This window comes from Kogia breviceps, chromosome 12 (genome assembly GCF_026419965.1).
Source record: "Kogia breviceps isolate mKogBre1 chromosome 12, mKogBre1 haplotype 1, whole genome shotgun sequence".
Taxonomy (NCBI): Eukaryota; Metazoa; Chordata; class Mammalia; order Artiodactyla; family Physeteridae; genus Kogia; species Kogia breviceps.
The window spans coordinates 4,238,476-4,815,191 of NC_081321.1; the positions used below are offsets into that span (position 1 = coordinate 4,238,476).

Sequence of the window (576,716 nt, forward strand, 5' to 3'; positions counted from 1 at the left end):
GTTCCTAAAGACCTGTCTCGAGGCCCGTCTTGCCCAGCTCGCCTCACTCTGTACCTTCAGTGCTCTCCCTGGCCCAGAGCCTCCGAGGGGCTACATCTTCCCCGCTCAGCCCCACCTGCACCTTCAAACACCTGCTACAGCCTCTGTCCCCCAGAGCACCCTTCCTCCCCTGACCGCTGGCTCGCACCCGAAATCTGGCTGACGTCCCTCACGGCTCAGCTCTCCCTGGGATGGATCGCCTTATCCACCCGGATGAGGTCAGGACCCTGTTCTGTGCCCCTGTGCTAACCCTGGACTTTCTCTTTCATGCCACTTAACCACGATTTGCTGAATTATTTCTTTAGTGTCTGTCTTCCTTGCTAGTACATGAGCCCACAGATAACTTGTCATAGCGATACTGCAGGGCCCAGCGTGGTCTCTGGCACGTAGTAGGATCTCGGAGATGTTAATTGCATGAATAAACGTGGGAGTGAGGTGCAGAGGCCATGGGACCAGGCAGCTCTTCCAAGAGCGTATAGGTTTATTCAGAACCTGGCGTCACTCGGCGGAAGGCACACTGCAATCTCCCCAAGGCTGCGTGACGGGGTAGAAGAGGGGGTGGGGGGTGCAGGAGCTCACTGTGGGGACACTCCCAGGCTGATGACTTGGGGGCGCGGGAGGGGGGGAGGTCTCATCTGGCTGGGCGATCCTGGGTAAGAAACTTAAACTCCCGGGCCTTCTTCTTTTAACCTATGAAAAGAGTTTTGTTTTTTTTTTTCCTACGAGTCCAGTCATCCTACTAGACCAGGGCTTTGCAACGTCAGGGTGGCCCGGGGTGTGTGTCACAAGGGTAGATTCCTGATCCCACCCAGGCCTGGACTCTGAGAGTGTGGCTTGGGAATCTACACTTTAACACACTCATGGGTGATGTTTATTTTTTAATGCAAGCTCGTGAGGGGGCAGAGGACTGTCTCTGCCTTGTTCACTCACGTACCCCCAAACCTAGCGCAATGCAGCACAGAGACAGGTGCTCTAGAACTATTCCCTGACGGGTGAATAAGTGAATAACACGATAGTCACAGAGATGTGCCTATCTATAACCAGCTCTGACAAGGTGGGACGGGGCTCCTGCCCCACCAGGGTCGCTGGTATCCCCCCCCCCTTCTCCTCTGGGCCAAACTCCCCTTTTGGAAAATACGGCAGCCGGCTGAAGTGACCCACGTGACTTCTGGCCTTAAAAATCCACAGCACCATATGCAGTCATGCTTTCTGTTTCCAACCTGCCTGCCTCGTCGAGGGGTGAAAAAGAATCCAGATGCGAAGCAACCACAACCCAGAGATTCGTCGTTGGTTTTAATAGGAGGGGTGGAGTCAAATAGTTTAGAGGAACGTATAAAAAGATCTTTTCCTTTTTTGCTGGAACAGGATATGGTTTGTGCATAGCACATACATATTAAAAAAAAAATAGAAGCATCACATCTTACAAACATATGACTGAACAAAGTCTGAGTTTTCCTACCCACTAGACCCAAGCTTGAGGACAGCTCTGCCCTGGGACCCAGCCTGAGGTACCGATGGATTTTCAGAAAGGGAAACCCGCGCGAAGATGCAGCTGTCCGCATAGTGGAATTTCGGTGGTTCATGAGGTATCCAGACATGGGTCTGTGTTAGCCGTCCTCAGGATGGCGTAGATTCGGGAAGTTCTGGGCATAATTACTCCTCCCTCCTGTCCCAGGAAGAGCAAACACCAGCTGAGGGGCAAGCGCAGGTTGCAGTGTTTCTATCTATTCTTCCGGCCCCGACCCAAACATTCCTGCCGTTGGAGTTTTCCTGGGAGGTAGCGGACGAGTGGCTGGGTTCTTGCTGGGAGGAGAGGTGGGGGGCAAGTATTAGAGACCCACTTCACAGGCGCACGAGTGGCGGGTGGCAGAGAATACCTTCTTGGTGGCGACAGACCGAGAGCCCTTGGGGGACAGCAGCGGGATAGAAACACGTAGGAGTTTTCTAGCTTGTGTCCACCGAAAAGGGGCAAAAAAGGAAAGGGAGGGCAGAGAGGACATCCCGGTATCTCGGAGGCCAGATGCATTTGGTTTGCACCAGTGGCTGTGGTCCAAAGTGGGCCGAGGCAATGGACGTCCAACCCCGGGGAGAAGGAGACCGACAGCTCACGGCCTTTTGTGTTTCCTTCCTCCCCCAGGACTCTTGTAGGATCAGAGTGTGAAGGATCCGAGGTGCTGGACCAGAGAGGACCAGAGCCGGCCTGGGCAGGAGAATCCCAGCTGTCCCGGGTCGGACGGGGCTGGGACAGAATTCCAGGCCTGGGGGGAAAGCAATGCGTCTAAAGGAGGGAGGTTTACGGCCTGGATGGAGGACGGGAGAAAATCCCCTTTTTCTTAAGCCGTAGAACGGCTCCGGCCAGGGGCCTGGGGCATGTGTGCAGGAGGCGCCGTGGGACATGGGGGCGGAGAGGAGGCTGCGAAGGAGAACCGCACGGTATCCGTCACAAGGCTATAAGCTGCTTCCCCAGGGAGGTGCAAACCCATCTGGGAAGCGGGGAGGGAAGGGCTTAGAAGGCAGCAAATGTCAACAGCAGGAACTAGCAGGGCATTTTGTGGTTTCTTCGGAGCTCTATCCATGGCCCCGCAAGGAGGGTGCAGATTCTTTGTGGTCCTGGGCTCCCAGTTTGTTCTGAGCCAACCTCGTCCCAGCTGGGAAGCCATCGCCAAGGGGTGCACGTGTGTTGCTCTCTTCTTCAGTGTTTGCTCTTGAAGAGGGACTAAGGCAGCCTCTGGGCTCCTGGAGCCCCACCTTTGCATGGAGCTGCTAGAGAGGTTCAGGAGGGAAGAGAGGCCAGTTATCTACAAAACTCTATGAACCAGGGTCAAAGCTCAGGATCTGGGGGTGGCGGGGAGGACCCAAGTCATTCTTAGTACATCCTCAGCGGGAAGGTGGGGTTCACCCCTGTTCTCCTGCTTCCGGCACCTCTTCTGCAGCCTTTTGGATCCGATGGGGCTGACAGGTGAGCTCAGAACTCAGCCGGGGATCAGCCAGGAGAGGGCTCTGCACACCTGTGCTGATCTCACCCTGTTCCCGCCCCGTAACCCACTTCTGCGGATGCGGATGGACTCTTCCTACGTCTAAGTCACTCGCAGGTCAAAGAGAAAGCCCTTGGGAGAATTCCTTTGGATGGGAAGGATTTGAAAGAGTCAGGGACGCATGCCTACCTCCAGAGGCGCTCTTCAAAGTAGGGAACCACTAGTACAGCACGGGCCCTGGTACCAGTGAGAACAGACGCCCAGCTGCCCAGAGCGATGCCAGCATTAGACAACCCGTGTGCTAGAGTGACGGGTGTCAAGCCTGCCTGGTCCTGGGATTTCAGAGCTTCTCGTTCTCACCCCCAGCATGAGAGATGGGAGTGCACATTTGGGGAAACTCCTGGTCAGGATTTGGGCACTTTTATAAGTCGTTAGGGAGCCGCAGGAAAGATCTAACCATCCGAAGGCTCTCGACTCTCTTTAGAAGAGCCCTCTCCTGCAAGGGAGCTCAAGACCTGGGAAGAAGGGAACGAAAGGTTTGGGACCTGTGACTTTCTTCTCCTCTCCAGATCGCGGTCCATACGTCCACCCAGGCCTCCTACACGCCCCCCACGTCTCATCTGGAACTGACATGCAGCTCAGGTCCTGAGTGCATCCGTTTCCGGGGTACCCTGTTAACAAGACCAGTTACTCAGGACAAGACCTCCGGAAAAACAATCAGCTTTGTCCCCTGCCTCCAAGCAGAACTACACTTGAAATCTTCTGAACAGTCAAGATGGACCAATTTTCTCCCCCTTCTGCTGGACCAAGACCTCAACTCGGTCCAGTTTCCACCCAAGCTTCGACCACTCTCGTCCTGAGCTCTTACTGTCTGTTCTGTCTTCGCCCCACTTGGTGCAGCCTTTTCTTCCTCCCCCAGCATGTACCTGCCCTGATATTTGCCAGGCAGGGGAGGCAGCCAGCAGGCTGTCTCTTCCTTGGATCGCCAACCTCTTTCCTCAGCTCATCTCAGGTCAGTCTATAGATGGACACCCCTGCAAATAGAGAGGTATGTCACAGGCGAAGGTATTTGCAGCAGATGAGGGCTTGTCTCGCAGGCTGGGGCCCCCGAGCGTCGCAGAGGGTGTCAGTTCATTCCGCAAAGCCACGGTCCACGGACGCTGAAAATATCTGTGCTCTGATATGGGTCTCTCTGGTTTCAGATTTAGGAGCGTTCCAGTGGTTCAGGAATCTGAAGGCTCCAGGAGAACGACATTTAGAGTCGCTTGGGGGCAACTCTTCTTTAAATACTCTCAAAGGACAGGAGGCAAGGAGGCATCGTGCGGCAAGGAGCTGCTTCAGCTTGGCTGCCCCGTTTCACAGGATATCACTCCTCTCCTACTGCAGGGGGGTCAGAGGGGGCAAACCCCGGAGGTCACGATGCCCGACTCTGCTGCATCCAGGCACCAGTGCATGTGGCAGAGGACGCCCGAGAAGGAAGTGAGAGTATCGGATGAGAACTTGGGTGAGTTTCCTGGACGTTGCTGGAGATGAATTAGCATCTGTAGTCCAAAGCCTCTCTACTTCCTTCGTGGCCTATTTTGTACCCCCTCACCCCTCGCCAAAGAGGTTGCCATTATTAGGATCCCTGTCATCTGAGGTTAAAATAAGACCCGGTTCAACGTGAGGGAAAGTTACGGGCAGGCAGCCTGGCCCCAGCTTGTTCTCGAGCTACGCGCAGCACTGACTTCCGGGCAGAAAGGCTCTCCCTAGACCACTCGGTCTCTCCCGCTGCTTCGAGCAGGATGCCCCCCCGCTGCCAGAGACCCCGCTCTACCCTTTCCTCCAAGAGGGGGATCCCTTCTCCCCCAGCCTCCCCGACAATGTGTCCCAGTGTCCCCAGCGCCCTCACACGCAGGATGCCCGGAGTACCTGCCCACTCTTTCTGCTCAGCAGCTAAATCTTACTCTGTGTCACCTGCCCGCCCTGCTCCCCCCACCTCCATGCAACCCGCGCAGTCAGTGGCCTCTGAATGGAAAGGTGACTGGAGAGAGCCGAATGGGCGCACGTGTCAATCCTGCTGCGTTGACAGGTGACATTCCTGCAGGCACATTCCTGAAGCGGTGACCCCGGGAGGAAGAAGCCTGCTGTTCCGAGATGCCTTGCTTCTGACGATATACACCGAGATGTGTAGATATACCTCAGCACACACACGTGCTTCCTCCCTGCCTTTTCCTGTGTCCAAGGTCCCATCCCCCAAGTGTCTCTGGACCGCCTTTCCTCAGATGAGGTCAGAGCACGGGATCCGTTGCCATTCTAGGATGCCGGCTGCAACCCCTCACTTGGGTGGGTCACATGTCATGGGGTCCGGTGGCCAAGGGAACCGACTCAGGTCCCCCCAAGCACGAAAGGAGCCCGAATGGGGGGCGGGGCACGGGAGGAGGGGGCCATAGTTCACTTGTGTAAAATTGCAACAGAAAAGACATCGCTTTCCGCCTGTGAGCCTTCCTTCAGGGTCCTTATATCCTGGGCAGGAAGTGAGTGACGGTCATGATCGGGGACACTTTGCTGCCCCGCTTCACCCGTCCGTATTTGCTCAGCGCGATGTAGGTGCCTCGGTGCAGCTCTGACTCATAGGCGTTGTAATTGTTGGGCAGGAGGGTCTCTCTGAATTTGCACTCCTCTTGGAAGCTGGGCTGTGAGAGAGATGCGGACAAACGGCAGAGCATCAGTGACGACCGAGGCCCAGCGGGGGCGCCTCTGCCGTGGGCCCCTCGCTTCCCCATGTCGGACAGCCTCCAGGAGCTCTGGCCGTCCTGCGTGAGCAGCAACCTGAAAGCTGAGGACAGGGGAGCCTTCCGAGCTCTCACGGTCCCCCCTCCCCTCCCCTTCCCGCCCTCATGATGAGGAAGCTCCGGCCTGAGGGGGTGGCTGGACAGCCCGTGTCACACGGGGGCCGGGGCTTCTCCTGACCCGCCAGTCCCGGACGCTTCCTACCAAGAACATGGGTGATAGTTTATTCAGAGAAAGGACCAGGGAAGGAGAAAAGAAGCTGTTTTCTCAAGTCCACTGCGAGAGGACCTAGTAGAGCAGGATAGAGAGCTGGGGTCAGCTTAGTGGCTCTAGTTGTGTGACCTTGGGGCAGGCGCCCCCCCCCCCCCGCCCCGCTCCCAGCCTGATTCCCTTTTCTGCAAACCACATGGTTGGGGAGCATTGTGGGGGGGCAGTGAGTGGAGGGCGAGATGCATGGCTTCCGAAGTCCTTCCCAGCGCATCTGTTTCATATGGTAACTGTCTCTCCGCTTGTGTTCCCTCGCCCTGTCTTTCCCAGTTTAAGGTCCAAGTTCGCTGCCCCTTAAAGGGGCCCATTCTCGGGTTTGACTTTGAGCCCAGAATAGGGGGGCACTGGCGTCAGTTCTCAAAAGCGCACAAACCGCAGCAAACTATCCACACGATTTGAATCTTGCTTCTTCACTGAACAATATGCCCACTGCTTCCTAGGCATCCACGGGTCGCCAGGGAAGGGCAGGGACAGAGATGGCGAGAGGCAGCAACTTTTATGGGGAAAAGAACCTGGTTCCCTCTGCGACCAGCAGTGCCAAGGAGTCGGGGGCCGCTGATGAATCTCCCCCTCCGGAGCGCGTCGCGCGAGGACGGCCTGTTCAGCAACTGAGCGCGTCGCGCGAGGACCGCCTGTTCAGCAACTGAGCGCGTCGCGCGAGGACCGCCTGTTCAGCAAATGAACGGCTCCCTGCCCGCACGGATGCTCGCGCTGCCTCAGGACCAGCCCCGCGAGTCCTCTCTCCATTCCTGCCCCTGCGCTGAGTCTCATGACCCCGGAATGCTGCCTCCTGAGCTCTGCTGAGAGAAGCCAAGCGAACGGCATGTTGATAAAAGCAGCTACCGTATATTAGTACCTGAACAAATGAAAATAATTCCCCCAGATCACATTGCCTGGGCCTGCCGGGTCCCAAGCCCCAGCATGACGACGTCTTAAACGCCACATGGGTCTAATCAGACTTATGAGGACCCAAACTCTAAAGCGTTTGGCTCTCGCAGTGGAGAAGGGCGTTTTGCAGGGGGGTACATACAGGGGTGTCTCTCGGCGTGAGTTACCTCTGGCGGAAATGCCCCTTAAGGTCTGCGGTGGACCAGACATCCATCCCATCTTGTCTTTGGTCAGTAGGTCACCCGGACTAATGAAAGTGTCTTTTTATCTTTAAAGCTCTTCCTTCTAGGCCTACCCTGGGCTACTTGCCCCCATTACTCCTGGCTGTGTGTGTGTGTGCATGGGAGCCCGGCTGTGTGTGTGCATGGGAGCTGGGGAGGGGGGGTTTGGATGGATAAGGAGGCGGGTGATGAGAAAAAACCAGAAAACTCCTTGTCCTAAGACCCTTTCCTCCTGCAGTCCCTGACTGCTACTTTTTTGCTCCTTAGCTGAAATGGAGAAATAACATCTCCCAGCTCTGAAGACATCTGTCTGTTCTAATCCCCGTTCCTAACGCAATTGCACTGGCGATTTAGAAGTGTTTGAAGGTGTCTCCACCAGGCCTATCATGCTTCTCATTCCCGTATCGCTCTGGGTAGCAGGCAGGCTGCAGACAAAGCTGTTTGTGAGACCGTCCGCAGGGTCCCCCGGGCCCCTCTCGCTGTAGCACCAGCCCCTCCCTGCTCAGGGGTGCCATCTCCTGGCCCTTCCACACAGTCTAACACCAGGGACACTTTGCCTCACCCCCTCAGGAATCCGTTCTCCTCTAGGGGAGGGGGGCAGCTAACTGAGCGAGGGAAAGACTTGGTCCTCCCCTGCCCAGCTGTACCCTCCCAGGTAGCAGTCAACGGCCTCCGGGCATGAAACAAACGCTGTGCTTTCCCAGTTGTCATGGTACTATTGATGAAAAGGAAGGAGACGCAGTTATACGTAGTAAAACCAAAATCACTCAGAAGCATAACTGATTCTGAAGCACAGGGCTTCTCACAGAACCACTGTCAGGTGGAGATCTTTGATTTTTTTCTTTTAAATTTTAAAACGATCAAGCAGACTGGAACTCACTGATTCCTGCCTCAGTCCACATCAGAGAGAGAGCAGAGGGAGGTCTGGTCTCAGAGACTTTGCCCGAAGCAAGACAGGAGCTGGAGGGTGGGCGGGCAGGAGCCGGGACCGGGTCCTAGTCTGCACACCAGGTGCGCTTCTGCGGCCGGCCTGCGGGCATCACCTGCTAAACCTGGAAGCAGGCTTGCACGCGGCCCTGACTCACCGGAGACCCCGGTCGCATCTGCAAAGTGAGGATAAAGGTCAGATGCACCTCCCAGGGGTGCTGGGGGATGGTGTGCTCAGAAAGCAGCCCCAGGGCGTCCGACAGACAGTAGGTGCTCCATACAGGGGAGCTACTTATAGTGTCAAAACACTGCCACAGGCTCTGCACCCCTCTTTCCGAGGGATGAGACCTGCGCGAGGCCACCTAGGTGGGTTTTCTCGGCTCTTATTTTCCTACCTTGTCCCTGCTCCCCTTCCTTCCCCCCCCAGCATGGCTCCCCTCCCCCAAGGAGAAACCCCCGAGGGGCCATAGCAGCTGAGCCACGGGGGGAGGGGGGGGAGGCAGCTCTTGGGGCTTAAAGGGAAATAGCATGAATGAAATCATCACCCAGTGGGAGTTTTCCCGGCTCTTTGGATCAGCTGGCAATGTTTTTTAGACGGGGATAATGGCCCCTGGGGGGCGTAGCAGGGAGTGGATAGGTGGTTCAGGAGCATCTGGTGCCCGGACTTGGGGCTCCAGGGAGGGCAATCTCCCCGCTCCAAGAAGGTGCCGTTGGGCCAGGTGCTCCTGGGGGGCGTGTACGTGAGGGGAGATTGGGGTGTAGACCGTGGGCGGGGCTTCTCCTAGGGAAGCCCCCGTTTTCCGGGACTCCTCTCCTTTAGCGAGCCCTGCGGACCCCCTTTGAAGTCATCTGCCCAGGGGTGAGGGGTCAGGGGCGTCACCGACATCAGGGGTCATCCCACACTTCAGAGCTGCCCCCTTCTTCGTGCTCCTTGAATGTTCTATCCACCTGCAGCACTCTCGCTGTGAGGTCCCCTGTTCCCAGCCTCCCCGGCTTCTCCTACGGGGACCCCAGGCTTCAAGTGGGAAGTGGATGCGTTGGCCTTCTATTTGCACGCTTTCCCCAGCACACAGTTCAATTTCTTTCGGGATAAGGAGAAAAAAATACTAAATAGCTTGTTCATGAAGGTGGCAGAGATAAGGGTTGATGTAACTTCTGCTTCCTTCCAAAAGATTCACCTTGCGTAGAACCCCAGAGCCAACAGCCTCCGATGCCGGCTCTGCAACGAGTGGGATTCCAGGCACTACACGGGCTGCAGGGAAGGGGCTCTTTGGGGCGACCCACACCGCACAGAGAGGGCACTTACTCCACCGGAGCCTCCTTGGTTCCAGCTGCTTCGTCCTCTCCATCACATATGCAGAGGGCGGTGAAAAGGGGGTCTGAGAATCCCAGCCTCATGGCTGTCTCATCTCCCGGCAGTCCTCAGCGCTAGTGTAACCCTGGGGCAGGGAGGGTTCCTTGCCCTCCGAAGGCCAGGTACCCTGGCGGTCCCTAGCCTGCCTGCACCTCAGAAATAGCTGGGAAACTTAAAAAATAAAAACAAACTGACTTGCAGGCCCCCATTCCAGCCCTGCCGACTAAGCATCTCTGAGGAAGGCCCCCAGAAATCTGGACATTTCACAAGTTACCAAGGTGATGTGGGTGCAAATGGTCCTCCCACAAGACCCACCTGCGGGAAAGAGGGGTGCAGAGCCTATGGCAGGCAGTGTCTAGACAATATAAATGACTCCCCTGTGTGGAGCACCTACTGTCTGTCAGGTGCCCTGGGGCTGCTTTCTGAGCGCTAACTTCCAGCACCCCCAGAGGTGCATCTCGTCTCTATCCTCACTTTGCACATGGGACTCTGGCTCTCCCAGGTCTCAGGTGAATCGGGGCTGTGTGCAGACCTGCCTCCGGGCTCGGCAGGTGATGCTTGTAGGCCAGCAGGAGGAGAGCGTTTGGCGGTACAGGCTAGGACCCTAGTTCCAGCTCCAGCCTGCCTGCCCTCCAGCGCTTGTCTGCAGAGGCCCACTGATTCGAATGCACGTCTTGTCTCCACGTAAACAAACCCGAATGGAGAGGTGTTAGCACTGCAGATCACAGGCCGAGGCCCCCTGAGCACCCCGTTGGTGTATTTCACAGCCTTGGTCTGTTGGCACAGCCTACCCGGACCCCAGCACTGATCCCAGACCCCCCTGTTCACATTCGGATCCTGTCTGTCCCCACGCAAAGGTAGAACGGCCCTCCGCACCCTCCCCATAAATAGCCACTCTGCTATTCCTTGACCATGGCTCGGAGGTCTTCCTTTCTAACCTTCTTATTTCTGTCCAAAGAACACCCAGTTTCTTTGCCTTCATAGGGATGCTTTCCCAGCCCATAGTTTGGAATATGCCGAATTATGGGCTGAGAGATCCAGGGAGGAGGGGGTCAGAGAGATCAGAGATTTTGGTAAGTATGGAAGTCGGTGAGGTTAACCAAAGTGCTAGCATTGACACGCCCCCGCCCCCCCAACGCCCCCCTGCCCAGGGATGATCTGTGATGGGAAGGCACAGAGTGGGATCTGGGGCCAGCCAAGAGAGTCTTACACCCCCTCGGGAAGGATGCTTCTCCAGCTCTTGGGATCAGAGACCAGAGGACTTAAAACCTTAAAGTAAAATGTCCACGCGCTGATGAAGGCGAGGAAAAGAGCTTCGTTTCTGCTCCTCCTGCTGTGCTCCAGGCTGAAAGACAGGCCTGCTTCTCTGGACCTCTCCTGCTCAGGACCTGACCGTAAGCCTGGACAACAGCTTTATGCCAGAACGTGGGTTTCCCTCGGACCCAGAAGCCCTCTGAGCTATGGTTGCTGTCTCATTACAAGGCTCTGGTGGGTGGGATCAGGGAAAACATGGTCCAGCACACAGGCTGACTCACCGTGCAGCTAAGAAGGTATAAGCCCTTCACTGGCACCAGCTCCTTCCACAGCAACCCCCCGACCCATTCTAGATAAATATTCACGTCCCTCTTCAAGATTTTGCATTATTTTCTTCAATTGCATAATCTTCAGGCCTCGTGCAGGCTGAAGCTTCCCCTGGCCTGATGAACTCACCGTGGTGTATAATCTTCCTTTACTATTCATGGCAACGAAGAGGGCACTTTTCACCCCAAAGAGACTCACCACGCCTCGCTCCACTGTGGAAATCTCCAGCAGGCCTGACAAAGAAACGGGAGCTGCATTACCCCAGGCTTGTGCAAATCAGAGCAGGACGACAACCTAAAGGTGACCCTCCACGGGCATCTAGGCCCCCGTCCCCCTGCTTCTAGAGAGTCAGACCCTCCACCACCTCCACCCTTGATCTCACTTTAGGAGATCGGCTGCTACGCTCGGCCAGTCCTGCTAAATTGCTAAAAATCCAGTTCTGCAGGGGAAAGTTCTGATGTCTGAGTTAGAGTTCACAGTGGCACTTAGGCATCTACCTAAAGTTAGCTTTGAATCTGGGCTTAATCACACCACTTCCTTGACGTGGGTAAAGGAAGTGAATTCTGATCAGCTTTGTTAAAAATGTATACTCCTCATGTTTCAACAAATAGCCCATTTAATCTTGCAAACAAAAACAGTCTTGCAAACACTGGATCTTGCAGCCCTATCCCCTCCTGGGGAGAGCCCATCTAGGCAGCAACCCATCAACTTGTAGGACAGAAGGGGCAAGTTGAAATAAAAAGAAAGATGTGCTTCAGCTGGAAATTTTGCAAACGACTTGCCTTTCCTCTCGAAGAGAAAAGCTAAATAAAAAGCATCATGTGTCTAATTTGGTCCAAGCATCCTCACGGGTTCTCCCCACCCTTGTTTCATGGCTCCCCCAGGCTGGGGGTTCCCTGTGGTCCTACAAGGCCATGGCTGGGCCCGTAATGCTGAAGGATTCTGTGCCTCAGGGGCCCTGTGGGGTGATGGCAGAAGACGCCCGGATGCTCGGACCTCAGCACATTTAAGCCTGCACTGAGGCAGGGTCAAAGTGAGTCGGGGGCGGTGGCTAAGTTTACGGTCATCCATAAGAATAACCCTTCCCCCTTCATAACGGGACTCCAGGCACCAGAGCGAGGCCCCGCCATCCTTCATCCCTGCTTGAGTCCCAGCCCCCAGCTCCCCAACGGGCTGCAGCTGGCACTCACTGTAGGGGTTCTCCTCGTGGGTGCCGCTGATCCGGCCGTCGGGGGGCACCTGGAGGTGGAAGCCGATGCCCACGTTGCAGTAGAGCCTCCGCTGCCGCTTGATCCCCACCAAATAGCCGCTTTCCCAGTTCACGCCAGCAATCTCTCCAGCCAGCCCAGCCCGAGACCTGGACAGCAGGGTGCCCCAGCCCCTCGAAGCCAGCAGCGTGCTGTTGGCGCGGGAGCCCGCGGGAGACGGCACCACCGTGCCCACGAGGACGCCGAGGAAGACGAGAGCCCGCAGCGCGCCCTGCAGACGCCCTGCTCCCCGGGACATAGTGATGAGCGGCCTCTGCCCCAGGGCCTCTCAGGCACGTGGTCAGAATTAATGGCCCTAAAAATACCGCCCTTCTTGTTTTTCTCCCCTCGGCATGGCGGCAGGGGCTTATTTTTGGAAGGCCTTTAAAGGCTGCTGGCACGAAACAAAAGCCTGCCTTGGGCACTCGGGTCTGGAGCAGAGGGGCCCAGGCTGAGCCGCGGCCGGTACGGACCATGGCTTGGGGACGCGGTCTAGCTGGCCCGCTCACTCCGACCCGAGTTGATTCTGCTTGGCTTTGACCTATCTTTATAGTTCAGCAGCCTGGCCCGCCCTGTCACCCTTCATCACCCTGACGTCAGCCGGCCTGGCTCGCTTATCCAGGGCTGTAACACTAACCTGCTCCTGGGCCTGGCGGCCTCCCCAGACCCCCGGCACCCAGGGATGCTGGGAGCCACTGTCATTCCAACTATGAAGCAGGCACGAAGTGAGCAGGGAGCATCTCTGAGGGGAGGGAGGAGTTGGCCAGGGGCCCCGGGAAAGAGGGAGGCCAGAGGCCACCCAAGACCCAAATTGGGCAGAAGTTCTTGGCCTGGCAGCGCTGGCTTCCTTATTTAGAGGGCAAAGGGTAAAGACAGGGATGGGACAGTCTTGGTGGCAGACAATGACCGGGGCACACGAGTTGCCCTATTCATGGAAAGAGCTCGTGGCTGAGGGCCATGGAGCCTGGGGGGGGATGCCGAAAGGCTGAACCCCTTTAGCAAGAGAGGACAGAGATGGGGGTGCGGTATCCAAGGGTCCTGAGGATCGTGGAGGGGGGCAAGGCTAGGGTCGGTGCCCTGCTCTCCGTCCCGGTCATGGAATTCACCCAGCCAACAGGGTGGGAGTTGCGTCTGGCCCTTGCCACGGCCACTGGCCATTCATTTCCCTATCGGGGCTCACCCTTGGCATCTGACTGATGTCATTCATTCCCATTTTACAGATGAGGAAGCTGAGGTGGGGAGAGCTTAAGTGACTGGGCTTAGGTGCTGAGTGACCATAGCTAGTAAGAGGCAAGGCCAGAACGTATAAAGTCGGCCAGAGTCCAAAGCCTGTGCTTTTAACCTCCGCAGGCTGCTCTGCTGTAGAGGTTAGATTCGCACCGAGTCTGCTGAGCTCATTACGTGCCAAAGGGTGCTCACGGGACTATTTCAATAGCACCGGATGCTTCGCCCACGCACCCACGCTGGAGGCTGTGCGCAGCCTGGGGAAGCCCCTAGGATGAGGGCCCCCCCCACCGCCCTGCTCAGGGCCTGCCCTGAGACCCCACTCCCTCCCCTCTGATTCCAAGCTCCTGCCCTGGCCTGGGTCCCGGCCTCCAGTCTGTGGAGTCTACCTACCTTCTGCCCCTCTGCCTGGTCCATTGGATTGATGTCTTGGTTAGGATTTCCACCAAGCCTTGCATGTCAGATTTGCCCAGATCCCTTGAAGCCCAGGGGACTTCTGTCATTACCTTCAGCTGCTAAAACGTGGGGCGCTGGGGAGGGAATATACGAACCTCTGCTTAGCATAGCCCTCACCATTGGGCCCCTAGCTTCCTTACCGCCTTTCCCCTCCCTGCCACCTGCATTACCTCACACCCAGCTTCATCATCACCAGCACCATCTTTCCCACAACAAGGAAAGGCTGGCACCCTGTGGGCATAGGTAGGCCTTCGTTAGAAAACTAGTAAAAAAACCCACAACCCCATAATTTAAAAAAAAAGTATCTCTCTGCAAAGTAGGAGGGTCTTGAATAATCCAAAGGCAAAACTGTCAAAAAAAAAAAAAAAAAAAGAACCATCATGTTGGATTTCCAGCTAGATTTCATACATTTACATCTTCTTGCGTGCAAGAGCAGGGGAGACACTCCCTTACCCATGTTCACTTTGGGATCTTTGTTCATGATGCTGGTGTTCTGACTTAAGGAAGAGGCAGCCCGGCAGCCCGTTGGATGGTAAGAAGTTAGTCTGAAAGGAACACTTGCCTTGGATGATTGGAGAGGTGACCGTCATCAGGGGGGCGGAGTCTCTGCAGATTTCTTCTCGGAACCCATCCACTGTGAGACCACTTTGGAGGAGAGATTAAACCATGACAAGGTCCGTGCCAAATATCAACAGAGATAGTGACTCTCTTTAGATTCATTTAGATTCACCTCATCCCAGATTCTTTGTGCAGAGATCGTGGTTGGCATCTTATAAAACAAAGGGCTTCAGAATGGGGGACGCCTGGATTCGAATCCCAACTCCACCACTTGTTAGCTGTGTGACCTTGGAAAAATTTTGAACCTCTCTGAGCCTCGTTTGTTCATCTGCAAAATGAGACCTTTACTACATAGGGTTATTATATATTGGCAACAACACATGCAAAGGGCCAGTGCAGAGCACAATACCGTCTTTTCTCAGAAACACATCGAAAACCACTCGCCCAGTTAAAGGAGGACAAACCCAAAGTGAGAAGAACCATCTCTCATCTCAAGGATGGGAGAGACACGTGGCCTTCTAGTTCCTAAATGCTGGCCACCCAAGCATATATTGTGATGGTTGCTAACATATGCAGAAGCAGGCAGCTCGGATTCCTAAAATATTCTGAAAACCAGTAATAGCCTTGGTATTGTCCCCTGTTAAATATAAAACTTAAGTAATTCATTCTATTAAAAAGCCTGGGTCTTATTTTTATCAGGTGATGTGATGAGGCCCTGTTCTAAATGCGCCTTCTGGGTCTGTCTCCATAGCAACTCCACTGTGCTCATATATCCATAGATTTTTCCTGAAGACTAATTAAGTTGACAACTGCTAGGGCTTCTTGGTTTACCAGATTTGCACCTGACCCTTCTCCCGGGGCTTAGGGACCCCTATGGATGTGAAGTGATAGAGAAAAGGGTAACAGGTGGAGGAGGCCTCTCTGTGGACCCCTCTTTCAAATAGCTGTCCAGCAGCCTTTGGGGCTGTCAATCACTCTCTCTGGATGAGCTGAGAGTTGGTGGAGGTGAGCGGGGAAAAATGCTAATGTCCGCCTCCTTCCACAACAGGTCCTTGTCCCCAAGTGGGGTACCACGCGGTAGACATTGGTCAAGTTTGACCTGCCCAGCCGAACGGCTTCTGTCACAACCAGGCAGGATGCCTTCTACGCCTCCTGGTTATTACATAAAGAACTTCAAACACCTCAGGAGTGACCATAGGGAAAGCGCAGAAACTTGTGTAAATTGTGAAAAGTGCTGCTTATTTGTACTTTTTACACTTAGTTTAGAAAAAGTAACATTTACCTTTTTCTTTCTTTGTTTTTTACTCTATTATTATTATTATTATTATTATTTTGTGGCCGCACCACGCGGCACGCGGGATCTTAGTTCCCGACCAGGGATGGAACCCACGCCCCCTGCCGTGGAAGCATGGAGTCCTAACCACTGGACCGCCAGGGAGGTCCCAGCATTTGCCTTTTTGCAATTACAGAGAGTAATTCGGAAATTACGGAAAATTATCAGGTAGAAAACAAAATCGCTGTGTTTAGCGCCTTCCTGTCTTTTACCTTGGTCTTTCAGAGCTACCTGGGCAATGGGGCTGCCGCCTCACTGCTCTCTCCCTCTCTCTTGCTCAGTCACCCATGCACCCACAGCTGGTGTTCAGAGGTAGCGTTTGATCAGGGGTCTTGATGGGTCTGAGATGGCCACGGGCAGAAGGGAGGGACTAGGAGGGAGCCTGTGCAAAGCTGACATTTAGGGCCCGTGACACTTGCTACAAGTGGGAAGACTCAAGAGAAAACGTTTCCAGAACAAAGGTCCCCAGGTTGGACTCCTGTGGGAGGGGTCAGGTCCTACCTTGCTAGCAGGTCCCCACTTTGCACTTTGCTAATGGAACTCAGCTCTCCCCAGGTCTCACCCACGTAAGTGGGACCCCACTGGAAGTCTAAGCCAAGCTTCCCTAGTTCTGACCTCTACCAGCTTAGGTGGAGCTGCACCCCACTATAAGTGGCCTCAAATTATTTCTAGAAGAGTCCAGAGCACGCTGCACGCATGTGGGTGAGCACGTGACTGCTCCTGTCTGGGACCACCATGGGGCATCTGCCAGGACCCCGATCCACCAGCCTTCCACCTCCTGCTGGGCCGCTGATGGGTATTTCTTTTCCTTCCAAAGCTGAGGACCCCAAGCCCTCAAGGAGCCAGTGCTGCTTTATGTTCTGTTTCAAAACCAGGATGGGTATCTTTGGCCCTTCCTATGGTGACGCTTGTTAGAGGAATGTCTGACCAGAACTATTTGTGCCCTGGGCATTTCCTCTTTGGGATTTTATTTTCCGACTCCTCGTCTGCAGAGGACCAATCTTCGTTACGGGTCAAGCCCATAGGTTGGGTTCCCTTTTCCTCCAGGATGGGTTCTTTCTCAGGGGGCCCCCCAAAGCTCAGGCAAGTAGACTTCTGCTGGGGCCAGCCCACCGGTGGTCTAGATGCATACGTTCAGACAAGAGACCTTGCTCGTCTCCCAGCCATCCTCCGCTGGGGAGGGGTGAGGCTGGACGCTCAGCTTTGTGGCCTGGTCGTCCAAGGATTTGCAGAGTCTGCTGGGCGGGGCCGTGTCATCCTCTCCACCCCAGAAATCACCACCGTGGGTTCAAGTGCTTCCTGATGGACCCGCTTCAGTCTGATACCCATCCTGCTGTGCCTCCCAGTCTCCCTCTCTCTGTCTCTCCATCTTCTCTCTGGGTCTCACCCGCTCTCTATCACCCCCCACCCTCTCCCCTCTCCCCCTGACTATTCTCCAGCCTCAGACACAAGCCTAGAGCGTGAGCCAACTGCCAAGGAAGCAGCACCTCAGGGTTGGTTGACCACCGGCGCGAAACACCTCAGCTGAATTGGCAACGGGGCAGAGGAGTCAGATAACTCTCTGGAGCCTGGAAGCATAAGGGATTGGGGCTTGGCTTTTCAACTAACAAAAGCTGAAAGAAGTGATAACTAGCAGATCCACGCTGCAAGAAATGTTAAAGGAAGTCCTTCCGAAGGGGAGAAGAAAAATGGTACTAGGTGCAAGTATGGGTCTACATAAAGGAGTGAAGAGTACCAGAATGGTAAATATATTGGCAAATACACAAGATTTTTAAATTTGTTATTTAAATCTCTTTAAAAGACAGTTGATGGATTATTGTTATTATTTGTGTTTAATCCATCAAGTGTGTTTATCTTTGAGTTTACAACATATGTAGAATGTACATTACAATAAAATGTATGGCAACTATAGTAGAAAGTCCAGGAGGAGAGAAATGCAGTAAGGTTCTTATGCTGTACGTGAAGTAGGATAATATGACTTGAAGGTAGGGTGGAAGTAAAAAATGTACCCTATACACCCTAAAAAAAATAACAAAGAGTTACAGCTAATAAGCTAACAAGTGAGTTAAAATGGAATCCTAAAAAATACTCAGTTAACTCAAAAGAAGGCAGAAGAAAAAATGAAAGAGCAAAGAAAACAAATAGCAATATGTTAGATTTAAAGCTAACTGTATCAATAATCACATTAAATGCAAAAAGTTTAAGTATGTCAATTAGTAGGTAGAGATTGGCACATTGGATGAAAAAAGCATGACTCAATGGATGCTGCCTAGGAAAAACCCACTATAAATATACAAATACATTAAAAATAAATCAAAATAAAGCTGGAGTGTCTATGTTAATGTCAGTCATGGTAGACTTCATATCCAAAAATAGCATAAAAAATAAAGAAGATCATTTCATAATGGAAAAAAGGCAATTAATTAAGAGAACATAACAGTCATAAATTATTATGCACCTGACATTAGAATTTCAGGAAACATGAAGCAAAAACTGATTTAACTACAGAGAGAAATAGACAAATCCACAATTACATTCAAATATTTCAATACTGTCTTGCAACAATTCACAGAACAAGGAGACTGAAAATAAGTAAGGACGGAGAAGACCTGAATAGCCCTATCAACCAACCTGACCTAGTTGACATTTATAAAACTCTCCATCCCCAAACAGCAGAATACTATTATTTTCAAGGGCACATAGTACATTTATCAAGATAGATTAGGGTATGGGCCGGAAAATAAGTGATGATAAGATCCAAGTCATATAAAGAAAAACAAGTGATGGTAGGATCCAAGTCATATAAAGTATGTCCTCTGACAACAATGAAATTAGAAATCAGAAAATATCTGGAAAATCCCCAAATGTTTTAAAAACTAAATAACACAATTCTAAACAATCCATGGGTAAAAGAAGAAATCTAAAGGGAAATTGATAAGTGTTTTGAACTGAATGAAAATGGTAATACAACTTGCCAAAATGTGTGGAATTCCATTAAAATAGTATTTAGAGGAAAATTTATAGCACTAAGTGCCTATATTAGAAAAGAAGACAGATCTCAAATCAATGACCTCAGCTTTTGATTTCTCAGAACTAGCAAGGATAAATTGGAACTTCCTCAGCTTGATAAAGGGTATCTATGAAAAACCTGTGTTAACCTTATACTTAATGGTGAAAGACTGAATGCTTTCACCCTAGTATCAGGAACAAGGTAAATATGTTTTCTCTCTCACTTCCATTCAATATTGCCACTGGAGGTTCTAACCAGTGCAACCTGGCAAGAAAAAGTACAAGGTGCTGAGATTGAAAAGGAATTAGTAAAACTATTTGCTGATGACATTATATCATTATGTTGTAGGTAGAAAATCTAAAGAAGTTAAAAAAAAACACACAAAACACTATTAAAACTAATAAGCGAGTTCCATAAGTTTATGTATTAACATCAATTGTATTTCTATGTACTAACAAGGAACAGCCTGCAAATGAAACTAAGAAAATAATTCCATTCACAACAACACCAAAAAGAATACAGTACTGAGGAATAAATTTAACAAATGACGTTCAAGACATGTACACTGAAAAAACAAAACACTGCTGCAAGAAATTAAAGATCTAACTAAATGGATAGACATTCCACGATCATGGATCATAACACCCAGTGTTATTAAAATGGCAATTCTTCCCTAAGTGATAGATTCAGTGTAATCACTATAAAATTTCAACTGTTTTTTTTTTTCAGAAATGGGCAATGTAATTTTAAAATTTATATTAAAATGCAAAAACCCTAATAGACAAAGGAAAACCATTTTGAGACAGAACAAAATGGGAGAACTTCTTGATTTTAAAACTTACCATCTTGATTGCAAGATTAGCTTTCTAGTAAGTTTTTTTTTAATAAATCTTTTTCATAAGGATAGAAACATAGATCAATAGAACAGAACTGAGAGTCCAGAAATAAATTTGTACGTTTGTGGTCACTTGATTTTAGACACAGTGGCCAAGGAAATTCAGTGGCTGGAGTGGGTCGAGGTGGGCGGGTAATCTTTTCAACAATGGTTCTGAGACAGTTGGACGTCCATATGTAAGAACATGAATTCTTCTAGAACAACATTACATCATACGCAAAAGTTAACTTTAAAAATCTGATAAATTTGATTTCTTCAAAATTAAAAGTGTTTGTGCTTCATTTTACTTTCATTAAGAAAGTAAAAGAAACAGATGTAAACTATTATATATAGGATGGATAAACAACAAGTTCCTACTGTATAAAAAAAAAAAAAAGTAAAAGGAGCCCCAGACTTGGAAAAACACTTGCAAATCATATATCTGATAAAGAACTTAAATCCAGAACATATAAAGCCCTCTTACAACCAATTATAAGAAGACAAATAACCCAATTAAAAACAGGCAAGAGATTTTAGTAGACGCTACCAAAGAATATATATGAATAGCCAAAAAGCAAATGAAAAGATGCTCAAGATCATTAGTTGTCAGAGAAATGCAATTTAAAACTACAAGATAGGGCTTCCCTGGTGGCGCAGTTGTTGAGAATCCGCCTGCCGATGCAGGGGACACAGGTTCGTGCCCCGGTCCGGGAGGATCCCACGTGCCGCGGAGCGGCTGGGCCCGTGAGCGATGGCCGCTGAGCCTGCGCGTTCAGAGCCTGTGCTCCGCAACGGGAGAGGCCACAACAGTGAGAGGCCCGCGTACCACAAAATAAAATAAAATAAAATAAAACTACAAGATAATCCTTCACACCCTCCAGGATGACTTTACAAAACAAAACGAAACAAACCAGATAATAACAAGAGTTTATGAGAGTCTGGAAAAACATGGAACCCTCAACACTGTTGGTGGGAATGTAAAATGATGCAGCCTTGAATAATAGTTTGGCAGATCCTCATAAAGTGAAATCAAAATATATGTCCACAGAAAGACTTGTATATGAGTGCTCATAGCAGTATCATTCACAGTGGAAACCTTCAAATGTCCATCAACTGGTGAAGGCAGAAACAAAATGCGGTCTATTCCTACAACAGAATACCATTTGGCAAGAAACTGTTACAAAGTACTGAAACATGCTACAAAATAAAAGAACCTTGAAAACATTATCCTAAATGAAAGAAGCCAGAAAAAAAGATCACATATTATATGACTCTATTTACCTGAGATGTCCCTAAAAGGCAAATCTATAAACACAGAAGAAGACTGGTGGTTGCCTGGGGTTGGGGGTTGGAAAGGAGAGTTATAGCAAATGTACATGAGGGATCTTTTAGGGAAGACGGAAACATTCTAAAATTGAATTGTGGTGTTGGTTGTACAACTCTATAAATTACTTAAACTCTGGATTTTACCCTCACAATGAATACATTTTATGGTCTGCAAATTATACCTCAATAAACCTGTTAAAAAGAAAAGAGGGCTTCTCATAGAAGCTGATGATTTGCCTCTAAAATTTATAAGAAATGTAAAAGTCCTAGAATAGCCAAATTGTTTTTTTGAAAGAGAACAACAGAGTTGGAAAACTTACACCAGCTGATTTCAAGACTTCTTTAAAGCTACAGAAATCCAGAGGGTGTGGTGTTGGCTTGAGACAGATACATGATCAGTAGAACTGAATACAGCCCAGAAACAGATTCACACATGTAAAAACAACTGATTTCCTCAGAGATGCCAAGGTAATTCAACAAATGGTGCCAGAACAATCCACAAACGTGGTAGGCAGAATAATATTCCCCCACCCCCAAAGATGTCCATGTTCTAATCCCCGGAACCTGAGAATATGTTACTTTACATGGCAAAAGAGATAGTGCATATGTGATTAAATTAAGGACCTTAATATTATTGTTTATTTCAGTATTATGATAAATAACCTGACTGAATGAAAGATTTGGGGAGGTGGCGAGATTATCCAAGATTATCCAGGTGGGCCCGATGTAATTACAAGGGTCTGTAAATATGGAAGAGAGAGGCAGAAAAAGAGTCAGAGGATGATGTGATTACAGAAAAAAAGATACAGAGCAACGCAACATCACTGGATTTGAAGATGAAGAGAATAGGCCATGAACCAAGCAAAGTGGGTGGTTCCTAGAAGCTAGAAAGGCAAGGAAATAGATTGTCCTTCATTTCCACCAGAAAAGAGCGCAGGTCTGCTGACATCTTGACCTTAGCCCAGTGAAACCTGTGTTGGACTTCTAAACTAGAGAACTGTGATAGAGTAAGTCTGTGTTGTTTTGAGCTACTAAATATATAGTAATTTGTTATTGCAGCTACTTTGATCCATACCTCATATCGTATATCAAAACTACCTCAATGTAAAACTAATACTGTGAAACTTCCAAAAGAAAACATATGAGAAAACACTTATGACCTCGCTTAGGAAATTACTTCTAGGTGTAACACCAGAAGTAGGATCCATACAAGAAAAGACTTTTAAATTGGACTTCATCTAAATTAAAAACTTCTGCTCTTCAAAAACAATGTTGAGAAAGTGAAAAGCCAAGCCCCAGCATAAGAGAAATAAAGGACTCTGACAACTCAATAATAAGGTAAATAACCTGACCGAATGAAAGATTTGAACAGAACCTTCATAAAAAATACTCAAGTGGTCCATTAGCAGATGAAAAGACGCTTTACATCAATATTTGTCAAGGAAGGGCGAATTAAAACCACTAGGAGATACAACTTCATACCTACTAGAATGGCTAAAATTTTAAAATGTGATAATGCCAAGTGGTGGAGAGGATGTGGAGCAACTTAGAAACCTCAAACCCTACTGGTGGGAATGTAAAAGGATAAAACCACTGTGTAGTTCTTCTAAAGTTAAAGCACACGCTTACTATTCGACTCAGCAGTTTCACCTGGAGGTCTTTACCTGTGAGAAATGAAAACATATTTCACACAGAAAGTGTAAGCTTGTACATGAAAATGGTAAACTTTATGTGGAAATTCATAGCAGATTTATACACAATTGCCCCAACTGGAAACAACTCAAATGGACATCAGCAAGAGAATGATTAACAAACTGCGATCCATCCACACAATGGAAAACTGCTGAATAATAAAAAGGAAGGAACTACTGTAAGATGCAGTAAACCTGGATGAATCTGAAAAACAATTTGCTGAGCCCAAGCTAATTTATGCAAAAGGGTTCATACTTTATGACGGCCTATGGAAAATGAAATGCTAGAACAGGCCAAAAAAAAGTCTAAAATGACAGAAGGCAGAGCAGCGGTGTCCTCAGCCAGTGACGGGGCATGAGGGAACATTTTGGGGTGTGTGGAAATTTTCTATATCTTAACTGTGGTGGTACACATTTTCCAAAACTTATTGAATAGTTTACTTCAAAGGACTGTATCTTATTCTATGTAAATTGTATTTAAGAAAGTTGATGAAATATGACTTTGAAAATTTCAAATAATAAAAGGAAGGCCATACATTACTGATTCTATCTGAATAGATAGAATAGACTGAGCACTGACTCAAGATACTTGAGAAATAAAGGCATACACAGTCCCAAGGTGACGTCAGCTCCAATATTCTACAACTTCATGAAAGAGGTCGAAAGCTCAACAAAAGACGTTTAGGCTTGACCTCAGGCAGAAATTCCTAGCAGTAAATATAGAAGGATAGTTGATTTGGGAGTTAGAAGGGAAATTGGAGGTCATCTTATACAACTTTGCATTCTATTTAGGAATCCCTATGATAGAATCTTCTATAGTTCATCACAGAGCCTCTGCTTGCAGATACCACCCTACAAAGTTAATCCATTGTTGGTCTATTCTAATTGTTTAAAAATTCTTGAACTGGGAATCTGTCTCCTGGTGACTTTTACCCCTGGGTCTTAGTTATCCAATTTTGGCGTTTTACTGTTATGAGCAAAAGGCATTTAGGGGGATGTGCCTCTCCTGAAACTCACTTTCAGGGCAAGAGAGATACCCATCTCCATGGTGGTCAGAGTGCTGCCCCTAATAAAAGACTCCACTAGTGCTTACCACGTTCCTGCTAAGAGCCAGGGGCTCAAGGATTGTCCCTCAACTAGCTTGGCCTCAACTCTTTACCTTTCTTGCAATTCTGCACTTTGACCAAAAGGCTCTGTCATATACTTACGGTGCCCAAGCTAATTTATTAATGGGAGAGGAAATCTTGGTGTAATCCCTCGATTCAAAAGAAGGGATGTAAACATCCGATGGGAGCTAGACATAGTGATTTCTGAGATCCTGTGGTTCTAGGAAAGTTACAATACACTCTTCATATTAGTCAATTCAGAGTGTCACTCATGGCCATACATATCAGGCTTCTGTGACAAGCAATGTTAGCTGGCTACCCAACAGATTTCCTTTCTTTCTGCTTTCACATGCAGCTGTGTATGCATGTAGTATGGGCAGTGGCAACCCTTTTGTGACCATGAAGTTTCCACAAAGCCAAGAAAAAGGCAGGAGGCTGAACAAGAGCCTGACATCGCTGAGCTGCTGAATTAAGCAACTCTGAAATCTCCCACATCTAGGCACTTTGAACAATGAAATAAATCCCATTGTTGAAGTACCTTTAAGTTGGGTGTTCTATTTTGTTCTCTTTCCCTAGACAGATGCATTCAAATTAAACACAAATTCCTAAGCCATCCTAATATGCAGATCCTAGACTGAGACCAGAGATACATCTTTTAGCTCTCTTTGTATTTAGGTGGTAGGTAGCCAGCTTCTAAGATGGGCCCCATTGATCTTTGCCTCTCGGTGTTTACACCCTTGGCTAGCCTCCTCTGACAATGAATCAGGACAGGTCACTCTGACCCAACAGACTATGGTAGATGTGAAGGTATATGATGTCTGATGCTCGGTCATGAAAAGATTGTAGCTCCCACCTGGGTCTCTTGGTTTGCTTTGCCCCTGCCACGTTGTGAGGACTCTCAAGCAGCCCTGGGGAGAGGACCACGTGGAGGAGAGCTGAGGCCTCCAGTCAACAGCCATGTCAACTGGTCAGGCATGTGAGTAGAGCAGGTCCTCCAGCTGAGGCCAACCCTTCAGATGGCTACAGCTCTGGTTGATCTCTGACTTCACCTTGTGGGAAACCATGAGCCAGAGCAGCTGGTCAGGCCACTCTTGACTTCCTGACCCACAGAAACTATGGGAGACGATCAATATTTAAGTCATTGAGTTTTGGGCTAATTTGTTGCACAGAAGTAGATAATGGATACAAGGAGAAAATCTTTTAATGTTAGGACCCAAATACTCCTCAGTACTTGGTCACAAATTCTTTCCTTGCAAGGACACAAAACCCCCCTTGATTTCCTACATTTCACCCAGAAATGATTCACACTGTGGTCTTTCTTCCTTTTGCACCCAGCCCATAAGTCCAGATGCTCCACATTGTCCCTGTTCTAGAAACAACTATCACCTAGTCTTCACCTCTTCCTTTCCTTCTCCTTCCCAGATTTTTCAAAACCAGGGCCTCATAGTATTAAATCACTCAGGGCAGGAGTCAGCAAACTACGTCTTGATGGCCAAGTCCGACCCTCTGCCTGTTTTTGAAATGAAGTTTAGTTGGAACACAGCCGTGTTCATTTGTCTACTTTCTAGTATTTTATATGTGTTGCAAAACTCCAGGAGAGAACCAGTCACAACTACCTTTGTGTGGCAGTGTTCACCTTCCCAATCTAGGGACTCTGTTCCTCTCTGGTTCTCACCTCCTGTTCTGTAGACATCAGCACATCACAGCCCAATGAATTCAGCTCTTCTGCTCTGTTGATACTGGAGTTCTCAATCCACATGTGAGGTTTTGAGGTAGGGGAATGGTTCTTTTTATTTTTTCCATTTCCCCCTCCCTCCCACCCTCTCACCCTCCCTTTTCCTTCCTTCCTTCCTTCCTTCCTTCCTTCCTTCCTTCCTTCCTTCTCTCCACTAAGGATGAGTGAAGTGGCAAAAATAATTTAATTCATTACTTATGAATTGAGAAACAATGCAAGGAGATGGGAAAATTTTACTCTGTAAACACACATACACACACACTCACACTCACACACAGAAAACCAGGCCAAGTAAGTTTGGCATGGAGATGTCATACCCTGACCCATAATCACAGAGCACTTCTCAGCTCTAGCCCTTCAAAGAGGAAGAGGAACAAGGGTAATTCCAGCTATTACAGGCTCCTGGGCACCAAATGAAATGCTCTACTGTAAATTGTATATAATCAGAGAGGAAGACTTTTATTTGTCCATGGTCATGAATGGGACTTTTCCTTCCTCTTGTCTAGAAGGAAAGGAACAGGTTTAGATCAATCTGGGGGAGTTTCACTGGGCTGAGGTGACCAGAACTCTCTCTGGATACTACCAGGGCCTCTGTCCTATATTCAGTACCTATGTAAATAGAGAATCTCCTGTCTCTTTTCTTATACCAAGATTTCCCTTCTCTTTACCACACAAGTTCTGTCCTTAGGACGAAGCACATTAACTGCACGGTGGTGGAAATTTTCAGATGCTTAAAAGTGATGGATACAGAATACAAGCACCTGCTCATCCTATAACATTTTTTAAAATTTTATTCCCTTATTTAATTAATTTATTTTTATTATTATTTTATTTATTTATTTTTGGCTGCATTGGGTCTTTGTTTCTGTGCGTGGGCTTTCTCTAGTTGCGGCGAGCGGGGGCTACTCTTTGTTGCAGTGCGCGGGCTTCTCACTGTGGTGGCTTCTTTTGTTGTGGAGCATGGGCTCTAGAGCACCCGGGCACAGGCTTCAGTAGTTGTGGCATGCAGGCTCAGTAGTTGTGGCGCACGGGCTTAGTTGCTCCGCGGCATGTGGGATCTTCCCGGACCAGGGCTTGAACCCATGTCCCCTGCATTGGCAGGCGGATTCTTAACCACTGAGCTACCAGGAAAGTCCCTCATCCTATAACATTTTTGCAACTTTATCCACATAGTCTCTGCCCTCTGGGAGCTCACAATTTTGTAAGGGAGACCAATTATTTATAGGAAAATGCTGAATTACAGAGGACTGGACCCTTGAGAGGCACAGCTGAGAAGGACCATCAGATACTGTACACATGTTTTCTGTGCAGGGCTGGCTGAACAATCTCCTCCAGGTTAAGCTTTTAGAGATGAACCTTCCAGGGGTGATTGATGATGTCCTGCAGGGTGGTAACAGTGGCAGTTGGAGATTGGATTGTCCCTACGGTTCCCACTTCTACACCAGGACTTTCCTTCAACCCATTTTCTCTCAGCCCCACACCGGGCGGGATACCAAGAAAGTGGAGTGAGGGGTGGATTTACTCCCATTGGGGACATAGTCTTCTGGAATGGAGACAAGAATTGCATCCACAAAGCAATTAGAAAACCAGACAGAAGAAAATCCATTTCTGAACTGTGCGGAACAGAGAACAGGGAGTTCCCAAGCGGAGGAGCATGGTTTGGAAACCAGAGAAGCCGGGGCTGAGCATCGTGGGAGTGGGGTGGGTGGAGAGGAGCGGGGCAGGGCTAAGCAGGGGGAGAGCAGCCTCTCCACCCACAGACGAAGTCATGCAGTCCCTCTCGACCTGGTCCTCACTGCCACCCTCCGTTTCGTTTTCCCTTTATGCTTTTTTTCCTCTTAGTATCTGATGCTATTGTCTATATTTCATTCTGAGTTTATCATCTATAATCGTTGATCTCTCTCATTTATATAATTTAATCAGTTACTTTTTGCCACCACTTTGCCACCTCTATAACGTTTTCATTGTGATCTATTTATTTTTCAATATTTTTAATCTGTCTATATCAATCTATCTACTACCCATCTATCTACTCTCATCTATCTATCTATCTATCTGTTGTCTATCAAACCATCTATTTGTCGATCTTCATTTATCTTCATCTATCTGTTTTTATTTCCTCTCCTTTCTCCTTCATGTCTAAATGGTTATCTACCTTAATTAAGTCTTTCATCCTTAATATTCACCCTTTCATCCTTAATATTCTTTATTCCCTCTACTCTTTTTCCCACCCTTATTTCCATGCAATAGTTATCTTCCTTTATAGGGAAACTCCTCCCTCCCCCCAACTATTTGTTTTCCTCTCATTAGTTAGTAATAACAAGCAAACAGTCTTTCTATGTGCCAGGCAGGGTTATAACTGTTTTACATATGTTCACTCATTTAATCCTTATGGCACCACCATGAGGTAATTGACTCTCATTATCCCCATTTTGAGGAAAAACCCAGGAACAGAGAGGTTTAGTAACACGCCCAGGCTCTACAGCTAATAAATAGCAGTGCCAAGACTCAGCCCTCCAGCATCCGTGCTGTTAACCACTATGCTGTGCTAGCTCCCAAGAAGGTCCATGGTACCTCAACTTGTCTAACTGTGACACTGAGTCCCATCCTGCCATGCTGGTTAATGGAGGCTCCTTCATCATTTGGGGTCCTCACTCCTCAAGGCAGGACAAAATCCCAGGAGTTGTATGTAGAACAGAATGATTAGGAGAGAGACCCTTCCGGTCTTTGGTCTACTTAGTGGAGCTCATACGTTCACCCGGGTACAGGAGTCCCTTTGGAGGCTTGGAGCCCTGGAGCCCTAGGGCTTGGGGTCAAGCTTCCAAGATGCAGCACCATCAGCCGCTCTGAGTTCCTTACTAGTCTCAGAACCAGACATCACTGGTTCTTCAAAGTTTGGGGGAATCTCCCACTCTGTTCTCTCTGCCCTCTCAGTTTCAGCTCTCATTACTCTCAAAGGGTCTCCTTGCTCTCCCTCATCCCAACAGCATCCCAACATTGAGTTCAGAATTTCTAAACAGAAGGAGGGTTGTCCATAGGCAAGCTGCTTTTGGCCTCCTTCCCCCAAACTGCATCCATCAGGGAACACAATGTCTGCACCATCCAGGAATGAGGGAGGGAGATACAAAGAAAGAAGACATAGATATTTTTTCTTTTTTTTTGTGGTACGCGGGCCTCTCACTGCCGTGGCCTCTCCGGTTGCTGAGCACAGGCTCCGGACGCGCAGGCTCAGTGGCCACGGCTCACGGGCCCAGCCGCTCCGCGGCACGTGGGATCCTCCCGGACCGGGGCACGAACCCGTGTCCCCTGCATCGGCAGGCGGACTCCCAACCACTGCGCCGCCAGGGAAGCCCGAAGACATAGATTTGTATCTCAGTAAATTATCCTGCCACACATCCTGCTGTCCTGGGCGGAGTGAGAAGACTGTAGGCAGGAGGTGGCACTATGTCATGTCCTGTCCATGTCCCCATGCCTCTGAGCCTCTTAGCTTGTTTCTGTGCCCTGTTTCTCCTCACGTAACCATTCCTGCTTTTGTAGCTGGGGTGATCTGCTTGAAACACAACTTTATCCCATGCACTTTCTGTTCAGAAGGATACTATCTGTTCTGGAATCAGATCATGGTGAGGGTTACATGACTTTGTGACAACAGTAAAAACTTACACTTTAAAAAGGTGAGTTTTATGGCATGTGAATTATAGCCCAGTTTTTAAAAAGAAGGCTATTATCATCTTCACCCTCAGAGTTAAATGGCCAGTCTTCAAGGTCTTCCATAATATGATCCTTCGTTATTTCTCCAGACTTATTTCCCTCTACTCACCTCTCTTCTCCACTCTTCAGCTCAGTTCTCCCGACCTCTGGTCCTGTCACTTCCTCGACCTAAAATCCTCTTCCCCTTCCGTTCATAAATCTCTATCTCGTAGTTTCTTCAAGACCAGTTCAAGTTCTTCCTCCTTGATGGAACTTTCTCTGACCTTAGCCTTCATGGATCTCTTCTATTCTAACCCCCTTTCCATGATGTATTCCTACTTTGGCATAAACTTGAGTAGACTGACTGTTCCTTGAGTGAAGGGACTCTTCCTTTTCATCCTTGTGACTCAGCATCCCACAGTGCCTGGCATTGAGTAGCCACCTTAAAAAGTGAGTGAGTGAATGAATAAATGCATTTCCCCAATCTCTAAATGGTTCACATGTGCCTGTCTTGTTTTTTCAACTAGATTGTAAGGTCCTGCAGGAAGGGTCCAGGTCTTCACTTGAGATTTAGCACTGGATCAGAACAGGATACCTGGTTGACCCTTCAGCTACAGTAAGTCCCCTACATATGAAACCTCAAGTTGTGAACTTTCAAAGGTGTGAATGTGCATTTGCGTGTCCGATCACGTAAGTTAGTTCACGTGTCTGGTGTACATTGTCACGTGCGTGCAGCCTCTACAAGTGGTTGTGCTTTTGTGTACTTTACTGTACAGTACTATATAGAGTACAGTACAGTATCTTTATAGATAGAATTGAATCCAGCAAGGAACCAGAACCTGTGCCATCAATGTCAGGCATGAGTGACACTGCAGCTTGCCCTCCGTCTCCTGTTGCTGACGATCCTTCAGCTCTACCATCTCCCACCTTCTCTCCCTCCCCAGTCAGTAACACTTCCTGCCTGTTCACTCGACGCCAGCCCCTGGATGCCAGCTCTTGTGCTGGACTGCTGTACTTTTCAAGGTACTGTACTGCAAGATTAAAAATGTTTTCTATATTTGTTGTGTTTGTTTTTTAAGATTATTTGTGTGAAAAGCATTATAAACCTATTATAGTACAGCACTATATAGCTGATTGTGTTAGCTGGGTACCTAGGCTAACACACGGAACTTATGAACACGCTCTTGGAACGGAACTCGTTCATATGTAGGGGACTTACTGTACTTAGTTACCTGACGGCTTAGCAGAGAAAGCTGCCCTTTCCCATTTCATTGGTGATGGGCTGGAAAGGGAGGATGCTGAACAGGCAGGGAGAGTCCCCAGGATGCCTGGCTGAATGGTGGTTGCTCCACCCTTAACCACAAATGGTTCATTGACCACCGCTTTGGCATCTACAACAGTCTTTGGAAAGAGATGTAGTAATTTCCCCCACGGGGCTTATTTTTAAAATCAGTGGCTGAGAATGCTTGCCAGAAGTGGGGTCAGACAGCTCTGAGCTGCCGGTGGATGGGATGGGTGCTGTCTGAGAGGAGATAGAGGGGTTGGCCCTTAATTTTGGACCTCTGCTTCCCTGGAAGAGGAAGCCAGGCCAAAGGGAAGGGATGGCTTACACAAAACAGACCACAGCTTCCATGACGATGCAACCATCTAGCCAGGCAGTGTTTTACCAGTTCTAAAGTTTGAAGACTGGGGCTGGGCCAGCCAGAGAGCTACTGGCCTTCCATTCACTCAGTGGGAAAAATTAAAGTTTTATTAGTTCATACACATGCCAAGTACTATTCCAGGCACTAGGGATTAAAGTGTGGGCTTGATATAGTTTCTGCCCTCCAAAGGCTTATAGACACGTGGGAGAAGACAGACAAGTATCTATAAATATGCTAGCAGGTAAATACATTAGTGCAGTAAGTGCAGCAATGGAGGTAGAGGGGGAGAGAGTCCAAGGAGTCTTCGAAGAAGTGGCATCCAGCTTGAGACCTGGTGATGAATAAGGGTAGCCAGACAAAGGAGACAGGCATTCCAGACAGTAGACTGTGCAGTGCTCAAAAGAGGAAAGAAAATGCCACGTCCACAGGTAGTTTAGTTGTCTAAAGCAGAGGTCAACACATAGTGGCTCAAGAGCCAAATTCAGCCAGCCACTTGTTTCTGTAATTAAAGCTTTATTTTCACATAGCTCCACCCATGTATTTACATATCGCCTATGGCTGCTTTTGTGCTACAGCTAGAGTTGAGTCATTGCAACAGAGGACATATGGCCCTGAAAGCCTAAAACATTTACTAGGCTGGTCGAGAGACTGCGGTTCAGGGGAGAGATTGGAGAGTGGTAGGAAATGAGGCTGGAGAGGTGACTGGGAGGCAGACAATGAAAGGCCTTGTAACCAGGGTAAAGGGTTCACTATTTTAAAAGTTAGGAGGGAGGGACGGATGTGTTTTCAGCAGGAACACAACACGATGATATCTGGATTTTAGATAACTGGGATGGGATGAAGAGAGGAGAAGCAAAACTGGAGTTAGGGAGGAAGGTATACAGGTAAGAAATAATGCCCTGGACTATAAAGGCACCAATGGGATGGAGAGAAATGGAAACATTTGAGAGAAAAATGCAAGATTTGGTGATTGATTAGACATGAGGGTGTGTGAGAGGATGGGCTATGAGGCAAAGCTTCTTTTTGGAATTTTTCTAAGATGAGGAACAAGCAATAATGACCAAATAGCCCTTCGGTAAAATTTGACTTCTTTGCATTCATTACTCAAATGCATCAAATTCCTTGTCTCAGGATTTCTCTGTTTTTACAGACTGCTTAGACTCAATATTACCACTTTCATGGGATGTAGAAACCTTATCCCCATATAGGTCCCTTCACATTGTAGTTGTTTTGTGCATACCATCTACATACATTGAAAAACTCATTACACAATGTTACATTTTTTGCTGTCAACTGTCAAGTACGTTTTAAAGAACTCAAAAGGAGAATAGTCTATCATATGTATGCGACATTTACCATTTCTGTGGCTCTTCCTTCATTCCTGATGCTCCAAGTTTCCTCCTGAACCTCTAATGTCTGAAGAACTTCCTTTAGCAATACTTTAAAAGCAGGTCTTCTGGCAACAAATTCTCTTAGTCTTTCTTCATCAGAGAATGTCTTTATTTCAATTTCATGCCTGAAGATATTTTCACTGGGTAGAATTCTGTGTTGACAGTCTTTGTCCACTTCCTCCTGCTTCCATGGTTTCTAATGAGAAAACTACTGCCACCACTATTGGTGTTGCCCTGTATGTAATGCATTGTTATTTTCTGGCTGCTTTCAAGATTTTTTTGTTTGTTTTTAGTTTTCACCAGTTTGATTATGATGTGTCTGGGTGTAGATTTCATTGAATTTATCCTGTTTGGGATTTACTGAACTTCTTGAATCTGTAAGTTTATATCATTCATTAATCGGGAAGTTTTCAGCCAATATTTCTTTGAATATTGTTTCAGTGCCACATTCCTTTGCCTCTTGGGACTCTAATGACATGAGTGTCGGACATTTTGCTATTTTCTCACAGTCCCCTGAGGCTCAGCTCATTTTTTTTCACCAATCTTTTTTTCTCTCTGTTGTTTAGCATGAAGAATTTCTATCAATCTGTCTTCAAGTTCACTAATTCCTCTCTCTGTCGTCTCCATTCTGCTTCTGATCCTATTCAGGATTCCTTTATTTTGAAGATTAAATTTTTTAGCTCTAAAGTTTCCATGTAGTTCTTCTTTATATCTATTTCTTGGCTAAGAATTTTTTTTATTCATCAAGAGAGTTTGTACTTATTTCATAAAGCATGTTTTAATAATAGCTTTGTGGTATAATCCCAATATCTGTGCCATCTTAGGATGTCTTTTGGGAGTTGAGATTTTTCTTGTTCTTTGTATGGCAAGTGTTTTTAGATTGTATTCAGGACACTTAAAATATTATGTTATCAGATTCTAGGTTTTGTTTAAATCCTATGGAGAATGTTGATATCTTTCTCCTAGCAGGAAATCAACCCAGTTTGTTTCAGGCCACAAGTTCAGAAAAACATGTTGTGGGTTATGGTTTGAATGATAGTTCCATTTTCAAAGTCTTTGCAGTGCTATTAGAATTTTTCTTGCATGGGTGCTTCTCAGTGGACAGCCTGGAATCTGGGTGGTGGTCTATCACATCGTTCAATTCTCAGTTTTTAGTATGAGGCTTAGGATCAGATCCATGCTGGCACATCTCTGGAGTAAGCCCAGGAGCTCATAAACTATTTTATGGTGTAGGTTTCAACTTCTCCCTCTCTATATGATTTCCCTGGTACATTCCCTGTACCAGAAATCTGGGAATTTAGTTTCCCTACTCAGTGTACTTACTGCAACTGCTGTTTTTTAAATTTTTGTTTATTTGTTTTTATTTCCTCAACCTGGGAAAGCATCTTCCTGTACTCTGTCTGGCTAACTAATATTAATTTTCAGGTCTTAGCTTCAATGTCATTTTATCCTAAAAGCCTTCCCTTATTGTCATATCATTTATGTTCCCCTTATCTTCCCATAGGGTTACATATGTATTTGTTTATTGATCTAATATATCTCTCCTACTGGACAGGAGATGAGAAGATGGGTCTTGTTCACCTTTATGTAATATTTCTATATTTAAAACAGTTTATGAAACAAAAGACATATTCAACACATACTTATTCACTTATTTAATTTCCTTCCATCTTCCCACCCACCCATCCACGTCCTGCCTCACGCCCCAAAAGATATTAAGCTCCCCATATTCAAAAATGGCTTTGGCTCTCAAGAATCAAATTAAATCTTATCTTTTCATAACTTTATAATTTGTAAAGCATTCTCACATTTCCTTTTTTTTTTTCTTGCCTGGTTTTATGAAGTTGAGAGGCGGGAAAAGGTACTTTAGAGACAAGTAAACAAAGAGTCAAAGACATGAAATATTTGTCCAAGGTCACATCTGGTTAGTAATGGAAATGATGAGTAGGGTTGGTAGTAGGGTGAGGCAAGTGAGATGGCTACGGACCAAATTTAAGGAGCATTTACTCTCAGGGTTGTGAACGCTTGCACACCCCTGAGAGTGAATGCTTTCTTATATATTTCACTCTTGGCATTTTGTTTACCTCTTCTTAGGCTTGGCCCTGCTGTTGGATCAGTTCAGGTCTTTTTGACTCCAAAGTCTCCTTCAATATTTTGACAGAGAGCTCTAACCAAATGTAACCAGCCATGCATTCAGGTCTGACTTTCAACAGCACTTTGAAGAATTTTGGTGTCACAGACATCTGGCTTTGAGTCTAAACTCCTCTCTAGTAACTGTATTACCTTGGGCAAATGACTTTTCCTTAGATATAAAACAGATATGATATCTATCTCATAGGCTTGCTTAAAGATTAAAATGATATAATGTAGGTATGGCAATCTGCTGGTTGTCCTTAATATTTGTTTTCTTCTTCTATAGACATAGGAACACCAGTTTTTAGTTGGGACATGGCACCCAAAAAAGGGACTCAATTTCCCAACTCTTTTGCATGTAGGTGTGAACATGTAACTATGTTCTAGCCAACGGGATGTGAGTGGCAGTGATGTGCACGACTTCTGGATTGTATCCCATTACCACTTTCCCCTTCTTATTGAGTGGAAGGCAGACATAGTGGCAGGATCTCTTGGGCCATGAAATAAGAGCAGCACCTTAGTGATAGTTGAGCAAAAGATGGAGTCCTGGAACCCCTGATACCTTTCCAGAGCAGAGCTGGCATTCTAACTTGGACTTCAATATAAAAGTAAAGTAAAATTGTCTTTCCTTCACCAGCATAACCTTGATACTTGGTCACAGAAGTTTAATTTACATCTTAAATTTATGCAGTAGGTAAAGGAGTGTAGGGCTTAGAAGAGAGTAAGTGTTTAATACTGGTAAGATATTGGTAAGTATAATCTGCATGTTTCTGTTAAGCCTCATTCATTAACATGGACATAGCTTGATTTCAATGTGGGGAAGAAGTCCATATAATGAGTAGGTTTGGAGTTCAAGTTTACACTATCCATGTGTTTTGGGAACAACCAGTTTTTAATAAACTAACATAAAATTTGGTCCTAGGCTAATAATACCCTTGGGTAGCCTAAAAGAAAAATACGTTAAACCTTTCTGGAGGGACAAATTCTCAAACCAGTTTATACAGACTTATTACAAAGATCCAATGAAGGTAACTTCATAATAAAAAATTACAGGGCTTCCCTGGTGGCACAGTGGTTGAGAGTCCACCTGCCGATGCAGGGGACACGGGTTCGTGCCCCGGTCTGGGAAGATCCCACATGCCGCGGAGCGGCTGGGCCCTTGAGCCATGGCCGCTGAGCCTGCGCGTCTGGAGCCTGTGCTCCGCAACGGGAGAGGCCACAACAGTGAGAGGCCCACGTACCACAAAAAAAAAAAAAAAAAAAAAAAAAAATCGGCAGAGGAACTGAATAGGCATTTTTCCAAAGAGACATACAAATAGCCAATAGGTACATGAAAAGATGCTCAATATCACTAATCATCAGGGAAATGCAAATCAAAAGTGCAATGAGATATCACTTCACACCTGTTAGAATGGCTATTATCAAAAAGACAAGAGACAACAAGTGTTGGCAAAGATGTGTAGAAAAGGGAACCCTTGTGCACGGTTGGTGAGAATGTAAACAGGTGCAGTCACTGTGTAAAACAGTCTGGAGGTTCCTCAAAAATTATTCAAACAGTTCATGACCAGGGAAACCAAAATGGCCAACAAACATGCTATGCCACACAACATCACCAGTGACGACAGAAATGCAAAACCAAATGGCACTATTTCTTACTGCAATGGCAAGAATTAAAATTTCCGAAAGGTCTTGCCTGGTTTCTACGAGGATATGGAGAAAAAAAGGAGTGTTCATATGCAGTCAGTGGAAGGGGAATTTGGGACAAACACGTTGGAGTTAAATTTGGAACTAACAAATTTGAAGTTGTTAATACTCTAGAATCCAGCAATTCCACTCACAGAGCTACACCCTGGAGAAGTTAACGTGCATTTGCAATGCAAAGCGCCTCACTGTCCATCAAGAGGAGAATAAACAAACAAACAAACTGGGCCGTAAGCATATAATTCAGAGTACTCAAAAATAGTATATAGCAGCTAAAATGAACGAAGTGGCTCTATCTGTATCAGTATGGTTAAATCTCAAAAGCATGATATGGGGTTTAACAAAAGCAAGTTGTTGAGTGACATGCAGAAGATAATGCTTTCAGTATGACACCTTCGGCACATCTCAATACGACACATTTTATGGCTACACTATATAGACATGGATGTACACTATACAGATATGCACTGAAACTATAAATAAACCCAGGAGAATGAAGAACATCAAAGTTACGACAGCAATCACTACTGAGGAAAGACTGATACATTGGTAGCAGAAATATTCCCAAATTTTCTCCCCATCCTGTGTCCATGCTTTTTGCCATGGGACTTTGGTAGCACTTCTCAGCAAAACAGGGAGCCTGTTACCTCACTCCTAGAACATGCGATGGCTTTGGGACTTGCTTTAACCAACGGAATGTGGTAGACAAGTGACGTGTGTCAGTTCTGAGTCTAGGCCTCAGAGGCCTCGCACCATCCCACGGCCTTTTCCGACCTGCTGACGCACGTGAGCAAGTTGGGGCCAGCCTCCTGGAGGATGAGACCCAGTGAAGGACAGTCCAGGTGTCCCAGCTGAGGTCAGCCTAGTCCAGCCTACAGCCAGCTGACCTCCAAACACCTGAGAAAGACAAGCCAAGATCATCAGAGCCGCCCACCTGACCTACTGAAGCGGATCTGAAGACAGCCCAGGTAAGACCAGAGCAGCCGAGGTGCCCGAGGAGTCATGAGGCGTAATAAGAGCTTATTGTTTCAGCCACTAAGTTTCCAGGTGGTTTGTTACTGAGAAATAGCTGACATAAGGAGGAGCACAGAATGCAGGAGGGGCAAAAGGGACAAGGGTTCAACTGTATCTTTGATGTTTTACGTCTTAAGAGAGACCCGAAGCAAACACAGCAAAATGTTAAGATTGCACAAATACAGGTAGTAGAGAAATGAAGATTTGTTATCTAATTCTCCTAGCTTCTCTGTATGTGTGAAGTATTTCACAATAAAAGAAAATTTACCCAGAAGAGTCAATGTCCAATGTGCTACACCAGACAAGGTGGCCTAGAGGGTTTTAAAAAAGAACAAAGAGATGAACTTGCCCTCTTGCCCCCTCCCTACTTCACCATCACCACACATGCAGAGCCGAGGAAGTGGACCAGGGATTTCTGAGTTCACATTCTCTTCTCTCACCCCCGGGACGTCTTCCCTAACCGTCCTGGAACTGAATCCTTTGCCAGTATTTAATCCTCTGGCCTCAGTGAGTCATCTGCACAACAGCACACAGCTGATCGGCTCAGGGACAGGAGATCCTCAGAGATGAACCAGGGGAGAAAGCATCACAGGGGCAAATTCTAGGCTCCTGCTCCGGGGGCAGCAGACTTTAAATCTCAGAACTACTTCATACTATCGTTATGTCCGAGATCCAGATTCACCCGATAAAAATGTGAGAGTCCTTCCTGCTCCTCTCAAAAACAGGGTTAGTCACCTACCCTGTGACTTCCTCCTGACAGTCTCACCTGCTTCCCCGACCTTTGAATTTGTTGCTGCTCCTGGCACAGGGGGCGCTGTGCGTCTGCCAGGAGACTTGTGCTTGCCCACCGAGAGGGATGATAGCTCCAGGGGATACGCACTCCACGCCAGGAAGAGAGACAGGGCCAGGCCGTCTGCTCCCGAGGGGCCCAGCATCCCTCTCGGCCCAACGCATTGCAAGTGTTTCTCTTTTGACATCCACAGCCATCTACGTGCATCGTATTCTGCACTGACTGTGTACCTTCCTGTGTGCAGACTGGTCCTGCGAGTTACCCTGCGTTCTCGTCCCAACTCAGTTGGGCTGCACGCTGCCTGAGGACACGGTGAGGTAAGTGACTTCGTGTCCCTACAGTCCAGTGAAAGGAAAGAAGGAAAAGAGGAGAAAGGTCAGACAGGAAGGAAGAAAGGAAGGAAGGATAACAGCAGCATGTATTTATAGAATGACTATATGCCAGGTCGAGTGCGCTTTCTTCTTTAATCCTCCCAACTACTAAGTGAGGTAGATGCTATTATTAATGTTTCCTAGCTTACAGATGAGGAAACACGCTTCCGAGGGTAGCTAGTACGCCTGGGGGCAAAAGCCATGGCAAGTAAATCGGGGAGGCCGTCTTTGGGGCAGATTTGTTTAACAGGGTTCCCATCTCTGATGTCAGACTGTCATGCTGAGAGTTTTGAGCACAGAGGAGCAGACAACAAGGAACCAGGACTTCACCGTAAAGAAAGAAAAGGAAAGAAGGCTAGAAAGCAGAAGAGAACACAGAGGGAGGGAGAGACCCACTAATACAGGTGTCACCCCCAAACTGCACGGTTTCTGCTCCATCCCTCGACATCTCCAGAAAGGATCTGCGGCCTTCTTGGGTACTGTGTTCTGGGTTTTAGTCTCCAAGAGCCAAAGGCATCCACAGAGAGCTCGTCATGCTCTCCTGCCTGAGAGAGAAGACAGGCAGACAGTCGAGCCTGGTGCTGTGGACCCTGAGTGAGCAAATCCTGCAAGCCTCTCATCACGTTTTCATCAGTCAGTCAATACATAACCGTTCTTATGTGTGTTTCTTTCTAAAGCCTCCTTATTTAATACAGACTGTTGACTCATTAACATTGAACTCATGACCGGCAGCACCGCAACTGATGCCTAAGAGGACACCTCATCTAACACCTGCGTTTCTCCACAAGACACATCACACCTTCCTTGCACTTACGAATCCCAGGTAGCCTTTCAGCACTACACTTGGGGGGCATTTTAAACAGCAAAATCACCAAGAAAAAGCACAACAATGTAAAACATGTGGCAGGAAATAGACCTTGCAAAGGACACTTGTTTATGTTAGTGGAGCTGAGACCAGAAGGTGGAGGTCACCCTTCTCCTCTCAGCTGGGAGTGTGTGTGTGTCCGGCGACTCAGTTTTCCGCTGCTCTGTGCATGTGCACAAATGATGCCCAAGACGGTGCCAAAGGGCCCCCCTTTCATCCTGAGGGTCGGCTACAATATCCACACAACTTGGAGTTGATGAGACTATTGCCTTTGTAAATGCTTTATTATTTTGGAGTTACAAATACATTTCAGCAAGCAGGAGAATCTGCAAATGTAGAGGCCACGATGAATGAGGATTCACTGCATGTAGCACGAAACTGAGCCAATTCTCAGACTCGGACGTAGGAGGAACTCTGCTTCTTCTGGGAAGACAGGATAGGCAGTAGTAGTCGTAACTGTAGCTGTGTATACGGAACAGGAGCTCACGTGTTAGTCCTGCAGGGAACCTCAGGAGGCTACCCATCCATTCCCCGAGCTTTAGCTGGGATTTTGTTCTGGTCATGAGAGATTGCCAGCATCACAATCACAGGTCACAGAAAAGTCTAACTCTTCTTACTTTAATCAAACACTTCCTCAAGTCCATCGCCTTTCTACAGCCTTCTGGAGGCTGGATCTTGCTCAGCTCTGTGCCTTCGCGTACAGAAGAAATTTGGCAAACAATTGCTGTGTATTGAACGGGACTCAGGTCAATCTGCCACTACGTGGTCCTTACCCCACCCTCCCTTTGTAACATATTCTCATGTAAATATTTCCTTCTAATGCTGTGTTTCCCACCTTGAGGCTTCTGGAATTAGTGGTCCTTAGAGTTGTCTTAAATATGTCACTGAGCTATTGAAAAAAAAATCTTTCCAAAAATACATTTCACTAGGACAAGACTTCACACGTTAACATAAAATGGCAAGGTTTTGTTTTTGATTTTGTGAACCCGCCTGGAAATATAGAGTGATATATATAGTAATTCATCGGTATTTTATTTATTTATTTTATTTTTGGCTGTGTTGGGTCTTCGTTGCTGCATGCAGGCTTTCTCTACTTGCGGCGAGCGGGGGCTACTCTTCGTTGCAGTGCGCGGGCTTCTCATTACGGTGGCTCCTCTTTTTGCAGCACGGGTCCTAGGAGCACAGGCTTCAGTAGTTGCAGCACGCAGGCTCAGTAGTTGTGGCTCACGGGCTCTAGAGCACAGGCTCAGTAGTTGTGGCGCACGGGCTTAGTTGCTCCACAGCATGTGGGATCTTCCCGGACCAAGGCTCACATCTGTGTCCCCTGCATTGGCAGGTGGATTCTTACTTAACCACTGAGCCACCGGGGAAGTCCCTGTACAGTGATAATCCTATGCCATGATACTATCTATTGCTTGCTAATACCATCTATCTCTCAGCTCCAAAGACATGTCTTGGATGAATGAAAAACAGATAACTGCTCAAATTGTTTGCTAAGGGAAAGTTTTCAGAACATTTCAGGGAAATATGGGGGGAGATAATGGAAAGGTTCTTTGATGGTTCAAGGATAGAAAACTATCCACCTAAATGGTTCTGAACACATGGAACTTTTTGTAAATAGGTGTTATAAAATATTTTTTATTATTTCTAAATAATGATAAGGATTTTTACACTGCCCTGAATTCTTTTAGGCAAAGCAGTCCAATTTCACCTAACTGGGAAAACTAAGTAACAGAAGCCAACTTCTTCACCTGAAAGCTGGAGAATAGGCGTGAGGAGGCACTCTTTCCATTTTGTTCGTTCTTTCAGGACGGCTCTGCTGATTCTCCCTCGGGCCTCTTGAACAGGAATCTTTCCGTGAATTCACCTTTCCTTTGTGGAACATTTTTTCTTCTTGTGAGAATCAGCCAGGATCCAACTGCAGTGACACAGACCGCATGTACTGTGCCTGTAAGAGATCTGCCAGCACCCAGGCAACCCAAGTTGTGTTTCTCTTGAAATTCCTTTTCATGCATTTCTTCCATTCCCGTTGCAATGTCATTCCGAGGAACAGCTGGTGCCACCCTTCCCCATCGAGGCAAGGTTACAGCCTCGCTGGGTTTTGTGCTTTGAGAAATGGGGGCAAGGGAGGAAAGGGCAGTAGGGACTGGAGACCTCAGGCTCAGTGCCGGCCTCACTTCCATAGTGTGTTTTTAAAGCCCTGAGGACCTTGTCATCTGTCGCAGGAATGCTTAACTGTTTGTACAAATAGAGAACCTGACACTCAGTGAGACAGTCTTCACCAATGTCTGCATGAAGGCCCGGGCCCTGCCCGGCATCCGCAGGAGGCTCTTGTGATCAGCTTCTTCACATTGTTCATGGAGTGCCTGAGACCACTCCCATCCAAGAAGGCTTCTAGAACACTCGGGGAAATAGTCTTAATGTCATCCTTCTCAGTCCAAATACAAAACTACAGACTTCATCTAAAATCTTTACCATTTAGTATTTTAAATTATGTATTTGTTATCGGCTTAGTGTTTGGTGTGTCTTCATAAAAATGGTAGGTAACACCGTAGCTTGATTTTTTTCCAATCTTACCACTTCTGTATATTTCATAATATAGCACCACGTGAAAAACAGATACCTAATACAGTTATTTGATTTCATAGGCCACATGGTACCTTTAAATTGCCCTGCTGTGAAAGCCACCACTTAATACCTAATAAAACAGCCTTGAGGTGACAAAGGAAGGGCTGAGTAGCAGCTCTCACCCACCTTCTATGAATGAACCCTTATCCCTGCACCTGACCCCTGCCTGCACCCTTCAAGCTGTTGGCTTTATACTTAGTTACAGGAATTCTGTGAAAAGATTCTCCTCGTTTTGAATGCCTTTTATTTATTTACTAAAAATTTTTTAAAAAATTTAATTTTACTGAAGTATCATTGATTTACAATGTTGTGTTAGTTTCTGGTGTACAGCAAAGTGATTCAGATACATATATACTTTTTCAGATTCTTTTCCATTATAGCTTATTACAAGATATTAACTATAGTTCCCTGTACTATAGGTAGGACCTTGTTATCTATTTTATATTATATATAGTAGTTTGTATCTGCTAATCCCAAACTCCTAATTTATTGAATACGCATAAACGGAACCTCTTTTGATCATACTACACCCACTTCAACTGGACCTGTCATAGTACAAACTCCGACAGTCTCTGACCCTGGTCTTGCACAGCCCAGTTTTCTGTCTGTCTATCTGGCTTTGCATTAGAAGCAGCTGCAATGGTAGCATTCATGCTCAGAAGACAATTTTTTGCTCCAAGGACAGATCACCTACCTTGTTCTTGGTGGGATCACCAGGCTCTTTGGAAAAGGATGTGGAAAGTGTTAGTGAGTAATGGACCCAGTCTGGAGTGGTGTTCTCCTTAGGGTTGTTACTGGAGAGTTGTTTCCTTGAGTAGAAAATCAAGACACATTCTATGAGAAAGTTTTATCTGTGCCAAAAGAGTTTCCATAAGTTATTACATTTAGGCATATGAATAGAGTCCTTTTTGTTTCTTGGAATCAAGACAGACCATCTTACGATGATGTCAGAGGTCCTCCAGTCCAGTCTGCTGGCCAGTTACAATCTGCATACAGTTTGGATTGGATGAAACTATTGCTTTTGTAGATGCCTTTATTCGTTGTAGTCACTACTTGTGGCTATTACGTTCTAGATGGGATAGGTAAGGGATAGGGAGCATCTGAGAATGTAGTTCTATAAGGAAAGACAGTGGAAAAGGTGGCAAAACAGCAGAGACAGAAATGGGGACACAGCTATCGGCAAAGCAATGCAGGAAGCCGAAGGATTAAGGACGCTGAGAGCGCAGTAAGCAGAAATAAAGATGCTCCTCGCTGTCTGACCGTCACCGTGCTGACTCAGCGTTGCTAAAACACTGCCAGTTGCTGCTTTAGACCAACTCCCACCAGGCCCGCATGTAGGCACACTACTTTCCCAGTCCATGAAATGTTATTAACAGACAAGGGCAAGGTCACAAAGGGAAGATGAGACAGGGGTAAAGAATCCAAAGTCCTTTTTTGACTCTTATAAAACCTTAGAAAGAGTACGTTAAAAGCAAGTTTTTGAAAGGGAGGGATTTAAAATAGTCACATTTATCTCATATGCTTCTATAAAAAGATTAAAACAAGAAATCTGCTCTGTAAGTTTAAAAATTTAATTGGAAAATAAGGTAGAGGGAAGGTTTTATTTGTATGTTAATTAAGCCTTGTACCTGGTATGATTCAAACCTTTTGGAAAAATCAGATATCTCCATGAAATTGTAGTGAACAGTCTCCTACACTTAGTGTCTGTGTGTGACTCATCGGAAGATTTAACTCATGAATATTCACAGATAGGACATAATGGTAGGAAAAAAGGACACTTTTTTTTCATAAAGAGACTTTAAGAATAACTGTATAGAGGATAGGAACCAAGATGGTGGAGTAGGACGTGTGCTCACTCCCTCTGGCGAGAACACCAGAATCACAACTAGCTGCTGGACAATCATTGATAGGAAGACACTGGAACTCACCAAAAAAGATACCCCACAGCCAAAGACAAAGGAGAAGCCACAACGAGATGGTAGGAGGGGCACAATCACAGTAAAATCAAATCCCATAACTGCTGGGTGGGTGACTCACAGACTGGAGAACACTTATGCCACAGAAGTCCACCCACTGGAGTGAAGGTTCTGGGCCCCACGTCAGGCTTCCCAACCTGGGGGTCCGGCAACGAGAAGAGGAATTCCTAGAGAATCAGACTTTGAAGCCTAGTGGGAATTGATTGCAGGACTTTGATAGGACTGGGGGAAACAGACTCCACTCTTGAAGGGCACACACAAAGTGGTGTGTGCATAAGGACCCAGGGGAAGGAGCAGTGACCCCAAGGGAGACTGAACCAGACCTACCTGCGAGTGTTGGAGGGTCTCCTGCAGAGGTGGGGTTGGCTGTGGCTCACCATGGGGACAGGGATGCTGGCAGCAGAAGTTCTGGGAAGTACTCCTTGGCGTAAGCCCTCCCAGAGTCTGCCACTAGCCCCAACAAAGAACCCAGGTAGGCTCCACTGTTGGGTTGCCTCAGGCCAAACAACCAACAGGAAGGGAACCCAGCCTCACCCAGCAACATTCAAGTGGATTAAAGTTTTACTGAGCTCTGCCCACCAGAGCAACAGTCAGCTCTACCCACCACCAGTCCCTCCCATCAAGCCTCGCAGATAGCCTCATCCACCAGAGGGCAGAGAGAAGAAGCAAGAAGAACTACAATCCTGCAGACTGTGGAACAAAAACCACATTCACAGAAAGACAGACAAGATGAAAAGGCAGAGGGCTATGTACCAGATGAAGGAATGAGATAAAACCCTAGAAAAACAATTAAATAAGTGGAGATAGGCAACCTTCCAGAAAAAGAATTCAGAATAATGATAGTGATGATCCAGGATCTCAGAAAAATAACGGAGGCAAAGATCAAGAAGATGCAAGAAACGTTTAACAAAGACCTAGAAGAATTAAAGAACAAACAAACAGAGATGAACAATACAGTAACTGAAATGAAAACTAAACTAGAAGGAATCAATAGCAGAATAACTGAGACAGAAGAACGAATAAGTGACCCGGAAGACAGAATGGTGGAATTCACGGCTGCGGAAAAGAATAAAGAATGAAAACAAATGAAGACAGCCTAAGAGACCTCTGGGACAACACTAAATGCAACAACATTTGCATTACAGGGGTCCCAGAAGGAGAAGAGAGAGAGAAAGGACCTGAAATATTTGAAGAGATAATAGTCGAAAACTTCCCTAACATGGGAAAGGAAATAGCCACCCAAGTCCAGGAAGCACAGAGAGTCCCATACAGGATAAACCCAAGGAGAAACATGCCAAGACACACAGTAATCAAATTGGCAAAAATTAGAGATAAAAAAAATTATTGAAAGCAGCAAGGGAAAAATGACAAATAACATACAAGGGAACTCCCATAAGGTTAACAGCTGATTTCTCAGCAGAAACTCTACTACCCAGAAGGGAGTGGCATGATATACTTAAAGTGATGAAAGGGAAGAACCTACAACCAAGATTACTGTACCCGGCAAGGATCTCATTCAGATTTGATGGAGAAATCAAAAGCTTTCCAGACAAGCAAAAGCTAAGAGAATTCAGCACCACCAAACCAGCTCTGCAACAAATGCTAAAGGAAATTCTCTAAGGGGGAAACACAAGAGAAGAATAGGATCTACAAAAACAAACCCAAAACAATTAAGAAAATGGTCATAGGAACATACATATCGATAATTACCTTAAACATGAATGGATTAAATGCTCCAACCAAAAGACACAGGCTTGCTGAATGAATATAAAAACAAGACCCATCTATATGCTGTCTACAAGAGACCCACTTCAGACCTAGGGACACATACAGACTGAAAGTCAGGGGATGGAAAAAGATATTCCATGCAAATGGAAATCAAAAGAAAGCTGGAGCAGCTGTACTCATATCAGATAAAATAGATTTTAAAATAAAGAATGTTACAAGAGAGGAAGGACACTACATAATGATCAAGGGATCAATCCAAGAAGAAGATATAACAATTATAAATATATATGCACCCAATATACATGCACCTCAATACATAAGGCAACTGCTCACAGCTATAAAAGAGGAAATCGACAGTAACACAATAATAGTGGGGGACTTTAACACCTCATTTACACCAATGGACAGATCATCCAAAATGAAAATAAATAAGGAAACAGAAACTTTAAATGACACAACAGACCAGATAGATTTAATTGATATTTATAGGACATTCCATCCAAAAACAGCAGACTACACTTTCTTCTCAAGTGCACACGGAACATTCTCCAGGGTAAATCACATCTTGGGTCACACATCAAGCCTCAGTAAATTTAAGAAAATTGAAATTGTATCGAGCATCTTTTCTGACCACAATGCTATGAGATTAGAAATGAATTACAGTGATAAAAAACGTAAAAAACACAAACACATGGAGGCTAAACAATACGTTACTAAATAACCAAGAGATCACTGAAGAAATCAAGGAGGAAAGCAAAAAAGACCTAGAGACAAATGACAATGAAAACATGACGCTCCAAAACCTATGGGATGCAGCAAAAGCAGTTCTAAGAGGGAAGTTTATAGCTATACAAGCCTACCTCAAGAAACAAGAAAAATCTGAAGTAAACAATCTAAACTTACACCTAAAGAAACTAGAGAAAGAAGAACAAACAAAACCCAAAGTTAGCAGAAGGAAAGAAATCATTAAGATCAGAGCAGAAATAAATGAAATAGAAACAAAGAAAACAATAGCAAAGATCAATAAAATTAAAAGCTGGTTCTTTGAGAAGATAAACAAAATTGATAAACCATTAGCCAGACTCATCAAGAAAAAGAGGGAGAGGACTCAAATCAATAAAATTAGAAATGAAACAGGAGAAGTTACAACAGACAGCGCAGACATACAAAGCATCCTAAGAGACTACTACAAGCAACTCTGTCAATAAAATGGACAACCTGGAAGAAATGGACAAATTCTTAGAAAGCTATAACCTTCCAAGACTGAACCAGAAAGAAACAGAAAATATGAACAGACCAATCACAAGTAATGAAACTGAAACTGTGATTAAAAATCTTCCAACAAACAAAAGTCCAGGACCAGATGGCTTCACAGGTGAATTCTATCAAACATTTAGAGAAGAGTTAACAGCCACCCTTCTCAAACTCTTCCAAAAAATTGCAGAGGAAGGAACACTCCCAAACTCATTCTATGAGGCCACCATCACCCTGATACCAAAATCAGACAAAGATACTACAAAAATAGAAAATGATAGATCAATATCACTGATGAATATAGACGTAAAAATCCTCAACAAAATACTAGCAAACAGAATCCAACAACACATTAAAAGGATCATACACAATGATCAAGTGGGATTTATTCCAGGGATGCAAGGATTCTTCAATATACGCAAATCAATCAATGTGATACACCATATTAACAAACTGAAAAATAAAAACCATACGATCATCGCAATAGATGCAGAAAAATCTTTGGACAAAATTCAACACCCATTTATGATAAAAACTCTCCAGAAAGTGGGCACAGAGGGAACCCACCTCAACATAATAAAGGCCATATACAACAAACCCACAGCAAACATCATTCTCAATGGTGAAAAACTGAAAGCATTTCCTCTAAGATCAGGAACAAGACAAGGATGTCCACTCTCACCACTATTATTCAACATAGCTTTGGGAGTCCTAGCCATGGCAATCAGAGGAGAAAAAGAAATAAAAGGAATACAAATTGGAAAAGAAGAAGTAAAACTGTCACTCTTGGCAGATGACATGCTACTATACATACAGAATCCTCAAGATGCCACCAGAAAACCACTAGAGCTAATCAATGAATTTGGTAAAGTTGCAGGATACAAAATTAATGCACAGAACTCTCTTGCATTCCTATACACTAATGATGAAAAATCTGAAAGAGAAATTATGGAAACACTCCCATTTACCATCGCAACAAAAAGAATAAAATACCTAGGAAAAAACCTACCTAGGGAAATAAAAGACCTGTATGCAGAAAACTATAAGACACTGATGAAAGAAATTAAAGATGATACCAGCAGATGGAGAGATATACCATGTTCTTGGATTGGAAGAACCAATATTGTGAAAATGACTATACTACAGAAAGCAATCTACAGATTCAATGCAATCCCCATCAAATCACCAATGGCAGTTTTTACAGAACTAGAACAAATCATCTTAAAATTTGCATGGAGACACAAAAGACCCCGAATGGCCAAAGCAGTCTTGAGGGAAAAAAACGGAGCTGGAGGAATCAGACTCCCAGACATCAGACTCTACTACAAAGCTACAGTAATCAAGACAACATGGTATGGCACAAAAACAGAAACATAGATCAATGGAACAAGATAGAAAGCCCAGAGATAAACCCATGCACCTATGGTCAACTAATCTATGACAAAGGAGTCACAAAGATATACAATGGAGAAAAGACAGTCTCTTCAATAAGTGGTGCTGGGAAAACTGGACAGCTACATGTAAAAGAATGAAATTAGAACACTCCCTAACACCATACACAAAAATGAGCTCAAAATGGATTCAAGACCTAAATGTAAGACTGGACAGTATAAAACTCTTAGAGGAAAATACAGGAAGAACACTCTGACATAAATCACAGCAAGATCTTTTTTTTTTTTTTTTTTTTTTTTGCGTTACGCAGGCCTCTCACTGTTGTGGCCTCTCCCTTTGTGGAGCACAGGCTCCACGGCATGTGGGATCTTCCCGGACCGGGGCACGAACCCGTGTCCCCTGCATCGGCAGGCACGCCCTCAACCACTGCGCCACCAGGGAAGCCCACAGCAAGATCTTTTTTGATCCACCTCCTTGAGTAATGGAAATAAAAACAAAAATGAACAAATGGGACCTAATGAAACTTCAAAGCTTTTGCACAGCAAAGGAAACCATAAACAAGACGAAAAGACAACCCTCAGAATGGGAGAAAATATTCACAAACAAATCAATGGACAAAGGATTAAGCTCCAAAACATATAAACAGCTCATGCAGCTCAATATTAAAAAAACAAACAACCCAATCCAGAAATGGGCAGAAGACCTAAATAGACATTTCTCCAAAGAAGACATACAGATGGCCAAGAAGCACATGAAGAGCTGCTCAACGTCACTAATTATTAGAGAAATGCAAATCAAAACTACAATGAGGTATCATCTCACACCAGTTAGAATGGGCATCACCAGAAAGTCTACAAACAACAAATGCTGGAGAGGTTGTGGAGAAAAGGGAACCCTCTTGCACTGTTGGTGGGAATGTAAATTGATATAGCCACTATGGAGAACAGTATGGAGGTTCCTTAAAAAACTAAAAATAGAATTACCATATGATCCAGCAATCCCATTACTGGGCGTATACCTAGAGAAAACCATAATTCAAAAAGACACATGCACCCCAATGTTCACTGCAGCACTATTTACCAGAGCCAGGTCATGGAAGCAACCTAAATGCCCATCGACAGACGAATGGATAAAGAAGTTGTGGTACATATATAAGTGGAATATTACACAGCCACAAAAAAGAACGAAAATGAGTCATTTGTTGAGACGTGGATGGATCTAGAGATTGTCATACAGAGTGAAGTAAGTCAGAAAGAGAAAAACAAATATCGTATATTAACGCATGTATGTGGAACCTAGAAAAATGGTGCAGATGAACCGGTTTGCAGGGCAGAAGTTGAGACACAGATGTAGAGAACAAACGTATGGACACCAAGGGGGAAAGCAGCAGGGGGGTGGGGATGGTGATGTGCTGAATCGGGCGACTGGGATTGACACGTATACACTGATGTGTATAAAACAGATGAGTAACAAGAACCTGCTGTGTAAACAAACAACAAACAAAAAACAACTAATACTAAACTTTCTTTGGGTTATTTGTATGGAAATGTTAATATAAATGTTTCAGACATTACATGAAATTTCTAAAAATCTTATATGTTCTGATAATAATGTCATAATTCTAGTTATTACTTTAAAATGTATATCTCAGAAATAACTAAATTTCCTTGTCAATTGCATCATAATGAACTTTCATCAAATCTTTAACCGTGGTCATTTTAAAGTCTTTTGTCATTTACAGACAGTTCTGGGTGTACTCTGATGCTTTCGCAAAAATGTTCCTATAAAAAGGTTTCATCTTCAAGGAATTCATGCAAAAGACTCTGACAAGTACAGGTTTCTGGTAACTGACTCTACTGCTGAACTGAATGAATAAGCATTTTCAGAACTCTAATGGAAAACTGATGAACTCATAAAAGTGCTAACAAAAGATCAAGATAAAAAAATTAATTACATTGGACTGAGTGAACTGATGAGGATGATTATAATTTCTGTGACTTTCTGTTTGAATAAAAGAAAAAAATCCCACAAGGACTCAGAGGCAAAAAATATACAAATCAATTTTCACTGCAAAGTAAAGGAGCTGTTACATTGGAGGATGACTGGACTCAATGTCAATATTATGACATAGTATGAGTGTGTTTCGTGTTAGGTAATTGCAATCATTGCTGCTTTTGCTGTGGTCACCCATTTACAATGCTTGGTGCCAGTTTATTTATCTCTTGTAAAAATAAAATACAGTGCGTGTGTGTGAACAAAAAAAGAATAACTGTGTAAGTAAGGGGCTGAGCACTCGTCTGTACGGCATGTGGATTTTGGAACATTTAACAGATGTTTATCATGATTTGATTCGTGGCGTGGGTGGCAAGTCCTCTTTCTGGGCATCTTTTGCTTGACAGAATCCCAGCACATCTCAAGTTCCTGGATAGTTTACGCATCCTCTTCTGCCAGATATCAATCTAGGGGGCTTAGTGCTTGGATGTCAGGGTGAGTGTTGATGATACTCGGAAGATCTGGGGAAGCATGTTACTAAGTTGGTAAAACATTTCTTCAGAAATGCTCTGTTAAGAGGTAAGAAAAAAAAAGTTTGCACTTGTTAAATCATCACTGATTTAAAAAAATGTTTACGTATTTTAAAACATGGAAGTAATGGCAGTAGTTCTAGACATGGAGTGTAATATGTGCACACTATCTTTCAGAGCTGATTTAACTGCACAGCTGTGGGCAGGGGTGTTTCTGTGGATCCAGCCTCTGAGAACCTATGCTATTTCTGTCCAATAATAAGTCTGATTACCAGAAAAACCCCTAGATAATAATAGTAGTGCATTCAGTGATAAGTTTTGCTAAATTCTACACAGAACACGGAATCATACTCTGCTCATGTCCTTCTTTATGAATCTATATAACATAAATGTGGGGCGGGGGAGGAAAGATGAGTTAAGTTCAGCTTTGGGGTTTAATCAGAGATCCCTTGAGTGGCAGATACTAACATCTTTGACAGTAAACTAAGTGCCTTGATGGCATCCAAACGCTTCTCGCCTTAAAACACAGAAAGCTGCTAGCATTTTCTTATGCTACTTTGAGTTTACGGCAGTGTGCCTAGCTATGTCTGCGAGGAATGTCACAACAGAGACTGAACTGCGGTGACAGCTATATCCAGATAACACACCTGTGGTACCAGAAATTGCACTGTCCTAGAAATTCCTCCGTCCCATGAAGCCATTTCCATCATGAAACCTAAAATAGAACAACAGACTTTGCTGAATTATGAGTTCTGGTCTTCAAACCTACCAGTCCTTAACTGAAAATAAACTGAATTTTCATCGTGGGGCTGCATGTCTTGACTTTTTAGGTAGCTACTTGCCTGTAGGAAAGGTTAAGCCTGAAGGCCAGATGAACTTCTGCAAACCTTATTTCTCCAGGCCAGAGAGGTTTCACATAGTTCCGTCAAAACACTTGTAATGACCATGTCTTAAGTCCTATTTTGCCTCCACACAATGAAGCCAAAACAGGTTATTAAAGATTAATTAAACATGTGGTCCTATTTTCTTTTCTTTTTAAGAAAATAAAAGGTAACAGAGAGTAAGCTCCATCAATGTCCAAATATCCTCACATTTCAAGAGGTCTGGAGGGAGTTCCCTAGTGGCCTAGTGGTTAGGATTACAGGCTTTCACTCCTGTGACCCAGGTTCAATCCCTGGTCAGGGAACTGAGATCCTGCAGGCCGTGTGACACGGCCCCCCAAAATAGGAAGGCTGGCGATTTTATTTTGTGATTGGAAAAAGGTAGCTAAAAAAGCCGCTATGAAATATTTCCTTGTTAAGCCATTTAACTGAGGCACCAGATGACAGGGGTAACTGCTACAATTCTTTCTCCTGGCTTTGCTCTACTTTCAATATTTTCAAGGAAGAAATATAGGTCGTTGTTGTTAAATATAAGGTTGTGTTTACCTTTGACACACTTGAACACAAGTTCTGCCCTCCTTAAGCACCACGGTATAGTCATTTCCTAAAAACAGAAACAAAACAAATCATGTTTTTAACTGAACTTTGTAAAAAAGAAAAAAAATCTATATGGTCAGATCTTAATTTATCTATAATGCTGACCATCCACTTACAGGCAACCTTTAGCTAATTTCAGCTAGATTTCCTCTGGTTTTTAGGCATGTAACCTGTTCCAGCTGTTAGACTATACTTGTGGAATGCAAACTAACTGAATTAGCCTAGTCAATATAATTTTAAAAATGAACATTCCCTTAAAACTTTCTACATAATTAACTCTAAAGACAAATATATGTGACATAGGAACTCCACTTACTTCTCTCAATATGTTAGCATGAATAATTCTATTAAATTGCACAATATTTGAATAAGCAATGCATTAAAATGTTTTCCTTGGGGCTTCCCTGGTGGCGCACTGGTTAAGAATCTGCCTGCCAATGCAGGGGACACGGATTCGATCCCTGGTCTGGGAAGATCCAACATGCCACAGAGCAACTAAGTCCGTGAGCCGCAACTACTGAGCCTGTGCTCTTGAGCTCATGAGCCACAACTACTGAGCCCGTGAGTCACAACTACTGAAGCCCCTGCGCCTAGAGCCCCTGCTCCACTACAAGAGAAGCCACTGCAGTGAGAAGCCCTCGCACCTCAACAAAGAGCAGCCCCCACTCGCCGCAACTAGAGAAAGTTTAGGATTAGCAGATGTAAACTATTATATACAGGATGGATAAACAACAAGGTCTTACTGTTTAGCACAGGGAACCATATTCAATATCCTGTGATAAGCCATAATGGGAAGAATATGAAAAAAATGTAAATATATGTATAACAGTCACTTTGCTATATAACAGAAATTAAACACAACACTGGAAATCACCTATATTTCAATAAAATTTTTAAAAAAGGAATAAAGAAACCATACTACATCAAACAATGGCAGGAAAATCCTTTAGCAATTCTAATCTACTTTGGGTTTTCAGCGATAGGTACATCTAAAGCAATAGCAGACTACAACAACTGAATTTTTGTCTACATTGTAAAATCACAATTGTGAAGTTATAGGAATTCGGGTGAGGACACTGAGGTGAAATAACCAACACACACACACAGAAACAGAAAGTCCTATTTTTAACAACTGACAGAAGAAAATTATTAAGAGAGAACCTAAAAGTTCATTTTGGAAATGTTTCCCCACCAAATAAGGGCTTTATGCCGTATCATTTAAGAAGCCAGATGAATCAGAGGCCATTAGAAAGAAGCAGCTAGAATCTGATCTTCCAAGTACCCCATGTACCTTTATTGAACTTAATCATAACTGTCAAATTGCCATGATGTCACTAAAGGATTTCTATTTGCAGTCAGTTAAAAATAAAACCCCAAATACATTTTTATTCTTTCTACTGGGTGCACTATTCTCTTTGTAAATGCAGTACTATAAACAGATTACTAAAAACCAGAAAAAAACCTGAACTATTGATACCTTATTATTAACTCAAATCCATAGTGCATGCAGATTTCCCCACCTTTTACCTAATGACGTTTTCTGTTCAAGGACCACATCCAGGACACTTCACTCTTTTGAGTCATTATGTTTCCCCAGGCTTCTCCTGCCCTGAGTTTCTCAGACTTCCCTTGTTTTTGATGAGCCTGAGTTTTGAGGAGGGCTGGTTAGGTATTTTGTACGATGCCCCCTATTAGCATTTGATGTTTGCATCATGATGAGACAGGAGCTATGGATTTGGGCAGAAGACTACAGAGGTGAAGTATCATTTTCATCACACCATATCAAGGGTAGATAATCAATATGGTTAATGACTAGTGATGTGAGCCTGGAACAGCTGGCCAGGGTGGTGTTTTTAAGGTCCCCAGCCCTGACCTTCCACTCTGACCTCTAGGGGAAGAAATCACTAACTGTGAGCAGTCCACGCTTAAGACGTGGAGATTTTGTGCTCCCCTCCTTGAGGATGGAGTATCTACATAAGTTACTCGGAGTTCTTCTGCATGGGAGGTTTGTTTCTTCTCCCCTATTCATTTATTTATTCAAGCATTTATTTATATCAGTAGGGACTCATGGATATTTACTTTATATTTTGGGTTATAATTACCTAACCTTCTCTCAGTCTTGTTCTAATTGGCCTCTCCGACATTATTCACACTTTTCATGAAACGTGCCGGCCCCTCTCCTGGGCTGAGTGTCACTGAGCTATCCCAGGCCTTCGCCCAACTCTGAAGGTCTCTGCGATCTCAGGTCTAGTTATTGCTACCGCTTCCCATGTAGTTTCCTGGACCCCAGAATTTCCCCTTCGAACTGATATGGCTGATTTATCTGAAATGTCTTTCTGATCACATTACACTCCTGTTTAGTAAGTTGCAATTGCTTCCTACTGCCGCATGCGTAACATCTAAGACTTTCTTCAGTATTTAAGGCTAATTACCTTAGGACCCAAACTATCTCAGCTTCTATGACTTTTAAATTTAAAAAGTGAGGTTCCACTCCAGCCTGCCCATCCACCTTTGCCTGAACGTGATCGGCAACGCCTGTCACCCACTCCTCCCATTTTCCTCCAGCCATTTCTTCTGCCTACAATGCCCTCCCCATTCTTCCCATGCGTTGAAACCTGCTCTTCCCTCCCTAACCGTCCTCTCCTTCATGAAGTACTTCCTAGTTCCCCAGCTACAAATGGCGTCTCTGAACTCCCAAAGTACTTTGTTTTATCTCCATGATCACATTTTACTGTCTTTTTTGGGGGCGTGGGGTGGGGGGCGGTGGTAGAGGAATAGGTAAGAAGATGGGATCTATGTCTTTTTTTTTTTTTTTTTTGCGGTACGCGGGCCTCTCACTGCTGTGGCCCCTCCCGTTGCGGAGCACAGGCTCCGGACGCGCAGGCCCAGCGGCCACGGCTCACGGGCCCAGCCGCTCCGCGGCACGTGGGATCCTCCCGGACCGAGGCACGAACCCGCGTCCCCTGCGTCGGCAGGCGGACTCGCAACCACTGCGCCACCAGGGAAGCCCTATGTCTTCTTTATTAAGGTGTGTTCTAAGGGCAGGAACCCACTTTTTATTTACCTTTATTACCTTTATGATGATGCCTCCTGCAATACTGAGCATACAGATGCTCAAGCATACAGGTTGAGTGAGTGAATCATTTATTATCCATTGAAATTTAAAAAGAAAGTGACTTTCTCTGTAGCTAGAATTAGGCTTTGAGAGGAAACTACTTTTTTTTCTTTTTCTTTTTGGCTGTGCCTCGCGGCATGCGGGATCTTACTTCCCAGACCAGGGATCGAACCCGGGCCCTCAGCAGTGAAAGTGCAGAGTCCTAACCACTCAACTGCAGGGAATTCCCAGGAAACTACTTTTTTGTGTCCAAGATACTTTTAAGATTGATAAGTGAATGGGGTCTAGTTGCCAAAAGGGCTAAAAAGTAAAGAATCTTCTTTTCCAAGACTCTGGAAGCTTATAAAAATGACTAGTAGAATTGCCTGATGTTTAAATTAAGTTTATAATACGTCTTAGCTTCAAAGTTCAGGAAGACTATTTCCCTGTAACTGCCAAGGCTGTTACAAGAGAGCCACGGTGCCTTACGGGAGTACACACATGCATGCAGTGACAAGTTTTTATCTTTTGGCTTATTTCTGCCTAGTTCTAAAAAATGTACAGAGGGAGCAAGGTGACTAAGAAATACCTACCTGTGGCTAAGAGGAAAGCTGATAGCTCTGAAGACGACAATAATAATGTCTGACATTTACATGGAACTTCACAATATACATAATTTGTATCTCACAAAAAACAACTTTTATAAACTAAAAAGGACACTGAGAAAGGTAGAGTGAACCACTCAAGGTCATGTGACGGTCTGAGACCTGCATTTTTTCATTTTCTTAACAGTATCTTTTGATGAGAAAAGGTTTTAAATTTTAATGAAGTACAATTTATTAAGCTTTTCTTTTATGGTTTATGTTTTTTTGGTGTCTTAACAAATCTCTGCTTAATCTGATACCAGGATTTTCTTTTGTGTTTTCCTCTAGAGGTTTTATACTATTAGCTTTTTTGGCTTAGGTCTATGATCCATTTTAAGTTAATTAATTAATTAATTATTTTTTTTTTTGTGGTACGCGGGCCTCTCCCGTGGCGGAGCACAGGCTCCGGACGCGCAGGCTAAGCGGCCATGGCTCACGGGCCCAGCCGCTCTGCGGCATGTGGGATCTTCCCGGAACGGGGCACGAACCCGTATCCCCTGCATCGGCAGGTGGACTCTCAACCACTGCGCCACCAGGGAAGCCCTTAAGTTAATTTTTATGTATGATTGTGAGGTAAAGCTCAAGTTGTTGTTGTTTTTTTCCTGTATAAATACCCAATTTTTCCAACACCACTGGTTGGAAACACTACACTTTATCCCACTGAACTTCCTTGGCATCTCTGCTGTAAATCAAATGACCATATATGCACGGATTTATTTCTGGATTCTTTATTCTGTTCCTTTGATCCACAGTCTATTCTTTTGCCGATGCCACACTGTACTGGTTATTGTAGCTTTGCTAAGCTTGTAAGTCTTGAAATCAATTGCTGTAAGTTCCCCAACTTTGTTCTTTTTCAAAATTGTTTTGACTGTTTCAGGTCCTGTGTATTTCATATAAATTTTAGCATTAGCTTTATCTCCCAAATCACCTTATAAGGATTTTGATTGGGATTTAAATCTATAGATCAGATTGAAGAGAACAGATAACAGTACTGAGTCTTCCAACCAATGAACATAGTATATCTATTTATTTAGGTCTTTTAAATTTCTTTCAGTAACTAAAAATTCAGTTTTGTAGTTGCTAGGTCGTTTTTCACAGCATCTTTTTACTTGAAGACATTTTAAGCTTGTCTTCAAGTTCTTTAAACACAGTAATCTACTATTTTATGGTCCATGTCTCACAATTCCAGTGCCTCAAAAGTCTTTGTGTATCTGTTTTTAGGTTTCGTTGTTTCTGCTGGTTTTTATTAGTGGTGTTTTATTTACTTACCCTTCCCTTGCATTAAACATTTTATTGAAGGATCATATGTGGGAATAAATGCTAAAGTATAACTGAATATTTGCATCACCTTAAAATGCTACGCTAAAGCATAACATTTTTTCAAAATACCACGGAAATAATCAGAATCAAGGAATTAATACTATTCATACTATTATAATAAAGCACTTGTTTTTACGTATAAAAGGCATTATCTGACAGTAGCTTGTCTTATCTGTAATTTATTGTCATCTACGACTAGCCTTTGAAACATCAGGCTAAGGGCAAGGCTAAGCACTTCTTACATGAGGACAACCATCGTGTAGTGTGAGCACAGAGCTTCCGAAGGGCCAGCCTTCAGCACCAACATACAGAATACATATGATCCCACTGTATTAAAGTCAGGATCATGACGGAAATGATGAAAGACTGAAGCACAAGTTAGAACAGGGATAGTTCTAGTGGTTTGACCAAAAGTAGATGGAAAAAATCAAGTCCCTTCACTGCCCCACTTCTCCAAAGATCATCCCCTTGTATCCCTCAATAGCTTGCTTTCTTGCTTTTCGTATGTGTGGTTAATAGCGTGGTCTAGAGCAAATATCTATGAGCCAAATTAATACGAACTCTTCAGAATGATGTGAATTAACACAAAGTTTCATCAGTGCTATACAGAGAACACACCAAAATACCAGCTCCGGGCAGGATCCCAGGATACCTTCAAAGTGACAGACAATTTAATTTTCAGATGATATGAACACTCACATTCTGTTTACTTTCGCTTAGCGCTACTTAGCAGCAGGTGGATCAGAAAGGAAACTGGAAAGCTGCAGGCACCTGCACAGATACACACCCAGGTGGTTCTTAAAACCCCCATTTGCCCAAACAGAGGCTCCATGCCAAGCACCCCTGTCGTTTGTTCTCTGATCGAAACCAGCACCTAAAAAGAATGGCTTTGAGGACTCTAAACCGCAAGCTTTAGAAGTCAACAAGGTCACAAGAAGACATGATTTACTGGGTGTCATCGTGGGATGTGGCCTGTAGTCCCGTAAGGAGCTCTCCTCTGGAAGTGACTCTTAGTATATATTATACAGTAGGCGGCATCTACAACACAGTGGGTCAGGTAAGTACAGAACGCTTTTGATCATGAGTTCTAACTAACAGCCAAGTGACTAAATCTTAGCGTCACATCTGTGAGAGCACATGTGAAAGAAATCCATTGAAGAAGCTGAACGGATCATGTGAAACACTTCAGACTTTGGAAATGAGGCAGGAAACTTGGCCCGGCAGCTATACTTTAGATGATAAGTGGGCACAGCCCACACAGAGTAAATTCTAAACCTGTGAAATTGAAATGAGGATGCCAGTTCTAATTATGACTGCAGACAATATCTTGTATCTAAAGTTAGTGGTCGCACTTTGACTACCCAACCTGAATCTTCCAATTAGAGTAAGGCTGAACTGCAGAGGTGATTAACTGGTATATACTTTTAGGTCTTCACTGTGTGTCTTAGATGGTAGATATAAGAATTATTTCCTGGGTTTATGCACCCCTGAGGGAAATCGCAAGACTATCCTTTATCTCAAGCTTGTGCCTCGGAGGTTCCCGAAACACTCATATTAATCGGTTTCATAAGCATCATCGGAAGGTGAGAAACAGCAGCCTGGCTTTCTCATTTTTTACATTCAACAGTCGCTTTGGGAAACTATTTGACTGGATCTACCAAAGCTAAACAGGTGCCTGGCCTACCGTCTACCAATTCCATCCCTAAGTATGTATCCAACAGAAATGTCAAAACATAAGTTCTAGAATGTTCACAGCAACATTTGTCGCAATAATCAAAACCTGGAAACCACCCGAATGTCCACAAATAGTAGAATGACTAAACAAATGTGGTCCAGCCATGCAATGGAACGCTACGTAACAATGAGAAATGAGCAATCTACAACCACAGACTGTACTATGGATACATTTCACACACACGATGCTGAGTGAAAGAAGCCAGATACAGGAGCATGTACAATAGGATTCCACCCACAAAAATTACAAAAACACAACTAACTAACCTATGCTTTTCAAAGTGAAAACAGTGGTTACCCTTGTGGAGGGAGGGAATGTGGGTTAAGCGATGGGAAGGGAGCACGGGGCGACGCTGGGGTGCTGGCTGGTGACGTTCTGTTTCATTATCTGGGCGTTGGTGTTCAGTTGGCGAAAACGTGAGCTGTGTATTTATGTGTGCTTTTCTTTATGTGTATTATATGCTCATAAAAGGTTAAGAACAACATCTCATCAACCACAACAATTGTAACAACTAAAACCCTTCAGTCCCAAATGATTCAACAAGTTAACAGCACAAACAAAAGGAAAGGTCAGGAACTCAGGATTCGTGACCTGCAGGTTCATTCCCCGTCTATCAGGTTAGACTGAACTCCAGGATGACAGTGTCTTCAGATCACAAAGATCTACAGAGATAAAACTGGCAAGAGCAGGATGTCTTCCTTCTTGCCGATAGATTATTTTTTCCTTTCCTGTTTTTTTTTTAAACTGCAACTCATTTCTACAGCTGTTTTTGTCGACGCTGGGTCACGGACTGCTTCCGCCACTGTCATCATTACCTTGCACACACTGCAAAATGGCAACTGAGAGCCTGGCAAGTCTGTCTGTTACAGGAAGAAAACAAGAGCCGAAATGCTTTGGGATCCTTGCACGAAAGCTAAGACAAATACTGCCCCTGTATCCTGTGCAGTGTTGTCTGAGTTTGTAGGATATACTTCTTGACCTGAATGGATGTTTAAATACGACCAACGGGAGGACCGTGGCTCAATATACTTTCGTGAATTAAAATGGACACTCTGGAAACAGACTTAATGTTCTGCAGCTGGCTGTCCCAATTTAAAACATGTAACCTTTGTGACACTGTGGGAGAGGGCACGCTATAGTATCAGCTGTCTGGAAGTAAATCCGATCTTGGTGACTTTTGGAAACACTGTTTTTGAGGTTGTTTCCCACCTACATATAACCATTTTTATAAACTGGTTAACCAGGAGTCCAGCTGCAGGAATGTCTGGATGTTTCCGTGTGGCTGGAATTCATCACAAACTTTCTTTGTCACTCCCCAAAGACTCTTTTATAGATGGACTAGTTAGTGACGCTAACAACGGCTAAAAATTCCTGATGGGACTAAAACTTTATAAAGCTACGGTGGGAAAAACAGAACAAAACATGTTGGTCAAGCTCTCCTAACGCCGTATTAGGTATGACTGAGGCTGAGAAATTAAAAAGTTTTCTGCAGCTTGCACCTGATGGAGCCAGAATTCTTTTACTCAAAACGATGGTAAAAACACAAATGAATTGTAAGTGGGAAATCATTTAAAATCATCCTGTCTTACATGGAATTGATTTTTGTGTGTGTTTATGTAGAGTATTGCATTTAAAATGAGGTGTCCTATAATGTGATGAGTCTACGTGGGGACTGAGTCACTCTACAAAATACAACATCAAATCTTTTACCCTGCGCTCTACGGTACAGGATTTATACACATCTATTATTTTGGCAAATAACTTTTAACAGTCGATGATCAAACTTCCTTCCTTTCACAAGCGGTACTTGCCAGTTAGCCATTTTGCTTTTTAAAAAAGTGCCACTCAAAACAAGCAGGCCCCATGTTGCTGACATGGGTCCTTCACTGCGTTGGCCGCTGGCTCTCCCAGAACGACTTGCCCGCGGCCATTTGTGTTGAGGCCGCTTTGCTCCTCCAGACCTATCTGAAGTTGAATTTTCAGTCTCTGTATTATTTCTACAACTTATCCCTTCTAACCGGTTTTTATTGTAGGTAAGGGACGAAAGCAGGAGAGAAAGCAAACAGTCATGGAAACAGATTTTTAAATTAAAAACGCAAAATAAAGTTCAGTACATCGTAAAATGAATGAATGATTACGCCACATTTTAGTCATAGAAGCCAGAACTTGTATTATCCTAAGAGCGTCCTTGAGAAAATGTTAAAATGAGGCTGGCTTCCTCCTGTCATCTAGCTTCTCTTTCTATTGCCCTATTAGTGCCGACTCAGAGAATGAAAACTAATTTTAATGTTAGCCGAAGTCAAATACAAATGTGGAGGTAAATCTAGAGCTACTTAAGACAAAAACAGACGAGAAGGGGGAGGATTAGGGGCACATGCCTTATCCAAAGCTAAAAAGAAGTCTGACTTTCTCGTTTACCTACTATAGGATAATGCTAGGATTCTTCTGAACACATATGGTTAAGGATTTTTCACTGTTTTATGTTATATGTCACTCGGTTCTATTGATGACATACAGGAGATGCAGATAGGAGATGCAAAGCCTCATTAGTTAAACAGAAAAAGTGCTTTTAAAATGTAAAGTGGATTATTATTATTATTATACAATATTTTAACATTTTCAGAAAACGTTGATATTTTTCTATCTGCTTACCTCTGACATATCATGCACCAGCAGGAGAGGAATACTTATTGTTGTGATGTCATGGGTGCAGCACACCTTGAGTATGTTTCGGAGACCCATAATGGCAGGGTCCCGAGCAGTGATGTTTCCCGATTTCACGTTGTCGTCCACACAAAGATGGAAAGCGACGTGTATTTCTGAGAGATTAGAATGCCGAGTAATGTAAAATTCTCCTGTGAACAGCAGATACAATCATGACTGTCAAGTGCGTAAATCACACCCATCAGTGGGCTTCACAAACAACTGTGGCGGGCAGCCAATGTGTTGGACCAGCAGAGGTGTCACAGGAACCTGTGTCGGACTCAGGGAGCAAACATAATCAGTGCTCCTTCATTCTTGGAAAGAAGGGTGATGAAAAAAGAGGCCAAATTGACCTTAGGTTCCTAAATTGGTATGAAGAGACCACCAAGCTTATTTACTCATAGTAGGTCAAATGAGTACTCATCATTGCTATTTTGATGTAAATGCTCAAAACGTTATACTTAACTCAAACTTAACATGTAAAAACAGGCTACTTGATGACCTGTCTTCCCTGCACCCTGAACCTGCTTCTCTCCATCTCGGTTTATGGGTCCAGTCCCCCTCCCGTTAGCTGCACAGGACAGAAACCAGGAGTTGCCCTTAATTGCTTTCTTTCTCTCACTGTCTCTTCCCCAATCCAATTCACCACCAACTATTTTCAGTGTATCTGCAACATATACCTCAAATATCTCAAATCTGAGCATTCCATTTTTATTGCTATCATCCTAGTTCATGCTACCATCATTTCACTTAGGTTTTTGTAACAGCCTCTTAACCTCTGCTCCTATTCTTGCCCACCTACAAACCACATCCACATTTGCAGTTAAAACAATTTAAGTATAAATCAGATTATATCACTCTCCCATTTAACGTGGCTCACACGAGACTCAGGAAAAAATCCAAACTCCGTCCTCTTGTCTCACCCTCTGCTCCTGCCTCAGCCACACAGACTCTCCTTAAGATCTTCAGACACACAGGGCTTGTTCCCGATCCAGGGCTGCTCCCCGAGAGTGGCTTTCCCCCAAGATTCCTGTCGACTGACTGCTTTTCGCCAATCACACCTCAGAGTGAAGGTCACCTCCTCCCAGAGGTCTTCCTTGACTGACCCATCTGACTGATACAGGACTCCCTCATCCCTCACTTATTCTCTTTCACATTGTTCTATGTTCTTCTCAGCACTGACATTCTTCTGTTATTTGTTTGTGAGGTTATTTAAAAGGGACCACTGTTTACACGCCGTGACTGTAGGGAATTTTTTCTCTCTTGCTTAATGTTCTAACCTCCGGCACGCGGAACAACAGGGCCTGGTACATCGAAGGTACTCGGTAAACATCTGTTCACGGAATGGGAAACAAACGTTTTGGACTGAATGCCGGCGCGGTGCTTACCAAACCTTAACATCCAGGCTTTCTACAATCACTCTATTTTCTATGTAGCTACGCTAGCCATTGCCTTTTATATTCTGCAGTTTCTGTCAATATAAATAAAATAAAATATATAAAAAATATGGTTTTATAAACACACCTGCCTCACTGGAAAATCTGTTACGTTCTTCTAGGAAAACGCTGATCTTCTAAGAACTATTCTTCTATCACTAACCCACGTCCTCACAAATTCTGCTCATCCTGGCTTCAAAGTCCTTATCTTAGGATTTTACTTATATTTACTTACAAACATATAGTATTTTTGAAGTATTGCATATACTTTGGCACAACGTTTAACCATTTCCAATTCCTAGTGAACATAAGCTGTGCCCATGGATGCCACTGAAAGCCCCCAGGCAAAGGTCTTTTTTTTTTTCTTCTTTTCTTTAACTCATACAATAAAAGAACTAGATAAGCAGTAAAAGAAAAAGGCCGGGGACTTTCCTGGTGGCGCAGTGGTTAAGGATCCACCTGCCAATGCAGGGGACACGGGTTCGAGTCCTGGTCTGGGAAGATCCCACATGCCGCAGAGCAACGAAGCCCATGTGCCACAACTACTGAGCCTGTGCTCTAGAGCCCGCGAGCCACAACTACTGAGCCCTCGTGCCACAACTACTGAAGTCCATGCACCTAGAGCCCGAGCTCTGCAACGAGAGAAGCCACGGCAATGAGAAGCCCACGCACTGCAACGAAGGATAGCCCCTGCTCGCCGCAACTAGAGAAAGCCCGTGCTCAGCAACGAAGACCCAACGCGCAGCCAGAAATAAATAAATAAATAAACAAAGAGAAAGGCCAGTGACAGATCTAAACAAACCAGACGAAGGAAAAGTTAAAAAAAAAAAAAGGTCCGGCGAGGAGTTGTATAGCAATTTCCCTGGCAGGCAATAAAAGATGCAGACTGCTTATCAGAGACCCAGTATATCCAATGAAGCGTCTCACCTCTTGAACTCCTACTGATGGTTCACATGATGGTACTCATAGCATTAAACATGGGCTACGGTCCAGGACTGAGGCTGAGGACTTAGTGGACAAGTCAGGTGCTCCTAACCCCCAAATTGGCACTGCTTCGTTTGACCTCAGATGACCTGTCCTGGGCCTCATTTTACCCGTTAGTAAGATGGGGGTCTCGGAGCTGGCAGTAGTAATCCAAATAACATAATATGGTAGAAGAAGGACCAGACTGGGTGTTAAAAAGATCTGGTCTCTAGCATTTATTGGCGGAATGATCTTGGGCAAATCAATTCAACTTACAGATCCTCTGTACTTCATGAATTAAATGGGGAAAATAATGCCTGACTGCTCTCCTTAGAAAATCGTTTTGAGAATTAGATGATATAAACTACAAATACTTAGATAATGATAAGGCAAACCCACTGGTTAAAAGATACATAAATCAAACTTCTTCTTTGCAACTTCAAAATCTAAAAGCATTTTGTGATTTGGATCTTTCTCACCTCCTGTACACTTCCTGGCCATGCAGCATCCTTTACCCAAATGGAAATTCAGATGCTATCAGCATAGCTAACTGAATTGTCACTACTTCTTTTCTAATGAGGACTTCTGACATAGTCTTCTGATTTGCTGGTAATAATGAGATACTGACCTAAAGGCTTTCTCCAAAAGGAGCAAGAAGGGAAATGAATACAGCAGTGAAGAGTTAAGGTTAAAAAAATCAGACGTTGGTACCTCCGGAACAGATAAGAATGGCACATTTTAAGAAAGCCACAAAATGTAGATGACTTAAATTATGGATCTGCGAAGAGAAATACAATAAATCCTGTCTCAATGACGGTATTTTTAGACGGAGCGGAGGACAGTTTCCTGTTCCACCAAGTGGAGGAAACAGCATGTGGTGATGCAATCCGCCACTAACATTATCTGCTAAGGTGGGCTATCTGAGGTGGGAGCATGTTCGGGAGCTGATGACCACACGCGAGCCAGGAGACGAGACGAGGACCAGGACGAAACGGCACGTGACCTACGTGTCGAAAAGCCGGGGAAGGAAGTGTGAGGAAACAAACTTGGTCGTTTATGAACCTGCAACATTTACCATTTGGCTTAAAAGACTTTACACTTAGAACGTCTACAAACAGGCCTTCCCCGCTGTGCCCTGTCATACAAACATTACTAAGGATCATCAGAGTGCATCCAACCTGGAAGAGGATCAAGAGAGTGAACTTCCAGTTGAAAAACAATACATCCAAGAATAATAAAGCAGGTAAGAAATGGAAAGCAGGAAAATTTCTGGGGAAATGGCAATGAGAAAGACTCTAAATCAGATGACCCACGTTCTTTCCACATGTTCAACGGCTCACATCTCTACGTACTATTGTTTATTTCATAGTAAAAATTATTTTTTGGTCCATTTAAGAAACTAAGAAACAATGAATAAAAGAGGACATTTGAAATAGCAAATCATGATTAGACTTATGCAAATGCCTGAGGGATTTTTCTTGTACGGATCCAGGAAAAGTCAGCGCTACTCTAAGGATAAGGACTTAGCTGCGGAACCTTGTGGCAGTGTGTTTACAGATCATAGATACAACGTTCTAAAGTGATACACTGACCAACAAAAAGTGTATAATGTACACCGTGAGAACTTACGTTGCAAATCTATGATTTCAATGTATGTGATTATAAGAAAATTGCAGTTTAAAGTAAACTAATACTTACCAGGTAAAACATTTAAATAGTTTCTATCTGCATTCTTAGTCTTATCATCACTTCCTCCATTTCGGTTTCCAGAATCTATTCGTAAGGTAACGCAACGGGAAAGAACACAATAACATATGAACACACATTACTACTACTATTCCCCAAACAACCACGACAACAGCAAAAATTTACTAAGGATCTCTAGGTGGCCAGGTAGTCAGATACATGCTTTACATGGATGGTCTCATTTCATTCTTACACAACCCCTCTGACCACAGCCCTCTGAGGGACTAGTGCTCTCTTCACGTTACACACGAGAACAGAGGATTAGATAGGCTAATTCACTTAACGAAGAAGGCACAGGTAAGTGGTGGAACCAGGTCTTGAGCCCACATACTCGGATTCCAAAGCCTGTGGTCTTGACCACTTTGGACTTGCCAATCCCCTACTTTTCATCTGGGAGGTTCAGGGCACTAAGTTAACTACACATAAAATAACTTCATTAGACAGTTGTGGGGTGGCCATCTTTATTTTTAGAATCTGAGTCACTGCTGTTGATATAACTTGTTCAGGACGATAAGCTAATGGTTAGCAGCACCAGGAACCATTCGATATTCAGCCCATTCCGGAAATTTGTTACTTCTTATCTAACACTATATACAACTTCTTTCAAACAGACAGGTGAGATTCTGTTTCAAATGGAATATTTTTTTTCAGATGTTCAATAGTTTCTCTTTTTTTTTTTTTTTGTGGTACGCGGGCCTCTCACTGTTGTGGCCTCTCCCGTTGCGGAGCACAGGCTCCGGACGCGCAGGCTCAGCGGCCACGGCTCACGGGCCCAGCCAGCCGCTCCGCTGCACGTGGGATCTTCCCGGACCGGGGCACGAACCCGCGTCCCCCGCATCGGCAGGCGGATTCTCAACCACTGCGCCACCAGGGGAGCCCTCTCTTTCTTTTTAGAAGGCATGATATTACTTTGAAGGATAAGTGTTGGTAAAATAAGAGGTATCACATTTGATCATCCATTATTATGGCTGAACACAAATTATTTTATATATGTACATATATTTTTAATAGAAGATACATCTGAATTTTATAAGAATTCTATGAGAACTGAAAACTGCAGGATGAATATTAGCATTCAAAGTAGCTATCTTTAAGAGGCTGTATATTTATTCAAATTAAATATAAAACTATATTGAAATGGCCTTCAACATCAGAAGATCACTTGAAAACAGTCATGACTTCAAATGAGTAAACTGAAAATACCAAGGGAGCCTTATGGTTTCAAAAAAGTTCCTAATAAAATTAACCTCATATTTTTACCCACCGACTACCTGGAGTGCCTGGCTTACAACCTCGCACCTTGTAAGTACATACATTGTATAAACAGACAGAGGGACAGAGAGGCAGAGAGAGAAGGCTCTGTGTTGCCAGAATCCACATGTAATGCAACAGTCTGATTCGCACACAGACCCATGTAATTGATAGGTTTTGAATAAATGTCTGCTCACAGCACAGAAAACAAAAAACGGTAAGTGAAGACTCTAATTTTGTTCATGTGGGTTATGAACAGACAGAATCCCTACTAAGGAAACAAGAAAGAACAGTTTATAGTCCATCTCCCCTTCCGTGCTTCAATGGCAATGCCTTGTAATACTAAGAAGATGGCTAAATTTTTTTAATGTATATAAAACATGTACAAAAAATGAAATTGCTTTTGGCTTATCATGAACCACAGAAATATAAAGATGCTGATATAAGAGGCACAGTGAGAAAAACAATGGAATGTCTTAGAATAGGCAGTACTTGCGTACCAGGATGTAAACGTGTAGAACAAACACGTGGGCACGCTCAGAAAAGGAAAAGATGGAGAAAGTATTTTCGCAAAACTCTTCTATAACAACACACGGGTTCCTCTAAGAAAGTAGGCGTTTATAAACCTACTTGTTTCACTGACTCACTTAAACCACAAAATAGTTGCTTGAACAAGAACAAAATACTACCATGATGTACACACATTGCCTTAACCGTATGTGGTTTAAAAACTTCCTCTCATAAATAAACTTTGCGCCCTCCGCCTTCTCCCACACCTGTCATGATCTCAATCTCCATGCTTTTAGTTACTACTAAGAATAATAGTTGAATGTGTCTGATCACATCCTTGCGAGTTTGAGTGAGAGGGAGGAAGGAGATGGCAGAAGAATGAGAGGACAGACTGTAATTTTCTGAAAGGTCCTTCATTGGGATACACTTCCACACTGATTTCCTAAGACTCAGTCCGGCTCTGTTGTACGTGACAGACATTTGCCACTACAAAGCCATGGTTACCCGGAGTGGAAATACGAACTGGTGAGGCCGCTATGGAGAGCAATTGCTGTGACACTATCAAAATTACAAATATACGGGCCCTTCAGCACAGGGATTTCTCTTTACGAATCTATTCCACAGATATACTCAGTCACGCATGATGACATATGTGTAAGGTTATGCACGCATTATTACTTATAAGAGCAAAGCTTTGGAACAGATAAAATGTCTAAAAATAGGGAAGTGACCACTGATGGGATATCCTGCAGTGGAACACTATCCAGCAGTGAAAAGCTCGAAGGATGCTCTTTCTGTACAGATGTGGAATGATGTCCAAGATACAATATTCCGTGAAAAAAAGCAGAGGACAGAGAAGTGTGCAGAGAAAGTTGCCATTTGTGTGAAAAGGCAAAATATATAAATACACATATACACCCGCTCACACACACACACACACACACACACACACACACACACACACACACACACACAAACATGCAGAAGGTACATGTGACACAGCACTGGCTGCCTCTGGAGCAGGAAACTGGATGGCTGGTGGACAGAGTTACAAAGACTTTCACTGTATGCTCTCTTGTACAGTTTGAATTGTGAATCTTCAGATTGTTGTACCTATTTTAGAAATGATTAAAATATAAATAAAACTTTTTTTTTAATCTACTGAATAAACACGAAAACTACCATGACTGCTAATCAAGTTCAGCCTAGAGAGCTGCATTCTAGAATTCTAGCATCAAGAGAATGGGGGGAATTCTTCACGGAATAGAGAACAAAGACACCAAGAAAAGATACAGCAGTCTCTCTCTCTGTTTACTAAAAAATATAAAACAGGGCTTCCCTGGTGGCGCGGTGGTTGAGAGTCCGCCTGCCGATGCAGGGGACGCGGGTTCGTGCCCCGGTCCAGGAAGATCCCACATGCCATGGAGCGGCTGGGCCCGTGAGCCGTGGCCGCTGAGCCTGCGCATCTGGAGCCTGTGCTCCGCAACGAGAGAGGCCACGACAGTGTGAGGCCCGCGTACCGCAAAAAACAAAAAAAACCACATGTGAACCCAAAGTATATAAGGGTTTCTTTGAAACACTGCAGTTGTAAAACAAACAAACAAGACAGACATCCAAAGTACCAGAAGCAGATTTAGAGGTCTGACCAGCAACTGTTTAAAACTCTGCCGTATTTTATTTCCTGGGCAAGACATCAAGTTTCCATAAGAAATAATAAAACATTGAGTATTCACTCAAGCCAGACAGGAGCATGTATTATAATTTTATGCCTGTGACATAATATGAAATGTCAGAAAAATAAGAAAAACACACCTTAAGTATATTTGAAAATGAATACTACCCTTATATTTAGCTCCTAACTAAACAGACTTATGGCACCAATTTAATTTCTAAAAAGACTACTTTTTAAACTTTCATTTTTCAATTAAAGATAGCAGAACTACTCCATAATTTGAGTCAGTGTTTTCTTTTATGTCATCCCTAAGGTCTCCTTATGCATAAATAGAAATCTTCTTCAGAAAAATGCCAAAAACTTCTTCTATAGCTTTAAAATCATCTTCCAGCAAATTTCCTAGAAGGATGTTCAGACTGTGGATAAATATAGAAAAAGCAGGACATAATTCTAAATGTAGTAATTTTTTAAAAGAACAACCAAAACCAATTCTTGTAACTAACTTTGTGCTACCTAAGTGGATCAAAGATGGAGCGTATACAAAGTGTATAATTTGGGCTATTTGCCCTATGATTTCAATGTTCTTTATGGTTCTAATTCAATCCATTTTAGAGATACAGAACTTGGATCAAAAGATCACCAACTTGGGCTTCCCTGGTGGCGCAGTGGTTGAGAGTCCGCCTGCCGATGCAGGGGATGCGGGTTCGTGCCCCGGTCCGGGAGGATCCCACATGCCGTGGAGCGGCTGGGCCCGTGAGCCGTGGCCGCTGCGCCTGCGCGTCCGGAGCCTGTGCTCCGCAACGGGAGAGGCCACGACAGTGAGAGGCCCGCGTACCGCAAAACAAAACAAAACAAAACAAAAATCACCAACTTTCCACTGAGTGCCTACTTCAAGTATAACTATGGAATTGAATTTTAAAACAGTTTTTCTAAGGATCTTGAACAAAATCACACAAACAAGGAAATTAAGAACAGAATTCAAGCTTCTAAAGACCCTGAATTTTGTTAACTTCTTTCTTGCATCTTCCCACCAACACAACTTTCTCCACTTCAGACGTGGCCCATATGCTAGGAGAGCGCTTAGGGACAGGACATCCTGAGAGTGAAATCTTTTAAAATTTGAGTTTCACTGACCGTGTGATTCTTTCAGCTTGCTCCTGCGCTGGGCTCTGGCATAAAGTACCACCTGCTGGACAACCTCCAGCTGCTCTTCAATTCGGGGGAAATGAAAGTCAGTGCATTCTTGGCAAACTGTGGCGAAATCTAAGGGACCCAACACAGTTACGAACTTCTAAAGGTGAAGAATCAAGTATTTAGTATTTACTTACAGACAATGAGATCTATAGCAGAAAGAGAATACAGCATATTCACAAGGACGACTTCTCATCCTTGTCCTTTTTCAATAAGTAAGTCTTACTAAGTTAGGGGACAACAATTTGGTTTTGATCAGAAACTTAATCTCTCAATCGCCCAGAAGAGTAAACAATTAATAGGCAAGGAAATTTTTAAGTCCAAACCTTCTTTAAATAATATATACTTTGATCATACTCCAGTCCCCAAAAGTGCTAAGAAATATAAGGTTCTTTTATTTATAATAGAAAATAAACTCTATTCAAACTTCTTTTAAAAAGTTATACATTTGAATATACTTTATATATTAAAAATTTTTTAATAATCATAAAAAATTAATTGTACTAAGAGGGAAAGTAGAGGGGCTTCCCTGGTGGCGCAGTGGTTGAGAATCCGCCTGCCGATGCAGGGGACACGGGTTCGTGCCCTGGTCCGGGAAGATCCCACATGCTGCGGAGCAACTAAGCCCGTGAGCCATGGCCGCTAGGCCTGCGCGTCCGGAGCCTGTGCTCCGCAACGGGAGAGGCCACAACAGTGAGAGGCCCGCATACCGAAAAAAAAAAAAAAAAGAGGGAAAGTAGAATTTTACCTAGCATATTTAAGAAATAGGTTATTTTAAAAAAGAAAGAAAAAAAGGATGAACTAAAATTCACTGAGTCAGGATCTGCTCCTTTTTGAAAAATACATTTATATCTTGATTATTCTTTTTGTTATACCTTGAAACAAGGATCCTGTAAGAGTATTATCCACAATGTGACAGAATTTTAAGAAAAATGAAATACCCTGAAGCACCCTAGGCCTGCTAAAGTATGAAACAAATCTCAAATGGCAGGGTCTGGGTATGTGTGCCGTTTGGTCTACTTGAATACTGGGGTGACTCAAGCCTTTTTAAAAGTTTTTCACTAAATTCCTTTCTTGTTAGAATGGCATTAAATGGAGAACCTTAATGGCATAAATATGCACAAGTTAACTCACCTCTTTTAATACCACTATATGAGTTGATTCGGTTATCCACTAGCAACACCAGGCCGCAGAGGGACGTGGAGTAAAGGGACAATGCTGTCTGGAGCCGGTGGAGCTTCACACCGCTTCGGTGGCTCCTCTTGTGCTTACAGAAATCCAGCATATCTGCTCTCAGCAACCTCAGGTTATGCATGGTCTTCAACTGGGCTCCTGGGGGTGGGCAACAGGCCCAGAAAGATACTTAGACAGCTGCAGAAAGCCAGCAGGGCAGGAGGCAAACCTCTGTGGCAAGAATCCAGATAAATCTGTGCTACGAATAATTTAAGTGGGCCTTGCAATTTTCTATTTGAATAACTATTAACATTTCACCTTTTTATTTGCAAAGAAATAATATATGAGCTAAAATAGAAAACTTATAGCCAATAAACTATAGGCTTTCTTGGAGCAGAACACGATTTTTAATAAAAAGAACCTGGGTATATTCTACTCATATGCTAGGGATTTTTCTCTTACAGCATTAATATAAGTTTCACAGGTTACAATAAATTGTGACTGCAAAAAGTTAATATACTTACCTAAGTGAATGGTAAAACTTTCTTCTAACTTTCTCTGTTCCTCATAAATCCTTCCATTTGTTTCAGCAGATTCTCTGAGCTGACTTGGTTGAACTTTAATTTCCTCACTGAAATTGAAAAAATTACTGATATGCTTTTTTGTTGTTGTATGTTTGTCAAAAACCTTTCCTAAAGGAAAGAAAGCTTTACAGTGAAATGAGATGAAACAGCAGAAAGCAGCACTTAATTTATGCCTAAATGTATCCTTTATCCATGGGGACAAGTAAGATCATTAACACAGGTTGTAAAATTCCTACTTATTCTTTCATTTCTTTGGTTATTCCTTTCAGTAAGTGATGCATATTTTTTTAGTCATTACACTATCGATTATATGTCATCATTTAATATTTCTTAGTAGCCGAAGAGAATGATTAAATGAAGAGACTAACATTAACATGTTTAAAATGACGTTTTAAGATGTCCTATATCAGCCTTAGGGCTGCCGAAACGAGAAAATAAGTGAAGTGATAGAAATGAAAATTAAAAATTAAAATGTCAAATAAACATCAAATAATAAAAAAAGATGAAGTTCGTTTTGATGTATTCATAGCCTCTCTTTTTCTTGTTGTTTTACCATTTCCTGTTTTTTCACCGCCAACAGTCTCCCACTAAAGGACTTCTCTCTTTGCTCTACTCCACCCTTGCACTTCCGGAAAAGGTTTCCATGGAGGCACCAGAACTGTGCAGCTGTTCAATTCAGATTTCATGGTCAGCTGAAGACGGTATAAGTCTTACGGTCCTCTACTCCTCTGACTACATTTTGGGGTAAACCCAAGCAGTCTCATTAGAGTCACTGACTGACTGCATTAGTAAATATGGCACATTTAAACCCCAAAGTAAATCCACATAAATTTCTATTAATAGAATATCCTCATCTTAAGACACAGAAAGCCACAAGAGAATGATGTTCCCATGCTAATAGCAAGAAAAGCCCAGATAACCTATAAGATCATGACTTTTCTGGAGCTCATCAGAGACTTGAGGTAACAAGGCAACCAAGAAACTGAATTCTAAAGTGTGACACGCTTCAGAAGGAGAGACAGGACACACAGATAGTTTTCAGTTTGGGCAGAGCACAGTAGAAATGGGTTGCTGTAATGTATGTAAGAGGGTAAGAAAAAATCAGCTAAAATTTTAACAAATTCTTGAAGGTCAAGTATGGGCTGGCATGTCCATTTAGAACAGCTACGAGCTCCAGGCACCGGGGGACTTTGCATATGCTCTTGCAAACTCTTCCCTGTTGGCCTCCAGCAGGCGTTTCCAAGAAAACCTTGGGGGCAGGGCAAGAGAAGAGACAGCCCACTCGGTGGCACAGGCAGATGTGCTAAGAGTGCCCCAAGCCCAAGGCCCAGATCTGCTGGGCTTACCTAAGACTGAAGCTGGACAAAGACCACAGAGACCCGCCTCCCACCCCCGACCAGGAGCCTGGCATCAAGTAACAACAACGTTAGTCTACTGCTGGCGGGTGGGCAGAGCAAGAGCACAGGCCTGCAAAGGCTACTGAAAGCTGAGGGTGGAGCAGGATGACAGAGGAGAACAGTCTAGAAGCCAAAGCCCCACTCTCAACACAAAGTGGCAGCAGTGCACTGCTGTAGAAAATGAAGCCTATGGTGGACTGAAGAGCAGAAACCAAACTCAGCCCGACTGCTGACTAGATTTCCATAACCTTCACATTAACGGACTGCTCATTTCTGGGCACAAGTACTATTGACCTCAGTCTCTTCTTTTTTAATACACACAACAGCCAGCATTCAGTTTAAAAAAGAGAGAGAGAAACAGAGAGGGGGAAAGACCCAAAAATGCAAGCAAAAATAAATAAATAAATAACCCACTGTCAAGAGAGAAAGTAATCAACAGAAACAGACTTCGAGATGACCCAGATATTGGGGCTAAAAGAAAGGGACTTTCAAATAACTATGACTAATATGCTAAAAGATTTATTGTAAGACAACACACAAGGACAGATAAGGAATTTCAGCAAAGAGAGAAGCACCAGAAATAAAACATGTTCTCAGATCGATGATCACAGATGTCAATTCGTTTGACAGGCTCATCAGCAGACCACCCATGATTTTATGATGCCACCATTACCCTGATATCAAAACCAAGTGAAGATATTATAAGAAAAACAAGGTTACAGACCAACCTATATATAGTGGATATATTTATTTACTATTTTATCGTGGATATATTTAAATTTACATATAATATATATGCAATAATACATCATGAGTTACATGTATAAGTTTGAACTATAAAATTTCTAGAAGAAAACATAGGAGAAAATCTTTGTGATCTTGAATTAGGCAACGATAACTGAGATAAGAAACAAACCATTTAAAAATTATAAATTGCACTTAATTAAAATGAAAAACCTTGCTCTTCAAAAGAAACCATTAAGAAAATGAAACAACAAGCTACAGGGTGAGAGAAAATATTTGTAAAACACATATCAGATGATAGACCTGTATCCAGAATATATAGAGAACTTTCACAACTCAATAATAATAATGGAAAAAAAAAAAAAAGGAGAGGTATGGATAGAAGATCAGCACGTGAAAAAATGTTCAGCATGTGAAAAAATGTTCAACGTTAGTAGCCGTCCGGGAAATGCAAAGTAAAACCACAATGAGACACCACTACAAAACCTACTAGAATTGCTAAATGTCAGCACCAAGCACTGACGAGGGTGAGGAGCACCTGGGACCCTCCCACATTGGTGGTGGGAGTGCAAGATGGCACAGCCACCTTGGAGAACCAGCTTCTTTTTTTTTTTTTTTTTTTTTGTGGTATGTGGGCCTCTCACTGTTGTGGCCTCTCCCGTTGCGGAGCACAGGCTCCGGACGTGCAGGCCTAGAGGCCATGGCTCACGGGCTTAGTTGCTCCGCGGCATGTGGGATCTTCCCGGACCAGGGCACGAACCCGTGTCTCCTGCATCGGCAGGCGGATTCTCAACCACTGCGCCACCAGGGAAGCCCGGAGAACCAGCTTCTTATAAAATTAAACACACCACGGATTTTACTTGCCACGTTTTCCAGCAATCCCACTCCTAGGTATTTACATAAGAAAATTGTAAACATATGTCTACAGAAAGACCAGTATGTGAATGCTTATAGCCGCTTTATTTATAATTGCCGAAATACTTTGAAAGTCCACCGCTGAGTGAATGGATAAACAAAGAATAACAGAGCAATAAAAAGGGAAGAACCACTTACAAATGCAACAACATGAATGAGTCTCAAAAGCGTTATGTCAAGTGAAGGAAGCAAGACACAAACTGCTACATACAGTTTGATTCCATTTATATGACATTCTGTAAAAATCAAAATTACAGGGACAGAAATCAGATCAGGTTGCCACAAGCTGGACAAGAGGAAGGGGGGTTAATATAAAGGTATAAAAGGAAATGCTATGTCTTGATTGCAGTGATGGTTTCATGACTAATTAAGTTTGTCAAAACTCATCAAAACGTAAACCTAAAACAAGTGACTTTTACTTTATGTAATTTATCCATCAACAGACCTGACTTTAAACAAAAGGGCAAAAACGGACATATATACACTACCAAATGTAAAACAGATAGCCAGTGGGAAGCAGCTGCATAGCACAGGGAGATCAGCTCAGCTCTGTGACCACCTAGAGGCGTGGGATAGGGAGGGTGGGAGGGAGACGCAAGAGGGAGGGGATATGGGGATATATGTATATGTATAGCTGAACAAACCACTGTAAAGCAATTATACTCCAATAAAGATGTTAAAAAACCAAATAAACAAATAAATAAAATTTTTAATTGATCAATCTCATACAGGAGTTCTATACGTAGTTATGTTGAAAACAGGTTTCTGCTCCCCAAGGAAATCCCTATCAAAAAGGAAAGCAAACGAACCTAGTCACAGTAAAAATACTCTTTCCTAGGAATATTTGGTTTTTAAAGCAGCAGCAGCTAGAGGCCAATATTTACACAAAGGAACTGATCCTATAGAATGAATTTCTGAGACCAGAGTAGCGAAGCAAGAGATAATTTTTGTAGCAAAGGGGCTTTCTTAGCTTCCACAGCTTGATGACTTCCTACTTTTTTGACCACAATATAGAGTACATATTTCACATTTTGGCTCAATGCACACGTGCTGATATTTTTTTCCCTACTCTACTCAGTTCTGTTCCATTCAATTCCATTCCATTTTATTGTCATTTTAAAAAGTCCAACTGGAAAGTAAAGGATCTAGCATGGTCCCTGGCAGACTGCAACCAGCAATTTGAGAAACGCCATTGGACCTCATAGTACACAGGTGTTCCCAGCCCGTCTGTCGCCTCACCTGCCCCTTTGTACTGTGTTCAGCACTATTTTCATTTGAAATGAGGGGTATATATATGTTAGTGTCCAGGAGGTTATCCCATTTCTAATTATAAAAAATTGTTGAAATATTTCTAAGGTGCTGTCTTGGGGAAAACACCACCACAAACGACAGATTATAATAAGAGATGACACAGACTGTGTCAGGTAAACAGTTTAATGCTAATCCATCCATCTGCCCGGTTTACACCCATCCCATAAATATTTATTTATATGCCTGTGTCAAGAGCTAGACACTTGACAAAGACCTGGGTACACAACAGCAGAAAAACAGAAATGGTTTTTGTCTTCAAGGCAAGACGGGTGGGGGAGAATGACATTAGACACATAAAGGGCAGTATCTAAATGTTCATAGCATACACCAGAAGATGCTGGAAATAGGATTATTATACTGTACTAAATATATTCCCAATCGGATATGCTTTAGGATTTGAAAGAAGAAATTCTCAAAGGTGAGTACACAGCCAGGAAAGAACAGGCACTGTCGAGCTCTGGGCAACACGTGAAACACAATGTATTTAGGCTATAAGGCACCTCACAAATAGTGACTTATGGAAAGTCCTCTAGACTATTTTGGTACCTCGTACGTGCTTCTGTTACTGCACACAGCATTCTGTACAGTACTGTTTTAGTCACAGGTCAGTGTCTCTAGAATATAAGCTCCACATGGGCAGTTATCTTTTTTTTTGCTCTTCTGCTTGAAGAGTGCTTGGCATTTAAGGTGCAGTCAACCAGTGTGCATTGCACTGAAAGGAAACCAACTTAAGGAAACAAGAGACAGTAATGGCGGTATTTAGGTATACACACCCACAAGATTTATAAGGCTAAGTTCTAGGGGGGGAAATCACTACTGTTAAACAGCCAGTTACCCGCCCCACCCCGCAAATCATCCACATAAAGTCTATAAAATGAAAGGTGTTCAAAGAAGTATAAACTATCTCGAATTTTCACCGGCAACTTAAAAATATCTACAACTAAAAAGGTCCAGTTTTACAATAAATACAAACTATTACTGACAATGACCTTCATCAAATAAAAACAACACCCGGTTAATACCTGAGAGAGCTGTTTTTGGGGTTTTTTAGGTCTTGATGAAGTTTCATCACCCATTCCTGATACTCTTGCTTTTGAATGGCAGTCGACTGTTTTAATTCATTGGACCACTTATTTTCCAAGTCCTAAAAAGAGACAGTACACTGAATAACTACTTTTTTTACAAAAATAAATAAGTGGAAAATGCAATCCAAAAGTCATTATACTTCGCTCACCTGCTGGGATTCGAAATGCTGAGCAGCCAGTGAATTTACATCTTGATCTGTCAGTGATTTTCCCAGTTCCTGCATCACTTTTTCCATTTCAATGCCTTGCCTGAACCATAAATTAAGCAGATCAGATATATTCATCACATTTTTAATACAACCACTCCGGATTTATCGAACAACCTCTACAAAGCCAAATGAAAATTTTTGTTTTCTAGGACTATGTCCAGTTAGGGCAACTATACTACCTGGAAGGCACTTTGAAGCCTTGCCAATGGAGATGTGGAAATAATAATGATAATGTCATATAACATCAACAACATCATTTGTGCAGCTAAATTGGAATCTAAATTTAGTGCATAAATGAAAGCATTCAAAATCTAGGTGATCTTTCAACTTCCATGGCTAATATTTAAGAGACTGCAGATTTTCACAAAGAAGATACTCTGCAATTCCAGTTTAAATACATTTTCTTTTTATTTGAACGTGAGTTAAAGTGACTTCAACCTTCAAAAGGTACTTTATACTATAACCGGAAGCTGCCATCTAGGTTCTAAGAATCAAGCTGGTATTAAGTCACAAGGTTCCCTTTTTAGAGGAATATGAAATACATTCTGAAGATGCACTTTAGTCTTCTTCATTTATCCAAATAAATGTGCAGAAATTAAAAATGGTTTTCTCTACGGGAAAAACTAATCAGTGGTGTTAGAAGTTCAGATAATGGTTATTTATGGGGGAAATGGGTGGTGACTGCCGGCTGGGCAGGCGGGAGCCTTCTGCAGGGCTGGAAATCATTTCTTGATCTGGGAGACAAGCACATGGGTGTACTTACTTTGTGAAAATTTACAGAGCTGTATACCTATCGTTTATTGCCTTTGCTGTATGTGTATTATATTTTAGTAAGTTCACTAAAATTATCTTCTAATAAAAATGTATTTTAAAAGTCTGTTCTGAAACATATTTCAAACAAACTTGTAAACAACGGAACACAGACATGAACTAAAAGGATTTTACTATCATTCTAGTCAATTTAAGTAAATTGCTCTTAAAAGAGAACTTATAATTATTTATAACAACTGATTAAGATACTTATATGTATATGATAAATGAAACTCATTCACATGTTATACTTCTATACCTTTCTATGTATACCTTCTAGTATTAAATATTCAATATCACTTAATTCCCACTGAACTATAATTGGGCAGGTGACCCCATTAATTTTTTAATAACTACTAGAGGTCAGGTGAAGGATGTGCTTGCAAGTAAGATTGTTATTTTAGACAGAAATAACTACTAAGCGTTAATAAATATAAACTTGGATACAAATATATTAATATTTTACGTTACACATATTCCCTCTAGTGGATAAAGAGTATCATTGCCACTTTTAAGTTTCAAAGAAATATCATGAATCTGATTTGCTAAAAGAAGCAAACTTCCAGCGAGGAAAAAGAAGACCAATAAATAATAATTCAACAAATAAAATTTCACGAACATTTATTTCACCCTAAATGTTTTGGAAGTGCAAGTAGTTAATGATACAGTTAATGATATGATATATACTTTTCTATGATTAAGATCAAAGAAAGTTTTATTATTTTTCAGATGAAATACTATCTATTGGCTCAGTATGTCTGGTGGGGTGATTCTGACAACCTGTATATTATCTCGAACAAACTTAGGAAGGAAGATCCTTATAACTGTATTGATGCCATACTGAGAAAAGTTCTTTTAAAGATGTAAAATGGAATGAAAATGAAAGGAGAAATGAGAAGAGGTATCACTTCTGCTCGTGAATTAGATAAATGAATTAAGCACCAAAATTGTGGGTGAACTTCCATCAGTGAATTCCGAGTCACCATTAGTTATACTGTTCACCTTTGCAAAAAATATTACCTACCTTAGAGGGAAGGGAACATAGCTTATTTTTATTTTTTTAGCTAACAGTTTGGACATGTGAAAAATAAACTATAAAACTGTTCTTAAAATAAATGTATTCAAATACTGTTTATACGTTTAGGTGGGAAAAAGCAAAGCCCCATCAAGAAGTCTGGCCAAAGGACATTTCAAAAAATAACGTAAACCAAAACAAACCCCTGCTGAAAAACCATTCCACGATAGAAAACGTATATGAAGTACCAGTAAATGCAGATAACTAGTAAGTTAATTCAGATTCCCCAAAACTGAAGAGTACTGTGGAATGAGAATCTTCTTCCAATTTAGAAAAAAAAACAATTGTAGAATATTGATGGCCAGAGAGGAAATGTTCTGGGAGGTGGGGTGAGCAGGCAGCAAAGTCGACCAGAGTTTAGAGCAGCTCCCTGAGTGACAGCAGGAGTGGTGGCTACTGACATGGGCTCCAGAGAGTCAGGCTGGGCATTTCTAATACCCCTAGGTGGGCAGAATGAGTGCAGCCCCAGAAACCCTGAGATCCAAGGGCAGGTTCAGAATGAGATGAAGATCATACTACTTGAAGCCCTGGTAGGAAAAACCAAACAAATGTAGTTCAACAGAAGGTAATTCGTTATTGTTAGGTAATTATACTCTTACATATTTTTTAAAATCTAATCTGTACTTCACTCTTAAAGTATGTTCACAATATTATTGGCTACATAATAAAGAACTAGAAGAACATCAAATTTTTGCCTCAGTAAAACGGGGATAACAGGAGGATTGCGCTAAGAGACAGGGCATCCGTGATGGGCTGCATGTTTGTGTCCCCCCAGAAGTCATATGTTGAAACCCTAACCCTCAATGTGATGGTATGCGGAGGTGGGGCCTTTGGGAGGTAAGTAGGTTTAGGTGAGCTCAAGAGGTTGGAGCCATACTGATGGAATTAGTGCCTAGAAGAAGAGGTGCTATAGCTGTCTGTCTACGAGCAACACGGCAGGAGCACGCCCTGAGGAAACGCCATGTGAGCAACATTAAGAAGGCACTGTCTGCAAGCCAGGCAGCGGGTCCTCACCAGACACGGAGTCTGCTGGCACCTTGATCTTGGACTACCCAGCCTCCAGACAGTGAGAAATCAATTTCTGTTGTTTAAGCCACCCAGTCTGTGGTATTTTTTTTTCAACAGCAGCCTGGACTAAGACAGCATCCAAAGCACTTTGCACAGTGCCTGGAACGAAGCAGACCTTCAAAAGAGGTAAGCTATTCCTCTTATTAGAACTAAGAATAGATAAGACCACCGCACTTGTTTAGGTAACTCACTGGAGAAGTTCTATAAACCTATGAGGACCTCATCTTCCCAGATGAAATGACAGATTTAAATGCATAAGAAAATTAATTTCTAAAGTTAAGGATTCTTTTCTATTCTATTCTTCAATTTTATAACAAAACGAGAACAAGCTGTTCTGCAGCCCATCAATACGTGATGACGTAACATTTAATTATGATAACGCAAGAACTTTGAAATACCTCTCTCGTAATTTTTTCAGCTCCACATCTCTTTCGCCAATCAGTTCTGAGATACTAACGAAGTAATTGTGTTCCAAATTTAGGAGAGTTTCAGAGGCAGGAGAATGGATTAGGTCATGGTACACATCTGCAAAATCTTCATCCCAGCTGGGTTCCTCGGGCCTTGCATGCTCTAATGTGGTCTACGAGATGAGACACGAACAGTCTTAAATCCTGATGTAGTATTTTTATTTAACACACTACTAGAGAAGTGCATATATTATGATTCAATTTCTGTACATCAAAGGACAGAAAGACCCTCCATCTATATATGTGTATATAGATTACATAGGATTATCTGAATATACAAAAAAAATACAGAAAGATGTCAACTAAGTTGTTAATGTGGGTTACCTGGAGGCAGGGGTAAGGGGAAGGCGTTAATGTGGAGGAAGAAATAGGAAGTGCCCACAATTAAAAAAAAAAAAAAAAAAAAAAAAAAAGGTAAGTAAGCTAAGATTCCATTTCCGTGAAACCCAAACACACTCAAACACTCAAAGGGGCTGTTTTGGCATAGTGGGACTTCTGAAGACCTTTACTTTGTATTCTGAGGTGCTGCATAACAGAATAACTTGCATATATTAATTATATAATCAGAAGAGGCTTTCCATTATTAAAAATATATTGCTATGAAAGGTTTTGTAGGCTATATATTTAGAGAATGAGCTTACCTATGCAATAACACTGACCTTGAAAACCCAATTCATGCATAGGATTTTATATCAAGATGTACATTTGCAATTTTCTTACTCTGAACTTTTCAAGTATTGTTTTCTTTATAAAATGTAAGCATGTTTTAAAGTATATGAAAACAGTAGCTATCAAAATGATAAAGGGACTGAGTAAACACCAATAAATAAGAGAAACAGAAACATGCAGAGAGGCAGAATGGAGATCCCCCAAGCACACACACAAATCCATCCGGGGGATAGATGCCTGTCCCCAGACGTGTGCCATGCCAGCACATCTGACACACACAGTGCTCTCCAGGGGAGGAAACTGGCATGCTGGGAAGTCCCCTGTCAAAGGTCATACAATTTAAAGGCAAAAGTGGAAATATTTTTTCTATTATTGATCTTTGCAGACAGACATCTATAAAAAAGAATAATCTAAATTCTTCCCTTTTCAAAGTGAAAATGTCGAAAACTGGAATCTATGACAGGACTAAGAGTAATAATTTACCTTAAATAAAACAAATGGATAAATGACAGAAACAGGTATTTTGAACTGGGTCAATCGGGTAAACTTTTCCCCTTGTTTCCTTTCACTTATACTTTGATTGACTGCCAGATCAGGAGAGAAGTTTCAGAAGACCAGCTGAATCTAGAAGATGGATTTCATCTACCCCATGCCTCTGAAAAACCGAACCCACATTCTCACAACTGCTCTACATCTCTAGACCCCGGCACTGCTCTCAAAATTATAACCAGCCCATGTGACTTAAGCCTTGTTCCAAATTCACATCAGGCTTGGGCTGAAGTTTTGCAGGAAGAAGCCAGGGCCAAATCACAGGGATCTGCTTGGTCCTAGGTAACAACAGACATTTGGAAACCACCATGAACCAGATCTGCTCACTACATAATTTTCAGCATCAATTTAAAACCCAGCCTAGAGTGAGCCTTGTGAATAGGCAGAAGCTACCTACACGAGAAGCTCTGAACGGAGTTCTTATTTGGCCTAACTCACGGCATATTCCCTCAGGAGAGGTGACCCTGAAAAGGGGACTGTGACAGCCGAGAGGAATGGGCACTGAGTAAGGGCCTGTGGAGAAAACTACTCCACGTCCAGGCCCATCTGGACTTCTCTGTCTCCTCCATCACTATACTTTAAAAACAAACAAACTCACAGAAAAAGAGATCAGATTTGCAGTTAACTGAGGCTGGGGATGGGGGAAGGGGAAATTGGATGACTGCAGTCAAAAGATGCAAACTTCCAGTTATAATAAGTACTAGGCATGTAATGTACAATGTAATAAATATAATTAACGCTGCCTTATGGTATATATGAAAGTTGTTGAGAGTAAATCCTAAGCATTCTCAGCACAAAAAAAGTATTTCATTTTCTATTTCTTTAATTTTGTATCTCTATGAGAGGATGGATGTTCACTAAACTTGTTGTGATAATCACTTCGTGATGTGTGTAGATCAAAGCACTATGCTGTATGCCTTAAGCTTACACAATGTCGCACGTCAACTACATCTCAATAAAGCTGTAAGGAAAGAAATCCTCATCAAAGTTCAGAATATCCTCAAAATTCACAATGTGGTCTATCTTTTTACCTCTGCATAAGCTTTGGCCCATGTACTTGCCAGCTGATGTAAATCTACTTCACCTGACTTCACAGCTTCCAGGGCTGCTTCAGCATCTCTGTCATAATCTTTGAGGGATTCTTCTTCGATAAACTGGCTCAGAGCTTCTTTTAAATCTGTAACAGGGCCAACAAATACCATTGTCAGTACACATTAATAGGGAACATTTTACCTGGCTAAGCATTCCAATGTCAAACTTTATTTTATCAAGCTTAACAGAATGTCTAACTCAAATAGTGTCTTAACAGAATGAGACAATGAAAATAGCCTTAACCCTTAACAGAATGTCTAACTAAAATAAATTCAGCTTAGGGGATCATTTAACTAATCTCACAATTATTCTTCTTTACAATCACAGGTTACTGAATGGTCAAAATTCTTAACTCTGATATACAACCCTGATACTAATTTAAAATGTTGGGACTTCCCTGGCCGTCCAGTGGTTAAGACTTCGCCTTCCAATGCAGGGGGTGTGGGTTCAATCCCTGGTCGGGGAGCTAAGATCCCACATGCCTCACGGCCAAAAAATCAAAACATAAAACAGATGCAATATTGTAACAAATTCAATAAGACTTAAAAAATGGTCCACATCAAACAAAAATCTTAAAAAAAAATTAAAAATGTTAATTTCTTAAGCCTGATTCTTTACCTGAAACTGAGTAGGGAAAAGCACATAAAGACCTCCTACAGATTTAGAGTGGCTAAAGGTTTCCGTATTTAAAGGAGTTTCCTATGTAACTTTCAAGGGTATATATTGTTACAGTCTTTGAATCTGAGAGAGAAATTGAGTGATTAGCATATTAAAACTGATTTATTTAAGATGATCTACAATTCCAACTTTAGAGACACTATGCAGAGACTGCTTTGAGGATATAAGAAGACCATGGCTTTCATCTTGGGCACTGGCTCCCTCACTCTCTTAGGTTGCTGGCCCTGGCGGAGGGCAGCCGCAGGTACTGAGGTGACCCTATGAAGAGGCCCACATGACAAGGCTTGACAACAACCTCACAAGGGACCTTGGAAACAATCCTCTGTCCGTAGAGCCTTCAGATGAGACTGTAGCCCTGACTGATGGTTTGGCTGCAACCCCATGAGAAACCGAGTCAGAGGCACCCGGCTAGGTTGCACCTGCATCCCTGAACGACAATAACAGTAAGGACAAGATAATACATATTTGTTGTTTTATGCTCTTAAAAAAAAAAAAAAAGACTGATGGAAGAGCACTGGCATAGAAACCAGGATACCTGGGTTCTGGTCTTGGCTCTGTCATTATATAACTTTGGACCAGAGGTTCTCAGTCGTTAAGATGCACCAGAGTTCCCTGAAGAGCTTACTGGAATAGACTGCTGCATGCACTCCCGGAGTTCCTGATTCAAAGGGAACTGGTGGGAGCCTGCCCAATAATCCACATTTCTGACAAGTTCCCAAATGATGCTGTAGCTACTGATCAGGGAACGATTTCTGAGAATCATTGCGTTGGGCAAATAATTTAACCTTTCTAGGTACCAGTTTCCTCATTTGTACAATGAGATTGTACTGGAAGGTTTCTACATTCCCTTGTAACTTCGACCTTCTATGATCCAACATATTCTCAATTAAAACATTTTCCCTCATCTGTAGACAGAACACAGCCCTTTTAACATGGTTTAATACAGACTTTATTAATGACTTTACGGAATTAATTTAGGTGAGCAAAGATTACGGAAAGATAATAAAGAGAAGGTACCCCTTCTCTCCCGTGACATCTCAGGAATTGAGAACCCGATCATTAAAAGGGCAATGCATTTAGCACATAGCTAGTGATAGCTGACATGCCTTATGAATCCATCCAACTACATTAAGAGGTTAAGAGTTCTAATCCAGACTCTGTAACTTTTCATATTTAATTTTAATTTAATTTTTATACTAAATGCCTAATAAACAATTACAAGGGATACAGAAAAAAACACTCCATAAAACAAAGGTCTGGGGAACCTTTTTATTCTTGAAAGCTTCATATTTTGTGGTTGTTTCCAATGCTTCTTAGGTTTATGTTTTCTAATATAAAACTTCTAATGACAGAGACTATAGGAAAATAATGAAGCGATATTCTAAAAGAAATCAATCCTCACCTTTTTCTATAAAGCACGGTAAATTGTGCAGCAGCATCAGACGGCCATGTAAATGACTGGCATTCTCTTGAACAGGAAATTTGAGAGGCACCCTCAGTTCTAAGCACTGACTTCCCACCTTGAATTCATACACAAATTCCCTCTCTCTGTTGCAGAATCTTTCTCTGTTTTTCTTCATCTTCTTTGGCAGGATTTCTATAGAACTAACAACAACAACAAAACTCAGCGGGTTATAAGTCCATTTAAAAAAACCATGATGTTTCATTATTGCTGTTCCACTTCTAAGATGTTCCCCCACTCAGAGGTTTTATTTGTGTGACTCCGAGCTGATTATTCTATTTCCCTACGTTTATCCCTGCATTTTCATCTTCATGATGAAAACAAAGTGCTTCTTTTTTTTTAAGGAAAAGGTTCTTCTAAACTTCATTTAAGAAAAAAATTATGCCCACAAAATACTTAGCATTCCTAGGCAGAGTTCTCAGGAATAGGTAAGGATCATGGAGAGAAGAACAGAGAGGATTCTTAGGAACAGACGCATGGTGGGTGGATACAGTTCATGAAACAGCTGGTGAATACAAAGTCAAAGAAACAGATCAGGGACCAACAATTTATCTTGAGAGCTTAGAGGTGGTGGGTATGAGGTCTGATTGAGGGTGGACAGAAGGGAGATGGTGCTGCAAAGATTTCCATGAAGGAAAAAGATACACAGAAAGTGGAAAGTACAGGACAGCCCACAAGGCAAAGTGGACACTATTCATAAAGAAGAAAATCTAGTCAAAAAGAATACATCAACTGAAGATTTACCTATTAGCCTCCTAACTGGACTCCTGTCCCCAAGCATTTCCTCGTCAAATCAATTCTCACACTATTCTCTACACTGAAGTCACAGCAATCATTTTAAAGTGCGTATCTGACCATGTTGCTTATCTGCTTAAAATCCTTCTATGACATTCCTTGTACGACTCAGGATACAATACAAACTCGTTAACGGAGTTTACCACGCCCCCGCTTATACCTCCAAACTCTTATTTCAGCACCTGCACTCCATCCTCTCCAACACACAAATCCACAAACTTTATTTTCCAGCCATACCAAACTTCTTTCAATACCAAACCTCTCTTTCCAGTCCCAACCTTTCTGAATGTTTTTCCTTTGCCTAGCACACGCTTACTGTTCTTTCCTTGGCCACATCTCAGCTGAGACAGGCCCCAGGAAACCTTTTAACTTGTAGGACTGTCATTAGGCTTAATCAAATAATAAATACGAAGCATCCGACAGACATAAGATGACCAGTAAATGGAAGCTGGTAAAAATAATACACAATAACAGGAAGCTCTATAAAACATTATCAGTTTAAAAAAAAGCAAAGGCTGCTAAATGAGCACACATGGTGCCGGCAAAGGCAGTAAAAAAAAAAAAAAACATTTTGCAGGGAACTGAAAATTACGGAAGTAGGGGCTCATGGTCTCATCTTGTTTCCAGTCATAATTTTCGGCAAACGAAAACCATTAGCTCTGGTTTCAGTTGGTTCAACCTTTAGCCTTATTGTGTTTCAACAAATTGATACTTTAGCTCTCCCTCCCCGATCTGTTATTAACAGCAGGGCTGAAATCAAGCAAGGGTTCCGTACAATTATGGGATGCGAGGAGGAGAGCTGAACCGAACTCATGCAGCCAGTCGAGTGGAGGTTCTGAGGCTTAAATAAGTCAGGGAAGGGAGGGCAGACAAAGGGCCGAGAAGCCACGGCCGAGTGAGGGGAACAGGCCCCCTGTTAGAGGGTTTCGGTCTGAGGGGACTTCCTCGCTCCGGTCGCAGGCTCACCTCCCCTCGTTCCGAGTCTCCTGCTGTCCGCACACCCGGCGGTGTCTACCACTGGCGATGCAAGGACCGTCAGCTGACTGCCGCCTTGTTTTTACAGCCGGAAGATCAGCTTCGGCAGATTCGTCCGCATCTTTTCCTCTTTCCTGGCACCCCGTGAAAAATCGGTCTAAGTGTCCCCTTGTTCCATAATACCTGAATTGGTGTGTTTCTACTGTTATTGTCCATTTCAGAGACGGCGCAGAGGTCATCGTCGTGACGAAAGTGCAGCGGCGAAGCACCAGCTAGGCTCTGGCAGACCGGATGCGGAAGGGCGGTGCTTGGAGGGGAAGTGAACTAACGCGCGCTTCTCAGAGCGCATGCGCGCCCGCGGGGATGGCCGGCGAGGATTGGAGGACTGGCGGCGGGGCGGAGAGCTTCGAGTCTGGTTTTGCGCGGGAATTGGAACGGCCGCCGCCGCTGCCGACAGGAGCCTGCGAGCTGCAGCTTTCCAGCCTTGGCCGGGACCATGGTGCGGCCTGCAAGGTGAGTAGTTAATGGCGTCCGGCGCGGATGGGGAGGAAGGGCAGGAGAACGCTGTAGGCCGCGTCACCTGCATGGGATGGAGGGAAGGGCCCGAGGACCAGGGTAGCGCTGGTGGGACCTACAGCTAAACGCTCTAGACTCCAGTGAGAGCTGCCGCTCCTCGGAAAGGTCCTAGTATCCAATCTGTTTCCTTCTCTTGGCTCCTTTGACAGTAACTGCCGTTTCTTTTACCCACCGCGTTCAATTAAGGCCTGGTTACAGCGCCACTGCGTTCAATTAAGGCCTGGTTACAGCGCTTTGCATTTCACCAAGCTCCTGCTTACGTGTTATTTCATTTGTTCGTCCCTATACTTCTTTGAGATAGAAAGTTTGGGTCTCCCTATTTTATCAATTTAAACTTCTGGGCACGAAAGCCAATTTACCTGAGTCATGCAGCTAGTAAGTTACAGGATAACACGCAAACCTAATTCAGCTGGCGCCAGCTCCTCTGTGTTTTCCATTAAGTGTACTGTTTGAAACTATTCCTCCAGTTAACCTCAGTCGAGCACCATGGAGGCCTTGGGTCAGCCGTTCATTTAGTAGAGTTTTGAATATATTTACTTTTGTGCTGGAGGCATATATTTACTAGATATATATATTTACTAGGTTCTGGAGGTTTCAGTCTAGTCAAGGGGTTAAGTTGGAGACGGAAAATAAACATGGCAGTGTGAGAGAATGAGAAGGAGGAAAGCTCTACTTTAATTTTAGTTTTTTTAGGGTTTTTTTTTTCTTTTTTTTTGGCGTTACGCGGGCCTCTCACTGTTGCGGCCTTTCCCGTCGCGGAGCCCAGGCTCCTAACGCGCAGGCTCAGCGGCCATGGCTCACGGGCCAAGCCGCTCTGCGGCATGTGGGATCTTCCGGGACCGGGGCACGAACCCGTGTCCCCTGCATCGGCAGGCAGACTCTCAACCACTGCGCCACCAGGGAAGCCCAATTTTAATTTTTTTAAAAAAATTCTATTTAAGTGTAATTATTTATAATGTTGTGTTTCTGGTGTTTAGCAAAGTGATTCAGCTTTATATATATATATATAACTTTTTCATATTCTTTTCCATTCTGGTTTATTACAGGATGTTGAATATAGTTCCCTGTGCTCTTCAGTAGGTCCTTGTTTATCTATTTTATTTATAGTAGTTTGTACCTGCTAATCCCAGACTCCTAATTTATCCCTCCCCATCCCCTTTCCCCTTTGGTAACCATGTTTGTTTTCTATGTCTCTGAGTCTGTTTCTGTTTTGTAAATAAGTTCATTTGTATCATATTTTAGATTCCACATATAAGTGATAGCATATGGTTTTTGTCTTTCTTTTTCTGACTTACTTCACTTAGTATCATAATCTCTAGGTCCAGCCATGTTGCTGCACATGTCATTATTTCATTCTTGTTGATGGCTGAGTAATATTCCATTGTATATGTATACCACACTTCTTCATACATTCATCTGTCAGTGGACATTTAGGTTGCTTCCATGCCTTGGCTATTGTAAATAGTGCTGCAATGAACTTTGGGGTGCATGTGTCTTTTCGAATTAGAGTTTTCTCCAGGTATATGCCCAGGAGTGGGATTGCTGGATCATATGGCAACTCTGTGTTTAACAAGAATATGCTTGGCTTTAATATCCTGTGGGAGGCGACGATGAGAAAGACGCATAAAGCACGCACATCTATGATGGTTGTCTTCAGAAAAACAACTTGCGAGGTTGTTTGACTTGTGAGCCTCTTTTTCATAGAAAACCATTTTCACTTGAAAAAACAACTGACTGGCAAACTGGGTTATTCACACTTGGGTAGTTGGCAGAAGATAAAAATGAAAACTAGAGTTTCATTTAGTGCAGGGGAAGGAGGAAGGAAATTATTTTATTCACTTTGACTATCACTATCTTCTATTGCCCTCTAAAGTAGTGTAAACATTAGTTTTCAGGTGTCAAGTACAAAGACACTCACCATGTTTTAAATGTCCATTGCATAATGAACATTATTTAACATTGTGGGATATAAAAGAAAATGACTTTCAGTGTCAAGAAGTTTATAATCTAATAGGGAAGAAAGAATCCATGTATAAAACAAAAGTATACATACAATAGGAACTTCCAACAGCAATTAAACACTGTATAAACTTTGAGTGTTAATTATATTGATTATTCTTACTTTATGTGTTATCTAAATTAACTTTCTTCCTTATCAGGTATATCCAGTATGGTTATACCTTTTTCAGCTAATGCTAAATCCTGGCTGTAAAATGTAAATCATGTTTTTAATTTATATATTCTTTTTTTTTTTTTTAACTGCTCATTTCCCTACATCTTTGTTCTTTGAATATTTGAATTTTATTTTATTTGTTTTTTTATACAGCAGGTTCTTATTAGTCATGCATTTTATAAACATCAGTGTATACATGTCAATCCCAATCTCCCCATTCTTCCCACCCCCACCCCACCCCCCGCCACTTTCACCCCCTTGGTGTCCATACATTTGTCCTCTACGTCTGCGTCTCAGTTTCTGCCCTGCAAACTGGTTCATCTGTACCATTTTTCTAGGTTCCACATATATGCATTAATATACGATATTTGGTTTTCTCTTTCTGACTTACTTCACTCTGCATGACAGTCTCTAGATCCATCCACATCTCAACAAATGACCCAATTTCATTCCTTGTTATGGCTGAGTAATATTCCATCGTATATATGTACCACATCTTCTTTATCCATTTGTCTGTCAGTGGGCATTTGGGTTGCTTCCATGACCTGGCTCTGGTAAATAGTGCTGCAGTGAACACTGGGGTGCATGTGTCTTTTTGAATTATGGTTTTCTCTGGGTATATGCCCAGTATTGGGATTGCTGGATCATTTGGTAATTCTATTTTTAGTTTTTTAAGGAACCTCCATACTGTTCTCCATAGTGGTTGTATCAATTTATATTCCCACCAACAGTGCAAGAGGGTTCCCTTTCCTCCACAACCTCTCCAGCATTTGTTGTTTGTAGACTTTCTGATGATGCCCATTCTAACTGGTGTGAGGTGATACCTCGTTGTAGTTTTGATTTGCATTTCTCTAATAATTAGTGATGTTGAGCATGTGCTCAACATCCAAACAGATTTTTATTTACTCAAGACTCTTAATGGCCTTAAAGAATGGAGGTGAGAAATTGACATTTGTGTAAATGAAAATTTCTGTCTTGTTCACAGGCACAAGAAGCCAGTCAATTACTCCCAGTTTGAGGACTCTGACGGTGACGGTAAGTAGAGCTTCTTATGTCTTCTTTAAAGATTTGGAAATTTATTTCCTCACAGTTTATAGGATATGTGTGTGTGTGTGTATCGCTAAAATATGGTTAGTACCAATTGCATATGAGGTAGGCCTGGAAAAATAATATTCTAAGCACTTAGGATACTTATGTTGATAATTACACTGACAAGAATTATTGGCATAAATCATAACCAAATAAGGCCAGGTAAAATGGCTTTTTACATCTAAACTCTGTGAGGCCCATGTTTCTCACTGTGGGATTTGTACCCTTTTATCCCTTCCCCTGAGAAGAACACACTGTCTTTCTGAGACACAAATGTGTTACAGAATATAATGTGAAATCCCCATTAATTGTACAATAAAACAAGGCCTTGAAGAAAGCTCAGGCATAAGCTTTACCCTATTGTCCTATGTATGTATATATATTTGCTTGTCTCTGCTATTAAGAGAACTTTGTTCAAAAAGTTTGAGAAACATTGTTAGATTACATTATACTTAAAGGTAAGTTGTGTGTGTTTCTTTCTTAGACCATTGGAGTTTTCTGCAGGTCAGATATTGAGTAATTCCTCTGTTTGAAGGACTCTGTTTCTCACCTTGAGCCCAGTCCTACGTGTGTCTAAGACTTGGGAGAAAAGAGCATAGGGTATAACTTCTAGCTTTTTAATTATTGTCATCAATCTGTCAGTAAATTGTTATAAATTGCTGGTTGTATTCTGGATACTGTGGCATGGGGGTAGGGGGCGAGTCACAAATTATTATATTCCTACCTGGGGAAGCATAAAAGAGATGACAGGTATTAATAAATGCAAAAGTGCGTGATTCAGACTACACACACGTGAAGGTATGCATGCATGTGTCATGTATGAGTTAGAACGCTAGAGCAGCAGTCTCAGCCTGAGTGTCAACAGAAGAACTACCTCACTTCTGAAGATTGGTAGAGGGCAGAAGACTCTGGGAGAACAGAATGGACTGGAAAAGAGCATCCCTTTGCCAAAAATCATTTTCTTCCACTTGTCAACGTGATAAAATTATAAAGGGAATTTTAATAATTTTTCTAATGGTTTTACAGATTTTTAATTAATTGTTCTTTTCTTTGCCACTTACACATACTAGCTTAGTTGCCTTTGCATCTTTTGGGGGGATTAGTTTTTGATAGATGGATATTTTTTAAAATAAAGGCCACTAAAACAAAGTTGAAAAGCTTGAGGGAGAATAAAGACAAACAGTATACCAACAGTATTTTTTAAACTGTGGAAAGCAAACAATTTGCTTGTCTTTTCTTTTTTTCTTTTTTAAATTAATTTATTTATTTTTGGCTGTGCTGGGTCTTTGTTGCTGCACACAGGCTTTCTCTAGTTGTGGCGAGCTAGGGCTACTCTTCGTTGCCGTGCGCAGGCTTCTCATTGCGGTGGCTTCTCTTGTTGCGGAGCACGGGCTCTAGGCGTGCGGGCTCGGTAGTTGTGGCTCGCGGGCTCTAGAGCGCAGGCTCAGTGGTCATGGTGCACAGCCTTCGTTGCTCCGCGGCATGTGGGATCTTCCCAGACCAGGGCTCGAACCCGAGTCCACTGCGTTGACAGGTGGATTCTCCACGATTGTGCCACCCGGGGAGCCTCAACTTGCTTATCTTTAAAACTTAAACACACATGGTAATAAATCTCAGCTATCAGGAAAGTAATTTTATTTATTTCTTCCTAAGGAAAAGCAATTTCATATGTTCTTTTATTTTTAATTCACACATGAATAGATGATTTTGTTCCTGCAACCACACCGTTAAATAAAAAATCCAGAACTACACAAAAGGAGTTAAAACTAGAAAAACCAGAACCTAAACTGAAGAATCTCCGGGAAAAAGACATCCCACTACAAGAGAAAACCCCTAAAAAAAGGTGAGAGGTAAGACATACAGTAAATGTGACATTAGGTGTGTTAATTTAAAAGAGAGATAAATTCAAATTCTTGGTCTAAATTAAAATTTGAGCAGCATCGTGGGTCGTATTTTATTTAGTGCATGTAGGAGAACAGGGATGTACCATTAATCCCCTTCTGACTTTCTGAACTTCTTTAAGTTCACAAATGTATGAGGAAATATCCATTTAAGTATTAAGACAATCATAATTACCATGTTTAGAAGGTATGACTTTCATTTACAAGACCTAATAGTACCTGTCTCTGAGGTCCTCAGGTTTTACAAGACTACTTTGTTAAAAATTACATTTGTAAGGACAGTTTTATAAAATTTAAAACCACGTATCTATAATATATGAGATGATGGATGTTCCCTAAACTTCCTGTGGGCATCATTTCATGATGCATGAAAGTCAGATCACTGTGAATTGCTGTATTGTACACCTTAAATTTACGCAGTGCTGGGTGTCAATTATATGTCAGTAAAACTGGAAGAAAAAAATTAAACCATGTATTTTTCTAGAGATAAAAAATATTTTCTCTTTATCTTACTGAGTTTTGTCCAGCAGTGAGCAGGACCTATGGTTTCTAGACTCACCCTGGAGTTCCATTCGTCAGTACCGAGAGAGGGTAAAATGAGGGAAGGAAGCCCCGAGAGGCCCCAGACTTGCACTGTGGTGGGGAGAAGAGCAGAGGAGGGATACTGACCAATGGCACGTAGGACGTGTGTTGCTTTACTGCTGCAGTAAATGTGAGGAAAGTTAATTAACATAGACTTAGCCCATGTCCTTCTCCTTACTGTTTTCTTTTTTGTGTTTGAGCTTCTTGTACTACCTTTAAAATATGGTTAACAAAATAACCAATGGATGGGAGAAAATATTTGCAAATCATAGACCCCATTAGGGACTTGTATCTGGAATATATAGGGAACTCTAACAGTCCAACAATAAAAAGAATAATGACCCAAGTTAGAAATGGGCAAAGCACTTGATTAGACATTTCTTTAAAGAATATATACAAATGGCCGATAGCACATGAAAAGATGCTCAACATCCTTAGCCAACAGGGAAATACAAATCAAAACCACCATAAGATAACGTGTCACGCTTACAGGGGTGGCTGTAAGGAGGACAGACAACAGCAAGTGTTGAGGAGGATGTGGGGACATGGAGACCCTCACACATGGCTGCTGCTGCGAGTACAAAATGGTGCAGCCACATTGGACAACAGAGGAGCAGTTCCTTGAAGTAAACAGTTACTATATGACCCAGCCTAGGTAAATACCCAAGAAGTAACAATCTATGCCCACACAAAAACCTGTGCGTGAAGATTTATAGGAGCATTATTCATAATAGCCAAAAAATGGAAGTAATCCAAATGTTTATCAACTAATGACTGGATAAGTGAAATGTGATATATCCATACAGTGGAATATTATTCAGCAATAAACAGAAATGAAGTACAGGGAGGAGGAAGGGTAAGCTGGGACAAAGTGAGAGAGTGGCGTGGACATATATACACTACCAAACGTGAAATAGCTAGCTAGTGGGAAGCAGCCTCATAGCACCGGAGATCAGCTCGGTGCTTTGTGACCACCTAGAGGGGTGGGATAGGGAGGGTGGGAGGGAGACGCAAGAGGGAGGAGATATGGGAACGTATGTATATGTATAACTGATTCACTTTGTTATAAAGCAGAAACTAACATACCACTGTAAAGCAATTATACTCCAATAAAGATGCTAAAAAAAAAAAAGAAATGAAGTACTGATATATGCTACAACATGGATGGACCTTGAAAACATTGTAGGGAGCCAAAGAAGCCTGGCACAAAAGGCCACATATTATATGGTTCCAGTAATACAAAATGTCCGGAATAGACAGGTCTTAGAAACAGAAAGTAGATTAGTGGTTTCCAGATGCTGGGGAGGGGGAAATGGGGACTGACTGCTAGTGGATATGAGATTTCTTTTTGGGTTGATGAAAGTGTTCTGAAATGACATAGTGGTGATGGTTTCACAGCTCTCTGAATATACTAAAAACTGCTGAATTGTATGCTTCAAAAGGGTGGATTTTACACTGTGCGACTTATATCAATAAAATTGTTATTTAAAAAAAATCCTTCAAGGTGCATCTGGTATTACCTCCTTTACGTAGTCTTTTCTTACCTTCAGACCTTTTCAAACCTTTCTTTGTTTTCTCTTCCTCTTAAGCACTATAGCACTCTTGACCACCTTGAACAGGCGACGTGATAATCTGTTTATATAGGGTAATTATTATGGGACTTGTTTTCCTACCTCCTCATTAACTGCAGACTTTTTGAGGGCACTTTTAACATCCTGTCTAGTGCAGTGCCTCACAGAGTAAGTACTTGCTGAAATATTTGTCAAAGTCCAGATTGGGCGGAACAGATGTAAAAAAAAAAAAAGTAATTTCAATTTAATGAAAGAGCTATAACAGCTGTCTAAAGAGGTGTGGGTGAGGTCAAGGAAGATTTCTAAGTGGAAGTGATGCTTGAGCCACGTCCGTTCTCAGTTGGGCAGGTGCTTCCCACCTGGACGGAGCTGGTGGTGAGGAAGAGACATCACAGTGAAATGGACATGGTCACGTGATGCTCCTATTTCAAATCTGTTGCTGGGTCCGACATGACACTTAACGTTTCAGGAGGCTTAACGTTAAGGAGCAATTATGATCACGATCATTGTTGAAGAACATCTTTCTGAGGTTGGAGAGAAACTCTTAGTCACTGAGGAAAATCTCAGATTTTAGTTGAGATTGATAGTTTACAAACTCATTATTATTTGTGTGTCTATTTTAGAATGCCTTTAGATGATAAGCTCTACCAGAGAGACCTAGAAGTCGCACTGGCTTTATCAGTGAAGGAACTTCCAACCGTCACCATTGATGTGGAGGAGTCTCAAGATAAAAGTAACTTTATTTTCGATAATTACCTTTAAAACCTTCTTATTGCTTTTGTAATCATTTTGTCGGATGAGCCTTTACAGAGGGAAAAATATAGTTTTAAAACTTTGGACTACAAAAGGAGCAATTTGCAGGTGGTGCCGTTGGTTTCAGTTGTTTATTCAGTTGCATAAATCTCATCCACATAAATACCTGTCTGCCTAACGCTCAGATTCAGCTGCAGGACGTGGACTATGACCCTGCATGTCCAAAGTTCATCTTGATATGCAGTGAAAATTTAATTTCATGATCAAATAACTTGACCTGTACCTCCGAACAATCCACCTTCTTTCTCTCCAAATTCAGATTAGTTAAACATAATCTAATGGTGGTAATTTTTATTATTTACAGAGGCTAAAGGTACTAATTTGGTTAGCAAGCTCAGTAGACTTGATAGATTTATGACTGCTGGCTTTATCTGTGGATTTTTCTGCATGGATTTTTCTGGCAGTTGGTCAGCAGATGGCAATATTGATATTCTTGGAGAAGCAGAAATCATTATTCCCGGAAAAGACATTCAAATTGCTCAGTTGCTTTTTGGATTAAACTGCTTTGGCCTAACTTCTTTTATCTTGGAGGATAATTTTAGCCCATTTGCTATTTAGGGGTACAGATGTTCCTGTCTGAAAATAAGTGAGATAGTGTTGATTAGGGGGCCCTTCTAGTAATCAGGAGTCAAAGAAACTGAAGAAGAGAATTGTCATGTATCTAAAACTGAGAAAATGAAAATCTCTTTCCTGTAAAGGATCGTGGCATTGGATAGCAAGGTTTCCTTGGAAGTACCACTTCTCCAAGAGTAATAGTACCAATCATCATGACTTAAAGTTCTCTTAAAATACTCTAGATAATTTTAAAGTTGTGATAATGATGGAAGAGTCTTTACATTAGTAGAAGCACAGATCGGCGTATACAGAAATGATAGTTAATGTTTGTCCACTGTTTCCTTTGTGCTGGGCACCACAATAAGCAATTTCCACATGCAGTCAACATTTAATTCCCCACAGTAGCCTCACTTGATCCCCACACTATTTTTTTGGTTTTTGGTTTTTTTTGGCTGCGTTGGGTCTTCGTTGCTGCGCGCGGGCTTTCTCTAGCTGCGGCAAGCGGGGGCTGCTCTTCCTTGCCGTGTGCAGGCTTCTCACTGCGGTGGCTTCTCTCATTGTGGAGCATGGGCTCTAGGCACACGGGCTTCAGTAGTTGTGGTGCACGGGCTCAGTAGTTGTGGCTCGTGGGCTTTCAGTAGTTGTGGCATGTGGGCTTCAGTAGTTGTGGCTCATGGGCCCAGCCGCTCCGCGGCACGTGGGATCTTCCCGGACCGGGGCACGAACCCGCGTCCCCCGCATCGGCAGGCGGATCCTCAACCACTGCGCCACCAGGGAAGCCCCCCAGACTGTTTTTATCTCCACATCACAGATGAGGAAATTAAGTCTTGTAGAGGATAAGCAACTTTCCCCTGGTATATTGCCTATTTAAGAGCCTGAATTTGAACTTAAGTCTGATTAAAGTTTGTGTGATTTCAGAGCCAAAACTTCTAACCATATGTTAGCCTCGCCAAGTAAAGTCAGTGTGCTAGTTTGAGCCTGGATCAGCGGTCCGCAACCTTTTCGGTGCCACGGACCGGTTTTGTGGAAAGCAGTTTTTCCACGGGGTGGAACGGGGGAGAATGGTTCAGGCAGTAATGTGAGCCATGGGCAGGGATAGGGAGCAGCTGTAAATACAGATGAAGCTTTGCTCACTCGCCACTCCCCTCCTGCTGTGCGGCCCAGTTCCTACCAGGCTGCGGACCGGTACCAGTCCACTGCCCGGGGGTTGGGGACCCCTGGTCTGGATCGTTTATCTGTATCTAAATGGTATTAGATTTTAGCACTTACCTTCCTATTTCTAGACATAGGTTGATTAGGGTGCTTTCTTCTTCCTCATATTTAGACATTGACAAACATGGCAATAGTGAAACAGAAGCAATGAGTAAGTCTCCTCATATCTCCAATTGCAGTGTAGCCAGCGATTATTTAGGTAAGTTTTTGATATTAATAATATTTTTTCCATCGACATTTTCTAACTCTTATTTAAATTCCTGAAACTGTAACTAGAACCAAGGTCTTCACATTTGTGAAGGTTCTCTTCACCCCCTCTCCTTTGTTTCTTTCTGTTTCGGTTTTCCTCTCTTTTAGCTGCAGACCCAGTTTCTCCCCTGGTGGAGGCTCACTACCACCCATGGCTTCTAGTTGACAGCAGCTGAACGCTGAAGAAAGGGGCTCTATCTTCCCAGCTCCAGTTGGAACATTCTTGGGGAAAGACTCTCAGTGTGGGCCTTGGGCTTTTGCTTAACTCAGACTCTTGCCAGGAGACTGATGTATTATGATTGACCCAGATTGGGCTGTGTGGTCTGTTACCAGAAGCAGAGGAAGGAGAGAGCTGGGCAAATAAAAAGAGCAGGTGTAATAGAAGTCTACTCCACAGCTCTTTAAATGTTACCTGGCACAAAAAGTTTCGTTGATATTTTTTATCCTGAAGATCTGGATAAGATCACTGAGGAGGAGGATTCCCTGGGTTCTCAGCGGAGAAGGAAAGCGGCATCCCAAGCCGGGGTCCAGCAGAGGAGGATTCCTTTGGAAAAGAGCGACGGCGACGGTGCCGATGACTCCGAAGCAGACTTTGCAACTGGTAGGTTATGTCCTAACTCAAAATTAACCCTATGGAGAGTCAGTAGAAAGTTCTTGGAGACCATGAACGTGTGCAAAGCACTGCTAAACGGTGTGTGCAAACTTGAGGAATACATAGGACAGTTCAATTCAGCTTATGGCATTTGGGGGAAGAGCTTTATCTGGAGGCGACCTTTAAGCCGTGCCTTGAAAAGTGAGTAGCATTTAGGGGTGAAATAGCACTTCTGACTGATAGAAGGGCATAAACAAGAGAACAGGCAAGTGCACCTACAAGAGCTCAGTGGCGCTGGAGGTTCCTCAAAAAACTAAAACTAGGACCACCTCAGGGTCCAGCAGTTCCACTCCTGAGCATTTATCCAAAGAAAACAAAAGTACTAATTAGAAAAGATATCTGCACCCCCATGTGCACTGCAGCATTATTCACAATAGCCAAGATGTGAAAGCAGCCTAAGTGCCTGTCAGTAGATGAAGGGATAAAGAGGATGTGGTATATGCCTGTGTCCACAGACACACACAGTGACTGTTACTCAGCCATAGAAAACATGCCATTTGCAGCAACGTGGGTGGACCTAGAGGGCATTGTGCTAAGTGAAATAAGTCAGACAGAAAGACAAAAACTACTGTATGTTTTCACTTATATGTGGAATCTAAAAAACAAAACAAATGATCAAACATAGAAACAGTTACAGAGAGCAAGCAGGTGTTTGCCTGAGGGGAGGAGGGTGAGGAGAGGAGGGAAATAGTTGAGGGAGATTAAGAGGGACAGACTTCCAGTTGCAAATTAAGTGAGTCACGGGAGGTACAGTGTGGGGAATATACTCGATAATCATGTAATATCTTTGTGTGGTGACAGATGGTACCTAGCTTAGCGTGCTGATCATTTTGAAACGTACAGAAATATCGAATCACTGTGCTGTGCACCAGGAGCTAACACGGTGTTTAGGTCAATTATATCCCACCAATAAACAAACTCATGGAAAAGTAGGTCAGGTGTGTGGTTACCAGAGGCGGGTGTTGGGGGCGGGGGAATGGGATGGAGGCAGTAAGTACACACGTGCAGCTGTAAGAGAAATAGGCACTAGGGATGTAGTGCACAACAGGACGAAGATGGTGAGCACAGCCGCGTGTTACATACGAAAGTGAAGAGAGTAAATCCGAAGAGTTCTCATCCCAAGAAAAACAGTTTTTTCGATTTCTTTCATCTTGTGTCTGCGAGATGATGGAGGTTCACCAGACTTGTTGTGATAGTCACTTCATGATGTACGTAAGTCAGATCTTCATGTTATACACCTTCAACTTACACAGTGCTGCATGTCAGTTATATCTCAGTGAGCCTGGAAGAAACAAAAGAAAAAGACGTAGACACACACAGACACACACACAGAGCTCAGTGAGGTTTGCAGGGAAGGGAGAAGGCGGTGGAGGTCGAAGAGGCCGCCTGGCCCCAGATCGTGACGGGTGTCAAGCCTGCTTCGCCTGAAATGGAAGGACGAACACGCCGCCCGGCGCACTGAGTGCACTGCAGGGAGCAACAGTGCCGGGTTCTCTTCCCCCGCCCCACGCCAAGAATGACTCACTGTCCCATCCCCTCGGAGCTGGTGGTTTATTATACTCGAATGTGCTGCTGGATTCATTTCAGACAACCTGAGCTGTCTGGGACAGGGTCCCTTCTTTAAGTGACATTTCAGAGTTTTCCTCCTGCACTGGCTCACCCTAGATTAGAAGAGAAAGGGAATTCTGTGACCTACAGTGGGAAAAGAAAAGTGAAAATGGAGAGAATCAAGGCTTTTCTTAAGGACATCTAAAGATACCCCAAATCTATAACCTGAGTGTCTGGGCCTTCCAGATTTCCCAGTATGAAATGCTAATGACTTGGGATTCTGGGAGTTCCATTTCCCCACCTCCAATTTATTTAAATAACATTATAGCCCGCTCCTACAGTTTATCCTCTCAAGCCAAGAAAAGAACACATGAGATACCGTAACTGTTGGGGTTATAGGAAGCTGTATCCTCCTAGATTCTATAGTCTGAAATTTTGGAGAAACTTCTCCACTGTTTGCCCTCCCTGAACCTAGATCCTCTTGGGAATCCAGAAATAATTATTTGATTTTGCAAGGTACTATTTATAGCGGCCTTCATGTGATCTGCTGGCCTTATATGGTGAATTCTGTATAACACGGTAACTATTATGTGAACACATGGGTTGATTATCTGTTTTTAAAATTTTATTTGTGTGGGAAGGATGATAGAATGAGGACATCACAGTTTGAAGATTGTAATGACGTTGTTGAGCTAGGCAAAGCTCATCAGTCGAAGGCTGACGAGGATTTTTGCGATGGATGGAGGATTCAGGCCGGCGTCAGCTGGACCAACCGGGAGTGGGGCAGCCATACATTCTGTGCTTTCTGATATGACTGACATAATATGGAGGACAGAGTATCACCTATGATGTGTATTCTTGCCCCAAAAAGTAATAATAACCATAATGTGAGCCTGATTCTAATTGAGCCTTGAGAAAACTCCAGCTCACAGGAAATGCAAGAGTAAGTTAAATGACACCATGAGGAAGAAAACAGACCACTCCAGAATGTAGGACATTCCATAGGACAACTGACCTAGTTGCTTCAACATGTCAAAGGCATGGGGGAAAAAGGGATGGGATATTGCTCTATATTAAAAGTGATTAATATGGGCTGGATAGAAGATGATTCCAAGAAACTATTGTTAATATTGTTAGATACGATAATGACGTGTTTTTTATAAGTCCGTGTTTTTTAGAGATGCATTCTGAAGTATGTAGAAATGTAATAATGCAGTGTCTTGGGTTTATTTTTATATACTCTGAGAAGGAAATGGAAGAAAAGATAGATAGATGAAACAAATGTTGCAAAATATTGATGATTGTTGAATCTGGGTGGTAGTTTATTATTATCTACTGTTGTGTATGTTTGAAAATTTTCATATATATATATTTTTAATATAAAATATTATTCCACATAGATAGTTAGGTAGATATTATATATGGTGGGTATGACAGTGGTTATCTCTGAGTGAGGAGATTAGGGAGTGGGCTTTCTTCTTAATACTTTTTTGGTATGGTTGGCATTTTCTACAGTAAGCATGTACTGCATTTGTAATAATGTACAAAAAAGTGTAAAAAGGTTTTTTATGAATATAGGGCTAATCCTTATGTACACTTAATTTTCAGAGTTTAATATTTACAGGACATGATTTTCTGATCCTCTCTTCCCCTGAAAAATAGAAGAATCATTGCTTAACTCTCGAGTATTCTCTATTATGCTTTTTTCCAGAAGCTGTAGCTACTTAACACATCCCATCACTGGCTTGTATCATCCCATGCAGAATAGAAAGGAGTTTGTGGGAAATCAGAGGTGTGTCCCAGGTGAAATCATACACAGGATTGTCAGTTAAGATGGTTATGGTACGGTCCATCTCTTCTCAATTCCCAGTGGGTTTCTGTTCTGGCATGTTGGAGTTGGTGTGATTAAGGAAAGGCGTACGGTTATTATTACCATCCAGGTTATCGTTTTGGAAGAGCAGCTAAATGTTATACCCAACCATTCTTCTCAAAAGTTGCTGAGTTAAACTGGTACAATCAGAAGTAAGGATTACTGATGGGAAATTAATGATAATAGCAATAGCAAGCAGTGCTCTTCTGTTCGCTATATGCCAGATGTTATTCTTTCCCTATATTAACTCACTTAATCTGCACAGCAGCCCTGTGATGCAGGTTGTAGGGTTCTCCCTATTTTATACATAGGAAACTGAGGCACGGTGAAGTCAGGGACCTGTCTCAGGTGGCACGACGTGTCAGTGGAGGGGCCGGGATCCAGACCCAGGCACCATGCATTGTTTTGCCCCTGGAAACAGCATAGCACAAAAGGGCACAAGGATCTGGTGTAGAAGATGAAGTTGAGGCACTAGAAGCCTCACCTTTTTTTTTTTTTTTTGCCACGCCGAGCGCCATATGGGATCTTAGATCTTAGTTCCCCAACCAGGGATTGAACTCCCTGCAGTGGAAGCGTGGAGTCCTAACCACTGGACCGCCAGGGAAGTCCTACAAGCCTCACTTTTTAGAACTTTTTAGAGATGAGGTATATAATCTTCTGTTTCAGGTGAGGATTCTGAGGACGATTCTGATTTTAGTGAGAGTGAAGATGATGAAAGTTTCACTGTGAGAAAAAGTAAAGTTAAAGAAATTAACAAGAAAGAAGTGAAAGGGAAACGTCCCGTTGAAAAGAAAGAGAAGAAAGCCAAATCCAAACGGGATGATGTGGGTAAGAGCAGTCCCCCATACGTCACTTCATACTGGACATGCTTGCTTACTTACCGTGCTTCTCTCACCTTTGCCTTGAGCCTCCTTAACCTTTTGCCAGCGTTCGTTTCCTGGTAAGATCCATGGAAGAGAGCAGGCTGGGGTGGGGAAGGCAGAAGGGCAGATAGGGGCACTGACCCCCCCCCCCTTCCAGCACGGACAGTTTCCCCCTTCATGCTGCGCCTCCCTCTGAGTGGCTCCTGTCACCTGTATTTCACAGCGACAAAACTGGGGCTCCGAGAGGTTAAACCGTCTGTTGGAATTCTTATAGCTGATAAGCGAGGGGCTAGAATTTGCACCCAGGCTTGTCCATTCAGAGCATAAATCTGTCCATTAGACCACATGTTCTCCACACGATTAAACAGGGAAGTTGGCGTGATTCTCATTTTCTGCTTGTTGCATGTGCCTCAGTCTTTGAGTTGAGAACGCTTTTGTCATGTGTTTAGGGCCCTGTGGTTTCTTCAGAATGAATTCAGTTAGGAGAAACCAGTTTTACAATAAAACTTTTGGAATTTGTGACGACTTGAATGTGGAATATTTGTTTCTTGTATAAAAGAAGTTAGGATATTTTTGAGTTCATAATATACAATAGATTATTGTAAAATATAACTTCCTTTAACCTGCTTTGTTTTACTTATTGATGGATATTTTTATGTCTTGGTTGTTTAATATACGTACTGTTTGAAACTAAACTTTCCATTATTCAGACCCCGTTCATTAAGGGTGGGCATTGCTCTCACCTTAAATAGCATGGCGCTGAGTACTGGTGCTGAGTACTTACTAAGAAATGAGAACTAAGTACTGATTGAGTCGTATTCCTCCCACCACTGTATTCTCAATTAGCCAGGTTTTCATTGCTGTTTTTTTGCAACTGGCAAATTCATCTGGTTTCCAGAAATTAGATTTTAAATGTAGGGGGTTTTAGAGGTAAAACTGTGTATTAGTTTCCAATTGCTGTAAAAATTTATCACAAATTTAGTGGCTTAAATCAACACAAATTTATTACTTCACCATTCTGCAGGTCATAGGTTCAAAATTTTCCTCACTCGGCTAAAATCAAGCTGCTGGCAGAGCTCTGTTCCTCTGTGCAAGTTGAAGGGGAGAAGAACCCCCTTTGCTGCCTTTTCTAGCTTCTCGAGGCCGGGTGGTCCACTTCTCCCTTCAGAGCCATCACGTAACTCTCTCGTTCTCCCAGTTCTCACTTTCGCTAATAAGCACCCTTTTGAGTACACTGGGGCCGTCGGATAACTCAGGATAATCTCCCCACATCTCCAGAACCTTAATTTAGTCACACCTGCTAAGTCCCTTTGCTGTGTAAGGTAACATGTGCGCACATGCTGGGAATTAGGAGACGGGTCTCTTTAAGGGACCGCCTACCAACAACCGATATGAAAAAGTCTTTGACAAGAGGAAAAAACCTAACATGAATATATTTCATATTTTCTTCAGATGTTTGTTTATGCTTTCTCACCAAAACATTCTAAAAACTAAAGATAAAATTTCAGTTTCCAGGTTGGAGTTTGCTGCTTAAAGTCTTCCGTATACCCTGGAGCAAGTTGCTTCCCGAGAAAATTTCCTATGTAATATTAGAAGTAAAGTTTAACAGCTAAATAATGAGATTAAGAATTTGGAAAGATTGATTATATTTCTAGTCCCACTAATAATGTACTGATAACCTCTAATCGTCTCTGACCTGGCAGGTGTTATAATTTTTCCCTGAATAGAGAAAATTTCAAGAGCTATGGTGTCCAGTATGGTAGCCACTAGCCAAAGTAGCTCTATCTTATTTAAATTAATTAAAATTAGATAAAATTTAAAAGTGAGTTCCTTGGTTTTGCTAACAACATTTCAAGTGCTCACTAACTGTATGTGGCTTGTGGCTACCATATTGGACAGCACGAAATACAGAACGTTCCCATCACGGCAGAAAAGTCTGTGGGACAGGGCTGACCTAGAGAATGGAGATGTTAACGTTAAGAAGAGTGTTTAGTGAAAATGTTCATATGCACAGGCACTTAGAGCCACCTAGGTATCTCAAAGCAAGCATTATCTGAGAGTGAACTTATATTCTGCTTCTCCCTCCATCAAAAATAAACAAACAACCCAAATCCACTCCCATTCTGTGTTCATTCTCTGGGTAAATGGTGCCATCGGCTGGTGTGTTCCTGACAGGAACTTGCCAATCATGATGATTCCCTCATCTCCAGCACGCCTTCCCCTTCTAATTACTAAAAACGATCCACTCTGTTTTCCCCCTTTTCTCCCCCTTAGTTCAGGCCCTGATCCCCTCTCACCTGGGTTACCATAGAGCCGTCTAGGTGGTCTGCTTTTACACTGCCCTCGGCAAGATGCTTCTAGATGTAAGTTCCCCGCCCCGTGACCACCTCTAGAGTCTGTCATCTCTCTTACCACCTTGCACTGTACACATCTCGGTACTTTTCTGCCCTTTCTACTAGAGTCTAGTGACTGGACCGTAAATTCCTAGAGCCTAATAAAATGTCTCACTGACATATTCCGATGAGACACTATTGTGTGATGATTACAAGTGTGGACTCTGGACTCAGACACTTACTAGCTCTCAAACTACAGGCAGATTGTTTAACCTCTCTGTTTCCTTAACTGACAGTAGGGATAGTCACTTCTGTATTGGAGTTGCTCTAAGGGTTAGAGGTAATGTATATGATATGCTTACCATACTTCCTAGCATGTAATGCTCATAAAAGATGGCTATTCTTTGACTCTCAATAAATGTTGATTAATGAGTTTTTCAAATTTATGATTCTGCTTCTTTAATTCTTATAAGCTTATATGTAACTTGATAATTTTCACATATACATGCTAGACTTTATCTTCCTCTGTGACCCCTTTTTTATGTATATTTTTCAAATAAGTGACTTCAGTAGATTCTGCTCCTGCTGCTGTCAAGTCAGAATCTTGGCCCTCACTGAAAAAGGTTTCTCCTTCTTCAGAGGCCACTAGGAAGCAGCTACAAATACGAAGTCCTCCAGCTGAAAGCAAGAGACCTAAGTGGGTCCCACCAGGTATAGTAGTATATTTATTTACTGCTCAAGGGCAGGGGCTTGGAAAATTACCACTAGTAGATTTTTTTTTCTTAGTTGTAAATGTTACATATGAGCACTTCCTCATATTATTTTTTTAAATTTATTTTTATTTTATTAAAAAAATTTTTTTGGCTGTGTTGGGTCTTCGTTGCTGTGCACAGGCTTTCTCTAGTTGCGGCGAGCGGGGGCTACTCTTCGTAGTGAGCGGTGTGCGGGCTTCTCATCGTGGTGGCTTCTCTTGTTGCAGAGCGTGGGCTCTAGGCGTGCGGGCTTCAGTAGTTGCGGCGTGCGAGCTCAGTGGTTGTGGCTCGCGGGCTCTAGAGCGCAGGATCAGTTGTGGCGCACGGGCTTAGTTCCTCCGTGGCATGTGGGATCTTCCCGGACCAGGGCTCGAACCCGTGTCTCCCGCATTGGCAGGTGGATTCTTAACCACTAAGCCACCAGGAAAGTCCCGGAAGATTAGTTATTGAAATAATAAGCTCTGTCAGTTCAAGGATAATCCTTAGTGTATTTCTTCTGAGAATAATTAGTGATTCCGCAACAAAAGAATTTTAAAAGTATTGATAGACTGTAGAAATTTGAAGGTAGCATAAGCAAAAAGATAAAAAAGAAATAATGGATTGATGGGTAAAGAGTCACATCAGAAAACACAAAGTACTTGTAAATTCATTGTGTGGAAGGGCCGGGCAGGTGACAGAGGTGAGGGAGTTGGGCCTGGGGAGGAAGCGTGAGTGAGCGGGCATCGCTGGCCCTCGAGAGCGCGTGCCCTCTGGAAGGAAGCCGCCGTTCCTCTGCTCCACCCGCTTGTTCACATGCAGGATTATGGGCCTCATATTTCCACGGCTGAGTTTTTCAAGGAAGCCAGAAATACAGATTTTAGTGTGAAATCTCCTAGTTCTTAAACGTGGACTTTTTAAAACAGCGTGTGGACCAAACAGTATATCTGAGAGCAGGCTTTGACCCTCAGGTTACCAGCTAACCTCCTGTCTTACACGCATGTGAGAAGACCAGCAGGATTCCGCTGGGAAAGTGAGCCAAGGACATATCATACCACTGCCCCCAAGAAGCACAACTAGAAACCAGTATGAAAAGAAGTGCAGCCCCACTGGTAATCAAGGAACTGTAAATTAAAATAATAAAATGCTGTTTTATACCTCTCGAGCCAGAAAATAATAAAGCTATGTTATTATATATAATAATATGGTATTATAATAATAAAGTATCAGCCAGTACACTCTGGGTTGTGGGGTAGCAGGTATAATTATTTGTTATAAATTTGTAATCCCTTTACAGGACAGCTTGACAGGAGCCATAAAAATAAATCGATCTTTTGACTTAGGAACTAATCTTGGGAATTTATCCTTAAAAAGAATTCAAAAGAAGGAAAAGTAGTAAGTGGTCAGTAGTAAGTGATTTTTTATAGCCGTTTATAGAAAAGTGGTGAAAAACTAGAAACAAACCGGAAGTTTGTTGTAGGAATTTGCTCAATATGTGGCACGTATGTGCAACTAAGCACGATAAATCAGGTGGCTGGAAACATGGAAATGTTCATAAAACCTTTGTATGAAAAAATACACACACTTGTACTTATTACGGCTACAATCATGACCAACTACAAACATACATGTGGATGAACTCTGAAATTTAATACTCATTGGAAATGATTGCTGTATTAGAGTGGTAGCATAAATGAAACTAGTATAAATAAAGAAAAATGGTATTTGTCATATTTAAAGTTATGTGGTATTTGAAAAAATAGATTCTGTAAGGAGTACTTGTAAAAGTTGCAGAATTTTGTAAAAATGTGTTAGATTTTGCTACTACTTTAGAAATTATAATTCCATTCGTTTTTTTATGTCTTTACAGTCAGTGTTCTTTGCTCCCAACTTTCCTATTTAGCTTTCACATTTAAAGTTTTGGTGTCATTACCTTGGCCTCTGAGGATGTTTGAAAATATGCAATGCTATAATATTTTCTGCTCTTTAGTACTTCCCACTCTTTTGACCTAATATGTAAATTGATAGAACCTGCATAGCAGAATAACGCTTAACTCCTTTTTTTGACCTCTTCTGTTTTATAAACTGACCTTTGTTACGAGATTTCTGACGTTCTCAGCATCAGGTGATCTGTCTTCTTGCAGCGGTGTCTGGAAGCAGCAGCCGTAGCCCACTGGCAAGAGTGTCTGTGAAGTCTCCAACTCAGAGTCTCCGCCTTGGCTTGTCCCGATTAGCACGAGTTAAACCTTTGCATCCAAATGCTTCTAGTAGCTGAGTGTAGTGGCAAGAAAGTGTTTGATTAAGAAGATCTCACTTTTATAAGCATGTTATATTTGTGTTTATATTTGAGGAGGGTATTGTAACATAAATGAATCCTTTAAATTTGTATAAATGATCTCTACCTGTTTTGTGATTGTTCTCTGAAAAGCTGAGACTTCAGTAAGAGGTTTGTTTATAAGAATTATCTTGGAATGTCATTCCCTTCCAGAGAGCATATTCTCTTTCCCTTATATGTATATAGTAAGTCATTGTCATTACGTGGCTGTCAATCTGACACGGAGGACGTCCCCGTTATGTGTTGTTCTTTCCTAGGAACATGCCCGATGCTTTTTTCTGGCTTTGTCTAGTTTGTGGCACCTGAAATTTAACTGTGCAGAGTTTATCTGGCAAAAGGAAAATTCCCATTTCTCCCAGGAGACATTTCTGAAATCTTATACGTTACTTAACATGCATTGTCAGTTTTGTTGCAACAGTGTTTCATATTTTAGCCAAATGTTTTTATATTGAGAATTCAGAATAATTTCCCATGTTAAAACAGTTGCTATACTATAGCGTATGTCTCCTACTTTGAAGTAGATGGTTAGATAGCAAATAGAATTTTGTGACATTTTATGAAGGCCTCATTGTCAAAACCTTTAATAAAAGTGAAAAAGTTGTGATATGCACTTTTCCTTGATACTAATGCATCCATCTGTCTCTAACTGTCTACATTTCATGATAAAATGAGTGCTTTGCAGAAAAACGTTAGCCTTTTTGTTGTAAATATAAAGGGGAAGAGCTGTTTCTTAAAGTCGTCACTTTTACATTAAGCCCGTGCTTTAGAGGGTGGCTGTCAAGTACTTGTCACCCCTATTGTATTAGTACAGCGCTTTAGGAAGCTTATATCCTAATTCACTGTGAGTAAAAATAGTGATAGATATTTTATATTTATGATGAGAACTTCAACCAAACCAAATTTCAATTCTTAATAAAAATACTTTGAATCATGTTAACCATTAAAAAATATATAATACTTAGCTCAGTTCTTCTTGGTTAATGAAATATCTATGTTAATGTGAAGATAAATATTTAGAATTTGATTAAAGCGATGATTTTCTGTAGGAATTATGATCCTACTGCTATTATATATATTTTTTCTTATCGAGTGTATATTTTCTACTGTCTTACACCCCCTCACGTACCCCACCCCACCTCCTCTTGGAAACATGTTTCCCACGGACATGGTGTTGAGGTACTCTGTATGCTGCAGTTGAACAGTACACATTTATTAAGAGCCTACCCTGTGTTAGTACTAATATCATTAATTAATCATCTGGACCAGCTTGATGAACCTGTTTTCTCTATGCTATTGATATCAGTAGTTTCCACTGAAAGTTACCGTAAAGTGTGTCAAAACTGGCCTTGCAGAAAGCAGTCACGAGCTTCCTGTTGCCAAACCCAGGGTACACTTTCTCACCTTATCTTACAGCCCCTATTCATTATACCCTGCTTAGTACATCTTATTTCTGGGCCCGAACGACACCATTCTTTGGTACTTTTCTCCCCGCCTCCCTGCCTACTCTTCGTTGTTTGTGGCTTGCTATGTGTCACCTACACCCACAGCTCTCACTGCCATACCATATTCTGTGAGATTCCATTCTTCCCCCACCCCACCGCCCGGTCCTTTTTTCTTTCAAAGCTTGGGCAACTTCAGGTTCCAGTGGTCAGCAGTGTGACAGTGACTGCCAAGTCAGGATCTTTACCCCGGACCTTGCCCTTGACGCAGACCACTTGATCGTTTGACGTAAGTCATCCCCGAATCAATAACGCCTCCCCCTCCCCGGGCGTTTTCCCGCCTGTGTTTTCTGTTAGTAGATACAGCATCACCGTCAGTCAGCTGAGGTGCCTCAGGCACTTGCACCCTTCGCATCCGGTCAGCAAGCTCTAGTCCATTTCCTGCGCTTCTCAAAACTGCTCTCTCCTGCCACTTGCTGCCTTTACTCTGACGACTAACGGGCGTCCTTGCCTTGACTGGTAACCTACTCGGGCCTACCCATCAAGCCACTCTAGCCAGAGGGAGTGTCCTAAAATAAAATCTGAGCCCGAACACCCCTCTGCTTAAAAGCCACACACACACCCCTCAGCCTGTTTAGTTCACAAGCTATTTTGAATCAGCCTAGTCCCTGGCTGCTTCTTCAACCTTGTCCCATGCTGCCCACGTTCACCTTTGACCCCCGCCACACCACACCGGGTGCTGGTACCAGTGGCTCCAGGTCTTCAGATGGTTCTTACTTGCCTTCCATTGATAATTCCGACTTGTCCATGACTCAAAATCAACTTGGCTCCTTAAAAAAATTTTATTTGAATGTCTGTTTCCTCCACGGACCAGACTGTATATTCCTCCAGGTGATGCTGCCGTCATTCAACTATTTAGTTTTCTTGCTTTTATCATGTTAACAAATTGAAGCATAAAAACCATATGATAATCTCAATAGACGCAGAAAAAGCTTTCAACAAAATTCAACACCCATTTATGATAAACTCTCCAGAAAGGCATAGAGGGAACTTACCTCAATATAATAAAGGCCATATATGACAAACCCACAAGTAACATCGTTCTTTTTTTTTTTTTTTTTTTTTTTTTTTTTTTTTTTTTTTTTTGCGGTACGCGGGCCTCTCACTGTCGCGGCCTCTCCCGTTGCGGAGCACAGGCTCCGGACGCGCAGGCTCAGCGGCCACGGCTCACGGGCCCAGCCGCTCCGCGGCACGTGGGATCCTCCCGGACCGGGGCACGAACCCGTGTCCCCTGCATCGGCAGGCGGACTCTCAACCACAGCGCCACCAGGGAAGCCCTGAGCTATGTTATTTGTAAGCCCATGAATCTAATTCTTCTTCGGCCATTTATGAAAAGACAATATAGGATAAGATGGGAGCCCTGGTGCCACAGTCAAAAAGGAGTTCACAGGACCTATGCCCTATGCAGTACCCCCAGCCCATTGTTTTCTATATAAACACACAGATACCCATGTGTGTATATACACACATTCATGGGCTCTTCTAGGAATTCAGTAAGAGCAGGTGTTCTGTTGGAGGCCCTGCAAATTGTATTGATGGCAAAAGTAATTTGAAGCATTTCATTATGTACCTTCCAGGATGTCCATTGTATGAACCCCGAGTTTTTGTGAGAATTTCATGGAACGTGTCCATTTTGCATGTGTGTACATACATGTCCGCCCTGTTGCATGTATATTTACAAGGTGTGGGCATACATGGTCACCTTTCTGAACATGCTCCCCAGGACCTAGGTGTCCAAACGAGTGGTCTTGCCTTCAAGGCGTCGCACTGTGTTCTCAGGCCACCTTTGGACCTGTCTTCCGGGGTTTCTTGTCAGCAATGACAGGAGACACATTTAGTGGGGGCTTTAATCAGTGGAAATGGCTGAAGAAGATCATTCCAAGCAGGGTCTTAAGCCACCAGCCAAGTTTGATCCTTCCAGCTGTGGACAAAATTTTGACGCGACTGTAAAAATAAGAAATGAGGTTAACTTGCTTGGGTGGCTTGTGCGTGAGCTCTGCAAGTCAGTCCTTCTCCTAAAATGACTTTCTTGTTATTCCCCATGGGGGTCCCAAATTCTCACGTTTTGGGGTGAGGAAAGATCAAGAGCATAGATAAGCCAAGAATGGACAACATGCTTTTTGTTCAGAGCGGGCTGTTTCTGTCACTTCAGGTTTACTTTACTATTATTATTATCATCGTCACCATCATCATTATCATTATTATTTTACGTTGGTTAATGTTAAACCATTAAAATCATTCGATTGATTCCAGGAGGAGGTGGTGGCTGAGAACATGCCGAGTAGTAGGAAGTTATTTGTAAAAGTAAATTGTACTCATTGGATAATTTACACGTGGTTGTTTTAAACTAAGACTGCGGGTGTGTTTGTCTGTGTGAGGGGGCACGGGGGAGCTGCAGAGAGCACTCCCAGAAGCAGCATGGTTGAGGGAACAGCTGTGATGTGACCGGTGCATATTCACACCTGGAACTAAACACCTAATGTTGTATCTCTAAAGATTCCAAAGGTTTTCCTAAAAATATAACCAACAACAAGGGGAAAAAAAGATACCCGGATCCCAAGGATCTCACCATGGTGCTGAACACCTTCGACACCAGTTTCCTGGACTTTCTGAGAAAGTGTTTGGTGTGAGTGTGTCAGAGTGTCTTTGCTTCTGGGTTTCCTCTTAAATACGGTACTTACCCACATGTTTGCTGGTGAAAGTCTGGGGCTGGGAGGCAGTCATGGGACCTAATAAACATGGACCATAGATCTTTAATAGAGTCCACGAGATGCTTTGAGACTGCTCTCTCAACTGTCTATCCTGTGTGGTCAGTGGGACAGACGATTTGATGTTTTGAGACATGGAGGCTGAGGCTCAAGAGATTAAGTGACTTGCCTGGATTACACAGCGTGTGGGTCGAGCTTGCTTCCTTCTTGCCCTGACTGCCTGGAAGCGAGGTTGTAGGCAAGTCCTCAATGTCTTCTGCTTCATGAACGGAAGCCAAGGTCTTCAGAGAGTCTGTTGTATCAGTAACTATTTGCATACATGCCCAGTACAAGCTGGTTTCAGGCCCCTTCCCACCCATTCCCCTGGGATGTAGAGTCTAAATCCTCTCATATTAGGGAACTAGGGAAAGGGTGATCTATAAACCATTTATTATGTACAGCTCTTTAGAATCTATAGGCATATTTCGAATCTTAGAAAGTAGGCTCTGTACTTCACCCAAGTCATAGTATTGATAAAAATTAAAAAAAAAAAATAGTACATAAAGCACCGTAGAACAGTACCTAGTTTAGAAGGTATTTAGAAAATACTAGCCGTTGTCACCAACTTTAAAGAGGTTACGCAAGTCTGTCTCCACTGAGTGGCAAATAAATTAGCCATGTGATATTGGACAAGTCATTGTCTCTCTGGGCTTCAGTTTCCTTTTCTGTAGATTGGGGTATTACTAAGGTCTCTTCCAGCTGCATTAGTCCTATAATTGTTTAGTATTTTTAGAAGACCATATCTTTATGTTCTCTCATTCCTTCAGTGGGATGAAGTAGTTTTAGCAAAATACTCCTCTTCTGGCATTTGTGCATCTGGAGTTTAGGTACTAGCTCAGAAAATAAAGAACCAGGGACTCTGCTGAAAGTTTTCCCATCTGGGGGGTCGTGCTACCCATCTGAAATATGGAGATAGAGAAGGATCCTGTACCCCATCATGACCCCCACCCCACCCCAGCCTCTTGCTGAGGCGATAGAATGAACGGCCGTTAACTCGTAACAGAAACTCAGTACTGAGACAGAGGGGTAATCGAGAAACTCAGAGCCAAGAAGGAAATTATTCTCCTTTTTAGTGCAAAGGGCTGGTTGCTCACACCTTGTAAGAGGCAGTCATGCTGTCAGGGCCTGTTGTTTTATTACTTCACATTTGGCTAATTAGCAAGTCTTTGAGAGACTAAAAGTTTTGGGTCAGATTTAATGGGGATAAATGTAAAGTTCTGTGTCTAGATTTTATAGGCTAACTAACTCTAGGAGTTCAGGAGAGGCGAGGTGTAGCTTAACAGCAGTTCATTGGACAAAGAACTGGGAACTTGAGTTGTTTAGACCTCGATGAGTCTGAAATATTAATGCCATCTCCTTGCAGTTAGGAGCTATTCCCAGCGTGATGGACACCAGTTCGATAACAGCTGAGATTTCCTATCTAGGAAGGAACTGATCATGTCATATGATCAATAATTAGTTGTCATGTAAATGTTTTCAGATAGTTGAAGGGTTGTGACATAAAAGATGGATTAGTTGTCTCATTCTGTATGATGCTAATGGTAGAATTTAAGACCGGGTCAAAGTTACTAGGCTAAAAGTTCCTGAGAAGTGAATCTTGGCTCAATCAAAATGAAGAACTTTTAAAGAATTGGAGTTTTTAAAAACTGGAATAGCTAGTTTTGTGAGTTACTGCCATGTTACTAAAATTACTCAGGAAACGCAAGATGATTCCATGGTGGGTCAAGTGTATTTTGTCAAGTGTATTTTGTCACCGCGTTAGCAGTTTGGATTATCTCCAAGTCCCCTCATGATCTTAATATTCTAGTGTTCTATAATGTTCTTTGTGATATATTTGGAGGTCCAAATTCCATAGTTTGGGAATCACAATTAAGCATCTCTTCATTTTGATGTTCTTAGTTTATTAAACCCTAAATCCCACTGGTTTCGATTTTCTTTAATATTTCTTGTAACGGAATTTGGGCTCTGAGATATTCCTTGGCTTGTCATACACATTTTCTAAAAAGATCGTTTCCAATAGTTGCCTCCAGGTACTTTATATGTCATAAGCTCTGTTCTATGGTATCTTTGAGTTATAACATAGCTTAAATGGGTTCTTTAAAAATGAACCATTTTTATATCTTACTTAGGTTCTTTATTGGGGTCTTTGAAAATATTTCATTATTAAAAAGGGAAATAAAACCCTAACCGATGCTGGGCTTTGCTGGTGTGTAGCTGGGAGCCTTCTCTTCGTATGACCAGGCCCTCAAGCATGCTTGTATTCATGAGCCGCGGAACCTCAAAGGACAGCCCAGGCTTCAGACCTTGAGGAAAACCAGTCTCTGTTTCCCTTCTGAGGCCAGGAAGGACAAGGTTCAAGGGTAACATCACTTGGGCAAAAAAGGTACAGTACCTCAAATAGCCAGTCCTATTTCCATAATCCAGGGGGTCAGACATCTCTGGAGGATTGCATGCCAATTTCTCTGAGCTCAACCCTGGTTAATTATCCTGGCTTCATCACTACTGGCCTGCCACTTCTTAATTTGGGGATTTTCCTCTTTCAGGAAACTTGGTTGGGGCTGGGTTCTCCTTTTTTTTGGCCCTCTCATCATTAGGAATTTCCGTGTTTCTCCTATCTCCAATTCCTATTCCCCTCTCCTTTTCTTTCAATGTGTCCTCCTCTGCAAGCGCTATAGTTACCTTTTGAATTTTTATCAGACAGATTATGGAATTATGCAAGTATCTTTTATATGCAATATAGCCTCATGGTTATGTACCTGGTCACTGGAGTCAGGTTGCCTGGGATAAATTCTGGCCCTACCACTTACCAGCTGTGGGCCCTTGGGCAATTTACTTAACCTCTCTGTGCCGCAGTTTCTCCATTTATGACAATGAGAAATAATGCCTGTTCTCTCTGGTTGCAGGAAGGATCAAAGGAACCAGTAAGTGTAAAGGGCTTAGAATAATGCCTGGCACATAGAATGTGCTTTACAAATGACTTGCTTTTGTATCATTACCACCAGATTTCCCCCAAATGATTTAAAGCCTAATGGACAGTTAGAATATAATTCACATCTGAACACTTACTCGTTCCTGCTCTCTCCTCTTTGGCAGAGGTGATCCTTCAAATAGAGACTAAAGACAAAATCAAAGAAGGCGCCACTAAACAGGATCAGAATTCAGGTAATCAGTAGGGCTCTGACCAGCACATAGCTGAAGTCCAGCTGCCTCATCTAGCAGAAGCTTCCGGAAAGCCTGAGGCAGTCGTTGGGCCAGCGGAGTCCAAGACCTCCACAGGACAACAAAACAAAAACTGCTCCCCCAGGAACACAAACACTTTACCACCTATTGTGTGACCTGAGCGGAGGGTGTGTCCTGTTCCTTTCCACCAGTGATTTGTGTTAGAGACAGCACTTATATTGTACAATACTTGATGGTTGTTTTTTAATGCATAAAGGTTTAAAAAAAAACCAAACCTCTATTCACATGGCCTATTGGCATGATTCCTTTGGAGAGGAGGTCCCTGCACCCATGCCTCTTCCTTATGCCCTCAATCAAATACAACAGCGGGTGCATGTGTGGGGAGATGGGGTGGGGGGAGAGTTAAGCCCTCAGTGTTACAGCGTCACTGAGAGGACTCTAAATAATAAAAAAACACTTTTTTCCTCTTGCCCAAGACAGTCAGTCAGGATTCTGGTTGGAAAATGACAGAAGCTGAGTTCAAAGTCGTTTAAACAACCAAGGACATTTATTGGTTTATGTGACTGGGGAATCAGGAGGGGGTGAGTGTAGACACAGCAAGATCTAGGAATTCAGACAAGATCGTGGAGCTCAGACTGCCTCTCCCCCGTTAGTCTTGCTTCCTTTTACGGTTAACTTCACCCTGAAGACAAGCTCTGCCCAGAAGTTAAGACGACCACTCTCAGCCAGTCAAAAGATGCAGGTCTTCCTGCTGGTAGGAGAGTCTCACAGGTGATTGACTGGACTTGAACTCATCACTGTGTCTGAGATACTGGGATCCTCTGATTGGCCAGCCCGGGTCACAAGGCCACAGTGTGGTTGGTGTGGTGGCAGCGCCATGACTGATGCTTCTCCAGGACCACGTGGAGAGGGGGACGACAGGTTCCCCAAAGGACGGAAGTTGTGATTTAAAAATTTTTTTTTAATTTTGTGTCCTCGCTCACATGGGCAGGAAAATCTTCAAGATCCAGGGACTAGCACAAGATCACATGTCTTGGATGTGAGTGGTATGAAGGTGGCGTTGGGGCTGTGAGGACGCGGAGGCGGGGGCTGCAGAGGGGAGAAAGCAGGGGCGGGCGAGGGACGGGCCCAGCGCGGGACGAGGGGAGGGCGGCGGCGGCCCCATCACAGGTGCAGCATCAGCCAGTCCAGCAGCTGCAGCCGCACGGCATTGCCCACCGCCTTGTGCAGCTGCCGTTCCTTCTCGTAGCGCAGCACTGACTGCAGGACCTCACCGACGCTGCGCCCTTTTTCCTTGGCGGCTGCCGAGAGCTGAAGTAGCTGCGGGAGGAAAGGAGAGCGGTGGTGGCGGGCAGGGCATCCCGCCGAGGGCGGGGCAGGGCTGCCAAGGCGAGGGCAAAAGAGCCTCCGCGGCGGGAGGGCCTCGAGGGAGACACCGCGATGTCGTCCATAACCAGGATGCTCGCTGGCCCGTCTGACCGAAGAAAAAGGGGGTTACATCGCCCTTCATTTAAATAACATCCCCCTGTCCATGATACGGAAAACGTGATTTCCCACGAAGACTAAAACCTTCCTGCTTCCAGTGGGTGTTTGGGCGGTGGTGTTCCTGCCTTCTCAGGATTCTAAAGTTCCTAAGTTCTGTGCACTGTAGGATGTTTATAGCATCCCTGGCCTCTCCCCACTAGACTCCCCCTTCCCAGTTGTGACAAAAAAAATACGTCTCCAGGCATTGCCAAATGTCCCTTGGGGGCAAAAACTGCCTCCAGTTGAGAACCACTGAGTTAAGCAAAGATTTATCAGATACGACATCAAAAGCACAAGCAATGAAAGCAAAAAGTGATAAATTAGACGTCCTCATTAAAAACTTTTGCTCTTTGAAGTACTCCATTAAGTAAAAAGACAAGATACAGACTGAGAGAAAATATTTGCAAATCATATATATCTGATAAAGGACTTGTATCCAGAATACATAAAGAATTCTTGTAAATTTATATTCTTGTAACCCAGTCAAAACATAGGCAAAAGATTTACATAGACAACTCACCAAAGAATATATATGAATGGCTAATGAAGACATAAAAAAGATGTTCAACGTCTTTAGTCATTTTAATGTATGTATGTCAAATTAAATCCACAGTCAGAAACCACGATAACAGCTATAATTTTGAAAAAAAAAAGAATAATGAGAAACTGAAATCAACAAAAATTGCTGGTAGGAACGTAAAACGGTACAGCCACTTTGGAAAACAGTTTGACAGTTTCTTAAGAAAGTATATTTACCATAAGATGCAGCATTTACACTCCTTGTCACCCAAGAGAAATGGAAACGTTATGTCCACACAAAGATGTGCATGTGAATGTTCACAGAAGCGTTATTCATAATAGCCAACTAGTGGGACCAACCCAAATGTCCATTAACTGGTGAGTGGATAGAGAAAACATAGAAAATGAAATATTCAGCAATAAAAGAAATGAACTACCGACATATACTGCAGTATGGATAAACCTCAAGAACGTTATGCTAGGTGTACAGAGCCAGATGTAAAAGGCTACATAGTTTATGACTCCATTATATAAAATGTCGGAAAGGCAAATCTGTAATGCTAGAAAGCAGGTTGATGGTTGCCTATGGCTGGTGGTGAAACTGAGAAATATAGCCTAGAAAATTTCTGAGACAGAGAAATAAGGAGTCTCTAGTCCTTATCAGATATTAAAACATATTACAGAATTACAGTAATTAAATCAATATGCTATGAAAATAGTATTAAACTAGTAAGAATAGACAAAGGATTCAATGGAATAGAATAGAAAGCTTTGAGAGAAAACAAAGACAGATAGCTATCTGAGCTAGTGGGAAGCAGCCGCATTGCACGGGGAGATCAGTTTGGTGCTTTGTGACCACCTAGAGGGATGGGATAGGGAGGGTGGGAGGGAGACGCAAGAGGGAGGGGATATGGGGATATACGTATACGTAGAGCTGATTCACTTTGTGATACAGCAGAAACTAACACACCATCGTAAAGCAATTATACGCCGATAAAGATGTTAAAAAAAAAAAAAAGACAGCTATCTGGAAAAAAATAGGAGATTGCATCCCTACATCACACCTTATATGAAAACAAATTCAACATGGATCAAAGTCTTAAACTTTTTTAAAAAAAATCATAAAAGTACTAGAAGAAAAACACGGGGAAGTCTTGTTAGTATTTTGTGGTAGAGAATGTTTTCCAAAACATGACACAAAATCCAGGAAAAATAAAAGATAAACTGTCATATTTGACTACATAAACATTTAAAACATTCTGTATGGCAAGAACAACGAAAAACACCAGTCAAAAGTCAAATGATAAAAATATCACATTTAACATCACGAAGGCTAATTTCCTTGTATATAAAAAAACTCTCAGAGATAAAGAAAAAAAGACCAACAACCCAACAGAAAAATGGGCAGGGGGCACGAACAAGTACTTCTTCCAGGAAAAAAGAAATTCAAAAATGGCTCTTAAACATATGAAAAGGTATTCACCCTTGTTCCTAATAAGATATGTGAAAAGTAAGGTGACACTTGGCAAAGGTCAAAAGTCTGGAATGGACTGTTGGTTAAACTGTGGGGAATAGGCACTCTGCAAGCTCTATAAAAGGCATTGGGGAATACATATAAAATCTACAAGCACGTGTTCAGATACATGTGAATCTGTGCATGCAGCATTGCTTATAGCAGCAGCATATGGGTAACTGAAATGTCCATCCACAGAAGGGTGGCTGCATACAGCACCTGCATACAGTAAATATGCAGCCACTAGAAAAGAATGTGGCAACTCTGTACGTTGCAGGAGAGAATATATACACACAGATAAAAGACTACCACTTGCGACTTTAAAAAAGATAAGTATATGTAAGTATTAACCTGTACATGCATAAGCGCTTCTGGAAGGATAAACAAGAAATTGATCAGAAAGGTTTTCTCCAGTGGGGGCAAATGGGATGGGAGATGAAGATGCGAAAAAGCCCTTAATTTTAAGTGTGCACCGTTTTCTGTGCCTTTGGATTTTGAACTATGTACACATTACTTATTCAAAAACGGATGCAAATGTGTTTAAAGGAATTGGGCTCGTGGGCATCCCAGTGTTACCAGGTTCAATCACCTGCATCAGCATGAAAATGTTTGCATATGTTAATTAAATCTCTCTCCCCCCCAAAATTGCGACTCATTTTCAGGTAGCTTCTTTGATGTATATACTTCATGCAACTTTCATCCAGTGCAAACCCTCTCATTAGCTGAAGTTTGGATGTGCTGCTGCTCATCCTTCCCTCCTTTCCTTTAAGAAAATAGATGATGGTCTTTACTTTGGGCAAAGGTGTGTGTGTGTGTAGAACAAGGACGCCTGCAAGTCTACTGTCCTCCTTTTAGAGAATTATATCATAGACATTCTAATTCAAAATGATCTAAAATCAGAATGTATTATGTATGTTATGTATGATGAGGATGACTTAAAAGATGGAGTCAGAACAAAGCCTGTGTCACACATTGTACACACGGAAGCTAGGCTTTTTCGATGTTTTTCATCAGTCTAAAGTTTTTGTGACTACGGGCCCATCCGCTAATTGCTACGGGCCGAAACAGCTGTCTGGTTGTACAGACTGGAAAAACTGTAAAGAGACAGAACTTGCCGAGGACTCTAAGGGACAAATCTAAGGTTGGATCTCCACGTCCTGTCCTTCAGGCCAAATGGGACACGCGCACAAATCTGCCGGGGATTTTGCTAAAGCGGGGATTCGGATTCAGTAGGTCAGGGGTGGAGCCAGAGACTCCGCACTCGCACTGAGCTCCCAGGCGGAGCCAGCGCTGTCGGTGCGCAGATCACACGAGTAGCAAGTCCACAGATGACACAGTTTCTCGTTTAGGCTGAGTGTGGCCTATCCTGTATGCTACACAGTTCTGGGTCTTCCCGGTCATCAGGTAAACCAAGTAACCCAGTTACAAGGCTTACTAATACCACATATTAAACAGAGAAAGCCTCTTCCTCCACATCCTCTGGTTTCTAAGAAGATGAATGCTTTTTATAAATAATCCCAGCCTCTTGTGCCACCTCCTACTACTTAAAATGCCATCGTTCTACTTTTTGCAAATGAGGGAAAATAATAAAAAATCCTGAGTGTGTGTGTGTGTGTGTGTGTGTGTGTGTGTGTGCTGTGGAAGTGGCCTCTCTTAATTCTCCCACACTAGCATGAAACAGCAACTACATAAACAAAAGCTTTCTGGACCCCAAATTTCCCTTCAGTGAGCAGTTCCAAGGCCTAAAACTGGGAGAAGAAAGGCGTTAGAAGACACACTTACCTTTATCAGTAATAACAGTAATAAGCTGATTTTCCATCTGCCTTATTCTTTGGTCTTACTTCTCAATTGATTCAGAACTTAGGGTGAGGGGAAGAGGGGTGTTATTTATGGAATCCCTTCAAGGCCCCAACACTTCCTAGACCACCAGCTACGAGAGGAATGACAGGCTGGAAAAGGCCATCCGTCTAGCCCTTCACCCACCCCCTCCCCGGCCCGGCAACACATCCTCAGGTTGGGATGCTTCCCAGCAGCTCCTTCTCATTCTTTGGGCAAAGCTGTCATGCAGAATTCAGCCTGAGCCCAGACCTTAATCTGATTCTTTCACCAGGTCTCTTGGAGGTTCCTTATTTGTGCATTTCCATCAATATACACAGAAAAAAAAAAAAAGAGAAAAAAATGATTTCTCTCTCTTTTACCCTTTGATACGCCTCCTATGGGGCAAAACTGAATTTTAATTTACCCATTATCTCTACCGTGAGGCATGAGCTTCAAATTTTTGCGCTTTTTCTTTTTTTTCATTATGCGGGCCTCTCACCGTTGTGGCCTCTCCCGTTGCGGAGCACAGGCTCCGGACGCGCAGGCTCAGCGGCCACGGCTCACGAGCCCAGCCGCTCCGCGGCATGTGGGATCTTCCCGGACCGGGGCACGAACCCGCGTCTTCCGCATCGGCAGGCGGACTCTCAACCCCTGCGCCACCAGGGAAGCCCGAGCTTCAAATTTTTAATGTCCCCGTTCTACCCTTCTCGTGGCTCCCTTTCCATTCAGAAAGAGAAAAAAAGAACTTGAAACCCTAATTAACCCCTAATAAATCTTCCCCAATTCCCTATTCGACTTTCTTACCTTCTCCTGGATTCCGTCACCATGATCACCAAAGTAAAAAACGGGGACGTGGAGCACAGAGGCGGCCATCCATTGAAGAACGGCTCGGAGTTGCTTGTTCTGAACCGTATCGCTTAGGCTGTGACTGCTGACCATCACCTTGGGAGCTGCACACCCTTTGGGGAGCTGTCCCGAGAAACCCTCGTTATAGACGGCTTCATACGCATTCTTCAGGAGGATCTCTGCTGTCCCTGTGCCCTTGGTTGGCAAACACTCACGTAAGCTGTCTGGGGAGGCTGAGGTTGCCCCGTTGGTATCGCCAGACTTATCACCTCCTAGTTCTGCCAACGGAGAGTCACAGGACTTGACAATAATGAGACACAACTTCATCACTGAGTCCATCAGATGTTCGACCATTTGCCCGTTCACGTGGTCATCTAGCGGGTTAGCAACCTTCTCGGTCAGCCCAGCCTCATCGCCTTCACTCAATTTGACGGGAGAAGGCGTTACAGGTCTCTCACACTGGGGACTGTCTTCTTCCTTAGTTGGCTTGGGTTCAGAGCTACGGCCGCTCTTGAAAATGGTCTCACCGAGTAAGTTCTGGATGAAGTTGAAGAAAACGCTCATGAGATCCTTCTTTTCTGCTTCTTCTTGGTCAACCCCCATGTGAGGAGACCTAAGGCCGGACTCATCAGAAACTGCAGGGGACTTGCTGGCCTGCGAGTAGGTGCTGCCAGCGGCTTTAAGGCCACTCTGGGAATCCATGCTTCCCCCCTGGGCCAGGTGTTGCTGAATCAGAAGTAAGGCAGATACGATCAGGTCCTTGACCCAGGAGTCTGACTCATACTTAAAATTCTCCGGTTTCTCCTGGTGATGCGTAGACGGACCGAGGTTGCAAGGATCGGAAGGAGCTCCCAAGGGGAAGTCTGGTGCAGGTTTGTACTGTTTGCTGGAAGCTACAAACGGTGCACCCTGGAAACCTGGAGATTTGCCTTCTTCCTGCTGATTTTTATGCCACAGGGACAGTCCCTCTTGGATGATGTGCTCACCCAGAGTTTCAACACAAGTCTTCTCCTTCTCGGGTTTGGGTGCAGGAGAGCAGATTTTTTCCCTCAATTTACCTTTCGATTTCACGGATGCAGAGTGGATGTTTCGGTTTTCAGGGTGACCCATTCCTTTCACGGACATGAGGGAGTAACTCTCAGACTTCTCCTTGGTTTTCGTGACAGTCTCAGGAGGTTTCTTGGCAAATATCACTGAGTAGAGTTTACCCAGCATGGCATCCATGATATCTGTGGCCTTCTGGCTTCCGTGAGAGAAGAGACTTCTTTTCACGGCCGAGACAAAGCCCGTGTCAGTCATGAGGGCCCCCGTGACGTCGTGGAGGTTCTTCATGAAGGAGTCGATGAGATCCGAGACCACCTCTTTCGCGTGCTTGACCAGGACCTTCTTCAGCAGGATGGTGGTAATGGTCGTGTCCTTCACTTGGATCCTGAGTGTCTTCATGATGGAGACCATCATGTCAGACACCACACTGTTAGCATAGGTGATGATCTCTTGACTGACAGAAGCTGCGACGTCTTCGGGCCTTTCCTGCTCTCCGAACATCTCTCCCTCTGCGGGTAAGGACCTTCCGCCCTCTGTGGCATCGCTTGAGTTACAAGATTCGAACACTTCCTTATAGAAGAAAGACTTCTTAGAAGAAGGCTTGTCATCTGGACTCCTGCTTTCCTTGGTGCTGTCCTTGATCTTCAAAGTGCTTTTGTATTTTAAATCCAGGGGACTCTGTAATGTTCCTGAGTCGCTGTCCCAGGAGCCAGAAGCCTTATCCGAGGTGGAGTTTTTGGAACGGGCAGAGACAGTCTCGTTCACCAGCTCTGATGCCACCTTGCTCAGGCTTTTGTCGGGTGCAGGCTTATCCCCCATGTACACTAACTGATGGACGCATTTGTTCTCAGAGCCGTCAATCCTCTCGTTGATGTCCTTGCGGGCCATGGCTATGACGAGATTTGTGAGGTGATTGGCGTAGAAGGAAACTTCGTCTACTGAGCTCCTGTTACCAGCGTGGGCACGGGGGCCCTGATAAGGGTTCTCTCTGTGACTCATCTCAAAACGCAATCTCCCTGGACTGCCCTTGGTGGTGGTGTCATAATAGTCCACACAGAAACTTTTGCGTGGGTCTCCTGAGTTGACCATTTCCCCGCCAAATGATGCTTCTCCAGGCTTGAATCTAACATCCTGGAACCCTGCTGTGTTTTTCTCCAGGTCTCTGCGGAGCCAGCTGAGCGCTCTGATGGGGTCATGTGAGGCTTCCTTCAAAACAGACAAGGATTCATCCAACTATAACAAAGCAAAGATACGGAATATTCAGGACAACCTCAAAGATCAGTTACAAAAATGGTGGCCTCTCTCAAGTCTTAACTGCCCCATCAGCCCCACAGATGTAACTGGCATTTATTGAGTGCTTACTATGTATCAGGCACTGCTGCAAGTATTTTAGGCCTGTTATCTCATTTAATACGGTTCTGGCAGTAAACTTAAATGCTAGCTCTCTTATTACCCACATTTTACAGAAGAGGAAATTGAAGAACTGAGAGATTTAAGTTAGTTTCTTACCTGAGGTTATACAGCTATAGTCATTGACGGAGGAGGAATTCCAACCCAGGCAGGGACTCCAAGGCCCATGCTCTTGGCCACTGCACTATACTGAGTCCAACAACATCTGTCCTTAAGATCTGACTGTCAGGGCTCCCCCAGTGGCTCAGTGGTTAAGGATCTGCCTGCCAACACAGCGGACATGGGTTTGATCCCTGGTCCGGGAAGATCCCACGTGCCATGGAGCAAGTAAGCCCATACGCCACAACTACTGAGCCTGTGCTCTCGAGCCCGCGAGCCACAATGACTGAGCCCGTGTGCCACAACAACCGAGGCCCGCGCAACTAGAGCCCATGCTCCTCAACAAGATAAGCCACTGCGGGCTCCCCTGTGGTGCAGTGGTTAAGAATCCGCCTGCCAATGCAGGGGATATGGGTTCAAGCCCTGGTCTGGGAGGATCCCACATGCCGTGGAGCAACTAAGCCCGTGTGCCACAACTACTGAGCCTGAGCTCTAGAGCCCACGAGCCACAACTACTTAGCCCGTGTGCCACAACTACTGAAGCCCGTGCTCCGCAACAAGAGAAGCCACTGCAATGAGAAGCCCGGGCACCACAACGAAAAGTGGCCCCACTTGCTGCAACTAGAGAAATCCCGCGCACAGCAACAAAGATGCAACGCATCCATAAATAAATAAATAAATAAATAAATAAATAATTTTTAAAAATACTTTTAAAAAAAGAGAGAAGCCACCGCAATGAGAAGCCCGTGCACTGCAACCAAGAGTGGCCCCACTTGCTGCAACTAGAGAAAGCCCGTGTGCAGCAACGAAGACCCAACGCAGCCAAAAACATAAATTAAATACATAAATTTATTTTTTTAAAAAAAGATCTGACTGTCAACAGCTATAGAGGTAGCATTTGAGCTGAATCAGAGTTTTCAGGTATTGCTATTTTTGGTGGTTGATCTGTTTTATTTAGGTCTCTTATTCCAGCCTAGTTTTCAAAAAATTAGAAAATTCAAGGACAGTTGTGGCTAAGTCAACACTTTACTGGGCTACACAAGCACAATCTGATATGTTCAATGGCTTCCAGTGGACTCTTTGACATGACCTAAGTGAAAAATCTGATTTGTAATTGAGGAGTTGGTATCTGTGGACAATTTATGGGTTTTGAGTGAATGCAGTTTCTTTGGTGGACATCAGCTGTGATAAGCACATGGGCGTACTTATGTATTCACCTACTATAATCTATAATCTTCACTTGAACACAGGCTAAAATAAGAATGTATGTAAAAGTATCCTATTTATCATCAAACGTAAGGGATCGTTGTAATGACGAGTTATATCTCTCTGGGGAAGAGCGCAAGTACTGCCCATCTTTAAAGGATCATTTGGTATTTTAACTACCAAGTATCATAGAATTGCTGGCTACTGTTTGTCAAATACTTAGGCCTACCGGGCACTGTGCCTAGTGCTCTATGCATGTTATTTTATTTAATTCTCATACTTACCCTGTGAGGTGGGTATCCCTCTTCCAGTTTCACAGGTGGAAAACTGAGGCTTAGAGAAGTTAAATACTGACTAACATCTCACAGCTACAACACGATGGGGGCTAGTATTCAAATCGAGCTTGGACTCTAAAATTGGCCCTCTCCACCCCTACAGTATCCTGTTATGTTTGGATGACTTGGGAAGAAGAGTAAAGCAGCTGGGCCTCTACAGGCTGGTTTAAGTTGCTTGTGGGCTACGGAGCTTGGTTCAAAGTCCTCCTAAATGGTTCTGCTAATTTGAATAATAGCTACTATAAGGAAATTTGTGCTCTAGTAGAAAACTATGCATCATCTATAGCATACCTTTCCACATTTTCTGATTCTGATCCTCTCAGAGCTATTTTTTTAACTCTGTAAACTGTAGATAACTGATAGCAATGCAATATAATTCTTGTCTACACACATATTAATTCTGACCAGGGAAGAATTACTTACTGTCTCTCCCACTGTGGAAAAGGTCAGTTTTGCTTCCATTTGCGCATTCACTTCAATATTCCTGATCTATACATGTCTTTTTCCTTTGATTCTCCTTTGAACTGCACCAGCTCCTCATTAATGAGTTAAATAAAATCTTTCGAGTTTTTTTTTATATTCATATGAGAGTCATTATTTCACCTTCCTCTGAAAATGATCTTTCAACAGTTTTGGAAGTCTTTGCCAAGATGTCCAACAGATTTGCCTAACAGAGGTAAATATCATCATGAGGATAGTGTACCAGGTGCGTCTTTTCTTAGGCCCCCAAAGGTGAATCCAAAGGGCAACAGAACTTTGCAGATGTTCTGCTTTTCTAGTTTTAATTTTCCTCTCTACGAATTTTGGTTTTGGTTTTCATTTTGGTTTTTCCATGGTCAGTAATCACCAGTGGCAGCAATGCTTGAGGAATGTGGTTTTATTGTATCACCATTTGGCGATTTCTTTAATGGATTAATGGTTTATCGAGATCTATTCTCTGTTGGTGACAGATAACAGAAAATCTATTTTTCTAGTATTTTTTGCCTATCTTAAGCTCAAATCAGTTTGGAATTTTGTGCCTCGTTGGAAGGAGAAGGGTTCTTTAACCTCTGGACAGTTGAGTTTTGGGCTTCTGTGTTTACCTTTGACACATGACTAAAAGGTTTTTTTTTTCCATTGAAATACAGTTGACATATAACATTATATTAGTTTCAGGTGTACAAAACCTGTAATTATTCGATATCTGTATACGTATTGTGAGATGATCATCACAGTAAGTCAAACGTCCACCATCACCACACATAGTTCAAAAATTTTTTTCTTGTGCTGAGAGCTCTTTTAAGATCTACTCCTCTAGCAACTTTCAAATATACAAAATATACACTACAGTATTATTAACTATAGCCACCATGCTGTACATTATATCCCCGGGGTTTACTTATTTTATAACTGGAAGTTTGTACCTTCTGACCTCCTTCACCCATTTTGCTCACCCGCCTCTGGCAATCACCAATCTGTTCTCTGCACCTATGAGTTTATGTGTTCTTTTTTGTTTTTTAGAGCCCACATATAAGTGAGATCGTATGGTATTTGTCTTTCTCTGTCTTACTTATTTCACTTAGCAGCTATTGTCACAAAAGGCAAGATTTCCTTCTTCTCATAATATTCCACTGTATATATGAACCACATTTTCTTTATTCATTGTCCATCAACGGACACTTGGGTTGTTTTCCACGTCTTGGCTGTTGTTAATAATGCTGCAATGAACACAGAGGTGCAGCTATCTCTTCGAGATGGTGATTTTGTTTCCTTTAGATATATACCAGGAAGTGGAATTGCTGGATCATATGGTAGTTATTATTATTTTTAAATAATTTCCTCATATGATGGTGATTAAGAATAAATGAGATAATATGCACAAAATAATCTGTACACTTGAAACGGAATGTATCAGACAGGTAGTACTCCTTAAACATGTCAAGTGAAGATTAGACTTCAGAAGAGGTAAGAGAAGAGGAAGAGAAGTCAAGAAGCTTGATCGTTAGGGTAATGTGGTTAACCAGCTGTGGGAGTACTAGGGAATAAAACTTGACTTCCTACACGTATGGGAAGTAGTGCTCTGGGTGAAAACGGAAGTGCTGGAAGAGAGCATGGCTAGGGGTGTGTCCTGTAATTCATTCCCATCAGCCTGGGTGGGAGGTGTGAAGAGACTACTGAGTTTCTGTGTGAATCTTTTAAAAAATTATTTTTCTGAACCAAAGGTCGGTAACAAGGGTGAACTTCTAAAAGGACAAAATTTAGTTTTAAGAAGAAGCTGAAGGAAAGAGAGCTGCGTGTATGCATGTCTGAGAAAGGGACAGAGAAAAGGTGGTGGAGTCAGAGCAAAGACTTCCAAGAAATGGAAAATTCAGTGGGTTCCAGTGTACAAACTATTCACCAGGGAGACCAACCTGACAGCCCACTTTGCAGAGGTGATAAATGATGTGTATCATAAACTATAATAAAACAATTCAATATGTATATAGTGTCTGTGTATAACATCATTTAGACAGGGCATTTGATGAGCAGCCTTCTTTGCAGTGACTCAGGGACTCAGGCTCTGCTTTTGCATGGTTTCACCCTCCCTTAGGGACTCAGAATCTTTCTTTTGAGCGAGTGTATGGGAAACACCAGAGACTGTGGAGGATTGAGTGAGAAACTTTTGTTGTCCAGGCCTGGAAGTGACAAACATCACTTCTCCCCGTATTCCGTTTGTCTTTGCCTTTTGAAAGTGTGATTATGATGTATCCCAGTGTGGGTCTTTTGATTTCATCCTATTTGGAGTTCACTGAACTTCTGGATGCTTATATTCACATCTTTCATCAGATTTGGGAAGTTTCCAGCCATTATTTCTCCAAATATTCTCTCTGTCCCTTTTTTTCTGTCTTCTCCTACTGGGACTCCCATGCTGCATGTTTGTTCTCTTGATGGTGTCACACAGAGCCCTTTGGCTCTGTTTCTTTTCTTCAATATTTTTTTTTCTTTCTGTTCCTTAGACTTGATAATTTCCATTGTCCTATCTTCAATTTTGCTAATTCTTTCTCCTGCCTGCTCAAATCTGCCTTTGAATCCCCCTAGTGATTTTTTAAATTTCAGTTATTGTACTTTTCAGCTCCAGAATTTCTTTTAGTTTATCTTTAGGTTTTCTATCTCTTTATGGATATTTCCACTTTGTTCATACATCATTTTCTTGATTTTCTCCACATCTTTCCCTTGGTTCTTTGAGCATCTTTAAGACAGTAGTTTGAAAGTCTTTGTCTAGCAGATCTGCCACTGGGTCTTTTTCAGAGACATTTTCTGTTGGTTTATTTTTTTTCCTTTGAATGGGCCATACTTTCCTGTTTCTCTGTATGACTTGTGAATTTTTTTGGTTGAAAACTGGACATTTGAATCTACTGGATGAAAGTTTAGAATTGAGGCTCTAAAGCTGTTTATCAGTGTTTGAATCATTATGTGTCTGCCATTCAGAAAAGCATTAAGTGTAAAGTAATAATGTCTTCCTACCTCCACGTGGCATTAACAAGTTAATACTATAAAGTTTCTTGAGCAAAAGAATGTCTATTCTGACTGGAAAAAGTATTCTTATAGAGCCTAACTCAGAAATATTTTAGGAATCTAAGTTCACATAGTTGGGTAAATTTTTGGTAAATAAGATTAGTTTAATAATTTTGGTTTAATAAAAACAGCTACATCTTTTCTGATTTACCAGAGTTAGGTATAACGTTAAGCGTACGTTTTTATTCTATGTTGATGTGCTCTTCATAAACTTATACAGGTTATGCATATCCAATCAGCTAGTATTACTTGTACTTAATGTTTAAGATCATGAAAAATATAAATGTGTTTAATCAAATTGAATATTTATCCTGACAAACTTTGTTTCAACAGTTATTATGTTTTATAGTATGTCAGCTTGATGATAAATTTCCAACATCTTTATGTAACTTAAAACACTGGACTGGTATTAAATTGAGCTAATTAATGGATATTCACTGGATACTTAGATCATTTCTAAGTAAGACAGAATTGTGAAACACCAATAGCTAAGCGTAATTTATATGTTTTTGCTTTCTATTTTTATTACTATAGAGAGGTTAAATCTTTGGGTCTATTAATGAATGTGTTTGTTTTTGCCACTTAGATTGTATAAGGGATGTGTAGGTCTGTAGAGTCGTCCTGACTTGTCCATAAGCTCTGTTAGTCTGCACTTCAGCTGCTATGTGACAGTTCACCATTGTAAACCTCCTCTCTCCCAGGTTTCTTTGTGAAATAGATTGGAAAGTACTTAGGTTAAAAATTATGATTAATATAAGTGGCTGAGACTATATTTAGGAACAACAGTTTCACAGGAATCCAACAGAACACATGCCTATTTTTCTAGGGATTGCAGGTGAAACCTGGTGGAGAGAGATTCTTAGTTTTGACTCCCTGCTCTCAGGACAGCAAACAATGGAGGCCTTTAAAAGCCAATTTGGAACTTCCCTCGTGGCCCAGTGGTTAAGAATTCGCCTTCCAATGCAGGGGATGTGGGTTCGATTCCTGGTTGGGGAACTAAGATCCCACATGCCACGGGGCTACTAAGCCCCCACACCACAACTACTGAGCCCACGTGCCATAAACTACAGAGCCCATGGCTCTGGAGCCGCATGCTGCAACTAGAGAGAAGCCTGTGCACCGCAATGAAGATCCTGCGTGCTGCAACTAAGACCCAAGGCAGCCAAAAATAAAATAAAATAAAAAGATCCTGTTAAAGGCTAATCTGTGACTCCTTATAAAAAGTTCCAGTAAAGCAAACTTAAGGCTTATCTGGTTGCCGCAAGTATATAAATAATCAGACCAAATCTGATGAGACTAGCCTTATTTTGTGATCAAAATTTATCTTATTTTGAGATTTTTTTTCAATAAAAATGGAGGTAAGTGTAGGAAAAACATTTGTGCTTCAATAGAAAACTATGCACTATCTATAGTCCATAGTCTGTAGACTGAGCATTGCATATAGCCGTCCACATAACCTGATTGTGATTCTGAGTGAGCTACTTTACAACTCTGTAAGCTGCAGATAATTGATAGCAATGCAAAATAATTCAACGTGTCTACAAACATGTAACTTCTGTCCAGTGGAGGTTTAGCTGTGGAAGAGGCCAGTTTTGCCTTGCTTTGCACATTCATTTCAACTTTCCTGATCTGTTAGTATACCTTTTTAAAAAATTCTCCTTTGAACTGGTTGTAATACGTCTCACCAATTTCCTCATTAATTAGTTGAAAAAAATCTTTAACATGCATTCATTTTTGTATGTAATTGGGAGTCTCGATTTTGCCCTTTTTTGAAAATTATTCCTTAATGTTACCTACTTTTACAGATGGGCACACTATTTGCAAATAGGCATGTTTACAAAATCAGGCTGTAACATGTACAGTCTTATTATAATGCAGATGTAGATTTTACTTTTTATCCTTTTCAATTCTTTTCCCAGAGCATTAAGGAAAAACAACCCACAGCATCGAGCTTCATGATGGAGTCAAGAGTTGTGTTAGCTTGGTGCGTTTTAGTTTTTCAGTGTCTATTTATGTTTTTTAAACTAAAATGTGTGCACCCTACATGCATTATTGCACTCAATCCAGAAGAATTTTGCAGAAGTAGCTGATGAAGTCAGAGTGACTGGCGGAAATACTAATACTAACCCATCTCCTCCAAACCTTTTGCCCTCTTGCATCCTTTAACTTTCTTATGGACTAGTATCTTGAACAGTTGGGGAAGGTGGATGCCCAATTATTTCTGAGTCTTTCTTAATTAAGGACAGGGAAATTTTTCATGGCCCTGAAGGAGAATATGAAAAGGGTTAAGGGGTTTAATTTTCTCTCCTCAGCCATCTTCTGCTTCAGTAGCTTAGTGTTAAGTCAACGCATAGACCTCCCGTCCTATTCTTCACCTCTAACTCAATTAAACATACTTAATAAAATTTTCCCTATCTCCCACTTCGAAATGGTTTGTTCTTTAAACACCCAGAGCAATTATTGTCCAGAAAGTCCATTTGGCAAATTACCATGAACTTCTTATAATTGGCGTCTACTAGGTATTTAGAGCACATGTGTATTTTTTATTTTCCCAAATGAATGATACGGTCTACGAGGACAGAAATTGTTTCATTCTTTACTACATCCGCTAGAGTGCTTCTCACTTACTGAAAAACTGAGAAATTTTTGTTAATTTAATATTGAAACTCATTTTTTTGTTGTTTTTCTAAAGAAAAGGGCAGAAGTAAATAAAAGATCTAGTGGAAGCAGTTTTGATTCGCACTTATTCTACATTACTTGGATATCTAGTATCTGTATGTCCGTATGTCTTAATGTAGGTTTGTTAATGTTTTCTTTCTTAGGCTATATAAGGCAGACCAAATAGATTTTGGACAAACAGAATATGGATCATGTAACATGACATGCAAGTAGATGTCTGAGAAATGTTAGTGCTAAGGATGAGGATTCCATTAGATTGTGAGATCCTTAAAGGGAGAGAGTTCTAATGTATTTTTCCATCTCTGACCCTAAAACTCACCACAGTGTCTGTGCCAGTTATTCATTGTTGCCTCTCAACTCCAGTGCACCCTTTTTTGTCTTGCTATGTGCCTCTGGAACTGGACTCTTTATAAACACTTCTCCTCTGGCAGCTGGCTTTGCTGACAGGGTCACTGGAGGGGCACTAGGTGGGCATCACGGGTGGGAGGCGTTTCCCTTCGGGCCCCCATATCCTCTTGCAAGTGTCTTCAGCACGACTGGGGTGCGGGTGGCTGCCCTGTTGCAGCTCACTCCCTCCAAGGAGATCAGAAGCAGCCCTGGTTGAGGACGAGGGAGCTTTCGTGAGCCTTAGTTTCTTCCTTGTTTACTCTTTCAGCCTAGGGGTGGTAGCCGCTTTCTGCATTTGCTGCTTCTGGAACTCTTTGAGCCGTCTTTCACAGCTTTTAGTAGTTAACTTAGTTAAATACTTTTTACTGAACAGTTTTTGAACATTCCGTTACTGGCGCGGTTTCCATCTTCTGACGGGACTCTGACTTAAGTGCCGGCTACTAAGTTGAGTGATGTAATGACAATATCACTTGTTCTAAAGGAGTTCGTTTTCCCCCCCAATAATTTCATCTTCAAGAATAAGAGGTGGTGGTGGAGAGAATAAAGCTACTCTTAATGGCACATATTCCTAACTCAGGATTTATAAGGCGGCCGAGACACTTACCGTTTTCCAGTCCTGGGGCTGGTCATCTCCGGGGGAATAGACATCAACTTTGCAAACTCCAGTTTGGCTTTGTAACCAGTCAACCCTCTCCGACATCTGGAAGAAAAAAAAATGAGAATGGGTCATCAAAAGGGCTAGCTATATGGAAGGAGAAATAAGGTAAAAGGCTGAGATGTGGAAAACAGGAGAGATGCTTTCCACAGAGACCTGTCCCAAGAGCTACTCCACACCCACTTAACTCTGGACCTCTTCATCCTCAGCTCCCAACTGCAGGAAGATTTCTTAAGCACATGTATCTCTAGTGCAGAGGCCAGAGGCTGGTGTATTCCAGAGGTGCTCAATATAGATTTGCTCATGAATGAACCTAAGCAGACATGTCCTGCTCTCTGTATCCTGGCTTGACAGACCTTCCAGATCTTGGATTTTCAGTACATGCTCAAAGCTCAATGTGGGGCTTCCCTGGTGGCGCAGTGGTTGAGAATCCGCCTGCCGATGCAGGAGACACGGGTTCGTGCCCTGGTCCGGGAAGATCCCACATGCCGCGGAGCAACTAAGCCCGTGAGCCATGGCCGCTAGGCCTGCGCGTCTGGAGCCTGTGCTCCGCAACGGGAGAGGCCACAGCAGTGAGAGGCCCGCATACCGCAAAAAAAAAAAAAAAAAAAAAAAAAAAAAGCTCAATGTGATCAGAATAGAATTAATTGACTTGTCCCTCTCTGTTCTTGTCTCCACCAACTTTTTACAGTAATGTAGGCTTCATTGTAATTAATTCCTAGAGCACTAACTTACTTATATTAGCGGTAAGTCTAGTATCTCTTCCTTAAGATTAAGGGCTTCCTTAATCCTTCTTCCAGTTAGCCAGGGGTCCTGGAGGAATTCTCATTCTCCAAGGTTCCACCAAATATCTGAATGCCAGGAGAAGGGAGATGTCATATGCACCATCCAAAGGGCCTTGGAGGCACTGATGTCCTTGCTGATGTTGATTTTTTCATAACCTTCCCAACTCTTTGCTCTGTTCCCTAACCTCTGTAATGGCACCACCATCTACCTGGTCTTCCAGAAAGCTGAAATTTATTTTACATGTACGCTTCCCTCCCAAGCCTCCTCTAGCTACTATTTCTCTCTTCTCTCAGTTGTAGTCATTTTTCTTGAAAGAACTGCTTATACTTCCTGCTCTCACTGCCTCATCTCACAAGTGAGCATCACAGTCACGAATCCACATACTCCTTGGCCTTTGGCCTTAGTCTCATCCACTTTCTGCAGCACCGCATCTTTGCTAGTTCTTGGAAAAATGACTAATTATCATATTTGCCCACTGATAATCTACAAGTATGGGAAGCTTCTCTCTGTCCTCTTTTTCCATGACAGAATGCCATTACCAGGCTTCCACACTGAAGTTTCCCTTCTTTTGTCATAAATGTTGCTTGGATCTATACTTCTTAATAAGCAACGTGGAATAAGATGGCCAATTTTTCCTCCCTAATACCCCACAAACATCTTTGTGAAACAGGCACATATGTTTATATTTTAATTCCAACAAATATACTGGTTTAAAATTCTGTTATAATAAAGTCCAAACGCTTATCCTAATTTTTTTAAACAATGAAACTGTGCTGTAAAAATAATCGCTTGAAATAAATGGAGCATTATTAGGGGTTGAATATCTGGTTAATTGGAAATATTTGCTTTAAAGGCCTTTAGGTCGTGGTGGGGTATACATCTCCCCCACAAATAAAACCAACACAACTCAAACACAGATTACACACGATTTAAACTTAACTGTAAGTGGATTTATTATTTGTGTTGTATGTAACATTATGGGTAATTACTAAAAAGAAAATATAAGATCTTTCAAGAGCTACCTGTTCTTTGCTCCCAGAAGAATGCGTTCCCGTTTTCACACCCCACTAACTTAGATTACTGAGCTGGGGAAACAGCTTTCTTTTCCTAACACTGTAATACAATAGATTCCTCGAATAAGCAACGGGTTTTCCACCCTGATTAGACCTTAGAAACGCCCTGTTTAAAAATACTGAAACTTAGGGTCAACTGTTTAAAAATACTGTATCTGAGAGACCAATCCCCACAGAATCTTATTTCAGTGGTTTTTAGGGTGTGGAAATGCAGGCATTGAATTTCTTAAAAGCTCTCTGGGTGATTCTACTGTACATCTAGAACTGAGAACCCCTGAGCCTGGGCTTATATGGAGAGCTCCTCTCTGCAATAGACTTGCAAGCTCTGGAAAGATAATTATTCTTTTCTTTAAAAATTTTCTGAGATTTCCTAACCTTCTTGGTACCTTATTTTAATTTTTTAAAAAACTCTAACAAGGAAGCTTTTCATGTCAATGGAGTTAAACCCTGTATTGTTCCTCAGCAGCTATTTTGTGTATATATTCGAACCCTTGAACCATTACCATGCATAAAGGAAGGGATGGCACTGTTCTTTGGCCAAAGAGTCAGAAGACTTGGACACAGGCTGTCCTGGACTGTTGACAGGGCAGGTCTTTTAATCTCCAGTTTACATTTCATCTTAATGAGTTACTTCTAATCGAAAATGACAAAATCAATAGGATCGACTGACTTGAGATTATATCGCACAATTAAAAAGCAAGGATGAAAATGAAGTACAGAAAGGAAGGAAGCTGTGTGATCACTACTCTTACTGAGGACAGGTTCTGAGCTATGAGGAAAGCTCTGGATTAATTTCTTGTTGCCTTCACTATTCCTAAATTTATCCACCCCTCCTGCCATGAGATATAAGGAACCTGCAATGGAAAGACACAAATAAAAATGGCCGATTTTACATACGAACTTTATTGCGCTTATTACCAAATAATGATTTTGACCTATTATTTTTCACGTGGGATACAACAGTGGTGAGCACAAAATGACATTCACCTTCAAATTCCAGATCTCATTCTTGCTGCAGAGTCTGACGGTTCCTACATGACAGCAACGGTTTCATCATCTGGCCAATAATTTCTGAAATGACTATTGTTATTCTCCACCTTCAAATCACTGGTAGCCAGACTTATTTTACAACGAGGACACTGAAAGTTTTCAGCCTAATCTCAAACCTGGCTTACATAGGAAGTCAGAAGATAAGTAGCTAGAATGGAGAATAAGTGCCCTGAGTTCATGAATCTCAAAACACTTTTGGACTTCCCTGGCAGTCCAGTGGTTAAGACTCCACACCTCCAGCATTTCCACTGCAGGGGGCGCAGGTTAGAGCCCTGGTTGGGAAACTAAGGATCCCGCATGCTGCATGGCAGCGGCCAAAAAGATAAAACAAAAAGTCAAAAACACTTTGTAGGCACTCCTTTGAGGACTCGGGAGAAATATACATCCTCATGTTACAAAGGGAATTCATAATTAACTTCAAAACCAGCTTCCAGATCAATTATTTTCCTTCTAATTGCCTGCTGAAAGAATGAATATATGAATACAGCCCATTTCTAATTCTAGATGGCTCAATTTTTCTTTCTTTCTTAAGTTGGAGAATATGAGAAAAAAAGAAAAGACTTGCTCAAGTTTGCCAGGCTGGTTAAGACTTGCATGAAGCTTGGCTCTTTTGGGGGATATGTTCACCCCAGAGACTTATCGACGGTGTAAATATTTATCCAATGACTTACTAATAGGCCTCTTATCCCCATAAAACACATAAATCAATACCTCAAAAGCCCTCTTGTACTTCTTTCACACCTACTAGTTATATAGATTCAGCAAACACTTCCACTTACATATGTCCTGAGGTTTTTATTCTATTTTCTATATCTTCTGTATGTTTGTCTGCATCCATGAAGTTTGTTTTAGACTTTAAATTCCCTAAATTGTCCTGGATAATAGTGTATATAAAGAGGTACTTAAATATCTTTGGATGATAGTGATATTCAGACTCCTAAATGTGTATACATGTCTCATAATGAAATGGAAAAGAGAGGAGAGTCTAGAGATTAATGGAGCCATTGAGTGGATTCATCCATTTCTTAACCTCAAAGTTGGTGAATAATATCCTGGTGTTAGGGTGGAAAATAAAAGACACAAAGGATGCTTTGTGTTATCTATTAAATTTGATGAGGAAAGAAGGCTAACTGTATACAATGTGAAGATAAATGGACCTTAGGAACCATTTATTGTAACATACTCATTTTAAAGATTAGGAAATTGAGGTCCATAAAGGGAATATTAAAACCAATGGATAAGGCTTCCCTGGTGGCGCAGTGGTTAAGAATCCACCTGCCAATGCAGGGTACACGGGTTCAATCCCTGGTCTGGGAAGATCCCACATGCCACGGAGCAACTAAGCCCGTGCGCCACAACTACTGAGCCTGCGCTCCAGGGCCCGCGAGCCACAACTACTGAGCCTGCGCTCTAAAGCCTGCAAGCTGCAACTACTGAGCCCGCGTGCTGCAATTACTGAGCCCACGTGCCACAACTGCTGAAGCCCATGTGCCTAGAGCCCGTGCTCCGCAACAAGAGAAGCCAGCCCAATGAGAAGCCCGTGCACTGCAACAAAGAGTAGTTCCCGCTCGCCGCAACTAGAGAAAGCCCGTGTGCAGCAACGAGGACCCAACACAGCCCGAAATACATAAATAAAATAAATAATTTTTTTTTAAAACCCAATGGATATATTCATTGAAATATTTACAGCTCTGCAGGTTAACATTCCGGAAGCTAAGAATTTTTTCTATGGCCAATAGAGGGACCCTGTGGACAACAGAAGGACTGACCTAAAATGTTCCTTAAAAATGTCAATGTGATTATTACCTCAGAGATAACTGAGGAGTGCAAATCATGAATCAGGAGTGCACAACAATACAGGGGCTTGGTTATGGTGCTGTATCCCAGACCACAGCTCCATCTCGAGACATGATTCCTGTATTCATCATAAGGATGAGCTCTTGTTTACTCGAGGTTCCTAAACTCACAGAAAAACTCAAATTACAGGCAGCATAAATGAAGCTTTTGCAGGGTTGATACACATCTGATCGTTTTGAAATTTATTTGGCTAGTGTTTATTACTAGTTTTAAAAAGGAAGAATATATTCTATTACATCCATTCTCTTTTTCTCTCTCACTCCCTTTCTCTAAGTGCCTGGCGTATAGTAGACACTCAATAAATATGGTTGTTGATGAAATCAGTTTCATGCGATTTTGTTTAAATAGGGATTAGAAAAGTGTGTGTGTGTATCTTTTTCTCAGTGGTACCACTCACTGTTCAGCTTTCCTGGGGATCTCCTATAGTTTCACTTTCCCTTAGTAATAACCTCTTCCTCTATTGCCCTGTTAGTACAGACATTTTCTCCACAGAGCTACATATATCCTGCCTTCCCCCAGTTCTCTGTTGTCTAGCCACGGAGTCAGAACTCACAGTGAGAGGATGGAAGTGGATGAGAATCAGGGCTCAGAGCTATACCAGTCTGATTTTGCTATTAGAGCATGGGGAACAACAACAAAAACAACTCGGAACAGCCACACATGAATAGGAAAAGTCAGCACACAGTCAAGCTTCCAGTCACATCTTGAAATTGGAAAGCAGACAGTAAGACCCCCTCACGTCCCCAAAAGTATGGCCAAGGAGATCTGATCAATCTGCAACAAAACTAAAACTTCAACAGCAAAGATGGTATGTTCAGATATCATGGTACTGACGGAGAGGCTCATTTATTTCCAGAAGATTCTGATGTGAAACTAAAATTGACCGGGCAAAGAGGGAGGCGAAGTTGAACATTAAAAGTTAGCCCAGCACTTATCACTGAATTCTCCCTTTTAACCAAAGAGGATCAGAAAATGGGCTGTTTTCTCAGTCCAGTGGGATTTCCTACCTCTGTAACACTGGACTAGTGAACCACAGAAGACTCCAGAATATACTTTTAAAGTCAATGAAGATGCTGGGATGTTCCTGCTCAGCTCAAGATCTTGTTTCCTCCCTCAGCCTTCTAGGTACCTCCCCCTTGTTGGGACTGGACAGTGACATCAGAATCACAACTGGTGATATCACTGTCTCCATGGCAACAGTGGTGAGGCTACCAGAAACTGAGTGATCAAAGGCCAAGGGGAGGCGTGAAGATACATTCCAAGGCTTGGATGCTTAGTTTGGAAGGACTGGCCTTGCTTTCTCCAGATTAATTTTCTCATTTAAGTGTCTAACTTTGGTAGGGGATATGGGAGGGGGAATTTATGTCAATGGATTCCATTTAAAAGAACAAAGTAAGTATTACATATGAACAAATCCAGATGGGTGCAGAGAATAAGAAATTCAAGAATTGAGGGTCTACTAAATTTTTTATGCAAAGCCCATGGAATCACTTCAGTTTGTGGGGTCCAGCCTGGACTCTTCTTGATTATAAGCATCTTAATCTTTTTTATTTTTAATTTTTTTTGCGGTATGCGGGCCTCTCACCGTTGTGGCCTCTCCCGTTGCGGAGCACAGGCTCCGGACGTGCAGGCTCAGTGGCCATGGTTCACGGGCCCAGCCGCTCCGCAGCATGTGAGATCTTCCCGGACTGGGGCACCCGTGTCCCCTGCATCGGCAGGCGGACTCCCAACTACTGTGCCACCAGGGAAGCCCATAAGCATCTTAACTTTCATATTAAAAAAAAAATTCTGAGATATTTTGCCTAAACTGACCATCTCTGGGTTATAATAAATCTTAGATGGTCAGAGATGCAGTAGCACTAAGCCATCCTCTGCAATTCTCGACCTGAGGAACCATACTGAGATTGATCAGACCAAGAGCATCTGGTCGGCCATTTCTAGGCTTGAGGAGACTTTACTAGCAGTACACTCTCTTTGGAATGTTACCTTAGGTACTCTTTTTAATGACTCTCTGAACAACGCTACAGGATAAAGATTAAAATTGTTAACGAATTAAAAAACGACTTACTGGTTTACAAGCTTCCTTCAACAAGGTTATTTATCTACTGATAATCTTTTAGATTGTTACAGTGTCTTCATCTTTAAAATAAAGAAATTGAGTTTGCTGACCTCTTAAGATCCCCTCCAGCTCTAACACTGTGATTTTGATACTGGAGTGCGATGTGAACAGAACACACATACACTCACATAGCACTTTGCAGCTGACAAAGCACCTTCACGTCCATGTCATTTGATCCTTATGGTAGCGTGCTGAAGAAACAGGACAAGTGTTCTCTTCCCTGTTAGACAGATGTAGAAGCTTGGCCAGCTCACAACACATACCTGGTAGACTAGAACTGGGCTCTAACATTCTGAGTTTTAAGTCGATGCTGTTTCAACAATATCATGCCACCTTGAAACTAGTATTGAGAACGTGAAGCACTGTTTGACTTGGAGATGAAACATAATTGGCAATATTACACAGGTGTTAGGATGCGGCCAATGATAATGGGATCTATCAATTTATCAGAATCAGGAAGGTATGTTTTTATTCATATTGACTCCAGAATCAAATATTAGCAAAATGTAAGTGCTAAGTGAACATAGGATGAGGCCAAGAAATACGACAGTGTAGCATTAGTAAACTTCTCTGATAAAATTTCTTTAAGAGTTTCTTTCCTCTTCCAATTCACTGTGGAAGATGACATTTCAGTAAGCGGAGGGGGTGGGGTAGAATGGGACCAACCAACCTTACAAGCCTAGTAACAAGCCACTTCTGCTCACTACATGTCTTTTGTCCATCCCAGCAACACACACTCCGTTCTTCCTGAAAAAACAAGGCACTGAAGAAATGACCGAGTCTAGAAAGATTCCCCCAAAGGAGTCTGTTTTCTGATAAGCCCTAGGTAGATGTCTCACGACAGGTTGCTGATCGCTGTTGCTACTCAGGGAGCTTGAGAGGTTGCCACGAAGAAAGTATTCAAGAATGCAAGTCTTCATCTTTCTGGAATTTCCATAAGCTATTATACTTTCTGGAATAAGCTATTATACTTTCTGGAACAATGTAGACTCCCAATGGGCCCACAGTTTAAAAAAAAAAATTACAAACCGTTGCTCTAGAGAGAGCCACCTTGAGTTTCTTCCTAGAAAAATGTGCAGATGGCATGCATACACGCCCACTAACTTTTACATGACATTTCAGGAAGTTCGGAGACTTCCTGAAGCCCACTCTTTTTTCTTTGGCCACTCTGTGCGGCCTGCAGGACCTCTGTTCCCAGAACAGTGTTCGAACAGATACCCCCTGCAGTGGAAGCACGGAATCTTAACCACTGGACCACCAGGGAAGCTCCCTGAAGCCCAATCCTGGGTGGCAGTCCAAGTTAAGAATCCCTGGATTCATGTCAGGTGGTGAGATAAAGGCTTTGATAAATCAGAGTAATTAAAGGACGGGGGGAATGATAGAAGACGTCAGACAAGTCGTCTCCGAGGTAACCTGCCCGCAAAGACTTGAGCTGGTGACACGCCAGGAAAAGGGAACAGCAAGAGCCAAGGCTCCGGACGGAAGCTGCTCCGGTTCCACGACAGCATCCTTTCTCACTTCTATTTCTCGTCCTCACTTTTTCTCTCTTGGTCCCCGCCCCCTCCAGTCCCCTGGGCCCGAGTTTTCTCCTTAAAGAGCTTCCCGAGCGCAGGTGCCACGCCTCCTCTTTCCCCGCCTCACCGGGGCCGCCCCATCGGACACTTTCAGGGCACGATGAACTGAGAGTCGGGAGAGCTGCGGTGCTGCCATTTTGCCCTTGAGTCAGTCCCCGGTCCACTGTGAACTTCAGGTTCCTCGACAATACGAGGTTATCTTTACGGTGCACTCCAGACCGGGGATTCCGACCCTAAGACTCCTTTCTTTCTACTTCCCCTCCTCCCCGTCTCTCTCCGTGCCCCCCAGCCGCTCCAGCTCTCTCCCCAACACTCTTCCGGACCACTCTTCACCCTACCCTCGGCCCCGCCCCTTCCGTTCCCGCTTGGAGCCTGCGCAGACAGCAGGGAAAGATGCCTTTTGACCCAGCTTAGTTGCCGTAGTCGGCCGAGCGCCGGTAGCAGGGGATTGTGGGAGAAGATGGCGGCTGCCGTTCACCCCCGAGTTGTCAGGGCCCTGCCAATGTCACGTAAGTGTCACCGGGAACGGCGGCCCCGAATCGGGAGTCCAAGATGCGGATCTAAAGTTTGGGGAGTGGCACCGGTGGTGCAGCGGTCGCGCTGAGTCCCTGGGCACCCTGGTTTTTCTAGGTCCGGAGCTGCCTCTGTCCAGTTCCTCCTTTTTCTCCCCTTCCCCGGCTCACGTATTAAATTGTGCACCTGGGAAGTGGTCTTCGCTGGGAGAACGTGAGCAACGCGAAGGGGAGAGGAAAAGGGGACATGTGAAAGATCGAGAAACTCAGTACTGATAGGGTTGTAAGGGTTTGGGGTTATAAGAAATATTGGGGGGAAGGCGGCGGAGGAATCAAAAGGATGGGGGAAAGAAAGGATAGTGGAGAAAAGGTTCTTCATGGATTGACTTTATGACTTTGCGCAAACTCTTAATCGGTCTCAACTTCAGATTCTGCGCATCACAGTGGAAATGATCATACCACAATGTCAGGGAGTTTCTGAGCACTTTCTAAATCAAAAGCATTCCTACAAATGTGGAGGCGTTGAGGCCTCGGGGAGCGAGGGATGCTCAGGAGAGAGAAGAATCAGGACATTGGTGGGACAAAAAGGAAGAAGAATAAAAGAATATCTTAGGATTTGTCTAAGTGTAGTTTATTGTCCCTTCTGTTCTGATCGGTCTGCTGTGGTCCTCAAGTTGGAAACACGCATTTGCTTTTCCACTCACTAAGAGAGGCTAGAAAAGCAAGGAAACTGGGAATACAGTTACACTCCATCATCATTATTTCACCCTCCTGTCCTTCACAAACATGCCCTGCATCAACCTCCAGAAATTGCATTTTTCCATAGTGTATTTTAGTTATTACAGAATATCATTTGCTCTCAAAATTAGGTGCATGTCAGAATCATTCTTAGAGCTTTATACAAAATAGAAATGGAGACTCATTGAAGAGCTATTGAATCAGAATTTTTGAGACTGGCTCCTTGCACCTTAAACTTTCAAAAGCTCCACAGGTAGTTCTAATGTTCAGCAGGAGGTGAGAGTCAGGAGTATTTGCAGGATTCTTTTTAATTTTCCATCTTGGGTAGAGCTCCTCCACGCCTCTGGGCAGGTGGTTGGTGCACATCACTTATAATGGATGGTTTCGTAGCACTCACTTCTTTGCAAAGACATTTGCTGGTTCTTGTTGAACTGTTACATTGGTGCCACATAGTGTAGGTTGTGAATGGTAATAACGACAATTTATTGAGTTCCTGCTGTCGGCTAAACACCGTTCTAGACATTTTCATAAAATTTTTTCCTTTGACTCATTTTTTTTTAAACTTGACACCGTAGCTTGTGCTCTTTACCACTCTGCTTTACTGTCTCTGGTAAAGTAAGCTTTTGAGTAAACTCGGGAGAGGCAAGTCTAGTGTGTAACATAATCAAAACACTACAGAACTGTATAAAACATATATAGTGAGATGTGGCGAGACTATTAAGTACCACAGGATATCAGGAAAGGGAAAAAGTAGATCATCTGAAGTAGGGAGGGAAGATTGAAAGGCCAGTGGAGAATTGCAGCGCTTCCATTGATTTAAAAAAAAATTTTTTTTAGGGTTGTTATGATCTGGAAAATTAGAGGGGTTGGACATTTTCCTGGCACTAGCAAGGACAAGGGGGTGAGAATGGAGGCAGTGAGATGACCACCTGAAGATCTGGAATAGTAGGAAAGGAGGGTGAATATATTAGATGGGATCAAATAATGGAGGCCTTTGAAAGCCAAGCAGAGTTTAGACCAGTGGTTTTCCAAGTGGGTTTTGCAAGAGGAACCAATGGTATATAAAAATACAGTATTAGAACTTAGAGAAAAAAAGTTTTCTGTAGTAGTAACAATAGCTAACACATGGTTCAAACTATATACCAGACACTGTTCTAAGTGCTTTCATGTGTGTTGCAAAATGTGTATAACATATTGGTACTACATAGAACGTGCATGTAATTTACAAATAAATACTTTTAAAAAACGCTTATGCGGTGTGGAAGCAAATATGTTTGGAGGCTACTGGTTTAGGTATTAACAGTAGGAAACCAAAGTAGGTTTAATGAAAAAGGATATTATTTTCCTAACGGTGTTCCTAATAAATGGAAGAAAATGGAGAGGCTGGAACCAAAGAGGTTAATAACATATTTATTGAGAACCTGCAGTGTGAAAGGCACCGTGACGTACTTACCCATTTATTATTATTATTTTAAAACACTTATTTATTTATTTTTGGCTGTGTTGGGTCTTCGCTGCTGCGCGCAGGCTTTCTCTAGTTGCGGTGAGCGGAGGCTACTCTTCGTTCTGGTGCGCGAGCTTCTCATTGCGGTGGCTTCTCGTTGCGGAGCATGGGCTCTAGGCGCGCAGGCTTCAGTAGTTGTGTCACGTGGTCTCAGTAGTTGTGGCTCACGGGCTGTAGAGCTCAAGCTCAGTAGTTGTGGTGTGCGGGCTTAGTTCCTCCGTGGCATGTGGGATCTTCCCGGACCAGGGCTCGAACCCGTGCCCCCTGCATTGGCAGGCGGATTCTTAAGCCACCAGGGAAGGCCTTACCCATTTATTATTAATTTTCATATCAACCTTCTAAAATGTAACCTTCATGAGGCCAGGAACTTTGTCTTTTTTACTATGTTAGTCACAGTTTCTAGAATAATGCTTGGCTGGTGATTGTTGAAAAAACAAATAACCATGTGAGGTTAGTGTAACATTACTTTCTGAGGAATTTCAAAGTAATAGTAAAATACTCCTGGAATTCTTAATGTGTGCTGGGTAATGTGCTAAATGCTTTAAACACATTTACTCCAATCCTCATAACAATCCTTGGAGATGTTCATACCTAGACTCCAGTAATTCTTCTGATTATATTTGCTCTGTCCTTTATGCTGTGCCCTAACTTCCTTACTCATCCTTCTAATCATTCCCTTTCATACATTCTCAACTCCCCAGCCCTTATCCCTTTGACGTAAAAAAATCAATGCTGATTAAACCAAGCTTTTCACGTATGTTTTCCACGTATTTCCTGCCTGCCCCTGAGCGGCTGAGAGCTAAGCTAAGGAAAACTCCACAAACGAATTGAGTGTCCTTATTTTAAATCCATGAATGCAAATCGCAAGTGGATTTTCAGCACATTTTTTCTGGGGAGTTTGTTTTCCCTTTCTCCGTATGACTAGTTAACAGCTGCCAATCTCCTAAAACTTTTAATACGTGCTTCTGTCTTATCCTTAGCTTTACAGAGAACGGAAAGGAATCAGATGGGAACAATCTTTTGCCCACCATGATAATCTAATAGCTGAGCTGGATAATGCTCTGCTTCCCCTCCTCTTACAGTGTATGAGCTTCTCCTGGTCTGATGTTCCCTCATGTGGCCTTTGAGCCCACCCTCCCTAACCTCCTTCCTCCCCTCTCCTGAGTCATTAACATTTCCCCTCTGCTGGGTCGTTCCCATCAACATCTAAATATGGTATAATATTTCACATGAAAAGAACCCTTCCTTGTCTTCCTGTTCCTCTAGCCCCATTTTTCTTTGTCCCTTTACATGGTATCCCCTGAGAAGAATTTTCGATACTCCTCTTAGGACCTCCCTGCCACACTCTCCTAATCCAATCAAATTGCTCTTGTTCAGGCCATTTACAGCCAACATTTTCTATATCCTAGGGTCCTCTGCCCTCCTCTTACTTCACTTTTCAGCAGCATTTGATAGAGTTGACTTCTCTCCATCAGTCACTTTCTTCTTTTGGCTTCTGGACACCATTTTCTTTTGTTTTTTTCTCTCACCTCACTGGGCCACTTTTCAATTTCCCTTGCAGGCTCTTTGGGTTAGTCATGTAACCCCTCTGAGCCTTGGTTTCCTCATCTGTAAAGTGGCAATAAAGATAGTGTGAAATAAAATAATATCTATTAAGTGCTAAGAACGATGCCAGGTGCCTTTGTAAGTTTAGCTGTTATTTATACATTATTATTTTGTTACTATTATGTGTCTGATCTGCATTGTTTGTTTCTAGTCTCTGGTTGCAGTAACTATTTGGTAAGCTAGGCTTTTTCTCCAATTCCATGCTTTTGGACGGGAAAATCAGTGGTTTCTGGGCAGAGTGCCACTGGAAAGTCAGCTCTAGAAAGCAGAGCAGACTTATTGATACTTTCTTAGTTACTTACTTATCTACTTTTGATGATTTTCATTAGTTTTTATAAAGTCTGAAGTGTATTTTTATTTTTTAAAACTAATTTATTTTAACTATTTTTTTATTTTTAAAAAATTAATTGATTTATTATTTATTTTTGGCTGTGTTGGGTCTTTGTTGCTGCGCGTGGGCTTTTCTCTGGTTGCAATGAGCAGGGGCTACTCTTCGTTGCGGTGCGCCATTTTCTCATTGCGGTGGCTTATCTTGTTGCGGAGCACGGGCTCTGGGCCTGCGGGCTACAGTAGTTGTGGTGCACAGGCTCAGTAGTTGTGGCTCGCGGGCTTAGTTGCTCCACGGCATGTGGGGTCTTCCCAGACCAGGGCTCGAACCTGTGTCCCCTGCATTGGCAGGCAGATTCTTAACCTCTGTACCACCAGGGAAGCCCCTGAACTGTACTCTTTTAAAAAAATAATCTCTTACCTCTACCTCCAACCCATATCATCAACTCTGTTTTTCATTCATCATCAGTTTTACAGTCTGTTCCAGGTACGTCTTTTGCTCTTCCCTGCGCTGGGCTCATTCATTCCCACCCCTACATTGTTAGATGTGTTACGTGTTTCACGTGGAAATCTATCTCTCCTGTTATTACTCTTTCAAATCTTTCTCAAAACACTTTATTCAGGAGTCCTTCCTCATGATTCTCTAACTTATGGCATCTTTACTTTGCATTCTCTCTGCTCCTTTCATGTAGAGATTTATACTCTCTTAATTTGTAACTGTTTATTATTATCTTTCTTAACGTGATGTATCTTTTTAGGTGAATTGTATCCTATAGGGCAGGGAGTTTGCTTTCTAACTTTTATACATTTCCTTATGTCCTATGGATTTTTTTGTTGCAATAATTTGTGTTTATTGTTGCTGTTGTTACTTAAATTATAAACATTAAATTTAAACTGTAACCTAAGTAAATGAAAATACTGATAGCAAAATAATGTTGCGTTTCTAGGAAAAGAAGCTGTTTGAATTCATAGTCAATTTTATGTATATTCTGGGGTTCTCTTTAAGGTTCTTCTGTTACTACAATAGCCACATCTGTGTTTCATGGCCCACCGCAGCGCCAGCTTCATCACGCACTCATACCTCATGGGAAAGGTGGGCGTTCCTCAGTCAGTGGGATTGTGGCCACCGTGTTTGGAGCAACAGGATTCCTGGGCCGCTATGTTGTCAACCACCTTGGTAAAGTTCCTTGCGTTCAACGTACTCCAAAGCCATTTATTACAGTTGCCTAATGAGAACTGTTTCTTTTTATTGTAACGGCGTTTTGAACTGCTCCTATCTTGGATTTAGGTAATTTTGGTCTGCTGTACTTTATGAGCAGGCCCAGACTTCCTATATAGGACGTTAATACGGGAAAGGGGACTCTGAAAAGTTATGCCATCTCTAGCACGGCAAAATATGTTTCTTACTAAAAATAGCATCAATTCACCTATCATACTAGAATTTAAATGTTACAAAATCACTGTTGTATAATGAAACCATATTATGTGAACGTGGATCCTTGTTCCAACCCATTCTATTTTAGGTCGCATGGGGTCACAAGTGATCGTCCCCTACCGGTGTGAGCCGTATGACACCATGCACCTTCGCCAGATGGGCGACCTGGGCCAGATTATCTTTCTGGTAAGAGCCCGTGTTACTGATTATTGGAGGTGATAAATGTAAATTACGAAGGTCATTCTTAGCGTGGAGAGGTGGTATATAAAGCAGCAGCTTCATCCCAGAGTGGACCAAGGGCATCCTCCATTCACAGGCCTTTCTTGTAAACCCTGGTCCAGCAGTTAGCAAACTTTTTCTCTAAAGGGCCGGATAGGAAGTACTTTAGGCTTTGCAGGTCATAGGCTCTTTGTCCTGTTTACTCAGCTCTGCCCTTGTAGCCTAAAAGCAGCTACAGGCCATACATAAACAAATGGGAGCGGCTGTGCTCCAATAAAACTTTGTTTACAAAGCTAGATTTGCCTGTGGGCCATCGTTTGCCAGCCTCTGCTCTAAACCTGTGCTCTAAACCTGTGCTGGCCGGTCGCCATCAGCCACGAGTGGCTCTTGAGCCCTTGAAATGCGGCTGGTGTGCATTGAGGTGCGCTGTACGTGTGAATTACACATCACATTTCAAAGACTTGGTTCGAAGAAGATAATATTCAATATATTGTTAATAATATTTACATTTATTACATATTGAAATAGTATTTTGGATAAATTGGGTCAAATAAAATATTATTAAAATGAATTTCACCTGTTTCTTTTTATTCTTTTACAAGTGGCTAAGAGAAAATTTAGAATTACATATGTGCCTCGTGTTATATTTCTCTGGCACGGTGCTTCAATCGACAGAGAGAATCACCAATAGGGTGTTTTATAACTTGGTTGGCTTGGATCGACTTGACTTCCAGCAGTTCTTCCTGCGCATTCACTGCAGTGACTCTTCCTTTAGGCCAATAGTTAGTTGCCAGCGGGGTAGGGGGGATTGTGTGGGGAGACCCTTCAAGGGAGTGATGGGAAATGTGTGGGCCCTTTTGGCTGTCACAGTGAGCGGAGACCATACCGGTTTATTAGGCAGGGGCCAGGGATGCCGAGTATCCTACAGCACACAGGTCCTTTTCTCAGAGAATGATGCTCTCCCAGTGCCTGCAGTTTCCTATGGAGAAACACTCTGGGCCTGGGTGCTTGGGTCAGCTGTGCTTGTAGCTAACTTTTCTCACTTTCATCATCCTGCCTGGGCCTGAGCGCTTCCACTGACACACTTTCCTCTTTTAAAAAATGTTGGTGAAACATCCTTAGTATCCATTTTATTCACACAGATTATTTGTGACCTCATTAAATTTTGACTTATTTTTAATGGCATTCTCATTTATTCTTTACTGAAGATTCACAAGCTAAATATAATATTTATATTGGAAATTTCTTATTTCTAAAGTGTTTTTCTTTTCCAGAATCTTATTCTCAAATACCTGCTGGGTATTACAGTTAGAGGAGCTTAGCCTTTTCCTAGTTCTTTGTGACTGAAGATTATCAGTCACCTTGTCAAGCCTCAAAATTGAGGTATTTCACAAGTGATGGACAAAAACTTTTACCGGCTTGCAAATGTGGAGTCATTGGAATTAAGCTGAATGACACGTAGTCCGTGTTTTCCACCGGCGTTTGTTGTGTCTGCTCTGTTCCTGGCGTTGAGCTAAGCTCTGAGTGTGTCTTGTTGAACCAGACCACAGGGACAGACACAAAGTGCATAACTTTGAGTACGGTCATGTTTATGAAAGGGGAAGCCCAGGAAAGTTGTAACAGGGGGGACGCCTCACTGTATTGTTGTTGTTTATTTTTGAGAAGGATGGACCACCTTGGGTGTGGGGTGCCGATTTCCCCACTTTAGTCTCTGTTGGAAACTGCTGTCTGAACAGCCGTTTGGTTCACCAGCCTGGTGGTGCCCCTGGGCCTTATTCCTGGGAATTTGGTTTCCTGTTTTTTTTTTTTTTTTTTTGTGGTACATGGGCCTCTCACTGTTGTGCCCTCTCCCGTTGCGGAGCACAGGCTCCGGACGCGCAGGCTCAGCGGCCATGGCTCACGGGCCCAGCCGCTCCGCGGCATGTGGGATCTTCCTGGACCGGGGCACGAACCCGCGTCCCCAGCATCGGCAGGCGGACTCTCAACCACTGCGCCACCAGGGAAGCCCTTTGGTTTCCTTTTGACTGCTCCTCTCCGGCATCACTCTTGGGCCATTCATGCAGTTATGCCGCAAGCTCTTCCCCTCTGAGTCTTCTTGGGTTCATCCTTTCCCGCCCGCGTCATCTTCTCTGAAAAGGCCGTGTTAAGTTCATTACGTGTAGAGCGCTTTTTTGGTTGAGTGTGTTGCTTACCGTACTGCGGATTTTCTATAGATTTCACTTACTCGTCATGGCAGCCCCGTGGGGTAGGTTGCACTTTCGAGTTTCGCGTGGAGTTTGGAGAGAGCATTTGTACACTGTTCGTAAATGGCAAAGTGGAATTTGCATATTCTGTCTCTTGTACTGCAATCTCCACAGTCAGCTGTAACCAGCGCTGCCTGCCGAGGGCTTCATCTTTTTGCTCTTGAATCTGATTCCCGTAGCCCTCTCTCTCGTTTCCAAATTGCGCAGGCATCCTGTTGCTTGCTGTCTCTCCTTCTCCCCCAGGCCCCCACTTCTCTTCCGCTCTCCCCTCTTTTCTCACTCTCCCCGCCACCCTCCCTCACTCACAGATACAACTAAGAAATCCATACTACTTATTATCTTCCTGCAAAATGCTTTAAAATTTTATTTTCATTTTAACATAGAAAATGCTCTACCTTTGTCCGGGGGTCTTTAGTTCCTTGTCACTATTTTGGACAAGACACATCTATCTGACTTAAGTCCTAAACGACTGCTCACAAGTGCAGGTCTCCACCGAAGTCTGCCATCGGCTCGCCCTGAACTGATAGGCGGGTCACTTCTCTCTGAGTGCCGTTTTCATGTCTTTAAAGCAGAAGTGACCAGATCTGGGATTATAAAGAGTAAAGAGTTAAAAAGAAATAAGAAAATAGTCATGAGTATTCCCAATTTAACATTAACCTTTGAGAGACACCCCTCCTATCTTCCGTCCAACTGGTTGGTGCTAACAAGGGAGAGTCAGTTCACCTCCCAAATGATCCTCGGATGTTTGGCTGTATTTCATTCAGGAAGGGAGACTTGATTACTAGATTCCTTTACAGGCTTCTGCGGGGCAGTTGGGAGGACAAAAGTTGCCCTGCCCCGTGAAAATGAAGAGTGTCTTTTCCAGTTCTGTCACCTGCTGTTGCCTGAATAAAATGTGCTTTGACCTCTTTGTTTCCAGAAGAGCCAGAGAACCAGCAGAGTTTCTGTTGTAGCCAGTGGAGCCGGTGTGACACGGCACCGTCTCGTGGTGGCGACACACGGCCCGTCGTGCATCTTGCTGACGGGGGTATAGCTACAGGCGTGTTTTGTGCCAGGGCGCACCCCTGACGTTCTCATGTGACTGGCCCCCGCTGTTGCAGGAATGGAACGGGAGGGACAAGGACTCCATCCGAAGAGCTGTGGAGCACAGCAACGTGGCCATCAATCTCGTTGGGCGGGAGTGGGAAACCAGGTAAGCCTCTGACCCTCGTTCCTCCTTTGCAGAGCTGGCCTAAGGTGCAGTAGACATGGGCTGGGCACGTAACACGCCAGGGATTGTAGCCGTGGCATTTTTCATTAGCTCTTCAATGAGTGTTGGCTGAACCGCCTTTCCACAGCCAGTGACCACCCTCCCCACGTAGCCCCTGTGCTCCCCGAGCCGGGCATCCAGCTGGTGCTAAGCCTAGTATAAGAAGCGATAAAAAACCACTGTGGATTGTGCCCGTGTGGTGGGCGTCATCACCAGCTGGGGTGGGGCCGGGAAGGAGGGTTTTCCTGTCCCACCGACCGGCAAGCGGAACCCTGGGTTTTCTCGCGTGAACAGTGTCCCCGATGCAGCCTCCACCTTGTTCATCAAAGGTGGCGCGCGCGCCAGTTTGAACAGTTCTTTGTAGCCCTCGTGTGGGTTGTTTATCAACAAGAATGTTTTAATCCTGTGGTTCCGCGGCACTCTGTTCATGCCTCTTTCTTCACATTTATGAAAGTTTGACTTAGACTTACTTAGATATGTCTGCCTCATCACATAGTTTTAAGTTCTTTGATGGCTTGGAGGGTCTTATTGAGCTTTATAGCTCCCGTGATGACTAACAGTGCTTTCGTACAGAGCAGCCACTTAGTTCATGTTGTTGGGTCTAACTGGGGAGTGACGTATTTTTTTTTTTTTTTTTTAATATGGAACGCTTCGTGAATTTGCGCGTCCCCGTTGCGCAGGGGCCACGCTAATCTTCTCTGTATCGTTCCAGTTTTCGTATATGTGCTGCTGAAGCGAGCACTGATGTATTTTTTTAGTTTCCTTTTTTTCCCCTGAGGAAAACAAAGGTCTGGGGGTGAGCAGTGGTTTCCCCTTCAGCACCCAGCACTTCTCCCCTCCCCGCCCAGTCAGTGCAGCCAGATGTTTTTAAAGGGCCTCAGCCTTGGGATTCCTTGAGGACAGAGAATAGTATGTATGCTGATTTATGACTTATAGTAAAGCCTTACATTACGCATGGTAATGGCAGTGAGGAGGCCTGTAAAATTTTTTTTAAATATTAGTTTTGACTTTGGGTTAAATTGTTGCTACTTAAAAGTGTAACTATTGGGCTTCCCTGGTGGCGCAGTGGTTGAGAGTCCGCCTGCCGATGCAGGGGACGCGGGTTCGTGCCCCGGTCTGGGAAGATCCCACGTGCCGCGGAGCGGCTGGGCCCGTGAGCCACGGCCGCTGAGCCTGCGCGTCCGGAGCCTGTGCTCCGCAACGGGAGAGGCCACAACAGTGAGAGGCCCGCGTACCACAAAAAAAAAAAAAAAAAGTGTAACTATTGATATTATGAATTCCAGCAATATTATGAAAACCAGCTATCACAGTATGCTTTGAAATCCTGAGTCAGGTGTTCTTAACCGATCCCTATTGTTTCCTTCTAGAAACTTTGATTTTGAGGATGTTTTTGTAAAGATTCCCCAAGCAATCGCTCAAGTGTCCAAGGAAGCTGGAGTTGAAAAATTTATTCACGTTTCTCATCTGAATGCCGATATTAAAAGCTCTTCTAAATATCTGAGAAATAAGGTAAGAAACAAGTTGATTTGGGAAGTGGTTCACAGAGCTTGAGTTTCTTAGCCCCTTGGTTTCCAAGTGAGAAAGGTTTCTCACTGACGTATCCAGAATCAAGGGGGATTTCTCTAATTCTCCATACCCAGAATGTGATTGTTGTGTGGCTGAGTTGTAGCTGAGCGCCTTCTGTTTGCAGGGAACCGTGCTAAGCGGCCTCAGAGGTGGGGGTAGATCATATACTATTACCCGCCCTCCTGGGTGTAAAGTTTCTTGGCACGTCATAGACTTACAGAGCAAACACAAAAATGGTAGAGTATATGCTTCCTGTATAAGAGTCATACCTGTGTCAGCCACCAAAGCTAAAGGGCCATCCTTCTTTCTCTGACCCTTTGCATAGTCATGGTCTTATGCCATGCTTGGAGGGGTGATGTGAAGGCTGGGGGTGACAGGATAAGTATTTGCCAGGGAAAATGGCTGTTCACATTGTAGTTAGGCTTCTTGGAGTCCCAGAAACCCCACTGTGGTCCAGATTGTACCTAGGGATTGAGCAGCCTGGTTTGGAGTCGGTCTGTAACCTGAAATGTTTTATCATTAAGGACTCAGTAGGGACTGCGGTGCCCGGGAATGCCTTCAGCATTTGGTTCCTGCCGTAAGGAGCCTGCTTTGGGTCAGATTGATAAGGACCACAGAGTTCCTTGACACTGGCTCCAGCTTTTGGTTCCACTGCATTCTTTAATTGAGCAAATTATTTATTAAGCACCTACTATGTGCTCCATGTTGTAGTAGGTGCTGGGGATACAGGGTAAATAAAACACACATATGGTCTTAGCCACATCTAGTTTCTAGTCCACTGAGGAAAATAATTCCAGATGCACTAGGTGTTGCAAAGTAACTTGGGGGATCTTTACAAAAACAACCTCAAAATCAAAGTTTCCGGAAGGAAAAATTAGGAATTGGTTAAGAACACCTGACTCGGGATTTCAAAGCGTTCTGTGATAGGCTGGTTTTCATACTATTGCTGGAATTCATAATAGCAATAGTTACACTTTTAAGTAGCAATGATTTAACCTGAAATCAAAATTAATACTTTTTAAAAATTGTACAGGCCTCCTCACCGTCATTACCGTACTTAACGGAAGGCTTACGATAAGTCATAAGTCAGCATACACGCTATTCTCGGGACGAGAGCGAGAGAGGGAGTGAGAGAGTGAAGGCCGTGCCGGCCTCTGCCCTAGCGCTCAGAGAACCATCCGCATTCGCGATTGTTTGGAGGGGGCGGAGGGTGGGTAGTCAGTGGGGAGGGTGAGGGAGGAGGCGGAGGTGCCCAGCCCTCAGGCTTAAACCCCTGGATGGATGGTGGTGCTCCTGTTGAACAAAATGAGGAACCCCTGAGAAGGACCGGGTGCTGGGGGCGGGGTTCTCAGCCTTAGTGGCCCATTAGAATCGTGGAGGGGACTGAAAAATCCTGATGCCCAGGCCACCCAGACCAATGGAAATAGCAGCTCTGGCGGTAGGACCCGGGCATCAGGATTTACACCTCTCCCTGTGTATTCCCAATGTGTAGCACAAGTTGAGAGGTACTATTTGTGGAGAATGGAAGAGGGTGATCCAGTTTGGGCCTCGGGTTGCATCTCAAGTGCATGTCAGTCACCCAGGTCCCAGTGGAGAATGGGGTTTAAGATCCCGGAGCTCTGAAGAAAGAGTGTGGTTGGGGACATGAACGTGGGAGTCCCCGCTGTTTGTTGTTAATTGAAGCGACCCGGGGGGACAGGGTGGCCTCATGGGGATGAGTCGAGAGCAGAGAGCTCTGGACAGCGCCCAGAGGAGCACTGACGGGGTGTCTGGGGGACGAGGACAAGGATGCACCCGCAAAAAGCAAACAAGAGGACTGAGCAGGGTGGACCCGGAGAGGCAGGAGGGACACCAGGAGCGTCTGAGGTTACAGAAGCGGGGGGCAGATGAAGAGGTGAGTCAGAGCCGCAGGGTCAGCCGGGGTCTACACCGCAGGTCCTCGGTGGGCTTATCGGGAGCAGTCTGAGCAGGGGTCGGGGCAGCAGGTGCGTGACGGGCAGGCAGGGGTGGAGGCGGCAGGGACAGGAAGACGGCATCGTTCTCAGCTGGTTTACTAAGAGGAAGGAGGGGGCAGGAGGCTGCAGGGCCGTGTGGAGTTGGAATTTCTCTTCTCTTTTTTTTTTTTTTTTTTTTGCGGTATGCGGGCCTCTCACTGCTGTGGCCTCTCCCGTTGCGGAGCACAGGCTCCGGACACGCAGGCCTAGCGGCCATGGCTCACGGGCTTAGTTGCTCCGTGGCATGTGGGATCTTCCCGGACCAGGGCACGAACCCGTGACCCCTGCATCGGCAGGCGGATTCTCAACCACTGTGCCACCAGGGAAGCCCTCTCTTCTCTTTTAAGGTAGACGATCTTGACGTTGAAATGCCAGTGGGAAGGTGCAGGTGTGGGGAGCCCGACTGCAGATGTGGGCAGGAGTACAGGGCGGGTTCCTGAGAAAGTGACAGGAGGTGACTTCCTCCACTCTGGTCACGAAGGAGGAGAGAGTGTTGCTTCGTGCACCTGGCTTTGTCGATTCAGCACTGGGAACACCAGGGGGTTTTTCTCTGCTGCTGTGCTTTCTCCTTGAATTAGAAGATGAAGTCATTCACTGGAAGGAAGAGGGGAAAGTAAGGGAGAAATTTGGATAGAACAGAAAAGGTTTGAAATTTGTCAACTGGAAATGTAAACTAATTAGAAGGAAACCCTATTTCTGGGAAATGTTATGAGCCCGGTTAAAACTGGGGACAGGAATTTATGTGTTACCAATTGATGATCTGTACTTGTTTATCTTCCTGTAGCTCTGAAGGCAGCAGGAGTGCATGGCTTAAAGAAGGAGGCTAGTGGGGTTCTTCCAGGATTGGGATTTTGCCTGTTGGGGGGAGTAAAGGACAAGGGGACAGGTAGTCTACAGTATCGCTAAGAGAGCGATGGAAAAGTTGGGCCATGGAATCTAATCTGGGGCAAGGGACGTTCGGAGGCATTGGTGGGGAGGAGGGCAGACCCAGTGGACTCGGGTCCCCAAGAAGTTGAAGGAGCACATCTCAGGAGCAGAGAACAAGCAGGCTGGCAGCACAGGAGCTGGTCATCTGAAAGCAGCATGTCTTCATGTAGGGCTCAGAGGAGGGGCACTTGGGTTGTTCTGGTCTGAGGCCTCCAAGTTGAGAGTGGCTGAAGTGGGGTAAAGATGAGGTCCCTGGAGTCGAGAAGCTCAAGAAACGGAGGCCCAGGTCCACCGGGGCTCTGATGTCACCCCCGGCGGGTGCGGGTAGGCAGGATGGCTGAGCCAGGTGCTGGTGTCTGCACCTTGTCTAGGAAGTGAGTCTACTCTGATTTTTCTTCATAAACTTCCTTAGAATAAATATGGGAAGAAACCCAGCAAGAGCTATAAGAGGTGGAGCATTTTTATGTGTTAGTATTTTTTAAAAAAATTTCGCGTAGACTTGTCTCCTCCTTACCATGAGGAATGTATTCCAAACCCCCCAGTGGATGCCTGAAACTGAGGATGGTTCCGGACCCCGTATATACTTTGCTTTTTCCTATATGCACATACCTATGATAACGTTTCACGTATGAATTAAGCACAGTAAGAGACTAACAACAATGACTACTAATAAAGTAAACAGTTATAACAATAGACTATAATAAAAATTTCATGAATATGGTCCCCCATTCTCTCACTCAACATCCGCTGACTGTACTCACCCTTCTTCTTGTGACGATATGAGATACACGTGCCAGCAGGCCCGAGCAGGATGACATGAGATTTCATCACGCCGCTCAGAACAGCACACGATTTAAAACTTATGAATTATTTCTGGAATTTTCTGTTTAATATTTTTGGACCACAGTTGACCGCGGGTATCTGAAATTGTGGAAAGCGAAACTGAATATAAGGGCGGGGGCGGGGGTGACTGTAGCTGAGTGTTATGAATAATATGATTCCCTTAACCTGGAGGAAATATGACCTTGAAATATACGTAGCGTCCCCATAGGGGAAGGAGTGGGAGCTTCGTTAACTCACCGCAGAACTCTGTTGTGTTTGGTTGTTTAGGCTGCTGGAGAGAAAGAAGTGAGAGACACATTTCCAGAAGCTACCATCATAAAGCCATCGGACATCTTTGGAAGAGAGGATAGATTCCTCAATTATTTTGCAAGTAGGTCTTCTTCCTTAATCGTAGGAGGGGGAATGCTGGTTAACCAGGTTCAAGTTAATCACAGGCAAACTATCTTCTCTGACTGGAAGATGGAGGTTGTATTTTTTTCCCCTCGAGTTGCCTTTTTCTCCCCAAAGGTTCTCTTTTCCCTGTCAGCATGGTCCCTCTCGTGATCTTCGTCACTCTGTATCAAAAGAAGCAGCTTAAAATGCTGCACTGAAAAGTTGCGAGATCTTTAGGAGTATGATCTGTTTCAATTAAATCTGTATCTTCAGGAAAAAAAAAAAAAAAGCAGCAGCTGAGATGCCTGCAAGGAGCATGGACTTGGGAGTTTGAGACCTGACTATGAATTGGGTCCTGGGACTAACTAGCTCTGGGACTCTGGCAGGTCTCTGAATGTAGCAGCTTCTTCATCTGTTAAGATGAACATGATGATGTCTGCCTGAGAACCAGTGTGCCGGTTAATGGAGTAGCTATAGCCTATGTTACAGCACCTGGCATGGGGTCAGTGCCTCATTTATACTTGGCCTACGAAGCCCCGGTTTTCTTAGCGCCGCCTCACTTTCAGTCTGTTTTCCAAGTCACTTAGGTGATGGTTTTGAAAGACAAAGAGGTAGCATCCTACTTTGTCAGACACACGTGCTAGGTCATAAGAGTGGGGTCCTAACCCGCAGGATTAGTGGCCTTAGAAGAAGAGGAAGAGAGAGATCATTCTCTCCCTCCCTGTGTGCCCTGAGGAAAAGCCATGTGAGAACGTAGCCGGCTGCCTTTAAGCCAGGAAGAGAGCTCTCACCAGGAACCAGATCAGCCGATACCTTGATCTTGGACTTTCCTGTGTCCAGAGCTATGAGAAAATAAATTTCTCTTGTGTAAATAAGCCACTCAGTCTGTGGTATTTTATTGTGGCAGCCCGAGCAGACCACACAGTCTTAACCATTTCTAAGTGTACAGTTCAGTACCATTATGTGTATTCACATTGTACTGCAAACGATCTCCAGAACTCTTTTGATCATGCAAAACTGAAGCTCTGTATCCATCAAACAACTTCCCATTCCCCCCTCCCCCCAGCCCCTGGCAACACCATTCTACTTTCTGTCTATGAATTTGACTACTCTAGGTACTTCATATAAGTGGAATCAGACAGTGTTTGTCTTTTTTGTGACTAGCTTATTTCACTTAGTATAATGTCTTCAAGGTCCATCCATGTTGTAGCATGTGACAGGATTTCCTTCCTTTTAAGCTGAATAATAATCCATTGTATGTATAGACCACATTTTGTTTATCCATTCTTCTGTCAGTGGACACTTGGGTTGCTTCCACCTTTGCATTATTTTATCTGAATAATGCTGCTATGAGCATGGGTGTACAGATATCTCTTTGAGACCCTACTTTCAGTTCTCTGGGTTATATATCCAGAAGTGAAAATGCTGGAGCATATCGTTCGATTTTTAATTTTTGGGACTACCATCTGTTTTTCCTTAATGTCTGTACCATTTTACATTTCCACCAACAGTGCACAAGGTTCCAATTTTTCCATATCCCCATCATCACTTGTTATTTTCTGTTTTTTTGTTTTTGTTTTTGTTTTTGTTTTTTTTGTGGTACGCGGGCCTCTCACTGTTGTGGCCTCTCCCATTGCGGAGCACAGGCTCCAGACGCACAGGCCATGGCTCGCGGGCCCAGCCGCTCCGCAGCATGTGGGATCTTCCCGGACCGGGGCATGAACCCACGTCCCCTGCATCGGCAGGCGGACTCTCAACCACTGCCCCACCAGGGAAGCCCTATTTTTTGTTTTTTGATAGTAGCCATCCTAATGGGTATGAGGTAATATCTGATGGTTTTGCCCTAATGATTAGTGATGTTGAGCATCTTTTCACGTGCTTGTTGTCCATTTGTATATCTTATTTGGAGAAATGTCTATTCATGTCCTTTGCTCATATTTTAATTGGGTGGTTTTTTGTTATTGTTGAATTATAGGAGTTCTTTATACATTTTGGATAGTAACCCCCTTCCTATCAGACATATGATTTGCAAACATTTTTACACTGTTAATTGTGTCCTTTGTTTCACAGAAGTTTTAAATTCTGATGTAGTCCAGTTTATCTATTTTTACTTTTGTTGCCTACACTTTTGGTGTCATAGCCAATAAGTCATTGCTAAATCCGTTGTCACGAAGCTTTTCCCCTCTGTTTTCTTCTAAGGGTTTTGTACTTTTAGCTCTTATGTTTTGGTCTTTGATCCATTTTGAGTTAATTTTTATGTATGGTGTGAGGTAAGGTTCACTTTCATTCTTTAGCCTATGGATATTCAGTTTTCCCAGCATCATTTGTTGAAAAGACTATCATTTCTCCTTTGAATGGTGCTGGCACCTTGTCAAAAATTTTTTGGCCAGATGTGCAATGATTATATCTCTCTATTCCATTCCATTGGTCTATGTCTGTCTTTATGCCACTGTTTTGATCACTATACACTGTTCTGATTACTGTAGCTTTGTAGTAAGTTTTGAAATCAGGAAGTGTGAAACCTCCAACTCTTTTCTTTTTCAAGATTGTTTTGGCTATTTGGGGTGTCTTAATATTCCATATGAATTTTAGAATGGAGTTTCCTGTCTTTCTGCAAGAAACACCACTGGGATTTGGATAGGGATAGCATTAAATCTGTAGACTGCTTTGGGTAGTATTGACATCTTAACAATATTAAGTTTTCCAATCCATGAACATGGGATGTCTTTCCATTTGTGTCTTTTAAAATTTCTTTCATCAGTGTTTTGTAGTTTTCAGAGTGCAAGTCTTTAACCAACTTGATTTAGTCTTTCCCTAAGTATTTTGTTCTTTTGGATGCTCTTATAATTTCTACTTTTAAAAGTTTTTTTTAAAGGGACTTCCCTGGTGGTCCAGTGGTGAGGACTCCACGCTTCCACTGCAGGGGGCACAGGTTCAATCCCTGGTCCAGTAACTAAGATCACAGAAGCCATGTGGTGTGGCCAAAAAAAAAAAATTTTTTTTAAGAAAATCTTTTTTTACCTTTACATTTAAGCCACTTGGGATTTTGTTTTGGCTTATGGCAAGATGTGAGCCATTTCTTTCTTTTTTGTTTTTTTCCTTCAAAGAGTAGAATGATTATCTCAGCATCATCTATTAAATACTTCCATTCTCCACGTATTTGTGGTACTGCATTCATCATACACTAAATTCCTATTTTCACCTGCATCTTTCTCTGGGTTAGTTGTATTGCTGATCTGTTGATTAAAATAGGGTGCAGGTAGAGAGCAGTCTTGGGAGTGGCCATGTGCTTAGCACTGCAGAGTGGAAGACAGGTAGACAAGCCACCTGACTGCTTTCCCTGTTCTTTGTGTCCCTAAGTATTTGGCCCTTTTACTTTCTATGTTTGTGGTGTGAAAAAAAAAATGGCTGCCCCTTGTAGGATCATTAACTGCCTCAGAGTCACAGCTACATTTATTTCATTATTTTTACTACGCAAAATGGTTATGCCAGCTTGGGGCACCTGTAGATGCGTGGGTCTTCAGGCAACCTAGGCCTTCTAAGAATGTTGTCTTTCTTCTGCCAGGCATTCGATGGTTTGGTGGTGTCCCTCTTACTTCCTTGGGCAAGAAGACAGTGAAACAACCAGTATATGTAAGTACCCTGGATAAAGGAGCTTTCTCTGAATTCAAGAGTCAGGTGATCAGTTTTCCAGTTGTATCCTAATCCTGTAATCCCATCGTTTTCAGCTCTGTCAGCTTGCTTTGACTGGTTGCCTCTCAGTTTACCTAAGAGGTACATGTATTCTCTGTCTTCACTTGTTCATTCATTTAAGAAAACTGTATTGAGCCCTTAATGTGCTATAGGCACACCGCACGTCACTGGGAGTATTGAGATGCTAATGACACAGATACACGTTGCTGTCCTCAAGATGGTCAGAGGCAGGTCAGCAAAACAATTGTCATGCAGCGTGATAAGTGCTATGACAGGAGAGGGTTTTACGTCAATATGTCAGAGGACACCTACTCCAGCTTGAGGGTCAGGGAAGGCCTCCAAGGAAATGACATCTTAGGTGAGACCCTAAAGATGATTCACAGGCAGAGGGAGTGGTGTGTACAGGGGCCCAGAGGTGAGAGAGCATGTTGGAGTCTACGTTGTGTTGAACCAGGGTCTCTCAGCTGGGGCACTGTGGACTTCCTGGGCCGGTAACGCTTTGCTGTGGCGGCTGCTGTGGAATGTGTGGCTGCATTCCTGGCCTCCAGCCACCAGGTGGCAGTAGCACCCTCCAAGCTGTGACAACTAAAACTGCCTCCAGGCATTTGCCAATGTCCCTTAGGGGCCAGAATCACCCCTAGTGAAAACCACGGGGTCTGAAATCATGTAAGATTATTATTATTTTTAAAAGTCAAAATGGTAGGATATTGGCACTTCCGTGTGGTTTGGACTAATGGTTTGTGATGGCACAGTGACAGCAGGAGGAGGAGGAGGGGGTGTGAGGTTGGGAGAGGCCTGGATGCCCCCGTATTCAGGTGACCCTCCCACGTGGAGGTTATTTGAGCTCTTGAGGTGTGGGTTCTTTTGGGAGCGGTCTGAAAACAGACAATGAGTCATCTTAATCTGTTAATCTGTTAATTCTGTTGTTGTTGTGATCCATGTGGCCTGCTTTCCTTCCTTCCTCCCTCCCCTCCTCCCTTTCTTCCTTTCCCTCCCCCATCTCTCTCTGTTTCTCTCTCTTTCAACAGTTACTTCAACATGTTATAATTTCTTGTAGATTGTGGATGTCACCAAAGGAATTATTAATGCAATTAAGGATCCAGATGCCAGAGGGAAGACCTTTGCCTTTGTTGGGTAGGTGGCTGGAGTTTGACTTTAAAATAGTGCAGCGCGTTAAAATGAAAGAACCGTGATTTACGACAACAATCATTTCTAAACGTGTCACTCACAGGTCTGTTGGTTGCATTTTTCAGTGTCTTTCTTGGATGATATTTATTCTAGAAACCTTACTGTCTTGGCCCTGAGGCCAGTATATCTCAAAGAACCATCCAAAGGCCATCATTATTAGAAGCTCCTGAATGCTTATATTAAGTCACAAGTGAGGGAACCTAGGAGTCTGCTTGAGTAAACGATTCTTCTGTCACCAAAGTCTGAGAACTCCTGCCCTAGACTATTACGTCGCCATGGTCCAGTGACCCCCAGCCATGGTTCTGTGCTACTCCAGTGATGTTTTTAATGTATCAAAGGATAATCAAACAAAACACTTTTAGGGAGTAAGTACAGTTGCAAAATCAAATAAATTTTGCTAGGTTATCACGATGCCCCAAAAGGTTGGAAATGGCTGGCTTAGGGTACAGTTTCTAGGGCTTTGCAAGACTGATCATTTGTTATATGCTCTCTTTGCTGAAATTCGATCTCGGGAAAAATGGGGCACAGTTAAGCTATGTGACTTAACCTGAAATTATTCAATCGTGTCACAGCTAGGTTTAGGACCTTTTTACTGATTTAATTAAAACAAAAACACTAAGACCCAGGCTTCCCTGGTGGCGCAGTGGTTGAGAATCCGCCTGCCGATGCAGGGGACACGGGTTCGAGCCCCGGTCCGGGAAGATCCCACGTGCCGTGGAGCAATAAAGCCCGTGCGCCACAACTACTGAGCCTGCGCTCTAGAACCCCTGAGCCACAGCTGCTGAAGCCCATGCACCTAGAGCCCGTGCTCCGCAACAAGAGAAGCTACCACAATGAGAAGCCCGCACACGGCAATGAAGAGTAGCCCCCACTCACTGCAACTAGAGAAAAGCCTGCACACAGCAACGAAGACCAAACACAGCCAGAAATAAATAAATAAAAATAAAATAAATTAAAAAAACAAAACAAAACACTAAGACTCAATCTGCCCAGTGGAAAAGCACCAAATTCATCTAATAATTGGCCCAGAATCCTACTTGCTTCTTGAGAAAAGACATTCTTATCTTCAAGCCAGGAGACATGGTATATTTTCCCAGCATTATGGATTCATATATTACCACGTTTCACTATCACTATAGATTTAATTTAGTAAAGTTTTTTTTCAGTGCAAACAACTCTGTATTGTGTTTCCATGTCAACCACCTGCTGGAAGATGTATGTCTCCCTGAGTTCCCAAATCAGTACATGAGTGTGTAATCAGTTATATACCCTACGAAAATTATTTACAAGAAAAGTGTGTTCAGTATGGTTTCCATAAAACGCTAGGCTCAAAAGACACCAGGTTCTAGTCAAGAGATATTTAGACCAGGATTCCAAGGAATAGATGAGCAGAAATGGTTTTATAGACTTTGCTTACTGCCCAGTGGAGATGGCTCTGGGATGAGTTAGCCATTTTCCTCTTTACCTTTGCCCAGCCAGTCCAGCCTCTTTGCCAGCTGGCAGTAGGTCATACTTATCTGACACAGTGATGGGAAAAGTAAGATACACAGGGAAGTGTAGGCATTTTTTCTTGCGAAATTGTCAATGTGTATGCACACTTCTCTCCAGCCCCAGCGGAAAACTTTGTTTATTTCCCAGAGGCTAAGGCAGACGCATGACTTTAATTTTGCTCGTAGTTTTTTCATAGTTATTAATTACATGATGTTGGTCCATTTTACCAGTCGTCCATTGAATATCTATTGATACACACATACATACACAAAAGCGAGAACCAGTAAACAAGTTCAGCAAGGTTACAAGGCACGAAATCAATATATAAAGATCGATTTCCATATATTAGCAAATGAACAATCTGAAAATAAAGAAAATTTTATTCATAGTAGCATCAAAAAAATAAAATACTTAGGTATAAATTTAACAAAAGAAATATAAGACTTGTATACTGAAAATCACCTAGCACTGAGGAGGAAAATGAAGGAAGACCTAAGTAAATGGAAAGACATTTCATGTTCATGGGTTGGAAGAGTCAATATTGTGAAAATGGCAATTTTCCCCAAATTGATGTGTATATTCAACTCGATCTTACCAAAATTTGAGCATGCTTTTTTGCAGAAATTGACAAATTGATTCTAAATTTATACGGAAATGCAAAAGACCCACAATAGCCAAAACCATTTTGGCAAAGAAAAAATAAAGTTGGAGCACTTAAGCTTTCCAATTCCAAAACTTACTTGAAAGCTATAATTATAAAGACAATGTGGTACTGGCATAAGAATAGACAAAGAAGTCAATTAAACAGAATTGATAGTCTAGAAATCAGCCTTTATGATTACGGACGATAGATTTTTGCCAGAGGTGCCATGATATTGCAATGGGGAAATGATAATCTTTTCAACAGTGGTACTATCCACATGCAAAAAGGTGAACATAGATTCTGATTTCACACCATACATCAAAAAATTAAAATAGACCTAACTGTAAGGGTTAAACTATAAAACTTTTGGAAGAAACGTTTAAAAATCTTCTAGGCCTGCCTGGGGTTAGGCAAAGATTTTGTAGATACAACATCAAAAGCATACTCCATCAAAGAAAAAAATGGATAAATTACACTTCACTGAAATTAAAAACTTTCGTATTTCATAAGACATCATTAAGAAAAAGAAGAAAAGACAAGATCATCAGCTAAAAGGCAGGATGGGGTGGGTGAGAGAGGTATATGGAAAATTTGAGGACGGAGAAGAAGATAGGAAGCACTCCCTGAGAGAAGAGGAAAAGAGCACTCCTGGGAGCGCACAGTAGGACTGCAAAGCAGAGCTGAGTCTTCCCCTTGAAATTATTCATGATCAGAAATGTAAGGGGAAGCCAGTTAGCCCAGGGCTGTTTTCTCTGCAACTGTGTCTTGCTGGGGGTTCAGGCCCAAAGAAGGCAGATACTTGGATTAACCAGAGAAGGGGTTTTGCTGCACTAGGATAGTGGAGAGGTGCTGGGGACAAGGTTTTGCTGAGGATTTTTGCAGAGGAATGACTACAGTATCGAACCATGAAATCTAAGCTGGGAAGGACACAGATTTCAGTGTACCTTTCTCTGAGCCAGGGGTACGTAGACCAGTCTTTGAGTCACAGTTAATGGAACACAAAGGGCTTTAGAACAGCTGAAGAGCAAGTGTCTGACATAGGTAGTTTGCCCAAGATACCAGTATTGCTTTTGTCATCATGACGATTGCAGTTGTTCTTTGGCATATAGCATGTATTATATGCAGTGATTTCTGGAACTTGAAGGAAGCTATTTGAGGGCTTTGTCTGGTAGTTCCCCTAACTGACATTTTCTTCTTCTTTTTTGTTTTGGGGTGGGTTTTTTTTTTTTTTTTTTTTTTTGTAAAAATGTCAGAATGATGAGGTTTCTCACTGAATCGCCTTAATTCAGCTCTCAGCTGTCACAGGCTTTCTATGGCAAAGAGATTAGGAAATGGGTGAAGAGATATTAAAGTGTATTATAAGCAATAATAGTTATTAAAGCTAGGTTATACTGGTACGGAACTATTCAGATCAGTGGAATAGAATGGGAAGTCCAGAAACAGTCTCAAATATATGTAAGAATAGAGTGTGATAAGGGTGATATTTCAAAATATGGGGAAAGGGTAGATTTTTCAGTAAATGTTGATACACCTTTATCCTATATCAATATAAAAATACATGGTGGGATGACTTATTTTATGGGTAAAAAAGCAAAACATTAGAATAAATATGTGGGCATTTATTTGTCACTAGTGACTATAGAGGGATTTTCTAAATATAAAACCAGTGAAGTAAAAGAAGTCAGTAGTTTTGATTAAATGAACTGTTTAAACTTCTGTATGCCACAAGACAATTAAACATTAAAAGACAGTAATATAAACAAAGATACTTCCAACTATATCATTAAAATATAAAAATTTTTACAAACCATTCTTATAGAAAGAGACTCCAGGAGGAAAGAGAGAAAAGCAATAAATGTAAATGGCCAGAAATATATGAAGAAAAAAATTAATCTCTAATATTAAAGTAATGCTAATTAAAATGTTGAGGTAACTTTTTCTACCTGGCAGATGGACAAAATTTTGTTTGCTCATTTTTTTTATGACTAAACTCATTTTTGGTGAGGGGACTACTAGCATTTTCTATTAAGTTGATATAACCTCTTTGGAAGAGGTTTGATAAAAGCCTTAAAATTTCAAAATATACTTTGAGCTAGTTCTACTTCTGGAATATATTATAGATACATAATTATGGATATATAGAAATATTTACAACAGGAGTGTTCATTAAAACATTATTTTATAAAAGAAAAATATTTTTAGTAGCTTAAATATCCAAAACCTGAGAATTGGTGATAAAATAATTATGATTACCTGCAATACAATATGGGTAACCATTAAGCATGCACTAGAATATCAGTGACACAGAAAGATGATTGGGATTGAATGTTAACTGAAAAAGACATTACAGAATACGATGACCTGCGTGATCTTATATTTATAAAAGCAAAAACTGTATAAGGGGATGAGGGACTTCCCTGGTGGTGCAGTGGTTAGGAATGCGCCTGCCAATGCAGGGGACATGGGTTCGAGCCCTGGTCCGGGAAGATCCCACATGACGCAGAACAACTAAGCCCGTGTGCCACAGCTACTGAATCCTGCCCCTAGAGCCCGTGCTCCGCAACAAGGGAAGCCACTGCAATGAGAAGCCCGTGCACTGCAATGAAGAGTAGCCCCCACTCGCTGCGACTAGAGAAAGACCACATGCAGCAACGAAGGCCTAATGCAGCCAAAAAATAAATAAATAAAAATAAATAAATAAATGAAATTTTAAAATAAATAAATTAATTAAATTAAATTAAAAAATAAATATGAGAGGATGAGAAGTTAAGTTTATCATTATATATTAAGTTTATTAACTTCATCTTTGGTGGGTGGTTTTTCTTTGTGCTAATCTGTATTTCCTATAGTGCATATGTGTTTCCTTTTTCATAAGAAAGATGTTATTTTGTAAAACTAAGAACGAAAGTTTGTGAGGAGCAAATAATCTGAAGAACTGTGAATTTTCTGTTTGTAGGCCCAGTCGGTACGTCCTCTTTGACCTGGTGCAGTACATCTTTGCCGTGGCTCACAGACCCTTCCTGGCATACCCTTTGCCACATTTTGTATATCAGTAAGTAAAGCGCTGCTTTTTGTGCCTTCTAGAGAAGAGCTAACTAGAGACTTCATTTGTAATGCTCGCACCCAGGGGTTAGAGGGAGCACGTCCGTTGTGGTGAAATCTGGGAATCTCTAACCAGGAGGTGCTTCTGATATCTTGACATTCATCTAGGAAAGAGTCAGAGGAGTCTAAGAAAGGGCATGTTGATTTGTGGGTGACTAAAACACTGTGTGGGAAGGTTGAATCTGCAGGTCTTCAGATTCTCCTGTTAGAAGCCACCGGGTTTAATTGGCAGCGTCTTGCTTGGCAGGTCATGTGAAGGAGCAGTCAAGTTTCCCTCTGTTTCATCCACTCACCCAGGAGTGGGAAAGGGGCCCTCCTTCATTAAGGCAGTCTGATCCCGGGGTTGGGGAAAGGAGCCAGGTCGATTCAGCCGCTTCCTGCGGTTGCCTTATTTGCTTTTCCTGCTTCTTGCTTCACTCCTCCCCTCTGTAGGTTTAGCATCTTGGAATGACCACACACTGAGGTCCCGGTCAGGGAGACTTTCACATCCAGTTTGCCAGAGATTGACTGATGAAGCAACACAGCAGCTCACTTCTTCATTCGTTTGGTCATTCAGTCATTCAACAAACATTTCTTGTTGCCAACTGTGTCTTAGGCAATGTACCAGGCACTCAGGATGTTACAGTAAACCCTCAAAAAAGCTTCTGACCTAACAGAAGTATCAGAGAGATAGACAGTTAGAGGGCAGTGTGATGGTAATATTTATTGGGAGTGTTCCATCTTTCAGGCTGCCTTCTTCATCTCATTTAACACTCCCAGTGATTCCGAGGTGCGTGGGGCAGAGTGGAGGCTGAGTGGAAGGGCAGGGCTGAGGAGGGTCTCCATTTAAAGGACCAGCGGAGCAAGGGAGTTTATCAAGGAAGCCAGAAGAGCGTGCCTCGCTCGCGTGCTTGGCTTGAACTGAGACGCTCACCACGTGTGCCTTGTTCCTTCCTCTTTCCAGATGGCTAGGTCGACTCTTTGAAATGAGTCCGTTTGAGCCCTGGACCACGAGGGACAAAGTGGAGCGGGTGAGTACGCGTGCGTGACGAGCACTTGGCCGGGCGGCTGCCGGGCAGAGGGGGCCGCGGGGACGGGTGAGCGCATGTCGGCCTCACTCCCGGGCTCGCCTGGCTTATCTCCGCGTGCTTGTCTGCCGTCCTCGTCCTCGTCCTCGTCCTCGTGTCTGAGGTCAGCCCCTCCCTCGTGCACAAAATGCACCCACGCCCAGCCTCTCCGGGGTCGTTATCTTTGACATTTTCAATTTTCCTTTCTCCGCCGGATCACCTCCATCCACCTACGGACAGACGTGCCTTAATGCTAGCTCTGTGTTCTTAAAGGCCGAAGTCCCTCCCTGGCCCGTCGTGTCTGGCCGCTGCCCTGTTTGTCTGTGTCCACGTGCATCCGACTCCTCAGAAGAGCTGTCTCTACCCGTGGTTGACAGCTTCTCACCTCCTGCTTGCTTTAACCCACTCCTGGCTTTTGTTTCCGTGTCTCCCCGAACCCGGCTCTGCTCCCGGTCACCTGTGGCCTCTGTGCCGCCAACTCCAACGGTCGGCGCTCTGACCTGCCCTCACCCCATCTGTGAGCCGCGTTGGTCCGAGGCGCCGCTCCTGTCCCCCTCAAACCCCGGCTTCCACCTGCGCTCTCCACATTCTCTTGCTTCCTGTGCTCGCTCGGCCTCCCTGGTTCACCCTCTGTCCCTGGTCTCTGATGGTGGGGACCACGGGCTCTGTCCTCAGCCCCTTCCTGTCCCTGGTCTCTGATGGTGGGGACCAAGGGCTCTGTCCTCAGCCCTTTCCTGTCCTTGCTGTTTCTCTGAGCGACCCTCGTCTCGCCCCAGGCTCCAGCTGCTGTCTGTGAGCACCTGGCAGCGGCTTCAGCTCCAGCCCTGGATGGCCTCCCTGTCCACCCTGCTGCAGGCGTCACATCGGTTTAGCGATGTGATAGTTTATCCAGAACACGGCTCGTCCGAGAGTGCAGTGGCAGACCCGCTTCTCTCCTAGCCCCTCTCAGCTCAGTTAATGATGTCACTGTTCTCTCTGTTGCTCAAGCCAAAAATCTGGAAATTCTCCATGATTTCTTCCTTTCCTTACCCGTCTAAACAGTACTGTCCCATCCTTCCTGCTGTGATGGAAATGTTCTGTCATCTCTAGTGTTCAGAAGGTAGCCACTAGCAACAGTGACTGTGGAACGCCCGAAAGATGGGTAGTGTGACTGCAGAAATAAGATCTGAGTTTTATTAAATGTGTATTGGACAGCACAGGTCTGGCCCATCAGCAGGTATTGATGGGAAACCAACTGTCTGCTAGATCTCACCTCCTTCTTCCTACCTTTTTATTCAGCTTTTTATTATGAAATTGTTTATAATAGCAGTGGACATTTTCCACTTCCAGAAGCGTAGTGGAAATGGTCGTCTCCACTCTACCCACTCTGGTCCAGGGGCAGCTCATTCCTTCCGCGCTGATCCCTTCCCACCTCGCTGCCTCCAAGCTGGCCTCCCTCACTGATCGTTTGCCCGCTGCGTGTAGAAGTGTTTCCAGGGAGGATACAAAATAACATGCACGCGCTCTGCTGTCTCTACCTTTGAAAACCTATTGGCCTTTTACCAACAAGCAGCAGCCAGAGTGTCCTCTGAATGTTACTTAAAGGCTAAAATGTTAACAAGATGGAAACATAGTCCCTTGGGGAACAGATGTGAACAGGCAGCTGTTATCCCAGGGTGTCCTTTCTATGTCCAGGAAAGATCGGGTGGGAGAACTGATGGCCGGGACGCTTCAGCGTGTCTGACGGATGCACCTCTTACATTTGTCGCTGAGGAAGTGTTGGGGCAGCAGGGTGCTGGGTTTGGGATTTGATCTGGGGAGACAGCTTGACAGCTCTTCAGTGGAAGGATGGCAGACGTGCCCAGGCGGGAGGATGGGGGTGCATGCTGCTCTGGGTGTAGACCGAGCCTCTTCGTTTGCTCGCGGATGAGCCGGCGTCTTTGGAATCTCAGGGCTCACCTTCCCTCCCTCCGGACAAGGTGGGTTTGGATTTTTAGATCTATAGTCAGCATTAGTCAGCCCTGTTAAGTAGAGCTGGAGACAAAGGTTCACGGATTGTCGCTGAATAGTCTTGAATCAGCAAAACCGAGGCAGAAGGCTGTGCTTGGAGGACAGGCCCAGGGCATCCTCGGGATGGGCTGGTTTTGCCTCAGCCCGTTTCTTTGCTGAGCCTCACAGACGTGGCGACCTGTCTGCTCCAGCCCAGACCGACCGCTGTTTAACCCTCACCGGAGCCTGTGTTTTGTACTCGCGGATAGACCTTGAGCTGACACGTGCCTTTCCCTCCACAAGCCCTTTTCTGCGGTCTGCTTTCGGTGGTTCGGGGCACCAACCCCTGCCCGTATCCTTTGAAACCAGCAAAGTCTCGGCAGCGGGGCTCAGGCCGGCTTGCGGGTTGCGGTGTTTGCAGGGCCAGCACTCCGCGTCCTGGGCCGCTTTTCAGTGCTCTCTGCGCGTCTTGTTTACTCACAGGTTCACATCACAGACATGACCCTGCCTCACCTGCCCGGCCTGGAAGACCTGGGTATTCAGGCCACGCCCCTGGAGCTCAAGGCCATCGAGGTGCTGCGACGTCACCGCACGTACCGCTGGCTGTCTTCTGAGATTGAAGATGTGAAGCCGGCCAAGACAGTCACTGTTTAGTGGCCCCTGAGCTGCCCTTGGTTTTGGGGGTCATTCGGGTCATTAGCGACCAGGCCACCTTTGGCAGAGAATCCTGTACATAGTGCGTAAGAGCCCCTATTAAAACATCTGAGCTCAAATTCTGTGCCAACATTTTCTTTCTTGATTTACAAAGGGAGAGATTCAGCCATCTAGAATTAGAGCATTATTTTCTTTAAATTTATATATTTAATAGTGACATATATATCTTATTCTCTGAAATGCTGGAAGATTTGAATGTCCTTCTTGTCAGGCCACTTCTTGTGAATGTTCTGGAAGATGAGAACTGCTTTTTAAGGTCAGAATATTGTGAAGCCCCCGCGTGATATATGATGCCTTTTAATAAACACTAATTGAGAAAAGACACAATGTCCCATAACTAATCTGAATTTATCCACACTTTGGGTATTTTTAAACACTCATCTTAATGATCTCTACACACATTTAAAATATAGTACATACATGGAAAACCGTTGTCCGTAGCCATGGCTCCTCAGACTACCTGCAATAATTCCGTAGTCCTCTGCCCAGACCTGAACTTGCCGAGGCCTCTACCTGCCTGCGGTTAGGACAGCCTCTCGATGGTTTCAGACACGTGGGTGTACAGGGATCCTCTGCCGTGTAAAGGAGTGCCAGCGCTTCGGAATTAGGACTGTTTGCGTAAGTTGGTAACCTCACAGCCGAGATCCAGATGCACAGTTGGTTCAGCGTCGGCAAGTCCCTCGGGACAGTTGATGAAAAACTCCCAGGGTTTGTGGTGAAGCTAATGCACCACCTTCCTAGGCGGCCCAGGGTTGGTCCCGCAGCCCACGGCAGCGCAGCGACCCAGCCTGCGGGGCGGGAAGGCCGGCGAAAGCCCTGGCCATTTATAGTGATGCCCGCCTCCGCCTTGCGGGGTGAGGAACGTGAGTGCTGAAGTGCCTTCTCTCCCCGCCCCCTCTGCGCGCTCCAGCATCTCTTGTCCCCAGGTGGACAGAAGCGTGCCACGCAAAGTGTGACTTCTGGACCAGAAGCGTCAGCATCCCCTGGGAGCTTGGTGGGAATGCAGGGTCCCAGGCCCTCCCTGACCTGTTGAATCAGGATCTGCATTTTTAAAACGTCCCTGGGAGATTTTTGTGCACAGTGGTGTGAAAAGCACTGACGTGCAGAAGCTTTGCGTCTCAGGAGTGTGACTCCTGGTACTAATTCAAGTGGCGGAGCCCCACCCCAGACCTGCTGAGGCAGAATCTCTAGAGGCAGGTCAATGAAATCTCAGTGAAACTGGAGGAAAAAAATAAAACAATATTACGTGATAAATCTGAAAAAAAAAAAAAAAAAAAAAAAAAGGATCTGATGAAAGGGCCCGGGAGTTGTCTTTTCATTAAACATTAAACATGCCGGTTTATCCTCATGCACACTATTGTGTGAGAATCAGCGCTCTAGGGAAAGAAGTCCAGCCCTGCTTCCCTTTTTGTCTCCAGTTAAGAGATCGCTCGTGGCTTTGGACGGTACTTCTGCCACCCACAAGCCATCCAGCAGGCACACAGATGGGTAGGTTTGATTTGGAAACAAATGATAATTGGGTGAGGTACAGCATTTGTGTGTTCTAGCAATGCTATTTCTCATCGGCTTGTATCCTAACTCATGCTGTTGCATACTTGCTTTCTCTAAAACCATACTTTACCCAAGATGGTTCTTTCCTGTCCCACCCGATGCCCCCCTTTTATGTTTTGTAATACATCCTTTATTAATTATTCTTTTATGAAAGTTGTATTATTATAACCTATCTAACATGTAATCAAAACATAACGCCTTCTCTCATATAAACAAGGCATTAAAGGAGAATAATACACCCATAGTAAAATACCACGTACTCCAGTGGTATGTGACCACAGTTGCACTGAAGGCCATAGTGATTGGTCAGCTGCTTGCGTTCATGTGGGCAGTCACCGTAGGCACCCAGGTACGCTGGCCCGATGCGGCCAGAAGAGTAGGTCACCCATGCATGATACACTAGCAGCTAATACCTATTGGTCACTGAGTGCCAGCACTGTGATGTGTGCTTTACCCACACCATCTCACGAAATCCTTACCACAACCTGTGATGACCCCAAAGGGTTAAATCAAGGTCAAGTTCACACAGCCGGGGAGTGTTGGGGTGAAGGCTGAATCCAGGCTCCCTGACTTCAGGGCTGCAGAGAGGGTCGATCTGTCTTGGCCACTTAACTGCCGAGAGCTTCTTTGCTCTTCCTGATGCCAGCTTCTGAGTTAGTGAGCAGCTTCTTGTAAAGTTCAGAACAAAACAAAATCTAATTTGCCCTAGATTTATATAGTAGATCGCATTCTTAGAAAACTCAACATATATTAAACCCCGTACCAGAAATCCCTTATGTCTGTCAAACAGTTAAATTTTCAGTTCAGGTGAGTAAATGGGTTTTTAAGTCACGTGAGATGTTTCAAGTCTTGATTTGTGGGTTCTGACTTACTGTGCTATGTCCACCCCCACTAAATGCCCGGAGTCCCCCCTCCATCATTGTGATAAACAAAGGTTGCACCCACAGATTTCCAGGGTGCCCTCCAAGGGCTGTGTCACGCGTGCTGAGAACGACCGCTGTGACCCCTGCCGGGGACATCTTTGAAGGTGTGTTGCCATCGTGTCTTGGGAGCTGGGTTTAGGCAAGGTGACCATGGTTTGGTTTTGTTTAAAATTTTTTAAAATTATTTGTTTATTTTAAATTTTATGGGACTCTAGGTGATTTACAATGTTGTGTTCGTTTCAGGCGTACAGCGAAGTGAATCAGTTATAAATACACATAGATCCACTCTTTTTTTAGATTTCTTTTCCCACGTAGGCTCTTACGGAGTATTGAGTAGAGCTCCCCGTGCTGTACGGCAGGAAGGTGAGCATGCTTTAGTGGTAAACCATGGCAGAGGTCGGAAACACCATTTGAGCAGAGTGTGGTATTCCCGACTTGCCGCCAGCTGTGCAACACGGCACACGGCTCTGTTGGCTTTTCTGTCGGGCCCAGGGCACCCCGTGGTCCAGCCAGCCTTCCCTCTTTACATCTGATTCTCTCCCCAAAAGCACACTCTTCAATCGAGGACACGCTTGAGGTTCAAAATGCAAAAGGCCACCGTCGTATCTGTCCAGCTCTGAGCGCTAACTTCGCTGGTAAATTAAAGCGTGGACTTCCTGTTCATCATTTGCCACAAATCAGCACAATAACCAAGCTTTCAGTGGGTGGCTGCTTTGGGTTTCACTTCAGGTCAACCAGCGCTAAATGAGGCGGCTTTCTTCTCCATCCCTTATCTCCTTCCTTCCGGAAGCTCCACTTTTTCTGTCTTTTAAAGAAAACTCAGCTTTTTCGGTTTCCTCAGCTTGGTCCCAGGAAGCTCCACTAAGATCCGCTATCTCTGTCCTGGTCACTTGTCCACACAGGACAATCACACCCCTGTCTCCAGCACACGCATGTTGTTTCCTCAGCTCAGACGATTGTCAAAAGTCCCACCGTTAAAAAATTTCATCCATTCAACTAGTAACAGAGAAATTAAGGAAAGATGCAGCCCTGAAGTCAAGGAGCCTGGATTCAGCCCTGGCTCGAACACTCCCTGGCTTTGTGAACTTCACCTTGATTTAACTTTTTTAGGTCTCCCGTGAAATCCTGTGAGTAAAGCACACATCACAGTCCTGGTGTTACCTGTGTCTAATCTCGCTCTGTTCGCCGCACAACAGGCCAATAAATTGGAGACAGGGAATACGACCTTATTCGGAAAGCCAGCAGACCCAGAAGATGGCAGACTAGTGTCGCCAAAAAACCATCCTATTGGGGTTTGGATGGCAGTTTCTTTTATAGCACCGAGAGGGGGAGGAGATGAGGAAGTAAAGTTAAAAGGCCATAAGTTTTGCAAATATCCCTGGAATGGCCAGCCTCAGGGAGGGGGTGTGTTAATTTCTTCTTCCTTGCGGGCATCCTCAGGCGGACAGGGTCGGGGTGGTTTCCTGAACAAAGGCACTTTGGTTTAACATTCAGGCAGCGGGGCAGGGTTCCCCGAGGCAGGCCATTATGTAGAGACAGTATCCTTTGAGGGAACAAAAGCAGCGGGGAGCAAAGGTTAAAGTGAAAGAAACAGATCCAACCGTGTTGTCTGATTTGGCTCTGGCCTGTTACACTGGCATTTAATGAACAATAAATATTCACTGCTGGTGTACTTATCCTGGGTGCACGTGGTGACACGCCCTCGGCCAGAGGCCCGACTTGAATTGTGCTGTGAGCTCCTATCAGGAAGGAAAGGGGCCTGTTAGAGGACAAAGGAGCAACTCCAGATACGACCAGGTGGCCTGTGCCTTGCAGAGGGTGCTTCTCTCTCTCAGCCTCGGTGCAGGTGCATCATCTGTCAGTGGAGACGAGGAGAAGACGCCTGCCTGACCTCACACCCTCCTGAAGTCTGTGCTTTCGAAAGTGCTCCCTGGCTGACGAGCACCACATTTCAACCTCCTGTGTTTAAAAAAAAAAATGTTTCTTTTTTTTTTTTTTTTTTTTTTGCGGTACGCGGGCCTCCGGCCTCTCGCGTTGCGGAGCACAGGCTCCGGACGCGCAGGCTCAGCGGCCATGGCTCACGGGCCCAGCCGCTCCGCGGCACGTGGGATCCTCCCGGACCGGGGCACGAACCCGCGTCCCCTGCATCGGCAGGCGGACTCTCAACCACTGCGCCACCCAGGGAAGCTCCTAAAAAATTTTTTTTTATTGAGTTATAATTGACGTATAAGATTACATTAATTTCAGGTGTAGCACATAGTGATTCAATATTCGTGTATATCGCGAAATGGTCACCACAGTAAACCTGGTTATAACATCATTGTCACACCTAGTTATACATTTTTTTCCCTTGGGATAAGCCCTTTTGAGATTTAGTCTCTTGGCAACTTTCAAATATACAATACGGTGCTATAACTATAGTCGCCACGCTGTACGTTACATCCCCAGGACTTCCTTACATTATAACTGGAAGTCTGTAGCTTTTGAGCCCCTTCACTCACTTTGCTCACCTCCCACCCCACCTCTGGCAACCACCAATCTGTTCTCTGTGTCTATGAGCTCATTTATTTCCTCTTTTAAAAAATTCCACATGTCAGTGAAAAGAGATGCTATTTGTCTTTGGCTTATTTCACTTAGGATAATGCCCTCAGGGTCCACCAACTTTTAACCTCTTCCCACGAATGCTGGGGTTTGTTTTTGAGGCTCACCCTGAAACTCTCACCCCTGTGAATTTCATGTGTCTTGGCGTCTGCCTCACTGAGGGGAGCAGTGATGTCCCCGGGCTCCCCCCGTGACAGGGACCTAATGCTTGTGCCCTGAGTGGGCTGGGGGGTCTTGAACATGTGAGCTGGGAAGTGACTGCACCAGTGAGTGGGTGTGTGCACGTGGGGACTGGGTGGTGGGCAGTGCCTCTTAAAAAACAAGAACTGAGCCTTGTCGGGGTTCAGGGCGAGGCAGAGGGGTAGATGGAAGGACAGACAGGAAGAGAAAAAGGAAGGGAAGAAGTCAGGGAAAGGGAGAGAGAGAGAGAAACGGGACAAGAGAGGAGGAAAGAGATGAGGACAGAGAAGGAGCCACACGTGAGAGTCTAGGTAGGGCAGAGAATGGAAGAGGTGATGGGGGAAGAGGAAAAAAGGGAAAATAAGATGGGGGGAGAGAGAGGGAGGCATAAAGCGCCGTAGCGTGGTCGACGTCCCCCATCACAAGACTCATTTGTTATTGTGGTATGATTTTCTGGAAGGCAGCTTGAGTCAGGGCTGGTTTAATTGATGAACGTCTTGTGATGAGCCTCTTTACCACTCTATTCCCTGGACCTGGCACAGAGAAATTTTTTTTTCTTTTTTTAGAGGAAGGATACCTAATATCTTTTAAAAATATTTATGTATTTAGGTTGCGCTGGGTGTTCGTTTCAGCACGCGGGCTCTTCATTGCAGCATGCGGGCTTCTTAGTTGTGGCGGCGAACTCTTAGTTGCGGCACGCGTGAGGGATCTAGTTCCCTAACCAGGGATTGAACCCGGGCCCCCTGCATTGGGAGCGTGGGGTCTTACCCACTGGACCGCTAGGGAAGTCCCTGGCACAGAGAAATCAAATGGATGAATGAGTGACTCAGTGCAGGAAGGAGAGAACAGAGGACCGCCAGACGGGGGTGAAGGGAAGGGCGATACAGGGCGAAAGAGTAGAGGAAACAGAGAAGATTGTCAGTTGCAGGAGCCCTGGGTTCGAGAACACCTGGCCGGGCTGGACACTGACTATGCACGTTTTCTCAGTGCAGTGTCGGCGGAGGATGTCTGTGTACTGGGCAGTCACTGTCACTCATGGGCAGAGCCCAGACCGCACCGGCTCTCTGGCTCAGCTTCCTCAGGCCTTAAAATAGCAGAACTCCTGCCAAGAGCCTGGCTGTTCTTTCCTCTGGCTGGGACACAGTGTGCCTTGAGAAGCCGTCCCAAACCATCAGGTTTATGTCCCTTTCTTTTCTTTGCAATGACCTGTTCCTCCTCTGCTTGTTTTTCTCTGTGCTCTCCACATCTTATTCACTCTAAAATGATGTGGCGTCAGGGACTTCCCTGCCCTCTGGGATGAATTGTCTCCTGCGCCCTGTTTCCAGATCACAGGTGCTTTTCTTTCCTGAAGGGCTCGCTGAAATGGCAAGTCTGTTCAATTACCCATCCTTCTGGCTGCTCATTGCCTCCAAGAAGATGGAAGATAATCACGTCAATAAGGGTACCCAGGGAAACCATGGAAAGTATGAAGAGCCAAAGCAAACACATAATGATAATCCTATACCTATTGAGGGAGGGGTTGATGACTCTAAACCGATTTTCTGGAACCTCCCTGGGGGTTCTTAAACGACCCCATCAGAGTGGCACCCTTGGGTGTGTCCCTTTGGGGTCTTGGAAAGTTTCAGTGTAAGTCATGGGGATGGTCTAGTGTCATGGTATTCATCCTGCTGGGTTCTACACTTACATCCTATCCACAATTTCCCATGGGCAGCAGTGAATGAAAGCGAAAGATCAGATATACCCCGAAGAGGAGTGTAAGGGAGTTTAAAGGCCTAGAGAACCCGAGGCCATCCTGTGAACCCTATGCTCAGCATAGAAGAGTTTGCATCGGAATTCTATTCGATTTGGAGTACTGGCAATGTTTTGCTCCCACTTTTATTTTCCACCTGAGCAAATACGAGTGCCATTCACAGGAGCCTTCTTTGAAAGATCCTCCATTTATCTTTCTTTCCGGGTTTGCTTTGACCGTCCCCTGTCTTAGGCACTTCCGTGGTGGCTTCTCCTTCTCTTTGGGCCAGTTTTAGGCTGCCTTCCAAAAATGTCTTGCCCCCAGTTGTAGGACTTCCCTGCTTCTCTCTTAGGGGCTGTGTATGTGGCTGAAATTCTGCTCACCAAGCCACGTGCTGTGGTGTAGGGCTGCATCCACCCAGAGGGGGTTCACACAATGGGACCGTCTTCTCCTCAAGCTGGTGCCTCTGGGCTGCAACCCTCCGGAAAAGGGGGGCTTTCTTCTAACTTGCAGGAAGGTATTACGTGGGCTAGAGGTGATCCTGTCAGCCTGGTTGGAATTCAGGGTGAGTGTAAGGGAGGATTGGTGGGAACCGAGGCTCTATGGTGGAGTGCCTTGGTTACCATTTTGGGGTTTAATGCTGAGAAGTGTCAATGCCGGACTTGGGAATTACTAATCAGGTCTAGGTTTGGTTCGATTGAAAGCTTCCAAATGTGGCTCCTGCCAGCGTCCTTGTCCCCAGGGTGAGCTGCAGCCACCCCTCTCCTCTCTGGGAGACTCTCTAAGACCAGCAGGTAGGTCTGGCCCAGGCTCTTATTAAATTACTGCTTTTGCCCTGGGTCCTGGTGCACATGAGGTTTTGTGTGTGCCCCTTAAAAGTGAAGTCTCTATTTCCCCCGATCCTTTGGGACTTCCAAAATTATTAAGCCTTGCTGGCCTTCAAAGCCAAAAGCTCTGGGGGCTCATTCTCCTGGTGCAGGATAACAGGGCTGGGGAGCCCGACGTGGGGTTCAGAACTCACTCCTGTGGGAGAACCTCTGCAATACAATTATTCTCCAGTTTGTGGGTCACCCACCCTGGGGGTGTGGGACTTGATTAAATCTCGAGTCTGCCCCTTGTCCCCGTCTCGTTGTGCTTCCTGCTTGATGTCTTTAGTTGTAGAAGATCTTTTCTGGTCAGTTCTGGTCTTTTTCGTCCACGATTGCGCTGCAGATAGTAGCGATGTTGGTGTGCTCGTGGGAGGCGGTGACATCAGGGTCTTTTCTACTCCACCATCGTAGCTGATCCCAAATGTCTTTTTGGTTCCATTGAAGAAAGAAGTCAGAAGACTCTTGGAACAGCCCTTTATCGTGAAAGCCTGGCCGCCCTCCTTATTCAGCTGACACTTCCCCTATTGATCTCCTCGACTGGTTGCCTCCCTCATTACAGACCCTGGAATGGCCACTGATTCCCAGTCTTCATCTCCGCCCCGAGTCCTGCTATCACCTTGGGCCCTGTAGTACCCTGTGGATGACCCATCCAATCCTTAGGCCCTCCCATCTGGAAAGTCCTCTACCTCCCTCCCACCTCCCACTTCCATGGTGCACTCTGGACTTTGTCATCACCCCAAACTACTCTTCTCTGAGATGACAAACTCATGCCATCCATCCCTGGTCACAACCTCAGGACCCTGGCGCAAGTTCATTTAATTTCTCCATAACGATACCATCCCTCCAGCTCTTCTCTTGCCCATATCCACAGCTCCGTGCATACCTGTTCTGTTGCACTCTCCTAAGAGCCACCCCGCAACCCCAGCATCGTGTGAAATCAAACGCCCATCTTCTCTGAGTCTTCACCCAAGTGCCGAGCACTGTTGTGAAAATTCCCGTAACCAAGCAGCCTGGAGCCACTACAAATTCGTGGTCCTCAGCTGGTCCTCTCCCAGCCCTGTGGCAATTCTATGTTTCACAAATCAGTTCTCAATCCCATTTCTTTTTTTTTTTTGGCCATGCAGTGTGACATGCAGGCTCTTAGTTCCCCAACCGGGGATCGAACCCACGCCCCCTGCAGTGTGGAAGCGTGGAGTCTTAACCACGGGACCATCAGGGACGTCCCTGAAGATACTCCTATTTCTGATCACAACAATTTTTTCTCTTGTTGGATTTTTTTAAAGAGCAATTATGTTACGTTTTTAAAAATTGTGTGAATATAAATATGGTACATTCATTTCAAGACACAGCTCAGGGATCATCATAGTGGGTAGAACACATTTCCTTTCATCTCCAGCTTGAGTTCAGTACTTCTCCTCCAGACACGCATGATATCCTGCTTAAATCTCTTACGATAGGTATCGCACGGCACGTGTAACTTGTCTTCCTTGCTGGCCTGGGAGGCCGTTTCCACCTCATTTTCCCAGACTTCTTCCCACTGGTATTTTCCCCACATTCTCTGCTTGGCTCCCTCTTTGTTGTTCATTTTAACCGAAAGAATCTTCCCTCTCTCCTTCTGTTTCCCCCTTCCTATTGTTTTTTCCTTTTTCTGCCTCTCCTACCCTCCTTAATACGTTTTAAAAATAACATCTTCTGAAGATGTTCTATGGTTATTCACATACCATATAATTGATTGATTTAAAGTGTACAATTTAATGGATTTTAGTTTATTCGTCACTATAATCAATTCTGAAACATTTTCACCTCCTCAACAAGAAACCCCTCCCCACTGACATCCACTCCCCACCTGCCCATGATCAGCTCATCGCTAGGCAAGCACTGATCTGCTTTTTGTCCCTATGGATTTGCCGATTCTGGACATTTCATACAAGTGGACTCATATAATATGGAGTCTTCTGTGACTGGCTCTTTGCGCACGTAGCATAATGTTTTCAAGCGTCATTCATGTTATAGCGTTTACCACTCCTTCATTCCTTTTATTGTTGTAAAATAATATTTTGTTGTACGGTTATACCACATTTTCTTCTTCTCTTCACTAGTTGATGGACATATGGATTGTATCCACTTTTTGACTGTTATGAATAATGCTGCTATGAACATTTACGTACAAGTTTTTGTGTGGACATATGTCTTCATTTATCTTGGTTATACCCTAGGAGTAGAATTGCTGGGCCATATGATAACTCGATATTTAAACTTTCAAGGAACTGCCAGACTGTTTTCCAAAGTGACTGCATCATTTTACATTCCCTCCAAGCAACATATGAGAGCCCTGGTTTTTCCACATCCTTACAACATTTGTTATTACTTGTTTTCTGACCATAGCCATCCTAGTGGGAGTGAAGTGGTATATCATTGTGGGTCTGATTTAAATTTCCTTGTTGTCTAAGGATGCTGAACATCTTTTCATGTGTTTATGGGCCATTTGTATATCTTCCGTGGAGAAATGTCCGTCCGGAGACTTTCTACTTTTAAAAATGGATTTATTTGTCTTTATTTATTGAGTTGCAAGGGTTTTTTTAAAAAAATAAATTCTGTATATATATATACATAAGATTATGTCATCTGCAAATACTTCTTCTGTTCCAACATGATGCCTTTTATTTCATATTCTTGCCTAATTGCCTGGCTAGAACCTCCGGTACAATGTTGAACAGAAGTGGTGAAACAATAGGCCATTATTGTTTTGTCCTCATTATAGAGCGAAAGTATTTTATATTTCACCATTAAGTATGATGTTAGCTGTAGGTTTTGTAGATGTCCTTTATCGGAAATTCCATTCTATTCCGAGTTTGTTTAGTCTTTTCTTTTTGTTTTTGTCATGAAGGGGCGTTAAATTTTGTCAAATGCTGTTTCTGTGTCTGTTGAAATAATCACGTGGGTTTTGTCCATTGTCTATTAACATTGGTGTTTTACATAAGTTGATGTTAGGATGTCAAACAAACCTCAGATTCTTGGCCTAAATTCCACTTAAGCACGGCATATAATTGTTTCTACAGTTGCTGGATTTGGTTTGCTAGTTTTTTTTTTTTTTTTTTTTTTTGAGAAAATAACTTCTTTTTTTTTTTTTTTTTTTTTAACATCTTTATTGGAGTATAATTGTTTTACAATAGTGTGTTAGTTTTCCCTCTACAACAAACTAAATCAGTTATACATACACACATGCTCCCATATCTCCTCCCTCTTGCATCACCCTCTCTCCCACCCTCCCTATCCCACCCCCCCAGGCGGTCACAAAGCACAGAGGTGATCTCCCTGTGCTATGCAGCAGCTTCCCACCAGCTATCTAATTTACATTTGATAGTGTATATATGTCCCTGCCACTCCCCCACTTCGTCACAGCCCACCCCTCCCCCTCCCCATATCCTCAAGTCCATGCTCGAGTAAGTCTGTGTTTTATTCCCGTCCTACCACTAACCTCTTCATGACATTTTTTTCCCTTAGAGTCCATATATATGTGTTAGCATACGGTATTTGTTTTTCTCCTTCTGACTTACTTCACTCTGTATGACAGACTCCAGGTCCATCCACCTCATTATAAATAACTCAGTTTCATTTCTTTTTATGGCTGAGTAATATTCCATTGTATATATGTGCCACATCTTCTTTATCCATTCATCTGTTGATGGACACTTAGGTTGCTTCCATGTCCTGGCTATTGTAAATAGAGCTGCAATGAACATTTTGGTACATGAGTCTTTCTGAATTATAGTTTTCTCAGGGTATATTCCCAGTAGTGGGATTGCTGGGTCGTATGGTAGTTCTATTTGTAGTTTTTTAAGGAACCTCCATACTGTTCTCCATAGCGGCTGTATCAATTTACATTCCCACCAGCAGTGCAAGAGGGTTCCCTTTTCTCCACACCCTCTCCAGCATTTATTGTTTCTAGAGTTTTTGATGATGGCCAATCTGACCGGTGTGAGATGATATCTCATTGTAGTTTTGATTTGCATTTCTCTAATGATTAATGAGGTTGAGCATTCTTTCATGTGTTTGTTAGCAATCTGTATATCTTCTTTGGAGAAATGTCTATTTAGTTCTTCTGCCCATTTTTGGATTGGGTTGTTTGTTTTTTTGTTATTGATCTGCATGAGTTGCTTATAAATTTTGGAAATTAATCCTTTGTCAGTTGCTTCATTTGCAAATATTTTCTCCCATTCTGAGGGTTGTCTTTTGGTCTTGTTTATGGTTTCCTTTGCTGTGCAAAAGCTTTTAAGTTTCATTAGGTCCCATTTGTTTATTTGTGTTTTTATTTCCATTTCTCTAGGAGATGGGTCAAAAAGGATCTTGCTGTGATTTATGTCGTATAGTGTTCTGCCTATGTTTTCCTCTAAGAGTTTGATAGTGTCTGGCCTTACATTTAGGTCTTTAACCCATTTTGAGTTTATTTTTGTGTGTGGTGTTAGGGATTGTTCTAATTTCATACTTTTACATGTAGCTGTCCAGTTTTCCCAGCACCACTTATTGAAGAGGCTGTCTTTTCTCCACTGTATATCCTTCCCTCCTTTATCAAAGATAAGGTGACCATATGTGTGTGGGTTTATCTCTGGGCTCTCTATCCTGTTCCATTGATCTATATTTCTGTTTTTGTGCCAGTACCATATTGTCTTGATTACTGTAGCCTTGTAGTAGAGTCTGAAGTCAGGGAGCCTAATTCCTCCAGCTCCATTTCTCGTTCTCAAGATTGCTTTGGCTATTCGGGGTCTTTTGTGTTTCCATACAAATTGTGAAATTTTTTGTTCTAGTTCTGTAAAAAATGCCAGTGGTAATTTGATAGGGATTGCATTGAATCGGTAGATTGCTTTGGGTAGTATAGTCATTTTCACAATGTTGATTCTTCCAATCCAAGAACATGGTATATTTCTCCACCTATTTGTATCATCTTTAATTTCTTTCATCAATGTCTTATAGTTTTCTGCATACAAGTCTTTTGTCTCCTTAGGTAGGTTTATTCCTAGATATTTTATTCTTTTTGTTGCAATGGTAAATGGGAGCGTTTTCTTAATTTCACTCTCAGATTTTTCATCATTAGTGTATAAGAATGCCAGAGATTTCTGTGCATTAATTTTGTATCCTGCAACTTTACCAAATTCATTGATTAGCTCTAGTAGTTTTCTGGTAGCATCCTTAGGATTCTCTATGTATAGTATCATGTCATCTGCAAACAGTGACAGCTTTACTTCTTCTTTTCCTATTTGGATTCCTTTTATTTCGGTTTGCTAGTATTTTGTTGAGGATTTTTGTGTCTCTAGTCATAAGGGACATTGGTTTGTAGCTTTCCTTCCTTTTGATATTTTTGTCTGGTTTTGTATCTGGGTAAGACTTGTCTCATAGAATGAGTAGGGAAGTGTTTCCTCCTCTTTTATATTTTAGAAAAGTTTGTGAAGGATTTCTATTAATTCTTCTTTAAATACTCAGTAGAATTCACCACTGAAGCCATCTGGGCCTGACCTTTTTTGATGGGTAATTTTTGATTACTAATTTAATCTTTTTGCTTGAAGTCAATTATGCAGATTTCTGTTTATTTTGTGTCAGTTTTGATAATATATGTCTTTCTAGGAACTTGTCAGTTTCATCTCAGTTTTCTAATTTGTCGGCTGCTAATTGTTTATGGTACTCCCATGTAATCTATTTTTTAAAAATAAATTTATTTATTTTTGGCTACATTGGATCTTCATTGCTGCACACGGGCTTTCTCTAGTTGTGGAGAGCGGGGGCTTCTTTTGTTGCAGACCATGGGATCTAGGCGTGAGGGCTTCAGTAGTTGTGGCACATGTGCTCAGTAGTTGTGGCTCGCGGGCTGCAGAGCACAGGCTCAGCAGTTGTGGCGCACTGGCTTAGTTGCTCTGCAGCATGTGGGATCTTCCTGGACCAGGGCTCGAACCCATGTCACCTGCACTGGCAGGTGGATTCTTAACCACTGTGCCACCAGGGAAGTCCCCCTTGTAATCTTTAAAAAAAATTATTTCTGTAAGGTCACTTTTATCCCTGATTTTAGTAATTTAAGAATTATTTATTATTTTCTTGATCAGTCTAGTTAAATTTATAAATTTTTTTGATGTTTTCAAAGAACCAACTTTTTATTAACTTTCTGTATCATTATATCTGTTCTCTATTTTCTACTTTCATCTCTATCATTTCCTTCCTTCTGCTTGCTTTGGATTAGTTTGTTCTTTCTTTTCTGTTTTCTTAAGGTGGAAGGCTAGATTATTGCTTTGATTTTTCTTCTTTTTAATATAGGTATTTACAGCTAAAAACTTCCTTCTAAGCTCTTCTTTAGCTGTATTCCGTAAATTTTGGTATATTGTGTTTTGACTTTCAGTCATCTTAAGATGTTTTCTAATTTCCCTTGTGATTTTTTTCTTTGACCCAATGGCTATTTAGGAATGTGTTGTTAATTTCCACATATTTGTGAATTTCTAATTTTTTTCTTTTTTCAGCTCTAATGCCACTCCACTGTGATCAGAGAATCACACTTGGTATGAATTTAATCTTTTTAAATTTACTGAGGCTTATTTTATCCCCTAGCATACAGCTGCTCCTGGAGAATGTTGCACGTACAGTTGAAAGAATTCTGCTGTTGTTGTGTAGTGTTAGGGTCGATGTCATTAGGTCTAGTTGGTTTGCAGTGTTGTTTAAGGCTTACATTTCCTTGTTTATCTTCCGCTTAGTTGTTGTATCTATTATTGCAAGTGGGGTATTGAAAACTCCAATGATTCCTGTTGAATTGTCTGTTACTCCCTTCAGCCTGTCAGTTTTTGTTCCATGTATTTTGGGACTCTGTTGCTAGGAATATATGTTTATAATTTTTATGTCTTCCTGATGGATTGATTCTTTTATCATTACAAAATCTCTCCCTTTATAACTAGTAACATTTTTATTTTACCATCTATTTTGTCTGATATTAGTATAACCACTCTAGCTTTCTTACGGTTGCTGTTTGCATGATATATCCTTTGTTTGCAACCTATTTGTATCTTTTGATCTAAAAGTGTGTTTCCTAAAGACAGCATATAGTTAGACCTTGTTTTTTCCAAATATAATCTGACAGTATCTCCCTTTTGATTGTGTTGTTTAATTCATTCACAATCAATGTTTTTATTAATATAGTTGGATTTACGTCTATTTTTGTTTTCTAATGTCTTGTGTGTTTTTCTTCTATCCCTCCTTTACTGCTTGCTTTTCACATTAAGTGAATATTTTCTAATGTAACAGTATAATTCTTTTAACAATTTTTCAATATATTCTTATAGTTGTGTTCTTAATGGTTGGTGTAACTTAGTGATAAGTTAACATACATCTTAACTTACCAGAGTCTATTTAGACTTATTCCAATGAGATATAGGAAGGTCATTCCTATATAGCTCTATTCCTCTTCCTCCCTTTTTCTATTATTTTTACACATATTCCATATATGTATGGTACAAACCCCAAAATATACTGTTATAATTACATTATATAATTGTATGTCTGTTAAAGAAGATGAGAAAAAAGGAGAGGAAACATAAATTTATCATGTGTTATATTTATCTTCTTATTTACCATGTCTGATTCTCTGCACTTATTCCTGTGGATTCAATTTACCATCTGGTGTTATTTCCTTACTTCAATACAGGTTTGCTCCCATCCACCTCTTTTGTGTTGCTTTTGTCAAGTGTATTAAATCGTTACATGTTATAGCCCCAGTAATACAATTATATACACTTTAAAAAATACAGTTGCTTTTTAAATTAGGTAAGAGAAGAAAGGAGAAGAAATAGGCATTTATATTGTCTTTTATAATTACACAACTACCTTTAGTGGTGCTCTTTGTTTTTGCATGTGCGTGTGTGTGTGTGTGTGTGTGTGTGTGTGTATTTGAATTACCGTCTGAGATCACTTGCTTTTAACCAAAAAACTCACAGACTTAGAGAACGAACTTATGGTTACCAGGGGGGAAGGGTGGGGGGAAGGGATAGTTAGGGAGTTTGGGATTGACGTGTACACACTGCTACATTTAAAATGGATAATCAACAAGGACCAACTGTATAGCATAGGGGACTCTGCTCAATATTCTGTAACAATGTAGATGGGAAAAAATTTGAAAAAGAATAGATACGTGTATATGTATAACTGAATCAGTTTGCTGTACACCTGAAACTACACATTGTTAATCAACTATACTCCCATATAAAATAAAAAGTTTAAAAAATGTTAAAATAATAAAAAAAAACAAAGCAAGTGTTAAAAAAAAGAACATCGTATTTCTTTTAAGGTGGTCTGCTACCAACAAATTCTCTCAATGTTTGTTGATCTGCCATTGTCTTTATTTCACCTTCATATTTGAAAGCTATAAGATGCTCTGTTGATAGTCTTTTTTTCTTTTGACAATTTCAGTATGCTGTCCCACTGCCTTCTGTTTTTCTTGTTTTTGATGAGATGTCAACTGTTAATATTTTTTGGAGTCCCCTTGTATGTGCGGAGTCGTTTCTCTCTGGCTGCTTTCAAGATTTTATCTTTGGCTTTTAGTATTTGGACAATGATGTGTCTGGGTGTGTATCTTTGCATTTCTCCTACTTATCTTGGAACCTAGCTCGATTTCATAATTTAGGTCTTTAGGTGTGCAGATGATATGCTGAGATCAGTGGGTAACTGAAGCTGCTTTGCACTTAATTCTGGAACATTAAGCTTTAATTCCATAGAGATTAACTCATGAAACTGATTGTTAGAAAGTCTTAGTGTGGCTACAAACTATATATGACTCAAGTATCCACCTATACTTGAGTAACATGAGTCACATCTCATGCTTATAAACCAAATAAATACTCTTCCTTCATGCTGACCATAAAAAAATTCGTGTGGCTCAGACATATGGATTCCAGAGCTAAAGCATCCTGGGAACCACCATGCTTTGAAAACTATAGGAAGACCACTCCTTGGACTTCCTTTGAGAAAGAAATAATTTAGTGGTTCAGAGCTATCTCGTAGAATTATAAGGTAGTATAAGGATAGACCTTCTATGCCTGCTAAGCATGACACCAAAGTGGTGGTCATCATTAGGTTTCCCCAGCTTTCTGGATGGTTCTCTGATACCAGAAAGATGCCAGCCCTGGCAGTCCTCATGTTGTCATGTCCTCTCGTTACCTTTCAGGGACCAGAGAAAAGTGACTCAGGGGAATCAGTAAATCTTATTGAGCTTAGGTAGTTATTAAATACCAACCAAACAATCAAACATACGGAAAGGCAGAGCTTCCATAGTTAACCTCTAATAAGGAGTTCACCAAAACGCCATGTGCCAGGACCAGTTACAAAATTTGCAGGGCCCAATGAAAAATGAAAACGTGGGGCCCTTTGTTCAAAAATTATTAAGAATTTCAAGACGGTGACAGCAGAGTATTAGCCAAGTTAATTCACCAATTCTTTTTTTTTTATTTTGAACTACAGGAGCCACATTTTTTGCCTCTCTCTCTCTCTCTCTCTCTCTCTCTCTCTTTTGGGGGGTGCTGCCCTGCGAGGCATGCGGCAGCTTAGTCCCCCAACCAGGGATCAAACCCGTGCCCTTTGCAGTGGAAGCGCGGAGTCTTAACACTGGACAGCCAGGGAAGTCCCCTGCCTCTCTTGATATAAAGTGAGGAAGAGAATGTGGGGTGTACATAAGTGTTGTGAAAGCATTTAGAAAGTAGCCAAGATAATATTCAAAAGGATGCGTGGGAGACTGGGTGGAGGAAGAAACATCTGAAGGTAGCTGATCGGATTATGTGGATTAGAGGTAAGAGAAGCTGAGCAGGGTTTTAATCAGTTTCCAGTTTAGCATAATTACCAATTCTTACTCTCAGTTAGATGCATATTTATTATATAACAAATCTGTAGTAGACGTTAAGAATGGCCACTGAGCTTGACAGAATTTAAAGTTCATCTCTCAGGCTCCTCTGCTTTAAATATTGATGATGCCCAGGCTTTAGCTGAAGGCTTCTATCTGCACGTAACTTGAGTGATTTTATCCAGCTCTTATGAAGTCAACCACCGTGTACACGGTGATGACCCCCAAATTCACATGTCTCCAAAAATCCATATTGTTCAGACTCATTGTGGCCAAACAATGTACCAATTTCTTTTTCTCCTGTCATGTGAATGATGTTATCGTTCAAGTAATAATTACAACAACAAGAACAGCTATAACCACTACGGTGGTAGCAATAGCAGCTAACATTTATTGAGCACTTCTTCCATTCTGAGCATTTTATGTACATTATTTCATTTGACCCTCATAATAATACTATTGTAAGAGAATAGAAATATATATTGGTCTCTGTTCCCAGTTCCTGGCACAGAGCTCTTGAAACCATTGTCAATTCCTAAGTGATAAGAACACTAGGTGCATCTTTTGTTCTATCCAGGTGACTCTGGGTGAGCTCTTGTATGGGGGCTGGTCACCAGAAAGACCAAGTCATGCTTAGAAGCTTGGAATCTTTTTTTTTTTTTTTTTTTGTGGTACGCGGGCCTCTCACCGCTGTGGCCTCTCCCGTTGCGGAGCACAGGCTCCGGACGCGCAGGCTCAGCGGCCACGGCTCACGGGCCCAGCTACTCCGCGGCACGTGGGATCTTCCCGGACCGGGGCACGAACCCGTGTCCCCTGTATCGGCAGGCGGACTCCCAACCACTGCACAACCAGGGAAGCCCCAGAAGTTTGGAATCTTCAGCCTCACCTTCCATCTTCCAGAAAGGGGAGAGGGTTGAACAATCGAATTAATATTTGATCATGCTGGTACGAGGAAGCTTCCAGAAAATAAATCTCAGTAGTATATGGGGATTCAGGGAGCTTCCAGGCTGGTGAGCACATCCACACCGGGAGGGTGATGCACCCCAGCTCTGGGGGGACAGAAGCTCCTGTGGTCAGGACCCTCCCAGATCTTCTCTATTTGTGCCTGCATCTGACTGTTGAACTGTGTCCTTTATTCTGTCCTTTGCGGTTGGCATCTGAAGTGGGGAGCAGTCTTGCTGGACTGGGCCCTTGCCGTGTGCAATCTGATTATCACCAGGTAGCTACTGTCAGAATTGAATGAAATTGTAGGACACCCAGCTCGTATCACAGAGAATTGCTTGGTGTGGGAAAAACTCCCACACCTTTGGTGACCAGAAGAGTCAAAAATGAAGTGTTCTGTGTGATAACAATGTAATACAGGAGACACACAGGAGGGAGCCACAGAAACCCGCACATACACTTCTGGTCACTGAAGTTTTCATTGTGAATAGAGCTGTAAGTAGAGAGAAAGAGACACACAAGAAGTTTTCTTCTTTACAAGCGCCAAGACAATTTAATGGCGGAAAGAATGGTGTTGGGACAATTGGGCATCTACATGCAAAAAGATGAAGTGGGTGCTTAAATCACATCAGACATAAATATTAACTCAAAATGGTCATAGATGTAAGAGATAAAATTATAAGACTCTGAGAAGAAAACATGAGTAAATCTTGAAGATCAGGTGTTGTTAGGCAATGATTTTTAGATATGACACCAAAAGTCTAAGTGATAAAAGAGATGATTGAAAAGTTGGACTTCATCAAAACTGAAAAAATTTTTTTGTTGCAGATAATATCAAGAAAGTGAAAAGACAGCTCTCTGAGTGGGATAAAACATTTGCAAACCATATATCCGATAAGGTACTTGAATCTAGAATATATAAGTAACTCTTACAACTTAATTATAAAAAGACAAATAACCAAATTAAAAATGAATAACGTCCTTAGATATTGCTCCAGAGAAGATATACAAATAGCCAACAAGCACAGGGAAAGATGGTCACATCATTAGTTATTAGGGAAATGGAAATTCAAACCATGGTGAGATAATACTTCATCACCCATCATCACAAGGCTATCATCACAATAGGGTAATGACAAACATTGTCCAGGATGTGGAGAAATTGAAACCAACATTTATTACTGGCGGTAATGTAAAATGGTGCAGCCACTTTGGAAAACAGTACAGCAGTTCATCAAATTGTTAAATATAGGGTTACCACATGACTTAGCAATTTCGCTCTTAGGTGTGTATGTTAGTAAAATGAAAACATATGCCAACACGAAAGCTTGTTCAAGAATTTTCATACTGGCATTAATAACAGCCAAAAAGTAGAAACATCCTAAATGTCCAACAACGGATGAATGGATAAACATGCGGCATACCCGTGCGACGGAATATCGTTTGACAATAGAAAGAAATGAAGTACTGATATATGCTACATTGATGAACTTTGAAAACATTAAGCTAGGTGAACACAAAAGACCACATAGCGTATGTTTCCATTTAAATGAAAAGTCCATAATAGGCAATTCTATAGCGATAGAAAGTAAATTAATAATGGCCTATGGCTGAGGGGGGACGGGGTTGGGGAGAAATAAAAAGGGACTGCTAATAAGAATGGACTTTCTTTTTAGTGTGATGAAATGTTCTAAAATTAGATAGTGATGAAGGTTGCTCAACTCTGTGAATATTGAAAACAATGAGTTGTACATTTTTTTAATTTTATTTTTTCCCTCTGGAGAGTTTTTAAAAAATTTTTTACTGGGGTATAGTTGATTTACAATGCTGTGTTTCAGGTGTCCAGCATAGTGAATCAGTTATACATATACATAGATCCACTCTTTTTAAGGTTATTTTCCCATATAGGTCTTTATAGAGTATTGAGTAGAGTTCCCTGTGCTATCCAGTAGGTCCTTATTAGTTATCTATTTTATATATAGTAGTGTGTATGTGTCAATCCCGATCTTCCAACTTATCCCTCCCCCATACTCTTTTAAATGGGTGAATTTTATTCTATGTGAAATATATCTTGATGAGGATATTTTAAAAAAGAAGAGTAGGTCAGTACCCAGCATACGGTAAAGCATTTAATAAATATAAACTCTGACACTTAAAAAATGTGCTAAGCACACATCTCCGGACAGTTGGCCACCTCTCTTTAGTGGTGAAGGAGAGGATTGTGTCAAAAATGATGGAAGGTCTGAGAACATGGAGAAAGGGTGGTGGCAATGGTGGAAGGAGGCCCTCTGGCAAGGACGGTAATTTGGGGACCGGGAAGAATAGGAATTCTTTGTGGGACACGTTGAATGTTCAAGTGGAAACGTATCCTGAAGGTTAATCAAAAAGAAATGAATTTTATCCCCATAACAAGAGAATTTTGGACAAACAAATACAAAATCTTCTTGCTACTGTGATAAGCAACCGAGAGTTCCCCTTCCTAATGAGTTTGGGGGTTGGTGAGTTGATTGATAGATTATAACATCATACGTAGAGAAGAGGGACTTTGGAGAGTAATGTTTAAGTAATTAAAAAGAGTAATATGGTTATAAAAAATCTCTTAGAGGTGTCTTTAGAGGAGATATACTTCACAACTCCCATCTCTCAGCGTCATTCTCATATTCACGGATGAAGCTCTGTCTGTTATACAAAGAGCCATCACCAGCATCGTCAACTGGACACTCTCTCAATTGTTGAAGGAGATCATCTTAGTGGACGATTTTAGCTCAAATGGTGAGCAGCTTGATCAAGGAATAGTAGTAAAAATGACCGTTTATGGACTGTGCTAGGCTGAAAGGGGTTTTAGAGTTTAGGACAAGAAGTTGGACTTCTCATGGAAGGAAAAGAAAGGGATCATTTGTTGAGGGATCATTTTGTGCTGGGTACGTTAATCTTCCCAAGTCAAGACAGAGGATCATCCTTTGGTTCACACAGAAGAGGAAACTAAGAGAGGTGACACAGGGTGACCCAACTGCATGGAGAATCTGCATTGAGTCAGGCCCAGGGCTGTGTGACTCCAAAGCCACCTGTGCCCATCCTGTGCACCATGAGGGAGACCCGAAGGAGCGAAGTGGGTCCAAAGGAAGACCCCAGACACCAAGAAAGGATTTGGAATTGTTCCCTCGGAGGAAACCCCAATCTTCCTGGGTAATTAAGCCTGGAGAAAAGGGAGCTCTGGGTGCTGAGACTCTTCGGAGGTGGCAGGGTCTCTTGCTCACATCCTGCCCCTCTCCCCAGGCTGGTCCAGCCCACCAAGGACAACACATGGTGAAGTGGGTGGTAGTACACTTGAGTCTTCACTTTATGGATTTCAGAGTCTTGGTTCCTCCCTTAAAAGCTCTATTCCTTGAGTAACTCAACTTCTGCGTGCACGTTTCCTTATCTCCAAAGCATGAGTGTAGAGAATAATCATGAGCTTATGGACTAGAGTGAGAATTAGAGAGAGAATAATGGCAGCTAACATCATTTGTTCTAAATACCCTACGTATGTTAACTATTTGAATTGTGACAACAACCTATGAGGAAGGAACCACTTTTTTTTTTTTTTTTTTTTTTTTTGCCTGTTTCACAGATGCAAAAAACTAAGGCATAGTCTGGTCAAGAAACTTGCTCAATTGTCACATGGCTGGTAAGTGTCAGAACTGAAATTTGACTGTAAACTTTAGAGTCCAGAGCCCTAGCTTTAGCCCCAATGTTCACTGACATAATACATGGATTACGAATAGCACTGGGTGCATAGTAACCTCTCAGCAAGTGTCAGCTCTTCATTTTATTAAATTTGGGCATCAAATGAAAGAAACTAGAACTGAGTCACAAGCCAGAGATTTGGGCTAGCAATAAGGAAGACACTCACTTGGGGTGGGAACCCATTCACAGAGATAAATTGTTTGGATAGGCACAGCAGAGGGAATTGTTGGTCATTCTTTGACAGGTGTCACTGGGACAAGAATCACCTTCTCTCTCAGTAACCATGGAAACATCAGCCAGTTTGGGCCTACACTGAATTATGTATTGTGTTAAAATCTTTTTTTTTTGTTAAACTGAGGAAAATGTTTAGATGTCTCTACCATGCAGGCCACAAAAGAAACTTACTGTTCACGTGACTTTGGGGGGGTGTCTCTCAGCTACTTCTTGCCTCCACTTCCTCATCTGTGACATGGGACAGATAATAGTGCTTCCCGATAGGACTGTTTTGGGGATTAAATCATACATGTAGAGTGCTCAGCCTAGGGCTTGCCCATAGTAAATGTTAGCTAGAGTTATCCTTGTTTGCCTCAGTATCATTGGTGGTAAGATTGAAATGCCACAAATCGACATTAGAGATGTGCCCCCTTCCTTTTTTTCCCCTAGATGGGAAGCCTCATTTGCATCAGGTCAAATATTTCAAGTGTTAACAGATTTAATCCAAGTGTTTCAAAAGTGATATGAATGCATAGACAGGCCTTATAAAAGAGAGGAGAGAGAGAGAAGAAGAAACTGTAAACAACCTGGAAATAGCTAATCTTATTCGCATAATGTTGGGGATAAACTTATTAGCTAGAAGCTGGCAAGGAGATCCGTCTGGGTATTCTGTCCCAATTGGCCCTTGAGTAGGTCAAGTAGGAATACCTAAAACAAGACAAACCAATTTCAGTTGTTTATGTACTCTCCAGAAAATCTTGAGAGTTTAGCTGTGGAGAAGAAGTTCCAGGTTGTCTCGGCAAATGTCTGTCCATCAGCACCTCTACCTTAGTTAGGTCAGGTGTGTACCATTCATTCTTTTTTTAAAAAATGTATTTATTTTATTTATTTATTTTTTGGCTGCGTTGGGCCTTTGTTGCTGCGCATGGGCTTTCTCTAGTTGCAGCGAGCGGGGGCTACTCTCTGTTGCGGTGCGCGGGCTTCTCATTGCGGTGGCTTCCCTTGTTGCAGAAAGAGGGCTCTAGGCGCACGGGCTTCAGTAGTTGCAGCACGCAGGCCCTTGAGTGCGCGGGCTTCAGTAGTTGCGGCACGTGGGCTCAATGGTTGTGGCTCGCGGGCTCTAGAGCGCAGGCTCAGTAGTTGTGGCGCACGGGCTTAGTTGCTCCGCGGCATGTGGGATCTTCCCGGACCAGGGCTCGAACCCACGTCCCCTGCATTGGCAGGCGGATTCTTAACCACTGCACCACCAAGGAAGTCCCGCATTCATTCTTGTAAGAATTTCTTAATACACTTAGAGCACATGTAACAGTGCCTGGCAAATAGCAGTATTATTATGCTAAGAGAGTTGTATTTCAGAGGAGAAATTAGGATTGGGACAATTAATCCTGAGGATGGAAAGGAGAGGAGAAGCAGGGGTAGGAAACACTATTTTCTTAGTCAAGGCTGTACAACTACCCATCCTGTGCTGGAGGCAGTCCAACCACTACTCTACAATAGTGTAAAATTTTTGCACCACGTTGATTATTGCATTCAGAATTTCTATAGGTGTGCATTTGGTTGGCAGGAGAATTAAAGGCATACTTGGATGAGAAGATTAAACTTTACAACCAGAAGTCTCCGGCACTACTGAAAACCATACGGCATACCGAGAGAAGAGGTCTTGCTGCTGCTCGCAACACCGGCAGGGAGGTGGCCATGGCTGACGTGGTTGCCATCTTGGATGCTCATGTTGAAGTGAACGCGTTGGGTGGTAAGGCTCCAGGGGGCTACTTCTGGGAAAGGGAAGAGAGGAGATAATGTACACACGATGCGTGTAAGACAGGATACTGTGGAAGTAGGGAAAGTCAACACCGGACCTCAAGCAAAAGGAAGCTCCAAAGACAGGAAGCTTTCGGTTGGCTAGGAGAACTGGTCTAGTGCTAGCGAAAAAGCAATGGACGTGGCATATGGACAACTGGATACCAACCCTGATTTTGCCAAATACTTTGTGACTTTCAGTGAGTCACTTCACCAAACTAGACATTTATGTAAAAAATGAAGAGATTATCTTCTGGTAATTCCTAAGGTTTTTCCCATGAAGTTACCTGATACAAAGAGATCTGTGTTCTTTGGAGAATGTGGGGAATCAGATAGTAAAGAGACATTATTTTGGAAGCAGGAAGACCCAAGAGGTAATGTAAATTCAGGCAGATACTGATGGTCCTGTTCACAATGGCTTGGAGGTGATATTTGGGTACTAATTTCAAATCTGCTCTGGACCTGGGTCAGCAGCTAGCCACCCCAGCTGTCCCCCAAACTGCAGACTCTCTGGACTCTGGAGAGTTCTGCTCGCCACCCAGGGCACAGCCTGAATGAAGAAGGTGCTCGGAGCGGCTTTGTCTGTCTGCTTCTGCTGTTTATCCTCACATCCATCCCGAGTTACACACTGTTCTTTTAGGGCAGAGCCCGTCCCGGCGCAGGTTCGGGAAGACCGCCCCGTGGTTGTGTCTCCTGTGTCTGACAACATTCTTTTCGGCACCTTTAAACTGGATAAGTGTGCATTAGCAGTTGACGGGTTTACTTGGGAGCGATGGTGCCACTATGATTCACTGCCAAAGGCCTGGATTGATCTGCGTGACGTCGGCGCTCCTGTGAAGTAAGTCTTTGTGGGCTCAGGGAGCTTGATGAGCACAGGGGAAGTCAGGAATGGGCAGTCTGGGCTTTGTTTGTGTTTGGTGGTAGTCATGGGAGTGGGGTGGGAGGAGTGGAGGAGACGGGGTGAGGGACAGGGGATAGAGAAAAAAGAAGCTGATCTCAGATAAGAAATCACAGATACTTTGGCTATTTAAGGAATCTCAAGCAAAATAAAGCAAAGAGTATGTTTTAGAAAACATCTTGGCCACTTTTAAGCATTTATCAGGCTATGAAGCAGGGATACCAAGATGAAAAAGATGTCATTTCAATATAATTTGAGAAGGGAAGGCTCCGTGTGCTTAGTTCAGCCTAAGGGTTTGGGGAGAGCCTTCAGGATAAGAAGGAGCTTGGGGAGAGAGACTTTTGAAGGCTAAACCATCATTGGGCTTCCCAGCCCTCACCGTCATCCTGACCCACTCCTCGTCCAGGGGTTGGTGACTCTCCTGCTGTGTGCTCTGCAGGAGTCCTTCCATCATGGGCATCCTGGCTGCCAACAGGCTCTTCTTGGGAGAGATTGGATCTCTGGACGGTGGGATGCTGACCTATGGAGGGGAGGACGGGGAACTTAGACTGAGGGTGGGTGCATTTTCATTCTCGTTATGGGACAAAGCAGAAGGGGAAATAATAGGAAGGTGGTAGGATCTGCGGAACCCTGGAACAAGGATGAACGCCATTGGCTCAAGAGGCAGGCACATTCTCATGTTTCCAAGCCACTAGGGAGGGGCTGTGGAACTTCTGGAGTGGAGCTTTCTGGTATAGGTCTGTATAATCTGGGTGATATGGGTGGAAGGATGGTGTCCCTATTTTCCTGAGGACTCCAGGCATTTTCCAAGCATCTCCTGAGATAAACCAACTTTGGGACAGATGGCTCTCTACAAGACCAGTCAAAGAGAAACTAGAATGCGTAGAGGGAGGCTACAGATGTGTGGGCAGCCAACCTGCCCCTGTATGGACAGCCAAAGCAGCTGACAGGATGACATAAGTTCATGCTGAGATGTAGTCTAGTCTAGAACAGATAGCCAGTGATGGGTTGTACATAAATGGAATCCTCAAGCCAGTTCAAGTTCTGAGCGACTTCCCGTGTGTCTGGAGCAATACTGGCTTCACACTTCAGCAATGATCCCTGTTCCTGCCCTTGACAGCTTCTCATGGTTTCAAATGAACAGGTCAAATGAACCTGAATTTAGCTGTGCTTTATAAGGGAATTCACGGTGTAAGTAAAACAGTTGGAGAAATTCCAAGTGCGGTTTCATATTACCTCTGTGTATCAGTTAACTATTGCCACAAAAATACTGTGTAACAAACCATTCTAAATGCAGTGACTTAATGCAACAATAATTACAGATCTTACAGATATGCAGGTCCAGCTGGGCTTGGATGGGTGGCTCTTAAGGCCTAGGTTTGGAACTAGCATGTTATTTCTTCTGTCTTATCCCATTTGTCAAAAGTCTCATGGCCAAGCACAGAGTCAAGGGGTAGGGGAGTATCTTCTGTCTACAATAAAGGCATGGAGAGAGGTATAAAGAACTGGGGCCAATAAATTCAACTCATCGCAATCAGTTTGGAACAGTTTTCATGAATAAAATATCCCTTCTGTAGTATGCCTTTTGCCCCTTCTGTATAATCTACAGGCCTTCTCTAAACGAACTTGACCCTTGGGTTTGTGACTGTCCTTTTTAGTTATCCTATAATCTTCCAACCTAAGGCTGAACTCTTTTTATTTTTTAATTAATTTTTATTGGACTATAGTTGCTTTACAATGTTGTGTTAGTTTCTTCTGTACAGCAAAGTGAGTCAGTTACACTGTACATATACACATATACACTGTTTTTTAGCTTTCCTTATCGCGTGAGTAGGGTTCCCTGTGCTAAGAGCAGGTTCTCATCAGTTATCTATTTTATACATAATGGTGTATATATGTCAATCCCAATCTCCCAGTTCGTCCCACCACCCCTTTCCCCCTTTGGTAACCATAAGTTTGTTCTCTACATCTGTGACTCTATTTCTTAACTCTTAAAAGATGCAACACAGCCTAAGGTAGTGAAACTTACACAGATATTGGAGACACACAGACTTAAGTCCAAATCCTACTCTGCCCTCTGAAAGTCTGTGTTATCCTGGGCAACACACAAGCTCTTGAAGCCTCACCTACTACCTCAGGCACCTAGCATGGCTGGTGACACGTGGCTTACACTCAGTAAATGGTTACTGACAATAATAATAAAATAAATCGCACTGTGAAAAATGCTGAACGTGGGTTCTCATTCTGGCTCTGCTAACACCCTGTGGACTGAGCTTCTATAACATGGCTTTTTTCCCTTCCCCCAGATGAAAAATTCTGTGCTTGAGGCCAAGTGACCTCTGGTCCATTGTGGACTCTGGAGGAACAAGATAATTTCCTGTCTAAAGCTTAGTCAGGTCTTTCAGATAGAGTCTGATGACCCTACAGCCATATATCATACCCAGTTAGCACCCAGTGAGGACTCCACATTTGTATTTTAACCAATAAACTTTGAGTCCCGCTCTGGGTTCTACCTTAAGCCACAATCATTCCTTGGCAGAGAAAACTAATTTTTTTACATAGTGGTCTTGACCAGTTTTCCCATTTGTGAAATGAAGGTGCAGTTCAAACGTGATAAGTAATTTGAAATGATTTATAAACATATTAATTAGAATCCTCATTGGTTTCTGTGACAGAGGCCAAAATAACAAGGGTTTGAACAAGACAGAAATTGATTTCCTGTAACAGTTTGAACACGAGCAGTTCAGGACTGAGAGGGCAGCTCCACGGGGATGGGAACCAAGCCTCTTCCATCACATGGCTCTGCTACCCTCAGCACCACATCTGTATTCTCATCAGTGCGAAGGGAAAAGAGGGGAAAGAGAGAGCATGCTGTCTGTTTTTAAGGTCACTCCCCGAAAGTTGTATTTCTCCTACATCCCATTGGCCACGAGAGGTCACACGGACACGCCTGTGGCAAAAGAGTCTGGGAAGTGTAGATTTCAGTTAGTTGGCTATGTGCCCAGTTATTCCTTCTATAACTATAAATGTAGGGGGCGGGGAGTAGACATTGGGAGTACAATTAGTCTCTAGCACAAAAAACGTAAACGCAGAAATCTTTATTTTGTGCACGGTACTTAGCAAAGTCCTGAGGATGACCCAAGTTCCTTGTGGCTGGGTTTTCCTACCCACCAGAGCATCCCATGCATTTGCCTGGAACCTCAGTTCTCCAACTTAGGACCCAAAGTTTCTGAGTTCATCACGCTTTTCTCTGCTCTCCCTTCCGCATCTCATTTTATCTCCCGCAAGAACTCCTATTTCTTTTAATACTTTGTGATTCAGAAAAATAGATTTTGCTGGAAATAGAGGGGGTGTCAGGGAAGGGTCATTCTTTTCCTTTTCTTGATAAAACGGTTTACCCATATCCAGCTTCCTTTGTTTGTGTGTGTGGCCATTTGCCTTTTCAAACCTCTAAGCACTCGTTAGGATATGTATTTCTCCTAACAGTAGCAGACCTTGGAGAACATCAGAGCTGCACAGGGCGTTTTACTCTGACATCTAGAGGCCACGCAGTGATGGTGCCCATGAATGCGTATAAATGGAGATGGAGCGTCAGTCTCATGCCCTCAGCACTGGTCCAGCACCCTGTGAATTCCTGGCACTTTAGCAGAGCTTGACACTGTCTGAGATCAGAGTCAGGCTCGGTCATTTCTTAGCTGGTAAACGTGGGCACATTACTTTAATGGGCGTAATCATAATGCGTACATGGTGAGGGTTAAATTCCTGAAACGTCAGGATAGTTTGTGATACAGAGTAAGCCATCCTTAACTATAAGCAGAAGCTTCATGTCTCTGTGTGTTTGAGAGCGAGAGAGAGACAGACAGACAGACAGAGAGAGAGAATGAGGAGGGGGCAATTGGCAAGTGGGAATAAACTGAGAGAGAAAAATCTGAAACCTATTGTTTCAGGATAAGAGTTACAATTGCTTCATCAATGACAAGTCTGACTTTTATCTTTTCACTTGAATTTCAGGTTTCTTGTGCCCACTGTTCATTTTTCTCCCTTAAATGCCTGTGGATTGGAAAACTTTTAGGAAAATGGAAGGAAAGTTGTACTGGGATTTTTAACTGTTTAGCTACAGAAAATAAAGTCTGAAAACAAGCTAGATGGAACCTCTACATGATGCTGGGAACCAATGAGGTGAAATGGAGGAGGAGGATGAAGAAGAGGATGTGCTTCAAGTTTATCATCTTAGAAGGTGGCGCCATTTAGCCCTCCTGGCAGCCCTTTGGTGGCTGAGCCCCTTGAGGCTCGGGGAAGGGGCAGGTTTCTCCCCCTCGCTGCCAGGTGCGCAGTGATGGATTTGATACCGGTCATTTTGATTTCAAAGCCTGGCGATTTTTCACTTTGCTATTCTGGATTGTAGAGATGGTGAGGGAGGGGAAGCTGTGGGTTCAGAAGTAGAGGAAGGGGTGAAAAAAATTTGAAAGTCAGTTAAGGGGACTGACCATCCCCCCCCCGCCCCAGCGGGTGTTTAACTGAACCAGCATGACCTGAGTTGCTCTGGGGGTCCCACAGACATGAGTGTGGTAGGTTGCTAACCACTGCTGGATGGGCTAATAGCTCCCAGAAAATGCAACTCACTTGGGCAACCATCAAGAGAACACAGAGGAGCCATTGTATCGATCTAATATCACTAGACAGTTCAATCATCTACTGGCACGAAGAATACATTTTAAGCCACATATTAGAATGTGTGGACTGACAGGCATGTTTGTATCCATCAGGATGACAAACATATTTATAATTAGATCATAAGTCATGGTATCTCTTGGTCAAGAATTACCTGGATTAGTTACCAATTGCTGTGTAATAAAATCATCACAAACTTAGTGGCTCAAAGCAATATCCATCTATCATCTCACAGTTCATGTGGGTCGGGAGCCCATGCCTGGCTCAGCTGGGTCTTCTGTAAGGCTGCAGTCAGGGCGTTGGCCAGGGCTGGGTTCTCATCTAGGGTTGGCCGGGGATGGGTCTGCTTCCAAGCTCGTGTGGTTGCTAACAGCACTCAGTTCCGTCAAGTCTTCCAGACCGAGGAAGCACTCAGCTTTTTCTGGCTCTCAGTTGGGAGCCGCCCTCAGTGTCTTGCCATGTGACCTCTCCCTTTGGTGGCCTGATTCTTCAAAGCCAGCAAGACAGTGCATCTCCCAGCAAGATGGACACTACCTGCTTCTGTAATGTAAGGACACAAATGTAGTCGTGCACATGCTGTCCTCTTTGTCATAGCCTATTGGTTAGAAGGAGGTTTCTAGCCCACCCTCAGGGGAGGGGATGAGGGAGACACGTGCATGCCAGGAGTCAGGCCTCATGGGGGCCCCTGAGTCTGTCCACCACGTAGCCTTACATCCAGCACCAGGGCAGAGAGCAGTCATGGGAAGCTAGGTCCAGTGAGACTGGCCCAGGCCATGGCGTACCTCAGGACTTCTGCACCTTCCCTGGGGACAAAGGAGCAGGGGCCCTCCTCTGGTCCCTTCAGGAGGACTTCCTGAAGGAGGTAGGATTTCTGGCGCTGTCTGAGCGACAGGAGAGAAGCGGTTTGGTAGACGTCTAAGGAAGACTGTTTTATATGAGTAGTTTGGGGGTGCGTCGAGATGGGAGTAGGAGGACTGAATGTACACTCTTTAAAAAGTGGTTCCAGAGTGTGGTCTCTGAGTCAACAGGCTGTGCGCTTTCCGGCCATGGGTCCAGCCTGCCCAGGCGATTTTGCTTTTTGCTTCTCTTGCAGGTGTGGCAATGCAGTGGGAGAGTCAAGGTCTTGCCCTGCTCCCGGGTTGCCCACCTGGAGAGACACCACAAGCCCTACTCCTTGGACCTGAGTATTCCTTGAAGCACAATGCCCTGAGAGTGGCTGAAATCTGGATGGGTGGGTACGAAGGCATGGTCTACCTGGCCTGGAACATGCCTCTCCAGGTTCGTCCCGGACTTGAACAGAGGCAGAGATGGATGACAGAGGAAGAGGCGCGGTCATGGCGAAAAATGGGAAGCGATAAAGCAGAAGTGCCATCCCAGCCCGAAAGAATTGAAGTCAAGTCCCGATAGGGTGAGGACAATGACATCAGCATTTATGTCCCCGGACTAAGTTCCAGGCACTCATGACTCATCATAACGTACCTCTGATGTAAGGCTTATTTTTATTATTTTAAGTTTTCAGATGAAGAAACTGAAGCACAGAGGGGAAAGGAAGTTGCTTAAGGTAATAAGGTCGTAAGAGCAGAGATAGGATTCAAACCAAGGAAACTTCTAGATTCCATGTCCTTCATCCGTCATCTATGCTGGGGGATTCCTTGTGGGGCCGGGATGGGCATGGATGCACTGTCTAAAGAGGACATAAACATGGCAGTTGGGGTGTGGGATGGTGGCAGCAGACCCTGCAATCCTGTTGGATGCGTATGAACGAAGATGACCTTCTTGGCTAAGGCCACATCGTTTGCCCTAGTCCCCGAGGCCGGCATGACATGCCGTCTCTGTGCCTGAGCTGTGGCTCTGGGCTGAAGCATTCTTCCACTTTGATTGGCCACAGATACCACTTCTAGAAAATCTCCTTTAACTTCCAAATCTTGGGGCTTCCCGGGTGGCGCAGTGGTTGAGAGTCCGCCTGCCGATGCAGGGGACACAGGTTCGTGCCCCGGTCCGGGAGGATCCCACGTGCCGCGGAGCGGCTGGGCCCGTGAGCCGTGGCCGCTGAGCCTGCGTGTCCGGAGCCTGTGCTCCGCAATGGGAGAGGGGAAAAAAAAAAAAAAAGTAGGGGATAACATCCAAATCTTGCTGCCAGAATATTCCTCTAGGAAGCCTTTTCTGGACATCATGAGGAATATTTTGTGTCTGGTTGATGTGACTATTATCTCAAAGAGGAGCAGTCTGCATCAGCTTTGCTCATGGTGAGACATAAACCCCAATACACAGGCCTTGCAAGTGCCTTGGAAACTAGCAGATATTCCTAGGGGTCAAGCTTCTTCCACTTTCCCTGGCAAACTATCATCGATAAAGGATATCTTACAGGGAATCAGGGAAACACTCAGTTCCCTCATGCATTATCCATACCCTTTGGTGGAGTCAAGGGGGTTGCAAGGTGCAGACATGTTCCGTGTTTTATTTGCAGAAGTCTGGAATCGATTTTGGAGACATTTCTTCCAGAATGGCACTCCAGAAGAAACTGAAATGCAAAACTTTTGACTGGTATCTGAAAGATGTTTATCCAGTCCTGAAGCCAACCCACAGCACTGAGGACTACGGAAGAGTAGGTTTCATGAAATTGCATTTCAGATTTTAAATGTTTGGATATAAAAGACCATGAGACCCGAATCACCGCATGACTGCCTGGACAAGGGTTTCCAAAATCCATCCTCTCTGATTCCCTACCTACCCCCAACTCCTTCCTCAACTTTTTGCCCTGAACCTTCTCAGTTTCCCTTTTGCTTTTGCTCTCCAGTCCCCATCTATTCCTTCTCTCCGCCTCGGGTTCCCTACTTTGCAAACCACAGCCCTTGCTCTGACCCTCACAGTTTCTCAGCCAGTCAGGGCGTGTGGCCTCACCCACCTGACTGCAGGTGTAGGAGCGCCTTCTTTCTATATGCTCTGATGCTCTGAGGGGGTGTGTGTTCCCAGGAGGTGGGCATCACAGCAGAGCCTCACTTCAGCTTAGAAAGTCGCTGCCAGGATCCCAAATTCCCACTCCCTTTGGCATCCTTAGAGTACTGGACAAAGTGCAGGGCCTGGGGAGCCCTGGGGACCCTCCTTCTCTGCCTGTTTCCAACAGTGCTGCCTTGTGGTTTGCTCGTTCAGATGAAAAACCCACTAGACGGAAGTGTCTGCCTGGACCAGGGAGCTATTCCAGGCAACAGCCGATCATGTAGTACTGCCGTCAGTACGGTTCCCAGGTATCCTCCCTGCCCCGGCAGGGTGAGTCTGTTGGGGTTCACCGCCTGGTCGCCTTTGCCAGGTTCGGACTTGGTGTGAGATGATGGAGAAGCAGGTGCTGAGCATCCCCGGTAATGGGTTAGGATGAAGCCTCGAACCCGTGCTTGTGACTGAGCGCTTCCAAGTTCACGGGAGCAGTCATTGCGTTTCGGGTACCGGGGGGATAGGAAGAAAGGCTGTGCTCTGGCACGTTCATTCTCCGTGGTCGTATCTTCATCGAAGAAAACCTCCAATCTCTTCCTTTTCCCCTCCTGCCACCGCCCCTTCTATCCGCCCACTGCCCCTTGTATGCCCTGGAAGGTGGACAGGTGATGCTCCCTGTGGTTCCTTCCCTAGAGAAGGAAACAGAGGGCTAGAGAAGAGAGTGACTGAATGGAAGTCCCTCCATGGGGTAGGAGGGGTCTGGCACCACGTGGAGAGCGCACCCAGGGGACCCTTTCTGCCTATCACGTCACTTTGCATGTTGCCATCACGGGAACTTTTTGAGGTCTGCAGGACGGATTGAATTTCCATTTGGGAAAAGAAAAAAATGGAGATGCAGAAACAACCTATTTGTCCAAGCTCACTGAGCAAGGCGGTGAGAGACTGAGAATTTGAAAGGTTTCCTGACAACAAGCGCTTAGCTGGGACTTATAATGAATGACAGCTTCTGAAGTTCCGTTGTGTTGTTTTTGCTTTTGTTTTTCAAAGATAGGCTCCCTCATCTATGCAGGAATTGATTCTATTGGAGCCTTTGTACGGAAGGAAGCAGGCTAGTGTGCCTCCCTCATGCCTGGTCTTCTTTCTAGAATCAGCTGGGGATGAGGGGTGGTCAGAGAAGGGTGCAGAGGTGACTCTTTGTTACCCGCGAAAGTTCAGTGGTCCCCCCGTGGTGACTGGGTGTGTAGGGGAACCAAGAGCAGTCTTTATGCCCTCTGTAATGTCAAGGGCATCCCCTCTGAGTCTCCATGGCAAATCCCCTTGTCCTCTTGCAGAGTGTCTACTACCACCTAACTGGGGAAGTCTATGTGGGACCACTGATTGCTGAGACAGACATTGATGACTGCTGTCTGACAGACCCTGGCAAAGGGGAGAAACCTACTTTAGAGCCATGTTCCAAGGCAGTCATAAATAGACTGCACATACCCTGGGATTTTAAACCGTTGAGTCAAGTGTTGTTTTTTTTTAAAGATAGATATATTAAAATATAGTCAGAGAGGTTCAGATTTGATCTAGTAGTGTTTTAGAAAGATTAATTTTGTAGCAGTGTATAGGGAAAAGACTAGAAATTTTTCTAGTCTGGGCATGAAATACTGAGCCTGTTGACTAGGGCGGAGTGGCCAAGGGGAAAATATATTGGACTGTGTTGTAACTTCCCAGTTAAGAGTTTGCCTTCAAATCCCAGTTCAGTCACTTTTCGCTATTTTCTTATCCTTTCTGAGACTCAGTTTCTTCAACTCTAAAGTGGATAGGATAATTTCTACTTCACGAGCCTGTGGAGATGATTAAATGGGATAATATATGTAAAGTATTTCGCATGGTGCCCTGCACATAGAAAGCGTTCAATACTGTTAGCTGTTGTGATTAAGCTTATTATTAACGGTAATTAGAGAGTCTGGAGCACTAGGGCGAGATTCGACAGGCACTGACGTCAAAGCCCGGATTTAACATCATGGTCAATTGACTAAGAACAGGGTGGAGGGAATCCAGCAGAAGTCACACGACAGTGGCGTGAGGGACATGGCTGACCACGTCTACCTGTGAATTAACTGTGTGTCAGAGCTGCATTCCTAAAGCCACGTTGGCAGGAATGGGATGTCCTGAGGGAGAGAGGGAGGTAATGCTGTTTGTGAATGCATCTCCGAGCATCTTGGTGCTGTGTTAACTTAGGTTCACATTGTAAGAGACATGGACAGTCTAACAGTAATTGCTCACTTAAAGCTCATAACCCCTTGAGGAATGCTATGGACGGTCTCCAGGAAAACATATATAGGCACCTACGTGAACGATTGTGCTAATGTTTTGTTGAAGTTTTTTTTTTTTTTTTTTTGGTCTAAGTTCATTAGAGATAACGGTCTGCAGGTTTGTTTTTGTTTTTGTTTTGAGACTGTCTTCGTTTTTAGTATCAGGTTGATACTGGTCTCATAAAGTGCGTTGGGAAGTGTTCCTTCTTTCTGTTGATAAAATTAGTCATGTTGACAAATATTACAGAAGAGACCAATTTCTGGAAGAGGCATTGTCTGGAAGAGATTGTCTTTAATTGGTGTTAGTCCATCTTTAAATTTTTGCCAGAATTCTTTAGGGAAACCATATGGACCTGGGTTTTTTTTTTTTTCAGAACCTTTTAAATGATGAGTTGAATTTTAAAAAAATGATATAGGTCTATTCAGATTATTTCGTCTTGATTGAGTTTGGTGGTTTATAGTTTCTGAGGAACTATTCCACTTCTTCAAATTTATGAGTATAAAGTTGTTAGTAGTATTTGATTTATTTACTTATTTTTATTTAGATATAATGGACATATAACATTATATTAATTTCAGGTGCACAGCGTAATAACATGATTTATATGTATATATTACAAAATAAGCACCACAGTAAGTCTAGTTAATGTTCATCACCACACACAGTTACAATTTTTTTTCTTGTGATGAGAACTTTAAAGGGGTTTTTCAATTTAATAAATTCCCTTAAACATTACGGACTGTGTTTATAAATTTAATACATTAAATTTTCTTTTTTAAGAACTCCAGTTATCTTGACTTTAAATTGAATGATTTCTTAAGTTCTGTTCAATGTTTCAAAAGTGTTTGCAATCCAGTAAAATTTCAACATAAGATCACAGATTTATTTAATTACACATTTTGAAATTGTTATCACAAGGTTAATCTGTAAGACAGTTTTTCTTAAACACAGTAAGTATTTAAAAATAGTAAATCTACACAGAATCTTTAGCAATTATTATGTGTTTGATTCCTTTCACATCTCAACTTTATCCTAAATCTCCAGATAGTACTTCTGCTAAAGAAACAATGATGACATCCCAAACATTTTGAAGGTTGTCTTTCCAAGAGAATTTTGGAAGATCACTTACTTTCTTAGCGGGCTGAAGTTGCTGATAGAATGGAGATCTTGGCTGGTGTGAGATCGGGAGCTGCGGGACATGCAGGGGAACTCAGCCCACCACTCTGATGTCCAGGCTGGGTCCCTTTGTATGATCGTTAGGTCAAGAATTCCAAAAGTTAAAGAGGGAGACACTCATGGCGCACGACCTGATTTCAAGTCAGGTTTAAGTCCCTTCATTCCATCTAATCTCTTCACACCCATCTTATCTCTTAGGACCACAGCTCTTTCAGATGTGAAAATGATGTTTGATGGAATCTTGGGTCCCTTTTGTGCTCTACTTTCTTTGTGGACACAAATCGCACATTCATTCTACTAAAAAGTTACCAAAGATGTTTCCCAGAACTGAGAGGGAGGAAAGACTCGATAATTCCTTTGTTGTCTTCCAATTCCATGATTAATGTTTTGAGTCAACCAGAAGAGGTTCTGACCTCTGAAAACCACAGGAGAGATGGTGCCAGTGACTGAGAAGGGACTTGTTTGGAGAGAGAAGGCCAGTTTGAGGTATCTGGACTTTCACATGAGGAGCACGGAGGGGAGAGGAGAGACAAAGCTGATATAATGGAGAATTTGAGTGACAGTCATTGTTCAGAAGCCTTATGGATAGAGTGACAGCAGAGGATCTCTGGGAGAGGTCATGAGAAGGAGGAAGCCACTCGTAGTTGGGTTTGAGAAGTGACCAGGAAGAGATCCCTGAGGGAAGGCCCTCACGCATGCTGTAGGGCACAGCTCCAGAAAGGTCTGACACTAACCAGAACCCCCAAATTGATTAGGCCCCCTTTTAAGGCGCTAATTCTCTTTTAAGACAATATTTTAATTTGAAGAATAATATAGAATGTAGATCAAGATTAATATAGAAAATATGTTAATAGTTATAGCAAAATATTAGGAAAGATTAAATGTCCAACAGTAGGGGAGATTTTTGTTCATCCGTGGAACTGAATATTATATAGTCATTCAAATTATATTATCAAAAAGTGTGTTTTCTAAAAAGTGAATGGCACTGGAAAATGCACATGATATAATGTTAAATTTCAAAAACAGGGTATAAAAGCCATATAGACAATGTTATCTTAAGCTAAAAAAATGAGCACATATTCTTTTTGTACAAGCGAAAAAGAGTCAAAAAAATCTTTTAAAAAGTGGCAGGCCATACCTCTTAAATAAAAACCAAACCAAAAATGTATAAGATCCAGATGAACACATGTAAGAGAAACCAGAGGGGAAGAGTCTGAAAACATGTAAGGAATATTGCCAAAGTACACGTCACATGGAAGTGGAGAGAAAATAGAAAAAAAGACCATTGGTTTTATCTGCAAGGTCACAATAAATTGTAATCGCCAATATTTATTGAGTACATATTATGCACCAGAAATTGGGTTAAACATTACCTAATTTAGTCCTTACTCAAATCTTATGAGAAGTATTACCATTAGCTCTGCTTTACCTATGAAGTAACTAAAACACAGAGAAGTCGAATAATGTTCCAAGGTCACATAACATAGTAAATATCCAGGGTTCAAACACAGAATCTTATCCACTGTTTTTGCCTCACTGCTTGGGAAGTTTGATTCTGAAAGGGAGAAAAACACTGAATGCTGGTTGAAGAAGATGATAGAGTTAAGGAACGTTTTTTCCCCCTCGAATATTGGGACATTTGGATATATTTAAAGTCATAGAAAAGGAATCTGCCAAGAGGGAGAAATAAGAGAAGAATGTTAGACAGGAAGGGTGTTTGTTTCTCAGGCATTGAGGATGGCTGGGCTCCAAGCACAGGGGGCTGAGAGTAGAGACAGAGACAGGGCAGCTCCTCAGAGACCACCCCTGAGCGGTACCCCGAGATTGCTCATGGCCTTTTGGGAGGGGCTAGATTGGCTGGAAGCAAGGTCTTCTTGACAAAGGGAAAAATAAAGGCGTTTAGTGAAGGTGAGGGTCAAGGGCTGGAGCAGAAGGAAAAAGCGTGCTAAGGAGGCTTGGAAGAGTAGCTCTAAGGAGTAAGCCAAGTTCTGAGGCCAGGCTGCTCTGAGCACTTTTTAGGGGCCAGGCCTGCTCGGTTGGTGGACCCTCTCCAGGAGCGCTCTGTGGTCTGGGAATGGGGCCCAGAGAAAGGAGTGGTGGGAGTGATGCGGGCAGTTCAAGAATAGGAAGGTATAATTCCAAAAGAGTCCTGTACCACCATGTTCACTGCAGCTCTATTTACAATACCCAGGACATGGAAGCAACCTAAGTGTGCATCGACAGATGAATGGATAAAGAAGATGTGGCACATATATACAATGGAATATTACTCGGCCATAAAAAGAAATGAAATTGAGTTATTTGTAGTGAGGTGGATGGACCTAGAGTCTGTCATACAGAGTGAAGTAAGTCAGAAAGAGAAAAACAAATACCATATGCTAACACATATGTATGGAACTAAAAAAAAAAAAAAAGGTTCTGAAGAACCTAGGGGCAGGACAGGAATAAAGACGCAGACGTAGAGAATGGATTTGAGGACACGGGGAGGGGGAAGGGTAAGCTGGGACGAAGTGAGAGAGTGGCATGGACATACATACACTACCAAATGTAAGATAAATAGCTAGTGGGAAGCAGCCGCATAGCACAGGGAGATCAGCTCGGTGCTTTGTGACCACCTAGAGGGGTGGGAGGGAGACGCAAGAGGGAGGGGATATGGGGATATATGTATATTTATAGCTGATTCACTTTGTTATACAGTAGAAACTACCACACCATCGTAAAGCAATTATACTCCAATAAAGATGTTTAAAAAAAAAATAGAAAAGAATAGGAGGGCAGCCCTGAAAGACTGATGCTGGATGGATGTACCCAGGGAGGTGGGAGGTGGTGGCTAGAGGGAGTCCAGGGTGGCGAGGGATGGGGGCAGGTGAGATTGGGGGAGCGGGGTTGGTGGGGGCCGTTGGCGATTGGAAGAGATGAGAGCAAGGGAGGCGGGGTCAGAGAGGGAGCAGAGATTTGGATGTAGAGCTGCAGCCCTGCTTGGTGTTAAGCAAACACGATGTGGGGACAGGTCATCAAGGTGGAGCAGTGAGATCCGGGCTTCTCGCCAGGCGTCCACATGGATGCTGTGGGCTCTGAGGATAAAGGGGACCACTTCACCCAGACACTAAGGTAGATTCCTGCAAAGGGGTGGACAGGGGCGTGGGGAGGGAAGAGTTAGGAGAACAGAACAGGACAGGTGGCATGACCATCAGTGTCAAGGTGAGCAGATAAGGAGCAAAGAGGTCGGGGGCGTTGGAGGTGGCACAAGGGAGCCCAGAGGAGGATGCCCTCCCTCCCCTGTTCCCCGTTAGGACGGGGAGAGATGGAGATGAACTAATATCTACTGCACATCTTCCGTGCCAGGCACAGAGCTCAATACATATTAACCCCAACGTTAACCCTGATGTCAACTCTAGACCCATTTTAGAGATGAGGAAATTGAGACTTAGGTTAGGCAATTTGCTCCACTCTTCACAGTGGAGCAGAGATCCAACCCAGGCTCTTTGGCTCTCAAGCCCTTAGTGTTTCCAGCAGTAAACCTTGGTGAAGCTCCCACAACAGGGGAGGCAGGAACTGCCTCCCTCCCCAGAGAAAACAGGTGGAGAAAATAGGCTGAGAGTCCTGAACAGAGCTTCCACTCCAGCCCCACCACTGGAGTCCCTACCTGAGGAGGCGGGTGGTGGTGGGGGGGTTCTGATGGATTTCACGGGCTCAGGGACGAAGACGTAGAAAGGAGGTCAAGTGGAGAAGGGCCATGGCTCTTCAAGCTACACCCTGTCTTGCCAGCCATGCTGACCTGATGCTTCCAGCTCAGGAGATACGGATGAGAACATAGGAACCCAGAACAGCATTTTCACTCCTGGGTCTGGGGTTAGTTTGCGGTGGGACTAGGAGAGAAAGCGCCGGGTGATCTAACTCAGCACTCGGCGGCTTCGTTTCTCCACTGGATGACCCGCAGAGGATTGAGGGAGCCCTTGGGCTTTTCTCTGAGCACAGCAGGGCGATGATGCTCTACCGGGGCGCTTCAATACCTTCACTCTTTCTCCTTCCATCCAGGGAAGAGCCATCCTAAACAGAACCACCAGACGATGTCTGGAGCAAAAGAGGGACACTTCAGGTGGCTACACGTTTGCTCTCCAGACCTGCACCACACAAGTGTGGACACTCCAGTACACTGTCGGAAGGTGGGGGTCAAACCAATGCCCAGTGACCCTCAGAGAGCCTGGCTTCTTGCCACAAGAATGGGTTCTGTTCCCAATGCTGGCCAAAGTGGAGGAGAGGGAGAGAAAGAAGGGGTGTGTGTGTGTGTGTGTGTGTGTGTGTGTACCGTGCCTTCAGCCAGGACTGTCCTGAAAGGTGCGGCAAATCGACCCGTAATCTTACAAAAAATCCCTCCATCCATCCCCTCACAGCAGTTGTCTTTGGATTACCCCATCTCTCCCATAATAGAGACTCCAGGGGCTGAGGATAGGAGAGAACACACCTAACGAATCAATCCCACTCTGCCTAGTACATGAGAATGGCGGACAAATCCAAGTCCTTCCAAGTCTTTCTCTAAGGAGCTTATAACATTTAATAGGCTTGATTACCTGTTTCCTTCTACCATCCCTGAAAATTATGGAGAAAATGAGGCTTGAAACAGAGAGGCATCACTTCTTGGGAAAACAAAGAAGGGATTGTAGGTAAATACTGAAGACCAGGGGTCCTTACTGCAGCCCACTGGATAAATCCTGTCTTGTAAGTGGTGAGTCTAGGGGTGTCTGTCTAGGGATGCCACAGCATTGGCAAGGTCTTAGGGGCTGATGGGAGTGAGCATCAGGGTGGGAGAGGAAGTAGGATGGCCTGTGTGCGCTGTGTTGTTGGGTTCACCTTGCAAGTATGTCCCTTCTCCAGAGGGTCACCTTTTCCTCTTAGTTTCACGTCAGGGTTACTTGTGTATGATTCTGGGAATTATCAGGCTTCCTTTAAGCATTAGGCAGACAAGACACTGATAATTCAGTGCAGAATTAAATCAGCTAAGAGGTTTTCAAATAAGAAATGTACAAGTCATAAATATACAGCTTGATAAAATTTTCGCAGTGACCACGCCCATATCAAGGACTAAAACGTTACCACAATTTAAGATTTTATGGTGCAAAAATTAAGGAAGAGGGTAAATGCTAAGCAAATGTAGAACTTCTAGCTTCTGCCCAGCGTGTTGAAGGGAAACTGCAATTCATAGCCAAGATTTAATAAAAGCGTGTGCCCAACAGAAAAATGGGCAAAAGACACAATATTCTTAAGCAAAAGAAAAAATGTTTAACCTCACTCATAGAGTAATGCAAATTTAAACTGTACGGAGATCATTTTTCACTTAACTTGGTGAAAATTTTTAAATATGATGGCACATTCTGGTTGGCAGGGCTGTGGGAAACGGTCCACCTCATACTTTGATGGTAGGGATGCAAACTGGGACGGTCCTTTTGGGAGGGATATTTAGCAATATCTAAAAATGCTATATGTGCATTTTCCATTTGTGCCAGTAATTCCACCTCTAGGTATTTACAGCTCCACAAACAAGGAAATACTTACGTACAAAATAATTCTTTGCAGTATTGATTGTAATTGTAAAATGTTGGAAACAAACAGTATGCTCCAACATCAGAGAGTGGTCCACCCAATGGGGTGCAGCTATAAAAAAGAATGAGGACCATTTTTGGAATGGAGATGGAGTGACTTCCAGTTTGAAAGAAGAAAAACAGCCTAGAGTACGGTTTTTTTTAGGTAAGAAATGAGGGGGAAAGATACATGTATCTGTTCATTTCTGGTTAATCTGCATGATAAACCAGAAACGAATGAGATTGGTTGCAAATGGGTGGTGGTGGTTTAGAAATAGGGTGGAAAGGATTGGGTATAGGAACAGGATAGAAGGGGTGTGGCAGGGGAGTGACACTTTTCAAACTACAATGATAATCGTAGCCTTTTAGAACCACGTAGGCTTTTCGAACCACGTTATATTTCATATGCTCAAAACACACCTACGGTAAGACCAATAAGGTTAGAGGAAACCCAAAATGGAGCACAAATAAAAACAAGTGAACTTCACTATATTTTGATATTTTAACTGAATGCATATACCCTCTGAGAACACTTAGCATCTAGCATCCAGATCTTGGTTTCTTAATATTTTCCAGTAAAAGGAATTAGGGCTCCCTGGAGAAATAGCTGATTTTAGGGCTTGGGGACTGGGACATTTTCCCATGTTGGGAAATAAGGAACTTCTCAAAGGATGACGCGAACAAGTCACAGACTACAGCGGCCAGGTTCCAGAGGCTCCCACTGGCCAAATCTAAGACAACTTGAGCATTAGACTAAACGATGATTTTATTATATAGACTATAAGCCATAGAATAAAATAAGAACCCATGAGTCCATACCGATGAGTGATTGGATAGATGGATGAACAAATACATAATGAATGCGGAAAGAGGTAAAGCTCTTTCTGATACTAGAAAGCTAACTAACAAATGTCGGAGAAATTATGGAATTAGAAATTTATTTGGCAACCCCCATAATTAACGTTGTTTCAGGCAAGAATTATCAATGGATGTGGAAACTAGTGGGCGATGAGAAACAGGATACATACAGAGTATCAAAGTAACTCCCCCAAAGGTATTCATTAACTACAAAGGGAAAATAATAATTTCGTGGTGGAGAAACAGGGCAGACACCATCTTAACGAGGCGCTCAGTGTTAACATCGCCAGTTACAGCAAACGTGGATATCATGTGCCTCCTGATACGATGCTCCCAGAAGAATACATCATTTCCGTGGTATTCCCGCCCACAATACGGAACCCGAATCTATAATCTTGAGGAAATATCAGTTAAACCCAAACTGAGGGACATTCTTCAAAATAAATGGTCTTTATGCTTCATAAACATCAGTCATAAAAAAAGATGGACTGAGGAACTGCCCCAGAGTAAGGGAGATCAAAGAGACAGGACAGGTGTCCTGATTTACCTCTCTTGTTTGCAGCTGCTGCTTCTCTTGAATTCTGGCACTTTTTTTTCAAGAGAGATGAGCCTGAGGCTGTGGCCTCATGTGTCCTTGGCCTGGTGGTCCCTTTTCTCCAGGCCCCAAGCATCATCCATACCAGCCTCCAACAGCCCAATGCACTTTAGGACAAGCACCTTCCTCTTTTGTGCAAAACCTAAGAGATAAAGGGCTGAGGGCTGGGTCATAACACATTGAGAGTCTAGAAGTGCTAAATTTAATCTCTTACAGAGTCCTTTTATTTTCCTTGTAATCCATTTTTACAATAGGAAATGTGCTTTTAGCTAATTTCCTAATTTTAAGGAAACTTGCAAAGTCCTTTTACAGCGATTAAGTGAAATAGAGTTAGGCCAGTAATGTCCTGGTGAAAATTATCACTAGGATTGGTGAATAAATCAACTTCTCATGACCTTAAGTTGTTATAATTTTAACAAACACAGTTTTTTATTTTCCTGCAAACATTTTGATAAGTGTAGTTTCAAGGAGCAAACCTGTCTCAAGATTTCAAGTCTACTGTCCATGGAACTATAAAAATCAAATCTTTCAATAGTACCAGAAAGGTGTTTGGCCTTCTTAACAAAAAGCCCTAGGCAGAAACTCAACTTTATGACAACAAGATAAGAAATAGGTGTAGTTTTCACTTTAACTGATGTAAGAGGTTATGTCAATATTCCCAATATTTTCCTTCTTTCTCTGACAAGTCATTACCGGAAGGTCAGGACTTGTCTTTTTCAAGTACCTTGTCAATGTTCTTCATTCTTTAAAGGTTCTTCATTAACTACTAAGTGAGGCTGGTGGTTTCTGTTTCCAATATAGTTTCTAGACAAGGCTAAATTGCAAAAGACCGGCTTATGTTTTCCTATTTACGTCCTTTGTCCTGAGGCTGGCTGTAACCCCCAAGTCCCAGCTTCTCCCGGCAACCCCCATCAAGCTCTCTACTTCCTCTCCAGGGGCCCTGCTGGTGGGTCTTCCTCACCAGGCTTGCAGCTCATCTTGACTAGTGTTTCCACGTGAGAATTCTTTCCCAGCATTGCTTGGGAAATTTCTGTGTTTTTCCAAATTTCAAATTTCAAGAAAAAAAACAGTTGAAAAGTTAGGAAAACAGTAAAAAAAACCTCTATAATTCTCCTGCAAGAATTAAAGCTTTATAAGTGACATAGAGATGTTACTGATTTGAAGGAATCCATTGAAGTGCAATGGAACATGAGTGCAGGAGCCACTGACACACAGAGTCCAAGGTGAAGGGTGACCGTTTCTGAGACCAGGACAGGAACACTCTGAAGAAAAGCAGTGACGATCTGACCAGTCTGTCATCCATAAGCCACTGCCATGTTGTAAGTGTCTGTGACCTGCCTGTCTCTCATGGTGAGAAATTGTTGCAACTAAAATAATAATTAATGAATTTTACTAATTTCTGATACATTTCTATGCACTGTGTCCTTTATACAAATCTTGGAATGGTGTTCCAAGAAATAGTCAATTGGGGGAGCAAAATATGTCTAGAGCAATTTCAACGTATGATTCTGACTAGTGTTGTTAACTAGTTAACCTCTCACTAGGAGATCTGAATGTTACATTATTTAAATAATACACGGTAATATTTGCTAGCGTTTGAATATTCGCTAAGACTATAGTTTTCATAAATACGACTAAGCTTAATATTTCTTCTTTATTATGCAACTTTTTAGATATCCATGAGTAAAGAGTACAGTTAATTTTAGAAACACTTAAAGAATAACTTATGATTTGGGGCATTCCTGAAAATTCTCAAGAGTTCTAATTTCTGTTGCTGGAACCCCAAGCTAGTATCTGTTGGCAAACTGCTGGGAACACTGCCTTAACATTGCTGGAACCTACAGGGTGGCCTCCCCCAATGTTTTGCCCCTGGGTTTTCCATCAAGCAAGCAAACAAGTTTCTTTCAGGATTTCCATAGAAAAACTTTGTCCTTTTTCGGTTTTTCTTTTTTGCCCAAATTTTTAAAGCCAGTTCATTGAGGTATGAATGACATGTATACAATTAATGCACACAATTTAATGAGTTTGGGGTAAGTATAACCCAGGAAACCATCACTACCTGCAAGGCTACAGACATCCATTACCTCCTAAGGTTTTCTTTTGCCATTATTATTATTAATATTATTATCATTACTAGCACACTCACCCTAAGCTTTTTCCTCTTAGGAAAATTTTAAGTATAAGATACAGAATTGGAAGCTATAGGCACTAGACTGTACAGTAGATCGCCAGAACATATTCATCTTGCATAATTAAAACTTTATACCCTTTGACCATTATTTCCCTATTTCCTCCTTCTCTGACCCCTGGCAACTGCCGTTCTATTCTCTGCCTCTATGCATTTGACTATTTTTAGAATCCATATGTAAATGAGATCATATGGTGTTTGTCCTTGTGTCTGGCTCATCTCACTTAGCATAATGTCCTCCGGGTCTATCCATGTTGTCACACATTTGCCAAGCTTTTAAAATAGCCTTTGACAAACGAGTTTCCCAGTGGTCTTTTCTTCTCGGGTCCGCTGGGCTGTGGCTGGCCGGGAGAGCTATGGCCGCGTGGACGGCAGCCTGGACACAGTGTTTGGAGGCTCCCGCTGGGGCACAGCGGCTCTCACGATTATAAGTGTCTTCAACAATTTGTTCCCAGTGACTCTTTAATCAGGAGCTTCTCTCAAGGGCAGGAGAGTTCTGCTGAAGGTGGAGTAAAGTGTACTTCCCCACTTTCCTGTGATCCGTGGGGGAAAGGTCAAAATCTAGGACCATGGGTTACAACGACAGTGGCAAGAAGAGGAATCTGTAAGTAGCACAAAGCTCCAGCATCATCATCTGGGGAACCCCTTTCTCCCAAAAGTCCCACCCCAAAAAGCCCCATCATAGAACCCCTTCACCACCAGCTGGAGCCTTTCTGCACAGATTTGTAGAGGGTGCAGCAGAGGTGCCACAGATTCTGCGAAGAGGCTCTAGGACAGATGCTCTGCTTCCTAAGCCATGGGTCCTGCCACTCTCAGGAGGGCTTCCCTTCCCCAACCGGAGCCAGACGCTGGGTCTTGGGAGGGCTACTGCTCTGGGGACTGGCTAGCTGCTGAGCCTCGCTTTGCTCCACTGGGGGCTAGAACACCGCACTCCCAGAGGTGCCCATCACGGCTTAGGAAACAGGGAAGATAGACTGAAGGGGCAGAAAGGAATTGACTCGAGGGCAGAAGGGGTGGCCACTGCACAGCCACTTTGGGTGATGGCAGACCCTGCGGGACGGGGGTGGCTGTGTGGGTACCAGCAGTCCCAGCAGTGGTGCTTGCATATGCCCTAGGACAGGGTTAAGAGGGCAGCAGATCTTGCAGAGTGATGGAGGTGGCGGGGTGGGCAGGGGGCTAGAGGCCCCGTGGTGCTGGGTATAGCCCTCAGGGAGCTCTGGAAACGGCAGGTAGTGAAATGTTGGTAGCTGAGCCCGGGGATTGGCCAGGCAGGCATGTGTGAAAGAGCCAGGAGAAGGGGCTCTAAGCGTGGCTGCCTTGCTCTTAGCCCCTTCCCGGCGGGAGGACTCTGGCTCTCTCAACGGGCCTCAGGTTTTCCAATCTCCAGCCTCAGACGTTAGGGCCTTCGCAGCTGGGATGAACTCAGCTCCAGGGGAGCGGGCACTGGCTCTATTAATCAGTGGCACCCCTGCTCTTGTGCACCTTTCTGTTCAGTCTAGAGGGAACAATAGGGGGTCTTTACTCATGAACACTTTGCCCAACAGACCTTTAATCACGGACAGGCTGTTTTCCGTAGAGGACTCTTCTTGGGATCCTACCCCAGCCCTTAGGAGGCAGAGAAGAACTCTCCAAAGGGAATAATGTCCCCACCTGTGAGACTCACCTTTCTCCCTTGAACACTCTGGGATCAGGGAAGGTTTCTTAAGACTGTAATAAGAGACACCCCTAAAAAGTGAAGGCATCTCTTTTACCTCACCCCTACCAGTGTGAGCTCCCTGTAACCAAGTTTTCTTAGAGAGAGAGAGAGAGAGAGAGAGACAGAGACAGAGACAGAGACAGAGACAGAGAGAAGAGAGAGAGAGAGGGAGGGAGGGAGGTTTCAGCTGTCCTGGGCTATATCCAGAGCCATGGCAGAAACAGGTCCACTGATACTGATCAAAACTACTCTCCAAGTGAGAATCAATGGCCAACACAGCAGCTCCGTGGCCAGCTTGAGTGTTTCTAAACATCCTGCTTATGTACAGAGAGGTTTGAAAAAATAAAAGCAGTCCAGGACCGGTTCCACCCAGAAGGCAAGGAAGGGAGGACCTTCATGGAACAGCCAAGGCCCCTGGGGGAGCGGTGGTGCTGGCTGTGGCTGGGTTGGGCCTCTTTGGGCAAATAGACCAGCTGGCCGGTCACTAACAGGGTGCAGTGTGGTAGAATAAACAGGCAACTGTTCTGAAATCCAGCTTGCCCTGGCCCTAGGCTGGAGTGGTCTGGCAAATCCAGCAGTGGAGAGACTTCATCTCAGACATGCTTTGAATAAGTGTACCCAGTTGAGTTCTTTGCCAGGACTCTTGTCTGTCTCCACTCCATCCTTAGATCCTTTTGGCTCCAGAGGATATCAAAGGTTCCTGCTTTTCTTGGCCAGAGGCCTCAGAGAGAGAGATTTGTAAGAGTCTTTTCATTATGGGCTCTTGGTTACTGGAATTTGAAAATCTGGCTGTGAACACTTATACTAGGCCAACTCTTGGCACCAGTGTTATAGCAAGGATCAACTTCTACTGTCAATCCCTTTGAGTCAAATATGGAAAAACTCGATTTGGCAGTGCTTTCCCCTGAAATAGCAGCAAGAAGAGAGACAAAGATCCCAAGTTAAAAAAGAGAAAACTTTAGACTGAATCAGGGATTCTCTTGTACTGGTATTCCAATAAGTAATACCTTCAACTTTGTCATCACTCCTGATAGTTGGGATTATAAATGGCCTCTAGACTGGGGATGCAAGTCAGCTCTGAAGCCACAGCTGGAATAAAAGAAACCAGTGTATTAAAAGTCCTTGCATGACTGGTTCAAGATGGCAATGCGGGAAGATGCTGAACTCCTCTCCTCCCATGAATACGCTGAGTCTACAGGTACACATGGAACCATTTCCTCTTAAAAATCCTAAAGGCTGGCTGAGTGATAACGTCACATTGGGAAAACAGGAAAACCACATCGAGGCGGGTCGGAGAGGCTGGGACACAATCTCACACAAACCCCACCCCCGGTGTGCATCTCACAGCCGGGAGGGAACTCGGAACCCAGAGTTCCTCCCTGAGGAATGAGGGGTTTTGACCCCACATCAGGCACCCTGACATGTGGGACACATGAACGCCCAGAACCCTCTGGCTTTGAAAACCCACAGGTCTTGGGTCCCGAGACCCACAAGACGAGTGATCTGTGAGATGGCTCTTAAAAGGCTCCCCCACTTACACGTGCCCATCCCACGGCCCAGCTCAGAGGCGCCCATTGCCTCCAGAAGTAAAGGAAGAACACTCACCTACTTATATGAAAGCATTGGCCGGAGGGGCCAGCATCTAATTTAGCATCGCATCTAGGAGCCTGCTGGAACGCTCTCCAAGATGCAGATGGGTGGGTGCTGTCTCCCACTCTCCCTTTGCTGTGCTCCCAGAACATCAGTGTCTCCAGGATGGATGCTTTTGCACACGTCCATGCCCCAATGTTTGTGGCTGCTGCCTGGGGCACACCTCTTGATCACCTGGCCCTGGAGGCCAAGGGACTGTAATAATCGGACTCACCAGAAAGGAGCTCACAACCCAGGCCGGCACCTGATTATTGCGGCTGCTGCCAGGGGACTCCCCTGTATCCCCTGGCTCTGGCGGCCAGTGGGGCTTACGCTCTTGGGTCCCCCAGGACGGTAACCGACAGAGAAAGAGTTCTTAAACAGCTGCCAGCCCCAGAGTGCAGCAAGAGGAAACAGGCCCCTTGGAGCTTGGAGGCCTATTAGCTGATTATTATCACTGCAGCCAGAGGGGCAGCCTTCTGATTAGACACACAGCTAAGGGCTGACTGTAAACCTTTCCTGAGACCTTCGGGGGTGACGTTATCTTTGCACTCATCCTCTGCTGTGCTCCAGAGGCCAGTGTCTCCTGGAGGGGAGCTTTGCATGCGTCCAGTGCCCTGGTTTCTGTGCCTGGAATCTCGGATTTTGCAGTTGCCACCCGGGGTATGCCCCTAGACCGCCTGGCTCTCGTGGCCAGGGGACTTGTGTTCCGGAGTCCCATGGGACTGTGGTGATTGAAGAGACGATTCTTGGCAGGTTATCAGCTCCAGGGTGCTCAGGCTGTGGACAGAGGCACACACCCCAGTCTTTCTATGAAGAAGGGATATTTGCTTGTCCTTTGGCCTGAAAGGCAGTTTTCAGGTTTGACACACATTTAGAGGCCTATGGAACTGCCCTCAAGGAATGTAGGCTGTGGGTGCCGTCTTGGCTTTCTTGCTCTGCTTTGCTGCAGCTCATAGGTATCACCCAGAAGAGAGTTTATACACTCATCTTGAGCCCTGATATCTGTGACTGTCGCACAGGGGACACCCCCAGATCACCTGGACCTGTTGGACACTGAGGCTTATGCTTGTGGTCCAAGAAGACTGTATGTATTTGCATATGTTTAAAAGCTGATGCCTGAGAGTCTGGCTTCCAGTTAGCCTGGATCTAGGTGGTGACTGAGATCCTCCCCTTTGGGACACTCACGGGTCTTGGCACACCCTCAACTACTGGGAGCTATTAAAAATATAATAGGCTGCTTGGACAAGCACAGAGGCTTAAAAGACAACCAGGAGTTGAGGCAGGGCTGAAGGAAAATGTTCATCTCTTACCTGAGACCACTCCTTCAAGAACGGAAGGGGTGGTTGTTTCATCTACTGTACAGAAACCAACACAGAGGAAGCAAAATGAAGAAACAGAGGACTATGTTCCAAATGAAAGGACAAGCTAAAACCTCAGGGGGAAAAGAAACCTTAATGAAGTGGAGATAAGTAATTTATCTGATAAAGAGTTCAAAGTAATGGTCATGAATATTCTTCCTGAACTGGGGGGAAGAATGGGTGAGCACAGTGAACACTTCAACAAAGAGGTGGAAGACATACAAAAGTACCAAACAGAAGTCACAGAGTTGGAGAACTCAGTAACTAAACTGAATAAATACTCTATAGGGGTGCAAAAGCAGACTAGATGCAGCAGAAGAAAGGATCGGTGGACTCGAAGACAAGACAGTGGACCTCACCCAATCAGAGAAGCAAAAAGAAAAAAAGAATGAAAAAAAGAGAAAATAGCTTAAGGGACTTATGGGACAACATCAGATGGAAACCAAAAGAAAGCTGGAGTAGCTATACTTACATCAGACAAAATAGACTTTAAAACAAAGACTGTAATAAGAGACAAAGAAAGGGCATTATATAATAACGAGAGGGTCAATCCAACAAGAAGATATAATATCTGTAAATATTTATGCACCCAACATGGAGGCACCTAAATATAAAAAACAAATATCAGATCTAAAGGGAGAAATAGACAGCAATACAATAATAGTAGGGGATTTTAATACCCCACTTACATCAATTGATAGATCACCAAAACAGAAAATTGATATGGAAACATCAGCCTTAAAGGACACATCAGACCAGATGGACTTAACAGATATTTACAGAATATTCCATCCAAAAGCAACAGAATACATATTTTTCTCACGTGACAGAACATTTTCTGAGATAGATCATATATTAGGTCATGAAGCAAGTCTTAATCAACTTAAGAGGATTAAAATTATATCAAACATCTTTTCTGACAACAGTATGAAACTAGAAATTAATCACACAAAGTCAACTGGAAAATTCACAAACCTGTGGAGATTAAACAACATGCTACTGAACAAGCAGTGGTTCAAAGGAGAGATCAAAAGAGAAATAAAAAAATACCTCGAGTCAAATGAAAATGGAAATATAACATACCGAAATTTATGGGATGCAGCAAAAACAGTTCTAAGAGGGAAGCTCACAGTGATAAATATCTACCTCAAGAAACAAGAAATGTCTCAAACAACCTAACTTTACACCTCAAGGAACTAGAAAAAGAAGAACAAACAAAGCCCCAAATTAGTAGAAGGCAGGAAATAACAAAGATTAGGGCAGAAATAAATGAGTTAGAGACTAAAAAGATAATAGAAAAGATCAAAGAAACTAAAGAGACTAAAAAGATAATAGAAAAGATCAAAGAAACTAAGAGCTGCTTCTTTGAAAAGATAAACAAAATTGACAAACCTTAACTAGACTCACCAAGAAAAAAAAGAGAGAAGACTCAAATAAATAAAAGCAGAGATGAAAAAGATTTTATAACTGATACCACAGAAATGCAAAGGTTCATAAGAGGCTACTATGAAAAATTATATGCTGACAAGTTGGACAACCTAGAAGAAATGGATAAATTCCATATATCTATAAAATAAGGGGTGTGTGTGCATGTGTGCGTGTGCGCATGTGGTGGAATATTATTCAGTCATAAAAAAGAATAAAATCCTGCATTTGTGACAACATGGATGGACTTTGAGGGCATTATGCTATGAGAAATAAGTCATACAGAGAAAGGCAAATACTGTATGATCTCTCTTGTATGTAGTATCCATATATATATATGATATTATATGTATTTATATAATATACATATACAACTAGGCTCATAGGTACAAATTGGTGGTTGTCAGAGGCAGGGGGTTGGGGGGGTGGGAGAAATGGATGAACTGTTTTTGCTTTATTTTAGTTAAATACATTGAATAATAACAAAAAGACACGTAGCCAGAGAGAGAGAGAGAGAGAGAGAGAGAGAGTGCTTAATTAAGTAAGTCTGTGAGGTAGAGAACAGAAAAGCCAAGGTAAATAAGGTCTGTGCAGGGATGGCTCTGGGACAGGGCTCTGCTTACCCTGAGACTGGGTGCTTCTTTTCTCTGGTCTGGAAGGGACCTTGTGCAATGCTTTTCTTTGGAGAGCACGTGTCCTCATGGAAGGGACACCTGTTTCCTCTGTTTTGGATGCACGTTCTCCTGTCTCCTGCTAGGGGTCAGAGGAGAAAGGACCATTTGAATCCCTTTTGGTTGTGTCTTTTTGAGACTCTGTAGCTGCCGGTTGTGTGGCCTAGATTCACCAGGGTTATGCAAACTTAATCATGCTTTTTTAGGATTTTATGGTTTTCATCCATTTCCCCCACCCTCCCCACCTTCTGTCCTAACTTTTACTTCTACTCCTCTGACACTTCGTTGAATCAATTTGATTGGAGCAGAAAGGGAAGCAGGCCCACGTGGACTGGGGAGGGGGCTAACAGGGTGGGCGGGGTGGGGGGTGGAGGAGGCTCTCAGGTCTGCCTCAGGCTCAGGAGGCCTCCCGAGGAAGGTGGGATTGGAGGAGGTGAGTGAGGAGAGGGGAACTCTTCCTGCTTCAGAGCCTGACATGGTCCCAGGGATGTGATGGCAAATGAACAGAGACATGGAACTGGGAGGAAAAGTGCCAAAAATGAATTTGCCTGGATGGCATGAAAGGGCGAAGGAGAGGTGGGGGCCCACCCTTGGGGGAGAGACAGTGTAGGCCTGCGAGGAACACAGCAGCCAACAGAAACGCCCTTTATCCTGCCTTCTCCCTCAGGAATGCATAGAGAAACAAATGAATAAATAATACTCAAGTTTTATTTTTCATTGTAAAAATTTCCAAAACACATAAAGGCAAAGCCAAACCAATAAACAAACAATACAAAAGCCTGCATCAGCTTACCACTTTGAAGTAATAATTATAGATTTCTCCTTATTTCCTTCTTATCTTTTTTCTTTGAATCTATGTGTCTGAATATATTTATAAATTTTATAAAATTAGGACCTTATTTTATATACAGTTGTAGCTTGATTTTTTAAAATTCAATATTTTACCAGAAAAAATCCAGCATTTTTCATTATTTCTGGATATAGAGGAGTTATCTTCTGAAAGACAGAAGTTTCTAGTACAGGCTTTAGAAGATGACTCTGGAACGATGGTGTGGGTGAGTCTCTTTTGGGCACAAGTTTTAGGTGGAACAGAGCACTTCCTCAGCTGACCAGCCCACCATAAGGGCTGCTGCTCCGAGAAGGAAGAAGGAAGAAGACAGAGGGAGGTGTGTTAGAAAAAAGAGTTCTGTTCTCCCAGGTGTGGTGGGAGGGAGCCCGCAGGGCTGGGTCTGGTCTGTAATGATGGGGTCAGTGCCTCCCAGCTGAGTACAAAGGGATTCCCCACCTTGGAGGATGCTCCTTATAGCTGACATGTATTGAGGGTCTACTAGGCGTTGGGCTTTGGGGGCTGTGCAAATGCCATTCGTCATCCTCCAAACAACTTGAACAAATAAGCATCATTATCCAAACTTTACAAAGGCAGAAACTAAGGCTCTCAGAGATTAATTTACCAGTTCATGGTCACACAACCGGTGAGTGACTGAATGAGGACTACATCTTGCATTTCCAAGAGGGTAGCAGGATAGAAAAATATAGGCTTTGAAACAAACAGAAAACATGAATTTGAATCACTTTTCTTAAAATACAACTTTCCTTTAGACTCAAAAGTGATACACATTTATTGAAGAACGTTGCTACCAGTGTCTTTCTATCTCTGGTCACCTGATTTGGGAAGTCTCGGCTTATCTGATTTTCCCTGTTGGGGATCGTACATTAAGTCACTCAACAAACATTTATTTTTCGATTACTATGTTTAGTCACTGATAAGGGGAGTAAAATAATGCATATGACTTAGACCCTGCCTTCAAGAAATAGACAGGACGATGGGATGTGGCAACCATACTTACACACTAGAACCCCCGTAATGATCTTACTGCCATAGAGATCTGAACCCAGGGCTGAGGAAACATTCACGAGAGGAGGATTACACCTGTTTGGCCAGAGTCAAGGAAGGCTTCAGAATGAAGGTGGTGTTTCCCCCTTTGAGCCTTGGTTATTTCACCCGTTAAATGCAGGCACTGGACAAGAGTGACTTGTGGCTTTTATTCCGGAATTTTCACTCCCTTATCTTCCACACGGTTGTCACCAGGGACAGCTCTTTCCCATAAGTAGGAAACTACATGTGAGTTACATATGTGTTCCCAGAGAGCGTGCTGCAGAGCTCCCGTTACGTGGCTGCCTTCAAAGCCCCTTCTCTTGCAGTGACCCCATCTGCACATTTGCCTGTGTTGAGCAAGGAGAGATCTGGTCTCAGATCCAGGTCTGGGATATTTCCTTCCCACTTTCAGCTCCCTTCCTCCTTCCACGCTTTCAGGTATCTTTCAGTGGCAGGTCAAGACCCCCTCCACTCCTCCCCGCACCCACATTCCCCGAACGGGTAGGATTTGTTCCAATTCAGCTCTGCACCCCTCTAGATCTTAGCACGGTGCCTTGTGCATAGCAGATGATCAGATAACGTGGATGGATGAATAGCTGTTTTCTCCTTTGGAACTTTGCATGCAGTTTAAAAGTGTCTGTGTTTGTTTTCTCTAGTTTGTGCAACAAATTAGCACAAACGTGGCTGAAAACAACATAAATATATTATCTCACAGTTCTGGAGGTCAGAAGTCTGAAATGGGTCTCACTGGGCTAAAATCAAGGTGTTAGCAGGGCTGTGTTTCTCTCTGGAAGTCCTAGGGGGACATCCCTTGTTTGCTGTTTGTTTGTTTTGTTTTCTGGTTTTGTTTTTTTTTTCTTTTCCATCTTCTAGAGGCTGCCTGCACTCCTGGGCTTGTGGCTTCTTCCACCTTCAAAGTCAGTGGTGGCTGATCAAATCTTTCTCACATTGTGTCCCTGCACCACTGACTGTTCTGCCATCTTTAAAGGACCTTTTGATGACATTGGGCCCCTCTGGACACTCCAGAATCATCTTTCTTGAAGTCAGTTGATCAGCACACTTAATTCCATTTTGCCGTGTAACATATCATAGTGACAGGTTACAGGGATTAGGAATGTGGACACCTTTGCAGGGGCCATTATTCTATCTACTATGAGGCCAAGTAAATTTATTTAAGGATCCTGTTTATTCAGCCATCGGCCCCTGCACTCACCTCGCATTTGTGGAGCTCTTACTATGTTCCATGTGCTCTGCAGGGAGCTGGGAGATCGGGGTGCACGATGCATAGTCTGGCAGGAGACAAGAGTGAGCAACTGCACAGCAATCTGACAAGCCCTGTAACGCGGGTGTGCAGAGGGGGGGCTGTGGGGTACAGAGCAGGGACATCACCCCAGGCTGGAGAAAGAGAGGACACCCGGCCTGAGCTTTAAGGGGGCTGCGGCTGGGGCTGGGAGACCATGCCGAAGGAACAGCGTTTGCAAAGACCTGGAAGGCATGGGAGTTAAGAATAGTCGAAGTTGCTGGAGCATAAGGTGCTTTTGCCCACACTCTGCCTGTGCTGTCCTTAAGGAAGGGGGTTGAGGCCGGATAGGTAAGATTGGGCAGATCCTGGTGGACCCTGGGTGCAGTTAAGGTGCTGGACTCTATGTTGTAGCCACAAGTAAAGCCACTGAAGGATTTCAAACAGAGGAGTGATGGTGCCGGCCATGCATGGTGACATTCCAGGGATTCTTCCTTGCGTGCTTGGGGCTTCCCTCCTCCCAAGGAATACACATGGTCTACCTTTTTCTCAAATGAGCACACTGCAGCCATTTAATACCCCTGTTGCCAACCTGCCTGGGCTAACCCTGGTGCCTGCTGTTGCTAAGGCTGCTTTGAGGTCCTCAAAGGTGACTTTGCAGAATCTCTCCACATATTATGCCCAGGATGTGGCTCTGATTACTTCCCTGCTTTCCGTCTCTTTTTCCCCCAGAGTCATCTTCATTTCGGTCCTAATTAGGACAGCATCAATGAGCTGTAAGTGCATCTGCACGAGCTGATCGCCTCTCTCAGCAGATTTGTTGCTTCTCTGAAAGCAGTGGCAGAAGCGATGATGAAGCAGCTGTGGGGCAGCAGCAATAGCACTGGTTTTAGTCAGAAAAGCTGCCTGTGAATCCCAGCTCTGCCACTGAATAGCGTTAGAACTTGAGGAAGTCACAGACATTCAGTCGTAATTCAATTCCTCCATCTACAGAATGGGGGATGCATTAGCCAGGGTAGGCTAACTGCTGTATCCAACATTTTAGTTAGATTAACACTATAAAAGTTTATGTCTTCTTCATACAACAGCAATGCAGGTGTTCTGCTTAGCTCTGCTCTACTTTGTGACTCAGGGACTCAGAATCCCTCCAACTTATGGCTCCCTCAACCCCCTCCACCCTGCACTCCTCGGCATCCTCCTTATCTGGTCAAAAGATGGGGAAAGGAGAGAGTGTTCAGGTTTGCATAGTTTCCTGAGCCAGCCCGGGAAGGGACCCACCACATCCCTTCTGCCCACATTCCACTGGGTGGGATGTGATCTCATGGTGCTGCAGCCACTTAGTTGCAAGGGAAGCTGGGAAATGTAGTCCAGCTGCCTGCCCAGGATGAAAAGGAAATGATGGTTCACTGCACACCTGGTCAGTCTCTCCCCAGCTATCTGACTGTAAGGATAAAACAGTTTCGAAAGTGAAATTAGATCAGCGCCTCTCTAGCACTGAGAGCGGTGCCTCGTACATGTGAGGGCTGAATGTGGGCTCTTGAGCCTTGGAAAGAGTGCCTCAGAAGACGACAAACACCCCAGGAAGGAAACGTGAATTGTGGGTTGTGAGAGCACCCCTCCTTCATGGTTTCTTTAAATGTATCAGGAAACAAGATTCACTAAGAAACAGTCCATTAGCAGCAGCAAAACACACTTCAAAAGAAAATAGTGCATTAGCCCCGGCACACTTAGGACAGAGCCAGCTTTCTGCCAGGAGGTGCTGCTTCCTGTCTGATCTGATAGGAGCAGAGTCCCTGGCCTTCCTCATCTTCCTTTGCTGCTTCTTTTCCGATTACTTGCCCCCCTCCCCCATCCTTAAACTCACACACACTAATTCCCCTCATGGAGGGCTAATAGCTGGCTCAGGGGTGATAAGTAGGAGAGGGGTGGGTTAAGTGGGACAAGCTAATTTAGAAGAATAAATAAGGCAGCCTAGGTCATCGAAAGCAGAATTACATGCCATTTGGCCTAGGAGAAAGGCCCAGATTAATTCAGACGCTTGCGTAAGGGAGTATGCAAATCGCTTGAACAGAGAAGAGAGAGACGGCTCACGGGAACGTCTCGTAATGAAGTCAGACAGTGTTTCTCTTCCAAGTGTTACGGCCCTGATGCCTTTTCAATACCCTGTCCTGCTCTGCCCGCTCCTCATTATGGGAACTTAATTAGGAATGGAAGATTTTCCATCTCCCTGCCTGCATCTTTCAGGGCTGGTGATTTTATTAGAGCAAGTATTTATTTTTTTAAGACATAATAAGAAGATTATTTCTTCTCCCTTTCTGTCAGTTCAAGCCCTACCTTGGAAAAAAAACAGCAAGAAGAAACTCTTCAGTGAGTGTGCTGCCTTCAGAGCCAGCCCGGGGGACAGATCCATCTCCATTAAGTGTCCAGTTTTTGAGAGCTGCAGCGGGCTCGGTGATAAGCTCTGTGATCTGAAGGCTGGGGGCTGGCTGGGAGGGGTCCCTAAGAGTGGCTTGGGAAGCAAGTCCCTCTCTGATGGTCCCCCAAGAACAAGTCCTCCAAAGAGAGCTGGCGAGCCGTGTGCACGAGGGCCGAGGCGAAGGCGGCACAGGGTGATGAATGGGGGTCATTTGAAAGAAAGGACGGGACAAGTTGAAGCGAAATCATGCTTGCGGTTCAGGACTCAGAGCTTTCATCCAGCCACGAGCTATTCTTGGTCTGCTCGCGGGAGGGAGGGCTGTAGGCTGCTTCTGCTTCGGAGTGAGGATGTGAACGTGAAGAGGGGGCTGGTCTGGGGCTGCGTGGGCAGAGAGGAGGTTAAAGCTTGGTCCAGGAGCAAGAGGAGCGCTGGAGGAGGAGGAGTCCGAGAAGGGGCCTGGCGGTGAGTACGGAGAATCCAGGACTCAGGATCCGGGTCTTAGAGCCCTTAGGGTCCCTGTCCCAGGAAGAAGAGGGGTGAGGAGCATTCAGAGCTGATCAATGAAGACATTGTATGGAGAAGAGCTCTGACTGCCCTTCTGTTTTGCTTCTTTTGCTTTTCCTTGTGGTGGATCTCCTTCAGGAAGAGGGTTGCAATGTGCGTTGTTAAAAACCTGGGTTTGAATTCCAACCCCACCATTTGTCTATTTGGTGAACCTGGAGAAGTTTGTTAACCTCTCCGAGCTTCAGAGAATGGTGAGGATTAAAAGGATAATGTATGTAAAACCCCTACGGTGTCCGGCTCATAGCAATCGTTTGTCCAAGTTAACTGATGCTGTGAAAAATGCTTCGTTTGATCAAGGAGATGACTGGAAATTTGGGAAAGGCATCCCAGACTGCATGATGAAGCTGTCCTCGTGGAAATGCAAATCGGAAGGCCTTTTTCATGAGGTGTGCCCCCGTTTGGAGGCCAAAGACCTGGGTCCTAGTCGTGGTGCCACCATCAAAGAGCTGCGGGACCTGCAGCCAGCTCAAGTAAGAATGTCAGGAGCAGGTCCTCGTGTTAGAAATATGGATGATGCTGATTGCTTGGCCTGCTACACGGGGTTCCATTAGGGGTCATCAGGCAAACTGGAAACACCTCGTGAGAGGCAAGAGCCTAGGGAAACATGAGGGGGTCATCGGTGGGTGATCCCCAGAAGCAGAGGCCAGATGACTAGGGAGCGAGAGGAAGTGGGGAGAGGGCAGAGAGTGGGAGAGAAAGTGCTAGAAGCTCTGGTAACCCTAAGATGGTTTTCTATGTGTGTGGATCTGTTTCTGTTTTGTAAATAAGTTCATTTGTGCTGTTTTTGAGATTCCACATATAAGTGATATCATGTAATATTTGTCTTTCTCTCTCTGACTTACTTCACTTAGTATGATCATCTCTAGGTCCCTCCATGTTCCTGCAAATGGCGTTCTTTCACTCTTTTTCATGGCTGAGTAGTACTCCACTGTGTATACACGTACCACATCTTCTTTCTCCATATTTTCCTCTGTTGACGGACACTTGGGTTTTGCCAGCAGTTGGCTCTGGTGAGTCAGCGTATGAGCTCCAGCACATCACTGGCGGGAGACCAACAGAGAGACTTCTAGAACTCTCAAGTAGTGAGAAAAAGTAATCAGATTTGGGATAGATTTTTAAAGCCCCCTCCTATTATGAACAAGGGTGAGTGACATTCTTGCTATATCTCATTTAATCTTTACGCCAGCTCAGGGCCAGCTTTAGCCCATAGAGAACCTTTGCACAAATCACAAAAAGACGCCCCTCCCTCATCATTTGATGAGCAGCCACGCCAGGGTGCACGGTGCTGGGTACAGAGCGCAGGCTGCCGGGGTACAACCTGCCCATTCATGAAGACATCCTTTGAACTACAATGACAGAGGTATTGTCAGGACTCCCTTTCCATAGATGAGGAGTTGGCAGTCCGTATTAGTTAAGTAACTTGCCTGCAGTGGGGGAGATGAGATATAAATCCAACGTACAGCCTCACCCCCAAAGTGAATCTTCACGCCTGGGCTGTCAGGTACCCGGATTGCAAGGGCAAGGTGGAAGGTGGAAGGAAGAGTAAGAAACCTAGGGCTATAGATTTTTACGGCAAAATTTTATCCCCGGAGTTGTACCAACTCAAGGTAAAGTGGAAGGAGCTATAGTTATTAAGTTTCTACTTGATGAAAAGCATCCCAAACTTCTTCACGTTAATTTGGGACCAAGAGACGTTTTAGCTTCATTTTTTAAAACGAGAACACGGAGGCTCAGAGACGTTGGGAAATGCACCCAAGGTCACACAGCTGGGGAGTGGCACCTGGCCTGTGCTCCTTCCGCATCACCTCCCTCGAGGTTGTGCTCTACCAGTGGGCAAGGGAGCCCCGCCCTCGTGGTGCGTCCCCCCTTCCTCAGAAGATCAGAGGCATCTGGATGGGGAGCAGGCTGCCCGCTTCCTAATATTTTAGGTACTTGACATCAGGGTAGTTGTATGGTGTATGGAGATCACTTATTTTTTTTCACTTATTCAACAAACATTGAGTGTCTGTTATGTACCAGCCGCCCAGCTGGGCTTGGGGGCTGCAATCAGAATGTCAGAGGTCTTCTCTCTGACCTTGTAAACTACTCCACAATCCTCTTGGTTCCTCTTTGCAGTTCGGCGTGCAAGTCCCAAATGCTCAGCCCCAACCTACCCTGGGCTCTAAGGGAACCCAGGGCGCCCACGTGGTTTGCTATTTCCCCAAGGGAGACTAGAAGCAGGACACATGGAAGGTATCAGAAATTGCAACTTCCTGGGACCTCCCTGGTGGTCCAGTGATTAAGACTCTGCGCTTCCACTGCAGGAGCCGCGGGTTCGATCCCCGGTCAGGGAACTAAGATCCCACATGCCACGCAGTGCCCCCCCACCCCAGAAAAAAAGGAGTTGCGACTTCCCTTTCCTTTTTCCAAAACGTCACTTCGCCCCTTCCCCTGCCAATTCCTGAGCCGACGACGTGGAGGAAACTGAGCGCAGAACTTGAGGACAGCGTGGCGCCGGCCCCCTGCCTGCCCCCCATTCCCCCCTGTTCTCCATCTCCTTGTTTTCGACCTGTTTTGTAAGGATGAGGGGCTCTTCCCTAGGGCAGGGCCCCTTCCTGGCTTTGGGAGGATTCGGCTGGACGTGTTTTTCATGGAAATGGAATTCAAATTGGAACCTTATGTCTGGTTTCTCTGTGCTGCAGAGCGTGGCTAGAGTGCGGCCTACATCAGCCAGACCCGGATTCCGAAAGTCTGCTGACTCGGATTAGCTGAGCTGATGCTTTCTCCCTAAATGAGGGACTTCATGCCTGTCCTTTTCCTGTAAGGATTCCCTTCTGGTGATGACACAGTGAAATACGATGCCCAGGGTGTGTGTGTGTGTGTGTGTGTGTGTGTGTGTGTGTGTGTGTGTGTGTGTGTGTGTATGGGTGTGTGTATGGGTGTGTGTGTATGGGTGTGGGTGTGAAGAGAAAGTGCAGAGGGTTAACTGCATTCAGGAAAGTTCTGGGCTCCCCTGAGCTCTAGCATCTCACTCACTTCCCAGGAGGTGGTCTGTCCTCACAGCTCAGCTGGGTTGGAACCTCCACTGCAAAACTTCTTAGCTGAGATACTCTCTGCAGGTTATTTGGCTTCTCCGAGGGGTTCGGTTATCTCTTGCTGCAAAGACAAATTACCCGACACCTACTGTCTTCGAATATCAGTTGGGTATCATTACAGCTCACAATTCTGGGGTTCGGGAATTCAGACAAGTTGCAGCGGGGATGTCCTGTTATCTGCTCCGTGATGTCTGGGGTCTCAGCTGGAAGGATTTGAATGGCTGAATCCCAAAACACGCAGGGCTGCTTGAGGAGAGTCTGTCTCTCTAAATAGGGGTGTGTGTGTGTGTGTGTGTGTGTGTGCACATGTGTCTATACACTTATGTCTGTATGTATATACTTTGCCCCCGCCCCCCCGCCATTAGATAGACTGTCCTGGGGGTCAGGGTCACAGTCAGGCCTATTTCATTCAACACTCTATACCCAGTACCTAATACAGTACCTGGTACACGGAAGATGCTCAATGATTATTTGTTAAGTAGATGAATGACTACGTCTCAGGTCACCAGTATGCATGGCCAGGACAGCAGGTGATGAAACAAGATGAGTCAGCACAGAGATGGCCTCTCAAGGAGCTGTCTTCTTGTCCTCTCCCCACTCATAAATACTGCTCAGGTCACCCTGGACCGAGGGGAGAATGCTATCTATTTAGCAGCTAATACAGCTTGAGGAGCCCACGACGTGCAGATTCTTATCTATACGGTTGCCTTGGCTAACAGGAAATGTGCGCATTAACTAATTTGCGCTTTTCAGGTGGATGGGTTCTGGGATAAATGAGAGACACAGAGGACATTGAGACTTTTTGATGACAAATCCATTGGAAATGTCCTCTGCTGTAATTTTCACCTCTCCACATTTGGGCTGTTAGCGTAAGCTCCTTCCTCTTACCCTCAGATGAGCACGTCTCCGTAGGGACTGGGGCAAGGACGGGGGCGAAGGTGAGGGAAGTGGCATCTGGGTGGTGAGGGTGTGTGCATCCTCTTGCTGCCTCTGTGGCCGTGTTTCTGCAGCTGGTGACCCACGTCCTCCTGGGCATCACCTCCAAGAATCAGGTCTCGGGCCAGCAGGAAGGGGTGCCTAGAGCCCACTCCTCCCTCTGCCTTGGGAAGGGCTTGGGGGGTGACACCTGGGGTAGCCGTGTGAGACCAGCGTTGGAAAACCGCTCTACTCGGGAGTTGCTGATGCTGTTGCTTTTGGAGAAAATGGGATTCTTTCGACCTACAGTGGCAGATGCCTGGAGACGCTCTGAAATGGTACCAACCTAGGAAAACAAGGAGCATACATCCAGAGTCTGAGGGCTGCAGAACCAGGCTTATAATTTACCTTAGACCCCAGAGTCCTCTTGTATAACCCCCTCACTCTGCAAAGTGAGGAAACCGAGGCCCAGGGAAGTGCAGCGATGTGGGCCGATCACCGGACACCCCAGGCCTGGAAGTCGGGCTCCCCAACTCCCACTTCAGTGCTCAAGGCTCTGGATGTGACAGTCCTCCGCACGCTGTAAAGCACCGTGGTCCACCGAGGGCGTTATTCATGTTATTATGAACCCGTGTCCCTTGGTCACTTGGATGCGAAACGTACACGGAGAGAAAGCAGCTGTCACCTCTCCGTCTTCCCCCCTGCACCCCGACCACACGCTCTGAACACTGCCGCCTCCCCTCCTCTGGGCTCTGGCCCCCTTGCTGGTGTCCTGGACCCGCGCCTGGCGGGGAACAACACATGCATTTCAGAAAAGAGGGTGCGGAGGAGAAGGAACTGTGTGAAGGATGCTTGGTGAGCCTTCAACGTCTTCAGAAGGCAGGAACAAAGCGTGGGGACACCCGGAGCAGCACGATTTCCCTTTCACCCTCCTCCCCTCCAGCCCCCGAGGCCCCCAACGCCCAGGTGTCCGGAAAGTCCAGCTCTGTGGAGCAGGATGCTGGAGTCCTTGCTCCCAACCTGGCGGCCAGCATTGTGGGCCCTGTGGCCAGAGCCCGCCTGCCTCTGGGAATTGTGTCTTGGGGGAAATGAGGTCCTCCTTAGCCCAGGCCATTTCCAGGCTCCCTGAACCACCGAGAACATTGGGATGAGGGATGAATATTTTATAAAAGGCCATAAAACATAATTTGTTCCTCAGAGCGAAGTAGAGGCTGTAGTTAAAAAAAGAGAGAAGCTACCGTCGGTGGACTGGGAATGTTGCATTATTTAGCCCCGGCTATTTCATTCCATCGGGAGAGCAGATGAACCAGAACATGAAAATCACACTCTTGGCTCCTCAGGAAGGGAGGCGGCACCTTGGAGGCCCCGCTACAGCCAGCTTAGACTCACTGGGCGAGGGACAGTGGCTCTCTGTTTGCAGCGTGCTTGCGGGGAGGGAAGCATAAACGCTTTGGAAAGGACCAAGCACAAAGCTGCCCCAGCCACCCTACTGCTCCCATCTGTCTATCAGCAACCAAAGGGGAGAGGAGGATGCTAGTGGGCTCTCCTCTTTCTGTAGAACCCGCCCTAACCTCCCCCATCTTTTCTTCCAAAGCGGCTCCTTCATTCTCCAAGACTGGAACGGGAAGCCAAGCCCAGAAGAGAAAACAGCCTAAAAGTGCCCATTAGACATGCCAGTTCCAATTTCTGCATCCGACAGGCTACCTCACAAGGTCTTTGAGACCTTGCCTTCCCACTTGTTTTGGGGGCCTGTCCTACTCGACAGACAGCCTTCTCTAATTTCTTCCTTTATATTTTTTTCTTTTCTTTTTCTTCCCTCCTTCCCTCCCTCCTTCTCTCTCTCTTTCTTTCTTTTCTTTTCTTTCTTTCTTTCTTTCTCTCTTTCTTTCTCTCTTTTTCTCTCTTTCCTTCTTTCTTTTCTTTCTTTCTTTTTCTCTTTCTTTCCTTCTTTCTTTCTCTCCTTTCTTTCCTTTCTTCCTTTCTTCCTTTTTAAAAAACATCTTTATTGGAGTATAATTGCTTTACAATGGTGTGTTCCTTTCTTTCTTTCTTTAAAAATTTTTGGCCATGCCACACGACTTGTGGAATCTTAGATCCCCAAGTAGCTTGTGGAATCTTAGGTCCCCCACCAGGGATCAAATCTGTGCCCTCGGCAGTGAAAGGGCCAAGTCCTAACCACTGTACCGCCAGGGAATTCACAATTTCTTCCTTTTTAGGTTCCTGCAATTCCTGACCTTGGGGGGAAGATGGAAAATCATTTTACTTCTGTTTTGATGCAAAGCAATTGAACTTCCTTTGCCTTAAGCTTCCATCACAAACCGTATCCTGGACTTTATTTTTCTTATAACCATAAAGTCCTTTCATTTGTTGTCAGAACTAAGAGAACTTTTTTACTTCACGGAGTCCACAGTTAGCAGAACCAACAAGAGATACAATTTCTTCAACTGTGTCAAAGGTTCCAGATCAATCTCTTCGTGAACTTGGACTTCACTCCAGTGGTGGAAGAGGCCAGAAAATATTTTCTCCATCTTTTCTGAGCATACCCTCTACAGCATGATATGGTGGGGGGAGAAGTAACCAACAATAAAAACAAAAGAGTTGACCAACATTAAGCTTTTGAAATGAATTTCATGATTTATGTTCAATTTTTTTCCTGTGGCCATAGAAAATAGAACATTAATGACCTCTATTGTATGTATCTCCAAGCAGGAAAACAAGTAGGTGTATCAGTCAGGAGAGGCTGGGTTAAGCTCTAGTAACAAACATCCCATACCTCTCAGTGGTTTCTGTTGAAGGATTATTTATTTCTCAGACTACACATTCTTCACTGGCATTCTTGGCAGCCCTAGGTTGATGGAGCAGCCACTTTCTCAAGTGCTCTGGGTCATTATGGCAGAGGAAAAGAGTTTGGGAAACTCAGTGCTGCAGGCCAGATATGACACATGTCACAACACGTCAGCTGGAGCTAGCCACGTGACCCTGGCCCGCCGTACGTGGACCAGGAAGGACACAAACCTACCACGTGCTCAGAAGGTAGAGAGATGGAAATATTTGGTAAATAGCAGCAACGCCTACCATCGTCTGCCCTCCTGATCATGAAATGTTTGACCCTCACAGGCAAAATACACTCACGCACTCTCTAAGGGAGACAACACGAAAGTCCTATCCATTCCAGGTACCAAAGCTCAAAGTCTAGGACCTCCAGTGGCGGGAAGTGGTCTTTGTGTTCAGAGAGACATGTTCTGTTCTCTACATCAGTTACGGACATGGCACCTCCTCGCTCAGAAACTCAGAGAACCAAAGACATGTTATCTTTTCCTCTCTCACAATGCAGTGGACAAGGGTTGATTTGGAATAAGATAACCTTCATAAATATTCCCATTCAGAAGGGGGAGAGATGGAAGCAGTGCAGCCATCACTGGACTGCTGTGGTTCTGAACTCCACTTAGCAGAATTAGGACCTCATGTGGCTGCTTGGGAGGGATTCCCAGCTCACTGTTCTCTATCCCCTGGCTTCTCCCTCTGGAACACTCTTCTTCTCTGTCATCTTCCTTGGTCCTGTCTGAGATGGGCGTTGCAGGTGATATGTTTCTTGGGGACTGAGCAGCTTTCTCTGTCTGCTTCCTGACCATAAAAATTTAGGGGCCTAAAAGTTGTTTCAAGTCTTGAACAGTCCTGAATGGTTTAGTCCAGGTCGTGGTTCCTTTGGCGGTATGACTGATGTAAATCATCTTAGACTTTCTTCTATCTGTTCAGGCAGCTCTCTGTGCCCATAGTCAATAACCACACCCGTGGTTCTTCTTGAGATCAACCTAACAGTGGATAATTCGAGCCTATTAGTTTTCTGTGGGAGGTTACACCCCTCTAGTTTCTTCCCCTCCCCACAAGACACTTTGTTTAATTCAAATAATAATTTTTTTGGAAGCCACAACTTTAATTAGGTTTTTGTAAAACACCTTATTTCATTCAGAGGTATTAACAAGGAGCATGACTGCTCTACGATAGATTTGTTCCATGAAGCAAGCCTGAGTCCTAATCAGCCCTCTGCCACAGAGGTCTTTCCATTTTTGTTTACATCCGATTGGGAATAAGCAGCAGTTGCCTCTGCCAACCCTGAAAATCCCCACATTTCTGACCTCTCTCTCATCCATTTCAGCTCTGCTCGCCAATGGTAGCCACCATGTGATACTAACAATCTGTTTTCTAACCTCTTCATAGATGTGCCAGTTTTTAGGTACATTATCTGCCTTCTAAGTTATCACAGGCAACAATTTTTCAAATATTTTGCCACTCAGAACATAGATACTCCACAACAGCCTCCAATAAAGTGTCTTTACTGTCCATTATCTGGCCCCTGAACCAATGACACAAATTTTAGCTTTTGGTTACAGCATCTTCTCGATTCTGGGTATCATTGTGGATCAGTTTGGATAGACTAGATTATGCCATGGTAACACATCCATCCCCAGATATCAGAGAATTAGAACAACAAAAGAATTTTTTCTTACTCATGCTATGTTCCTGTTGCTTTGTCTGGGGGCCCTGTCCCACCTCACCTCTCTCTGGAACCCACCTCACTCTGCCAGAGCAGCCACCATCATGGGTGATTCTGGCCATTGTGGCTGGGGTAAAGAAAGCTCTAGAGGCTTTAACTAAATATTTGGATCCAGAAATGACACGCATCACTTCTGCTTACAACTCATGGGTTAGAACTACTGGACTGGTCCAACCACGATTGAGCTAGAGTGTACAGTTCCCCACCTTCCCGAAAGGGAGAGAGCTGGAGACTGTGGGATCTTAGTTCCCCAACCAGGGATCAGACCTGGGTCCCCTGCATTGGAAGGTGAATTCTTTACCACTGGACCACCAGGGAAGTCCCAAATGTTTTTTTTGGCATGGTTAGTCATTTCCTAGGGCTGTTGATTTGCAAGACCCAGAGGTCTAATGCACTCTTTTCCCAATACACAGCTTCACTCAACTAAAATCTGTTAGATTTTTCTCTAGTGGATTCCGGAGCATCATCAGCTCCATCGCACTTTGGAGTTGAGACCATCACCATCACGATCATCATCATCATCAAAAACTTTGGCTAAGCAGCTAATTATAAATGATGCTTACGTGCAAGATACGTGTTTACACTTGTCCTTCCCCTTGTCACTTTAGTCCCAGGGAAAGCGCAGAGGGAGGGAAGTGGTCATGGGACACACCGTCTGACACATCATTGCTGTCCCAAGCCATCTGCAGGGGAAACCTAGAGAGGGGGTGATTCTTCTTAGGGAGGGTGTGTGTATACATACTGTGCACAGGTAGGAACTGAGGAAGCTGACCACCTACCATTCTTGCCTTCCACAGGTGTCTGTGAGAGACAGGGCAGTGAGAAGGACAATTCGCAGAGATGACTCAGAGAAACAAGGCTGAATCTCCCCATAGGAAAACCACAAGGATCTTATTCCTGGGGTAACGATAAGCACACACACGTACACACAGAGCAAAGTAGAAAATGTGATAAAAGAAACCTGTACAGGGCTTCCCTGGTGGCGCAGTGGTTGAGAATCCGCCTGCCGATGCAGGAGACACGGGTTCGTGCCCTGGTCCGGGAAGATCCCACATGCCGCGGAGCAACTAAGCCCGTGAGCCATGGCCGCTGAGCCTGTGCGTCCGGAGCCTGTGCTCCGCAACGGGAGAGGCCACAACAGTGAGAGGCCCGCATACCGCAAAAAAAAAAAAAAAAAAAAAAAAAAAAAAAAAAAAAAAAAAAAAAAAAGAAACCTGTACAATAGAGTAGAATGATCATTTATATACCCGGGATAAGTGCATTTTAAGGCAAAGATAAAAATGTAAATGGTTATCAAATTATCTGCTCATCTTGGTACATACGTCCATTTTTAGGTGGTTCCTCCCTATTGACACCATTTTATTCCCACCATGTGCTCCTCATTTGATGTAGATATGTTTTCAGCTGGAAGGTCTGCGTGGGTCGGGGAGGATGGGACCCCTGGGGTCTGGTCCCAGTTGTTGGTTTCCAGGACAATCCTTTCTCTTGGTCTCCTTTCCTTTCCACTGAAAACCCCTTGGTCTTCTTTGCTGGCTCCTCTTCCTCCTGAACTTGAATGGTAAATTGTAGGCTCTGCTGTGAAGGGCTTGGTCCTGATTATGTTTCTCTTCACTGTCCATGTTCTGTTTCTCTAGGAGGCTTTAATGCCAGGGGTTTAAATACTTCTAAATATTTTATATTCATAAATCATACATTTCTCTACCATATTCTAGACCTGGATAAACAATCGCCTCCTTGATGTCTTTGTTCACATGTGCAATTTGCCTCTCCAAATGAACATGTCTAAAAACGATATGGGTCTTGATTGATCCCAAGATGTTTAGTCTCTCATCTTCCCTTTCTCAATAAATGGCACCACCAACCCACCTGGTTGCTCAAATCCCAAACCTGGCATCCATTGTTTACTTCTCATGTCCTATCCATCACCAGTTCCTGCTAATTCTTTCTCCTAAACGTCTCCCCAACCCCACCCCCTCCCTCTGTATCTCTATACGCCCTACCTTTTCTCTAGTCCAAGTCATCATCATCTTCCCCCCAAATCGCTGCAATTTCCTGGTCTCCCGATATTTTCTTTTGTGGCTTTGTAACTCATTCCCCCACAGCCTCTGTGTAGATCGTGTCATGTCTCTTCTCCTCTTGAGAACCATCATTGGCTTCACAAACAACATCCCAAGAGAACACCTGCACACCGCCCCCTGTAAGACCGACCCCTCGCTCCTTCTTCAGCCTCATCTTGTACATCTCTCCCTGCTGCCTGTTCTCCTCCCAGCACATGGCTTTTGTTATCATCTTGAACACCCATGACCTGTCTAGCTCGGAGCTTTTGAACCTGTCTGCCCGGAATGCTCTTCCCTGCTTTGAGCAAGTCTGGCTCATTCTCATCTTGGACTTCTCAGTTGAAATATTACCTCTTCAGAGGGAAATTCCCCAACCACCCTCTTCAAAGCAGAATCCTCAGGTTCATTTCTGACTCAGCATCCCATTTATTTTCGTCAGAGCATTTACTACAATATGTAAACAACTTCTTTATTGTTTACTGTTAACATTTTCTGTCTAGAATGTCATGTATTTATTGCGCGAAAATCTAAGCTCATGAGAGCAGGTGGGTTGTGTCCAGATCACTCCTAAATCCCCAGCACCCGGCACATGGTGGGCACCCAGTAGCTTCTCAATGAGATCTTGTTAAATAAATGAATGGTTCCTACCAGTGGCGAAAATGTCTGGATTTAGATACAATTAGAAAAGCCTATGGTTTCATGAAATTGGGGCTCAGTGAACTCTGGGGAAATGTTCACCGGTCACTGGAGTTGGCGTTGCAGTCTATGGATGGGGTTATCCCTCCTGTCTTCCTTCACATAGGAACTGGCCCTTCCAAAGGTGTGATTTTACTCACCCTTAATAATTGCTTGAGAAGAAAGATCTAGAAAAAAGGGCTTTTCTAAAGCTAAGAAACGAGTTCACAAAAGAACTAAAAATAGAACTGTGATTCATGAACTTGCTAATGGGTTTTCCCTCCAGGGGAAACTCCTGGTGCACAGTGAAACCTCTCCTGGGCCAGAGCCTTGTGGGGTGCATGTCAAAGTAACCATGGAGCATCAGCTCTGCCGGTAGCTTGGCAGCCTGAACCCAAGGGGTATTCAAAGGGCTATGCCCGCCACAACGTTAGACTGTGCACCCTCCTGGCAGAATGCAGGTTCCTTCCCACGTTTCTCCAAGGTTTGTTCGAAGAGTTACTGACCTAGTTGACAACCTCATGGATAAAAATGGCAATGAGGAAAGCAAACATGCAAATGAATATTTCACTGTACAAACTGACCACCAAAGACGACGAGAGGGACCAGGAGTGAGTCAACTTACCACCCAGAAAAGAATTACACATAACTGGACATGGGTAAAAAGAAGTATCTTCTATGTTATATAATACTTATGTTATATGATATATCATATAATATATGATATACTTATATAACACAGGTTATATGTAGGTTCCCTTTCCTTCTTTAAAATACTTCTTTTTTTTTTAATGGAGCAACTTAATAGTGCGAAGTTTAATTACAGAGCCTGTGAATAGGAAAAATATTGACTGAGTACACTTGCTCTCTCGCCATTCACTGAAACATGCAAGCTGAGAGGAGCCAGTGGAAATGAACAGGATAAGCAAAGAAAAGAAGCCAAAGGACGATTGCCCTGCAGGCCTGGTGAGGGACCAGACTGGAGAATGAAGCAGGGATGTGGCAGCCTGTCTCCTACCCACTCACCACTTGACCTCTGCCCTAAACCTCCAGGACACCTCGTTCCCTACTCCCCACCCCCCACCCCCCGCCCCCGCGCTGGGAGTGAATCACTGTGGTTTTAAAACACTCCATGCAATACAAAGAACTCTCACACGAACCCTGTGGTTTGAGAGTACCTTCATGTATCATTTCCATCAGTATCATCCATGGACTCTTACCAATGACCTAAGAGCACAGGAAGCTACACACGAACACCTTCTGGCTGTCAGCAACCTATTGTGTCCACAGCCACCCCCAAAGGGGGAAAACGAAGCGCAGAGAAGCGAACGTCAACCCTACCTGGCAGTGGCAGCAGACCCCAACCTGTGTGATCAGTGATGGAAGACGACAGGGCCTCTGGTAGAAATGGATGGAAAGCCATTCTTACCTCCTCCCTCCTGGAGAGTTAGGGGAAGAGTCTCTACGGCAAACTTGGGTCCCTACCCAAACAATGCCAGGTGGGTCTTCGCTGTAACATTACTGAAGAGCAGAGGCCATCTTTCTCATAGGATTGTGAAGAGGAGGTGAGGGGTGGTGCAGGTGAAGCCCCTGGAAGGTGGCCGGTACCCCATCAAGTGCTCAGGAAGCGCAGCTGTTAGTTTAATCAACATGCCCTTTCCACTCCCCCCTTCCCCCTTTTCTCATTCACTCCGGACTCCTCCCCAGGGAGGCTGGGAGCTTATGAATTCCAGGATGTACTTCCCTGGGCTATGCTACCTCTTGAGATGCCACCATCTTCTGGTTCTTTCTTCACTGGGGCTGCTGCCCCAACTCCCAGGACTCCCCTGGAAAACTTCCGTTGGAAAAGGCCACCAGCGACTTCCTACCCTTTCCCCTGCTATCACTTTGCAGTCCTGGGAGAATGGCGGCCTCGCCCTCCCGGGTTTGCAAAGGGAGGTATGGGATTCTCCGGGGACTGACATTGGAGTAAATTTAAATTGGAAGCTCTCAAGACATCAAAGCATGCTTCCTCAAATTTTTTTTTTTTTTTTAAAGTAGAGATTGGAGAAGCTGGCAAATAGGTCTTCGTAAATACAGTAGGACAAAATATAATTTGATTTCTTTCATTAAATTTCTGGGTGAGTGGAGGCACAGAACTCTATGCCATGGGGCGGGCGGGGGGGGCGGTGAGGGGTGTTTTCTTATTGATGAGATGCACTGCGCAGGTCAGCTCCCTAAACCGAACAGAGAAGGGCGGCTTGCAGGGGCGGGGGGTGTGTGGCATCAGGGAACCTGCGCGTGTTTCGAGGGCCGTGGAGGTAGACGTGCGGGAGGGCGAGGCGCGCCAGGAGAGCGCGGGAAAGATTACTGGGGAGGTGAGGGCGCGCCCGCTCGCCGCGCCCTGGCCGGGCAAGGGGTGTGCTGCGCGAGTGGGGTGGGAGGGGGCAGCGGGCGGGGCCTGCCACGTCACTTGGAGAGAGTGTGTTGGGAAGGAAGGGCAGAGCGGGGAGCCGAGCCGCTGCAGCTGCGGCGGCTGCAGCGAAGGCACAAGGGCTGGGGAGGGGGGTCCGCGCGCCCCGGCGCCGGGGCGGCCCCAGGGCCCTCTCGCAGGCCAGCGGCGCGGCTCGGAGGGAGGCGGCGGCGGCCGCGGCGGCGGGAACGGCGACCTTGGCCAGCGGAGCCCGCGGTGGCCGTAGGGCGGAGGCCGAGCCCCGCCAGGCGCCTCGGCCGAGCCGGAGGGAGGCGCATCTGGCGCTCGGGTCCCAGCGGGGGTCTGGAGCTGCCGGAGGAACGCCGCGGGAGCTGGGACGTGCTGAGCGGTGTGGAGGGCGGACCCCCGCGTCCCGGAGCCCAGTCTGGGGAGGGGCGGGGGCGCGAAGCCACGCTTCTTGCCTGGCGTCCAGCGGCACACGCGCCGGGCTGCGGTTCCAGGTACCCCAAGCTCTGTCTAGCATCGGGCGCGGAGCCGAACCCTCCGCGCCCAGGCCACCTCCCCAGACCTAGCCCGGCGGAGACCGGGGCTTCGGGGCGTAGGGACCCGACGTCGGTCGTACCGCGAGCCCCACCCCGAAAAGAAGGCGCCGCCGAGAGCTGGGAGGCGGCGCCGCGCCCGGGAGGTCGTGTCGTGGGCGCCGTCCTGGTGGCGGGGAGCGCACCGCGGAGGGGACATGCGGTCGGAGAAATCCCTCACGTTGGCGGCGCCGGGGGAGGTCCGCGGGCCGGAGGGGGAGCAACAGGATGCCGGAGACTTCCCGGAGGCCGGCGGCGGCGGCGGCGGCGGCTGCTGTAGCAGCGAGCGGCTGGTGATCAACATCTCCGGGCTGCGCTTCGAGACGCAGCTGCGCACCCTGGCGCTGTTCCCCGACACGCTCCTGGGGGACCCCGGCCGCCGCGTCCGCTTCTTCGACCCGCTGAGGAACGAGTACTTCTTCGACCGCAACCGGCCCAGCTTCGACGCCATCCTCTACTACTACCAGTCGGGGGGCCGGCTGCGGAGGCCGGTCAACGTGCCGCTGGACATCTTCCTGGAAGAGATCCGCTTCTACCAGCTCGGGGACGAGGCCCTGGCCGCCTTCCGCGAGGACGAGGGCTGCCTGCCCGAGGGTGGCGTGGACGAGAAGCCACTGCCCTCCCAGCCCTTCCAGCGCCAGGTGTGGCTGCTCTTCGAGTACCCCGAGAGCTCGGGGCCCGCCCGGGGCATCGCCATCGTCTCGGTCCTGGTCATCCTCATCTCCATCGTCATCTTTTGCCTGGAGACGCTGCCGCAGTTCCGTGCAGACGGTCGAGGTGGAAGCAGTGGTGGTGGTGGTGGTGGTGTCTCCGCGGTGTCCAGGGGCAGTCAGGAGGAAGAGGAGGATGAAGACGATTCCTACACGTTTCATCCTGGCATCACCCCCGGGGGCATGGTGGCAGGGGGCGCGTCCCCTCTAAGTACTCTTGGGGGCTCCTTCTTCACCGACCCCTTCTTTCTGGTAGAGACGCTGTGCATCGTCTGGTTCACCTTCGAGCTGCTGGTGCGCTTCTCCGCCTGCCCCAGCAAGCCGGCCTTCTTCCGCAACATCATGAACATCATCGACGTGGTGGCCATCTTCCCCTACTTCATCACGCTGGGCACCGAGCTGGTGGAGAGGCAGCCGCGCGGCGGCGGCGGCGGCGGCGGCGGCGGCGGCCAGAACGGGCAGCAGGCCATGTCGCTGGCCATCCTCAGAGTGATCCGCCTGGTCCGGGTGTTCCGCATCTTCAAGCTGTCCCGCCACTCCAAGGGGCTGCAGATCCTGGGCAGGACCCTGCAGGCCTCCATGCGGGAGCTGGGCCTGCTCATCTTCTTCCTCTTCATCGGCGTCATCCTCTTCTCCAGCGCCGTCTACTTCGCAGAGGCCGACGACGATGATTCGCTCTTTCCCAGCATCCCGGACGCCTTCTGGTGGGCCGTGGTCACCATGACCACGGTGGGCTATGGGGACATGTACCCCATGACGGTGGGGGGCAAGATCGTGGGCTCGCTGTGCGCCATCGCCGGCGTCCTCACCATCGCCCTGCCCGTGCCTGTCATCGTCTCCAACTTCAACTACTTCTACCACCGGGAGACGGAGCAGGAGGAGCAGGGCCAGTATACCCATGTCACCTGTGGGCAGCCCGCCCCGGACCTCAAGGCGGCCGACAGCGGGCTTGGCAAGCCTGAATTCTCGGAGGCCACCCGCGAGCGGAGACCCAGCTACCTTCCCACTCCACATCGGGCCTATGCGGAGAAGAGGATGCTCACTGAGGTTTGACGGACGCAGGCCGGGCCCGCACGGAAGGGAGGCGCTGAGCAAACGGTCCCTTAGGGCTCCTTCCCATTCTCCCCTACTCGCGCCCCAGCTCCACGTGGCTTCCTGACTCCCTCCCCTACACCCAGCGGCTGGCGCCAGGACCACACACCTGGACGCCCAGTCTAGTCTCTGGACCCCTGCAGCATCCAAGGTTTCTCCATCTAAGTGACGTTTGCAAAATTCTAACGGTGCCGCCCATTCGCGGCCATCTTCTGTCCCATGGATGAGATTTCCCTCCGACCTGCCCTCAAGACTCTGATTTTTCACGCCTGGGACTTGTCATATCTCTCGGAAGAGCCATGTGGACAAGATGGAAACCAGGCCTACCTGGGTCCTTTTTCTCCTTGGCACCTGTGGCTTTGGGGCCCGCACCTGTCTTAGCTTCTGGCCGCGCGGTAACTGGCAGGAACGGGTGGACAGAAACAGTACTCCTGCTGTTGTTGTCCTCCAGCGCCCTGTAACAGCGGCTGGGCATCCTGAAGAGGACCCCTGGGAGAGCCTTCAGCTGCCCAGCCTGAAAATATGCTATTCGTCTCTAATCTTGGATGGAATTAGAGAAACTACAATTACGCTTGGCCCTTTGGAGGATACGAGAGTCAGTCCTGGACCAAAAGGGCCGATGGATTCTTCCAGGTGTGAATCTGGCACAGCAGACACCAGTCTTTGGTCTCCACTCTGACGCCCTGACTCTCTCTCTAGCTTCCAGGAAGGCTCCTTCTCAGACCCAAATACTCTTCCTGTGCAGAGGAGCTGGCGAAGGGGAACCACAGAGCTGGGAGAAATGGCTGAAAATAATCAAACACCTGGCTTGACCGCTTATCAGAAGAGAGGTGCCACGGAGACAGTGCCATCTCGGGGGGCAGAGGAGTCTTCTGCTGAGAGCAAATTTCTCTCCCTCACTTCCCCCGACCCTCCCTAAACCTCCGCCCTTCTTCCTGGGAGGTCTGACTTAGGATTGCTGTTGAAGGCTTTCTAAAGCAGACTCCAGCCTAAACCCACAGACAGGTAAAAGCACCCATTGGATGCTAGCGTGGGCTTTTTTTTTTTTTTCCCCATTTTGTGAGTAATGAGACAGGTGGTTTAGAATAAGGAAGAAGCATTATTCCTTTGCTGACAGCCTCACTGTTAGAGGTTTTTGCTGAGTCAAGCAAACATTCTCCTGCTCTGGCCCTGGAGCTGCAGCCAACAGCTCTCACTGGTAAGGTGCCACCTGGACCAAGTCATCTTCTGCTGTTGTGAACCCCCGTTTCTGTCCCCCTCATCACGTCGTTTCATTCATTTGTTGCCTTGATCAACTGTGGTGCACTGTTCTGAGCTCCCCTGGGTACAGTTCAGAAACTGTAAGGAAAGGACTGTTAACGAGTTTTTAATTTTATAAACTGGGCTTTTAAGGCTCCTTGATAAGAATTTTTTAAAAAATCTTTTCTCAAAGAGCAAACTTATGAGGGATGGCCTCTTGAGGGTTTGCTTGAGAGACACCGTCCGGACGTTGCCACACTTTACAGGGTAGCTTGGGTGCCACAGTCCCTCTTCGTGCCTCAGTTTCCCCACCCATTCAATGGGAACATTCATGTCTCCCCCCGCCCCCCCACCTCATGGGGAATGGCCCGTGAACTCATCTGGAAGGCTGGGGATGATGCTATGCAAACGTGTGAACTTCCGTAATGGCTTCTAGTTCATTACCACATTTCCCCATCTCCCATAGGCAGGGCCTCCCCTGAGAGATCCTGCCTTGGATCCAGAGCCCATGCACAGGCCATTCCGGGCCATTAGCTCTTTAAATCCCTCCCCAGCCTTGTGAACTGGGCCTTGGTCTTTCTTCTTACCCTTTGGCAAGGAGGATGCTCTTTGGAGCGATCCAGTGGGATCCTTTTAGGGCCAGACACCATCATCTTGATTGGGAGCTTGGCTTCTCCAAACCTGAAATGCAGTAGGAGATGCTCATGATTCAGACACTTGCTGTGAGGCCGTAAAGTGCCAGGTTTCCAAATCTCTTCTGGAATATCACTCCTGGCAATTCGGGTGGAAGAGAAGGCCCACCCAGAGGCAGAAGGGATGCTCCCAGCGAGGGTCACGTTGGAACCCGTATGCACGTGTCTCTGTACGTATGTATGCACCCGTCCTCATCACCATTTCCTTTTCAAGTCAGAGCCCGAAAGTAAAGGGTTTCTGGCGAGCTGGGCTCTCCAGGGACTCTGGTTGCCGTAGCAACCTTCCAGACTGTTTTCTCTATCTTCTGATTTGGGCAGCCAGGGAGAACAGGAGACGACGTATTCCCAGCTTCTGAAAAGGGGGACGCCTCTCACATGTGGGTTTAGGGGCCGGTGGGGCTAGGACAAGGATGCGTGACCTGCGGAGAATGAAGGGGAAGCAGGTCCCCGAAGCTTCCTATCTGGACCTTTCTTCCTGGTTTCCCCACCCAGTCATTGAAGGTGCCTCATCCTACCCCTGAGCCTTCAGAAACTTGAATGCTAAGCGACTGCCAGTTAAACCAATGTCCATATTATTTTTGTTTTTTTCAAATGGCCTTGGAGGGGACTAGCTTCTCCAGAGGCAGTCAAGCTGGGCCTCGCCAAGGGTCATACTAGTTTTAGTCCATAATAGCACTGTGGAGCCCTCACGTCCTCAGAGAGAGGCTCCTCCCAGCCCTAAGAGAGACAGAGAGAGGATGCTCCTTTTTGCCAAGGAACAGTCTAGCTCTTGGGAGGAATCTCCTAGGTGGTTCGTCTTAAGATACCGAAGAAAAACTGAGAGGCTGTGACCTGACCTCGCTCCTGTGAAGGACTCTCCGCCAAATGACCCCCTCTGACGCTGAGCCTCTCGATGTGGATTTCGCTCCCCGAGCGCCGCGACAATCTGTACCCGGTGTTGCTGTGACAGCTGGGGTGGCGATTTGGCAGCTGCCAGCAAAGGGGTTCAGGTCATCGTTACACCTGACTCGGGCCCACAGGGGCTCCCAGAGGTCTTCCTGGATCTGTGAAGCTCGGCTGAGACGTGGGAGATTCCTCCTGCCAGATCCGCCCCGGGAGAGGAGGGGACAGCTGGCCGCTCTTTGCACCCGAGGTAGGCTCTCCTGTTGGGGAGTTTCGTTCTGGCTCAGTCCTTCGGGCCAAATGAGAGCAGGGCTGGGGAGGGGCAGAGACAGGGCGGGAGAGAGTGTTTTGCGGGGAGGATGAAGCCTTTGGTTTCCTTTCCTTAGCGGCCGCCTCGCTCTCTGTGTGTTTTTGTCTGCATCTACTTTACTCTCCTTCTCTCTTTCTGTTCCCACACTGCTACCTCCCTCCTTCATATACATATATATTCGTATATATATATATAATTTATGTATTTATTTAGGCTGCGCCGGGTCTCTGTTGCAGCACGCGTGTGGGATCTAGTTCCCCGACCAGGGGTTGAACCCCAGCCTCCTGCACTGGAAGCATAGAGTCTTACCCACTGGACCACCAGGAAAGTACCCCTCCTCCCCTTCTAATCACCCCCTTTTCTCTGTGTTTCCCCTTCCTTCTTCTATTCAGTGTCACTTTCTCTGCCTTTTGTTTTGTTCTCACATCTCTGATTTCCCCCCATCTGCTGTTTGAACCTCTTCTTCCTCCTCTGTGTATCTCTCTCTCTGTCTCTCTCTTACATTCTCAGGGGCTGAGCGCTCCTTGGGGCATCTCAGTTGAGACTGCTTTTTGGACTCTAGGACGGCTGTGACCTAGGGTGTTTGCTCAGAAGCTTGTTCTCCGGCTGGAGGACCCCCTTTTTCCTGTCATCTTGGTACAGCTTCCTTTCCTAGGGTACCCACCTCTGTGGGCAGGGTCCTGGGCTTCTGGAGCAAGGTGAGGTTGCTGTGGGTTTAGAAGATGTCTCGGACAAAATTTCTGGAATCTGCGAGGATAAAATAGAGAAGGAGAAAGAGAGAGAAGGAACCTGATAGCAATACATTTCAGAGAAATACTCTGATTGTGTAGCACTGGGCTATGCTCACCTCAGCGTCTCCCAACCTTAAGAAGCATACAGAAAAGTTCAAGACAATGGCACAGTGGGAAAAGTGAAATAGACACAGAAAAGAGGGCTTAGGAGGAAGGCATAGAGTGGAATTAGACTAGAAGAAGTCTTAATTCAAGGGCAACCTTCCGACTGCCCTTAATTCACTCGGAGGGTCTCAGAGCTGTCTCTCTTGTCCACGGAAGGCAGAAGAAAAGCAAAGGACATAAATATCAGTGGTGCCAGGTGCCGGGGACACACCTTGGCATATGATAGGTTAAGATTCACCAACCGGTCCACAGGGAGGCTAGTGCATCTCCTGGCTGGAGGTCGTGTAGGCCGAGTCCCACCTGCATCAGGATATCAGGCGGCTTTGGGGGAGGGTAAGGGACATTTTCTACAAGAGGATTGTGATGACAGTTGTACAGCTCTATAAGGCAACCCCCAAAAGTCACTGAATTGTTAAAAAAGAAAAGTGACATGAGACTAATAACCTCAGAGTTTCACCTCTTGTCTGGGAGACGATTCGGTTTTATAAATCTAGGGGTTAAGCCTCTCTAAAGAGGGACCACACTGCATATTCAGGATGGAGTGACAGGTTTTTTCTCTGCCACACGGGGACACTTTAGAGCTTTCATGCAGCTGCTGCCCCTCCCTTCCAGTGCCAAGAACTGTTTGTTTTCTTTTGTTTTGAATTCTGACAATGAAACCTTTGTGGGATTGACATGCCCCTTTCTTTTTGCTCTGAAGACAGGCCAAGCCATTCCTGGTCGGTGCAGAGCCTGGTTAGCATGTGCTGAACTAGGATAAGCGCGTTGGACGTGACTCATTCATGACAGAGGATGAAAGGCAATGAACTCGCCTCCCCCCCCCACCCCCACCCCCACCAAGGGGTTTATACTTTGCCGGCAAAACAGAAACAATCAAAACCTCACAGACAAAAGCAGAAAACTCCACCTTATCTCTGTACCTGGAAACTCAGAATTCCTTAAGAAATTACACAGCAGTCAAGGTGTTTTTCTCCTGGCCTGGTCCCCATCCTCCAGCCGCTGATGGGGCCCGGCAGGCTGTGGTGCTTCCAGGAAACAGAAGAAGTAGGGGTGACAGTCTTCCCTTGGCTCGTTCCCCAAGAGTGCTCCTCGGGTGTCATTCTTCTCTCTCGCTCTCTCTCTCTCTTTTTTAAAAAAATATTTGTTTCTTTATGTGGCCGAGGCGGGTCTTAGTTGCGGCACGTGGGATCTAGTTCGCGGACCAGGGATGGAACCCGGGCCCCCTGCGTTGGGAGCGCGGAGTCTTAGCCACTGGGCCACCAGGGAAGCCCCTGTCGTTCCTCTCTTGCTCTTACTTGCCTTCCGCTCGCTCATCCTTTCCTTCACCACGACCCGCCCCCCGACCCCGGCCCTGGATGCTTTTCCTCACATGACACCTTCCAGTCCTGCTGTTTAAGATGCCTCCTCCGTCCGCTGGCGGAGCCCTCGCTTTGGGCAGTGTTTTGTCCCCCGGCATCTCTCCGTAAACGCCGAGATAGATTTCCAGAGGACACTGTCGTCCTGGGGCGACCTGGCTGGGACCTCCGGGCCGGCTCTGATTGGCTTTGACTGTGCGGTATTGCCCCGGGAAGCAAAGTTTGGTCGAATTCTAGCTTGTCAAGGTCACTTAGGGAAGGAAAAGAAATCCATTCTTTAAACCAAAAGATTTCCTCTGTCCGTCCCACTTGACTCCGGGCTTCCCGGGGTGCGCGGCTCCCTTGGGCCAGAATAAGACTGGAGCCTAGGGCTTTTCGGGAAAGGGAACCTCTGGACGCAGGCCACTGGGAATGAGGACAGATGGGCTCTAGTTCTCGTGCTACCGTGTCTCCCGATGAACCGCTTTCCTGTTCTGGGCTCGAGGTCCTTGTGGCGTTGGAGAGGGTCATTTCTTTCCCTTCCTTTTGCTCTGAACTCCTAGAGGAAAGGCATTCATACCACCCCTTGGTCCCATATATCTTTAAAAATTTTTACTGGAGTCTAGTTGATTTACAATGTTGTGTCAGTTTCAGGTGTACAGCAAAGCGACTCAGTTATACCTATACATAGATCCACTCTTTTTTAGATTCTTTTCCCATATCATATTTTAGATGATCACAGAGCACTGAGTAGAGTTCCCTGTGCTGGACAGTAGGTCCTCATTAATTATCTTTGTCCTCATCCCCTTGGGTCCCTAAAGAAGGCGTGGAAACCTCTCAGTGAGCACTTGGGAAAGGTTACCCCAAACAAGTGGCTGCTTGTTCCCAGAACAAGAGAGAAAAAAGAGGCGGACACCACAGTGAGTGCCATCAAGACTGGTCTCACCTTGGCTGTCACCTCACCTATTGGGGACCTAGCCCTGATGATGAGGGTTATGACAATTGTTTAAAAATGTATTTTATGGAAGTCGAGTTGCTTTATCATGTTGCGTTAATTTCTGCTGCACGGCAAAGCGAGTCAGTTATACATCTATATTCTTTTTCATATTCTTTTCCATTATGGTTTATCTGTGACGCTTTTTTCTTCTTTTTGAGCACGGCTCCGACCTCATCCTTGTTACTGTGGGAGGGGCTTTTCCTTTAGTCTGTCTCGTGCCTGGAGGACACTCTTTGCCCCGCCCTAGAAAAATCCTGGAGCCTTAAGCGGCCTCTGTCACAGGTGCAGGGAACGCAGACAGACCCCGGCTCCTTGGCGAGAGTGAAACCAACATCTCAGAGGAGCCTGCAGCCGCGCTGGCTGCGGCACTGCTATTTTTGACACGCTTGTTCTTGCTCCCAGGACTTGACAACCACGGTTTCCAGGAGACAGACAAACCCGCTCTTGGCAGCAGAGACATTGTCCTTTGGAAAAAAAAACACAGGAAGACGGTCCTGCGGCCAGGAGGGGCCGGGACCCATGCCTTCTTTCTCCTCCCGGAGGCCGGCACACCGACCCGCGACGTTGTGGATCTGAGGCTGCGCGGCCACCTCCACCGGGGAACCCATCCTCTCCCATGGGAGTGGGCCTCACAGGAATGAGAATGGCGCCATTCGTTTAAAAAAGCATCTCGAGCACATTCAGTCCTTTTAGACGTCGTGTCGTGTAACAGAGGTTGGGAGCCTGGACCCTGGAGGCAGGACGCCTGGGTTCAGACCCCACTGTCTGTCACCGACTGGGTGATGTAGACCAAGTTCTGAAACCTTCTGTGCCTCAGTTTCCTTGTCTGTAAAATGGGGGCATCGTGGGGCCAGTCTCACAGGGCTGTTCTGAGGGTTAGATGAGCTAGTGTGGGTACAATGTTGATGTAATACGTGACACCACGTAACATGATGTACACAGTACGACAGGCAGCCATCTGTGAGCGCGATCCAGAGGTTGGTATGATTATCAGTGCCGTTATCCTTCAACAACTGAATGCAGTGGGAAGGCTAGGTATTGCTTTCCTCGTTGAGGCTCAGAGGGCAGGTTCAAGGGCACCCGGCTTCCTCGTGGTCCATCGCCCTCAGGGGAAATGTAATGAACAGAACGCAGTGAGGGTCTGATCGGTACCAAACAAGAAGAGAGAATGAATTCGTGGTTCCTAAATGTGTACATAGACTGTTTCTTGTTTGTTTGTTTGTTGGTTTTTTCTTCGGCCGTGCCGTGCTACCTGTGGGATCTTAGTTCCCTGACCAGGGATTGAACCTGGGCCCCCTGCGTTGGAAACGTGGAGTCTTAACCACTGGACCACCAGGGAAGTCCCCCATAGGCCTTTTTTTTTTTTTTTTTTTTTTTTTTTTGCGGTATGCGGGCCTCTCACCGCTGTGGCCTCTCCCGTTGTGGAGCACAGGCTCCGGACGCGCAGGCTCAGCGGCCATGGCTCACGGGCCCAGCCACTCCGCGGCACGTGGGATCTTCCCCGACCGGGGCCCGAACCCGCGTCCCCTGCATCGGCAGGCGGACTCCCAACCACTGCGCCACCAGGGAAGCCCCTCCCATAGGCTTTTATTTACATGCCAGTTTGTCTTTTTGATGGAAAAGCAGCAAGCATCCTATGCTCTTTTCTCTGTGGGGCTCTGAAGGCACGGAGCTGCAGCTACATCTTTCTAGAGGGCCTTTCCTCACTCCATCACTGTTCTCCTCCCCTCACGTTTTAGCAGCCTCGGCGGGTCACTCTCCTACAGCATCCTCACATGCTTCCTCGCATCTTCCTTCTCGGGACAAACGCAGGGTCTCACAGTTAATCCTCGGGACAGAACCCAGAAGCTGGACCCGGCTCGGAGTTTTCATCCATTGTTCTAGCCGCTTTCAAAATCCCACCTTCCCCCGGTCCTCGCCCGCAGCATCCCCGTTTCACATCCCCCTGCACCCTTTCCCCTTTGCTGGCGGGGTACCTGTTGACGTTCCTTGGCTGTTTTCGAGCTGCCCTTTCTTCCTTTCAGGCGGAGGGTACAGGAGACCCCGGAGTCGGAAGACGCTGCCCCCCTGACTCCTGTGGGTCTCCATTTGCTTCCACTGTGACTGAGGGGCCGCTGCTGCACTGGGGGCCCTGACTCGGGCCAGAACGCCGTAGGCGCCCTCAGCTCAGTCCCACGGCCACTGCAGTATCTCACGCGACACTGCCTTCCCCATCCTGGATCCAGAGCTGCCTTTTGCTTTTGGAGTCAGAGAACTTGGGTCTGAGTCACTGTCTGTTAGCTGCACCTCGTTTAAACCTCTCCAAGCTTCCGCTTTGCCATCTGCAAAATAAGGAAGCAGATTCCACTTGCCCTACTTGGTTGCCGTGAGGCTGCAAGGGAACGGGTCTAGCAGGCCAGACAGTCTCAGCAGAGCCCCGTTCTCCCCTCCGCCAGGCAGCCCAGGGGGCCTCAGCGACACTGACCAGCAGCCGGGGCTGACCAGCCGCCTGCACCTGGAAGAAAGGGGGTGCCAGTTGACTGCAGTTTTGTTCTCTGAAACCAACATTGAAATGAAATATGACCTAAAAATAGACTCAGGATAGCAAGCCTTTTAACTAGAAGGCTCTTTTCCTCAAGGATTCACAGCAGAATCTCTTTAAATAAATTACATTTAAGACATCACTTAACATAGAGAAAGTAATCTGAATATGTCCTGTAAGAATATGGTGGATATACCGGTAATCTTTTTGGTTGGTTTCCAACCAAATAACGATTCGGAGTCTCACTCACCCCCGTCCCATGAGCCTCGGCCTATTGGGTAGGGCAGGATCCAGGGTCACAGATGGACAGAGAGAGCTGGGAGCGGTCATAAATGCCCCCATTCATGAAGGAGGGGTCTGACGTGGACAAGGGGAGTGACTGACCTGTGGTCACACATGCAGTCAGGGCAGAGCTGAGCCTAGAACCCAGTGTTTTCCGACTCCAATGCAAGTATATTTTTCTATCGAAAATGGAAACCTAAGGATTATTTAAACATTAAAAAAACCCAACTTTATTCATTTCTTATCTAACCAAACTCCTCAGCAGAGCTGTCCAGGAGGACATGGAATTAGTGCGTTTTAATTTCATCTCTCCCCTGACTTTCCAGGGGGCAGAGGCGGCAGGCCAGGCTAAGAGATCCTTAATCAGACCACCAAGCTCCTGGAGTTTGAAGGAAGGACCTGTAAGTGTCACCCTAGTGCAAACCAGAGGTACTTTTGTGCAGGGAAAAAGAGGTTTGTGTACAGCCTCTGACATCTAATCTCACTGAGTCAGAGGTTCTTTAACCTTTTAGGGCTTCACTTTTTCTGTTAAATTTAGTGACTAGGCTGCAGGAAAGCGTCTTAGATTAGAAAGCAGGAAAGCTGGAGGTCATCTGAGACTTCTGTATTTTATAGAGGAAGGAAGGGAGACAGAAGGTTGGCCTCTTACCCAGCAGTGCCGACTTCTGATGCCCTGGGAAACAGAAATCCGCTTCTAGGCTCTTCTCTGCCTTTTGTTGCCCTGGGAGGAAAAGAGAAGTTACCGTTGGGTTACAGATCACTTATAAATCACAGCACTAGGGGCAGGAAGAACCAAGTTTCCAGAGGCCACGGTAACTGGTAACTGAGCCATAAATCAGACAGATGCTCTAAGGCAATTTGGCATTGCCGGGAAGAGACAGAAGTCTGGTGCGCGCTGGGGAAGAACGCTTGTGGCCCGTGCAGGACTGCTGTCTGGTTTAGAGGACGGGTCATGCTAAATGTCTGTGCAGCGTTGCAGACAGCTACCACAAAGCGCCTAACCTGAGGCTCTGCAGGTCAGTCCGGAGCAGGTGCCTTAAATCGGTAATGTGTGGGCCAGATATGATGAGACATAAGAAATATTGGACACAAAGGCGGGAAGAATAAAAACACAATACAAGAAAAGTTGGAAGATTTCACCTGCAGACCTGGATATTTGTTTTCTTCTGAAAAACAGTAGGTCTGGTCTCCTTGGTCCTGTGTTTCAGTGTTTCAACCCCAGTCCCTTTGGAAGGGCCGGGCGCTCTTGCCAGGTGCCCACGGAGGCTGGGGCCCCTGTCGCTTGCACTGCGCCCCCAGCCTTGGGTTCCTGGTAGGAGGAAGACGTCTCCCTGTGTGTGCATTTCCACCGCAGGTGGGAACGTCAGAGACGGAACGGGTGCCCTGTGCGGGGACAGGCGGCAGCCGGCCTCCTTCATCTGGTGACCGGTGGACTGTGGCGTGTGTGGCCGCTCTCGGAAGCCCTCCCGTGGGACCGCGTTGGACTGAGTCACGGCGGACTGTTAGGTGGGGCTGGGAGGAGGGTGGCTGTCGGACATAGACGGTGGGGATGGAGGCGAGGGCTTGGCAGCAGGCGAGGAGACAGTCACGGCTCCGGGTGAGAGACAGTCATGTGGCTGCAGGAGAGCAGCGGGCCTCACAGCGATCAAGAACACACTAAGGCAACGTAAAAATACGACGCCACCTCTGTCCCCTGGGGCTCACTGCCATCGCCCTTGCGTAGGCGCTCAGCACCCGATGTTAGAATTATTGCAATAAAACCATTCAATCCGCAAGAAAAAAGAAGCTATGTGCTCTGTCCAATCACGTAAGCAGGGAGATGTGTGAAACAATGAAGGATTTCCGTCTAAAATGAGAAAAAGGCAAACTGCGGTGTTGAGAGACTTCCGATTTGAAGATGACTTCCTGATGTCAGATAACTAGGCGTCCCCCGTGCCTGCTGGCTGGGACGGGAGAGAGTTGAGAGTAGCCATTCCCAAAGTGGGCCCACGTGGCTTTCCGGGGTCAGCATAGGCCCCGCAGCACAGGCTCTGCATCTGGCAGCTGTCTGCGACATCTCGACCCCACGGCCAGCCCCAGATCCCTTCCTGCCCCTCTTCTGAGATTCTTCCCAGCGAGTTTCAGCTCCCAGGGGATCGCTCGTGTCGGTGAGATTTACCAGCCGAAAGTTAAATAATTGTGGAGTTGGAATCATGTCCATTATCGCTTTGGGAGACAGATAAGAAAGTCTCTCCTCTTTTCATGGCTTTATGTGTATAATTCCATTACAGTATTTCAGGGCTGGAATCCAGGTGGAGAGTCTCAAAAGCATTTTGAGTTACAGTCAGCCCCAAATCCTCAGGTTCCCAAGAGAGGGCTAGATTTCACGCTGGTCGCTCTTCACCGGGGACAGCTTTCACTGCGGGAAACCCAAGTTTCAAAGGATGCTGTAACCCTTTTCCTTCCCCTTCCCCCCAAATATTTACCGTTTCCAGGAGTGTGGAAAAAATGAAATCAGGTTAGACTTATAAAGGCCTTCCATCTTAATACTTGTCTGCCTCACTTTTTCCAATAGACGCACTTCTAAAAAGTTGCTGTTTTTGCCATGAGTGTGTGTGCGCCCGCATGTACACACGTATAAAAATAATAGACTCGGGGCTTCCCTGGTGGCGCAGTGGTTAAGAATCCGCCTGCCAAAGAAGGGGACACGGGTTCGAGCCCCGGTCCGGGAAGATCCCACCTGCCGTGGAGCAGCTGAGCCCGTGCGCCAAACTACTGAGCCTGCGCTCTAGAGCCCTCGAGCCACAACTACTGAGCCCACATGCTACAACTACTGACGCCCTGGAGCCTAGAGCCTGTGCTCCGCAACAAGAGAAGCCACCAAAATAAGAAGCCCACGCATCGCAAAGAAGAGTAGCCCCCGCTCGCCACAACTAGAGAAATGCCGCGCGAAGCAACGAAGACCCAACGCAACCAAAAGTAAAATTTTTAAAAATAATATAGACTCACTTCCTATCAGAGGTGTTTTCAATAGAAAGGGGCCTTTTCACATTAACAAAAATCACAATATAGCTAAATTTACATGAGGATAGCTAGTCTATAGGAAAATGAACCTCAGCTAGTTGGTGGCATAACTTCCTATGCCATCCTAATTCCTGCCTGCAATGGTGGGAAAAGGAATGCTCTGGTATTAGAAAGGGTGGGGGTCGCTGACCAGATGTGAGAAGGAAAGAGCCCTTCTGTCCGTTAGCAGAAGTAGGGTATATTTTTCAAAATGTATGTTCAAAAGTGAGAACTCTAATAAGAGACTCTTGACCATTTTCCTCTCTTTCTTACCGCATTTTGGCTCTCGAGGTACTGAATCTTCCAGGTGCAGCCCTGCGTTTTCCATGTCTATCGCCGTGTCGGGAGAGGGGGGGATGGGAGACATGACACAGTTCGGAGCCCCTCGTTTCTCTTGTTTTCTCTAACCAAGTAGGAAGCGGGGATGTCGGCCAACATGGGAGTCTGGCTGTGCAGCTCTGTGGCCTTGGGGGCTTTGGGAACCTCTCTGAGCTTTGCTTTCCTTCTCTGTAAAATCGGAGCGTGAATGTGATAGCATCCCTCCTGGTGGCTAGTGGAATTTCACGAGATAATGCTATAGCCAAGGTGCGTCACACGGCTTGGCGTGTAGCAAGCATCCCGTCAGAGAGGGTTATTATTTCCATGGTCCCTTTCTTCTTTCCCTTGTTCAGTGGGGTGCTGAGGCAGCAACAAGCCTCTGAAAATTGCCCAGCCTTTAGAAACAGTGGAAACCACTCAAAGCTTTCATAATTCAGTCCTTTGGGAGATACATAATAGTTTCTCTCACTTTGCAGATTTAGACTTCCTGACCTAACCCTGACCACGGTTCGGCTATTCAATCATCAGATACTCGACCGTCACAGAGGTGACTCGCGCAAAGGGGCTTGATGCCATGTTAGACTTGAAAACTGCTTCCACGCTAAAAAAGCCAGCGAAAGAATATCCAAGGATTCTGATAAATTCCTTTAAAAAGAACATAAGCAATGAGGCGACTTACCCATTCAGAATCCCTGGAAGCAGTGGGAACTTCCAGCTCACTTAAGAATTAAGTGAACGTGTGAGTGAGGGTGGAAAGATCCTGTATCTCAGCTCGTTACTTGCCTGGCTTCTGGGCCCAGGTGCATATGCTTCCTTGTGTGACCAGCAGCTCATAAATATGCCTTTAGTGAAGTGTTCGGGCTCGAGCGACGTTCTTTGGAGTTACAACACAAGCAGGTGGAAAATATGACTCAGTTTACAGAGAATGCATTTTTTTACACACAGCATTTCAGGAATGTGTTGAATTTACAGGGAAGTCAGCTGAACTCGTTGATTGATGAATAAGTAGAGAATAAGACAAAATGACATGGAATAATTGAGCGGGAAGAGACCTCCAGAAGTTAGGGCATCCCCTACTCTGCCCTGCAGTAGAGTGAGTTCTTAATTAGCCCAGGCCTCTTCTGAAACATCCCCAAAGAGGATCCTTAACCTAGACCCCCTCAAGGACATGTGTTTGAGCTTCACAACCTTTGTTGTCGGGATGTTTTTCTCCTATCTCAGTTACACATCTCCTGTGATACTTTAAACTTCCTTCCTCCCATTTTGTCTTCTACTGAAACGAATACTGCCCGTCTTACCTAGAATAGCATCTTTTGCCACTTCCTGGCACTGTGATCTGTAGAGCACTAGTCCTTAATGACATTCCCGTGGGAAAAGAATCCCTGGGCACTACGTCTGTTTCAGAAATGCTGCCTCTTGGAGATACACAAGGCATATGTGCAGATGAAAGGCTCTGAGAAGTCCTGCAGCACATAAACCTATTTCACTTCTTAAACCAGTACTGTTCAAATTGTTTTTTTGTTTTTTGTTTTTTTTACTACGGAAGCTCCACCTCTTTTGCGGGGGTGGGGTGGGGAACTTCTATTCATGTCCCACAAACACTGGAATCCAAGGAATATATTTTGAGAAACTCAGAGATCTACAACTCATGGTGATGCATTGGGGTCCATGAAACCTCAGCCCTTAAAGGTTTTCTCAGATGGACTGTTGTGTAGCTTCTTATCAAGCCTCTTAAAGTTTTCCACACTCCTCTTTTTTTTGCGGGCCTCTCACCGCCGTGGCCTCTCCCGTTGCGGAGCACAGGCTCCGGACGTGCAGGCTCAGCGGCCACGGCTCACGGGCCCAGCCGCTCCGCGACACGTGGGATCTTCCCGGACCGGGGCACGAACCCGCGTCCCCCGCATCGGCAGACGGACCCCCAACCACTGCGCCACCAGGGAAGCCCCCCACTCCTCTTGAGTTTGTGAAGAGGCTTATAGAATCAGTGATTCGATAAGGCTCTGAATAATGTGGAAAAAGACATTCTCTCCCCTGCTGACCTTCTTCTTAAGTAGAAGTCTTTGAGAAAAATAACTGTCAGAGTTGTTCTTATTTATTAGATTTGGAGTTTCTCTTCTACTTTCCCTGCAAGCGTCCATACTTCAGATACACTTCGCCAGATGACTGGCGTGCCAGTGCTATCTTAGGGTGCTAGCAGCCCGATTCCCATGCATGTCGTTAACCAAACCAAAGATTAGGACATACATTTCTTTCTTCTTCCAAATGACGTCACTGTGCACAGCTGCCTCTATGAGGTGGCCATCGTTATCTCTATTTTACAGACGAGTAAGCAGAGGCTCCGAGAGGTGAAGTAACTTGCCTACAACCCCGCAGCTAGAAGTGAAGGAGACACGATTTATACTCGGGGTTTAGTGCCTGACATAACGAAGACTCAGAAAATGTTTCCTTCTCTGCATGATGCTTCCAACATGCAGGAGGCACTCTGGAAAGATCCTGAGTTTTTTCAGGAAGAGGAAAATGCCTTTGCCTGTGGTAGGAAGTCAGGAGTTCAGGTCCCAGCTCTTCTAGGACATGCATTTCTATTCACAAGCACTTTTCCAACTAAATCAGGCCTTTTCATGGAAACTTCCAAGTATAGCCTTTACTGCTTATCCTACTTATGAAATCTTATTCTCCATCTGAGCAAGACACAAAGAAACACTAGCAGTGAGCTCTAAGCAACCAGGGTTGGAGTCTTCTGTTCCATTTTCCTAAATACCGTTTTCAAGTTCGACAGCTCTTGCTGTCTCCTGAGGTACTGCAGGCGTTGGTCCCTCCCCGTGGGACTGGGTTCCTCCGGTGCTGGCATGTAAGTCCTCTGGGAAGCTCGTTCTGCTAGGTGTTCTTTGTTCCCGAGGGCTCCTTACCTCTGACGCCTCTCTGCTCATCCCAGGAGAGGTCTGATGCTCTTGTCTGCTCTTCTACCAGCCGGTCCAGGATGAGATTCTTCCATGCTTTGCCTTCCGTGCTCGGAGGCAAAAGGAAAGAGGATATAGCTGCTCTTGACCTGCTGTCGCCTTTGTATCTGCACCTTCTCTGGACATCTTGGGCTGTGAGGAGGAGTTTCTGATAACTGATTGTTTCTTTCATCTTTAAATCCACCAAGAGTCAGAACAAGTGGGCTCTGGGGAAGGTGGGAATCATATAATTCTGGGTCTGTCACTAACTTGCTGTGACCCTGAGCAAAAGCTGCGTGCCTGGCACTGGGCTGGTATTAGCTGTCGCTATTATCCTGTGTCCCGGTGTCTTCATCGGTATAGTAAGGTGGTTGCATTCGACAATTTTTGAGCTTTTGCTTTGCAAATTCTATGGTTGCTCAAGCCTGTGCCTTAAATGCACAGCTGGTTCCCTCCATAACTTGGCAAACTTTATTGCTTGGCTTTTACCACCAGAGTGATCTTTTAAAGAGAGAGCTGGAGTCAACTTAAAATTTCAACTTTACATAGAATTATTTAATTTCAGAGGTTCTCTACTCCAGTCTCTTATTTTACAAGATCAGAACTTAACACTTAAAAATATACTGAGCAGGTTATAGCAACGTTTTGAAAGCAACGTCTTGATTTTTTAATGTGATACCAAGTATGAGAAGTCTCTTCCGCCTGCTTTTCTCTTACTTTTTCTCTGTCTCTCTTCCCTCCTTCCCTCCTTCCCTCCCTTCTTTCTTAGATGAAGTCTATCTTCGTTATTCAGTGATTTCCAGATCTTTTAAATCTCAGAGTATCAAATAAACATCCCTCGGTGCTGTGGCTGCGTCAGCACCTTGGCTTTACGACTGGAAGAGCATCGAGCACAGAGACATGCTTCTATATTATGGAAAAGCAGGGGATGCAGGCCAGCAGGGATGCCCACCTATGTCCTCTGGGTCTCTGGCTCCCCAGCTGCAGAGGGAGCCTGTAGAAACGACAAAGCGAAGAAAAGTTGGTACAATTCTCTGGTATCTTCAGAGTAGAAGCCGGCTCTTTCCATTTCTGGGAAACCCCAAGGGCAGGCGTTGGACTGTACGCTGGGGTGGCCCCACTGAGCTGTGCAGCGGTTCTGAATAGTAAGGCCTGTCCAGCTCCGCCCCGGAAGCTGGGGCTGCACATCGGGGCCAGGGTCCCCCCTGAGCCGGGTCCCGGTCCTGCACGGGCGCCACGGGTCCTGGTGCCTTTCGGTGTTTGTTCAGCAACCCCATCCATGTAGTCTCCTTTCCTAGTGCTGGTGCAGAGCCTGACGAAGCAGCAGAACCCTCCCCGGCCGCGGATCGAGAAAGCCCATGTGGGCTCCGAGTTTACTCTCTGGCCTTGAGCAAATGGCTTGAAACAAACATTTTATTTACTGACTTTAAAAGTAGAATCTGGGGCTTCCCTGGTGGCGCAGTGGTTGAGAGTCCGCCTGCCGATGCAGGGGACGCGGGTTCGTGCCCCGGTCCGGGAGGATCCCACGTGCTGCGGAGCGGCTGGGCCTGTGAGCCGTGGCCGCTGCGCCTGCGCGTCCGGAGCCTGCGCTCCGCAACTGGAGAGGCCACGGCGCGGAGAGGCCCGCGTACCACAAAAAAAAAAAAAAAAACAAAAAAAAACGTAGTATCTGCTCATTATGGAAAATTAGTACAATTCAGAAAAATATAAGGAAGAAAACGAAAGTACCCCTAATCCCACAACCAGAGACTTTCAGTGTCGGTATTTTACTGGGTTTTTCTTTCAGACTAGCTCTGTCTCTGCATCTGTATCTCTGTTGAGACCATTCTGTGTTTCATTAAAAAAAAAAAAAAAAACTCCATGTTATGCCTCTAATTTTCTCATGCAATTATTTTTTTAATAAATTTATTTTTGGCTGCGTTGGGTCTTCGTTGCTGCACGCGGGCTTTCTCTAGTTGTGACGAGCGGGGGCTACTGTTGGTTGCGGTGTGTGGGCTGCTCATTGTGGTGGCCTCTCTTGTTGTGGAGCACGGGCTCTAGAGCGCAGGCTCAGTAGTTGTGACGCATGGGCTTAGTTGCTCCCTGGCATGTGGGATCTTCCCGGACCAGGGCTCGAACCCGTGTCCCCTGCATTGACAGGCAGGTTCTTAACCACTGCGCCACCAGAGAAGTCCCTCTCATGCAATTATTATGTAACCATCACATAGGTGCACCATCATTTTGGTACCCTATCCCTTACTGTGGGACATTCAGGTGGTTTTCTAGCTTTTTGTTCTAAATGATGCTACAGTGAACATTTTCCCTATAGATCAGTGTTCGCATTTATGACTGTCTCCTTAGGCTGTGTTCCTACCAGGGTCAGGCGGCATGAATAAATGCAGCAAATTATTTTCGTGGCCTCAGCTTCCTTGCCCATCATAAAACAACAACAGAAACGACAATGATTAAGAGCAGGAGACCCTTCCCCAGCATCGCGTGGGCAGCCGGAAGTCTATGAGCTTCGCGGTGCACTGACTCAGTTACTCTCCCAGCAGCGCTGTGAGCACCCCCAGCCCAGGGGAGCCAGTGGTCCAGGATCGCACGGCTAGAAAGTGGGGTGGTGGGATTGCACGCCAGGCAGTCTGGCTCCAGCATCCTTGCCATCAACCGTGATGCTAATACTGCCCCCCCCCCACCCCGTGAGATGCGGGAAAAGCCCCAGGGCGCCATCCCTCCTAAGGTCATCTGCATCACGTGATTCTACACCAGCCGCGCTCCCAAGTAGCACGGTTGCCTGGTGTGAGTCCCCCGCTCCTTGAATCCTCTTCACCCCTGCATTTGTGTGCGTTTGCGTGTGTGCGTGTGTGCGCGTGTGCGCGCGCGCGCTTGTATGACCGTCGGAATGGAACAGAGCCAGCGGAGAGTGTGGAGCAGAAAAGCCTGGACATCTATTGACAAAACAATAAAACCCTGCTAATGGGTGTTATTATTATGGACAACTCATCACGGTATCCTCCTTTCCTTAAGGTTCTCAGCCTCTGTGGCTGGGAAATTTGTCACGTTATAATTGGGCTGTCATCCCCGTGGAGCAGGGATGGGATGGGATGTGCTGTCTAGCACGACCCTGTCCCAGAGACACACGTCGGTACATATGCCTCGAGGAGGGCCCGTCCCCTCCCAGAGCGGCTCCGCCCGCGCTGTCTAGAGCAGTGTGATACCCGCGGGGGAGATTCCTCATCCTGCAGGGAAGGAGGGAGTCGTCGGACTTAGCATAGAAGGAGGGTCCAGGCTGCCTTATTGCGTGGCCAATGCAGAGATTACCTGTCCTCCCAGAAATTCTGATGCGGGAGATCTGGGAGAAGCCGAAGATCAGCCTCTCTAATACGTGTGCGCTAGGTGATCGCGTTCAGGAAGCCTGAGGAGGTCTTAGGTGGTGGGTCTCCACCTCGCCAGGGCTTCAGAATCACCTGAGAAGCTTTTTAAAAAGTATCACTTCCTGCCCCCTCTGCTGTCTGAACTCCTTCCTGCTCCAGCCCAATTTGAATCATTAATCTAGGATGGGGTCCAGGAGCAACATTTTTTAAAAAGCTTCTCAAGAGATTGTAGGGTGCGGCCACAGTTGGGGGCCGCTAGTCTAAGAGGTTCTGGCGATAATGATTTACACCTTCACATTTAAGTGCCCCTGACATTTTACAAAGCTCTTTCACAACTGAACATCACAAGAGTCCGCTAAGGTCAGTAGAGCGGGCATTTTTATAACTTTCCGTGGCCCACAGAGGTTTACTGAGTTGGCCAAGGTTGCACAGCTTTTCCCTCAGTCACAGTGGATGTTCCCTGCCCAGCCCAGGCCAGTCCTGCCAGGCCCTTTGGGAAAGGGCACCCTCCCCTCCCAGAGGATCCTCCAGGAGAGAATCAGCCTCCACCAGCTGCCTCTAGCGTGGAGGCTCTTTCTTTTCATTCTCATCTGAATCCCTTCCACCGCAGCCCCTCTTCCTCCTCAGAAAGCCTCCTCATGAAATGTGCCAACACATCTTTTCTGCAAGCTCCACCCAACGTAACAGATAATGGCCCCGAGGGACACAGGGGTCCCTAGGACCTAGCCCTTCACGGCTGATCCTTTGCATTAGCGCTTGGCTGGAGTGAGCAGGCTACCTCCAGCACAGCAGCTGCCCAGGGCCCCCCTTTGCTTCTCCCTAGCTCTTACCTCCCATCCTAGTTCCCCCTTCACCACCAGAGCTTCTCTCCTGCACCCACTCCCTTCCCATCCCGCCCCCAGAACAACCTTCAGGCCCACCTGAGTCCTTCCTGCGGGCCCCTGCAGTGGTGGGTCTCCTCTCTGGACGTCCGGGATGGACCGGCGCTTAACAAGGTGGACCAGGGAGAGGAAGACAGAAGTAGGTACCTGCACACGCTGCCATCGTCTGCCCAGCACACCAACTATTGGCTCAAACTCTCCCCCGACTCAAAGCAACGGCTTCTGTCTCTCTCGTTCCTCTTCCTCTCCTCGTTCAAACCTTTTCCCTCGCGCAGGCCGTACCCTGGACCGGCTCCCAGGGACTGCAGGCTCTCTGTGTCAGGATCCTGCCTCCTCGGTCCCTGGGATGCAGGGAGGGGGGAGGGACGGGCAGGAGGCGGGGTTTGGCTTCTGGGCGCTGCAGGCTGCAGCGCTGCCCGGGAGGAGGAGGTGCAGGGGCAGGTCCCCTCCTTCCTTCCTTTCACCTGCTCAGCAGCCTTGTGACATGTGACACCACCACCTGGCAGAGGCCCTCGGAGTGTCCTTCCTTCTCTCTCCCCGGCCTGCCCGCCGCAGGTCAATTGCTTTGGAGGGTTGGTGTGGAGGGTCAGTTAATGTCCTCATGACTTTTGCTCCCCAAGGACCAACTTTCAGGAAAGGCATGGCCTCTGCTCTCAAGGCCGGGCCCCCGCTCTGGCCCGCTGCTCTTATACAACAACTCTGTGCAGCTTTTTCTGCCAGGAGAGAGGATTTGGAAGCAGGGAAGAGGCGTTTGACGGGCTCGCCTTTTCCAAAACAAAGGAAGCAAAGGTGTGGTTTCCCAGGGCCTGGAATGGCTGGCTTGGTGAATCTTCACCGTTCTGGTTGGGTGTCATCAGAGAGAATGGTTATTAGTGGGGCCAAGGGCCCGTCACTTGTTACCCCCCTGAGCCTCTTTCCAAGAAGCCGTGAGTTGGGACAGAAGGCCCTAGTTTGCTCTGGGCTATAGTCTCTCGGTGGAAGAGATGAAAAACCTCCCAACCATGAGAGCGGGGAGGGGTCTGATCCATCATCCAGCTTCCCTTCCTCATGTTTTTTAAAAGCATCTTTACTGGAGTATCATTGCTTCACAATGGTGTGTCAGTTTCTGATGTATAACAAAGTGAATCAGCTCTACGTATGCGTATATCCCCATATCCCCTCCCTCCCTCTTGCGTCTCCCTCCCACCCTCCCTATCCCACCCCCCTAGGTGGTCACAAAGCACCAGCTGATCTCCCTGTGCTATGCAGCTGCTTCCCGCTAGCTAGCTATTTGACATTTGGTAGGGTATATATGTCCCTGCCACTCTCTCACTTCGTCCCAGCTTACCCTTCCTCCTCCCCGTGTCCTCAAGTCCATTCTCTACGTCTGCGTCTGTATTCCTGTCCTGCCCCTAGGTTCTTCAGAACCTTTTTTTTTTTTTTTTTTTAGATTCCATATATATGTGTTAGCATATGGTATTTGTTTTTCTCCTTCTGACTTACTTCACTCTGCATGACAGACTCTAGGTCCATCCACCTCACTACAAATAACTCAGTTTCGTTCCTTTTTATGGCTGAGTAATATTCCATTGTATATATGTGCCACATCTTCTTTATCCATTCATCTGTCGGTGGACACTTAGGTTGCTTCCATGTCCCGGCTATTGTAAATAGAGCTGCAATGAACATTGTGGTACATGCCTCTTTTTGAATGATGGTTTTCTCAGAGTGTATGCCCAGTAGTGGGATTGCTGGGTCGGATGGTAGTTCTATTTTTAGTTTTTTAAGGAACCTCCGTACTGTTCTCCATAGTGGCTGTATCAATTTACATTCCCACCTACAGTGCAAGAGTGTTCCCTTTTCTCCACACCCTCTCCAGCGTGTACTGTTTGTAGACTTTTTGATGATGACCATTCTGACCGGTGTGTGGTGATAATGATACCTCATTGCAGTTTTGATTTGCATTTCTCTAATGATTAGTGATGTTGAGCATCCTCTCATGTGTTTGTGGGCTCTCTGTATATCTTCTTTGGAGAAGTGTCTATTGAGGTCCAGAGATATTACTTGATCAGCCCAAGGCCACGTGGCTTTGGCGGCTACTTGGTAACAGAGCTGGGTCTGAAGTCTACAGTGCTAACTCCCTTTCTCTCTTACCTAAGACACATGCCTCTACAACGAGTCTCCTATGAAAGCGTGCGGTAGCTCCGAGTCTCAGGAGTCATGGTCGCCTGGTGCCGTGCGAGGGCTTCGTGGGGAGAGCACGGATGCAGCCTCGGACCTGGTAGGTTCAAATCCTGCATCTCTTACTCGCTCGCCTTGAGGTCTCGGGCACCTTTCTTTCTCTCTTGGGGCCTGGTGCTCCTCAGCTATAGCATGGAGATCATTGCACTTATTTTATAGAACTATCCTGAGGGTTTTCTAATGGAGATAAGATATATTTAGCACATAATCATTGCTCAATAAAAGAAAGAAGTGTCCTTGGGCAAAATAAATAATACTTGCCCTCTTCCCCTGGGTTCTAATTCTGAAGCTGGTTTGGTGTGGGGATTATTTCATGCCTTCATGCTTCTACCTCCCTTCCTATCCCTATCTCTCTAACCCCAAACCTCCTTCAAGGACCACCTAGCACTCACCCTACTTCCTTCATGAAGCCTTCATAGGGACGGGTCCACTCACTGTGTCCTTAGTGGAGGTGACCTTGTATTGCTATGCACATCTTCATGTTCAAACCCCTTCTACAAAAACACAGGCCATCAGCCCCTCACCTCAAACAGCCTCGTTGAAAAGTATGTCTTAAGTTCAACTGGCCTATAATTTCATTGAGGGCAGGGGCCTTGTCTCATCTTTTCCTCACGGCACTATATCAGGGAGCCATTGGCTGCAAATAACAGCGGCATTTAAAAGCAAAAAAAAAAAAACCACAAACAACATTTATCATCTCATAGAACTTGAAGTTTTGAGGAGGGAGGGCTGTTGCTCTGGAACTAACTTCAAAACTGAGGGGCTGAAACATTAGCTACTAGTTTTAGCTCCTAATTCAGCAGTTCAGCAGGTTAGGCTGGGCTCAGCCAGGCAGCTCTTCTGGTCCTGCGTGACCTGTGTTCCTGCTGCTGCTCTGGTTCATCAGGTGCCTCTGCTCTGGGGGGTCGGCTGGCTGTTGGCCAGGGAGCCTGAGCTCTCTGCGCCTGTCTTTCCCGTCCCTCTAGCAGGTGGTCTGGGCTTTTTCTCATGGTGGACGCAGGGGCCCAAGAGCAAAAGAGTGGGGACATCGTGGCTTCTTGAGATCAAGGTTCCAAATTGGGGCATTACTTCCGCTGCATACTATTTATTGGTTATTGGTTTGGCCAAAAAGTTCGTTTGGATTTTTTCCATAAGATGTTAATAAATCGCTAGGCCAGCCCAGACTCAAGAAATGGGGAAATAGACTCCGCCTTGTGGTGGGAGGAGCTTCAGTATCACATTGTAAAGGGCAGGGCAGGAAGGTTGAACCACTTTTGCCATCAGCCCCCCGCGGCCATGGTGCAGGTCTCAGGGGGTCCGGCTCTCTGAGGCTCACTTGGCTCCCCCTCACCTCGTGTTCCCAGAAGCCTTCAGCAGTTCCAGGCATCACATCTTCACACTACCGTGTCCCAAGGCAGGAAGGGAAGAAGCTTCCTGAGAATGAGGAAACCTTCCCACCAGCCCCTCTTAGCTGTGGTTCGGACACATGCCCAAGCCAATCTTGGCAGAGGTGGGTAAGATTGCCATGGTTGATTTAGGCTCAGCCAGAGTCACCTGGAGGGCTGGACAGGGACCCAAGCTCTTTGGAGCATTCGGCTTTCAGAAACTCGAACAAAATCGAGATTCTGATATCATCGGAACCCGATGAATCAGAGATGCAGGGCCGGGGCTGGCAGCGGGGCTGGGAATCGGCAGGGTGTGGAGGAAGCACCTTGTTCGGTGTCTTGGACCCACTTATTCTTTTCTACCTGACATTTATAATAAGCCTACATGAGCCAGGCCCCGGAGAGTCAGAGGTGAGCAGAACTCTAGTCTCGTGAGGACGGAGGTCACAGTACACGGCAGACACAAGTAGACGGTGTGCCAAGTGGCGCGGGTAGTGGGGCAGGCTTCACATGAGGGCCCAGATCCTGCCTGATGTCCCCTCTCATCACCCCTGAGCTTTGACTGCGGGAGTGACAGGCAAAGACCAATGCAGGAGTCAAGGGACAACTTCATCAGCATCAAAGCAGCCCCCAGATCCTGCAACTCAGGGCTCTGGGGTAAAACGCTGAGTTGAAACACACAGCTGGGACTGCAGGCTAAGGGGGGTTTCCTATTCTTTCTAACCTTGGAAGCAAAATCTGTGAACAGCTTTCCTAAGAGTGACTTGCGGCGGGTGGTGGGGGGGGGAAGACTCCAAAGTTGCTCTCAGTCCGCTTTCCCAGCTGGTTTCATGGAGATTGGAATCAGGGATGTAGCCTTCCTTGGAGGCAGCTGGTCCTGGTAAGGAAGACCAGGGAATTCTCCTGGGGGCTGGAGGGAGTCAGGAGAGGTTTCCCAAAGAAGTCAGTGCAACAGCCGGGCCTTGCAAGATGAGTAGGAGTTTTCAGGATTGAAAAGAAAATTCTTAATAGAAGGAACGGCTTGAGCAGAGGCAAGGGGACGCAAGAAGAGGAGGATGTGTTCAAGGAACTGGGAGCTTGGGACATGTGGGCTGGGGCAAAGGGTGCAGGGGAGGCTGGAGAAAGAGGTTGGACTCAGATGGTGAAGAGCCGTGAAGCCGTTAGGAGTTGGATTCATTTGAACTTCTGACGCCTGTGGGAGCGGCAAGAGTTGTCAATCAGAGACAGGAGCTGCTCAGATGCTGTTCTGGAATGATCCCAGATGCCGGCTGATGTGCGGAAGGGAGTGGGAAAGAGGCTAGAGCGTGGGGACCCTGGCACAGCACATCGTGGGGAGAGGTGTAGGAGTGGTCCACCCTAGTTGGGAGGGATGTTTCATCGCTGACACTGTTTATCACGGCTGGCACCTGTTTGGGGTCAGTTTTCCTACGGTGGACGATGCAGTCCTTCCTTGCCTGTGTGGGGACAGACCTCTCTCACTGCACTGCCCCTGATGTGCTCCTGAGGGAAGGCTCCTGTAGGAGACCAAGTAGAAGAGATTGGGGTCACGTGCTGAGCATGTGCTGGGAGATTGGGATGGATGGGCTGAGTGTGGGCTCTGCGGTTTGGAGGCGGATTTGAAAAGAGCCATCGTATTTGGGACGCTGCTGCACCAGGCTGCAGAAACTGTCTGCCTTTAAGAGTTTCTTGAAAGTGGAAGAGGCCCATGTGCTCTTGGAGGATGCGGAGAGAAGGTGGGGTGGGAGTAGGTGTCACCATCCTGCTGACCTCAGGGGCATGGGTCTCACAAACCCCATCTCTTCTGGCCACATTGTCTCCCCTTGACCCTCAGGGAGCCAGAGATGCCTTCCCCCAGGCTGCTGGGAGCAGGTGGGAAGGAACAGCGTCTCTTTTGTTCCTGGAACTTCCTCCATAAACTAATCAGGGCTGCCAGGAAATCATCAAGGGGAGCCCTTTGACAAGTAGGGTTATTCAGAAGGAAAAGCTTTGCCTGCCAGCCTCCATCCCTCCAGGCTTCTATAGGTGTCCATCTCCCACCTTTGCTGTCCCGGGGAGCTGTAGCATTGCAACATCCACACACCAGAGGCTGCAGGTATTATCGTGGGTGCTCTCGGTGGAGAGCAGACCCTGGGGACAGCAAGGGCGCTTCCCTTGACCTCTGATCGCTTTGCAGCCTAAATGAAATGTGAGTCAATGGTCCAGGTGACTCAGTTGCCTCCGAAAAGTGGGAAGGAACAGTCTCCCCTGTGTGTTGTACCTCGGTTTCTTGGGAGGGATATTGGGTTACTGCGAGAAATAACAAACAAGATGAATTGCATATTGAATGTTTCCTCATGGGTAAATGCACATGAACCATTTTATTATATTTTCATAGAAGGATAAGAAACAGAAATGATCTATTGGAAATCTGGTGACGGCTCATGTCCAGCTTAGACAGGGTAAGTCAGTGTGCTTATAAAGTGGAAAATTTGCAGTTATCCAGCCAATTTCACCAATGGAGTCAGCTTTGATTAATGCTTTGGAGGTTGCATGACGCTGATGGACATTTGACATGACTCAAGTCAGCCCCAAACTTGCTCTCAGACCTTGATTAGCTTCTGGGAAGTTAGAGGAAAATGGTAGCACCGAGGAGACTTCCTCCACCCACTTTAAATGAGGCTCTGTTTGTGAGCTTTTCCTATGCTTGGCTTCAACCAGAGCTCTCTGTGGGAAGTTAGACTTTCTGGGGGTTATTTTAGCTCAACTGGTAGTGAATCCAAGCCCAAGAAAAGAGTTCTGCCTGTGATGGGAGACCAAAATTCAGAACTCTAAGTCTAGACCAGAAGGCAGTGTGGTACAGTGGCGGAATGTAGGGTTGGTGTCTTGGTCTCCTGGTTCTATCCCTCTTGCTGTGTGATTTGGGGTAATTATTTGACCTCGTGGAGCCTCAGATTCCTTATTTGTGAAATAGAGAAAATAATGTCTACCTCAAAGGATGGGTAGGCTTATTCGTGAGATAATGTATTTAAAATATCTTGAACACAGGTAGTGATGAGTGAAGTACAGTTATTATTTTAATTAGGCTGTAGAACTTAGGTGTTGGTGGTTCTATAATTAAATGGGGCCAGTTAGCTTTCTTTTGGTTACAAGAGACTAAAACACTGGCTCAAACCAATTTAATCACAAAGGGAAACCTATTAACTCATAAAACTGCATTTAAAATTGGGCTTCCTTTAGCAGGATACCATAGAACAGGCCGAAGCATGGAAGGTTGTAGGGGTCGAATGACCCTTTAGTAGTCATTTAGCAAATAAATTTTACCAAATTTAGCAAATGAAATTTACCAAATTTAGCAAATGAAAGTATAGGATGCCCAGATAATTTAATGAATAGCTCTAACTGCTGAATTTTTGTAATGTATTGAAAAAAGCTGAATATGAGACATTTAGGCTGTCCTGAGAAAGCCAATACAGGAAGCAAGACAAAATCATTAAATATAGGACAGGTCCTACATATACAGGATGCATAGCAACCCTCCTCTTGTTTAAGATATTTCCACCCGTGAAATTCTACCCATAGCTATAAGTAGTGTTTTTAGCTAGTGCTATTAGACTCAAGTAAGTTAATTCCTATATCAATTAAATTAACCAGAGCCTGTGCTGGAAAATACAAGATAAGTCTAAGATCCATAGTATGTGACTTGAAAATAATAGAATTCTTTTAAAAAGTTGGGCTCCAAGTCCAGTATGGTCCAGGAGGGAACATATTTTCATCTCTCTTAATGTAATTCTGCTGTCCATGTTGACTGCGGGTGATGGTACGATGGCTAGTAGCTCCAGACACATATCCTCCCAGGTTCTAGCCCAGCAAACAGAGTCTTTTATTGACCTGGAAAAATCCATGATCTGATTTTCATTGGTCAGAATTCCACCTCATTCTCTTATCTGGGCAGATTATTAGGCCAGGGGCATGGGATGCTCTGACTGGACATATCTGTGTCACACGCACAGCCCTGGAGCCAGTGCTGGAGTCACTTTCACCCAAAGCCTATGGGCTGAGTGTGGAGTGTGGAAATTGCTTTTCCAGAGGAAAGCTGGTTCTCTGAAAGGAAAAGAAGAGACAGCATAGGTGCTGGGTAACCAAAAATGCAGCAGCCTCTCCCTCCCCAAACAAACAAACAAACAAACAAAACAGCAAGTATCTATTACATCCAGTTTCTTCTTTGCTGCCCTTTAGCAAAAGAAAAATATCATAGCTTAGGTAAATCAACCCCAAACTAGGACAAGGAACATGTCCCTGACTTTAGGTGAGGAATTCCTAAATCCACACGTGGGCTTGCCGCGTCAGATTTTAAGATTATCAAAGAATGCTTTTGCATAATTGTTTTTTTTAAGTTACTGGTTCTTCCCCCCAACCCCAGATTATTAAGATAATGCAGTTGATTCTTGAACGACATGGGTTTGAACTGAATGGGTCCACTTTTACACAGAGTTTTTTCAGTAAATGCATACTGCAGCACGCAATACAAGGCTGGTTGAACCCGAGGATGTGGAGGGGTGACTCAGATTTTCGACTGTGCGGAGGGTCAGCACGCTAGATCCCTGAGTTGTTCAAAGTTCAACTGAATATGAATAAAGGTGTATAGAGCAAAATAAACGTCATCAATAACCCCACAATCCAGAGATCATTCCTTTCATCTTGCTCTAGTTATTCCAGATGATTTGTGAGTGTGTATTTGTATGTGTTTTATGCATATAAAATACTTTAAAAAATGAAATCAAACATAAACTTACTTTATTACCTTTTATTTTATTTATTTTGTCATATATGTGTTTTTATTTAGGAACTAAGATAAAATTCTGATTAAAAATTAATGAGATATGAAATAAAAGTCATACAAATGCATGATAAAATCAATGGAATGTGCTTGGATATCAAGACACTAATCTGAACAGACTTTTTTTCCAGATCATTCCAAAAGTGGTACTCCCCTAAAAGGAAGAGAGAATATTCTAGTAGAAGTAATAGATAGCCTCTTGGATTGTTTGATACTCTCATCAATGAAGAGGAAGGAATCATAATATCATTTTGAAATATACTGAAATTTCTTGCTGGTTTGATACAATATACTGATGTTGACAAAGATAACATGAAGCTCAAAATATGTTTCTGCAAAATAAGGAAACAGACAACAAGCTAGTTAATGAGTCTGACCCGTCTTCCCACACACCCTGAACTACTTTATTACCTTTTAAAATGCAATAGTATATTCTGGAAATATTTTCATCTTAAAATGTAGACTTTAGAAATCGCAATTTTAGGGCTGCACACGATTAAACAAAAATACCATGACTATCTAACCACTCTTCTATTATTTGTTTTTCATGATTGTAAGCAACGCATATCCTTACCTGTACATGTTTATCTATTTGCTGATGATTTCGTGTGAATAACTTCCCAGAAGTGGAATTTTTGTGCCAACAATTATGTATACCTTAAAGATTCTGACATTTTGTATTACTAAAATGCCCTTCAGAACATTGTACCTGTACTGGGTAGGTTGCCAGATACACTACAGGATGCCCAGTTAATTCGAATTTCAGATAAACAGTGAATTTTTTTTAGTACAAGAATGTCCCAAATATTGCAGAATCATCTGAAATTCAAATTTAACTGTGGATCCTGGGAACCCCAGTCTCAGGTCCGGCCACCTTTTGGTGCACCATCACCCATTCCCTCTGCAGTCTGGCCATCTCTGGGGATGCTACCATCTAGTGGGGTTGGGTCCCCGCTCTTTTCCTACTCTGACCTCTGACTTTTTTTTTTTTTTTTTTTTTTTGTGGGTGTAAGGGAGGAATCTCTACTTCTCATATTGTGTCAATCTGCTAAGGCTACCATAACACAGTGTCACAGACTGGGTGGCTTAAACAAGTAATTAAATTATTAACTTTATTTTCTCATAGCTCTGGAGGCTGGAAGTCCAAGATCAAGGTGCCAGCAAATTCCGTTTCTGGGGAGAGCTCTCTTCCTATTTTTGTGGACCGCCGCCTTCTCACCTTCTGGCTGTGTCCTCACATCACCCTTTCTCAGCACACACGGAGAGACAGCGAGCTCCGGTGTCTCTTGTATACGGACACCAATCCCACAGGACCGGGCCCTACCCCTCGCACCTCATTTAAGCGTGGTTACTTCCTTAGAGGCTCCAAAGATAGCTGCCCTTGGGGTGGGGGGCTCGGGCTTCAGCATATGAATTTTGGTGGGACACAAACATTCCGTTCGTAACATGTATCTTTAAAGGTGCTTTCGTCTTATTGCTTTCCAAGACTCTAAAGGAGTTCAGGCTTTCGAAAAACAACACAGGCAACCTCTGCTTATGAATGAGGTAGTAAAATGTGTCCGTTGAACTCAAAAGCTTCCGGAAGAACTCAACTGAAAGATTTATAACCTTTATAAATTGAATATTTATTTATCAAAGCCATGGATCCTCTGAATAATCTTTTCGGCACACAAAAGCACCTTGTGGGAACGTTAAAAGTGCACGTTGACATTTATACACGCGTATATATGCGTAGAAAAAAGACCAGAGGTATGTTAATAGCAATAATAGTCACAGCTACCAATTACTAAACATTGCGCTGTACAAAAATGTTACTGTAAATCGTCACACACTGGAAGACAGCTTCAATTATTATTTCCATCTATCAGATGAGGCCACCGCATAAGTAACTGGGCTAAAACCGGTTCTGTGCAACTCCGAAGGCAAAGAGTGTGTACGTTTTCGAATCAGAAAGATTATTTCCACCTTGAAAAATTACAGTGGATGGTCGATGGATAGAGATGAGAAGACAAACAGAAGAAATCGCCAGCTCTGTGTGCGAGTATTTATGTCACCAACCAGCTCTGAATGTTCTAGCTGGGAAGGGTGGCTGTTGACTTGATGGGCATTAAGTGGTATCTTGTGTAGTTTGCATTTTGCTGCTAATTATAATGTCCACATGCTCTTTTTAAAAAACTTTTTATTTTATATTGGGGTATAGTTGAATAACAATGTTGTGATAGTTTCAGGTGTACAGCAAAGTGATTCAGTTTTACATTTTCCCATTTAGGTTGTTACATAATATTGAGCAGAGTTCCTTGTGCTGTGCTATACAGTAGGTCCTTGTTGGTTATCCATTTAAAATATAGCAGTGTATACGTGTCGATCCCAAACTCCCTATCTATCCCTCCCTCCTACCCTTCCACCCCCGGTAACCATAAGTTCGCTCTCCAAGTCTGTGAGTCTGTTTCTCTTTCGTAAATAAGTTCATTTGTATCATTTCTTTTAAGATTCTGCATATAAGCAATATACGATAGTTTTCTTTCTCTGTGTGTCTTACTTTACTCAATATGACAACCTCCGGGTCCATCCATGTTGCTGCACATGCCATTATTTCATTCTTTTTCATGGCCGAGTAATATTCCATGGCATATGTACCACATCTTCTTTATCCATTCCTCTGTCGATGGGCATTTAGGTTGCTTCCATGTCCTGGCCGCACACTGTTAAAGATAATGGCAAACCCTAAGACTTGGGAGAGACCGACAGTCTCTCTGTGGGTGTCCGGAGCCTGATGTAGCCCTCACCTTGCTGCATGCCGCCTCTCCATCTCTCAGGGGTTGCACAGGGTTTGGTGACGTACCCCAGAGGGACAGCAACTTCGATCAAGCTCAAGGTTTCAAGGGATGCCAAATTCCACATCACTCACAGGAATGCCAGAACAGTTGGGAGACAGCTGTTGAGTCTAGACCAGCCAGTGTAGACACGAGATTGAGAGGGTCAGTGGTTCACACTGGATCCAGCAAGAGGCAGGATCGTCCAGATCCTGGTCCTCACCTTCCCCTGCACATGGGGCATGGCCCAAGCTCTGGGCAGTGCAGCCCATTTGAAGATGTGACTCCCCCAATAGCAATTGCCAAGAGCTGATTTTGGGGGCAGAGGAAAGGGTGTTGTAAAAATATACACATGAGGATGATCAAATTTCGTTGTTCGATTGTAATATATTGCAGATGTAAAAAATGTAAGACTCCCTCTGACTCTCTTAGCTTGTGTCTGAAGGGGAGTTAATTTAAAGGAGACAAACTGGCAGAGTCTTATTCTTTTTAGAAGGAACTTTAAAGAATGTTTGTTTTATCATATGATTCTGAATAAGTAGGGAAAAATGGATGAATTGAAACTTGCTTTACTCAGCAAAGGGTTAAATTAATACTGGATTACTAGGTAGTCCTTAATTGCACAGGAAGTATAAACAAGTGGTGCTCAAAATTAGGTGTTCAAATTTAGATCCTCCGATGCCCTGTCTTATGTTGGGTTTGTTATTTTGTGCATTAGCTGACAAATGGTTGTTCTCATGGTGGCCCTGTCAGCCGGCCCCTGTCATCATCTTTTCTGTACAGTTATGCATGTGCAGTAATTTAGCTACTTTGTTGCATTTTTTTGCCCTTGTTTTGTAAAAATGAGGGGAACACAGAGAAATTGACAGCACCAAGCAAAGATGTTAGCAGAGCTGAGAGGAGATAAAAATCCTTAGGTTTTTGCCGAAAGTGCTGAATCTTTAGCTTCAATCAGTTGTTCACTGGGATTCGGCCAATTGAATGTATGTTGAATTATGAAGGGAGGTAACGTAATGAAGGATCATGTGTGAAGTGCTGGAAATAGATACGGATGTTATATCTACAAGGCAAAATGTAAGGAAGGATTTCATCATATCTTTTAGTGCTCCATCATAGAAACCCCATACAACATACGATCTTTTGCAGATTTTACGTAAATACACATTTCCAGAAATTATATTTGAAGATGGGAACCACAGGTTTATAGAGGAGTGAGTGGCAGGGCTTTACAGAAAAGCATGCTGGACTTCCCTGGTGGCGCAGTGGTTCAGAATCTGCCTACCAATGCAGGGGACACGGGTTCAAGTCCTGGTCTGGGAAGATCCCACATGCCGTGGAGTAGCTAAGGTCGTGCGCCACAAGTACTGAGGCTGCGCTCTAGAGCCCGTGAGCCACAGCTACTGAAGCCCACGTGCCACAACTACTGTAGCCCACGCGCCTAGAGCCCGTGCTGTGCGACAAGAGAAGCCACCGCAATGAGAAGCCCGCGCACCACGAAGAAGAGTAGCCCCCGCTCGCCGCAACTAGAGAAAGCGCGTGTGCAGCAATGAAGACCCAACACAGCCAAAATTTAAAATATAAATAACTAAATAAATTTATTTAGAAAAAGATCATGCAGTCTCCAAGTCCTAAGAGTTTTAGGGCAGAGGTGAGGCAGATTAATAAATGTTATTCAAACCCAAGCAATACATATTGGCTGTTGCAGTAGCAAAAGGTAGTGTTTTAACAAATTATTGATAAATATTTATTGAGCTCCTATTGTGTGCTAGGCAATGGCGATAGAGTGATAAATGGAACAAATGACTTTCTCCTTTAACAGAACTGACGCCGATGACGCCGGTGATGATGTGGTGTGTGTGTGAGTGCTGCTAGTGGGGCTAGAGGCGCATGTTCATCCAGTAAACCCCAGTATAAACCTGCAACTGTGACAAGCGTTACAAAGTACAGACATTCACATACCAGTTCTATAAGAGCCTGAAGTGGGAGGATTTGACTTAATGATATCTGATTGATATGAAGAAGGTTAGATAGGCAAAGGTTCCAGAAACGTCATTCCAGGCAGAGTGAACAGTATGTCCAAAGGCCCTGTGGTGGGATTAACGCGGTGAGTACAAGAGACGGGGCTGCCCAGGGAACAAAGGAAAGGGCACGCGTGGAGCAAGGCAGTCTCACCACGAGGCACTGGGTTGGATGGACTGACTGGATGGATGCAGGTGGACCCGCTACAAAACTTTTGCCAACATCCAGGTGAAAGATGGCGCTAGAGTGACGGTGGTGGAGATTGAAAGAAGTGATTGGATTTGACAGCAATGGAAGAGGTGGGAGCTTCCGGCCTTGAGGATGGATCGGAGGAGGTGGGTTAGAGAGAGAGAGGTGGGCAAGAGGAAGGAGATGACGCCTAGGATTAATAACACAAAAAATAGGAAATCTAGCCCTCACTTCTTTGGCATTGGAATGAGATATGATTAGGGGTGGGGGAGGTGAAAAACAGTATATTTAGGAATCATTTTAATTTTTGTTAAAGTCATACATGCACATGATTTTTGTTTGTTTATTTTTGTTAAAGAAGATGTTGGGGCAGGAGTTTATTAATTAATTTATTAATTTTTGCTGTGTTGGGTCTCCGTTTCTGAGCGAGGGCTTTCTCTAGTTGCGGCAGGCGGGGGCCACTCTTCATCGCGGTGCGCGGGCATCTCACTATCGCGGCCTCTCTTGTTGCGGAGCACAGGCTCCGGATGCGCAGGCTCAGTAGTTGTGGCTCACGGGCCCAGCCGCTCCGCGGCACGTGGGATCTTCTTGGACCAGGGCTCGAACCCGTGTCCCCTGCATCGGCAGGCGGACTCTCAACCACTGCGCCACCAGGGAAGCCCATGCACATGACTGGAAAAGCCCAATAATACTGTAAGGCTTCTAAGGAAAGCCAGCAGGCCTTGCTTCTCTCCTCACCGGGAATTCAAGTCCTTAGGTAAGGCAACCGCTTTCAATTATTTGAACGGTTAGTTTCCTGTATTTTCCTTCGTTTTCCTCTGTAAATGCTTATGTTGCTATTTCTTGAATTTTTTTTCATTTACCAAATATTAATAAAGTGCCTACTGTGGGTCAGTCACTGCACCCAGGAAAATTAGGGAGCAAATCGCGGACGCACCTCGTGAGCAGAAGCTTCTGCTCTCACAGAGCTCTCACTCCAGTGGGGAGGATAAGTAAGCCCTGAAATGAAACATCGCAGTCCGCCTCTCATTATGTAGAGGCGCTGTGCTCTGTAGGGTGGTTCTACGCAATATGCAGAAGAATAAGCTCCCGTGGCAGTGATGCGGGCGGTGCCGGGAAGAAACGCAGCGCTCACGAAGGGCGCGGGGCAGGGATGGCCTGCCTGAGAAATGGCATCTGAGCAACGACCCAAAGGATGGGAAGGAGAGCCCCGGGGATGGATGTGTGGGGAGGTGGCATGCCAGGCCCAGCGACAGCAAGTGCAAAGGCCCTGAGGTGGGAGGACGGAGGGTGTAGCTGAGAACCAGAACAGCAGAGGGGCCCTTGCTGCTGGAGCACAGTGAGTGGGCCAGGGCATTGGGGATGAGGTTAGCTTGGTAGGGTGGGAGAGCACGATGGGTAGGGCCTCGTGGGCTGCTCTAACAACCTTGACTTCTACTCGGTGGGATGGGACAGCAACTCTTGTCTTGATGGGAAACCGTATGCCCACCTTCTGACATAATTTTTGGTTAAGTCAGTGTTCAGTGTTGACACATTATCACTATCAAGTATTATTTTCTGCATTATCAGCATCATTTTTTTGGATTCCACATGTAGGTGGTGTTACATGATACTTGTCTTTCTCTGTCTGACTTACCTCACCCAGTATGAGAATCTCTAGGTCCATCCACGTTGCTGCAAATGGCATGATTTCATTCTTTTTCATGGCTGAGTAATATTCCATTGTATCTACGTACCGCATCTTCTTTATCCGTTCCTCGGTTGATGGACACTCAGGCTGCTTCCATGTCTTGGCTCTTGGTGCAGCGATGAACACGGAGGCACATGTGTCCTTCCAAACTACATAAACTTCCCCTCTTTTGGCTAAGTGACAGAGGGATAGGTGTTTGTCTCTGCGGAGGTGGGGAGGAGACCTGGAAGAGCATGTCCAAGGCAACCCTGGCCTGTTCTTGAAGGGCTTTGTGGCTGAGTTGGGGCTTGGCTTTCTTAGCCCAGGGCACGGGAGAGGCACACCTTGAACACAGAACACTGGGCCCCGAATCTCACATACTTTCCAGTAGAAAACACTGACGTCTGATATCACGTGGGACTGACTGTAAGGGCGGCAGGAAATCAGGGAAGAGAGAGCTCAGTCGTGTTGGTGCGGCCAGAGGGGCTCACGGGCGGCGCGGAGGTTTGGCTGGGCTGGGAGGGATGGGGGACGGAGGAAAGTGGGAGGGGGAGGCAGGAGTTTCCAGTGGGTGGCGGAGGGGAGAGCCAGGCTGTAGCAAGGACTCTTTCACGGAGGAAGCGTACGCCTGATGGATCTGAGGGTCAAGGTGGGCCCTGGTGCCCAGCAGGACAGTGCGGGTGTCAGAGAGAAGGGAGCCCAGCTAGTAAATTGTACGAAGCGTCACCTTCTTGCGCCTGGAAGTCGAGCGGATTGCTTGGACTTAATTTTGGGGGACTGAGAGGCCATTGAAGGTGGGGTGTTAATGACCACGGTATACAAAGGCAGCTTCTGCAGGAGCTCTTCAGGGCTCAGCAGTTGCTGATGGGTTGCAGGGACCCTTGGAGGGCCTGTGGGGTGGCAGGTAGGGTTTGGGTAAGCCAGAGAGGCCAGGAATGGGGCCGGCGGCGGACCACCACGCAAAGGAGCCAAGGAAAGAGGCTGGCCGTCTGTCCCAGGTCTCTTGGGGCCACTCCTCATGCAGCCCAACCTCCCACCACTAACGCACCTCCTTTTCTTCTGATTCATCTCCGGCAGGAAGGAAGGGAAGAGGCTGGCACAGAGGTCCAATCCAGGAGACCTACACCTCCACTTCTGATAGTGGCTGGACAAAGAGGGTCCAGACCCTCAACTCCTCCAGAAGACGAGACCCCCTCCGGTGGCCTCCCACGAGCCATGACCAGGCTGGAAAAAGCTGGGACCAGACCCACCGGCTAATTTAAAGATGGGGCCCAGGATACGGGGGTGAAGCTGGGGCGGGGAGGTGAGAGCTGGTGGTGTGGATTCAAGAGACCAGGTGTGGAGAGGCCAGGGGTCGAGCGATGTGGGCAAGTGCACGGCTGTGCTGCGGGCCCGTCTAGGAAAAGGGTGGCCATGGAGGACCACCAATAAATACACGCGGAGTCTCGGAGGCCGTGCGCTTCGCTGTGTGAAAACATCAACAGCTAAGTTAAGCAGACGCGTCACGTTAAGTCGTGACAAAGGCAGCTATCCAAGGTGCCAGGGCACCCAGCCAGCGCCCCAGGTGCCACCCGCAGGTGGCATCAGAAATGACACTTGATTACCCTCGGCCGTGATCCCAGCCTGGACAGGGGACGTCTTCCAAGGGGGCAGGACGTGTCACCCATGGTTGGGGAGTGGCCTGCCTCTCCTGTGGGCCTGCCTGCGGGCAGACGTCAAGGGCAGACGATGCTGGGTGCAGGGTGTCCGGGACAGCAGAGGCTTCTTTCTGGTGTGTAACCCACTTCCCCAGGGAAAGGAGAGCAGTTTCTACTTCCGGGAAATCCCTCCTCTTTGCCTCCCTCCCTCCCTCCCTCCGGCATCCTTCCAGGGTGCCCTGGAGGGGACATTCCCACTAGTGGCCCCTCATCCAAGTGTCTTTTCCTCTTGGTGACAAAACGCAAGAGGCTGATTTTCTTGCCTTGAATTTACTTTCCTAATTAGGTGTTGCTGAGGTTACCGTTATGCTTTCATGCCCGGACCCTCCCAGATCTGTGTGCTGGGCAGGGGGCTGCGTCACCAAACTGCAGAAGCCCCGGCAGCGGGGACCGTGTCCTCAGCCAAGTGCCCACCCGATGTCTCTAGCAAAGCAGCGGACGTGGACGTGTCACTCACAAAGTGTCCGGTGAATGAGTGAGCGAGGATGTGATTGAATGAATGTTGGCTCTGGTTAATATATGCCGTCAACACGCTCGCGTATAAGTCATCAAGCACTTACACGTTGTTTCCTATAAGTGAGGGTGCATCACACACACACACACACACTTTTCTCTCCCAGGCTTCTCCTCTTACCGAAGAAGCCTCACGACTTTGACATCTCCTGTGAAGGTCTGTTTCCCAAAAGCTGTGTCTGTGATCTGTTTGCTTCCTCATTCAACAAGTGTTCGCTGAATGCCCGCTGTGGGCCAATGGACAAAACCAAGGACTCAGGCTGTCATGAAGCTGAGCTTCTGCTGGAGGAGATAGGAACTCGACAGAATAAGTAACTAAAATACACTCTATGCTAGGCGAGTACAAAGTCCAGCGAGGAACGTCCAGAAAGGGGGCCGTGAAATACAACAGCGGGGAGGGGAGTGTGGAGACCAGATTAGAGTAGGGGAGACAGGGGAAGGCTGACCTAGAAGGGAATGTCTGAGTAAAGAGTAGAGGGGGTCAAGGCGTGAGGGCGCTGTTCTAGGTGGAGGGACAGCAAGTGCAAAGGCCCTGAGGTGGGAGCCTCGCTGGCGTGTTCTAGGAACAGCAAGGGGGCCGGTGCGGCTGGGGGGCGGTGAGTCAGCAGGACACGAGGTCAGGGTTAACTGGGTGCTGAGGGTGGGATCTGTCCAGCCAGGGCCTTAGAGGCCCTGAGAGGACCGTGCTTGTACGTGGAGTTGGAAAGGAAGCCATTCCTGCAGGGTTCTGCGTGGAGAAGGGACATGTCTGGACTTCAATTCTAGCAGAATTTCCAGCTGGGAAGCGGGTGGGCTAATCTCGGTGGAGCGGCTGGTGGGTGGACCAGGCTGTCCACGGTGGGGTTGGTGAGAAGTGGACAGAGAGAAAGAGCGCAGGCGACGATGACGCCCAGCTTGCGGGGGAGAAAGGGGCGACCCAGGGGCCGGACCACGCTCTGTGGCTGTGCTGGAGGCCCAGCGACCCGCTCCCGAAAGCTGGCCTGCGGGCGACGTCACCCAGCAGGCTCTGCCCCCGGGGAACAGCTTGGCTTTGCCTCCCAGCCCCACTTCCTTCTCTCCAGGAGGCCGGGGCGTGCATGGCAGCAGGTGGGGTGGGGCGTGGGTAGGGTCAGCCGCGGCCGTCCCCGCCGTCTGTTGCCCCGACCGCACGTCCGGGACGGGCTGCATCTGCGTGTCCGTGATTTCTTCTGGGTCTCGTGCACCTGGGCAGGCTGGGGACCTGGCTGGCCTCGGCCTTAGCAGGCAGGGTGTTGTCACCTCCCGGGCAGCCACACCAGAGTGGGACGCAGGAGACCAGGATCCCCTGAGGCCGAGACAACGGGGGAGGAAGAGCCAGGGTGCGTGGGGCACTCCAGTAGGAGAACCCGGAGCCGGTCTGGCAGAAGAAGAAACACCCGTGGAAGGCTCAGGACCCCTGCACCCTGGCTCCCGGAGGGGCCCACGGAGGCCTTGTCCAGAGTGGATGGAGGCCTGGTGTCACAGGCCGCCCCCAGACTGTCCTGCTCTCTGCCACCGGTCTGCCTTTGGGAGGCACCTTTCCCCGAGTGACTCTTGTCTCTGTTTTGAGGTGCGGTAGCAGAAAACGGGTTCACCAGGCCACCCGTGGGCGCCATGGGCTGGTGCCAGAGGACGCCGCTCTCTGAGCTCAGTTGCGCTGGCTCGTGGCCGGGGAGCCCGCTGGGCCGCGTGAGGGGAGGTCTCGGGGCCACCCTTCAGCTCACGCGTGAGCTGCCGCAACGCGGCGGAACGGCAGGAGCCGTGGGCCGAGAGTCTGGAGACCCGGGGCCCAGTCCCGGCTCGGCCCCCGAACTCACCGTACGGTGCGCGTCGGCACTTTGCCTGTCTTCATCCCCTGGTCCTGCACCTCACCCGAGAAATGAAGAATTGGGCCCAGTGATGGCCGATGTCTCTTCCCACTTGGATAGACTTTAACTCCAGCACTTGGGTAACTGAGGGCAAATTGATTTCCAGGCCCCTGATGGAAAACGAGAGCCCTCTCCTCTTGCCTAGCGAGATCCGTGATGACTGAATTCTTATCAAGCGTCTCGACCTGCAGGCAGGCAAGCAGTTATAATCAGCAGGTGACTCGCGCCGTCACTGTTCTTGTTTCTAGGCAAGAGTGGCTTGTTGGTGGCTCACCAAGGACACAGGCTCGCTCTGATTATACGAGTGGATATACAAAAGGAGATCCTGGCTGCCGCCAGCATGCGTGTGTGTTAGCGACAGACACCCGTGACTATTATGGGCTGGGCCACGGAGACGTCTTTTCCTGCTAAAGAGGAGGGATCCCTCCATCTCGCTTCCTCAGGGCTCCAAGTGCAAACCTACAGCCCTGACTGAGCCCTTGGGCCGGAGTCCTTGGCCCTGGGGGCCGCAGAAGGCATCCTCTGTGTCTCAGCTCAGCCTCAGCATAGACGCCGGCGGCCGGCCGGCCGGTGGCGGGAGAGGTGACACGAGGCGCGTCAGAGGCCGCCGTGCTCTTCGTGGCAGTGCTGGGTGGCTGTCGGGCTCCCTGCAGGTGTAGGTGGTGTGAGCGATGCTGTGTTTCCTCCTGGGTGAGCAGAGTAGACTGTGGGCTCACTTGAGACTCAGAGCGTCTCAGGGATGGGGGAGTCACCTGGAGGGAAACAAGACCCAGAGAAATGAAGGGGGTTTGTCCACGGTGAGGCAGTGAATGGCTGGAAGAGGGGTCCTGGGTAGGAGGGGAGCGCTCGGGGCCCTTGGGCTTGTTGCTGATTCTGAGGCCGGCAGCCAGAGATTGCCAGTGCTTTTCCCCCCAAACAGAACAAAACAACTTCCTCCAAAATCTGTAAGACTCTGGGCCACACTCAGCAGCTCCATCCCTTCCCGCAGGTTCCTGCTCCCTTTACGGGCCCCCAGCCACCTGCCATTGCCGACAGCGCCACTAGAGGGGGCCACCACTGCTCCTGTTTCTCCCACACGTAGGCTGGGAAACCCTGGGGCTGCCCTGGGAGCCGGGCACCTCCTGGCTGGAAGGGCTCTTCATCAGCCCTCGGTCGCTCCACGGGGTCCCTGCGTGTCCAGCCACGCGTGATGTGTGAGTCCGTCCAGGGCTGAGAGTCTGCCGGGGTCTCTACCCAGCAGTCCTGAGGTAGCTGGACGTCCGGTGAATGGGGGACAGCCTGCCCCTTGTCCGTCCGCGCAGGAGCCCCAGGAGGTGCTGCCCAGAGATCCAGGGGAGATGTGGGTGGAGCCGAGGCCTCAAAGGCCCCCGGATCCCTGGCCTGAGAAGTCCAGGGGGCGACTAGAGGGGCCCCTGCCAGGGGGGTATCCCCAACTTCTCGGAAGACGCAACAAAGCAGCGGGAAGTAGCAGGACACTGCCCTGGAAACTCTGCACTCGGAGGCCTGATATGCAGGGACTTTTGCCCAAGTTGCTGTCAGCGGTGGGAAATTATCCACAGGGGCCAGGGGATGATGTGGCAGAGAGATCAGGTGTCCTTTGGAAAAGTGATTTTCCAGTTCAAATACCACTCGGTCACAGAGATTTCCTGGAGTCCCAGCAGGCGAAGAGTCAGGCTGAATTATCCCGAACGCCTACCTGCTGTCGGGCTTGGGGTCAGGAGGGGACAGATGGATAGTGACCTTGTGCATAACCTTATCCTCCAGGGGGAGTCCTCACCTCTGGGCCTCAGTTTCCTCCTCTGTCCGGCAGGGGGTTTATATCTGGATGCTCTCCAAGGCCCCTCCTGCAAAGGAAGAGTGTGGTCTGTTCGGTTGGCCCTCCTGCACTGCGGCTCATCTGTCACCAACTCGCTGCTCTCCGCAGTTTGAAGCATGTGGAAAGCCGTCGCCCTTCCCCACATAAGCAGCTTTTAAAAATACCAGTAAAAATAAGATGAGATCGACCTCTTAGGACCAGTCAACTCATCAAAATGATTCTGAGCCCTCTGTGCTTACGTGTCAACCGTAATTGATCATTTCACAGCAACAGGCTGGAAAGGCTCAAAAGCAGGGCTAAAGTTTGCATCTTCTATGTCAGCAATCGCTTGCCTGCTGTCTGGCTTCAGCGTTGGTCCTGCCGACCTCTGATGGGCCGGGGCCAGCTCGTCGGGGCCCTGTGACGTTCCCTCACATCTTGGTGACAGGGTCCTCATTGCTCCGAATTTCCCAGCACACAGCTTAGTCTCTCGAAGATGCTTCAGTGACTAAAACTCCATTCCAAACCTGCTTTTGGTGGAAAAGAAAGTCGATGACGATGGGAGGGGTTGGAGGGGTTTCCTGAGGGGCAGGGAGAAGGGATTCCTTCCAATCAATACATTCAGTCAATACATGATTAATTGCAATAACGAAGGTGTGTTTTTCAGTTTTATTTTTGTCTAGTGCCTTAGTAGTCAGGAAAAGCTGTGGACATTAGTGGGAGCAAGATACCGGGGCAGGCGTGGTCCGGGGCAGGACTTCCCATCCTTCACCGTGGAGCTGGATCACCTGGAGACCTTGTTAAAATGCAGATTCCTGGGCTCCAGCCCCCGGGGATACTGATTCAGTAGGTCTGAGAAGGAGCCCAGGAACGTGCATTTCTATCACGCTCCGGGGAATACCGAGGCTGCAGGTCAGGACACTAGGCTGTGGGTGGCACTGGCCCAGGGCACAATGACATGCCACCTACACCCAGGGCGGTGAGCCCCGTGCAGATACGAACCAGGGATTGTCGAGCTCGCGGGGAGCATGGGGAACAGTTCGCTGCAGTGGATGCGAACACAGCTAAGTCTCCTAGGAAACAGACGGTCCCTCCCTCCTACGGCTACTCACAAGGCTGTGGTGGTGACTAAACTCTTGGCTAATTACCACGCTGGCGGGAAGCATCGCAGCTTAGTGCTCTGAGCTTCTGGCCACTTCTGGCCACCAGGTGGGGCAGGATGATTTCTTCCCAGGCCCGAGGGGCTGGCAGAGGAAAAGTACTGAGGAGATGGTAGCAGAGCCTTTCAGAAAACGCTGCAATCCCCGAGTGCGCCAACACCATCCAGAACTAGGGTTTGGCGGGGAAGGGATGCTGTTGGTTTTTCAAGCGGTTTGCTTTTCTTCCCGTTATCCCAAAGTGCATCCTCGTTCACCTCCTTGTGCAGTAGGTGACTGTGGCTTGAGATGACAGGGCGATTGCTCTCCCTGTACCGAAGATGAAGCAAGAGGAGGAGGGAGAGAAAGGAGCTTGTGTGAGGTGCCTAGTGAGCAGCGTTGGGCTGGCTGGACCAGCATGCTTCCTGCCCAGGTGGCTTGCTGGGAGGGGTGCTGGTCTGCCCCGAGGTCTCTGCCGACCCCAAGGTCGTGGTCCTGATCAGGCTGTGGTCTTGGGGTGGGGAAGGTGAAGCAGATTTTTTAGGGAGAAAAAGTCAGGCCATCCTCGGACTACGATGAAATGACCCAGAGGGTATCAGTTGCCCTGCGCTTGCAAAGAAGCGCGGTCCGGGAGTTATCGAGCGCCCCCTTGGTGCACGGTTAGCCGGTCTCATCCGGGCATGTACACCTGAGCGTGACGCAGGCAGCCAAGCCGACACGGTGCCTGCTGGCCAGACGCTGGTCCCCCAGCGTTCCCAGAGCATCCCGCCTCTTCTTCCTTCACGAAGCCTCTCCCCAGCATGCATGAGCTTTGGAAATACCTTCACCTCCCCAAATTATTAGGGAGCGATTTACATTTCAGCCTCCGAGACTCCCCTTTTCCCTTTCTTGGCATGAAAACACCTAGTGGTTTTGGAGAAAAGGTATGGGTCCAGAAAACAGTGGTACATGGGTGGGCTGGGTGTGTATTTTGAGCCCTAATTCATTGGAGGTGTCTGTGCGTGTGCGTGTGCCCTTGGTGTGCACGTGGGGGTAGAGCCTCCAGGGCAAAGGATGGTAACAGAACATCAGCTGTAACACTTTATTTGGGAACATGGTGCAGTATTTGCTGGAAGCACCCACACCTCTCCTAGGGGGTCCCTCCCCCTAGCCCCCAGCAGTCCTCTGCCTAGCTTGTTACATTTGTCCGTCCCTGTGACCAACGCATGCAGATCACTTGTTCAGAGAGAGCCCCTGTTACCACTAAATGGGGAGACCAGCAGCCTCTCGCCTCACGCTGTGGCCTGACATTTCCTCCAGCTCACTGTGATAGCATTTCGGCCTGAGCAGATGAGCAGACTTCTTCTTTTACAGATATAAACAAAGAGGTGTGTGTGTGTGTGTGTTTAGATTTCAAGCTCCCACCTCAACCCACCCCTTAAAGCATCTTTAAGAGTGAGCAGAGCTGCCTCCCTCACTCCTTAGACAGCTCTCTCTACTGTCAGCCACCCAGACGATCTTAAGCGAAAGACCATGGGGGTTCCCCTTCCCCTGCACTGACATCTGGATATAAATTCTGACTTTCCTAGAGGCAATTTCCCGAAGGGCTCCTTCGTCCCTTGTTGACTGCAAAGGATGTTTTGCTCTACAAGACGGAGCAGCGGCGTCACCCCTCCTGCAGCTGTTCGGATGGCAGGAACCCTCAGCCTCGGATCCTAAGGCGACCCCTGGCTGCCCCTGAACGTGCATCTTTGGGGACTCTGCAGGGCCCGCCCACAGGTCCCCGCTGCCACCTGCCCAGCTCCACTGGGGCTCCCCGCTGCTGCCTCCAGTTCAGCCTGGCTGCCGGGACCAAGAATGGGCCCAACAGCCAGCAGCCAGGGAGCGGTGAGCGACATGCTCCAAAGACTGAGTTTCTGATGGCTGTCCTTGAAGGCCCCCGACACCCCTCCCCTCGCTCTGTGCCGTCCCCAGTGCTGTAACTGGCCCGGAACATCAGAGGCAGGAAAGTCACTGCTCCAGTTGAATTTTGCTGCAGTTTCTTTTTTTTTTTTCCTCCCTTAGATGCTGAGAGCTATTTTTAGCCACAGATTTTTTTTTTTTTTTGCAGGGGATCCACAGTCTATTTTTAAAGCTCTTACGGAGGCCATGTCATCCAGTGACCCCCAAAGGGATTTTGGAGTTAGGTGGGAGAGGCCAGGGCAGTGGGTGGTGGGGGAACTTCCTGAAGATGAGAGGGCTGTCCTAGGGAGGGTTGGCAGAGGCTGGACCCCAGCCGGGGGCGGGGCCCGTCCCCGCAGAGCCACCCTGCTCTCCCCTCCAGTCGCTCGGCTTCAGGGACAGGGCAGCGGGCCCTGGCAGCCCGGCAGCTGCAATGACATCGCCTTCGAATGTGGCCGCAGGTTTCATTTACTGCATTTCCCTCTCCTTTCCCTGAATTTCCCCACGCACGACTCTCTCCCCATCGACCCCTTCCACGGTCCCAGCTGGCAGAAGTGAGCTGTGCAACGGAAGCTTTGGACAATGGGTCGGGCAGGAAGCCGGCCCTGGGTGAGGAGAGGGGCCGGGGTGCCCCAGCCGGTGGCCGGGGGTGGAGAAGCAGCTGGGCAAGGACCTGGGGGCCTCAGGCTCCACCGGAGGGGCAAAAGGAGGAGGAACCGTGGGCCCAGGGCAGCCTCGCATCTAGGAAAGCCCAGGCTCTGTTCAGAGGCGTTAATGGGGCGGAGGTGCTGTGGCGTCTGGAAGACCCTGCCCTCGCGCTCCCGTTCCTGGCACTTAACCTCTCCTGCCAAGGCCTGTGGGGCTGGACGGAGCAGGTGGGGAGAGGAGCCCGGGCGGAAAATTCCAGACAGAGTTGGCGAAAGTGCTCCGCAGCTGGACCGAAGCCTCCTTTCTCCCTGCTCTGCATTTAGGGAGGGACGGAGGACGGCCTCGCAGGAGGTCCCGAGCCTTCCCCGCCCCTCCTTTCTCTCTCCTCCTGGAACTGAGTCCACGGGCTGCTCTGGAAACGACTGGGGTGCTTGGTGCCCCCTCGTCCAAGAGGTGAGGAGGAGGAGGAGACAGGGAAGGCCGGGGGGGCGGTCCTCGCTCCCACCTGGTTGGCAGGCGATTGCACGGCCGGTCGGCCAAGAGCGGCTGGGGCTGGTGCTGTGGGTCCACCTGGGATTGGCAGGACCCCTGGCTAAGGCAGCCGTCCCTCCTCGGGCTCTGCGAGCACTGCGGGCCACCCAGGTCAGCCGGGCGTCCCTGCCTCGGGAGGGCAAGGGACCGCGCGCCCCTAAAGAGACCCCACGCCCCGTAGCCTCCCCACCACCACCTGCACAGATTCAGGCCGACCTCACCGTGCCCGCCTCGCCTGCTCCGTCAGGCTCCACCTGAGCCCCGGGACCCCCTCCTCCTGGATTCTCCTCTCCGTCACTCTGACTTCATCGGTGGGTCCCCTCTGCGCCCCCCACGTAAGGCTGCCACCCTCTCCCCACGCCCCAGTGCCCTTCCTCGCTGAGCTGCCAGTTTCTCACCATCAGGCCTCTTCCCACCTCTAGTTCATTATCTGACTCCTTTAACCTAAGTGCCATCAGGACAGGGATTTCCTTTCCTCTCTGCACAGCAAACCCCTCAGTGCCTAGGGCAGCACGGAATGTCTATCTGCCGAACGAATGAATACAAGAAGCAGAACGCGCCATGGTAGAGGCGGCCCCGGGGAGGCTTTCTTTTTGACCCCCACCAGCAGAGCATTCGGGGAGGTGAAAAATGGGGACACCTCCCCTCCCGGCACACACAGAGGAGATCACAGTCTGTTCAGAAGCTTAGCAGGAAGGGGCTGAAGAGAGCATCAGACCTAAGCCCCACATTTGTGCGGGAGAGAGAGGGAGCTGAAGCCCAGAGAGGTGAGGTAAGCTGCCCGGCATCACACAGCCCGTGAGTGACAGAGCGGAACCTGGGCTAGAATGGCAGAGACGGCCGCCGGCCGCCGGTGCCTCAGACTGTGGACAAAGCATTATATTCCGCCCCAGGCCCGCGCGCAACGGCCTTCCCAACCCCGTGCGGCAGGATCGCCCTCAAACTCGGGGTGCACAGATCAGCAAATGAGCGCCCCGGGCTCCGGGCCAGCTGCACGGCTCTGGGAGTCCGCCCGCGAAGACGTCTCCCTCTCAGCAGGACCCAGACCATGAGCAGTAAAGAACCCACATCAGCAAAGAGAGAGACGCTGCCTTTCCAGGAGGCGATTGAGGGCTGCGTCCCCTTCTTCCCAGTGAAGCCAAAGTCCTCACCAAGGATCTTTGTGCGGGGGGCGGGGGGGGGGGAGACTGATCTGTATGATTTCATCACACTTGGGGTGGCCTGTGTGTCTGTCAAGGGGCAGCTGTGGGGACGAGGCAATAAAGGACCCTGGTTCCGGGGACAGCAGTCCATCAGCCAGCGCGCCGGTAGCACCAGCTTCCAACCGCACTGAACACCCGTTACCCTGGAGAAACAGGGAAAAGGGGAGTGTTCCGTGCAGAGGGGCAGCGGCGCCGGTGCACTGCGGTGAGCTGAGCGCAGTCCCGCGCCAGGTGCAGCGTGTGGGGCTCGGGACTCAGTTGCTGGGGCTCATCGGCGGGACTGCCAGACGCCGAACAAAAGCTCTGAATTCGGACACGGCCATCAGGTACCTAGAGCTCCCTGTGAACCAGATGCAAGCCCTTGACGTGGGCCCCTGAATCCTTGGGACAGCCCTATGCCATGCATGTTAGTATTTATCCCCACTTAGAGAGGAGAGAACAGAGGCACAGAGGAGTTCGAGTCCCCAGCAACTCCCCACTGATAAGTGGGGAGGGGCTGGAGTCCAAGCCTGATGACCTGGGTCCAGGAGCCTCGTGCCCGTCTTGTTCTCTCTGACGATGATGGAGGTGGTGGAGAGGCAGCTAATGCTTAGGGGGCACTTACCATGTGCCGACCCCCCCCAAAGGACTTTGTGCGTATTAACCCATTGAACCCTGGAGGTGGGGTCTACTGTAGATGAAGCGGCAGAGCCAAAGCCTTGGGTACGTTGTGAACTGCCTGCGGGTAGTAAGTGGTGGAGCAGGATCTGCAAGAAGGGGTGGCATTGGGGTGGAGCCCAGTCCTACTGGAGGCCAACCTGGACACACATCAGATCACAGTTAGAGACAAATGCCCGTATCTCCTGATCCTGTCTCCAGCACGTTCTAGGAGGAAACTCCGTTCCTCCAAGACTCCTCCCACGTGGTGTTGAGTGTCCCCAAAGAGCCTCACACGCGCTGAGACTTGGTCCCGGCAGCAAGTGTGTGGTTCCCACCATTGTTTTGTTCTCACGCCACGATTCCTCCTCCTCCTCCTCCAGCTTCTGCTGCAGCTCTTGCCTTAAAATGTGCCCAAAGTGAGCCTGAACAGGAGAGCAGATTTCACCAGTCCTGGCTGCTCTGGGCTGCTCATTCATCACAGAGATGTTAGGGAAACAACTCTCACTCTTCACTGCTTCTCAGATCCATCCCCCCCCCACCCCGCCCCTCCCCTGCCCCCAGCCACGATTCGGGTGCAGGTCCCAGGGGCTGGGTGACCTGAGTGACACATAGGACCATACTCTTCCTCTCTTCCCCGCTAATGCTGCCACTGTCTCTCCGTGGGAAATGTGTCCAGTCCCTGGAATCCTTTCCTCCCCAGCAGGCAAGCTTCCTCATGCCAATCACCTGCTCTGTCATATTCTCCTCGAGGTCCTTCAGATGTGCAGATGGTCTGACTATAAGGTGAAAAGTTTCTACCCTCCAGCCTTTGTTTTAAGATGAGTCAGGTGGGGAGGGACCAGCAAGCTGTGGAGTTTCGGTACTCAAAAGGGTCGTTGAAAGCTGCTGCACTGCTGCATTAGAACACAGAGGGTGTTTTCTAATTTTCACAGCTCATTTGCTTTTCCTGGGTCATCTTCTTCCCTTTCAAGTCTTCTGTGATGAACCATCAGATCTCCAGGGCGCTTCTGCTGCCATGGCAAGTTCTAGAGTAGCACTGCCCCAGCACTGAGCTTCAAAGATACACAGCTTGCGGGAGGACATGCCTTCAGCAAAAGGCTCCTGGCTGAGCTAATACTGAACTGTGCAGGGTGGGAGAGCCCTGGGCCAAATCTCATTTGTAGGAACCATCCCCTGCCTCTGTAATGTTTTAAAAATGGTTCTCTCGTTTGTCTACTAGGTTATCTACCTGACCATAGTTGTGGGCTTTTATAAGAGACTTGGAAAGTCAAGGCTGTTAGCTTGGTCCCAGGAATCTTAAAAGCCTGTCCTTGCCCACAGAGCAGGGATGGGGTGAAGGGCACTGACTTGTTTTTGGAGATTTTCCTGGTCCAAAGACATTCCAGCTGAGGCCAGAAGAACACAGAAGAATGCATGGACAGAGACTGAGTACAGTCCAAGATGCTGCTTATGGGAATAATAGTGGTGATGATGATGATCTGAGGCTAATAAAAACAATGACACTGATGAAGTTGATGGTGAAGATGCTGCTGCTGCTGCTGATGGTGGTGGTGATGGTGGTGATGATGTTGATGATGGTGATGATGATGATGATGATGATGGTGATGATGATAGTGGTGATGATGATGATGATGGTGATGATGATGACGGTGGTGATGATGATGATGATGGTGGTGGTGATGGTGATGATGACAGTGATGATGATGATGATGGTGATGATGGTGATGATGATGATGATGATGGTGGTGGTGATGATGGTGATGATGATGGTGATGATGATGACGGTGGTGATGATGGTGATGGTGGTGATGGTGATGGTGATGATGATGATGATGATGATGATGGTGATGGTGGTGGTGATGATGGTGATGATGATGGTGATGATGATGATGGTGGTGATGATGGTGATGGTGATGGTGGTGATGGTGATGGTGATGATGATGATGATGATGGTGATGATGATGACGGTGATGATGATGGTGGTGGTGATGATGATGATGATGGTGGTGGTAATGGTGATGGTGATGATGGTGATGATGATGATGATGATGATGATGGTGGTGGTGATGGTGATGATGACAGTGATGATGATGATGATGGTGATGATGGTGATGATGGTGATGATGGCGATGATGACGATGATGATGATGATGATGGTGTTGATGATGATGATGGTGGTGGTGATGATGGTGATGGTGATGATGATGGTGATGATGACGTTGACGATGATGACGATGATGATGATGATGGTGATGATGATGGTGGTGATGATGATGATCTGAGGCTAATAAAAACAATGACACTGATGAAGTTGATGGTGAAGATGCTGCTGCTGCTGCTGATGGTGGTGGTGATGGTGGTGATGATGTTGATGATGGTGATGATGATGATGATGATGATGGTGATGATGATGGTGATGATGATGACGGTGGTGATGATGGTGATGGTGATGGTGGTGGTGATGGTGATGATGACAGTGATGATGATGATGATGATGATGGTGATGATGGTGATGATGATGGTGATGATGGTGATGATGATGATGATGATGGTGATGATGATGGTGATGATGATGACGGTGGTGATGATGATAGTGGTGATGATGATGATGATGATGATGATGATGATGATGGTGATGATGATGATGATGATGATGATGACGATGGTGATGATGATGGTGATGATGGTGATGATGATGACGGTGGTGATGATGGTGATGGTGATGATGGTGATGACGATGATGATGATGATGGCGATGATGACGATGATGATGATGATGATGGTGTTGATGATGATGATGGTGGTGGTGATGATGGTGATGGTGATGATGATGGTGATGATGACGTTGACGATGATGACGATGATGATGATGATGGTGATGATGATGGTGGTGATGATGATGATGGTGATGTCAGCTTGTGTTTATTGAATGCTAACTCCGTATCTGGCACTGAGCTAAGCTCTTGATGTATAAGAGCTCATTTCATCTTCACAGCAATCCCATGAGACAGGTATTACTATGTTCCCACTTTGCCGATAAGGAAACTAAGGCTCAGACTGGTTACATAACTTGCTTGAGGTCACATAGCAGGGAAGTGGTAGAACTGAGTCTCTCATACAGGAAGCCTGTCTCAAGAGCCAGCCTTGAAGCAATGCGTCTATCAGGTTTTTAGTCCCTGGCCACCCCTCATTCATTCCAGAACCTGAATCCAGATAATGGGCTCAACTCTCTCCCCCAAAGTGAAGGTGCTCCTACCCAAGAAAAGGGGTAGAGGGAGCTGTCCACCTGGCATGTCTGGAAAGTGGCCAGAATTGGTGACTGGGGGGCAGAGAGGAGGGGAAGGTTGGGGGGGAGGAGAGGAAACTCGACAGGTAGATTGGATAAGAGAATGAAGGAGATTTTACTTGACAATAACGGGGAGGCAATAGAGAGTCATCAAAGGTTTCTGAGCAGAGAAATGGCAAGATCACATTTGTATTTAGGAAGGCACCTGCAGTGATTCAGGTCTGGATGGAGCCATCCTCTCCATATTCCTTCAAACCTTGCCAGCAGGAAGAAAGCCCTCTCTTGCACCCACGGATGAGGCTGTGCCCGCCCGTGAGGTGGGAGGTGAGGCGACTTGCTCTGTTTTGCAGAAGCAGCAGCTCGGCTCACAGGTTGCATGCTGCTTTGGCTTCCCTTGGTGCTCAGAGGGGATGTTCCTGTGCAGCCAGAGGGCATGGGCAAATGTTAAACAACCTTCCCTCTAGGGATAAAAAGCCCAGGTTTGGAGCATTTGCGAATTTCATTAGCATAAATACCCCCACTATGGCTGATCTCAAGCAACTGAATTGTTATCAACAGGGTTGCAGAATTCCTGAAAAATTTAACAATTGGTTCTAGCAAGCCAGCGGGAGTGGGGTCCACAGCTCTGCATGCACCCCCGTGCCCTCCCCCGCAGACACTGGTCACCCCGTCACCCTGAGCCAGCACTGGTAAGAGAGGCAGAGTTAAGTTGCCCAGGCCACCGCTGATCCGCTTGGAGACCTAGGGATTGAATGAGGGGTGGAAATTGGCATCTTGTCTTCTGGGCCACGTGTTTGGACAGGCTCTGTTTAGGAGGACAAAGTCTAACCTCTGCCTGGATCCCCTTCAGAAGGGATTTTACATTCAGTGGTAGCAAAACTTCTCTCTGGCTTCTAAGGCTTATGGGTCACATCCTCCTGCCAGAACTGGAAAAATAATGTCAGGGAGAATTTTTAATTGTGAGTACAAATCCCCTACAGTGATGGATGAATTTGAATGCCTCAAATCCTGTGCGTATGCTAGAAGATTATATGTCATTTTTCAATTGCCAAAGTACTTCTATTGCCCTGGTATTCATTTGATCATTCATTCATCTGACATAAACTGAGTGCCCGGGAGTGGAGATTATGGGCAACAGAAGAGAAGGACCACCAGTTAGGTACTGACAATAAGTCCGAGGTGGGAGCAGGCAATAGACCATGGATCCTGACACGCAAGGTGAAAGTTCAAAAGTAAGTGGATGGGGTTCAGGGCAAGACAACCCCAAATATGCCACTGCCTTACATGGATCATTATGAATAAAAGTTACTTGAGAAAGAGCAAGTGCAAGAAAAACACTTGGACCCTCTTTTGTCCCCCTGAAAGCAGGAAATAAATCCCCCAGGTGAAGTAGAAGGCATCCCAGAGACAGGAAATTCAGGTCTGAGAAGGCTGTGTAGACAGATCTTGGTATGTCTTCCTTAATTTGCTACCTCAAGCCCAAACCCCTTTGTTTTGTCAGTTCTTCACAAACGTGTTGTTTCTTTGTCTAAAAGAGTATAAAAGCCTCCTGCTTTGGTCATGTCAGGGAGTCTCATATTTCACGGGGCAAGTTTTCCTTCCCTACGCAGTCCCTGGAGTTTTGAGAATCAACAGGGAGATGCTCAGGACCAGCAGGTAGGAGGGGCTGCTCAGGACCAGTGAGCAGAGAATATTGCTCACAACAGAGCTGCCCTTGAGTCCGCAGACTGACCCAGCCCTTGGGTTCTTACCCATTTCCTGTTGGGACAAGAGGCAGTACCAGGGAGGGGACAGGAAGTAACATTATAGAGAGGTCCTGGGAAACATCAGGCATGTATGAGTTTGTCACATATATTTTCTTTCTTTCTTTCTTTTATTGAAGTATAGTTGATTTACAATGCTGTGTTAGCTTCAGGTGTACAACAAAGTGATTCAGTTACCTAACATACGTGTATATATATTTATATTTCTTTTTCAGATTCTTCTCCATTACAGGTTATTGCAAGATATTGAATATAGTTCCCTGTACTATACAGTAGGATCTTATTGTTTATTTTACATATAATAGTATCTGTTCATTCCAACCTCCTAATTTTCCCCTTCCCCCTTTCCCCTTTGGTAACCATAAGTTTGTTTTCTATGTCAGTGAGTCTATTCCTGTTTTGTAAATAAGTTCATTGGTATCATTCTTTTAGATTCTACATATAAGTGATATCATATGATATTTGTTTTTCTCTGTTTGGCTTACTTCACTTAGTATGATAATCTCTGGGTCCATCCATGTTGCTACAAATGGCATTATTTCATTCTTTTTAATGGCTGAGTAATATTCTATTGCATATATGTACCACATCTTCTTTATCCATTCATCTGCTGATGTCTATGTCTTTGCTATCATAAATAGTGCTGCTATGAACACTGGAGTGTGTGTATCTTTTCAAATTAGAGTTTTCTCCAGATATATGCCCAGGAGTGGGATTGCAGGATCATATGGTAACTCTACTTTACCATACCCATACCCATGTCCTTCTGTCACATGTATTTTCTGAAGTCCTAGTGGCAAGGAGAGAACCATGTGAGATCAGTGGTATTATTTTATTATTTGTTTGAGGAAAGGGAGGCTCAGAGAGGTTAATGACTTGCCTGTGGTCACACAGCTGGCAAGAGGCAGAGCCAAGGATTAGAAGAGGGTAGCAACTGAATACAGATTCAGAAAAATTGGCAGAGGCAGTTGGAATGTGTAGAAACGGAATCAGTTGGGTGTCTCCCTGCATTGGGGGGCCCCTTGGCTGCTGATGGCCTGTAAGGCTGGGGACAGGGCTGGCAGAGAAGAGGGAGGGCTACTTCTGTTCTCCCAGGCCCCGGGGGCAAGGTGTCCACAGCTCGGTCCACGTGTCTTTCTGGAAGAGGCTCTGGTGTTTACACAAGGGCACATTTCTGGCAAGTGAGGAGGGCCAAGCTGTAAACGGAGCTCCCATCCCCAGCTCGCCAGATGCCCGGGAGTGAGGCACACGCTGACGCTGATGGAGAACAGGGACTTCTTGTTTACCAGGCTCGCCATCTGGACGGCCGGTATCGTCCAAGGAAATCGCTGTAACAAGGGCTCTGAGGCCTCTTACGAACTGGCTCCATGGGCCTTTATTAAAATTCTGCTCAACCAAATGACTCACAGGGCCCCAAACGGGAGACTCTCAGGACCTGAGCTCCAGGCACTTACGAGGCTTGGAGGCGTTATTGGCTCTGAGTTGGTTGGCATTTTGTAGGATATGAGGTCCGAGACTGGGGAGATTAAGGCAGCAGGCCTTCAAAGGCCACTACAGACCTTTCCTTTCTCCAGGGCCTTCTGACCTAACAGGGATTTCCTAACACTTCTACCAAACTCTACATAGAGAAGTTCATAGATGTGAAGGGAAAGTACCTCCTACTATTTCTTCATCTCATGAGTAAGATGACCACCAATCTTGGTTTTCCCAGGACGGCCATGTCTACACCCAGTGTCCAGGCATACTTACTAAGAGTGTCTGCTTTTGCTCTCAGAAAGCTCCCAGTTTGGACAATAAGTCAAGTGCTCATCCTTCTTAGAGGAGACGGAGCACCTGGTCTTTGTCCTGTCACGGATCAGATGTGTCCCTGTCAACCAGCCCTACGGCTCCACGTGATGTAGGAGTTGGGTCCATGTCACGAGTCCCCTAGTCATTGTCTTTGTGCAATTTATTAACCCTGGGATTTCCAGGCTCTGTAGGATCCTGATCTCCTTTCTTTACAGGCCCCAGAGTCATGGGCCTGTGCTTAAGCAGCATTCAATAAGGAGACAGGCAAAAAGTCAACACACTGCTGACGTTAATAGAGCATGGATTGTACATTCCAGTTTATGAATGTTCAGTTTGGGACCATGAAGACAAGGGACACTTCCAAGGCCACGTGGAACCCAAACTCTAGTTCTTACCTGGGCATCCTGATTCTGGGTCACTCTTCTTTCCTCTGTGCCAGCTATGAGGTCTCAGGTGCCCCTTACCTAATGGGAGGTCCAGTTAATCCACACCAAGAAAAATTCTACAGAAGGACCCCAAATCAAACTAACAACCAAACAAGGATCTATGCCATAATTAATGAATATATGTCAGCTTTCTGAAGGTCCTTTCTGAGTGATTCCTTGTCATCAGCAAAAAGGTTTGTTTGTAGGGAGTAATATATCCAGGCTCTCTGAGCCATTTTTGTTACCGGCTCTGAAAGCAACCACTCAGCGAAAGACCCATAGAACACTTCTCTGAAGGCGAGGAATGACACCTGTGTTGAATGAAGGAAGCATAAGATGTGAACTGTTCATTAGCTACGTCAAATAGAGTCTGGGGTCGGTACCATTTGTTGGGAGAAGGGTGACAAGCAGTAGCGTGTGATCTGATAGCGATTCATGTTGACTCCAAACCCACAGGTTAACCAAATGGAACCCTCCAAATCAGGCACCTGTCTTGGTTATGGTTTTCTGTTTAGTATGGATGAGCCATCCGTAAACTTGATTTGGAAATGCAGATGTGAGCTTTGGCTTTATCAGGCTATGCTTACAGCAGCAGAAACCTTCCTGAGTTCCTAGGAAACAAACAAAAGGGATGAACTGGAGAAGGAAAGGACAATCTAGCTCCTGGGGTGACTTTGGCCACCACACACGAGCTGTACATGGACTCCCTGGGCCGGTAGGAGTCTGCAGAGCTCATGTTATTTACTTCCTATCTCCAGATACAAACCGGGGGCTCTCATTTGTTCTCATGGCCATCCAAACTTCCCTTAAAGACTTCTTATTTCCATCTGGATATTTGGATATGTGTGTCATGTAGACACATTAGCATTCCAGAACTGAAGACTGCAAAAGACCTTGGAGGAGGAGAATGAACCAGGAAAAGAACAGCCTGATGTGTTGGGAAGAATACTAAATCTTAATGACAGACCAAGGTTGAAAATAAAGGACTGGAAAAATACATACCAAGCAGATGATAGCTAAGAGAAAGCCAGGGTGGCCATACGAATGGCAGCCAAAGAAAACCCAAGAAAAAGAGAGTTTTGGAGATAACAATCATTCTTCAATTACTAGGGAATAATTCATGAGGAATATAAAATAACTCTGAGCTGAATTACACCTAGCAATTCCCATTCAAAATATAATGCAACCATTGCCAGAATTTTAAGGAGGGATGGGCAAATACATTTAGAGTGGGAGGTTTTAACATCTTTCTGAAAACTAATAGATCAAACAGGTAAAAAAAATAATAGGGTATGACTTACTTCACTCTGCATGACAGACTCCAGGTCCATCCACCTCACTGCAAATAACTCAATTTCATTTCTTTTTATGGCTGAGTAATATTCCATTGTATATATGCGCCACATCTTCTTTATCCATTCATCCGATGATGGACACTTAGGTTGCTTCCATCTCCTGGCTATTGTAAATAGAGCTGCAATGAACATTTTGGTACATGACTCTTTTTGAATTATGGTTTTCTCAGGGTATATGCCCAGTAGTGGGATTGCTGGGTTTTATGGTAGTTCTATTTTTAGTTTTTTGAGGAACCTCCATACTGTTCTCCATAGTGGCTGTATCAATTTACATTCCCAACAACAGTGCAAGAGGGTTCCCTTTTCTCCACACTCTCTCTAGCATTTATTGCTTGTATATTTTTTGATGATGGCCATTCTGACTGGTGTGAGGTGATACCTCATTGTAGTTTTGAGTTGCATTTCTCTAATAATTAATGATGTTGAGCATTCTTTCATGTGTTTGTTGGCTATCTGTATATCTTCTTTGGAGAAATGTCTATTTAAAAGACACTGCATAGAGAAAGCAATCTTGAGAAAGAAAAACGGAGCTAGAGGAATCAGGCTCCTGGACTTCAGACTATACTGCACAACTACAGTAATCAAGACTGTATGGTACTGGCACAAAAACAGAAATATAAATCAATGGAACAGGATAGAAAGCCCAGAGATAAACCCACGCACATATGGTCACCTTATTTTGATAAAGGAGGCAAGAGTATACAATGGAGAAAAGACAGCCTCTTCAATAAGTGGTGCTAGGAAAACTGGACAGTTCCATGTGAAAGAATGAAAGTAGAACACTCCCCGACACCATATACAAAAATAAACTCAAAATGGATTAAAGACCTAAGTGTAAGGCCAGACACTATAAAACTCTTAGAGGAAAACATAGGACACTCTATGACATAAATCACAACAAGATCCTTTTTGACCCACCTTCTAGAGAAATGGAAATAAAAACAAAAATAAACAAATGGGACCAAATGAAACTTAAAAGCTTTTGCACAGCAAAGGAAACCATAAACAAGACCAAAAGACAACCCTCAGAATGGGAGAAAATATTTGCCAATGAAGCAACTGACAAAGGATTAATCTCCAAAATTTACAAGCAGCTCATGCAGCTCAATATCAAAAAAACGAACAACGCAATCCAAAAATGGGCAAAAGACCTAAGTAGACATGTCTCCAAAGAAGATATACAGATTGCCAACAAACACATCTAAGAGTGCTCTGCTCATTGTTAAACCTCCATCATTCTCCAGCTTCTGCGCTAAAGCACAGTACCAACTGGGGAGACGAGAGTTTTGGGAGGAGAAACATCTCATCTTTATTCTCATAATTGGCAGCGATAGGAGAAGGAAGAGAAGAAGTAAAGGAGGAAAATGCTTGAATAAAGCAGACAGAGTTTCCTTTAGTCCAATAGGAACAAAACTCTCTCTCCAACTTGAAAATGAAGCTTCAATAAAGTGAGGTTTCAACAGAGCATATTTGAGCCCCACTTGTTGTGATGGAAGATCTGATAAAGAATATTGCAGGAAACCCAGGAGAAGGAAAGGCTTTCCTCAAAACACATTCTCCCATGATCTGTATGGGAGAGGATGCTGCTCTGCTCTCTTGCAATATACAAGGCGCTTTATCAACGGGCAAAAGAATTCTTAATGTGGATCAATGATTTGCAAAATATCTTTTCCTTTGTGTATCATCCCATGCTACTTCACAAGTAATTAGAGATACGTTATAATTTTTCTCCTCTTCCAAAAGAAAATTTTAAAATGTGTGTATAACAAAGACAAAAGAATACACGGTTTGTATCTCAAGGCAAAAGCTCTGTTTTTCAACAAGATATGTCCCTCTTCCTAATTTGTAGTTATACTTCAAGTGCCTTAAGAAAACCTCAATGAAAAGACTGGGGCTGAGATTATGACAAGACTTTTGTTGATCAAATGCACATCATCATAACTCTGGGACTGAAATGCTACCAGGTCCCCCTTGGCCCTTGTTTATAGAACAAAAAAACACAGCCCTTTCTCCCTGGTTCAGCTCTGGGAAAGCTACCCAGGGCACACATAGAGAACTTGCCCTTCCTCTGTTTTCCAAGTGTCTGGGGAAATTTATTCATTCATACAGTAAAAATTAATGAGTACCACCTTTCATGTACCAAGCGCTCGGTAAAAGTTTAAGAATATGAAGATCAAAAGGAATGGAAAGTGTGTGTGTGTGTGTGTGTTTGTGTATGTGAAAATGTGTACACATGTGTATGAAGGTAGGTAGCTGGGATGGAGAAGCAAACAAATAATTACAATATAAGGTGAGAACTGTTAAAATAGAGGAGGGAACAGGTAGCTTGAAGAACATATAAGATGGACAGTGAACCCAGATTAAGAATCTGGTCCGGGAGGTTTCTTGGAGAAGGTGGTCAATGAACAGCCAGCCAGGACAGACTAGGGAAAAAAATAGTACATGCAGCGAATGGGCTTTGCATTCTGCACACACACTCCGGAGGGGAAATGAAAAATCTGCTATATTCAGGGAATAAATAGAGAAGTATAGTTAAAATGTGTGAGCAGGGAATGTACACCGTATCATATCCTGATTTACTCACTTAAAATTATATATTGAGCAACGAATAAAGTCATTAAATATTCTCCATAAACACGACTTTTAGTGACTGTATAGAATATGCACAGAGGGTACAAACTATTTAATCATGTTAGGTATTTCAGTTGTTTGTAATTTTTATTGTTACAAGTGATGCTGCAATGAGCATCTTTGCACTGCATCGAAGTGTCCACACATCTTAAAGACTTCTGGTGCATCCTGAATTAATTCCTTCCACAGAGGCTGACTTCTCCTCCAATTACATGTGGAAAGGCCTATTTGATCACATTTCCCTCTAGAGTTTCTGTTATTATTTTTAAAATATTTTCAAATTAGAAGGCTAAAAATGTTATCTCTTTGCTGTTTTAATGCTGCTTCAACATCTTACATTTTTAAAGATAATACATGCGATCCTTGAATATAGTCTTTGGTAAAAAAGTAAAAATTCACAAATCCTGCCAATATCACTTACTCACCTCTAGTGTCTAATGGGCTCCACCTGTCCCCCGGGCCCTGGACACTGGCCCTGCTTCCCAGCTAGGGGGACCCCAGTGATGGCACCCATGCTCCTGCAGCCACTGCAGTCACTCCATCCTCTGACACCGTGGTCTCCTTCTCTTCCTCAAAGCCTCCACTTCACTTACCTAAGCGAGAGCCACAACAGCTCCAGCTCTGAGGTCTGACCAGCCAAACTCACAGAGATTCTGCTTCCCTGGCACCTGCCTGGAAAAGCTAGGTAATCCAACCAGAAGGTCTGGGAAGTTAACGCCCCATGGGAGAGCAGCCGTAGCCAGTACACACTTGCCCTTGCTTCCCCCAACACAGACAGTGGGTCAAAGGGCTTCTCTGGAGATGTTCTGCTTTATTGTGAAACCAGATGGTGTGTGTGTGTGTGTGTGTGTGTGTGTGTGTGTGTGTGTGTGTGTGTGTGTGTGTGGCTTTGGCCTGCTTGGTAACACACCCCATTGTATGTGCTCTGCATCCTTCTCTCCTCCCTCTCCTCTTCTTCCTTCACTTTCTCTTTCCTTGACTTGCAACCTACTGTTAAACTTTAGCATGTAAACTTGCCTCAGCCTCTGTTTTCTGGGGAACCCAGGCTGCACAAGTACATGAAGTAAAAAGTGAGAGTCTCCCCTCCTTCCCCACCGCTTCCATCCCACCACTCTGCTCAGAGACAAGCACTGTGAACCAGCTGGTGTGTAGCCCCTTTGCCCTTTTACTATGTATGCATTTATTGTATATATTTACATAAAAGTACATAGTTTCAAAAAATTCACTTGGGGTCATGCTCCATCTTACTTTTTTACCTTCCTTTGTCTTGGCGATCTTTCCATGTTGGTAGAGGTGGACAATCTCATACTTGTTCACAGCTACATAATTTTCCTTTCTATTAAAAAATATTTTAGGGAGTATGGTTGATTTACAGTATTATGTTAGTTTCAGGTGTACAAAGTGATTCAGTTTTATATATATATATATATATATATATCAGAAAAGAATCTGAAAAAAATACATGTGTGTGTGTATGTATATTCTTTTTCAGATTCTTTTCCATTATAGGTTATTACAAGGTACTGAATATTGTTCCCTGTGCTTATACAGTAGGTCTTTTTATTTTTTATTTATTTTTTTTTATTTTTTTTGATGGTTGCAAGGCAAGTTTAATAACAAAGCATAGCCATATATATACCCCTAAAGCAGGGAATTTGCTTAGTCATGCCTTATCGGCATCAGCTGGTTGATTGGCTTCTCGGCTTAGTCACGCCTTATCGGCATCAGCTGGTTGATTGGCTTCTCGGCTTAGTCACGCCTTATCGGCATCAGCTGGTTGATTGGCTTCTCGGCTTCTCCCTCAAAGGCGCCAATTTCCCCTCCAGGGTTGCTTTTCGTAGCTTTAGGGAACAACCAGGGACTCCCAGTAACTGAGCAGGTCCCTGGAGCGATTTGGCCAAAGGCCATCTCCTTTTTTACGTTCATACCATAAAGTCCAGGATGCATACCAAGGAGAGTACAATCGGGCCCTGAGGCTTATGAGGGTCTTAGTGGCGCCTTCCTCAGAGGGCAATGCTCGCCACATTTCCCCCTCTTTTATTTTTTAAAGCTTGATAATGCAATTTCAACCCATACACCTCCTGACGAAGAGCAGCGAGACGAGACGAGCAGCGAGACGAGACGGCCAACAACAAAGCGTAATAAACAAGGTAAGGCAATTAACATCAACAATACACATGACCCCAAGGTAATCAATCCTGTGAGTCCATTTTGAAACCCATGCATTGGGTTTAACCATTGAAGCTGATCCAAGAGTCCTTGAATTAATTGTTGGGGCCCGTCTTCTTGTAGATGAGCTTCTTGAATTGCTTGTATTTCCGCATTAAGTTTTTGTATGTCCAAACTAATGTGTCCATCAGTCCATACACTTAAAAAGTGCATTTTTACTTTGTTCCAATCCCAGTCAGTTTCATTATAAGCGTGTTGAGTCACACAAATCCAAGTATATTTAGCATGGCAAATCAAACGCATTTTCAATTTTAAAGCCATAATTTGGTCTCCTAAACCTATGAGAGCATTTTTTAACTCATCAACCTCAGTTTTTAGTTGAGTATCAATATGACTTTGTAGTGCTAATGCAATACTGGTATTTTTAGACAATTGATTAACATAATGTGCTTGTTGTACAGTTTTACTTAATGCTAAACCGGCGGTAGCGGCTGTGGCTGTTAAAGTGGCTAAGGCTAATATGCTACATATTAATATTCCAATGAATCGTTTAGGTCTTTTTAAAGCTTCAGATAATTCTAGACAAGCTTGCATGCTAGTACTATGATACCATGGTTCAGAAATATTTACAGGCAGCATTACATAGGAAGGTTGTTTTAACATCATAATAGAAAAAGTTCCTTTCATAGGCAGAATGCAAGTACTAAAAATACAATTCTGACAAGTTATATTATATCCTAAGGAACCAGAAGTAAACTCAATCTGTAAATCTCCTATTAGCAAGGCATATGAGGGTGTAACACAAGTAATAACCGGTTGATAAGAATAAGACAATGCAAACTTCCCCAAATCCCAATGCTTATAAAAAACCAAACTATTACTAGTAACAGAAACTGAAGAAATTAAAATGGTACCATTATTATAATTTAAGGTGCACCAGATTTGAGAATTCAAAATCAGATTGGGGAAAATCAAAAGGGAAAAAGGAGGGAAACTTCAAGCTTGTAACAGCTTTAACTACCTTTAAACTATGGCCGGCCAGTAAAGTCCCTTGTCCTCCTACATATACTTCAACACAAAAATAGTATCTTTGACTTTGCAGCTTCTATTAGAGCTCCACTTTCAGCTTTATGATTAGACCCATCTTTGTTGCTGTAATTACCAGTCTCATTTTTTCCATTTTTGTTATTGTTGCCCTGTGAAATCATTTTTTCTAGAACAGCAAGAAGATGTAAAGCTTTCTCAGCTTGGTAGGTTAATATATACAGGTGTACGAGCAAAAAACACACTGCTTGGGCAAATTTTTCTTCAAAAGGTTCTATGAACTGATAAAGTTTTTCACCAACGGATATGGCTTCTGTATACTGTCGGACATGATACAGGATGACTGCTTGATTGTAATACAACATACTGTTTTCAAGATCATCTAGTCCATCCATTTCTTCAACAGCCGAGTGCACCTGATTCTTCAGTTGGTTAAGTGTCTGTCTTAAACTATCTGTTGTTGTCTGGTTACTTTTGAAAAACTCAGCTACTGCCGTATTCAAAATTATTTTATAATCGTCTTTGTTTATATCTTGTAGGCAGGCAAGATGTTGCAGACAGACATCATAATTTCCAGCTGTAAAAGCCTGGAAAGCACTGGTGGACAACTCCTTCTGTTGATCAGTGATTTCTGGTCGCTTCTTGGATACTTCTTGTCCCATATTTTTTTACTTCTGACTATTGCCCTGAGTTACTATGAGGCCACACTTTCACTCTTAACTCCGGGGATTCACCTACCGAGATTCAGATGTCCCTCTCGTTCGGTCCCTGTTCAGGCGCCACTTGCCGCCAGCCGCGGCGGGTCCTCAAAGTGCAGCAACAATCGATGAGAGGGGGTAGGGAACTGATCGTACCAAGGTATGGGATCAGAAGGGCACAAGCAACTGATGGTTGCAAGGCCAGTAGGTCTTTTTAAAAAATCTATTTTATATATAGTAGTGTGATAATCTCTAGGTTCATCCATGTTGCTGTAAATGGCATTATTTCATTACTTTTTATGGCTGAGTAGTATTCCACTGTATATATGTACCATGTCTTCTTTATGCATTCATCAGTCAATGGACATTTAGGTTGCTTCCATGGCTTGGCTATCGTGAATAGTGCTGCTGTGAACTTAGGGGTGCATGTGTCTTTTCGAAATAGAGTTTTTGTCTTTTACAGGTATACGCCCAGGAGTGGGATTGCTGGATCATATGGTAACTCTATTTTTAGTTCAACTGCATAATTTTCAATACCATGGTTTAGCCCTTCTCCTACTAGTTCTTGTACATTTTTTGCCATTACATATAGTTGGACATCTTTATGCATAGGTACAGTAATTTCTCTAGAATGATGACAAAAGTAAAATTACTTCTTAGCAGCATATGCATGTTTTAGATTTTAATGGACACTGACAGGTTATTCTTCAAAAAAAAAAGCTTGTCAAATTTAACATCCTGCAGTTGTATGTAGGAATATCTACTTCTCTGTATGCTCACCAACACTAAATATTTTAAACACTTACAATTTTTCTCTAGTCAGATGGGGAAAAACATTTTAATATTTTAATATTCATTTTCCTGATTATTGGTCAGTTTGGGCCTCTGTCCCTAAGGTTATTGGTCATTTGATTTCTTTTTTGGTGAATTGCCTTATCATATTTTTTGTACATTTAAACTGGGTTATTTGTATCTTTTGTGAGTTTTGGGTTCTTTAATATTAGTACTTTGTCTATTATGTGTGCTGTAAACATTTCTGACCAGATTGTTGCATGCTTTTTTTTTTTTAGCCTTTTTTAATTTTAATTTTTTAATTCTTTTTTAAACATCTTTATTGGAGTATAACTGTTTTACAATGGTGTGTTAGTCTTTCCTTTACAACAAAGTGAATCAGTTACACATATACATATGTTCCCATATCTCTTCCCTCTTGCGTCACCCTCTCTCCCACCCTCCCTATCCCACCCCTCCAGGCGGTCACAAAGCACAGAGCTGATCTCCCTGTGCTATGCGGCAGCTTCCCACCAGCTCTCTAATTTACATTTGGTAGTGTATATATGTCCCTGCCACTCTCTCTGTTGCATGCTTTTTTATCTTTCTTTATAACGAATTTTTTGCCTACAGAGGCTCATATACTTAATCTTTTCTCTTATGACTCCTGGGTTTTGGGTATGCTTGGGAAGACGCTCCTACCACAAGATTATAAAAAATGGCCATTCATAGTTTCTCTAAGAACTTTATAGTTGGGTTTTTAAATATTTAACTCTTTAATCATTTTGTTTATGATGTAACATCATTTTTTTTGTGTGTGTAGTCCATCCTTTCCCTACTGACTTGAAATTCCACCATTATCACTCACAGGAGTATTTTCCTTAGCAGGAAAGGATGACTTAAATTAAATCCCTTGCCGAGGGGAATCAAAATTGCAGAGAAAATAATGGGGAAAATAGTGGGCCTAGGAGCTTATCTTGACAGTTGAGACTAATAATTATGAAGATGCATTTATTAGATCTTCTGTTTATAATATTCAAGTTATAATTATTACTACTATGCACCTGCTCTGAGAATAAATTAGGAGTAGACCAAGTGTTCATATTTTGTGTGTGTGTTTGGTATTTATTGATAGTTTCTCCCTAAAATTGATTGATAGCTCAATATGCCACCCTCCACTTTATATGTGACTTTCTCAGAAGGATCATAAAAGACATACTTTTTACAAAAATAATAAAAAGTTTTACTAATTTCCCCAAGAGCCCCTCTTAAGCTTTTGACAATTATATCTTTCTGCTTTTGATTACTATCGTCAGCATCCTTGTAGAGTTTAGATTTTCTGTTGTTAGCTGGTCTCTCACTGCAGTTATCAAGGATCGATGCAGATTACTACAAGTCGGGTCTCCTTACTTGTGGTTAACCCCAGGCTTTACTTTGTAATCTTCGCATAGCAGCAGGATCTCGGGATCTTTCCACTCCTCCCCCTTCCCCAGTGTACCCACGTCTCACCTCAGGTCACTTTCACCTCCAAACTGCCACTTGGAAGAGCCCTTGTCCACCAATACTTCTGCCTCACCTCACATTCTACATGAATGTTTCCCTCTAGCAAACTGGAAGGGTGGACATTGGACTCCGCAATTCCTTTGATCCCAGTAGCAGGTTCTGAATAGATACTTGATTGATTCTTTTAAATCGCAATACTCAGCAACTCCCTGGCATGCAGAGAGTGTCTCTCCCAACTCTGGCATAATCACCTTTAATCAAATTCACTATTAAATTTAATCCTGACTCTACCACTCATAAGTGATAAGCATTTCACAGCTTACTTAACTCTTCTGAACTCGAGTTTACTCCTCTGCAAAGTAGAGATGACAACACCTAAAAATTAAACTAGATAAAACACATGCCTGGTGCCTGAAAATGTCTCAGTACCTCTTCTTTCCCTTCTGATCTCATTTCCTGACTTTTCCTCTTTTTTCTTTTGGGGATCTGGTCCAGTGCATGTGAAAGAATTTTGTAAATATAAATCCTGCAGCAATGTTACTGCTCCTATTATGTGATATTTATGGTATAACTTCTCCCTTTAACAGATATTTTCTAATGTAGTATTACATAGGACAAGGGCCAAGCTCCCCGAGCCTTAGTTTGCCTGTCTTTAAAATGGGAATAGAAATACATATTGAATGCTATCAATGTTCGGTGAAGTCACAGTTGTTAAGTATCTGACAGAGTCCTTGATGCATAATAGGTGCTCACTAAACGGTCGCTATTTTATTGCTTTATAGTCATTCATATAGCGGCGTGTGCACTTCACTAGTTGCTCTCCCTGCTTCCTGGTTACCCATACTCCCTCCCCTCCTCGTTCCAGTCAAAAAAGCGAGCAGGAAAGAGGAAACCCAGGATATTGGGCTGCACTGAAGGTCATTTGGGGACCTCATACTGAGTCATAATGTACGGGATGAGAAAAATAGGCACCGTTTTCTGGATCCGGCACACAAAGCAGGCAGTTGGTTTACGTAAGCATCCATTGACTAGTGGGACTCTGGCGTTCCCAGGCTCCACGTCCTTTCCCCAACCCGACAAACATCAAACCAACAACAAACTATTGTTCTGTGCCTGCTCCTATTCTCTGGGGCTTGTAGCTAAGCTCTTCATTTCCTGCCAGTGGGATGCTGGAACATTCACGATCGTCTCCGACTGTATATGTAAACCAGGCAGTTTTTTTTTTAAATTATCATTCTCATCTTACAATGAGTCCAGCAGATCCTGTTACCAGCGACTGGAGAAGGCTCAGCATTCCAAGACTCAGACGCCAGTCAGGGTCCCAGCGGTTGGGACACATCTGCCCAGAGCCCTGCCAGATGCTTCCTCCAGCAGCTCTGTCTCACCATCTCTATTTGTGAGTGACTATGAAGCTGCGAGTCCAAAGCCTGAGCAGAACAGGGGAGGGAGGGACACACACCAATCTTCGGCTTAGAGATGTTTGCTCCCCTCCCCCAGTGCTTTGCCGACACCTTGCACAGCAACTGGGCGGGGCTTCAGGGGATAAACACAGCACTGGGATTCACCTGCCCACCAGTTAGGATCAACAGCCATGTGCCACGATGAACGCATGGGACTTGTGAGGTGATACAGAGGAAGGAGACCCATTTACAAGAAGATACAGTTACTAACCCAGCAAATTACTACTACTGCACTTTGGAACTGGCTCCTGTGTAGCGTAATCTCTAGGCTGTCTTTACTTTGCTGCTGGAGGAATCCTCCAAAAGCATCTCCTTGTGATTTGAGCACTTCCGTACTCAGGTATCTTCAATGGTTCTGTGGGTCTCCTCAGATGATGTCTAAACTCTGAAACCCAGAATTCAACAGTGTTGCAAGTCCCCATATCTGCACTGGTCTTGGATGACCCGTCCGCACGCACCCTTACACTCCAGCCAAACTAAGCCACATGCCACTCGGGGCCTCAAGCTACCCCCCCCTTCTCCATGTCCAGCCATTTGCTTGTGATATCCCTTCCCCAAAGGGAAAGATGTCTTTCCATCCCCTCCTGTCCTCCTACATGTCTCACCCATCTCTCGTTATCCTGCTCAGATACCACCTATTCCAAGGCAGCAACCCTGAGTTCCGCAATCAGAATTTCTCTCTTCCTCCTCTAAGTTTCCATGGCACCTTTCATGGCTTCGTATTGGCGTTTTCTCCCCACCTGTACGGTAAGTCTTAGACAGCACAGTTTTATATCCTATCTAGCACCTAGAGGAGTGATTGACAGTCAATAGCAACACCATAAATATTAAACCAATGAATGTGGCCTGTCCTCTGTGCTTTTCCATCGGTTTCAACATTCATGATCTGATACGTAAATCAGGCAGTTTTTACCATGCCCCCTTTACACTGGGGTAGACTGAGACTCACAGTTTCAGTGACTTGCTTAAGGCTACGCAGACTGATAGTAATGGAGTTAAGAAAGCAACCCGAAAGAACTCCTCATCTGTGTTCTTTTAATCAGCATCCAAATGAAAACTGTGCCACCTGTAACGAAAAGTGACAGAGCTCTGCTGGGGGATAGAATGGCCTGAACTGGTAGGAGAGCCAGGGAGGGAGAAGGTTCACGGAGAAGGCTGCTTTTGAGCAGCGTTGTAAAAGAATGGAGGGGAGGGATGAACAGGAAGGAGGGGAGTGGGCGTTCCAGGCAGGAGATCGTGACCAGGGTGGACCTGAGGATACCGTGGCGCACAGGCGGAAAGTCGTGGTCCCCTCTGTATCCTCACGGCCCAGCCCCGTGCCTGGCTCAGAGGAGGTACTCAATATATGGTAACTGGAGAAAATTGGGGAGGGAGGGAAAAGAAAAAGGAGGAAAGTTTGGAGCAGGAGCACTGCATCTAGCTTAATGAGAAAGCTCAGCGATTGCCAGCCCAGTGCTGGAGACATACCAGGTTTGTCATTGAGACTTCGTTGCATTGAAAGGTTGTCACTCTCTGGCAGAGAGGGAGGCATGGGCTCCGTTCAGCACTGAGCAGGGGACAGAGTCACCCAAGACCACTATTGTTATTGGTCTCATCTTGATCCCCTAGTATGATCATCAGTGGTAAATGTCGCCTGGATTTTGTCAGGTAAGAGTCCCAGAGGGGGAGCCTAATAGAAGTCCACTTTGCCTGCTTTGGAGCCATTGGCCCTAGCCCGTTTCCCTAAAGATCTTGATGGCCTGGGGCCTGAAAAAACTTAATTTTGGTGTCAGAAGAAAAGCACAGAACAGAAGGCAAGAGACATAGGTTCTTGTTCCAACTGCAACCACCGAGACCATGGCCTTGGACACGTCACATCGTCAGCATGTCCCTCGGCCTTAGTTTCCCAAGCTGTCAGTAGGGATAATGGTACTTACCTTACATCACGGCTCGCGAGGCTCAAAGGAGAGAAGAGATTTGAAGGACTTCCAAAGTATGAAGTGACACGTGATGTTGGATCTTTGTCTCAGAAAAGAATTGTTGGAATGCCTGTTCACCAAGTGTTGCATCTTGAAAGCATCATTGGAGCCTGAAGGAAATTGGGATTTTGCCCTGTGATCTGAGGAGTAAACCACAGCCCCATGGGAGGGGCCGGGTCCCCAACACACCCAGTAAATGTGTGACACCATGGAAAACACCCACAAACCTGCAAGAGCCCACTAGTGACACACTACCTGGGCACCACCCACTGAGATCACTGGTCCAGCCCTGCAGGTTGACCTGGTCTGACCTACCTGTTTATCTTTTTTCTGTTTGTTCCTTATAAAATCACCAAGGCTCAGATAACTCAGCCTTTTGTCTTTTTACTTCGATCAAACTGGAGTGTGACATACATTTAACCTAAAGAGTCCCTACAGTAACCAACAGCAGAGTAAATAACCTCCGTGTGTGCCTGCTCTTTGCTTTCCTCTCCTCCTTCATGCCAGCTTCCCAATACAATGCAACCCCCCAAATTGCTTATTTGCACCTGCTTTTCCATTAATAATCAGTAATATTATTATACCGCCTACCCTAGCGGCTCTCCGTCCCTCAGGAACACCGTGGCCAGAAGGCACCGCAGCCTGTGAAATTCTTACTCGGCGGTTATTCGGAAGCTCTTGGAAGCAGCTTGCTCAGATGGCTGACACAGTGAGAATGGGAAATACCTGCTCCCAGGGGGACCGGCCAAACACCTCAGTTGGTGTTATTGTTGCCACATCCAGGAATCAGGTGTCTGGAAAAAATATGCTGACAGGATCCGACTGGGGAAGCTGTGATGCCATCTGGGGTCAGGAAGACGTATTTGTCCAGATGCCAACGGTGGAGGCTGAGGCAGTGTGGTGCTCGGCTGGCCCGGAGGCTGGAATAACCCAGGAGGGGGCGGGGAAGCAAGGAGAGAGCTGCCCAGAATGCCATCGGGGAGAACTGGGGACTCTGGTGCAGACGAGGAGGATAGGAGACTTGAACCTTCTGCACTGGACATTTTAGAAAATGCTTTGTTTTGGGAATGTTCAAACATACACAAAAGTAGAGAAGGATAGTGTAACGAATATCCCCATGTACCTTCACCAAGTATCGACTCAAGCCAATCTTGTTTCGTACGTACTTCTACTCACTCTTGTCTCCTGACCCCCAACTCCACCGGGTTTTATTGAAGCAAATCCTAGATGTCACATCACTGCATCCATAGACACTTCGTATGTATCTCAAGAAAAAGAGAACTCCTTAAAAACATAATTATAGTACAATTATTATACCTAAAAATACACAGTCCTTCAAATTTCCCCAGTTGTTCCCTAGTAGTCCTGGATGTTTTCGTCAATCTGAGACAGAGTTAAAGAAAATAATTAAAAAGAGGGAAGAGAAAGAAGAGAAAAGTAGTAAGGGAAAGAAAGAGGGAGAAAAGGAATCAACATATATTCACTGAATGTCTATGATATACCAGACTTCGTGTTGAGTTCTAAGTCACTGTAACCTCATTTTTGACATTTATACACTAATATGTATAAAATGGATCACTAATAAGAACCTGCTGTATAAAAAAATAAGTAAAATAAAATTCAAAACAAAAAATTCAACCATTGAATCATACAAAAAAAAAAAAAAAAAAAAAGATGAGAAAATCAGGGTACAGAGAGGTTAAGCCATTGGCCCAAAGCCAGTCCTCTAGTAAGTCTTGAAGACATAATTCGAATGCAGGTTTGAGTGGTTCCAAAACCTGTCTCTTTCTTCTATACTGCCCTGCCTCTTAAATAACCTAATTATCTACTCGGGAATCTTGGAAAGAAGGAAAACAAAGGAGATGGAGGGGACTAAAATTCTCTGGTCATCACAAGTCTTGAAGGGTAGTCGATTTGGAGCCAGATTTTTCCGGATCTGAGTCTCAGCTCTGCAGCTGAGTAACTGAAAAAACTTATCTTCCCCGAATCTTGCTTTCTTCATCAGTAAAATGAGAAGTGGCAAGGATCAAACACTTACTAGTTGCGGTTAACGTTATTCTATCTGAAGAATGGGTATGGAAGAGAGAAGGCAGGACGTGGTCAGTATGTACTCCATTCTTCTGCAGACCGGTGTTTTCCAGGCACTTATCAAGAGGATGGACAAAGAATCAAAGGGAGCAAGTCTGGTTCTGAGGAAGCGGGTGGTGGGGGTCAGTGCGGGAAGTAGAGGGGAGGTGGAGGGAAGAAGGAAACAAGGAGGTCCTGGGTCAGTGTCCATCCCTTTCTAAACACGAGAGCAAAGGTGAGAAATGACGATGAACGTGGCGTGGGAGTGTGAGAGTGGGGAAACCTACCTGAGTGAAGTGGCTGGTGGAGCTGAACAGCAGACGTGGGGAAGAAGATTGGATGGATGGAACCTCAAAAACATGAAAGACAATGAAGAGATATTCTTTTTTTTGGCCATGCCACGCAGCTTGCAGGATCTTAATTCCCCCACCAGGGATTGAACCCGTGTCCCTGCAGTGGAATCTTAACCACCAGATTCCAGGGAATTCCCAATGAAGAGATATCCTTCATTAAGAAAAAGACATGCTTAGAATATCTCCAGGAACATTCATCTGTGACTGTGGCCTGCCAGACAGATTAGTTAAAAGAGACATGGAAGGTAGAGACACCTCTACAGTAGATGTTACCAACCCTAGCTAGAGAAGGTTTCAAGGTCTTGGGGTGAATGCAGATTTTATGGGTTCATGCAAAGTCTCTCAAACCCAAAGGTTTTTGAAGACTACTTAGAACACTGAAAACTTCTAACATGCTGGTAAAGTCTACTGGTCTCCAGAGAAAGGTTCTGTTCCGGGTGTCCAAAAACACTTTAACCAACCACGACCTTTTTGCAGAGAGAACTCATTGATCGAAGCCAAAATCCTTCCCACCAACTGCTGCAGACCAAGCCGTGATGGATGAAGAAGATGCTGCCAAAAGGAAATGCCAGGAAAAAGATACAAAATAGACACTATGCTATTATAATAAACTCAGAGACCCAAGGAGCTCAGAGAATCTCGGAATGTAGGCTGATTTTGGCCACTTGTTCAAATCGGCACTTATTTTAAGACTATTTAAAATGCCATTTGGTGCAGCAGCCTTAGTGACAATGAAATTTGAGCTGAGGACAATGTCAGGGTTTCCTCCATTGCCCATAGCTATTAAAAACTATCTCACGGCCTCTTAGGAATATTTCCTTTTGACCCAAATTGAGGTTCAGCCATTGGTTTTTAAAGAGTTAGATTACTATAATTGTTATGTTAAAAGGAAACTCCAAGGGCATCTTACCCATTCCCGTTCTTTCTGCAGGAGAATATGATTTTATTATAGATACAGAGAGAATCAAGGAATCATGGGGAAACTTAAATACTGTGACGGAGATTCCACCAAATGTTTGTATTTCCTGGTTTAACAATACCCACTTCCATGAAATTCTTCCATCTATCTTCCTTGCATTCCTTTGTTGTAACTTAAATCAATGTCTTAGATTTGCAAGCACATTTAATAAGCTTTACATAAGCAGGTTACAAACATTTAGTCAGAGTACCAGGAAAGAATTGTGATATGATAGGGTCTGTTTATTGGGACATGGTGATTTCACTTTCATCACTAAATAATGGCTTAAGGCCTTGATAGCTTTGGTTCTATTCTACTATCTCTATCAGACTTTGAAGTAGGAGATGCACACATCTAGTTGTATCTATTTTCCTTTCTTCCTTTGTTCCTTCCTTCTTTTCTTCTTTCCTCCCTCCTCTTCCATTGACACCTACTAACCACACAGATATTCTAAGGCCACATTCAAAGTGTCTTCCTTCCTCCACTGAGAGATATCTTCTCTACAGAATTGATTTTCAGGAAAAAAAACCTTTCTAAAGGGACATTTAAGAATTTATTTATTCTGTTCTTTAGGCCGTAGTGAGAAAAGAGATAGTGATTGATTCCAATTCATATGGCATATTAGGTTATTTGAACCAACACTTCCATGAAATACAATTAAAAGTTTAGCTACAACATTAAATAAAATTGTCCTTATAGGTGAAAGTTGCTGACAAGGTAATAATCAACATTAGGAAAAATCTAAGGAAAAGTGAGAAACAGAGAGATAAGCAGAGCTCCAAAGTTGCTTTGAGAGTATTCTCTTTTTAAAAAATTTTTTAAAACATCTTTATTGGAGTATAACTGTTTTACAATGGTGTGTTAGTTTCTGCTTTACAACAAAGTGAATCAGTTATACATATACATATGTTCCCATATCTCTTCCCTCTTGCATCTCCCTCCCTCCCACCCTCCCTATCCCACCCCTCTAGGTGGTCACAAAGCACAGAGCTGATTTCCCTGTGCTATGTGGCTGCTTCCCTCTAGCTATTTTACATTTGGTAGTGTATATATGTCCATGCCACTCTCTCACATCGTCACAGCCTACCCTTCCCCCTCCCCATATCCTCAGGTCCATGCTCTAGTAGGTCTGTGTTTTATTCCCATCCTACCACTAATCTCTTCATGGCATTTTTTTTTTTTTTCTTAGACCTGGAGTCTGTCATACAGAGTGAAGTAAGTCAGAAGGAGAAAAACAAATACCGTATGCTAACACATACATATGGAATCTAAGAAAAGAAGAAATAAGAGAGTATTCTTGAGCCTAGCAAATCTGGGCTTCAGTTTCGGCAGATGTAAATGGTGAAGGGGAAGGAAGTGAGGAACTTAGTCTCACTTCAGGTGTGAAGTATAATAGGAAACCCTTCCTTCTATTAAGCTGAGATCCAAAGGGATAAAGCATCAGAATAAGAGGAATGAGAAGTTTGACCACAAGTCCAACCCAGGGAAAGCTGAACAGAGGCTGAAGGGAAAGAGGCCCAAAGGGAAAGAGGTCCAACAATTATTCCTGGGAGGTTGTGGATACGAGATGCCTTACCAGGGATTTGCAGCTGGGATTGGTATCGTCTAGGTGGTCCAGAGAACCTGAAACAGTGAACTTAGTAGAAGTGGATCTAGAATGGTAGTTCAACACAGATTTTGGAAAAAAACAAACAAAAGTACTTTCTGGATGAAGATACTCTTTATCCTGGACCTCAAAGAATCCCCCACAAATATCTTTTGTAAGGATAGTGAAAAATACATAGTAAAACACAATTAAGGGGAAAAAAGGAGCAAAGTAATATGAATGAGAACCAGCAAAAATGACAAATAGCTGGAACTGACCCGTGAAGATTTTAGATATTGGAATTATTTGACTCAAATTATAAAAGAACTGTGTCTCATTTGGGCTTAAAAATATAAAAGCATTCAATTGTCTGTAAGTGGTTAAAATCATAAAAAGCAACCTAGCAGATTGAAAAGAAAATCCAATATAATTTCTAGAATCAAAAAACATAATAAGTAGAAATAAAACTAAATAGCTGGAATTTACAGCAGATAAGATCCAGATGAAGGGAGAATTTGTAAACCAGAAGATGGATTTAAAGACATTGTTCAAAATGTAACACAGTAAGACAAAAAGGTAGAAATACGGAAGAGAGTGAAGAAATTTGGAGCATAGAGTTCCAAAAAGATCAAAGAGCAAATGAGGCGTAGATAATATATGAAGAGAAAAAGGCTGATGAAGAACACTAGTCCCCATATTCAAAAGACTTAATAACTTACCCAAGATGAAAAATACTCCACACCTGGACCCATCAGAGGGAAACTGCAGAGAACTAAAGACAAAGAGAAAAGTCTGAAAAGAGAGAGAGAAAAAAAAGACACATTACCTTTAAAGGAACAACAGTAAGAGGAACATTGGACTTCCCAACAAAGACAACAGAACCTCCCCAAATAAATAAACCCACACATATATTTACAATTAATGCATAACAGAGTCTCACAGTAGCTCAATGGGGGACAATAAGGTCTTTTCAGTGAGGATTACTTGGACAGTATGATATTCATATGCATAAAAAGGAGAGTAGCTCTCTGCTTCATATCATAAACAAATTCATTACAGATAGAGCAAAGACTTAGATGTAAAAGTTAAACTATAAAACTTTTAGAAGACAATTTAAGATACTTACTTTTTTTTTTTGCCTTGGCTAGGGGAGGTTTTCTTAAATAATTCAGAAGAACTACAGATTGTAAGGAAAATATTCATTAAATTGTTTATTTTAAAATTAAGAACTTCTATTTATAAAAATATGGTATAAAGAAAGTGAAATTAAGCCACAAGCTGGGAAAAGAAATTTGTAACAATAGAACTGGATTGATATCCATCATATATAAAGAAATCTTACAAATCAATATGCATGGGAAAACCGAAAATAAAAATGGGCAAAGAATTTCAGGTATTCACAGAGAGAATGGTCAATATGACAAGACTTTCAATTTCATTAATAATCAGAGAAACAAAAATTAAAATACAATGAGTTGTCCATTCGGATGGCTACTATGAAAACAAAACAAAACAAAATCCAACCAATACAGACAATAATAAGTGCTGGTAAGAATGTGGAGAATTTGGAACTCTTGTGCACCGTTGGTGGGAATGTAAAATGTTGCCGCCACAAAGGAAAATAGTATGCATTTTATTAAAACATTAAAAATAAAATTACCTTATGACCCAGTAATTCCACTTCTGACTATATCCACAGAAGAACTGAATGCAGGATCTCAAAGAGATATTTGAAGACTCACGTTCATAGCAGCATTATTTGCAATAGCCAAAACGTGGAAGCAATCCAAGTGTCCATCAACAGATGAACAGATAAACAAAATGTGGTTTATGCTTAAAACAGAATTTTTTAAAAATTAACATCTTTATTGGAGTAAAATTGCTTTACAATGGTGTGTTAGTTTCTGCTTTATAACAAAGTGAATCAGTTATACATATACATATATCCCCATATCTCTTCCCTCTTGCATCTCCCTCCCTCCCACCCTCCTTATCTCACTCCTCTAGGTGGTCACAAAGCACCAAGCTGATCTCCCTGTGCTATGCGGCTGCTTCCCTCTAGCTATCTATTTTACGTAAAACAGAATTTTATTCATCCTTAAAAAGGAAGGAAATTCTGGCACGTGCTACAGCATGGATAAACCTTGAGGAAATTATGCTAAGTGAAACAAGCCAGACACAAAAAGACAAATGCTGTATGATTCTACTTATATGAAGTACTTAGAGTATTCAAATTCAGAGACAGAAAGTATAGTGGTTGTCAGGGGCTGGGTAGAGGGAAGAATGAGGAGTTATTGGTTAATGGGGACAGGGTTTCAGTTTTGCAAGATGAAGAGTTCTGGAGATAGAGAGTGGTGATGGTTGTACAACGGTGTGAATATATTCAATGCCACTGAGCTGTACATTTAAAAATAAGATGGTAAATTTTTTATGTGCATTTCATCAGAATGACAAAATTTAAAGTTTGGATATTAGCAAGCGGGGGTGGGTATGTGGGGCAGCATACTTAGATACTGCTTGTGGGAGTGCAAGTTGATGCAATAACTTTGGGAAAATAATTTGGCATTGTCTTGTTAAACGAAAGAGCTGATGGCCCAGTTCTTCCATTCCTAGGTAGACCTTAAAGCCACTCTTGCACATAGCACGCTACGACATACCAGCATTATTTATAATAGCAACACAAACAAACAAATGGAATATATACTACATATGCACATATAATGGAATGGAAAAATACATCATTATATATTCGTGAAATGAAGTACTGCACAGCAGTGAAACATGATTGAATTCCAGGAACATAACGTTGACTAAAAAAGGTCAGTGACAAAGCAACACATATTCTGTAAAGAGATCCTATTATATAAAGTCAGAAGCCCATATAATTATATAATACACTGTGTAAAAACAGAAAACAAATGCAGTAAAGCTATACTGAAAAGCTTTTATGTCTCACATTTTATAAATATTAATTAGTCTCTTTTCAATATTTAATAGAGACAGGTTTTTCAACACCAGCCCACAGGTGTATTGGACAATATATTAGGAGGTAATCTACTATGGTACAAGTGGATGTTTATGTAACCCACATCTATGTGGACGTTTGTGTAAATGCAGAGACATAAGGACTTTTCAAAAAGGATTTACGGAGGGAACGCCTTCCAGAAGGATCTACGTAAGAGGGAACTTGAAAATACGAGGGGGAGGAGATAATCCATGGTGAAGGTTCCTGAGAAGGTGAGGGGGCAGAGGATCCAAAGCCCAGGTAAGAGAAGGTACAGATGTGGCTGGGTCCAGCTGTGTGTTGGATGTTAGTAAGGTATGAGGGTTTTCCTCCCATAGGTTCTGTTTCTCTCTGTAAAGTAAAAGACAAGGGTGTCTTCTGAGAGCAAGGGATAGGACAGGATGTCATGTCAGAAATGATTAAAAATGTGGAAGCAAGAGAAGGGAAACTGGGCAAGAGCCTGGGAGGGAGAGACTGGGAAGGCTAGAGGGCGCCAAACAGGAGGGTTCTCAGTGTTCCCCCCTTTGCCAGCTTTATGAGATATAATTGACATGCAACATTGTGTAAGTCCAATGTGTACAATGTGATAATTTGATACGTGTATATATTGCACAATAATTACTGCAATAAGGTTAGTTACCACATCCATCACCTCACAGTTCCTTTTTTTTTGGTTTGTTTTGAGAACTTTTAAGATCTACTCTCTCAGCAGCTTTCAAGTGTCAGTACAGTATTGTCAACTAGAGTCACCATGCTGTACATTACATCCCCAGAGCTTACTCTTCTTATAACTGGAGGTTTTGTACCCTTCACCAACATCTCCCTGTTGGACCACTGCCTCCTTTCCCCTTCCTCCCACCCTGTTAACCATCTCTCTACTCTGCCTCTGTTTCTAGGAGTTTGGTTTTATAGATTCCACGTATAAGTGAGGTCATATTGTATTCATCTTTGTCTGACTTATTTCACTTAGCATAATACCCTCGAAGTTTATCCATGTTGTTGCAAATGGCAAGATTTTATTCTTTTTTATGGCTGAGTAATATTCCATTATATGTATTATACATTCATACATATATATATATATATATAATCTCACATTTTTCTTTATCCACTTATCCATTGATGGACACTTAGATTGTTTCCATGTCTTGGATATTGTAAATAATGTTGCAATAAACATGAGAGTACAGATATCTTTTCAAGACAGTGATTTCATTTCCTTTGGATATATATCCAGAAGTGAGATTGCTGGATCATGTGGTAGTTTTATTTTTAATTTTCTGAGGAAACTCCAGACTGTTTTCCACAGTGGCTGCACCAGTTTACATTCCCACCAACAGTGCACCAGTGTTCCCTTTTACTCACATCCTTGCCAGTCCTTGTTATCTCTCTCTCTCTCTCTCTCTCTCTCTCTCTCTCAGATAATAATCATTCTGACAGGTGTGAGGTGATATTGTGATTTTGATTTTCATTCACCTGATGATTACTGATGTTGAGCATCTTTTCATGAAATTGTTGACCATTTGTAAGTCTTCTTTGGAAAAATGTCTATGTGGGTCCTATGCCCATTTTTAAATTGGATTAGTTATTTATTTTTTGCTATCAAGTTGTATGAGTTCCTTATATATATTGGCTATTAACCGCTTATCAGATACATGATTTGCAAATATTTTCTCCCATCCCATAGGTTGCCTTTTCATTTTATTGACTTTCTTTTGTTGTGCAGAAGCTTTTTAGTTTGATGTAGTCTCACTTGTTTATTCTTGCTTCTGTTGCTTGTGCTTTTGTTGCCATATCCAAAAAATCATTACTGAGACTGATGTCAAGGAGATTTTCCCTATGTTTTCTTCTAGGAGTTTTATGGTTATGTTTAAGTTTTTAATTCATTTTGAATAAATTTTTGTAAGTAGTGTGAGATAGGGATCCAGATTCATTCTTTTGCATATGGTTACCCAGTTTTCCCAGCACCATTTATTGCAGAGACTATCTTTTCCCCATTGAGTGGTCTTAGCTCCTTTGTCAAATATTAGTTGACTGTGTATGTGTGGGTTTATTTCTAGGCTCTTGATTCTGTTGCATTGGCCTATTTGTCTGATTTTATGCCAGTACAATGCCGTTTTAATTACTATTGCTTTGTAATATAGTTTGAAATCAGGATGCCTCCAAGTTTGTCCTTCTTTCTCAAGATTGCTCTGGCTCTTTTGGCTCTTGTATGGTTCCATACAAATTTTAGGATGTTTTTCTATTTCTGTAAAACAACGCTAATGGAATTTTGATAGGGGTTACCATGAATCTTTGCTTTGCTTTGGGTAGCAAATCTTTCCTTTGCTTTGGACATTTTAATAATATGAATTATTCCAATCCATGAATGCAGTCTATCTTTTCATTCATTTGTGTCTTCTTCAATTTCTTTTATCAATGTCTTGGGGTTTTCAGTGTACAGATATTTTACCTCCTTGGTTAAATTTTTTCCTGGGTATTTTATTGCTTTTGATGGTTTTGTGCAAGGGATTGTTTTCTTTATTCCTTTTCAGGTAGTTTGCTGTTAGTGTATAGAAATGCAACTGATTTTTGTATGTTGATTTTGTATCCTGAAACTGTACTGAATTTATTTATTCGTTTTATGTGGTTTTTTTCTTTTTGTGTGTGTGTGTGTGTGTGTGTGTGGAGTCTCTAGGGTTTATATATATATATAAGATCATGTCATCTGCAAACAGAGACCATTTTACTTCTTCGTTTCTGATTTGGATGCCTTTTATTTCTTTTTCTTGACTGACTGCTCTGGCTAGGACTTGCAGGATTATGTTGAATAGGAGTGATGAGAGTGGATGCTGGTAGTCAGTCTTAACTTGCTGCTAGTTCCTGGTCTCTGGGATATTTCTGACATCTGAGATCTGAGAGCACCGTGGGTCAAAGTCTGCAGTGAGGGCTGGAGAGTGACCTCTAAGAGATGTTGGTATTAGTCAGAGGGAGAGTGTTGATGAGGACACTTTTGAGAACCGGGTCAGTCAAATGGGTCATTGCTCTGAGTTGGGGAAGTAGCTGAATGCTGCTCTGAGAATAAAGGCAGGAAGGAGGCTTAACAGCTTAGAAAGAACAAACACATGTGACTCAATTAGTTAATTACTGAAATAGAGTTGCATAATCTATCAGACTGCCAAGAGAAAAGATTTCCTCCTCAGAACAATAGGTAAGGCTGCCCCCAACAGTGCTGAGAAGGTGCTAAGACTCTGGAGAAGTGCTGAGTTCTGTGAATACGACAGTGTGTTCGGTTATTTGCAAAATTACTGTGCCCAATACATAAGCTTCTTTGCAGTGGCTTTGAAGATGGGATTCATTTGTCCAAGCAAAAGTATTTAATCCTGTTGTGCTGCAGTCTATAAAATATTTACACTATTATCCTACATACACACACTGCTTACATCCAGCTGCATCGCTCTCTGATGCACTTTAAATAAGAGATTTGGACTCCTGACAATACCAAGACAACCGTTAGAGGAAAGAATCACAGAATGATTGCAGCTTACAGAGCCCCCGGGACATCAAACAGTCCAGCGTTTTGTCTCCAGGCAGGATAGAATCCAAACCAGCCTGAAAAAGAGGCATGTTTCCTAGGCCTGAAAAATCCGGAAAGATGGAATGACCAATCTTTCTTAATTATCACACATTTCCCTCAAAACAAGAACGTTCTGAATAACTCCCCCTCCCCCTGCTGTAATTCGTGTGTTTCTTAGAATGTGCTGGTTAAAGAGAAAATCCCCCAAGCCCGTGGCAATGGACTCTGAGGCGCAAACGTCTGAAAATGAAGCAGCAGCAATTTCAGACAGTGTGGTATGAAGCGGCTGGCAGGGAGATGGCAGGCGGAAGACCTGTGTTTGCTGCCTTGGTCCACTGATAACCACGTGGGCGTGGAGGATCCCAGCCCCAATCAGTTTTGCCTGGTCAGTGGCTTTATCATGTTAGGATAATAAATGCTTGCTGCCCGCCATCTCCAAGGTTTTGTCACAGGACTGAAAAACGATGCACAAGAAAGAGCTTTGAAAAGCGTAAAGTATGGTCCAAAGAGAAAACTTAAAACGATTCATTACCATGTGTTGGATAATAACTGCCGTCAGGAATCCACCTTCTTTCGCTGTCGCTGAACATTGGCTGCAAATTGGCTCTTCTTTTTTCCTTCCGAGGCCGCAAGCAATCGACGTGGCGTTGACGGACGACGTTCGGTTGTTCAGGAGTGAATTCCTGAGCGTGCAGGGGTTTTGCAGTCCTCTGCTTGGTCTGCCCGGTCCCGCTCTAGCCCGGTTTGTCACTCCGCTGATCACTAGCATCTCCTCCTGAGTGTGCTGCTGCCAGACTGACCCGCTCCGTGTCCCCTGAAAGGTCTGTACATTCCCGTGACTGCGTCTTTGCTCTAGCTTTCCCTCCCTCATGAAGGGCCCCCTTCTCTGACTCTCGGCAGGTCCTCCGAAGGTCACTTCTCCAGCGAGCTGCCCAGCGGCTGTCCTGACGGGCCCCTGTCCTTCCATTCCAAATTCCCGCTAGAACGTGTGAGAACGCGCTGCTCAGTTGACTGCCTTTGGAAACTGTCGTTTTACATTCATATAAGTTTTGCCTCCTCAGCAAGGAAGACGATACACTTATCGAGGGTATGGACAATGCATTTTTTGCCTTTTCCACCTTGAAAAAACATGCTCCTAGTAAGTATGCATCTGTAAAGAGTTAATTAACTGTAAAGAGTTAATTCATATGGAGAATAAAAGGAAAAAAAGTGCAAAGCTTTCAGAATTTTTTTTTTTTTTTTTTCTTGTGAAAAGGAGCAAAATTGGCTTGGAAATTCTGAATACAGTTTTTCTATGGCATCCCTATCCATCTCTGGGCTGGATAGTTAAGCATAGTGTTTATCTGTGGCTTAACAGACTGTGAGATGTATGTCATGTCATGAGTGAGAGCAGCATGTTAGAGGCTCCATTGTATGAAGTCAGAGTAAAGTCATTCTGCTTCTATATGACTGGGATTAAAAAACACACACATTTATAAAACCACACTGGAAACCATCTCAGTTGCCACAATGCAGGCTAGACCTTTGCCCTGCTTATTACTGCCAGTAACAGCTGCATATCATATAGGACAAGCCTTTGGAAGCCTCCTGCTCTAACTTAGATTTGAATATTTGTCCTATGACCCTGACACCTCAGTTATGACTTGGTTATCTGTTACGTACCCCAAAGTAATGGTTTAGGGTACCATGGCTGAGAATGATCCCAGAGTGATAAATTAGAGCACTTAGGGGCTGGGTTTTGACTAATGTTCTCATGACTAGGACACATATCTGGGTGGTGACTGGAAGGTAATTGTATGCATGTGTGTGTGTGTGTATGTATGCGTATAATCTCCGTTTACTTATATTCTCCTTCTCTAACAGGAAGGATTTAGGTAGTTTTTAAAAAATGCAACCCAAAAGTATAAAATGAATCGTGAAGGGAAATGAAGGCAAGACACACACACACACACACACACACACACACACACACACACACACCCCATACACACACAGGCTCTAAGTTTGCCTGAAGACAATAAGGGAAATGAATCAGCTTTATGAATCGCAGTAACTACAAGATGAAAACAATCCAATCCCAAAATGGGCAGATGATCTAAACAAACATTTCTCCAAAGAAGACATACAGTTGGCCAAGAGGCACATGAAAAGATGCTCAACATCACTAATTATTAGAGAAATGTAAATCAAAACTGCAATGAGGTATCACCTCACACCAGTCAGAATGGCCAACATCAAAAAATCTACAAACAGTAAGTGCTGGAGAGGGTGCGGAGAAAAGGGAACCCTCCTGCACTGTTGGTGGGAATGTAAACTGGTACAGCCACTATGGAGAACAGTATGGAGGTTCCTTTAAAAACTGAAAATAGAGCTACCATATGATCCAGCAATCCCACTCCTGGGCATATATCTGGAGAAAAACATGGTTCGAACGTATATATTCACCCCAATGTTCACTGCAGCACTATTTACAATAGCCAAGACATGGAAGCCACCTAAATGTCCATTGACAGGAATGGGTGAAGAAGATGTGGTACATACATACAATGGAATATTACTCAGCCATTAAAAAGAATAAAAATAATGGCATTTGTAGTAACCTGGATGGACCTGGAAATTATCATACTAAATGAAGCAAGTCAGAGAAAGACAAATATCATATGATATCACTTACATGCAGACTCTAAAAAAAGGATACAAATGAACTTATTTACAAAACAGAAACAGATTCACAGACTTGGAGAATGAACTTATGGTTCCGGGGGGTGGGGGTGAAGGGTGGGTGGAGGTGTAGATTGGGAGTTTGGGATTGACATGTACACACAGCTATATTTAAACTAGATGACCAATAAGGACCTACCGTATAGCACTGGGAACTCTGCTCAATATTATGTAACAACCTAAATGGGCAAAGAATTTGAAAAAGAAAAGATACATGTATATGTATAACTGAATCACTGTGCTGTACACCTGAAACAAATACAACATTGTTCATCAACTAGGCTCCAATATAAAATAAAAATTAAAAAATATATAAGAGAAGCAGAGGTTACTTTGATCCTGAGATTAAGATTTCCTCCAAGGGACTTCCCTGGTGGCAAAGTGGTTAAGAATCCACCTGCCAACGCAGGGGACACGGGTTCCAGCCCTGGTCTGGGAAGATCCCACAGGTCGTGGAGCAACTAAGCCGGTGCACCACAACTACTGAGCCCGTGTGCCACAACTACTGAAGCCCACATGCCTGGAGCCCGTGCTCCACAACAAGAGAAGCCACTGCGATGAGAAGCCCACGGACCACAATGAAGAGAAGCCCCCCACTCACTGCAACTAGAGAAAGCCTGTGTACAGAAACAAAGAACTAACGCAGCCAAAAATTTAAAAATTTTTTTTAAGAAAAGACTTCCTCCAGGGACCCTCACAGAAGGTGCAGTGTACCGTGGTGGACGGTGTCCTTCACAAAGTTCTAACAATAGTTACCACCGTGAACTTATAGGGCTTTTTCTGATAATGTCCCTGTGTGCAAGCTAAAGGCATAAAAGCAATTATACAAGCGACCCAAACCATACTGCCCTCACCGAGTGTCTGGATTGACCCAAGGGTCAAAGCTCTAAAGCAGCGTTGCCCGATAGAAACTTCTGCGGTGGTAGAGATGCTCTGTATCTGCACTGCCCACCGTGATAATCACCAGCCACATGTGGTTATTGCACACTTAACACAGGGCCAGTGGACTGAGGGGACTGAAGTTTAATTCTCATTTTAATTCATTTAATCGTACATAGCCACATGTGACTAATGGCTGTCGTGCTGGACAGTGCAGCTCTAGAAAAATGTCTGTATTGTACGTCTTTCCAACAATCTTTCATTGAAACTATTTCTTATAACTGAGCTATGATAAGTTACAGGGTTAAGAGAATATTTAGAGCAGAGAAAATTTACCTCTGAAAGCATTTCTGAATCTGCTGCAAAATGGAAAAAACTAGGCAATAGAAGCCTCAAAGCTCTATGCCATTGGGCAGATATACTCTTAATGCAGAATGTTTTGAGATGTAAACACCCCCAGTGTATGTATTTTGGGTTAGAAATTATAATCTGTGTTCTGATGCCCTAATCTATTTGTACCTTATGACAAACACATCATTTTAACAGCTTTTTTTTTTTTTAAAGCCAACACTGCCAACTGCCTTTTCTATTCAACATCTGAGATGCTGAAACATTTTGGAGAAAAATCACAAAAGCACACATATTGGCATTTCTTCATATGCCTGGTTTCTGATCTCAGTCGGGCCCTTGATGCTTTCTTGTGGTCCTTCTATAAGTGCCCTGTTCATCCCTGTTCTCTTCCTATTCTTATCTCTGTTGGGGAGGGGCCTTTCCCAAAATAACACATTCAGGGGTGACAATGAGAGGTGATTAACAAGAGCAGAGAGGCGGTAGCCTTTCTCTGGGGCATCCTTGCGGAAGGCTCCACCGTTGCCCTGCTGGGATAGGCATAAGCATGGGTTCCTCCAGCCTCAGACACAAGGGAAGAAATGGTTTCTCCAGTCTGCCCTAGAGGAAAGGCAGGACCCTGAAAGGAGGCAAAGAAGAAAGGGGGTGATCAGGGGAGAAAGGACTTCGGAGTCCCCATCTGAGGTGGCATCTGACTGGATTGGAAGGTGATCTATTGGGTAACAGATAAAAAATACTTGGTCCCAGTTACTGGATTCTGATTGTATTGGGTTGGCCAAAAATTCGTTCGGTCTTTATGAGCATAGACTACACACCTTCTAGATGATGTGGGACAAAACAGCGAAGTCCCATATGTTTTCCCAATCCACTCTCTCTCCTCTTCTTCCTCGGGACTATCTTTGACCTTTCATGGTCTCCTGTCTTACGCCCATCAGTAGGTAACATCTGGTACTTCACTGAGAAACTAGAAACCTTCAGATGGAATCTCCCTCAGTTTCCTGAATTCACATTTCCAGTGCATTCCCATTAGTCCTTTCCTCTTTCCATCCTATCACAGTGAAGAAAAGTCCCTCACTCTTCTTTAAGATTAATTTTTCTAGCTGTGCTCTGTATCTTTCTCAACATTTTTCCTAGGGATCTTCCTCCATGAGTTACCCCACTTCTGGCCTATATCTTCCATCCTGTTCTTCCTTATATATTTTTCATTTATCATCTTTAGCATTAAACCATGCTCAAATCTCTCCTATATTAAAAAAATAAAGTTCCCTTGACCTCACAGGCCCCTTTAGCTACTACCTCTATCTCCTTCCTGCCCGCTAGTTCCAAGATCCTTCAAAGAATGCCTGCTTGCCCTCACCTCCCTTGCTCACTCCATTTATCCCTTGACTACTGCAGTCTGACATCAGTTCCCACTACTTTACTGAAACTTCTGTTTTCAAGACAATCAATGACCAGTTGGTCACTGCATCTCACTGTCTTGCTCATCTTAACTCAGCTTCCTGAAGTTCATTTCTCTCTAGGATGCCCAAGCCAGAGAGCTAGGCGCCATTCCTAACTCACTCTATCACCTCCTTTCTGGACATTTGATGATCACCTCCCTAGCAGGCAGTCCTCTTTTAATCTTTTTACCAGTACTATGAAATTTCTCACCATAGAGTCTGGGTGAGATTGACCCCATCCCATCTCCAGGGAAAGGCCTTGATTTCTTTAATCCAGTTGGCACATCCCATCTTCCTGACTGCAGGGATGGGCTCAAAGATGTATAAGTAACACAAGTCAGGCCAATTGAGGATCACTGAGGCTCAATTCCAAGACTCTTATTTGAGCCACCAGGGAATTAGACATATTTCCTACCAGCCATGAGGTATAGAACTTCTGGACTTTCGGGCAGCCGTCCTGGAAACATCCCCCCACCCCCCAACCCCCCTACCAAAAAAAAAAAAAAAAAGCATCTGAGAGTAGAGTGAGCATTGAGGAAGGGAAATGGAGAAGGAAAAAAATAGGTCCTGGTCATGGATCTTGAGTGCTGGGTAAAGCCTTTCCTGAAGCTCCATTTGTATTCCCCAAATCCTCTATTCCCCCTGCACCTCCCTTTTATTTGGTTTAAGCCACTTGGGGTTGAGTTTCTACTTCTATAATCAGAAAGAGTTATAATTGACACAAGCATCTACATCTAAATCATTTCCATATATTATCCATGATATTTTACAAGTTTGTTTAAAATCCTTAACGAAAAATCCTTTAATAAGATTTAATGAGCAAGCTCAACTCAAACTCACTTGACCATGAGAAAATAGTTGAATTTCATAACAGGAATTTCTATGATAGGAAGCTTCATGGCTGTTTGATTCAGCTGCTCAACGATGTCACCAGGATCCAGGTTTTTCCTTTTTTGCTATGATATCTTCAGTGTTGGCTTCATCATTCAGTCTGGAAACAGGATGTGTATATACCAATGACTCATCAGACATGACATCTTGAGGATGAAGACAAAATCTTTCTATGGCTCTTTCTTACCACCGAGGAAGCCTTTCTCTGAAGCCCTCTAGAAGGCTTCCCCTCCCATCTCCTGGGTTAGGGGTGGGTCACAGTCTGATTCCTGATGAGATACCCTGGAGCAGTGGGCTTCCCTTCAGGCTAGGTACAAGCGAGTCCTGTCTGGGGGGAGAAAGAGAGGATTGGACACTCAGGAGGAAACCAGTGGGGTCTACAATGGTGACCAGCAAGGTGCTTCATGACCTGGCTCCTGGAAACTTCTCTGACCTCATTTTCTTTGCTGCTCACCTCTTTATACTCAATCCTCCAGGTCTACTGACATAAGTTTTATTTTTCTGGATATGCTCTTGACTCCCCTGTACAGCTAGAACCTGACTTTCATCCACAAGGGACTCCAATGGCCATACCTCCTACTCATCTTTCAGGATTCTTTTTATTTGTTACCTTGAAATTTCTCCTGGGAGTTCTTCCCTACCTCCCAAGGCTGGCTTAGGGGCCACTCCTCCATACCTGGTGTCATTAAAGCATTTTTCATATTGTATGGTAATTACCTGTTTACATCTTTGTCTCCACAGTGAGAATAGGGCCTCACTGGGGGCAAGGATTCTGTCTTGGTCTCTGATATATTACACAATGACTGAGGCAATCAACAGATGCTCAGTAATTATTTTTTAATGAATTCCTAAATGCTATAGTTCTCTTCTCCAAGTTGTGAACCTGCCCAGATAGTCCTAGTAAGATAGGAAATTCCTCTGTTCCTTCATACTTCATATATTCCTCCTGTCAAGGACAACTCAGAACAGTTTAAGAAACTGTCACAGGTTAAGCTCTAGAAAAATATTACTGTTTCTATCTGTCTTCTGTCACCTCAACATGCATCAATATTATTTATTTGACAAGGAATTTTTAAAATAAATTTAATTTTGGTATAATTTACACACAATAAATTGTACCTATTTTAAGTGTACAGTCCTATGAGTTTTGACAATACACTGTGTAGCCACCACCATAATCAAGATATAGAACATTTCCATCACCTAGAAGTTCCCTCCTGATCCTTTGTAGTCAATCCTCTCTTCTCTGGTACCAGGAAACCATTGATCTGTGGTTGCTCATTCTAGAATTTCATATAAATAGAATCACAAAGAATGTGTCTTTTGTGAAGTGTCCATTCAAATCTTTTGCCCATTTTTTATGAGGTTGTTTGTCTTATTAGTGAGTTGTAAGAGTTGCTGACATGTCTGAATATGAGTCCTTTGTCAGATATGTGCACTGTGAATATTTTCTCCCAGTCTATGGCATACCATTTCCTTTTCTTAATAGTATATATTTTTAAAAATTGAAGTATAGTTGCTTTTCAGTGGTGTGTCAGTTTCTGCTGTACAGCAAAGTGAATCAGCCGTACATATACATATATCGCCTCTTTTTTTGGATTTCCTTCCGATTTACGTCACCACAGAGCACCGAGTAGAGTTCCCTGTGCTATACAGCAGGTTCTCATTAGTTATCTATTTTATACATAGTAGTGTATATATGTCAATCCCAATCTCCCAATTCATCCGACCCTGCCCCTTCCCCCTCGGTATCCATACGTTTGTTCTCTACGTCTGTGTCTCTATTTCTGCTTTGCAAATAAGATCATCTATACCATTTTTCTAGATTCCACATATATGCGTTAACATACGATATTTGTTTCTCTCTTTCTGACTTACTTCACTCTGTATGACAGTCTCTAAGTCCACACCCTAACAGTGTCTTTAGAAGAACAGACGTTTTTAACTTTTATGAAGTTCAATTTTTTTTAATGGTTTATGTCTTTGTTCTGAGTTGCAAAGATTTTCTTCTGCATTTTCTTTTAGAAGTTAAATAGTTTTAGCTTCACATTTAGGTCTGTGATCCATTTTGAGTAATTTTTTTTTTTGTAAGTGTGAGGTAAGCATGAAGGTTTATGGATATTCAGTTATTCCAGCTCCATTTGTTGAGAAGACTCTTCTCCCCATTTAATTACCTCGTTGAAAATCAATTGATCATATAAGTGTGGATCTATTTCTGGACTCCCTGTTCTGTTCCAAGGATTTGTATGTCTCTTTTTACACCAGTATTGCACTGTTGTGATGATTGCAGCTTTATAGTAGGTCTTAAAATGAGGTAGTGTAAGTCCTACAACATAGCTCTGTTTTAAACTTCTTTTATTCTAGGTCTTTTGTGTTTTCATATAAGTTTTATGGTTTTTTTTTTTTTTTTTTTTTTTTTTTTTTTTTTTTTTTGTGCTATGCGGGCCTCTCACTGTTGTGGCCTCTCCCGTTGCGGAGCACAGGCTCCGGACGCGCAGGCTCAGCAGCCATGGTTCACGGGCCCAGCCGCTCCGCGGCATGTGGGATCTTCCCGGACCGGGGCACGAACCCGTGTCCCCTGCATCGGCAGGCGGATTCTCAACCACTGCGCCACCAGGGAAGCCCCATATAAGTTTTAGAATCAGCTTTATTTTAGAACCAATTTCTGTGAACAAGCCTGTTGGCATTTTGATTGAAGTTATGTTTGGGGAGAATTGACATCATAATAATACTGAGAGTCTTCCAATCCATGATCATGGTATAGCTTTCCATTTATTTAGGTCTTTTTAGCTTTCTCTCAGCAATGTTTTGTAGTTTTACATGTACGGGTCTTATATGTAACGTATTTTCTTACATTTATGTTTAAGCATTTTATGTTTTTTGATGTTGTTGTAGGTGGTAGAGATACTACTGATTTTTATATATTCCCCTTGTTTCCTTACTAAATCCACTTAATATTTCTGGTAGTTTTTTGGTAGAATCTTCAGGATTTTCCATATACAAAATCATGTTGTCTATGAATAAGAACAATTTTACTTCTTTCTTTCCAATCTGACTAGGACCTCTGATACAATGTTAAGTAGGAATGATCAGAGTGCATATTACTGCCTTGTTGCCTTGTTCCCAATTCTAGAGGGAAAGTGTTTAACCTTTTTACCATTGAGTAAGATGTTTATTGTAGGCTTTTGGTAGATGTCCCTTTTCAGGTTAAGGAAGTTCTTTCTATTTCTAGTGGCTAAAAGGTTTGTTTTTCTTTGTTGTTGTTGTTTTCAAGGTGTTGTTTTTGTTTGTTTGTTTGTTTATGTGGACCATTTTTAAAGTCTTTATTGAATTTGTTACAATATTGCTTCTGGGTATTTTTATGTTTTGGACTTTTTGGCTCTGAGGCATGTGGGATCTTAACTCCCTTACCAGGGATGGAACCTGGACCCCCTGCATTGGAAGGCAAAGTCTTAAACACTGGACTGCCAGAAAAGTCCCTTCTTTGTTTTGTTTTAATAATGGATGGGTGTTGAATTTTGTCAAATAGCTTTTCTGCATCTATTAAGAATCTCCTTTGATTAGCCCCGTAGAGTGAGTTGCATTGACTGATGTTTGAATATTAAGCCAACCCAGCTCGCTGGGGTTTTACCCGATCTACCCACATGTAGTTTGGTATTTACCAACAGACTCAAGGGGACCCCGTGCAGATTTCCGGTGTATTTCATTGTGTTGCTCCTTCCTCTTCAGTACTTTGTCTCATAACTTGCAGCCACCTCAGCCTCACCAGACTACAGTCCCTGTCTCTTCAGCTCACTAAGATTTCCAGGCTCTGCTTGGGTCTCCTCTCCTTGCATAGCTTCTGGAAAGTACCTCCAGGTACTTTCCAGAAAAAAGTCAGCCTATCATAGAGCTCATCTCATTTGTTTTCCTTTTATAAGAGATCTCAGTTCTGCCCTGCTTCTTGCCCTGTGCTGACTTAATGCAGTTTATCCATTTTTCTAGTTGTTCATGGTGGGAGAAAAGTCTAGTACCCGTTATCCTGCTGTGCCTGAATATTGAAGTTGGCCATAAGGATTCTTGATCATAGGTATTACACTTCTTCTTGTCTCTGATTCTCAATTATCTAGGGACTGCTTTGTCCTGGGTGAATGTTTCTTAAAGATCCATCTAATGGAATGGTTCCTGACCTTCCTGGTCATTTTCTCTTGACATTTCACCAAGTTTAACTCTACGGCAGGTACTGATCAGTACTCAATTTGTCTTTTATCCTCACGGCGGACAATGATATAGATATTACATTTTACAAATAAGGAGATGAAGATGTAAAATAATGGAGTGACTTGTCCAATATCAGAGTGATTGAATTAGAAGTCATCTGTGATTTAAAAACCTAGGCTTTTAACTGTTCCAGTGGAAGCTCCCTTTGAGATTTTGATAAAAATCACTCACAGACTGGATGCTCAGAAACAAGATTATTGACATATACCAAAATGTGTAAACAGTTTTAGAGGTTCATAGGCCCCTGGAGCCTATCTACAGAGAAGCCCGATCACAAATCCCAACAAGAGGACCCCTGGCTAATGTGGACATCCACGCCACTCAGTGTCATCTTAAACCCTTGGTGAACTGAAGTTTCCTTCCTGCCTCCTAGTGGTTCTATACTACCTTTTAACGACTATACATCATACCTTATGAGACCCCCATTCATTCCCTTTCTTGTAAAACTGCCCTCAGCAGGATCTAAGGTGAGTCCACGTGGGTATTTTCCTGCCTGGTACGGCCAGTGCTTTTCTTGCCATGCCTTGCCTAATCACTACATAACACTTCAGAAACCAATGCTAAGAAGGAAGCTATGTTTAGTCTAGTTTCACATTTCCCATAAACAATCATCAGAACTAATTCTATCATGACTCACTTCCAAGTTTATCTTAAACAATCAGGGCCTGATCACTGAAATGCATGTTCTGTCACCAAAATCGAGCCCATGATATTGCCAGGCAATCCTGCTACATTCTTTAGTCCTTTCACCTTCCTGTTCTACTGGGTGGTTATTTCACATTTTTTCCTTCTACTTCCAAGAACACCTTCCTACCCTCGCTTCCAGCTGATGACTTTGCTTCCCTTTTTACAGTGAACGTTGCCTCTGATTTTGCATAAATGAACGTCCACAAACTCCCAGAGTCACATCTACTAAACTACTTGTTTCTGACCTCTGCCCTCATTCCCCTTTCTGTGGATTTACTGTCTTTTTCCAAGGCCAATCTCTTCCTTTGGATCTCAGATCCCAGTTTCCTTTCGCCTTCTCAAGAACATTGCTCCAATGTTTCTCTTTTCACTGCATCAACCATTTTCCCCTTTCTAATGAATCATTCCCATCAGCATACAAACATATTGTAATAGCTCTCATCTTAGAAAAAAAAAAGTCTTGTCATCCTTCCTTGAAGGAAGCTTCAGCTATCCCTCCATTTTCCCTCTATTGACTCCAAAACATCAAGAGTTGATTTTACCCACTGTCATCAATTCATCTCTCTCAATCTCTTTTAAACTCAAGTTTTTCTAAACCCGGTAGTTAATTCTAATTTCCTCATTCTACTCATTCTGTTAGCAGCGTTCAAAAAAAAAAAAAAAACTCCCCTTCGCAAAGCACTATACTCATCTGTTTTCATGGGCCCCTCACTCTCCTGGTTTGCTTACCTTGCCAGTCACTCTTTCTCTGTCTCCCTCACTGGCACTTCCTTCTTTTATTGACCTCTAAGAATTAGAATATCCTGAGTTGCGGTCTCTGAACTCTTTCTTCTCTTTCCGCCTTCACGTCCAAGTGCCCTAGTCCAGAGCTCTGGCTTTAACTACCATCTACTCCAGTTGTTCCCAGTGGGGGGTGATTTTGCCTCCCAAGAGACATTCGGCAATGTCTGGAGACATTTTTGGTTGTCTTAACTGGGAGCAGGTGCTACTGGCAGCTGGTGGGTAGAAGCCAGAGGTGCTGCTGAACCACCCCAAATGCACAGAACAACAAAACAAACATGCCCTCCACAACTACAAAGCATCCAGACCAAGTGCCGAGGCTGAGAAACCCAGATCTACCCAGACCTCTTCTCTGAACCCTAGACTCGACTGTATGCTCAATTTCCTATTCATCGTCTGCATTGGATGTTTAACAGATAACTCAGACTTAACACGTCTCAAACTGAAGTCTGGACTCCCTCTGCGTAGAAAACAGAACCTGACATAGGACTTGGGCTTTAATGGGAGGCGCGATCCCTGGGCAGTGAGAGTAAGGGAAAAGGGAAGGATAAGGTGCAAATGCAATGTAGCGGGTTACGAAGCTGGCCACTGCTTCATGAGCCACAAAGACATGCAGCCCTGTCGACAGACCATATAGTCACTTGTCCTTGAAAAGAATAAAGTGAGAGGGAATTTACCTCCAGGCTCCATCCTATCCCATCTCTCCTACTGGGCAACTCCCACTGGTCCATGGAGTTAATGCCTCCATGTGGCCGTGTTGGTTACCTGGACCTTTTTGCCACCTTGAGGACTCCAGATTCCACACATTGCGGTGTGGTCCACTCATTGGGCAGAATTCTGCTGCCTGCACAGAACTGGTAGATCCAGCAGCAGTGGAGGCAGGGCAAGTGGCCAAAGGGCAAGAAGAATGGCAGGGCAGGGAGACTCTGAGGAAAGGCCCCCATGGCCCAACGCACTAATAACTAAGACACACCAGGTCTCAGACTTCGCGTAGCTCACATTCTGGTGGGACAGGTGCTGTCCAGTTCACTCCTCCAGGAAATGACACCACCATCCACCTGGTTACTAAGGCTACAGACCTAGGAGATGTTCTTCAAACGTTTCTTTCCTCCACATCCCCAATCCTGCCATCTCAGTTTTCATAATGTAATCCTATTCCTACCACTATCTTCCTTGTTTAAGCCATCTTTGTTTGTACTACTTGATAAACTCCAACCTCGTGCCTTGTTTCTAGGAGCCAGAATAAACTTTACAAATGTTCAATCCCTGGTCAGGGAACTAAGATCCCACAATCCACGTGGTGTGGCCAAAAAAAAAAAAAAAAAAAGAAAAAGAAAAAAAAAAGGCAAATCATATTATGTTACTGCACGGATCCAAGTCCTCCAATATCTTCCCATTGCAGTCAGAATAAAATGAAATATTCTTAAAGTAGCTTAAGAGGCCCTGCATGAGCTGGTCTCTGCCTACTTTTCTGACCTAGTTTTTCCAACACTCTTCCTTGGTCACTTCTTTCTAGCCTCTTTTGTTTCCCAAATATGCTGAGCTTGTCCTTTGCCTTAGAACCTTTGCATTTGCTCTCCTATTTGTCCTTCTGATTTTCCTGTGCCTTGACCTCTCTCTTCTTGAAGTTCTCTGTTCAAATGCTACCTTTGCAGAGAGCCCTTTCCTATCCATGCAAACCTGTATTTGTCAGTCTGTATCCCCTTAAAAACATTTTTTAACATAAATTATAATGCATGGTTTATTTTTTTAATTTATTTTATTGAAGTAGAGTTGCTTTACAATGTTGTGTTAGTTTCTGGTGTACAGCAAAGTGATTCAGTTACATATACACACATATATAATATATATGATGTATATATATTGTTTTTCATATTCTTTTCCATTATGGTTTATTACAGGATATTGAATATAGTTCCCTGTGCTACATAGTAGAACCCCATTGTTTATCCATTCTGCGTATAATAGCTTGCATCTGCTCACCCCAAACTCCCAGTCCATCCCTCCCCCATACCCCCTCCCCTTTGGCAACCACAAGTCTGTTCTCTATGTCTGTGAGTCTGTTTCTCTTCCGTAGATAAGTTCTTTTGTGTCATACTTCAGATTCCGCCTACAAGTGGTCTCATATGATATTTGTCCTTCTCTTTCTGACTTACTTCACTTAGTATGGTAATCTCTAGGCCCATCCATGTTGCTGCAAATGGCATTATTTCATTTCTCTTTTATGGCTGAGTAGTATTCCGTTGCATATATCCAGACTAAACTTCATTCGAAAAGATACCTGCAACCTATGTTCATAGCAGCACTATCCACAATAGCCAAGACATGGAAGCAACCTAAGTGTCCATCGACGGATGAATGGATAAAGTAGATGTAGTACATGTATACAATGGTTTATTTGTTCACTGTCTGTCTCTCCCCCAAGAACGAGAGTTCCAAGGGGTCTGGGACCTCACGGCTTAGTTATTACTGTGTCTCCAGTGCTAGAATTTGGCTGACACCTAGCTGGAGCTAAGCAAATTGTTGAATAAATAAATACCTCAGACCCTTACCAATGGCGGGCTTGCATCAAGAATGATGCGTTCCTAGCTCAGCAAATTTCTTCCAGTTCCATGGAGGTCCAGTCCGGCTCTAAAGACATCTTTCAGGGATGTTGAAAGCCTCCTGATCTTACTGTGCCCCCTAATAAGCCCCTGGTTTGGGAACCTGGGATCTCACCCAGTCTGTAAATCTCTTCTAGTAAGGCAACCTCCCAATGCTGAATCAGGGCCAGTGCATCCACATGAGGCTGGGCAGATGACAGTCCCAGAAACCTTTAAAAGAAGGAGGGGGGCTACAGGCAAAGGGAGTACAGGAGTAGCTTAGGAAGCCCCGTATTGCTAGGACAGGGTCTGAAAATGTTTATCAGATCCAGTAGTAGGGTGTTCTCAGGGCTGCAGCAGCCTCCGCAGCCATAGCGGCAGCAGCAGTAGCAAAGAAAACAAGGGACCTGACAGTATTGCAATGCAGAGATTCGTGGTTTTTTTTTTTTTTTTTTTTTCTTTTTCTTTCCAATAAAGCAGTAGGGTGGAAAGGAAAGGAACCGCGGAGTCAGTGGGATACAGGAATATGTGTTTGAAAGGTGGGGAAAAGGCAGCGCTTAATATGGGAAGGAGGAGTTTAAGAGAACTCATTGTTTGTAAAAGGGAAGCTGGGCTATGGCTCCGGAGGAGTGGAGGGAACAAACACCTATTTTTTTCTGAAAGGAATGCTGGAGTCGGTATCTGGAGGAGGGACTTAACTAGCTCGGTACCCAGGATTGCTGCACTGCCGGGGTGCAGGGTCCGCCGAGGCCCCTGCTCCTCACTAGTCACAACGGAGTGAGGAGGATGCAATCTTTGGCTTTGATTAAAGAGGTGGGTGGTGTCGGCGGGAGGCTTCGCGGTCGCGGTGGCGCTAAGGGGTGGTCCCAAGGCAGCCGGGGAGCCAATGGGCGGCGACTCCGGGCTCCCGCAGCCTCCTTGGAGACTCGGCCGCAGTTGAAGTACCGGAGCTGCTGGCTGCCTTCTCTCGCGCTGCAGGCGCCAAGGCGCAGCGCCTCTAAGGGGCGCAGCCGGAGCCGCACTCCGAGGGCACCGCGCACGCCCCCGGCTCCTGCTGCCCTGCGCCTCTGTGCGGACCCCGGTCCCCGAGAAGCTGCCAGCCTTGCAGGGGGCCTTGCGAAGGCCCTAGGCCGGAAAAAGAGGCTTCGGGGAGAGGGACGTGGGTGGGAGGTGGGCAGGCGACTTGCTTCTCAGATTCGTTCCAATTAGCACCAAGTTGGCAGACAAGCGCATAAACCCACGAAGCCTTTGGTTTCCCACAAGTCACATTCTCAGTATTTCAAAATAGTCTGATCGCAAGAAAACTTCAACTCCCGTCGTAGGTCAAAGAGGGACACACTCTCAGCACCACTGCCTCGCAGTAGCGCGACGGAGAACAAACCCGGGTGATCGTCAACTGCAGAGCCCAGCCCCAGGTCCGCATCTCTCCGGGGCCGGCGGGGACCAGCTGGGTCTGCCCTGCAGAGCCCCCTGCGGGAGCGGCCGGACGGCGCGCGGAGCGGCGGGTTCTGGTGGGACTCTGCACAAACAGCAGCGCATCAGAGCACTCGTGCCAGGAACAGCACCGCCTGCATTGCGTCGGACCTGACCATTTCCGATGTGAGATTGCCGGAAAGGTCGCGACCGAGGACCGTCCGTGCGCGGGGCTGTGGACCTTAGGGAAGGAGAACTGGCGGTCGGCCTTTCTGGCAGGAGAGGGAAAAAGCCGCGTCGGCAAGGGTGGGAACTGAATGACAGCCCCCCTCTGCCAAGCCACCCCCTCCTATTTTCCATCTACCTCCTCGCTCCCGCCCTCCCCAACCCACGCCCGGGTGGGCCAATCGCTGCTCCGCATTCCGGGCGCTTTCTCAGGTTTCTGCTGATCTTGCAGCGCCCAGAAATGGACCGGGCGGACCCGAGCCGCACGCACCCTGCCCCACTCGGAGCTCCGCAGGGCTCCCGGCGCGCCGCGTAGCCTCGCCGAGGTCCGCGCGGGGTGCGGGAAGCCGAGGGGACCTGCGAGGCACGTAGATCCAGGCCCTCGCTCGCGCTCGCCTCCTTCGGGATCGAATCAAGGGCTCCCACGGTGCTGGGAGGGGGCGAGAGCGCTCCGCATCGTCATTCGCTTCCGAGCTCGGGAGAGGGTGGCATTTTGCTTTTCCGCCCCGCAGCCTCCGGAACTCCCCGCACCCGAGAGCGAGAGCGAGAGCAAGAGCGAGAGCGAGAGCGGCGTCTCCGGGCTGCCGGCCACGGGCGAGAATGGGGGTCGGGAACGGACGTTTCCGCCGCGGCTGCCCAGTAAAGCGAGAGACCAGCTGAAGGAGAGCGGGACGAGGTGCGAGGGCGGCGCGTTGGCCCCGGCGCCCCCCGGACGCTGCGGCGGCCGCGGCTCGCGCCCGGGTACCGCAAAGGCGACCTGCCGCATTCCCGCTCGGGCTCTCCGCCGACTCAGCACCGCCCCCGCGCCGAGCCGGCCGGCCAGGTAGGGGGTTCCCCGGTCCGGGGCTGCAGAAGCGGGGCTTGGGGCGCCGGGTGAGGGCAGCCGGGGGCGCGGGGATGCCGCCTGGACCTGGAGCTCCGCCAGCGTCTCTGGGCGCTTTCCCGATCTCTAGTTTCACGAAGTTGTAAACAGATCGGCTGTTGGGCATTGGGGAGAGTGGGATGGAGGAGCCCCAAACTTGGATTTCGGGTGTCTGCGTGTGTCTGTCTGCGTGTCTGTGATATAAGCCTAGCAAAAGTCTCGTGCTTTCTCGAAAAGCTAGAGGTCTGTGCTCTTCCGTGTCTGTGGGTCCGTCCCATGTGAACGCTTCTGATCTTCTGCCCCCGTATCACTTTCTATTTCTCTGCAGCGTCCATCGATTGCCCCGGTGGGAGCTTAGAAGGCGGCAGGCGAAGAGGGCTATAGCAGGGGGGAGAGCCGAGGACAAGCAGAGAGGGGGGCAGGCGAGGGCATCTGCCGAGCTGGCTCTGCCCCGGGTCCTAGGAGGAGGGCTCGCGGAGGGGAAGGGAGGCCGGGGCGGCCCCGAAGCGGTGGCCCGGTCCGCTAGAACGGCGCTGCGTTAAGGCACCTCGGAGCAGGAAGAAACACCAACCCTCCTCCCATCGCCACCCCCGATCCTCCTCCCACCCCCACTCCCCCCCACTCCCCACCCCGCCCCGGCGAAAAGCCGCACCCGGGGCGGCAGGCGAGGGGGACTCCAAACTGAGAAACAGGCGGGGCGTGGAGACGGTCTCCAAGCGGCAGCTCCCTCCACCTGCCGGCTCGGAAGCCCCGCCCCCTGAGCGCGGGGGAGGCGCGCACGCAGGTGGGGGGGGCGCGCGGGTCCCCCCCCACCCCGCCTGGCTCGCCCCTCCCGCACCCCGGGCCCGCCGCCCGCCTCCAGCATGACGGTGATGTCGGGAGAGAACGTGGACGAGGCTTCGGCCGCCCCGGGCCACCCCCAGGACGGCAGCTACGCGCGGCCGGCCGAGCACGACGAGCACGAGTGCTGCGAGCGCGTGGTCATCAACATCTCCGGGCTGCGCTTCGAGACGCAGCTCAAGACGCTGGCGCAGTTCCCCAACACGCTGCTGGGCAACCCGAAGAAGCGCATGCGCTACTTCGACCCGCTGAGGAACGAGTACTTCTTCGACCGCAACCGGCCCAGCTTCGACGCCATCCTCTACTACTACCAGTCGGGGGGCCGGCTGCGGAGGCCGGTCAACGTGCCGCTGGACATGTTCTCCGAGGAGATCAAGTTCTACGAGCTGGGCGAGGAGGCCATGGAGAAGTTCCGGGAGGACGAGGGCTTCGTCAAGGAGGAGGAGCGCCCTCTGCCCGAGAAGGAGTTCCAGCGCCAGGTGTGGCTGCTCTTCGAGTTCCCCGAGAGCTCGGGGCCCGCCCGGGTCATCGCCATCGTCTCGGTCCTGGTCATCCTCATCTCCATCGTCATCTTTTGCCTGGAGACGCTGCCCGAGTTGAAGGATGACAAGGACTTCACGGGCACCGTCCACCGCCTCGACAACACCACGCTGTTCTACGACGTCAACATCTTCACGGACCCCTTCTTCATCGTGGAGACGCTGTGCATCATCTGGTTCTCCTTCGAGCTGCTGGTGCGCTTCTTCGCCTGCCCCAGCAAGGCGGACTTCTTCAAGAACATCATGAACTTCATCGACATCGTGGCCATCATCCCCTACTTCATCACGCTGGGCACCGAGCTGGCCGAACAGGAGGGGAACCAGAAAGGCGAGCAGGCCACGTCGCTGGCCATCCTCAGGGTCATCCGGTTGGTAAGGGTTTTTAGAATCTTCAAACTCTCCCGCCACTCGAAGGGCCTCCAGATCCTGGGCCAGACCCTCAAAGCCAGTATGAGAGAGCTAGGGCTGCTCATCTTTTTCCTCTTCATCGGGGTCATTCTGTTCTCTAGCGCAGTGTACTTTGCCGAGGCGGAAGAAGCTGAGTCGCACTTTTCCAGTATCCCCGACGCTTTCTGGTGGGCGGTGGTGTCCATGACCACCGTAGGATACGGTGACATGTACCCTGTGACAATTGGAGGCAAGATCGTGGGCTCCTTGTGTGCCATCGCCGGTGTGCTGACAATTGCCCTGCCCGTACCTGTCATTGTGTCCAATTTCAACTATTTCTACCACCGAGAAACCGAGGGGGAAGAGCAGGCTCAGTTACTCCACGTCAGCGCCCCTAATTTAGCCTCTGACAGTGACCTCAGTCGGCGCAGCTCCTCCACCGTCAGCAAATCTGAGTACATGGAGATCGAAGAGGACATGAATAATAGCATAGCCCACTTTAGACAGGCCAATGTCAGAACTGGCAATTGCACCGCAGCTAACCAAAACTGCGTTAATAAGAGCAAGCTACTGACGGATGTTTAAAAAGCCAAGCAAAGAAACTAAAAAGCCCCCCACTTAGCAGCTTGAAAGACTTAAAAAAAAAAAAAACAAACCCCCAGTGACCCAGGTCACTCCTTGTAGATACTTTCCTAAATAGCCTTTGAATGCTCTATTGAACTGTCGATGCATTTTTGCATTGCCAGCGTTGGGGGGGTGGCAAACCCGAAGCTTTCAGGAGCCGTGAAAAGAGAAACTATTTTCATTGTATTAAAAAATGGGAAAGGAAAGTGTATTTTCTAAAACTGGTTTAAAATCACTCAGTCCATGAACTTGTCTAGGTAAAATAAGGTTCATATGCTTCCCCGTTTTTAATCCTTGGTGGCTTCTTTAAATTTTTTTTTTTTTTTCTCTCTTTTAGCTAAGAATCAGATGATCGCTTAGAAATATAAAATTAAAATTTGCATGGGACTCCAATATGAAATCTTGGCAAACTGCACAGCGCATTTTAAGATGGTGCATCAGACGTATTATGTTGTAACATGATACACCAGCCGAAACGGGCAACGAACAGATGTTTTTATTTTGATCAACCGAACTGCATATTCCAAGGTGAAAAAAAAAAATTACTTAAGACTGGTTCACCAAGCACCTTAGAAATCTGATACTGGTCCTGGTCTGTAGGGATCTTCCCCTCTGCCCCATTTCCTTCTGATTCAAACTCTTTTCTCTAAGAAAAAAATGATAACTGAATGCAATTCATTGATCCGTCTGCAGTGCTGCTAAGATTCTCAACTGCAGATGCGCCCAGTGGGTCTTTTCTCACCAGTCCTGCACCCTGAACCCCGGCCTCCAGAACTGGATGTAAAACCTTAGCCTCCTTATTGCAACAGAGCACAAATGAAACTAAGTGTTAAAGCATGTTTGAATCTGATCATAATTTCTTTTACAATCGCATGCCGAGAACGTTAACTGAGACAATAGAGGATAAGCTTACTTTGGAATCGATTCTTCTCAAAATAGATCCTTCTTCATTTGCGTTCACCAAAAGTGCACTCCTTCGTTTATTAACTATTTTTATTAGTAACTAAAGTACTGTATTTAAGTACCTATACGTTAGTCAGCTGGGAACAGCAACCTTCTGGAGCTCAAAGCATGTTGTCTCATGCAGCATTATGGTCGATTTGATTAAGGTGTACCTTGAATTAATTAGTGCATGATTAATTTAATGTAAAAACATTTAAAAAATAATAAAAGTTATAAGTTTGTGGGATGAAGGGCCCAAAAGAAACAATGGGGGTGGGTGGGTAGGGTGGGGGCCACTCAGTCAATCTTCCTGCCTTTGCTCAGGGAAATGTCAGGTTTCTGTGCAGATGTAGGCAAAGAGAGGACGAACATGCCCATCCCTTAAAGGGAAGCTCTGTGGAAAACTTAAGTTATCAAGGTATATATAGCAACACCTAAGAACAAGTATTCTTTCTAGCTGAAGAGAAAAACAAGCAAAACAAACAAACAAAGGTGCAATACTGCATGTTTTTTTGGTGCATATTCTTAAGATGTAAATAAAAATGTTTCTCCATCGTATGCGCCCAAAGCAGAGCTGATTCCGTTTTGCCGTCATGATTTGACGTCTGCAGAGGCTTTGGCCCTCCCCCTGAGGCTCCCTGAAGAAACGCAACCAATTGATTTAATAGCTGCTTAGTGCCTTTATCCTGTACCCACAGCGAACTGCAGAAAGTGCCTCCATTAACACAGCTGAGAAGTTATGTAACACAAGGGAGGAAGGCTGGGGCACAGATATTTCGCTTTTCCTTTTTCCACCCTCTCGCTCTCTCACTTCTCACTGCGGGGACACCGCGCCATCCCGCGCCCCAGGCAGGAGAGATCCGGGAAGGTGCTCTCTGGCCATCCGCTGGCCTCGGTCCCTTTGGCAGCCAGACGTGGGATGGAAACGGGGGCCCGAGACCCATCTTTGAACTTGACACGAACCTCGAACTTGTTTTTCCCTCTTCTCTCCCAGAAGCCAATATAAAAAACCCTTGGGGAATTTGTTTCCCGTCAGGGGTCACTCTGGACAAGCAAGGCTTCCTCGGGGCCAGCCTCGCGGACCTGGCGTACTTTCCATCCTCCTCCTCTGCCTGCAGAAGCGTTTTGCCACTCTGACAGTCTGACCTGCGCAGGCAGCATTGTGGATGTGGGAGAAGTCGGTTCAGAGTGAGCTCTCCCGGGCCTTCCCCCCCGGCCCACCCCTTCAGCTAGTTCCTAGGATGCCCCTCTGAGATTCCCACCCTGGCAGTCACCTCGCAGGCTGAACGTCTAACTTCTGTCGCCCCCGGCGCCCAGTCCGGAGAATGGCGGGGACCCTGTGCTTACCAGAAAGAGAGCCGCGTCGCCTGGGCCTCTGCAGGCCGGCAGCCATCCACCGACGGGGAGGCACTCATAGCTTTTGGAAGGACCCAAGGTGGGGATCCCCGTTCTGCACTTACAGCATGTGGCTGCTCAACGCCTTTCATTCCTGCGCTGCTGCTGCTTCTGGAAATCTTCCCCGTGACTCCGCCCCACCTCCCATCCTAGCCTAGAACGAGCAGTGAGGCGGTCAACCAAGAAACTAGAGTTACACCCGGGCCGGCTGACTCCTTTGAAAGAAAGAACATGGAAGTTTTATTTTCCTGTGCGGCTTCTGTGAATCTGTAAGACAGACGTGACACACGCCAAGGAAGACAGGGCCAAGGACGGCACGGTGTCCGACCACAGGGCATTCAACCCTCCCTGTGATGTTTCCTTGAACCTTGACTCATCCTGGCTTTTCCTCTCCTACCTGCTTCTTAGTCTCCAGTTGGGAAAGAAAACGCCAACCTCACCCGCATCTCTGGGGATTATCTTGATCTTTTATTTAGACTTTGAGGTCTAGGACACCCCGAACTTGAAACGCTACACTCTGTCAACAGCAATAATCTGCTCGGTTCTGTGGGATGGGTGGGTCAGAGGGTGAGAAAACGGGACCAGAACTGAAAAGACTCACTTTGGCTACCGGGTACCCCTGTCCCAGCCGTACGTGGCGCTGGGTGGAAACTTGTGCATGTGTTGTTACAGGGAACAGTGCTGCGTGCAGGGAACCTGTCTGCCTGGGACAGGGGGAGCTGCTGTTACGGATTTGGGTGGTCTGGGCAAAATGGAGGTCACTTATTCATCTGTAGCTCATCAAAGCCCAGTGAGCTAGAGGGGAGGACGGGGATTACCTGTGTAGCATAGGCATGCAGAGTTTACCAAAGTTCCTTCCCCTTGCGCGGCACTGAGCTGAAATGTTTTTGTGGACCTGAAGGTGCACTTAACAAAACTGCCTATTACGGAATGACTATCTTTTTGGTTTATTTCCTTGTGCTTATTTTATCGGGCCTTTTACCTTCCCGTCCCCTTCCTAGGCCTTGAGCTTTCATGGCTCTTGTCCTGAATACTGATTTTCTCCAGAAGGAGAAGACTTCTGATGTGCTGATAGCCATAGCTCAGCTCTTCTGGTGAATTGAGGCCCTAGTTCCATAGGGTGGCAGTGGAGGGGCTGGGTCACCCCGGGGCTGTTAGCCATCCCAGAATCTCTGCAGTGGTTAACTCAGCTCGAGTGATCTCAATTAGAGAGACCAAAGACATTCATTTCCTCTGTCCTCAGATTCAAAGAAGACAGATCGTAGCCCAGAAAGGCGTTTGTTTTTGCATCTCCTCTTCCCCACCTGCGCCCAGTCCTCTCTCACTACCCCCTCGAGGACTGAGTTCTAACGATCGGTTAAAAGAGTTCATCGGGAGCGAGTTAGCGAGTTAGTCTAGCAGAATCCAATAAACCGATAGCAGAATCTTCTCCTGGAATTATGGCTGCTGCACGGCGGTCATTTCTCTCAAACGAAATGGTGCGGTTGGCGTAGATCCCCGTATGGGGGCTGGACTCACTTGAGAATAAAGCAAAGAGACTACATGCAAACGGTGAGCGAGGAATAGATTTCTTGGAGTAGAAATTTGGTGTTTAGTCCATCAAGGGCCGCCTTCATGTTGTGCATACTTACAGATTTTTCAAAGGAGTTAACCTCTGAAGAGCCAGTAGGAATAGCTTCCTGACCCTCCCCGTTAATACAGGAGACCTCAAAACACAAGCTTTTTAAAAATCGACTTCCTTGTTTGGTAGATGAGGTTGAGCAACGTGAGAAAGCGAAGACTCCCCAACTTTTTTTTTTCCCCCAGGAACGGCTCACTCCTGGCAGCGAGGAGAATTGGTGAGGGATAACCGTCCACAGTACAAACTTGTTAGGAATCCGCTGCTAAATAGCCCTTTTCTCTTCCTGCTTTTTTCCAGAAAGGATGAAGTCTTTTGATGTTTGTGTTCCTTTTCGGGAGACACACACAGATTTTTAAACCCGACGCAACCCAAGTTAATCACCATCTCAGGAGGTGGCCTCTGGTCCACCGTGCGGTGTATTTTAGTGCTCGTATTTATACATGGAATTTCAGGGTATACACAACTATGTCCGACATGACTCAGGTAAACCTTAGAAGAATGTACGTTACTTATCATTTTTGTAAAGACACGAACAGCAGCTGAGTCGTTCACCACAACTGTTCCATTACCTTGGGTCACTGTGCGAACTCATTCAGGGTGTAGATGTAAAGTTTGGAAGCCAGGGGATCAAATGCCCGTCTCTTTGCTCAGGCAAAATGACCCTGGGCTTTCTTGGGGAGCCCAGGCATATGTGAAGGGGAGGCTCTGCTGCCCTCAAGACTCTGAGCTTTAAGGAGACTTGCCTGAGTTGCAGTGATTTTCATTTAGGGACTGAGTAGGAGTTAATTTTTTATGACATGAGACTTCAAGGAGGAGAGAGAAGTTTTGTACCACAATCAGAGAAGGAGAAATAGTGTAAGGAAAGAAAGGAAAACGAAACACCAAATCCCTTGTGAGGTATTCCAGGTCAAAGCTGTCTCCTTTCCAACACCTACAGACATACCTTTCTTCTCTTTCCTGCACTGTTTGGGAAACCATTTTTCCAGTAGCTGTAGGTAGAAAGCATGGGCTCTATGTGACATACCTCTAATCTCAAAGATAAAGTCTTACCAAGGTTAAAAATCCCAATGGAATAGTCTTAATTTGAAGTGCACCATCAGGACAGCAAACCATTTAAGCTGAAAAAGCACTATTTCATTTCTTGAGTTTGCCAGTTGCTGACACCTTGAGCTAAGGACGTGTCTCATTTTCACCTACTGTGCATTTCCCCTGCCCTAACCGTTTCATAGGTCGGGTAGAGGACACTGAATGTTACGAATTGAGAACCTAATTGAAGCGCATAGTTTCCATCTATGCAATTTTACTTGCTTCTGTCACTCTATGATCTGTTCATATTTGGCATCGATTAAAGATAATTTTTAAGGATCTTATCAAGGAATGTCTTGACTGGTTCTTTGTTTCTGGTGTAACTGGTCTTTCAGGAGCCCTTTCTTTTGAGGGTCTCTTTAAATAACACAGTGAATCCAAGATACAATCGAAGCAATCTCATTTTCTTTGAAACTCACGGACTGTTTCTTCTGTACAAGGAAATACACTGAGGTGGAATTTTGACAATAAATCCTCCCTTGGGGCAGGTAGGATCCCAAGGAGAGGCTGTTGGAATTTGGCCGGTGCAAACAGTGGGGGATCAAGCTTTGAAAAGAAAAAAAAAAAAGAAATGAGGCCCAAGGGACTAAAGCGATTGATTATATTTGCTTACATTGTTTTTGATGTGAAACTGTATTCTTCATCCACAGCCCAAGCTTTTCAGGAAGGATAGTGGGGTGTGTGTGCGTGTGTGCGTGTGTGTGTGTGCGCACGCGCGCGCATGTGTAATAGTGCTGTGATCTGACATCCAATACCTTGATAGTTACACTGTGGTGTTAGAAGTGATTTTGATGGGGAAAAACAAAGTGATTCCTAGATGTTCTTTATGTATACTTTTCTCCATTAACATTTCTTTCTTCCTGTTTTTGAAAATTACTCATTGGTCCATTTTCTTTTGATTCTTCCTGAGATTTAGAGGTTTTCTTTTCTTCCGTGTGAATATCACATTTTCTACAAGCTCTTTGCTGTCACAGGAAACGGGGTTCCATGCTTTTTGACAGGTGTCTGTTATATGCCAAATGCCTTGGGTGGCTGGTGCATCGTGCTAGAATTGTATAGCATTGTGATAGTTTCAAATTGTGAGCTTCGGAGATGAATCTTGCTTTTGCTGTAGAAGTGGCTACTGAAAGTAGACTATGGGCCTGGGCAGCTTGCCCATTATTTTTCTGTTGTGGTTGGAAAACAGGCAAGGCTGAGCTCTGACAGAAGGGTAATAAAGAGCTAGAACTACATCAATCATCGTGCGTAAACTAGCATTCACAGCCCTGAGTGTGTTTCTCAGAATTCAGCCTTGGAACGGTCTTCTTGAAATAGAGGCAGACAGATCCATGTAGCTGCAGGGGGAGGGCTGTCACTGGAATTTATTGTTTACAGAGCTTCAAAATGAAGTCAGGTCCATTTTAAGGGAGGGCAACCAGAGGAGTCAAGAGCAGAGGGCTGATGCCATGTGAGCCCAGACAAGGCTGGGGAGGGAAGCTGGCTGATGCTTCCTGCCTTCCGTCTAGACGTGTAGAGCTCCCCCAGGCCCGGGTGTTGGGGGAAGGCAAGCCCCGAGGCTGCGCGGAGTGTGTCCCATTGCGAAGTCCTATGCAGATGAGACAGCTTGGTCATGACGCAGGACTGGAAAGCAGTCCTTTGAACCAGCTTAAAAAAGGATAATTGGAAAGAAAAAACAAACCCAGATAACTGAAAAATTCTATTTAATTAATTGAATCCAATATGCCATTGATTTTTAAGATGGTTGGCATTATTTGAAAGAGAGAACATTGACAGCATGACCTGCCATTGCATTGATTCATCTCCATTTTATTTATTTTTAATAAATGTATTTATTTGACTTATTTATTTTTGGCTGCATTGGGTCTTCGCTGCTGCGCGCGGGCTTTCTGTAGTTGCGACAAGCGGGGGCTACTCTTCCTTGCGTTGCGCGGGCTTCTCATTGCGGTGGCTTCTCTTGTTGCGGAGCACGGGCACGAGGTGCGTGAGCTTCAGTAGTTGTGGCTCGTGGGCTCTAGAGCGCAGGCTCAGTAGCTGTGGCACACGGGCTTAGTTGCTTCGTGACGTGTTGGATCTTCCCGGACCAGGGCTCGAACCCGTGTCGCCTGCGTTGGCAGGCGGATTCTTAACCACTGCGCCACCAGGGAAGTCCCCAGCTCGATTTTAGAGATGAAAAAAATGTACACAAAACGAAAGGAGTCAATATCAAATCACCATGTTGTACACTTGAAACTAATATAGTATCGTAAGTCAACGTTTTTCAATCAATTTGAAAAAAGAAAGGAATCTTCAAATTGATGAAGTATAAGGATTCTAATATATGACCTCCCCTTGTTTCCTGGTGTGATAATAGGCTTGGATTCTAAACCCATTAAATATGGGAGTTTCCTGAACCCTGGCTAGAACCTTTAGGGTTTCTCTGAATTATCTTTTTATGCAACAGTGTTTTTGCTCAGTTCTGCCCTTACCTTAGGCTTTGTGCCGATACATCGCGGCGTTCCCTGTCCTCACGCCGTTTGGCATCCAGACATCATTTACCCAGTGAGGGCCTTCGATCTCATTATGTCTGGAAGGAGGTTTGTTCTTGCTCCACCCTCCCTTACCCCTTAATAGCAGTCCCTCTATTCTGAGCCCTGAAGATCCTTCAGCAGCCCTTGGCATCCATCAAGTTAAACGCAATCTGACACTCTCATTCCCAGTAAGCAGCTCCTAGCAATCTCTTCTATGTTAACCACACTGCTTTACTCTACTTAGTGAATTAGGTAGGGCTGATATTGCTATGGGTGTTTTACAGGGAAAGGACCTGCCCATGGTCTCTCGATGGAGGGAACTCTCCTAGGTTTATTCATGATCCCCTGGCCAGTGTCTGACACGTGGTGGGGACTCTGAATGGTTATTCGCTGGGGGAAAGCTGGAACATGGAACGTCACACAGTAAGGAAAGACCAGTGAACTGTGCATAGGGCCACAGGCTCTTTGAGTCTTTAAATTGCTTGTATCTAAAATGGAAATACAATACCATGGATAAGGTTGCGTGGATTAAATGAGATAATAGTTTAATATGTTTGGTAAATTTGAGCATGTTCTATAAATGTGAGAATTTAATAGATATGTTATTAAATATAATGATGAGAGGAGGAACAGGGGGAGGAAATGTGTTTTAAAGGAAGACTCCAGGGAATCAGATGCTCAATTCAAAGATGAACTGTACAGTGGTGGAATTTGAAGACTTGGAAAGAGATGATTTTGGTAGGAATCTTCAGTGCATCCTGCGTACAACACCAGGTAGGCAGCAGCCTCATGGAACGCTAAGCCCCTATTTCTAGTTTTGTTTCCCTCTTGCCTGTGACTTAATACTATTTTACCTCTTCAGACTCTAAATATCAAGAGTAAACTGTCTTGCAATAAGCTGAGGGACCAGAAGTCATCTTTAATAATTTACATCTCTCCTCTTTGCCTCATTTCCCCCTTGTGCAAAGTTTTGTGCCATTTGATGTTTTTTCCTTTCCACCTGTGAATATTGAGAAATAAAGCAAGATGTTGTTTGCAAAGTTTTCTCATATGCTTGTCTGAGGCACATCATATAAATATAAAACCTATTCTTAGCTTCCCTTGCTAGAAATAAAATAACCTTCACGAGCATATATGAGTCTATACAGCCTTTTCTGGACTAGCACCTACTACAAAGATGCTTATGAAAATTTGTAAGTTATAGTATCTCTACAGTGGTCCAGCCCTTCCTTCATAAAACTGATTGCATAAAGGAGCTGTGATTTAAATAGCAGTAAGACGTTATCTGGTTTTCTTAAGGAATTTCATAGTAATTAGGTAAGGAGTTGAGTATCGTCGGTTCATGAAATATTTTTCTAGAGAGTGACATTAAGGGGTTGGATTGAGTTCTCTAACCTCTTACGGTTTTTTTAAAATATATTTGACGTGGCCTGTTCACGTTTGCTTGTTTGCTGTAACAGCATGTTCTTGTTTGAAGCGCTGAGCATTAAATGCATTTTAGGAACATTTCTAGAGAAACTACTTCCAGTTGAAATGTATTTTTTTTCAGAATTGAAATCAGAGGATGATGAGTGAGTAGGGGCTTAAGCTTAGGATAATTTAAGTTTTGAGCACAGGGCCAAATCCAACGTCTATTAAAAATGCTTATTCTTCAACTCTTAAGGGTGTTTAGAAATCTAAGATTAATTATCTCTACAGTGATTTTTTTTTTTTTTTTTGCATTCTGTACAATATCATTATTTCACTGTCTCAGAAAAGGAGTAATTTTGTTTTAAGTGAATTTCCAAGAGACTCTCTCTGGGACTCAGATCAACCCTACCAAGTAATCTTCATTAACAAGCAAAAACATTTTTTTTAATCTTAGAGAACTTTGTATGTTCTCTAAGTCTTAGAAGAGGGGACACCCAACTCAGTTTTTGAAAGGTCAGAGGAGATCGGCTTATTGTTAAAAGACGTTTCTAGGTAAGATGGAAGGGCTTTCTTTTAAGTTCCTGGAGGATGAAGATCACATTTGTTGGTATTTCAAAAATAAAAAAATAATGCTTATCTTTAATGGATAAAGATGAGTACTCTAAACGTCACTTAATCACAATGTTGGAAATTCAAAAAACTGAATAATGTAACTTTATAACACACCTGATGATTAGGGTGTGGGAAGAAAAATGTTTGTCAACTGCAAGAATTTGGTGCATCAGAGCAGCGTTTCAAGGCAGTGATGCCATTGGATGGGTGAAAGGAGGTTATTCCGCATGAAGAAGTCAACTACTTGACTTCAATATCATTCTCAAGGGTTTGCAGTGAAGAGTATGATGGGTCAAATGAGAACAATGTCGTTTCGGGTTCCTGAAGGCGGGAAGTTTGGCTTAGGGTAAGTTTCAGGTCTGTAGTTTGAAGATGGACGATCATCAGATGGGCTGACATTGAGGAGATCAGAGACCTTGGCTCATCTATTATAGAATAAGCAGTGTCTTAGTCACTCATTAATTACCTGTGGTTATTATGGTGACTGAAATAAGGGCACATCTGTTAATGCAATGGACTATAATGCTGCTTAAAAAAAGCCATATAAATCATCTCATAGGTCAACTTAATGAGCTCAGCATTCAGCCAAGTTGTGATGGAAATGGTGTTGGACTCTGCACTAAATTATCCAGGAAGTTTGCTGGTGTTCGGTAAGGTAGACTCCTTGTTATCACAGTTTATTTAGACAGAGTCTTACGGAGAGGACGAGGTATTCATTAGATGACTTTAGGGTAGGGTTGTGAGAATTCTCAGAACTCTATAGTTAAACAACAACATTTCTGTAGGTCCCAAACCTACATACCAAACTAAAGGGCAAATGATTCAAGATGATTTTTTTAAAAGATTTATTTATCATTTTATTTTATTTGTTTTTGGCTGTGTCTGGTCTTAGTTGTGGCACGTGGGATCTTTCGTTGTGGCGCGCAGGCTTCTCTCTAGTTGTGGCGTGTAGGTTCCAGAGCGCGTGGGCTCTGTAGTTTGCGGCACGCAGGCTTTCTAGTTGAGGCGTGTGAGCTCAGTAGCTGTGGCGCACGGGCTTAGTTGCCCCACGGCATGTGGGATCTTAGTTCGCTGACCAGAGATCGAACCTGCGTCCCCCCCTTCATTGTAAGGCAGATTCTTTACCACTGGACCACCAGGGAAGTCCCTCAAGTTGATTTTTAAAAGACAAAGTCTTGTAAAGTGAATCACAGTAACCACGTTCCATTTAAATGTGTTTCCTTTATACCTGATGATTTTATATTAGGTGTAATTTCCACCATTCACATATATTATACAATTACTCTGCGAATGGAAATTCTGAACTTCTCAGCCTGTCATTCCTGAACTCCCCAGCCGGGCTGACATTTAATCCTCATCGTGTTGGATTCAGTTCCCCAGTTCGGTAAACATAGTAGTGAGATTCTCAACAAAAACTGTTTGTTTTTGGTGTTCTCTCCTTCGGGGACAAATCTCCATTGCGGTTTCCGTTGGAATGGATTGTAATTTTAGTCAAAATAGTTAACTGAGTTCCCTCCCAAGACCTGAAGCCTGGGCACTTCCAGAAAATACATTTTGTTTTCATCTGTTCTGCTTGAGACTGGATTCGAACATTATCCATGTATATCTCTGTTTCCTGCTATGGTCAGATGTCAGCAGTTAATTTTGCTGGAAAATTGTTCATATTCTTGGTCTGTCTGGGGTTTGATGGGATGGAGAGTCGTCTTTTGGGCTGATGGTTGTAGAAGTTCGAATATTTCTTGAGAGCCTTAGAAGTTGTTTCACTGGCTCTTCAGTGTATGCACTCTTCAAGAATTAAAAGTGGGAAAGGGAACTGGGCACTTAACCTGGAGATGGAGAAATAGCACTGTATACAAATAAGTGCTGCTGGAAAGATCTATGGAATTGGGAATCATATGCCAGATATATTTTATCCCTTGCTTATACTATTGAAAACGTGTATATGATTTATTTGGGGGCCCTGCTATCTGTATCGCCAGGAAAATGCTAGCCCCGACCCCAGCTCATGCATACATGTATGCACATACCTGTACACATGCAATCACACACACACATGCACACGCCTCTGCACTCTGACCTCTACTCATTTACCCATTCATCTGTGAACCTGCAGGTATCACCTGTGCTATAGAGCAGGTATGTGTTAGCCCAAATGGAGTAGCGCTTTCAATTGATTCTAAACATTTGTCATCACTCCCTTTTAATTAAACCAAAAAAAAATCATACAGATATCATGCTAAGGGTTTCCATTTTGCAGTTAGAGAACTGCCATTTAAATGAAAGGGAAAAAAAAATGAAAAAACCAAACAGCAGGAGTTGAGGGTCCCAGGACATTTTCCTTTGGGCTCTGGGTGCTTTTTACCCCAGTGAGAGCGATGAGGGTGGCTCTGATGCTCTCCTGCCTGGGTTTATACTCCGTCACTCCTGGGACAGCTCAGGCGCTCAGGGATAGACAGTGGCCTGGGGTGGATCTCTGGTAGGGCTGGAGACGTGGCCATCTCTGAACACTGCTCTCTTCCTGCCTGGGCCATCTCCTCCTACGTTGTTAAGTTCAAAGGGTGTGTATTTTCTGTCCTATGGCCTGCTGAGGAAGTGACATTCCTAAGTGGACACTAGGCTGAAAGCTTTAGGTGACAGCCTTGGATATGCGGAATTTGGCTTTGTGGGCCCATGGCGTGTGTCTTTACTACTCTAAGTCTTTATGTGTGGGTTTAAATGCAGGTGACAAGAGTATCTGTCTCAGTGATGCTATTTAGCTGACTGGAAAATGCCAACATATTTTGATACTTCTTGCAGAAGGGTGTTTTACCCCCACCAAGACTTGCAACACTCCTCAAATTTGGAAGACGGCAGACTTGTCATAAATGAATGAAAATGTAATTGATATAATAATATACGAAAGGTATGCAGTGTCAGTATTATTTCCACTCAAGCCTTAGTAAGCTTGGACCCTCTAGCTTTATTTAAACTCTAAATGTTCACTTCTGTTTGTTCCATGTACAAAAACCACATAATTTCATGGTGTCTTCGTCACAGGGGACCTGTAGTAAGTGTTCTTTCATATGCTTCACAGTTTGTAAGGAATTTTCACATACATTATTTTCTTTGACTCTGATGAAAGCTTCTTGGGGTGGCAGGCAAGACGTAGCTAGTTCATTCCAGTTGCAGGTTGAATCGGCTGGGGAACAAAGTCTGGGTTGCAGCTGGTGTGCAGGCGGTTGCTTGGGAGTGCGATCACTCTGATGCCTGAAGAGAGAAGAGGGCAGAGGTGAACCGGGAGAAGCTGGGCCGCGGTGCAGTCACTACAGAAGCCCACCCATCCTGCGGGGAGCTCTGATGATCCTTCAGAGATGTCCTGTCTCGGAGCCTGGGAGCCAGGCCTTTAGATGTTCTCATTGACCCATCTTTGGATGAGGCTGCCCTGGGAAGGAACGTGACCTTGGCCGAGGTGACTCTCTTCATCAGAGGGGCAATTCCCCGAGAGAGATGATGGCTGAACGCTCCCCCAGCGGCTGGGGGAATGAGTTCTCCAGGCACGAAGGAGGCTTGGGTGATGCGTCAGAGCCCCCAGTACGAGGGGTGGGGGTCCTAACGCTCCCGTGTGGCCAGAGGGAGAGAGACGACCAGCAAAGCAGAGGACCATTCAGAAGGAGGGTCATCCGTTTCTAAGAACCAAGAGTTGACGGTAGTTGATAGATTGACTAGGTAAATAGACAGAGTGCTCTGAGGCCCCTGGAGATGCTCCTTTGTAATGCATGCTAGAAGGCACCTCCCAGACTGGCCTGAGCTCTCCTGTATGGATTGGGTTCAATTATTAATCAGGAGGGATGGGGGATGCTGGCTGATGCTGCCTAATGGCACAGGCTGGGTAATTGCGCTCCTTTGTGTGTTCAGAGCGCAGGTTCAGATGGTATGACATGGGCCGCTCCTTGCTTTGTCTGCACACCTCGGTGGTGTGATGCTTTGAGGTCCCAGCGAAATGCACGAAACCACTTGTGCAACTTAATGCATCCGAGGAACATTAGGGCTTCCTCTTAATGTGTCACACGGATGATAAAGATGTGTCTGGAAGGGAGCTGGTGGGAAGGGGGCTTTTACAAGGAAACTCTCAGACCTTGTGGCGCTATCACCATATGCCCCTAAGTGGTTCTGTGGCCGATTGAGAACCACTCGGCATGGGGTTTACACACCTGCAACCTTGTTAAGAGAGGCAGCTTGGCTTTTGGTCCAGAAATGACAGGATTATTTAGATTTTTCATCTGAAAACAGATCTCGGGGGAACTAATTGTTTGGGAAGCTTTGCACTTGGATCTGAGAAAAAACCCTCTAGGCTATGTGATTAATGGTAATTCGTATGATTCCGTGTCTCAAACCTGCTAGCAGGAAATTTGCATTTGCTAAAAAGTCCAGCTTGTTGCATAAGAAACAGATCTGGTCCGAAGTAGATTTGAAACTCTTGGGAGAAGAGGCATGATTTTCCAAACTTCTGTCATTCTGTCATATTGAATCACAGTTGCATTGGAAATCTAGGTTTTATATTTTGAATCCCAAACCTTAACATTTTAATACTTGAAGTTTAGAATAAAATGCCAAGTTCTTTTGGCGTAGATAGTAAATCATATAACCCTATGGGTCCCCGCAGTTTATGAACTAACCATTTAAGGAATAAAATTGGATTAGCCATGTTTAAGGCAAGCCAGTTTCAGAGGTGTCAAAGACCTCTGATATTTAGATTTGTCCAGAATCGCTGGGGCCATGCTGTTGCCTGAAGCCTGCAGGTCTCTGAACAAAAGGAATGGGAAGATACAGAGGTTTGTCATCTCAAAGCTTTGGCTCTCCCACCGCCATGCTGGAAGTATTGTCTATGTGTGTCTGGGTGTCCCTTTGCAGTGTCTTGGCTTTTTTACTTACTTTTCATTCTTACTTTTTTAATTAAAAATTTCTAGCCGCCAGTAAAAAAAATAGCTAAGTATGACCCTATTTCAGATCAGACTCTTCTAGAAAAGCGGCCTATTGGGAAAAGCTGAGTTGGGACAGAAAAGTCAATTTCTTTCTGGCACTAGAAACATCATAGCTGTCATCTGATTCTTCGAGAAATATGAGCAAGTCTCCCCAAATGGCTTCCCTTCTCTCAAGGACACCAAATCTAAAGGGCTGTAAACGATGAGGTCATTAACATCTCAGTGTCCTCTGGTGAAGGAAAGAGTTATTTCTTCGGACTGAGCTCAAAAGACGTAAGGAACTTAGGGATAGATTCGATTTTGCAAATAAAATATTTGCTCCTACCTAAGCCTCTACTCATCCACTCTCAGAAAGTTATTTGTGGGGATGTGAGTCTCTGAGTTACCTGCCCTCTTGCTGAATTCCCTTGTGACTAATGCCGTATACATGTAAGTGGGCTTGAGAGGCACAGACGATGATCATTTTCCTTTACGCAAAGTGTGAAGATCCCTGTAGGGCGCAAACCTTACCCTGACTTCATCATTACCAAGTCCTGCTCATCCAAGATGACTATTTTGTACAGCACAGCTTCTATTTAGACGGAATGTCTATGTACACACATTCAAGGATGGAATAATAGGGGGACTCCTATACATGGTTGTTTATATATCTTACTTGTCTCAGGTCACACAAACACTGGAATATTGAAGAGAAACTACCAAGGGAGATCCCAAATGTGACAGAGGATCTAGGTTTGCATCAGCTGGAGTTGTGACATTTTGCTGGGGTTTTGAGTGCAATAGTGTGAGACGTGGCAAAATCCTTATTGACCAGGGCAGTTGGTGAGCCATAAGCTCCAGTCCAGAGCGGTAACAGACAAAAAATCTAGACCAACATCTGAGATCTGGAATATTCTAGTTACTATGGAATGAACATTTCTTGGGTGCCAGCTACTCACGAGAGAAGAGAAGGGTGTTGATTCTAACTGTAGGATTTTCTCTCCGGGTCTCTGCAGCCACAGGACAGTGGCAGCCCCTGGGCTTCCTGGTTGCATCTTGGGCAATGTTTCTTTCTTTCTTTTTTTCTTTTTTTTTTTCCGTACGCGGGCCTCTCACCGCTGTGGCCTCTCCCGTTGCGGAGCACAGGCTCCGGACGCGCAGGCGCAGCGGCCACGGCTCACGGGCCCAGCCGCTCCGCGGCACGTGGGATCCTCCCGGACCGGGGCACGAACCCGTATCCCCTGCATCGGCAGGCGGACTCTCAACCACTGCGCCACCAGGGAAGCCCTGGGCAATGTTTCTTATCTCAGAGGAGGCATCACAGAGGTTCTGGCACAGTCAGAAAGATGGATTTTGTTTTGTTTGGGTTTGGGTTTTTTACTCAGAAGCCAAATCTGGACTTAGAAACCATTTACTGTGTTGCTACGTTAGTGTGCCTTGTTGCTTCCGTAGCTGGCCGGTTTTTTTTTTGTTTTTTTTTTGGTGAAATATAAAGAGGCAAAGCCTTCATTTCCATTATAGACAGAGATCTTTAGGTCAAGAGGAGCCTAACTTGTTATGTGGACCTTGCCTGTAAGCTGACGATAACAAGATCGTGTACTAATAACGCCTTGGATACATGTCATGGGATCATAGACTCTCAGAGTTGACCTGGACCTCTAAAGTCATCTGTTTCTTTCACCTGTTTTGTGTTTGATTCACCTCCCCAGCTTCCCTGCCTGGCCCCCATCTTTTCTGTGTCGTGGTCCTCGAAGAGCTTGATGGTTCTCCGTTTGCAGATCCAGTTCTTTACCATTCTATCAATGCATCATGAGCTTGATTCTCCCGAAGGAGAGGGCAGAGCCGTGGAAGATGTCCAGCTCCTCAAGGTTGGAGAGGAGGGTGGCAGGAGACACAGAAGTCAGGAATCCTGATGCTCTACCTAGGATTTAGTCATGTGGGCTCACGCTGCTCTAAAGATAAGTGATCTGACGCACGCTTAGAAAAGTGGTGTAAATAGCAATTAATGTATTTTATCCGTGTACCCATCTCAAGTCATCCTACTGGGACACAGTGATTGTTCAGTGTGATGTTAAGCACTTTCGGTTAAGACAAACCCCAAAGGCAATTTTTTACAGACGGAGACGTTTGTGATTTACAAACATTCATTTTAAAAACAGGTTTGTTGAGGTCTTCCTGGTACAAGATGTACATGATTATATATTTTACCAGTGCTGTCTATTGTAATATTAAAGATTCAAAATGATTTTTTAACGTGTCATACGTTATCTTAGCCCAGGCGCTTTGGCAAAAAGGAAAATAAAATCAGGGTGTGGCTGAATAAGGATTTTAGCAAACATACAAGACTGGTCCACTTTCTCAGTTGTTTGGCGTCATTATTCTCTAATTGAAAAATGTTAACGCTCCCTTGGTCTGTAAAGCAAATTCCTTAGCACAGTAACAAAGGACCTTAAAATCCAAGCCAGTGAAACTCCCATGAAAGGCATGAACTTCCTCTCTTTTCTGCAAAGTAGCTGGCGCTCAGGAAGTTTTCTTTCCTTGTATCATTTTAGGCTACTTCGCTTCGCGCACCCTGCCTTGTAACCCCACAGGACTGCCCACCATTTCTAGAAATCGTGTTAATGATATATTTATTTTTAAGTCATTATACCTTTGCAGAATCGCCCTGTGCTTGATATTACCTTGCCCTCTAACTTTCTTTTTTTTCTCATTTTTAAATTCTTTTAATTTTTTGACCGTGCCACGCAGAATGCAGGATCCCAGTTTGCCGACCAGGCGTCGCACCCGTGCCCCCCGCAGTGGAAGCACAGAGTCTTAACCACTGGACCGCCAGGGAAGTCTCTCCCACTTTTACTGTTAATAGACAACTCTTCAATCCATAAAGACCCAGCTCAGACATCAGCACCACCGTATCCCCGTAACACTTTGAAAAACACATTTTAACTAATTGTGATTGTCACCCATCACCCCTATTACACTGAGTTCCTCAGGGGTCAGGATTCATGTCTGGTACACAGTCGGTGTTCAGTAAATACTGAATGAATGAGGTAGGAAATAATACTTGGCTCCGTTGGATGTCGTGGGGAGAACTCCAGAAACTTTTTCAAGCAGGTAAGATTTTTAAGTGCTTATAATATATTATTTACGCAACAACTTTCTTCAAGGAACTTAATGTTCCAAAGTCTTTAGCTCTGTTTTATCCTTCCAGATTTACCATTTGACTTTTGAAAACAGGGTATAGAGTTCTCCATCTCTTATTCCTGTGGGCAGGAAACAGACTTCTCTCCTTCACGTGGCCTGTCGAGGTCTTCCTTATGAACTTTCGCCTTGATGCATTAAATTAAATATTACTTAAGTGGGTTGCAACCATACTGCTTTAAGCACGCCTGGGAGAGGGAAGGAGACAGGGAGTGCTTTCTGGAAAAGATAGTGAAACAAGCCCAGAAAAGGAAGAGAACCTTCTAAAAATGACACTAAATTAATGGCAGACCTAAGACTAGAAGCCAGAAGGCCCAACAGGGTTGAAATATTCTCTCTCTCAGAAGTCAGACTCTGACTATTCATAGTGCAGTGGGGGACTGCCTTTCGTCTTTCTGTCCTTACCCAAGTCCAGGGGTCGTGCGGGCTTTTCCATTTCAGTCTTCTGATTTTTCACGGCTCGTGAAAGCAGATTAACTCTTTTAATGCTCCCAGGATTAAACCAGCCCAAGGCTCCCCCGTACCCAAAAAACTATGGAAACATTAGAGTTAAAAAAAACTTTTTTTTTTTTTTTTTTAAGTGGATGACTCAGGTGAGAGCCCTGCTGAGAATCAGGTGGTCTCTCCTCTAGGTGAGCCGGGTCCCTTGTCGCCCAGTGGAACGCTGTCCTTCTCTCCTTTGTCCAGATCGCCTCCACCGTCCCCATCGTGAGCTACTTCTTTGTCCTTTGTGGTGTTTGCAACACCTCCCAATTTAGTACGCTCTTGCCTTTAATGAACTGCTGTTAGTGTTTTCCCCTCCTACCTCATCATTAATAAAGATGCTCGGGGAAACACGAAACGCCCTGCTAAACACCTCCTCCCACCCATGGCAACGTAACCATTTATCACGCCCCTTTGTTTACAATCCTTTCCACTGTTTCTAATCCATGTGGCAGCGCTTACATCCCAGCCAACTTGCCGTTCGTTCACCAGGGTGGCAGAGTCCCGCACTTTTCAGCTGTATTGGAAGCAGTGGGAGAGCCTTTGTTCAGTGGAAGTGGAGTTTGGTGAGAAGTAGGGGATTTGAGGAAGAAGAAATACAAATCCTTGGGGGCTGATTGTGTGTGTGTGTGTGTGTGTGTGTGTGTGTGTGTGTGTGTGATTTTTTCCAGGGAAGAAATAGACAGTATGCAGAGTTGACATGGGAGCCAGATGCCAAGAAAGTGGCAAGTGTAGCCAGTTAATCTGCCAAAGACATGCCAACAGCTTTTGTCAACCCAGAATATATGTAGAGACACTTACAGAAATATACACACTTACTCATTTCCTTGTGGCTTAAAAATAGGCTCACAGTCGCCCTTGACTCCCAAATATTGGATGAGGAGCAAATTCTCTGGGTCCTTTCTCGGGACCGGATTTTCTGTGACTTTAATATTCAGACTCTGAGTATTAAAAAACAAGGATGCCCAGAGCTCAGCGGGGTGAGAAAGACTGGGCCACTGACAACAGGATGCGGTGAGCTCACCACTGGTAGAGGAGACCGAGAGGAGTGAATTGTTCTGATGGGAGGGTCTGGAGGGCTGCTGGGGGCAGGGGGATGGAGCATAAACTGAGCCTTAAAGCATTCTTACTTTGGGAGAGGAGGAGGGGCCTTCAACAACAGAAATATATTCTCTCACAGTTCCGGAGGCTGCAAGTCTGAGATCAAAGGTGCTGCTAAGGCTCTGCCCTCTCAGAAGAGGCTCTAGGGGAGGAGACTGCCTCGCCTCTTCTAGCTTCTGGTGGTTGCTGGCAAGTCTGCACATTCCTTGGCTGGAAGCAGCATCACTCTAATCTCTGCTTGTCTTCCTTCCGTGTGGCTGTGTCTGAATTTCCCTTATCTTATAAAGATAGCCGTCGTTGGGTTAGGGCCCGTGACGAATCCGGGAAACACCCTTACGTTTTCTCTGTACAGATCGTTCTTTTTCCTACCTGTGGTCAGTGATCTAATTTTGGTGTGTCTGTCCGTATTCTACCTCTTGTGAGTTACAGTTACCCAAACTGCGTACTACGTGCAGGCACGGATACACCATAAGGGGTGGAGAAGCATTTTCTTTATAATGCCCCTTGGATCAAAGTGAATCTGCAGATTACTTTCAGCCAAGTATCTCTTCTCTATTCTTGGAATTGCCAAAGCGCTAGATTTCCCCTTTTTATGGTAGTTCACGCTTAATAACGATTTGTTTATGTCTTTCTCCGCCACAACGTTGCAAGGTTCTTATAGGAAGGAGCCACACTGGGGATTCCTGTGCGGTCCCCACCAAACTGACGGCACGCCTCACTTAGCGGCAGCAGGTTGGTGCTGCATGAACGGACGGCCCCGTGCATAAATGCACGGGCATGTGCGTGGAGGAGTGGGTATCCGAATATTCTCCCAACTGAAAATCAGGGAAACTGAAAATCATTTTCCCTCTTGAAACCTTTCCCTCTCACTTTTCTACTTTAAAATTACAGTAGATAAATTCAATCAAAAGACAACATGGGTTATGCAAATAATGCCATTTGCAGCAACGTGAATGGACCTAGAGATGCTCATACTAAGTGAAGTAAGTCAGACAGAGAAAGACAAATATCGTATGATATCACTTATATGTGGGATCTTAAAAAAAAAGATACAAATGAACATATTTACAAAATGGAAATACACCCACATTCATAGAAAACAAACTTACAGTTACCAAAGGGGAAATGGGGTGGGGGACGGATGAATTAGGAGTTTGGGATTAATATGCACCCTTCTATATATAAAATAGATAATCAACAAGGTCCTACTATAGCACAGGGAACTCTACTCAATACTTTGTAATAACCTATAAGGGAAAAGAATCTGAAAAAGAATGTATGTGTATATATATATATATACACATATATATATATATATATGTATATATATATATATATATATATGTATAACTGATTCGCTTTGCTGTGCACCTGAAACTAACACAACTTTGTAAATCAACTATACATCAATTAAAAAAGGAAAAAAATGTCATATGGCTTTAAAGAGCATCAGTCATTTTCACTTTAAAAAATAGAACGTGTTTTGTCCTCTTACTTCGCATTTACTCTGTTTCCCCGACCTGTCCACACGTCCTTCTATCAACCTCAGCTCCTGTGAGCTGCCAGCTTCTGCATCTCGGAAGGGAGATGCCAGAGTAGTTGCTGGAATTAGAATGGATTTTGGCACACTTGCTTTAGACTTATCCAGTGCTTAAAGCGCTCATCTAAACTTGAAAGGAAAGGGCATTTTAAATACACACAGAACTTTTTTATCTTTCTTCAGATCATTCTGGACTCTCATTCTCTCCATTTCTCTTTCATTCTTACGTCGTAGTGTCGTAGTATATCCATACCACTTGCCTTCTATAATAGCTGTTTAAATCCCATTTTGGTGTATTATTTTATTTTGCTATTATTTTTGGTGTTTTGGTATTTTAAACGGAGGATAACGGTTGACCAGGAAGTAAATGTGAATGTAACTCTATTTCTTCTTTTTGCTTTGGGGAATGAAAATACCAGGAAGAAAGCATGATATTTGTGGAGTGAACAGGTTCAGTGGAACAAAATCAGGTGGGACTCTGCACGTCTGGGGTCTATTTGCTGGTTTTGCCACCAATGGTGGTGCAATCCGGGGTGAGTTACTTCCTCTCTCTGGGCTTCAGTTTCCCATTCATTCCCAGTCCTGATCTCCACGTGTTTTTTCAGCTCTGCGGATGCCATGCAGGGGAAACAAAGTCAAGCGGGGTCCTTCTGGTGAAGAGTCAACACAGTCTAAGGGTTTCAAAGCATAACTGGCTTTGTGTTCACTCTGTGATTATCCAGACCTCCTGCTTCTCCTACCCTACCATGCATCTTTATGATTGGGGGAGGGGAGGAAAGTGGCAGGGGTGGGTCGGACGGAGGGGGGAGGAATTGAATCAAATGTGGTTTCTAGGCACTTCTTGTAGTGTTTGGGGGAAGAAGACTGAAACTGGCTTTTAATGAAAACTTTAAAATTCTTTGTGGATTTGATTTTAAGGTTTTATACTCCTTTTCCCGTTAGTCTGAAGAAGTACAAATTGACAGCTTCTTTTAATGGGGATGAGATGGACATTTGGTGATGCTTAATATAATGAATTTTGCTGGTACTTTACAAAGACATGGTGATGAGGTAGTAGCGCGTGAAGCCAAACCTAGTAAGCTACATTTATTAATTATTCATACTTGGACTTTTTCCAAAAATAATATGGAAGCCTATACAATAAAAATTACATTTGCAGTAGAACAGTGAAACCACAGGTAAAAGAGCCATGTAACAAAGGGAGGGGAGACCATTGTAAAAGAAAGCCAGAGTTGAAGGTCTTTGTTTCAGTTGAGCACGAACTTTACCTTTGACATTCCTGACAGCCAAGGAGAGAAAGGAAATGTATCGAGTCACATGAGTCTCATCATCCAGTAAAATAAGCATTCAGTGCCTGGAGGTAATGCTGTGTCTGGATCTCATCTTTCCTCTTACGCTAAACTCTTAGAACAATTGACTATCCGATATTTATGCCAATCAACATTTTCCTCATCTTTCATTCATGCTTTTACAACAACTGTAGAATTTTTATTTCATCAAACCATCATTTAATTGACCTTCAAATAAAGCTGAAGGTGCATGCATGTGTAATTATGAAGGCATTTCTATTGTAGTAAAATAAAGGAGTGCATAGGTTTTTGTGTTTCTCTGGGGATTTTGGTAGTTTAACTGAATACAGTGATAGAGCTTAGAGAGAGAAAAATTTGTTAACCATATTCCTCATATTATCTGTCTCAGAGATGAATGGTCTCCTGCAGGTTTTTGATAGGATCTGGATACTTTACTATCTGAATGCCAAATGTACAGAAAATCCAGCTTTCTTTGTAGAAAAGGTAACCATATGCTTTAGCCGTGGGGCAAATTGTTGGCAAAGTCAACATTCTGCTGTGCAATTAAAAGGTTTCCTTTGTATTCTGACCCTCCGGCTGTCCGTTCTGTGTGACAGGGAAGTGGGCTGTGGACTATTTCAAACAAGGGTAGATTTTGTTATTTAAAGTGAGGACATACCATATGATATCACTTATATGTGGAATCTAAAATATGACACAAATGAACTTATCTACAGAACAGAAACAGATTCACAACTTATCCCTCCCCCACCTTTCCCCCTGGTAGCCATAAATTTGTTTTCTACATCTGTGACTCTATTTTTGTTTTGTAAATAAGTCCACTTGTACCATTTTTTTTTTAAAGATTCCACGTATAAGTGATATCATATGATATTTGTCTTTCTCTGACTTACTTCACGCAGTATGACAATCTGGGAGATTAGGATTGACATATACACACTACTATATATAAAATAGATAACTAAAGGACCTACTGTATAGCACAGGGAACTCTACTCAGTACTCTGTAGTCACCTATATGGGAAAAGAATCTAAAAAATAGTGGATATATGTATATGTATACGTATAACTGATTCACTTTGCTGTACACCTGAAACTAACACAACATTGTAAATCAACTATACTGCAATAAAAATTTAAAAGGAGGCTTCCCTGGTGATGCAGTGCTTACGAATCCGCCTGCCAATGCAGGGAACACGGGTTCGAGCCCTGGTCTGGGAAGATCCCACATGCTGTGGAGCAACTAAGCCCGTGCACCACAGCTACTGAGCCTGCGCTCTAGAGCCCGTGAGCCACAACTACTGAGCCCACGTGCCACAACTACTGAAGCCCGTGCACCTAGAGCCCGTGCTCTGCAACAAGAGAAACCACCACAATGAGAAGCCCGTACACCGCAACAAAGAGTAGCCCCTGCTCGCCGCAACTAGAGAAAGCCCGCGCGCAGCAACAAAGACACAACGCAGCCAAAAATAAATTAATTAAAAAAAATTTTTTTCAAAAAGCAACAGACTCACAGACATAGAGAACAGCCTTGTGGTTGCCAAGGTAGGGGAGGGATGGATTAGGAATTTGGGATTAGCAGATGCAAACCATTATATGTAGAATGGGTAAACAATGAGTTCCTATTGTATAGCACAGGGGACTGTATTCACTATCCTGTGATAAACCATAATGGAAAAGAATATGAAAGGGAATATATATGTATAAAACTGAATCACTTTGCTGTACAGCAGAAATTAACACAACATTGTAAATCAGCTATACTTCAATTAAAAAAAAACTAAAAAACTGAAAAATAAAGTGAGGACAACTATAGAGCTAGCTACACCCCCATGAGGTGCACTGTTCCCAGGTAGGGATGTAGGCTTGAGCAGTAAAGTTAATTCTTGAAGCCCACGGAGATAACTATTTCCCAAACTCACCGAACGAAGAAACCCTATTTCCCTTACAGAATAAGGATAGAACTTCAATAGGAACTTATGAAATATAAAGTGTGCTCAAAAATGTGATGCCATCGATGAATTAATCATTGTAAGAAATGATCAAACTGGATTCATATGTTTAATAGACAATAAACATTGACTAATACCATAAAGATATGTTACAATGATAAGACATGATGCATAAATGGGCCAACAGTCTTCAGAGAGGTGCTGTGCAGTTTGACGCTGATTGGCAATTGTTAGGGCCGAGGTGTGAGGTTCCAAATCCCTTTGCTTCTCCAGAGTGCTTTTGGTAGGTAAGGTATGGACTTTACAAAGCATGGAGCCAAAATAGGGATCACAGTCTATTGCTTCTTCCCCGAGGTCCTGCGTCGTTTAGACTTGGAGCCCAAATGGATCATCTTCCCCTCTGTCCCAGGCCCGGGAAGAGAAGTTGTGAGGTGTCTGTGCATCTTCTCCACACACACACACACACACACACACACACACACACACACATACACTCCACCCAGGGTTTTCTGGAGCCTATGAATGCAGTGTCAAGGGAGCCAATTGTTAAGTTTTCAGGAACTTTGCAAGCCTGTTGTAAAACAGAGCCACTATTAAAAATATCAAATTTTATAAATTTGCAATTAAGGAAATTATATTTTAAAAGGTGATATTCACAACTGATTGCTTTCCAATTATTTATTACATTTCATTATTATTTGTGCTCTTGGGATTATTTATGTCTGTCATAGCCATACGATGGAAAAACTCCATAAGCAGTGATGTCAAGTTGGTAGCTTTGAAATTGGCCATGGTGGGAGTATTTACAGCACGGAAACTGGCTAACACTATGGGCTCCTTTTTATTACTTGAAGAGCCAGTTGTTAAAAATTTACCAGCATTGCTGTGCCCACCCCTAGCCAAGACACTCTTATTAGTTCTATTTTAAGAGAAAACTGAGGCAAAGAAAATGTAGGTAAGTGGCCCAAGGTCACAGAACTAGTTAGCTTCCTCTCGGATACTTTGCTCTATTGTCTCCTTATATGACGAGATAACGTTTCTACTCACGGGACACCTGTGTCACGTGTGAATCAGGCAGTCGCAGACTATGGTAATTGACTAATGGAGACACCAAAATAACTGATGAAAATACCGAGGCCTCTTCTGTGCCCGGCCTGAGCACAGAGCTCCTTGCTCCCAAGGAGATCATAGCCTTGGGGGAAACACAGACAAGTCATCAGGGGGTTTCACTAGTGCCGGGCAAGCGCTGCGGCAGAGGAATACCAGGTCCTCTCAAGTGCATAGTGGAGGCACCTAAGACTCAAGATCCAGGAAGTCTTCCTGGAAGGAGTGACTTCTAAGCTGAGATCTGAAGGATAAGCAAGCGTCAGCTAAGCAAAGATGAGGGAAGGGCTCTGCAGGCAGCAGGAACAGCATGTGTTAAGGTCCAGCAAAGAGAGAGAGAGCGCTGAGAAGTTCAGGCACCACTGGAGAGTCCATGTGGACCGAGTGCAGAGACAGCAGAGGGGGCAGGAGGGTGGCCCCGGCAGGATGGTGGCAAGCTTTGCCAGGTAAGCCTCAGACATCACACTCCATCCCAAAGGCAATGGGGAAAGAAGGTTTGAAATGGAACCATGAGAGAGTCAGCTTCACATTTCACAATTCATCTGACTGTTACTTAACGCAGACTGGAGGGACCCAGGGCTGCCGGTAGAGAAGAAGCCTTTTAGGGCTTTGGAACATGGCCATCCAGGCAAGGCGGCCATTGGTAAGATCAAAAGTCCATCTGCTCGCTTTGTTCACAGGGGAAGCTGGAACCGACACTCCTGAGAGCAAGTCAGTGGAATGGTTAGGAGTCCTGACAGCAGGGGGCTAGAGACTGAATAAGAGGCATGGAAAGGCGGACAATGTTTAGAAGAATCTTGGTGGCGGGGGAGAAGCGGGTAGAGAGTGGAGGTCACGTGGGGTTGAAGAAAGGCATGTGCTTTCAGCACGCCCAGGAGTGGCTTTGTTCTTTCACTCCTTGCTGTGATACCCTTTCCTTCGTGTCCTCGATGTTCAGATGGCACACGTACGGGACCTGTAGCAGTATCCCTCCAACCACCTGACCTCGTGGTGGAATGTCCTCCCCTTCCTCTGGCCTCCTTTGACAAGATGTTGATTTCCTCATCTCTCCGTTTGATTGATTCTTGGCTCTCTGAGGACGGGGTCCGGGTCCTACTCATCAGTAGACCCCCAAGGTCATAGGAGATGCTGATTCTTTGTGGAAAGCTTGATTGACCGATTCATTCAATCACGCTTAGATGACAATGATTTTTTTTTTTTTTTTTTTTTTGCGGTACGCGGGCCTCTCACTGTTGTGGCCTCTCCCGTTGTGGAGCACAGGCTCCGGACGCGCAGGCTCAGCGGCCACGGCTCACGGGCCCAGGCGCTCTGCGGCACGTGGGATCCTCCCGGACCGGGGCACGAACCCGCGTCCCCTGCATCGGCAGGCGGACTCTCAACCACTGCGCCACCAGGGAAGCCCGACGATGACTTTTCAAGTTCCTAGAGGACGCTTCCAGATTAAAAGGCGTTCGTTTATTCAAATGAATCGAATTTGAGGCTGTGAGGAGAATAGCTCTTTGGAGATGCATTGATGATTTCTTCTCATCCACACTTGCCCACTCAGTCTGGTCTCTCCACTTTTCCCAGAGCTAGATATTGGGGTGGGAAGAGGACATTTCTATCCGCCCCTCTCCTCAAGCCCTTATTTCAAGATGGAGGCATTCAGATCGTCTTCGTTTCTGAAGCGGAGTTCACCAAACGCCGAAACTACAGCCTCAGTGTGGTCCTCAGCAGCGCCATCTCTTCCTACATCTTGGGCGGCGACCTCTGCGTGGGTTCTTGCCACGCGGAACTGCTCCTTCACCTGGACAATTCCTAGTCCTCCTTCAAGACGCTGCTCCAATGTCACTTCCTTAAGGAAAGTTTTTCACTTCCCTAGGCAGACCCGGTTGCTTCCCATATTTCTGCAGTAGCCCTTACGACTTTGAGGGGTAAGTTATCTGTTTACAAACAGACAACTCTTCTTCTAAATCGTGAGCTGTCTTTGAATAGACTCGCCACAGAGCCCGTCACATAGAAGATGTTAAATAATATCTATCGATAAATAAATGAATATGTGAATGAAGACCCATGTCCTGGTGGGTCCCTGGAAAATGTCTCTTTGTTTTAGGAAGATATTCTGCTCACCTTCTTCTCAGCTGAAGTGGTTTGCTTACCTCCTCAGTTCAATTCAGTTACACTCAGCCGAAACCCAACTGTCTCTTGCATATCCTATAATATCCGTAGTCTGTCATTTAAGTTTGACTACCTCTCTGGAGGGCACACGTGAATGCTATTTCAACATGAAACTGCTTTTGTTACACTCCCCTATAATTAGACTCTCTATATAATGGGACTTACTATATTGGGAAGAGTTAGAGCATGTGTGAAGGCAGGAAATAAGCCTGATAGATTGTATTCAGCTCAAACTTTCAATCACTCATGAGATCTGTTGCAGACATGGCAGATGGTAGAATATTCTCAAAAGGCTCGTAAAGGATCCACAGAAGGCTCTGGAACCAAGGCAAAAAACACCATCGCACGTGAAATGCCGCGGTCAGGCATAGACAAGGAAAGACATTCATTCATTCCGCCAAGATTTATTTACTCTGTGGCTGTTCTAAATGTTGAGGATACTGCAGTGAATGGTATAGGCAAAAAAAATTCTCTGCCTTCAGGGAGCTTATATTCTAGTGGGATGGTATGGACAGTTAACAGTAAATAACTAAAATATATAGACAGTGTATAGAGAACAATAATAAGACAGAGAAGGACAAAAAGGAATGTCAGGGAATTCTAACTTTAAATAGAGAAGCCAGGAAAAGCCACACTGAGATGGTGATATTTAGATGTAGACCTAATAAAGAGGCAGTGGTCCACATAGATATCTGGGGTTGAGCATTCCAGACAGAGGGAACAGCACGTGCAAAGGGCCTGAGGCAGACGTGTGCCTAGCTTGTTCAGAGAATAGCAAAGAGGCCAGATTATACTGGGTCTATAGGTCATTGTAAAGACTTTGACTTTGACTTTGAGTAAGATAGGAAACCATTGGAAGGTTGTAAGCCAAAGAGTAACATCTGACTTTGTTTTACAAAGACAAAAATGGATCTACTCTATTTGACTGCATTTCGAAGTGAACCAGAAGTCCTAGGTGAAGGCGAGAGTGGGCAAGACCCTGTAGCTCAGATTCCGCATTAACTCCCCTTCCAGTCTACCTGGGCACTACCTTCTCCTTTTCATTCATCCAACACATCTTTATTAAGAACCTTTTTAGCGCCAGTCACTGAGGATGCAGTGATGAGCTTGGTGGATGGAGTCCTCACTTTTACAGAAGTTGCAGAATGGTGAGAAGATGGATGTGAAATACGATATACGTACTAACTTGGTCTGGGAGCCCAAAGGCATCTCTCTGGAGGAAGGGGTACACAAGCTGAAATCGGATGTCTGAGAAGAGGCAGCCAGGTGAGGGGACGGAGGGAGCATTTCAGGCTGAAGAAGCTGCATGTGGGAGGGCACTGAAGCCAGGCAAGCACTGCACCTTCTCAACCCTAGGTATATGGTGAGGGACCAGTTTGGCTAGAATGTAGAGAACACGGGGATGGAGAGGTGGGCACGGCGGCACGAAACACAGCTGAGGAGGTGGAGAGGGGCGGATCATGAAGGCTGCTATAGGGAGCCACCAGAGAACGCCATGATAAGATTTATATTTTGAGAAGGCCATTCATTCTGGCTGCAGAGTGCTGGACAGTCTGTCAGGTGGAGACTAGTAAGGACATTGATGAGGTCATCCGGGGAAGGAGTGATGGAGGTTTGGACCAGCCAGGTGATGTGAAGAGAAGTGGGTGGATTGGGGACATGATAGGAGGTGAAGTGACAGAATCTGGTGATTGATGGAATGTGGAAAATACAAGGACGACAGTCAAGTTTCTGGCTCAAGTGGCCGGAAGACACTGGTGCTGAATTCTGACACGTGGAATCAGGAGGACGAACGGGTTTGGTGAGCAGGATCTGGCTCTTGGCGGCTCTGGAGCATCCGTGGAGACGCGTGGAAGAAGCGCTTGAGGGTGTGCAGTGAGAGCCGTGCGCGCCGGCGATGCAAATTTGGACGCGTCCTCAGTGTGTAGACGGCAGCTGAACCCTGTACATGACTTGACCCCAAGGAGAGGGCAAGTGAACAGGGCCCTGGGGGGCTTTAATGGACGCCGTATGTAATGGCTGGACTGAGCCTGAGGCTCAGAGCCAGGAGAGCGTGGCATCTTTGAACTCTAGGGCAGAGAGGGGTGGCTTTGATCTGCTGCGTTGCTCCAGCGCTGGCTCCCATCTTTGTGAGGCTGTTGAGTTGCGGCATCAACTAGATTTGATTGCTCCTTCAGACTGTCTCCTCTTCGGCTTCAGGAAAAGTATCTGATGCGTCATTATTTTTAAAAAATATGTATTTATTTATTTATTTGGCTGCATCAGGTCTTAGTTGCGGCTCTCTAGTTGTGGCGCATGGGCTCTAGAGCGCGTGGACTTAGTAGCCCCACGGCCTGTGGGATCTTAGTTCCCCGACCAGGGATGGAACCAGCATCCCTTGCACTGGAAGGCGGATTCTGAACCACTGGATGCCTCGTTATTGAGACGTCTGCTTCGTCCTCTCTTCTCTCACCAAAACCAGACTGACTTCAGTCCATCTTTCCCGATGCGTACGGCTTAGAGAGGGTCTCTGACCGGCTTAGCCACCACAGAGAGGAAAGTGGAGAATTGATTGTTTTTCCTTTCCCTGGATTAAAGGACATGTTCAGATTCTAAGAGTATTTCTTGGCTCGAGTGTTCTCCTCTGGCCGTCTACGTCGGACCTGCACTTTATAGGCGTGAAGACTGAACCTCAGGTAGATTTCTCAAGGACTAAGATTGAGCGGGTATCAGGCAGGGCTTGAACCTGGACCCCTAGTCCGGTGCTTTGAAAGTTCTTTGCTCACACACCCCGACAGACACACCCGCTGACGCAGGTCGGGGCACCTGCCTACTGAACCACCACAGGTGCTTTTTCTCCAAATGGTGTTAATGGAAGGGATTGGGAGAAACACTTGCAAACTTTTCCAAAGACAGTTTTGGAGAGACTGTTTGGAAATGCTGTTCATCCACACTTGCTTTTCATGTCCTGGTTCTCTAACGATAGGCTTTTCAGAGACATAAAGGCAGACAGGATACTGACGTCGACTTGTGGGACCCAACTGGGGAACCTCAACAGAACCCATAAGCCAACACTTAGCTAATGTTGCACTTTATTTTCAAAAGCCAAAGGGTCAAAGGCTACGGAAACTGTCTTCGGAAACTTCAGTGCTTCCATTCCCATATGAAAAGAAAAGGTGCAGCTTTTCTTTTTCCCTAAGATCTTGTGCCCCTTTATGGAAAAGGAATTCATGTGTTTTGCATTTGAGTTGCTGGATACGAAGCACTTTAACTTGCGGGTCTATCCCCGTGTCTGGACTCGGTGGACGTGAGTCTTCCGATGAACTTCTTTTTTTTTTTTAACATCTTTATTGGAGTATAACTGCTTTACAATGGTGTGTTAGTTTCTGCTTTACAACAAAGTGCATCAGTGATACATATACATATGTTCCCATATCTCTTCCCTCTTGCGTCTCCCTCCCTCCCAGCCTCCCTATCGCACCCCTCTAGGTGGTCACAAAGCACGAGCTGATCTCCCTGCATCCAGGTCAGTGGGAAGCGCTTGTCAGCTGCGAGAGCTTTTGCCACGCGGTTGATTGTGTTTGTACTTCGTCAGCCCTGCGGCATCATTCAGCTCCTTGTGTTTCCCCATCACTTCATGAGCGGAGCTTCCTACCAAGCAGGCCTTTGGGAAAGCACCTCGCCCGGTGCTCGCTGCAAAGGCAGAGAGAGGAAACGTGGCCACACCACATGTCTGCAGCTCCACGGTCTTTGCTTGGGGCTGCAGAGTTTCTTTCTCATCAGCCTTCAGTAGGGGCCTCCAAAACCAGAGGTCCGACCTGGTAAAGATCTTCCCTCCCTGAGGACCCCAGGTTTCCCTGATCGCTGAGCAGTCAGAGTGATGGGGTTGCATTAATTCTGTTCGGTGTATGTTTTCCCAATAGTCAGCTGATTCGGATTCCTGATCAGGACACCAAACCTGCCTCCAGGAGACTTTCAGAGGGGATTAACCCAGGCTTCCTATTTACTGTGAGGCCTGTGCGTAAGTGAGAGGTTTTGCAGACCTGCCCGACTGATTACCACTTGTGCCCTTTCCATCTCGGGGCCCAGGACGAGCAGGAGCGTTTAAGACACGTTAGGCCAGAGGCACCTCCTTCCCAGGGCCTCTGGGACTTGCTACGGTGCAGGCCAAGCAGTTTCAGCACTTCTGCTGTTAGGTTTGGATTATTTCACCAAGACGGGCGTGCACTGAGATGATGGGGAAATGGGAGTTAGGAAGGTGACAAATACTAGAGTCTGGCACAGGACATGTTCATATTGACCGTGGGTGGTTGGGCTCTGCTCTGTAAGACGTTGCCTCACCTGGAAGGTGGGGAGTTAGACCAGAGTCTCTACATCCACGATCACTGCCTCTGAAAAGCCACAGACTAAAAGGACCAATACTAGAGAGTGGTGTAAAGCTCAAGAAGGTTTTTAGGTGGGCTGGGGGAGGAGGAGAAGAAGGCTCCCTCCCTCCCTCCCTCCCCCCTTCCCCCTCCCTCCCTCCCTCCCCCTCCCACCTCACTCCCTCCCTCTCTCCCTCCCTCCCTCTCTCCCTCCCTCCCTCCCTTTCTTCCGTCCTTCCTTCCTGGCCACGTGAAAAATATTTTGACTGAAAGATGAGTCAGGAACCAGCAGAGATGACTGACTGATGTTTCTTGGGTGTCTTGGAAAGTATGAGGTCTGTGATATTTTCAGAGGAGGAACATGTAGATACAAATAGACTCAGAGATGCTGACTGGAGACAAGGGCAGTATGTATGATAGCATTGTTTGAAGAAATGGAACAATGGAAAGCTCCATCAAATGCAATATCCCTTTTCAACAGTGGAGAGCTGGATTATGGGATTTTGTTTATTGGACTCTTATCAGGTTACCTAATCCTTTTCAGTCCACAGCTAGTCATACGTTATCCTTATACATTGTCACCCCCACTCTGTTTTCAGAGTAAAGTCAGATGGTATTTTGGTTAACAGAGAGGGGGAGACAGAGGGAGAGAGAGGGGGGATAAAGGATACCTGCTCCATGTAGGCAACTGGTCTGAAACAATCATCCCAACATATTTGAGGCAACTGGCTTTGTTCCAGGCGGTGGCTGGAGCGCCGGGTCCCTGCCTGTGTGTCCTAAATTTCCTCCACGGTGTTTTATCCTTTCAAGTCTGTGGAACTAGTGTGGTGGACAGAGGACTCTGGGATGGAGAAGGGCAGAAGAAAAGAAAATGGGCGTGTGCATGGGTTTTGCCAAGACTGGGGAAGGTTGGACACGGGGGGACGTCTTCCCCTCCATTGATCTAAGCGCAACTCAGCCAGTTCCTGTCTGCATTCAGGACTGAAGAAAGACTTGGGAAACACTAGTCTTAAAACTGTGAGAATATGTTTTTGGATTAAAGTATTGGATTTTGTTGTCTAGGTGGGCTTAATGAGCCCTAGAGCTCTCAACTTCCCTTTGTGCTCTAATTACAGCTGATTTGGTTATTCTGCAAAGTTGTTTATAATGACCTAAACAGACAAATGGTGGCCAAATCTCCATCTTGTGCTGTGTAGAAGAGACTCGTGCAAGGTATTCTTTCGCATCCTGCCCATGAGAAGACTAAACTCTCAGCAGGGCTGGTCTGTGCAGTGATTCACACTGGGGTTTCTGCTTTCTTGGTAGCACCGGCAGGCGGTGGTGTTAAAGGCCCTCTCTGGGGTGTGCACAAATGCCTACTGTTGGCTGGGCAGCATACAGCCTTGACGGGACAGAGTGGAGAAAAAAAGAGGAAAGACTTGCATCAGAGAAGAGAGAGGAGGGCAGCAAGAGTGTGTATCAGAGGCGGGAGAGACTTTTTACCGTGTTGTAGCTTAAACAGATGGGATGAGAGTGAGTTTTTCCAAAACTCCTTCAAAATGCATCTTCCCAACTGGGCTATTTCGTGCTTTGAGTTTTCTCAGGCAACCTAAGCACCCTGCCCTCCTCCTAAAATCCTGATTGGACTAGCATCCTTCATCCATTGAGCATCTCATTAAAAATGCTCATCCATTGTAGGGTTGGGGATACCCTCAAATGTTTTGTTTGGATGGTGGGATTCTGGGTGTTTTTCTCTCTTTTCTAAACCTTATGTACGGTTGGTATATTATCTTAAAATAGAAATTACTCTGTTCACAAAACCCTTCCGTTTTTTCCCCAAAGCTCATTAAAGCTAAACAGGCTCCTCGTCCCCAAATGATGGTTTAAAAACACCGTTTGGTGATTAAATTGTAAATGAAGCAAAAACACACGGATGAATTTTGCCCGACAGGGAAGTGATTGCCAATCTATTTTCTACTTTGTTGAAAATAATATATTTGGAAAATTATTTTGTAATAAAAAAAAGAGCTTCTTCAAGCTAATGCTGAAGGATCTAGGGCTTGGAAAGGAATTCACATAAAGCTGGGGTTCACACTCAGACTTACCATGTGTTTGGACTTGGAAACTATTTTCCCCTGGCAAAGGGGGAGAGGTATGATCACAAGGCTTGAGCTTGTACCTCAAGTGATAAGACCTCATTGGGTAGCATAGTCTTTGACACCGAATGGGGGCCATCTAGACTATAGATCCACTGTGGTTCTGAAGAGGTAACACTCATTCCTGACGGCCTCAAATTGCAAAATGGTCAGTAGCCGAGCTCTTCCCCGCTCAACCTGGATGTGTGCCTCCTGGGTGTGATTCTCCTAAGGGTTATTTAGAGTAAAAAGCACCTTTACTAATCAGGATTACTAATCAGGATTAGCAATAATGAATAACAACCCTAATAAGTGTATTATCTTTGCATTAGATGGGGGAGCTGGGCTTGGTTGACCTCATTTGAATTGAAGTCTTGGTTTCTGCTGAGCTGTGCTGTCTTTAACTGGCAGTAGTGTGTAGGTGGCTGGGTGAGTGAGGGGTGGGACCTGGATTCTTTCCTCTCCATTCCCGCCTTCCAGGGAGAGTGCGGTGGCTGGCTCCAGCCACGACGTGGTTTTTGCACAGTGCGTGTTTGATTTGTTTTTGTTCTTTTTCCTGGCGTGCCATCTAAAAGACTGCAAGCATCTCCAGACCAGGGACCTGATCCCGAAGCTGGCCTGCAAACAGAGCTTTTGTGTGTGGTTCAGTGCATGCAGCCTGCTGTTGGGGCCTGATGCAGGGCACCGAGGAGGCTCACAGAGACTAGTAGACAATAGAGTCATAATAAGGGCTAGACACTTAGCATCTTTTGAGCTCAGAGTGGGGCTCAAGGGCTAAGTGGCTGGGTGGTAACAGCTTCGCTTCCCCCAGGGAGCTTATGCTCCAGATCTCTGGCTTCCAGAGAACCTGGACCCCGGAAAGGGAACGGTGACTCTGGTCTTGACCTGCTGCTGAGGAGGAAAAACAGAAGCCCTGTTTGGTTCTCTCATCAGCACTTAGCACAGTGCTGGCTGGCTGGTTAGTCTCCAGTCATGGTTGTTGGAGAAGAGAGCCAAAGCCCAGTGCAGTAGCTCACATGCCGTCAGGAGGACATGGTCCCGGCATTGGAGGAGGAGGAGTCCTGGGTGGACTTAACCTTGCGACTTCTGAACCTGGGTTACACAATCTGAGGAAAGAGATGAATTCCACTGGATACAGTCTCAACTGGTTTTATTTTGCCCTCAGGAGATATTTACATTCTTTACAGACATTTTTGATTGTAACCACTGGTGTGGTGGTGCTACTGGCATCTAGTGGCTGGAGACCAGGGATGCTGCTGATTTTCCCACAATGCACAGGACGGCCTCTGCCACAAAGAACTGTCTGATCCAAAATGCCGATGGTGCTGAGGCTGAGGAACCCTGCTCTGGAAGATGAGGGCTGGGTCGTTTGTGGACATGAGTTTTCATCTGTAGTCACAGAGCTGTGAGCTAGATGATTTTTAAGTCCCTACCTAGCTCTTGGCTTTTTTTTTTTTTTCCTTAAAAAAAACAAAAATTGGGCAGGGATTTGGAAGATGAGAGGCATGAAACAGTTGGGAAATCAGGATTGCTTAGTTTGAGAAAGAGAAAACTTACTAGCCTTGACGCATGGATTTTTTTTTTTTTCACATAGAGTAGTAGACAAAGAAATTATTCTCTTTTGGAGGCAATAGAAAAAGAAATGGGTTAAGTTGAGGAGGAAAGATTTGAATTCAATCCAAAAAGGCATTTCTGTGTGTGTAACGATGATAAGAAATTAGCCTACGTTCCTGAGGAAAGTTGTCAAATCACAGTTCATGGGAAACCTTTAACGAAGTGAAGTGGTAGTCATGGGTCTGGGATGATGAGAATGACCTCGAATCTAAAGCAGGGTCCCTTTGAATCTTGGCAGCCTGAAGCTCTCTCGTCTTCTTCTTTACATATTCCACTGAATAAGCAATTTAACTATTGCTTTTTTTTTTTTTTATAGCATGAACCCTCTAGTTTTTATCTGCTCACCTCACCCACTATCTACTCACACCTGTTAGTTGGTAAACATTTACATATTTGCTGAGGCTCCACCCCACATCTTTCCTGCTCAACCCATTTCCATCTTTTGTCCTCCTAGGATCACTGGCTCTTGGTTGACAGCTAGGACACATCGAATACCATCCTGTGATGGTGACCCGCCAGGGGTATCAACAAGAGCTCAACACTCTTGCAACCACTGTGATTGATGCCTTGGCTTGGGAAACTTTTGCAAGTCACATTAGCATTGGATTTTGCTGCCTTATTGGATTGCAATGCCATATCTAATTTGCTGACCAGTAATCATTATCCTTAGATCTTTCTTGATGTTCCTCCAAACCTCTCCTGCCTGCCAAAGTCCTGTGATTGAGATGATTACTTCCCTTGGAAAGTATTTTCCGGATGGATTTGATCTGTGTGGTCTCTGCCGTCTGTTGGTTACAGAGGAAGGAGGAAATAACTCGCTGTCACTTCTCTGCAAAGTTTGAATGAAAAAGGAAGGAGAACATAGGGTCTTTTTCTCTTTCCTTCCCACTATCTCCCCCACCTTACATCTTCTGCTTCCAGCCAAGGGTTTATTCCCAAGCATCCTGGGCATGGTACCTGTGTCTCTGTGTGCAACAGTTATTTTCATTTAGAGAATTATTCTGTTTTATGACCACAGGCTCTATGCTTCCCCAGGCCGACCATCTTGCAGTGTTTTTTCTTGGCAAAAGTTAGAGAATGCAGATGCTTTTGTATGAGCTTGTCCCTTACAGAATGTGTCTTCCCATTGGTGGCTCATTTGTATCCTATTTCCTGATGGACTGTTTTTTCCCAATTCTACGAATTCAGAGTTCTAGCTTTGAAGGCAGTCCGAGCTGGGTCTTATCCTCACTCTAACACTCACCATCTGACCTTATGGGAGTTGCCTAACCTTTCTATGCAGCAGTTTACTCACCTGTAAAGTGTGGTTAATGCTAACATTGACCATCGAGGGTTCTGATGAGGATCAAGTGAGAGCAATTACTCAACACAGCGCCTCGCACACGTGGTCACACGAAAAATGTCAACTATGCATAATAGTTTCCCAACGAGGGCGGAAGCAAAGAGGAAGAGGTTGGAAGTTGAGATGGCGTGCAAACTCCAGAACCCCCAGATATTGTTACGACGATATCAGCTTCTCACCCATCCCTCCATCCTAGCTGGCCCATCTGTGACCTCACTTGTGGTCTTGGATGGACACCCATCCGTGGACCCTGGAGGAGGATGCCAGGTGAGGGTCCCGGCCCCGGGAGAAGCGTGCCCTTCCCGCCCCCGCTGTCTAGCTCTCTCTCCCATAGTTCATTGCCCTCCGTCGTCACCTCTTGCTAGAGATCATAGCCCGCTTTCTGCAGGGTGTCATTCTTCCCTCCACGTCACAACTGATTTTCAAGCCCACTTTGCTGTGCTCTGGTTTCACGTGTGGTCTAGGAACCGTCCATTCATCCCATATTAGACACCAAGGTTGGTGTCTGGCCTCTTCTACTCTGGGAGAAATCACTTGTGTAGATATCAGTCTCCCCCAGGCTGGGAAATTGATCCTCCTGCCCCTGGCTTTCAGATGCTGATGTTTAACATTTGCCAGCCTGGGAGGCTGTACCTAAATGACCTCAGCGGTTTCTGAGAATTCGTCATGGAGGTGAGCTGTGCCTTTAGCTCCTTCCTTCCTTCCCAAGCCCTCTTCTTGTCTTGACGACTTAGGGGATGGGACTTTCTGAGTAGCCTATCAAAAGATATGTGCAAGAATTATACTATGTTTTAGGGTTTTTTTTTTTTTTCAGTTTCATTTAGATATACGTGCAGAAGAACTTGGCACTGTCTGTACAAGATCAGGTTCTTGATACCCCGAGAGCTCATTTGGCTCAAGACCAACACTAACCTCATAGTTCTTTTTCTTTTTCTTTGGCCGTGCAACGTGCATGAGGGATTCCAGTTGCCCGACCAGGGATCGAACGCGTGCCCCCTGCAGTGGAAGCTAGGAATCTCGACCACTGGACCGCCAGGGAAGTCCCACGTGGTCCTTTAATCTTCACAGGGGAATTCTGGGGTATCAGGGCCCACAGGAAACACTAGGATGTGGAAGGAGGACTGGGAGGCTTCCGTGGCTCTGGTTATAGTGTCCGGCTGGGAAGCAAAGCCGGGTGAAGAGGAGGAGGAGAGAGGCCAAGCCGTGGGAAAGGGAGAGAGTTTGCACATTCAGTGGACACTCGGGGACCCTTCTCTGCTACCCAGACCCCCCAAAGCCCGGATCTCAGCCCAAACCGCAGATGAGCCCAGAACCTCTGCTGCCCACCAAAGATTGCACACACCGGATCATCTCCAGGATGTGTCAGATCTGAGCTGAAACTGACATTTACTCTTCTCTGTATCTGTCTTGACGTGTGCTTATCCGCGGCGGGTAGCTCTTAGCAAAGAAGCCGGGCCCAGTTCAATCTCTTGGCATCTGTAGCTCACAGGCCCCCAGGGAGCAAAGGAGAGGGACCACACAGCTGAGAGTCAGCCGTTGTGTGTCCCCGTCGGGACCTGCTGACTCCCACTCCTCTGAAGCTTGTTCTGCCTAAGATGATTTGTTAGTTCTCAGGCCAGCAGAAAACTCCAGCTCTCGTTCCTCCTGTTCAATCCAGTTCCACTTGAACTCCGGTAGGAAAATCCTTCATTGGTTGTCAGTGACCCTGAGACTTGATGGAAAGTATGGCTTCTGCCCTCAGAAACTCCAAGGAGCAGAGAGGCTACATAAGCCAAGTCCAGCGGTTCTGTGTGCTGTGTGCTGGGACAGAGAGCAAAGACAAGACAGGAGCGCTGCCTGCCTGGGCTGGTGCGAGGTCGGGTGGGTGGGCAGCACGGAAAGAGGACCAAGAAGGCTTCTCGGAGGAGGTGAAAAGCTGAGAGGCAAGTGGGAGTTAGTCTGGCAGACGTCCCAGGAAGAGGGAAGAACGTGTGGAGGCCAGAAGTGTGAGAGACCCTGGTGCGTTTGCAGAGCTGCTGCCGATTTTACCCGTGTGGGTAAAGTGTGGGCTTGGGAGCCCGGCAGGGAGAGCAGGGGAAGGGCAGGGATGAGATGGGAGAGGGAGGGGCCCGGCAGATCTCGAAGGACCTCCTGGTTTTCAGGTCCCCAGGTGATGGGGGCTTGTTTATGATTTTGCAAGACTCCTGGCCACCCCAGGTGGCGTGGGTGGGTGGGAAGCACCGAAGAGGAGGGATTGGAAGGTGGGAGAAAACCCAGGTCGTTTGAGACCCTTCACCCTGAGAAGGTCAGAGCTGTTTGGTGAGAAGAGCCAAGGGCCGCCATTTCCCACAGGGACACAAACACACTCTGCTGTGTCGGACGGACTGTTCGTGATGGACCAGGACGCCAAGCCAAGCTCGCCCCATATCCACGGCTGGGAGCTGTGGCTGTTCCTAGGCTCTTTCTCTAGGGTGGATCCCTGGAAGAGTTAATAGAATAAAAAGAGAAAGAGAGCTGCTGCTCTGGGGTGTGTGAAAAGAGCTTGTGAGAGAAAGCGGCCCGGAAATCTCAGGCAGAGCACGAAGGAAGGAAAAATATGCAGAATAACAATGGATTGTAGCAGAAATGTGAACTCTTGTCCGAGAGGATGCGTCTGACTCTTCAGGAGGGAATAAGCAGAGGAGAGCGTGGTGGCTGCTTGCAGACAAGAAAGGGACAGGGGAATGTCAACAATCTGCATTTAAATCATTTCCGCTTGTGTGTGGACCCAGGCTAAGCATTGGGGATGATACCAAGTCTAACCAGCGAAGAGAGTGGACCTTGACGGGTCATCTGTCACCATCAGTGGTGATTCAGGCAGAAGCCTGGTCACAATACAGGCTAGGAAGTAGCATCTTTGGTGGTGTGTCCTGGGCTACAAAGGTGCGCGAATTTATGGCTGAGGGTTGACATTTATTAAGCACCTAGACTATGACAGGTGCGGTGTTTAGAGCTGCACGTGTCACACCGTTAATCCTCACAGCAGCCCCAGGAAGTAGATCTTATTAGCATCTCCGCTTTAGAGATGAAGAAGCCAAGACACAGAGCTTAGGTAACTCGCCCCAAAGGTCACACAAGTGAAGTGAAGGGCAGGGACTCCAGACAGTGGCTCCAGGGCCATTCTCAACCATCCTGCTGAGCTTTCTCTGAGACGATCTAGGTAAGCCAGCTAAGCCAGGCAGAGGATGGAGAACTGGATATGTGAGCTGGTCAGAGCTGTTCCCGAGCAGCACTGGAACATCCTGAGTGCATGGAGGATAACAGAGTCTTAGGAAAGTCCACACAACGAGAAAACCCAAACCAGGAAATCCCAAAGGAAAACAAACAAATGACAGAGTGCAGTCTTGCTGGAGGCAGGGAGGCTGAGCCTCGTGGCGAGGAGGGGCAGGCAGGAAGGGCTGGGGGGAGAGCGTGTGTCACCGCAGCAGGGCCACTGCCGTGTGGTCTCCCCAAAGCCCCATCTCCAGAACTCTCTGCCCTGATGGCTGAAGCCTGACCGTGCCAGACCAGTTCATCCCCGGCCCAGGAGTCCCAGGGCAGAAACGGTCACAGAGCATTGGGCCGGCCAACCCCGCCTGAAGTCTCCTGCCCCACGCCCAGCCTGGCTTTGACTGTACTCACCCATTTCAGAACATGGGAGGTTTCTGCTCACGTAAACCCCAGGGACAGCTTGGAGAAGATGCCGCTGCTTCTTTTGCTCGGATAGGATTTTGTGACACGATCCACGTTTCTTCAAATGCTTCCGATGTCTGACCCTCATGCTTTCCATGATCTCATAGACCATGAGAATTGGAAAGAAGCTTCCATGTAGAAACAGTCCCAGGATGAGAGGTGCAGGACAGGGTCACCAGCCCGTGGGTGGCAGGGACAGAAGGAGGTCCCAGCTCTCCCGAGTCCTCCCAGCATCCTTTCATGAGCTGGTTTTACCAAAAGTCTGCTTTGATGAAGTTCCATTTCGATGACCAGTGAGGTGGTTAGTTACCAATGCAGAACCAGTGAGTTCCTGTACTAACAGTTTCTCTTTGGATTTGTTTTTTGCTTTGTTTCCTGGTTTTCCTTTTCTCCTTTCCTCCCCCCATCCTCCCCGCTGCCCCGAGACTGACTTCTCCCGTGCTGGCCTCCTGGTCCTCCTACTTCCTTTTTCTCCTCTGAGTGGTTTTGCTGCTTCTTGTTTCTCATTTTCATGGTCTCTGGCTCCTCTCTCCTTCCCTCCCCTCCCCCTCATCTCTCTCTCTCTCTCTCTCTCACACACACACGCACACACACACACACACGCACACACACACTGGCTCAAGTTCTCTCTCTCGATTTAGAGAGAGACAGAGCCAGACTGCTTCATCCTCTCCCCCTCAGGAGTGCAAAAACACAGTCCATCTGTTGTGGGTCTGCTGATTACTTGAAATTTTGCCTTACGGAGGAGAGGAAGTCTAGGTTTCCTCTATTTTCTCCCTCCTCTCTTCAAACATGGGAAAGTGGAGATTTCTCACCTAATAAACACATTCATAAAAAGTTGGCAGGGAGCAGGGAAGCCTGCAGGGATTTTTTCCCCCGTGAAGGGTTAGGGCAGCGCCTTTGCGGACGGGGCCCTTACTTTTGGGTGACTGCAGCCAGTGATGTGTGCTGATCGTGGCTTAATCGCCGGCCCAGTGAATCTCCGTGGACATCAGCGCTCCTCCTCTGGATTATTTTGCCCACGTCAGATTGTAGAGATCTTGGCGGTAGGAAGACCAAGGATAGAGGCATCAGTCCGTGACCTCGGGGCTCAAGTTTGATTGAGAGGGAGGCCCCGGGCTGGAACGCCAGACTTGCAGATCAGAGTGGCCTGGAGTGTGGGGGGGGGGGTAGTGACCTTGAGAGCACGGGGAAGGGGAGGGTGTCTTGAGGTTTCATTCTGTACTGATGGCCCGGGAGTGGAATCCTGTGGACCATCTCCACGGGAGCTGCTTGCCTACCTTGACCGTCCCGGATGAGTCAAGGCACTTCAGGTACCATCGTCCCCCCTCGTCCCCCTCCTGGGGCTCTCATCTCCCCAGGGGCCTCCAGCTCTCCGGGGAGCAGCCTCCCATGGGCTCTGCTAGCTTGTGTTCTCCATCACCACTAGTACTTACCCACTTCTTCCCAAGTCTGGCTCTTCCGAACCGCCAGCCCTTTTGCTGGGGCCCGATATCAGGCTGGCCCTCTGCAGCCCAGGCTTCTCTGTGCCCCGTCCATCATGCCCTACGTAGACCGGAGATGAAGGGCCTTCCGTTTTACCCCAATTTATTTTTAATTTTTTTTGCCTGTGCCGCATGGCATTTGGGATCTCATTTACCCAACCAGGGATCGAATACGTGCCCCCTGCATCGGAAGCACAGTCTTAACCACTGGACCACCAGGGAAGTGTCCCATTTTACCCCAATCCCAGTTACCAGGCCTAAGCCTGGGCTTTCCTCTGCCATGCCCCTGCATCTCCTCCTCTGAACCATGAACAAGCATAAAACAGGGGCCCAGAAGACTGAGGTGCCGGTGGGACCCTGGACAAGTGCCCTCACAGCAACCGTAAAACGAAGCTGTAAGGGCTTCCCTGGTGGCGCAGCGGTTGAGAGCCCTCCTGCCGATGCAGGGGACGCGGGTTCGTGCCCCGGTCCGGGAGGATCCCACGTGCCGCGGAGCAACTAAGCCCGTGTGCCATAACTACTGAGCCCATGCTCTAGAGCCTGCAAGCCACAACTACTGAGCCCACGTGCCACAACTACTGAAGCCTGTGTGCTTAGAGCCTGTGCTCCGCAACCAAGAGAAGCCACAGCAATGAGAAACCCACACACCCCAACGAAGAGTAGCCGCCACACGCCACAACTAGAGAAAGCCTGCACGTAGCAACAAAGACCCAACACAGCCATAAATAAATAAATAAATAGATAGATAAATAAATAAATATTTTTTTAAAAAAAGAAGGAAAAAGAAACTCATGAGGTCTCCCAGATTGCCCTCTAGATTCAACTCAAGTGTCTATCAAAATTTCAGCATGGGCTTCCCTGGTGGCGCAGTGGTTGAGGGTCCGCCTGCCGATGCAGGGGACGCGGGTTCGTGCCCCGGTCCGGGAAGATCCCACGTGCCGCGGAGCGGCTGGGCCCGTGAGCCGTGGCCGCTGAGCCCGCGCGTCCGGAGCCTGTGCTCCGCAACAGGAGAGGCCACGGCGGTGAGAGGCCCGCGTACCACAGAAAAAAAAAAAAAAAAAAAAAGAAGCTGTAAGACCAGCCCGCCCTTCTTCACGGCAAAGCTCCATTTTGAAAATACATAGGACGCCATTTTGAAAAGTATAGGATATGCTATAGGAAGGAAGTATCTTCTAGTCTTAGTGTTTCAGGTCTTTGAGTTTGCATTTTTACAGCTGGGTTGATGAACAATGTTCTATAGCCATCCCTGGGGAACCACGGCCCAGAGTGTTTTGACTGGTGTCAGCAAGGCTGCTAGAAGCTCTGGAATCAAACCCTTCTTCCGCGAGGATTGAATCCAACATACAGACCTTGTTACCCCTCTCATTCTAACTCCCCGGGGTAATCTGCCAGCATGGGACTGAATTATTGGGGTATTTTTTCGAGAGACGGACAGATCCTTGCCTTTCCTGAAGGAGGAGGGGCCAGGGGATTGTAAAGAAAAACGCCACTTCCTCCTGCCTCTTCTGGCCCTTTCTGGACAAAATCTTTACCTAGGGCAGAACAGCCCTCCCAGGGGATGTTTGGATACGAGTAAAAAGTTTGGGATTGTCATTGGGACTTTTGGTGCCCAAAGCCAGGAATGTTAAACATTCAGCTATAGTTTGTCCAATCTGCACTGTGAAAAACTGTTGCATCCCAAATGCGGAGGAACCGAGCTGGGAAACCGTAAAACCACAGAGAGAGAGAGAGAGAGAGAGAGAGGTGGAAATCCCTTCAGAGGCCAGGATTCCAACACCCTCCTTTTGCAGAGGAGAAAACCTTGGCCTAGAAAAGGAAAGTGGTTTGCTGCAGGTCACGCTGCTAGCTGGTGGCGGGGCCGGCTCAGGAGTCCAGCCCCCGGGTTCCCAGCCCAGGGAGCCTTCTGCAGGGTCGGTGCCACCTGGGGAGGGGAGGGCTGCGCTCGCGAGAGCAGGCGCGCCGGGCATCGACCACGCTTGGGGCGGGTGGGTAGAGGCCGTCAGGGCCACTCGGGCGGCTGGCGGTACCTGCAGTTCTGGGTTGACTCAGTGCTGGGCTCACTGCTGCTCGGGCTGGTTTGGGGCTGCGGCTCTCCGATCCAGGAAGAGGTCTGCTTGCTTTGTTCACATTTTCCTCCTTCCTCCAGGAAACACCCCCCAATAGCCCCTACGTTTAGGAGGAGCGTTAGTGAGCTCCGTGAAACGCAGCGGCTTCCCTTGGGGTGGAGGTGGGGCTCCCGTGGTGATTTCCCAGATGCTTACGCTGCGAGTGATGGAGACATGCTCTGAGGGGTGGACGGCAGGAGGCCGAGGTCTATTCTTAGCTCCGTTGCCATGGGATGCCGGGCAGGACGTTGAGGCTCCTCGTTCCCTTCGGCTCCACCAGCCCTCGGCGTCCTGGCGTCCTGCACCTGCCTCGGACATGGCCAGTCCTGCCTCTTCAAAGTGAGGTGCCAGAGCCAGGGGGAGGGGGAGGGAACCTGGGGTGTCTGCATGTATCAGTGTCCAGGCAGGAGACAAAACAGCGCATTCAAGGGAGGTCATTCAAGAAACCTCAATAAAAGAAACGCTTTCTATGGGGGCGATCAGGTTAAGGGCGCCCAGAGGTCGCAGAGCCCCCCCATCTCCCCCTTGCAGTCTCTCTTATCCCTTCAGAGGGGAATCTCGGGATTGCTGGGTATCTTCTCTTTCCTCCTCTAAATCTCCTCTCCATGCTTTTACACCTGTTCTGTCACCTCAAGGTGATAAGGAGTTGATCACCTGGACCGCGGAGGCTCAGGTGAGGGCAGCAGGGAGGGGGGCTGCATGCTCGCGCCCCGCTGGGTCACTGGCCGTTTTCCTCCCCGAGGTCACAGCACCACACGGCTGTCCCTCTGGGTCTGGGAGCTCTTCTTCCTTCCCATTCTTTAAAGACTGAAGATGGAGGCTAAGAACCCGGTCTCTTCCGGGAGCAGAGTCCAGTGGGGGGAGGCACCTGCACCCCCGGGGGTTACTGCACGGTGAGGAAAGTCTGCAGGGACCTGGAAAGCTTCCAGAAGCAGAGACGTCGCACTTGGGTCTTGGCTAGGTCCGTGGACAAGGTTAGCACTGAAATTGTAGGTAGAAGGACCAGCGCGTGCAGAGGCATGAGAGAAAATGAAAACGACAAGGCATATTTCACAACTGCAGCTTCTGTTGTGATTGTAAATAGTAGAACCCAAACTCAAAGCAGTTAGAGAGAAACCATGGGTTGCTTCCAGTTACTAAGAAGTCGAGGGGCTGAAGGCGTCCCTGGGCCAGGTATGCAGAGATACTCGTCAGGGCTCTGTGTCTCCCTCCGTCCGTCTCAGCTTTGCTGTTTTCTTTTTGCTTTTCTTTTTCAAAAAAATATTTATTTGGCTGCTCTGGGTCTTAGTTGCGGCATGGAGGCTCTTAGATACAGCATGCGGGATCTAGTTGCCTGACCAGGGATCGAACCTGCGCCCCCTGCATTGGGAGCGCGGAGTTTCACCCACTGGACCGCCAGGCAGGTCCCTCTGCTGTCTGTAGGTTCACTTGATTCCAGGCAGCGTCCTCTGCTGTGGAGGGTGGGATCATGGAGGCGAGGAGAAGGGAGGAATCACTTGTGTGGTTTGGGGCCCATGTGTTTCTTTGAACTTGTGAATCTAGAGAGAGACACTTCTCTCTCAGTCTCTGTACGGCCAATATTGCAGGAACTCAGTTCTGCCAAGATCACAGGCCCTCCCAGCTGGGATGGGAAGGAGAAACTTTGACGAGATCCTGGCCTGGGCTTCTCCTTGGGAAGGATGCAGGTCCAGAGTCAGCACCCCTGGACCACACTGAGCAGGTTCCCACAGGAAAGAGGACTTTCATTACCCGAAGAGGAGAGGCAGGCAAAGCATTCTGGGAAGACCAAAAATACAGCCGCCACACCCTGCTTCACTGGTGCAGCCGGGGTGCAGGCTGTGGATGTGGGGAGGAGAGGGCATGGGGTGTCAGGGGGTGAAGCACAAGAGGGCAAAGGTCCGGGTGAGTACAGCCTCCCCGAGAGCACTGGGGAACTCCTGAAGGATTTTAAACAGAGGAGAGATTTAGTCTGATTCGTAGTTTTGAGGCATAATCTGAAAAGCAAAACTACCCTCCACTAAAAAAAAAAAAAAAAAAAATCTTAAAAAAATCCTATAATACTCCCTAAAGCTGAAAAGAAATGCATTTGGGATTATCTGCTATTTAAGTCTCCTTGCCCTGCTCCCTTCCCTAACGTCCACCCAGAGTCTGGCTGCATCTTCGGACAATTGCATCAGGAGTCTCTTCCTCGCATGCGCTGAGATCCTTTTAAGTTTGGGGCTAGAGGGTCAGGGCTAATGTGCCTGATGGCCGGGACAGGCTACAGTTCCGCCGTCTCTGTGGAGCCAGAAGCATTTGCAGGCCGATCCTGCCTGGGATGCTGACAGGCAGCCTCCCAGAGTTGCTGCCTCCAGGCCCCCCTCATGGGCCGTGAGTCACCCCAGGGCCCCCCCCGTCATGCTCAGAGCGGGCGCTAAGCCACGCGCTCCGTTCTCCCCTTGGCAAGCATCACCACTGACACTGCCTAAGTGCTCCATCCCTTTTTATTGTCAAGACCCACCTGTCTCGGTACGAAATAGAGACTGACGGTCGGGTGGGAGTGGACGTTTATCAGCATGGAGGAAGAGAGGCATTTTGCTAAGAGTTGGAGTAGGGAGAATGGGTAAAGAGCTGGACTCTGGAATTGGGTGGCTGGGTGCAACTCCAGACACTGGTCCTTACTGACCTGGGGACCTGGGGCAGGTTGCTTTAACTTTCTTATATCAAGATAGGAGATGCGTTCCTACCTCCTAGTGCGTGCAAGATGGGATGAGAGCACTCAGCACGGTGCCTGGTCAGGAAGTGCTATAACTGTGATCAGTGTCACATCTTTCTGGCCTCTGATTGGATGGGCCCCCATTTGTGGTTGGATGAAGCCTGCCACATTGGTGCATGTAATTCTCGTCTGATGCTGGACCATGCGTGGGTGGTCAGCTAGGTGGGCCAAGCCTGGACAGAGGAGGCGAGGACGTTTCACAATGGCCTTGGCCTCAAGGGGCATGGCCTCCTGGGCTTCTCAGAATCTCGCAAATTCCCTGCCTGCCTGGAAGCAGTAGGGATCATTGCAGAGCTGCGGATGTGTGTGTGTGGTTGATTTAGTTTTTGCAGAAATACTTGGTGTGCAAATGTTTTCACAGGTTCCTTATTTATGAACTCAGGCTGCAGATTGGAAACCTCAACATTTTAATATATTGCCTCTCCTGGGTTCACACGTGTTGGACATGAATGGCTTATTTATGCAAAAGTGAATTTTCAGGATGATTTTTTTTTTTTTTTTTTTTTTTTTGATTCTAGTGTTGTGATTTTAGGGAGCTTATACAGGATCTTTCTTTCCTAGTTTGGACCAGTTGAGAAGCAGGACCTCCCAGTTAGAAAGGTGGAGTTACCGTTAGCATATTTTAGAGATAAAGCAGGACTAGAGGGCCAGACTGGGCCCTCTGATATTTCACCCTGAGTCACACTTGCCCATGTGGTCCCAGCCCGGGTTGGATGCACCCAGCCTCTGCCCCATGGTCAAGTCTCTTGCCACGTGGAGGAAGAGGAGGAAGGGGAGAGAGGCAGCTGTGCCCTCGTATCACCCCATCCAGAACCAAACCGGCCCCTTCCCGGGGCTCCCACCTCAGCACGAGCACAACTGAGCCCCTGGTTATTCGGGCCAAAAGCCTTTGAGTCTCCCTGACTCCTTTTTCCCATCTCCCGTCTAATTTGACAAGAAATTACAGTGAATAAATATATCCCAACAAAGTGTCTCCCTTTCGACCATGCCTCAGCTCTCCCACCACCTTCGCCCGATCCCCGCATCCTCACTTCTTTGCTCTGACAGCCTAAGTCTCCTCCCCACTGGCTCCTTTCTTGCCCCCTCTCAACACAGCCGCCAGAGTGTGGATTTAACACTGTAAATCCGGTCATATTACTCCTCTGCTCCGAAGCTATAGTTTCCCATTAGAAGCAAGATCTAGGCTCTTTCATTTTTGCCTCTAAAGCTCCGCATGGAGACCCCGCCTACTGCCCTGACCTTACCTTCTCATACCCTCCCAGCTCACTCCCCAGCCACCGGGCCCTTCTGGGGTCACCTGAGCACTCCATGCTCTCTCGTGCCTCAGGACCTTGGCACACGCTGCTCCCACACTGGGAGCATCTTTGCTATCAATTTATTCAGGTCACTGCTCGGCTGTTTGCCTCCTTGGAGAGGCCTCCCCTGCCCACTCTTCCTAAAACAGCTGCCCTCTCTGGTACTCTCTTTTCTTTGGTCTGGCTTATTTTTAAGCTACTTATAATGCTCATTTGTTTGGAACTTTGTTTGATGTACTGATGTTTTGCTGGTGCCTAGCCCTGGGGCCTGACAGAGTGGGAGCTCAGGAGATGCACGCTGAGAAATCTGTCCTGCAGCCAGGCAGGTCTGAAAGAGAAATGTGAGAAGAGTTGAACCACAGCTGCTCAGCTCCTTGGTCCAGGCTCACCCATCAGTTCAGCCCTTCCTCCCTGTGCCCCACGGCAGGAGGAAGCTCCTTGTCCTGTCTTAGGGAGGCAGTTTAGCATTGCAGATATGCTATTGGCCCCATTTTACAGATGAGAAAACTGAGGCTTAGATTAAATACACTGCCTGGGGTTACATGCCGGCTTACATCTCTGTGCTCTTCACCTCCCCACTCAGCTCTACTGTCTTTTGGCTCCGGCACTTCTCATAGCTTTTTCCTCTTTCATCCTCATCACAATCCTATGAGGTGCCCATTTTACAGACAAGGAAGCAGAGGAGAAAGGCTTTGCGGGGGGTTACGTGACTTGACGTGCCACAGCAGAATTTGGATGGAGGCGGATGGACTCAAAGGGTCTGCCCTCCACCCTGGCTCCACGTCTACTGCTTCTCCTTGGGGAGCAGAGGCCTAGGGTGCCGTGATGCCTGGTGCTGTTGTGAGGACCAGCAGGGCAAACACACTTTAGCTCTGCATGCAGCACTATGTCATACAGTTGGCATTTCCAGAGCAGCTGCTAAGGGCCGGCACTGGGCTAGTTCCTGGGGATGCAGTGTGGAAGATGACAGAGTCTGTGCCCTCAAGGATGCCAGTCTAGTAGGGGAAACAGAAGGGTAAAACAGCAATTTCACTGCGGTGTAGTAAGTACTGCAATGTGGGGTGGGGAGCCCAGGAAATGCCGAATCTAGCCTTGGGAGGTTGAGGAAGGCTTCCAGAAGGAGGTATCTGCCTGGAGACCTGGAGGGTGGGTTGTGTCTTCCTAGAGTAGGGTGCCCGCCCGTCAGAGGTGCTGCAAAGGTGTGCTGACTTGATGTCCCTTCGGAGCTGGCCCTCTGAGCACAGTTGGTCTGCAGCCGCGGTCCCCAACCCCAGCAGTCTCTCCCTGGGACTCGGCAGGACCCAGGGGTGCTGGTCCTTCTGCAGACCCACCCTCCTTCACCCACATCTGCCCCCATGCCCCCAGCCTTCAAGAGCCCTCTGAGCCCGCATGACTGCTGCTGGCTGTACCGTTTTCCCTTTAGCTTCCTATAGATGCTTTCAGGAATCCCAGGAAGCTCCGGCTCCTGAATTCAGACAGGTGTGAGAATCCACAGGGACTCTGGAAATGCAAGAAAAAGAACTAGAAAAAGAAAATGCGTTTCAGATTTTTTTTTTCTTGGCTTCAACGGACTCTCTGGGTCAGGCCTGAATAGGATGAACTGCCTCTTCAGAGTTAGTTTTAACTCTCCACTAGGGAGGTTGTGTGGACGAATTGGAGATTGCAAACCACTTAGAAATGTAGGTCTTAAGTATTCAGAGCTGTGGTGAGCTGCTGTCTGTTTTGCCTAATTGAACTGAATTATTTAAAATCTTTCTTTTTTCAGGGATATAGTACAAAATATAATCATCTAGAATTTAGGGATATAGCATAAACTATACTAATCTAGAATAAAGCAAGCAAAATTTTTTGGTTAATTTATTTGCTTCCTCAATGGAATAAGACTGTTATTCTTTAAAAATCTCTGCTATAAAGCATCCACGGGGAAGGTTGTGTTTCCCGGTGGTTAGCGCACACCATTCCTTCACCCCACACCTGACGACAGCAGGGAGGGTACCTCCCCCTTTTCCCACTATTTCTCCACTTCTAAAATTCAGGAAAAGCTAAAATGTAAATATATATTCTTACTCATTCCTTTTGAGAGAAAAAGCCCATTCTCTACACTGCAAAAGCAGCCTTGGCTTCATAGCACTTCTTGCAGAAGAGGCAATATATGCCTAGTAGGTAAAGACTTGAGTTTGAGTTCTGGCTCTTGGTTGAATCTCTATCAACTACTTCATCTCTCTGAGCGTGAGTTATCCATCTAGAGTGAAGGAATTATAAGAATCCCTGCACAAAGTGCAATAAAGATGGAATGAAATAATGTGTATAAAACTATCCTACCTGGCTCATAGTAAAGACATACAATTTAATTAATAATAGTAATAATAATAGTAAACGTAATAGTCATAATGATAATAAACTACAGTAAAGGCCTCAAAGCATTTTACTATGAGGTTAAGGCATATGCGACCAGTTCCATCGGAGAGCTTGGAAAATCATGACTTCTGGCCACAAGTTGGTAATGAGTCTTAGAATGAGAAACGGGACCCAGACATCCTGGAAAGGAAGCGCTTGCCCTTCCAGCTCCCTGTGCACCCCTCCTCCTGTCCTGGGCTCATTCACATGGTCAGGGCCCTGAGGGAAGGGCTGTGGGTCTGTCCCTGGTCAGAGGAGGCAGAGGGCTTGGCGGCTGCCTAATCTGTAATCAGAGAAGGACTCTATAATGAAACGGTAGCAAATCAGGAAGGTATTGATTTCTCCAGCGAGATACATCATATCTGGAATCCATATGGAAGAAAACAGAGTGGTGTGTTCCCTCCCTCCCGCTAACGTCTCAAGTCTGTCCTGGGTTGAGCAGTTATAAGAGCTGTTATCAGCCCTTGGGACCAGTGGCCCTGCTGCCTCCTGTTGCCATGGTCCCCCGAGGGCACACTTCCACGCCCTTGCTATCATGAGGGCTCCCTTTTCAGCTGGTCGGTGCCTTTCTGACTTGCGTAAATGGACTGGAAGAAAAAGGGAATTCATGGACCAAATCCTAAAGTTGCTAAGATTATGTTGTACTGCATCTCGTAGCCTCCCTCCAGCCAAAAAGTCCCTTATCAAGAGTCTCAGTAAAAGAGGATTCAAAAAGAAACACTGTTTCACATCACACAAATCCCATATTGCTTCTATATACTTAGAAGATACAGCAAGAATGGAATGCCCATAGGATTACACTTATTGAACTATAAAAATCTATTTGAAACAATTTATTGATTACTGAGTGCTTTCATGTATGTTTTCTTATTGACTCTTATGACAACTCTGTAACGAGCAAGTTGGTGTTATTACCTTTTAAGCAATTTTACGTTTTGCAAAATCTAACGATTACGATTCTAGATGAGGAGACTGAAACTCCACGGGCCGAGGGATTTAGCCAAAATTGTACATTTGTAAATAGGAAAAACTTGGCCGCAAACCTTGCCCTTTGACCCGCATCCAGTGTGCTCTCCAGGTGACTGTGCCGCTTCGAGTTGAGGGACGTGCACCCGCTCAGAGTCACCGACAGCCCAGCTCCTGGTCCTCTGCTCCTTCCATCAGCAAGCCGCTTGGCATCCACATTCCATTTCCTTAGAGCCATTTCCCTAAAGAGTCGACTGGTCTTTATACTGGGTCCCAGGTTAAAGATTCATTTCTTGAATCTCGCAGGAGAAGGGAACCTATGGAAGTCTATCACCTTGTCTGTCTGTGGTCTGACCTTCAGTGACCTTCAAATGGAAGCCTATGGATGGAAAAGAGTTTTCCCGGTTTTCTGTAACCCACTCTTCCATTTAGTGACCCTGCAATACCAACCCAGTCCACCCATGCTACGTGTTACCTCCACAGCCCCCCGGGGGCTCCTCAGGAGATCGGTGAATATCGAACTCCCTGTGAAACTCTTGGGGCTGTGAGGTTGCTCTGAAGAAAGCTCCATAACCATCTCTTCTCCCCGCATAAAACTCCGAATTCCTTCCACTCATCCTCCCAGAAATCCCTTTACATTACATTCTGTAATGTAATCCCTTACATCACAATCCCTCTTGCTGGTTTCCTGTCGCTTCTTCAGACCCTGCGTGAGTGGTATCCTGAGACACATTTTAAGAACGACACAGCCACTGTGAGCTCTGTGGTCTGGAGCCTTAGCTCTTAAACTCTAGTGTGCTTGAGACTCACGAAGGGAGCTTGTTAAAATGCACATTACAGCCTCCAGCCCTCTCATCTCTGATTCGGGAGTTCTGGAGCTGAGGCCAGGAGGCTGTGCGCATTTTGGATCAGTTGGGAATTCTAGTTCAGGGAGCGCTTGCAAACCAGCTCATGATCTGAGCAGAAAGTTTAAACCACTGCGGAGAGAGGCATGGGTTCTACCACACAGCAGGACTCAAAAAACTCTTGTTGGCTAAATGAGCATATGGGGCCCTGCAGAGTGGATTGACACAGGGCTTATTAAAAAGTGCCTTTTCTATTACTACCAGGCACAGAGGAGATTAGTTTTACATGCTTCTGAAAGACAGTGGGCAGAGGCGTTTTCCTGCAGATCTGCAGTCAGGGAAACTGAGATTTGGTCACTCTGTGTTCAAGTTCTATAAAGAATGGCGTATGACATGGTCTCAGTTCCACAAAAGAGTAGGCAAAATGCAACGCAGTCGAACATGGAGTCCCAAGTTGCCCACAGACCAATATCGTGGTCACAGACATGGGAAAGATCACTAGCAATACTGCTGTGGCATTTCAGGAAAAGAAGTGGTCACCTTCAGCTGGGGAGTCCTGGAGGACTCGGCCGAGGTGAAGGCCATGAGCTGGGGCTTCTGGGATGAGTCTAATTTGGAGGTGGGAGCGGCGAGCGTGCGCCAGGGGATGGCGCATATGATGGAGTGAAGCACGTGTGTGAGAAAGTAACCACAGTGAGTGCACTTCGGAGGGCGAGGAGAGGGGGAAACGGCCGATGCAGGAGAGTTACATGTATATCATTTTACTTCATTCTCACGACAGAGAGAATTAATTCTCTCTTAATTCTTTGTGCCCCCTCTGACATTAGTGTGTGTGTTTCATACCACACCCATACAGAGCCTTGGATCATAAGTATAGGCCTCCATGCCCTATCATCTTGATGAGACGGTAAGCTCTCTGAGGGAGAGAATCATGGTGCATTCACCACTATACCCTCCACAGAGCCTAGAACATTCCATGCTAGGTTTAAAGGTCTCAACAAATACGTATAAACTGAGATCCCAGAGTGCCAGGTTCATGTCTCCAAACCAGCCCTTCTCAGGGGGGCACTGTGAGTGATGCCCAAGTGCCCTCTACCCTAAGGAGTAGGAGCCCATCCACCACCACCTGACCTAGAGTTTCTCCTCAACACCCACAACCTCTCTAGCCGAGTGTTTGCTTTTCTCGTTCCCGTGTTGCTTGACCATTCTTGAGTTCCTCAGGCCCTTGGGTGAATAGAATTTCTCCTACTTGGAGTTAAGTTGGAGTCTTTGAGCAGAGCATCACGATACCTCCCTGGCCACATCTGAGGGCCTGTGCTGGTCCAGCTGTGGTTGTTCTGTATCTTGCAGGTGTAGTCTGTGTGGGTGTTGGGTGCTTCCTCAAGAGAACACTCCGAAAGCTGGTGAATGGAGGGAAGAATACTGATGCCCCAGAGTAGGGAGAGAGCCGCAGGGAGTGAGTGGGACGTGACCTTTTCTGTTTAGGTCAAAGACATGGACGGGATGGGGAATCCAGCGTGGGTGCTGCCTGGGACCAGAGGTGGGGAAATACTTGGTTTGGTTAGTCTGGGTCAGGATTTTTATTACCAAAGTCTCAGGCTGCTCTGAAGGCAACATTACAAAGTTCCTTGGATCTCCTGAGATGGCTTATTTAGATATACATGGTTGAGTCAGTCCTTTACCCTCTGTGAGTGTGCCCAAGCAGACTGTCGGTGCCTATATGGGGACAGTGCCATTCGTTCTGCAAAGACTTCACCCCTTTGGGAAAGGCTGTCACTGAGGTTGTTGGAGTTGACCAGGCATCAGGAATCTACATGCGTCTCAGGCTGTGGGAGGTGAAGCTGGTCTGGGGAAGCCAAGTTTATTACAGCCTTAGGCAACATTGGCCTATAGCTGGACCCCACAGCATCACAGGGCTAAAGAAAAAGAAACCTGGACGCGGGCTTCTTGAGAGAGTGTTGTGTTGGAACAAGACGCTTAAGCCCTCCATCCTTCTGTTTCCCCATCTGTAAAGAGGAGACACTGGTTTCTAAATACTCAGACTGAGAATTCCTTGGTGATCCAGTGGTTAGGACTCCCCGCTTTCATTGCTGAACATGGCCCGGGTTCAATCCCTGGCCTGGGAACTAGGATCCCGCAAGCTGTGCAGCACGGCCAAAAAACCAAAAAATCTCATACACCTTCAGGGACCAGGTGGGTAATGCCATTGAGAGAAGTGGGCCAGGTGTAGTCCAATAGGAGGTGAGGAGAATTGGACAGTTCAGGGCCCACATAAAGAGTCTCAAATTAAAAATGTCTCAAGCCACCGTTTTACAACCTCTAGTCTAAAAGTGTTTGAGCTTCTCCTTGGAAGAAAGATAGTATACAAGTCCAAGTTATTCTCATCAATCACTTAATGAGCCAACGGCATTATTTAAATGCTCCCATGGATAGAGTTCCATATCATGTGCTGAAAAAGAATGCAAAAACAAGAATCTTACTCTGTGATCCTATATTTGAGGATTTAAGTACTTGGTCTATTTGTGTAGACAGATGTTCATCCATCGATTAATCCATTAATCCATTCATTTATTCATTGATTCAAGAAATATTTATCAAATATCCATGATGTGCCTACCTCAGAACTATAAACCCAAGATGGGTTTAACAGTAGTGATCAAGAATGCAGAATTCCTGCCTTCATGGAGGTCACATTTCTTAAATTCATGTTAGGCCCTGTGAAAGGTCCAGGGGGACATGGTGAAGGCTAAGATGTGGACAGAGACCTATGTCACCCCATTCCAGGCATGCAGTGGTGGCTGCTGGATGGGAGGCATGAACAAAATCCCGTGGCAGCAAAGAGAATGGGAGATGATTCCCCTAGGAAGGATCAATATGGGCTTTCTAGACTATGTGCTTTATTGGGGGGGGGGGGCGTGTGTGTGTGCATGCAGCACAGCATGTGGAACTCCCCCGATCAGGGATCGAACCTGTGCCCTCTGCAGTGGAAGCACGGAGTCTTAACCACTGGACCACTAGGGAAGTCCAAGATGACATGATGTTTTTATAAGTCTAGATTTTGCAGGTAATACAGTTCACGGGGGAGTGGCTGTGGTGAGTTTTAAGGGAAGAAAAATTTGCCAGAACCAGAGGTGGAAGAGGCTGGGAAAAGACTGTGGTACCAGGGCAACGCTATGAGATTAGAAATGAACTACAGGTGAAAAAAATGTAAAAAACACAAACACAAGGAGGCTAAACAATACGTGACTAAATAACCAAGAGATCACTGAAGAAATCAAAGAGGAAAGCAAAAAATACCTAGAGACAAATGACAATGAAAACACGGTGATCCAAAACCTATGGGATGCAGCAAAAGCAATTCTCAGAGGGAAGTTTATAGCAATACAAGCTTACCTCAAGAAACAAGAAAAATCTCAAATAAACAATCTAACCTTACACCTAAAGGAACTAGAGAAAGAAGAATAAACAAATCCCAAAGTTAATAGAAGGAAAGAAATCATAAAGATCAGAGCAGAAATAAATGAAATAGAAACAAAGAAAACAATAGCAAAGATCAATAAAACTAAAAACTGGTTCTTTGAGAAGATAAACAAAATTGATAAACCATTAGCCAGACTCATCAAGAAAAAGAGGGAGAGGACTCAAATCAATAAAATTAGAAATGAAAAAGGAGAAGTTACAATGGACACGACAGAAATACAAAGCATCCTAAGAGACTACTACAAGCAACTCTATGCCAATAAAATGGACAACCTGGAAGAAATGGACAAATTCTTAGAAAAGCACAACCTTCCAAGACTGAACCAGGAAGAAATAGAAAATGGGAACAGAGCAATCACAAGTAATGAAATTGAAACTGTGATTAAAAATCTTCCAACAAACAAAAGTCCAGGACCAAATGGCTTCACAGGTGAATTCTATCAAACATTTAAAGAAGAGCTAACACCCATCCTTCTCAAACTCTTCCAAAAATTGCAGAGGAAGGAACACTCCCAAACTCATTCTATGAGGCCACCATCACCCTGATACCAAAACCAGACAAAGATGCCACAAAAAAAGAAAATTACAGACCAATATCACTGATGAATATAGATGCAAAAATCCTCAACAAACTATTAGCAAACAGAATCCAACAACACATCAAAAGGATCATACACCATGATCAAGTGGGAGTTATCCCAGGGATGCAAGGATTCTTCAATATACGTAAATCAATCAGTGTGATACACCATATTAACAAATTGAAGAATAAAAACCATATGATCATCTCAATAGATGCAGAAAAAGCTTTTGACAAAATTCAACACTGATTTATGATAAAAACTCTCCAGAAAGTAGGCATAGAGGGAACCTACTTCAACATAATAAAGGCCATATACGACAAACCTACAGCAAACATCATTCTCAATGGTGAAAAACTGAAAGCATTTCCTCTAAGATCAGGAACAAGACAAGGATGTCCACTCTCGCCACTCTTATTCAACATAGTTTTGGAAGTCCTAGCCACGGCAATCAGAGAAGAAAAAGAAATAAAAGGAAGACACATTGGAAAAGAAGAAGTAAAAGTGTCACTGTTTGCAGATGACATGATACTATACATAGAAAATCCTAAAGATGCCACCAGAAAACTACTAGAGCTAATCAATGAATTTGGTAAGGTTGCAGGATGCAAAATTAATGCACAGAAATCTCTTGCATTCCTATACACTAATGATGAAAAATCAGAAAGAGAAATTAAGGAAACACTCCCATTTACCACTGCAACAAAAAGAATAAAATACCTAGGAATAAACCTGACTAAGGAGGCAAAAGACTTGTACTCAGAAAACTATAAAACACTGATGAAAGAAATCAAAGATGACATAAACAGATGGAGAAATATACCATGTTCTTGGATTGGAAGAATCAACATTGTGAAAACGATTATACTACCCAAATCAATCTACAGATTCAATGCAATCCCTATCAAATTACCAATGGCATTTTTTTATGGAACTAGAACAAAAAAATCTTATAATCTGTATGGAGACACAAAAGACCCCGAATAGCCAAAGCAAACTCGAGGGAACAAAACAGAGCTGGAGGAATCAGACTCCCTGACTTCAGACTATACTATAATGCTACAGTAATCAAGACAGTATGGTACTGGCACAAAAACAGAAACACAGATCAATGGAACAAGATAGAAAGCCCAGAGATAAACCCATGCACCTATCAACTAATTAATGTTGATTAATTAGTTGTTAATTAATGTCAACTAATCTATGACAAAGGAGGCAAGGATATACCATGAAGAAAAGACAGTCTCTTCAATAAGTGGTGCTGGGAAAACTGGACAGCTACATGTAAAAGAATGAAATTAGAACACTCCCTAACACCATACACAAAAATAAACTCAAAATGGATTTGAGACCTAAATGTAAGACCGGATAGTATAAAACTCTTAGAGGAAAACACAGGAAGAACACTCTTTGACATAAATCACAGCAAGATCTTTTTTGATCCACCTCCTAGAGTAATGGAAATTTAAAAAAATAAATAAACAAATGGGACCTAATGAAACTTAAAAGCTTTTGCACAGCAAAGGAAACCATAAATAAGACGAAAAGACAACCCTCAGAATGGGAGAAAATATTTTCAAACAAATCAACAGACAAAGGATTAATCTCCAAAATATATAAACAGCTCATGCAGTTCAATATTAGAAAAAGAAACAATCCAATCCAAAAATGGGCAGAAGACCTAAGCAGACATTTCTCCAAAGAAGACATACAGATGGCCAAGAAGCACAGGAAAAGCTGCTCAACATCACTCATTATTAGAGGAATGCAAATCAAAACTGCAATGAGGTATCACCTCACACCAGTTAGAATGGGCATCATCAGAAAATCTACAAACAACAAATGCTGGAGAGGGTGTGGAGAAAAAAGAACCCTCTTGCACTGCTGGTGGGAATGTAAGCTGATACAGCCACTATGGAGAACAGTATGGAGGTTCCTTAAAAAACTAAAAATAGAACTACCATATGACCCAGCAATCCCACTACTGGGCATATATGCAGAGAAAACCATAATTCAAAAAGACACATGCACCCCAATGTTCATTGCAGCACTATTTACAATAGCCAGGTCATGGAAGCAACCTAAATGCCCATGGACAGAGGAATGGATAAAGAAGATGTGGTACATATATACAGTGGAATATTAGTCAGCCATAACAAGGAATGAAATTGGGTCATTTGTTGAGATGTGGATGGATCTAGAGACTGTCATGCAGAGTGAAGTAAGTCAGAAAGAGAAAACCAAATATCGTATATTAACGCATATATGTGGAGCCTAGAAAAATGGTACAGATGAACTGGTTTGCAGGGCAGAAACTGAGAGACAGATGTAGAGAACAAACGTATGGACACCAAACGGGGAAAGCGCCGGGGGGATGGGGGTGGTGTTGTGTTGAATTGGGCCATTAGGATTGACGCGTAGACGCTGATGTGTATTAAATGGAAGACTAATAAGAACCTGCTGTATAAAAAAATAAATAAAATAAAATTCAAAAATTTTTTAAAAAAGAAAGAAAATCAAAGGGATGTTTTCCGTAATATCAGGAATACATGCCCAATACAAATTATACCTTTTCATAAAGAAAAAAAAAATGACTGTGGTAGCAGGGAATGAAGTTTTGAGGGATGGAGTATGGAAAATAGAGCTGGGTGATGGGCAGGTCAAGGGCAGTCATGCCACCGTGTTAGGACTTTGGGTTTTATTCCCTCGTCGTCGAGGAGTGGGGGAAGATTTGGGGCAGGGGACCGACATAATCAGGGTCTCCCTCTCCTCACCCTCCGTTTTCTCTCCTGCTTCAGGGCACAAGCCTCTTTCTGTCCACACAGCCTGAGGCCGACTTTTCTATGGAACTCATGACCTTCTCCCCTGAGGATTCTCCTGTCCTATGTCCTCATCAGCCTCTCTCTCCCCTGCATTCCCCACATTTTCCTGCGTGGTTGGACTCTTCCTCCTGCAGAGATGTTCAGTTCCTCCTCCTAAAATCAAAACAGAAAATCTCCTCTCAGCCAAACCCATAGTAGTGGCCTAATGATCGCAATGTTAACTCTTACTGCTGCTCTTTCAAACTACTGCCTTTTTCCTGTGGTCACGTGACTTTGTGGTCCACATCATGGCCACCTGCGGCACCCTCTCCCCCGTCCCGGATTCTGAACGCCCTGTGATCCATCCACCCCGCTCCCACACCCCCTGCCAGCAGGAACCCACCTCTTCTCCCAGCTGCCACGTGCCGTGGCCTGTTCTCAGCCACTGTTGCCCCAGCCTCTCTGATCTTCCAGCGTGCTTGATCCAGGGGCTTTCTGGAGCCCCCAGGACCGGCTGCATCAGTTGTCCCTCACCTGTGCCCAGAGTGCGTGTGGATGCCTTATTCTCACTCTTCTTGCTTTCTGGCATTTGGTTGGAATTGTCTGTGTGGCTGTCCTTGAGTCCTCAAAGGCCAGGGCCACACTTCACCCATTTTGATCCCCAACACCCAGAACAACAATACCTCGAGCTGCCTATTCTGGCAGCCTCTAGCGCCCTGTGGTCACTGGGCACTTGACACGTGGCTTGTCTGAACTGAGATGAGCTGGAAGTGTCAAATGGACGTGAATTTCACATGTTTAATACAAAACCATAAAACATCGTAATCGTTTTACATTGAGAACATGTCAAAGTGATTATAGTTTCGATAGACTGGGTTCACTAAAGGATTATGAAAATGAATTTTACTGGTTTCTTTGTACTTTTCAATGCGACTCTTAAGATGTTTTAAATTACGTGTGTGTCTCCCGTTCTATTTCTGTTGGACGGTGCGGACCTTGACCACGGCCCGGAAGAACAAGCCCTCGAGCCATGACTATCGAACTGAATTGAATTGAGTTGGAATTTCCTTCCCTACTTTCGGTGGGGACCCTGCGCCTCCCCTCTGAGTCTTGGTCACCCCCAGGTCTGCGCCTTTGTACAGCCCCTGGGTACCCAGCATGGGGACATCGGCCTAAAAGGGTGAATCAATGTTCAGACCCATGCTGATATTTTTTTAAACAAATGAATGAAACTTTAAAAATTGAGGAAGCCCCCAGCAAATGGTGAGAAGCCGTCAGAGGCTTCTGTGACCTTCCAAGGAGGCTTTGGGAAGCAAGGCACACAGAAAGCCCGGCTGGCAGGCACAGCCCTCTTCTGTCCACTTACATAAAGGCTGCTGCGAGATGCAGAGCAGTATTTTCAGTGAATCGAAGGTCGTGGATTGAAAACCGAGAGGCCTTGAAATAGAGAAGTGTTTGCTTTCGTAACAGCGGATGTTGCTTCCCCGGAGGGCCAGCCGGGAGACCGGGAGGCCTGGAGGCCAAGGAGGCAGCGCCAGAATCGTGAGGCCCTTGAGAGCAGAATCCAGGGCTAGTTCCGGGAGGAAGCAACTGCTAGCAGGGCCCCCTGTCCATCAGAGCTCTCTCTCTCTCTGTTTTGAGCCTGGAGGTTCATGGTCAGATTTAGCAAACTTGGGGTCTCTTACTGTGGTCTCAGCTTGTTCTAGAATCTTGATTAGTCCCCTCACCTCTCAGTGCCATGGCTTAAAAGCCCTTTCCTGTGCCTTCTGAGAGCGTGGGAGGATGAGTGATAATATGATGAAAGGGAGTGAGTTTCTCTAGGGAAATGCGAGGTCCCAGGTAGAGTTTTTTTAGCAGGCAAGCTGGGAGACACTTAACCAGCTTGAGATAATCGCCCAGCTCTCTCTGCCCCAGTCAATGACAGGGCTCGCGGTGAAATAGTGATGTTAATAATTATTGTGGGTGGCGTACACCCTGTGTCCCCGTCCCCTCGCTGGCCACACGTACCTGTGAGAGCTGGACGCTAATGTGAGCGTCATACAGTTGGAAAGGCTGATGGGGCACACCTGGGATCTGAACCTGTGTGAGCTTCGTGATCGTTTTCTTGTTATGACGTACACCTCTCCAAAAAGCCAGTGGCCCCGGGGCTGTGATACATGTGTCGTTTTCATCCAGCAAATATCTTCCAGCCTGCTTGTATCTGGCCCAAGAACCAGTATGATTAGATAGGTAGATGGTAAACGGTAATCCTTAACATTTAACTGCTCGGTTATATCCCTAACTGTCTGGAAAAGTGAACTGGACAGGGATTTTGTGGCCCATTTCACAAATGGCTAACCCGAGGCTCGGCACGGTCAACGGGTATGTTCAAGGTCACACAAGGAGTGGCTGAGTGGTGTCTGAGAGCTGACCATTCGAAGGAGCTGTCCCTTCCCTCTGCAGATTTGCAATTCAGACGGGCGCCAGGCACACGTTCTCAGAGCAGAGGATCTGGCCCTTCCCAGGCTACCCTTGAGGCTGGGGGAAGCGGCGGGGCTGCTGCCTGCGTGCTGGCGTGCACCCCCCTCACGAGTGCCATTGGGGCCCGCAAGCATCTTGTGTGGTGGTGGCATCCTGTTCTCCCCGGTGTGTACCCTCAGCATGGCCTCTCCACGGTCTGAGGACCCATGGCTCAGGATTGCGGTGGCTTAAAAGAAAACACACGCGAGCCTTCGGGGTGGGGTGGAGGGGGTGCAATGCATCTTACCTTGAAAATTACCTAGAAACAGATGATTCACCGTGCGCTCTGCTTCCAGGCTAGAGCACACCTAGAGCATCCAAGACGGTGTGTTTCCCTTCTTAATGGTCTGTGTGAAGATGACTCGACCAGAGCCTCTCGGGAGGCAGCCTTTTATACCACGCCTGAAACTCGGAGGAGACACGGGAGATATAGGCTTCTTACTGAGGAACTTTAAGAAAATGATGGACAATGGCTGCCTCCCGTGGTCGACCAGGCAGACGCCACCGTCAAGTACCGAGCAAGCACCACGGGGCCACGCCGAGACCAGAGGCGTGTCCCCTGGGCCGAGGGTGCATCGAGGTCAAGGGCTGGTCTGGAGGCCTTTTGTGGAAGCCCTTTATTTTGCAGATGGAGAAACTGGACACCCCAGTCAGTGGTTCACCCTGATCAGGGGCCAGATCAGAACACTTAGCTATGCCCCTCCTGCTCCGCTGGAAGGTGTACGACGTCACTCATCAGAGGTTCTTGACTCAGGCTGCACTGGGAGCCTTGTACACACACCCCCCCCAGAGAGTCTGCGTCAGCTGGTCTGCGGTGGAGCCTGAGATTCTGTTTTTAACCTTCATGGGTGATTTTAATGTGTGGCCAGGGTTGAGAACCACTGACCTGGGTGCTGACCGAAAGGCCAGCCGGTAAATCGCATGGAATGCACCAGTGTTGAGTGACTGTCTGCTGTGGGCACGGTGGGGTCTTGGGTATTTCGATACGTGCTGGGGACGCACAGACCTATAAAGACATGGTTCCTGCCTTCAAGGAGCTTATGGCTTATTTGGGAGGGAGATAAGGGGGGATGTGAAAACAGTCACGTGAGAACTGGTTTGTGGTCAAATCACTAGAGTTCTTCGCCTGTTTATCCTTGACGAAGCACAGCACCTGTCACAGGGTGTTATTTACAGGTAACACACACATGACGTATATAAAGTCAAGTCAAGCAGAACCCCAAACACACAGCGAGGACACTTGCCTCGAGGCCTTTGCTCTGCTGTTCTCTCCTCCGAGAATGCTCTTCTGCTTAGCCCTGGAGGGACTGGTTCCTTGCACTCAGGTCTCAACTCCAGTGTCACCTCCTCAGAGAGGCTGTCTGGTGTCGTCCCCTCCCCTGACGCTCCCTCTCTACCACATCACACTGGCTGATTCTCTTTATGGTACTCATTTCCCACTGGAGTCGTATTTCCTTGCTTACTTGTTGATTTTGCATCTCTTGCCACTGGCGTATAAGCTCCATGACGACAGGGACCCAGTCTTTCTCCTCCCCCAGCGTGCTCCGGCACCCAGGACAGAACCTGGCGCATCATAGGTGCTTCCTAAATACCCGTTGAGTGAATGGTCAAGGAAGGAAGCTTGTGCTGAGGGTAGCGTATGAGCTGTGGCTGTGCCAGCATGGGTAAGACTTGGAAGGAAAGGGAAAAACGTGGGGGCATGTCAGGTTGGGAGCGGGGCCTGGGCAAAACTGTCCACATGAGCCCAACAAGGGTGTGTGTGAGTGTGTTTGGGGAAGGGTGGGAGCTGAGGGGGTAAGTGGGATTGCCTGACACTGGGGGGGTATGCTAAAGGGAGAAGTGGGAGGGAGATACTGCTGGGGAGGGGGGGTCTGAGCTTGTTCATGGAGGCCATGGATGACAGGCTGGGACGTGTGGTCTCTGCCCTGTGGATGGTGGGACCCCTGGAAGGCCAGAGAGGAGGGGAGCTGCGTGGTCACTTGTCAGCAGCATTCAGGTGTTTGAGGTCAAGAGAACCACCAGGGACCCTCGCATCACAAGGTGATGACCTAAGGACGGAAGTCTTCGCCCCTCTGTCCCCAAGGGCCAGATGGCCTGAAGCAGGGCTGGAGCCCTCTTCCTGGGAGGTGGATTTCCCCCTGCTTGGTGTCGGTTGTCTTGCTGGAGAGGAGTGCCCACAGGGGCGGAGGTGGTGGCAGGGCAGTAGGAAGGGCTGGCGCTGCACCCTGACTGCATCACAGGGTGACTCAGAGCCCCTCCTGGCACCAGCCTTCTCCCTCCGTGCAAGCTGTTCCTTTGGCTTCTGCAGACAGGGCTGTCTCTTCACTTCTCCCCCAGGACTGAGGCCAGGAAGGAGGGGTGCTGCAGTGTGTTTCCACCCCCCTCCTCCCCTTCTCCTGGCCCAGGGGTGGGAGACAAGGAGCTCTGGGCTCTGGGTGCCCTCCCTATCGTACTTCCCGGATGTCCCGAGCCCTGCTCAGCACCGCAGGACACCAGGTGTGCCGGACAGGTGACCAGGTGATGTGGAGCTTGCACAGAAGGCTTTCCTGAAAAGTGACCACCTAAAACTGGGTCAGGTGGACAAATGCTGAGGCAAGAGCAACAGCCTCTGAGGAAAGACGTGGCCTGAGATCGTGCAGCACAGAACTTTCGTACAGCGCTTGAGAGCCTGAAAAATATCCTCGTGTCTGTGTCCTCGCAGCCAGCCTGGGAGCAAAGGGTATTCCTTTTTTTTACTATTTTTTTTTTCTTTTTTTCATCTGAAGCTCAGAGAAGCTAAGTCACTTGCTGGAGGTCACATAGATGTTGAAAGGCAGACCTTCAAACCCTAACGTGGGTCTTTGGTTTATAAAAGTTTTACTAAACTGTGTACTTGTGCTAGTTTTCCTGGACTCTTATGAGACTTAGCGCATATGCCGTATTTGAAACCTTCCTTGGAATGTCACATGCTCACAAGTGCTTAGGACGATTGGTGGCTCAGGGGCCGATACTTTACAAGGGATAATAGGCAGGGATAATAGACCCTAAGGTGGAGGGTGTGTGGTCCCTCATTGATCAAATATTTGTTATTTGTCATATTAATCATAGCTATTCCTATTCATACGTGGTCTGACATATATTGCCTTGAACCATATAAAATTGCCATTTTTCTTGGTCCCAAATGGTCAAATATCAGCCATATTTTACGGTTCAACCTAATGTATCAAAGGTGCCAAATAAAGACATGTTACTTGATTTGAGAGGGTCTAGAACATTGTTGGGGGAGGACGGTTCACGTTTTCAAAGCAGACTGAGCTTCCCCCGTCTCTGTGGCGGAGTGGTACCACCTCAGAGTCTTGCTGGAGATTAACCAGATACCACGTATACAAAAGCTTACTTGGCTCAGTGGCTCAGTGCCTATAGGAGGTCCTCCCTAAATTAACTTTATCTGTACAGACATAAGCCGTTGTCCCCTGTGTGACATAGACAATTCAGACTTGTCCATCCAGGAAGACTCCAGGCACCTCGGACAAGCAGTATTAAGAGCGGGACCCCAGAGTCAAAGTGCCTGGGCTGGACTCCTGGGTCTGCTCTGTGCCTGCTCTGTGGCCTTGGATAAGTCACTAATCTCTCTGTCGCTGAGCTTTCTCATCAGTAGAATAGGAATAGTAACATACCTACCGCACAGAGTAGTGAAGGTTTAGATAATGATTGCAAAGGTCCTAGAATTTTTCCTGGCACATAGAAAGTGCTCGGTCCATTTTAGCTGCTACTTTTATAGTTATTCTTAGTATTTTTTGAAATAAAATTTTTACTGAAGTATAGTTGTGTTGACTTAAAAAATATTCACCACCTGAAAGTTGAAAGTTATGTTTTATTTGGCAGGAATTTGTAGGACTTCAAGCCCAGGAGGCAGCATCTCATATAACCCTGAGAAAACTGCCCCGAGGAGGTGAGGATATATAGGAGTTTTGTAACAAAGTGCAGGTGGTCTGAACATCAAAAGATGATTGTTCATTAAAGAAAACCAGATATGTCACGTTAAGGAATTTAGCGCTTTTCCGTGTCTGGGAAGATGCAGGAGTCTGGGCGCACTGAAATCATTCCTTTGATGTGCATCCCAGCCGTCTGGGCCCAGTATCCTGTGTTTTCACATCCTGAGTTTCCTCAGGTTCACCGTGGGGAGTGACTGCAGTCTGATGGCTGCTAGGTGGCAGGTATTCTTTGTCTCCTTCCTGGGTTCCCTCAGGGCTCCCAGCTCACCATCCCCTGTGGCTACAACCAATGACAGTGACATCCTTTGTTTACTGATATGGCGTGTTAGTTTCAGGTACACAGCAAAGTGAATCAGTTATACGGATCTCCACTCTTTTTTAGAATAGTTATTCTTAGTATTCCTATCCCTTGGACAAGAGGGAGCATTAGCCCCTGTCCCAAAGAGCTCAGAGTCTACTGGGAAAGACAAGATAGGAAACCAGCACAGGTCAGCCAGCGTGGCTGCAGCGCTGCCCATGACCCTTGGAGGGGATTGCAGTGAGCTTCCTCCTTGCAGAGCTGGAGACGTGGGGATGAGGTGGTCTTGATGAGTGACACTTGTGTCCCAAGGTGAGCGTTTCTAGATAGTTTTTTGACCGCTTCAGACACACTGATGGGTTCTACGGGGCCCAGAAGATCTCCACACCTAGCCTAGCTCAGACTCACTGACTTGGGGGCTGGAGGGCAGGGAGGCTGGACCTGAAACCGTGTACCTCAGATTGGGACTTGAACCCACTTGCCGGGGACTCGAACCCGGCCAGAACTCACGGTCTTCCAACTGAGATCACACACCTGGTTTTAGGACTTAATGAAGCTCAGGTTCTTGATGTCTCACTGCAGAAAGAATTCCGTGCGGGACAAAGTGATAGGTAAGAAGTGGATTTATTTAGAGAGAAACACACTCCACAGACAGAGTGTGGGCCGTCTCGGAAGGCGAGAGTGGCACCAGGGTTTGGGGTTGTCAGTTTTTATAGGGGTGGGTAATTTCATAGGCTAATGAATGGGAGGAGTATTCCAGCTATTTCAGGAAGGGGCAGGGATTTCCAGGAATTCGGCCACAGCTCAATTTTTTTTTTTTTTTGCTGTACGCGGGCCTGTCACTGTCGCGGCCTCTCCCGTTGCGGAGCGCAGGCTCCGGACGTGCAGGCTCGGCGGCCATGGCTCACGGGCCCAGCCGCTCCGCGGCACGTGGGATCCTCCCGGACCGGGGCTCGAACCCGCGTCCCCTGCATCGGCAGGCGGACTCTCAACCGCTGTGCCACCAGGGAAGCACAACTGCTCAATTTTTGATCCTTATGGTCACCTTGGAACTGTCATGGCGCCTGTGGGTGTGTCACTTAGCGTGCTGATGTGTTACAGTGAGCGTACACTGAGGCTCAAGGTCTAGTGGAAGTTGACTTGTCTGCCATCTTGGACCCATTTGGTTCTAATCAGATTATGTCATGTCCTCGGGCTATGTCGTTCTTTCAAAGGCTGTGCACTGCCCCCTTCCCTTCTGTTTCAGACCCTCCTGGAACAATGGGAGCCTAGCAGCTCAGTCCTGGTTGAGACCCTTGGAGGCTGAGAGGGAGGAAGTGAGTGAGTGAGTGTAGACAAAAGTGTGCAGATGGGATTGCGTAAACTTTCAGGGACCTGTCCACAAGCCACCCTTCAGGGCCAGCCCTTACCTGGAAACTGAGCTCTCTGATGAGTGTAGCTGTGGCACAGGACGTCCCTGGGGTCAGTGAGAGGGCACAGGTCTGCTTCCTTCCTCTGGGGGGATGATAAAGGGGGGGGTGTTGCTGGTGAATTTAAGGTTCTTGCCTTGTTGTGAAAGAATTCAAAGACAAAGTAATAGGTAAGAAGTGGACTTATTTAGAGAGCAGCACACTGCACAGACAGAATGTGGGCCCTCTCAGGAGGCAAGAGGCCTCGAAATATGGCATGGTTAGTTTTTATGGGCTGGGTAGTTTCATAGGCTAATGAGTGGGAGGGTCATTCCAAATAGTTCAGGGAAGGGGCAGGGATTTCTGGGAATTGAGCCACCGCCCGCTCTTTGGCCCTTTATGGTGGGCCCCGGAACTTTCCTGGTGCTGGTGGGTGTGTCACTTAGATGTTAATGTGTTACAGCCAGCGTACCATGAGGCTCAAGGCCCACTGGAAGTTGAGTCTTCTGCCATCTTGGACCTAAAGCTGTTCTAGCCGGTTTTTGTCATGTCCTATGGCTGTGTCATTCTTCAAACAAAAAGGTCGTGCCCCGCCCCCCTCCCTCCTGTTTCAGGGGGACACCCTCGGATGCTCTTGGGGTCAGTCTGCCCACTGGCCATGCTGTGGTCTCCATCACACTCACCCCAGCTCTCACGACTCCCAGGAATCCGCTTCTTCTGCTGTTGTGACCTCAGCGTCGACATTTCCATGGAACGTGAAGCCCATCATCCCTTTCCCCTCCACGCGCATCCGTTTCACGGTCTACTTCTGGCTCTCACGCTCCCTCTCTGGGTCCCTGGGACTCGGCAGCTCCATCAGAACAATTGGGAGGGATGGTCACACCTGTCAGCCTGCAGAGAACTGGCCCCCGGAGGAGGACACCCACGTGTCAGTGGGGACTATATGAAGACCACATCTGGACATGGCCCTCCGCAGGGGGGCCTTGAGATCGAATGTCCTCAGAGTTTCGCCACCGGCGTTCATGTGTGCCTCTTTTACGGGGCTGGGCAGCCCATCACTTAACACAATTCTTTATCTGTTCCAAAAAATACAACGGACCCCTGCTCTCAGGTCAGGGCACCAATGTCAGCGACCACCTTTCCATAACTCAATAATCAATGATGTTTCTTTGAGGGAGGGGGATTTCGAGTGGATTTATGTTTTTACATTGTGTGATTTTTTTTTTCCCCCAAAACTGCATTTTGGCATCTGTGTGTATGACTCCAGGGTAGCAAGTAAAGGCAACTTGGTTCACTCAACTCATGAATATTCATTGAAAATTTACCATAAGCCTGGCACTGTCGGGGTGCTGGGAGTTCAAAGACGACAAAGACAAGGTCGTGGTGCTTGAGGAACACACAGTCCAGTAAGGGAGACAGGTGTGTAAAAACAAACCAGGCAGCAAAGGGATGGATGCTATCGAGGCAGAGTGATACGAGCAGGGCCCTGTGGGGCTCCCGGGCACAAAAGCCTTTCTGTGTCCCCCATTTCTTGATTACAGGAAATAGGCTTCATTCAGCCCCCAGGACCTTCCCCCAGTTCCAACGGGCAGGTTCAAACAGTTGCTAATTAGGGAAGTCAGAGGGATTCGGAGACAAGGGTGGAGCAGTCAAGAGAAACAATAGTGCAGCCTTGGGGCAGGGTCCTGGTTTCTCATCAAGGCATATACATAACAATATCTTTGAGCTGTTTTGCAGATACTGAAACCCCACCAGGTGGGAGCAATTAATGGTATGCCGCCCACCAGCACAGAGACCCCAGGCCAGCTGGAACCAGGGTGATCATGCTGACTCCCGATTAGCTCACCACCACCCACTCAGAAGAATGTCCACAAGCCGACCACGCCCTCTTTGAACCATTACTGTAAAACTCCTCACCACCCTCTCCAGATCGGGACACGCAGTTTTGAGGGCATTAGCTTGCTGTGGCCCCCTTTGCCAGGGAAAGCAATAAAGCTATTCTTTTCTACTTCACCCAAAACTCTTTCTCCGAAAATTAATTCAGTGTTTGGGTACAGAAGCCAGATTCAGCTTCAGAAGTTAACAGTTAATTCTTCTGCAAGGATGGTGGTCAAGGAAGTATTCCCAGAGGAGGGAATCTTTCAAGCTGGCCTTGAAAGGACGAACACTACATGTCCCTAGTTGGAGAAGAGAGGGAAATTGTTCCAGGCCAAGGGAGCCACTCAGACAAAAGCAAGGAGGTGTGGGAAGGCATGGTGTTGATCTCAGGTGACCTCAGCATGCAGCGGCTTGAAGCAGGATTTTGGTTCCCTGGCCAGAGATTGAAGTCAGGCTGTGGCAGTGAGAACACCGGATCCTAGCCACTAGACCACCAGGGACCAGTGGCCAGTGACAAGGCCCTGGCCTGTCAACTTTGTAGAAATGAATTTGCACAAAGAAAGCAGTGAAGCAAGTAAAGTGTTCATTAGGAGGAAACGAGTACGTGTGAATAGACTCACGTGAGAGGGCTCAGAGAGAGATTTGTGCCCTCTTAGCAGTTTGAACCACTTTTATGGGGCGTTTCTTCCGGGTTTCCTTTGGCCCGTCACCTTCCTTTGCCTGGTTCTGCGTCCGTGTTTGGTTTATCTCAGTGTCCTCCCCTGTGTGCGAGCATATGTCTTAGCCAAGATCATTCTAGCAAAGATGCCTATGGGTAGGTTGACACCACCTACTATGGGGTGGGGCCGCCTCCCTCTCTGACTCCCGAGGAGGCTTTCTGTGCGTGTGTAGTCGGGAAGGTCTCCTTGACCTCGAGAAGGAGGAATATGTGGATTCTTTATCTCTTATCTGGGCAGGACTCGGCTCCTGTCTGCCCCTGCCACTACTGTTATCTTAAAGGGTCTACCGGAGGCGAAGTCCAGCTATTTACCCTGTTTCTGTTGTTATTTCTATCTGGAAGTGTAAACAGGAAGCTGGCGGTAAATGTCTAACCTGGAGCCTATGTATCTCCTGCCTGGGTGTGTTCATCGAGGACACAGGAGGGTCAAGGCTGCCACCCATGGCTGCAGCTGCCATGCCCTGCACAACCCCAAGGAGGCCAGTTATCCAGGCTGTGATATGCATGGAGTCCAGCAAAACGGGCGCTAGACAGAGGATACACAGGAGGGTGGGTGTGTGGTCAGGAATCTCGGGAGATTTCACATCCATTTCATCTGCTGCCTTGGCTATCAGTGAGGACTCGCCCAGCAAACGCTGGGAGAGCAACCATTGAGTACTTGGGATTTTACCGTATGTCTGCCATTCCTGTCCACTCCGCAAGCAGGGGCCACTGAGACCACCTCTAACAATACTCAACCCTCCTGACCAGCAGAGGGTCAGCACCCCTAAGACCTGGGCCACGTCATTAGGTCACATTTCAGGGACAAGCAGATGTCAGTAAGTGGATGGATCCCCTGTGCCTGGCATCACGGACGTCTTAGAGCCGCAGGGAATGGTAGCGATTATCTATTTCAGCCCGCTGGCCATGGAAATGAGGAACTGAGGGCCAGAGGAGGAAGCGACTTCGTCTATATCACACGGCTCCGTGCTTTCAGAGCCTGGACTAGGAGATAGGTCTCCTACCTTGAATCTCAGTGAACTTTCCGCCCAGTATCTAAAGAACTGTAATGGGGTGCCAGTGGTTTGTCCTTCCCAGAATGGAGGATGGAACCAGTTAGAGTAACCCCAGTGGCTAGGATAGGCAATGCTTGAAATCTCAGTGACCTAACACAATAAAAGTGTCTCACCCCCTCATCACAACCCAAGAGAGTTTGGGTGGTTCTCTGCTTCCGTGGCAGAGTTACACAGAGGTGAGGGGGCTCCATCCTGTGGCAGAAAGAATGGAGAAAACACATCCACCCCGCCCAGCTGCCTTAGCTGGGGCTGTAACACACATCCCATTGGTGAGAACGATAGATCGCACCTACACGCAAAGGGCGCTGGTAAATGCATTTTAGCTGTGTTTCCAGGTACATAAGACAGGGTTAGTGAGCTGCCAACTGGCGTAAGCCACAGTTATAAGGTGCAATGTCCATGTCGTGGCTGTGACCCTTAATGCTAGCCGAGTGGTGACCTGGTCTTTACTCCAGAGCCTGCCCCTCCTTCTCCTCCATGTTCCATCCCACAAGGTGGAACTGTGACCCGGAGAAGGCAGGGACCTGGCCAGGGTCACCCCCAGCTGCAAAGGCCCAGGACTTGAGCCCAGGGGTCCTAGACTTCAGGAAGCTCTCCTCCTCCTCTCTCCAGGTAGACCCCAAGATGTCTTCAGGTAGCAGAGACCTTGTGCTACACCGAGGCCTGTGTTCATGACAGCGCACCTGAACTGGTTGGGTGCGACGGAGGAAGGTGGCCGGCGGTGAGGCCCTGGGGGAGGGAAGGAGAAAGGAGAGGGGAACAGCTGTGTCCCCCGTCTACCAGCCACGCTTTCCTCTTCCTCTGCCATGGAATTGTTTATTTTTCTTGGCAGCGCACACCACGGCTTGGAGTATTTGTGGGAGGTAGCGGCAGGGCCGGGGCTCTGGCGGGGACGTGGGTGGGTGTCTGGGTACCGTGCGTGGGCTCTGCTGCTCTGGGCTCGGCCTGGTCCTCCCCAGGGCGCAGAGCAGAGAGCAGCGCTCCTTCCCGCCCCCTTGGCACCGCAGATAGCATTACCCGGGGAAGGTTATTTGGGGGAAGGCATCGGCGTGGAGAGGTGGGCGATCAGTTTCTCTCCCTGCCCAAGTCTCCTGAGGCCCCGGAGATAACACCAAAGCCCCTTCACCGGGGTTAAGGGGTCCTCCTGGGTATTCCATCCACAATCCTTCGGAAGTCCTTCCTGCCGCCGTGATTCCCCCCCTCGCGGCCTTGCTGCAGCACGTCAGACCCGTCAGCACCTCCCTCTGGAATTCCTGCAGGCATTTCCAGGGCGAGAGCAGGGCATGAAAGATTTGATTTGAATCGATTCTGAAAACATACAGCTGATATCGCCTCAACCAATGAATTGTTTAGAACTACAATGTCTTGTTCTCTTTAGAGATCCCTTTTCAACTCCTGGGGTCCCCAGCCCCTAATCTTTAAGCCCTTTTTACTAGCAGCCTTAATTCAGGCTGCTGAAGCATCAGTACAACAGACCTTTTTTTTTCTTTTTTTTGAGGAAAAGGATATTACAATTTCTTGAGCCCCTGGGTGACGGGCACTGCGCTAATTGCTTTCATTTACTTTACTATCTCACTGTATCCTCAAAGCGAGCTGTGGTCAGTTACTGTATGAAAGGCGTGGACAATGCACAGGCCAAAGGTGACTTTCGAATGGCTGCATCCCTCCAGGAGCTCGGCCTAGAGACCATGATGCTTTATTGCCATATGGTAATTAGCGTCATCAGACGCAACATGGCAGCGACGTCCCGGTGGCTGAGTGAGCTCGTACTTCGTGCCAGGCAGGGTACAGTGTGCTGGATGTGCCTCTTCCGGTGTCTTCCTCACACCACTCCTAGGAGGTGGGTGATATCATTAGACCCATTTTACAGGTGAGTAACCTGAGTCTCTGAGAGGTGAAGCCACCCGCCCAGGGCACTGGGCTAGTATGTAATAGATCTAGCATCTAACTCGTGTCTGGCTGATTCTAGAGTCAAGATACTCACTGTCACAAATAATGCCAATGGAAGCCAGAGCCATGAAGAAGGCGACACCAGTTTCAAATGGAGCCCGGGGGAGAGGGAGAGGTTAATGAATTCTCGCGAGGGAGCTTGGGAAGGTGACCTAGATGAGTTTGAAATTGAGCTGGTCCTTAACATCTTGGCTGGGCTCCCAAAGGCAGTTCCATGGGACGAAGTCCACTGGCGGAAAATGTGCTAGAGCCTCCTTGAGCAGTGGAGGGGACCAGTTCGTGGTTTTCCCAGCTGTCTTTGCAGCTCTTTCAGGATATCTTTGTATATGAAAGTGATTGCATTATTATAAAGATCAGAGTTATGCCCTCCCATTTCTCAGATGGGGATCAGAGAAAGCTTCTGGCCAGTAGCACTGGGGCTACGGGAACCTTTGGGAAGCCCTACCTGCGGGGCTGGGAAACCCAGGAGCATTCCCTGTTGCATCGGCCCCGGGAGAGGGAGGAAGCAGCAGCTCCCAGGATGGGCTGCAGGGCACCGTCCCGCAGGCTCGCCCACCCTCAGCTGCCCTGAGTTCTGAGCTTCCTGGCAAAAGCGAGTCTGTGGATTGTAATCTCAGGCACAGCTTGAGCCATTGTTCCTGGAGCTTCCCGGGCCTTTCCCTGGAAGCAAAGTCTCCAGGACCAAATGTGGGGAGACAGAACCGCCCACTCCCCTCCACTGCCTACTCCTTGCCCGGGGCCAGGACATGCTGCCACCCCTGTGGATAAAGGCCTCAGGTTTCCTCTCTGGAAACAACCCGAACTGAGCCAGAAAACAGCCAGTGACTCAGTGTCGCTGAGCAAGTGAAGTGTTATTGAAGCCACGAGGTGCTGAGGACAGGACAAGCACAATCCACCGCAATTCTTGTAAGAGAGACGAGAGCAGACGAGACAAACTCTTCCTGGCTGCTGGGACCCTGTGACTCTCGGGACAGGTCGGCCAGGGTGTGGGGCATCTTCCTCTGTAGACCCTTAGAATGAGGATGGACGTATCGGATTCCAGGAAGAGGGGGCCGTGAGTCCCGAAGGGCATGGTCATCCGTAGCATCGCCCCTGGGTCAGAGTCAGGCATTATATGGGGAAAGGCACAGGCCGTGGACTTAGACGGGCCTGGGTCTTGGCTGGGTGCCCTTCGGAAGGGAGTTAATCTCTCTGTCCTCAGTTTCCCCTCAGTTTCCCGGACCCAGGCATCGAACCACATGAGGGTCTATAAGCAGAGTGGGTGCTCAGGAAATGACAGTTAACATAGTAATAGGCACCAGCCCTTCTATGAAGGGCTTGTTTGTTTTCCCCTGTTAACACTGGGTGACCAGGAAGAGGAATCAAGTGTGATACTGGGAATCTAAGAGTATCGCCGAAGATGCAGTCATTGCAGGCAGAGAGTCAGAACGCACGCCAATCAGAGCAGTTCCCTCCTGCCTCTATGTGTGCAAGTGTTCTGCTCACCTATCTGCACCATGAGTCATGGATTTCGCCAAACCTCAGCCCTGGGGCAGGGGCGTCAGGGATGGGGGAATGGTGCTGGTTGGCGAGTGTGCCTGTGCCGCTGTGGCTATTGTAGGGCACGTAATGTGTGCGTAAGACTGGGTGTCATCAAATGAATTTGATTCCCAAGCCACATATAAGTGCTTTGGGGCTTAGTCTTATTTTGTGTTCTGCGTTTCTCAGCCTCCGTTAGAGGTAAAGGTGCTGGCTTTATATAAATACCACGTTTTGTCATTCATTTATTTTTACTTACCTATTGCCTCTTTCCCAAAAAGCAATCTGAGACAGTTCACCACTAAGGAATGGGTGATACAAATAAAGGTATAGATACAGGTATGGTAAGCTTACTAAAGCAAGAATATATTTGTGTAACAGGATTAAAAGTTATGTTAATTCTTCAGTCTATTCTAATCACTGTGATTAATCATCATGTGTCTCTGAGCTTCCAGCTGGCCAATGTAAAAAAGGAAAGAGGACAAAATCACAGGACAACGTTTTTACCTGTGACCTTGAATGACAAAGTGGACAATTTCCCCAAGCACAATTTTACAACAAATGCAGAAGTGGTTTTTACAACAAATCTCCATGAAAGCTGAGGGCATAGTATTAACTTGCAGCTTAGGGAAGACAGATCTGAAAAACTCCTGCGGGTGGACGGTGCTTCCAGGCTGTAGCGTGATAAGGGACAGAACTTACAATGCCCAGTGGAGTAGGTGTGTGACCATATTCTCTTCCCTAAATGTAATTTCTCTGACTGGACTTTTTACCAGGAGCTGTTCTCTGACTTGGCTTTTTACCAGGAGTTGTTTACAGATACTTTGAGGTGTTACTTCCTTATGAGCCCCTGGAGGCTGGGCTTCTACTTCACAGACAGATAGAGAACTTATAGAAAAGTGCCCATCCCTGTTCCTGGCATCGACTGGGAGCTCTGTATTCATCTCTTTGATTATTTGTTCATCTTTTCCATTTGTTCTTCCATCCACCCATCCACCCACCCATCCATCCATCCATCCATCCATCCACCCATCCACCCACCATCCATCCACCCATCCATCCACCCATCCACCCACCCATCCACCCACCCATCCATCCATCCATCCATCCATCCACCCACCATCTATCCACCCATCCATCCACCCATCCATCCATCCATCCACCCATCCACCCATCCATCCATCCATCCATCCATCCACCCATCCACCCATCCATCCATCCATCCACCCATCCATCCATCCATCCACCCATCCACCCACCATCCATCCACCCATCCATCCACCCATCCACCCACCCATCCACCCACCCATCCATCCATCCATCCATCCATCCACCCACCATCTATCCACCCGTCCATCTACCCATCCATCCATCCATCCACCCATCCATCCATCCATCCATCCATCCATCCATCCACCCATCCGTCCATCCATCCACCCATCCACCCATCCATCCATCCATCCACCCATCCATCCATCCACCCATCCATCTATCCATCCATGAATCCATCCATGCATCCATCCACCCCTGCCCTAATTTGGGGAAACAGAGTGGGAAGCTGTAGTGGTTGACATGTGACTTATTTAGGTGAGCTTGATGTCTGTGAGAGGGAGGTGGCCATCCTCCATCCCCCATCAACGCCTTGGTCCTCACCTGGAGTTAAAGTTCTGTGGGACAGAGCAGAGATGAACAGTCCTGGCTATTCAGCAGGGAAGATGTTGGTGATATACGGACAGGCCAAGCTTTGGAAGAAAAATCTGCATGGCCATCCACAGAGTGCCTATCTAATTAAATGAGAGCCATGCTGCAAAAAGAGGCCTTGTATGTCCTTTCCATACATGGAAGACCACCCATTGGTGGTCCCACTCTTAGCTGTATATTTGTAATTGAGGCCATGCTTGTTTGTACAACCCATTCTGTAGGTACAAGTCAACTTTTTATTTCTTTTCAGCACTATGCTATTCAGTTGCCAAGACACATCAACTGCTTCATGTTTTATCTAATTCATCCTGCCGATCCTTTTGCAATATGATCTATGTCTTTGTTCTTGATTAAACCAATCACATGACTAGATTATGTCTGAAATTCTGCTCTGAACATTATCACCCTCCATCTCCTCGGCAGGCGCATGCACACCCATGAACACACACTCACAAGCAGGCACGTGTGTATACCTTTGAAGGCCCAAGGCTTCAGAAAGATAGAAAACAGTTTACAGCAGGTACAAGCACCTCTAACCTTCTGAAATCCCCTTGTGACAGCCCACATAGCTAGCACGGCTTGAGCAGCCAAAGTTGAATTCTCGAGGAGCTGTGCTATCCTGGCTAAAGAACTTCCTAGGTTTTCTGAAAGTTAACCAGAACATTTTTTTCCAGTTGCCCGTGCTACCGAAAATATTTCTGTAATGCTTTAACCCCTTTTTTTCGCCTTAGTGAGAATTACAAATAATTGAACCTAGCCTAATGACTAAGGCTCATTATAATTGAGGACAGAGGCTCATTAAAGCCTAAAGGAACAGGATTTTGGAATGAGACGAATCTAGAGTTGGATTTTGGCTTTTAATGCCACTTACAGGCTATGAGATTTTAGGCAACCTGACAACTGTTATTAGCCTTGGTTTTGTTTCTGGTCTGCAGAAATAGAGGTGATTGTATTCACCTTGCAGGGCTATGATGAGAGTCAGAAATCATGTCAATAAATTGCCTGGATTTAGTGTACTGTGTGTGGTAGCAATTGTTGTTTTGGCTTTTCTTATTCCGGAGAGCACAGGTGGAACATATAAAAGGAACAGGAAGTTGAAACTGAGTCAAACGTGGACTGTCCTTAGGACGGCCTTCTGAAATGCTGAATTCTCATGCCAAAACCGATGATCTCATTACTTATAAAACTGTAGTATAGTGGGGTGGGCTTCCCCGGTGCCACAGTGGTTAAGAATCCGCCTGTCAATGCAGGGGACACAGGTTCGAGCCCCGGTCCGGGAAGATCCCACATGCCGCGGAGCAGCTAAGCCCGTGTGCACAACTACTGAGCCTGCACTCTGGAGCCTGCGAGCCACAACTACTGAGCCTGCGTGCCACAACTACTGAAGCCCGTGCGCCTAGAGCCCACGAGCCACAACAAGAGAAGCCACCGCAATGAGAAGCCCGCGCACCACGACGAAGAGTAGCCCCCGCTCGTCGCAACTAGAGAAAGCCCACGCGCAGCAACAAAGACCCAACACGGCCAAAAATAAATAAATAAAATAAATAAGGGAGGGAGGCGGGCAGAATCAGACCTCCTGCACCAGATCTTGCAGCTGCTGCCTGGTCCCTGGGCCACTCTTGTCCCATTCTTCACTCAGTGTGATGGGGGTGGCTTCCATCTGGCAAAATGCCCTGTTGTGCAGAGAGAAAGTTGGAGAAGCAAAAATAATAAAAAAATAAAATAAAGCTCCTTGGGCATCTTGGGTCATCTAGTAGCTTTTAAGGCCAAGAACATCTTGATGAGTTATCAGCAAATCCTAAACACATGGACGGCAGTTCATGGCCTCAAAGACATCTAGATGCACATTTAAGGAGGAAGGTGTTGACAGACTGTGTCCTTGGGAGGCTACCTGCTTAGCCCAGGTGGTCCAACACCCGTGATGGGAAGCTCCAGATAAGAGTGGCAGGAGGGAGAGTGGCTCCCAAGAGTGACAGCTACTGCATGTCTAAGAAGAGAAGTGTTTTCTAGCAGTTCTGTATTGGCCAAACCACAACGTACAGCCGAAACCTTAGAGTCCACCTGATGGAAGAGAGCTGAGGCCACTTACATGTCTTCCTTCCCTCCCTCTTGTTCAAAACATCGTGAGGGCATCCCTGGCATCTTTAGCTAATAAGGTGTATGAGGGACAAAACTCAGAAGATGAGGAACTCAGAACCTCCCAGCCGATTCCCAGTCTCCCAAGCCTATTCTGTTTCTCAAGGCTGGATTTTCAATTATTAATTAGTTAATTAACTAATTAGTTAATTAATTAGTTAATTAGTAAATAATAATCAATAAGTGATAGGACGGCACGGTGACGTCTCCTGTGTTTCTAGAAATGCTAAATGGCTCTCCCCATAATAGATTCTCCGTAAATATAATTAAATGCCTGCTATATGCCAAGGGCTCTGCTGGGCACATTGGAAATCACCGAGAAGCCCTGGGCCCCAGCTCCTCCAGGGGCACTCAGAGTGATGGGGGACGCGGGGGGCACCATGAAGAGGCCACCGGCCATAGCAGGCAGCAAGTGCCGGGTGTCAGGAGATTGACTGGAGCCACTGGACCAGGAAAAAAGTTAGTTGGGGATTTGTTTATTCCTTGTGGATTTTGTGCATCAATTACAGTGGGAGAAATCCCGGTTGGATAAGCTATGTATTCCAGATGGTAACAGTTATTAAACCTCGAGGAGAGATCTTTCAGGGAGTCCAGAGAGATGTAGAGGGGAGGGAGCATTCTCTCCCTGGAATTTTGATACAAGAGTCCTGTATCACACTCATGTGCCCAGTTGGATCTGGACCACTGCCTCCTCCCGCTTCCCCCAGGACCCTCCACCCCACCCACTCTCCTGGCCCATGGAATTTCTGACACCAGATGGCCTACCTGGACATGACCAGTCCTCATTACTTTTAGAGTCGCTTCCTGATCATCTGCCAGATACGCTGAGCCTTGACATGGCCTCTGAGTTTCCAGTGACGATCATGCTCTGTTCAGCCTCCTCTCTGGGGTTTAGCCAACCGATCTCAAAGGGGTGCCCCCAGGCTTCAGCTCCCTCCCTTTTCCCTCCCTTGACCCTCCTCCCACAACCTTCTTCAAAACGCCCTTTGAAAACAAATTATTCCCTCCCCTCAATTTCCCTAAGTGTTTGAAGCACCATTGTTTAAAGGAGTGAGCTCTAATTTGGGGAATAGATAAGCATCCATTCAAAGCATGACTTAGCCACTTGCTTGCTGTGTGGCTTTGGGTAGATAAATTAACCTCTCTGAGCCTCAGTGTCTTCTTCTGTAAAACAGAGCTGCTCTGAGCATTCTAGGGTGGCATGGACAAGGCATCTGCCACGTGGCGGTAACTTTTAGTAACTTCATTTCTTCTCACACTCAGAACCTGCACTAGCATGGAGTTAATTCAGTTCACAGGCTGCCCCTGTATGAACGTGTGTTATGAGCCGGGACTGTCTCATTTAACCCTGCCAACTGTTTTTGCAATGTAGATACTATTTTCACCATTTTCTAGATAGGATCGCTGAGGCCAGAGGTCCGGGATGTAAAACCAGGTTGTCTGAGGCCTCCCCGGCACCCTTCCCATCGTCTCTCACATCTGCTTCCTGATGATTTGCTTATCTCCTTACAACTGGCCGTGCATGTCCTCATGTGTCCTCAGCACAAGCCAGGGTGCAGGGATGGATACGAAGGAAGCCCAGGGCCCTGTCCTCAGGAGCCTGCTGTCTGCTTGGTGAGAGGGTGAATTATAAAGAGAGAGGAGGTGGCGTGTCCTTGCTGAGGGCAGGAGTGTGCTTTTCTCTTCCTATTGGCATGGGGCCTCCTCCGGTGGCAGCCAGCCCAGGGCTCACCTCCGCCGTGGAGGGCAGAGAGCGGCCGAGGCTGGCTGGGAAGGAGACAGGCCCAAGGACAGCCGCCTTGGGCATCTCAAGGAGGGGTGTGGGTCTCAGCTGGGGCCCTTCCAGAAGACTCCTTCTCATGGCTAACATTCCTGGCAACAAGGTGTATTTCTCTAGACATGAAGCTTTCAACTAAGTTATGAAGGAGGCAAGAAAGATAGGAAGATGCAGTCTTGGTGCTCAGGGAGCCCCGGGTCCAGGAATAACCCTTACCAGGCTCTAGGGAAACAGCCTCAGGCGTGCAGGGCAGCAGGGTGGGGATGGAGGGGGGGGCCTGGCTGTCTCAGATGAGCTCCGTGTGGTCTTAGAAGGACACGGTCACTGGCCCCGGAGTCAATGGGAGGAGGTCGACGTATGGAGAGCCGGAACGGCCTTCTTCACCATCAGGTCCATGATGGATAGAAGGGAGCGGGCCGAAATGGTAGCCCGACTGCACTGGCAAAGAACCCAGCAGGTCAGTTAAGTGACCCAGAGGACCCTGGTGACAAAGTGAAGGGGCAGTTGGAGAAGTGAAAAAACTCCACGGGCTCTGGGTCTGGGTTCGAGCCCTGACTGCAGGTGTAGACATTCCAACCTGGGTAGGGGCCATGTCCCTGCCAGCCCCGGTCCCCAAGGAGGGCGGGGGCTGCTCCACGCCGGCTGCCTGCCCTGTCCTTTGCTGCCGCCCCTGGCCTGGCTTCTCCCCAGGGTCCCAGGGCCTCGGCCACATGTCAGGAGAGAGATTTAGAGGAGGGAGTCCTCTGACCTTCCACGAGGAGGCACCCTTCTACCCTGATGGAAAACGGCCCTAAGCAGCCAGGCCTGCGCGCCCGGATGGACAGAGAAAAGGGTGGCCCACACCCCAGCCTGAGAGCCCCAGACCAGCTGCCCTCACCGTGGGACACCGGCCCCTGCAGTTTACTTCGGGATGATCTTTGCATCTTCTGGAGCTGTGGGACCCAGCCAGGGACGGTGGTCCCCGGTGGTCCTGCCCTGCAGCCTGACCCAGCTCTGGTTAAGGAGCTGTTCCATGTCTTGCCGAGAAGAAAATCAACAAACTAACTTTATATTCCTTTCCTGTGTTTTTTGAATTTTAAAACAGTCCTTTAAGCGGGCTCTCCTTTTTGAGTGGTCAAAGGAAGCACAGAGAATAGTATTAACACGCCGTATCCCTCAGCGAAGCAGAATCGAGTGTCTGGATGTGGAGCTCTGGCTCCAGACCAGATGGAGGTTTTGGAACCTGAATGTCCCTGTGGAACACTGGGGCCTGTTAGAAGCAGACCCTTGACCCACTCAGCCGGAGCCAGGGTGGGAGGCCTGCGTAGGGCTGGGCTTCCCGAGTCACGAGCTCCCAGGGTCTTCTGACACGGGTGGTCGGGGACCACACTTGACAGCCTTTCCTGGGACCTGAGATGCTCCTGCATCCTCTAGAGGTCCTTCCCCTGTCAGGACGCAGAGCACCTTTCTTAGCTGTTCTCTCTCTGCCCTGCTCAGGCCCCCAGCCCGGGCGTGCTCTGCTGGCACCCTCTGCAATACCTGCTCCCCTATTGCTCACCTCCATGGTCGGTCATGGATGGGGCCAGGCAGGTGAGCAGAGAGGAGGCCCCTCGCAGGGCTCCTGGGCGTGGGAGCCAGGCCGCAGCCGTGCTATCCGAGCCGAGTGCTCTGGGCCTGGCCCCCCTTCTCTCCCTGCCCGGCGTCACTGGGTGTCTGGGGCAACCCCGAGGCAGCGGGTTCTGGGCCCTGGCGCGTCTCTGCAGGGTATGACTCAGCCGCCTGCATCCTTGGGCTGCCTGGTGTCTCCTCCTCCCGCATTGGTCTCCCCGGCTGGTCTGTTCTCTTAGCACCCTGAGCTCCCTTGCTCTCTCTCCCGATCTCCTGTCTGATCTCACCCCACTGAGAACCCAGCCTCCAGCCTCCAGCACGGAGCTGGGAGGCTATGACTAATGCACTTGAAGGTGAGTCATCTGCTAAATATAAAACGCCACTCTCTCCCTGCACGCGAAAGACGCCAAGAGGCGCGCGTCCTTTCCACCCAGTCCATCCTCCCTCGGGGGCCGTTGAGCCCCCTCAAGTTTATTGTGAACAGCATACAAATAACGCCCAGAGAGCAGCAGGGGCCGCCCGTCCCTTCGTCCTTGGCCTTCTCTGTTCGTCTCTGAAGCCGGTGCCTTTCCTGCTCTCGGAGCTGCTCTGGGAGGAATGGGTGACTTAGGAAAACGGGGGCTTGGCCCTCACGGAATCATGAACGAGCACAATTTACCTTCAGGACTTGCCCTCTCCTCTTTCTGCCCCGTCCTCTTTTATCCTCTTGCCAAAGTAAAGAGGAGCCTTTAAGCACACCTGAACCTTGCAGTAACCAGGTGATGCGGAACCAGGCAGGACTGATGAGTTGATGGAGGGGTTGGGTTCGGGCCCTGCTGGGGGACAGGTGCCCCCTTAGGGCCACACACATCGCTTTCTGCCTGGCCTGACTGCCGTGGGTCCTCGTCACCTCGGAATATGGTGACACCTTGCAGTATATATGTGAACTATCACATGGATCTTTAATACCTGACACTTAGTTTGTGATCATTTCAATTCATTTTCTCAACCCTGTGCGATGGGTCTACCATGATTCTCAGTTTACAGGTGAGAAAATCAAAGTTCAGAAAGATGAAAACAGCTGTCCCAAAGCACAATGCTAGCAGCATTAGAACCCTGATTGAAACCAGTATTTTCTACTTCTAGGCTAAACCAGTAAATTTTAAACTGTAATGCCAACCCATAGTAAGAAAAATATGTCATGTCATAATGCAGTGTAACACACACACACGTGTATAAGCAGACACGTATACACATGTGTGAAACAAATATTTGGGTAAACAAAACTTTACTATCTTCTAATTCTATTCTATTCTATTTCTTTTTTTTCTGTTCTGTTCTAATTTTATTTTAAAAATCATGCAGCCCACCAAATTGCTTTCATGACTCTCTGTAGGTCTTTCTCTGCAGTTTGAAAAACACTGGGCTACAGCATCCTAAAACCATGATCACTGCTGCACCGAGCAGTGTCTGGAAAGCTGAGTTCTAATCCTAGGGCAGGAACTCACTTTGTGACTTTTAGACAAGCCTCTCACGTCCTGGGCCTCCTCTTCCTAAAGCCTGTGGCGTAACTGAGTTTTCCTGAATGACCTGGAGGCCCAGCTCACGTCTTTCTTTAATCACTGCAAGCCCTATGCTTCTGTCTTTCTCCCTGGGCAGAAGAGCAGGCACCTGTCCCAGCTGCGTGTGTCACGTGCGTTACCTGTGCACATGTGTGTCGTAGGGGGAAAGCTGGCGGGTGTGCTCCGTTGTGGCAGCAGGGCACGGAGAGAAGAGGCAGTTTCTCTGTTGGGATTCAGGATCTGATACGAAATGGCACATTTTCTCATGTACAATGTAATGTGAGTTCCCTCCCGGTGCTTTTATTTGTCTTTCCTTTCGAGGGGTTCTGAAAGGCCATTTCCGTGGAGATTGTGAGTAGAGAGACAGAGACAGAAGGAGAATGGTGATCAGTGAGCGTGTGTGTCCCACTCGGCAGGACCGGGTCCTGGTCTCCCCCCTAAGTGGCCGTGCGCCCTGGGGCACGAGCCGTCCCTGTGTAGGCGCGCACTGGCCCAGAAGGACTTCGGTGAGGTCTCGTCCAGCCTGGACTTTCTGGCATGATGTGCGTACGTGCTTGAGACAGGGAGGAAGGAGAACGGGCCCGTGGGTGATGCTCTCTGTGAACGAAGGATCCAAGGACCCCGCCCCTCGGATGAGAATCGCTTCGTCTTTAATAACTGACACACCCCGTCATTCTCCCCTTGACCTCATGCAAGGCTGTCTATCTAGTTCCGGTGACTTTCGGACCTGCCTATTGGTGACTGGGGTGGCTATGCCGCGTGCTAAATCCTGCCGGTTGCTAGATCAGAGTGACGGCCAAGGCGTTTCCTATCCTGGGGATGCAGCTTCAGAGAAGCGATGTGCTCGGGTCCCAGGCCAGTCGGTGGCCGGGCCCTGTGGGTGATGTCACTGCCTCCAACTCTGAGGCCGGCCCACCCCTCCCCGGGCGCTGGCTGCTTTCCCCCAGGCCCTCCTGCTCTCCGACTTGGGGACGAGGAGCGTGTGAGGCTGGTAGGCCTCCGCCGCCTCCGTGCCTCCCAGGTGGACCCACTGCCAGGCAGACGTGCTGTTCGCCGGCCCCTGGCTCTGCACATCACAGCCCCCCGGCGGCAGGGCTGGCGGCGGCACCCCCGCGGTCCTCCGCGCAGGCTGCTGAGGCCCAGTTCCGCCACCAGCAGGCGTTCCGTCGGGAGGCCCGCTCACCTTCACCCTTCGCCTCTCCTGTTGGACGCTCAGTTCGGGTCACCGGGCCTCGTCCCCTTGGCCGTTCCCGCCATTCTGGGAGGGGGAGCCTTCCTGCCACGGTCCGGAGGCCCCGGGCGCACAGGGAGCAGAATCCCTTTTACCTGCATCCAGGCTCTTCCCTCCTCCCTTGTCCCTGGCGCCACCGGAAGCCCCTGGAGCTCGGCTGTCTAACGGGCTGCAGGATGCACAGACGGAAAGAGGCTCTGGAGGGTGGACTTCGTGCCCCACCCAGGGGAGCCACAGGCCTGCCGGGCGGCACCCCACGTGGCCGGACCCTTGGCCCCGTGGCTGCGGCTGCCCCCTCCCACCTGCTCCTATCTGCCTCCTCTTCCTGGCCTCCCTCCGCAGGGGACGCTGCTGCCTGGCCTCTCCTGGGGGCAGTCTTCCACTCCCCTTGAAGGGGCCAGAGGAGGAGCTTCACCGGCTGTCACATTCCCTGTGCTCTGTCAGAAATGAGCCGCTCCAGTTCCTTCATCCAGCCTGCGTTTATTGAGAGCCTACTATGTGCCAGGCCCGTCCCCCCAGCCTGAAAATGCATTTGCTCACAGCAGTGTCCTCTGTTCATCTTCAGCTCAGGAGCGAAGTCAGCCCGGGAAGGCAGGGTACCTGCGAGCCCCCGGCCATCCCAGTGATGGCACTGGTCAGAACACACAGTTTCCACCTCCCATCCTGGCTGCTCTGGCCCCAGGAATCAGGGAGAGCCGTGTGTGCCCCGCTGGCGGGTGTGAACACAACGCTGGAGATGTTTGAGTGCCTGGGAAAAAGGAACGTCCACCCGCGAAATTTCTTGCAGCAGGAGAAGGAGGCACGATCATGTGGGCTGGAGCGGGTTCAGAGCAGACGCGGCAGGTGGAGAAACAGGGCTGTTCCTCGGGTGGGAGAAGCCTGTGTCACCCCACCGGTGAGAGGATACAGGTCTGCTGCGCTTGGCCGGCCCTGGAGGAGCCCCTTGCAGGAGGTCCACGTGGGGACATGGAACCCCATCTCCTAGCGTGTCCCGGGCACACGACAATACCCCTGCCAGCCCTAGAGGCAGCGGCGGAGAAGTGAGACCCGTGGGTCTAGGTGCCCTGTCATCCTCTCTTCCAAGGAACCCAGGCTCTGTGGGCCGGAGACCTTGGCCTTGCTGAACCTCCCCTTAACCCAGAGGTGGTCTCAGACCTTCAGAAACTGCCCGACACAAACCTGTCCTGACCGGCACCTGCTTTCTGCCTGGACGCTGCTGCCCCCGCGGCGCCCGGCACGCGGTCTCTAAGGAGCCTCGTTCCCTCCTGTTGCCTGGAATCCAAATGAGTGAGGGGCTGAGGAGGAGAGAAAAAAGGAAAGGTCCTGGGATCTGCCCCTTAGAAACGTATGTGAGTCCTTACAGAAAGCTTTGCGAGGAGAAGAGTTTGCACACTGTTTCAGGCCAGCTGTCTTGTTTCCTTTCTGTCTCTGGCCCGAGTGGAACAGGTTAATTTGCCTCTGGGAGAGCTGGAGGGAGGGCGGTGGAGGTCTAGAGATGGGGAAACAGAGGCCACCAGAAGTACCTGCATCTGTGCGGTGCTCCAGGAATCCGGAGATAGATGCAGGTGCGACCCGCACTTCTGACTTGGGTGATGGAGTCCAGTAGCCAGAGTTCGCCCTTTCTCCAAAGCCCTGGTCTCCGCATGATTTGCGGTCTTGTGGGGGAAACAGCAGGAACTCCGAAGCCAGGCCACCCCGTGTCTGAGTCCCCACTCGGTCACATACCAGCCGCGTGACTTCTCTGACCCTCAGTCTCTTCATCTGCAAACGTGTCATAACGATACCCAACTCCCACGGAGCCCTGAGGACCGACGGAAGTGAGGGGCATATTTTCAAGCACCCAGGACAGCCTGGCCCTGACCAGCCTTTACCCGAAACACAGCCGTGGGCACCCACCGAGACCCTCTCCCTTACCTCCTCAGACCTGCTTCTCGCCATCAGCAGTTTTCCGGCTTGGAATATTTGCCTTCTTCACTTTGGAGAGTGGGGTGCAGGAGGATATGCCCCTAAGCCTGTCTCGCAGAAGGGGATGTGGCCGGGGTCAGAGCGCAGAGAGGCTCAGAGCCCTTAGTTCAGGGGTCCTCTCTGCAGAGCAGCCGAGGACCAGAGGATGGCTCTTGTTTCACCCCCCCCCCCCCCCGTGCCCAGAGAGAGGCCACTGGACTTTGCTTGATACCTTGCTACACCTGGTACCCACGAAGTGATCTCTGAGTTAGAGGCATCTTGGCAGAGCCCTTTATTTCGTATTTCGTTCAGCCGGGGAGCCCAAGGTGCCTTTGGCGCCTACCCGCTTGGCTGAATCCACAGGACGCACCTGCCCTCTAGTGGCGCGCGAGAGAAAGGCATGGGCACCCCCGGCTCAGCCAGCCCGTCTGCGGCCAGACCTCAGTCACCGTGGGTGACGGTGTGTGGTCATCTGGACACGCGGCGGCCCCACCGCAGCCCAAACTAGGCCGACGCATGGAGGTCATTCCCTGGACACACGCCAGGCCCCAGATGTGAGGCTTCCCTCACCCGTTCATTCGTTCATTCGTTCAAATATCTATGGAGTGTTTACTACCTGTGTGTTGGCGGGGGGGAGGTTCTAGGCAGTAGGATCACAACGGAGATCAAGACAGGCAAGTCCACCCACTCATGGGGTTTCCATTCTAGTGGGTGTGGTGTTTGTCGGGCATGGGTGGGGGCTTCTCAACCCTCCCCTGGCTTAGAGTTAAGAAACCAGAAGACACCAACCAGGCACCTGGTTCATTCCAGGACCTCTCATGTCCCTTCCTTTTCTGAAATGGTCCCAGCAATTAAATGATACAACATAATAGAAAGAGCACTGAATGGACAGTTGGTTGGACGGGGTCTGAATCCTGGTTCCCACTCACTAGTCCTGGGACCTGGGACTCATCATTGATCACCCAGCTGGGCCTGTCAACTTCCAGGGTTGTGCTGGGAGCTCATGGACCAGTGATGCTCAGAGCACATGGCCCCTCGGGCTCTCCAGGGCTGATGTGGGCACAGCAACCTCCACATGACCTGTGGCCACGGAGGCTGGAGTGCTTTTCACCTGGAGTTTGGAAGGAGTGATAAAAGACTCTTTTTGCTTTATCATTAAGAGAAGGAAATAAACTCATAAAAATTAATTTGATACAATTTATTTAGCTTAATACAACTTATTTAGCTTCACCGTGTGCTGTGTATCAGTCATCTGTTGCTGCGTAACAAACTACCCCCAAATTTAGTAGCTTAAAACATGATGTTGGGGAGCCTGATTCCTCCAACTCCGTTTTTATTTCTCCAGGTTTCTTTGGCTATTCAGGGTCTTTTGTGTTTCCATATGAACAGTTAAATTTTTTGTTCTAATTCTGTGAAGAATGCCTTTGGTAGCATGATAGGGATTGCATTGAATCTGTAGATTGCTTTGGGTAGTATAGTCGTTTTCACAATGTTGATTCTTCCAATCCAAGAACATGGTATATTTCTCCATCTGTTTATGTCATCTTTGATTTCTTTCATCAGTGTTTTACAGTTTTCTGAGTACAAGTCTTTTGCCTCCTTAGTCAGGTTTATTCCTAGGTATTTTATTCTTTTTGTTGCAGTGGTAAATGGGAGTGTTTCCTTAATTTCTCTTTCTGATTTTTCATTGTTGGTGTATAGGAATGCCAGAGATTTCTGTGCATTAATTTTGTATCCTGCAACCTTACCAAATTCATTGATTAGTTCTAGTAGTTTTCTGGTGGCATCTTTAGGATTTTCTATGTATAGTATCATGTCATCAGCAAACAGTGACAGTTTTACTTCTTCTTTTCCAATTTGTATTCCTTTTATTTCTTTTTCTTCTCTAATTGCTGTGGCTAGGACTTCCAAGACTATGTTGAATAAGAGTGGTGAGAGTGGACATCCTTGTCTTGTTCCTGATCTTAGAGGAAATGCTTTCAGTTTCTCACCATTGAGTATGATGCTTGCTGTGGGTTTGTCATATATGACCTTTATTATGTTGAGGTAGTTTCCCTCTATGCCCATTTTCTGGAGAGTTTTTATCATAAATCAGTGTTGAACTTTGTCAAAAGCTTTTTCTGCCTCTATTGAGATGATCATATGATTTTTATTCCTTAATTTGTTAATGTGGTGTATCACATTGATTGACTTGCATATACTGAAGAATCCTTGCATGGTGTGGTGGAAAGGGAACCCTCCTGCACTGTTGGTAGGAATGTAAATTGATACAACCACTATGGAGAACAGTATGGAGGCTCCTTAAAAAACTAAAAATAGAACTACCATATGACCCAGCAGTCCCACTACTGGGCATATACCCTGAGAAAACCATATTTTTAAAAGAGACATGTACCAGAATGTTCATAGCAGCACTATGTACAATAGCCAGGACATGGAAGCAACCTAAATGTCCATTGACAGATGAATGGATAAAGAAGATGTGACACGTATATACAATGGGATATTACTCAGCCATAAAAAGGAATGACATTGAGTTATTTGTAGTCAGGTGGATGGACCTAGAGTCTGTCATACAGAGTGAAGTAAGTCAGAAAGAGAAAAACAAATACCGTATGCTAATGCATATATATGGAATCTAAAGAAAAAAAATGGTACTGATGAACCTAGTTGCAGGGCAGGAACAAAGAGGTAGACATAAAGAATGGACTTGAGGACATGGGGTGGGGGGGAAAGCTGGGGGGAAGCTGGGGCAAAGCTAGAGTAGCATTGACATATATACATTACCGAATGTAAAATAGTTAGCTAGTGGGAAGCAGCAGCGTAGCACAGGGAGATCGGCTAGGTGCTTTGCGATGACCTAGAGGGGTGAGATAGGGAGGGTGGGAGAGAGGCTCAAAAGGGAGGAGATATGGGGACATGTGTATGCATATGGCTGATTCGCTTTGTTGTGCAACAGAAACTAGCACAGTATTGTGAAGCTGTTATGATCCAATAAAGATCTATTTTAAAAAAACACTATGTCTTATTATTTCTCATGATTTCTGTGGGTTGACTGGGCTTGATTGTGTGGCTTTTCTGCTTCAGATGATTTCTGCTGGGGCTGGAATGGCCAAAGTGGCTCCTTCACACACGTGTCTGGCTCCCCTGCTGGGATGGCTGGACCAGCTGGGGGAGAAAGGATGGTGGTGCGGACCAGGCATCTCTCTCTTCATGGTGTCTCCAGCAGGGACCTGGATCTCTTTTACAGTGGCTTTTAATAAAGTGCAATTCAGTAGTTTTTAGTGTATTCAGAGTTATGTGACCATCATCACTATCTAATTCAGAATATTTCGTCACCCTAAAAAGAAAGCCTACACCCAGTAGGAGTTATTCTCAGTTTCCTACCTTCTGTTCTCCAGCCCCTGGAAATCACTAACCTTCTGTCTCTCCAACTCTGCATATTCTGGACATTTCATATAAATGGAATCACAAAATAGGTGGCCTTTTGTGACATTTTCTTTCACCTAGCATAATGTTTTCAGGGTTCATCCGTGTTGTAGACTGAATCAATGTTTCATCTTTTTATTGTGCATAGTTGATGTACAATATTATATAAGTTTCAGGTGTACAACATAGTGATTCACAATTTTTAAAGCTTATATTCCACTTATAGTTACTATAAAATATTGGCTACATTCCCTGTGCTGTACAATGTCCTTATAACTTATTTTATACATAGTAGTTTGTACCTCTTAATCCCCTGCTCCTGTCTTGCCCCTCCCCACTTCCCTCTCCCCATTGGTAACCACTAGTTTGTTCTCTAGATCTGTGAGTCAGTTTCTTTTTTGTTATATTCACTAATTTGTTTTAATTTTTAGATTCCACATACAAGTGATATCATACAGTATTTGTCTTTGTCTGACTTATTTCACTAAACATAACACCCTCTAGGTCTATCCATATTGTTGCAAAAGGCAAGATTTCATCTTTTTTATGGCTGAGTAGTATTCCATTGTGTGTGCATATTTATTTATTTATCCATTTATCTAATGATGGACACTTAGGTTGCTTCCATATCTTGGCTATTGTAAATAATGCTCTATGAACATTGGGGTGCATGTATCTTTTCAAATTAGCATTTTCATTTTCTTCAAATATATACCCAGGAGTGCAATTGCTGGATCATGTGGCAGTTCTATTTTTAGTTTTCTGAGGAAGTACTTCATTCATTTTTATCCGCTGTGTGGATAGACCACCTTTTATTTATCTATTCATCAGTTGATGCACTTGGGCAGGATTTTAGTACTAGTCTGAGCCAAACTTGAAACCGACAAATGATGAGCAACTTTTTCCATTTCCTGATCCAGTTGCTAACATGACAAAACCTCTGATTGAAGAAGGTTACGTGCAGGGCCTGTGAAGGTGAGGCGTGCGGTGAGGCAGAAATGGGACGGGTGTGATGGAATCGGGGAGCTTCATCTACTAATGGGGAGAGAAAAGTCAAGGTCATCCAGGGACTCTTTGTGCAAGTGTTATATCGAAAGTGGGGTCCGGCTGCTCACCCCGCTCAAGAGCCAATAAAGAGTCAAGGTTGGTGGAAGGGAAAGTCTGCTTTATTTCGGAGGCTGGCAACCAGGATGGGTGGGGAGGGCGGACTCGTGTCCAAAGGCAGACTCCCCCACTGACAATCGGTGGACAAGAGCTTTTAAAGTGGAGTTGCAGGGGTGTATAAGCAGAAGGAGGGGGCTACCTGCAGAACCGGCACAGTCAGCTCTGACAGTCACCTTGCAGTTGGTCCTGTGGTGGTCTGACGATCGTCGTGTTGATGGTTTTAGGTACAGTGAGTCTTCAGTTCCAGGGTCGGTTTGTTCTCATTTCTTTGAGGCCAGTTCTCAGAGCTGTGGCCTCTTATGTCATGGCTACACTCTGGTCATCAAATAGTTAACTCTTCCACCGGGTGGAGGTTTCAGGGTCTATAAGACAGCTCACAGGATATGGCTCAGAATATTGTCTATAGCCCTTGAGGAGGAACTAAAGGCCCTTGACTTTGCTTAGTGACTGAACTATTATTATTTGGTCTTGTTTGACTGCTTTCCTTTGCTTCGCATGTTCTCACTTCTCTGATTTAACTTATTCTTCAGCTAAAAGTTTTCTACGGATGAAAGTCAAGCGGAGGATGTGGGGGGCAAGGACCACAGGGTCCTGCTCCGTTTCACAAGGACTCAATCTGAGCTCTGTCTGCAGCTCTGACCGTGAAGCCATAAAGCCACAGGCTGAAAGGAGTGCTTGTTCCAGGGGTGGGAGAGAGCCCAGGGCTGGTTTCAACCCTGTCTGCCATTTCCCTGGGAAGCCCTGCTGGGAAGCAGCCAAACACACTCCTTCCTGGAACGTGTGTGACTGTCACTGTCCTTTGCACGACAATCTGCCAAATCCTGTTATTAATGAAATGAATGATGTCGTCGTCCTCGCTGGCAAAGGCCCACTGCTTCATGTTTGTTGTGGGGGGGGGGGCAGGGGTGAGGCATCCTGATAATGAGCTCTCTCAGCTCAGCTTTGGGGGGAGGCCCTGGGGGTGCAGCCCGTCCCCTGCACGCCCTGTGCTGCATCCGAGCTGGGGCATCTAAGCACAAAGCAAGAAGTGAGGCCACAGCGCATCCGAGCCGCGGCTGTGTCCTCTTGGAGGGACAGATTCGGTGTGGGGGGGGGGCGGGGACTGTGGTGACGTGTCAGGCTCCCTTAGAGCTGGGCAGGGCTCGCCGACTGCTGGACAGGCTCTGCTGTCCACCCTGGGTGTCCTCCCCCGTCACCCCCTCTGCACCGCATCGCTCCCGTCCACCTCGCTCTTTCCTGTCCGTCCTTCCCTGTTCCCAAGCGTGGCCGTCCAGCCGCGCCTTGCTTTCCTCTGGCGCCTTGTCCGCACCCTTCAGCTGCTCAGGAGAGGAAGGGAGAACAAGAGAAAGGAAACTGGGAAATGCGGGAAGGTCCTCGAAGAACGTCACCTCCGACACACACACGTGCGCACACCCGCACACACGTGCGCACACACGCATCCTCCCCTCATCTTGTCTCCGGGAATATTCTATTCAGGAGCGAGGTCCTCAGGTTTGGAACCAGTTGCCCAGAGTCCTGGTTGAGGAACGCACCTCCACTAACCTGACGTGTAGCTTGGCGGGGGGGGGGGGGGCTCTGGGGAAATTAGCAGAGCCAAGAGCCCCGCCCCCCCAACTCACCAGAGAGCCAGGTGTCAGAGGCTGCGCACACCTGACTGAGCAGCCACTGCATGCACAGCAGGACGGAACAGATGCTCGGCAATGCGCGTGTGTGTGGTTTTTCATTTTGACGCCCTCCTGCACGCCACTCTCTGAAAAGCTGCGTCGCGTAAGCTGGGACTCCCTCTTCTTATCGGGCAGGGCCACCCTTTGATTCTTTTCGTCCCAATAGAGCAAACCACGGTATCCCAGGAGACTGAGGGGACGGTGTAGTTCTTGTCAAGTGTGTGGGTTCTAGAGCCAGGCTGCCTGGGTTTGAACCATGGCCCTGCTCCTTGGGAGCTGTGTGACACTGCACAAGTTACTTAACCTCTCTGTGCCTCAGTTTCCTCAGTAAAAGCTGCCGTTGAGAGTACTTAGCTCCTGGGTTGTGAGGATGACAGCAGTTAGTGTGTAGCTGGTGTGTAGGACAGAGGCTGGCCCATGGCAGTGACTTAACATGGTAGCTGGTGTGTGATAGTGTGTGTGCACCATTCCCTGCGATGCAGGGTGTCGCCCACACGAGTTCCAGCTCTCTGCCCTCGGGTAGGCCTCCTGCTCACCTCACGGCCTCAGGGGCGGCTTAGCTTGCCTTGCAGGTGGGCAGCCAGGGCTCTGTGAGTCTCGGGGTAACTGGGTAAGGGGGAGGGGAGGTTTTTATGCCTTTTGTTGCTTTGCTTGGGGCAGGAGGAATCCGCGGGGACATTGGTCACAGCCTTATTTTGCAGCTGTGGGATGTCGGAAGGTACGCTTTTCCCTAAGCTCCATGACCTATAGACCCGAGGGGTATGTAATGCGGGGGAGTGGGCGTCGCAGGAGACCCACGGTCTCCCCGCTCGGGGCAGGTCCGTGCCGCGCTCGGAGAAAGGGCACTAGATTGAGGTGCGTCCTGCCTGAACATCATCGCCCCGTTCTCTGGATCCCACCTGCTTCCCAGGGGTTAGGTGGCGCCGTGGCATCTTGGGTCCTGTACAGGGGACTTTCCAAGGGTCTCCCGTAACAGGTGTAAGGTCATCTACCTGTAGCAGGTGGTATTGTGAAGACACAGGTGAGGGCCGCCCGTAGAAGGTGACCACAGCTCTCAGCACCGTGTTTACATCCTCCTGACATCAGCCTGGTAGATGCCGTATAAGGTCGTTTCCCACGGGCAACTGACGTCCCCTCTGCATGGCCACAACCTCACAGCTGACCTCCGTGGTACCCACAGTGCCTGTCGCAGGGGAGGGGGGAGGGCCGGGGAGGAGGCTCGTGGCAGAGGAAGGTCTGGAGTTAAACAAGGAAGACCTCCGTGGAGAAGGAAGTGGCCTGTGTGCTCTGAGGACAGGAGGAAGTGGGTGTGAGTTGCCGGGGAGGACGAGGGGGCCAGATTAGGGCGATGACAAAGGAGAGTGTGGGGCTGTGGGCGGGAGGGTCCGGCTGGACTCAGGGAGCCTTGAAGTCCCAGCAGAATCGCTTGACTTGATTCTATAGGAAATGGCATGGACTTACGTGGGAAGCCACGCAGACTTGTTCTCTGGCTGAGGCCCGGCTGGGAAACTTCCCCGGGCGGGGAGAAGGGCACGGGCGGCTCACTCAGCCGGAGAGACACGTAACCAAGCGTGTCCTGCCGGTCCTCTCGCTAAACCAGATCCTCACGGTGGGGATTATCCATTACTTTGTGTAGTTCCTCAAGTCTCCTAAATCCTCTTGGCCCCGAGCCTGATATTCCAGGTCTTAACATACACGTGATGTTTCACAAGCCTTCACAAGACCGTAGTCTTGTCAGGAGGAGAAACTGAGGCTCTGGTTTAGCAGGTGCCCCAGAGTCACCGTGGAGCTAGACAGAGCATGGGCCGCCCGCCCCTTCATTCAGTGACCTGGTTTTTAAACCTGGGGGCCCAGTTTTAATACTGGAAAGATCCCAGAGTATCTTAGAAAGAGAGGAGGAAAGGATATATTTAAGAGGGGGTGTTGGGACATACAGCCATTTAAATTGCTTCTGTGTCAAGGTGGGGTGGAAATTCCTATTCCCCTGATATCCCTTCAGCCGACTGGTGAGCAGAGAGCCAGAGGAAGAGTGAGGGTTTACCAGGTTCAGAAAGAAATACGCTCAGCCCTTCACCGTGTGGGATGGAAGGGTGGAGGGAGGGGGGGAGAGGTGAACCTGAGATGGGGGCATTGCTGCCTTGGGGGAGGCCTGAAGGTGTGAGGTCCCCGCGCACCTGCCTCTCTCGGGGGACCGCCTTTGCTAAGAGTGTGGGGCGAGGGGCTTGGGGGCCCTAAGAAGGGGGTCTGGGCCTCCCCCTGGGGGCTGTGGCCCCTCTGACTTTCTCCCCATCCTCCCCGGAGCTGCCGCTGCCACCCTTTGCCCCCCCGATCCTCCTCCTCCGGGCGGCCTCCTGCTTTCCTTCCCTGGGGCAGTGAGAGCGCCCGGGGCGCCCGTCCAGGTGAGGAGGCCAGCCTCAGGTCCTGGCCCCCAGAAACTGTGTGAGTGTAAGCACGAGTGTGTGTGGGCCCGGGGCTGGGATCACCCACAGATGAGAGCTCGGGAGTAGAGAGCTTCTAGCGGGTGGGGCCGCCCCGACCTGGAGCCCGAGGACCTGTCGCTGGGACCCACCACCAACTGCAACACTCCGAGCGGCCAGAGCGCGTGGGACACCCAGCAGAGGAGCCGGGGAGGAGCGACGGGGGTGAGTGGAGCTCTGGGCGCACTGGGTGGGGCTGGGCTCGGGGAGGTGGGGAGAAGCCAGGATGCTCAGAAGTGCTGCAGGTGAGCCAGAAGAGGAGGGACACGTCGGGGGGGCGGGGCGGGGGCGGGTCCTGCCTCTCTGCCCCTCCCCGCAGAGGCGTGTCGCGCAATAGCCACGCCCCTCCCCGGGGCCCTGCGATCTGGGCGCGCTGGGATGGGACCAGGGCCGAGTGACGGCCGATGGAATCTCCCCGAAGGGGACCGTGGGTGGTCGTCCACTGCCCAAAGGTGGGGCAGCGGGGCTGCCAGCCCGTGGCCGGGGGCCCTAGACCCCCAGCTCACGCTGCGGCGGAGGGAGGGCGTGGGCGGGGGGAGGTGGTCTGCACAAGACCCCCAAACCCCAGGTCTACTCCTAGGTGCTCGCGACGGCCCGGGTCCTGGAGAAGCTCTGGAATAAGTACTCGTGGGCCTTAGAAAACGGAAGTAGGAGGGGGTGTGACCTGTAGGCGTCTTTCTTATGTTTATTCCGCCCGGACTAACACCGACATTTGGAGGAAGAAGAGATGGCGACCAGCAAGGCCTGGGGACTAGGTGAGGGAGGGCTGGGTGGCCGCGGGCCTGGTGGCCAGCTCAGCTGTCCCCCTCCCCCTTGCTTCTCCAGACCCGAGGCCGGAGTCCTGGTTTTGGTGCACTGGCCGCTGCTAGTCACCCTCCTCCTAGCCTTCTAGCTCCTCCTGGTGGTGACAGGTCCTCGCCTCGTGTCCCGTCGGGAGCCTCTGAGGCTGGCAGGACCCCTCGCGCCCTACAACCTGGGCCTGGTGCTTCTCTCTCGGGCGTACATGTTCTATGAGGTAAGGCCGGTGGAGGGCCCAGCAGTCCTAGGGTCTCTTTTTTGGGGGTGCCAGGGGATAATTAAAACCACGATCTTCCTATGTAGACATCTGAAAAGCCTTGATGGGGGTATGCAGGGGCTGGGGTCCTGGGTTATTTTTGGCTGCGATATCTTCCTTATGGAGACGCAAACCCCCATCGCGAACGCCCATTTTCCTTTTCCTGAAATAAAAAAGTGGAGGTCAGTGGCAAGCAAGAATGGAACTCATTCTCCACCTGCGCCTAAAAACCCACCACTGCCTCCTGTTCCTGCCGGGCTCTGCTAATTTGAGCTCAGTTTTCTGATCCTTCCTGATGCCTTGTTCTCGGCAGATAGGCCGTCAGCCAGTGTGCTTTTGCTCTCCGTGCTGGACGGGCAGCCCCTCCAGCTGGCGAGCTCTAAATGTGAGCGTCTGCGTCTCCCCAGCTCCAAGTTCAGTGACCTCCTTTGAAATCAGCCAGGGTGGGAGGATTTACACCTTAGGAACGGGCGGACGCTGCCAATCAGCCCCTCCCCGCCGAGGGCCACCGAGGCATCGACCAGCAGCGCCCTTGGCTCTGACGCAACCCTGTTTCATCACATTTGTCTGTCTCCCCTCCAAATGGCAAGTGCTTCCAAAGCACGGCCATCTCTTACTTCTCTTTGTAAAGACAGGCCCCACATAACGTCTGGTACCATGTGGGAGATGCTGATACCTTGTGAGACATGTCCTAGAATTTGTCATTTCATTGTGGTGACAAATGACTGCTGCCACCGCGATCCTCTGAAGTCTGCTGTGCCCATGTTGGCTTCCTGCTCAGAAGCCCTCAGTAGCTCCCTTTACCAATATAACCTGAAGGGAGAGGCCCTCGTGTAGGGATTTTTATCTGTTTTATCATCAAGGTGGCTCGGGGCTCAGCGCAGGGCCCAGCGTGGAGAAGTGTTTAGAACCAGTCAACGCATCATTGTCAAATGAGTAAACAAATGATAAAATTCCGGTTTCTTAAAGCAGCCTTCCAGAGCCCTCATGAAGCGATCCTGCTCTCTCTCAACTTCGCTGGCTGCCCCCTCCCCTGGTAGAAGTCTCCACCCGCAGCCCTGGAGAGTTAGGAGAGGTCCAGACACTCTCCTCCTGGCGTGAAGCTCCCTCTCCGTCCCCTCCGTTTGCCCACGGCCTCCTCAGTTGCAGCCGGGCTACCAGCTTCTGGGACATCTCCTGCTTCTTACTCTTCATCTGGCCTCAACCTTGAAAGTGAGGATGTTTTCCCGCATCCTCAGGGAAGCTCTCAGCTTCTCGGGGGCAGGGGCTGCTGATGTGTGCACGGCTTCATGTCCCCTCCTGACTTGCGGTCTCACACATAGTAGGCGCCCAGTGTGGGTTTGTGGTCCGTATTTGCCCCCACCAGAAAAAAAATTGGAGACCGGCGAGATGTATGCAAGTCCTAGCCTCTGATCTAGCCAGTGCACAGAGTTTACCTGGTTGGCAATCGTTCACCAAGTGTCAGTGAGGGTTGGGGAGGGATGCTGGTGTCCAGAACATGTCCGGAGGTGACACCAGCCTCTCGGGCCTTCAACCGGTCAGGCCCCAGCACGGTGAGGGCGGGGGGGCAGGCGTCATGCCTTAATCTCTTTCTGTTCTCTTCCTTTTAGTTCGTGTCCACCTGGCTCCTGGCTAATTACAGCTATTTCTGCCAGCCAGTGGGAGACAGCCGTAGTGAGCTCGGGATAAGGGTATGGCAGGGAGTGGGAGGTTTGCGCCTGGAGAGAGGGTTCATGCGATGAACTTCATAAAAACCAGAACTTGACCCAGGTGCCGTCACCCAAGAATTCCAATGGGAGGTAGTGACCTGATTAGTTCAGTACAGGCTCAGAAGACCTCAGTCTGAATCCCAGCTCTACCAGTTCCTTGCTATGTGACTGTAGGTTGTTTATTACCTTTTACAGGCCTCATTTTTCTTATCTATAAAATGGGGATAATAACACCTACTCGATAAAAGCAAACAGTGAAGAAGATTGAACCAGCTGATGTATGAAAGTGTTTAGCCCCGGGCCTGGCACACCTTGAGTGATAGCGAGGTGGTCGATATTTCATGATTTTTAGCCATTCTCTCTTGCAACCAGAAGCAGAACAAAAGTCCTCCCTGCAGCAAAAAATCAATTGAGCTGAGGCTTAGCAAGTCACCAGGCAGTGATGTGGGGGTATATTGAACGATGGCTTCAAGTCCTGCTGCTCAAAACATGGTCCACGGATCAGTGGCACCAACATACTGGAAGCCTGTTGGAAATGCAGACTCTCACGTCCCACCCCGGGGACACCGATCGGGAATCTGCTTTCCAACAAACAAGGTCCCGGGTGATCTATGTGCTGGTTAAAAGTGATGAACTGGGAGACAGGGATTGACATATATGCACTAATGTGTATAAAATGGATAATTAATAAGAACCTGCTGTATAAAAAAATAAAGGAAATAAAATGCAAAAATTTTAAAAAAAAGAAAAGTTTTCAGCTAATACATGAAGAAGGAATGCCAAAAAAAAAAAAAAAAAAGTCATGGCTCCAGGCTAGGGCATGTTTGGAGAGAGCTTCTGTTATCACTCCCAGTAGCTTCTCTTCCTCTTTTCCGTGCTAACAGGCATCTTCTCGCAGACAGGTGGGCGCCGTGGCAGCAGGGGGTACAGAGGGATTGTCAGGGTCGCCAGGGCAAGTGGCACCGCCAGCAGGACAGCGGCCTGGCTGCACGTCCCCTCCCTGACCAGCAGATGGCGAGCGTGTGCCAGTGGTGCGTCTCAAAGGCCACTGAGTTGCTTGACACGGTGGGTGCCGGTCCCTTGTGTAGAATTGCTTCTGTCAGCCAGGTCTGGGGTGGTTTTGAAGACGCCGTGCGCTGACGCTTCTCTCCAGCCTCCCTATCGGCCACTGCTGAGGCTGACCTCAGAGCCGAGCCTTGGTCTCACGACCTGGGGGATGGAGGATGCTCACTGATGAAGCGTTTGCCCCCATATTAGCAACCAGGTTCTAGGTTAAGTGAAAACAGGAAGAGAAACAAATTTAAAAACCTGTTGCTATGTGGCAAAGGTCATCAGACAGCAAAGGCCATCCTTAAGTGTTATGAGGGAAAGAATCCCTTGTGAATTCTTGTGAATCCAGAAGGCTTGCGGGATTGCAGGGGTAGGAATAAAATCTCTCTCAAACGCGGGAAACCTTTGGGAATTTGCCTTATAATTGTCTGGGTCCTGGACTGAGTGTTCCACACCTGAGTTCTCTCCCAGGGCCCTGGGGCGTGGGGTAATATTGGAAAGAGCCCGATCTCTGAAGCCTGGCTGTGTTCACATCCCAGCTTGTCTAATAGTTGTATAACCTTGAACCTATAACCTTTCTATTTCTTTTTCTTTTTTGTATAACCTTAAACACTGTGCCTGCCTCAGTCTTGCTGTCTGTACAATGGAGATGAGTCTAAACCACATACCATTATGAATGTTTATATAAGTTTTTACACATACAGGCACACAGTAGGGGCTGTACAGGTGTTTGACTGCTGTTAAACCCTATTGGGTTTTAGCCTCCCCTCAGTGTAAAAGGCAGAATCGCCCTGTCCTTGGTAGTTGAGCCCCAGGAGAAGAGTCGGGAGGAACAATGGCCCCAGAGCTAACTCTTTTCTTCCTCCCCAGGTCGTTGTATACTACGAAAGAAGCCCGAACAGATCACCTTCCTGCCTGTCTACCACCGTGGCACTGTGCTCCCCAGCTGGTAAGTCGGGCTCAAATATGCGCCGGAGGGTCAAGGTGAGTGAGGGTCTTGGGCTCCAGGACTTGCGGGGCCGGCTTCCTGTGTCGGTAGGCTTTGCGTCCTTGTAGCATCATGGTTTGGCTCCCAGGTTCCCCTTCCCTGTGTTTGGTGCTCCCCAAACCGCAGGGGCCCCAGGCCCTTGGGGGTAGAACCCCTCCCATTTCACTGGAGATGAGACTGAGGCCCGAAGCGTGTTAATCACTCGAAATGCGCCCCACATTATGTCAGGGATTTAGGGCTGGTGCTAGGATCTAGCGAGATGGTTACTAGACCTCTGCAAGTTGAGAAGCTAAAGAAGACCAAGTGTTGAGAAGGACTTGTTCATGGTCAGATCACAAGTCACTGGTGCAGCCAAGAATAGCGTTTCCAGTGTTTCCCAGACCTGGCACAGCAACTCAATAAATGTGCGTTTGGATCCCAATCTCCCCCCACCTGGCAGTGATGACTTCTGATGAGGAGCAGGGCTGGGAGCATGAAGGAAATCAAGGCTGGCTTGATCTCTTACCTTGCAGGCTGAGTTGGTGACTGAGAACATCCAAGGAGTGCGGGTCTGTGTGATGTCTAGCATGGCTGTGCAAACGGTCCCCCTGCATATCTCTCTGTCTGTTCATGAGTGCGCACACGTGTGTTTACATAGTTGTATGATTCTGTGGGTGTGAATGGGGGGACGGAGAGGGCCACACATATATGTCTGACTACTTGTTTTCAAATCACATGTGTGTTTCTGTTTATGATCTTCTCTGTTGATGTTTTTTGCTTGCCTCTTCTGTAAATCTCAGAAAATGCCACACTAGCAAATCAAAGCTATTGGGATCCATAAGTCTCCTGTCCCAATGGGAGACATGGAAGCCCACAAGAGGTCTCCGAATACATGTGCCACTGAGAGCCTCCAAAAAGGGATGTGAGTAAAGGAGGATGGGGTTAAACGAACGCAGCCATCCACTTCACAGAGAGAGAAAGAGAGGACCAGCAAAAGGATATGTACCACTGAGATCACGTGGGATGTTGGAAGCAAACATCTGCTGCACTGTTTATGACCGGAACTGGATGGGAGCCTGGAATGCAGTTTTCCTGGGAGCTGCCTCTATGCCTGCAGGATGCTGTTCTCCTTTATAACCTCTCCCCGTAGGTCTTTTCCTTCACTCGGGAAGTTCTTATTTTGCTGTAAGAACTCAACAGTCAAAACCGTTAAAGACCTGCTGAAGTTTCTGCAAGGCTATTTGCAGACTATTTATCCATCGGGTATTCTAGTTAATTACCTCAAGGCCAGGCAGGGCTGCACCCTGTGGACATAATACTCAGAGAAAATTCCCTCCCAGTTATGCAGGATATGAACGCCTCCCACACAGTTTTCCACAGCAGGTTGAGTGCCTTCACAGGTGGGGGCTTATTTTAAGGCAATCTATTTTCTTTTTCTTTCTTTTTTTTTTTTTTTTTTTTACTGCATAAGAGTAAGGTCTGTTCATTTGCTTAACAGCCAGGATAAGGGAAAAAGGAGTCATCCCAGAGTTCAGAGCTAACGTTCGTCCTTTGTGTGCCTCTGACTGATTAAGTAGCACAAGAGGAAACGCTGTCCTGGATCACCTCTGAATGCAATAAGGTTTTGGCAGAGAGAGCCCAGTATTAAGCAGCCTATGGTGGAGAGGGTTTGGGGAAAAATTCTCAGTGAGCCGAAAGTGTCCATCCTTATTTTAACCTGCATTTTACTGTAACGACTCCATCTCATTCAGGGCTGCTGGGCAGGATGTTGTATATCGGTGTAGAGAGGTTGTGTGAAATTATAAAACACAAAATTATTTGGATTTGTCAAAACACAGCCAGATTCCTAATTAACATGGCAGAAGTTCACGTCTATGAACTTTTAAAGATCATGGGAAGCAAGAGCGCTGGTTAGGTTTTTACATCTATAACAGGGCTGTGCTATTGCCCAGAGAGTGTCCATTTGTCAAGACACAGAGGCCCAGATTGCCCAGGGGAAGGTTGCAGAGACAGAAGGGGTGTGTACCTCCCACGAGGGGGCCGGAGCTACTGTTCTGGGTCCCCGGCTATCACCTCCTAAATCAGAGCGCACAAAGGAATGAAAACCACCCCACATGGAGCAGCTTCCTGGTCCTCTCCCAGCTCAGAATTCAGTGAAGACCCCCTGCCTGTCCCCATACACATCCTGCTGTCCACTCAGCTGTCCGCGGGTCCCCGAGGCTGCTGGGTCTGAGCAGGCTTCTGGAGCCAGGAATCAGAGGAAAAGGCCAATCTCCCTTCTGTCATCCTGCTTTCTCTCTCTCTTTCTCCAGTTCTCTGTATAAATAGCAGGGGGTGGGGGGAATCCCTCGAAGAGAGAAAGCAGACTCTGCCTTTGGTCTTTTGCCCCTGGGGAGACTTGGGGAAAAATGTCTGTTACAAAGGAGAACTTTAATTAGGGTTTGTGACTTCAGAACCTCAGATGAGGAGCTAAGACCTTATGACTGTGTGGAGGAAAGAGGAGGGAATAAACTACCAAAGAAATGAAACATCTTGGCCTCCAGGCTCTGCACTGCAGTCGGGGGAGGGCGGGTGAGGACTCGTGAATAAAATTAGGGAAGGTTCATTTCAGCGCACCACACAGAGCCATGATCAAGCGGACCATGCCGCACAGAGACAGCACTGGCTTCTCAGAGGCCACAGCTGAGGCCACAGCCTGCCTTTGCCCTCTTGCTGCCTGGGGAAGGTATGGGGCTTCACATCATCTTTTAGTGGCTTTTTCACGTCTAGGATTCAGTATAGGAGTAGCTGTCAGCTAAAAATATACTCTGATAGAGATGGAATAATAACCTATGTTCACTAAGAACCCTTCTTTTACAACCATTTAATAATTTAGCAATGCAATGTTAAACAAAAACGTAGGCACGTCCCAGCTTTGCAAAGAATTTCATCTAAAATGTAAACGCAAAAATGTTAACCATCCCCATCTCTGGGTGGTGAGATTATGGTTGTTTTCAGTCTCTGTGTATTCCCTGGTGCCTCTGTCACGCCTGTTCTCTTTTGAATCATCAACGTTTACTCCTGCAACGTGATGAATTCAGGATACCTCAGCTGCTCTTGTTTTCCTGAGAATTACAGAAGCGTGGTTGGATCCACTCATCAGGCTTCATGCTGGGGTGGATGCAACCTCGACCCCACCGGTGACCTCTCAGCGGTTCCATACACACCTCAGGGGCTCGCTGACGCACTGGGCTCTGGGCGAAGGGTCAGACACAACCAGACTGCATTTGCACTGTAAGGACCAGGTAATTGCTTAAAAAGCCAACCTTTACCCACTCCCACGGCTCCAGGGAAAGTTAGGAAGAAATCCAGCTGGTCTCAGTGTGGGAGGGGAAGAGGACTTTGAACAAAACTGATACATGATGTCAGATATGAAGAGGGCTGAATCCAACCTTCCTGCCGGCTCCATTCCTGGGTTTGAAGTCAGCTCCCAGGACTTCACAAGTGTGGACTCTGAACAGAAACAAAAACACCTTCTTAAGAGTTAATGAGTCTCCCTCCCTATCCCACCCCTCTAGGCTGTCGCAAACCACCAAGCTGATCTCCCTGTGGCATGGGAGGGAGACGCAAGAGGGAGGAGACATGGGGACATATGTATATGTGTAACTGATTCACTTTGTTGTAAAGCAGAAACTGACACACCATCGTAAAGCAATTATACTCCAATAAAGATGTTAAAAAGAAAAAAACAAGCTAAACTGAGTAGCAGTATTCTGTGAGTTTCATTCAGAATGCCATGTAGCACAGAAACAAGTCATTTGTCTTCCAGTGTGAATTCTAATAGGTCTTAGTTCCCCAATCTAGGCTCCTTCTGTGGCCAGGACTGGGGTCCTATGATGTGTAGTCTTTAGGGACACTTTAGTTTCAAGTCTGGGGAGCATACCTTCTCCGGCTGAGATTTTTCTCTGGGAAGTTGGCTCACAGAATGGGCATAGCAGAGACTAGAATAGTGGTTATTAGGGGTGAGGGAGATGGAGAGATTCTGGTCAAATGGCACAAGGCTTCGGTTATAAGATTAATCAGCTCTGGGGATCTAATGTACAGCATGGTGATTATAGTTAATAATACTGTGTTGTATACTTGAAATTTGCCAAGAGAGTAGACCTCAAGCATTCTTATCTCTCTCTCTCTCTCTCTCACACACACACACACACACACACACACACACACACACACACACACACACAGAGGCAACCATGTGAGGTGATGTATGTGTTAAACCTGGTCGTGATAATCATTTCATGAAGTGTATGTATGTCAAATCACCCCATTGTATACTTTAACTAGATACAATTTTATTTGTCAATTATACTTCAATAAAACTGAAAATAAAAAAAAAGAGTTAACGAGGGCTTCCCTGGTGGTCCAGTGGGTGAGACTCCGAGCTGCCGATGCAGGAGGCCCGGGTTCAATCCCTGGTCAGGGAACTAGACCCCGCATGCGTGTGGTAGCTAAGAGTCCTCATGCAGCAACTAAACTAACTAACTAAATAAAAAATGAAAAGGTCCCGCATGCCTCAACGAAGATCCCGCGTGCTGCAACTAAGACCCAGCACAGCCTAAGTAAATAAATCTTTAAATAAACCCAAATAAACAAACAAACAAAAAAACACTTAAAAAAAAAGTGTTACTGAAAATGCTATACATCTAAGAGCTAACTTTTGCCCAGCACCACAGACTCTTTTTGGATTCCTAGGAAAGGTTTCTTGGGGTGAGACGTCAAGGAGGAGGAGAAGGGGTCTTCACATCTGTAACGGCAGCGGGTCGATGGCTGTGAATGGTAATCCTCCCCAACCCACAGCCCCGTCGAGTTTCGAATGACCTGAGGATTGAAAAACTGTTCTTCTTTTTCTCCATCTGTAACTCTATTTTTGTTTTGTAGATAAGTTCATTTGTAGCCTTTTTTTAGATTCCACGTATAAGCGATAGCATATGATATTTGTCCTTGTCTGATTTACTTCACTCAGTATGACAATCGAGGAATAAATTGGGAGATAGGGGCTGACACATACACACGACTATATATAAAATAGATAACTAATAAGGACGTACTGTAGAGCACAGGGAACTCTACTCAATACTCTGTAATGACCTATATGGGAAAAGAATCTAAAAAAGAGGGGATCTATGTATAGGTATAACTCATTCACTTTGCTGTACACCTGAAACTAACACAACACTGTAAATCAACTAGAGTCCAGTAAAAATTAAAGAAAAAAAATGTTTAAAAAGTAAAAGCTGTTCTTTGAGAAGTGAAGAAAATGCCTTTCGTAGCTGAAAAGAGATTTGCCCTGAATCACCACAGTGAAGGATGTGGGCTGGGATTCAGCCTCCTGACTCCCCGACCCGGGCTCTGAGTCCTCTAGGACGCGGTGGGGGTGAAAGGCATTTATTCCCATAAATGGAGTCGTTCAGGTATCCAGGTCCTGGAGCCGAGCTCGGAGCCCGTCCTACTGGGGAAGGTGATATCGGGTGTCTGTGGGCCACTCCCCAGCCCCAGCCCGCATCCTTTTCCTGTCCCTCTGTCAGACACAGTGCGTCCCCGAGGATTAAATTCACCCTTTAGCTCACTGGTTGCCGAAACTCAAATGGGATCAGGATAAAAAGGGAGGAAGAAGGAAGAAACACAGAGGAAAACATGTTAAAAATAGCTTGCTTATTAAAGGAAGAAGGAAACTGGCACTTGTCAGTCTTCAGCTTCTCTGGGAGCAAGAAAGGGAAACAGGTGTGGGTCTCAAAGCATCTCAAAGCTCCAGCATCAGCTCTGAGGGCAACGTTCCCCTGCGACGGATTCTTCATCACGCAGGCCTCCGGTCAAACCCTGCTTGATGCCATCTCCTTGCAGGTACACCAGCTCCACAAACTCATAGAAAACCCTGATCGGAAAATGGAGAGAAGTCCCCTGGGGCCTATCTCCAGGTGTGAAGTCTTCGGGGCCTGCACAGGTAGTAGCCTTAAGGTCAGAGGGTGGTATGGTCTTATGCTGTAGAGAACCTGAGACATCTCCCCAAGTTTCCTGTGGCTTAGCACTAGCCCAGAAGGTAAGTTTGCCAGATAAAAGGCAGGATTCCCGGATACACTTGAATTTAAAAAAAAAAAAAAAAAAAAGCAATGAAAATTTTTAGCGTAAATATGTCCTAAGCAGTATTTGGGGCATACTTATGCTAAAAAAGTATTCATTGTTTATCTGAAGTTCAGACTTAACTGGGTATCCTATATTTTTATCTGCTAAATCTGGTCAACCTACAGGAGAGCAACAAAAAGTTCTCATGCCTCACTCCCACAAGTTTGAAAAAAAAGTTAAGAAAGAGAAGGAGAGAGAGACCTGGTGGAGCTTTAAGAAGTTGCAGAGCTAATAGGAAGGGGAACATATTGGAGGCAACATGGGAAACCCTCCCAGGATTGAACGGAGATTCAGCGACATCTCATGGGATTTCCAGGCTGGAGGCGGGATGAAAAGAACTGGAAGAGAAATGATTACTCTGGTGCAAGAGTAGGAGATCAAGACATATCTAGACCTAGAAGCGTATGCCTGCTTCTCACCCACACCGCGGCTGCATTTCTGTAAGCACAGCTTCCCTGACGCCCACCTCACGCTTACCATCAGCCCCGGGAAGAAGCAAAGGGTTTTTGGGGGAACTAGCCTGGATATGACTGTTATCAACCTGAAATGACATTTGAGGATTTCTAGGGGAGTGTGCCGACATTGCCAAATTTAACCGGTTTACCCGGAAAGGACGAGATTAATTTTCTGCAGTCAGTATGGAGCCTCAATATTAAAAAGTAAATCCAGTGATCAGAAAGTTTTAAGGCATTTTGCACACATGAGTTCGCTGTCTGTGAGGCTTTCAAAAATTAACAGTCACCATATATATGGGCTTCAGGTCGTTTTTCAGCACCGATTGGAGATATAGGACACCTTTTGAAAAATAAAATCTCCCCAGCCCATCCCCGGACCCTCACTCTCCCATCTGGCAGTTTGCCGGGGGAGCCATTTCCTTCAGAGAGAACTGTTGACTCTCACTCTATCTGGTCTGTATTAGGAAAACAGTAGTTTTATTTTTCATCTTCGAAATATTCAATAACATTATTTGATTGAATATACTTTTCAACCTTCATATTCATAATGTTGACAAAACCTGCCTGGACGGCCCAGGCTTAGATTCGCTGACTTCAAGGTTTCTTTGTTTTCCTGATTCTTCCTGCACCGCAAATGATGGCGATGATGAAGGAGGTGACAACAGAGCCGCCCCTGACGGAGGGGCTGCTGGATCCCACTTACTTCCTGAGCAGCTGATCCGCGTAACAGCCCTGGATGCTAAATATTACCATCTCCATTTTACAAATGAGAGAAGGGAGGCTCAAGGAGGCTCAGCGACTTGCTCGGGGTGACACAGAGACTTGTTCAGGTGGTGGAATGGGATTTAAACTCGGATTTTTCTAAAACCCTAATCCAATAAGATACATGCACCCCTATGTTCACAGCAGCACTGTTCACAATAGCCAAGACGTGGAAACAGCCTAAATGCCCATCAGCGCACGAATGGACAAAGAAGGTGTGGTACATATACACAATGGGTTACTACCCAGCCATAAAGAAGAAGGAAATAACGCCATTTGCAGCAACATGGATGCAACTAGACATTATCATACTAAAGGAAGTAAGTCAGAAAGAGAAAGACAAATACCGTATGATATCATGTATACGTGCAATCTAAAATATGACACAAATGAACCTATCTATGAAACAGAAACAGACTCACAGACATAGAGAACAGACTGGTGGTTGCCAAGGGGGCAGGGTGGAATGGGAGGCTGGGGTGAGCAGATGTCAGCTTCGATGTATAGGATGGATGGATAAACAACAAGGTCCAGCTGTATAGCCCAGGGAACTATATTCGGTATGCTATGATAAACCATAGTGGAAAGGAATATTTTAAAAAAGAATGTACATATATGTATAACTGAGTCACTTTGCTGTACAGCAGAAATTAACACAACATTGTAAAGCAACCATACTTCCATAAAAAAATTTAAAAATAAATAAATCAATCCAGATTTGTCTAATTCCAAGGCCTGTGTTTTTCCCACACTGCCTCACTGCCTGGCCACCACATTTCCCTAATTCACGGGAAATTCCTGCATCCTTTGGTTGGCTCTAATTATAGTCGTTCTGAAAAGAATGTGCTGGGCCTTATTCCTGGCATTGACTGCACCTCACCGGGAATGCCAGGCGTCTTTAACATTTCATTTATTAATAAACACTTACATAACGCTGCTGCTGTGTGCCAGACACTGGTTTGGGCAGTTTACACGTATTAACTCAATCTTTATAACAAGAAACGGTTATGAAAATAAATACTAGTTAAGCACTATTATTATTGCTCTCCTCTCGTAGATAATGAAACTAAGGCACAGAGAAATGAAGTGACTGGCCCAAGGTCACACAGCCAGTAAATTTTGCAGAACCAGGATTCACATCTATTGCCATGGTGTGACCCCCTGTCCTTCAGAGATTTGGACTTCTCATCCTAAGTTGTCCCCTGACTATCTCCTAGGAGCGCCGAGATACTTAGGGGAGGTCAAGGGCTTGGAGTGTCTCCAAAGAAAGGTCCTGGAAAAGCGCAAATATTTAACAAATATGTATCCTAAGACAAATATCATATGATAACACTTATATGTGGATTCTAATAAAACATGATACAAATGAACTTATTTACAAAACAGAAACCGACTCACAGATCTCAAAATCAAACTCGTTGTTACCAAAGGGGAAACGTGGGGGAGTGATGAATTAGCAGACTGGGATTGACATATACACATTACTGTATATAAAACAGAGAACCAACAAGGACCTACTGGATAGCACAGGGAACTCTATTCAATATTCTGTAATAAACTACATGGGAAACGAATTTGAAAAAGAAGATATATATATATATATATGATTCACTTTGCTGTACACCTGAAACTAACACAACATTGTAAGTCAACTATATTCCCGTAAAAATTAAAAAAATATATATATGTATCCTAAGTGAAAGCTGGCATGGCCCAGCTGTAGCTGCTGGCAACAGTCTGTTTCCAAAGAGAGGCTCTTTTTTATTTCTAGCGTTCGGTCAGTGCTCACGGCCTCCAAGAGGGCTCCTTCTTTTGAGATCGAAAATCAAATGTCTAAGTCTGGTCTTCACTTTCCTCTCAATAGCTTCCTCTCCCCTCACTCCCTGTGATCTCAGCCAAGCTGCACAGGCTGGACCAGTACAGGGGAGGGAGGAACTGACAGGGAGTGTCTCTGAGGAATCCGTCAGCTGACCCCACCTGGGAAGCCACACCACACCAGGCCTCTTGGAGTCACTTGGTTCTGACAAGACGCTGAACTTCCCACCTTTCAGAAATTCTTGTGTGCTGACAGGCGATGTCCTGCAGACGCTTTGGCGTTATCGGTCATTCACATCTTTGTGACTGGCTTTCCCCATCAGGCCTCATCAGGGATTTGACATGACCGAGGGCAGGATGGGAGACAGGTATAGAAAGTTAGAAAGGGAAACACAGTGAAAAACTCTGTGCTCTACACTGGCTCAGAGGAGATGCCCTAACAGTCTGTAATGATAACCAGCAGCTGCCAGCCCTCTACCCTTCACTTCTCAATAAACCTTTGACAATTGGCTTAACTGCATTAGCTCTCAGCTTCCACGTCTATATATTAGGATTAATAATAGCAGCCTCTCAAGGTTGTTACTAAGGATCAAACACCGTAGTGTATGTAAAAGGCACAGTTCACGGCCCATAACAAGAGCTCAAGAAATGTTAGCTATTAGGATTCTATAATAGACACCAGCTTAAATGCAATTTGCTATGTTTTTAATTTACTTTATGGAAGTATAGTTGATTTTCAATGTTGTGTTAATTTCTGCTGTACAGCAAAGTGATTCAGTTATACACATATATGTATATATTCTTTTTGGTGTTCTTTTCCATTATGGTTTATCCCAGGATATTGAATAGGGTTTCCCTGTGCTATACAGGAAGACCTTGTCATTTATCCATTCTATATGTAATAGGAAATTTGCTATCTTACGTGAACCCCATCAAAACCTATGAATTCCATGTTGTGTTTCCCACTTTACAGATGACAATTTTTTAAAGAAAGATTTAGAGAGGCTAAAGGACTTTCCAGGGTCATGTAGCTTTTACAGTCAGAGGTGCAGAGTGGGACTCAAAGTCATGATTTTATGCTTTCCAATGTCATGCTTATTACATTGCCTAGAGTGTTAGCAAGAATCTCTGTGTTTCCACCCAAACGCGGGTATGCACGCTGCAACTTGTTCCTGAGCTTGAAGAAAGCAGTCTTTACAACTTGGTCATCGGTTTTCAAAATCACCCAGTATAGTAGAATACATTAGGGAGCTGTGAAGGTAGCCAGGCAGTTCAAGAAATGAATCGCCATGGGGCGTTTGCCAGCCTTTTCTCTGTTTGCAGAGACAAAGACTGGAAGCTGAGGTGAAGAATCCAATGAGTGGTGGCTGAGCATCGTGTGAAAGTGTGAAAGTCCTTATTACGATCCTCAATATCATATTCCTACCAGTGGCATCAGCACGCTAAAAATTAGAAAGCTATTTCCCAAGATTAATTTTTAAAAAAGGAAGAGGCTGGGAGGGTGGTGGTTTCCAGCACTGGGTTGGGAAGGGGAAATAGAAGACGACAGACATTAAAATAGCAGCAAATGAACACCGCGTAATTTCCAACAGTCAATAATGTCAACACTGCAAGGCTGGTGATTCTGCTAAAGATAATTGTCATTCCCCAGATTACTGTCTTTACCAGAGAAAGAAATGCTTGCTGTGCCTGAGAAGTCATGCTGCCTCTTGCTTCTTGAAAAGTGGCAGTAATTAAAGAGGAACCCGGCTCGAAACTCACAAATCTTTCACCTATGCCTGGGGACTAGAGAGACAGCTCCCAGAGAAGGACAAACTCTACTCCACAGGCAGGGAGACTGCGATGCTCATGGTATGATTCAGCCTTTAGAGCAAGTCTGGGTCTGAAAAATTATGCCTTAACCCTATTGACCTTTCATGGTGTGTCTGTTGGTTTGTTTTTCCCCCAGCTGCAAAGAGATTGTCCACTGGTGAGACCACCGAGCCTGGATTCTGCAGATCTGGGTTGGAAACCAGGGTCTTGGGTTATTCGGTCTCTGCTCCTTGTCTAGGGCAAATCTCCAAATGTTTGCTGACTGTAAATGAAAGGATTTGAAGAGCCAGCAGCTTAAGGTTCTTTCGGCTCTCAAAGTCCAATCCGAAGAGGCTCCCTGTTGCCTGGGAACCGTGTGGCAGGCAGAATAATTGTCCCTTAAAAATGTCCAGGTCCTCATCCTTGGAATCTGTGAACTTGTTACCATACATCTCAGAAGGGATTTTGCACTTGTGACTAAGTCAAGGATCACAAAATAGAAAAATTATCTTAGATGACATGGGTGAAGCTATCACAACCACAAAGGGCCTGAAAAGATGGAGGAAGGAGGCAGAAGAGCCACAGAAGATGTGACACAGGAAGCAGAGGGTGGACTGATGCAGTCACCAGCTTTGATGTTGAAGGAAGGGGCCACAAGCCAAGGAGTGCAGGTGGCCTCTGGGATCTGGAAAAGGCAAGGCAACAGATCTGTCCCTAGAGCTTCCAGAAGGAAGCAGCCCTGCTGACACTTTGACTTAATCCCAGAGAGACCCATTTTCCACTTCTAACCTCCAGGATTCTAAGATAATAGACTTGTATCGTTTTCAGCCCCTAAGCTTGGGGTAGTTTGTTAGAGCAGCCATAGGCTACTAATAGTAACAGGAAGGCCAGGGGCCAGAGATGAGGGTCCCTAACTCCCACACCCACCACTGAGGGCATTTGTGATGCTCAGGCTAACACCCAGGGGGTCCTGTTTCACTTTCCCCCAAACTCGAGACCATGGCTATATGACTGGAGCAACAAAGAGAAAGTTCACTCATATAGTAACCCCCCTGGTCTCTACGGGCAACTAATGCAGATGATGGAGGACCTGTGCATGCATTTGTCACTTGCCAGATTACACGGGCTAGCTAGCACTAACAATACTAACTAAGAGTTATTGAGTGCTTAATATTCTCCAGCCGCTTAATACTTAGAAGAATTACAGAAGGTAGGTACTATTAGTGTCTTTTTTGGACAGACGGAGAAACTGAGGCCGAGAGAGGCTGAGTGTCGTAATGAACAGGCCGTGGCGCTGGCACTCTGCCCAGACCTACCTCAATCCAGATCCAAGCTCATATCCTGGAGAATGTACTTCCAGTCCCCGAATTCCTCGGGCCTCACAGCATCCAGTAAAACCACCAGACTCTCAAGTGGGACTTTTCCTCTAGGACTGTGGTTCTCAAATTTTGGTGGCCTCAGAATCACCTGGAGAGCGTCTTAAAACACAGATTCTTGGGCTTCATCTCCCCATATTCTGACCCAGTAGGTCTGCGAGGGGCTCGGGAATTACATTTCTAATAAAAGCCTCCCGAAGATCTTGAGCCGGCTGGTCCGCAGACCGCGCTTTGGGTGACGAGCCTCTAGAAGCCACCGCATCTCAGCCCCACCTCCAAGTCCAGGCACATGGAAACTGTGGCTGAGCCCTAATCCTGTTCCACGACTAAAGCATCTTTTAATCAAATTAGAATAAAGAGGATTTATTTTGAGAGAGACATTGAGAAAAATGGGTGCTGTCTGGCCTGTGTGAATCGTGTAGTAACCACAAGTTGTTGTGTTTTTTTTATTTCCCAGACTTAGAAGGGATAGTCCTTACATAAGAGTAAAACTGTTTTACATTTGCTTAGCACTTTTGAAATAAAGTGCTTTTTTTCATGTGCCTGGATACATAACCTAAACTCATAAATGTATCTTTACACCACGTGGGCAGTAAACTAGCTCGACAAGTGATTGAATATAGAATACTCAAGAATACCTTTTTTGTTCTGGATGCTTAAGCAGAGAGTTAGGAAATCAGAGTTGAGGTTGTTATTGAGGGAGTGCAAAGCCAAATTCAAATATCTCTGACCCTAACAACAAATGAAGCTCGCAGTTCACGATTTCAAAGTTAAAGGATTTTCATGTTATATCGGTGAATACCACAGTGAGATGGGTTGAGGAAGGAAAGACAGATGTGAGAAAAAGAGAGACTGAGATAAACAGTCCCAATGCATCCTTAACTCACCAGCCGGAGGGAGCGGAGACCCTCACTCACCAGGGCTACTCATCCCTTGAACCTCCCAGCCTTGTCCATCAAGGTCACTTTCCTTTCTAGTCTGGCCTCTGAAAGTGCACTGGACCCATTAATGAATTTATTCCTGGATTATGCTAGGGCAGGAGGAAGGGAGGGAGAGAAAAAGCCACGCTCCAGATGTGAGCCTTGACTTGTGAATGGCTCTCTTTTTAATCCCTCTGAACGGGAAATCGAAACAGCCTTCTGTGGTCTCACTCAGGATCTGGGTCAATTTCAGCAAAATCTCTCTTCTAACCCTCAGCCTGGCTTCCTGCTTCCATCTCTTCACACAGCAAAGACACCTCTCCCCCACCCAACACCCCACGAACACAAACACATTTGTTTTGCACGACCCTACCTTTGCTGCTTCCATCAAAAAGGAAAGGAAGGTCATTTCCAGAAGTTCTTTCCCAAGGTGTTGGATTGAGGGGCAAGTGAGAAGGGAAGGCGTGAGGCTGGGGTGTTAAGGAAGCACAGCTGCTCCTCTCATTAAGATATTTATCACCACAGATCCACAAGAGGACCATATCTGGGAGAGAGGATTAGGTGAGAGAGGGCTTTACTGACTAATACTCTATCACTAATGACTGCATGATTACATATCCTGAGACCTATTATTCAACAGTAATGGCCATCAGATCACATACTTCGTAACATTCAGCAGTAAGACCCAGCCTATCCATGACTTATCCATTGAGTCTTCCTTTTAACTTTTTAAAAAATTATTTTGGTTTATTTTAACTGTGCTGCCGGCTGTTTGGCTCTGCCTGGTCCAGCCTAAGAATTTCTGACCCCTCTCCCCCGACTTCCGGCACCTGGGTGTTTCCTTAGAAAGATGCTGACCCAGGAGCCGCGGGGAGGTTGGAGAAAATAAGAAAACAAGTCTTGCCCCAGTCTGGCTGTGACAGCGTCCCTCGTGGAGGAAACTCTATGATGGTTTTGTTCAATTTCCTTTTTTAACGGAGAGGAGATGCAGGGTGATGGGGGTAATTTGAAATACCTGGTTTACCAGAGTGATGGGAAAAGGACAGGGCGGACAGCTCAGAGGGCACTTCCCTTCCGTAAGAAATCCAAGATCTCGCCGTCGTGCCCCGGGGTGGGCTGGCGGAGTCCTGCCGGAGTGCCTAGTGTAGCTTGAGAGAGGGGGTCCCCCCAGCAGAAGCTCTCTCCCCCCCGAGAGGAGGGAGCAGAGGCTGAGCCGAGCCTTGGCCGAATGGGTAGCGCCCTGGCTGGGTGGCAGGGTGTGTCTGTCCCTGCTCTCCCCTGGGATCACACTGCTGGTGAGGCTCCCTTGCCTATAAAGCCCTCCAAGGCGGAGGGGCAAAACCAGAACTTTGACAGGAAAGACTAGCGACATAATTAGGACAGAATTTTATTTGTGCCCCCTCCTGCCCCTTTAAATTTTATCCACCGGGGAAAGATTTCCCTTGACCTAGATAAAAATTCAGCAGATCTCCATGGTTTTTTTGGTTCATTCTTATATAATAAACAGAGCTACACTACCTTTAGGTCTCAAACACGATCTTAGTTTAGGAATGAAAGCGCCCAGTCCAAAATATGAAATTGTTTCTATCCACGAAGTTGTTTTAACGCACAAAATTGAGGCCGTCTGTGTCGTAATAGATAATGCAGTAATACATAACCTGAACAAAGGGTCAAAGCAGATTTAATTCACGACTTCCCGTATTTGGCCGTCCAAATGAATCTTCACGTTGTCTGCTTAGGTCAGCTTCGCCACAACTACTTGGAGTGTTTAGCTAATCTCAGAGATCCTCTTTCAGGTCTTATCTCTCGGTTTCCCCTGCCTCTCTGCTCCAGAGTTGAATTCCTTTCTCTTGGTCAGTTGCGCTCAACGTGTCCTTATTGAAATTCACAATATGGCCATGGAACCAGGCTGGGTGTTGTAAAGCAAATCAGAGATGAGTATGGTCCTCGATTTCAAGCTATCTGTATCTCTATTATCTATCTATCTACCTTCCTACCTACCGTCTATATGTATAGATAGATAAATGGTGTAGCAGATGTTATTTATATATGGGATAGATGGATAGATAGATAGATAACCGACAGACAGACAGACGCACACACACACACAGACAAAGATAAAGATATATTCCAGTGAGAGTAGATGGGGAGAAGAGGCGAAAAGAAGTAATGGATGGATAAAATAGAGGATATTAGCACATAGGCTTTACAGAGACATAAGCAAAGCATCTGAGTGTGGAGGAAAGGAGATATGAGTACATCCTGCTGGGGAGATCATGACCTAGCAAGCTCTTCATAATCTGCTTTCCTCCACCTCTCTACCCCGATCTCACAGACTCTTCCTCAGCCCTCTGTGTCAGCTTTCACTTTCTTTCAGTTCTTCCAAACAGCCCTGTCCCTTCCACCCCAGGGCCTTGGGACATACACTTTCCTCTACCTGGAATGGTTTTTCTTCCTCATCATCACCTCAGAAAGCTTCCTTGGGTCCTAGGTGGGGTCAGATGCCTCACTGTCCTCACAGCACCCTATATTCTAGACGTACCCCTCACAACTGTAGTTAAACAACCAACATAAAATTAGATGCTCAGAGAGTTTGCTTTTTTCCCCAGAGGGAATATGTCAGTATACTCCCAGACCCGGGAACAACATCTTGTATCAATACTTGGTAGGTACTCAATGAATATTTTTCAAGGGATTAATAAAGATGGCGTTTAAAATTCTCTTCCTCCTCCCTTCCCTTTCCTCTCTCTTCCAGCCCAGCTCTGCCTTCTTTTGATACCTTACTCCTTATAACGTTCTTTCCTCGTGGTCTGCATACCTTGAGTCCCCCTGTGGTCTGCTAGGACCAGTCCCATGAACTGAGAGAAAATCACTCCTTTGTTTTCCTCTGGTTATCTCATTCTGGGGGATATAACATAGGCCTTGCAAGTAATTCATTCAAAGGTATCGTTTGGAGTTTGTCTGAGAGGAGTTGCTACTCAAATTGTGACCTGAGGACTGGAGCATTGCCACCACAGGAGGAGCTTATTTGAGTCTAAAAGCCCACCTGGGGGGTCAAGCCTGCATTTAAACAAGATCCTCAGGTGATGATGCATGTCAAGAAGCTCTGTAAAAGAGCTGAACCCCCAGGATTGGTTGGGCAGAGAAGAAAGCAGGTTTCAGTTAGGTGATGTGTAGCTGTGTCCTCTGTAAAGAGAAGAGAAGGAGATGGAGTTAGGAGCCAAAAGGTTTATTGGGAGGCAATAAAAGAATGGTAAGAGAACCTGCAGAACTCAGCAGGGGACATCTTCAGACCGAGATGCTGTTCTGACACCTGTAGAAGGACAGGGGAAGAGGAAGGGTTGGATGGGGAGAGTCTCAGACAACAGAACCCGTCAGGTCCTTGTAACCCTTTTGCGCTCAGTCACTGCCAGGGGCTCCCAGGAGGATGGTAATAGCCTCTGCAGGAAATCAGGCAGAGACAGGAGGTGATAGCAGCTGGGGGCTGTCAGCTAACTGCATTCCTTGAAGCTAAAAAGCAAGTTCTTTCTCTAAGGGCGATCCTGCAGTATACCCCATGGCTGACACAGGTGACATCTGAAAGAAATTTGACAAGAAACCTGTGAAAGCTAGTAAATGTCTGGAAAGCAGAGTTAAGAAGGTACCACATTAAAGGCTTGACTTACATGCTCTTCTGGGACTATTTGTGTTGTACTCTTATTCTTCAGGGAGCAGTCTCCCCAAGGTGTCTGGAAGACAAGGTCCAGGGAACTCTTTCCCTTAGGGAGCCCAGGGAGAGCCCTTGTGAAGTGACACGGCATCCCTGTATTTACAAGGTGCGTGGCTCAGCGAACAAGACAAGGCCCATAGGTCTCTGAGACAGTCTCCTATGAGCTCCACTGCCCCGAGCTCCCCAGGGCCAGACCTGATCCTGACTGGACGCCTCCGAGCCAGCCGGAGAAGAAGAAAACCCCATTGGAGATGCAGCAGGAAGAGCAAAGGTCTGGAGAGGGACGTGCAAGGCCCGGCAGATAATCAGTGATGCCTCCACACACTCATTTTCACTTTCACACGCCTTCCTCACTCCTTCACGTCTGCAAGGATGGCCCACCGCACCTGCAGCATTGCACACAATGCAAACATCGGCGTATGCCAAATGCACGTCCACCCTCGAGTTCACTTAAAAAAGCCACGCGGACACACGCTCCTCCGAACCTGACACAGCGTGTGAGGCCACACCCTGCTATTTCAACCAACCCTCATGCACCCAGTCCCAAGTTTCCAGAACACCCCCTGTGCACAGATGCATTTATGGACAAGAGGCTGTAACATCCCATATAAAAACCCAGACATGCAAAACCACAGAGGTTTTAGGTTAACTTAAAACCAAAAAAAAAAAGTATCTGGAGGCTGTGCCTGTAACTGCTGGACACGCCTTGAAGGATATTTCTCTCTTGGCCATAGATGCTAAAATCCAGGGCTGGGGTGGGGTAGATAAGCAGGTTCCCTAACCCAGAAGCACTCAGGTGTCATCTTAGCCATCCTCCTGCCTCCTGCAGGAAGGAACTAAAGCTGTGAGGCCACATGATGGAGGGAGGGAGCATCTGTATCCTTGTATCGGAAAGGGGGTCACACATTTCTACAGAGGACCGTGGTGGAGGGAACAGGGGTCCAAACTCTGCTTGTGTGGGTTTAAAGCCCAGCTTCGCCGCTTTCTACCCGTGTGACCTTGAGCAAGTTCGTCGATCTCATTTTCCTCATCTGTGAAAATGAGGATAATTATATGAAGATTTGTGAAGTGCTGAGAATAGGCCTGGTACAGCAGAATTCTCAGAATACTCCTGAGAATTCTCCAGCCCTGGGGAGTCCACAAGCTCCCGGGGGGCTCCCTCTCCTTAGGCAGTGCCACCCTACTCCCTACCCAAACCTCCCTGCAGGCCCCAGCTCCCAGCTTCCCCAGGCTAAACGGCTCTCACCAGGATCTCTTTCTCCCTCCTCCCCTTCCCTGTCCATGGTTACTACAAATGAGATATGTGGCGAGAGCAGAGAGGTTGCGTGTCACAGGGATAGGAAGCCAGACGGCGAATCGCCAGACTCAGCTGCCTGCCTGGGGCTGCCGGGCTGGCTCTGCCCAGCTGACCACCGCTGTCTGTGCTGGGAATCAGAGCTTTCCCAAGGCTAAGGGCAGGGAGACGCTGTAAATGTTCATGCAGTTACTTTTTGACGAAAATGTATGCAGGGAGATGGGAAGACAGATGCTTCTCCATTGGTCTGGAGATACACACATACACGTATTCGTTCTTCAAGGCCCATAGCTCTGCCCCGCCCCCTGCTGTTTGTAATTCTTCCTAAAGAAGAGAGAACCCTCCTTCCTCCAAAGGAGAAATGTAAAAAGGACTGTCTTCTCTCATACGCCGACTCATCGCGAAGTCTCATCCCTCCAACCCAAGACAATTCGTTTCCCCTAGAGTCCGCTCGGCGTGGCGTTCAGCGGGTTCCCAGGTGAACTGAAATCCAGAGCTTTTCTCATCTGGTTGCCCTGGGAGTTTCCGCGCGCTCTCGGTACAACCTGTCCCCCCATCCTCTCCACTCCCTCCCGTCCCCCTCCCTCCCTCCCTCCCTTCCCAGGCTGCGCCCAGCTCTGTCCCGCCCTCCCTCGCCGGGGGCCCCGGCTGCGCCCTCCGGGCCCCGAGGGGAGGCGGGGGGAGGAGGGGAGGGGAGGGGAGGGGCAGGAGGCGGGGAACTGCGCGCGGTGGAGGCCAAGCCTGGCGTCTGGAGGTTGCATCTGCTGGAAGGCGGCTTTTGGCTGCCTGGTAACGGGCTGCCAGAGCCGAGAGAGGCAGAGAGCAGGGCAGCGGCTTCCTGACGTCAGGACCGAGCGAGGAGAACGCGCCAGCCCCCCAGCCCGCCCCACAGCTGGGCCGGCCGCCGGTGGGAGAGGAGCCCGGGCGGCGGGGCGCCCAGCAGGGTGAGAGGGGGCGCCGGAGCCGCTCCGCAGGGGCGCAGCATGCCCCCCGGTCCCGGGCCATGGAGGTCGCTCTGGTGCCCCCGGAGAACGGCGGTGCCATGACCGTCAGGGGGGGAGAGGAGGTCCGGGCCACAGGGGGGGAGCTCCGCTGCCCCCCGACGGCTGCGCTCAGCGATGGACTCAAGGAAACAGCGCCAAGGGATCGCGGCGGCGGCGCCCCGAGGCGCGCGGACCCGGGAGGCCGGCCGCTGCCGCCGGTGCCCCAGGAGCTGCCCGGGGCTAGACGGCTGCCTCCGGAGGACGAGGAGGGAGAAGGCGACCCCGCTCTGGGCGAGGCGGAGGACCAGGTGCTGGGCTCGGGGCCCCTCCGTCACCAGCGCGTCCTCATCAACATCTCCGGGCTGCGCTTCGAGACGCAGCTGCGCACCCTGGCGCAGTTCCCCGACACGCTCCTGGGGGACCCCGCCAAGCGCCTGCGCTACTTCGACCCGCTGAGGAACGAGTACTTCTTCGACCGCCACCGGCCCAGCTTCGACGCCATCCTCTACTACTACCAGTCGGGGGGCCGGCTGCGGAGGCCGGTCAACGTCTCCCTGGACGTGTTCACAGAGGAGATCCGCTTCTACCAGTTGGGGGACGAGGCCATGGAGCGCTTCCGAGAGGACGAGGGCTTCATCAAGGAGGAGGAGAAGCCCCTGCCCCGCAACGAGTTCCAGCGCCAGGTGTGGCTGATTTTCGAGTACCCCGAGAGCTCGGGTTCCGCCCGGGGCATCGCCATCGTCTCGGTCCTGGTCATCCTCATCTCCATAATCACCTTCTGCTTGGAGACGCTGCCTGAGTTCAGGGATGAACGGGAGCTGCTGCGCCATCCCCCGGTGCCCCAGCAGCCCCCCGAGCCCCACAGGGGGGCCAACGGCAGCGGGGAAGCAGCGCCTCCCTCTGGCCCGACGGCGGCGCCTCTCGCGCCCAGGACCCTGGCCGACCCCTTCTTCATCGTGGAGACCACGTGCGTCGTCTGGTTCACCTTCGAGCTGCTGGTGCGCTTCTCCGCCTGCCCCAGCAAGGCCGCGTTCTCGCGCAACATCATGAACATCATCGACGTGGTGGCCATCTTCCCCTACTTCATCACGCTGGGCACCGAGCTGGTGGAGAGGCAGCCGCGCGGCGGCGGCGGCGGCGGCGGCGGCGGCCAGAACGGGCAGCAGGCCATGTCGCTGGCCATCCTCAGAGTGATCCGTCTGGTCCGGGTGTTCCGCATCTTCAAGCTGTCCCGCCACTCCAAGGGGCTGCAGATCCTGGGCAGGACCCTGCAGGCCTCCATGCGGGAGCTGGGCCTGCTCATCTTCTTCCTCTTCATCGGCGTCATCCTCTTCTCCAGCGCCGTCTACTTCGCAGAGGCCGACAACCAGGAGACCCACTTCTCCAGCATCCCGGACGCCTTCTGGTGGGCCGTGGTCACCATGACCACGGTGGGCTACGGGGACATGAGGCCTGTCACCGTGGGGGGCAAGATCGTGGGCTCGCTGTGCGCCATCGCCGGCGTCCTCACCATCGCCCTGCCCGTGCCCGTCATCGTCTCCAACTTCAACTACTTCTACCACCGGGAGACGGAGCAGGAGGAGCAGGCAGCCCTTAAGGAAGAGCAGGGCAGCCGGAGCCAGGGTGCAGGGCCGGCCAGCGGAGGCCAGCGGGAGGCCAGCTGGAGCAAGGCGTCCCTCTGCAAGGCTGCGGGGCCCCTGGAGAATGCGGATGGATCTCGAAGGGGCAGCTGCCCCCCGGAGAAGTGTAACCTCAAGGCCAAGGGCAGTGTGGATTTGCGGAGATCCCTGTATGCCCTCTGCCTGGACACCAGCCGGGAAACGGATCTGTAAGGGAGAGCCAGGCAGACAGCTGGCCGTGGCCCGGGGACAGCGAGGCCTCCTGACCCTGGAGATCCACTTTATGCCGCCGAGTATTTCAGGCCCACACTGTAACCTGCGTCTGTCCCTCCTCTTCCCCCGCCCCCCATTCGCCTCCCCCCTCTGCCCCCCCGCCACCTCGATCCCCTCATTTTCCCTCTTCTTTCCATGACACCAAGGGTCGCCTATTTTTAAAAAGCACCACATTCCGTGACGCAGGAGCTGTGGAAATGGCGAGCACTCTGTGGCATGGCTGGACTTGTCGCCAGTTTCCTATACCCAGCAGCGGGGTAACCCAAACAAAAGGACTGTGGATAGCCCAGATACCCAGAGATTTTGTAACCCACCCCCCAACCAACATCCCTGCCTTCCAGATTTGCTTTACATATGAGTATATCTGTGTATAGGGGAAAATATTATTTTTATGGCTGGCGAGTGGAGTTTTGTACAGTCGTTCAGATGGAGATATTTTGGATATATTTTCAAGACATATGTTGCATTTATGGAAGAGAAGGTTAGTGTGATGTTCTCCTGTGATACTTATATTAGAGCCAGAGACCCTGGTCTGGTTTTTCTGGTTCCTGTGTCTGCAAGCCTTCCTCTTTCTTGAGATGGAGTGTCGGTGCTTTGTGTCTAGGGCAGGGAATGCTCTGGAAGAAAGGCAAGTCTAACTTTTTCTGTGCGCCTTAAACAATGCTTGTAACTTTCTTCAAAAAGCATTTTAATGATGTTGGAGGAAGACTTCTGATAATTCATTCTCTTGATTTTCATCCCAGGAAATAAAATGTTACTCTGCTGAGGCAAGTGTTAGTTTCTCTACAGCTGATGTATCTTTGGAAATTAAAAAAAAAAAAAAAAAAAAAAAAAAAGGTCTGTCCCTTGCCGTTTCCGGTTCTGGAGTCAGAGCAAACCCCGACTTGACTGGGGTAGAAAACTTGGAAAGCTCATGATTTGATCATCAACAACTCTTTGCTGAGCACCCCCCACCCGGCCCTGTACCTTGAAGACAGAGGGGTGAATTCTGTTTGTCTCAGGTTGTCAGGACACAGACATGCCTGGGTGGCCTCAGATCCAGCCGTGAGCACGGAGTGTGGATGGAGCTGAAAAGCAGAGGATGAGCAGACCCCCCTCCCTCCCTCCACCCCCACCCCCGCCCCCGCAGTCGCGCTGTGGTCCCCTGGGGCTGTGGGTTTCCCAGCCTTTGTCTGCAGGCTTTAAGCCCTTCTTGACATGGCTCTCTCAGCAGCTCTGAGGAACAAGCCTGGTTCTCCCACATACGAAACCTGTCGGCCAAAGGGCAGCCCCGGGTGTGAAAATCACAGAGAGAGGCAGCAGAACCTTCTCAGCAGAACCTTCTTACTATCCTACCCACCCCGTAAACTGTGGTGCAGCCGAGAAGGGTGCTTTGCCTTTGTGATGGCGGAGGTGGCCAGAGGATGGAAGGATTTGCCTGTCCACGTTAAAGGCTGGTTTCTACAGATTGTAGCCTTGCCTCGAGTAATCCCTAAACTCAGAACAAATCCCTTTGTTCCCTTGTCACTGGATGATTCTGGCAAAAGCACCACAGTAGGTGTAGCACTGGCTGCAGTGTCTCTCTGGGGGCTTAGCTATTCGCGATGGGCTCCCGATTCCTGCTGTTGCTTTTTTTCTGCTGAATAATCCTTAGACTGGTGGTTTGGCATCGCACCGGGTTGGGCTGGTGGTCCGCAACCACATGACTCCCACGACAGCAGTGAGCTTGATGGCTAGTTCGAGGGTACATCCAGGTGTGCGGTGGGGGGGCCCGGGGGGAGGATCTGGGAAACTGATGTCTGAGCATTGTGGATTTCAGTGAGATGCAGACGACGCAGGAATAAAAGCCAGCGTCCGTGACCGCCCAGAGTCATTTCCAGCGGGGAACTGTGAACAGCACATCTGAGGAGGAAACAGGATTGTGCCTGCAGGGCTCTGCTGTTTTTCATTACACACCGGAAGTAAAGGAGGGAGAGCAGAGACAAGTTGTTTGTTTATAATTTACAATCTTCCTAAAAGCGGGGCATTTGCCAAAGCTCTCCTCCACACCGTCTCACCGCCACGCCCTCTAAGGCTGTGAAGCGAAACACTTGTGGTTTGATGCACCCCTTCCGGCTGGGACTGGGCTCCACCCGCCCTTGAAGATAAAAGGGAAGGTGCCGCCTTTGCCCTGAAGGTCATTTCCTTTAGGCTTGTGCAGCAAAGAGAGAACTGCGCCTGCCCAGGTCTGAGATGTGTCCAGGTGCCTGACAGGTGTTGGTTCAAATAGACTGACTGCCTCTCTAGAATGTCCAGTAATGGGTACCAGCTTATCCAAAGCCTCGGGGATGAAGTGGCGGGACGAGATGGAGATTGTTGGTCTCTCTGTTTTGTGTGGGAGGAGGGGGCGCTGCCCTGCAGGTTTACAAAGGCGATCAAGGCGGTTCCAGAGGGACTCCAGTCCCCTGCTGCAGCATCCCATCCTGGAGGCCAGTGGTATCTGTCCTGGGGCACTGGGAGGGCACCCAAAGGCAGTGCAGGTATTTCCATCTCTCCGCCTTCTCAGTGCACCTGCTGCTGTGATTCTGGAAGTGGCCCGCTGTTTCACTCCAGCCCTTCCAGGGGTTTCCCTGTTCCCATGATTGGCAGGAAAGGAGGACGAATGTCAAGTCTTTTACCCAGGTCACCTGAGGCAAGGGGCCCCTTCCTGTCCTCTCTCCCCCTCCTTTTCACTGCTGTCATTGATTTTCCTTCCCGAGGAAATTAGATCAAGTGGCTCCAGCCAAACCTTTATCCAGATGTTCCTTCTGGGCTCCCACAGCCAGAAACCATCCCTGGGTGTATAATCTACCAGCTTTGGCAACGTCCACGCAGAGGGCAGACATGCACTGGTGTGGTGTGTCTACGTAAGGACAGCTGCTCTCCTGCAGAGCATGTGGACCCCGGTTTTTCACCACCTACTTTTTCTTCTCCTGCCCATAGGCTCACTGAACCCTGAACAAGGGGAGGTTCCGAAAGAAAAGTCTTGTCACGTGCTTCAAAGCCCCAGCTCCCTGATCCGCCCTGCCAGGGACACTCCCTGGAGGGAAAATGAAACAGAGGACCAGCCCTGGAAGAATCTTCCCGTAGGACTGGGCTGTGACTTACTCTCGTGTTAGTGATAGGAGCACTTCCAGGCTTGGAGGGGATGGAGCAAAGTGTTTCTCTTGGCGTGGAGAGTCCCCTCCAGAGATGACAGGCCAAGCACGGTGAGGGTGACCCTGGGATGCCGTCCCCTGGGGCTGAGCTCAGCAGCTGCTCAGCGTGCTGGGGATACTGGGACACATATTAGATGCTGTCCCTGCCCTCATACGCTTCCAGTCCCATTGGGGAAGCAACCAGTGTACAACAAATCAAATCATGCAGGACAGGGCGTGGTCAAGTGCCTTGTAGGGGATTCCAAAGTGAAGTGGGAGGGGTCAGGAGGGGGAGGGGGAGGGGGAATAGAGAAGGGAATAGAGAAGGAGAAGCTTCGGGAGGCCGTGCGGGGTAGCTGTGTAGAGAGGAGGGATGGAGTCCAGGGTTCCAGGCTGATGCCTCCCCCCAGGACCCCAGTAGGAGTCCTGAGTTTATCAATGGCAGGGGGCTCAGCAGTTATTCAGGGCAGGGGTTGGCAAAAGCTCTGAAAAGAGCCAGATAGTAAATATTTTAGTTCATAGGCCATGAGGCAAAACTGAAGCTGTCATTGTAGGTATTTATATAACCACTGAAAAGGTAGTCACTTAAACACGTTAGAACCAGCCTTCTCTCAAGAGCTGTACATCCCTGTCATAACCATTTATCCGTCACACCAAGGCTGCCTCCTGGGCATCCAGTCATGCCTGGGAAGCTCTGACCTGGCTCCCTGATTTGATTTTATTTCACTGAACTTGCATTTCTTGCAAATACCGACCCTGGCTTAAGGAGGGGATCTGAGGCTGGGATTTCCTAGACCAGGGAAGGCTTTTTGAGGAAGATGGAGCTTATGTCTACCTCCTTATGAAAACTAGATTTTTCTAGGTGGCTGTGAGACAGGCTGCTTTATTTCTAGGAAGGAGGAATAAAATGCCCGCCTGGACATTCTGCCCGGCGCTCTGGGCAGTGGGGCTCTTCCCCAGAGGCTGGAGGAAGTGGGCACAGGTGGCCAGAGGATGGCCTCCTTCTCCTTTTGGCCCTAAGTCTTTTCCTGGGCGTGACATCACACTGGGAGCCTTGAGGATGCCCTTGCCCTCTCCCTCTTCAGCTGGCTCTTCTCTGGCTGTAGAGATGGGCCTGGGCCGGCAGGGCCCCTCACAGTGTGTGTGGTGGGAAGAGGTGAATCAGCTCCAGCCCACAGGCCTCCAGACGGAGTAAGATGCTTGCTACCTTCCCTTTTGATTGGCCGGTGTCTTCTAATGTCAGACTTTGCACCAAGCAATGTTTCAGCTGGAAGGAACGTTGCAGACAATCTGGCTTCTCCACTGGTTTTACAGACGAGCAGGCAGGATCCCAGAGGGAAGAGGCCCCTTACCCAAGGTCACCGTAGTTAAAGTCAACTGGGACTGGAATAGTCTCCCCCGAGCCCTGGGCTGGGTTTCTCTGTGACGCGTCCACTCTGCTCTCTCTGCATCAAACTGTCCCCATTCTCACTGAAGCTGCCTGGCCTTCCCTCCCCCACCCCCATGGCCACCCCACCTCCCAAGGCACCTTCCCACCGCATCAGTTCATTTGTATCCAGTTTGCCTGTGAGGGCTGCCTCCTGGGTGCTTGCGAAACCCTGACCTGTCTCCTCCGGTTTGCTTTGACTCAATCAACCTGCGTTTCTTGAGAACGTCAAGGCAGTACAAGCAATGGAGATCCAGCACTGTGATGGCCTGGTACCCACGTGCCAGCAACTCACTGTCTAGGAGGAAAACAGAAACCTTCATAAGCCAGTGTCCTTAATACCCTCATTCATTCATTTCTCCTTTCATTCAACAAATATTTATTTGACAACAGTATTCACCGTGAGGCAGACACCTTGCTAAGGCGCTGAGGCGAACTGGCAGGGATCTCCCCTGGTTGGTTTCCCAGGTTAGTGGGGAGAACCAACCATCAAGGAAGCAAATGAATAAAGAGATCACTTAAAAAAAAATTTATTGGAGTCGAGCTGCTTTACAATGTTGAGTGGGTTTCTGCTGTACAGCAAAGTGAATCAGTTCTACGTATACATATATGGCCTCTTCCTTGGATTTCCTTCCCATTTAGATCATCACAGAGCACTGAGTATCACTTTTAAATAGAGGTAAGAGCCAAGGAGGAAATGGGGGCTGGACGTGCTCCTTTAGAGAAGGGTGACGTGTACTGGAGGCAGAAGAAGACGTGAAATGAGGTGAAGAGTGGGGGACAGGGGCGTGGGGAACCTGGGGGCACTAGGAGGCTGTGTGTGTTTTCCTGCACAAGCAGAGGGCTGGTGGAGACAGGTACGGGGGTGGGGGGGGGGCGGGGAAGCCAAGGCCCTCTGGAGCTCCAGACGGCCTGTAAATCCCAGCACCACCGCAGGGGCCACTCACCGCTTTGGAGCAGGAAGCTGGCCTGCCCTCCAGGTGGCACCCCAAAAGAGACGCAGCAGACGATGTCACCAAGCAAAAAGCACAACGCGGATTCCTGCTGCAAGGCTGACGATGAGTTCCAATCTGATTTTTTAACATTTTAGAGGGTAAGTAAAGGCCCTCCAATGCCCCCTTGATTGTTTGGCCAATGAGCAGGAGACCCCAGCAGATCTTCTGAGCCGTTGCCAAAAATCCAGCCGGAGCCATCCGGGCAGGGAGACAAAAAGCCCTGGAGTCTAGAGCTTCTAGGGGACGATTCTAAGACCAGGAACAGGAACGGAAAGATCTAAGGTGGGTCCGGAAGAAAGCCTGGTGAGAAAGCTGAACTTCTGCATGCAAAGCCTGTCATTGCTTGGAAGTTCAGAACGAAACTCCACATGCGCCTGCGTGGTGACCTTGGCCTGGACCCCACGAGCAGCTCCTCTGTGTTTCTTTCAAGGCTGAAGAGCCTTGGAGGACAGCGGCTTTTGCCCCTTCAGCCCACCTACACTCCTTCCAGGTAGGCACCGCTTCTTTCTTGCATGTGTGGGAGCCCCTCCTTTGGGGGACACGGAGAGACAAGGGCTAAGGGCCTGGAAGTAAGCGCTGCCCTCCTGGGAGGTGTGCTCAGGGCCTCCCTCCTCTCACCCTGTGCTCCGTGTCCTCTCCTGCGTGACGTCTGTGCCCAGGAGGAGTCACTTCTGCCTCCTACAGGTGTCTGGCATCTGCTGGCACAAGCTAGCCAGTCTTGGGTACAGTGGTGGGGACAGAAAGGAGACCGATTCTGCCCTCAGGACACTCAGAGACTGATGTGGTCAGGCGACACCTGCCTGTACACGAGGAGACACGTGCAAGATTGCAAGACTCCTCACAGGGACTTCCTTGGTGGCGCAGTGGTTAAGAATCAGTCTGCCAACCCAGGGGACACGGGTTCGAGCCCTGGTCTGGGAAAATCCCACATGCCGCGGAGCAGCTAGGCCCGTGAGCCACAACTACTGAGCCCGCGTGCCACAACTACTGAAGCCTGCGTGCCACAACTACTGAGTCTGCGCGCTAGAGCCCACAAGCCGCAGCTACTGAAGCCTGTGCGCCTAGAGCCCGTGCTCCGCAGCAAGAGAAGCCACAGCAATGAGAAGCCTGGACACTGAAACGAAGATTAGCCCCCGCTCGCCGCAACTAGAGAAAGCCCGCGTGCAGTAATGAAGACCCAACGCGGCTAAAAATAAATAAATAAATTAATTTTTTTAAAAAAAGAATCATAACAAACAAAACTAAAAATAAAGCCCAAGCACCATCTTGAAGCATCTCTGGGAAATGTGATTGTGTGTAAAGGCTTGGGGGGTGTTGATCTAAGCCCAGGGGAGTTATTTGGGTGGGACTCCTGAGAGAAGTGATCTAAGAAGCAGAGTGAAAGAGAGAGAACTTTTTTTTTTTTTAATTTTACTGGAGTCGAGTTGATTTCCAATGTGGTGTTAGTTTCAGGTGCACAGCAAAGTGAATCAGTTATACATAGACATGTATCTACTCTTTTGGAGATTCTTCTCCCACATAGGCCATTACAGAGTATGGAGTAGAGTTCCCTGTGCTATATGGTAGGTTATTAGTTATATCTATTTTATATATAGCAGTGTGTGTATGTCAATCCCGATCTCCCAGTTTATCCCTCCCCCGCCCTGGTAACCGTCAGTTTGTTCTCTGCGTGAGAACGTCATTTAATGCTTATTAATCTGCATCTTCCCCGTGGCCCGTCCTCCTGCCCCTGGGGGCCCTCCTGTCAACTCCCGCAGCCCTCTTCGGTCACGCATCGCTCTGTCCCTTGAGTGTCTCAGGCTGGGAGGTGGCCGGCTCACAGCACACGGTGTCTTGCGCCTCGCTGGCTGTCAGCTCCTGCACGTGGCCTTTGATACAGGTCAAACCCGTGTGATCCCACAGTGAGACTTGACAGTGACCTTGCTGAACCCTGAGTTTTACGTGGAAAGAATGAGCTTTGCCTTTTTTTTCTTAGGTCTTCAGTTTTACAGTGATTGGTCTCCTGACACATCTGAAGGCTGCTTTTAGGGGTCTTCGGCTTCTTGTTTTGATGATCCTATAAACACTGTTTCAACACAAGGTCTACTCTTTGGGAACTTCTGAGTGCTTGGCTGCGACACTATTGCCATGTCGTGTTTATCAGCAATTTCCAAATCACTGTGATAATAAAACTGAAGAGGGCTTCCCTGGTGGCGCAGTGGTTGGGAGTCCGCCTGCCGATGCAGGGGACGCGGGTTCGTGCCCCGGTCCGGGAGGATCCCACGTGCCGCGGAGCGGCTGGGCCCGTGAGCCGCGGCCGCTGAGCCTGCGCGTCCGGAGCCTGTGCTCCGCAACGCGAGAGGCCACAGCGGTGAGAGGCCTGCGTACCGCAAAAAAATAAAAAAATAATAAAACTGAAGATTTAGACAGCAGCTTTGCTCCAAAGAGAGCAAACTGCTGTCCCTGTGGCATGCTTTGTAAACAACTGAGATGACTCGAACGTGAATGGGTACCTCCAGGTGATCCATGCCAATTACAGGAAACACACAGAAGATGCCCATGTATGCTTGTGTGCTTTCCTCGCCAGCTGATGAAACGTCCTATTCCTGCAACGCTTTGCATTTTTAAAGGGATGTCCCTTAGGAAGTGGGAGCGAGGGGTCCCGATTGTGCTTTGGTGGCCAAGGCACCTAGTCGCAAGGACGAATTTGTCACAGAACATCCAGGTTGGAGCGCTGACTATAGTTGATGCTTCTGTTCCTGTCTCCATAGTGTACACGTTATCATGTTGTTGTTTATTGTTCCTCTTTCGTCGCTAGTGAAGTCACCTGTAAATCCCACATCATTTGCACATCGGTTTGAAATCGTCTGACTTGGCAAAGGCACCTCCTCCTCGCCCCTTGGTGTTCCTTTCACTGTCTGCCTCTGGTCTACCCCACATAAACGTCCCCGTTGATCTCCCCAGAAGACAGTCCGTATGGCCAGGTCATTCCCAGGCTCCTAAACAGAATAAGTCCAGTCCCTTTAGCCTGACTTCTGAAGTCCTCCATAATGTGACGGCAACCCTTCCTCTCCAGCCTTTTCTTTGGCCACCTTATCCCCCCGCGAAGACACCAATGATTCAGAGCTACACTGGACTGACTCACGGCTGCAGCCGACCCCACCGGCGTGCCTTCCCATCGTCATATCCTCCTGGTTGGAATGGGTGACTTATTTTTCACCCGTTGAGATCCTACTCGTCCTTCGATGCACACCTCAAGTATCTGGTCCTCAAAGGGCCACCCTCAGTCTATCCAGTCCGAAGCCATGTCCCCTTCTCCCGTGCTCTGATCATAAACACATTTGGCCCCAACATCGTAGCTGTTTCCCTACCTCTGGCCCATCGCCGTTCAAACTCTTCCTTCACATCAGGAGTTGGCTGGTCTGTCATCTTCCTAATCATCTCCGTGCCTAACATCGAGCCTGGAATACAGCTGGCACTCAGTGTCAAGGCTGCTTGGACTGAACTGATCCTCCTTTGATTACTTGCCTGGACCATGGAATTAGGTCCCAGGCGTCCCAAGCCGTTGGACATACAAGCTGGCATCATTATCTCCATATGTGGTGTCTTGACGAGGCATCTGCTACAGGTAGGGAGGTGGGTTAGACCCGTGGCCAGCTGTTTGGACGTGCAATCCAATACAGTCCTTCTGGGCCTCCCCCATGGGCTGTGGTAGAGCAGTGCTTGATACAGACACCTTCAGGCATCTCGGAAGACGCAGGACTTGGTTGGACGGTGGCCTGTGCCCTGTGCCTTCACTCACCTGTCTGCAGTCCGGGCGAGTGATCACGTGGTGGATTTCACGTGAGCTGGGACTCCTAGCAGTAGCAAGAAGAGGGGGAGGATCCAGGGGAGTGTTTTGGGGACCAGGAAAGAGCGAGGGAGGGACCTGACCGAGGATGAGCTGAGGGCTAGAGGTGGAAAACTGGGAAAATTGTCACTCTGGGTCAAAGGATGTTGGTGAGGATAGGGTGACAATACACCACATCTGCCAGGGACGTGCAGTGTATACCTGTAGTTGGTCAACGAAGTCTTTTGATTGTTTCTGACACTCTATCCCCCTCGCTCCCCAAACGTCCCAGTTTGGAAGATGAATTGAGTGGTCACCCAAGCGGAGGTGGGAGTGGTAGGGGACAGTCTCTCCCTCCATCACTCTCTGCTGTCATTTTCAGGGGGACCCCTGGGTCACCAGGTTGGTTGACCTGCAGCAGTGGCGCCGGCAGGGCCAGGGGCAATCAGGCCACCAGGAATTTTCTGAGTCCCCGGATGCCAGGTGTTGTGCTAGACGCTGGTGTTTAGGCACCTGTAAGACATTAGGGGGCCCTGTGTGGCATTGAATCCACATCCTCAACCCCAGTCCCACGTAATATAGTTCTCCACCCCCCGGCCCAGGACTGGATAAAATCTTTAGAAGTTCTAAGCAGAGAAAAGAGCATGATGCTCCCCCATATGTAATTCAAAATAAAAACAAGACTAACTGAAGCATAAATATAAGAGAGCCCCCATACGTGCTAATGTTTTCTTTGATGCTTCTACTGAAATATCGTGTCAAATTATTTTTGAAAAAAAAATAAAGTTTGTGATGCCCCCTGTTGAGCTGGTGCCCTCAGCTCAGGTTGACTCTTCTTTTTGGGTAACCAGGACCCTCCCCATGCCCCCCTTGGCCACATCCCGGGGCCCAATCACGGGCACAGGCAGCTCTGTCTGGGTGGCTTTTCCGAGTGGGAAATGGTTCCAGATGTTGACAGCTGGAGGCCACCAAGGCAGACCTGGGCTTCCCCACAGCCACACAGAGGCCTTTGTTCTGCAGCTTTGAAGGGGCTGCTTTGATGCTACCCACAGCAAGGCACGGTTGGCTGCATCTTTTCTGGGAAGCTGAGGATTAAGTCTCTGCTGTGAATTAGTGATCGCCCCTTCCTGACACTGGACCTGGACCACCCTCGTGCTGTGAGCAGCAGAGGGGATTTATAGAGTGTGGACACTGAATTTCAGAGATGGAAGGGACTATTTCTCTGAAATGAAGGAACAGTGCTAGGATCATAGTGAAAAGTGTACACTAATGAGACAGTTGAAGTGTATGAGTAGAGTGTGTGCATGGGGTCCAACTATGAACTCCTCAGACATTTTTAAAGCAAATGTATATGTCACAGACCTTCTGACACATACATAAATATTTAAAGAGGTCATCTTGGAGAAGACCACGCACGTCACCAGAAGATGCTGTCTTTGCTCAAAACATTTTGGAATTCTCCTTTGGGAACACATTCAGACCCAGTTCCTGGAGTTGACAGAGATCCTCTCATCAAATGGCAAGTTGCCACTGAAATTGAAGTGACTGGCAGTCACTCACACTTTAGTATGAACTAGTTAAATCAAATGCAACTTAGCTCTAATCTGACAGTCTAGGAAATGGGAGTTTAAGCAGAGGGTTGTGGGGAGAGGATAACTTGGGGCCTCTAGGGAGCAGCTGGGGGGTGGGCTGTGCCCCAGGAGGTTGAAGAAAGAAGGGCTGGGATGCAGGGACGGAGGGTGTGGAAGGACTAGGAGGGCATAAAGAGGAGCCTTGGGGCCAGCACATGAGGAGGCATGGAGGCAGCCAAGTGTTTGGTTAAGGGAGAGGTTTGGAGGCAGGTAGACCTGAGTTAGAATCCCAGTTATGTCACTGGCTATGTGACTAAGTGCAAGTGATACCTTTCTAAATGGCTTATGATAGAACAGTTTTTTTCTAACCATAAAATAAATTAAATAAATAAACAAAAAATAAATAATAATAGATAGATAAATAAAATAGTTATTTCCAACCATAAACTGGGAATAATAACAAGGCTTTCTTTCAGAGTTGTCAAAAGGCAAATGTAATAAAGTACATAGATATTGGTTAGGAAGAAAGCCCTCAGTAAAGGTCAGTTATCATTATTATTATTATGTAGGGTTTCAGGAGAGAGCTTAGAAGGAGACTGCCCCTTTCAAGTGGGAGCGCCATCAAATTTATTTTGGCAACATGTATTGAGCTCTAATAGCTCCCTGCCGTGCCAGAGCTATGAGATGTAAAAAGATGAACTGGGGGGAATTATTTGCCCACAGTCTACTGGGTAGCCCAAACTAAGCGTACCAATGACAAAATCAGATGTAGGAATCAGGTGTTCGAGATGCATCTGGAGGATGGAGGAGATTTACACAGGTCGGGGAAAAGGAGTGCTCCATGGGCAGGATCGGGGTCTGGGAGTGGACCAGTCAGTGCTGCAGAGTGGGAATGAAACTGCCCCATTCTGGCATACAGGAAGCCCCAAATGTACTACTTGCATCTCACCTTATCTCAGCCCAGCTCCATGGTCTGAGAACTGGGCTTGCTATCGACTGTCGTGGAGCAGTGTACTTTACAGGTCAATATCGTAATCAGTTTATAGTGATTCAGACACAGCTTTAAAAAGTCTACCAGTTCACAAACGTTTCTTGTGAGCTACACAGGAAGAAGAAGAAGAAGAAAAAAAGCCATTTCTTTTACTATTTGATTTGCCCAGCCTCAGAAACTAAACCTCTTTCAGACTGCCTCTTGCCTGGGACAGGAAGCTATTTGCTTGGATAGTGAAAACGGCGTGAACATTTGACTGTAGCAATGTCCCATGCACAACTTAATGTTCAGATTCCAGTGATTCAAAGCCTAAGCACGTAGCCTCCACCTCTGCATCCCTGCTAGAAATAAGATCCTTCCAAATTTATTAATTCCCCCCATGTTTCCCCTTTGGTAAGGGTAAGATTGGTTTCAAGATCTGTTTCTGTTTTGTAAAAAAGTTCATTTGTATTATGTACACACTACTATATATAAAATCATATCACATACACACTACTATATATAAAATTGTTTTATATACACACTACTATATATAAAATATCCATTTGTATCATATACACACGACTATATATAAAATAGATAACCAAAAAGGACCTACTGTAGAGCACAGGGAACTCTACTCAGTTTTCTGTAATAACCTATATGGGAAAAGAATCTGAAAAAGAATGTGTATATATATATATATCTACTCACAAGAACACTGTAACACGACTACAAATCAACTACACTCCAATAAAAATTAAAAAAAAAAAAAGTCCCTCTGAGATCTCAGATCAGGTAGAGGAGCATTCATTCATTCATTCATTGACGCCTGCAGGCATTACAGCCTAGGAGACCAGGTGGTCCGGAAGCAGCATGCAAGGGCTTGTTTTCTAGCTGAAGCCAGTTTTCTGTATAAACCTCTGTGTTTGTCATGTGGGGATAATAGGACCTTCCTCCTATGGCCGTTGTGAGAATCAAAGGAAGTACCGCGCGGTGAGTACTTAGCATGTGGCCCAGCAGGTGGTAGATCGTGAGTAATGGTACTTATCATGGGTGTTCAGCCTCTTCTATGTATCAGGCACTGTGCTCAGCGCCATGAAAGAAGCAGAACCTAAGCAGGAGGCATAGATGGTTACGTAGCGGGCAGCAGCTCTGAATTCATTCCCATGTCCTTTCCTTTTCCCAGGGCTTACGGGCAGGTCCCCCACTGGAGGGGATTTTTAATCCCTTACATCTTAGCCCTTTTGACAGACTAATCCTGCCACCTCTTCAGCAATCCCGTCTTCCTATTGTACCTAATTTCCTTCACGGGGCACTTAGCCTTTGCTTAGAATACTGTTGGCTTGCCCACTGCTTCTTTCCCCTACTGAAATGTAAACGCTAGGAGAGCCAGGACCTTGTCCAGCTCATTGACGTCCTGTATCCCAGGCACACAGCAGGGATGGGTAAATATCTCTTGGCTGACGGACTCCTGAACGAAGCCCGGAAGGTCTTGGGTGGTGCGGATCAGACAGAACGAGTAGTGTTAAGCTGTTCTTTGAGGACAGCGGTCATATTTTCTTCGGTTATCTTTCTTGGCCCCCACAGAGTTCTGGGCACCCAGTGGAGCATAACATATACTTGTTGGTGTATTGGTTAAATCAATAGCAACAAAAGGTGTACCTGGATGGGGTAATGAGTCTTGAAGGCAAGAATTATGGGTCTTAGAGACCAAAAAAATAGGAAATTGTTTTTAGTGTAGGGGAGTTTTTTTTTTTACTGTGGTATGTTAGGGACAGATTTATAGTCGTTTTTGCTGTTTATAAGTTTAAAAATACGGTATGTGAGCTTCTGCAAGAAAGTTGGAGGTTTCACAAGTTTCCATTGCTCTGAAACAGAGGTGACTTGCAGCCACACTGGCATCCACCCTAGAGCCTACGTGACATTTTACAAATCATTCATCAGCGCTGAACTCCCCAGAGCTTGCTCTGCTGTTCTCCAAGATGCTGGCTGACACCTCGGACAGGGGGAGCCAGGATGTGCTTTGACAAGCAAGTGGTTTTTCCTTAGCAAGCCGATGGTGTCCTCAGGCAGCTCAGCAGAAAAAGCTTGGGCTTTCCAACGCGGAAGGTGACTCTCTCAGAGGCACATGCAGAGTTCATCCTCAGACCTTATTTGCATTTGTCTGGGCTCTGTGAAGCCAGCTTGTCTGTGTGAGTGCAAAGCAGGCTCAGGCCTCTCCACTTTGCTATTTTACTGAAGAAAAGTCAGTGAACTTGGAGCACAAACCCCCAGAGACCACAGGAAATAGGCTCTGAGTCCTTTCCAAGAACACAGAAGCGAGCCAAGCACCGTGGGGCGGGGATGAACAGTGTAAACAAAGGTCCGAGGGCAGCGTCAACTTTACTGCTCATTACTACTCGCTGAGCACCTACTGTGTGCCGTGTTCCCTGGGGGACATTTTATAACATGATCCCCAGTCGCAGAAATCACCTTGCCAGGTTGTAGAGCCAATGAAATTGAGAGAAACCACACAGCTTAGAATTGGCACAGCTGGATTTGAACTTGCACTCTCTGCCTCCAGACCGAGGTCTCTGTCCGCCTGGCCGGCTTGGTAAGCCTGTCCGGGGTTGACCATGGAGGAGTGAAGATCCGTTTTGGTCGGGGTCAAGGTAGAACAAGGAAGAGGCAATTTAAAGGCAAACACTGGATTTGAAGGCTAGGAAAGGAGGGGCCACGTCAGGGTAGGGTAGAGCTCAGTAGCAGGAAGGGGCCATCCTGCCAGCAAAAACCTGCAGGTACGTATGTGGCGTAGGCACAGGGAAGAGAAGGACAGACCGCTTTGCTTGAGCAGAAAGTTCCTGAGCCTTGGAGAGGGTGTGTGGGAATCCTGGGAGCCAAATTGGAGAGACAAGCTGAGGAGGGGAGGTTGTGGCCTTTGCATAGAAGGTGGGGTTTGGAACTGATCTTCTACTTCAAGGGAGGGCCGCTGTGCAGGTGTTCAGGAGGGAGAATTAACCTGATGAAAGTGGTATTTTAGGAGGATTGGTGAGAATGTCTCGGGAGATCTGGGGCCGGGAGAAACCAGCCATGAGGGTTGTCAAGGGCAGAGATGTGAGAAAGGTCCTGTGTACCATTAGCTGCTCTGAGAAAGAGCTCCCTCCCTGTCTGCTCAGTTCCGTTTCAGCGCAGCTGCTGACGTCCCCCCAAAATAGCCCAGGCAGAGTCCTGCCCTTCCCAGGGGTGCTCAGCAGCTCTCGCTGGGCCTGCGGCTGACTCCCTCAGGCCACGGGCCCCACTATGTCTAAGGTGGCCCAGCACACACAGAGCCAAACATGACATTGTCCCGAGCCCAAGGGAAGCCTGCCAATGGACTGCCATCATGGGGGTTGGGGGAGGGGATACGTCTTTTGCTCTCTTGCTAAAAAGGCTACTAAGCACTGTAGAAACAACTGGATGTTGTAGAACACGGTTTGTGTATATATATATGTATATATATATATATATATTTTTTTTTTTTCTTTTTTTTTTGCGGTACGCGGGCCTCTCACCGCCGTGGCCTCTCCCGCTGCGGAGCACAGGCTCCGGACGCGCAGGCTCAGCGGCCACGGCTCACGGGCCCAGCCGCCCTGCGGCACGTGGGATCTTCCCGGACCGGGGCACGAACCCGCGTCCCCCGCATCGGCAGGCAGACTCTCAACCACTGCGCCGCCAGGGAAGCCCTAGAACACAGTTTATTGCCCTTGTCCCATTGAGGAAGGGTGGCAAGATGGTGCTTCTTGTTTTTAACAGGAGACCAACATCCCATGTTCCGTAACATCACATCACACTCATCTTTTGCTAGAAAGTTTTCCATAAAGTACAGGCAAAGTGTCATGATTTTTCTCCTCCTACAGTGTAGTCAGGGCTCCTGGAAAAGACAGAGTTACTTTTAGCAAGAACGAAGGTGCCCGTTCCCCGACGGTGGGTTGCTACCAGCACCCCAGACTCCGGTGACACACAGCAGTTAGGAGTGTGGCGCATGGGAATGGGGGCAGGGGACAGGAGCCTGAGCCATCTGCGTCCCTGTTCTCTCCACATCAGAGAGATGGCCTCAGCCTCTGAAAACTGTGCCAGGGGAGCAGGCGACATGGAGTAGGGTCGGGAGTTCATACGAACAGAGAACCACAGCATCAGAGAGTATCGGAGCTGGATGGTGTCCAGCAATAGCAGTGGTTCTCAGATTTCAGGATGTATAAGAGTGACCTGGGATGCTTCCAAAACTCCAGGTTCGTGAGAACCCCCGCCCCAGGGCTTCTGACTTCATAGGTCTGAGGAGTCTGCATTATTTATTGGAACTCTTTGTTGTAAGCGACGGGAAACGCCGCGTGTATGATCTAAGCAGAAAAGGAGCTTGTAGAGAGAACACGTGTGCACGCGGAGCTCAGGAAAGCTGGGCAGGCGGAAGTGCTCCGGAGGTGCAAACTCTGGCAAAGCAAAGGAGGAGGACGGACCTCCTAGAGACAGTCACCTGGTTCACCTGCTGGCCAAGCATCAACCCCACGTGAGGGGACTTGTGGGCGGTCACGTGCTCTGTGCTCCTTCAGAAGGGTCTTTTCTCAGATCTCCTTGTCACCAGCCTTCTGATTTGGGCCATTCTAGGTCCTTGACTATGAGGCCCAACTCCTGTCCATTTCCTTTTGTAGTCTTTCATTTCAGATGATCTCCCCTTCCAGGAAAAATGGACAATCACTGGTCCATTCGCTAGAGAGAGGTTTCGTGTTACACACTTGGGATGTTTGTTTGATCCCTTTAATTAGCTCTGACGCTTATGCGATATCACTGTGTGCTATTGTATGTTCAGTCCTTACAATAGCTCTGGACGATTGGTGTCCTATTATCATTCCCACTTTACAGATGAGGAAGCTGAAACCCAGAGGGGTTGAGTCACACGCCCAAGATACACAGCAAGTGATGGTCCACCTGGAACTTAGCCCGGTCACTCTGGCTTCAAACTCTGTGCTCTAACCACTGTACTTCACCTGGACTCTCCTCCTTCCCTGGAAGAGCTCTGAGTTTGTGATATATGATAAATCTCAATCCATCAAATCTGGAAGTTTTTTCTTTTTCTTTCTTTTTTTTTTTTTTTTGATAAAATGGGCTTTGACTGGGATGCCCGCTGAATCTCTTTTGATCCTAGATACCTATGATGAGTTATCTGTTTTGCCAGAGAGCCCTATGTTTACACCCCGATTCCATCAAAGATCTCATAGTCTGTGTTATGGTAACCATGACTTTGTCTTTAGTTATAAGTTCACTATCTCTAGATATAGCCCATAGTTTCGCTGAACAATTATAGTTAGAATATCTTTTTTTACTCTCTGTCTCCTTGGATAAGTGTAAGGGAATCGCACTTCTCCTGTGTCTTGCAAAGGACAGAATCAAAGGCATCTCTCGGCCACCCACCATCGACAAGCAGGCTGCAGTTAGCTAATATCTACTGAGCATTTGTGTTTCCCAGCCGCTCAGGACCACACAATGAACAGCACGGGGATATTTGCTGAAGGTCTCATAGGAAGTAAGTGGTGTAGCCAGGATTTACAGCCAGGTAGCCTGGCTCCAGAGCTTATCCTTCTTGCCAGAGCTTAAGCTCATTCTCTCCTGCGATGTCAGCAGATAAGATTAATTCACCCATTCAACAAATATTTATTGAGTGCCTACTCTTTGCCAGGTAAGGAAAACTGAATGGTCTCTGACTTCAGGCAGCTTGGCCTAATGGCAAGAAAGACACTGAACAAATAACAGTACAAATCTACGTGAAACTGTATGTGTGAAAGAGCTGCACTAAAGGACACGTCTACTGTGCCAGGTGAGTGCACCACGGGATGATTTTATCTGGTCAGGTAGGTTGGAGCTGGAGCCTGAGATTATAAGGGCCCTTGTTAAAAAGGACCTGCCTATTTGTACCCACAGCTGCTAAGGACTCAGTGATGAAACCCCAGCTTTTGGAGCCTTGAGTGGAAGGAAGAAAGAAGAGGCAGGGGAGGATGCTTCCTCTTATAAACCTCCAGGCAGCTCCTCTTCCTCCCTCTCTCACCCGCTGCTTTTTTCCAGCCCTGAGGTTGAGCTCCTGAGGGGCAGTGAAGCCGCTGGGTCTTCCAGAGGTCACCCTGCAAGCGCACTCTTTGCCAGGATGACAGCGCAGCTTCAGCATCCATTCTTGAAAAGAATCAGCCACGGCAGTCACATCAGATTCACTGGGGAGAGAAATGGGCGTCAGGCATTCAGACCTCAAGGGAGCTGGGATCCTGGCGGCAGGTCCTAGAGAGATGGACATGGCCCTTCTTCTCTGTTTGCCGGGTGTGTCTGCTGTGGTGAAGGGAGGGCAAGCCTGGACCCCTGATGCCTCATCGCTTCCAGAGACTGATGTGAGTGTCACCACATTTGTTCGGGGTGGGGGGGCTTCGGAAACTCAGGGACCACACAGGTGATTTCCAAAGCATTTTACCACGTGGGTACAGCGTACTAATTTGGGGGAGGATGGAGAGAGCTTGTGTCTCTGTCACCTCGAAGACCCTTGATGGAGGAGGTATTTTAAGACTTTGAGTTCTTCAGCTCAAGCCCAGCTGACATCTCAGGGCTCAGGGGCCCAGAAAATGGGGAGATTTCATTCACGTAAAGCCAGTTAAAGAAAGGAGGCTGATCAACCCAAACCAACAAATTCCCAGAGGGGCAAAGAAACATGGAGGAAAAGGAGAAAGCAGATGGAGGTGTGATGGGAGACAGATCGTTCTCAAAGGTGTTGGGAGAGGAGGTGAGAAGTAACGTGGGGTCGTCACCGTTAAGTCGCAGCCCTGCTCACTGTCTCCACACTTCATAAATGAGCCACTTCGCCAAGTCCAAGTGTGAGATTACTCGGGGGACAGGCTGTCAGCCTCTCCAAGATCGGGGCCAGGACTGATAACCAAGGCAGGATGCCGGGAGTTCAGGGCTGGCCAGAGAGTCAGCTTCCAGTTTATCAAGCCCAGGGGATGACACTTTCTTCTGGACCTGACAGCCGGAGTGCTTCCACCGCCCTAAAACTATCTTCTGAACAACCAGATTGCAAAAAACGAAAAATGATGAGGAGCTGATCAGTACAGAGTGCCTCCCCTTAAGAGAGACCTGATTAGACTAGATGGAAACTTCTGTTCAGAGTGAAGATGCTGCAGGAATGGGGCACAGCTGAATTAGTCCCACACCCGGAGCCAGCAGACAAAAGTGCAAATCCCACCTTTACTGCTTACTAGCTGGCATCCTTACGTGGTCCCTTAAACTGTGTGGCTCTCTAATTCCTTGGTTTTAAACCGGAGCTAATGCTATCTGCCCTACAGGACTGTGAATACTTCATAAATGACTTATTTTGGATGCAAGCACTTTTAAAAACTATAAAATACTTTGCAAATAAAAAGGATTACTTCCAGTAACCTGAAAAATCAATGAAGTAAAAACAGTAAGTGGACTGTGTTTATGTCCCCTATCCTGTGACAAATCCAGAGCTGCTTTGCACGCCGTATTCCACACGAATGGCACCTTTAGGAGCACACGGTGAATGACGTTTCTTGTCGCAGCTGCAGCAGTGCCAAGTCAGGTGGAAGGAGGTCCGATTTACATGAAAAGCATTTTAGTTCATGAGTCCAGTCTCTGTGCCATGAAGCCATGAGATCAGCAAAACGTTCATATGAAGCCTGCATCAGTAAGAATAGGTTAGATTATGTTGCCGTAACAAGATAACCCTCAAATCCCAAGAGCTTAAAGCACAAAGCTTTATTTTTTCCCCCGGTACGCGGGCCTCTCCCTGTTGTGGCCTCTCCCGTTGCGGAGCGCAGGCTCCGGACGCGCAGGCTCAGCGGCCGTGGCTCACGGGCCCAGCCGCTCCGCGGCACGTGGGATCCTCCCGGACCGGGGCACGAACCCGTGTCCCCCGCATCGGCAGGCGGACTCTCAACCACTGTGCCACCAGGGAAGCCCCAAAGCTTTATTTCTTACTCATATTATGTGGCCATAATGGGATAGCAGAGGCTTTGCTCATTCTAGTTACTCAGAGACCAAGGGTGACAATACAGCTCCATCTTTCTGTAAAAATTAATTTTATTGTAGTATTAGTTGATTTACAATGCTGTGTTAGTTTCTGCTATACAGCAAAGTAATTCAAATATATATATATATATATATATATATATATATATATATATATATATATATATACACATTCTGTTTCATATTCTTTTCCATTATGGTTTATCACAGGATATTAAATATAGTTCCCTGTGCTGTACAGTAGGACTTTGTTGTTTATCCATCCTATATACAATAGCTTGCATCTGCTAACCCCAAACTCCCACCCCATTCCTCCTCCAGCTCTCTGCCCCTTGGCAACCACAAGTCCGTCCTCTATGTCTGTGAGTCTGTTTCTGTTTCATAGATAAGCTCAGTATTTTAGATTCTGAACGTATTTTAGACACGTGATATCATATGGTATTTGTCTTTCTCTGACTTATTTCACTTAGTATGATAATCTCTAGTTCCATCCATGTTGCTGCAAATGACATTATTTCATTCTTTTTTATGGCTGAGTAATATTCCATTGTATATGTACCACATCTTCTTTATCCATTCATCTGTCAATGGGCATTTAGGTTGCTTCCATTTCTTGACTACTGTGAAAAGTGCTGCTGTGAACATAGGGATACAGTATCTTCTCAGATTAGAGTTTTGTCTGGATACATGCCCAGGAATGGGATTGCTGGATCATATGGCAACTCAATTTTTAGTTTTTTGAGGAGCCTCCATATGGTTCTCCATAGTGTCTGCACCAATTTACATTCCCACCAACCATGTAGGAGGATTCCCTTTTCTGACAGAGATTTTTAAAAAATTATTTATTTATTTTTGGCTGTGTTGAGTCTTCTTTGCAGCGCGTGGGTTTCTCATAGTGGTGGCTTCTCTCGTTGCGGAGCATGGGCTCTAGGTGCACGGGCTTCAGTAGTTGTGGCACTCAGGCTCAGTAGTTGTGGCTCGAGGGCTCTAGAACACAGGCTCAGTAGTTGTGGCACATGGGCTTAGTTACTCCACGGCATGTGGGATCTTCCCGGACCAGGGCTGGAACCCATGTTCCCTGCATTGGCAGGCGGATTCTTAGCCCCTGTGCCACCAAGGAAGTCCTGAGATTTTTAATGTAGAGAAAATTGCTGGTGGGTTATAGAAAGTTCATTCTTATGTTTTCTTCAAGCCATTCCGTCGTTACTTGTTTGCTCTTTGACAAGTTCCCATCTGAATAGTGGCTGAGAGGGTTGAGTCTTCCAAATATGTAGTGTTTGATTTGCTTCTAATGGGGTTCAGGGCACACAACCTCAAAATATGGCCCCTTGGTGTGCTGAGGATCTTAAGCTGAAGGAGTTTGAGCAAAATGCAGAAGCAGGAAGATCACTCTGACCTCCCCCTCTGCTCCCTCCTCCCCTGAAATGGGTCATAAATCTCCCATGTGAAGGATGCCCTCCTTGTACCAGGAGGAGGGAAGAGTTTCTTATCAACGGAGATGGAATTTGGGGCCAAGGAATCAGCATAAACAAATCTTGTTAAACTCTTCTCTTCCTGTTACTTCTTTACCATTTGCTACCCAAGCCCAAACTCCTCTTTTTGTCAATTCTTTACAATTTTTTTTTTTTTTTTTTTGGTTTCTTGGCCTAGAAACTTCCTTTTCTGGTTACTTCCTTGGGTCTTCATTCTCTTGAGAAGGCTCCCATGGACATGTAAAAATTCCATAAAAGTTGTGTGTGCTTTTCTCCTGTTAATCTGTCTTTATCAGGTTAATTTTCAGATCCAGCCAAGGACACTAAGAGGTTCAAGGAAAACTTTCCCTCCTCCACACTTCCTTGGAGGTGTGGGCATCAAATCACCTGCTGAAGCTGCATTTTAGGTGCTCAGAACTCAAAGTTCATGGGTGAGAAAATGGGACGTGTGCACAGTGCACTGAAAATCCCACCATCAAACGCCATTTAAAGAGCATGGCCAGGATGGTTGGAAGGCAGCACAGCAAATACCAGCGAGATTTTTTTTGTGAATTGTTCATATACTTGAGTCTTAAATTGGTCAAATCCTATTTCCTGCCTTAGTTTTCTTTGTCTATAAAATGTGGAGATGTGGCCTTCTCCAACCACCAGAGATGGTATGAAGATAAAAACACATTTAAGAATTGAAATCTCTGAGATCTTTCAAAGGAAGCGAACTATGGAAATCTGATATATCCTCATCACTATCATGGGACTCATGTGACTTTAAATTTACAGGGAAAGAGTCTGGGTTTAGGTCTCATCTCTGTCACTTGAACAGATTGTTTAATCGCGCTGAGCTCAGTTTGCAGACCCCATAGTGAGGTGACAGGGAACCTCTTCTTTTCTGTGGTACCCATCTTAGGGACATGTGCTGAGGACCGAAAGAAGGCGTCTCTGTAGAAGTCTTCATAAACCTCAGTTTTTTCTAATCTGAGTTAGTGTTTTGTCCTTGTCTCGCTGACTCTTTGTGCCTCTGGGGAGTGAGCTCTGGAAGACTCAGGCAGTGACAGGGGAACATGGGGTGACAGTTCCCGGGAAGGCACTATTTTGGTGGTGGGCCTGCCTCCTCCCGCTGATTGTGGCGGGTGTGAGGATACGGGCAGAGGCTTTATCTCCTGAGCCCTGACCTGCAGTGTGATTCTTCTGGCCGCCCTTCTCACACCCTCTGGTGTCTGGCCTCATGAGCAGGGGGACATCAGGGGTCAGGTGGGCCTTGTGGAGCCAGAGGCCACCTCCTGTAGGTGATAGGACCTACACAGCAAGAGGCCAATGGCTGAGCTGGAAACAAGGATCACAATGGGACAGAGACCTAAGCTCCCTGATCCAGACCCTCCCAGCAGCTGGGAACAGAGGATTTGTCTTTTGGTGATGCTTTCATAAAATACACAGTGCTTCTTTTATATGGTGTTAATAATAGATTGTACTGATAACGTAATTGTTTGACAAATGACCCTTTTTTCATCCCGCAAACACATTTTAAAATTGCAAGCCTTTCCATTTCCTCTAAGATCAGGAACAAGACAAGGATGTCCACTCTCACCACTGTTATTCAACATAGTTCACATATATATATATATATATATATATATATATATATATATATATATACACACATACACGCACACACACACATATATATGTTTTTTTGGCTGCGTTGGGTCCTCGTTGCTGCGCACAAGCTTTCTCTAGTTGTGGCGAGCAGGGGCTACTCTTGGTTATGGTGCGCGGGCTTCTCATTGTGGTGGCTTCTCTTGTTGCAGAACATGGGCTCTAGGTGCACAGGCTTCAGTAGTTGTGTCATGCGGGATCTAGAGCGCAGGCTCAGTAGTAGTGGCGCACGGGCTTAGTCGCTCCGCGGCATGTGGGATCTTCCCGGACCAGGGCTTGAACCGGTGTCCCCTAGCATTGGGAGGCAGATTCTTAACCACTGCGCCACCAGGGAAGTCCCAGAAGGCTTATATTAAATGCACATGAAGCAGGTGTTGGAGGGCCTGGCACAGAGGAAGTGCCTGACAGACAGTGCCCCGCGTTGCTTGCAGGGCAGAAGCTCTGGGCTTCCCCCGCTCCTGGGACAAGCACACCAGCTGCCCGTGTTTGCACAATCTCTCCTGATACTGAAGACCTGGGCAAGGGCTTAGGAATCTCCAAACCCAAGCCTCTCCTTTGCAGATAAGGATGAGGAAGACCAGAGGACGAGGTCTCTGAACGCTGGGGGCAACTTGGGGCCTGAAGCAGGTCCCCAGGCACCTGGGTTCCTCTCGCCGTCCCCTCTGTCTGCTCCTGGCCCCATGGTGGCCTTGAGGGCAGCCTGCTCTGCACTGCCCCAGGCTGCTCACTGGAGGAGAGAGAGAAGTTTCTGGAGAAGCCAGGCTGCGTCGGTGCAAGGAAGCATCAGAAGCGGGGCCTCAAGAGGATCTGGCAGTGGTGACCTATTTACGGAGGAAGGAGTGGGCAGGGGGCAGCCACCAGGCGTTCAGTGTTGGAGGGGCTGCCCTGGCTGCTTTCCTGCCGGGGCGCAGACCAGCGGGGACCCAGCCTGCAGAGAAGAGGGCAGGGCCCCCTGTCCGGGACCCTTGGGCTTGGCTGTCAGAGGGACCACACTGAGCAGAGTCTGTGCTACAAAGAAAAGCCAGAGAGAGAGGAGAGACAGACAGAGAGACAGAGGGACAGAGACAGAGACAGAGAGGTGGACAGAGAGACAAATTCAGGGAGAGACAGAGAGACAGACAGAGACAGAGAGACAGAGAGACAGAAAGACAGAGAGATAAAGACAGAGACAGAGAGACACAGGGCTAGAGACAGAGACAGAGAGGTGGACAGAGAGACAAAGTCAGGGAGAGACAGACAGAGACAGACAGAGACAGAGAGACAGAAAGACAGAGAGATAAATACAGAGGCAGAGAGACAGAGGGATAGAGACAGAGACAGAGAGGTGGACAGAGAGACAAAGTCAGGGAGAGACAGAGAGACAGACAGACAGAGAGACAGAGACAGAGAGACAGAGGGCTAGAGACAGAGACAGAAACTGAGAGACAGAGGACAGAGAGGACAGCGCACAGGAAGGCTTGTTTGGGGAAGGGGGGTGGGTGGGTGCTGAGAGTCCCCGAGGCCCCCTACAGACTCTCCCCAGTGTGGAGGCCGCTGCTCGGGTGGGGGGGCCTTTCACAGACGTCTCGCTGCGCCCACACGCTCCCTCGTCTAATTCGGCACAGACACACTGAGCCAGGTGTCTTTTTTCTTTGCACAAATATTTACTGAGTTCTTCCTGTGTGGCTGGGGATGAGCGGCGGAGGCAAGAAACTCTTGCTGGTCAAGCGTGTATTTAATTATTAGTCACATTTTGTGGCTGAGGGAAAATCGAGAGTCAGTGACTGGCCCACAGTAGGTGTTCGATAAAGGGTCAAAACTGGGTCAAAACTCAGAGCCTTCTCGCCAGACCCCGCGGCTGGGTATCCCCGAGGGGCCTCACACTTCACTCTTCCCCCCTTTGCCTCCCCTCCTTCCACTGGGAAGACCCAGAGACACCAGCCATAAAGTCTGCCTCTACAGTGGTCAGCTTACGCGGGTCCACAAACAACCACAACGCTCTGCTCTGCCTGCAATCTCACCTTCAAAAATGGAGTCAAGGGGGTCTCTGGTTCCTGCTCTGCTACTGAGAGGTGGGTGCAGCCAGATTCTTAATTCAAGAACTGCGTTTTCCAGAAGGAGATAAGCCGGACAGCCTTCCACTGAGCATCTTCTACCTGCTGAGCGGCGTGTGCTGGCATCAGGAGAGGATTCAGGGACACAAGGTAACTCATAGGATGTGTAAGGATTCAGGGGATCAAACTGGAGGAGGCCAAGGCGGGGGCTGGGAGACCACGGGAGACCGCGAGCTGGGTCTTCAAGAATGGCGGTCCTTCGGTCTGAGCTCTGGAGCCATGGGAAGAGAGCGCGTCCCAGGCAGAGGCACGTGGGTAAGACACGGAGGTGGGATGTATTATGGAATCGGGGAAAGGCTGGCAGGGGAGAGCCTTTGTACACAGATGTCCTGATCTCACCGTCCAGAAACTGAGGCAACAGCCCTGGATTCTCACACCCTAGAAAGGTTTGGGCCATGACGATAGCCAGCCTTGGAAGGTCTAGAAGACCTTGGAACCTCTAGGGCTCCACACCCTCCAGCCATTTTGAGATGCTCCTTGTTCCTTGGCAGGCGGCATGGAAAAGGGGGAAAGCTGCAAAACGCCCACCAGATGGCAGTATTTCCCAGTGCAACTGCCCTGGGGGAGCTGTGGAGGGGACCTGCCTGCAGACGGGCTGGTACTGGGACACAGCCTCAGACAGCTGTCCCTGCAGGAGCCAGAGTTCCAGTTCATACCATGCCCCTCCCTCCCCCAACAGAACACTTCCAAGGATTTTGCTCGAGGAATGGGACATGTGGGGCTCTCAGAGGAACCACCTCCTCCTCCCTCCCCAGCACCTCCTCCTCCCCATTTAAAAATCTGGATGGTGCCAGCATGCTCACTTTCCCATGAGCCACAATTACCTGGGGAGTAGAGAAGCTGGACCCCGTCTGTGTCCAGCTTTGCCTTACCCAGCATGATTCCTCAGTGACCACCTCTGGACCATACCTGACTTGACAGTTCTTCTCCGGTGAGATTATGCATTGGGGTGGGGTCAGGTAGGGGCAGGGGCAGACAGAGTCACTGGTGGCCCAAGGATGAGATGCTTACTCAGCTGCTTATTGTGCTGCAAACTTGAGCGAGGAACAGAAGAAGGTACAGAAGGCAGAAGATGGGCAGGGAGACCTGGGGTTCCCTTAGTGGCTTAATTCTACAATCTGCAAGATCCTTGGGTCATCAAAGCAGCCCAAACGCAAATGCCCCTGTAGCAGAGTAGGACCCTATGGGGTCTTCCCAGAACAGATGACTCCCCTCGTGTCCTCTGCCTGCCTCTTGTCTGTAGAAAAACTTCAGCCTCCTAGGCCTTCCCTGAGTTGCAAAAAGTAAATTTAATCAGAGAAGTGAGAAAGTGCAGAAAGAAAGGAAAACAGCCAAACAAGACAAAATAATAATAGTTTATCCATTAAACAAAGGCAAGGACCTTTAGTTCCTCCTCAAGGGCTATAGATAACATTCTGAGCAAAGTCCTTCAAGCTGCTCTGCAGATACTGAAGCCCCCATCGGGTGGGAAACATTAACCGTATGCTGCCCACAAGCATGTAGACCCCAGACCTTCCGGTTGGAACCAGAAGGTTGATAATGTTGACTCCCAACGACCTCACCGCCAACCAATCAGAAAAATATCCGTGAGCTGATCATACAACCCACAGTCCCCCATCTCTCACCCTGTCTTTAAAAACATTTCGCTGAAAGCCTTCAGGGAATTCGGGCCTTTTAAACACTGTCTGCCTGGACTCCTTGCTTGGCACCTGCAGTAAATGCTGCATTTTCCTTCACAGCCACCAGGTGTCAGTAGATTGGCTTTACTGCCTGCGGGCAAGTGGACCCAAGTTTGGTTTGGTAACGTTACAATTTTTCTATTTCCTGAAGTCAAGACGGTTAGTACACATGAAGTTATTTTCCAGTCCAGAGAAAGATTTAAGCACAACAACAAATACCATTTAAACAAAAGGCTTAAATTAGCCAAAAATGCCCCCAAATACATATCACACAGGAAGCGCATGCCTCATTGAAGAACACAGGACTTTCCAGGACTTCGGCCAACATCAATAGTTGGGACAAAAGATGATCAGAGTACGTGGTAAACAGAGGGTCCAGAGATGGCAAGGGCAGGGTGTGACTGGGTCTAGATTTAGGTCAACCTCCAATGACTTGATAGCCTGGGCATCCCACACAATGGGGCAATTCAGTTTCTTCCTGGTCCGGGATCCCCAGACCCAGCTCTCTCTCTGAGCACACTTGGATTGTTTATTGTCACGATCCCTTCAGAGTGATGTTAAGCTATTTGTGACAATGCAACTAAATGTGGTATTTTTCTCTAAGTTTGGAGACATTCTCTCTCAAATGTGCCCTCCTTCTCCCTAACACTCTTGCAAGGAAGAGTGTTATTTTACAAGCCCAAGAGAAGTTCCTGTCAAGATCCTGGGCCTATTCTTTCTGACATCATTACTGTCTGTGTTTATACACTGCAAAGTGTATGTGAAGAAGACGGTAGGGCAGAGCGGAAATCCCACTGGATTTGTAATCAGAAGACTGGAATTGTATCTCTAACTTTTCAGAGAGTTGGTTGGAGACTGTTTAACATCTCCATGAACAGTTTCTACAAGGAAAGGGGCAGTATGGGCTTCCCTGGTGGCGCAGTGGTTGAGAGTCCGCCTGCCGATGCAGGGGACGCGGGTTCGAGCCCCGGTCCGGGAAGATGCCATATGCCGCGGAGCGGCTGGGCCCGTGAGCCGTGGCCGCTGAGCCTGCGTGTCCAGAGCCTGTGCTCCGCAACGGGAGAGGCCACAACAGTGAGAGGCCCGCGTACCACAAAAAAAAAAAAAAAAAAAAAAAAAAAAAAAAAAAAAAAGCGGGGCAGTAACTGTGTGTCTTCCATCCCAGAGTTTGTTTTCTAAACCTAACACAGAAAAGCGCTAAATTCCTTGAGACATCTGGTTTTCTTTAATTAATAGTAATGAGTTGCTGTTCCGACCAGCTAGCTGATCTTTGTTGCAAAAACTGCAACAAAGATCCCTTACCTCTTCATGAAACAGTCTCTGAGAGCTGAGATGTTGTGTCCTGGGCTTAAGTCCTCAGTTTTGTCTGCCAAATAAAACACAATTCTCAAATTTTCGGCTGTGCATTTGTTTTTCGGTCAACGGGGTTCTCCTTGGGAAAAGCAGAAGACGCCTTCCCCAGGCCCTGGAGCAGGTTTTGCCCACAGGATCTTGTCACAAGCCGCATTCATGGGGACCTGGGGGACTTTCGACGGCACGTTTTGGGGTGACCCCCGCGTCACACTCCATCCGAGGGCCTCCCCCACGTGGTCCGGGCTCTCCGTGGCCTGTAGCAAGGAAGTAGCCCAGGCTCACGTGGGTCCTACCTGTCCGTGCTCTGTCACTGCTGCCACCCCCCCCCCCCCCCATGCAGCACACTTAGCCTTTGTCGTCATTATACAGGGTGAGCAGAGGGTCCTTACCCTGCCTCCCCACCCTGTGGCTTCTACCTCCTTTCCTCCCCCATCTTCTCTACTCATAACAGCAGGTGGCACAGCTTCCCAGAAAGTGCTAGTAAAGACCCTGTGCTCCCATCTGTGTTCCCCTCAGTAAACACTCAGCTTAGCTTTGAGAAAGTCCACTTCATAAAAGCGAATGACTTCAGGGACTTCCCTGGCAGTCCAGTTGTTAAGACTCCATACTTCCAATGCAGGGGGTGTGGGTTCGATCCCTGGTGGGGGAAATAAGATCCCACATGCCACGCAGCATGGCCAAAAAAAAAAAAAAAAGTGAATGACTTCAAACTCTAGGGTTAAGTTGGGCTGCACCCAGGTTAAGCCCTCTTTCTCCAAGAAGTGTTGCCGAGTCCAAGCTCACTTTGCTCCCCTCATGACAGGCCAATAAATCAGAGACAAGGTGATGAGGCAAGGAATACAACTTTATTTGGAGAGGCGGCAGACCGAGATGATAGCAGATCTTATCCGGCTTTGGATGGCAGTTTCCTCTACAGCACAGAGAGAGGGAGGAGATGAGGAAGTAAAGTAAAAAGGTCATAAGTTTTGCAAATATCCCTGGAATGGCCAGCCTCAGGGAGGGGGTGTGTTAATTTCTTCTTCCTTGCGGGCATCCACAGGCAGACAGGGTCGGGGTGGTTTCCTGAACAAAGGCACTTTGGTTTAACATTCAGGCAGCGGGGCAGGGTTCCCCGAGGCAGGCCATTATGTAGGGACAGTATCCTTTGAGGGAACAAAAGCAGCGGGGAGCAAAGGTTAAAGTAAAAGAAACAGATCCAACTGGATAGTCTGATTTGGCTCTGGCCTGTTACAGAAGCTTCCAGGATTTCCCAAATCGTGTCCCTTTGGAGTGCCTGTGTGCTGTTACCCCATCCCCATATGACTCCATCATGACTCAGCAGAATCTGCTTTGTACCAGGGAGGTGTGGATACGGGTGCTGGGCTCCTCGGCAGGGGCATGGAGAGGCTTGGTTTTTATTAATATTTACAGTTGCTGCCACCTCCACTCCCTACATATGCCAAGCTTTGTGCTTGGTGGTCCAAGAAAGAGTGAGCATTCAAGGAGTTACAGCGAAGAGGTGAGGACTCCACCTTAGGGCATTCACAGCTTTACAAGCGGGACTGAGACACAGAAGCGGGATACTCAGAAGCTAAGTCACCCATAATAGGAACTTCTGAGTCCCTTCCAGCCCCGAGATGCTGGGAGTCTGTGGGTCAGTTACAAAGTCAGGGTTTTACCTAGATCCATCTCTCTGTTCTGAAGGGTTGCTGCAGTACACACAGCCTCCCTGGGTCGGAGCTTCACTTTTCAGAAAAATTTAAAAGGCTGAAAGAAAATTCCACAGCGGTACAAAGCAAGGGCCACGTCCCCACGTTGCCCTGGCTCCTGCAGGTCTAGATGGCCCTTCCTTTCTCACAGGGATGGAAGGCGAAACAAGAGCAACCCAGAGAGCTCAGGCCTGGCATTTCCTACTTTTCCTGTGAGATGATCCGCTCTCTCAGGACGGCTGCAACGTGAGCTGCCCACCTGACATGCTCCACTGGGCAAACAGAACCAACTCCCGTGGCATCAGCACCCCTGGGTGTGGGCCAACCCCAGAGGAGCCCTGGAACCTGGGAGTCCACAAGCGCCTGATGGATAGAGTGCCTGATCCGAGACCCAGGGAGAGATTACAAGGTAACGATGGGCAAGTCCTTCACCCTGACCTCAGGCAGCCACCCAGGTCCACGGGCATGGCAATCTCTCAAAGGCAGAAAAGGCAAATGGAGTAGATCCATATGGATCAACGTCAGCACGCCATGAGGTCCTAATGGTGAGTGAAAAATGCAAGGTGCAAAAGTATGCAGGCACTAAGCCATTGCCCGTGAGACTTTTTTTTTTTTTTTTGCGTTACACGGGCCTCTCACTGTTGTGGCCTCTCCCGTTGCGGAGCACAGGCTCCGGACGCGCAGGCTCAGCGGCCACGGCTCACGGGCCCAGCCGCTCCGCCGCACGTGGGATCCTCCCGGACCGGGGCACGAACCCGCGTCCCCTGCATCGGCAGGCGGATTCTCAACCACTGCGCCACCAGGGAAGCCCCCCCACGAGACCTTTTTAAACAAGCATAAGCATTTGTAGGAAAGTAGAACCTATGCACGGGGAAGACGTGTGATGACTTCCAGAAGACAAGTTCCTCTTGGAGGGGAGGGCAGAGAGTAAGACAGGCTATTCAGACTGGTGTTAGTGCGATTTGTAATCTTACTTCCAAACCAAATATCCAGAACAAAGGAATTAAGGTACACAAAATCTGTTCAGTCTCGGCTGTGGGTAAGTGGTTTATTTCCTGAATATTTGAAAATTTTATAATAGACCGAAACTTAAAAAAAAAAAAAAAAAAGGAAGAAGAAAAAAGAAAAGATCTGGGGTAAGAGGATGAAGATAATGAAAATTCTGGCTGTGAAGAGCCATTCTATACCCATCACCACCAGCCGGGGGTCTCTTTTCTGACTTCATACAGAAACTACGAAGCCCGGGCCCTGACTCAGACTTATAAATGGAGTGAGAAACTCAGAAGGTGAGGCCCAGCTAAGCCGGTTTCTGAGAAGCACGTCATGATTCTGACCCCACCGGGGTCGGACGAGACGCTGTAGCCACCAGTCTACCCAACTGGAAAGTTGACACGGCAGGGCCTCTCAGCAAGGTCCTGATGCAATGTCCTCTCGCCCAGGTAGACTGCTGCTCTCATTTCAGAAGCCACTTGCTTATTAGACTTCTGCCCGGAGAAAATGGTTCCTGCTATTTTGGGGGCCCCTGGGGGTGCTGAGTTCTGGCCACAGGCAGTCAGAACAGCTGAGGTCCTACGGCTGGATAAAAATCCAGAGGCATCTCGTTAGTTGTCTGCCTGGTCCGGATCTCCTGGAAGCGCCCTGGCATGACGCAGTGAGGACGGCTCTGTGTTCAGTACCCCTTTAGGGTGTTTCTACGGCTCTGCTGGGGTCCCTCAGCCATCACTGAAGCCCTTACCTTATTTTGTCTCTTTTCCGACCCTCAAACTTCTCTTCTAAACTCATTTCCTCTTTTAGGGTCTGAGAGAAGGTGGAGGGGAGTCCCTGAGTGAATCTACCTTAGTGGATACAGGATGGGATGGGTTTTAAGTTGCAGTCCCGGCTCCAGGGCTGACCGTGTTCTGCGATGTTGGCTGCTCCTCTCTGGGCTAAGAAAAGCACTTCCCCTGGCCCTTCCTGCATAGAAAGATGTTGTCAGGAATGGGCACTGGGGGAGGTCTGAACACCAGCACAGAGCGTGTCTCTTTCTCGTGGATCTAAGGATCCACGTGGCTTTTAGATTCTCCACTCCTTCCTTGAGGGCGAGACACAGTGCTATGTACGTTGCACGCTCCCAATAAATATTTGTTGATGAAGGAATGGGGGCATGAATGAAGTGTTCTGAGAAGTGCTCTGTGCCACCTGAGAGCCAGGGACTGTGATAATTAGAAAACCACAGGTGGAGCCGGGAACCCAACCCAGACACTGGTTCCCCGTGCCCTGGCTATCTGGTGCGCTGTCGGGGCTCCCAGAAAGCCTGGACCTGAGCCAGGAATGGAACACTGGCTTCAAGCAAGGCCCCGAGGGAAAAGTCATCCATCACAGAAAGTAATGGTGTGTGGAAGCATTTATCTCCCCTCCCCCTCTCACAGTCGCCCTCACATGGCTGGTTGTTGGGAAAGAATCTGACTTTCCCAAGAGAAGAAAGGCCAATTTTAGAACAGCTTTCTGTCTTTTTTTTTTTTTTTTCCTGTGCAAGCTGGCACCAGTACAGGACATTCTGCACTGCTCTCAGGCTAGGTATTCCTGAGCCTTCTCGGGCTCGGACCATTTTCTCTGCCCTCAGCCATTCCTGCCATCCCAGGTGTGATTTCCCCATCTCACTGTCTGCTCCTTCTAGCATCACCCAGCCTGGCGTCCTTAATGCCCTAGGGAGGACAGGAGCCCTTGGCTCCAGGGGCTGATGTGACGGGCTCTGTGCTGCCCTCACTGACCTGCTCAGCATCCTTGTAAGTAACCGAGGCTGGGTGGACAGCCCTGCAGGGAAAGCCACACTAAGAAGCATCGTAGCGGTTCCTTCCTCTCTCCCACATCTGTCTGTTAGGTGTGGGCAACAGGTAGCAGGCTTGCTGCTGAAAATGTGGCCCCTGGCATCACCTGCGAACTCGTTAGACATGTAAAGCCTCGGGCAACATTCCAGACCCCCTGAATCAGAATCTGAAGTGTAACAGGACACTGGGGTGACTTCGTGCCCGTGAACGTTTGAGAAGTGCCGCCTTAGCCCAGTGGTTCTCAAAGTGTGGTCCTTGGACCAGCAGCGTGTCAGTGTTACCCGGGAACTTGTTAGAAATGTAAATTCTCAGGCTCTGCCCCAGGTGTGCTGAATTAGAAACTCCAGTCCTCGGGGTGTCAGTAAGTCTCTTCCAGATGATCCAAAGGCACAAAAGCGCCTGAGAACCGCTGATGTAGAATATGCTTCCACTTCAAGATCATTTAATGAGTAAGGAGGATGGTGCTGCGTCACCATGGCCAGTGCAGCCAGAGCAACACCCATGGGCCACTTCGGGTCCCAGCAAATATAAGTGCTTCAGGGGGCCTCTGTTTCCTTCTTTTTAGCAGAGAAATGGCCTTTGTAATGTGGAGGACACACATCTAGACATCCCAGGAGCTGGAAAGATGGGGAGGGAGGGTAGGGCAAATCAATGAAATGGAACCATGACTTCTGTCCCTTAAAAAGAGGGCTCCCCCCAAACCATCAGCATCCTCGGGCTCTCCAGCGCTGAGGCCATGTGGGTCTGGGGCAGTGGGAATGGATACTGGGAGTCCCTGGCGGTTGCTAATGGAAACAGAATGGGTATTACGATTCCCCAGTTCTGCCCGCCATTCTCATTGCCACCCCACTTTCAATTAAAAAACAACTCAAGAGGCACCCTGTGGTTTTAGAAACCTGAGTTCTCCTGTTCCAACCCCCGGGTCTCTCAGGGCCATGAGCTGCTCCCTGGGATCCAGGGCCCTCATCCGTAAGACGGTGGGGGCGATGCTGGGTGAGAAGGTGTCTGGTCCTTCCTGGCTTTCTCTTCCTGGCATGGTTTGGGGACAGCCTTGCTCAGAGAAATCAGGTGTGGTGAGGTACCTCTCTCATGTGTCTTGTTTTTTGGTGTCTATTTTTTATATCTCTTATAATTGTCCTGTTAGGTATTTAATGCGTTCGAGAAAAGCTGATTCTCACTCCTACTATTTCTTCATGGTGAGCTCATCTTTTTTTTTTTTTTTTTTTTTTTTTCTCTGTAATATTTATTTATCTCTTTGGCCGCGCCGGGTCTTTGTTGCGGCACGTGTGAGGGATCTAGTTCCCTGACCAGGGATGGAACCCAGGCCCGCTGCATTGGGAGCGTGGAGCCTTAACCACTGGACCTCCAGGGAAGTCCCGTGGTGAGCTCATCTTCACCAGAATTGTTTACATAGCAATCCTGGATCACTTGGCTGTAGGGTCCCTGTCAATCAGTAAGGACTTTGCGTCTATGAGAGGCTGTGTGGTGGGTATCACGGCTCAGGACAAGCTTCTATATTGATGTCCTCCTCCATCACATGCAAAGTGTATTTTTGGACACTAAGCTCACGTTCGACATGGCCTTGAGGTTTTCACGGTTTCTCACGAGAGCCTTTTTCACTCAGAACTCTGAGTAGAGACAGCCTTCCTTGCCAGTACCCTGCGCTGAAGCGGAGGGGAGGGATTTTAGAGTCCTTTTTACAGAGGCTACCACCCTTTGCAAATGAGACAGAGATGTGTAGTTTCCTTTTACTTGAGGACCACACTTTGGCATAACGGTCTCAGATCTGGCTCCTTCAGGCCTCTTCCCCTGTCCGGTGCCGGCCGGTGAAGCCTCTGGCTTTTAGGGCCCATTTCAGGGTCTGGCCCTCAGGTCTCTCTCCCCAGGGCTGTTGCAGCACAATATTCTTATTCCCACTTTCAATTGCTTTATTTCAGACATCTATGGATTTCCCTTTTTTTTTTCTTGTGAGCGCAACTGCATATATAATTTTTAAAAGTATTTCATTGGGTGTTAGGTGCTGAGCAAGCTGGCATGACCTCAGCCCACCAAAGCCCCATAACGAAAAGTCTCAAATGAGCTAACGTTTCCAGGTTGCTTTCTAGACAAGGAAGTCGTTTATGGGATTAGTAGAGAGAGGCTTTTATTTTTCCGGATTTTCCATGGAGTTCTACTGATGCTGAACCGCGAGCTACAAACTCAGAACATCCGTTTTTAGGGTCAGAAGAGACCCACGGCCCCCAGCAGCTTCATTTTTAAGCTGCTCCATCCTCAGCTTGGGAGCTGAAGCCTCCTCTCATCCCCACCCTCCACCGCTTACCTCCCACCCCAGGCCCAGAGCTGATCTAGCTTCAAATTCACAGGCTGCTATTGGATTGGCCAGGGTGGGCTGACCCTGCCTGGTGACAGCTAAGGGCAAAAGAAAGCTGTTAGTTGGTGACCTCCTTGAGGAGATGGGGCAGGAAAGAGTTGCTCTCTCCTACAGCCAGAGACGTTTGTTTATCCCAGTATCAGTTTTCTACGATGTCAGAAGATGGATCCAGAAGTTTTCGTTGTTTTTAGCTAATCGAGGAGGGAGGTAGAGATGCTGAAGAAAAGAAAGGGAGGAAGCAGCTTGTTTGGGGGGATTTTTCTTTGTAGAATAGTTATTTTTTTAAAAAAACTTATTTATTTTTGCTGCAGTGGGTCTTAGTTGCGGCATGTGGGATCTTCGTTGTGGCATGCATGAGAGATCTAGTTCTCCCACCAGGGATCGAACCCGGGCCCCCTACACTGGAAGCACGGAGTCTTACCCACTAGACCACGAAGGAAGTCCCCGTAGAATAGTTCTTAATACGCTCCACCCTTACACTGAAAATGAGAAACTGACCTCAGAGACACAGCAGTGAGCGGAGGCTCGAAGCAAGATCTTAGTTCCCCGCCCAGGAATTGAACCTGGGCAGCCTGGATGAAAACCAGGAATCCTAGCCCCTAGTCCACCAGGGGCTAGAGGCTACAAGCAGAGTTCCCCTGGCTCTCGCCCCCAGTGGAAAAATGCATTTCTCAAGGAGGCAGAAGCTGAAAAACCAGGTACAAAGTTTATTATTAGAGACACAGCACAGCAAGTGGGAGAACACACAAGAAAAAGGGTTTGTTTAATTAAGACGGAAGCAAGGCAGAGGTACACACCCGGAGAAAAAGGGCACGGGTATCCCGCCTCATGAGAAGCAATGCAGTAAAGAGACGCTTTCGTCCTTTATATAGGGCAGTTCTTCTGGTCTTTGTTTACCTTTGGCCAATTACCTCGTTTCTTTTCCACACCTGACCTGCCCTAGGACCCTCCCCAACACGCATGCACAACTTTTTGCCAAGATGGATTCCAGCCCAGATGCCTGTGAGGGGAGACCTATTCTGGGGGTGGACCCCCCCTTCTTTTTGACCCCCAAGGAAACTTTCTACACATGTGCAGTGTCTCCCTTGCCCCAAGGATGGGAAGTATGTGAACTCTTGATCCTTTGCTCAAACAGCGTTTAGCCCCTCTCTGTCCCTGCCATGACTGTTACCTTAAAGTGTCCACAGGAGACAAAGTCCAGCTATTTACACAGTTCCTGTTGTCATTTCCGTCTGGAAGTGAAAACAGGACGCCAGCTGTAAATATCTAACCTGGAGCCCACCTGCCTCCTTCCTCGGAGATGTAAGTAGGAGGCTAGTTGTAAATGTCTAGCCTGGAGCCCATCTATCTCCTGCCTCAAAACCAGAGTCTTACTAATGTTCAGAGCTCAGCTAGAAGGTATGTTTTGACCTGGGCTATGATTGCCATTTTCTTGACGTGGAAAGAATACTAACACAAGAAATTCAGATTTTGAGGAATGGAGGAAAGGTGGAAGGAAAGCAAACACATTGTATACCTCATCTTTCAGAAAGAGACCTTCACAGGTACTGTCTAAGTAATAAACTTAAAATTCTAATCATAAGGGTACTTGCAGTAAATGCTTATCTTAAAATAATGCTTCTAAGTATACTTGAAAGTCTATCTTAAAAGTGAAATTATTTTAAGCATGTGATTTAACGTCACAAAGATAACTACCAGGGAAAAATTTAAAATAGCATAACTAATAAAAACTAAGAGATGGATGAGAGAGGGGAAGTAGTGGTTTAGAATGCAATCAATTCCTCATCTGTGACATCTGGTAGACAATGTTTTTGGTCGAATTTTGATAAATCGAGGAATAGAGGCATAAACGTTTTATTTTAGGCTACAGCGGCGACCCCCAGAGGACAAGACCTGGAAACTGCTGATCGTGGTTGTTTCCAGAAGTGGGGGGGGGGATGTCCTCATTTCGTGTCTTTCTGTAATACAGCTATTTTTTAAGGTCATGAACATGCAATTATTTCTACAGGAATAAAAGCCCTTTTTAACATGTCTGCTGGCTCAGTGATAATTGTGTTCTGGTCAGCAAGATCTGGCCAGAGAGATGTTTTGATTTCCAGCACTGCCAGATCTGTCTTCTTAAGCAAGATAAAGCCGAGGGGGCCATGAAGGACCAGCTGCCTCTGATGTCACCGCTGGTGGAGAGGCAGCCAGATAAGACTCCCTCCTTCTGATGGGAGAAGCGTGGGAATGAAAGAAGAGGGTCAAGGGCCTGTCAAAGGTCGGGCTGCTGGGGGCACATCTTGCTCATTGCAGGGTCATTCGTATCAGGTCCAGGATGACTATCTAGGGAGTAACAATTTTCCACCTAAAGAACAAGGAGAAGCAATTAGAGAGAAAGAGTGACGTTACCATATTTGCCTTTTGGTCCACTGGTCCCTGCATTCAGGATTTGGCCTTTCTGCCTACTTTGGGGCCCTAGGTTGGAGGTTTTTTTTTTTTTTTTTTTTTTTTTTTTTGAGGATCAATAAAATTCAGCTTTATTTCTTTGACAAAACCATAAAGAATGGTATTTTTTTATATTCAAAGAAGAGAAAGTCACAAACAAAATGATCATGGAAAATGGGTCTTTACTAACATATTTGGGATTTTACTAATTATAGGAACAAAGTAAAGAGTATCATGCCATTAATATGAAAATTTAGAAAAAATCGAATTAAAAAATAAAATTAGCAAAATGGTCTTAAAAGGAAATAGAAAAACATAATGTACTGACAACTTTTAGATGAATTGGATAGTCTAGTCAAATGTCTGCAAATCAGCAAATGAAAACACCAGGAGCAGACATTTTAAAAGTGACTTTGCAAAGCCTTCAGGGAACAAATTAACCTTTATCTCATATTCAAAAAATTTTTTCAGTGAATGAACAGGTTGGAGTTTTGTTTAAAATTAATGATTAGTTAATTTATTTTTGGCTGTGTTGGGCCCTCGTTGCTGCGTGCGGGCTTTCTCTAGTTGCGGCGAGCGGGGGCTACTCCTTGTTGCGGTGCGTGAGCTTCTCCTTGCGGTGGCTTCTCTTGTTGCGGAGCACGGGCTCTAGGCACGCAGGCTTCAGTAGCTGTGGCATTCAGGCTCAGTCGTTGTGGCTCGCGGGCTCTAGAGCGCAGGCTCAGTAGTTGTGGTGCCTGGGCTTAGTTGCTCTGTGGCGCGTGGCACTTTTTAGTCTTTTTGTTCTTTCTTAATTTTTATTGGAGTATAGGTGATTTGCCAAGGACTTCTTCATCGTGGGAGAATGGAAATGCTCCAGATTGTGCAGCCAATGGTCAAGGGCACCGTTGTCTCTGGGAAGCACCTCTCCCTTCCCAAACCCCTAACACCCTGGCCCAAACCATCTCTTTGTGCCCCGTAGTTGAAACTTCAACACCTCTGTCCTGCGGGTTCTTCCGTGTCAGGCCTAAGGGAAGTGTTCGTTTCCTCCCCCTCCCCTTTTCTTGTGCCGTCCACACCCACCGCTCTGTCTGGGCACCGGGCAAGCCCATGCCTCAGTTCCTTTGCATGGCTCTTCTCCTGCGCTACACCTCTTCACCTCTCAACCCTCCCTGGTGACTTCACAGGTTGTTCACTGATCCATTTCCTGGGCTGCTAGCACACTCTGTATTTCATTTCTGTCTGTGTCTCCCGGTGTTCCCTCAGGTCAGGGACTCTGTCCCATGGATCTCTGGGACAGCCCTTCACCCAGAACCCATGTCCAGCACACACCCCAGAGCCTCCGCAGCTTAGTAGGTGTGAATCTGAACTCAGGAATCCACAGTTTTGAGGGCACTAGCCCTCTGTGGCCCCCTTTGCCTGGCAAAGCAATAAAGCTATTATTTTCTACTTCACCCCAAACTCTGTCTCCGAGAAACTAAAAACTGGGGGCAGAAAAGTAAAACTAAAACTAAGCTAGATGGCACAAGACAAAAACTTTAAAGCTTGAAGATGTGGCCCGAAAATTACAAGCATAGGCCAATACCCACACATCTCAAAAATCTTGACTCCAGGTTGGAAGCAGTGACAGATTTCGGGAGAGGCTGGCTTTCCCATCTCCCAGATGTGCTTGCTGCTTCAGGTTGCTAGGAGGCCAGCCTTGGATGAGGCCCCTGCAGGTGGAGGTCACCGCTCCCCAGCGGGCAAGCACATAGCAGCCCTGGAGTGTTCCTATTTCTGTCGACTAGAAAAGTATATATACAACCTAAAAGTTGAGAGTTATGTTTTATTCAGCTGACACACTAAGGACTTCAAGCCTGGTCTTGAAGGCCTGAGGAGGGGAGGGGGAAGCTAGGATATATAGCAGTTTTGCAACAAACGGCAAGTAGTAGGAACAAACGATTACTGTTAGTAAAAGAAAGCTAGAAATCTCAAGGAATTTAGCGCTTTTCTGTGTCTGGGAAGATGCAAAGTCTGGGCTCACTGAAATCATTCCTTTGATGTGCCCCTCAGCTGTCTGGAGCCAGTCTCCTGTGTTTTCACATCCTGAGTTTCCTCAGGTTCACCGTGGGGAGTGACTGCAGTCTGATGGCTGCTAGGTGGCAGGTATTCTTTGTCTCCTTCCTGGGTTCCCTCGGGGCTCACCAGCTGACCAGCTGGAGGGCTGCAGTTGCTGATGACTGGGACATCCTTTGTTTGCCGATATGGCCGGCAATGTTTTATTTCTCATTTCAGTGTCCTCTCCATCCATCACAAATGGGTATAGTTTGGATCCTCTGCCCTGGTCCTGTCACCCCAGACTGGTGTCCTGCAGAGAACTGGTCCCCGAGACCAGTGTCACTGCAGTGTCTTCTCTGGACAGGGCTTTGAGCAGGAAGTTTCCAGCAAAGGCTGGAGGCTGGTGCGGAACCTCAGACGTGGGCCTTGGGTGCCATCTGGTGGCCAAATGCCATATTGCAAACATTTCCCGCTTAGGAGAGTTACTGTGCGACACAGACGTTTTACATTGGTTCCCATCTTGAAAGGAACTGGCCAGGCTGAGGGTCAGACCCGTGAACTGACGATCGTGCTTCAGGAAGCTGAGCTCAGGAAATCCAGGTCATGGACAAGGGGGCCTGGGGAGACATGTCCCCTAGGACATCCCTGGGGAGGGATGTCCTCAGTGTGAATCTGCTTCTCAGACCCTGGGGAGGTGAGGATGAAACCGAAGCCACAGCCTCTGTACCCCGACACTGAATTAAATCTCGGAGACAGAGTTTTGGGTGAAGTAGAAAAGCATAGCTTTATTGCTTTGCCAGGCGACGGGGGCCACAGTGGGCTAGTGCCCTCAGAACTGTGTGTCCGAACCGGAGGGGCCTGTGCGGAGTCTTACAGTCCAGGGGCAGGGGTGCAGATAAGGATCAGGGTGCGTGCAGGGTCCGCATCCCTTCGATCCAGAGGTCATCTGGCATCGGGTGGTGATGGGCGAACTGTGACCTTCTCTCTGGACTGAAGAGTGTGCTTCATCAAGCAGTTAACGTCTTCCATTTGCTGGGGGTTACAGTTCTGCAGAAGAGCTCAAAGATACTGTTGGGTGTATCCCTTGAGGGGGACCCAGGACCCTGCCCCCAAGGCTGCACTATTGTTTCTTGACTGCTCCGCCCTTGATTCCGTATCCCTTCCTTTCCCTGATTAGCAACTGTTTGAAGCTGCCCTTTGGAACTCAGGGACCCAGAAAGGCTTTTGTGCACAGGAGCCCCACAGGGTCCTGCTCGGTTGCAAGGATGGGCCCCCCCTGTTCTCCTCTGTACACACCAGGCGGGACTTGACTCATCCTTGCTTGTGGGTTACAGACCTGTCCTGGTCAATGGCTCTGCTAGCCATGACCTCAGATCCACTTCGCCTGTCTCTCTCTCCTTTTTCAAAGTACTGGTGCTGTTTGAGCCCGATGGTAACCCACTAGGCTGGGCAATGCCAACATCATTCTCCCGACCCTTTTGTAGGGAACTGAAATGTCTTCTCCCAAACCAGAGAGCTGTTGAGGGATGCTGCCTCACTCTCTCCCCTCCGTTACCCCAGTTTTGCCATTTTCATGCTATTTTCTCTCCTCCCTGCCTTTCTCTCCAAACTCACTTCCCTCCCATGGTCACATCTTCCCCATCTGCTGCTGCTGCAGTTACTGCAGTGACATGTCATTGGTTTCCTGCCCTCTCATTTCTTCCTCTTTAATTCCCTTTCCATGACGGAGTCAGTTATGTTCTTAAGACAAGGATCCAATCATATCATTATTCTGACTTAAAAAAAACAAGTCCAAAACTGTCACGGTTCCCACTGCAACCAGGGTAAAGCTTAACCCACTCAGCATCCTCTGGAGTGTCCCTGACTCCTGAATTTATAGGTAAGACTCGTCAGTCTTATATTGTTGGTTGCCTAAGCAGCTAAGCCTAGCTCCTTTACACTTTGACTCTGGAAAGACTGAAGCGTCCAATCAGAACTTGCCTCCCAAAGCCCCATCTAATATGATAACACCCGTTAGACAAAACCCCCAAATTTAATCTGAATACTGGCATCCATTTCACAAAGCTGCCCTGTGCCTACAGTTCTTAGCCTTTGCTCATAATGAAAGTTGTTTTTCTCTACTCTTGATGGCCCTTGGTCATTCACCCAGGGATTACTCAAATGCATTAAATCTAGAGATAATCCAAAAAGGTTCCTTTAGTCATTAGTTTCAGCTCATTCCTCTCTTCAGTCTTCAGGGAATTCTTCTAGGCTGCTAGAAGAGCCTGCAGACTTGATTTATGTTTTTGCCCTTCTAAGTATCAGAATAATATATCTAAAAGACAGCTAATAAAGGGGAAAAGCAGAAACAAGGTAAATACCACGACGAAGCATTGGGGCAAATCTCGAAGATGAGACATTCCGCTGAACAGCTCTCCTGAGCGCTTAAATCAGCACCATCTAAACAGAGGCCGTTATAGAGGAGAAGACATTTAAGGGACAGGATTCAGCCAGAGGGGCAGCGTGTGGTCCTAGGTTAGATCCTAGTGCGAACAGTTTTGAAAAACTACAAAATCTATTTGGGGAATGATTATGGAAATCGGAATATGGCTTGGGTCATAAATGATGCACAAACTCATTAAGACGATTAATACTGTGTCTCGTCAGGTGTGATGGGTATTTATTTTGGTTACATTGGGTGTCCTTTTTCCTTTGCTTTCAATTTATTTAAACTAGAACACAGCAAAAACTGTTCACCCATTTCTCCCCCAACCAAGCCTCTGGCAACCACTAGTCTGTCCTCTGTATCTATGAGCTTGGGTTTTACATTTATTTATTTATTTATTTTTAGCTTCTACACGTCAGTGAAATCACATGGTATTTGTCTTTCTCTGTCTCTGACTTATTTAACGGATACTATGTCACACATTTAAGCATCACGTCTCCTTCATTTCCTAGTTTCTCAGCCTCTTTGTTTCCCATGATCTTGACAGTTTTAAAGAACACTGGTCGCATATTTCGTAGAATGCCCCTTGGATTGTTTTGTCTGATGTTTCCTCATGATTAGACAGAGGTTCTGTGTTAATGGGAGGAAGACCACAGAGGTGACATGACTTTCCACTTGGTTATGGGGGTGTCTGCTAGGTTCCCCCATTGTAACCTTACTGGTTTTCCCTTTCCATACACCATTCTTTGCTTCTGGGTCTTAAATATTTTTTTATTCTGCAATATTATTTTAATGCCTACATGATATTTCATAGTATAATTATACTCTAAAAATTTAATTATTCCCCTATTGTCATTCTTTTAATTGGCCTCTGATTTCTGCATTGTACATAATGTTGGTTAAGTATATCTTAAGAAGATTGATAGGAAAATGATATAATAATTCTAATGCTTCACAATCGGTCAAACCACATCTGGGGTTTTACATTCTATTTTGGCCTTAGTCTTCAGAGCACCTGCGGGTTTATGAGGGTGGTGAGGATTCTGGAAACCATGACTTATGAAGCTTAACTGGGTGAACTGGGACTATTTGGCATGTGAGTGGGCAAGGCAGCTGTTTTCAAACATTTGAAACACTATTGAAAAAGAGGTAGACTTATTCTCTATGATGACATTTTAGTCCTCATATATAACTAAGAGGAGGCATTTTTTTTAGCATAAGAAGGTGACCAATCATCTAAGCTGGCACACTTCTGAGAGTAAAAGGAACACTAGTAATAATTACACCTGAACAACAGGCATAAACTGGGACTGTCCCAGGCAAATCAGGATGTTGATTATCACCCTGTGCACAGGAAAATCTCCCTAAAGAGCAGAGACATGACTGGGAAACAAAAAGGCTGAGTCCAGTTCTGAGTCCCTCCATCATTGGAAGCATGCAGTATTGGCAAGGATTTCCTGCTGTAGGTGGGAGCTTACTCGATGTCACTAGTTACAGATGACTTCCAAGTTGCTGGATGATCCTTGGATGACATCCTAGTTCTAAAAGCCCATAATTCAACTGCGAAAATTATCACCTCTACTGCTGAGATGATTAAATGAGATTTGCATTTCTTTCTTCCAGGTCCTTGGAGAAGCACAGTTCCCATTTGCTCCTCAAACTTGGCTTGTGTGGGCTGGGAGGAGGGGACAGTGATGATGCTTTGTAACTCGTAAGGCGCTAAACATTAAGTTCAGTGTTCTGTGTTGGCTCAGGGAAGGGTCCATCTGAGGTGCTGAGAATTCTAATGACTTATCCAGGCTGCACTAGTCAGACGTTTTTGTTTGTAATAAACAGAAGTCACTGGACATAACATGAGCCTGAGACTCCACTATATCTATGCCCTTGAGGGATCCTTCTCTTGGTAAGAACGCTCACCACCACCTCTAAACTGCTTATTTTGAGCTAATTTGTATTTACAGAAGACTTGCAAAGATACTCATGAGAATTCCCACATACCCTCTACCCAATTTTCCTTAATGTTAACATCTTACATAATCATAGCACAATGAATAAAGCTAAGAAATTAGCATTGGTGCAGTGATGTCAACTGAACTGTAGATTTTATTCGGATTTCACCATTTTTCTTAGTAAGGTCCTCTTTCTGTTCCGAGATCTAATCTCGGATTTCACATTGCATTTTATTGCTCCGTCTCCTCCAACCTGGGACAGTTTCAGTCTTGTCTTCTGTATCTTGACACTTCTAAAGAAGTGTCAGACATTTTGTAGACTGTCCCTCCCTCAGTCTGGGTTTCTCTGATGTTTCCTCGTGATAACATTTTTGAATTAAGGCTACAGACTCTTGAGAAATGATGCTGTGTCTTTTCTTTGCATCATATCAGGGGATCCATGATGTTGATACATCCCATTACCGCACGGGTAATCTTGATCACTGTCTAAAGGTGATATTTGCCAGGTTTGTTCTCTTTAACATGACTATTTTTTCCCATTGAAATTGGTGAATTTACTTTGAGATCATACAAATATCATTTTTTCTCCTTAAAAGCGTGCCCACTAATTTTAGCATGGTTCATAAATCACCTTTTTTGTTTAAGCTGAATTAAATGAATTCGTGAAGAAAAATGCATAAATGCAGAGAACCGACATTTCTTTTTCTCTTTAGATCTGCTTTATTCTTCTCTTTCTGCACGACTGTGTCTGCTGTCTAGATTATTTGGTGGAGAGCGTGTCTGCCGTCAGCACCTCTCATCAGTTTAAGAGAGCAACCCAAGGGAGATGGGCCTTCCAAATGCCAAGCCCAAGTCCTGGAGAAGGGACTCTGATTGGTCCAGTCTGGGTCAGGAACCAAGCCCTGATCCATCAATTTTGGTCCCAGGGATGAAAGACCACATTGCTTGTATGTGTCTGCATGGAACCTACCTAATATTAGCATGAGATGCAAAATCTTTGTGAGATGAGCATCCAGTGGGTACCCAACCCACTCAGCAAGTCTGGATGCAGTCAGAACTAGAACACGGGACCCCGAACTCCCAAGCAGTGTGAGTTTCCCTTCAACACTCCACCTATGTTAATCTAAGACAACTTGACTTTCTGTCTTGATCAGTCTCAAGCTAGAGTGGCATCTTATCCCAATTCTTGGAAAGAAATATGATAACACTTGGGTAGGAGGGGAAGTGAATGGTTGAAGGTCCTTAATAATTCCCGGGACCTAAAGTTCTCCTTGGTAGATCTGTAGAGCAAAGATATCCATCCAGCTGTGTTACGCTAATTCTCTAGTGACATGGAACTAAAACCCAAAAGCTAATCTCTTAATGCGATTGACCCTAAAATGCAGCAGATTTTCAGAAATGGTTGGAAAATCTTTTCTGAAAGGAGAGATGCCTGGATCACATTCTTCAAGGAAGGAAAGCAAAGCATGCCTCCTTGGTTCTGTGGGGAGAGAAGGGAGGGGTGGGTGCACGTTGGGAAAAAAACAATGCTTTGCAGCATTTCCTGGATTCCCAATTCATATTTCCCCCCTGATGTCAGGAATGGAGCATCCTTTTCTCCTCCAGCAGCTTGGTTATGGCACTAAGAAATCCAAGATAAATGGGAGGCTCTGTGAACAGAGCCTGGAACAGCTGGACCTTGCTGGACACAATGGCAAAGTCTGGTCAAATGGGGACATCTGGTTCCCTTCTCCAGAGGCTTAACAATGGCAGAAAGGCCAGTAAGGATAATCGCATTGGCCACTGCCAGGCCAAGGGTCCCGGGACCCCAAACACTGGGCTGGGGAGATTGGGTTTCTCTGCCATGGGAGCGGAGGTAGGAGGGTGGCAGGCGAGCCAGCTGTGCGCCTGGGCTTTTCTCCCCTGCAATCCTGGGTCCTTGTGACCTTGGGGGACAGCTTCCCAGGGAAGTTCGGGGATTACCTGGAAGAGTCTGGAAGACTTTGCACATTTGTAATTTGGGGGCACAGCAACAGCCACCAGCCAGAACGCATCTTCATGAGCATTTCCTAGCCCACAGATGTTTGTTTCACGGTGACTGGGTTGAAGGATTCTCAGCTAGAGTTTAGCAGACTTGGGGTCAAGGCTGCTTCGTGTCCTATAAGAGCCCAGTTGTCTTAGGCAAAGACTCAGTCTCTTCTGAAACTCAATTTGCTCGTCTGTAAAATGAGGCCCGTAACACCTGCTTCCCAAGATTCGTACAAACATCACATGCAATCACAGACGTGGAGGGGTTTGCTAGAAAAACGGGAGCCATTTTGGTGGCAGATGTGATCACATCTAATAGAGTTTGGGACGCTTACAACCCGGTGTGTGTTCTCCATGTGACAGAAGATGCGGGGAACGGAAACCCACAGAAGCTTCAGGTGTCTCTCTCTTAGCCTCTAGTCTTAAACTTTAAAAAAAACCACTGAGTCCTTTTCCTAGAAAAAGAATAATGGGCAAATAGACATGGCGCCTTAATGTCCACTCACTGCAGAGAGACCAATGAAAAATATGCTGGCCAGAAGGTTGCAGAAGAAAGGTGTGGGGTTAGTGGATCTAAGGATTCGCTTTGACCGAGGTCCAGGAAAGGGACCAGGAGCTTGTCAGAATCTTTATTTAGAGCAGGATGTGTTCACTGGCTCTCATGAGCAAGTGCTCTTTGGTTCCAACACATTTTGCAAATTCCCTGGGCTATAGCAGTATTAAGAGACTAGTAACTAAACCAGTAATTTTCCAGTAACTTACCTAGTCCTCTTTATAGCCCTAGTCTTCTCCGTACACAGGGGATCTCCAAAGCCAAATGAGCAAGATACATAGTAACATCATCTAAGATGTTAAACTAAGTCTGCTTACACTGAAGTGTGTGGCAGGGGTGAACGGGGGCTGGGGTGGGGGACAGTTGGAGGGTAAGGAGGGGATTACTTGGCCTTGGTACACTGATCTGCAGAAGTGCCCACAGAGCAAAGGCATTGGCGGGGGGTGGGGTGGGGGGGGAGGGGAGGGTGCAGTCACAAGGGCCTCTTTGATAAGAGAACATGACATGAGGAATGACTCTTGTATTTAGCTGTCTCCATTTTTGTCAGCAGGACCGTGAGTCAGAAGGAGAAGGGTCTTTTCCAACCTAAAAATAACTCCGAGCGGACGGAAAGTTGGGGCAGGGTTTGCAGCTTTTTGACCTTTTCTATTTCTGAATGCATGTGGCTCGTGGGTGTGTTGCAGGGGCAGAGGAAGCGGGGTGAACCTGAAGGAGAGCTTTGAATCTCCAACCCTGATTCTAAGAGGTCATGGCGGTGAAATTAGCACTTGGCCACATGCGTTACTGGTGATGCTGCATCTGAAAGCCAGAACCCCAATCCTGCCCATCGTGGGCTGGCCAAGGACTCAGCGTCCTTTACCCCAAATCTACTCTGCTGTTCACCTTGGGTCCGCACCAGCAGGATTCTAGTTTCTCAGCCATGGAGGAGGCGTGGCTTTCACCCGCAGTCGCAGTGCCCAGGTGCACTCCAACCCTTTCACAGGGGAGCTGCCAAAGTTCGATCGGCGTCTAAAACTGGCGTTGTGCTCGTCGAGGATACATACTGTCCTGGTGCCTGGTGACGCCCAAGTGAACTGAGACACAGCACAGCACGAAGCCTGCCTGTCATCAGAACATGCGAGAATTCTGCTGCGTGTGTCCGAGAGAAAACCGGGGCTGCAAAGTCACCACGAGATGAGTGTAGCATCTGAAAAAAATGGTTGAAAACCCCAGTCGAACCACCTGACCGATAAGTACAGAGCATCCTCGGGTCGCACCCTCTTGACCTTCCTGTCTCTCACTGGCCGGTCAGAGAGCAGGCTTTTGTTTGTGACCCCCACAGCGTGTAGCATCTTGCAGAGACTCAGAAGCATCTGGAAATCCAGCCGTGAGGACAGTGAGTGGGGAGAGTGAGAATGAAATGCCCCCCACCTTCTGGCGCTCCTATGCCCCGCCCCCCTGCCCCCAAGCTCTTGCTCTCCCCGCGTCTACCCACCCCCTCCTCCATCTGGATAAATCCTACCTGTCCTGGAGGCGCCAGCCCCACCCACCATCCCAAGGGGAAGCTTCCCGGAAGCTCCATCCTTCACTGCTCTCTCCCTCCTCCTAACCCCGCACTCGTGCTGCTCAGTCAATTGCGGCGCTTAACTGATCGACTGTTCTGCGGTCGGCCGTGGTTGCGTGCGAGGGGTGATTTGTTGGCCCAGCAAAGCTGGGGTACGGTGGACAAGAGCGAGGCATCAGACCTGGTCCAAAAGCCGGCAGGCTGCTCGCTCGCTCTGCGGACAGCTTTCTTGTCCGTGAAATGGGCTTCTCGTCATACTGGCTCGTGGGGTTACGGTAAGGAGCAAGTGGGCGTGGAAAGCACTAGAATAAGAGCTGGTATGGAATAAGTGCTTGAAACCAGTGTCTGCTGCTACAAAGACGATGTAATTTGTGCAGATTCAAGGCTCTCCTCCCCCCCCCCCCACTCACAGCGTAACTGGTGGTCCCCAAATATAAGCAACATAAACATATCCCCCAAGTTTCACGCAGGGGCCGGTGCCGCCACCGTTGCAAAGCTGCCGAGTGGCTGAACGGCGTGTGCCCCGAGGCATTGAGTGAGGGGTGGGAACGTGACACTGACCTGCTTGGCCGCGTGTCTTGGGAGGGGTGGCCCGCAGTCAGAACGCGATCTCCCAGGGGCCTGGGGGCCATGTGTTCCCCGACCTTCCAGGGGCCTCTTCCAGCCTCACGCGCCATAAATCTGCGTTTGATGAGGACAGGCAGTGACTGGAGATGCTCCCGAGAGAGGCGGTGCCAGGAGGCTTTGCCCAGGAGGGTCTGTCAGCTCCTGTGATGAAGTCATCGGAGAGGGACAGCTGCCTCTGTCTCGGGACATGGATGAACTCGGTCCTCACCCTCAGCAGCAGCCGGTGAGGGAGGGGAGCCTCCGGCGAGGCGGCCTTGCTCTCGGCCAGCAAGTGAGGCAGGGAGAGGAAACCAGCTCTTTCCACCCCTCGCGTCACACCTGGGGACCCCGATGCCCAGAGACAGGAAGGGATGGCCTGAACTTGCACTTCTGATCCGCAGCGGGGTTCAAACCTGGGGCGGCTGTCTCTGAGTCCCATTCCACTGCCCCTGGGGCGAGAGTGGGTCTGGAGGGATCTTCACAATCCCTCTGAGCAGGAGAGCCCCCGGCTCTGCGGGGGTCCCCACAATTTCTGCAAAGTTCCCCAAAGTTCCCTGCCTCCTTGCAAAGGACACTGGCCCCTGAATGCAGGTGACACAGTGAGTGCAGAGCCTCCTGTTTGGCTGGTTGATTTGTGCCGTGATTGAGGCCACTGGCTCTTCTTTGTTTTCTTTTGTTTTGTTTGTTTTGTTGTGTTTTGTTACTTGGCCGAGCCACGTGGCATGTGGGATCTTAGTTCCCCGACCAGGAATCGAACCCACGCCTCCTGTAGTGGAAATCCAGAATCCTAACCACTGGACCGCTAGGGAAGTCCCTGCTGGCTCTGTCTGAGTTTTTGTTGTTTGTCTGTTGAGTGGAGAGAATAATTTGGGGCCCATTGGACCTGAGATCTTGTTTTTTTAAAAGTCACTGAATCCCCTAGTTTCTAGTAGGAATGCCTCAGTTTCTAATAGGAACTCAAAAAATGTTTGTTAAGTGAATCGCTTCCTCTTGAGAATGTTCCGATTGAGTCCACTGCCCCCAAGAAAGCACGTGGAGACTATACAGGTAGACCAGTCCCACGACTCCAGAGCATGGTCTTGGGGGGGTAGGTGCTGGGGGTGGGAGAGCTGATGTGGTGGCCACACACACCAGTAGGGGGAGGGGTGGAGGGGGCATTAGAGCCCTCCCCCTTGAGGTCTGAAGGGTGCTCTATAAATGCTGAGAGCTGGGCCCCCATGTTAGGCGAGGCACTGTGGTTTCCTATTTTCTTCTGGGCAAATCACTTAATCTCGTTGAACTGTTTCTTCGTCTGTTAAAACAAGGACAGTAATTGCTCCCGTAATGGGAGGCAGTGAGGATGAGATAAGATGATGCACTTTGTAAACTGTCAAGTGCAGTGACCATGTGAGCTGTTACCACTCCGTTTGAAGATGACTGTTCATGCAGAGAGAACCTTTTAAGCTGACCCTTGTGACTGACTCCTTTTTCCCAGGGTCACTTAGAAGGATTCGGGGCTTCCGGGAAATACCCCCAGGCACCCCCTGCAGGTCCAGGCAGCACCCGGCAGCCTGGTGTCTGCTCCACACTTAGGGGCTGCTCTGCGGAGTTCCTGGCTGAACCTGGCGGTGCTGGTCCCCACCAGGGGGAGATAGTGGAATGCTCCATCTGAGAGAGGAGCTGCAAGGCATGTGCAGCCTTGCCTGCCTGACCCTCTCCTCTTCAACTGCCTTTTCTCCTGGTGGGTCCAACACACCTCTTTGGAAGATACCAAGGGGGACAGACTGCTGGAAGCTGGAAGCTTCTTCCCCCACCTTTTCTTCCTCCATCCCATTCCTCCCCCATCCCCTCCTGCTCTTTCTCCACAGACCCCTTCCTTACTAACTTGAACATTTTAATCAATATGGCGCCTCTCCAGGGTCTCCACGCCGTCACTGCAATTTGCTGTGGTTCAGTGGGTGAATTTTTTTTTTTTCCCTTCTAATGGGAAACAGAATCATATCCATGATAGGAGCCGACTGTTCCGGAGAGGCCTCCACACAAAGAGCAATCTGAAGAAAGGAGACAGCTGGCTGAAAAGAGAGAAGGGATTTGGGGAATTGAAATTCCTCATGATATTGGACTTAAACGTGGAAAATTCACTGCCCTGCATTGCTCAAATGCCTCTGATTTAGAGCAGAAGGGGTATCAGTTAATTTGTTAACTCTGGGTAGGAATTTGTGCCCCAGGGCTTTCCAGGATTTTCTCTTCTGGCTGAAGAGACACCCATGATGCTGGACCTGGGTGTGCGTTCATCTCTCCCCTTGCAGCCTGGGCTGATCTCAGCTATTGCTCTGCGAGTCCTTCCTCTGCCTTCAGGAAGGAAGACATTCAATTCACCCCAGAGAGGGAGCTGCTTCTAGTCATGTTCAGCCACCTCTTCAGGTGTAAGAACAGGGGACACATCCCTGCAAGGTAGTGTGGTCTATTGGCAGGGGCGTAGGACCCAAAGCTGCAAGACTGGCTTCCAGACCCACCCTTCTTGCTCACCTGCCAGTGGCCCAGGATCAATCAGGCTTGTGAACGTGAAGAAAGGAACCTTTTGCTAAAGTGTAGTTGGGAGGCCAGGAGAGCAGTTCTCACCCGGGACCACTGGATGTAAATTACAGACCCTGACAGAAGAACCATGGGCAGGAAAGAATCAATTACAGGAAAAGATGGTGGTTGTATTTCCTGTAAGAAATGGACCCCCCCAGCAACTCAGCCAGAGAGAAGCTGCCCTGAACTCTGACTTTTCTCCAATGGACTTTCTTTTCAAACCACCCCTCCTAATGTCCTCCTTTTTCTCTATAAAATAATGTTCCTCTACTTTGTTTCTTGGATTTTTTTTTTTTTCAGTACGCAGGCCTCTCACTGCTGTGGCCTCTCCCATTGCTGAGCACAGGCTCCGGACCCACAGGCTCAGCGGCCATGGCTCACGGGCCCAGCCGCTCCACATCATGTGGGATCTTCCCGGACTGGGGCGTGAACCCGCGTCCGCTGCATCAGCAGGCAGACTCCCAACCACTGCGCCACCAGGGAAGCCCATATAAACCCATTTTTGCTGGTAAAATAACAATTTCATTTTGAAGGTCAATAGGCTGAAGCTCTTTAGACTTCAGATTTGAGTCATATCCAAGTCCAAACATCTCTGGGAGGGATAACACATTGACTCCTATCAGACATCAACACCAGTGGCCCTCAGCTGGGGCAATGCCACTTCCTAGGAGGCACTGGGGCACGTGGGAAATTTGCAGAATGTTTTTTTTTTTTTTTCTTTTAGCACAGTTATACCTGAGCACTGACCTATTGAAATACCTATGTTTCTATGAATTTTATTTTGTTCCTATTCAGTATATTATTTGTATATGATGAATATAGATAGGAGTAGGCAAAGTGGCTTTTTTGTTATAAAAAGCAAGTGTTGGACCACCAACTGCTACTGAAAGGAAGGAACGAACGAACGAATGAAGGGAAAGACAGAAAGGAAGGAAGAAAGGAAAGAGAAAGAAAGAAAGAAAGAAAGAAAGAAAGAAAGAAAGAAAGAAAGAAAGAAAGAAAGAAAGAAAGAGAAAGAAAGAAAGAAAGAAAAGAAAGAGAAAGAAAGAAAGGAGGAAAGAAAGAAAATAAGTTTTGGTGAGGATGAGGAAAAATTGGAACTCTGGCATACTGTTGGTGGGAATGCAAAAAGTGTGACTGCTATGGAAAACAGTATAGTAGTTTCCAAATAAATTAAAAATAGAATTATTATATGACCTAGCAATTCCACTCTTGAGTACATATCCAAAAGGATTGAAGGCAGAGTCTTGCAAAGATATTTGTACACCCATGTTCATAGCAGCATTATTCAGAATAGCTAAAAGATGGAAGTGATTCATGCGCTCATCAGCTGATGAATGGATGAGCAAAATGTGGTCTTTATGTACGATGGAATGTTATTTAGCCTTAAAAAAGGAAGGACATTCTGACAAATGCTACAACACAAATGAACCTCTCGGACATTATGCTAAGTGAAATAATCCATTCTCGAAAAGACAAATACTGTATGATTCCACTTATACGTCTCCTAGAATAGTCAAATTCACAGAGACAAAAAGTAGAATGGTGATTGCCAAGGGCTGGGGAGTGGGGGGGATAAGGGTTGTTGTTTAATGGGTATAGAGTTTCAGTTTTTCAAGATGGAAAGAGTTCTCGAGATTGACTGCACAGTATTAATTGAATGTATGTAACAGTACTGACCTGTAAGATGATTGGCAGTTAAAAAAAAATAAAAGCCATGTTGGCTCTGACAGAGATAAGAACCATAGACCTACTCCTTAGTGGAAATCAGGTTAGGATGCGTTCCTGGGAGTAGAAGGTAGAAAAGGCAGGAGGGTCCTGGGCTCTGATGGAGCTCCATTGTTGGGACAGCAGATGCTCCCTGTCAGGTTTCACTATCTGGGCTGCCACGTTTACATCTTCAGAGGGGGCTAAAGACGACTGTATTTCCACGTGGGCTGTAGAAGTGCAGTCCTGGAGACAAGGGTGTGAGAGACATGAAGGCTGCAGAGAATAGCCTTGTGATCTCTGACTTTTAAGATTACTTAACACTTCAAGAGCATGGATATTTTTCTAGCTTGAGCCAATAGAGGACAAGCATTGAGCTTGATGTCTCTTTATACCCCTTTTAGCCCTTTTATTCTATTCATCTCAGGCATTTTGATAGGCAGCTTAGCACTCAGTTCAAGCACACAATACTTGTCCTGAAGGCTTTACAGTCTAGAAGCCCCATAGACAACATCTTAGCCTGGATATCCTAGAGAGAAGACTCTGACTCAAAAGTAAACCAAGCTCATTTAATTGGGAAGCATGAATGAGAGAAAGGGTCATAAGAGGGATGGAGGGCAGAGTAAATATGAGGGTGTGTTATCATGTTGCCAATTTCTGGATACTCAGGATGGTCCATCCAGAAGAAGGACGGAGAGAAATGTAATGGCAGTCCAGTGTTTAAGACTCTGGGTTTCCGCTGCAGGGGGTGCAGGTTCGATCCTTGGCCTGGTAACTAAGATCCTGCATGCCGAGTGACATGACCAAAAAATAAATAAATAAAAAAGGAAAAACAGAGGAAGACTATTGTTCTTGAGTGAAATAAAATGAAATTAAAAAAAAAATAAATATAGAGAGATTGTCTGGGGTGTATCTGTGCAGGTAACTCATGAGTGAAAGAGGGAAGCTTGTCTATTGGTTAAAAAAAATACCTTCTCACAACTCACTTTGGTCAGGAACTTTCCAGACTTCCAGGCCCATGTTTCTGTGAGTCCGCCTGAGACTAGGACCGAAGGGGAGAAGGTAAAGAAATGGGAATTGCTTTGCTGGGAGTAACGGAGGCCAAAAGGATGACCCAACAAAGCGATCAGACTCAGGAAAGGTCATTTTACAGACTGTGGCTACCAGCTGTCCCCTAACTCCTATGACTGCAAAACAAATTTTTAACTCATGGCGATTCGTGACTCATTTTAGAAAGCTATTCTGTGTGGTTGACCCCATGTCAATTTATTTATACCCTAGTTTAGCTCCTTAAATGGATCTGAGGAGGTAGCATTTGAACTTTTTAAACCATCAAGCAGCAAAAGAGCACTGAATCAAGACCACTAGATCGCTGACCGTAGATTTGATGAAATGGAAGGAGTTTTAGATAGTAGGTAAGTCCTATTTATTCATTTTATAGATGCAAAATCTGAGAACTTAAGAGGTAAAGGTACTACACCTAAATCACATAACCAAGTGGCTTTATTTTATTTTATTCCCAGAAAGAAAGCCCAATAATCCCAGGATTCTTTATTTGATATCAATGAACCCCTAAGAGGTCCCTGAATCCCTTGAATTTGTGTGCAAAATGTTATCTATATCTGTAAGTGGTTTATAACAGTGCATCTGTATTCGGTATTAAAATATCCAAATGCCTCCATACTGGTTCCAAATCCAACTAATGCTCCACAACACCAGCTGTTCTGGCCTCTCTCTAGGAACCCTCCAGATGTCCCCATAATCCAGCAAGTAAAGAGCTAGTGTCTGGCTTAGCAGGGGCCCTCTAGGCCCCTCCCTTCTGGAGAACCAGGACCATGCTCAATGTTTACTCTTTTAAAAATCACACGTGTGTGTGTGTATGTGTGTGTGAGAGAGAGAGAGAGAGAGAGACAGAGAGACAGAGAGAGAGACAGAGACAGAGAGAGAGACAGAGAGAGAGAGAGAGAGAGAGAGCGAGCGTGTGTACATATATGCGCTTTTCTGGAGAGAGGCCATATATACTCTTCAATTAGGTTGTTCAAGAGGTCTTTGAACCCAAAAAGATTGGGACCAGTGGTGCCAGGACTATAATTTCACTATGACATCTGGCTCTGTTCCCAATGCCTAATAGTGGACTCAGGTCTCTGAATTGTGCTTTGCCAAAATTTTCAGAAAGGGTCGGGCAAGCCAAGAGTTCAAGAGTAGTTGGGTGCCCGCCAGTCGCTATTCCTGTGGTCTTCTCCCACTGGGACTGACGGGGGAGGGTAAGGAGTCCCAGGTTACTAGTGAAACATATTTGGTCATATTTTTCCAGTAAACATTTATTTACAACGAAGTGAAGCTCTTTTCAGCTACAGCAAAACCACGTGCCTGTTTGGTTTAATGGGACCTGGACACAGACAGGTTATCATGGCGAATGTTCTGTATCAGAGGTCTGTCTCCTTTTGGAAAAACATCAGGGCAAGCGGGAACCTAATTCAATGCAACTAAATATATATTTAGCACCTTTTGGGGGTGTCAGAATGGAGAGGCTTGAAGAGCTAATAGTCATAGAGCTGTACTGTATTTCTACTATGTGTCAGGTCTTTGGTTAGGCTCTACGAAAGACTTCAGGAATCAGACCTGAAAAAAATTGAGATACATCCGGGCTGAATTCCTCATTTAAGGACACGGGGACTGAGTCTAGTGCCCTCTGTCTGTAATTTTGGGACATTAAAGAGACTTAGAGGGGCTTCCTTGGCAGTCCAGTAGTTAGGACTCAGTGCTTTCACTGCCAGGGCTCAGGTTCAATCCCTGGTCAGGGAACTAAGATCCCACAAGCTGCATGACATGGCCATAAAAAAGAAAAAGAGACTTTGAGGTTATCTGGTTCTAACCCCTCTTTCTACAGGTGAGAAAACAGATTCACCAAGGTAAGTATAGCAGATTGGCTGACAAAACTAAGAAAGAATCTCAGCTTATTTCTTCTGATTCTCTGACCAGTGCCCTTTGTCATATCCTCATGGGATCTTTTCCTGCTTTGGGGATAATAGGGCTGGAGATGGGAGAATTATGAGTACACAAGGCAAGGAAGGAGAAAGGATGGAAAACAATGTTTCCTTCATCAGTCTCATAATTTTGCCCGAGGCAGGTCCTATGAGTCCTGAGCCCACCGTTAACAGTCTTGGGCAGACAACTGAGGTTCCATGAATCCCAGTATCCTTCACAATCCTAGGATAATACTTATGTACCTCTCAAGTTGTCGTAATAGTAAATGTAATCCTTTGTCAAGCTTCTTGCATTATGCTTGGTGTGTAGCATGGGCTCAGCCAACCTTAGTCCCCATGACCCTGCATATTCCCTTTCTTCTTGACTTGCCAAAGTTAAGTCCATTTCTTCAGCAAATAGAAGCTAAGGAGTACATTTTAGCGAGGACAGCTCTAGAAAATTGGAATTGTTGGCTTCGACCTCAGTGAAGATTTGCAAAAAATATTGTCATGGTAGTTAAACTTCCCCAAATAAAAGCCTAAGAAAAGAAGCATTTTAAAGCCACTTTCTCAGCCCCCTCCCAAAACTTGCTTCCTTTTCATTTACAAATTTTATTTCTGGGAGTGTATCCTGAGGAAATAACCATTGTAGTTTACGAAAGAAAACCAAAACTCTCTAGCAATTGGACTGGCACCAGTCTCACAACAGATTGGTGATATTAACTATGGTAATCCATATAGAGCAATACTATGCAGCCTCTTAAAACTGGGTTATTGAGATATATTTATAGTTAAGTTGCAAAGTTTAGAAAAACACATGCTGTAAAACAGTCTTTTATATTTTAAAATAATTTATATATGCTTGCAAAATGGCATCTACGCATAGAATAAAGTCACAAATTATACAAGCCATATTGTCAACAGTGAACTGTCCTGGGGTCATTGGATTGTAGGTGATCTGTTGTCCCCTGGGTGCTGTTAGGTGTGTGGCAGGGGCTGAGCTCTGGTTAGCCATACTATGTCATTTTCTTTCTAGGCACACAGGAAAATGATATTTCCCAGGCTCCTTGCTTATACGTTAGCCATGGGTTTAATTCTGGCCAATGGAATGTGGGAAAAGTGATGTAGACCTGACTTTAGAAAATCCTGAGAATTCCTCTCTCTCTCTCTCTCTCTCTCTCTCTCTCTCTCTCTCTCTCTCTCTCTCTCTCTCTCAGCTTGTTGACTGGTCAAGTGATACAAAGGATCTAGCTGAACACTCTGCAACACTGGGAACAGCATCACAACAAGATGAAAGAATCCTGGATCCCTGAGTCACTGCTTGAAGGGGCGTCACCAAAGAGAGCCATTGTCCAAATTTGTGTGAATGAGAAATATGCTTTTACTCTGTTGTGATTTTGAGTTTATTTGTTACAGGAGCTAATGGTAATTACCCTGACTTAAGACACGGTTTTTCAGTTTTCTACATTAAATACGTATCGATTTTGAAGTTAGGAAAACAAACCATTAAAAAAGAATAACTGTCCATCCATGTCTTTCTGCACGGCACCCACTACTTTAAGGCATTCAGGAAGCTCTGCATCTTTAGACACCTGTGTGTGAAGGGATAACCGACCTCCCGCCCCCTCACACCCCACCCAAAGGCGGTACCCTGGAAATATTTTGGCAAACCAGCCATTCCTTTGCATCTGTACAGTCATACCTTATTTGAAAGTCATACCTGCTTTTCTTAAAATTAATTAATTAATTAATTAATTTTTGGCTGCATCGGGTCTTTGTTGCTGTGCGCGGGCTTTCTCTAGTTGCAGTGAGCGGGGGCTACTCTTCATTGCGGTACGCGGACTTCTCATTGCAGTGGCTTCTCGTTGTGGAGCACGGGCTCTAGGCGTGTGGGCTTCAGTAGTTGTGGCTCTCGGGCTCAGTGGTTGTGGCTTGTGGGCTCTACAGTGCAGGCTCAGTAGTTGTGGTGCACGGGCTTAGTTGCTCCGCGGCATGTGGGATCTTCCCAGACCAGGGCCCGAACCCGTGTCCCTTGCATTGGCAGGTGCATTCTTAACCACTGCGCCACCAGGGAAGTCCCTTTAAGCTGCTTTTACCAGAAATTTGGGGGGCAGAGCTGCAAAGCCACCGACAGCTGATTTAAGGAAATCAGAGGCAGGCACAGATCCTGCTGTTTGGCCTGGGGCCCAGCATATGGTTTTGGAAAAGAGGTATTTGCTGTGGATGGTTCTCAATCTGCAATTCCACTTAAGCCCCATGAGTTGCTTGATGTGAGCATGCAAGTGATCGCCGTGGAACAACTGGGCCAATAAGAGGTGATGCTGGCGGGGCAGGTGGACCTCACCTGTGCTGGACTGGCTCATCCTCCAGGGGAAGTCACAGTCTCATGATTCTCCCGCCGCCATTTGTGATGCACACACCTGACGTTAGGGCTTGTATCTTTTGGGATCAAAGTTTCAGAATCAGGGCAGTATGCTGGCTGCTGCCCTGTTTATGTCCTGAAGTCAGTATAGACTCCACTTCTGAGATGGACTTTGTTCCTTGAGGGGACAAAGTCTCCCTGACCCCCTGGCCCCTTTGCTTCACCTTTCTGACTTCAAGGGTCAAAAAGCCCCTGCCAAATCTGGTTGATCCTGCCTTTCTCTTTCCCTCTCTCTCAATCTCTCTCCTTTCTATGCACAAACACATGCACGCACACACACACACACACACACACACACACACGCACGCACGCACACACACACATACCAGTTTAAGCCTCCATTTAAGACCATCATGATGACTCCCTTGTAGAAAAGCCTTATTTTAAGGTTAAGTGCACACTTACCATTCCCTCTATTTCCTATAACTGTACCTGTGGTTGCTTTTTAAGAAATTGTGTTGATATTCATGACTGAGAGACTTAGAAGATGCTGGGGAGTTTGGGGACATGTCCTTTCATATGGCTTCCATCAGACAAGACTTTATCTGAAGAGACTTTTCACCAAAGGCTCCCATTCAAAGGAGCAGAAGAGAGATGCCCATGGCGCAGACACCACTTGACTCTTGACAGAATTCCTTGGTGAGCCACGCTGGCCATTCGGCTCTACTCTTGGGAACAGGGAGAGCCATTTCCCTCATCTTCCATGGGCCCACTTCAGGAGATTAATGGGGAAGGCATTCCTTCGGGGGTCCACCCCACTTCAGCAGTCCTTTTCTTGATGGGGCTAGTCACTCAGGGGTTTCCTTCAGGACTAAGAAAGCACAGCTCACTGTTGGTGGGCTATCATGAAAACTGAGTCTCTCCGTCTCTTAAATCTGCTTCCTTTCCTCCTCATCCTTTTTGTTCTTGGCAGACACACACCATCCAGTGGCAAGATGGCTCCAAGCCTCTCCAGGAACCGCAGACCTCAGCTTTCATGACCCCAGAGAAGAAAGGTCCCTGCTCTTTCCCAAAGTCTATACATCCAACCACAGGGAATGCCCTGATTGGCCCTTCGCTGGGTAATGTGCCAATTTCCGAGCAATTCACTCTGGCTTGAGGGCTGAAGTATTGCAATAGGCAGGCCTGGGTCACCAAGCACCCCTTTGGCAGAATGTAGAATGGGCAGATGGGTGTTGGGTCACTTACCTGAACCACTTGGAATAGATTCTCACAAAAAAGAAGGTTTCTGTCACAGGACAGGGATGAAAGAGGTCTGGGAAGGCAAAAACAACATTCACAGATACATTTTGTGCTTGTTAAACAGAGAGTAAACAGTGTGGTTTCTCAAGGATGTTGAGGTTTCAGAAAATCTTTGACATGTGGGATTGCCATTTGAGTTACAAAACTGTGGTAAATACTTATTATTTGTATTAACCTACTCTTTCAGATGCTGTAGGTCTTAATCTCAGTTTTTTTTTCCTTGTCTTAGTAAAAATTCCACAGATGTTTGCATTCCGGCTTAAATTTCATTCATTCTGATGTGTTCTATCATGCCACCTGGGAATTAGACTCTCCTTCTTATGTGCTTTTCTGTGATTTGACAAAATCCAGGAATGAGTGTCTTGCTTTTGTATTTCTTGCCATGGGAGAATTGAAAGCAGTAGCCTTTGTCCAATAAATTACGTTTTCTCTTTTATTTTTATAAATGACTTAAAAGAATGTCAACTTGGGTCAAGAATCCAGGGACAGCTCGACCCCCCTTCTCTTATTGCTTTCTTTCTCTCCCTCATATTTCAAAATCTAGCTGTTTTCTGGTACCTTTTTCAACTCTCCCCTCCTGCTCCTTTTCTTCCTGGCTTCAGAGGATACCAAGGCCTAGGTCGAGGGCAAGTAAAATCAAGGCTCTCCATTCACCTCCTCATCCCCCCAACACCACCTCCCTTGTTACCCTCTGACCAGCCAACTCAGGGCTCCCAAAGAACTGTTCTCACATGGAACCAACACCTATGGGATACCCAAGTTCCTGAGCACCAAGGGGATGCATGTATAAGCTAGAATGTAGTGTAAGGATGTGTGTGCATGGGGGTGTGGAGATGCACTTCTGTTGGAAACAGAGAATAAAGCTAGAAAATGCCAGGACACTCCACCTAACCCAAGGCTCTAGTGACCCCCAAGGAGATGCCACAGACCACCAAAAACTCTATCTCCAAGGCGCCTGGTATCCCGCATGACTAGCCCTTGGGAACACCTAATTTTGGCAAACTGCCTTCGTTTATGATCAGGAATTCTAGACCAATGCTTGCTTAATTACTCTCTGTTTTAGAGTACTAAATGTCACACAAATCACCTCATTTCAACCTTTTAAGTATCTAATGGGTTAGGTATCATCGTCCTCATTTTATCAGAATGTAGTGTAAGCTTAAAAGAAGTTATATTACTTAAGTTCATACATCTAGTAGGTTGCAAAACTAGGTTTATTCCACTAGAGATAGAGACAGAGACAGAAAAGAGAGAAAGATTTGAAGAAATTGGCTCACACAATTGTGAGGCTGGCGAGTCTGAAATCTCACTCTTTGATGTTCCGGCCTTCACCTGATTGTAAATATTCATCACATCTATAAAATACCTTCATGGCAACATCTAGCGTTTGACCAAATGACCGAGGAACATAGCCTAGCCAAGTTGACCCATAAGATCACACACTGCTTCCCACCACATACCTCTTCCTCGGAGGAGATGTGTCCCATTTAGCATAGCTACAAAGTGGAGGCACATTATTTAGCGTGCTTTGGATTGGGGGTGAAAAATAAACTTTAGGTGTGTTTCACCTCTGAAATGTTGAAGTTTGTTACTATGGCATAGCTTATTCTATACTGAACAACTTAGATTCTCTTTGTTGTAAGTAATAGAATACTCTTACTGTTTAAAAAAAAACGTTGAAAGTCCAGAGATGGCATCAATAATGGTTTCGAGGACTTAGGTTTTCTCCTACTTCTGGCAGAGTAGTGTAGGAACTACCGAGAAACAGTTCCTACTGTCAGTTTCGTGTAAGGCTGATTCTCTTTGTGGGTACGAGATGGCTGACAGCTGCAAATCAGCACTGTGTGTGCAGAGAGATGTTCTATGCAGACTGACTTAATCGTTCTCAAGCCTGAATACATACAGTCACCCAGGGGTATTTGAAAACATGACCGATGTCCAAGACATAGCCCAGAGCAAGTAAATCAGAATCTCTGAGGGGATGAAAACAAGCATCACCAAGCTTCCCAGGTGAGTCCAATGAGCGGCCAGTAGGGAGAACCACTGGCTTAAACAGACCACTCGGAAGCTACCTCTGGAATCCTGATGAGACGGAAAAGGGGAAACACAAAGAATCATTGTATAGCGAACAGAGCCTCTCTCTACTCTAAATTTAAGGCTTAAATTGCAAATATTCCTGGCATAGAAAACTAGGTGATTTAAATATTTGTGATCATAGCAGAAACTTTCAAGAGATTGGGTTTTGATGGGGAAATGGGGATCTCAAAAGGGGAGAAAATATGGGGTTAAAAGATTGGTAAGAGTACCATAGGCATTTTCCTATTTTATTTCTTTTCCTGGTCTCAAATCTCATCTCTCACAGGTTGACTTTAGGCATCTGGGCTTTCAAGCATATTTGGCAAAGCTCTCAAAGTCCTTGATGACCCCTCACTTTGCAGGTGGGGAGTATTTTGACACAGATGTTTAGGAGGTAGATAAGGAAGCCCTGTTTTGAGTTTGGATTATGGGTTGGGTGGGATTCTTCAGACCAACCAGCCCATGGTCTCCACCATCCCTTTGTTCATTACTCGTTTAAGGCGATGAGGATAATTTTTCAAATACCTATGTGAGCAGGAAGTAGATATGATGATAAATGAAGTCTGACCTTCAATTTTGGGGGAAAAAGTCAAGTTAACTATTTTCTTAGGAAAAACACAATGCACGTAAACCTCCTAAATGTTTCCTTGCTAACCGATTAATTCCTCCCCTGTTCATGCAGAACTGCTGCCTTTGAGCTGCTTTGTCTGCTGTAATTATCTCCCAAACTATGTCCAAGTTCTTCCATGCTAATGATGTCAAAAGCCTGGAAACTTGGGATTAATCCTTGGCCACAGTGTCTGGCCCTGCATATTTCTCTGGTCTGTCTCCTAATTTCTTCTAGGTCCATGCCTGAGCTACCATTTTTCCAAGCTCAACATCTATGTAGACTCCCCTTGCTTGGTCTGTCTCTCTAGACAGATTTTATCTTCTTGAAAGCAATGACAATATCATTCAGCTATTGATGTGTTCTCCAACTCCTATTAAGTGTTTGGAACATAATTCACACTTAAAAATGTTTTCTTGAATGAATGAATGAATGAATATCAGTGAGGTGATCGACCATTCAACAATCTGTCTACAGCTCAGTGTTGGCAAAATAACCTGATGAGTGTTTTATCATCTTGAAAAAGTCACTTTTTAACTTTATAAGTCACTGAATTATTTCCCAGTCTGAGAATCTCTTGCTGTAGGGCCTCTCCACTTTCTACACAGGGCATCTTGGGAAATCTTGTAATAAAATGCACTAATGTAAAGCATGCCCTAATTTTCCCTTCTGAACAATGTTGTAATTTAGGAGATTACATACCTGACTAAATACTGGGCTTTAGATCAGAGCTAATGATTGACTACATGTCTTATAGGACACTGTACAATAACAACAAATGAATAAAATGATTGGAAACAGCAAAGATATGTTTTCAATTTTATTAAATGGGTTTAAAATATGCTACAGAGAGTCACATTTTTATAAAGGGTATGGTCATTTTATTTACTTTATTAGAACTTAGGGAACTTGTTTGAAGATGATTGGAAATGGTCCAGCTCAATACATTTAAAATGTTTTGGCTGTTGCATTTTATTCCCCATATAATTTTGTCTGAAGTGAACAGATGCATTCAAAACTATCCCACTGACTTTATAGCTGCTTCAAGCTCCGTAAAGGTTTTCACTGTATGGAGTAGCTACTGCTGAATGTAGGTAATGGTGATGATGGTGGTGATGATAAAGATTTTTTTTCTCACTGAAAGTAACTTTCAAAACTAAGGGCTAACCAACTCCCTCCCTACCTCCCCTGTTCTTACAAAATCTCTGCTTTTGAGCAGCTCAAGGGAATGATATACCCCTGTCTGCTGTTGTGGCTTCCCATGGCATTGAAATGTCTTACCAACAATTACAGGCCATTCACAGAGCTTTTTTAAGAGGGACTTCAAAAAACACTCTTTGGGAATTGTCAGGACCTGTGTAGGCAGCTATCCATGTTTGATTCCTATGGCAGCCTTCCTCAGGTAAGGGCATTAAATAATTCTGAATTGGTGGACCAGAGCATTCTTAGAGTGGGTGTGAGGATGCTTGAAGGTAGAAGAAAGAGAAGGTGGGATTGTCCATTACCTGTTCCCTTTTCATCGTTCCATAACCAAAATTTAAATGCCTTGATATTCAGACATGTAACTGAAATACTCCCCTTCCCCATCCCTGTCTGTCCCCTAAACACAGGAAGTACTCAGAATTCATCTAAAAACTAATTAGTTATTGGCTTAACCTACTCCTTAGCTCTTTTAAACAAAATTCAACTGAGTACATTTTAAAGGTCTCATTGGCTTTATTCAATAATTCATGAATCAGGTAGCATCCAATCTAGCAGATAAAAAGGAGCTCCAAGGAAAGGAAAGACGTTTATAGGCAGAAAGAAGCAGGGACAAGGTTATTTGAAGCAAAAAAAGCAGGTTGGTCCTTGCAAGGTTTCTTTCCTTTAGGGGATGGTAGGGGTTGATCCGACAGATTATCTAACTAGTAATGCTGACGAGATGATTCCTGATTGACTGGATTCAGATTCCATTTCTGGGAGATCCGAACTTGTAACTAAATTAAGTCTCAGATTGGTGATGTGGGGCTTAGCATAAGCAACTCCATTTGGGGCCTGTTGTCTTGTTTTTAACAACTCTGTCAGGAAAAATTGAAAAGATACTTTAAATGGACATATATATCTGTATTTATGGGTGTCTTGACTAGCTCACCCATCCAGATTATCTTTCTCTTTCATTCTCTTTGAGCTATTTTATAACCCTTTCAGCTGTATAAAACTGATATTAATGCATATAATCCTTGCATATTACAAATACATTGTGTCCAATAGATTTCAGTTGATTGTTGCCCTGTGGGTAGACCAGTTTTGCATCTATTTGTAAACTCATTTCACTTCCTTTACTTCATATAAACATGTGTTTATTTTAATTCTCCTTTGACCAGTTGTGACATCTTACTGGCTCCCTCATTAATTAATGAGTTAAGTAAAAGCCTTTGATGATATTTCATTTTCTGCTTATACAAAAATCATGATTATATCCTCTTTAAAAAATCACCTTCTAATAATTTGGTATTGATTTTTGGCCTAAAGTAGCTTATGTCCATCAAGAGGGGCTAGGTGAGGACTCTGGTAAACCAACAAAATAAGATTAGCGATTTATGTGTAGCTCTAACTTTATTTTCTAAACCTTCTATGTATAATTCACATTGCACATATAGTCACATCCCTGACAACAATTAACTTCTAAATTGTTTACGGTTTACAAAAATGTTTTCACCTATTTGATTTATACACCCGTACCCTATATAATAATTGAACAAGAATTATTATAACTCTCACTTTGGAGTTGAGGAAGTACAGAGGTTATGTGTCCTGCCTGATGTCATATGAGTAAAAACACAGATCTTCGGAGAAAAATTCCTTGCTTTTTCCACTATCCAACCATACCACACCACACAACACTACACCCCCCATACCTCAAAGTGCTTCTTGAAAAAAAATCAAAGTTAATTCAATTAAGTTCAAGACAATTTTAGAGTGAAGGATATTTTATTTGAATATGCCAATAAATTTCAAATGGATATTTAGTTGTGGTTTGTAGGTTAACTCTTTTTTTAATCATATTATTCAATTGAGCTCTAAAATTGTTGCCAGGATAATTTATATAGTATGCATCTTCTGAAGGAAGAAAAGAAACTAACGCTTATTAAATACCTGCAATGTGGTCTTTTTTAGCTTATGTTTTTTCATTTAACCTTCGAAATAACCTTGTGAGGTAACTTCCAAGTTCTCCTTTTACTGTTGACATTGATAAATAATACAAATCCTCGGTACAGTTTATTGACTACTCATATATTATCTGATATATTCATCACAACCATCCTATCATATCAGTTTGGTTGCATAAGTGAAAATTAAACCACAGGAGCATTAAGAAATGTTTCCAAGGTCATAGAGTTAGGATTTGAACTTATGTTCGAAGGTCACATTCTTGACAACTACTTGTGGTTCAGAGTAGCCAAGACCATTGTTTGTTGGTCAAAATGACAGTGTCCGTTCTGCGTGGGGCTTTGTACTCAGGATGCAGAAGAATAAAAAAGGTCTCTGGTCTTGGGTGTCTTGCTGTCTAATAGTGACACAGGATCAAGGGGACAGATTCGAGTTGAGTCTGGAGAATAGGGACAAGGAGATCTTGACAATGGCTGGATGTGTAAGGGGAAAATCTTTCCCAGGGACCTAGAAGAGCTGGGATAAGAAGTCGTGAAGGTGAGGTTCCTGTTCACCCCCCAACCCCCTAAGTTATCCCCACCCTTCCGTGTAGGGTAAACTTACCATTTTGAAGAAAAGGAAAAAGAGTTTCTCCTCCGACATCTCTATAACTTGTTCCAGAATGAACTCTTGTCAAAGCTTTGAGAAGTTATGGATGATGACATGTAAAACAACCCAAAAGGCTTTTCAGCTACATTTGGAGCTGAGTCAAGCACAAGGTTTTTAGATCAAGAGGCAGTAGAGAGTGCGTGATTCTCTTTCACCCCCTCCTGCATCCTTGTCTACCAGAATGACCCTCCCATGGGAATGGAGAGGACAGGAGGACATGGGCGCTTCAGTGGGTAGTGAGGACCCAGAGAGGATGGGAGCTATGGTGGACCTCAACCTCCAAGTCAGCACCGATTGACCTTGTGGTCAACAGCAAAAGGAAGTGGAGGCCTAGGAGTCAGGGCAGATTCCATAAAGGATTTTTTTTTTTCCATAAAGGACTTTTGGAAGATAGTTTGTGAATTTCAGGAAGGGAGTGACCTGCTCACTTAGGAACCATCTGAGTGCACAAAGGATGGACCGTGGGATGGATCCAGTGAGAAACGTTTCTTGCTGGGACGTCAGGCAAATGCGAGATAAATGAAGTGTTTGGATTTCAGTCATTCATCTGTCAAATTTGCAGTTGCTGCAAGAAGAAATTAGAGTTTCTCATAGATGATTACACTTCGCTGTCTGATAAGGGCTGGAAGTCAGAGATTCTAGCATGTACGCTAGATGGCAACCCCCCGATTAGGGTTTCTGGAAAATACGGATGTAAAAAATGACTAGTAGAGATGATTTTAGTTTTTCAGGCTATGATGAAGTATGGTATTATGCCATAATACAGAGAATGTCATAAATGAAATACATTTTGAGCACTGACATCCTCTATCCACGCACCCTAACCGTTTTCTTTACAGGAATGAAATATAAAACCCTCACATCCCATCCTCACCCTGTCCTTTCTCTGCCAAACCAGGAAAAGACTTTCATTTGCAGTGAGTTTTCCAGTTTTTTTGAGAAAGGAAGAAAAGTCCCCCTTTTCTGTGGTTCCCCAAGGCTTCTTTTTCCCGAAAGGCACGGGTAGGGTTCGATTAGGGGAAATCCTTATCCTGTGGACTCCTGATCCCCTTCTGGTGAAGGGATGCTTTCTGTTATCCAAACTTTCTTCACTGGCCACACACGACATAGTCTTGCATCAGGCTGAGAAAATTGTTTTCTCCAGTGGTAGACTATACTAGGTTTCTTTTGTTTATAAATGTGGGTTTTCAAGTTTTATGGGGGAAGTAATTTTTAACTTTTGTTTTTCTGTGGAATCAAGCACATTTCCACCTCCCTTATGAAAGGTTACATAAACAAGTGGGACTGGAGGATGGTTTCTCTTCCCCCAAAATAAGGAAAAATGAAGCATTACCCTCTTCTTCCAAGAATGGGCTTATATAGGCGAGTGTTCTCATGAAAAACCTCAAATAAATTGTTTCCTACTCAAGCATATGCCTGTGACCAGGACTGGACCTAAAACAACTTCTTACTGGATCAGTTGTTTTGAAACTGTAAACAACAGTTCAATCAATCTGTCCTTGAGCTTATAGTTCACCAGAGGTAGGAGATTTTTCCATTTTTATAAACAGTAGCCACTGATTCCCAAGAGGCAGGGGGTAATTAAGGGCATATAGACTACAATAAAACAAAGAAAAAGGTCTTTTCATCTCCTTTTGGAATTACAATTTTTAGTGTTCAGCAAAGAAATTGAATTACGACTGTCTTATACCATGACCGGTTAGGAGAGAAGGATATAGTAGCAAAAGAGGAGGAGAGGAATGGGAAAGCAGACGGGGGGTGGGGACGGAGCAGAGTAAAAAGAAACAACTGGGTCTTTGATCCAGTTATAAACAAAGATATAGAGAAACCGATCCAGATATAGCCAGGCTGAGACATAGACAGAAACTCTTTCATATACAAAGAGACACACACATGCACATACACACAAACACTCCAAGAGAAATAGAGAAATAAGCACACACATGAGGTTTATGAACAGAGACTCAGTTAAATAAATTAGAAGCCCACACATTTTAGAGACTCACACACTGAGAGAGATGGAGAGAAACTAAAGGTTAATAAAGTGCTAGGGAGAAGCCAGAAGAGGTGGGGAGGGTGTGGAAAATCCGGTTCACTGAATGACTTCCTTTCTCCACATACTGCCTTGGGCTCCTTGCACGGGGGTCACAGAGCAGTTTTTATAAACAAAGGTTTTGGATCTCACCTCCAGCATTTTTTAATTGTGTGCTGATGGGCCAGCTTCTTACCCTCTCTGAGGTTCGATTTTCTCATGTCTAAAATGGGGGTGGTAATTCCTACGCTGCAGGGTTGTTTTAAGAGCAAAATGAGATCATGTAGATGAGGTGCCTTGCTCGGTGGCCTGGCTCAGAAGCAGTGTTCCATAGATGGTGATAATGTTATCATTAAAATTCATAACATTGCCACGGAGGAGGACTCATTATTCTTTATACCATGAAGAAATGGAAACTCAGAGAAGTTAAAGAGTACGCCCAAGCTGCACAATTGTCACGTGGTAGAGCCAGAATCGACTTCAAATCCACCTGCCTCAAAGGCCCATGCTCGTTTCTCGTTTCACTGCACCGGGGCTGACACTAACCTCATTTGAAAATGCTGCATTTGTGTGTGCACACACGTGCCTGCGTGCATTTGTGGTGGGGACGTGGCAATACGACTTTCTCTCTCTAAACTTCAAAAATTGCTTAAAGTGGGGTGGGGAAGGACGGATTGGAAGTTTGGGATTAGCAGATGCAGACTATTATATGTAAAATGGATAAACAACAAGATCCTGCTGTAGAGCACAGGGAACTATATTCAATATCCTGTGATAAACCATCATGGAAAAGAATATGAAAGAGAATGTATATATATGTATAACTGAGTCACTTTGCTGTACAGCAGAAATTAACACAACCTTGTAAATCAACTGTGCTTCAATAAAATAAATTTTAAAAAATTTCCCCAAGTGTGCAGGTCTTGTTATATAAAATTTCTTGGATTCTACGTGGAATTTTTAGGTATTTCTTTAACTCTTCTTCCTATGTATCAATGGGGGAATTTAAAAAATTTTGCAGTTCTGTGAAGTGAGGTTCAGGTAACCTCTCAGAGACACCACTGACCTTTCTGATTCTGCTGTCACAATCCATCTTGTATTTCTGCAACCATAGGTATGAATGGTGTGTCTGCAGCACTTTTCAGACAAGGTGAAATAAGGCAAAGGCATCCACAAAGCCCACACAGCAGAGGTTATTGTGATCCCAAGCATCCTGAACTGGAAGGCTTATCCCACCTGGAAAGATGTGTTCCGTCCCCTGGGTTAGAAGTTTCTCCCTATGCATCTCACGTCAAGCTCAGCCATCGCGACATAATGTTCCTTTTCCTAACGCCTCCTAAAGGAACCAAACCATCCTTTCCAGGAACTTGTATCGAACGTATTTGCCTACAACACTGTCTACTATCAAATGAAAGACTGATGCAGAACTTTGCAGTGGAAGGATAAGGCTGCCACCATCTTTGTCACTTTTATCCATTTTAGCACCACTGAAACATGGTGCGTCTCCCGTGATGGTGCAAAGGAATTATTCATCATAACCTAGGGATTTTCCTGGCCAAAAAAAGTTGAACCTGAATTTAATCAGATCTTTAGAGAAAACTTCCATGTATGGGGAAATATAGGGGAGAAAGAGTCAAGTTAAAGGGCACCAGAAGAAAGCAAACAGAGAAATCTGGAATGTGGATCAGTCTAAAGGCCAGCTGGTCCAGCTGCTTTAACAAGGAAAGTATGAAAAATTGTTTGTCACAGGCAGGCACGCGGATGCTAGTTGACTGAGTACATGACTCCCTTCTGAGGACTCCCATGCAAGCTGATCAGTTCTTTGACTGTTACTTGTATCTCCTTCTACTGTGTTTATATTCGTGTCCTGCCTCAAGATCCTGTCCTATGCTCATTCATCTTTATCTCCCCTTCCTTCCTGAGATGCTGTCCTGAAGGCCAGATGTAGGCAGTATGTATTTTTTGTTTCCTGTGTTTAATAGGCAATAGCTGTTCTCCTACACTCTCTTCTTAACTCGGCCAGAATTGTGAGAAAAACCTCTTCAAAGGTTGCTTTTTTTCTTCCCTCGGAAATACCGAGTTCCTGTTCTGGAAAGGGGCTCATGTCACCTTTTCCTCTTATGGCCTCGTTCCCAGGAGGTGATTGTCCAGGGCCATCGAAACATGCCATCTGAAGGCCGAGTGTGGCCCAGTTGGCACCGAGATCTGAGCCACCAGAGAGCAAAGCCTTCAGACGTCCTTTTCCATTACTATGTCAAAAAATGTTGTTTTTGTTCCCAACCTAAAATCTGCGCGCTTTGCACCATTTCTCTCCCCGGTCTGGGCCAGTTGAATCTGCTCTGGGTCCACATGTTTCCAAACGAGCATTTTGCTGGGCAGAGTCATCCGCGTACGTCCTGTCCCCACAGGGCCAGGTCCACAGCCCCTTCTGTCACGTGGAGGAGCCACACACACGGGCCCAGGTGTTGCTGTGTGTCCGTCTCTCCCAGGGCACGCTTTCCTCGCCCACTCAAAGGCATGGCTGTTTGGCTTTTGTCTGACATCGTGCATCTGTGAAGGGAGAACAAATAAGTGAGGGTGGTCTTTCCCTGGGAACGGATAAACAAAATGTTCACATGTTGAGATGTGGGGAAGCCATTCTGGCTTCTACGTGTGTTAACTTGAACTTGATGCTGACTAAAATAGCCTGTTTGTGGTCTATCACACCTACATTGTACGTGTGCTTTAATTATTAGAGAAAAGGACACAATGACCAAAAGTAAAGAATGTCCATGTTAAAAATAAAGATTAAATGCCTCCTTTACTGGGACACAAATGTTGGTCCTTCTTTGATAAGACCCCCTTCCTAGGTGCCAAGGTCATACTGACTTGCTGTGTACATGCTGGTCTGTTCTTTTTTTTTTTTTAAAAAAACCTTGAAGAAACGTAACCCTGGGTTGTTTAATGTCCTTTGTGAAGATATAAGACGAGATATAAAACTGTGCTGGAAACCCTGCTTCTCCAGAGCAGTTTCTCAGAGTCATCTGGGAGGTGGGCTTCCTGGCTACTCCTCAGTTTGGCTCAAATGAAACACTTTTCTATTCTTATTATTGGTGGTTCATTGATTATCTTCATCAACTAAAGTGCCCCACGAACGGATGCCAGACCCTCCTCTTACTTGCTCAAGCCAGCAGAGTGAAGGTGTCCTGGCTCTAGATGGACATCGCCAGCACCCTTTGACCTGCATCCCCGTGGGGTAAACAAAGGGTGGGCGAGGAGCTGAAAGGTCCCTCCCAGACGTGAGCTGCAGAGAGGTGGGCTCTGAGCTCATAGCAGAAGAGTCATACACGCAGCTGCTACCTGCACTGTGAACTTCAGCACCGCAGAATCTACCAAGCAGAGAGAGGTGGGGAGGGGAGGATTCAGAGGAAATGAGAGAGAAGAGGTCAAGAGAAAGAGCGATATATAAACCGGCCATGGTGAGGGAGCGGGCACCTTGCCCAGGGAGGCCTCCCAGGATGGGACGGAGGTGCAGGGTTGCTGGCTTGCAATCATAATTGCTTTCAAGGCTTTCCCATTGTTCTCCCGTCCCTCTGAAATATCACCTTCCATTTGATCCAGGCCCAGCCGATACATCAGAATGTGTTTGTGATCGACTGAGGCATAAATACATGTCTGCTGCCCAAATTCCCTGAATTTTTGCTGGATTATTGAGCCATATTCGGTGGGTGGTACAGTCACGTGTTGTACGTGCTGGTGGTCATTTCTCTGCCAGGTGTGTGCAAAGATACACGGAGGGAAATGCTCCAAAATGCCATTTACTGAACGTGGATCTCAAGGGTGTGGATTTCTGCAGATGAGGACCCCGGGGCCCAGGAGGTGAAATCACTTGAACACAGGCCCTTCCGTTCCTCTTTCACAAAAAAGCCCTCTGCTACACCCTGAGCCATCCTATGCATCTGGCTGTGTACAAAAACCTAAACAGACATACACACGGACTTTCTCCTTTTTATTTTTACAAATAGTCTTTTAGTGAAAATTATTTTAGAGCACAGCACATTATTTTAGGAAGGCCCATTCTACTGAAACGGAGCAGGACCCTATGTTCCCTGCCCCCCATGTCCTCAGCCTGCCTTTCTTCTGTGGAAAAGCTTTAGCCAAAGAATAAGCTTAATCAGAGAAGTGAGAAAATACAGAAACAAAGGTAAACAGTCAAAGGAGACCAAATGATAATGATTTAGTCATTAAGCAAAGTCAAGGACCTTTAGTTCCTCCTCAAGGGCTATAGATAATATTCTGAGCCATATCCTGTGAGCTGCCTTATAGACCCTGAAACCTCCACCCGGTGGAAGAAATGAACTACGTGATGACCAGGCCGTAGCCATGACATGAGCTGCCACAATTCCGAGAACTGGCCTCAAGGAAATGGGAACAAACCAGCCCTGGAACTGAAGATTAACTGTACCTAAAACAATCGAGAGGACGCTGATCAGACCACCTCATGATTAATTTCAAGGGGAGAGTCCGAGCTGACTGGGCTGTTTCTGCAGGCAGCCCCCTCCCTCTGTCTACAAAAGCTCTTGCCCACCGATCGTCCATGGGGGTAGTCGGTCTTCCAACAGGCATCTGCCCTCCCTCCTAGTTGCCAGCATCCAGAATAAAGCAAACTCTCCTCTCCACCAACCTGGCCTCTGTATCGGCTTTTGAGCGGCGAGCAGCCGGGCCCCACTTTTGGTTACACCACCGGGGTCGCCTTTATAACCTAGGATAGCATTTGTATCAACTGTTTTGTTGTGCATTTCAATGAACAGGAATGATACTGATAACAGGAGCAAGAGTAGAAACTCGTTGTTTAAAACCCGCTGCCTTACGGCACAACAATCTCATTCAATCCTGTTGTCACAGCCCTGTGAAGAGGCATTATTTTCATCCCGTTTTGTCACCGAGGAAACTGAAGCTTAGGGTGGTTAAGTAAAAGGTTTAGGGTTTCCCAGCTGGGCAGTGTGGACTCTTTTGACTCAAACACGGGTTTTCCTGACCCCAGAAACCCAGCTCCCAGCCCCGCGCCTGACTCCTTGCCTTTTCGCTAGTTTCATCAGAACACGGTTCTGCGTTTACACGTGGGTTTGCCTCTCAGGTCCCTAAATAGCAGAGCCGGATGCGCATCCTCCTTCCAGGCCCAGGTCAAACACCGTTTCCCTCTCCTCTCCCCTGCAGGCGCTGCGGCCGGCTACTCACTGCCTCTCACTGTGCGCTGCCCGCTGTGGCTTCTTTCTCCTCCTGAGTCTGACCTCTCTAGGGAAAATCTTAGTCTTTTTTCCCCCTGTGGTTGTTTTTGTTTGGTTGCTTGGTTTACTGATCTTTCCTCTTCTGGTTTCAGAAAGACAGTTGGACCACAGTGAGGCTCCCAAGGGATGTGTCTGTCGTGCTGTCATCCATCAGAGGCTCACCTCCCCACCGGGTTCTTGAGTGGCTACATCTGTCATGACCCTCTTCCCTGGACTGGTTTATATTTTTAGCTTATTTCTTTTCCCCTCCTTTCTACCTTTTAAACAGTTTTATTAGGCCTCTAAAATTTTTATATAACCACTACTCCCAAAGCTTAAGCCAAGCTTCCCTTTTAAAGTCGGATGAACAGCTCAGTATATTTTAAACTGTACAAAAATAGAGGTTTTGTTTCTGTTCAATTAAACGTTTCAACATGAAATATTTCAGACTTTAGAGAATAGGATAAACATTTGGACACTTACCACCCAGCTTTATAAAATCTTAACATTTAGCCATATTTTTTTTCAGATTTCTTTTTCAAGAAAGAAAAGCAACTCCTAATTCTGAAACTTGGTAGTTAAAAGAAAATAATTAAGTGGGATTCTTGTGTGTTAACTACATTTCAGGACAACTAAACAGCCCCTGAAAATGAAGGAAGGTTTTTTGTTCTGGTTTGTTTTGGTTTGGTTTGCAGAGTACTTCAGTCTAATAAGTGAAAGAAATGCTGGAATTAGAAAATCGCCATTTTGTAACCTCTAATGAAATCATCAGTTCAGGCGACGATCATCAATGGATGAAACTAACAAATGAGAGGTTGATGGGGAACTTTGTAGTGGAGGGATTAGGCCGCCACCATCTTTGTCACTTTTATCAACTTTACATGACGGAAACATGGTGTGTCTCCTGCGATGGTACAATGGAATTATTCAGCATAACTTAGGAAGTTTTCTTACCAAAAAAATTGAAGCTGAATTTAACCGAATCTTTAGAGAAAACATCCATGCGTGGGGGATATAAGGGAGAAAGAATCAAGTTGAATGGCACCAGCAGAAAACATACAGATCAATCTAGAATGTGGAACAGTCTAAAGGCTGGTCCCAATCCTTTAACAAAAAAAGTATGAAAAAGGAAGGGGGGGGTGGGGAAGGAGAGCCTGCTCTTGATTTAAAGCAATTGAAGACACATTAAAACAGAACCCAGCGTGTGGTCCTTGTTGGGGTCCTGATTTGTACAAGCCTAGAGTAAAAAGATTTTTTGAGATGATTATGGAAATTTAATATCAACTACAGATTTTAGATGACGCCAAAAATTGTTGATCATTTTGTTACGTTTGATAATAGCATTATGGTTATATAAGAAAGTATCCAGTTTTAGAGAGAACTACTGAATTAAGGAAGGTTTTTTTTAAAAAAAGAACAGACCAGCATGTATACATCACAGATATATTTGAGGCTGCTGAGCAAACTCTCTTCTGATGTCCCTTTTTTTCTTCCCTCACTCTCTGAATATGATGTTTATTACTTCCACCCATACTTGTTTCTATTACTTTATGTGGATGTATCCAGAAGTGATACATAGTATTAGTTTCCGATTCTTTGAAACTTTTGCAAATGGTATTCTGCAGCAGGTATCATTCCATAACTTATTTTTTATACAACATTAGCATTTTGAGATATATTCATTCCAAATACATAGATGTGGCCACTTGTTTCATTGCCTTATTATTTTCCATTATAAATATATTCCACAATTTCTTTATGGATTCAACTGGATATGGATATATGGGCTGTTTTCGATTTGCCACTATCAATAGCAATGCAGCAATCAACATTGTTGTATACGTTCTGTTGTTCACATTTTCTAGAATCCTCCTAAAAGTAGATTTGATGGGTTGAAGGGTATTTGTATATATACCTTTACCAGAAGCCAAGAGGTTATCCTCTAAAGGTGTGATAACAGTTTATATGCCCAGCACACCTTCTAAAAATCTATGAACATTTACATGTTTGCCAGCACTTGGGATGATCAGGTGTTTATAGAATAACTTCTAATCTCACAAGTCTCTATGTGAGCTTTTTCTCACATAGAGACTTGGGCTTAGGGCACAGCCAGCCAGCTTAGAAACCCTCTGCTGGTTTCTCTTCCTAATCATGGAGCCTGGATGAGAGAAAGGCTGGGACAGAAGCCAGTGCGCATGTGACTGATGCATTCAGGGGCACGGTTAGCTGTCTACCTAAGCCGCTCCATGCTTGGCAGATTCATCTCATGGGATGGCAAAGGGAGCAATGACAAGCACACAGCTTAGAGTCCTTATTTTGAAAAGAAAAATCATGAAATAGTTTTGATGTACAAAAAGTATAAAGAATAATACGCGTGTCCACAATTGAAATTAATAAATAAAACACTACCAATATGATTGAAATCACCCACAAATGCTCTAATCTTGAACGTGGTGTTTGTGTTAATTCCCATGCATGTCATTCTACCTCTTCTTATAGGCATATATGCCCCTTACGCACATAAAACAGGCACTTACGTGTTAAATAAATGACTGTTTCCTCTGTACGTTATGCTGTAACTTGTGTTTCCCGGAACATTAAGTTTTTAAAAATCATCCATACATGTAGCTCTAGCTCATCCATTTTTGCTGCTGTATAGAATTTTATTGAATGAATATATCGTAATTTATGTATGCGTTCACTTGTTAAAGGGCATTTAGATTGTTCTGGTTTTTTTCGCTGGGTTGATGCCGTACCCATCTTCTTACGCACATGTACCAACGCTGCCCTCGGGTGTACAGCTAGGAGTGGGCTTTTTGCGTGTTTGTGTATGAGAATTTTCAGCTTTGCCAAACCACTCTCTCGATTGGCTTTCCCAGCGGGCACCCAGCAAAGTCTCTGACTTCTGATTATGCCACATCTTAGGGCGGCACCAAGCCAACACTCGGTGCTGTCTGATTTAAACTTTACTCCCCAATTTAATGGGTGTGACGTGGTTTTATCAATGTGTGTTTAATTTATACTTCCTAATGGTTAGCTGCGATTCATGTACTGCTTCCTTGGAGGACTTGCCCATTAATTTTCTATCGGATTGTCTTTGGGGAGTGCATGTGTGTATGTGTGTAATTTGTAGGAATTCCTTATGACTGTGGGGAAACAAATTCTATTCAGCCCAGAAATTGTCTGCGATTTCTCCTAAGGCCAAGGTAGTGATGAAAAAATATCCCAGCTTCTATTCCTCCTCCCAGTTCACCAAGAAGGACAAAGAAAGGCATAAGGCATTTCAAAGCAGGCTGTGAAGCAGTAAGAAATAGGGAAATTGCCAGACTTGTTTAAAGATGTCTGTACTCTTAATAGGTTTATTGAGGCAGAGTTGGCATACGATTAATTTCATATCATAGAGAACAACTTCATACCCTTTGATATATGTGTACACCCGTGAAACTGTCATCGCAATCAAGATGATGAGGTTCTCTATCACCTCCCAAGTCCTCCTCGTGTCTCTTTGTAATCCCTCCCACCCCTGGCCCCAGGCAATCACCAACCTGCTTTTTGCCACTAAAGCTTCGTTTGTATTTTATTGAATGTGTCATCACTCACTCAGTATGCAGTCTTTTGTCTCGCTGATTTCACTCAGAAAAATTATCTTGAAATGCACCCATGTTGCTAAGTGTCACTGTTCCATTTCTTGTCCTCGCTGGGCAGTGCTCCATCGTATGGATGTACCACAGTTTGTGTGTTCACTTGCTGATGGACATTTGGGTTGTTTCCAGGTTTGGACAATTAAAAGTAAAGCTGCTTTGAATGGCTGTGTACAAGTCTTTGTATGGATATATGCTTTCCTTTCTCCTGGGTAAATAGTAGTCGAAAGGCTGGTAGTACATGTTTAACTGTTTAGGAAAATACAAAAAGTTTTCCAAAGTGCTTGTACCATTTTACCTTTCCACCCTCAATGTTTCGTATGAGAGTTCTAGTTTTTCTACGTGTTTGCTGGTGTGGTCATTCTTTCTTAAATTTTGCCATTCTAGCACGTGTGTAGTGGAATAGCACCGTATGTTCAATTTGATCTGCATTTCCCTGATGACCGATGATGTTGAGCCTCTTTTCATGTGCTTAAAGTCCATCCATACGGCTTCCATTTTCTCCCAATCTGTCCCTTGTCTCTTCGTTTTCTTCACATAGTCTTTTGAAGAGTAAGAGTTCTTAATATTGATAAAGTTCAATTTATCAATTTGCCGTTTTGTGAATCATGCTTTTTGCTGTCACATCTAAGAAATCTTTGCCTAATTCAAGGTCACAAAGGTTTTTTTCTTATGTTTTCTTCCAGAAGTTTTATAGTTTTAAGTTTCATACTTAGATCTCTGATGCATTTTGAGGGTTTTTTTTTTTTGTATATGATGTAAAGTATGAATTGAAAGTGGTTTTTGTTTGTTTGTTTTTTGTTTGTTTGCTATAGATACCCAATTGTTCTGGCACCATTTGTTGAAAAGACTATCTTTTCTTCACTGAATTTGCACTTTTGTTGAAAATCAGTTGTCTGCATATCAACCTGGGATCTTTATGCTGACCAGTTTCTCCCTTGGCTGGCTTCAAAATACCAGTTCCAAATTCTTGCTCTCTCTGAACAGCTCTCCACCACCTATTAGTCAATAAAGTCTTCCCAAACTATATTTCAGCATTCTAGTTGCAATAACTTTCCAGACTGCCTCCCGGAAATTAGCCTAAGTCACTCTGATGACCTTAGATATTCCCACATCTCTATTAATATGTTTCCAGACTGTCCTTTGGTTTCGTTAGCCTATGGATAATAGTTATTCATTTGGTAATTTTTCTTAATTTCATTCCTGCAGCTCCACAGACCCAACATAACACTCCCACATCTGAACACAACATGATGTTAGAATTTCTGACAAGCTCTTGAGGACCAATAATCTTTGTTTTATCTCTTCTACCAAGTGATGAGACTTTAGTGGTCCTTACTGACATTGGTTCTTGGTAGACCACACTAACACCTCATATTTCCACTTAAGAACACAGCATCTAAAGTTGGAGAATCATTCATTCATTCATCAATCACTTTTGAACACCAACTATGTACCAGGCACTTAGCTAGTGCTTTGGGGATAAAGAGATGCATAAGACATATTCTTTAGTCTCAAGATATTTCAAGTGCAATATATTCTGTACCTTTAGGTCCCAAGGTCTCTTAAAGACTCTAAGAATATCACGCAGGTTTCAGAACCCAGATCCACATTTTCTCCTTAGATAAGATGGTTGCCATCACTAGGAAGAAATGAGACACTTTCTGAGTCAGATCAGACATTCTAATTCAAGAATCGTGGGATTTAGTTGTCAAAGACAAGCTCTGAGAAGGGATAAAGCAACTAGACAGGGCCAGATGTCCAAAGGCAGATGAGTCACCCAAGGTCAGTGAACATTTCTCAGAAAAGAAGGGGAGTAAACTGGTGAAAAATTATCTTCACCTCTTGACTGGGAAGTGTATGTGCAGGAGAGAGTAGATACAATTAAATGTGAGCCTCAGGGACCAAAGTTCTATTCGTGTCACCTTTCCTATGATGAGGGGTCACTGGGGGAGAGGCAGTCCGACACATCACATCGTGAAGAAGCATGCCACAAAGGGCAGAGAGATGACGTGACTGCTAAATGAAGCAGCTCTTTAAAACTTCTTGCTCAGCCAAGGCACATCTCAGGAGTAAATGGAGAACAAAAGGGGGGCAGCCCCTGGTCTTAGCCAGAAGGGGAAGGCCTCCAGTGCCTTTCTCCAGGACAGCTCAAGTACTTCCTGCTTGGGGATGCAGAGGAGTTAGGGGTTGGCATCAGCCTTCCATGAATATGGATTTCTGCAAATTCGGCTGCAGCTGGGAGAAGGTGTCCAAGGCACAGACCACGAGGAGCGCTGGGGTTAAGTGCGGTGGGAATCCAGGAATTAAATTCCCTTCCCAAAGGGAAGCGAGTGCTGCCGGGTGGCCAAGAGGGAGGGGTGAGTAGCACCGACCCCACACGTGGGTTCAGTGGCCTACAGTCAATGGGGTGTGATTCCAAGGGCCCAAGGAAGACCTCCTACCTGAACTGATACCTCCCATCCCTCAACTAGAGCTTGACATTCCTTTAAAGTGGGGAATATACTTTCCTCCATAATTCAAGCTAAGGCTTATCATTAAAGTATCCCTGGGAGAGTTAAATTCACATTAAGCGTAAGCTATATTTTTTTTTTAAGAGTAGCGTTGGAGGAAGGCACAATTATGAGTCTGGTGGCACGGGAAAATTCACAGAAAAGGGAGCTGGGGCTCTGGAAGCAGATTCCACCGTTCTTGGTGGCCAGCCTGATGTTGTGGCCAACAGGGCTGCCAGATTTGGCAAGACAAAGACAGAAGCACCAGGATGCTCAGTTAGATGGATCTGAAATTCATATTTAACGGAGTGTCCTGTATTTCATCTGCAACCCCGGCCAGTGAAGGCCGGGCGGGTGGCGGAGATTTCTATCTCATGGCCCCGCTCACACCTTGCCGCCGTACATGCCTTGTAGATTCCTGGAGCCTTCCCTTGCAAGGGTGAAGACAGCTGGGGAGAGGGCTGTGTCGTAGAGAAAGCAGAACCACAATACTCAGTGAGGAAGGTACATCACTGAGGCCTAGAGATGTAAATCCCCTGAGGATGCACAATACCTCCCTTCTCTCTGCATCCTTGGTGCCTTATGTAACGCCTGGTGCTCAGAACAGATACACTGAGATTCTTTAAAAGTGTCAGTAACAACAACAATAATAATAACAGACACACACACACACACACACACATAGATATATATATAGGGAGAGACAGAGAGAGAGAGAGACAGAGTGCTTACCACACCCAAGCTTTCCTCTAAACCCTTCACTGAAAGGCTGAGACCTTGCATAAAAGCTGGTACAAGTGATTCAAAAGAAACTTTGCTGGTAAAAGGAGGGGCTCATGAGACATTGCTTTCTAATTAAGTAAGTTCTTTCATTATTACCGTGCAGTCCTTCTTCTTGGGGGATAAGCTTAAGGCAGGCCTCATCCTGGGTTTCCACTCAGCTCTTCAGCTCGTCCTCCTCCTAAAAAACAAATGTACAAACAAAGCCAGTGACGTAATCCATTCTTCCCTTCGTCCCCCCCGTAACTGCTCCCGTGTCCCCACAGCAGCGATACCTCACCCCTCTCTCCCAGGCCCCCCTCGCTCCAGGGCGCAAATACATAACCATGAGTGTACGGTGACGCACTGTCAAGAGAATGAATAGCTTTTGAAATAATTTCTTAATACTTTCTCTGAATATAGGTGATGTGGGCTACATGGGAACTTGGATTATCCAGGCTGGTCTTTGCCTACTTCCACACACAGCCCCAAGCCTTGTTCTGTGGCTACATCACAGGCAAACGGAGGGAGGCAAGGGGTGAGGTGCTTAAACTAGGAGCATCTCTAGCCTGGCGTGAACTGGCTTCCGATTTGCCAAACGGAGCATTTGGAGAGTTTGGCTTCATTACATCCATCAAGTCAGGATGAGGGAAAAGCTCAGGACAATTTTAGGATTGAAGAAATTAGGTCTGGAACAACCATTACTACTTTTGGACATGTCCTTGCTTTTTTAGGCAGAATCCCAAGTGCTTTCCATCAATGCCTTCTTCACCTCCACACCCTTCAGACCACCTGTCTGGTCCCTTTTTCTTGATTTGCCCAGCCCCATGGTAGAGCTTCTCTCACCTCTGAGCTGCTCAGATCCAGACATCTTGTTCAGCTCACTTCAAAGAAAAATCCATCCAAGACCAAATCTCTTCTCTCTCCAGAGCAGCCTCTAATGCTGACGGGGGACAAAGCCCAGCTTCTCCCTCCCCAGGCTTGGTGGTGGTGGGGGGACCCTTGTTTCCCCAACCTGCCCCCAGCTCCAGCAAGGCTTCTGGAAAGAGAATGGACCGCTTGTCCCCAAGCTTCTCATTGCAGCTGTCACAATGGGGAGACGAACAGGGCTGCTCGGGGGTCCTCCAAGGAGTTCCCCCTCTGTAGGGCCAGGCTCAGGTCTTTCACAAACTGGCTGTTCCCGGGGCCTCCGATTTCAGGATGGGGAGATTAGCAAGGGTCTGGGGCCAGGCAGCCCCCCGAATCTCCCTTTCCCTCTCCCGCTCATCTTCAGAACCGAGTGCCTGTGTCTTCTAGGAAGCTGGGAGCCGCTTCTTACCCTGCCCTCAGGGGGCAGAGAGGAGTGAGGGAGGGGGCACTGCTGACGGAATTGCTCCCAGATTGGCACTGCACTTAGGGCTCAGTCCACAGAGAATTCAGAGAGAGTGCCCCCCTTGGCTAGTTCCAGAGACGACACACAGAAGAATGCCGCACCCTTTTACTGCTCGGTATCTCCCACGCTCTCTTCTCCCTGCCCCACACAGAGTAATGATGCATCGCAGCATTTCAGGGTTGCGCTACACCCTTCGGCAGCCTTTAGCCAACCGACTGTCCTCGTGTTATGTAGCAGAAGACAATCACGGACAGGGTCACAGTGGCGCATCCACGGCCACGCACTGGAAAGTGCCAGGACAAGGATGGGAACGAGGTATTTCTCACCTCTTCCTGCTTTTCTCAATTCCAGTGGTTTCTAACCTTCGGTCACAAGTGCACCACTTCCATCTTTTGTGGCATAGCTGCAAACACCTGTGCTATTACTTAATACTTGCCCTCTAGCCAGACCCATTTTTGACTTAAGGGTAGCGACTTTAAAAGGAAACTATATCAACATGATTTGCTTTGAATATTGGAGACCAAAGGGCAATGTTGGGAAACTAGCCAGATACTGTGATCGGCGAGGCTCTCATTCCAAGACCTAGTTGTTTGGGGTTAAAGTGGGAGCTAAGGGCTTGAGAAGAGTCCAGCAGAGCCTAGCACCAGCCTGAGACTTCTCCCTGAAGGGAAAGTGAAGTGGTAGATGGAGGCAAGCTTCCTGAGGAGCAGCCATGCCTCCCTACGCACCGGAAACCTGCTCCCTGACCCCTGGGATGTATGTTCCCCACGAGGAACCGCTGTGCTGGGTGGGGGCACCTTCAGAAGGGACGGGGGCACCTCTTGCCTGGCTGTCTTCCCTTCTCAGGGTGGGGCTCCACAGGTGCAGAAGACAGACACAATATTCCTTTTACACTTTTCAGGAAGTATGGACACTGATCCCTGTAGAGCAAGAGATTTCTTTGGTGTCAGTTTCGCTGTTGGCTGGTGCAGCTTCTCCCAACTTTCTGGTTGGGAAGCAGGGTCAATGGAGGGCGATTCTGACAGTCCTTGGACTTGAGACATAGCTAAGTGATCTTCTGTGCACTGGGCGTCCTCCCCCTCCCCCTTACTGCCGTCCCCATAAGTCACAGCCTGGCCCATATCACTCTCTGTCAGCCGGTGGTGACAGGAATATATATAGACTCGGGGGTCCAGGTGAAGTGGGGCTCGTTTCAAGCACAGCCTGGAGATTCCTATCCTTCCACCCACCCCGCAGCTTAGTATTATCACAAGTAACGACCCAGATGGCAAACGACTTTTTTTTTTAAACTGAAGTATAGTTAATTTACAATATTGTGATAGTTTCAGGTGTACAGCAAAGGAATTCAGTTATACACATACATGTATCTATTCTTTTTCAGATTCTTTTCCATTACAGGTTATTACGAGATACCGAGTATACAGTAGTGCTCTACAGTAGGTCCCTGTTGCTCACCTATTTTATTTTATATTTTTTATTTTTTTATTTTTTTAAAAATTTATTTATTTATTTATGGCTGTGTTGGGTCTTCGTTTCTGTGCAAGGGCTTTCTCTAGTTGTGGCAGGCAGGGGCCACTCTTCATCGCGGTGCACGGGCCTCTCACTATCGCGGCCTCTCTTGTTGCAGAGCACAGGCTCCAGACGCGCAGGCTCAGTAATTGTGGCTCACGGGTCCAGTTGCTCTGCGGCATGTGGGATCTTCCCAGACCAGGGCTTGAACCCATGCCCCTTGCATTGGCAGGCGGATTCTCAACCACTGTGCCACCAGGGAAGCCCCATCACCTATTTTATACAGAGTAGTGTGTATATGTTAATCCCAAACTCCTCATTCATCGCCCCGCCTTCCCGCTATCCCCTTTGGTAACTACACGTTTGTCTCCTAAGTCTGGCAAACAATTCCTAATCACCTGCCACTGGGCCAGGTGTGGGGTTACAGAAATAAATAATACATCACAAGGCACCATGTCTGCCCTCAGGGCAGCTTCGTGTCGTGGAGACAAATGTCATTCATAGAAAAAGGTAGCAAGGACATGCATGCCACCGACACACCGATGTCTGGTCTGACGAATGTTCTGGAAGCCTGCAGGAGGATTGAGGCCTGGGGCTCGAGGGGGCCGGGGAAACCTAGTGGAGAAGGTGGGATTCTTGCAGCCCTTCCTTCTCCCGATTGTCCTCCGGTCCTCCTCCGGCACCTTCTCAACCTCTTCCAGAATGGGTGCAAAGTCTGCAATGGCGGAGGCTGGGAGGCGGGCTCTCACCCGCTGGGAGGCGGGCTCTCACCCCCTGGGCGCGGGCCGCACGGGAGGACCAGGTGGTCGACGCCCACGCGGTTCCCCGCGAGGTCCTTGAAGACAGATTTACCAGTTGCCAAATCCTTCTTGTAGCCCCGCTCTCCTCCGTGTGGCCCTGCACAGCAGTTCTGAGTACTAGCGGGGGGAGGGGAGGGCTCCAAAGAGGTGGGGAAAGGGCATCAGTCAGCACTGCAGGGGCTGCGGGATGCCTCAGGCACAGCCCACCCTCCCAGTCTCTGAGCACGGATTCCGCCTCTGCCCCCGCAGACGCCTCCGACCAGAGGCAGGAGCCGCTGACACAGGGGCGGTTTTCACTCCCCTGAGTGCGCTCTGCTGACCTCATGCCCTGCAGTGCCTGCCAGGCTGGCTGGGACTCAGAAGCGGATACCACCAGCTCGGCCACTGAGCCTCCATTTCCTCCTCTGCATCCTTCTCCAGCTTTTTATGAAGATCTCAATTCCAGACATGGAAGGAAAATGAGAGTAGGAGGCAAGAGGAGCGGGGGAGAGATAGAGACAGAGATGGACAGAAGGGGAAGGATAAAAAATAGTGGTAAAGCGATGGTGTTATAGTGAAGAGTGAAAAGTGGGAAGTCAGGGGAAAGGCAGGCAGATTCGTGTGGTAAACCTCAAGGGAGCCCCAAGCCGGTCCCTTGTGCCTCCGTGTGTTGCGGTGGGGCTGTGTGTGCCCTACCCAAGCTTGACACGGTCCATCCTGATCAACACACATTAACCAAGGAAAGTCTCTGCCAGCCAGTGTACCTGGCAAACAGGGGGGCTCCAGGAGTGCATCTGGCCTTAGACAGGCATAAGCTTACACAATTTTTGGAAAAGAATGCAAAAATCAGACCTACAGAACTAAGCAAAAACCATATTTGTTTAGACCGAGAAAAGAAATCACAGCAAATTAAGCGTTTTGAAATGCTGACATCTACAACAGACCTCCTGATGGGGAAACTAACAATATTTTTATGAACATTTTCCCCTACATTCTCTTCCGTCACCTCTTTACACGGCGACAAGTTTGTGAAATCATTTTCTGCGGAGGGAAAGGAAAGAGAATTCAGCCTTCCTCCAGCACAGTTGATTGTGAGTTTTTAAAAAACAAATGTCACGTACATTCTGTCTCAGACCTCGTTTAACTCCGCCCCTCACATCACTGAAACCCTGATGACAAGCCCTCTGTTTCCGCTCTGCCTCCGTCCCTCCACCCACTTTACAAGCCACGGAGGTGGGTGAGACAGAAGGACGCCCTCAGGATTTGACAGGTGCATCACTCTTACCAGAACAAGACCGTCTCTCCCTGCCCACCCCGAGGGGCTTTGGAGATAGGAGAAAGGTCAGAGCCACCCTTGTCCTCCTGAGTGAGACCCGTGAAAGGAGGTGTAACTGGAGTTTGAGATCCCCGATGAAGGCAAGACGGATGCTAATGAACAACAGATTCCACTGTCTTCAGCTCATCCTCACATGTTCGTTAATTACGAAATATCCTGCAGCCCCTGTTCCGTGCCAGGCACCGTACTTGGCTCTGGAAAATAGCCCCAAACAACATAGGAAAGACCCTCCATCCTGGGGATCCCCATTTTGCTCTCCGTGGGTTGGATGGCAGGTGCATGACGGTTCTGTCCCCCAAGCACCCTTTTAGTACAAGGTCACCAGCTCCTCCCAGTCACCACCACTCCGGCCAGTGGACATGGTGGGGGGAGCTTTCCTCTATCCTCTTCACGTTGCCTACCTCTCCTCCCACCACTGCCTCAGTGTCCCGAGATTAAATGAAAAAAAAAAAAAAATTCTCAGGATATTTGGCCAAGTTTCCTTTCCCAGAATGGGCAGCCCCCACTGCTACAATCATCCTATTTGGGGGGTGTGTGTGTGACATAGATGGGGCTTTTCTATTTACCGTTGAAAAGCTGCACAAGTTTATATGGAACAAAGCATAGAAAAATGAAAATGATACATTGCATAGTAATCTAAATTAATCCTAGTCGGTATGATAGAGGATGGAAAATTTTGGTGCCATAATGTCTCTCTTCATGGGGATAGAGTTAAATCAGTTGAAATGTGTTTCTGTACCACAATTTAAGCTTCAATAAAAGTTTGCTTAATTCATTGTCTAGTGACATTCAAAAGAAAAGGGTTGGAGAAGATAAAACCCAGCGTGGGTTGAAGTTTTAAGGGGGGATTCATATTATTCCTTCTGGACAGAGGATTGTTCGCACGCCTGCTTTTTCCCATATCATCTCGTCCCCTCTCTGCCATCTTTCAATTCATTTCTATAAATCCCTCCTCCTCCGAGAAGCCCTCCGGGACTAACATGCAAGAAGAGGCATCCTCTGACTCCACTGTGAGGTCCATCCCCTGAGCCTCCATCTGCCTCTTCAGGCTGTGCTGGGAGCTCAGTCAGCGAGCAGGCAGGGCAGGCACTGCAGCCCCCTTCACGTTGGACCGTCCCCCCTGAAGTTCCAAATCACACAAAGAACGACACCAGGACACGAAGCATCGGTTCTAAATTTGGGGGATGACTCTAAAAAATCGAAATTATTATTGTTACCTGCAAGAGAAGCACCCATCGTCTTCCTTTCCCTTGCGGCTGAGGTCTGCCTGGGATCCGTTAGGAACGAGTGAAGTTCCTCTGTCGCCTGGTCCCTCAGTTCAAGACAGACTCGGGGCAACTAGGACACATCTGATAGGTTAATCTGTAGAACAAATTTCTACCTGACATCTTAGGGTACCTTTTTTTTAGAAACTGATGCTCCTTTTGCTGTGAATAAGTAGGCCTCTGTGTTATTTTTTTTAATTTAAAAGTTTGTCTTTGTTCATTGTAGAAATTCTGGAAAATTCCCCAAAGCACAAATACGCATAAACATCTTCCATAATGCCACTAGCTGAGATAAGGACTGTTTGTGTGTTGACCCACATTCGGACACTTTTCCCTATGCACGCGTGTGTCCCCGAAACCCCAAGTCCCCTCAGTGTAGACCTTCTTGTCCTGTTGTACCTCTGTCCACACAGGAAGTGTAGATATAACCTACAAAATTGAGGTGACATTATAGGCAGCGTATTGCAACCTGCACTTCTTGTCTAATAGTGTGTCATATGGTCAAATCCCTCCTGTTACAATGAGATTCACCTGGAACGGGATTGTTCTGACCACATAGCGTGTATTTCATCACACAGGGGCACCACAACTGAATTAACCATCCCCCCCCAACCCGGGTTGTTCCTTTAGGTGGCTCTCAGTGTGGCAATGTCACCAATGTTACAATATTACCACAGTATTCACATCATTGTGAACATCTTTGATCATTTTCTTCCAAGCCGTCCCTAGAAGTAAAATTCCTGGGTCAAAGGGAAAAGACATCTTTATAGCTTCGCACACGCATTGCAAAGCTCCCAGAGGCCCCGTTCAAGGGGGGCGGTGAAGTCAAGACAGCTCTGGACACTCGAGGCGGAGGCTGGGGGCGGAGCAGCCCTGATGATGACAGGCATTTCCTACCAGGTGGCCAGTGCCCAAGAGGGCCCCGAGCTCACTGGGAAGGTGGAGCAGAGATGCTCAGCACAGCTGTCCAGTACATCCCCCGAGGAAGCGGGGGACAGGGGTAATGGCTTGAGCCTTAGAGCTCAGCCATTCCGTATGCTGGGCAGGACCCTGGGAAATATGGCCCGAAGGTGTTGTCACACACACATGACCGCTGCCAACCCTACTGACCAGAGCTTCAGTGATACTGTCCTCTGGTCCCGAGAGGCCAGAAGGTCCGAATCCTCTCTCCATAGCTTTGTCTACTTCTCTTGTATCCCCTCTCCCTGCGTGTACTCCAGGGATCTGCTTGAGGAAGGCATCGCTCCGTCAACTTTCAAGCTGTCTTGTGTCTACTTGTTTCATGGATCCAACAGCAAGGGTCGGACAGGCTCTCCTGTGTGCCAGGCAATGTGCAAGGTCTGAGGGTTGGGAAGATGAACAAGACACGCCCCTCCCGTGTATTTTAGTCTACTGAGAGGTACCAGTAGGTAAACTGATTTACAGATCATGAAAATATAGTTGGTAACTTCTGTTTCTTTCACTCACATATTCTTAGAGTAACACCTGGCAAATCGTGGTGACTTGAAAATATTTGATGAATGAATGCTTGAATGAATCAAATGCATTTAAAGGATAGGGTTGTGTATGCCTGAAGTACAGGATCACCTAGGGGTACTATTCATAAAGTTTTATTTTGAGATATAATTTACGTGTTATAAATCTTACTCATTTTTAGTGTACAGTTCACTAGTTTTTAGTATATTCACAAAGTTGTGCAGCCATCACCACAATCTAATTTTAGAACATTTCCATCACTCCCCAAAGAGACCTCATGCTTATCTGCGGGCACCCCCCAGTTTCACAGCCCCCCGTCCTAGGCAACTGCTAATTTACTTTCTATGCCTGTAGATCCGCCTCTTCTGGATAATTCATCGAAAGGGAACCATGCAACGTGTAACGTTGGAGTCTGGCATTTTTCACTTGAGCATAACGCTTTTGAAGTTCATCTATGTTGTTGCACACGGATCAGTACTTTATTCCTTTTAACTGCAGAATAATATCCCGCTGTGTAGATAGACCCCGTTTTGTTCATCAGCTGATGAACATTTGGGTTGTTTCTACCTTTTGGTTATTCTGAGTGATGCTGCTGGAAACATGTGTGTACAGTCTCTGTGTGGACATATGTTTCCATTTCTCTCGGGGAGGACTGGTGTTGCTGTGTCATATAGGTTACTTTGTGAGCGAGGCTTTAAAGAGGCGTTTACAGATGGGAGACGTGGCTCGGCTGGACGGAGCTAGGGTCTGTGTGAGACTCAGAAGCAGACACTCAAGCATGGCTCTCCGGGGACCCTTCCTAACTGGGGCAAAGCCTGAGGCTCTATCTCCTTTTTTCCCAGAATTCTCTTTAACCTGCACATTGTCCTTCAGTGAATTTTTCTTTTCAAGGCTGATCTATGCTCTCCCTTTTATACAGGGAGTCGGGGTGGTGGAGGGTTTTCCCATGCTTTTCTATTTTTTTTTTTTTTTTTTTGCGGTACGCGGGCCTCTCACTGCTGTGGCCCCTCCCGTTGCGGAGCACAGGCTCCGGACGCGCAGGCGCAGCGGCCACGGCTCACGGGCCCAGCCGCTCCGCGGCACGTGGGATCTTCCCGGACCGGGGCTCGAACCCGCGTCCCCTGCATCGGCAGGCGGACTCCCAATCACTGAGCCACCAGGGAAGCCCTCTATTCTTAAAATAACATTATTATGTTTCCTTAATATTGTACTAATGGAATATAGGTTTATCATAGAAATATCAGGTTCCACAATGTAAATTTTAAACAGAAACTACAAAAAGTAAAGTGACCTAAAATATCACCACCCAGATCTAATCACAATTAATATTTTGGTGTGTATTCTTTCATAGATAGATAGATCTATATAGATCATTTTCTACATAGATAGATATAGGTATAGATAGATATTGATATTAATGTAAAGATTTATGTTGTATATGCTATTTTGATACCTAGTTTTTCACCTAATATATCCTATCTTTTGTCTTTACATGTTTTTATATTTAATGAATGTATACTTTTCCATAGCCACAATGAGCCTTAATTTATTCAACTAAATTCTTATCACTGAGCATGCAATTTGTCCCCAAAATTTTTTGCAGTTATCAAAGAATGTTGCAGTGAATTCAACATAATCAATCCTATACATATTAAACAGTATTTTTATAGGACATATGAAAATGTTATCTGAAAGAATGTTTCGAGGCCTTTGGTTGATATCGACAGTTGCCCCCAGAAAGTTTAATCCAGTTTACACTGCTACCAGTCATGTGTGAGAGCGTTTAGTTCCTTGCATTTCCGCTAAAACTGCCACCATGAAAAACAAACCCCCAATTTACCAACAGGCAGAAAATGGCATCTTTTGAGGTTAAGCTATATTCTTTGATAAGTAATGAGGGTGATGACTTCTCACATACTCACAGGCTATTTAAACTTCCTCTCTGGAGTCCCTGGGCCTTCTACGGAAGCATCACAGGTCTTCCTTCCCATGGCCGTGCCTGCCCCCCGCCCAGAAGACACACTCCGAAGCTCTTCCCCCTCCCTCACACCTTGGGCAGAAAGAGAAGGGGATGCCAGGTGGCCCCTGGTCCACCTGCCACCGCAGTAAGACCCTGAAGCCCACTCCCCTGGCATAGGAAATATCTCCTGCTGCCCACAGGCCGCCTGGTACCCATCAAGGTTGACTCTACTGACATCTAAACCACAAACCAGTGGGACTGAGTTTTACAACAGGATGAAAGTGCAGGCTTCTGGAACCCCATGTTTTGGCACCAGCATCCTTTATCGGAAGGGCCAGTCTGTGGGCGGTGGAGCTCAGCTGTTCTTCTTTCCCTTTAGAGTCAGAGCAAAGGAAGTGAGATCAAATTATAATAGAAGGGATGCCAGTTAGACAAAAGAAGAGACTTATTGCCAAAGAAGCTTGCACAGCACTGCACCTAAGGAAATCTTTGATGAGGGTGAGTTATCTGTGGGTTAATTGGATCCCTGCCTGGCAGTAGAGGATGGACCTGAGCCTGAGCCTAAGGTGATAAGCTCTGGCTAAGCTCATGACCACGCTGGCTTCCTGCATGCTTTCCACCACCTGACAGCTTGTGGATCTTTCTTGGAACGTTGACTTTAGAGATGCGGCCCCTTTGGGTCTCTCTGCCCCATCTTAGAGTAAGCAATATAATCAGAGGTTTTGGTTTCTGGAATCCAAGAAACAGAAGCAAAGGGAATATATATCATTAAAGGCGAACTCTTTGTCAGGGTCTGGGCTCAGGTGCTTTAAAGGCTATCTAAAATCTTTATGATAGCAGATGAGGCACAGAGAGGGAAAACGAGCCCAAGGTTTCATATTACATGACAGAGCTGGATCCACACCCAGACATGTTTTGGCCCCAACATTCCTTTCTGTTGAACCGTATTACTGAGGAAGTAATTTTAGAGCTGGAGGTGAGGGTTTTTAAGGGTATAAACTTCATGTACATTGTACAATTAGCAGACAAGATTGCCTTGGCAATCTTCCTCTTCTTAGAGTCTAAGCGTTTTCCTGATCCAGGTGGAGCGGGCCTGGCAGGGGTCTCCTGAGGCTGGGCTTCTTCTTGGTCCCATTGTTTTTTGCTTTCTCAGCCCTAAATATCCTCTATGTTTATTCTTTTACTTGCATTAACATGATGGTAGATACTAGGCAAGGGTGGGAAACACAGACAGGGGAATCAAAGACAGGAAGTCAAATCCCAACCCCACAACTCACTAGCTGGGTGGCCTTGGGCTACTTAGTCAATTTCTCTGTGTCTCCATTCCTTCATCTGTAAAATGGGGACAAAAATAGCATCTTTCTCACACGGTGGGTGTAAATATTAAATAATTAATAGGTTCAAGTATTTAGAATAAGTGTTGGTATAATGCGTCTAAAGTAATGCTAGCTTTCATTATTTAGGTGGAAGCCAAGACTTGTATACGTGGGAAAAAAACCAGTATACCTCAATTCGCCATCCCTCCCTCCCTCCCTCTCATTGAAGAAAAAAAAAGAAGAAAGGAAGGAAGGGAGGAAAGAAGGAAGCTTCCTTCTTTCCTTCTTTCCTCCCTTCCTTCCTTTCTTCTTTTTTTTTCTTCAATAAACATTTATCGAAAGCTCTCTACATGCCAGACACTACGTTAGCCATTGCAATACATGCATTGATTTCATTATATTCTAACCCTGGTGCTATCTGCTCTTTCCTGCTAGAGACAGACAGGGCTAGTGGACCTGTGCGAATCCCTAGCAGCTCTTTGCTAAAAATCTGAAGACACGAAGAGAGAAGGATTACCCAGAATGCCATACATATAAGGAATCTGAGGTACTGTCTAACCTGAACATCTCCCGTCCTCACGGGTGAGGAAACTGCACCATCAGGTGATACCTGACTTCAGGATGCCCCCCCCTCCTCCGCCAATTAACTGGAGGCTCAGGACTCAACCTGTGGCCCCGGGTATCTCATCATCTCTTTCCATAGGCGCTCCTACTTTTCCTAATTGATAGCCTGGACAGATGCCACAGGGCGTGAGGCTTCGATGGGCCACCCGGTGCCAGCCCTTGTGTACTCCATCCCACGCCGGCCGTGTTTCTGCCCAGGCTTTCTTCCCTTCTTACACGGCTGTGCTCGCTAAGCGTGCTGTGGGCTGGGGGAGGGGTGCCTTGTAGCGGGTACCAAACTCCAACCCCAACCATCACAGCTGGTTTGCAGGTGTCCCTGTGACCTCAGAGACGCTGTCTTGCCTGGGAGTGGAGACCTCTATCAAGTGGCCCCAGCTATCCTCTGAGATGCCAGGCATCTGGGACTAAGGAGGAAGGCCTGGTCTCCACCTTCAGCCCGCCCTCCCTGTCCTCCTGCTCACCCTCACTCTCTGTGGTCTGCTGACCACCAGACACACCTAAAGCCATTTTCCTGGAAACCTTTCCCAGCTCTGATACTTATTGGCTGAGCGAACTCAGCAGTCATTAGCCTCTCGGGGCCTCTGTGCTCATTTGCCGTAACTGGATAGAGGCGTCCCCCATCCCTCCCAGCTTTGGGATAATGTGGCGTTTGTCTTCTCAGTAATCAGCACGCTGCCGGGTATGTGTTAACTGCTGACCGTGTGTCCAGTGCTCTGCTAGGGAACATCGGCAGCGCTTCCCACCGTGTTTCATAGAGTTTCTCACATATAAAGTGATTGTACAGCTCACCAGGACACGTGGCGAGGCCCCTGCAGCCAGAGCCTGCTCAGCGGCCACAGGAGCCGTCTGAAGCTCAATCCTCACCCACCTTCCAGAAACCTGATCGCTGACCCCGACCTCAAGGGAGACTGGTGGGCAGGCACTTAGAGACCTGGTGTTCTCAGGTGGCCCAGGGGACCCAGCAGGTATACGGAAGAAGAGGTTTTCACTTGGATGCAATTTAGAACTTTATCTTCCTAGGAGTGTTTGATTGTGTTCCTTTCTTCTTTGGCTTGAGGTTGCAGTAAAACACAGGATCAACTGGAATAAGTACCAGACTGGCTGTGAGTTCAGTGGGAACCAGAGAGGGGGGTGTAGAGCCAAGACTGAGAGGCGGTGCATGAGCAGGAGGTGTCTACTGGCTTTGCAGGCTGGCTCCTCTCCTCTGTGAACCTGCCTCTCACCTCCATCTCGCTTCTGCATTTCCTCCTGCTCATCAGTGATGGAAGATGGCACCTCCCCCGAGGATGCTGTGCTCCACAGAGCAGGACCCTGTTCATTGCTCTTTCCAAACCGTCCATCGAAGCCGCCAAGGCTGTGCCCCAAATGAGCCTCTTTCCAGGGACCCATGAAAGGACTCCAGGCCTGATCTGTATTGAGAAGGGCTTGACTTTGCCTACGAGCGCCAGCTCTCACCTCAGAGAGCAGGTCTGGGCTTCCTGAGAACCTACAAAAGCTATAGGGAGTCTCCATTGCGATGGGGTTGGGAAAAGTGACAAAGGGACATGTGGGTTTCCCGAGGGAAGAGAGGAGAAAGCAATATTGGACATTTAGAAACTCAGATGCCCTCTCTTCCGGCTCTTCATACGTCCTCACAACTGTGAAAGGTCAGTATCATTACCTCCATTTTACAGATGAGACAACTGAGGCTCAGAGAGGTCTGTGGACTTTCCCAGGACCCCACAGCTGTCAGCAGCAGAGTTTCGCCTCCAGGGCTGTCTGCGTCCAAAGCCTCTGTCCTTTCTGCTCTCCTGGGAGAAGGACAGACAAGGAACCAGAGCTCACAGCCATCCCGGTGCCATTTATGGTACCCAAGGTGACACCCCCCATACGGGACAGGGTTCAGGGTGTCACCCCACGGACTTAAAGAATGGTCTTCAACCAAAGCCAGAGCCGCGCTGCGTTTCTGCACCCTTCACCCTCAAGGAAAGCACAGAATCCCGATGAAGTTTCTGAGAAGACTTCTTGAAAAAACGATGAAAAGATTGATAGAAATAAGAACTGAGGGCCAAAGGGAAATAATGTGGGAACACTGGCTGGGAAAATGGACTGGCTGCCCATACACAGCCTGTGAGCTTTTGAAGAGCCCTTTGGGCAGAGCAAACGGTCCGTGGTTTCCGGCGGAAGCAAGCCAAGGGTGGGAAACGCCCGTTCAGCTCCTGCCCCGGGAGCCCTGTGAAATTAAGTAGTCCGGTTCCAGGGAATCTAGCTGGAGGCAGTGTATATAGTTTAAAAATGACTTCTTAAGTCTCTTTGCAAGCCTCAAGCCTGGAATTGTGGAATTCTGAGAAGCACATTGGAGGGCAGACAGGGGCCAAGGGGAGATGGATTTAGCTGCCCAGTTCGTATGGAATGAAGTTGCTATGGGTTCTTCTAATGACATCAGGTGCCCAGACATGACAGCAATAAATGGAGAGGAGTATTTATGTAAACAAAAGAAATATGAATAGAAGGGAGAGAGTAAACTAAATATAAACTCTGAGTTCAAAGTCACAGAGAGAACAGCCAGCGCTATTTTCGGAGGGGGGTGTGTAAGTGCATGGGGGGTGCTATTTATAGACAGAAGATGGAATGTAAACTCTGATGGTGGCCTGCTGCTTTGGATGGTGAGCTGTCCAACTCACACTGAAGTGGCCTATTGTTTGCTCATCCCCACAGGGAAGAAAGCAAGAGGGAAAGAAGGGAGCAAGTACAGTTTTCCTCTCCCGCACGCACGCCTGTCTGTATGGTATGCATCTCATATCCTCACACCTCCGCCTCTGTCTTCTGGACCATCACTTCCTACATCCTGTGCATCCTTGAAGGCTCGGCCAGGCAGTCTTCTGCGTGAGGTCCCCTTCAGGACCCCGACACCCACCAAAGCGTTTCATCTGCTTTTTAAGACGATGGCCACCTGCACAGTTTACGTGTTTTTCTTTGGCCACCCTTCTTCCTCTCTGACTGTGCTGTGGGCTCGCCCAGGGCAAGGCTGGACTTCCATTAGTAAGCCAAGCACATAGTAGATGCTCCAGTTTGGTTTGTTCACTCAGTTAACCACCGATCCAAAGGACATGTGAACTTGAATTCCTATGCAGGAAAGGGATTTGTCAGACACAGGGAGACGGGGCCGAGCCTGAGGTCCTTTTCAGAGGCAGGGGGATGACACATCACCTGAAATGGCACCCCGCCCTCTCAGGACTTTGCCTATATCTTTCAGGGAAGGGCTCAGGATGACTGGGTTATGAATGTGGCCCACAGTTCTCTGCTTCCGTGTGACTCCATCCGGGACGTCCTTTTTTGGCTCTCCCCAGAACGCTGAGCCTTGCGTTCACTCCGGGGAAGGAGAGTTACAGACAAGGGAGAAACTGCTGCTCTTTGGGGGTCTTTTTTTTTTTGCGTGTTTCCCAGAAGAGGGCAGCATCTCCCTAAGGTTTCTCTTGTCGGCTGGTGCAGCCCTTTCTGGCAGTCTTAGAAGGAATAGTGAATTCATTGGTAGCAGAAAATGGTCTCAGGTCCCTCCATTCGGATTCACGGGGGCGGGGGGGAAGGGGATAGAGATGGGAGAAGGTGTGTGTTGCGGTGGGGGGGTGTTGGGGGAGGTGGCCTGCTCGCTGGGGAACAAGCTTTTTCAGAAGGTCACTTGCCCACAGTGGCTTGGGAACACGGTCCCATCAGAAGGCATTAGTGGGCGTTTGGAAACCTGGCAGAGCTTTTGTGCCCTGAAGCCCGAAGGTGAGAGTGCAGGGTAGTAGGGAAAGGGCAGCCTGGCTGGAACCTTCTGCCAGGCCCGTCCTCACCAGTCTGGACACCGGGAGAGCACACAGTTGCTTCTAAGGCAGGACTTTGGAGGGCAGGTGGGTGACTCAGTCACTCTGCTAGTTAGAACTAGGACAAGCCCTGGGATCTGCTAACATCTGTCCACCCCTCCCCCTTCACTCAGAACAGACAAGGTCAAAGGTCGTGTCTGAACTTCATTTCCACCAAAACCGGTGCCACCGGTTCTCGCCAATTAGAGACATCGTAGGGTCCCGGGCCATTGACTTGTCTTCACTTGTCAGTAAACAACCAGGAGGGCAGATGGGGAGACCTCACGGGTGGAAATCAATGCTCGTGGACAGCTGCCTGATCTCTGGGTCAGGTGGTGAATGGGTCAGCGAGGCAGGGGCGCAGCAGGCCAGGGAGAGACTCCAGGGTGGGGGTTCCTGGGGCTGTCTTCCTCTACGCTGTTCTTTCTCTTCTGGATGTCTTTATCTGCAGGCGGCGTGTTTGCTGGAAACAGAAGAGCGTCAGCTAGAAGCGCCTTTCAAGTCTGGGATCTGTTGTTCTTACCGAAAGGATCTGAAGTCGGTGGAGGGAGAGGATCGACGGGGTGGGGGGGACGCGGTGAGTAGGTGGCATGGTCCCGCGTGACTGAATGACCGCACTCAGCGACACCCTCCCAAACTAGCCCAGATTCCCTAACTCTGTTCTCGCTCCCGGGGCCATGGGGACTGATGTAAGAAAGCCCTCAGTGTCGGAAGTGTCGCTCTCCCTAGGTGAAGCCCTGACCTTGCTTTAGCACGAGATCAGCCTTACCGTGCGACACCCCAGGAAGCACGTTTACCCTGTATGCTGGGCAAGTGGAGGAAGGCAAGCACCTTCCCTTCCATGCCTCTGGCTGGAGACCTCTGTGCGTGCAGGGAAATCAGCACAGTTGCTTTCAAGCCTCAGAAGGCTAGCCTGTGCTCCCAGACTGCGCCTTGATATACATTTGCCTTTTCTGGCTCTTCTGATTGGCATCCACTCTGCATTTCCTGGTCTTTGTGTCTTGTCAGCCCCTGAACATTGCTTTAGCTTCGCCCGCGTGTTGCGTGTGAGGATGAATTATGGGAGTTAAAAGCCTCCCGACCTGGGGCATGCTGGAACTGCTCCTTGCATGCGGCTCTGTCGTGAGCTGCTGTCATCACAACTTATATCAAAAGCATCTCTTGCCCCCAGGACATGACTGTGTTTTGAAAGCACTTCTGTACTATGTTGCTTGTGCAGATATTTGGGAGAGACTTCTTCCATCTCTGTTCAGTTTTTGGAGACGGGTTTTAGCGATGCCTCCGTCGTATAGCCTTCAGCCCTGAAGTCTGTGTGACGATGGAGGAGCTCTCACTGTCTAGGCTCTGGTCCCAGTTCCACTGCCAAGCTGCCGGGTAACCTTGGACAAGTCACTGCCATTTTTAACACCTCGTCTCACCAGCTTCATGTTTTATCTCTGGAAGCAGAAAGAGAAATGAATTTTTCTGCCAGTAGGCTGAGAAAAGTCGTTCCAAATGCAAACTGAAGAGGATCAGAGAATCAAGGAAGCACACGCTCACGGAGGTTGGTGAGTCAACAGAAAAATATTGCCATTTTGGACGACCATCTCCCCATGTTTATCTCTTCATCTGAGGAAGGGGTGAAGTGCTGGAAAGTGTTTAAAATTGGCAGAAATGGGAAAGGAGATAAAAGCCTCGGACCTTTGGGACAGGACATACCACTGCTGGCGCTCGTGAGGACAGCTGCTCTGACAGCTGTGCCCTCCAGAATATGCTGTGGGCATCAGCCTGGCAGCAGGGTCCCTGGCTGTGCCTGATACCCAATAGGGAAGCTGTGAATATTTGGGAAGTGAGTGGATAAGGGACTGTCCCTGGTTTGGGCTGGTGCCACTTCGAGGGCACCCAGAGTGCAGTGGAGGGCGGGGCTTGGGCAAGAGGGACATTCCTGCGGCTGGATCAGGCTGAGAGTGACACTTGATGAGAGCCCAATCCTTTGGAAAGCCCTGTGCTTAAGTCCTGCGCTGACACCCCAACCCACGCTGGAGAGCCAGCTCCAATGGCATGCAGAGAGGCATGGACCCAAAGAGGCAACCAGAGGAAAGGAAGGGGCACAGCTTCTGCAGGTTGGTGCTGAACGAGACCCAAGACTCACGTTCAAGACAGCACATAAACCGAGCACCAAGGAAAATTCTGCCTCTGCCTCTTTCTCTTCCATTGGACCCTCTTGGGCTGCCCTTTTTTTTTTTTTTTTTTCTTTTTTTCAAAACGTGCCTCAGAGAACATTCTTTAGGGATAGTTGAAATATTTCCCCATTTTTATTTTATTTATTTTTAAAATTTATTTATTTGGCTGTGTTGGGTCTTTGTTGCTGCACGTGGGCTTTCTCTAGTTGCAGTGAGCAGGGGCTACTCTTCGTTGGGGCGCAGGCTTCAGTAGTTGTGGAGCACAGGCTTCAGTAGTTGTGGCGCACTGGCTTAGTTGCTCCGCGGCATGTGGGATCCTCCCGGACCAGGGCTCGAACCCGTGTCCCCTGCATCGGCAGGCAGACTCTCAACCACTGCGCTACCAGGGAAGTCCCTTGGGCTGCCCTTTTATGTCTTCATTTCCCTTGACGTAGGGAAAATTGACTTTTGCAGGGAGTATAGAGCCCTATGAGTTTTAACATATATAGAATCATGTAACTGCCACTATAGTCAGGATACAGGACAGTTCTATAACCCTAAAGACCTGCCTTATGCTATCCTGTTGTAGGTTCTCTTTCCCCATGTCCCCCACCCCTGGCAATCACTGACCTTTTCTCTATCACTGTAATTTTGTCTTTTGAGAATATGTCATATAAGTGAAATCGCACAGGGTGTAACCTTCTGAAACTGGCTTCTTTCACTCAGCATAACGCCCTTGAGATCCAACCAGGCTGTTGCGTGTGTAACCACACTTCTTTGTTATTATTTTTTTTTATGACTGAGTACCATTCCATCCTATGAATGGACTACTTGAGTCTGTCTTCCCATTTAAGCCTTCTTTGATTTCTTCTATCTGCATTTCGTAGCATGTAGATCCTATCCACGCCTTGTTAGATTTATACCCAAATATGGTCGGGCTTTGGAGCTATTATAAATTATATATATGCAAATTATACACATATGTATATAGATATATTTAATTTCCCTTTCCAATTATTCATTGCTGGTATCTGGAAATATGATTTATTTTTGTGTGTTGACCTTGTATTCTGTGACCTTGCTAAGTCTGTTTATTAGTTCTAGAAAATTTTTTGCAGATTCCTTGGGATTTTCTACACAGGCAATCATATAATCTGCAAATAGTGATAACTTTCTCCATGTCCAATCTAGATAACTTTATTTTCTTTTTCTTCATTGCACTAAGAATTCCTGTATGATGTTGAATAGAAGTTATGAGAACGGACATCTTTGCCTTGCTCCTGATCTTAGACCAGAAGCATTCTGTCTTTCACCATTAAGTGTAATGTTAGCTACTGGCTTTTTTGTAGATGTCCTTCATCAGGTGAGGACGTTCCCTGCTATTCCTAGCTTGCTGAAACTTTGTCTTATGCATGGATATTGAGGTTTGTCAAATGCTTTTTCTGCATCCATTGCTATTATTGTGTGGGGTTTTTTCCCCTTAGGTATTAATATCATGTACTATATTGATTCATTTTGGATATTGAATTCCTGAGATAAGCCCTACTTTGTCATGGTGAATTGTTCTTTTTATACCCATGCTCATTTTTAACGTTATTTTAGCTGATACACTCTCTGTGACCTGCCCAAAAGGCAAAAGTTTCTCACACCTTCCTGGGCATCAGTTCCTGAGATTATTGGACTGAGAGTTTCCTGAAGTCACATTTTAGCGGGAGGGGATGGTGTGATGTGCACATATGGATAAACCAAGAAGGCCCTGTAATATAACAGGAATCTTTTGGATGAGGGACCAGAAGATCTCTGTCGTTTCATGGCTTCTGTACTATTCCTCTTCATTTTCGGTGGAAATTTTTCTCACCTGTCTCATTCCCAAGACAGAAATTTTGTATGATGTTAAGTTCCAAATGACTGATCTAATAGACTGAAATCTCTACTCGTTCATTTATTCAATAAATATTTATTGAGAGCCTACGACGTATCAGGAACCGTTCGATGCTGGGGATGCTATTATAGGTAAAAATGTAGTTCCCGCCTTCATGGGACTTATAGTTTGGTGGAGGAACCAGACATGAATCAGACAGACACACAGATGCTAATAGGAGAGGGTGCTGGTATACCATTTTATGGTCATATATCATTTTTCTACGTCAGGGTCCTCAGTTAAGAATTATGTTTTATGACAATTTCGTTATCTATCCTGATTTTTAAGACCATGTATAGGTGAGCGGTTTAGCTCATGCTGGCTATGCATGACATTAGGACTTGAACTTCTGGCTGAATTGATGATAAACAAAGGGAAAAATGGTGGCTCCATGACTCCATGAGAAAGACCCATTCATACGTTTCCTCTCCTCTTACAGAACGCCTTCAGTTGAGAGGATGCTCAAGAAGACAAGGTATCTTGAGAAACTGCAAGAAATGTTACGGGGAGAAGTGGGGAAGAAGAGAGGGAAGTTTTCAGGCTAGTTGGACTCTGGAAATTCCAGTCCCTGCCCCCCTTACTCATACTGGGACCCCAAGTTGCCAAGTGAAAGCAAGAAGTAGGAGGAGAGGGAGGCAGAAATGTACTGAAATGTAACTTGGGAAAGGAGAACTGCTGATGCATTCCCGGCATTCAACCCAAAGTAGGGGCCAACCTAAGTCACATAAGGATTTAGGTGGGAGGGTCTCTGAGCATCCATGAGGGCAGTAGGTATCTTGGATTTGGGGACTAGAAGCATTCGTAGAGATCTACTGGTCCACCTCCCTGATTTAAAAAATTAGGAAATTGAGACTCCAAGAGGGAAGTGACTTTACCTTAGAGTCATCTAGCAGGTTAGTAGCTGAAGTGGCTTTGAAACTCAGGACTGGGACTTCCAGGAGTGATCTTTCATCTCTTCCTCCTACTGATGGAGACTGAGACCCCAAACAGGGACAGGAACACAGAATCGGAGCAGCATCACGGTCTCTAGACCCCAACGGAGAAAGGAGAAAGTTGGCAAACATAGCCATTCCTAATCTAAAGTTGGAAAGTTCAGCTTACGTACTTACTGATAGTATGATGATTATAACCCACATTAACTGAGTACGTACGTGCCAGGCACTGTTCTACATGCTCAACTGCTTTAATCCCTTCAACAACGCTATGAAGTAGGTGCCAGTATTATTTCTGGTTTATAACTGTGAAAACTAAGGCGTAGAGAGGTTAACTGAGCTGCTTAAGGTGGCACAGTCCATAAACGGCAAAAGTGGAATTAAATCTAGAGGTGATCTAAGTTCAGAGCCGGCCACTTAGCCGCACGCTAAAATGTTTCAATGCAGACTGAACACCATTTAGGTGCTCCGGTCCTAATTCCTCACACAGAAAAGAATTCCACACCTGATGGAACCAGATTTATTGCCACCTCCAGCCACCTGGTACCTGCACATCAGAAAACTTGAGCATCCTGTCTTCGAGGTGGGCCTCAGGACACAAAGCCTGTGTGCTGTCTTTGAAAGGAAAAATTCTAGTGGTTCTAGAAACCACTCATGCTGAAAAGAGAGCTGGCTGCTGACCCCAAGTAGCAGTGTTCCCTTCTCCCACTTACTCTGGTGCCGTTGGCAGTGCGCCAGGGTCTCTAAAGCACACTCACTCTCCATTCTTTTATAATTCGGTTCCACCATTGTTAGTCTTCTGGGTATTACCCAGCGCCCATAAAGCATATTAAATTAATTTCTGCTGCCTCACTTGACATTTATATTTGAGAAGCAACTCTGTGATGGGGCAGGGAGGTTGCCTGGAAAAATGCTAAATTAATATCCGGTTGAGAGACGGGTACCAGCTTCTTTTGATTACATAGGATATGTGCCTCTTCAATTGTCTGATCATAACTGCCTGCTGTCAGTTGGAACAGGAGTTAACTGCCCTCTCTAGGAATCAGATGATCTGATCAGAATCAGTAGGTTTTCTTCAAAGAGGATAGACTCCAGGTTTTCCTCCTGCTTTCTATACCCATGTCCCTGTTGAGTTCTGATCAATATGGCAAGGAAGGTTCCTTCACATTCCCTCCAGCAAAGACTTATGGAAAGTAGGAAGGAGGGGGGTCCAAGAGAGGAACCAATCTCAGCGTCCCTCACATCAACGTTTGCCGTGTATTACATTGTATTTCCCGAGCCACCTGCTTGATTTCATCTTGTAGAGACTGCTGTTGCCGTTGTGTCCTCTTGAACTCACCCTGACCGCTAGGAATGGCCATGGGATAGTGTGGAGGTGGGCGAGACAGTGAGGCACACACTGGAATAGTCTCCCCGGAGAGTTGCCAGAGCTGCGAGACTTCCCATTTCCATTGTTTCCTTACATTGCAGAGTATTTTTACATGTGCTATGTGCATATACATTCACCAGAGGTTTCCTGAATGTCTACGGTGTACCACGGCCATATCTCAGGGCAAATGGTTGGGATACAGTAGTAATAAATACAAACGAAAGAAGTCTGTCCTCATGAACTTACATAGAGCAGAAGTTATCTCAAATGCTTCTCATGATGATCCGTCAGGGAGGCTGGACCAAGAGCCGTGAGTCTCCTTTATGATTAAGATAAAGCAAGGCTCAGAGAAGTTCAATGTCCCAATTAAGGGTACACAGCTAGATAGTGGCAGAGCCCTGGAAAGCCCAGACCACCTGAATCCTTCTCTATTACTCTTTCTGGCATAATATTCTGCCTTGACTTACACCATGAAGGCCCTGCTAGAACCTCATGAAGTCATTTTTGGTCATCACCTTCCATTTCCTGTCCCCCATTCGAGCCTCTCGCAGCACCACACGTCAAGAGAAGAGGGTTTTGCATGTTCCCACGGCACCCACCCATTCCAACAAATCACGGCTCCCTCTTCCTTGAAATTCTGTTGTGTCTTGAATTTAAACTCTTCATGCTACGAGCTCAGTACTTCCCGTCTTCCTGCATTCTCCATGGAAGTGAAGTGAGGCATCTTCGATGGACCTGAGGACAATCCCCAAAGCTCCCCCTCTCTGGAACCATTGACAGACGTCTACATCCACTCCTGACTTGTTTTGTCTCAATTCATCAGCAAACTGTAGTGAGGGTTTTGTCATTTTCACCCCTATTTTAGTTCCTCTTATAGAGTTAAAATGACTGTTTTACCTCTCAGACCAAAATTTAATGGCTAAAACAAGATTTAAGAAGTAATATCGCCTATATGTGGAATCTAAATTTTTAAAAATGACACAAATGCACTTATTTACAAAACAGAAACAGACACACAGACTTCGAGGACAAACTTTTGGTTACCAGGGGGAAAGCGTGGTTGGAGGGATAGTTAGGGAGTTTGGGATTGACATGTACACACGGCTATATTTAAAATCGATGACCGACAAGGACCTACTGTACAGCACAGGGAATTCTGCTCAAGATTCTGTAACAACCTAAATGGGAAAAGGGTTTGAAAAAGAAGTAACTCTGCGACCAGTTGATAAGTTCACGGAGGGGGGATTTCATGGTTTGTTGTTCGAATGAGGTTTTGGCAAGCTTCAGTCCCGCAAACAGTCTTTTAAAAAAGAAACTAGAACAAAAAATTGTTCAGAGGAGTTGTAACATAATAGAAAGAGATGAGCTTTCAAGTCAAAACCAGAGTCAGTCTCAGCTCTGCTGTTTACGGGTTGTCTTGGGCTGATTGTTGAAAAGTCTCTGTGCATTTATCAAATTCAATCACTAAAAGGCAAAACAAATAATACCTGGAAGGGTTTTTAGTCGAGAAGACGATAGAATATTTGTAAAAGGGATTTCTCCACCATGGCATGCAAGGTAAACAGGAGTGATTGGTGTGATGATCACTGTCACTAGCTGTGGAAAGGAATAGGGCTGCAGTACAAACTCACGGATTATTTTATCACAGTCTCTTTGCAGACTTCCTTTTTGTCTTCCACCTCCAGAGGGCCGGAATAGCTTGCCTGTGGCCTCTCCTTTTCCCTCCCTAATATGGCAATGACACCTGGCCCATTTCTCATGCAGCAAAGTATTAAAAGCTCTAGCAGGTATCTCCATGACAACAGAGATTGTTTTGTTTTCCCTGTATCCTCAGTACTGGGAACAGTCTCTTTCTTACAGCAGGCATCCAAAGATATATATGGGAAGGATGAATATATCAGAACTTGCCTCAAGGCCCATGGGAGAAAGAGATCAGAAAGAACTCTGTGTAAAGAAAATGCAATGGTTGAGCCTTTGAATGGGGGGGGGGGGGAAGTGTTGATACTAATGTTACAGGAGACAACGAAGGCTTTGTCCTGGCATGTGGGTATATGGCTTTGGCTCTGAGGCAGACAACCTGTGATGTCTGCTCATCCCAATGTCCCAACCTGTCCCAGGACTATCCCATAAGCTGAACATCCATGGTCTTACAGATTCTGACATGCAGGAACTACAAGGGCTCTTGTCCTCCAAGCTGACCTACCCTTGGCTTGTACGATGAGAAAACTGAGGTCGAGAGAGTCACCCAGAAGCAGAGCAGAGACTGGAATCCAAGCTCCAGATTTTTAGTGAAAGATCCCTTTTCCTTCCAGAGGAAACATTCCATCATTTGAAAACTAAATGCTGATTGTTTGCTCCTTACTTTGCCTTACTTTGCCTCGTTCAAGTGTGGAGAGAAGAATTGGTTTCTTTCAAAGTTTAGTGGTGGTCTTGTTTATAGGGGAATGCTTGATAGCCGAAAGATTTTACCAAGAAATCGCTGGGTTTCCTAACGATCCCTCGGTATGAAATATCAGCGAGGCCATCTCCTCATCCAGCCCGTGTGTGTGTGTTTTTCCTTCCCTCTTGAAATTGTCAAACTGACATAATTAACTAAGCTGTTAGCTAAATAAATCACTGGATCCCAGCAAGAATTTTTACTGAGATATCATGGCCCCCACACCACACTGCATGAAGGACTGTCAACACCGCGTGATAGATGTATGGCAAAGGATTCTGTTTGAGAGACAGCTCTCTCCTTCTCCCTGAGCGTCGAACGTGGCTGGCAGGCTACAGAACAGATGTCATGGAGCGTATGTGAGAAACCCACCAATTCCTTAGAGTATTTTGATCCCACAAGGTCCACGGAGTCTGAAGGCACATGGAATGCAGGCTGATAGCCCAGGGATGGACTCCGGTCCTGGTGGACCTCAAGCAGAAGCTGCGCTTACTCTGCAGTTCTTTTTTTGTAGAGAACTGTGCTCTGACACAGGGGATGCACTTACTAACCTCCAGAAGTCTCTGACATGCCTTGAGGTAGATGAACACACTGTTGTTGCTTTACTTTTGTTTTTAGGAATGTTCCTTTGTTAGCTCTTTAAGAGCAGGGCCCACTCCGTCGTTTGATCTTTGTGCCTCATGGCAGAGCCATCCGGTAAGTATGTGGCAGTGTTCATCTTTTGCTTTGCATCCCAGCTTTTCTGTATTCTGCAGATTGACCAATGATTGAGGGTGTTTTGGAGAAGATGAAACCTTATTTGAATTTCAGCAGGTAAAGAAATAGAGGCTGAAAAATCACGACTGGGGTGGTCAGTCTGTGGAGGAGTTCAGAACGCCGAGGCGCCAGGCCCTCGGGTGATGGACGGCTGCTCCCGCACTCGGTTTAATTAGAAGCATGGCTAATGGCCAGAAACTTGGAAGAGAGATTATAGATTCATTAATTGGGTTCATGTTTACACCTTGATTGTCAACTGTAATCATTGGTTTAACCCGAGGTCTCCTTACTTCATTATGATCATTATTGCTTGGCTGGAGTTTTACAGTTATGAACGAGGAATCTATACGTGAGCCTATATATTCCAGCAGGAACCCAGCCTGACAGTATATGTTAATGTAAGGGCAGTTTCCTTTAAATCTGTGTGTGGTTTTTTTTTTTTTTTTTTTTTTTGCTGTACGCGGGCCTCTCACTGTTGCGGCCTCTCCCGTTGCGGAGCACAGGCTCTGGACGCGCAGGCTCGGCGGCCACGGCTCACGGGCCCAGCCGCTCCGCGGCACGTGGGATCTTCCTGGACCGGGGCACGAACCCGTGTCCCCTGCATCGGCAGGCGGACTCCCAACCACTGCGCCACCAGGGAAGCCCTAAATCTGTGTTTTAATCCTCAGTCCTCTTTTATTTCAGAACTATAAACTGTGCCCAATCAATGGATGCATTACTAGTTGCCCCTGACAACTGACAAGGTCATATCCACTTTGAGAATATCAACAATGTCTACCTCATACTCATAAAAATTTTCTAATTTTCCAAGGGCCTTGGGGATCATCAACTCATACGAGAGTATGCTATGAAATCTAATTTGGCTATACAGTAAGTTCCCTACATACGAACGAGTCCCGTTCCGAGTGTGTGTTGTTAAGTCCAACGAAGTTAGCCTAGGTACCCAGCTAACACACCGGCTCTATAGTACTGCACTGTGATAGGTTTACTATACTTTTCACACAAATGATACATAAAAACAAGCAAAATATTAAAAAACATTTTAAATCTTACAGTACAGTACCTTGAAAAGTACAGTAGTACAGCACGACAGCTGGCACACAGGGGCTGCCGTCGAGTGAACAGGCAGGAAGAGTTACTGACTGGGGAGGGAGAGGAGGTGGGAGATGGTAGAGCTGAAGGATCGTCAGCAACAGGAGACGGAGGGCAAGCTGCAGTGTCACTCGCGCCTGACGTTGATGGCACAGGTTCTGCTTCCTTGCTGGATTCGATTCTACTGATAGCTACACTCTTGAAAAAACAATCCAGTGATGTCTGGGTAGTAGCTCTTTATTTCACATCACAGATGACGCGGTAGCACTGGATTGCATTCTGAACAGCTGCTGCAACCTTTGAGTACCCTTCTACGTTTGGATCCTGTGCCTCAAAAAATGACAGTGCCTCCTCAAACAAAGAAAAACCCCTTGCCACTTCCTGTGTCATGAATCTCGTTGGTTCTTCAGTTATTCCTCCTTCCTCCTGTCTCTCTTTGTCCTTTCTCTGGGCCTCCAATTTCATCAGGACTTCACTAGTAATCTCCACATTCACACCTTTGAAAGTTTGCAACTTGAAGGTTTTCATGTGAGGGACTTACAGTAGACAAGAAGCTACAATTGAGGCCCGTAGAGATACAGCGATGGGATCTGGGGATGTGTGACGGGCAGCATTTGCGCTTCTGCTGTGCTTTCTGTACTTACCTCCAGGCTTCTCTGCAGACTTGGGGGTTGGTGGGGGAGAGAGAGAGAGAGAGAGAGAGAGAGAGAGAGAGAGAGAGAGAGAGAGAGAGAGAGAGAGAGAGAGAGAAGGTCGACCTTTGACTCGCTTGGGGGTATCTTGTTCCCTTGTCTTATGATGGGTGTTGTCATATCACAGGGGACATTACTGAGGGAGGATTAGAGTCAACTTACATTAAGGCCACGGTAGAGGTTGAGTGGAGGGCGCTAAGGAAGTACACGGACAACTTCTAAGGCCTGAGAACCTCCAGCACCAGGCCCCAGGGATTTACCTCTTTATCTTCCCTACTTTAAAGAAGTAAAATTTGATAGTTTTCTTCCTGGAAGAATTTTCCTTTTCCACCAAATTGAACCATCCTTGGTTAGAGCTGTAATGCCCTAGCTATACCCTTCTGCTTAAATCATCATCTTCTGCAGAACTATATCCAAAACAGGCTCCTTTTTTTTTTTTTTTGCATCCTTGGGCAGATGATCACAGAGAATCTCCCACTGAGTCAAAGGATGGAGGGAAGGACGGCAGTCAGTAGAAGTAAGTGTTCAGAAATGTGAATTATCTGCTCGTGCAAGGTACAGATGCATCCAGTACTTGCTCAGACACTAGTTCTGTGTACATGAGCTTCACTTAATGTTGAAGTCTCGTGGCCGTGTATGGCATATTATCCATCTCTACCAAGGTCCAATGTCAAGCTAATAATAACTTGCTTTGCTCAAAAACCCTAGGGTCATCCTCAGTAATTATTTTCTTAGGCCTCGTCACAGACACCAACAGCATCCCCGTTTTCTTATCTGTCGTAGACATTCTGAGCAACTTGGGGACACAGGGCAGAGGTACTCGTACTGCAGCCTAGACCATTTGAAGAAACTTCTCTAGTTTGGTGTCCCACCCAGAGCTGGCAGCTTTTTGGGTCGCTTGGTCGATGGACTGGAACAGCGCGTCCAATTTTGTTATTGTGGGTGGTCTCCAAAATCAAAACAATCATCAAATCCCCTTCTTAACAGTAGATAGAAGTTCAGGCTTCTCTGTCCCTTCGGAATGGATATTCAAACATAACCCAGTGTCCTGAACTTCCTAGAAACTTCTATGAGATGACAGGTTCCATGTTTGGGTTTTGGAATTTTATTTTATTTTTTAATTTTTATTTTATATTGGAGTATCGTTGATTTATAATGTTGCGTTAGTTTCAGGTGTACAGCAAAGTGATTCAGTTATACCTATACATAGATCTATTCTTTTTCAGATTCCTTTCCCTTCTAGGTTATTACAGAATATTGAGTAGAGTTCCCTGTGCTCTACAGTAGGTCCTTGTTGATTATCAGGTCCCATATTATTGTGTGGGATTTATCTTCCATGATGTGAATGATGGAAGATAAATGGATAATATGGATAGGATGGATTTATCTTCCATAATATAAGTTACCTAGGCATCTAGGATGACCATTACTTACTGTTCCTCAGTATAGCCCCTTTCATCACCTTATTATCCTCATTCTTCGTGCTGTCTAGAAGCGGCCACTCCACAGAACATTCCTTGATTTCATCGTATCATCCATACTTTTCCAAAGCAGTGGCCACCCCGTCTCCATCACCCCCATGAGCACCGCATTCTAAGTAGCCGTAGACAATAATACAATCAACTGTTTCGATGCTACAAGTCATGACTTGCAAATTCGTATTACTTAATATTAGGTGGATTTTCATTGCCTTTTGTCTCAGCTGGACCCATCCTGGATACCACAGTCTGGAACCAATTTCTGTCTTATTTAGAGTTTTGGTTACAAATAACCAAAACCAACTAAGCTCACTTAAACAATCTAAGAGTTTTAGAAAGACATGTTGCAGACGGGGCTGGCTTCATGGGTGTGCGACCACTGCATTTTCACCAGGCCCCAGGCTCAGAGGTTGAAGGCTTTGCCATCGCCATCTTGAAATTCTTAATTTTATATTTTAACTTGTGTTTTGTAAGTGATGGGAGAGTGGATTGGCTGCCGTGGGCTTGGAGGCTTGGCTCACAGCATTGGAAGAATAAGCAACGGAGGCCCACCCAGGCTCAAGACTTCAGGAGGCCCTCGAGTTCCTCCACTCTGGGGGGAAGATTGCTTAGTGCCACATGCGAGGCTAAATTGGGTCCATCTGTGCCCAGGGGCACCACGCCTTCCTGAACACAAAGTCTAACAGTGCCCTGTCTCCTCACAACCTCTCCCTCCCTCCTTTCGGGGCCCCCAAGGTAACATCTCCCAGACACAGAACACATTCGAGTATCAGTTGCGGCTGCACAGCTCAGAGCTTCCCCCGCTGCTCCTCCTCCCCAGAATCAGGGCAGGTGTGTGTGACAACGTGTGCAACTTACAGGCTTTAGGTTCCTTCCACATCTCCCCTAATCCCCTTTACCTACAAACAAATTTGTGTGGAGGCATCTAACGAACTGGTATGAACTTGGCTTTGTTTGGTTTTGCTCTTTCTCTATCAGAGACTTTTCAAGTTTCCCCCTTCCTGCCTGTCTTTTTTCTTTCTTTCTTTCTGTGTGGGGAGTCCAATCCTAGATGAACAGCAAGCTCTTGTCCTCCTGACAAGTCAGGCCCTATCCTGTAAGACGTCCAGGTGACACAGGATGGGAGAAACATGCAGGGAAACGGTTAACTCCTTCATTTCCTGAGGTTCTGCATCAGGAAATTATCTGGGAGGAATGTAGGTAGGACAATTGTCTCCACTGAATATTCCTCAATCCAAGCTCAGGGGACAGAACTTACTTTCTTCAGGATGGTTGGCGATCTTCTACCAAGCTCAGCATCACTTCTGTGCTGACGCCTGGAGATGTGACTAAATGCCCTGAATCTTCACGTTTCCCCGTATTTACATCTGGTCCAGCGGCTCATGCTTTTCCTACAAACAGTCGCTTGTAGTTAACAAAAAGCAAAAATAGCAATTCATCTCTAACAATTGTACAACATATTTGTACCAAATTTATTAAATCATAACATGTAAAGAAATACAAACACCGAGTGACAGTCCAGTATCTTTCTGATTAAGCTTCATGACTTCCTTTCTGAGATCAGAAACAAAGGGAAAAGAAAACCTTCATGAAACACTGAGTCTGCATGTCTGTCTGTCCTGGGGTCTGGGGCAAGCTCTGCTCCCACCTCAGGGCTGGGTAGGGCCTGGGAGTAAAAGTTACTCCTGGACAGTCCAGCCCCTTTCCCTCTCTTCCCCTCTCCCCTTTGGTGTCAAGCATCCTCTCTCCAATTTCTCCAGCCAGTACCATTATTGTATTTCTCCAACCTGTTCCAAGAGCCTAAAATGGCTGCACCTTCCCCTCTTTGAAGAACTGAGATCATCTCATCAGCAAAAGAAAATCATTCTACGATGCTGTTTTAAAGTACAAATAAAAGGGGAAGGGGGAAGAAAGAAAGAGAAAATGAGAGAGAGAGAGAGAGAGAGAGAGAAAGGAAGGAAGGAAGGAAGGAAGGAAGAAAGAAAGAAAGAAAGGAAGGAAGGAAGGAAGGAAGGAAGAAAGAAGGAAAGAAAGAAAGAAAGAAAGAAAGAAAGAAAGAAAGAAAGAAAGAAAGAAAGAAAGAAAGAAAGAAAGAAAGAAAGGAAGGAAGGAAGAAAGGAAGAAGAATAAAATCTACACAGTAGCCTGACTGCCAGGATTCAAACCCAGGAATGATAAACTTGCAATCAGAATTCTCTTGCCTGGTGTACCTACGAATATCCTGATGTTATTCTATCCAATGGATATGAGAATATACAGTCTACTCTGTTCAGAATTCTGAAGGTTTTCTTATTAGCTAATTCTGGCTCCTTGCCAGGTGGTATGTACTTAAAGAGACATGCCCCCCCATTTGTCCTTTGAACATTTAAAAAACTTGAACCACAGTAAAGTTTTTAATAAAGAAAATTCTAAAACTAGACTCGCTAGTTTCATAGATACCAGGAAAACTGAAAATGTACTAATAAATTAGTGTGTTTTCACTTTTTACTAGACCTTGATTTCATTATATGTTGGGTTAAGGGGTGGAAGGAGCCTTTTATTTGGTTTTTGTGTCCCTAAGATCTAGCAAAGTACCAGGGTCATAGTATGTGCATAAGGAAATAAGTGGATGTTTGGTTTTTTTAACATCTTTATTGGAGTATATTTGCTTTACAATGGTGTGTTAGTTTCTGCTGTGTAACAAAGTGAATCAGCTATACATATACATATATCCCCATATCCCCTCCCTCTTGCGTCTCCCTCCCACCCTCCCTGTCCCACCCCTCTAGGTGGACACAAAGCACCGAGCTGATCTCCCTGTACCATGTG

The 576,716-nt window shown here is 46.2% G+C and overlaps 10 protein-coding genes, 1 long non-coding RNA gene and 1 other non-coding gene across 28 annotated transcripts; 7 read left to right on the top strand and 5 right to left on the bottom strand.

Annotated features, from left to right (window-relative positions):
- Nucleotides 1-1,310: 1,310 nt before the first annotated feature.
- On the bottom strand, nucleotides 1,311-12,964 carry FGF6 (fibroblast growth factor 6). Of its 4 annotated transcripts, XR_010835739.1 has the most exons (4): nucleotides 12,215-12,964; nucleotides 11,154-11,257; nucleotides 3,204-5,689; nucleotides 1,336-2,802 (listed from the first exon to the last, which is right to left on the bottom strand). XR_010835739.1 is itself a non-coding variant. In XM_059082715.2 (3 exons), the coding sequence occupies exons 1-3, from the start codon at nucleotides 12,528-12,530 to the stop codon at nucleotides 5,513-5,515; spliced, it is 597 nt and encodes a 198-aa protein (XP_058938698.1). In that variant the 5' UTR covers nucleotides 12,531-12,964; the 3' UTR covers nucleotides 1,311-5,512. The 4 variants fall into 4 exon arrangements, 3 of the variants coding, with proteins under 3 accessions (XP_058938698.1, XP_066864676.1, XP_066864675.1); XM_059082715.2 differs by having other exon boundaries at nucleotides 1,311-5,689; XM_067008575.1 differs by having other exon boundaries at nucleotides 1,319-5,689; nucleotides 11,223-11,257.
- A 1,799-nt stretch (nucleotides 12,965-14,763) lies between these two features.
- FERRY3 (FERRY endosomal RAB5 effector complex subunit 3) lies at nucleotides 14,764-87,702 on the bottom strand. Of its 5 annotated transcripts, none has more exons than XR_010835738.1 (15): nucleotides 87,472-87,571; nucleotides 85,651-85,853; nucleotides 83,510-83,655; nucleotides 81,192-81,373; nucleotides 77,781-77,880; nucleotides 77,569-77,690; nucleotides 72,120-72,226; nucleotides 71,557-71,754; nucleotides 70,366-70,494; nucleotides 65,751-65,825; nucleotides 61,603-61,805; nucleotides 52,107-52,164; nucleotides 51,327-51,394; nucleotides 42,502-42,616; nucleotides 14,764-14,837 (listed from the first exon to the last, which is right to left on the bottom strand). XR_010835738.1 is itself a non-coding variant. In XM_067008573.1 (14 exons), exons 2-14 carry the CDS (start codon nucleotides 85,826-85,828, stop codon nucleotides 42,599-42,601), a joined length of 1,584 nt encoding a protein of 527 aa, XP_066864674.1. In that variant the 5' UTR covers nucleotides 85,829-85,853; nucleotides 87,472-87,571; the 3' UTR covers nucleotides 42,220-42,598. The 5 variants fall into 5 exon arrangements, 3 of the variants coding, with proteins under 3 accessions (XP_066864674.1, XP_058938686.1, XP_058938688.1); XR_010835737.1 differs by lacking the exon at nucleotides 14,764-14,837 and adding an exon at nucleotides 35,725-39,641; XM_067008573.1 differs by lacking the exon at nucleotides 14,764-14,837 and having other exon boundaries at nucleotides 42,220-42,616.
- A 124-nt stretch (nucleotides 87,703-87,826) lies between these two features.
- On the top strand, nucleotides 87,827-109,751 carry RAD51AP1 (RAD51 associated protein 1). Of its 3 annotated transcripts, none has more exons than XM_067008576.1 (9): nucleotides 87,827-87,993; nucleotides 91,215-91,264; nucleotides 93,020-93,161; nucleotides 95,996-96,105; nucleotides 98,065-98,151; nucleotides 98,653-98,802; nucleotides 102,938-103,099; nucleotides 106,107-106,178; nucleotides 108,340-109,600. In XM_067008576.1, exons 1-9 carry the CDS (start codon nucleotides 87,977-87,979, stop codon nucleotides 108,468-108,470), a joined length of 921 nt encoding a protein of 306 aa, XP_066864677.1. In that variant the 5' UTR covers nucleotides 87,827-87,976; the 3' UTR covers nucleotides 108,471-109,600. The 3 variants fall into 3 exon arrangements, with proteins under 3 accessions (XP_066864677.1, XP_066864679.1, XP_058938693.1); XM_059082710.2 differs by having other exon boundaries at nucleotides 87,845-87,993; nucleotides 106,029-106,178; nucleotides 108,340-109,751; XM_067008578.1 differs by lacking the exons at nucleotides 106,107-106,178; nucleotides 108,340-109,600 and adding an exon at nucleotides 105,409-105,554.
- Nucleotides 109,752-112,533: 2,782 nt separating this feature from the next.
- On the top strand, nucleotides 112,534-116,111 carry DYRK4 (dual specificity tyrosine phosphorylation regulated kinase 4). Its single transcript, XM_059082717.2, is given in 4 exon segments — nucleotides 112,534-112,655; nucleotides 114,991-115,007; nucleotides 115,010-115,159; nucleotides 115,870-116,111. Coding segments are annotated over 4 exon segments (465 nt in total). The 5' UTR covers nucleotides 112,534-112,599.
- A 373-nt stretch (nucleotides 116,112-116,484) lies between these two features.
- Nucleotides 116,485-133,570, bottom strand: AKAP3 (A-kinase anchoring protein 3). 2 transcript variants are annotated; one of them, XM_067008579.1, is made up of 3 exons: nucleotides 133,475-133,570; nucleotides 122,135-124,453; nucleotides 116,485-117,276 (listed from the first exon to the last, which is right to left on the bottom strand). In XM_067008579.1, the coding sequence occupies exons 1-3, from the start codon at nucleotides 133,568-133,570 to the stop codon at nucleotides 117,121-117,123; spliced, it is 2,571 nt and encodes an 856-aa protein (XP_066864680.1). In that variant the 3' UTR covers nucleotides 116,485-117,120. The 2 variants fall into 2 exon arrangements, with proteins under 2 accessions (XP_066864680.1, XP_058938684.2); XM_059082701.2 differs by having other exon boundaries at nucleotides 117,121-117,276; nucleotides 122,135-124,426.
- An 8,506-nt stretch (nucleotides 133,571-142,076) lies between these two features.
- Nucleotides 142,077-171,690, top strand: NDUFA9 (NADH:ubiquinone oxidoreductase subunit A9). The gene is made up of 11 exons (XM_059082709.2): nucleotides 142,077-142,493; nucleotides 147,677-147,847; nucleotides 148,194-148,291; nucleotides 151,668-151,759; nucleotides 153,184-153,325; nucleotides 157,414-157,516; nucleotides 161,084-161,151; nucleotides 162,269-162,345; nucleotides 167,490-167,585; nucleotides 168,579-168,645; nucleotides 171,133-171,690. The coding sequence occupies exons 1-11, from the start codon at nucleotides 142,445-142,447 to the stop codon at nucleotides 171,301-171,303; spliced, it is 1,134 nt and encodes a 377-aa protein (XP_058938692.1). The 5' UTR covers nucleotides 142,077-142,444; the 3' UTR covers nucleotides 171,304-171,690.
- Nucleotides 152,452-152,558, bottom strand: LOC131767585 (U6 spliceosomal RNA). Its single transcript, XR_009338784.1, has one exon. It is a non-coding gene; the product is annotated as a U6 spliceosomal RNA (small nuclear RNA).
- Nucleotides 171,691-192,287: 20,597 nt separating the features above from the next.
- Nucleotides 192,288-282,148, top strand: GALNT8 (polypeptide N-acetylgalactosaminyltransferase 8). The gene is given in 13 exon segments (XM_059081451.2): nucleotides 192,288-192,317; nucleotides 192,633-192,789; nucleotides 195,521-195,696; nucleotides 195,699-195,706; nucleotides 196,394-196,591; nucleotides 197,091-197,205; nucleotides 202,416-202,512; nucleotides 202,515-202,600; nucleotides 203,790-203,927; nucleotides 204,473-204,527; nucleotides 204,530-204,567; nucleotides 205,582-205,753; nucleotides 281,749-282,148. Coding segments are annotated over 13 exon segments (1,446 nt in total). The 3' UTR covers nucleotides 281,925-282,148.
- On the top strand, nucleotides 243,740-446,871 carry KCNA6 (potassium voltage-gated channel subfamily A member 6). Of its 7 annotated transcripts, XM_067008584.1 has the most exons (6): nucleotides 243,740-248,957; nucleotides 267,716-267,837; nucleotides 305,912-306,011; nucleotides 341,725-342,035; nucleotides 444,247-444,325; nucleotides 445,144-446,871. In XM_067008584.1, exon 1 carries the CDS (start codon nucleotides 244,251-244,253, stop codon nucleotides 245,853-245,855), a length of 1,605 nt encoding a protein of 534 aa, XP_066864685.1. In that variant the 5' UTR covers nucleotides 243,740-244,250; the 3' UTR covers nucleotides 245,856-248,957; nucleotides 267,716-267,837; nucleotides 305,912-306,011; nucleotides 341,725-342,035; nucleotides 444,247-444,325; nucleotides 445,144-446,871. The 7 variants fall into 7 exon arrangements, with proteins under 7 accessions (XP_066864685.1, XP_066864684.1, XP_066864688.1 ...); XM_067008583.1 differs by lacking the exon at nucleotides 445,144-446,871 and having other exon boundaries at nucleotides 444,247-444,360; XM_067008581.1 differs by lacking the exons at nucleotides 305,912-306,011; nucleotides 341,725-342,035; nucleotides 444,247-444,325; nucleotides 445,144-446,871 and adding exons at nucleotides 271,536-271,599; nucleotides 281,745-282,117 and having other exon boundaries at nucleotides 243,752-248,957.
- LOC136792240 (uncharacterized) lies at nucleotides 247,479-265,900 on the bottom strand. The gene is made up of 4 exons (XR_010835740.1): nucleotides 265,725-265,900; nucleotides 255,697-255,768; nucleotides 249,682-249,764; nucleotides 247,479-247,814 (listed from the first exon to the last, which is right to left on the bottom strand). It is a non-coding gene; the product is annotated as an uncharacterized lncRNA (long non-coding RNA).
- On the top strand, nucleotides 342,919-349,792 carry KCNA1 (potassium voltage-gated channel subfamily A member 1). The gene has a single exon (XM_067008588.1). It carries the CDS (start codon nucleotides 342,938-342,940, stop codon nucleotides 344,423-344,425), a length of 1,488 nt encoding a protein of 495 aa, XP_066864689.1. The 5' UTR covers nucleotides 342,919-342,937; the 3' UTR covers nucleotides 344,426-349,792.
- Nucleotides 446,872-463,345: 16,474 nt separating the features above from the next.
- On the top strand, nucleotides 463,346-466,269 carry KCNA5 (potassium voltage-gated channel subfamily A member 5). Its single transcript, XM_059080318.2, has one exon. The coding sequence runs from the start codon at nucleotides 463,631-463,633 to the stop codon at nucleotides 465,440-465,442; it is 1,812 nt and encodes a 603-aa protein (XP_058936301.1). The 5' UTR covers nucleotides 463,346-463,630; the 3' UTR covers nucleotides 465,443-466,269.
- Nucleotides 466,270-576,716: the final 110,447 nt, after the last annotated feature.

Excerpts from the sequence above, each read along its gene's own strand:
- NDUFA9 (XM_059082709.2), top strand. The coding sequence starts at position 142,445 with ATGGCGGCTGCCGTTCACCCCCGAGTTGTCAGGGCCCTGCCAATGTCA. Across the intron at positions 148,292-151,667 it reads TGGGCCAGATTATCTTTCTG|GAATGGAACGGGAGGGACAA; the intron begins GTAAGAGCCCGT and ends CCGCTGTTGCAG. Across the intron at positions 161,152-162,268 it reads CAGTGAAACAACCAGTATAT|ATTGTGGATGTCACCAAAGG; the intron begins GTAAGTACCCTG and ends AATTTCTTGTAG.
- RAD51AP1 (XM_059082710.2), top strand. Across the intron at positions 98,152-98,652 it reads TGTAGCCAGCGATTATTTAG|ATCTGGATAAGATCACTGAG; the intron begins GTAAGTTTTTGA and ends TTTATCCTGAAG. Across the intron at positions 106,179-108,339 it reads ACCTAAGTGGGTCCCACCAG|CGGTGTCTGGAAGCAGCAGC; the intron begins GTATAGTAGTAT and ends GTCTTCTTGCAG.
- KCNA5 (XM_059080318.2), top strand. The coding sequence starts at position 463,631 with ATGGAGGTCGCTCTGGTGCCCCCGGAGAACGGCGGTGCCATGACCGTC.
- AKAP3 (XM_067008579.1), bottom strand. The coding sequence starts at position 133,570 with ATGTCGGAGAGGGTTGACTGGTTACAAAGCCAAACTGGAGTTTGCAAA. Across the intron at positions 124,454-133,474 it reads AGCCCCAGGACTGGAAAACG|TTGGATGAATCCTTGTCTGT; the intron begins GTAAGTGTCTCG and ends GCTTTGTTATAG. Across the intron at positions 117,277-122,134 it reads GTGACGGAATCCAGGAGAAG|CTACTTCAGCTCTCGGCAGC; the intron begins GTAAGAAAGTCG and ends TTCCTCCCGCAG.
- KCNA1 (XM_067008588.1), top strand. The coding sequence starts at position 342,938 with ATGACGGTGATGTCGGGAGAGAACGTGGACGAGGCTTCGGCCGCCCCG.
- FERRY3 (XM_059082703.2), bottom strand. The coding sequence starts at position 85,828 with ATGAAGAAAAACAGAGAAAGATTCTGCAACAGAGAGAGGGAATTTGTG. Across the intron at positions 77,881-81,191 it reads CTGAAAAAATTACGAGAGAG|GCAAGGCATTGAAATGGAAA; the intron begins GTATTTCAAAGT and ends TTTATGGTTCAG. Across the intron at positions 65,826-70,365 it reads CAAGCTGAAAGAATCACACG|ATTCTGGAAACCGAAATGGA; the intron begins GTCAGTGAAACT and ends CCTTACGAATAG.
- FGF6 (XM_067008574.1), bottom strand. The coding sequence starts at position 12,530 with ATGTCCCGGGGAGCAGGGCGTCTGCAGGGCGCGCTGCGGGCTCTCGTC. Across the intron at positions 11,258-12,214 it reads CCACGAGGAGAACCCCTACA|GCCTGCTGGAGATTTCCACA; the intron begins GTGAGTGCCAGC and ends TTTCTTTGTCAG. Across the intron at positions 2,803-11,153 it reads AAGGAAGATTATACACCACG|CAGCTCCATGCAAAGGTGGG; the intron begins GTGAGTTCATCA and ends GAACCTCTCTAG.
- KCNA6 (XM_067008584.1), top strand. The coding sequence starts at position 244,251 with ATGCGGTCGGAGAAATCCCTCACGTTGGCGGCGCCGGGGGAGGTCCGC.